The 500,521-nt window shown below is 41.8% G+C and overlaps 7 protein-coding genes, 2 long non-coding RNA genes and 1 pseudogene across 79 annotated transcripts; 7 read left to right on the top strand and 3 right to left on the bottom strand.

The window, feature by feature from the left end:
• Positions 1-20,150: 20,150 nt before the first annotated feature.
• On the top strand, positions 20,151-180,228 carry MAP3K5 (mitogen-activated protein kinase kinase kinase 5). Of its 5 annotated transcripts, none has more exons than XR_010599700.1 (30): positions 20,151-22,228; positions 75,336-75,475; positions 84,598-84,621; positions 100,590-100,783; positions 101,094-101,262; positions 102,110-102,216; positions 106,924-107,094; positions 112,038-112,150; positions 118,014-118,173; positions 119,200-119,353; positions 124,490-124,597; positions 132,002-132,051; positions 140,736-140,831; positions 143,517-143,598; positions 145,347-145,480; positions 149,515-149,642; positions 153,139-153,275; positions 153,741-153,846; positions 154,784-154,941; positions 155,639-155,816; positions 156,753-156,773; positions 159,883-160,060; positions 160,152-160,320; positions 162,474-162,659; positions 167,375-167,480; positions 171,639-171,882; positions 174,445-174,557; positions 176,181-176,314; positions 178,211-178,287; positions 179,500-180,228. XR_010599700.1 is itself a non-coding variant. In XM_008176874.4 (30 exons), exons 1-30 carry the CDS (start codon positions 21,811-21,813, stop codon positions 179,558-179,560), a joined length of 4,095 nt encoding a protein of 1,364 aa, XP_008175096.2. In that variant the 5' UTR covers positions 20,151-21,810; the 3' UTR covers positions 179,561-180,228. The 5 variants fall into 5 exon arrangements, 4 of the variants coding, with proteins under 4 accessions (XP_008175096.2, XP_023968886.1, XP_042704126.1 ...); XM_008176874.4 differs by having other exon boundaries at positions 176,181-176,293; XM_024113118.3 differs by lacking the exon at positions 84,598-84,621 and having other exon boundaries at positions 176,181-176,293.
• Positions 180,229-186,194: 5,966 nt separating this feature from the next.
• On the top strand, positions 186,195-364,611 carry MAP7 (microtubule associated protein 7). 17 transcript variants are annotated; one of them, XM_008176846.4, is made up of 19 exons: positions 186,195-186,560; positions 287,524-287,625; positions 293,769-293,846; positions 318,467-318,630; positions 319,963-320,080; positions 321,062-321,148; positions 324,784-324,894; positions 333,256-333,369; positions 337,916-338,058; positions 340,339-340,433; positions 341,754-342,034; positions 347,971-348,151; positions 349,314-349,509; positions 351,099-351,200; positions 351,505-351,555; positions 351,654-351,711; positions 353,729-353,864; positions 361,608-361,840; positions 363,814-364,611. In XM_008176846.4, the coding sequence occupies exons 1-19, from the start codon at positions 186,500-186,502 to the stop codon at positions 363,822-363,824; spliced, it is 2,322 nt and encodes a 773-aa protein (XP_008175068.2). In that variant the 5' UTR covers positions 186,195-186,499; the 3' UTR covers positions 363,825-364,611. The 17 variants fall into 17 exon arrangements, with proteins under 17 accessions (XP_008175068.2, XP_065444818.1, XP_065444814.1 ...); XM_005280331.5 differs by lacking the exon at positions 186,195-186,560 and adding an exon at positions 205,110-205,792 and having other exon boundaries at positions 337,940-338,058; XM_008176839.4 differs by lacking the exon at positions 186,195-186,560 and adding an exon at positions 205,110-205,792.
• LOC112061702 (small nucleolar RNA U3) lies at positions 201,607-201,680 on the top strand (annotated as a pseudogene).
• LOC135982370 (uncharacterized) lies at positions 324,946-340,598 on the bottom strand. The gene is made up of 4 exons (XR_010599701.1): positions 340,214-340,598; positions 337,784-337,868; positions 331,193-331,333; positions 324,946-325,465 (listed from the first exon to the last, which is right to left on the bottom strand). It is a non-coding gene; the product is annotated as an uncharacterized LOC135982370 (long non-coding RNA).
• Positions 364,612-372,258: 7,647 nt separating the features above from the next.
• Positions 372,259-438,026, bottom strand: LOC101934166 (uncharacterized). Of its 2 annotated transcripts, none has more exons than XM_065588720.1 (14): positions 437,890-438,026; positions 419,002-419,121; positions 417,797-417,916; positions 416,467-416,586; positions 408,534-408,653; positions 407,312-407,394; positions 402,874-402,999; positions 401,636-401,681; positions 392,849-392,982; positions 382,944-383,072; positions 377,494-377,608; positions 376,295-376,429; positions 374,554-374,679; positions 372,259-372,840 (listed from the first exon to the last, which is right to left on the bottom strand). In XM_065588720.1, exons 2-14 carry the CDS (start codon positions 419,111-419,113, stop codon positions 372,719-372,721), a joined length of 1,488 nt encoding a protein of 495 aa, XP_065444792.1. In that variant the 5' UTR covers positions 419,114-419,121; positions 437,890-438,026; the 3' UTR covers positions 372,259-372,718. The 2 variants fall into 2 exon arrangements, with proteins under 2 accessions (XP_065444792.1, XP_065444791.1); XM_065588719.1 differs by lacking the exon at positions 437,890-438,026 and adding an exon at positions 430,389-430,762.
• On the top strand, positions 386,943-389,080 carry LOC135982366 (uncharacterized). The gene is made up of 2 exons (XM_065588703.1): positions 386,943-387,519; positions 388,514-389,080. Exons 1-2 carry the CDS (start codon positions 386,943-386,945, stop codon positions 388,987-388,989), a joined length of 1,053 nt encoding a protein of 350 aa, XP_065444775.1. The 3' UTR covers positions 388,990-389,080.
• On the top strand, positions 421,921-424,292 carry LOC135982367 (uncharacterized). Its single transcript, XM_065588736.1, has 2 exons — positions 421,921-422,907; positions 423,661-424,292. Exons 1-2 carry the CDS (start codon positions 422,370-422,372, stop codon positions 424,161-424,163), a joined length of 1,041 nt encoding a protein of 346 aa, XP_065444808.1. The 5' UTR covers positions 421,921-422,369; the 3' UTR covers positions 424,164-424,292.
• Positions 437,349-466,234, top strand: BCLAF1 (BCL2 associated transcription factor 1). 33 transcript variants are annotated; one of them, XR_010599695.1, is made up of 15 exons: positions 437,349-437,501; positions 443,913-443,984; positions 447,183-447,305; positions 449,060-449,965; positions 452,596-453,267; positions 453,379-453,548; positions 456,365-456,470; positions 457,431-457,515; positions 458,169-458,344; positions 458,479-458,644; positions 459,475-459,655; positions 462,275-462,421; positions 464,450-464,549; positions 464,824-464,911; positions 465,615-466,234. XR_010599695.1 is itself a non-coding variant. In XM_065588707.1 (13 exons), the coding sequence occupies exons 3-13, from the start codon at positions 447,202-447,204 to the stop codon at positions 464,832-464,834; spliced, it is 2,658 nt and encodes an 885-aa protein (XP_065444779.1). In that variant the 5' UTR covers positions 437,349-437,501; positions 443,913-443,984; positions 447,183-447,201; the 3' UTR covers positions 464,835-466,234. The 33 variants fall into 33 exon arrangements, 21 of the variants coding, with proteins under 21 accessions (XP_065444779.1, XP_023968919.1, XP_065444777.1 ...); XR_010599693.1 differs by lacking the exon at positions 437,349-437,501 and adding an exon at positions 437,911-438,049; XR_010599688.1 differs by lacking the exon at positions 458,479-458,644.
• LOC135982368 (uncharacterized) lies at positions 466,023-472,337 on the bottom strand. The gene is made up of 4 exons (XR_010599698.1): positions 472,204-472,337; positions 467,956-468,066; positions 466,488-466,559; positions 466,023-466,215 (listed from the first exon to the last, which is right to left on the bottom strand). It is a non-coding gene; the product is annotated as an uncharacterized LOC135982368 (long non-coding RNA).
• On the top strand, positions 472,318-488,066 carry MTFR2 (mitochondrial fission regulator 2). 18 transcript variants are annotated; one of them, XM_065588732.1, is made up of 10 exons: positions 472,499-472,613; positions 473,190-473,316; positions 473,596-473,670; positions 474,465-474,566; positions 475,017-475,121; positions 475,364-475,488; positions 477,693-477,913; positions 479,235-479,541; positions 484,103-484,283; positions 487,170-488,066. In XM_065588732.1, the coding sequence occupies exons 3-10, from the start codon at positions 473,608-473,610 to the stop codon at positions 487,266-487,268; spliced, it is 1,203 nt and encodes a 400-aa protein (XP_065444804.1). In that variant the 5' UTR covers positions 472,499-472,613; positions 473,190-473,316; positions 473,596-473,607; the 3' UTR covers positions 487,269-488,066. The 18 variants fall into 18 exon arrangements, with proteins under 18 accessions (XP_023968964.2, XP_065444795.1, XP_065444794.1 ...); XM_065588730.1 differs by having other exon boundaries at positions 472,539-472,623; positions 473,521-473,670; XM_065588735.1 differs by having other exon boundaries at positions 472,543-472,606.
• Positions 488,067-500,521: the final 12,455 nt, after the last annotated feature.

Below are 500,521 nucleotides of genomic sequence, written 5' to 3'. Positions count from 1 at the left end.
GACACCCTTTTAGATACCTGAAAACTGCTATCATGTCCCCTCTCAGTCTTCTCTTCTCCAAACTAAACAAACCCAGTTCTTTCAGCCTTCCTTCATAGGTCATGTTCTCAAGACCTTTAATCATTCTTGTTGCTCTTCTTTGGACCCTTTCCAATTTCTCCACATCTTTTTTAAAATGCGGCGCCCAGAACTGGACACAATACTCCAGCTGAGGCCTAACCAGAGCAGAGTAGAGCGGAAGAATGACTTCTCGTGTCTTGCTCACAACACACCTGTTAATGCATCCCAGAATCATGTTTGCTTTTTTTGCAACAGCATCACACTGTTGACTCATATTTAGCTTGTGGTCCACTATAACCCCTAGATCCCTTTCTGCCGTACTCCTTCCTAGACAGTCTTTTCCCATTCTGTATGTGTGAAATTGATTTTTCCTTCCTAAGTGGAGCACTTTGCATTTGTCTTTGTTAAACTTCATCCTGTTTAACTCAGACCATTTCTCCAATTTGTCCAGATCATTTTGAATTATGACCCTGTCCTCCAAAGTAGTTGCAATCCCTCCCAGTTTGGTATCATCCGCAAACTTAATAAGCGTACTTTCTATGCCAATATCTAAGTCGTTGATGAAGATATTGAACAGAGCCGGTCCCAAAACAGACCCCTGCGGAACCCCACTCGTTACGCCTTTCCAGCAGGATTGGGAACCATTAATAACAACTCTCTGAGTACGGTTATCCAGCCAGTTATGCACCCACCTTATAGTAGCCCCATCTAAATTGTATTTGCCTAGTTTATTGATAAGAATATCATGCGAGACCGTATCAAATGCCTTACTAAAGTCTAGGTATACCACATCCACCGCTTCACCCTTATCCACAAGGCTCGTTATTCTATCAAAGAAAGCTATCAGATTGGTTTGACATGATTTGTTCTTCACAAATCCATGCTGGCTGTTCCCTATCACCTTACCACCTTCCAAGTGTTTGCAGATGATTTCCTTAATTACTTGCTCCATTATCTTCCCTGGCACAGAAGTTAAACTAACTGGTCTGTAGTTACCTGGGTTGTTTTTATTTCCCTTTTTATAGATGGGCACTATATTTGCCCTTTTCCAGTCTTCTGGAATCTCTCCCGTCTCCCATGACTTTCCAAAGATAATAGCTAGAGGCTCAGATACCTCCTCTATTAGCTCCTTGAGTATTCTAGGATGCATTTCATCAGGCCCGGGTGACTTGCAGGCATCTAACTTTTCTAAGTGATTTTTAACTTGTTCTTTTTTTATTTTATCCGCTAAACCTACCCCCTTCCCATTAGCATTCACTATGTTAGGCATTGCTTCAGACTTCTCGGTGAAGACCGAAACAAAGAAGTCATTAAGCATTTCTGCCATTTCCAAGTTTCCTGTTACTGTTTCTCCCTCTTCACTAAGCAGTGGGCCTACCCTGTCTTTGGTCTTCCTCTTGCTTCTAATGTATTGATAAAAAGTCTTCTTGTTTCCTTTTATTCCCGTAGCTAGTTTGAGCTCATTTTGTGCCTTTGCCTTTCTAATCTTGCCCCTGCATTCCTGTGTTGTTTGCCTATATTCATCCTTTGTAATCTGTCCTAGTTTCCATTTTTTATATGACTCCTTTTTATTTTTTAGATTGTGCAAGATCTCGTGGTTAAGCCAAGGTGGTCTTTTGCCACATTTTCTATCTTTCCTAACCAGCGGAATAGCTTGCTTTTGGGCCCTTAATAGTGTCCCTTTGAAAAACTGCCAACTCTCCTCAGTTGTTTTTCCCCTCAGTCTTGATTCCCATGGGACCTTACCTATCAGCTCTCTGAGCTTCCCAAAATCTGCCTTCCTGAAATCCATTGTCTCTATTTTGCTGTTCTCCCTTCTACCCTTCGTTAGAATTGCAAACTCTATGATGTCATGATCACTTTCACCCAGGCTGCCTTCTACTTTCACATTCTCAACGAGTTCCTCCCTATTTGTTAAAATCAAGTCTAGAACAGCTTCCCCCCTAGTAGCTTTTTCAACCTTCTGAAATAAAAAGTTGTCTCCAATGCAGTCCAAGAATTTGTTGGATAGTCTGTGCCCCGCTGTGTTATTTTCCCAACATATATCCGGATAGTTGAAGTCCCCCATCACCACCAAATCTTGGGCTTTGGATGATTTTGTTAGTTGCTTGAAAAAAGCCTCATCCACCTCTTCCACCTGGTTAGGTGGCCTGTAGTAGACTCCTAGCATGACATCTCCCTTGTTTTTTGCCCCTTTAAGCCTAACCCAGAGACTCTCAACACTTCCTTCTCCTATGTCCATCTCTACCTCAGTCCAAGTGTGTACATTTTTAATATATAAGGCAACAGCTCCTCCCTTTTTCCCCTGTCTATCCTTCCTGAGCAAGCTGTACCCATCCACACCAACATTCCAATCATGTGTATTATCCCACCAAGTTTCAGTGATGCCAACAATGTCATAGTTGTATTTATTTATTAGCACTTCCAGTTCTTCCTGCTTATTCCCCATACTTCTCGCATTTGTATATAGGCATCTAAGATACTGGTTTGATCTTTCCTCCCAGTTTTGTCCTGACTCTCCTTTCTCTCTGCCAATATAGCCCACACTCCCTCTTGTTTCCGACCCATCTCCCCGGTCTCCATGTTCCCCACTTACCTGTGGGCTTTGCTCACCTGTCCCCGTCGAACCTAGTTTAAAGCCCTCCTCACTAGGTTAGCCAGTCTGTGTCCGAATAGGGTCTTTCCTCTCCTCGAAAGGTGAACGCCATCTCTGCCTAGCAGTCCTTCCTCAAATAGCATCCCGTGGTCTAGGAAGCCAAAGCCCTCCTGGCGACACCATCTTCGCAGCCAGGCATTCACCTCCATGATGCATCTGTCTCTGCCCGGGCCCCTACCTTTGACAGGAAGAATTGAAGAGAATACCACCTGTGCTCCAAACTCCTTCACCCATACTCCCAGAGCCCTGTAGTCACTCTTGATCCGCTCAGTGTCACACCGCGCAGTATCATTTGTGCCCACATGGATGAGTAGCATGGGGTAGTAGTCAGAGGGCTGGATAATCCTCGACAATGCCTCCGTAACGTCTCGGATACGGGCCCCCGGCAGGCAGCATACCTCCCGAGATGAAATGTCAGGGCGACAGATGGGCGCCTCCGTCCCCCTCAGCAGAGAGTCTCCGACCACCACTACCCTACGTTTCCTATTCGCAGTGGTGGCAGCAGACTTTCCAGCCTTAGGGGTACGAGGCTTCTCCTCCTTTACTGTAGGGAGTGATTCCTTCTTTCCTGTATCAAGAAGAGCATAACGGTTACCTATAACCACGGCAGGAGGGTTCGGAGCAAGGGTGGAGCACTGCCTGCTGCCAGAAGTAACCAGCTGCCAGTGTCCACCCTGAGCCATCTCCTCCTCCACCAGTGGTGTATCAGCAGTCCTGTGTACTGGGACAGCTACCTCAGCTGTCTCCACATGGACACTGTCGAGGAATTGCTCGTGGATACGGATGCTCCTCAACCTAGCCACCTCCTCCTGTAGCTCTCCCACCTGCTGCCTGAGAGATTCCACCAGCAGGCACCTCTCACATTGGATGGTCCCCCCAGCCTGGATATCAGTAAGTGGAAATTGCAAGTTACAGTCTTTGCAAAACCACACCAGGATCTGGGTAGAGGCATCCATGCTTAGGCACTCTGTCTGGCTACAGGCACAGGTGGAGGAGACAGCAGCAGTGCTGGCACAGGTGTTGCGGGTCTTCCTAACCATCGTAAGCCTCCCTCTGTCACACTCCTGTCTGCAGCCCCCTGTCAGCTGAAAGGGTTGTTTAAGCAAAAAGTTATGAATGTAGTTGCTTTATAGGTATTAAGGGGAATCAAGAGAAAACAGATGGAACTGGCAAGGGACCCTCGCCCCCTTCCTGCTCCCCTTCCAAACTCCCTTGTGAAACTCCCTGTTAGCAGCCCCTGGTCGCTTGTGCGCTGCTTTATAAAGCCCTGGCCTGTATGAATGCCCCGCCCACTGATGAAGGCTCAGCCACTTACCAGAGGCTTCTAGCTTTCAAACCTTCCAACTGCCAGCCACAGCACACGGTCCTTCAAACAACCAAAACAAACAAACAGACTGACAAACACAAGCTCAGCACACAGCAAGTAACCCTCAAACACAAACAAACACACACTATAAGGTGGATAGACTATAAGGTGGATAGAAAGCTGGCTAGATCATCAGGCTCAACAGGTAGTGAACAATGGCTCCATGTCTAGTTGGCAGCCGGTATCCAGCAGAGTGCCCCAGGGGTTGGTCCTGGGGCCGGTTTTGTTCAATATCTTCATTAATGATCTGGAGGATAGCGTGGATTGCACCCTCAGCAAGTTTGCAGATGACACTAAACTGGGAGGAGTGCTAGATACGCTGTAGGGTAGGGATAGGATGCAGAGGGACCTAGACAAATTAGAGGATTGGGCCAAAAGAAATCTGATGAGGTTCAACAAGGACAAGTGCAGAGTCCTGCACTTAGGACAGAAGAATCCCATGCACTGCTACAGACTAGGGAGCGAGTGGCTAGGCAGCAGTTCTACAGAAAAGGACCTAGGGGTTGTAGTGGACGAAAAGCTGGATATGAGTCAATAGTGTGCCCTTGTTGCCAAGAAGGCTAACGGCATTTTGGACTGTATAAGTAGAGGCATTGCCAGCAGATCGAGGGATGTGATCATTCCCCTCTATTCGATATTGGTGAGGCCTCATCTGGAGTACTGTGTCCAGTTTTGGGCCCCACATTACAAGAAGGATGTGGAAAAATTGGAAAGAGTCCAGCAGTGGGCATCAAAAATGATTAGGGGGCTGCAGTACATGACTTATGAGGAGAGGTTGAGGGAACTGGGATTGTTTAGTCTCCAGAAGAGAAGAATGAGGGGCGATTTGATAGCTGCTTTCAACTACCTGAAAGGGGGTTTCAAAGAGGATGGATCTAGACTGTTCTCAGTGGTAGCGGATGACAGAGCAAGGAGTAATGGTCTCAAGTTGCAGTGTGGGAGGTTTAGGTTGGATATTAGAAAAAACGTTTTCACTAGGAGGGTGGTGAAGCACTGGATTGGGTTACCTAGGGAGGTGGTGGAATCTCCTTCCTTAGAGGTTTTTAAGGTCAGGCTTGACAAAGCCCTGGCTGGGATGATTTAGTTGGGGATTGGTCCTGCTTTGAGCAGAGGGTTGGACTAGATGACCTCCTGAGGTCCCTTCTAATCCTGATATTCTAGGTTTCAGAGTAGCAGCCATGTTAGTCTGTATCCGCAAAAGGAACAGGAGTACTTGTGGCACCTTAGAGACTAACAAATTTATTAGAGCATAAGCTTTCGGGGGCTACAGTCCACTTCTTCGGATGCATAGAATGGAACATATATTGAGGATATATATATACACACATACAGAGAGCATGAACAGGTAGGAGTTGTCTTACCAACTCTGAGAGGCCAATTAAGTAAGAGAAAAAAACTTTTGAAGTGATAATCAAGATAGCCCAGTACAGACAGTTTGATAAGAAGTGTGAGAATACTTACAAGGGGAGATAGATTCAATGTTTGTAATGGCTCAGCCATTCCCAGTCCTTATTCAAGCCTAAATTGATTGTATCTAGTTTGCATATCAATTCCAGCTCAGCAGTCTCTCGTTGGAGTCTGGTTTTGAAGCTTTTCTGTTGTAAAATAGGCACCCGCAGATCTGTCATTGAATGACCAGACAGGTTAAAGTGTTCGCCCACTGGTTTTTGAGTATTATGATTCCTGATGTCAGATTTGTGTCCATTAACTCTTTTGCGTAGAGACTGTCCGGTTTGGCCAATGTACATGGCAGAGGGGCATTGCTGGCACATGATGGCATATATCACATTGGTAGATGTGCAGGTGAATGAGCCCCTCATGGTATGGCTGATGTGATTAGGTCCTATGGTGATGTCACTTGAATAGATATGTGGACAGAGTTGGCATCGGGCTTTGTTGCAAGGATAGGTTCCTGGGTCAGTGTTTTTGTTCAGTGATGTATGATTGCTGGTGAGTATTTGCTTCAGGTTGGGGGGTTGTCTGTAAGCGAGGACAGGTCTGTGTGAAGTGAAAAAACAGATTGACAGAGCCAGACGAGTACCCAGAAGTCACTTCCTACAAGACAGGCCCAACAAAGAAAATAACAGAACACCACTAGCTGTCACGTTCAACCCCCAACTAAAACCTCTCCAGCACATCATCAGAGATCTACAACCTATCCTGAAAGATCATCCCTCGCTCTCACAGATCTTGGGAGACAGACCTGTCCTCGCTTACAGACAACCCCCCAACCTGAAGCAAATATGCACCAGCACCCACACATCACTGAACAAAAACACTGACCCAGGAACCTATCCTGGCCACTAATGACTAGTTTATGCTCTTTACACTGTATAAGAAAATTACAATGATCAATACTATTCTTGGCAGAAGACAGCTGCAATGAAATTGGCTGTAACCCCTGACACATAGTTTTTAAGAAGTCACTGGTCAGCAAAACCCACTTAAAGTCAATGCCGTTCTTTGAACATCATATTGCTTCAGGTCTGCAAGAAAATAATTCCTCATCTTTATGAGAGCTAATAGGCAATCATTCATAATTGGCCTCTCAGAGTTGGTAAGACAACTCCCACCTGTTCATGCTCTCTGTATGTGTGTATATTTATCTCCTCAATATATGTTCCAGTCTATGCATCCGAAGAAGTGGGCTGTAGCCCCCGAAAGCTTATGCTCTAATAAATTTGTTAGTCTCTAAGGTGCCACAAGTACTCCTGTTCTTTTTCCTGATATTCTATGATCACAGCGGGTCTGAAGAGTGTGAAGCACACAGTGTACGGGGCGCACACCTCCTTCAGGGGTTGCTCTGGTTTTAGGGCCAGTCCTGCAAGTACTTTACACTGCTGTGCTTAACTTATTCATGTGAACTGTCCCATTGACTTCCGTGAGCTCCCCAACCTATTTAGGGGAAGTTCTATGGCCTGTGTTATTCAGGAGGTCAGACTAGATGATTTGGCCTTGGAATCTAATATGAATCTATTTATCCTTAAAGTTATGTCAGCTGGTGAAACCTTGCTTTGTTAACTTCACTAGGGCTATGCCAGCATATACCAGCTGAGGAGCTATCTTGTATACAGGCTCTGGGCCTGATAGACATCATTGAAAGTATGCAGGGTAGTAGTAAATGTTTTCAGAATCAGGCTTTTTATGTCCCTTGTGGCTTTACACTGTAACATTTTCAGCCCAAACCGCTGCAAGTGCCACAACATCCATGCTGCTATATTTAGCATGCTAGCTCGAATGGAGTATTGTGTGAACCTGTGTGCCCACGCGGGGAATCACATCTCTCAGCTGTAGAGCAGATATACTCTGAGAGACTGTTTTGTGACCTCTGAAGTTTGGGAGCTCTGAAGAAGGCTCCTGAGGTGAGGACTTTAGGAACTCTTTATTGTAGTTGCTCCTGTCCTGAAACCCTATTAAAAGGGGACATGCTACTTAATCCTAGTAAGTCAATGGGTTTATCTAACGTGTAAATCAAAACAGAACTTGGTGGGTGTTTTCTCAGGTAGCCCCTTCAATGACTGCGAAATCCTTACTGAAATTTAAAAAGCATGTGTAGCTTGCAACATTGAACTTGGAACCAGAACAATACCATACAAAGGCCTAAGTCAACATTCATTTATTATGCTATAGCAATTTTCACATTACTCTATGGACAGGTTACCACTAGTACATCAAAGAGTTGAAGTTTCATCAACTGATTTTGCATATACAGTAGAAAGATAAATATAATAAAATTCTGCAAAGAGGTTGCACAACCAGGAAACAATCATAAAAGGCATATCTTTGCTGCACTAGACGTGTCCTCTACCTGGTGTGACAATCAGAATTCAGACACCCCAAAGGGAGAACAGGGGGTTTGAACCGTAAAAAATAAGCAGTTGAATCAACTGATTATATACAATAGGGGTCGGCAACCTTTCAGAAGCGGTGTGCCGAGTCTTCATTTATTCACTCTAATTTAAGGTTTCGCATGCCAGTAATACATTTTAATGTTTTTAGAAGGTCTCTCTCTATAAGTCTATAATATATAACTAAACTATTATTGTTAATAAAGTAAATAAGGTTTTTAAAATGTTTAAGAAGCTTCATTTAAAATTAAATTAAAATGCAGAGCTCTCCAGACCGGTGGCCACGAGTGTGAGTGCCATTCAGTGTGAGTGCCACTGAAAATCAGCTCGCGTGCCACCTTTGGCACATGTGCCATAGGTTGCCTACCCCGATATACAATGTTATTGTAGTATAAATGTATACGAAGTAAGGTCTTTTATGAAAGCTTTTAATGTTCTGAAATTGATGATTATGAGAAATGTATACATACTGTGGTTATGAATTTATGTGTATGTGTATATATAAAACTGGTCATAATTTATGCTGCAATATTTTCTCAATATGGAGGGAAAGCAATAACAGAAAACGCAGCAATGGCCAAAGTGTTAAAGCCTTTTTTGTTTCAGTTTTCACCAAAAAGATTAGCAGTCATTGCATGACTAACATAACAAACATCAGTGTAAATGGGGTAGGATCTGAGGCTAAAATAGTGAGAGTTAAGAATTGGGGTCTGCCCTCAGGGGGTCACGAACTTATTGAATGGAGGGTTGCAAGCTATCAGTCTTCACCCCAAACCCCGCTTTGCCTCCAACATTTATAATGGTGTTAAATATATAAATAAGTGTTTTTAATTTGTAAGAGGGGTTGCACTCAGAGGCTTGCTATGTGAAAGGGGTCACCAGTACAAAACTCTGAGAACCACTGATTTAGCTTCATCTCTCAGCTGAGTGGTGGACAGTCAGGCAGGGAGGGGCTGCTTCCTCAACCAGACAAGATTAGCTCCAGGAACCTAGCATTGTACAACCCAGGAAAAGACAAATGATGGACCATTACAGAATGAGAAGACAAGACATTGAGATATACTGGCTATGAAGTCGAGAGGGAATTGCCCCTGCTCTGAATAACCATGAAACATCATAGCCTGAGAGAAAGGGGAAAAAATGACAAATCCTTTTAAAAGAGATGGGGTTTGAAGTGAAATCTATTCAGAAACTGAAGGACAATATCTAGGCGGGAAGCTCTCTATGAAATGCTGGATTCCCCGCTACAGTTAGGGGGTACTCTGGGAAACTGTTCAAAAACGATAGGTAACTTGTGTTAGAAAAGAGATTTTTATCTAATTTGAAAGTTTAAGTCTTGAGATTGTGTCTTTATACTTATTTTCTGTGTAACTTGTATGTGTTCGCGTTCCCTTACTATTTCATCTTTGAATCTGTGTTTTTTCTATTAAATAAACTTAGTTTATTTTTACCCCAAGTAGGTCTCTGGAGTGCACACTGTGTGGAGCATGTGTGGCAAAGCAGGTTGATGTTTGTGGGACTAGTTTCACGCCTTTGAGGGTGACAAACCAGAGGGGGGAAATCCAAGTATCTAGTAGTTAAGAACTCGGGGTTGATGGATTTGGGGAGACTTGAGACCAGAAGAGCTGTTGGTGTCACCCTACAAAGTGTAACTGATGGAAGCCTGGATGAGACCTTGTGCTTGTGGACAGGCTACTGGTGTCAGGGCTCCGAGCCATAGCAGCTCAGCATTAAGGCACCCCAGGTTACGGGCAGGCAGTGACAGAACTGTTTATGAGTCTGAGTGATCCTGAAAACATCACACCTAGAGAATGGCCAAAATTTCCAGGAAAATCTTGCAAAGAGAACATTTAATAGGCACGAGATCAAGAGGTAGTTAGAGGGGTACAAGAGAATCCTGAAAAAGAACCTCACTCATTGTAACATAGGCTCAAATGTTTTTCTCCCATAGAAAAACCTGTGAGAGGAGGTTCTGAAGGTCCTTGCTGACATCACACACATCATCCCATGGGTTCCTCCCATGCATACACAAAAGGTTAAGAGACCTGCCTCCAAACCTGACAGATCCCAGGATCATGTAGGAGGCCAAAGCCATCTTGTGTAAAACCCCTATGCCTTCATATTGGCTCTGACTCTCAATGACTCTGGTTCCCTGGCAGTATGGCTAGCAGGGTGTTCCTTTGGTCACAGTAACTACTGAACACAGAGGAAAACGGCTCTGTGGAAAAGATAACGAAGTCTGGGACTATATTATCATTTGTTCTTAATTTTTCTGGGTCTGGAGGGAAAACAATAGGCTTGACTTAAAGCTAATTGGAGTCTATGGAAAGACTCATTGACTTCAATACGTTTTGGATCAGGCCACTGTTCAGACTCCCCTAGCCTGCCCATGTCTCTCCCTGTCTCCATCCTGACCACAGTCTAAGACCCAGATCATGCAAAATGGTTTCCACAAAATCTACTTGGTGTCACAGGAGAACCTGAGCCCCATTTTCCTGTGAAATTGAAAAGATCTGTGTGCAGACCTAGGCAGCATGATCCGGCTCTAGTACAGCAACAAGCAAAATAATTTGGCAAGCCAAAGCAGCTGATGCAGAAAGTTTTGCAGAGACACATATTACTCAACATCGACAACTAAAGCAAAAGGTACTTTTAAACAGAAAGAGGAGATACAAACAAAACTAGTAAAGAAACACTACTGCTTTTACCTCCCCAATCTCTGAAAAGATATGTAAATCAAGAACTGGTTCTTTAGCTATCTAAAAGTCAACAAAAACGTTCACTTAATTGATCATTTTCAACATGAAGCATAACCATTGACAACTGCATTTTATGTAGGAATATCTAAAACAGATTCAACAGTGTTTCAACAGTAAAAACAGCCAACCAAAAAAAAATGTTCTCAGAAATGATCAGTAGGTGGCAGACAAGTTCTATCTAAAAATTAAGATTCCACTTTTCCAGGAAAAACTCCTAAGCAACATTGAAAGATTTCGTCATGCTCACAAACTAAAATGTGTAAATAGCTTGATGATGCCCCATGCTACTTAACACAACCCCACTTCTATAGGTTTATTGCCCAACTCTGTAGCATTTAATCCTTAGAAAACCGACTAGCTGCCTGGTTGATTGCAAGAATGGCAAGTAGAGATCTCTAGGCCAAGGAGAGAACTTCCACCAGCAGGGGAAGTGAATCATAGAATATCAGGATTGAAAGGGTCTTCAGGAGGTCATCTAGTCCAACCCCCAACTCAAAGCAGGACCGATCCCCAAAGTGGGGACACTTTGGATTCCTCTTCTTTGAACTAGAGCCCCCAGTGTGACCTGCTAGTGTTTTTTGACCCAATAGTTGGCTCAGAACTGATATGGGTTGGCTGGCGGAATATGTCAAGTGGGGTCAGAAAGGAAGGTGGGGTTAGCTGCTGGGTTCAGTTCCCTGCTCCACCACAGACTTCCTTTCTGAGCCTGGACAAGACACTTAATCTCTCTGGGCTTAGGGTCTCCATCTGTTAAATGGGGATAATAGTACTTCCCTACCTCACAGGCACATTGTGAGGCTAAGTATGTTAAAGATTGTGAGGCACTCAGCTACTATGATGATCTTTTATTTGCCTTCTAGTTTTTAAACCTTTAGGATTCACATTGTCCAGCTTTTCTCTGTTTCCTTTACTAGCAGAAACTTAGAAACTTCCTTTTTGTAATTAAAGCTGAGGTTCTCATGTAATCATAAGACTCTAAACAAAACACCACATATCTTACAGCTTATGATAAAATCACAAGAATTCGCAACACTGGGTCTGGAAGCAACCAGTAGAGAGTGGGAGTGGATAGCAGCTAGCTGGAACTAGGTAGGCAGCAGCAAAAAGTCCTGGGGGAAAGCAAGATAACTACCAAATGGAAAGTGTGAGGGATTAGGATAGAGACTTTTCTGGGGGGATTAAAGGTGCATAAAGATGTGAGAAGATGGTATGGTTCCTTGTGAGTAGAAAAAAAGAGGGAGGAATCTGGGAAGGGGTGTGAGACTTACTGTATAAAGAGAAACAGATGAATAGCAGAGGGCAAGTATATACAATTTAGTGCATACTCTTTAATTCAATTTCCTCAGTCTAATGTAGTGTGCTGGTTAATGATTAATACAACATTAACAGTAGAGCCATTGGTGCCAGGCCAGTTATTGATAAATTACAACGAATTTTAGATCACTTTATTTATTTGGTCATGTATATTTAACTAAAATGGTATTATTTCCTCATCTGTTGCACGAATTGCTGATGTTTTCATATAGATCTTATTATTTAAAGATTTCAAAGGCTCCATCATATGTTTATAAGAGTTATTTGGGTAGAAAAGTGATCTTGTATTCCTCTGAAGAGATTTAAACTCCCTACTGAGGTCTGAGGAGCTAGTTTTCCAAATACCATAATATCACAGTACCCATAGTTGTCATGTTGCTGATTGTCTACATAATCTTAAATGGTTTAGCTGCATCCCTATAGAGCTTAAAATGATTGGCAGTCTTTCTTTGACCTTTGTTCTATACTTAAACACTGTTTTGAGTATTTGATCTAATCCTTTGGTGTCAAGGCTTGGGAGTCGATGTGATGGGGTGTACCAACCCTGCCCTGGGCCAACAGGGCCTGACAAATCACTGTGGGTCCTGGAAACCATGCCCCCTCATCCCTGCTGTGCATGCTCCAGGTGGAAGGGACAGATAAAAAAGAAGCAGCCCAAGCCCAGTTCAGTCTGGGCTGGTTGAGGAGGAGGAAGGATGTGTGCTGCAGGCTCTTGCAGAGGTGCTTGTGAATTTCTGAGCTGTGGACCTGGACTATGCTGCAGAGCATTAGCCAACTGCGGAGACTGACTGGCTGCTGCTAGCTGGGGAGATGCCTGAGATGAGCCTTGTGCTAGGAAGTGACCCAGGGAATGTATTGGAAGCCAATGCCTGAACCTTTAACTGGGAATTTCCTGGCTTCACAGGGCTGTGGGTTGGAACCCAGTGGAGAAGAGTGGGCCTGGGTTCCCCTATTTCTCCCTGCCCCCACCTCTGTGTGGCTACTGGGGGCTACAGCCACAGATAGGTTGTTTGCTTTGCCCTGCCCAGAGGGTTAGAGCCCCCAACTGCTATTGTTTGCCCCAGCCAAGAGGCTTAGGAGGCATAAACTGAGTATTTGCTGGGCCCTGACAGGGGTCCTGAGTCCCCCTCATTGAAATTGCCTGATGCAGCAGGGAGTCCTGATGATTGTGTGGCGGGGTGTATCAACCCTGCATTGGGCCAGTGGAGGTAGTCCCACTTGACATGCAGGATCCCCTATGACTGTTGGCACATTCTCATAAATAACTCCTTCTCCTTTATTGATTACAAGTAGGGTTGGAAGACTACTGCACTGGGCAGCATAGCATAGGGAGGAGGCGATCAGCCCTCTGTGGAGAAACAAGTGGTTCAGGACTCTTTAGAAAAGCTGGACGAGCACAAGTCTATGGGGCCGGATGCTAAGGAGTTAGTGGATGTGATTGCAGAGCCATTGGCCATTATCTTTGAAAACTCATGGTGATCAGGGGAGGTCTGGAAAAAGACTAATGTAGTGCCCATCTTTTAAAAAGGGAAGAAGGACGATCCGGGGACTACAGGCCAGTCAGCCTCACCTCAATCCCTGGAAAAATCATGGAGCAGGTCCTCAAGGAATCAATTCTGATGCACTTAAAGGAGAGGAAAGTGATCAGGAACAGTCAGCATCAATTCACCAAGGGCAAGACATGCCTCACTAACCTAACTGCCTCCTATGAGGAGATATCTGGGTCTGTGGATGAGGGGAAAGCAGTCGATGTGTTATTCCTTGACTTTAGCAAAGCTTTTGATGCTGTTTCCCACAGTATTCTTGCCGGCAAGTTAAAGAAGTATGGGCTGGATGAATGGACTATAAGGTGGATAGAAAGCTGGCTAGATCGTCGGGCTCAATGGGTAGTGATCAATGGTTTCATGACTAGTTGGCAGCCGGTATCAAGCAGAGTGCCCCAAGGATCGGTCCTGAGGTTGATTTTGTTCAATATTTTCATTAATGATCTGGAGGATGGCGTGGACTGCACCCTCAGCAAGTTTGCAGATGACACTAAACTGGGAGGAGTGGTAGATACGCTGTAGGGTAGGGATAGGATGCAGAGGGACCTAGACAAATTAGAGGATTGGGCCAAAAGAAATCTGATGAGGTTCAACAAGGACAAGTGCAGAATCCTGCACTTAGGACGGAAGCATCCCATGCACTGCTACAGACTAGGGACCGAATGGCTAAGCAGCAGTTCTGCAGAAAAGGACCTAAGGGTTACAGTGGATGTGAAGCTGGATATGAGTCAACAGTGTGCCCTTGTTGTCAAGAAGGCTAATGGCATTTTGTGCTGTATAAGTAGGGGCATTGCCAGCAGATCGAGGGACATGATTATTCAGCTCTATTCGGAATTAGTGAGGCCTCATCTGGAGTGCTGTGTCCAGTTTTGGGCCCCACATTACAAGGAGGATGTGGAAAAATTGGAAAGAGTCCAGTGGAGGGCAACAAAAATTATTAGGGAGCTGCAGCACATGACTTATGAGAAGAGGCTGAGGGAACTGGGATTGTTCAGTCTGCAGAAGCAAAGAATGAGGGGGGATTTGATAGCTGCTTTCAATTACCTAAAAGGGGGATCCAAAGAGGATAGATTTAGACTGTTCTCAGTGGTACCACATGACAGAACAAGGAATAATGGTCTCAAGTTGCAGTGGGGGAGGTCTAGGTTGGATATTAGGAAAAACGTTTTCACTAGGAGGGTGGTGAAGCACTGGAATGGGTTACCTAGAGAGGTAGTGTAATCTCCTTCCTTAGAGGTTTTTAAGGTCAGGCTTGACAAAGCCCTGGCTGGGATGCTTTAGTTGGGGATTGGTCCTGCTTTGAGTTGGGGGTTGGACTAGATGATATTCTATGATTCTATGATTAGATTATCAATGAATGATGGTAAACATGAATTTCACCATATTGCCTTCAATAATAATAGAAATTTACAGATAGGCAAAGTAAGAAAAATGCTGATGTAAAGATACTTACTTTGTATATTTTGACATGTGATGTTGACAACTTGTTCGTTTTTTTCAGTTATAAAGCTTTATCTCTTTGAATCTCAATATCTATTATCACTAAACAATTATTGTTGTCTGATCCCTGATGGTTTCCTGAAACTGAATATTTAAATTGATAAAAATAAAAAAGTTAAAAATATTGATCTGATTATACCTGTCAAAATTATAAATCAATAACAATCAAATTCTGCCATCCCAATTATAAAGGGTACTCCAAGTTTTCCATTGGGACCTACTGATTGTAGATTTTAGTCTAGAACAATATGAATATATTTCATTTTTATGACCTAATTGACTATTCTTGTTTAATTAATTGCCTTTGCTTGTTTGAGACATGATCCAAAATTCCTTGAGGTAAGACTGGATAAGTCCCTTGGGTACATCTTTCAAAACCACCCAGTCTTCCTGATTTCCATATCTGTAAATTCCTGATTTTTGTTTAGTTGGACTCCACTTTCGCATGCTCCTTTTTGCTGCTTTATGAGAGAAGACTTTATAATAAAAACTCTAATCCCAAATTTATACAAAATCTTATGGCATCTCATGTTCTAAGACCTTATTTACACTAGAAAGGTTTTGCTAGTATAGCTATACCAGCAAACCCTTCTAGTGGAGATGCAGTTCGTACTGGCCAGAGTGTTTTTGCTGGTATGTCTTATAGCAGTTCCCTCAACAAAATAAACTATGCTGACTGGCAAAATGACTTTTTTGCTGATATAAATGTATCTATGCTAGTGCTTTTACTGGCATAGCTATGTTGGTTAGGGGTGTGAAATACTGTTTATTTGACTCCTAGCTGATTACCACTGGCTTTGACGGATAAGTCATCTCTGTGGTTTCTGTCATAAACTTTGTTTGTTATACATCAAGTTACACTTCTTTACTGAACTGATAAAATCTGCCCTGACATATGACTTTTTGGATTTTAACGTTATAGAGGTTTAGACATATGAATCATTCTTCGTTGGATCAATTTTCAGTGGAAATGCAGGAAGTTTAGGACTCCATTATAGAATTTTTGCTGAAATTTTTTTTAACAATTCTGCCTATTATGCCAATATTTTAGATTCTAGTCCTTTCAGGATGATTTTTTTTTAAACTTGCTATTTTATATTGTAGTATTGGGTTTTATAAGTAAAGAAAATTACATTAATGTGGGCTCTTAAAGGGCTGGCCGAGATACCGTGCTTATTTTTAAAATCTGTCATTCGCAAGAGGAATACAGAGAATAATTTGGAAATGTTATTTATTTGCATTACAGTAGCTCCCAAGGGCCACAATCAAGATTCAGGACCCCATTGTGCCAGGCATTGTACAAACAACAGAACAAAGAGATAGAGTCCCTGCCCTGAACATCTTACATCTAACCACTCAATCCTACTCCCATTAGAGTCAATAAGAGTTTTGCTATTGACTTCAATCAGCCAGAGGATTCCCATACTTGGCCAGTGTGAACATATGCAAATTGCCTGGTCCCGATTATATTATTGTTAAGGTATTTAGGGAGCTAACTAGCAAGCTTATTGTCCTACTGACAATTATTTTTGAAAAATCAAACAGCTGAAAGACTAGAAAAAGGTAAATAGAGTACCTTTTTTTTTTTGTAAAGTAAAGAAGAATAATTCTGACAAATACCATTCCCTAATCTAGGCCCTGATCAGAAAAGCACCTAAACATATGATTAACTTTAAACACATGATTAGTACCAGTGAAGTCACCTCAAGAAATTCCAACAGATTGAAAGGCATGAAAATATAGCTGATTTGTCCCTATTGCATGATATTAATCTGTGTTTTAATTACTGTTTCAATCAATTTAGGGTCTGATCCCACTCTAACCAAATTCAATAGACATGTTCCCATTAATTCAGTGGGATTTGGATTGGGATTTTGGTATTAATACTAAAATAGTGGGCACAGATCTATAAAATAGACCAATGAAATAAACATGTATTTTCCTCCTTTTAGTAAATGATTTCCCTTTATATTTGACAAATGTGTTTTCACTTGTGATGAAACACTCATGAGCATGAAAGCTCAGCATTTTGTAGAAACATTGCTTTGTTCTTTTTACAAATAACTTATTTTTGACTATCACCCAAATCATTAAATTTTTTTATACTGTAGATTAACTGATATTAACTTTTTTCCTTTATTTGCTCTCCACTTTGTTTTCTTCCCATTTCTTTTACCCTTGTGCTATCAATCAAAGTATCTGCCATGCAAATCTTTGTCAAAAAGGGGTTGACCCGCAAAGAGCAAACAGGGTTACCAAAGTATCTCAACATTCTGGGCTGTTTCTATGTCTGTGTTATGTTTTACAGCCCTGCAGGCTATAAAAAGAGGTTTCTAATAAATATCATTATTTTTAAACCTACTATAAACCAGTATAAATTATCTAGTCATTATGTGTACAACTAACATAGATAGATCCCATGCTGCAAATGTTTAACTTTACTCACACGAGTAGTCAGAGGCCTGATCCTGTGCCCACAGAAGTCAATAGCAAGGCATCTATTGACTTCAGTGTACAGGATTAGGCCCCAAATGGGTACAGGTAAGCTCATGCTTAAGTATTTGCAGGACCGGGGCTATAATTGGCTGAGTTTGTGAAGGCCTTACTCTCAACTCTATGGTATTTCTTTGTCTAGCTCTGCTTTGATCTATAGACAATTTCAGAGGTGGTGCTGGAGGCTGTATGCAGGGCTGGTGCAAGGATGTTTCGTGCCCTAGGCAAAACTTCCACCTTGTGCCCTCCCCGAGCCCTGCGGCAGCTCCACACCCCCCTCCGCCCTGAGGTGCCATGCCCATGGCAGCTCCCCATCCCCCTGGCCCAGGGAGCCGTGCGGCAGCTCCCCACCCCAGCTCACCTCTACTCCACCCCCTCACCGAGCCCTGCGGCAGCTCCCCACCCCCCCGTCCTGAGGCGCCCCCCTTGCAGCAGCTCCCCACCCCCCCTCTGCCCTGAGGCACCCCCCCCCCCCCACGGCAGCTCCCCATCCCGGCCCGGGGAGCTGTGCGGCAGCTCCCCACCCCAGCTCACCTCTGCTCCACCCCCTCCCTGAGCACGCTGTTGCTGCTCCACTTCTCCTGCCTCCCAGGCTTGCGGCGCCAATCAGCTGTTTGGCGCTGCAAGCCTGGGAGGGAGAGAAGCAGAGTGGGGTGGCGTGCTCAGGGGAGGAGGCAAAGCAGAGGTGAGCTGGGGTGCGGAGCGGGTCCCCTGTGTGCCGCCTCCTCCTTACTTGCTGCAGGCGGCCTTCCCCGCACTCCCCTGCCCTAGCTCACCTCCACTCCACCGCCACCCCGGACCGCGCTTTTGTCTACCCCTAACCACTTGGCGCCCTAGGCAGCCGCCTAGTTTGCCTAGTGGTTGCACTGGCCCTGGCTGTATGGCTGTGCTTAACAGCTGGCAAGGGCTCCCCCAGAATCAACAGGGTTCATCCCATTAATGCTGAGAATGTTCCCTGGAATTTGGAATTGATCGGATGCAGTGTTTGGAAATTATTGCATTACACACAGAGAAATGCCATCAAATGGAGTGTAAGGCTTCTGCATGTTTGGCCAATAACCCAAGAGTATCTAACAGGAAATTTATTTTTACTTGTATACACTTGTTTTGTATGAACAATGAAAAACTGCCATAAGTAAAAAGTATCATTACACTGCTCTACAGCCAAAATGCTTCTGAAATAAATGTAGTCAAACTTTATTAATTCTGGGTCACTGAGAACGAAAATGATGCTTAAAATTGTTGATTGGCTCTAGTTTTCAAGATATGCTATTGAGTCAGTATATATGACCCTTGACTTGGGAATGGCGGAGGATAAGTGAGTTATAAAGGGAAGGGATCTCAATTTAAACCAGAAATGACTAAAATACATCTTTGACTGGATCTATGAATAAATCTATGACTGGGTTTGGACAGTACTTGCTTTTTAGGCAAAACAATGAATGATGCAATCTGAAGCTGGTATTGCATCATACATGATATGAATTGCATCATGTTATTCCTAGAAGTCATGGATGATGCAATCATAACGAAACTTACATCACTCTGCTGAACAAATTGCCCTATATCAGCTCTAGAAATCATACAGTGTCGTGCTCTCTTATTTGTCAGTGTTTGATTTTCCAAAGGGACACATTTCTGTTTAGCCAAAGTGAGCAGAGATGCCTCGTACTTGTGTGAACAGTGCAGATAACTTCTGCTATGTTTGTGGTGAAGTGACTTTTGCATGACAAAAGCGCAGTATAACCACTATGGTTAAGAAAGCCTATCACCTTTATTTTGGCTGCAAAATTGGAGATCAGGACAAGAGGTGGGCCCCACACATATGCTGCAACACTTGTGCAACAAATCTTCGCCATTGGTTGAACAGGAAAAGGAAATCTATGCCTTTTGCAGTGCCAATGATTTGGAGAGAGCCAACAGATCATACCAGCAATTGTTACTTCTGCATGGTGCCTCCAGTTGGGAAAGGTGTGTCAAAGAAGAAAAAGTGGACTGTGCATTATCCAAACATTCCATCAGCTATACGCCCAGTACCCCACGGAAAAGGACTGCCGGTTCCCGATGCACCAGAATCATTCTCACTTGAGTCAGACGAGGAAGAGGAAGAGGATAAAACTTCTGGTCCTGAACCATCAATGTCACAGGACCCACATTTTCTCCCATCCTCCTCCTCTGAACCACACCTCATAACACAAGGTGAACTGAATGACCTTGTCAGGAATTTTTTGCCTTTTGCTTCATAATAAATTTTATTTATATAACCCTTTTGCTGATTTTTAAAGTGTTACATAAACAGGACAGGTGAAATAGTATCATGCAAAGCAACCATAAACACATGAAAAGACCTAGGTTTACAATTTATGATTAAAACTCTACTATCTACACAATATACATGGACATAAAATGTAAAAACTTAAATATCTTAGAAACGGTAGCCAATCAGTTGTTTTAATTGTCATATTTGAATTCAGCACATCAAAATACATAATAAATATCACATTTTATCTCTGAAGCAGACGACATCTCAAAAATTGTAGACCAGTGTTATTGGCACTGTTCATGTTGTTCACTTTTTGTTGTGCATTCAGTGGGAGCAATGAAAGCAGATTAGTTAGTTTCACTTTCTGTCATAGTCAGATCCAGTGCCTGGTTTTCTTGCACTAGACTCTCTATGCTTCAATGTTTAGGAGTTGCAAACACAGCAGGGAACTGCATATCTCCAAATAAATATGTATTTCTCAAAGAATTTTTCTTTTATTGAAGCTGTAGTTCTATTAGCTTCTTGTAAAATGTTTTTTAACCACCAAAGCTGTGAGGCCTAGATATATCTGCCTCTTTAAGCAAGTCTTTTAAAAGATTAATATATATTAAAGCTTGTTTTCCTAATTCAGCATTTCTGATAGTTTACAAGAAAAGGATTAAGATAAATACAAAGGTATATGTGAAAGGGAGGGAAATGTCTGTTTTAGGAGACAGAGTGAACTAATTCAAAGATGTCAGCTAGAAAAGGCTGATGTTCATTAGCTTTTCCTTTTTTCCAAAGCTGAAATGAGCAGTGTTACCAGATGATACATGTGTTGTGTGACATGGGATATTTGGACATAGGTAGGCCTGGAAGGGTTAGATATTTATCAGTAAATGTTGATTTCACTGTACACAAACACACATCCTGAAACAAATATTTTCATCCATACTGACCAAAATTTATAGATAGGTGATATAAGAAAAATATTGCTTGCGAACATGATTTACTTTGTCAATGTCACATTAAAATATACAATCTGTGTTTTCATGGTTATAAATAGGACACTACCAAATTCATGGTCCACTTTGGTCAATTTCATGGTCATGGGATTTAAAAAATAGTAAATTTCATGATTTCAGCTATTTAAATCTGAAATTTCACAGTGTTGTAATTGTAGGGATCCTGACCCAAAAAAGGAGTGCTCTGTGTGTGTGGGGGTGTCACCTGCCCCCCAACAAATCCAAAGAAGAAAGCACAGAATGGAGCAGCAGAGAGCGCTGTGCAGAGAAGAAGCGAATCAACCGCTGGTAGGAACCCAAGAAAGAGCCTGCGACGTTGCGTACCAAACCCTGCCTAAAGTTTGGCGCGGCTCTGAGCGCTCAGCGCAGGAATGCGGCTCTTTATAATCCTGGGCAAGGGGAGGGAATAAGGGAGGAGCCGGGCAGCTCTGGGCTGCCTCCGGTGCGGTTGGTGCTCGCTCTGCGGTTGCAGCCATAGCTGGCTCAAGAGGCGATACATAGTAGCTAGCAGCAGCAATCCCACAAGTGGTTTGTGTGCTGCCGCTGCAGGAGGAGCTGATCGGGGCAGCCAGTCCGCCGGAGGGAGCTGCGCTGGCGGCGAGAGCCGAAGGAGGAGCGTCTGCCCGGGGAGGAGCGGGCGAAGAAGTGCAGTGACTTCGGGGAGAGGCTGTGCCCGGCTGCCAGCAGAGCCGCTCGCCAGGTGGTCACTTCCCTGCAGGTGAAGCCAGCCCAGCCCAGCGCGCGGGGAAGGGGCGCGCAATGGTGCCCTTGGCAGGCACCCGGCGGGACTGCGCTGCCCTCCCGGCTCTGCGAGCTCACGGCAGCTGCTAAGCCGGGACTGTCTCCGCTTTCCCCGCCCAGCGGCGGGCTGCAGGACTCGGAGCCTCCGGCGGCGAGGGATAGGGCGGCAGGGCGAGCCCGGCGGGCGGCGCAGCATGGCATCTGCTTAGCCCCGGCGAGCGGCACCAGCAGAGCCGGGGACGCGGCGCGGGGCTCCGCAGGGATGAGCGACAGCAGCGAGGGGATCAGCTTCTCGGTGCCCAGCCCGCCGGGCGGCGGCTGCCTACACGAGGAGGGGCTCGGCGGGGTCAGCCGGAGAGCGCCAGGGGCCGACGGGGGCGCCCGGAGCCTCCTCCCCGCCCCGGCCGCGCCGCCAGCCGGCACCTACTGGAATGAGGACAGCGGCGCTGCCTGCCCCGTGGCGGGGACTGGAGCCCGAGCCAAGGGCGGCTGCACCAGGAGAACCACGGTGTCCTACGTGATCAACGAGGAGAGCCAGGGGCTCCTGGTGGCGGCGGAGAGCGGGGCCCTGCAGAGCCTGCGGGAGGCGTGCGAGGCGGTCGGGGCCTCCCTGGAGACCTTGCACTTCGCCAAGCTGGACTTCGGGGAGACCACGGTGCTGGACCGCTTCTACAACGCAGGTGAGCGACCGGCCCCTGCCCATCGCCTCTCGCCCTGTTTCCTGCCCCTGCCTCGCTTCCCCTTCTCTTTCTCTCCTTCCCCTGGGCAGCAGCCCGCTCGGGGAGCCGCAGCTCTCGCCCCTCTGCCCCAGCGGGCGCCCCGGTGTCGCTGGCTGGCGTGGGCCCTAGTTCTCTGCTTCCTGTGGGAGCCCACAGTGTAGAGCTCCCCCGGGGAGCCACTGCCAGGGCTCTACTTCGCTCTTTCAAAGAGTGGTGGGATGTTTTTGTCACCTACTTGATTACCTGCTTTCCTGGGTGTGACATTCTGGGGTGCAATCCAGACCAGTGAGGGGCTGTGTCACCCCGGTCCTGGGGCTGCCTGGAGTTTTTAGCTAACATACCACATGCGGTCCATATCGGACATAAGTTTAACCCAATTGGTGTAATGTGTCAGTTACTACCTCTAGCACTCATTTCACATTTTCTTCAGTGGAGTCAACTCAATTCAGTAGCACTTTATTGGGGTGACATGCTATACAAACCTTACCACAGTGTCCGCAAAAGACAGACTCCCCACAAGTGATTGATAGGGGTAGGTGCATCCCACTCAGACTGGGGTTACACACTGTGTTTGAGGTTCCATTTCCTAGACCATCCGTCATCCCTGGCTACTCCTGAACTGGTGGCAGTTTGCTATGTAGCACAATGCCATCTCTTTCCTTTTCTCACAGGGTCAGGCCCAGTTTTATCATATCAGATGTTTTTTATTATTCCTGACAGTTTCAGGAAATACCTTTCTCACACTTCCTGGTAGTTGGGACATTGGAGTAGAAAGTGTGTCACTGTCTCACTCTCTGCCACATTAGTTGGTTAGTGGCTCCTCTCCTTTTAGGCAGTGCCCCCCAATTTTCTACTCTAGTCATTGATTCTATATTAGGTGAGTACCTATCTGAGTTTTGCATATTCTGCTAGGGTGGAGTCAATAGGGCTCTGGATGGGAATAAGGGTTCACCCGGTGTAACTGTATGATCAGGGCCTTACGTAGTATTTTAATTTTTACAAAGCTTTTCTTTCTTGGTGTTTTATTCTTTTATTGACTATCACTTGGCAGTACAGTTTAAAACAGATTCTTGGACATGCTTGTGGTTTGTACCATGTCTTGACAGAGACCTTATTTCTTGGACCCCCATCTCTTTCGCTGGTGCTTAAATAATATCCCTCAGGCCACCACATTGTTTACATGGAAAAAATATTAGCTAAACCACATTAAATAGTTTCCTTTAATGTGATTTGGGGGAAAAGAAGGAGGAACTAATAATATTAAGCCAGCTCTCGACGAACCACCAGGCAGTGCTCTTTGGAGCACTGGTTGTTTACAGAGCACAATTTAAAATATCCATATAGTGTGTTTTGACTATTGTCCCCGCTACTGTACCAGGGCACACTGGGCCTGATTTTCAAAGGTGCTGAGGTCCTTCAGTTCCCATTTACTTCAGCTGGAGCTCAGAACTTTTGAAAATTAGGTCCAGTGTGTGAATATTTCAACAATACCTTTGTGCTGAACCAAAATTTGGGATAGTCTTTATATTTGTATGCATGGAAGTGTATACATTATATATCAATTGCATAAAACATTCATGACAGATGGGATTAAACAGAACTATGTATATAGAGTAAAACAGTTGCCAAGAAAGTCCCTGAACTCCGTGCTCTACCATGATTTACCTACAGTTGCAGTAGCAAATTTGAAACTATTTGACTTGCTGGCAGTGTGTACAGTAAACTGTCTGCTACAATCAGGGCCGGCTCCAGCATTTCTGCCGCCCCAAGCAAAAAAAAAAAAAAAAAAAAAGCCGCAATTGGCAGCTGCAGTTCAGCGGCAGGTCCTTCGCTCCTAGAGGGAGTGAAGGACCTGCCGCCCCCGAATTGCCGCAGGTGCCGCCCCAAGCACCTGCTTGTTAAGCTGGTGCCTGGAGCCAGCCCTGGCTGCAATCAGTCTGGCTCCACTGGCAAAAAAAAGATTTGCATATACGAGGCCATCCAGAGCTTCTCGTTATCAAATGGGTAAGGCAAATGGGGGGAAATAGCAACGGCCTATCAGAGTCATAAAGACTTTATAGAACCAGAATGATCATGTTAAGCTCTTTTCCTCTTATTTTACAAAAGGAGGGAGCAGTCTGACTGCGAGAGAATTTGGAGCTAAGTTTTGACCACGTCTGTATGTGTCTGGAACATGTTAGCTAAAACGTTTACAATAATGTTTTTCTTCTTCTTTTTTTTTTTTAACCAGTGCAGTAACAGCAGGTATCAGTAATCCCCTCTGCTTCTGCAAGTAGAGGTAAGATGATACCTGCATATCCTGACTGGATGGTGTGCCACTTCCACTGCATGCTCCCTTACACATACATATACGTGCACATGCACACACATCGTTTCTTTGCAAGCCCCACCACACAGGCTTTGATGGGTGGTGGCAGGGCCTGCAGTAACTTGTGTGGCCTCCACTCCATCCTGTGGAACCTGGACTTGATGGGAGCTCAGAGATGGTGGCAGTTGGCTGCCAGAGGAGTTGTGGTGTCAAATGGCAGTAGAGAGGCAAAAAGGTTCCACGTAGACCCCTTTTGTCTCCATGTGCTGATAAAGGGGCACTACAGGGTTTGGGTACCAAAACAACCTGCTACATTGGAGTGGGTAAAACCTTGGAATTGCCACTCAATTTCTCAGCTTATTCCCTTGTAGGATTATCAAGAGATTCCAGTATTTATGATTATAGAATGATAAATTCACTTTCCCTTCAGCCTCATGTGCCTGCATCAGGTTTTCAAATTCAGATTATATTAGGTTTGGCATCAGAATTTCAGGATAGAAACTTGTGATGAGAGATCAGACTTGAAAGTGAGCTCTTTTAGTTCTGGCAGTTGGAACTCTGGCATATAATAGCATAATTGCACACTTAGGTAATGCATCTTTTGCTTACTTATTTCGATGGCTTTTGAACAAAAGCTATATAAATGTAAAAACCTTGCCATAATTTATATGAATTTAATCAAAGTACTGTGAAATATACTATGTCATTCTGCCTCTATATCAGGGGTGGGCAAACTACGGCCCTTGGGCTGGATCCAGCTCTCAGAAGCGGCCAGCACAACTGCAGAGGGCTCCGTGCGTTGCCCTTGCCTCCAGGCACCGCCCCCCGGAGCTCCCATTGGCTGGGAACGAGGAACCACGGCCAATGGGACCTTCGGAGGAGGTACCTGGAGGCGCAGCAAGGGCAGTACATGCAGGGAGCCTGCCTTGGCCCCGGTGTGCGCCGCTGCCCCCCCGGAGCCCCTTTAGGTAAGCGGCACCAGGCCTGAGCCTGAACTCCGCCTGCACCCCACCCCCCAACTCCCTGCCTGTACCTCGCACCCCTCCTGCACCCCAACCCCCTGCCCTGAGCCCCCTGCTGCACCCTGCACCCATCCTGCGCACCCCAACTCCCTGCCCTGAGCCCCCTCCCACAGTCTGCTCCCTGCCCTGAGCCCCCTCCCACAGTCTCCTCCTGCACCCCTGCCCTGAGCCCCTTCCTGCACTCCGCACCCCTTCCCTGAGCCCCCTCATACATTCCGCAACCCTCCTCTGCCCCAATCTTTTGCCCTGAGCCCCTTCCTGCACACCATACCCCCTCCCACATCCTGCACTCCCTCCCACACACCAACCCCCAGCCCTGGCCCTGCATGCAATTTCCCCACCCAGATGTGGCCCTCGGCCCAAAAAGTTTGCCCACCCCTGCTCTATATGGCAGCAAAAGCCAAATACTGTCCATAGGGGTATGCATCTCTAACCTAATTTATTTTTAAAAAATAGCCCAAAAAATCTTAGGTTTACTAACTAATTCAGTTAGTAGTTGTCTGCTATCTAGATGCACTTCTGAAAGATAGGAATGGGAGACCCCATAAATGAGGCCCTGGGTAATGCTCTGCTCAGATGCCCATCCCGCCCATCCCTATGGAATGCGGTCTCTGAACTTTTCTGGAGTACACCATCTTCTGTATCAGCCTCTGGATGCAAGGTGTCTGATAATTTGAAGCTGCAACAATCAGTAGCTTTTGGGAAGGCTCTTGGGGTTTTTACTTTTCTCACTTAAAATCTCCTAGCTGCTGCCAAGGGAAGGAAATGTTTCTGCCATTGTATGCCTCCTTCAAAGCCTCTGGGTTACTGCCAAGGGAGGTGTCTTTATTTTTCTTGTCCTTATCTAGCCCTACTACTATGAGACTTCCTTTCTTCCCGAAGAATTCCAGCTGCAGCTTGCTGCTCTTATCGCTTTTCCAATTAGTATGAAATTGACATGATTATTGACAATTTCATTGACCTCTACATGGGTTAGAATAGCAGCCATGAAATTGACTAGATTTGTTAATTTAATTCTGCTACCCTTTGGCAAAACCAGCAAAGACATAGAAGCATTCTATCTGGGGACAGGAAGAGAAGATGTCAATACTTTGACTTGAAAGATTATCTTTGCAACAATAAAGGGTAGCAATGTGATTGCCTTGTACATTGTTGGTGTTATCTAACTAGTCAACAATTAATGAAGCTTAATTTATTGCAATTACTGAATGGGCCTAAAATTATGTCAGAATTAAAATGAAGAAGTAACGAAAGGAAGCTGGTTGAACAATTCAGGCATGAAGTTTAGGTTTAGTGTAAAAGATTTTTTATTAATTATAGTTGGTCAAATCCTGGTTTCACTGAAGTCAACAGGAGTTTTGTTATTGACTTCAGTGGGGCTAGGATTTGGCCCTATACAAATACAAATGTTTTTTTCATTCTTCTCCTGCTTCCAATTTAAATGATATATTATGGAGAATTAAACATTCCCTTTCACTATGTTAAACCCAGTGACAGCAGCATTGAGCTGGTGTGCATGAGAACATAATCAGACTATCTTCATTGTCTGAAAGAAAGAAATAAAAATGGCAGGAAGCAATGTAAATAGGGGGAATGAAAGGCAGGACGACTCAGGACAAAAATGAATTAGACTTAAAATGATGTGATTTTCATATGGAACTGTGTTCTTTGTATTTAAAGGGATACTATCAACTTAAATTTGGCCTAAAATATAGTAGTGCTTGAAACCTACACCTTGCACCACTAAGAATTTGAAAATGAAACCGTTTTAATTGATTTTTTTTCATTGCCCAAGCTGAGAAAGGAGCAAAGAGCATACATACATTGTGACAAGTAAGATATTTTCAATTCATCTCCCCCCCCCCCCACACACACACACTTTTTCATAATCTAAGGTGCTATTGTAATCATAGAATTGTAGGACTGGAAGGGACCTTGGGAGGTCATCTAATCCAATCCCCTGGACTAAGTATTATCTAGACCATCCCTGATAGGTGTTTGTCTAACCTGCTCTTAAAAATCTCCAATGATGGAGATTCTACAACCTCCCTAAGCAACTTTTTCCAGTGCTTAACTCCCCTGACAGTTAGGAAATTTTTCCTAATGTCCAACCTAAACAGCCCTTGCTGCAATTTAAGCCCATTGCTTTTTGTCCTATCCTTAAAGGTTAAGGAGAACAATTTTTCTCCCTCCTCCTCGTAACAATTTTTTATTTGCTTGAAAACTGTTATCACAGGGGTCAGCAAACTTTCAGAAGTGGTGTGCCGAGTCTTCATTTATTCACTCTAATTTAAGGTTTCGCATGCCAGTAATACATTTTAACATTTTTAGAAGGTCTCTTTCTATAAGTCTATTATATATAACTAAACTATTGTATGTAAATTAAATAAGGTTTTTAAAATGTTTAAGAAGTTTCATTTAAAATTAAATTAAAATGCAGAGCCCCCCGGACCAGTGGTCAGGACCCAGGCAGTGTGAGTGCCACTGAAAATCAGATTGCGTGCCGCCTTCAGCACGCATGCCATAGGTTGCCTACCCCCGTGTTATCATGTTCCTCTCAATCTTCTCTTCTCCAGACTAAACAAACCCAATTTTTTCAATCTTCCCTCAGAGGTCATGTTTTCTAGACCTTTAATCATTTTTGTTGCTCTTCTCTGGACTTCCTCCAGTTTGTCCACATCTTTCCTGAAATGTGGCACCCAGAACTGGACACAATACTCCAGTTGAAGCCTAATCAGCATGGAATAGAGGGAAGAATTACTTCTCATGTCTTGCTTAAATGCTTCTGCTGATACATCCCAGAATGATGTTTGCTTTTCTTGCAACAGTGTTACACTGTTGACTCATATTTAGCTTGGGATCCACTATGAGCCCCAGATCCCTTTCTGCAGTACTCCTTCCTAGGCAGTCATTTCCCATTTTGTATGTGTGCAACTGATTGTTCTTTCCTAAGTGGAGTAATTGTATTTGTCTGTATTGAATTTCACCCTATTTACTTCAGATCATTTCTCCAGTTTGTGCAGATAGTTTTGAATTTTAATCCTATCCTCCAAAGCACTTTCATCCCCTCCCACCTCCCACCTGCAAACTTTATATGTGTACTCTTTATGCCGTTATCTAAATCACTGATGAAGATATTGAACAGAACCAGACTCACAACTGATCCCTGCGGAACCTCATTCGATATGCCTATCCAGCTTGACTGTAAACCACTGATAAGTGCTCTCAGGGAACTGTTTTCCAACCATTTATGCACTCATAGTAGCTCCATCTAGGTTGTGTTCCCCTTGTTTGGTTATATAATGTAGGTAAAGAAACTTACTTGCTTACATCATGATTTTTAATTTTGAGAGAGTCCCTTTAAAATATATAATGTATGAAAACGGTGCAATCTGACAGAGAGGACTGCACAGAAAACAATGTATTGGAGTCAATGGGCCAGTTATGTGAATAAAGAAGAAGTCACCTGTGTCAGTAAGGACTAAGATCCAGATCCGCAAAGGTATTTAGGTTCCTAACTCCCAATGAGAGTTAATACCTGAATACCTTTGAGGATTTTTGCCTAATTGTCTGAGCAGAGATTTGGAAGATCAGGCCTCTAATAATTTTTGGGGGTAATACTCCTCACAAATAATGCGCTACATACAAATCAATTGTAATTTTAAGCAGGAGATTTTATTTAGGGTAACACTGTTTCTTTTTCTTAATGGTTTGTCTTGGCCTTTTAGAATAGTTTGACTTTTAGGTGATCTCTGATGTAGTTTCACTTCTGTACTTTCGCTTATCACCCTCATTGAGAACCTGGAGGAATATTAAGTAGCATCTAGTGTCAGAAGTAAACACCAATCATCAGCACTACATGTACAATAGTCTTGTTCTGCCATCTTTGCCTAGCATTCCACTGAAGTTGGTAAATGCTGGGACGCTAGCACTGTCTACACCCAACAAGTGAGTTTTAATTGCATATACCTGGAGCATTCAAGCAGCTTCAGCATTCCTCCTTACTCAGGCTAAGTTCCTTTTTATTTTATTTGCTTAAGTAATGAGTGCCAAATCAGCCTTAATAGCTGTATAATGAGTATTTGGGAACAGTACGTGTATTGAGGTTACCATTTTCCTCACCGCCCCCACCCCCAATCAGATTTTGAAGTCAGAAGGGACATTATTATAATCTAGTCTGACCTTCTGCAAAACACAGACATATTATGATGAGTATTTGAACTAATACCTGGGAGTGAGTAGCTGAATTATGGATTCAGGTTGTCTAGAAAGACCACATTCAAACTAGATTAAAGCAGTGTTGCATTACTGTAGTTGAGTTGTACCAAATTCTCTTCATTCAGCTTAATTGCCAAGCAGTGCAGAAGTACTTCATGAATTAAAAGATGAAGGCATATACAAATGGGGGTAAAATCAACAAACAATAAGATGGAGAAATATCAATATATAAACCAAAAATGCAGTATACCAACATAAGGTGTTCCAAATGATTCTTTTTAAACTAAAAAGGAAATTTGTAGAAAATGAAATAATTATGCATTATAATGGCCAGATCTCAGCACCTAGAGATCCTGTTGACTACAATGGGGTATATGAGTGCTCAGCGCATTTCTGAAATTCAGGCAATAAGTGAGTAGACTAGCCACGGTGTATATCTAGCTCATGTAAATGACTCATTTAGTCTTGCTTACCTATTTATTTTAGAAGACTGAAAATTAGGATTGACTGTTGGCTGTGGAGCTCTTTACACAGTCACTTATTATTACACATGCTGCATAAGAACAAACGCCTCACAGTCTAGCTGAATGAAGAGCAAAATGTAAACAAAGAGCATACAAAGAAAAACATAAAATTCAATAATCTAAGGTATCAGGCCTGTCCCTGCATGCTCTCCATGAATGAAAGTTCCTCAAAGAGGTGAGGTCTGAGTGCAGAGTGCTTGCACTATCAGGCCCATTATTAGAAACGCAGGTGAGGAAATGTGCTTTGCCTAATGCAGTTTCCTTTACATTGATGGGACAATTTCCTATGTTTGTATTTTAAAATCACTGCAGAGTAGGGCTAAATATTCACTTGATTCGCAAAATAAGTTGGGTCGATGTGCTGAAAGCAATTTGGTTTTGTTATTATTGGGGCGGGGGGGAAGGTCTTTCAAAAATGCTTTTATAAAAATACTTTATACTCTAAAGATAAGTACTATGTACTTTCCTTGGATTGAGATGGTGAGAAATCTTAGAGATCCTTATGCTTCAGGGCACAAGCCAAAAACAAACTGAAGGGGGTTAGGAAGAAACTTCCCTGAGGGACAGGTTTTTCCATTATGGTCCATGATGGGGTTTCTCTAACGAGCTGCAGTGTGGATGCGGTCCACGTCAGACTATGTTGCATATCTTTCACAAGTGCCCGCTGACTTACTTCGACAGCGGGCTACTAGCTCTTCACCTGGTTGATGACGATGCTATCAAATGGCTGGGCACACTGCGCTTACACTGAGAGATGGGGTTTCTTGTACCTTCCTCTGAAAGAATTGGTACTGGCTGCTTGCAGAATCAGGCTAGCTGGACCACTGGCCTAATGCAGTAAGGCAAATCCTGTGTTCCTATTTCTTGTTCGCCTTGCAACGTTTTCTGACTACATTTAACTTATATTTACTTTTTTTAATGAATGGTAATGTTACTTACATAGGAAATGTAATATCTAGATTTCTTCTTTATACCCAATGTTGCAGAAAAATTGATGGAAAATACGAAGATAAATTATATAGTGACTAACTCAGGGGGATTCAATCTATACAGAGTCATTTACTCTAAAAAAGTCCACAGACTAAACAACTTGACTGATGTGTATTTTGCACCATGCAAGTATCTCATTGTGACCTTGTGAGTGTATTGCTCTGGAATTTTTTCCTGGCTTCAGCTGCTTATTTTTGAAACTTTTAATGTAATTGCAAATACTATTCTTCTTGGGTCTCTAGTCCTCCTTTTAATCCTAATAAATTGTATGGCTCAATAATATTCTGCAGTAGTGAGTTTCACATGTTAATTAAATTATTGATACTTCCAGTGCAAGCTAATCTAATCAGACATACCAGCAGGGCTGTCCTTAGGCATACGCAGAATACGCAGCTGCGTAGGACACCACGTAATTTGAGGAACCAAATTTCGTGGTGCCCTATTCAGCTGCATGCTGCGTATGCGGCGCTTGCTCCAGTGGCCAGCCCCAACCCCCGGCCAGCCCCCCTGCTCTGCCCCCATTCGACCCCTGCCCCTGCTCTGCCCCGCCCCACCTCTTCCTGCCCCGTTCCGCCCTCATGCCTCCCCCGCTAATCCCCTGCGCTGCCCTGGGCCTCCCTGCCTTGCTGCTGCCCCCCACAGCTCCTGCCCCCATGGCCCTGCAGGCCTTGAGCTTAGCCCCCACCCCGCGGACAGGCTGTTCCCTCCGCAGGTGAGGTGCAGGTGCTCAGGCTACGTAGGGCACCACCTAGGGTTACCATATTTAAAAAATAAAAAAAGAGGACACTCCACGGGCCCTGGCCCCGCCCCTTTCCCAACCCCGGCCCTGCCCCACCTCTGCCCATTCCCCACCCCTTCCCCAAAGTCCCCACCCTAACTTCCCCTCCTCCCTCCCAGCCACGTGAAAAGGGCTGCCCGAGTGCTACCGGCTTTACGGTTTGCCGGGCAGCCTCCAGACCCTGCGCCCCCAGCCGGCGCTTCCCCAGCGCAGCTGGAGCCCGGGAGGGGAAGCGCCCATCCGGGGGTGCAGGGTCTGGAGGCTGCCCGGCAAACCATGAAGCCGGTAGCGCTCGGGCTTCGGGCAGCCCCTATGCCTCCGGACCCTGTGCCCCTGGCCGGGCACTTCTCCTCCCCGGCTCCAGCTGCTCTGCTCCTCCCCTGACTCAGACTTCGGCTCTGTTTAAGAGCCAAGCTGCCCGAGCCAGCGCTACCGGCTTCAGGCAGCCCCCTTGCCTCCGGACCCTGCGCCGCCGGCTGTGCACTTCCCTTCCCGGGCTCCAGCTACTCTGCTCCAGCAGTGCAGGGTCCGGAGGCAAGGGGGCTGCCCGAAGCCGGTAGCGCTGGCTCGGGCAGCTTGGCTCTTAAACAGAGCCAAAGTCTGAGTCAGGGGAGGAGCAGAGCAGCCACAGGAGAGGAAGTGCCCGGCCAGTATTTTTCCCGGACATGTTCGGCTTTTTGGCAGTTCCCCCCGGACGGGGGTTTGATTGCCAAAAAGCCGGACATGTCCGGGAAAAACCGGACGTATGGTAACCCTAGCACCACCATAGGTAGGGACGGCCCTGCATACCAGTATTGAGTGAGGGTCAGGGAAGGAATTCCCCCATAATGGCAACTAATGAATAAAGCAAGTTGAGTTCACTAACAGCTAGAAAAGTAAAATTGAGTTAGTCTAGTAGCGTGGTCTTGTAGCTTTTACAGATTTTGGCTGGAAACTTGGTGTCAATTCCATGGCTTAAAAGCAGTACTGGAATGTACTTTACTTGGGGAAATTTGGCATAAAGGAGCAAATCTTCAGAGACTCAATACAGTCATGTGGTGAAGCTGAATTTGCTTGGAAGATGTATAACAACATCTGTGCAACATTTCCTCTATATCTTGCATAGCTTGCTATGATTGCACAGTGCAAGTCTTTACAAGGACATCAGAGTGAAGAAAATCAGTGCTGATCTAAATTCCTGGGCTGCTTTTCTGATAGTATTTTGTTTACCTTAGGAGACACTAAATTCCAGTGATTCCTTCTTTGGCATACTACTGACACTAGAGCTTATCCAGAAAATTGGCCAATAAATGATTTGTATCTGAGTTTAAGCTTTCCTGGAATTTTGTCACTTAATGACACACCAGCTCTCACTTTCTGTCCTTGAAATCCAAAGAACTAATGTTCTTAATTCCTAGCAGTTGACTTACTGTTTTTCTCAGCATAAAAATACATGCTTCCCACAATATTGGCTATTTATAGTAGCAGTAAAACAGCACCCGAGTTGTAATTACTACCAGCTCTCAAAATGAGGCAGCATGGAATGGAAGTTAGCAGTTACTCCTCTCACCGTTTAATTCTCTCTACTTCCTGATTTTATTTTACTGATGCAAAGTTTCAGACATTTGAAATGCTGACTCTCCACCTGTGATTATGCAGCATTTGTTTACATTGCTATATTTAGTATTTGAACATGGTCTTTTCTGCAGCAGATGGAAAAAGGGGGAGGGGGCTGAACCACTGCCAGTGCTCTGTGGAGCCATGCTGAGACAGGCCATGCTAAAATAACAGCTCTGATTACAGGGTCTGTGGCAGAAAGAGCTATCCTGAAGTATTATTGTTTTTGTTAATTTTCAGGACTGAGAAGGTCTGCCATAAACCATCCCCCATTTAGGGTTGCCAGTTTTGGTTGGACGTATTCCTGGAGATTTGGTTGGACGTATTCCTGGAGATTTAATCACATGACATAATTTTTAATTCCTGGAGACTTGAGGCCAATCCTGGAGGGTTGGCTACCCTACCACCAACCCTTTCCCCACTCCTCAATATCAATGGGACTCATGTTGAGACAGGTCACACTAAAACACACTGTGCTGCTGCAGGGGGTTAGAGCCAAGAGATGCTGAGTGACTGAAAGAACTAATAACACTATTGCTGTGGAGAGTAGAGCTGATGACTCAGGTCATATCCCCACAAAACATTACTATTGCTGCTGCTAGGTGTCATGGGTACAGGCTGATTACTTGCCTAACTAAGTGGTCTGGTTAAGGTGGGATGGAGCCCAGAGAAGAGAAATGGAGGTCTGAAGAATCATTTCTGGGAGAAATCAGCTCCCAGTTGCGAAAGTCACTAAACCACTGTGTGTTGAACTGTGAGTCTGAGAGATGAAGATGGATAACATTTTAGACTGGGATTTCCAGAGAGGGTTAAGGCAGTTGGGTGGCCAACTCCAGACTCCATTAGGCCCCTTTGCAAATCCCAGCCTAAATCTTAAAACCAATCTGTGGACAGTTTAGGATACATCCTAAAGCATAAAATACAGATATTGTCCAAATGCTTCAGAACAGAATGCCATATACTTCTGAAAAAGGGGTACTTATTTGGGTTTAGCTCAGTCTGTTTCAAAGATGGATCTAAAAATACTGTAGGCCCACAGTTTAATTTGCCTGCTTACTGTGAGAGTTTGTCAGGTAACTTGTGAAGAATATTACAAAATTTGGGATTTTCAGTAATTAACTAGTTATTCACAAATAAATCTGCCATTGTTTGACCAGCTCTAATTGTTCTAATCAGATGAAGAATGTTCCTGCTTTGCCACTAGCCTGTTGTGTGATCTTGGGCAAGTCACTTGCCTCTTCGTGCCTCTGTTTCCCTCACCCCATCCCTTTGTTTAGATTGTAAACTTTTCAGTACAGGGACTGTTTCTTACTATGTGTGTGCACTGTACCAGCTAGCACAAAAGGACCTTGATCTTGGTTGGGGTCTCCAGGCACTATTCTAATAATCATAAAGATGAGTCAGTAAAGCTTGTTCATGCAATCCTTAGTCAATCAAATCTCCTGTGGATACAACTGAGATCCTTGAGTAAAATGTATAGATTCAGACTCTAATTGGATCATAGAAGTTGGAGATAGAAAAGGCCAAATCTCAGTGAGCATGCAAAGTGCAATAGCATAATAGAATTGGCATTTGAGCATGATGTATGAAATATTTTCCTCCCCTTTATTAATACATTGTTACATACTAAAATGCCAGGAGAAGTGCTGCTCCATGGAACTATTGCTGCCTCTTAAAGTTCAGTATAGCCATAAAATTATCAGCATGAGTCCCTAAAATGTAGTTCCCAGAAAACTGGGCAAAGCTAGTTGCAACAGTAATTTTTACTTTCAGGAGTAACATAAAATGAACACACTCCCTTCTCCCACCCTGCTCCCCCCGCCCCCCAACGATGTTGACGTTCTGCTGTTGCCACTTCTCTAGCTGTGACTGACAAGGGTATGTGGCAGATGGAAATGACTCCTGACCTTACTACAATCATACTGAGATGTTTACTTCATTTTTTAATTTTAAGTTTAAATATGTTTATGAAATATAAAAGCACAATAAAAAAGGAGCCTGAATAACTGTAACTGTAGCGAGGCCGTGGGATACCCCACAGCCCCGCTGAGGGCCGAACCCCCCCTACTACCAATGTGGGCGGATCCACCGGGTCCGGCGCCCGCCCCTCCGAGGTCACGGCCCCGACCCAGAAGTATAAAAGCCCGCCTGCAGAGTTCAATGGAGCCCAGGCCGGCGGAGTGAGCAGACGTCCCTGGCCAAGCTCCCGCTTGGGAAACAGCCGCAGGCCGCGAGCGGCCTGCTGACTCATCGAGCTGGTCGAGCCTACCTCTCGCCAGGTACCCTGAGGAAGACTGGCCGAGCCTGCCCTGTGCCAGCTACCCCGAGGAGGAGCCGAGCCTGCCCCGTGCCAGCTACCCCAAGGAGGAGCTGAGCCTGCCCTGCGCTACCTACCCAGAGGAGCCGATGCTGGTGGAGAGCACCGACGACACTAAGACGGCCCAGGTACCATACGAGGGGGAGTGTGGAAGTAGCCTGGGGGCAGCCGACCCCAGTCTGGCTGCTGCACTGCCAGAGCCAATGTCAGTGTATTGCGGCCAGGATCCCCACTGACAGCAGCGAACGTCCGTTGCTGCTAGGGCCTCGGACTGGGACGCAGTGGAGTGGGAGGGCCTGCGTCCCCCCTGCCACCCATTCCTTGGGTGGCAGACTCCCCCTTTTTCCCCTGGCCTAGAGAGGCTGGGTGCCTGCTTGACTATCGATTTGCTGCCCCGCCCTGACCTAGGGCCTGGGCTGCCACAAACTGACCCAGACCCTGCTTAAAGGCCTAGGTATTTGCCTGACTGTGTGATTACTGCCCCACCCTGATTGAGGGCTTGGGGCTCTTTTCTGACTGTAGCGAGGCGGTGGGATACCCCACAGCCCCGCTGAGGGCCGAACCGTGGCCCAAAACTACTACAGTAACAAATGAAAATAAAACAGAATACAAAAATTCTATTAGAAGAGGAGGGCAGTGTATTCCTATGTAGATCTAAAAGGAGCAAATAAGAGAGTGAAAAGACCTAATAGATCTTTTAGCCAATGCATGACTGTTCTCTGCAATGAGTTCTCCAGTGAACTGTTCTGTTTCAAAGAGTAAAGCTATGGTATACTTTCATGGAATATTATCCTACAGTGTGAGCTCATTTTATTTGCTTAGTTTCATTTAATTTCTCTTGGCGGTAATTCCTTCAACCACTCTGAACAATTCCTTTGTTTTTAGAAGTACTTGTTCTTTCTGTCTACACCATTGAAACAACAGTGTGAAGTGTCCTCTTACTGTAAAGAATCAGAGGACCATCCAGGTGTTTTTTCTGATGACTATAAAGGAGTTCAGTTCCATGGCTGGGAATGCTTCCATGAGCCAACAGATCAGGAAGCACCTGTCACAAGTCCATAATAATTTGTGTTGAACTGCAGCCCAAGCGCGGCTAGAGATAAACATTGGTTACATCACAGTATCTTCATTCGTTCTTCTGTAGACATTAAGGGCACAAAGAACAAGTACTTCTAAAAACAAGTTTATCCCTGATACAAGCAAGTGTAGCTCTTGTTTAAGTCAATAAAAGCTGCTTATTATTAGCAGATGCAGAGCTATATGCCAGGGTTGAATTTCTGCCCTCCCCACCCTTCAAACCATCCCTTTAAAAACCAATGGCCAAATTTTTAAAAGATATTTAGGCACCAAAATATACGGCTAGGCACTTAGTGCGATTTTACCAGTATCTTTTGGTGCCTAAATAGCTTTAAAAACAATCTGGTCCCAAACCCATTCTGGGAGTCACTCTGGAACCTTATTAGGACTGAATTAGCTGATGGCTCTTGAAGATGATGTGTTCTGGTTGAGTGAGCAGTTGGGTATTTCTTCACTGCAGCGTTAACCAGGATGCTTATTGGGGCATTTCCCGTAACCTGGGTCCTGTCCACACACACAAAGCCCATGCACACAAGTTGAGTGGTGCTTTCAGCATTGGCTTTCTGGCTCGTCTCAGGGTTAGGCTAAAGCCTGAGTGAGACGTTCACTTGGGCTGGCAATCTGCCCATTTTGCAGTGAGGGCTCAGGAGAAATTATTTGAGCATTGATAATTCCTCCTGTGTGCCCAGAAGGACAGACAAATCCCCCCCAATTCAATGGAATGGAACCATGCAGCAGCTCAGCTTACTTCAGCCTGCAGAGCTATGGACTGTGCCCCCAAAAGTCTTAGCAACACACACAGGAACTGTGCAAATGTATCTAATGTTGGATTAGTTTTCACCTAGACACATGCAGACTGATAGTAAATGGCATGCAGGAGTGGGCCCAATGACTTGGCATTTTATGTGTTGCAACCTGAATCTCCATTACCAACAGCAGCCTTTGGTCTCTTGCTTCTTGGAGCTCATGCAGTTTGTGGAGGTGGCATGCTTGGCATCCAGGGAGAAGACCAGAAGCTGCTTGCTGCATGGACACTTAGCCAATCCACAGTTGGAACTAATAGTGTTTGCCAGATACCAGGAACAAAGGACTAGAAACTTTCCAGGCCTCCCTAGGAATAGCCTTTGGTCAGGTTCAAGCATCATAAGGAAGACTTTGCATTTGAATCCCTGTGTGAAGTGCAATCACAAAATAATTAATGAGGTTTTATTGGTCACATTGGGTAAAAATAAATAGTTGTTATGTTTATCTGGATTATTTACAATGATAACTTCTTTAAAGTTTACATATCTGTTTTCATGAGATCCATTGTATTTTTTGCTTTGTTCAGAACCAAACACTTTGGTGCTTCACTACTACTAATATTTAATTCGGTATTTGTAGAGCTAATCCTGTAACATCCATCTTATTTAAACAGTAGCCTTGCAAAAATCATAATGAAAATTACTTCCCCCAGAACAAAACCTACTTTTCTAGCCTTATGATGATGAAGAAAGTACTAAAGAAAAACCATACCTGTTCAAAAAACATGTACTTGTGTGATGAGTAGAATATTGCAAGGCTGCATTAATGTCTTGCTATGGGAGGACACATCTCTGTAAGGGGTTGACGTGATTGTAAAAGGCTTTCACTTCAACAGCAGCCTGTTACAAGAATACATTCATGAATGCAGGAACAGCAAGCTGTGTTGGGTTTTTTTTTTTTAAGACTAGGTAGCCTGAAAGGTGAGTGGTTTAGTTGCTTCCATTTCATCATTGCTGCCTGAACTTGTTTTGATTTTGAAAAAGGGAGCATTAAAGTTGAAGAATTTCTGATCACAAATCAGAGGGGAGATGACAACAATGGGAAAATGGACGTATATACACTATAAAATATTACTCCTGAGGGAATTCTGTGCCAAAAAGTGTAAAATTCTATGCAATATTTTAAAGTTCTGCATATTTTATTTGTTAATAAATAAATGTGGAGGCCCCAGCATGGCATGGGGGAGCACAGGCCACTGGCTGCACGGAGGTGGGAGATCACCCTGCAGCCCTCCCCCAGGACATGGACTCGGTGGTGAGGTTGCACCAGATCCTTGCACAGGGCAAGGGCTAGGCCTGCCCCAGAAACACCCCAGGGCTCTGCTCCTTCATGCCAGGTACACCAAGTGAGTGGGACAGGAGTCTCACACGTTTGCCCAGCCTTGGCCCCGATCCAGGTGTGGTGCAAGCAGGCTCAGCCCGGTAGGATCCAAATGTAGAGGGGTTGAGTGTGGGGGGGATCCAGGTGTGGGGTGAGAAGGTTCTGTGTGGGGCAAGCTGGGGGAGGTGTCCAGGTGTGGGAGGATCTGGATGCACAGGGGATTGTTGGGTGGGTTCTGGGTGCAGAAGGATTGGGACTTTGCAGAGGGGTCCAGGTGAAGGTGGTTGGGGTTGAGTGGGGGGGGTGTCTGGGTTCAGGGGGGCTCCAAATCTGTGGGGGAGGCTCTCCAGGGGCCTTGGGTGCAGGGGTCTTGGTGGGGAGTTCTGAGTATGGGGGTGTGAGGCTTGGGGGGTGTCCGGGTATAGGGGTGTCTGGATGCACGGGTGTTGGGTGGATGGGGGAGCAGCTCTCCGCATAGTGACTGCTCCCCCTGTACCTGAGGAGCGCTGGGGTCAAGAAGTGTGTGTGTGGCGGGGGGGAGGGGAGCTGCAGAGCTTCCTGCAGCTGGGGGAGGTTTCTGGGGGTGGGTTTGACCCTGCCCTGGCTGTTTCTTTCAGGAGAAGAGGAAGTTCTATCCTCCCCCACCCCTAGCTTAGCTGGGACCATTATGTGAGCCTGGCATCGGGTAGGAGCCACCAGCCAGGGTGTCTCCTGCCCGCCCCCTCCTCCTGCAGTGATTTACATCTCTGCAAGCTGCTCTGGGCGCCTGAAACAACATGGCCATGCTGCTGAGGAGAGGCACGTGACTGCTCTTGAGGCTTCCCTCTGCTTCCCCATCATTTTCTGTGGAGAAGCAAAGAAATCTGGAAGGGGAATTAATTCTACACCTGCACAGTGGCGCAGAATTCCCCCAAAAGTAAAATATGTGAAAGACTGCATGACAGCCCAGCATAAACTAGAGCATCAAAGATACCCTTACAACTAGAAAGCTATTCCATAAAGTTTACTTGTTTAACTGGTGTATTTTGAGGCTTAATATTGTAAAGTGCTGGGAGATCTTTAGGTGCAAGGTGATATAACGTGGTAAAAAACCCCACTCAAGCTTTGGAGTGTCTCCTAATTCAAAAGAATACAGGGGAGGAGCCACTTTCTTACTAAAAAGAACATTGAAGGTCTGCACTGCAGAAAAGTTTCACAGAGAATCAAGAAAGTGAAGACATCATATTACTAAATTCTGTCTATCCCATCACTACTTACACCTGATTCAGTAGGGTAGGGTTGCCAACTTTCTACTCAAACAAAATTGAACACCCTTGCCCTGCCCTGCCCCTCCTCCTAGGCCCTGCCCCTATCCCACCTATTCTCCGAGGTCCCGCCCTCTGCTCACTCCATCCCCCACCTATCGCTCGCTCTCCCCACCCTCACTCACTCACTCATTTTCACTAGGCTGGCTCAGGAGATTGAGGTGTGGGAGGGGGTGAGGGCTCTGGCTGGGTGTGTGGGCTTGGGGGGGGGCAGGGATGAGGCATTTGGGGTGTAGGAGGGGGCTCTGGGGTGGGGGGGTGGAGCCAAGGGGTTTGAAGGATGGGAGGGGGCTCTGGACTGAAGCAGAGGGTTGGGGCGTGGGAGGGGGTACGAGCTCTGGGCTGTGGGCGGAGGTTCTGTGGTGGGGCAAGAAATGAGGGGTTCAGGGTGTGGAAGGGGGCTCCGGGCTAGGGCAGGGGCTTGGGGTTTGGGGGGTGGTGAGGGTTCTGGCTGGAGGTGCAGGCTCTGGGGATGAGAGGTTTGGGATGCAGGAGGGTGCTCTGGGCTGGGATCAAGGGGTTTGGAGGGTGGGAGGGGGATCAGGGCTGGGGCAGGGGGTTGGGGCACAGGAGAGGATCAAGGGTGCAGGCTTTGGGTGGTGCTTACCTGAAGCAGCTCCTGGAAGCAGTGGCATGTTTCCCCTCCTGCTCCTACATGGAGTTGTGGCCAGGCAGCTCTGTGTGCTGCCCCGTCTGCAGGCCCCGCCCCCGCAGTTCCCATTGGCCGTGGTTCCCGGCCAATGGGAGATGCAGAGCCAGCGCTTGGGGGGGGCAGCATGCAGTGCCCCCGGCTGCCCCCATGTGTAGGAGCCACTGCTTCCGGGAGCCGCGTGGAACCAAGGCAGGCAGGAAGTATGCCTTAGCCCTGCTGCGCTGCTGATTGGACTTTAAACAGCCCTGTCAGTGGTGCTGACTGGAGCCACTGGGTCCCTTTTCAACTGGGCGTTTCGGTTGAAAACTGGACACCTCGCAACCCTACGGTAGGGCCAAAATACTGTAGTGGCGCTTTTAAAATATACTAAATTCTAGGCAAGAGCTCTCCTGCTCCTCTGTCATGGGTTGTGCTAGATGGATGTGTAAATGGGAAAACTTCCAGTCTCTTTTGTTTAATTACTTCTGTCTTGCTCTATCTCCTATTGTGTTTGTGTATGAATGAGCAGTGTGCTGATAAATTGATGCTTTGTCTGGTTTCTCAACTTTTTCTTCAAGAATAGCTGTCTGCTAGCTGGCCTCAATGAAATCCATCATATGTTATTACTAGTTGCAAAATTCTCTATTACCATCGTCAGGATTCAAATGAATAGATCACAAGAAAGAGTGTATAAGTTGAAATTTTTAGAACTACAGTTCTTTCTGTCTTAATCAGTCAGTGTCCGGTTTCAACAGACCTGAAAATCAAATGGCATTTACTTGCATTAGATTTACAAAACTGGGAAAAGAGTTTATATTAATTATTGAATCTGCACAAATCTGAAATGCAAGCAAATAAATATAGTAGAACTTCAGCAGATGTGAGAGTCTTTTGTTTAAGGTAGTATTGAGGCTTTTATCTGTAATTGCAGTGATGAGCAGGAGAAGTAGATTATAAAATCAAATTACATGAGATGCAGAACTCAATGTGGTGCTTTCACAACATTGTCAGAGTAGCAGAAGAATAAATTGTATTCTCTTAGTAACGGGATGGGAGAATTGGCTTATTAATGACTATCTCAGATTGTCTCTGATTTATAACTATAAAGGATACAGCAGCAAAGCTCAGATTAATCTTGAAATAGTTTTGTTAATGTGAAGATTAAATAAAACTAAATTGATATCTCTCTGCAAACTCCTAGGTACTCAAATTCTGAATGAAGCTTAATATACAAATGTGAAAACAAATGCTAAAATAGTCCACGGGGGGAAAAATAGTGTGTGTGTGTGTGTATAAACACACACATAAACACTGTATGTGTGTTTATAGAAGTATATATTTTTATGAACTGTTTTAGTATTTGTTGTCACACCAGTACATTAAGCTCTATCCGAGAATTTCCTAAGTATATGCACACATTTTATATTTATCTATATCATGTGTGTATTTCCTGTTCATATTCTGGTATATTTTAAATTCTGGCTAAAATAAACTCTGCTTCAGGCTCTCCATTAAAATAAGCAAGTTTGTTGTAGTTTGTGGAATCCTGCAAGTCTTCCATTTATTTTCCATGGGAGTTGTGTGCAACATAAGACTGGTGGTTTTTACACAGGCAGCCATGTAACTGTTTTTAATATGTTGAAAGCTTGCTCTATGAAACTGTGACCTTGAAGTGCTGTCTTTTATAGTACTGTGACACTATTTAATTTCTCCCCACCCAACCCTAAATAGTGAAGTGATTCTGATGAATATATGACTTGTGAACTTTCAGAGAAGGGTTGATTTATATTGCCAGCCTTAGATGGAAAAAGCTTCCAGCAGGAAAACCATGTTAAACACTTGTAGTGACAACAAATAGGCAATAAATTACAGCAATATAAAGAAGGAATGGTATAGGATGATGGGTAAATACTATCTTTCAGTGCATTCTAAAGAGAAGGTCAGAGCTATGAACCACATGGAATGTTTTCATTGTTCTATAAAAATAACAAGAACGAAGTGCCTAGTTGAAACAAAAGTTAAGTATAAAATAACTGGTATGGTATGATGAGAACAAGCCGACCACACTGGTGGCATTATGAAGTGGGCTGATAAACTGGGCAATGAGGGTGAGGGGACTGACCCGATTCTGATTAGAGCTGGTCAGAAAATAGGGTTTTTTACATGGAAAATTTAAACTTTTTGGCAAAATATGAAAATGCAAAATATTTCAATTCAAAAGGGTTCTATGATACTTCATGCGAGTTGTAGTTTGGGTGTCTTATGCTTCCATTCTTTCAGGGCTGGGTTCTCTGGCTGGACTACATCTCCCATGATGCTCCACATTCTCTCCACTTGGAGACGGGAGGAAGGCATCATAGAAGTCTCTGACTATGGTGCCTCATGGGAGATGTAGTCCAGACTAACAATTTAGCCCATAGAGGAGAATGACTGCCTTATACTTCCAAATTACAACTCCCATGAGGCACTATCGTGGCATTTTGGTTTTCAGGTGTTAATTTTGACAACAAGATATTGAAGCTTTCTGTGGAAAGCAGAAACCTTTCCTAAAAACTTAATTTTCCATCAAAATAATTTTGACATACATTTTTCAGCCAATCGTAATCCTGATAGGTTTACTTTTAATATTAACATTTCTTTGTAGTTTGCATTAGTTTACTGAATCTTAGAGGCAAATTTTGTTCCTCTTTTCCCTTCCAATAGTTGAGGGCCCTGGATCCTTAAAGTGTGGGCTTTTTGGCACAGGGACTGTGCCTTCTTATGCATCTGGGAACCACCACAAACAAATGATAGATTATTATAATTAGGGCCCTACCAAATTCATGTCCATGAAAAACACATCACGGACTGTGAAATCTGGTCTCCCTCCATGAAATCTGGTCTTTTATGTGCTTTTAGCCTATACTATACAGATTTCTTGGAGGAGACTAGCGTTTCTCAAATTGAGGGTCCTGACCCAAAAGGGAGTTGCAGGGGGGTCACAAAGTTATTTTAGGGGGTTGCAGTATTGCCGCCCTTCTGGGCTGCCTTCAGAGCTGGGCGGCCGCAGGGTGGTGGCTGCTGACCGAGGCAGCAGAGCTGCAGCGCAGAAGTAGGGGTGGCAAAACCAGACCATGCCATCCTTACTTCTATGCTGCTGCTGGCGGTGGCTCTGCCTTCAGAGCTGGGTTCCCAGCCAGCAGTTGCCGCTCTCTGGCCATCCAGCTTTGAAGGCACCTTCACCACCACCAGCAGCACTGCAGAAGTAAGGGTAGCAGTACCGCAACCTCCCCTACATTAATTTTGTGACCCTCCCACAATTCATTTTTCCGTCAAGACTCTTACAATTACAACGCTGTGACATTTCAGATTTATATATCCGAAATCGTGAAATTGACGATTTTTTAAAATTCTATGACCGTGAAATTAACCAAAATGGACTGTGAATTTGGTAGGGCCCTAATTATAATGCATTGAAACTAGTGTGTGTTGCATTGTATTGGAGGTAGAATTGAGGGAGTTTGCATGCAGGGATGAAGGAGGGCACAAACCTTGTGTGTGCCACATAGCACAGTTCAATAGGGGTTGCTTGTTGGCTGCCATGGATGTGGGACTTGGGGTTACAGTCAGTCAATCTGTGACTACGTGGTTTGGATGGTCGTGTATGTCTGTCTAGGTTGCTATTTTGGCCCCCACCACTGACATGTCTGAGCATAGTGACCACAGTGTTAGTAGAGGCAACTGCAGATCTACGGCCTTGGTGGTCACCATGAAACAATCTGCTGCTGCTTTGCAAGAGGAATCTTTCCCCCATAATCTCCCCATTGTAGAGTTCAGTTAATTGGACTGCATAGCAATGTACAGGATTTGTCCATTAATTCGTAATGTCTGGTATAGACTGTACATTCTCCTTGAGTCTTCACTTTGCATGGGGAAATGCTGACCCCCTAATAGTAGAATCAATTATTATTAGTTAAATTTTCAGTATCTTGCAAAAATTATCTTAAAAACAAATCATCCTTGACCTGCACTCCCCTAGACACAACTAAGTATATATCTGTCCATTCCAATACGCATAAAGGATTTGGTATTTTTTAGCAGCTATTTAATTTCAGTCTATCAGGGTTCCTGTGTGGTGAGAATGCTATACCAGAAGGTCTTATAATTAGACCATAATGTGGAAGATGAAGGAAGTGGGTGTGTTGTAAAAGAACTGAACAACATTTTAGAGGCTTAATTTCGGCTCAAGTTATTGTCAATAAAACGTTAAATAGCAGAAAAAGAACCCAGCTTCTGTGGTTTCAAGTGTGGGTTTATATATTTTTATTTTGGACAAATTTCCTTGCTTATAAAAATGAAAAGCTGCCCAGAATGGGAGACACTGTGGGCAGGTAGTGGTGAAGTGTCTCTGTGTAGTCCTTGTGTGATATATCATAATCCTAAACTGTTCTCCCCCCCCCTCCCCCCCCGCCTTCCCACACTTTTACATTTATAGTTCTGTTACCCCTGTAGCAGAGATTTTTACCTGGACAGTTAAATTATTCTGATAGCTGATATTGCTAGATTGGGGAATAAATTGTCTGTGGATTAAAGCTTCAGAGCAATATTCAGCATTGATGCAATTGGGTGCAACTCTCCTTCAAGCCAAAGGAGTTGCCTTGCTTCCACTGACACTGAATTTGGCTCTATCTTACTTAGGAGGAAGATGCACAAGTGAGGGATAATTCATAGATTCCAAGGCCAGAAGGGACCACTGTGATCACCTAGTCTGCTCTCCTGTAGAACATAGACCACAGAACTTCCCCAGAATAATTCTAGAGAATACCTTTTAGACAAACATCTAGTCTTGATTAAAAATTGTCAGTGATGGAGACTCCTCTACAACTCTTCGGTAAATTGTTCCAATTGCTAAATACTCTCACTGTTAAAAATTTTACACCTTATTTGCAGTCTCAATTTGTCTAGCTTCAGCTTCCAACCATTGGATCGTGTTATACCTTTCTCTGCTAGATTGAAGAGCCCATCATTAAATATTTGTTCCCCATGTAGATACTTACAGACTGTTATCAAGTCACCCCTTAACCTTCTCTTTGTTAAACTAAATAGATAGACTCAGAGAGCACAATCACCATAAGGTATGTTTTCTAATCTTTTAATAATTTTCTTGGCTCTTCTCTGAACCCTCTCTAATTTATCAATATCCTTCTTGAACTGAACCCCAGAACTGAACACAGTATTCCAGCAGTGGTTGCATCAGTTCCAAATGTAGAGGTGAAATAACCGATAATAATGCCTAGTGTTATAGGTTTTTCAGAACCCAAAGCAGTGCTAACTTAACTGTTTCTTTCCAGGGGGTGTCAGGAATAAATCAATGGGGATACAGCTAAATGATAAATGATTGGTACAAACAAGAGTGCTTTTACCTAAAACTACTCTTTAGGTCTCAAGCACACATACACACATGCTGTAGCAGTTGGTTCAGAGCATCCCAAACATTGTAGTTACCCAAAGTCTGAGATGGTTTCAAGTAATCAACAACCAGGCTTCCCGGGGCCCTCCTTCCGTCCAGCTGCTGGGGAGTTTAGGTGTCAGCTCCTTGCCCAAAGGACAGCTCCTTGTCAGCTCCTTCCTCAGACTTCTCCAAAATGTATAGTTTTGCTTAATCTTTTATAACTAACTTGAACAATGCACATAACTCATAGTGACTCCTGGTGGGTCACCATAATAATCCCCAATGGGTCACCAATTCTCCTAATTTCAACAAATTACTCATTATCTCTTATCATCAACGCATTTCTAGTATTTCTGGTCATAACAATAAAACTTATAGGTCAGGGGCACTGAACCAAGGTCGGCTGTCCAAACATTTCTTCCATTCTCATGGTACATTAACTCTCTGTCCCATACTCCCATTCTGATTAGTGAAACTGCAGTCATGTAGCTGTTTGGCCTGGTCTCTCAGAGCCTATGATTATTCCTAGCTATATGGTATTTGCTTTTCAGCTAGCAGTGGCTGGACACACAAAATGGCTGACTGCAGTACTGTCAATTTCTGGGGTTAAACTAGCTCTGGCACTTTTCATCCATAGATTTCAGAGCTATTTGTAAATGAGGCAAGTATCGGGATCCTTAGATAGGGAAACTGAGGCACAGAAAGGTTTAAAGTGATTTTCTCACTGTTAGCATACCTGGGAATAGAACCTATGTCTCCTGAATCTCAGTTCAGTGACCTGTTCACTGGGTCACACTTGATCATGGGATGTGGGTAGGATATGGTTTATCTTCTGTGCTGTTAAGCTAAATGTGAATGGACATGGTCCTTTCTGTTAAACAGGTAGAGAAACAATGCACAGAAGCAATCCTATCATATGGAATGGCATTAAACTATTGTAAACACTACTAAAATGATTCTAAATTAATTGATAGGCAGTTTTATGATAAAAGCAACGAGGAGTTCTTGTGGCACTTTAGAGACTAACACATTTATTTGGGCATAAGCTTTCATGGGCTAAAACCCGCTTTTGGTTGTAATTTCTGCATACTATACTGCTATTTGTTTCTGAAGATGTGATATGAATGTTTGCGTTGATTGCTATGTACTCTGTAAATAACGAGTAAATACTTTCCTATTTTTTTTGCTATAGCTTTTGGCCATACAACTGACACTAAAGAAAACTAAAATCTTTGCTGTCAATGACTACTTGGCAATACCACGGAAAAGCAAATACATACCTGTTTATCAGGCCTGCTTAAGCTAGTCTTGCAGAGATTAACTGCCTTTACGCCAAGTGTTAACAATTTTTAGTTCAAATGAGTCATATCCGCTTTCTGTTGTGGGATGCACTAGTGCAATTACCTCTAAGGCTAGGCAGTCAATGTTAGCTTAATGACACATTGCAGGATACTGACAGTGTCAATTGCAGGATACTGACAATTCAAGCATGTGTTGATCTGGTGTGAGATTTAAGGTTGCTTCACTAATTGACAAACATTTCTCAGAAAGCTAATGTTTAAAAAATAATAAACAAAATCCAGAAAGTTGATGTGGTAACTGAATGTCCAGATCTATTTTGTAGCAAACCTAGAGCAAACAAACTGTTGCCAAATTGTTCAGGCAAAAATCTCCCTCTCCCTCTTTTCTGGCTGTTCCTTAGGCCCGTTGTCGGACAGACAGAGCTGTCAGTACAAGGTGCTGTCTTGTCATCTGTGCTCCGCTTAGGCAAAGTGAGGAGATATGCATCAGGTTAATGGCCTCTGAAATCTATATGTGGGTCAAGACTTGTAGATAGCCCATAATCCTTGATGTAGAGAAATTTGATGAAAATTGCCTTTGCTGTGTAAAAGAAAAACAAAAAGCAACAGAGATGCACTAGTCATTTTTTAAGATTATAGGAGCTGGGAAAGATTTAGCTGTGCTACTTTCATTAAAACTGCTGTGTTACCAGCTTTCAAAAATCATTAGTCAGACCACCAGAATGATGAGATTTAAAAATAATTATAAATTTTGGGTTCTTATTTGCCTTCTGGGTTTTTTTTCCTTCCCTTTTCTTTGAGCCTTTGGGCATTACATTGCCATGAGTTCATGTTTTCAAGTTTTTCTCCAAATGAGGGTTAAAGATATACTTCTTTTAAATAGAAGCTGAGATTCTCATGTAATTGCTCCACTCCAGGAGTTGGGGATTTAAGAAAAATACCAAACATCACAAGCGCTGGCAACACTGAAATCTGAGTTTTGTGTAAAACTTCATGCACCACGCTGACTACAGTGAGGGTTTACCTCTTTTTGTTAGTAATAAGCTCCTTCTTTTTACAATAGTTTAGGTTTGGCCATTTGAAATGGCTTTTGTCTTTTAACTTGTGTCATTAGGCAAGGTTACTCGTGTCTGTACAGTTGAGTGTCTTGTAGAGTGGGGTCCTGAGGCTGACTGGATCCTTTGGGCATTACCACAACAGAAATAAATATACCTTTACCCTGATATAACGCGACCCGATATAACACGAATTTGGATATAACACGGTAAAGCAGTGCTCGGGGGGGTGTGGGGTGTGGCTGCGCACTCCGGTGGATCAAAGCAAGTTTGATATAACGTGGTTTCACCTATAATGCGGTAAGATTTTTTGACTCCCGAGGACAGCATTATATTGAGGTAGAGGTGTAGTAAGACCTGACCAGACCCAAGGATTCTTTTCCCACTTTCTCCCCGACATCATGTGTTCGGCTATTGGAGTCTTCATACTGTCCTAAGTGATGGGAACAACTTATTGTATTCTTCTGTCTTCTCTTTATTATTGCGGGTTTTTCCTTTGTAAATGTGGAAATTAATAAGTGAGAGGAGAATGGAGATTACTGCAGTGGATTGTTTTCTGTTTCAGGGTTTGCAGGCAATTAATCATAGTTTGGCATTTTCTTTTATAAAGGAACAAAGTACATCTGGGAGTAAAAATGGGAAATGAGATTTTGAATATAAAGTGAGACCTTTTTTCATCAAATGAAATAAACTGTGAAATCACCTTGATCACAATTCTGAATTTTTAATATTATAAAAATATTTGTGTATTCTCCTAGTATATGTTAGTACATATGTACCCTTATTTTGATGAGTACTGTATACCTCTGGTATTCCATTAATACTTCATGCAATGTAGCCTGAGTAAAAGGTAAAGTGAGTAAAGAGCAATGTGCACCTCTGGCATTACATGTAGATACTCATTTGTAATAAGGAATCCACATTCTAGAGATGGTGGATTTATTGCTGTAGCCATAGGGAAAATTCATGCATTATTACTTGGAAACCTGAGAGAATCAAAACACTTTGTTTTTTCCTTACGGGCTGATTTAGTAAATATCTGTCCAAAAGCCACTCTGGCCAAAATTAAAACACAGTGGGAACAAATGCTGCAGGAAGAAACTGAGGAAGATCAGCGAGAAAGGATGTTAAATTCTTCTCATCAATTTGCCAGAGAAGCAAGATGAAAAGTCTTTTATAGTGCAGAATTTGATACAAATTTGCATGGGTCTCTGGCCAGATTTTCAACAAAGGATTTCTATGCAATGCCAATTGTTGTAGATGCAGGCAGCAGATCCTCAGCTGGTATAAATTTATTTCAGTGGAGCTATACACGGGCTGAAGATCTGGCACACAGCCTAGAGGGCAGAACTGCTGTCCATATCTTACAATCAGATAATAAATAGAAGGCCGAGTTGTCCTTGATGGGAGTTTTCTCTGTGCCTCTGCCCTGCAACCTGGTCTGCCCCTTCATTTCTTTGACAGTAAAGCTTCAGGAACCATTGGCAGAAGCCCCATTTATTTTCATTTGCAGATCATCTTTAAGACCAACTGAGGGACATTGTATTTGAGCTCATCTCAAGATTTTGAAGTAGCTAGGGTTGCATTTAGGTCCTGCTGTTTGGGAGCTTGTGATCTGTAGAGGAGAGGGAAGAGGGAAGACTCCGCATTCCATGAATCCTAGATAACCAACCCAGAGCCAAGAGCTTTAGGAAAGAACTTGCTGAGAGGACAGGGCAACCTGAAGTCCAGTGAAATCAAACTCATCCTGACCTCTAGGGATTATTAGTTCCATGATCCTGAGTACCCCACTAGGAATGCCTTTTCCCAGGCTCCTGGAAGTTTCACTTAGGTTTCCATCAACTGCAGCATACTTGTTGAGTAGAGCTGTCTGTGCGTGGGTTAAAGATGGTACAAACTCTGTTGATGCAGCTATTGCCATCAAAGAACATGCACTGCGTGGTTATAACTCCCTAAGAAATTTTTCAACTAGCAATGTAGCTAACCTAATAATGTATTATCTCTACTCATAGCCTTCTAGCTCCTCTTAATCTTTCAAGTAACAAAAAATATATTCTGCCTATTTATAGAAGGCATTGTCCTGAATTCATTTCTTACATGGCAGGTGACATGTGTAATTCAGTTCCCTTTGACACCTTTCTAAATATTATGGCATTTCTCACTAGAAAATTATAATTTGACAGATAAGGCTAGGAAAAATGTGCAATGATTCTGTGTGAGAACACCTCAAATAAATGAACTCATTGGAGCCTAGATTTTTCCAACACAGAGCAAAATAAATCTCTTTATGAGACAATTTGTTTTACTTTGAGTGTTTTACCTCCTGCCCTGGAGATAATCACGTTTCACTGGAACATGCTCCAAGCAGGTTTTGTATATTGATTTGTGTTTCCAAATAATAATAATAAAGTCTGTTTACATGTTTTAAGGTTAGCTTTCCAACTAACTACTCTCTTGGCATTTTAAATAAAAAAGGTCTTGTTTGCTTTACTTCAAAGCAGTGTCATCTGAAATGAATGACTCTAATTCATGAAAGTTCTTCTGATGTATACACATTCTCAAATCTTTGGCAGAGATAAGAGTTTTTGTTCTAGTGAAATTACACACAAAGGGCAGAAGTAGAAAGAAAACTAATTCTTGACAAATGGTTAAGATGAAGGAGTGCTTCCCAATCCATTGTTGCTTTCAAGATTTTGTTTCAACTCCTTATGTATACTTTTATCTCTAGTTATAGACACATTCAGGGTGGGACTTTCAAAGGTGCTCTGCATTGGCCTAACTGGTCTCTGTTTGGATCCAATGGGAGTTTTATCATTGACTTCAGTGGGAGCAGTGTTAGGCCAATGGTGAATGCTTTTGAAAATCACACCCTTGAACTGTGCAAGTCCTACTGGTATCTAGAAGTCTGCCGTTGTACCTTGTTATGTACCTTAGGGAAATTCTGCAGGCAGGTGTCTCTCACCTGGACAAAAATACCTCTAGCATCTTCTTTTATTCCTTCTGGGTCTTATCTTGCAATCCCTTTTCTGGCAAAGCTTCCATGAACTTCAGTGGGAGTTCTATATGATTAAGAAGAACTGCAGGTTCAGGTTCTGTCACTCTTCTTTAAATCATTTCAGATCTTCTGGTTCTTTCAACATTTAAAACAATTAATTGTCTTCTGGCTAGGGCTAGATCATCCTCTCTGATTTTTGCTTCCAGATCTACTGTTGTGCCTCATGCAACCATTTTCCTCTTTGTTGGGCTCTGTGGCTGGACTACATCTCCCATGATACACTGCAGCAGCTCAGAAGGGGAAACCCTAGTGCATCCTAGGAGATGTAAGCCTTCTACACAGCACAACCCATAGAGGAGAATGAAGGCATGATACTATTTCGAGTCAGTTCCACTGGACTCAAAATAAAATATTTTTGTTTCTTTTTTTCCTGATAGAAAATTGAAAAATTTGGACAATATTGAACTTTTCTTATGGCAAATTTTCTTCCTGTTCTGTATAAAAAAATGTGATGGGAGAAATTAGCTTTAATATGTGTGTAGTAATGACAGTGTAACAGTTGAATGATAGAAACACATTGATTTTCAAGATATAGTGTAGCAGATGTAAGTTAATAGCCTGTGTTCCTTAATATCCCACAATAGGGATCCTGTTCACAATTGTAATCATAAATAGGTTCCTGCTGTTCTTGGTTAAAAATAATATTGTTGTCAAAGTTTTTGTACCTTGGGAAAAATATAAAATGTTGGCATAGATTGCATCTTAATACTGTGGAGTCCAAAAACTCACAATATGATGTTTATTTAAATTTGTTGAAGTAGCTTGCTTCAAACTCTCAAACCCCTCTACATACAAAATAGAAATATTAAAAGGGCAACATCAGGTATTATATTACTTAAAAGCTCAAATCAAATTCAATGTTGATAAATGCAAAGTAATGCACATTGGAAAACATAATCCCAACTATACATATAAAATTAGTCTAAATTAGCTGTTACCACTCAAGAAAGAGATCTTGGAGTCATCGTGGATAGTTCTCTGAAAACATCCACTCAATGTGCAGCAGCAGTCAAAACTGCTAACAGAATGTTGGGAATCATTAAGAAAGGGATAGATAATAAGACAGAAAATATCATATTGCCCCTATTTAAATCCATGGTACCCCCACATCTGGAATACTGCATGCAGATGTGGTCGCTCCATCTCAAAAAAGATATAGTGGAATTGGAAAAGGTTCAGAAAAGGGCAACAAAAATGATTAGGGATATGGAACAACTTCCATATGAGGAGAGATTAATAAGACTGGGACTTTTCAGCTTGGAAAAGAGATGACTAAGGGGGGATATGATTGAGGCCTATAAATTATGGCTGGTGTGGAGAAAGTAAATAAGGAAGTGTTATTTACTCCTTCTCATAACACAAGAACTAGGGGTCACCAAATGAAATTAATAGGAAGCAGGTTTAAAGCAAACAAAAGCAAGTATTTTTTCACACAATGCAGATTCAACTTGTGGAACTCTTTGCCAGAGGATGTTGTGAAGGCCAAGACTATAACAGGGTTTAAAAAAGAACTAGATACATTTGTGCAGGATATGTCCATCGATGGCTATTAGGTGTCTCTAGCCTCTGTTTGCCAGAAACTGGGAATGGGTAACAGGGGATGGACCACTTGATGATTGCCTGTTCTATTCATTCCCCCTGGGGCACCTGGCATTGGCCACTTCAGAAGACAGGATGCTGGGCTAGATGGACCTTTGGTCTGATGGCGGTTCTTATGTTCTCCTTATTTATATTGTTCCCCCCTCCATTTATGTTGTTTCTATTTTGCAGTGCACGCTATATCTCTGGGATCAAGCCTAGTGAACAGTGTTGATCTATAAATCTGTGCACTCCTAGCAGATCTTGTTTTCTTCCAGAAAGCACTATTATCTTATTGATTATTTGTATTGTGGTAGGACCCACTGTGCTAAGTGCTGTGCAAACACAGCACAAAAAGAGAGTCTCCAACAAGCTTACTATCCAGGTAAATCTCTACTAGCTCTCATTTCTGGGTTTGCAATAAACTTCAGACCAAAGAGGACAGCAAGCAAGAAGCTAAACCAGCCCAATGAAAGATCAGCTCTAATGACCCCTGCTGGGCTTGGTCCAGCCCCGGGGTCTGCCCCAGGAATATATTAGGCACAATAACAACAAGGAGTCTGGTGGCACCTTAAAGACTAACCGATTTATTTGGGCATAAGCTTTCGTGGGTAAAAACCTCACTTCTTCAGATGCATACCACGAAAGCTTATGCCCAAATAAATCGGTTAGTCTTTAAGGTGCCACCAGACTCCTTGTTGTTTTTGTAGATACAGACTAACATGGCTACCCCCTGATACTTAGGCACAATAGCAATTGATGCATTGCTGATTTGCAAATTTGGGTAAAGGATAGTACTAGGTTATGAGTCTAAAGAAAGTCAGGCATATTGGGTTCATACTGGTCCTTTGGGCAGTCCTTTTTAATTCGAGGCTTGGGAAGAGTGTCCTGACATGCTGTGTTATTTATAGCTAGGATGACCAGACAGCAAATGTCACAAATTGGGATGGGGTGGGAGGTAATAGGAGCCTATATAAGAAAAAGATCCCAAAATCGGGACTGTCCCTATAAAATCAGGACATCTGGTCACCCTATTTATAGCAGATTTGTTTTCCTTAGGGTAGAAACTTTTAAAATGACAATTAGTAAGTTAAAACATTTAATAAACAAAAGTCTATATACAGTGCACTCAGAATGCTGCTACATCAATGGTTTTGTTGAAGTCTGGGAAGAATTTTCCCACCAGTGTTACAGCTGTCTCTTTGCTCACCACAAAGAACACAATTCCCTTATCTGTCCTCCCCACTACATGAATGCCTCACATTTAAAACCATTTTTGGTAGCACTGGATTAGGAAATATTTGTCCCCCGGACTTCAGGGAATTGAAAAGTATTCTTCTGCGAGCTCCCTCTGCATGTTTGGATCAGAATTGCCTCCTCTAATCTGCATCCTTTTCTCAAATGGCCCTGGTGCACATGGGTTTGGGCCCCGAGTTCCTTTTGGAGCCTGAAGGTCTCAAGGCTGAATTCCCTACCCTGGTCCAAGAGACTTTATTCCCCTCCCCCTACCATCCCTCAAAATTTAGCAAATTCAATATTGCTGAGTTTTTTTGGGCACTTCCCCATTCCTGTGGGATTTTCCATAGGTGCAGGAAGTATTTTAGTCTACATTTAGGCAGATACGCAGCGTAGCTATACTGGAGCAAACACCTACTACAATGGTGCAACTTACTTTTTAAATCAGTGGGGCTACTCCTGTGCTTGAAGTTAAGCATGTGATTAAATACTTTGATGGATTGGGGCCAGAGTGCTAAGTATCTTGCAGAATTGAGTGATAAAGGGGCAGCAGCAGTGGCGTGTATTTTTTTATATACACCTCTACCCCGATATAACACGACCCGATATAACACTAATTCGGATATAACGCGGTAAAGCAGTGCTCTGGGGGCGGGAGGGGCTGCGCGCTCTGGTGGATCAAAGCAAGTTCGATATAACGCGGTTTCACCTATAACGCGATAAGATTTTTTGGCTCCCGAGGACAGTGCTATATCGGGGTAGAGGTGTGTGTGTGTGTGTGTGTATACACACACACACACACACACACACACACAGTATGTATAGTAAAGCTATAGTAAAAAGACAGAAAATTGCAGTTTGTGTAGAAGGTTCTGTTCCGTATGTTTTCAAGGAGGAATTTCTAATCTTTCATGCAGATAGCAGCAGCCCCATCCTGACAGAACAGACAGAGTTCTCCCAGCTACTTTGGAACGCTTTTGCTGCCTTTCTGTTAAATAACTAACTAACTCACACTCACTGTGATACCAACTCAGATTTTACAGGGTACAAATGTGCCAGCGCATTGTTGATATCCCTGAGTGCTGCTTTCCTTTGGTCTGTGTTCTCTGATGCTAATGAGAGAGCATGAGGATTTTTCTTCCTTTTTGTATCTAGTTCTATGCTCATGCAAGCTATTACCATGACTACCTTTTCATCCTGTTGGTCTGGCAGGTTGTCTGTATTAGGACAGTTCTGTGTCTGACTTCTTATAAGGGAGTTGTCCTTTAAGAATCAGGTCCCACGTTGCTGTTGCCCCTTAAAAAAAAAAATACTAAGGATAGGTAGGCTAGAGATGATCTCCCCACTGAGACAGACACACAGATTTGCTCCTCTCTGAACAAAACCAAACTCTTACATGCTTTGGAACCATGGAGCTGTGCACATTGTTGGCCTCTGCCTTCCTCCTCTTTCTCTCCTATTGTAACAAGTGAATGTGACAAATGTGTCTTAATTTAGGCTGTAAGCATGGTACGAGAGCCATGTCTTCCCATGTAATTGTAAAATCTAGCACAGTGAATCCCCCAAACTGTGGGGCGCACTCCCCTGGGAGGATTCGGAGGAATGGGGAGGGGGCGCCACACAGCCCAGCTCTGGCCCCAGCTATAGCTCCACTCTGCCCCCTGCTCCACCTCCAGCCCAGTTCTGCTCTCATTCCCTCTCTGCCTACAGGCCAGCTCCCCCTCTAGCCCCAGCCCCTTCCTGAGCCAACTGTGCATTAATGGAGTGGAGGCCTGGACAGATTCCATTACTAGTAAGGGGGGGAAAAGTTTGGGCACGACTGCCCAATAGGAAAAACACAATTAGAGGTGGACTTTCTCCTGACATCCTTCTTTAAGAAGGCCTGATGGTCTAATGTTCCGTACAGTAATTCAACATTTCACTGTCCAGGATGGAGAGTGGATAGTACATTTTCTTCCATGCCTCTGTCTGCGCTCCATGTGCTAAGGTCTATCCATTTGGCCTTAATATTGTGTATGTTCTTAATAGTTGGGCAGACATTTTATCTGGATTATTTAAAGTTGCATTTGAAACAAAATCCAAAATGGTCACCTGCCATGCACAGAAGCCTGGATGAAGGCTGTTGGCCTGTGACATACAGCGACTCTGGGTTCTAGGATGACTACTTTATATATATATATATATATATATTTTTTTTTTGTTGATACTCTTGGGAACAGGAAGCCTGTTTCACTAGGATAAGTCCAGGCTCAGTGGGCCTTAATGCATGTAGACTGCTTATAAATAAGTTACTTTTCTGATTATTGGAGGGCACTGGGACCAAGGCAGACCCCCCTGCTTCTACCGTCCCGGCCCTTTAAATAGCTCCCAGAACCCTGGGGTAGTGGCGACGGGGCTCCGGTAGCTATTTAAAGGGCCCAGGGCAGTAGAGGTAGCGGGGCTCCAGGGCACTACCCCAGGGCTCCAGCAGTGGGGCTCTGGTGGCAATTTAAAGGGCCTGGTGCTCCAGCTGCTGCTGGGAGCCCCAGGCCCTTTAAATTGCCGCCTTACGAAGCCGGGCCACCCCGGTATGGCGCACCAGCTCTTGTCTGTATGCCATACTGGGGCGTACCGGCTTACTTTCACCTCTGAGTAACTTTTCCCTGAGCACAGCAGGAATCAGATTGCTCAAGGCTACTTAACTGGATCACCTACAAGGAACTGATTTGCACCAATGTTTCTAAGGAGCATCGTGATACCTACTGGGAAAGACTGGCATGGAAGTCTGTTAATAATTGTTCACAGATGATCTTGTGTGGAGACAGCACTGCAGGCACCATATAGGATATACTGAGTGTTTAATCACTCTTCTTGATTTCCGCTTCAGGTGTGGCTATTTAAAATATAGTCAGCACTGGACTGATAAAACCACTGTCAGGTTTGTTTGTTTTTTAACACATTAAATAGGGTTACCATATTTTGAGCCTCCAAAAGGAGGACACTCCACCGGGCCCCGCCCCCGCCCATGCCCCACGCCCAAACTCCGCCCCTTCCCCAAAGTCCCGCCCCAACTCCGCTCCCTCCCCTGCTTCCCGGGAAGCCTGAAGCAGGTAAGGGGGGTGTGGGGGGAGGAGGCGCGGCCTAGGCTGGCCCCCCCGGCGTTTCCAGCCTGGGTCGGCTCGGGCCCTGGGGTGCCGGCCCCGGGCCCGGCCCCCGGCCGAGCACCCCTGGCCCGCCCAGCACTGCCGGTCCCCGGCCCCCGGACCCCCGGTCGAGCACCCCCTGGCCCCACCGGCCCCCGGCCAAACACTCCTGGCCCACTCAGCACCCCCCAGCCCCGCCGGCCCCCCGGCCCGCTCAGCACCCCCCGGCCCGGCCCCCGGACCCCTGGCCGATCACCCCCCGGCCCGCTCAGCACCCCCCAGCCCCGCCGGCCCCCCGGCCCGCTCAGCACCCCCCGGCCCGGACCCCGGACTCCCGGCTGAGCACCCCTCCAGCTCCGCCGGCACTCAGCCCCGCCGGACCCCGGCGCTCGGTGCCCCCGGTCCCCGGCACCCCAGCGCTCGGCCCCGCTGGCCCCCGGCGCTCAGCGCCCCCAGTCCCCGGCCCCGCCTGCGCTCGGCCCCGGCGCTCGGTGCCCCCGGCGCTCGGCCCCAGCGCTTGGCGTCCCCGGCCCCCGGTGCCCCCTGCCCCGCCGGCGCTCGGCCCCGGCGCTCGGTGCATTTGGCGCCCCCGGCCCCCCTGGTCCCCGGCCCCGCCGGCGCTCGGTGTCCCCGGTCCCCGGCACCGCCGGCGCTCGACCACCCCGGCGCTCGGTGCCCCCGGCGCTCGGCGCGCCCGGCCCCCCGGCCCAGCACTGCCGCCCGCATGTCCCGATTTTCCCGAACATGTCCGGCTTTTTGGGATTTCCCCCCGGACGGGGATTTGGAGCCCAAAAAGCCGGACATGTCTGGGAAAATCCGGACGTATAGTAACCCTACATTAAAGAAAAAAAGGTAGTGTGGAGCATATTGGACTAGGTAGCAGATCCACCTGACTATGATATAGCCATGGTCGTGTGTAGAATGGGCTTCCATCTTGAATGGCTCCTTGCAAGTCATCTTCCTTTGGCAAGAGTCAGTATGGGAGGATTTAGGCTTCTAAAATCCTTCAGAATTGCATCTTCCAACCTCATTTGTGGTCAGCCTTGTACTCTACTTCCTTCAACCTCAGTTCTGTAAACCACCTGTAAAAGAATACCCTCTTCTGCATGCTGGACATGAACCCACCATTGCATTTTTCTTGTTCTCAACTGGTGAAAGACCGCAACTTTCTGGGATCGTCTAAATATATCCTAGTTTGTGACCAAATCAAACCAATGGATATTAAGATTACACTAACTTTTGACATGGAAAACGTTTTAGTTTCCCCTCCTCAGTTGTTTTAACAGGTAGGTTTCTGTTCCATATAAAAGTGTCATCATTATCGCCTTGAACACTGACATCTTAGTTGTCACACACATATCCTACTGTCCAAACAGAGGCCTTTGAAGACACTGAAATGCCATTGATGCAGGACTGATCTCTGGTGTGATTCTTCAGATATAGAATCCCCTGCTGTCAATCAGCTACTCAGATAGATACAGCTATTCACCTGTTCAGTTATTGGACTAGATACATGTATTATTTTCTTGCCCTTCCTTCCTGTTCCCACCTATTTTTGGTCACACTTACTTGTTGCATCTTCTTAAACTGACTGTAAACCCTTCAGGTGAGGGACTGTCTCTTATTCTATGTTTGTACAATGCCTAGGACAATGAAGCCCTGATCCCAATTGGGTACCCTATGCAATATCAGAATGTAAATAATAGGTTATGGAATGTTTGTGCCAACTCTTGCTATGATCATCAACATACGGTTAGCTGATACATATACGTTTAACAATGTACTGTGCTTTCCCCACAATTCTGTTCTGTCATACTAAGTATACTGCAAAACGAAAGTCAGCTTTGGCACTAGCTAATGGAGAACTTGTCAAAGGCAAGATACATTTGTTCTATGTCCTAGTAGTAGTACAGGTACCTTCATGGGCAACTGGTTTAGAATGTTCTATCCAAAAGAGAGATAAGAAAAGTACAGAACAAAACAACGACTAAGGAACTGTTGTAAGCTGGTGGGTTGGATTTTAATGCCATGTAGAGAGTTTTGTACAATGTAAAACCATACTATAAATATAGCTAGTTTAAATACATATTTTCGAAGCACACATTCTGGGTAAGAGATGAGATAAGAGTTGCTTCCCAGAAGGAGGGTATGTATGTGTCCTTTTTGTATTGTACTGCTTTGTCTTTGAACAATAAATTTGGCTACATTCAGTTATTTGGTCTCTTGAATATTTTTAAGAACAAACTGCAAGTGCAGTCTAACAATTGGCTATACCTTTTTTGTTAGTAATACCAATGTATCTCAATATGCTTGGAAACATGAAACATGACTTTTTCAGGTTATTGTGCATATTAAGGAAGTAGGGTGTTTTTTAAAGGATGTTTTAACAGTGTAATGTCCACTATGGGTGGCTAAAATAATAAGCAACATTAGAAGTTTGATTTTTTTTGTAGCACCATAAATGGGTATTTTTCACACAAGTAGACGACTATGGCCAACATTTTTTAAATTCAGAGCTTAAGTCCATATTCAGGCACCTACATAAGTGGTCTGATTTTCAACGCGCTGAGCACTGAACAGTTCCTGTTGGAGTCAAAATCAGGTAACTTATTTAGGTGCCTAAATATGGATTTAAGCACTTAATTTCAGACACCTGATTTGTTGGGGGCGGGGGCAGTTTTTTTTTTTTTTTTTAATCTTGGCCTGTGTCGGGGTGGGGAAACTTTTTGGGCCGAGGGCCACATCTGGGTGGGGAAATTGTATGCTGGGCTGGGACAGAGGGTTGGGTTGCAGGAAGGAGTGTTGGGTGCGGGAGTGGGTGCGGTGTGCAGGAAGGGGCTCAGGGCAAGGGATTGGGGCAGAGGAGGAGTGCGGGTGTATGAGGGGGCTCAGGGAAGGGGGTTGGGGTGCAGGAGGGGTGCGGACTGTAGGAGGGGGCTCAAGGCAGGGGGTTGGGGTGCAGGAGGGGTGCGAGGTGCAGGTAGGAGGCTTAGGGCAGGGAGTTGGGGGGCAGGGTGCAGGCAGGATTTGGGCTCAGGCCCAGCGCTACTTACCTAAAGCGGCTCCAGGGTGGCAGCAGCACGCACCAGGGTCAGGGCAGGCTCCCTGCCTGCCTGTCCTGGCCCCGGCCCCACGCCGCTCCAGGAAGCGCTGCAGCCCCTGGGGCAGAGGAGGCCGGGGGGCTCAGTGTGCACGGCCCTTGCTGCGCCTCCAGGTACCTCCCCCGAAGCTCCCATTGGCCGCGTTTCCCTGTTCCCAGCCAATGGGAGCTGTGGGGGGTGGTGCCTGGAGGCAAGGTCAATGCACGGAGCCCTCTGCCCCCCCCCCCCCCGCCCGGGGGCTGCAGGGAAATGGTGCCGGCCACTTCTGAGAGCAGCGTGGGGCCCGTGGCACCATCGGTGGCAATCCCGCCGGCTGTAGTTTGCCCACCCCATGCCTATGTCCTTGCCCTGAAGAGCTCGTCCACTAAACTAAGATATGACATCCACAGGACATGAACAAGCACTGGAGGCTTAGAAAGAGAGTTTATATCCCAGAGATGTATGCATTTCTGTGCTGGGTGAAATGATTCCTTTATATATTGGGTCAAATGTGGTCTTCAGCCACTACCAGAGTTAGAAGCAATCAGAGCCACATTACCTGAGTTGGAGCTCCTGGAGAAGCAGTGCTATTCAGATGCAGTCCCTTACTGAGCTCCTGGACAGCTGTTATGCTTACACTGTGCTTAGGAATGCATTTGTGTAGAAGATACCTTGCAACTTCTCTCCCACTACTGTGCACGCACACAAGTTTGGGGGAAATGTTGCTCAGGGTTTTGTAAAGCACTTAGAAAGCCTTTGGGGTTAAAGGCAGGATGTGATGTAAAATGATACTGGTATGTATAATAAATATTTTGCAAGCAGCTTTTCAAGTTTCCATGTTGCTTTTCTTCTGGATACTATAGACCCTAATTTACTGATCTCTCCACTTAGTGCTTGCCAATTTTCATATTTGTAGTTCATGGAGTTTCTTCAACTGTAATCTTCAGGGCATTTTTGTATAGGTTGATTATTTCACATAGGAAAATAGCTCTTCAAAAAAAGAAAAAAAACCTAATCAGTTCTCCAAATCTGTAATGTGCTGGGTTTGGTTACTTTGTTCTTGTCGACGTCTAATAGCGACAATTTTTGTAGCTAATCTTTGTAACTGCTTTTAATGCACTCATCCAGTGTTGCTTTTAATTTGGATGAATGAAAGCTTTGTAAATATCTGCTTAAGGGATGTATTTCTATTCCAGCAGCACTAGAGGGAATGAGCCAGCAACAAAACCAACTTTTCTATTTTAGAAGGAATTGTTTTTTTGGCTAATGTAAATGATTTTCTCATAAGTATCATGATAGAATCACTGCCAGACACATGCAGATATGGAGATGTTGAAGTAGACATAGGACTCTTTAATTTCCTCCACTCCCTAGAAGATTTCTCAATAACAAATTTCATTGCATGTTGAAACCTCTGAAGTTATAAAACCTAAAATGAGGGGCATAGTTGGGCACCCAAACAAATATTGTCACGTGTCCTCCTTCTTACTGTAGATATCTTTATATCTAATGAGCTTGATGTCATCTTATTTAATCCCTGAACAAAGAGACCTACATAAGAAAAAAGAAAAAAACCCACTCTTACTCTGTATAAAAGCGAAGTGTTCTTCTGGTATTCCATTAGTTTCCACTGCTGACTTTTTTCTTGTCCTAGCTGAGTAATTAGAGCGTGGTGAATGAAAGACAACAGTCATGTGTTTAGCACAAGATAAATTCAGAAAATAATCTGGGCACATAGATGTATTCATTGCAGATTTATTTTTAATTTCACTCTTGAAGTACACTGCTTATAGCCAAAAGAGGGGTGGGTGTGTGTGTGTGTGTGTGTGTGTGTGTGTGTGTGTGTGTAATAGAATATAACATGTTACCCTGCAGCATTTGTTTAGTAACTTGGACGGGTTCTTCCTTGTACTATTGTATTTTAAAGAATGAGTGGGAGATGAACTTTGGTCACTTTGCATTTCGTTATTCACTTTCTCAGCAGTTAGAGGTACTGATTATAGCCAAAGGCAAACAGCACTACACACAGTAATGGGAGTTCACCCTTCCTAGTGAACTATTTTATCATACATAAAAAATTTGCAATCTTTTAGAGCTTTAGATATGTAATTCAGGTGTACACCTCATTAGGGTCCAACCTTTGTACGCTTTTCTAGAGAGAACTTCACTGATTTTAATGGGAATTTTATCCAAGGAGGCTATGCAGGATTAGTACCTAAATCTTCCAATGTTATGGGGTCAAATATCCTCACCCTTCAGAAATTGCTGAAATGTGCATTTGCAGAGAATACAGTTAAAGGCCCCCCTTGAACCATATCAGTAAATCTTAAGGGTATGTTAAAGGGAGCAGGAATAAACATAATTGCCCTTCTCTTGTCCTCAGTAAAAGAAGTTACTGGAGTGGGAAATGAAGCTGACTGCTTTGTGCTCTGTAACAGGCACTCTGCAGTCTCCTCTATGTAGCCCTCCTTTTTCTGTCTGACCTTCTGTAACGTGTAGGAATCAGCAAAATACGGGAGGCAATAGCCCTTTTCCCATGCTCTAATCCCAAGTAAATGGGTCCCTCCCTAGGGCTCTGTTCAAAGATAGCAGAGAACAGTCTGCAAAACTTTACTGACATCTTGGACTTGAGCCAGTTGATGACCAGATGTCCCAGTCCTTGGCTAATCTCCTAGAATACCTGGGGTTGTAGGCTCCACTTCCCTGGAAGTAGGGGAGTCCTGCTGAGCCAATGTGCCATGGTTTTCTCTTAGTCCTGAGGTAGATCATTCTGAGGCAGGCAAGGTGAGACTCTGACTAAGAACTGGGCAGAGGGCTTCTGCAGGAGCTGAGGGCTGCCAGTGCCCCCTGCTCAAGGTACACCACTACGTACCATTTGTCTCACTGATCTGACACAGTACACTGACCTTGCAGCATTTCTCAGGCAGGGAGGGCCAAGCAGATTGCCTGTGATTCCAGCACATTGATGCTAGTTTCCCAGGGCAACCGGAGCCAGGTGCCTGCACTGCCGGTGTAAATAGCAACATTCTGTATTTGCTCTTTGAGTGCTGGTCCCTAAGTGTATTCCACTGTGGGTGTCCATGTGCTCCATGTGCCCAGAGTCAGAGAATTTTTACAAGCAATGTCCATTGGTCCACACGCACACCCTTGCCCTCTTTGTGCTTCCAACCGAGGGCATAAAGAGCTGCCTTTCTAGTTCTTAATGCTGCATGGCCTGGGTTAGAACTTCCAGCGTCGGGAAATGTTTCAAAGATTGCCTGTAGTGTATCTTGTAAATAGTTTTAATGGCTTTTAGTAAGTTTAACCTAAAAACTTTTCTAAAAAATAGATTCCCTGCCCCAAGGGAACTGCCTCACCCCAATGCTCAGTAACAGATAATGGACTATGTTGAGAACTGGGCTTCAAAAACTATTACCTGTCCATGCTCCTCACTCAGTGACAACCATCAACGTTACCTGTACTGTCTCAGGGAAGCGCATCTTGTGGCTAGGTACAATATCTGCTGCTTTCACCCTGCTGGAGCTCCGGATCAAAAGTGACTCATGGAGAAGGCCATGAGACCGCAGTTGGATCCAAGCTAAGGGACCCTCCTGTACATTGGTTTGATTTGACATGGAGTGCACCTCCCACCATTAGGTTCGAATCCATATCCACAGACCCTCTGTTGGGATCTCCCTAGAGGAGATCCAGGACCCAAAACACAAACTCTTGAATATCCTGCAATCTACCAGATCCCAGTTGAATAGCACTTCTACTATTGTGGAACCTACTAGAGCATACACCTTGCCACAGGAACCCCACTCTCAACTCCTATCTCACTAGTTGTTCAAGCTGCCGCAGGGAGATCTAGACAGCAACATCTTAAGTCCACTCATTCTGCCAAGGAGGCTAGACAGCTAAACTTTATGTGAAGACCTTTCTTCCCAACTACTAGCCTTCAGTTTAGAACTATCAAGTGCTGTTGGCTAAGTATGACTACCTGAACTATTCCAAGTTCACAGACTTTATAGACAAATTACCACAGCAAGACAGAACACAATTCCAGGCTCTTATTGAAAAAGGTACGCTGGTGGCCAGAACCATACTTCAATAAGAGGTTGATGTGGTGGACACATCATCAAGATCAATGGCAATAGCCATTGTGATACATCGTGAGTCATGGATACATGCTTCAGGATTTCCCAGGGAGGTCCAGAACACCATGGAGGACTTGCTCTTTGATGAAGCCCATCTTTTCAATGAAAAGAAAGATGAGTCCTTACACACTCTAAAGGACACTAGGGCCACCCCACACTCCCTAGGATGATATATACCTGCTCTGACGAGGAAATCTCACAGGCAGCCCTACAAATCTAGTCTGATGACTCAGTTTTATCATCAGCTAACTTATAGTCCACCTTGTAAGAGACAAAGGGTGCAAAATCTCATTTCCCTTCACCTCCTGTGTCAACAACGCCATGTCAACCTCATTCCCTAGCTAAAAGATATTTTTGACAGGAGTTCAAGAGCTGAAAACCACCAGTGATGTCACCACTGTTTGATTCCCACATATTCTTTGGGGCTCATCTAGCACTCTTTTGGGCAAATGGAGTGTAATATCAATGGACAAGTAGGTATTTGACTTTCTCCATTTCGGCTCTGCAGTTGAGTTTACTTCCCTACCCTCTCCAAAACCCCAATCCCTGTCCCTCTTCAGGGACCATTTTCATGAGGGGATTCTCTGATGGGAAGTGGAATCTCTCCTGCAGCAAGGAGCAATAGAACTGGTACCTCTTCAACACCAGGGAAAAGGCTTTTACTCAATGTAGTTCCTAATACCCAAAAAGAAAGGCGTTTGGAGACCCATTCTCAAGCTCTGCAAACTCAACCACTTTATTCACAAGCTGAAATTTCACACGGTCTCACTGGCATCACTAGTCCGATCCCTGGAAAAGGACATTTGGTTTACAGCTCTTGATATCCAGGATCAGTATTTTCATTTGGACATTTACCGCGCCCTCAGGTGGTTTCTCAGATTCATGGTGGAGCCCAACTACTTTCAATACAGGGTACTCCCATTTGACCTTACCACTGACCTCAGGATCTTTACCAAAGTCATCCTGATAGTAGCAGTTCATTTCAGATGAAGCAGCTTCACCATCTTCCCTTATCTCAATGACTTCACTTATCTCAACTTCTCATTGCCAGGACACATCAACAAGCCTACATGTTGCCCTCATTAATGCTTCAGCTCCTATCCTCTCTAGGAGTCAGTGTGAACTTAGAAGTCTATCCTCAGTCCGACACAAACTATAGTCTTCACAGGAGCGACCTTGGCCTCAGTCACAGCAAGAGCTTATCTATCAGGGGACAGGTTTTACTCCAGGAACAACCTGATAGACCAGGTTATGTGCAACTCTGGTGCACCAATCATGACTCTTGTTTTTCTCCTGGGGTACATGACTTCATGCCCTTATGTTATCTCCTTGACTAGATGCCACCTTCATTGCCTACGGTTGTGGCTCCAAATAGTGTATTCACCAAACAAACACAGCATGAATACCATGGTAACAATTCCCACCAGGGTATTGTCATCACTAATGTGGTGGAAAGATCCCTATCGACTACGTGAGGGTGTTCCCTTCCTATCTTCACCAGACAAGATGATAATTACAGATGCCTCCTTCCTAGGCTATGGGCCCACATGGACAGCCATACGGCACAGAGCACTTGGATGCCTTGAAGAGACCAGGATGCACATGAATCTTCTGGAACTTTGGGCAGTCCAAGAGGCTTGCAGAGCCTTTCGGTCATTCATCCAATTTCACCATGTCCTCATAATGTCAAACTACATGACAACCATCTTTTACATCAACAAACAGAGGGATGAGATCCACCCGCTGTGGGTAGAAGCAGAAACCCTATGGAATTGGTATATCAGGAATCTAATTACCCTGTCTGCAGCTTACCTTCCAGGAACTCATACTGTGTTGGCAGACACCCTCAACAGACGTTTTGCTATCAATCACCAGTGGGAATTTCACAATTCAGAAGTGAACAGTATTTTTGCTCAATGAGGAACCATCATCTGGGATCTGTTTGCCGGGATCCCAAACAAACAGGAAATGCAATATATACTGTTCCAGAGGATCCCTAGGCAATGCTCTCCTTCCTTGGTCAGGTTATCTTAGCTATGCCTTTCCTACCTTGGGTCCTACGGGAAATTCAAGAGGGCAAGGCAAAAGTCATCCTCATCACCCCCAATTGGCCCAGATAATTTTGGTTCCCAGATCTACCAATGTCATCTCATTCACCAATCACCATTCAGTCCTTTCTCGATCTCTTGACCCAGGAGAGTGGCAGGATCAAGCATCTCAAGCCTAAAGCACTTCATCTCAGGACTTGGTTTTTGGAAGGGTGTCAAACCTAAAATGTTTCTGCTTTGAAGCCTTACAAACCATTCTTAATATCGGAAAAGATTCTACCAGGAAATGTGACTTTGCCAAGTTTAAGTGTTTCTTCATCTGGGCATAGCAGAAACACATATTTCCAGAGTCAACAGATATTCCCTTCATTTTTTAATATTTTCTCTCTCTCAAAACAACTGGTGTCTCCCTCAGTTCTGGGTGAGTCCACCTGGAAGTAATCTGTGTGTGTGTCCTCTGCAATCAGATGGTTATTCAGTTTTCACTCCCCTGCTGACTTGCAGATCCTTGAAAGGCCTAATCGGAACCTTTTTGCTAGTAAGGAAACCAAATTCTCACAGGGACTTGAACCTTGTACTTTTGGCACTCACTAAGCCCCCTTCAAACCACTAGCTACATGTTCTGTGTCTCACCTGTTAATGAAAGTTGAATTCCTTTTGGTCATCACCTCAGCCAGAAGGGTAGGTGAACTTGGAGCCCTAGTGGCAGATATGCCATACACCATAGTCCATAAGGACAAAGTCTTGTTATTACTATATCCAAAATTCACCCCTAAGGTAGTTTCAGAATTTCACATAAACCAGGCAATTGACTTCTGTGTTTTTTTCTGAAACCCCATGCATCTGAGGAGGAGAGGAGACTTCATTCTCTTGTCCAATCAGAAAATCACCTAGACTGTTGCTTGCCACTGCAGAACGAGTCTGAGGTTGAGCTGTATCCTCCTAGAAGATCTTTAAATGGATCTCCGGCTGTATCCTACACGGCTACCAGTTGTTACAACGTCCTTCCCTTCATGGGGTAAGGACGCACTCTACAGTGGCACAAGTGGCCTCAGTGGCATTGCTTCAAGAAGTGCCCCTGCTTGACATTTTGCAGGGCAGCTACTTAGAGTTTGAGCCACACGTTTTCAAGACGTTATGCTCTGGTCGGAGACTCCTTTTCTGATGCATCCTTTGGTTCTTCAAACAGCTTTGCCATCTTTATCCTCGTTCCCTCCTCCTACTTGAGTACTGCGTGTTAGTCACCCGCAGTAGAATGCACATAGGGACCAGCACTCAAAGAAGAGGAGAAAGTTACTTACCTTTATAGTAACTGGAGGTTCTTTGAGATGTGTGATCCCTATCTATATTTCACTACCTGCCCTCCTTCCCCTCTACTTCAGTTCATACCTCGATTTGCAGAAGAGAAGGAATTGGAGAGATGGTCAGTCTGCTCTGCTCTTTACACCCTCTTTTAGAAGCACACGAAGAGCAAGGGCTCATATACAGACCAGCAGACACTGCTTGCAAGAATTATTTGATTCCAGGCTCATGGAGCACAAGTGCACCCACAATGGAATACAGATAGAGACTGCACGTCTTGAAGAACCTCGAGTTACTATTAGGTAAATAACTTTCTCTTCTGAAGGTACAATTATTCAGTTGATAGTATTTATAGTGTAGGCATTTTTTGCCCAGTAACACTGATAGTCTTGTCCCCCCACTTCATCTCTTTTGACTGGTGCCTGTTTTTACTTTGCTAACTAGCAAACAATAATATTTAGCTTTTGCATGGCACTTTTACCTGTTGATCTGAAAATGCTTTACAAAAGAAGATTAGTATCATTCCCGGTTTTTAAAGAAGGTTATCCTTTATCAGTGACCTGTAGCCAGATCAATTTTTTTTTATCCAGAGAATGAAATTCAGCCTTTTGAACAAAGCCCCACTGGACTGGCTTTGTGCGAGGGATAGCATTTGCCCTTTTTCCCCACAGCCAGTTGGCAGACTGTGGGGTTGCAGTGCACATCCTCCACTGCACTTTCTTCACCCCCACATGTTACCCATGCCTGTCCCCAAACTCAATCTGTTCACTAGCCTATTTGGGGCCAGAGCAGATTCTCTCCCTTTGCAGTACACAGGATGTGCAGAAACCTCCTGAGTGGTTTGCCAGCCATGACACCAACAAGAGCACAGGAGTGATTATTCCGCTCTATTTGGCACTGGTGAGGCCACATCTGGAGTATTGCATCCAGTTTTGGGCCCCCCAATACGGAAAGGATGTGGACAAATTGGAGAGAGTCCAGCAGAGGGCAACGAAAATGATTAGGGGCCTGGGGCACATGACTTACGAGGAGAGGCTGAGGGAACTGGGATTGTTTAGTCTGCAGAAGAGAAGAGTGAGCGGGGATTTGATAGCAGCCTTCAACTATTTGAAGGAGGGTTCCAACGAGGATGGAGCAAGGCTGTTCTCAGTGGTGGCAGATGACAGGACAAGGAGTAATGGTCTCAAGTTGCAGTGGGGGAGGTCTAGGTTGGATATTAGGAAAATCTATTTCACTAGGAGGGTGGTGAAGCACTGGAATGGGTTACCTAGGGAGGTGGTGGAATTTTTAAGGCCCAGCTTGACAAAGCCATGGCTGGGATGATTTAGTTGGGGTTGGTCCTGCTTTGAGCAGGGGGTTGGGCTAGATGATCTCCTGAGGTCTCTTCCAACCCTAATCTTCTATGATTCCATAGGGCTTAGATGTTGAGAAGACTTTGTCTTCTGTTCATACCACAGGTGAATTTCACCCGTATATTATGGTTTCTCTCCCCTTAAAGGGGAAGTGCGAATATTTTGATATATGGACTGAAAGGCGGTTTTACTTCACTGCAGAGCTGTAAATATTACAGTAACCTTTGCTGAAATGCTGCTTTATAACTTGTAAAGCAATACTTTCCAGTCAATGGAAGACAAACAGGTCCCCTACTGCAACAGAACATTAAAGGGCTTAATTTCTTCTTTTGATGGCAGTAACAGACTACCATGGTTACAGATCTATGTCAAATGAGGTTCTGGCATTTTATATAATCATGACCAATATAATCTGTAGGCTAGATCAAATCCTGGTCCAACTAAATTTTTGTCATAGGTTCGATAGAATCAGATTTGGCCCTTCAAGTATTCGTCTCGCTTTTTAAAATCCCCGTTCACACACTACAGAAATGAGAAGGTCTTTATAACGAATTTAGAAATTGAGCATTAGATTCACCCCCCGATCCCTTCCTGATTTGAGGAATTTGCTCTGTTGATGTCTGTGGAAGAAGATACCCCCTGTCTTGTCTATGTCCCTGCTATTAGACGATTGTTCCTTATCCCGTTGGATGCAGATCTGGTCCCAGCGTCCAGCGATCCACCTATTTGTGAGCTCTTGGCAAGATTATTGCAGTTTATATCTAGGAATGAAGCCTGAAAAATCCACTACAAAATACAGCAGTCTGTCTGCTTAGCAACACAAACTGCTGTGAATGCATCCCCTTGTTCTGCACTCCATGTGCTGACTCCTTATTGAATTCAAAGTAAAGTTCAAGGTTTCTATCCTGATATCCAGGAGTTCCAACTACTGGACTAGCTCCATCTACTAGAGAGATCTCCATTCCCTTCTTAACCAAGACCTCCTGTGACAGCTACACTGCAGAAGCCTGTAAAATAGGAGACAGAACTTCTGGGAAGCTGGATTTAGAATACGGACATACAGTACTCCTGCAAGAGATGGGATTGACCATAGGCCTCACATTATTCCTAACTAAATCCATAGGTCATTTCTTTGGCCTAGCTTTCTCCCAATAATTTCTCCACACACACAACACACACATTCTCTCTCTCTCTCTCTCTCTCTCTCTCTCTCATACACACAGACATAATCCAAGCCTATAAACCTATAACCTAATCCAAACCTACACCTATAAACTAATCAAGCTATTTCTCCTACAGGCTAGTCAGGAAGAAAGCCAGTGAGATGGTTGTTTCTATTTTTAAATACTTGGGAGCCACTCTTATACTGTGGGGATGAGAGCTATGTAAGTCTATAGATATAGATAAAAGAGGATGCTGCCATAAATTTTGTGAAATTTACACTCCCACCCACACCTATACCTGCACCTCCTTCTAATGGCCCAGCTTTCTCTGTGTTTATGTATTACTCTCAAATTAGGGTATCAGGAAGAAGACACTGAGCGGGAGTGCACTTGGCCATGTGACACCAAGAGTGAGGTAGCAGCGTGGGGGCAGTGCAAGGAAAAAGCTTTAGATCCCCTGCAGCAAAACATTGCCAAAGGTTGGGGCTTTTCTCTGTTCCTTGCTTGAAGGGCTGCAGGAAATAGATTCTCTCCTGAGGGAGGTTTGTTGATGCTAGAAGATGATAATACTCTCAGATGGCAGAGATAACGTGCTTATAAAATGCTATCTGTTTCGCTCATAAACTGCTGCTATGCAAAATGATAAGCAAGATGAGTTTAATCTCTAATGGGCTGAGTTCTTATAGACTGTGTTTTCCCATGATAATGAGAACATGAGATTTCAGCAGTGCTCGCAAAGGATGATCTCAAATATCTTCCATATTTTTTGTCTGGTTTCAGCCTGCGTGCTTTGAAATTATTTTTGTTTCTTCTTCTTTTATATTATTTCTGTTACTCTTTTTTCCCATAAGAGTTTCAAAATCATCTTGTAAAATTCAAGAGTTAAACATAATGGAAAGTTGCTCAAATTTCCCTCTTAGCACCATGACTAGAAAAGTATACCATAGCTTAAAATTGCTCAAGATAAACTCACGTTGTCACAGTTCAGAGCAACTCCACCTGTATTTCCTCTCCGTGGTCCATCGAGGACACCCACTTTTAGGCTTCTGGCTTCCAGTCATCACCTCTCTTGCATGGAGATGCACGTCTCACCCTCCTTACCAGGTTTTTTTCCCATGCTGCACAGTTCCACTGCAAGCCAGACAGCCTACCGGTCAGCAGCTATGCTTTGCTTACTCTCCAGAGGTTATACGCAGTGTAATTGCCCGCAGTTATAAGGTACACACAGCTCTTTCTAAGCAACCTCTTGTATTCTTTAGGTGAAAGCATTAGAGAAAACATATTAAAAACAATAAAAGAAACTACATGCATGCTGAAAAGCTTACCAGAGTTTACCCCCAACTCCAGCAGGGGCTCTGATAGCAGTTAATCCCTCAAACCCATCCATGTGTTTTTCTGTGATGACAAGTTCACAGCCTCAGCTCAGACCTAGCACAAAGACTGCTCAGATCAGCCTATTTCTTTATAAGCCTTTGATTTCCTCCACCCTTCGGGAACAGCTAATCAGACAGTGGTTCTCTCCTCAGGGCATAGCTTCAAAAGGTTGGTTTTTTTGAAGAACCAATGTAGGGCCTTTGTATTCACCTTCCCCGTGATATTTCCCAGGAATTCCATTTGATGTTTTGTTCCAAAAGGTCATTCTTGTCTGACACATTGTTCAGTATAGTCCTTTGATCATCCTGGCCCAGAATAATACATAACCTTTGCATTGAATACAATAGATTCCAAAGATCCTTAACTTAGTGCAATAAAGTTTTTCAAGGGTATTGCAAGAAATTGTCATACACTCGCAGACATGAGTAACAATAGTTAAAAAAATACTTTAAAAGGAGAACTTGCTGCAGTGTAACTTTGTGTGATTATGCTTATTTAAAAAAAAAAAAGAGAAAGTACAGTGGCATTCTCATAATACTTATTCGGCTCTTGTTACACTTTCCCCTCTCTCTCCTGCTCTCTTCTTCCCGCCCCCACCTTCCCATTTAATGTTATGGTACATATTTGCGTGTGCAAGAGAGGGAGCGAGCAAGAGGTAATATTTGGGTATTACATTTCTGTTCTTCTTTGCTGTAATAGACTATAATTGAAAGAAAATGTAAATGGATAGAGAATTGCTTTCAGTCCCATTCACTCAAAGAAAAAACATCTGAAGCTTCTAAAAGAGAACCTCTCCCAGGTAATCGTGGAGGTTGAAAGGAAAGCAGATTCTTTATAACAACCAATAGTTTACATAACCCATTTGACTTTCTTTTTTTCTTTAAAATCCATATATTTTGGCTGACTCGAGGAGGAAGTTAGATGGGTGCAAGAGACAGATGGTGTGTGCGTGAGAAGCAGAGATGAGTCAGTTCCATTAATGTAGTACATTTTTTGACTCCACAAGGGTATTGCAGGAGAAGAGAGCTACTTGATTTAATAAACATCCTCATAAATGTGAGCTGCAATTAATGAATTTTGTAGTTGATTTTTGTTTGGTCATGGCATTGCTATAAGTTTGGAAAAGTGAAGCTGGGGATGCATCAGCTTGGGCACTTAATTTATTTGTGTGTGCTTGATTTGGGTGTACAGGTGCCTGGAAGGACTGTGGCCCCCATTCTACAAGCACTTACACATGTGCTTTACTTTGTTCATATGAGCAGAGTTCTGCATGCACAGACCTGTTGGCTGGGTCAAGGTCTATGTTTACATTGTAATTTGTGTTGGGGTATGTAGTAGTTCCGGGGTGGGGCTCGTCCCTTCCTGGGGCGCCTGGGAGCCAGGCCGCCCCGCTACAAAGCGAATAACAGTTAGGGCCCCGACCTTTGGGTAGGGGCTAAGCACACAATTGATAGTTCAGAGCTCAGACCCTTATGCAGGGGCTGAGCACACAATTAGCAGTTCAGGGCTCAGACCCTTATGCAGGGGCTGAGCACACAATTAGCAGTTCAGAGCTCAGACCCTTATGCAGGGGCTGAGCACACAATTAGCAGCTCCGGCCCTGGGTCAGGGCGGGGCAGCAAACCAATCGTCAGTCAGTGGCCCAGGCCTTGTAGCAGGGGCTGGGTAGCCAACAAATAGTCTGTCAGAGGCCCAGGCCCCTTGGACAAGGAGGAGGAGAGACTGCCACCCGGCGCGGGGTGGCAGGGGGGAACACAGGCCCACCCACTCCACTGTGTTCCAGCCCGGGGCCCTATCCGCAGCAGTCCGTCTGCCGCGCAGTCAGTGGGGATCCTGACCGCAACACACTGACATGGGTTCGGGGTCTGCTATCCCCGGGCCACTTCCCATCTCCTCCTCCATGGGTACCTGTTCCTCCTGAGTTCCGTCTGATGGGTCGCAGATCATGGGCTCCTCCGGGCCCCGAGCAGCAGGTGGGTTTGTCGCTCCCTCTGGGCCCTCGGCGGGGGGGAGCTCAGACCGCTCCTCAGGATACCGGGCTCTCGGCAGGCTCGGCCAGTCCTCCTCAGGGTACCGGGCTCTCGGCAGGCTCGGCCAGTCCTCCTCAGGGTACCGGGCTCTCGGCAGGCTCAGGTCCGCAGGAGCTCGGGTACCAGCGTCTGTCCTCTCCAGCTGCTGGCTAGCTACTGAGCGCTGTGGCCTGGCCTTTATACTTCCTGTCCCGCCCCTTGACTTCCGGGGGGCGGGGACAGGCCGCAGTGGCTCCGCCCACTCTGGCGGCTGTTCTGGCTCGTCCTCTCCTGGGGCGCCTGGGAGCCAGGCCGCCCCGCTACAGGGTACCTAGGGATTTGGGATTCCTCCCTCTTCTTATATAAATCAAAATAAATATATATCACATTGTCTCTCTTGTCTTTTACTTTCTTCTGCCCTGAATTTTAAAGGTAGATTGTTCTGTAGAATTTCAAATGCAGAGATTGTGGGTTTATCTTTTATCATGCAATGAGACTGATACAGTGCAATTTTTTTGTACATCTTTCCCAGAGTAAATACATTTTGAGTATTTTAATGTACAAGTTAAAATATCATTAGTTTTTCCACAATCACAAATCATGTATAGGATAGGCAAATAGATCCTGTGCTTGTGCAAACCTCAAAATGAGCTTTTCCATTATCTCCTGTTCAGTGACATTCTATCCTTTTCTAGTTAGTGACATGAAGTTCTGCTTTCTTTAAAAAAAAAAAAAATGCTGTAAAGAGAAACCACTTCCTGCTGGCTATGTACTGAAAATTCAGCTGTGATAACTAAAAAGGGGGAACCCTCCTGTTCTTTATTTCCGTCTTTAAAATGCAGACTCTGTCAAACAACAACTGGTGGAGGAGAAGAGCTTAGGTACTCCCCTTTCGGAACTGTATTACTTACGGTTATTCTGTTGTTGCTTTTTGCAGATATTGCAGTGGTGGAGATGAGTGACGCTTTCCGTCAGCCTTCCTTATTCTACCACCTGGGAGTCAGAGAGAGCTTCAGTATGGCCAACAACATTATCCTCTACTGTGATACAAATGCAGACTCTCTGCAGTCGTTGAAGGTAACTCAAGAAAATGTTTAACACTTGCATATCTCTAAACATAGACTCAGATTACTAATGATAATGCAGAGACCATTCAAGGGTTCTGAAAAGAGCTACACGAATGATTAGAAGTTTGGAAAACTTGTTCGGAAAACAGTGACAAGCTGAAGAAGGTCAGTCTGTTTAGTTTATCCAAGAAAAAATTAGGAGGTGACTTGGTCATGGTCTGCAAGTACCTATATGGGGAAGAGATTTCTAATAGTCCGTTACTCTTTAATCTAGTAGAAAAATGCATAACAATATCCAAAGATTGGAAGCTAAAGCTAGATGTATTCAGACTAAAAATAAAGAGCAGATTTTTAACAGTAAGGGTAATTAACCAATGGAGCAATTTTATCTAGTAATGTGGTAGATTCTCCATCACTTGGAGTCATTAAATCAACTTGGGATGTCCTTTTTAAAAGAGATGCTCTAGATTAGCGGGTTGATGCAGGGATTACTGGGTGAGGTTCTAAGGCCTGTATTTTGCAGGAAGTCAGACTGGATGATCACAGTGGTCCCTTCTGGTCTTAAAATCTATGAACCTATGAAGCACATCCTGATTTCCATATTATATCTTGCCAAATGCAGAGTGCAACTGTGTGCACTTGCCTTGTAGATTAGGGAAAACAGCCAATTAAAAAAGTAAAATATCCTTGAGAGTGCAGTGAGTGCGTCCACTCTGTATTAGGAAGTCTGGAAACAACATGACAGCTGCCGCCACACAAGTCCTTATAAATGTAAAGATGCAATGTACAGAAAATAAAGGCATTACTACCATTACTTCACATGATACATCACCGATAAGCCTGATGCAGAGCTGTTTGGGCAGAGAATGAATCTCTAAAAATTTCCCAAAGTCTAATTTAAAAATGGAAATTTAGATTAGTACCTGTCTTTGCAGGCTTGCAGAAGCCTCAGACCCAAATAAGAGGCCCTTAGGAAGGGGGTGTAAATTAAACCTTGGTAAGCAGGCCTATGAAAGTCTAAGATAGGGCAATTTGCATGCTGCTGAGCCAGATGAAAAAGTAAATCACAACAGTACAGATTTACCTCTGGACTTGGTCCCTGTGACCAAAGGAAGGTTCCTTCCAATGGCCCTTGTTAAGAGAGGAAACTTCCAGGCCATGCACAGTCATTGGAGACCTCTTAGCGCATGTCATATTAACTAGAATTGAGACTTGTAGTGGAAAACCATTGTGTGGTGGACTGACATAGTGAAGTCTGATTGGATATAATGTCTGAAGTTTGTAGCACTGGACATTATTACTTGCTATTTGTTACTCTTTCATGTCAAGGACTAATAGTTTTCGCTATGTGATGGGAGACCCACTGCTCCCATCCTCGTTGCTTTGCACAAACGGCTCAGAGACCGCCTTTCATGTAGATATTGTGCATTATTTACAATATTTCCCTCCAGCACCTTTTACCTACTAGTGCAGTCACACTATTTACCATGTCCTCTAGTTTTACTACCCCTTCTCCAAAGGTCGGGGGAGAAAAGAGGTCTCCTCCCGGAGAATTTCCCTTTTGTCAGGCCCTATTAGCCTTTCTCGCTCTTCTGCTTCTCCCCACTTGCACTTCCTTCCTGTGCTCTTTTCTCCAGTCTCCTTGTTAATGGGCTCATTAACTACCCAGCCCCAATCTAATATGTAATCAGGAACTCCTCTCGTTAATCAGGTCTTGCTCGGGGACCTGATTGGTTAAACAGCGCCCAGAGTGTTGGTTCAGTTGCTGATTCTCAGCATTCTGTCACACTCTCTAAAGCAAAAATTCCAACAGAGGATGTCAGAGGAAAATGCCCTTTATAATGCAGGAATTGTTTTCCTACTTTTTGTCAAAAAACAAACAAATAAAAACCAACAACAGCAACACAAACAACCAGCAGTGTTTTTCTTTAGCAACTTTGCAAGATATACAAGTAATAAGTAAAAGCTTGAGGGAAATCCAGTTAAATCAAAAACAAACCTAACACTTTATTTGTAGTGCTGGAGATTGCACTGGAGATTGAGCCCAGGAACTTCTACAGCTGAAGTCATGAGTCTGTATGGTTTCAGCTAAAAAACAAGTGTTTGAGCTGAGAGCCCTAACAGATTCCTATTCTATGTAAACAGGGCACGCTGGGTTACACTGTTGTTAGTGGACAGTTTTGCTAGTGGATAGTTCTTAACAGTCCATGACAGAGCTGACTTATAGGTGTACAACCTGTTCACATTTCTACACCGTATGCACATTTCTGATGGTTCCCCTGTGCTCCAGCTTCGTATCCTGATGCATAAGCAAGAGAGGAGGGGTGTGGTGTGGTTGGAGAGTGAGACTGGCTCTGGAAGAGCCTCCTTCTGCTCAGTCCTGATTGGGGGGGGGGGGGGGGGAGTTGCTCCTGTCCAGTTGTAGAAATTACACTCCTGGGGGAATTCTGCGCCACTGCACATGCGCAGAATTTATGTTCCCCGCAGATTTCTTTGCTTTCCTGCAGAAAAGTGACTTTATGATGGGGAAGCAAAGGGAAGCCACAAGAGCGGTCATGTGACCCTCTCCAGCAGTATGTTTTAGGTGTCCAGGGCAGCCCGCAGAGAAGTAAATCACTGTGGGGCTGGGGACAGGATTGGGGAAGACCCAGTTGGTGGCTCCTCCCCTGTGCTGGGCTCAGCTGCTAGTCCTGGTTGGGCTGGGGAGGATGGGATTTCCTCTTCCCCTGCATGGCATACGGGGCCATGTCAGACCCACCCCTAGCTGTAAGAAGCTCTGCAACACCCTCTATTCCCCCCGCCGCACTTCCTGCACCCATCGCTCCTCAGCTGCAGGAGGAGAGAGCACTGTACAGGGAGCTGCTCCCCCATCCGCCCAACCCCCGTGCATCCAGACCCCCTCATACCCAGACCTTCCCGCTGAACCTCACCCCTCCCCACCACCCAGAACCCTCCCTGTACATGGACAACCCCAACCAGCCACCCCCACCTGGATCCTCACACTACCAAGCCAAAACCAGCTGCACCTGGATCCCTGCCTCACTCCCCCAACATCTGGACCTCCCCACTGACCCCCCTGGACCTCCCTGCAGAGCTCTATCCCCCTCACACCCAGACCCCCCCACTTAGCCCCAACCACCTTCATCTGGACCCCCCTGCAGAGTCCCATTACCATTGCACCCAGAACCCCCCCAACAAGCCCTTTTGCTTCCAGATCCCCCGCGCTCAGATCCCCCACTGAGCCACCTGCAACCAGATTGCCCCACACAGAACCCTCTTAACCCACACCTGGATCCCCCCACACTAAGCCCCTCCACGCCTTAATTCTGCCTTGCTGAGCCTGACTGCCCAAACCTGGTGCACCTGGAACGGAGGAGCAGGGCCCTGGGGTGTTGCTGGGGCAGACCCGGCCCCTGCACTGTGTCAGGGTTGGGTGCAGCCTCACCACTGAGTCCGTGTCCCGGGGCGGGAGCTGCACAGTGATCTCCCACCTCTGTGCAGCCAGTGGCCTATGCTCCACAATGCCATGCTGGAGCCTCCACATTTATTTGACAAATACAATTAGCAGAATTTTGCAGAATTTTAAAATATTGTGTGCAGAATTTTGAATTTTTTGGAGCAGAATTTTGAATGTTTTGGTGCAGAATGCCCTCAGAAGTAAAATGACTGAAGAGAAGCATGTGAGCCAGCTGTGGGAAGCAGCCTGGGGAGTGGGGTGTATACTTTTGATTACCATGCAGGCTCAGTTCTCCTTGCTTCTGGCTGGAGTAGGATTTGGTTCTATTTTTGTCAAGTTATTTGCAGTTTGGCCCTAATTCATGAGTTAAGTTTCATATGACTCAGCCTCTTTCCCCTTCCGCCTCAGCCCCTTGGACTGTTTAGCAGTCTCAGGATTTCATCAGTTTGTACACCGCTGTCTGCTCCTGCCACTCTCATCCAGTGTCTCTTTGACGGTGCTAAAAAGAAGAGGAAGGGAGATCTGGACAACAATTATTTTAGTTTCAGCTTGTGCTCGAAAGGTTGGATGGAATAAAGGAAGGGTAGGGAATGCAATTGGAGAGGTCAGAGGGTTTTGCTTGTCGTTTTCTCCCTAAGGAACTGTCCCAGCAAACAGATTTCTGGAAGCTCTTACACGCACTCTGTGTGACATGCACACAAAAAGAAAACATACAATTGGTTCAAATTTTTGCTTAGATTCTTTGGACAAGACTGGTAACTTTTTCTTCTCTTTAGAATCCATATTGGTTGACCCAATCATGGTTACAGAGCAGGTTTGTTTTGTAGTAATTTCTGTACCCCTGTTAGTAAGTTCATAAGCACCACCCACTCAAAATACTACAGTCTGCTTCCAAAATTTGCATAGTGTTATACTGGAGCCACTTCATATGTATGCCAAAGAAACTGATTTTTTTTTTTTTTACAATAATAAAGTATGGAAAGGTTAAAAATAGTAACAAAATTTTTTTTTGCATGAATGTCATTTGTGTGTGCAGGGACAAAGGGAACAAAGTTTTAGTTGAAAATATGCTCCTCCAGTTAACATAAAAGGAAATGAACTCTCTGCCGCCCCACTCTCCAAAACATGTTTTCAGCTCGTTGGATCGTCACTGCAGTAGTTGTGAATATATGTATAGCACCTTATTGCTCTTGAGTTTCAATAGGTCTCATTTAACATATTATACATTATGAAACCATGAGTAGTGCTAGTAATTTCTCTAGAAATAGAACCATACGACGATTTGCATTGACTTCTTTCATGGCGAAAGCAGTGATGCTAAACTATTCCTCCCTTCAACACACTGCGTTGCTTTTGAACGATGAATACTGCTTGAACATCATGCCATTAAAACTTCTGCAGAAATAATCTTACATTAGAATTTAGTTAATATATATTTATGCTGGCTCCTTAGCCACTGTTGATTTCTGCATATGTATAGAAGATATAGTTGGAATAATACTGCCTCTATTGAATCTTCACTGCAACCGGAGTTCTGGAACTACACCAATGTCTCATATCCAGCCAGTGCAGAACTCCACTGTAAACTTGGACGAGGCTACCCAACCCTCTCACACAGGTCATGTCTAACTGCCTCACAGTTTGGACAACAGGGGTGTGAATAGCAGTGCACACCCAAGTGCTCTGCTGTAACTTTCCTGTCTGAACACTGCAGGCATGAACTAAAAGATTCCTAGCTCTCATTAAAGAGGACTGTGTTAATACAAACTAGGAACCTTGAAGTGTGTACCCACAGTGCCCTTATGGGGAGAGTTACAGCGCAGCATTTTGGTGCACACTGCTGTTCACATCACCATTGTTTGAACTGTGGGACAGTGTCAACATGCCCTTGGATTTATGAATAAAACTAGCATTTTGAACTTTCTTCTTCTGTTAATCCACTGGACAGCACATCCCTCTTTAAGCTAATTTCTACCCTGCTTTATTATTAAACATAAGAGCTACCTTATTGGTATACTTTCTGTTTGATCATAGTTTTCTTCTGATTGTCAAAATCACTGTTAAAACTACCCAGAAAATGACTTAGTCAATGAGAAGTCAGTGTTTATAACCTGTCACTTACTGACAATTTTTGTGGCTACCAGAAAGTTTCATAAATACCCATTTTAATTACAAGTTTTATTTAAATTAAAATATAATTCTCAGTTTATAAATAGTGAGAAATATTTGTCTACTATGCAAGTTTCAGAGTACACTGCTGAGGAAGGCTCTGCTTAGGAGCAGCCTCTTTCATGTACGTTTCTTTCTTTCTTTCTCTTTCCAACACAAGAGTGTATTGGTCTGTGCCCTCAAAATAAAAATCTGATGACAAAATAGCTATTTGAATTCAATTCTATTACTCCTTTTACTGTGGCCTCATTGTCCATTGTACTGCATAAGTAATCATAAGGATGGGAATTTCAAAAGTATTGCAAGGTGTCAGATGCCGAACTATTGACTCTCTGTGGGAATTGGACACTTTTGAAAACTCCACCCTTCATAGTTTTAAGGGCCTGATCCCACAATTCTCCATGTGCAGGACTCATTAAAATCAGCAGGAGCTCAGCATGCCTAGGATTAGGCCACAGGTGTCCAAATTCCTCCCTCAGTGGGCCTGATCCAAAGCCCATTATAATTAATGGAAAGATTCCCCTTAATAGGAGTTAGCAAGAGTACAACAAATCTCTTAGCTATTTTAGATCAGATTCTGTTATGGTTCCTCTCTCCGAATCTTTGCATTGACTTCAGTAGGCTCTGGTTTAGGCCCTTACACAGTTACAAAACCTCCTGCTAATAGATAACCTCAGTGGCGGAACTAATGATGATGGGAGTCTTTAGGTATATGTTTGGTGCATTTCAAGCCAATAAGTATAAGTGAAGGTGCCACCACCAATGGCCCATTGCCCTCCCCCCAGCTCCACCACTGCTCCAAACCTGGCTTCACTACTGGGTAACCTATTGAAGTTCTATAACAGTACTTAATGATTAATGATTTACTCTAGGTTTATTTGTACTGCTAGGGCTTCTCTACATAGTGCATTAGCCCACACCAGTGGGGTGTAAATTCTAGTGCACACTAGTGTGTTGCACACTAAATGGCCCATGTGATCCCTGCTGGCATGCACTAAATCTCCCTAGTGCATGTTATTATAAGGCCTTTTCAAACAGTACTATGTTAACACGCACTAGTGAGATTTCAGTGAATGCCAGCAGGGTCCACATGGGTCAGTTTGCCTGTGACACACTAGTGCGCACTATAATTTACATCCCTTTGGTGTGGACTAATGCATTCTGTAGACAAGCCCTTATGTTTCTTAAGTTGGCTAGATAGGACTTGTTACTGCTTTTTATTTATTTATTTTTAAAAACAAAAAGCAGGGCTTCCTGTGGTGTGCAGGAGAAATCCTGTTCACAGTGGAAAGCCCCCCTCCCTAGCTACTTTAGTTCCTGGTCTGGAAAACAGCTATGGAAGTGTGTATGTGGCTCCGGAGGGATTCCTATGCAATAAGATGCATCCCCCCCCTTGCATTTTCACCAGTCAGCTGTTAGAAGAGCGGTGATGTATGAGCACATGGTTTTGTGTAATTATGGTTTTCTTGCCTCTTTTTCCCCATATTTTTAAATTTGGGATTTTTTTAAATTTAAATTTTGGGTATGGGAGAAGGAATTCAGTACCATTTTAAAAATAATTACCCAGATGTTGGGAAAGCAGCCTGCAACTTGCAGCTCAAACAAGCATCAACAAAAAACAGTAAATAAAATCCTGCTGTAGGGCAGGTGGGGATAAACTGACAAGTTGACAGCTGTAAAGTAGTGGACTATATGTGCAGGTACAGTCCATCCCTGACTTCAGACCCCATTGGAAGTAACTGCCTGAGGCGAATCTCTACAGCACTAAACATGGCTGCTGTATAATTGTTTAATATGTGCAGCATGAGAAGTAAAGACCATTGGTTTGACACCCCCTCCATTTTTAGTGTGGAGATATCCCATCCCATCTCCTAGAACTGGAAGGGACCTTGAAAGGTCATCGAGTCCAGCCCCCTGCCTTCACTAGCAGGACCAAGTACTGAGTTTTGCCCCAGACCCCTAAGTGGCCCCCTCAAGGATTGAACTCACAACCCTGGGTTTAGCAGGCCAATGCTTAAGCTCAGTGCTACTCAGTGAAGCATGTGTGGACTGCTACACTGAATAGCCATTTGCTAATTCTGCTTCCTCTGGAATCGATAACAAAATTCCTATGGAAGCAGGATCAGGGTTCAAACGTGGTTTTGCAAGCAGATTATCAATGGGGTGTGCAGGAAGAAGCCTTGAATATGTAACCATAGTGGGTTACCGTGTCAAAACCATGTCTGCTCCAGGATCAATATTTTAAAAATACTATAAAACGTCAATTTTACCCTGGGAATTTTTCACACACCCCTTGCCTGAGACATATTAGTACAAATTAAATTTCAAACCACTCAAGTAGTAAGTGGTCGGACTGGCTCTTAGTTATTCATGCTACTAGTGCAGTTTGGGAATATTGTAAAAATATTTAAACTACCATTTACGCTAGTTTTACAGTCTCTTTTACAGACGGTGTAGAAATGATACCTGTTGAGTATAAATGTTTCACAAATTAGCATGGCATTCATCCTTAGGGCAGGGACAAGGACGACTAGTGTGCACTTTGATGAAGAAAATGTAAGCTAAATCCACAGTTCCAGTGATCTGTTAATATCTAAATCAGGGGTTGGCAAACTTTTTGGCCCAAGGGCCACATCGGGGTTGCACAACTGTATGGAGGGCCAGGTAGGGAAGGCTGTGCCTCCCCAAACAGCCTGGCCCCTGCCCCCTCCCACTTCCTGCCCCCTGACTGCCCCCCTCAGAACCTCCAACCCCCCTGATCCTTGTCCCCTGACCACCCCCCCCCCGAGACCCCACCCCCTATCCAACCCCCTGCTCCCTGTCCCCTGACTGCCCCAACTCCATCCACACCCCCGCCCCCTGACAGGCCCCACAGGACTCCCACCCCCTATCCAAATGCCCTCTGCTCCTCGTCCCCTGACCACCCCCTCCTGGGACCCCCTGCCCCTAACTGCCCCCCGGGATCCCACCCCCTTATCCAACCCTCCTGCTCCCTGTCCCCTGACTGCCCTCCCGACCCCTATCCACATCCCCGCCCCCCCCAGAACCTCCGCCCCATCCAACTGCCCCTTCCTCCCTGACTGCCCCCCAGGACTCCCAGCCCCCTTACCATCAGCAGGAGCTCGCAGCCGCGACACCCGGCCAGAGCCAGCTGTGCTCCATGCTGCCCAGCGGGAGCGGTGGGCCAGAGCGCGGCCCGCGTGGTGGCATGGCTGCGGGGGAGGGGCCGGGAACTAGGCTCCCCGGCTGGGAGCTCAGAGGCTGGGCAGGATGGTCCCACGGGCTGGATGTGGCCCGCGGGCCGTAGTTTGCCCACGTCTGATCTAAATACTTAATGTCTCTGCAGAGCTGATGCTTATTATTTACAGCAATTTGACAGAATGAAAATATAACACCTACCCTCCAGGTCTTCTGTAAATGTTTATCGGTGCCCAACAGTATTAAACACATACATCTTCTAAAGGTTGTTCAAGTTCTGTTTTTAATACTCATTTTTATTTTTACAGGAAATTATTTGCCAGAAGAATAATGTAAGTAGGAGGTTTTCTTAAATTAATTAAATTTGGATTTCTGTCCCACTTAATATTATTTATACTGTCCCGTTTCCTGCCTGGATCATTTAATATTATCCTACTGTGTTTCCCATTATAGTTATTTCACATCTCTGTTGAACTACAGTTCCGAATGTTTGCACTCCCAGCAGCAAACTGTATACATCATTTCATAAACCTGTTGCTAGGTAGCATGCTCACCCCCTTACCTTTTCTCTACCCTTCAGTAGTGTTTTCCTGTCCGTCTCTCCTATTTTTCTTTCACACACACCCCTTTTCTTTGCCACCATGTTTTTGTTCTCTCTTCTCTGTCTTTTCCCCCTAATTTCTTCTTCCTATCTTCTAGTTTTCTTCCCCACAACTGGTTTAAACACATGCAGTGTTGTCCTCCTGCTTGTAAAAACTGTATGCAGTATGTACACGGTACCGCAAGCATCAGGTGTGTGTGTGTGTGTGTGTGTCCCTCTCTCTCTCTCATACATGTATGCATACTCAAACTCACCCAACTCCCATCCACTTGCTCTGCATATTCCTGTGCGGAGACTGGGACTTCCACTCCCTCTTTTCACAGGAAAGATATGATACAATTACAGAGCATCTTGCACTGACTGTTGGCTCTTGCTGGCTCCCTGCAATAGCAGTTGATCTGGATCTGCTGCTGCAGAGTAAAAGATTGTCCTCTGCTGCTGTGCATACATCAGCACAGACCTAACAGGCATGGGTTGACGAGGTCTGATCAAACTAATGTTACTCAGTACAAAGCTTTGAGCAGACTTACTTGCCAGGTGGCATTGGCAGGTGAATAATACATGTGGTAGGTGGACAACAGTTAGTATGGGCAACAAGATAAAATGATCGTATGCTAATTTTACAATACTAAATTCATTATGCAGTATGTTTAAATTTCATTAACAGCTTGATTTACTGCTGAATGTTTCCAATGCATCCTTGCATTTCATTGTCATCACTGGCAGGGCTGGCTCCAGACACCAGCTTACCAAACAGGTGCTTGGGGCAGCCACTTCAGAGAGGGGCGGCACGTCCAGTTGTTTGGCGGCAATTCGGCGGACGGTCCCTCACTCCTGCTCGGAGCGAAGGACCTCCCGCCGAATTGCCGCCGCAGATCGCGATCGCGGCTTTTTTTTTTTTTTTTTCGTTTGGCTGCTTGGGGCGGCCAAAACCCTGGAGCCGGCCCTGATCACTGGAATGTAAATGGATGATAAGTAACAGCGGAGAACTGTCAGTGAAAGGGGTAAATCAGACAGGAAATTTTGCTTAATGAACTGTGTTTTTCTTCTGGGTATTTGGGCGCAGTATCAGTTCCCTGAATGGGGAAAGGAAATCTGGTGAGATTGTTCTAGAAACAAGATGAGGAGGCTGCAGAAGGTTTTCTTACAAAATGAGGGCCTGTGGTATGGATTTCCTTTGACTTCCATTGAAATGACTAGGAATTGAGAGTGCTGGAGATGCGCTGTTCATCTGATATTCTGGCTCTGTGGTTGCCAGCCATTGAAGCTCTATACCAGGGGTCGGCAACCTTTCAGAAGTGGTGTGCCGAGTCTTCATTTATTCACTCTAATTTAAGGTTTCGCGTGCCAGTAACACATTTTAACGTTTTCAGAAGGTATCTTTCTATAAGTGTATAATATATAACTAAACTATTGTTGTATGTAAAGTAAATAAGGTTTTTAAAATGTTTTAAAAAGCTTCATTTAAAATTAAATTAAAATGCAGAGCCCCCCGGACCGGTGGCCAGGACCCGGGTAGTGTGAGTGCCATTGGAAATCAGCTCACATGCCACCTTTGGCATGCGTGCCATAGGTTGCCTACCCCTGCTCTATACACTTATGCTGCTCAGTATCCATTCATTTTCTGGAATTGCCCTGTAAATCTTCCTTTCCTTATGTTATAGACATACTGCCCTGGGAGCCTGAGAGGATAGCCAGGTTTTAGGCCATTAATTTTTATAACCGTGTTGACACAGAAATATTGTCCAAAGCTCTCTTCATTTACACCCATTCCATCCTGTTTACTTGAGTGGGCTTTCCTGATTAAGGCGTATAGTGTTTAATCTTAGGAATTTGCCAATTTTACCTCAGATGATAGATAAATTCAGTAGCTGCAATCTTCCCTTGTATTTTCCTGACTACTGCAAACACTGAGATAAATTTATTTAGCTACCTAAAAAGTTATCTAAGACAATTGGCATGGTTTCGAAGAGGACTCAGAGAAATCAGTGCAGAATTTGGCCCTAAAACTGAACTTAAAGTAGCAGTAGACTTTCTAATCATTTTCTGTTAAGAAATTGAAAAGAATGACAGGTAAAAATTCTTCCTTTTAACTTCTTGTAAAAGTGCTTGTGCGGGCATTCTGAGAATTGATGACATCACTGCGACTAAAAGATCCTCCCACATCTTCCAGAGGTAAAAATGGACTAAATGATCACTTAGGCCTCTAAAAATAAGGATAGGCTTGAGAGCAATGCCATTTCTGCTGTGAATTAGGTTGCAAGAATGTTTTTAAAGGCAAACATTTTGGTAAAGGGCTGATTGTCCTGGATATGAAAAGGCAAATAACTGGAGGAAACCCTGCTGTCAGGAAATGAACAGACAGTATCACATACAGTAGACTAATGTGAAAACATTGCCTGTTAATATGTTTATATGACAGTTGCTGAGACTCAGTAAAAAGGTTGGTAACTTGACATTACTACTCTGATTAAGAGATGTTCTATTTTACATCTAAATTGGAAGGGAGAATGGTGGACTTGTCATCTGGCTTTAAAAAAACCCAGTTTCTATAAATTCTATATAAAATGTGCCCTTGGAGGATTATTGATGTTACCTGGGTGTGCTTAGAAACCTCTTTTTTGTGAGGAAGCCAACCCTAGTGCTTAGAACAGGGGAGAGTGTCAGTAGATCTGGGTTCTCTTCACAACCCCTCCAATGATTTAGTATGTGACCTCGACAAGTCACTTGGAGAGGGATTTCCAAAGAGCAGTTAAGTGCCCAGCTTCTGTTTACTGTCAGTGGAGTTAAACACTGTGTCTTTGAAAATCTTCCCCTTAATTTATTTGTGCCTCCGTTTCCCTAGCTATAAAGTGGGTATAATTCTTGTCCGATAGGGTCTATGAGGTCTGTTTAAGTCACTGTTTGTACAGTGCTTTAAGATTGGACTAAAAAATAAATTGGAGAAAGATAAATCAGTGAACATAAGAACAGCCATACTGGGTCAGACCAATGGTCCATCTAGCCCGGTATCCTTCCTACAGTGGCCAATGCCAGATGCTTCAGAGGCAATGAATGGAACAGGGCAGTGATCTTGTAAGTTGTAATTATATAAAGGATCCTCTATTAGGCATTGAACTGAAACATATGAATAGTTATCTGAAAAAATGTTTCCATTCCCTGAAACGCTAGTGCGTGGTGTTTTATGTAACATACATATGTTTCCAGCAATGGAACAACAGGATACCTTGTCACCAAGGGGTTAAATGAGTTGCAAAATAGGTGTGTGTATGTGTGTGTCATAAGTAATTGGTGTTTGTTTCTTTTGAACTTTGTCTTCCTACAAAAATTCATTGCCAGCTGTTTTGGTTTTTGTTGCAACAGGATTTTCTCCTTCAGAGTAATAGCCAATGTTATACCGGTAGGTTAAACGACAGCAAAGTTTTTGTGGGCAGAGTAGGGGAAGATAACAGCAAATGGTCATTTCCTGTTACAATGTGATTTTATAGTAATCCAGTGGATAAAGTTTGAAAACAACAAAAGTATTTATTCTGTATATTGCAATAACTTTAGGAACAAAGGTGGTTTGATAGAAGAGAGCTATTTTGATGTTTATGCATTTAAGCAGCGTTTTTGAGGTCAAAAAAGCAGCCAGCGGAGCCATTCTAAAAATTCGTATGAAAAGGGATGCTGTTTTTTAAAAAATGTTGGCATAAAGGCTGCACTTTGCTTGTGCTAGCTGGTCAATTTCTATTTAATCCAGTCCTCTATGGCTTACATTTTACTTATTGGGACAAATAGCTGCAGTTCAGGTTAATGGCAATATGAGTGACTTTTATTTCAGTTCTAATTGGAATATGTGAAAAGTTGCTGTGATGTGGATGTTTTGAGTCAAACAGAGCTTAAGCTATGTAAATGTTTACGTAATTGTACAGTATTTCTAAAAATATTACCAGAATTACCAATATTACCAAAACTCATGAAGTAGCTCCTTGATAAAGAAAAGAATCATTGAGCATCCCATAGGTTTTAAGCCCCCTCCTTACACTATATTGAAGCAATAAATAATCTCAGCAGTTTCCATAGGTATATGAAAATAGAAAATAATTGTTAGACCGATCACCTCTAAGATCAGTGCAGGATGAAGAGGAGAACAACCTTCGACACAAAAGGAGAGTTAACCACCTCTGCGGCAGTGTTACTCCCTTCCATTGGACCCTATAAAAGGCAGGTTCAGGGTATCCACATGGGAGAGGGTTAGGGAATAGGGAGGCCGGGGTGGGCCAGAAGGGATGTACATTTTTTCCCACTGGCCCCTGGGAGCTATGAGTGGAAATGTTATATAGTTTGTGACTGTAATATTTTTCCACCGCTCCTCTCCGTGACGGCAGAGCCTCCGTTTGAGGCATGTCCTGAGGGATTGCTTAGGAAGCCCTGGCAGTGCTCCTCCAATGGAGCCCTGGTGTGAGGGATATGGCGCGGGGCATGCCAGAGACTCATTGTTGCTGAGGAGGTGTGGGGCCTCCAGGTGGTGAACCTGACCGTAGAATGGGTTTGGGTTTGGGGGCTGCCCCCATGGTGTCTTCCACACAGTGGAAGGGGGAACTTTTATAATCCTCTGAAACCAGGGGTGATGGTGCACCATTTAAAGTTATCGAGCCTGCCCCACTCTCATCCACAGCAGCTCCAGTCCTGTGGAGCTGACCTGGCTGCCTGCTCTGGCCTGGTGGCTCTCAGTACAGCATGCAGGCAGGGCATGCTGATCCCACTGTATTGCCTTCTCTGAGCTGGTCTGGGCTGTGGCAGGCCAAAAAGTGGTTGGAACAAGGCATGGGCAGTTTCCACCAGCTCTGCATCCTATGTCTGACAGAATGATCTGGGAGGGAAGCCTATGAGAGTTAGCTCACAAAGTCATCCTCCATTACAGTTCCCTGCCACAGGTTTTCCTGTGGGGCGGGTGGTTTGATGCTGAAGTATCTAAGCAAAGGAATGTTAATGTGGTATTGCAGATACCACACAGTGCTAACCATGGATAATTTATTGCATTTTTAATGACAACCACGGTATTATTATCATTATCTTATTTATAATAGACATACTACTGTAGTGCCATAGGCCATGATCAATATATTGAGGCCCCATTGTGCTAGGTGAGGTGAGCAGGTGGTCAGTGGTAGCAAGTCTGGTGGTATATAAAATGCTATAACCTCAGTGCTCACTTAATGAGCAATGTTCAATATCTTTTCTCCTCATTGTTCAATGAATTTACTGCACACTGCTCTAATTCTGCTCTTACAACAGAGTCATTAATTTCCTCATAGGCTTTTCTGTGGTGCTTATCACTTCAGTATGTGAGTGATTCAGAAACCTGTGAGATGTGGGGGTGCTGTTATCCCTTGTTACAAATGGGGAGCTGAGCCACAAAGATTAAGGTCAAAAGTATCTGCTGATTTTGAGTGCCCAATTTGAGACACGTAGGACCTGATTCTTCAGAGTAGTTAGCACTTTACATATTCAAAGCACAGCTCCTGTTGATTTCAATTGGAGCTGTGAGTGGTCAGCTCTCTGCACATCAAACCCCAGGGTCTCAAATCAGGCATCCAGAGACTGAGGCACACGAAATTAGTGACCATCTGTGGAAAGTTTGGTTTAAGTGACTTGCTTAGCATCACATTGGAACTCTATGACAGAATCAGGGGTAGAATCCAGTTCCCCGCCCGGGTGGCATTCAGCTGCCTTACTCATAAGACTGCCCTTTCCCTTCCTGCAATCCTCATCTCATTCTCTAAACACCTTCAATCTTCTGCAACAAATGAAGCAGGAGTCCTAAAGACAACAGTCTCCTTCACTACATAACCCTGATTTGTTCCCAGAGCAGGTCCACACTGTGCAGGTAACTGAACTTGGAGGGAGCATGTTCAGTTGCTCTGTGGGGATGGTGCATGCAGTCTGCTCAGTGCTAGGAGCTGTGAGAGGCTCAGTCCTGCTCAGTGAGGATGGAATCTTCTAAGAAGTCTTTCCTGAGCATGAGTGAATTGCGATTTTTCAAAGGCTTATAATTTGGCCAAATTTGGGTGTTTTTTCCCCCGTGGGAACAGCAACAGACACATCCCCAATGAAAGGGCCCCGCTCCCTACCAAATTTCAAGCCCCTGCTCCAAGGCATGGGGGCACCAGAACATTAACACTTCAAAACAGCAGCTTTGCCTTATCCTTGGGGGACAGCTCAATTATTAGCTGAGGTTTTCAAAATATAATATATATCAGCCTCGGCTAGATCCCACCCAGGCTGCACAATTTCATCACAAATGGCTGAAGATTGGCAACGTTATAAGCACCTTAAAACAGGATATTGTGACAGGAAGGGTTGGGTAACTTAAATAATAGGTAGTGCGACCCGCTCTGTTTATTTTTGAAATTTATTTATATAATAAGAGAGATGGGGTGTGTGAAGGGGAGGGTAAGGGAAGGAAGGGAAAGATGTAACCTTGTGTAAATACAGTAGGATATTTTTGATTGTTCAGTAAAGTGAATTTAGATCAGTAAACCTTGCTGACTCTCTTTGATATTTTGAGTTCATTGACTGATTTATTTGTTACCTGGGTTCTCCTTGGAAGAATCAAGGACTCTTTTATGAGGAAATCTGGAGTGGAGACCATGAAAAATCAGATACTGAGTCCTCCTATATGGACTTGTGGCACACCAAGGCTTTATAAAGACTAAGGGCCTTATTCTTCCCTTATTCCACATATGAAATGCACAGTAATAATTTCATGTGTGATACAAGGTGAGAATGTACCTTTAAATCTGAACACCGAATGAAAGTGGGACATGATTTATAGGTCATTCCTGATATCTTTAATGTGCCCTGCTCTTTAATTGACTTTAAGTCTTGGGTCCAATTCTGTCCCCTTTTATGTCAATAGCAAAGCTCCCATTCGCTTCAGTGGGAGTAGAAACGCCCATACTGTGTATTTGTATTCATTGTAACATCAACACATGGTAATATAATTTGATTACTGAAAATTCTCTGGGAAAACAGGTTTAATAACTTGTTTTAGGGTTATGCCATCTGTTACACACGGCACCATGTGTAGTCAGAGAGCTGCCGTCTTTGACAAATTTACATCAGAAACACTGAAATAATCATAGATATGCCTCAAGAGAGCCAGCAGGAGGATTGCAGAAAGCTGAAGTGAATCATAATGTGAGTGAACCCATAGGGAGAGTAGTTCCTATTACCAAGACTGTTGGCAACTTTTCCCTCAGATGAAAATAAAGAGCTAAATTTGGGGGGTTCTGGCTGTGCTGGTTGGCTGTGCACTAGCAGCTTCTCTCAGCCCATAAGGCAAAGCATTGCAAGTTAATGAAGACTCCTCCTCCTGTGCAGATTCCCCCTTTCCTCCAGCGAGATCCTGGAGATAGCTGATAGTTAGGAGATCCCTATAGAAGGTATGCTGTCAGGGACCCAAGAGGTTGGGAGACTGTGGTTGAGGTTGCCTCTTGCCTGGGGTGAATCCTCCTAAATTTGTGGGTTTGTTGGGAGGAACCCCTACCCCCTTCCCTAGGATGTCAGTTCCTACATTGACACACAGCATGCCAAATAAACTATTTATTTCTTTATTTAGAACATGGTAGTGCCCACATTGTGTGATGTGCTTTCAATCACATAAGAAGACATGATCTCTGAATCAGATTGTACCGAGTTTCCATTCCCTCTATGCAGGAACAACCTGTGTGGAGGATAAAGAGGCTTTATACGTGATGTGAATAATGAAAGGAATGTAGATTTTCTTTCCTCCTTCTAATGTTCAGAATGTAATTAAAGTGAATACCAGGAACTTCTATTGTATCTTAAAGAAACAGAGTAGGGGCTTTTTTTTTTTTTTTTTAAAGGGATGAAAAAGCAAGACAAAAAGGAGTGTTGGATACAGACACTTCTAGCTGTGAGCAACACAAAGTCTTCTGATAGTTTTCATAGTTCTAGGTACTAGATTTAATCTGAAAAATGCTCCGAGAATAAGCCTTGAAGGTTGTGCAGTAGTAGGCAGTGAGCTGTGAAAGGATATTATAAAAAGACATCACTTAAAACACTTGAATGAATCACTTGTTTAGTCACTAGGCAATAAACATTTGCTCACACGTTACTGACTCCTCCTAGTGCTTCCATTTTCTAATTAGTCTGACTGGTTTGATGAAATACACCCTGTTTTACAGCAATATGGATAATCTCTTAATAAGAGGCCTGATTCTGCAAAGTGTTGAAAATTTTGGCCCCAGTCCAGCAAAGCATTTATGCATGTGCATATCTTTGTATGTGTGTAGTCCCACTGACTTCAGTAATGATGGGATTCTAAATAGAGCTGATTGGAAAGCTTCCCAGAAGAAGAGCCCCTGTAAGTTCACAAGCTTGTCTCTCTCACCAACAGAAGCTGGTCTAATAAAAGATTTTACCTCACCCACTTTGTGTGTCTGATTGGAAAATGGAATTTTTGTCCAATTGTATTGTCGGGGTGCCATTTCTGCCCATTTTAACGGCTCCTTTACAATGCCAGAGTGGCAAAGAAAGGGCACTTGTGTAATTGAGAACTGGGCCTTGTGTTGTATTCATGTCAGTAGTGACAAGGCGGGTGACAAGGCAATATCTTTTATTGGACCAACTTCTGTTGGTGATAGAGAGAAGCTTTTGAGCTTACACAGAGCTCTTCTTCAGGTCTAACAATTTTCTGTATTCTTTGCTTGCTTCTTTCTTGAGGGCCAGAAAGTAAATTTATATTTCATTTCAGGTAGTGCAAGTTGAACAATTGTTGTTTGTTTTGTTTTTAACAGTAAAAATGTGTGTGACTACAAGTTTGCTTGCTTTATTATTCCATTCAAAATTATATTCATGCAAAAAAGTAAATTCAGGATTGGGTTCTCAAGTACTGTTGATCAAAAATGAATGAAATGCACTCAGATACACTAAAGAAAGAGCAGCTTTCCTGTTTGTAAGGTTATGAAGGGGTTAGTACGCTATTTCTGGAGGTGATCCAAGAATCATACCAGAATGAGCTTTTGAGTCTTGTGGGTTTCAAAAGCTGAAAAACATCCTTTTCCAGTGTTGTTTTTTATTTAAAAACTCTGCTTGACAATGTCCCAGAGGTCTTAGAACCTTCCCCTCAAGCTAGTCACAGTTTTATTTTTATTTAATCCTTTTTGGTTAATTCTCTGAATAAACATCAGGAAGTAAAATACCCTAAGAATAAATTGCCAGCCACATAAGCCTTTCTCCTAGTTTTGTCTCCTCAACACTCTTCCTAAGAAAAGACAGTTAATTAGAAGTAGGATGTACCTTCACTTCCTGTGTTGGCCATAGGCCAGTTGCTGCCTTTCCTTCTCCCATAACTGGAGCAGAGGGAGGGGAAAGGTTAACCGTTATGCCTGGCTAACCTCTTTTCCTCTCTTCATTTGTGAATATGGCTGTTGGGCTAAAGCACCCCACCTTTCCAAGAGGGTACGTCCATTAGCATTATGGGTATGTCTGCACTGCAGTCGCTGAGTGCGATTGTAGCTCTCTGGTGAATAAAAGCCATTTCGACTTCCGCTTGTTGTACTCCTTGGCTGCTCCTCCTTGGAGCTAATATGGAGAACAAGACAGTGACCCCCCTCCCGCCCCCGTGGCCTTTAGGTGTGTATGTGATGTCTTGTCACCTGACAACAGAGGCTCCTGTCACGCAGGGATCAGTGTGACTTCCTGCTCAGGGCACTGCAACATGGTGCAAGGGATCACATGTCACAATGACACTCACTCAAATTTGGCCTGGCCACCACTCCATCATGACAGAGGGGCAGCCGGGCCAACCTGAGTGGCGCTGTGACCCTGTGTGCCAAGCAGCAATGGCCAGAGTGGGGAGCTAACCCATGGGTGAGTGCAGGGCTAACCCCATGCTGCTGGGTGAGTGCAGGGCAGGCTAACTATCTGGTACACCCCTCCCCCTCTCCCTTTACCCTTGAGCCTCCCTTCTGCACTGGCCTGGGATTAGGGTTGTGGTTCCGGGTGCAGAAGGTGCTGCTGTGGGTGGTCGGTGCCCTCTCGATGGGGCAAGGAGGAGGCAGTAGCAGCAGCAGCCACCCCCAATAATGACCCATCACCCCTAGGTTGCAAAACTTTGCTCGCCACCGCTGCTGATTAAATATTGTAAGGCCCTGGTCCTGCAATTCATTGTTCATGGGTGCACCACTGCCCTGCTGTGCCCATGCACAGTGAAATGCAGGATCGTGACCTAAGTATTCAGCTCGGGGGTTTGTAGTTGTATGGAGGTTTCTAGATTCATCCCGTGTAAACCCCTACCAGAGTGGATTTGATTAAATCATGATTTAAATCACTAGTCAGGAAGACTCAATTTAATCATGGTTTTCTACATACAAGTGCATTCTTGTTGGTTGTTATAACCTTAATACATATTCTTCACAACTCGGAGATAGATGTAGGTTTCATTTTTAGAAGGTACACACTATACATTTTTAAACAGTGATTTATTTTGAAAACTTTTCAGATTAGTTTTACAGCTATATCGGAAAATGAATGATTGTTTGGTTATTTTATTTACCAAAGGTAATTGAAGCAGATATTTATGAAGTCATTGGGAGGCGAACTATCTCCAATTCAACAGGTTAATCATTAATATTAGGAGGATTTTCTTGCCATGCTGTATTAGGAGGAGAACAACACCAGACAGACATTTAAATTGTTTTATTTAACTAAAGCAACAACGTTAAGTATTCTGGATTTTTTTTCTTCAACAGCAAACATATAATGTTTTAACAAAACAAGCATATTTCCCTCGCTTCTCACATTTATCTCCAGACTTCTTCTCCTTGTCCAGATCTATTCCGCCCCCAACAATCTTCTATTCACTGAACTTTTTGAAACTTTGCACTTTTAGAGAGAGGTAAGGAATTGACTCTGTGTACACAAATTTGCAGAGGGACAATAGAGTTGAGGTCTATTACTTGTCACTTCTATATATTATGTATTTATTTAAAAACATTTTTGCTGTTAACAAAAATGTTACCTCTGGAGATATAAATCCACAGTCTGAGAACTGCAAAACTATCTCTGATGGTATCTTCTAGACTGAGCACTGAATCCCATTGGATAGATAGAAAGATTAACCTAAAATAATCTATATAGAAGCCTGTGGAATTCCATAAGATTGGGTCCATAATCCATGAACTATTTGAACTCATTTACAAAGCTTTTCTTAAATATTACCATTACATGAATATATTGTCTCATACTATAGAATTAGAATTTATTATCCCTATTCCATGATGAGATACATTATAGCTCAAAGATATCTTAATTAAAACTATCTTTAGATACAGTTTCCTCAAAAAGCATTTTATCAAAAAAATCCAATTTAAATAAAAACCGATTTAAAAATCATTGATTTTTATCCACCCTGACCCCTACACATCACAGAACCCCTCTCAGGCTCTCAGTTAGGGTCAGAAGTGGAGCCAGGGGCCTTGCACAAGCTATCTGAATTGGGTGTGATTTTTCCCTCTAAGTGAATTTAAACTTTGTACACCTCTACCTCGAGATAACGCTGTCCTCGGGAGCCAAAAAATCTTACCACGTTATAGGTGAAACCGCGTTATATTGAACTTGCTTTGATCTGCTGGAGTGCGCAGTCCCACTCCACCTTCCCCCCCGGAGCGCTGCTTTACCACGTTATATCCGAATTTGTGTTATCTTGGGTCGCATTATATCGGGGTAGAGGTGTACTTAGCAAGTCTGAGACGAAAAGTTAAATATTTCCAGACTGCCTAGAAGGTCACTTAGTTTAAGATTGTAAATGAACGGCAAAAAAGTAGAAAAAAATCTATTTGCTAAATTTTGTTTTTCAGAAGGAACAGTGCTGGATGTTGAGAGTAAGAATGGTCATGTGGTTCAGATATTGGCTTGTAATTCGGGAGAGCTTCTGCAACTGACTTCTTGTGTGACCTTGGGCAAATCACTTTAGCGCTCTGTACCTTCATTCTTTGTTGAATAGAGATAATAATCCTAGAAAGCAGTGTGGTCTGGTTGTTAGCTTACTGGTCTGGGAGTAGTCCAGGTTCAGCACCGAACTCACCTGTGTATGTCTGTTTCCCCTCCCCTCTTTTGTCTCTCTGGTCTATTTAGATTGTAAAGTGCTTGGGGTAAGGCCTGTCTCAGGGCTGGTCTACACTGGGGGGGGGAGGAATCGATCTAAGATATGCAACTTCAGCAATTACCTGGGGGTCCACACGGCGCGGGATCGACGGCCGTGGCTCCCCCGTCGACTGCGCTACCGTCGCTCGCTCCAGTGGAGTTCTGGAGTCGACGGGGAGAGCATTCGGGGATCGATATATCGCGTCTTAACGAGACGTGATATATTGATCCCCGATAGATCAATTACTACCCGCCGATCCGGCGAGTAGTGAAGACATACCCTCAGACTGTGTTTGTGCAGTGCCTCACACAGTGGGACCCCACCTGGAAAATACTTAGTACTAATAATAATGTCTAGTAAGGTATTGGATACTTTTTCAGCAGCCCAACCTAGTTGGTCAGTCTCTCTCTTAGGGTTTTCTAGAATCCACCATCGTACCATCTGCCTCATGCCATTTCTCAATATAATGGGCTAAATTTTCAAACATAGTTTCCTAAACTGTGTTTACAAACCAGAGTTTATGTACACACAGCACAGATTTATACAGATAAAACCAGCAATTTAATGTTCAGAAACATGTCTTTTTCAGAGTCACTGCTTCCCAGGATAATCTGCTGAACATCTGCTCCCAGTGCGACACTGTGGCCAAAAGGGCTAATGCAATCCTTGGATGCATAAACAGGGGAATCTTGAGTAGGAGTAGAGAGGTTCTTTTACCTCTGTGTTGGTCACTCGTGTGATCATTGCTGGAATATTGTGTCCAGTTCTGGTGTCCCCAGTTCAAGAAGAATGTTGATAAATTGGAGAGGGTTCAGAGAAGAGCAACTAGAAGCATTTAAGTATTACAAAACATGCCTTATAGTGATATACTATTACTCAAGGATTACTCAATCCTTTTAGCTCAACAAAGAGAAGGTTAAGGGGTGCATTGACTGCAGTCTGTAAGTACTTGGGGAACAAATATTTGATAACAGGGTCTTCAATCTAGCAGAGAAAGGTATGACACGATCCAGTGACTAGAAGTTGAAGCTAAAAAATTGAGATTGGAAATAAGGTGTAAATTTTTAACAGAGAATAGTTTACCACTGGAAGAACGTACCAAGGGTCATAGTGGATTCTCTATCACTGGCAATTTTTAAATCAAGATGGGATATTTTCTAAAAGATCTGCTGTAGGCATGATTTTGAGGAAGTTCCATGGCCTGTGTTCTACAGGAGGTCAGACTAGATGATCACAGTGGTCTCTTCTGGGCTTGGAATCTATGAACCCAAGAAAATTGAGCTTTTGTCATTCTTCTACAGCATGGGGCCCATTTTACCAGAGAGGGCATATGTGATCTGACATCTCCTTTCCTTCCACTGCTGAAGAAGGAGAGCAGGCTGGCCTGTGAGCCACTAAACCTTGGAAAGTGTTTGTGGCACAAAATTGCAGGAACCCATGCAGTTTACTTCGTAAAGGTGGCCCTGCTGCTTTGATGTCCAATTCACTAGTTAAAGGAATACAAACTTGGAGTAAAATCCTGGTCCCATTGGAGTCCCTGGGTGGTCTTTCAGAAATGCAGACATTCAACATGCTTATCTGTGCACACGTTTCTTTGGTGCATGTGGCATACAGCAGTAGTTCTCAACTGGGGGGTCTGCAGCTCCCTGCGGGGTCTGTGAGCCCTTTCAGGGGGGCCATAGGCCCTGTGTCTGAAACCCCTCAGGTTCCCCAAGCCCTGGTGCCCCCCTCCCCGGGGGCTGAAGTTGGGAGCGACACGGGGCTGAAGCCAGGTGCCCAGGGGCCCCCCACCCCGATCTGAAGCCCCGAGCCCCGGCGATCGCATGGGCAGAAGCCTTGAGACCATGGCAGAGTTGGGGGGGGCACAAGGGTGTTGGTCCCCCAAACTGCAGTGCCTTACCCAGGGAGGGGCAGTCCCGGGGGGCAGCTCCACCTCCCACCTCCTCCTTCGGCCCTGTACTCTGGCCAGGTCATAGGTGGGAAGCCGGAGCCAAGCAGTGTGCGGCAGCTGCTCCTCTGGCTGGTGGTGCCATGGGGTGGGCAGCCGTGTCATTCCCCCAACTGCTGCTGGTGCCAGGGGTTGTGGCTGCTCCTCAGCTTCCAGCTCCCCCCATTGACTGCTCATGCAGCCAGTAAGAGCTGCCAGGGTGTGGGGACCCAGTTCCGGGGCCGGCAGAGCCCTCGGGGAGCAGACACTGCGGTGGGAGCCCTCCCAGCACACAGCCCCTACCCTACCCCTCTCCCTGCACTCTGGGCTACCTCCCGGCCCACACACTGCCCCTAACTACCCCCGCCCTGCAACCTGAGCTACACCCCTCCCAGCACACAGCCCCTCGCTACCCCCTCTCTGCAACCTGAGCTACCCACTGCCCACACACAGCCCCTAGCTACCCCCTCCCTGCACCCTGAGCTACCCCCCTGCTGCTCACACACAGCCCCTAGATACCCCCCTCCCTGCACCCTGAGTGGTTTTCCAACGTTTTGAGCTGAGCTCCCCACCTTTGAGTTATAATTTTTGGTTGTGCCTGCCATCCCCCACAACCCAGACAGGCTGGGTGGCCTGCTGAGGTGAGTCAGGGGGTGGAGGTTGTGCTCCCTCCCTGGGGCCTGCCGTGTGATATCTGGGCCAGAGCCCCACCAGCTCTTGCCCCCCCAAAATAGAGGTCAAATTATGCTTATACCTAAGGGTCCCCCCCGGCCCAGATCTCTGAGTCCCCCGCCCCAATCACCCCCACTGGGTCCTGGAGGTTTTATAGCATGTTGAGGGGAACCTAGAAAGAAAAAGGTTGAGAACCCCTGGCATACAGTACATATTCTGCATACTAGTATTACTATAAGGAGCCTCCTTCTCAACTTGGAAGGCAAATTTAGATGAGCCTGATTAAAAAATAGCTTTCATCCATTGATATATGTAGATACAATATGCAACACAGAAGGAAATTTTAATTCTTGATGTCAAAAGCTTAGTGTGCTAAACCATTTTAGTAATTTTCCAGTCCATAGGAGGGTTATCTTCACATAATTATCTCAAGATAATGCAAATGGCTTACAATGTTCCTGGCTTGTAACATCTATGGGGCTGACTTAAATGGTGTACCAAGTCCTCAGAGGGTTATACTGCTGCCTTTTCAATATAAGTCATTTTGAAAACAATCCACCTCGCTCTCCACTTTAGAATTAAGCTGATGGTCTGGGATGCATGGGGCACGCTGTCAGACTACTAAAGTAGTTAGAAGAATCTTTCTGATAAGTTAATATGCTGACTATTGTAAGGTGAGAGTGAAGCCCTTAAAAGGACCCATTTTATGAAAACAATTCAGAAATCAAAAAGAATATATTTCAGGTGGTCTCATCTTCCATTTGAAAATTAAATTGCATAATCCTAAACCATTTAGGAGAATATTGACCCAGTTGAAGTCAATGGCAGAATTCCCATTGACTTCAATAAGGCCAGGATTTCACTCTTTGCGATTAACTATTTCTAACTTGAGGCCTATAAATATAGAAATAACTGTCTTAACTATTGCATCGTGTTTTCACAGATGTGCACTGGTAACTACATATTTGTTCCATATATGATAACCCCACATAACAAAGTGTACTGCTGTGATAGCAGTTTTATGAAGGGATTAACGGAGCTAATGCAGCCCAGTTTTGAATTGCTCCTTGGGCCAATATGTTTACCTTTGGTGGATCGCTTCATTCAACTCTTGAAGGTGGCACAGGCCAGTTCAAGGTAAGATCTCCTCTCATCTCCTCCCATGAAACACACACATTTTTACGGATGATTTCGATATTGGTGGTAGGTTTCCTCAGGGAGATATTAAAATTCTATAGCATTTTCCATGGAATAATTTGAATGGAATGAAAGTAACTATTTTTAAAAGTATTCTAAAACTATTATTTTAACTATTTTAAAAAAATATGTATTTTATTTATTCATATTGAATTATAAGCTAGAGCCCCACTGTACTAAGGTACTGCACAAACGCATAACATAAGACGGCCCTTGCCCCAAATGTCTAAAACAATGTGTTTAATTGTAGCCAATATTTCCGGGAGTCCATTCTTAATGATATCAGGAAGGCCCGCAACCTGTACACAGGCAAAGAGCTAGCTGCAGAGCTGGCAAGGATACGACAGCGAGTGGATAATATTGAACTCTTGTCTGCGGACATCATAATAAATTTGCTGCTGTCCTACAGAGACATTCAGGTATGACCTTGCTGTTCAGAAATAATACGTTGTTTCAATTCTTCTTCTTCTGCAATGTAAAAGATATGGTGTTTTTACAGAGTGTGGTAAGCAACTGGTTCATTAACAAAACAGTGCTTTTGTTACATGCATTATAGACGCTATTAAAATTAATGAAACATTTTTTTGACTGATGCTTTGTTGCTTTATTTTGCAGTTATAGTGTGTGCATCTACTCACTTGGCAGAGGTTAATAACAGACTGCTTGTTGTGTTATATATGTTGCTTCTTTACAGTTAATTATATGCTTGATCATAGGTTAATGATGGTTTTTAAATGTATATCTGTAGATGAAGTGATACTATCTCTTAAGTTCATGAGCCTCTGGGGTATTAAGACTTTTTTTAAAGATTGAGGGACAAATAATAATTACATTCAATTATACAGTAACCTTCACTAAGAGCCCGAGGGTACTTTATAATTCAAGCACAATTAACCGCATAATATGTCTGTCTTAATGTGAAAGATAATATAGATTCACCCTCTGAAGCCAATTTCACAGCAGTGGGACATAAATGCTAAAAGCTCCAGTTCCATGGAAGAATATATGAATTCATATTTATGTAGTTCAGCAGACATGACTTTACAGATTTTCACATTAAGTGCCATGTCCCCTTATAATAAGAGGTGGGGTATGACACCAATCATAACATGAGGTTGAAGAAATTGAAATCCATAAAGCCTATTATGAATTCATAATAGATCTCTCTGTATGAAATTCCAAATCCATAATTTATAAGCAGAGTTTATATAGACATTTCTGGCAGCAAGCACTTACAACTTCATTATTCTCCCCTTCTCTTGGAAGGATTATGATTCCATTGTGAAATTGGTGGAAACTTTAGAAAAGCTGCCTACCTTTGACTTGGCCTCCCATCACCATGTGAAGTTTCATTATGCATTTGCACTAAACAGGTAAGAATAATTTTTCTCCTCTGTGAGAAATCTGAAATAATAATCTGATTTATTGTTTTACTTCAAACTCTCCACAGGGCATGGTGATCCCATTGCAAGACCCCCTTCTGGAATCTTCTCACACAGATCTTAGTCCCATATATTGCACTGAACCATTTTCAGGACTCTCTGAATTTCATTTTCAACTAAATGTCCTTCCCCTTCTGTGCCCTCAAATTCCATTTCACCCTTCTTCATTCTTCCTCCTTCAGGGTGGGAGTTCAGTTTGTCTTACTATGTGTGTAAATCAGCATTTAACTTTGCTTTCCACACCTGATTTTGTACAAACAGAAAATATGAGGTGGGACAAAGGCCAAGTAAATGTTCCATAAAATGCACTCAAATTAATAAGCAGCATAATTTTGTCAGGGTGCTGGAGGTACAACATGGTAGCAATCCCACTGGTTTAGACAGCCTCATGTCTAAATATTATCTATTCCCATGTCAGGGGACAGAAGGATAAGTAATGCTAATGGGGTGCAAAAAGTAAACCCTCCTGTCACCTTAAGCAAAGCAAAACATCAGACAGAAGATTTAGTTCATTTTTAAAAATTTCTTTTCATCTCCCTCGCACTGTTTGCTAGTACATAGATAATGTGCCATCTGCTGTGCTATATATGGCTTTTACGGGTTAAACAGGAAACTAAGATTTTTTGCATGACAGTCCAGAAAAATACTGGCCACTGAACAAGACATTAAAATGGGATTTTCAAAAGAGCTCAGCAAGGCACTCTGCTCCCTTGCTCTGCTGTCATTCAGGTCAGTGGGAGTCGTACCATTGACTTCCATGAGAACAGAGTTAGGCCAACTATGAGCATTTTTTTTGAATATCTCACACGAAATATAGAAAATCTCATAACAATAAAGGCTAAGATCAGCCTTTATTATCAGAGAAAAGCAACAAGCTTTGAACACCATGTATTCCCCCATCAAAGAGATTCAGAACTGTCCATCTATTAAAATAATTGTGAGAAGATATTATAGGTGACAAGCTGAAAAATTAGGGACAATTATTTTTGTAGGAAATGAATGCTGTCTAGTATTATTTAGCCTGAAGAAAAGATCCAGGCCCTTTTTAGCTATCATACAGCAAGCATATATACTATGCCCTGTATGTTAGTTATAGCATGCCATACATATGCACAGTACTTTGCAGATAACTAAAGAACCTCAGCATACTCTTTGGTGGCATGTACCTGCCACTTTAAAATTTTTCTGCATGAAGCACTATGGACACCTATGGTGCTTCATAAATAATAGTAATTTAGACCCTACAGGTAACATTTTCAAAAGCATCTAAGACACTTTTGAATGTGATACTTAGGCTCCTAAGTCACTTAGGTGCTTTTGGAAATTTTGCTCAACACCTGGAATATAATCCTCTCAGGCAGACCCTTATGGCCATGCACGCTCCATTGACTATAATGGGACTCCTCACAGATGTTAGGATCTACCTTTGCAGTTCTGATTGCAGGATGGAGCCTTAGAAGGTATCTGACATATAGGCTTTTTGAACAGTAGCTAGAAAAGTGTTCAGATATAATTTCACCTTTTTTCTTTCTCCAGATTGTAAATTCAACTGGAATCAGCGGTAGCCATGAATATGGTCACGCTTTATGGTGTGTGCTTAAGTCAGTGAGGAGGGTTCTGCTCATGCTCAGTGTTAACGTTCTCCCTTTAGGGAGATTCATGTTATGAGGTGTTTCCTCTTGTAAGCCTAGTCTGAGTGGTGACTGTGAGATTTCTGGAAGTGTTACTTAATATTTGTGCAAGTAGCAATGATGTTGACTGTGGAAGAAACAGCGTCCTTCACGTCTAGTCTAGAAATGAGGTGTTAAGTGTTGGTCGCTATTAAGAAGGAGTAGAGCAGCTCCTGGTCAGAATCAGTCAGAAACAAGTTTTTAGGAGGGTGTGGATAGTGGAAGAAAGAACCAAAGGAAAAACACAGTGGAGACCTCTGTCTGAGGAGAGCAATGAAAACATAAAATGGTTCATTTCTCATCACAAAATATTCTCATGCTTTGTTGATTTTGCTCATTGTCCTATGAAGTCCAAGTTATAGGCAGTCAACCAGGTCAGACTAATAGCCAGCAACTGAGAAATCTAGAGGGGTTATCCAGCCCAGTTGCCTCTCTGAGAATGAACAGTTATATAATGGAGCTCAGCCAAAAGTGATGAAGTGGCCAAACACATCCCCCTTTCTCTTCACACCAGTGGTGATCATGAGAAGATGGGATGAGGAATGCTCTGAACAATTGGTCAAGTCCTGCTGCTGACAGGTCAAAACAGCAATGCAGACATAGACTGCCCAAAACCATCAGTCAGAGACAGGAGCCTCCAACTGCTCATCAGCAGTAAGCAGAGATGGGAGAGTCTGCACAAAACAACAAAAAGGGAAACCAACCACTCTTCCATCCTGGAACCACTTATGGAGTTTACAACAGCCATAGAGCTATGGCAGTGTAACCACTCTGGCTGACCCAAATGAAGGGGGAGACAGGTGGGCTGAAATTTGGAATAGGGGTGGTTGGGAGGTGGAGAATCTGTGTAGTTTCTGTGCACAGATCAGAGTTTATTTATTTGCTTTCTTACCAGGTTGATACAATTGTATAGGTTGGCTGAGTGCACAGTGGTGTATAGCCGACTGTACTTATGTGCTCCAGAAAGTTGTATATAGTGTCTGCTGAAACGCAGTTCATTGTTTTGCAGATATTTTTTTCTTCTTCGAACACTTAGAGATCACTTAGTTCCATTTAATTTAAACATATCCTGCGGTGTAGCTTTCTTTTTCAGCCACATTTCATGAGCTCTTGTGAGTACCATAGAGGAAGCAGATTTGGTGTCCAGTGCCAAATCCTATACTAAGCAGCTTGACGGTTGCTTCAAGTCAGTGGTTTGCATTGCAGGGACAATGTGCTTTTTGGCTAGCTCACCTTATCAGGAGTTTGCACAGCTGCTATAGAAAGGGAGCTTGTGTGAAATGATTGTTGATGTATTTTTATATTTGTTTTGTTTTTGCAGATTTAGCTGATGCAGTTTTGAGAAGCCATTCAACACCTGCTTTGGTTTAAAAAAAAAATCCTAAAAATACAGAGTTCAAGTGATTAGCTTAAAGGGAGAGAAACTTGTTAGTTTTGAACTAACCCAATCCATTTTTTTAAGTTCTGTTCACAAGCCTAAAGTTCTTAGTCTCTAAACTTCTAACATTGAGAAAACAGAGCTCTGTGATATATGTGGCTTTTAAGAAATATCTCTCCGATGTGAGAATAATATTTTGAAGGTCACTTGCAATAAGTCCTTATCTAGATATTAAGGCAAAACTTAGGAGTGATGTGGCTTGCATGAACCTGACCCGTTGTACTTGAAAGTCCACAATCCTTTTTTCTTTCTTGGTGTTCTTTGTGGGCCTAATTTCTTACTTGAGCAAAACTCCCATCCTAGTGGTGAAGGCCTTAAAAATAATTGCATGATTCTTTAGTTAACAGACTGCTGAAGCAATCTAACTGTTCTGATCTGCACATGCTTTTCTTCGGACTCAGTTGCATTTGTAGTTGAAAATTAACCTGTGACATAGCTGAAAATATGATCTGCTTCCCTCTATTGATCTCTTATGTTTGATGCAAATCCCAACCATGCAGATTCAAAGTCAGGATACAATTCACAAAGGCAAGAATATTCCCTTATTACATCTCCATTTAAGTAGAGTTCGTTTTATGATGGGTTTCAGAGTAGCAGCCGTGTTAGCCTGTATCCGCAAAAAGAACAGGAGTACTTGTGGCACCTTAATCTCTAAGGTGCCACAAGTACTCCTGTTCTGTTTTATGATGGTCCCAGTCCTGCTCGCATTGAAGCCTATGGGATTTTTGCCAGTTGACTTTAATGGAAGCATCATAGAATCATAGAAATGTAGGGCTGGAGGGGACCTCAAAAGGTTGTCATGTCCAGCTCCCTGCACTGAGGCTGGACCATGTAAACCTAGACATCTACACAGTTCTCCAAAAAACAAACAAATGGGCAAAACCAAAGAAGACTGAGAATATTCTGTGCTGAGAAATGAACCATTTTGCTATTTCATTGCAGAATTAAGTCATATTTAAACAAATTTTAAAACTTTGATAGTGAAGATTAGTATCCAAACCATGAGTCATCAGGAAGTATCTAATGCTCACAGTATGTATGTACTCATAGGAAATATTTTTCTTGTGAGTTATATTATCCCATAGTCCTTTTATTTTTATTTTCCTGGGAATTTGATGTGTTTTGGGTATTCATTTTATGCCCGAAAGATAGAGGGGGACAAGAGACCTTACAATACAAATCAAAAATAATTGTTTCCCTCCTAATACATTAAAGAGCGTGCACTTGCTTAGTGTTTCTTATCATGCAATCTGAGAACTGCAGCTGTTTTTTTGTTTTTTGTTTTTGTTTTTTCTCATAAAATAATAGTTGGATCAAAGTGGTATGCTGTTGGAGAGAGTTTATAAAATGATACAAAAAAGTGGCCCTCCCTAAAGGGGAAAAAGGTCCATAGCCTGGTTCTGAGAGATGTGTTTCGCCAGCCAAAAATGTATGTGCCTATCAATGCAGTGTAAGAAAATCTTGGGAAGTTCTTCCCTACTACTCTAGTGGTTTTAAGTGGAAATATTCATCTGTGTATTTTTTTAATAGGCGAAATCTACCCGGAGATAGACAGAAAGCTTTAGAAATTATGATACCCCTGGTACAACATGAAACTCAGGTAGCTTCAGATATGTACTGCCTGGTGGGACGAATCTACAAAGATATGTTTTTGGACTCTGGCTTTACAGACATAGAAAGCAGAGACAATGGGACATCCTGGTAAGTGTTCTTGCTCTTTGTCTCTCTTTGGATTAAAAAAAACAAATCTTACTTAAGGCTTAATTTTTCACAAAGAAGGTATTCCAGCACTAACCCCAATCATTTACAATTCTAAAATGACCATGTTAAAGCTCTTATTCTATCACATGAGCATAGTTAATTCATCGGGGTGAGTGAGTCCTCTATCCATAAATCCATCTCCAGGAACTTATTATAACATTCTTTACCGCTGAGTAGCTTCAAATATCCCTCACCTTAGGAATTTTCCTTTCTTTTTCCCCCAAGATGTGGAATTTCCCCCCTAAATTGCTGTAATCTGAAGCCCAGGATAGGCGATAGTTAGTCCTGGACCAGTGACAGGTTTGAGAGCTGATAATCAGTGACTCTGTGTAGGTTTAGAAGTGGGAGCTTTCTACCGCTGGAAAAGATGAATTTCTTTGCTTTCCAATGGGATGAACAATATTTGAATCTACCCCAGGAATGTCCTGAAATATCAGACTGTGATGGTATTTATGTATAGACAAGCTACCTTAGGTCACTTTTAAAGGTGTATTAAAAGTATTAGTTCTAATATTCTTCTCCTTCAGACAGGGCTGGCTCCAGGGTTTTTGCCGCCCCGAGCGGCCGGGGGAAAAAAAAAAAGTGATCGTGATTGGCGGCACTTCGGCGGTAGGTCCACCACGCCGCTTTCTTCTTCGGTGGCACTTCTGCGGCAGGTCCTTCCCTCCAAGAGGGATCGAGGGACACACTGCCGAATTGCCACCGAAGACCCGGATGTGCCGCCCCTTCCCCTTGGCTGCTCCAGGCACCTGCTTGCTACGCTGGTGTCTGGAGCCGGCCCTGCCTTCAGAGGTCTATAAATTTGGACTCATGATACTAGAGGAATCTAGTTGTCCCAGTGGAGAGAGAGCAAAAATGGTCTCAAAATAATTAAAAACTCTCAATTCAAGAGTGTTTATTTTATGATACATAACTGATAGAATGTGTGTTGGTGTGATGTGGTGTGGTGTAACATAATATCGACACTTGGCTGGGGTGAACCACTCAACTTATTTGTGACTTCCCTGCTTGTGACTAGCATGGCTATCCTATTTTCATGACAACAAAACGGTTACACCATCAGTGTAGTATGCCTACACTACACTAAATAGAAAGAAATACTACTGATTGTCCTGTGTGTTGTGTGCCTGGACTGTACTGTCTGACTAAGTTGGGGACAGGCACTGAGTTTTTCTCTGGTTTTGTAGTTTAATACCATACTGAACATACTGAGAGCTCTCACTAAATGAGACTAGATCATTGCTCTGTCTCCCTTATTTTGTCTGTTGAGCTTTTAGTTGCTGAGAGGAGCACACTGAGGTATCAGCCTCAATTGTAGATTATTGCCATCATGGGCTTCTTTCCTTTCAATTAATTTGTAAATGTACACACTGTGTGCTTAGCTTGTGCATGTTCTTTATATCAGATTCTAGTTGTGGTCCTATAACCACCAGCTTCCAGTCTTCGTGTGTGTGTGTGTGTGTGTGTAAGTGCAGTTGAGAATTTAACAGCAAATTTCTTTTTTCTATATTTTCTGTAAACTTTTAGTGCAGGGGGCAGTTCATGATAGAAGTATGTTTAAACAATCTCAGTTTTTAAACACCTCTAATACATTACAGATATGTGACTACTACTGAATCTTTAAATGACATTGGAAAGTAAGAATACAGCTCATAACTTTTGATTTTTTTAAAAAAAGTATCATTCACTAATTCCTCTGAGCCATGACCATTATGAGATTTTTCGAGATTGTCATTTAAATGCCCCCCACCTTTTTTTTTGTGAGGTGATGTTAAGGTAGATAAAATGATAGACTTGAGTATAAAACTTGGCAATATGATGGGTGAAGTAGTATAAATAATGTTGAGTTTATTGTTAAATTATTTGCTTTTTCCTTGTTCATTCATAGCTATGAAAAGAGAAGCAGTGAGAGAGGCTCAAACATAACTAACCTAAGAGCAGCCAATAGGTTCAAACTGTTTTTAATTAATCATAATATTTAACGCTTAAGGAGCTTTTTAATTCCAGGCATCTTAAAGTGCTTAATTATGTTGAAGTAAGCATTATTATCCCCATTTTACAGGGGAACTGGGACATAGAAGTCAAGTGGTTTCTCCAAGTTCACAAAGCAAGTCAGTGGTGAAGCTAATTACCTGCCTGTGCATAAAAGAATATTAAACACTGTCTCACTCTTTGGTTCAGTAGCTCAGGAGGGTCTGTTCTCTAATACACAGTAGTAGAAATGCTGATGATACATCCAGGAAAGAATAGGCAGACTTGTACATAGTGATTTCATTAGAGATGCCACTGTTACTGTAGCTATAACATTATGTATATTATGACTTATAAACCAGAATTTTGTTGTTCTCTCTGTGGGAGGAAAAAATGAAATCATATTGTGCTGGATGCTTGTGTGAAAAGCTCTGCGTGTGTGTGTGTGTGTTGATAATCACATTTCCTCTAGCTAAAAGCCGAAGAATCATTTTTACAACCAGCTAGCAGTGTGAAAAATGTTTGGCCTATTCCAGAGAAGTAAAGAGGGAAGGAAGTACCCTTTCCTAACATAAAAGATGGAAGGACATAAACCTTTCCTATAAATATGAGAATAGCGATAACAGGTTAATTAACTGACACTTTTTTTGTCAGACTACTGCATTACTGATATTGTAAATCAGATCCGCCAATAAATTAGTCTTTTCTATCCAAATCCTTGCTCTTTTACCTCTCTAATTCAATGTCAGTGCTATAACATTTTCCTAAATGTTAGCTTTCGTTATCTTTGTGGCATTTGTAATTGCCTCACTTGATGTGGTGTCATAACTTTAGATACAGATTTTTAAAACCTGACCTCCTGCTTTGCACCTAAAGTTTGCAGATGAAAATAAGTGGGGGTGCAACTTTGTGCTCACAATTCTGTTTGGGCACAACCAGCGATATTTAAAGCTTGCATACACACAGCAGTTGTACACATTTAACTTAAATCAGCTTAGTTAAACTGGTGCAACTTTTGTGTTTGAACCATATCTGTTCAAAAAAGGTTATTTCAGTTTAGCTTGCATCTGTAAATTTACTAATTCATGCTCCATTGCTATAAGTCAGGTCAGGGCTGGCTCCAGGGTTTTGGCCGCCCCAAGCAGCCAAAAAAAAAAAAAAAATTGCGATCTGCAGCGGCAGTTCCGCGGGAGGTCCTTCGCTCCAAGCAGGAGTGAAGGACCGTCCGCCGAATTGCCGCCAAACAGCTGGACGTGCCGCCCCTCTGCGAAGTGGCCGCCCCAAGCACCTGCTTGGTAAGCTGGTGCCTGGAGCCAGCCCTGAGTCAGGTTTAAACCCATGTAAGTGTGTCCCCACACAAAGATTATACAGATTATAACTAAACAGTATAAAACTACACCTTTAGTTATATTGATACCACTCTGTGGGTAGAACAGGGCTTGGAGGTCTAACAGGCAGAGACGTCGGTACATATGACATCAATGATGCCCACAGAATTGCCAGAACTAAAAGAGAGACTGGGTGAGGACTTTGTAAAAGGAGCTAGTGTCTGGTTGCCTCATTCACTTTCCTTATGCACTTTACAAAAGCCGCCACCACAGCTGACACTAATTGGCACACTTAACAGAGAAAGGACAAAGAATGACAGTGCAGTTACAGAAGTAAACTCAGTCATCCTCCGAATTGATCTCTCAGGGTAGGCCAGGGTTCAAACATATTAACAAAGAAGTGTAGTGATATTTTCGCTGCCTGTGCTATGTCTTTCTTGTATATAAATAGAAGACTTCAGTTTTCAGGACTTTTACGCCAACTCCTACAACAAGTACTAAATGCATTTTTTTTTTTAAAGTAGCTGCTCTGCTGATTTGGTCTGAACAAGATCTTCCCTTGCTTCTCTTGTCTTGTCCTTTTCTAATCATTAGGTTCTGGATGGTGGGTGCACCTGTATAGATTCTCTGCTTAGGTTAATTTACATTTCCTTTGTCTGTGTGCTTTTATCCCGTTTATTGTGTGGGTGTCTCTACATTTTAAACAGATGCATAGCAGCTATTTTCATTTTTAAGAACGAAGGGTATACAGGTCAAACTTGGGCATATTTAGACAGTGTTGTGTAGAAGAAATGAAATACTGTTTAGAAATCCAGAGTTGTAGTTACAAACAGGCTTCTATATATTTGGGACAACAACAACAACAATGTTGTTCCCCTTTTCTTCTAATTATTTCATCAGTTTTTTTTCTCTTTTCCTGTCCATTGCATGATGAAGGTAGCACAAAAGATCAGTAGAGAAATAAGGATTCCAAACCTCAAAGCAGCTGTAGCACTAAGCAAAGTAAGAAAAAGGCCTGAGTGTGATTATGCCAACCAAGCTATTCATTCTAGTTAATGAGTTTGGGGCTGGTGGGAGGATTTTTTTGTATTTTACTATAAATAAATGTTTTGCTAGCGTACATTTCCTTCCTCATTTCATTCAGTCTCACAGAGCAGAAGTAAAGACAGATGATCAAAGTAAAGAGCAAATTAAGTCTTCATCACTCATCTTGACTTTCAGGGTCTGTTTGCTGATCTCATTAGAGTTCTAGACTGCTCTCTGTAAATCAAGCAGCAAGTTCAACAGGCAAAATTCAACAGCTTTTGCATTTTAAATACTAGTCTTAATGAGGTTTTTTGGGGGGGTGAGGGGAGTGAGTGAGTGTGTGTGTGTGTGAGAGAGAAATGGGAGAAGGATATATAAATGTTGTACTCCTAAAAATAAGCAGGAAGCATGAGTGGAGAACAGTATAATATTTTTACTTGCATGGATGGTTCTAATTGTGCAAACGGAAGCTAAGCACTTACAGTACCTAACCCTATAATTATCTCCTTGTTAGATTGCATTATTTAGAAAGTAAACTTGTGTGTTTGTTTTTTCTAGGTTCAAGAAGGCGTTTGAGTCGGAGCCAACATTGCAATCGGGAATTAATTATGCAGTACTCCTACTGGCAGCTGGACACCAGTTTGATACTTCTTTTGAGCTACGGAAAGTTGGTAATTAATAGCTTGCTGATTCACAGGCAAATCAAATCCATGATCTCTCCCCACCCCACCCCCCCACTATTATAGGGGAAACAATCTAATGGATGTATTCAGAGTACTTTGATAGTGAGTAATTGAAGACTTCAACTGCCTTTCTCATTAAAAAGGTTTGGCATCGAGCCTTCCTGGTGATCCTGAGTTTAGTGCTCTGGTGGAGACCTGGTTCAGTTCTCTGGGCCCTATCTCTTCCTGCTTGGGTAGCAGAGGGTATAGTGGCCTCATAACCTGCTCACTTTGCAGTTGACCTAGGAATTAATTTGCTAGTCCCTGAAGGAGCATGTTACTACCGGTGTTCGAGGTAAATCACTGTGATACAGGACAGTGGGGACAATGAACTGAAAGCCATCCTAGCAATGGGGAAAATATGCCTTTGACTTCCAGCGGGGTAGGATGGGAGAGAAGAGATTCAATTTCTATTTGCCTTTTGTGCATTGGTTTAGTTGTATATACCACTTTGTTGCCTTATGCTATGATCTTGTAAGATCTAAGGAGATATGCAAAGTCAAGGCTAGCCAATAGTACTTGCATATATATTACAATATAGTCTCTGTAGGTGACAGTCTTCTTTGTCAATCTGTTTAATCAGAGCTACTTTATCAGGATCTGGATAATATAAACATCCTATTGGGACATGTGGCCAGGGACTCACTTTCAAATCCATATTAATGGAACACTCTTGACACATCATTCTAGATAATAAGGTTGGTAGAAAGTGACATTTGATATGATGGAGGCCATTAAATTGTTCTAAATTAATTTCTAAAACATATATAAATATAAAATTGTTTCACATAATATGGCATTACATTTTATACATGCATTTAAAGTGCCAGTGAAATTCATGCATAGAGAAAAGGATGTTTATACATCTGTTATACAATCTGTTATAAAACTTTTTTTTCCATTTGTACTTCCTAAGACACATGCGAAAATGCCATTTTTGTTACTAGGGCTATTTTTTTCTCCACAGAATGTTGCTGAATATTGCTGTAGTGAATCAGTATTCCAGCTAGGCATCAGATGGTGGGGATTTCTTATATATGCAACATAAACCCATGAACCTACTCACTTTTGGTCATTGCATCTCTGATGGTACTTTTCAGAGTTAATTCCACTGTCACAAGAAAGTGCCAACCTGCATAATTGCTATTTTCCTATTTAAAAAGCCTCCCTTAGTTTCAAGTGGAGGTTACTCTTAATTAGAGCTGTTCAAAAATCTGTCAGTGGAATATTTTTCCATCGGAAAAAATGCTGATTTGACAAAATTCAAACATTTTGAATATATTGTCCAAATGTTGATGGGACATTGTTGAAATATTTAATTTCAACAAGATCAAATTGTTTTGTTTTTGAATTCACTGGACTTTTCTGTTAAAATTATAATGTAAAAGTCAAAACAAAGTGAAAATGAAGTGTTTTGTCCTTATTGAAAAGAAATATTTTAGAATATTTAACAAAAAATTCGAAGATATTTTGACTTTTCATCTCAATTTGAGATGAAATTAAAAAAAAAAATGTTTTGGAACTTCCCATTAGAGAGAAATTCCATTTTTCAGCCATCTCTAGTGGCCTTGGCCAGACATACTCTGCTGTTCTTCATACAGAGACTAACTTGTACAGGTAGAAGAGTGCTCTTTTTAAGAGAGACAACCCCACCTCCCAGCTCAGTATCGGCAACAAAAGTATTTTAGAGAAGGGAAGAGTGGGGACAGGGATATTATAGAGACAAGGTGGGTGAGGTAGTATCTGTTATCTTCTATATTTTAAAGATATTTTCAAAAGATATTACCTCACTCATCTTGTCTCTCTACTATCTTGGGACTAAGACGGCTAGAATAACACTGCATACTGTATAGGGATATTATGCTGATGTATTTTTAAGATGATGACATTTTGGAGGGTGAAGAATAGAGGGGGATGGCTGTTGCTGTAGGAATGATGATGTAGATCTTGGGTTGTTTTGTGGCATGTGGGGATTTGAGGTATTGATTTGGTGTGGTGCGCTGTTTAGGGATACCCCAGCTGTTTAGTTGCTTCAGGCATTTTGCCCTCCTGTGACAGTGAGAGCCACTATTAGATTATCACATGTGGTTGTCTCAACTCATGGCTCTCCATACTCTGGATTAGATTTTGGGTTGGATTTTTTTATCCATAGCATTGATACAATGCCATCACCTCCTACTCTGAAGTCTGAGTTCTTATGTCCATGACTGTGTGGGAGGCAAAGAAAAAATACTGCAGATTTTCACTCAACTCTGTTTTGGGTTGTGGGCAGCCTGGTTAATATGAGCTACGTTTACCGAGTGATTTATTTGAGTCTCTCCTATTACAAGGCCATTTCTTGATGCACAGACATTTCCACTCTAATCAATTGGTTTTGGACCAAACTGCCTGCATTCCAGGGAGTTAGGGCAATATCTCAAAGGCACAAATGCTAGGCCCTCTCTTCTTAAGTTTTGGCCAGTGTCGCTCACTGACTGTGTTTGGAGAATTTCATAGGATACCCTGACTTTGGATCCTTCATGCTCATGGTTGGTGAAGATCAATAGGGAAGAACTACACTATCTGCTGGTGGAGTTTGTCAACATCTTCTTTGAAGAGGGCAAGGTGTTCATCACTTTTAAGAAAGCATTTGTTCAGCCTCTGCTTAAAAACTTTGGTTCCTGCAGTCTTTCCTGTTACCCACCTGTGTCTATTCTTCTGTGTGTCATTAAGATTATTGAAAATGCTGTGACACATCATCTTCCACAGATAACAATGTCTTCTCTTTTATTCTGTTTTATATGGGTTAAAACACTATCCTCATCACTGTAGTATCTGGGCACCTTCCAGTAGCACATTAAGCAATGTGACTAACATCTGTCATGCATGTTTGTTCCCTCATCCTCTCCCCAGTGGGAGAGGTGTGAACAGTGGAGTATCTTGTTTTGGTAGGATTATAGTGCTTTGTTTTTAAATGTATAGAAACTCCTCACTTAACGTTGTAGTTATGTTCCTGAAAATGCGACTTTAAGTGAAACGATGTTAAGTGAATCCAATTTCCCCATACAAATTAATGTAAATAGGGGGGATTAGGTTCCAGGGAAATTTTTTTTTGCCAGACAAAAGGCATTATATACATTTTAAACAAGCAATTTAATACAGGTATAAGTTTTAAACAATTTTAAAGAAACAATTTAATACTACAGTCATCACTGCTGAGTATGAAGCTTGGTTGAGGTGGTGGAGTCAGAGAGTGGAAGAGGATGGCTTGTCCGGCTGCTCCTCATGCTGTTCTTGCAAACACAGGCACTGACTTTGCTGGGGGCAGGGGGCTCAACCCTCAGCCCGTCCACTCCACCCCTTCCCCAAGCCCCCACCCTTGACCCTCCAGAACTGCAAACCAGCTGATTGCCCAGGCTGGAGGGGGCAATCATCTGGCTTGTGGCGTTCATGTGGATGGTCTTTGCTGTCAACCTTTTTATGCATATATGAGACCATTAGGAGAGTTAGTCACGAGATGCATTGAAGTGCTTTCTATATGCTGATCACACCCAAATTTATGTCTGCAGCCTGTATAGCCCAAAGAATGTCTGTTTCACTGTCTGGGAGAGATTGGGGCATACATGAGAGCAAGTTTATTGAGAATCAGTTCAGATGAGACTGAGATGATAATGGTAGTTTGGGGGAAGCAACTGCAGGATATAGCAAAATTATATCTGCTATTTTGATGGTGTGTTTTCTATTACCAGAATTCACAACTTGGGGATCTGATTACATTCCCAGTTAGTTTTAGTCGCTCAAAAAGCTGCAGTGACCAGAACTGCTTTTTTCCCAATCTATATTAGGTCAGAAAGTTGCTTTCTAAAGTTTTCAGTCTATAATTGTGGAAGAATAAGTGTTAATGATGAAATGGTCTTATGGAGAATTTTTGTGAGTCTCTTTCACACTTGCTATATTCTGATTTGTAGTTTTTTAACTGCTTTGAAACACAAAATTTAAAGACTTTTTTGAGACTAAAACACAAAAATGGGCTTTGCAAGGATGCTGATAATGATTCTCTGCAAGTTATGTGATTTGCATACTCAGATGATGCAGCTGTTGCAAATTATTTAGCCATCTTTGATCTTGCAAAGCAGTTCATTTTATTAATGAGAACACTGCCTTCTTTTTCTTATGCATATAGAATCACAGACAAAAACTGCTTATGATAAATATCTTATTTTCCATACAAGCTGCAAACAAATTCCTGATATTATAAATATAATTTCTGACATGGCATTAATAGGCTCTACATTTTTGCTGATTATTTTTTAAAGCTAATATCTTTTTAACAATGAACTGTGGAAAATATGCCTTTTGTACACACATTGGTAAGCTTGTCCTTCACATAAAGAAAACATTGTCTTGAGTTTAAAAGTTTAGTAAGTGTAAAAGAACATGCACTTGAGTAAAGATGATGAAATCAAAATAATCCCTGCTGTGCATATAAGAGAAATGATGGAAATAGATAATGGCCCTGAGACTGAAATTCACAGGAATGCAATTATCCTTCATTATTAATTTTTTTGTTTACAGAAAATACATATCAATATTACACTGCCATATTTAAGAGCATCACTAAAAGAGAGCACATTATTCTAGTTTGACTGAGGCAAAAGTGTGAGTACATTCATAAGCTTTCAGCATGTCCTAAACATAGATAAATTGGAGGACCTTGAAGGAGATCATTTTTTCCCTTTTCTGTGCTGCTGGGACAGTCCATAGTTTGGGGCCTGGGACCCATGTGGAGCTAATATAGGGCCTGTTTAGATATTCCATACAAGAAAATGTCCCATTTTAATCAGTTTTCTTGCACAATGAATACTGAGTTAGACCCACAGGATGAAATCAAGAATTTGTCGTATTGTAAGCTCTTTGGGATGGGGCTGTGTGTGTGTGTACAAGGCAATTTGCAGTTTTTGCATGAGTTAATAGGTCCAGGTAAACCCAAGGCTCTCCCACAATCTCTAGTGTTTGCAGAAGGGGGCACATAAATACTAATGGATGTCTTTTCTTGGGGTAGGACTCACTGCCAAACAAAAGATGCTCACTGCAGGAAGAACCCCACTGGATCATCTCTGCACCCTGCATGGGACCTTGTCTATAAAGGTAAGTTTGGGGCTTTAAACTTGAGGCCTGTAACTCAAAAAAACATAATAGGTGCAGTTTTTAGCACCTGTTAAGTTTTTAAAGTTACATTATGTATTTTAAGGCCCCAAATTTACCTTTACAGATGAGGTCCATGCAGGGACATAGACAATCCAGCTGTGGCTTTGTCCCTACAGTGATGTCCTGATGTTCCTTTCCTGAAGGGCCGATAGGAAGGGAAAAAGAGGTACCTTTAGTACTCATGAAGCTTTGAAGGGTTTAAAAACAATATGGTACATGTAATTTCCATCAGAATAATCACAGTGGAAAGTCTAAATTGCTTTTAATAAAGCTCCTTTTAATGATTTATTTGTTTTACAGATATTTTTTATCAGAGTGTAGCCTTACTGTTTAGTAATTTTCCTTTAGTGTTCAAAGGAGTTTGGTCTCTGTGGGTATGTTTCGGGTGTGGGGGGAAGGGGGGAGAGAGTAGTTTGTTTTATTGTTTTTCTGTTAATGCCCTTCATTATCAATTTGCTATCCCAAAATGGAAACCTACATAATGTTTAGAGCTTCATTTTATGTATTTGTATTCCTTGACATACAGTAATTTGAAGAGTGAAAAAGTTACAAATCAGAGAATTGTTAACCTCTATATTGGCCTGCAAAACCACCTTACCATTAAATTGTATTCTTATCACTACAGGGGTAAAGATCAGTAGCCTGCTTGGTAAAAAGGGGAATTTGGAGAAGCTGCAGAGTTATTGGGAAGTCGGATTTTTCTTGGGCGCCAGTGTCCTGGCCAATGACCACCTAAGAGTGATCCAGGCTTCAGAAAAGCTATTTAAGCTAAAGACACCGGCATGGTAAGGGAATGTATATGATATGATATTTTGAACACCTCTGTATGTTAAAAAAGCTGTTAATGTCGCTACTTGAACTTGTCACACATAGCATTGTATTTCAACTGTTGTGATCTTTAAGCAACCTTCATACTTACTACTTTTAATAATTAAAAAAAAGACTCAAATGATACTTGGAGGTATCTTTTCCTCTGAAAACAGTGTGCATGTATCAAGAAGGGAATATAACATTTTAAAAACTGATGATTGTGCCTTTCCGAGTGTAAGATCAGGTCAATGTGTAATTTGTTTTGTTTTCCTTCACATATTTAAAACCACTTGGTATAAAATAGGTCAACAACATTCAAATTGTAAAGGCAAACAGGAGCTGGTCAAGAATGGATGTTCAGAGAATTTAAATCTTATTGTTAGAGGGGAGAAATACGTACGTAATGCAAATTAAATCAAGGAATTTCAAGAGTTGAGACAGCTGCAAGATCTAATAATGCTTCCAACTCCCTGGAGAGACTTCTTCCTACAGCTGATTTCCCCCCCCCCCCCCCCCCCGACTCCCTTAATGACTAATTTCTGGAATTATCAGGGTGTCAGAACAGTAAGATTGTACTCAAATTTATCTCAGAGAAATCCTTTCTGTGGTTACTAACACATTTAGTTAAGTGGTGTCTTGACCCTGTACAAATGAACAGAGGGAGGTAAGGTTCACCTTTTCATCTTCCTTCCCTTTATGTCCTTGTTCAGGGCCCAGACACGTTATGGTCCGTTAGCTCAGAGAGCACAGTGACTACTTAGGGCTAGCACACTGCTAGTTCAAGCCTGTCCCAAGAGTGGGGAAGGGGTGGAGCTATGCAGCACATTCTAATCCCCACCGCACCACCCAGCATAGCTGCCCAGGTGCAGACAGAAGGAGGTACTGCACCTGGCTGTCTTGGCATCTTGATGTTGAATTTTTAAAGTCTGATTAAAGATACAAAAATGATTATTTGCAAACTGTATTAAATTTACTGCCTGTATGTGCTTTGCCGTTTGTAGGTACCTCAAGTCTATTGTAGAAACTATTTTGATATATCAGCATTTTAAGAAATTGAATCCAGAACAACATGTTGCCAAACAGGAACTTGTGGACTTTTGGATGGACTTCCTAGTTGAAGCCACAAAGACAGATGTGTCTGTAGTTAGATTTCCAGTAAGTGTGCTTTTTATTAACTGTCTCACTTCTAATTGTATTCATTTCCTTTTTGTCACATAGCATTGTTAATAAAAATATCACTTGTTCAGAACTTTTCAGGCAATAAACCATGCTCCCAGAAGAAATATATTTGATCTGCGTAGCGCAGTGGTTTTTGTTGATTAAATTCTGTGACAATGGGGTTGCTTGGTCTGTTTTATAGGAAATCAGCAAGGGAAAAGCCAATGTAGAATTTTATAATTTAGGCTATCTATAATGTTCCAATCAGTGCCAAACGACAACAGATTAATTAAATTACACATTGAGGAAAGGAGTTTTTCTTTCTCTGTCTTATCAGTTGTTAGCAACACGTTGTTAGGCTTAGCATATCTGACTCACAGTTTATTTCACTTAATGATGTCCACTTGTGCACTGTTTTAGGGACCATAAGTGAGCCTAGACAGTCAGTACCATACTGTTTATAGTATTAGACAGTAATCCACAACCACGCTACATTACATGCATTCAGTTATTTCCTAGAAAAATAATTATGAACCCTGCTAGTAATATATTGCTCAATTGCTTTATACTGAATAGCTACTTTATGCCCAGCTAGAGGATGCAGGATATATGCAATAAAAAGATCCTCACTACCACTGTTTCCTGTATGCTATGTATCGAGGAAAACTTGTATTTTAGAAACTTTGATGTGGTCGCTTTTGGCAAATACTGCTCTTTTATTATTTTTAAATGGCAACCAATGTTGTTACCCAAATTCCTGAGAAGTGCAAATTGTCTGTTTTGTACAGCTCTGCATGCAGCTGGGGATTGGACACAATGTGTAGGTGGTACAATCAATCCCAGGGAAAACTGCACTTTGTAATGCTCAAGAACAACTGCTCCAGACAGCAAGTAGTGACAATGGCAGGCTCTGCAGGGAATCCTGCTCTGTCTTTTTTCTGCAAGGAAGGGTTGTGACATGGCCAGGTTTGAGTGAGTTAAAGCAAGAAAATATGCAAATTACTCTTGGCTTCATAACGGACACCCAGGGGAAACCACATCCCTTTCTTATTCTTTCTTATCACATGACATAATGAAACATTGAAAACAGGATCTGCCTTCCAGAACTGTCTCCGCCAAACACTCTTATTTTCTTTAAATTAAAATTGAGAAGATCTGGTCAATAACACAATGCAGCCAAAGGTGAAATGCTGTACCCATACTTGTTCATGTGACTATACTATTGTCACCCAGTAACAGGCCTCTTCTCACTTACAGTCTGAAAAATGTACATGTACAAGCAAAACAGATTGTGCATTGCATACTCTGGAGAAAGGGCAACAAAAGAGGAGAAATGGAAAGGCACTATAGAATTTTTTGTCAAAGGTTTATAAATAAATGGTATTTATAAAAAAAAAATTGAAACTCATTTGTAACTGCTTCTGTGTAACAATCTTCAGCGCAGATTGCCAATAGGGTCTGGATCTAGGAACTTCAGTACCAATGCACCAGCTTCTACCAATTGAACATACAAACTAACTCCACAACTGGCAGCTGCAGAAAGCTGTTATCCTCTGACTAGACACTGGAGGAAGACATGACACACTTTACAAGAATGTTACATGTGTAGAAAAATACAGATACTAAAATTCTGCTGCACGCATTTCTTTACAAACTTAAGGCCCAATTCTGAGATGCTGAAGGCCAGTTTTTTATAGGTATTCAGGTGCCTAAAGATGCAGACAGGTGCCTAGTGGGATTTTCAAAAGCACCTAACTTCCATCTGTAGGCGTCGACATACCTTTAAAATCTGGCCCTGAGCTATTCTTGTCACATAGCCAACTCATCTGTGGGTGGTAAGGCCTAGTGGTTGGAATGAGAGTTCAGCCTATTGGTTAGAGCTGGGTATAGGGTGGTCAGAGTCCAAGGATGAGCCGAGGGTCAGTGCCGGAGAGACAGAAGCCAAATGTGAGAGCTGGAGGGTCAACGAGAGTCATAAGCCAGAGGCAGAGCCAGGGAATCGAAGCCAGAAATCAGAAGCTGGAGGGGAACAGGGGCTGGATCAGGCAGGGACTGGAACAAGGGCAGGTGGAGGCGTTGAGCAGCCACTGATGTGCTGTGGGGGCTAAGCTTATAAGCAGAGCTGCTAAACCAGCAGCCAGTCAGGGGTTGTGACCACTCTGTCTGCTCCATCTGGGTTCATTGGTTGCCTAGCAACAGTTAGTCTGGGAGCAGACCAGGAGCTGGTCCTAGTTGCTCTGGCCCCTGCTAGTTAGCTGGCAGCTGTGGAGTGCCACCAACTACTATTGACACCTATAGAAGTATATGGAGTGTAGATCTTGAACCATTGGGAATTTCCAATAATTTCTATTTGGGTGGTTTTAAAAAAAATTTAAGCAACTAAGAGAATTCTTAATGGTCTCCAAGACCTGGACATGAGAGGGTTAATCTGACCCTGACCTTCTATAGCTCTGCCCCAGAGTTTGTGAATGTTGAGCTGAAGGTAGTGGCTTTTATCTCTGCTTCTCCAGTCTAATCACACAGAGCCCTGCGATATCACTTTGTTGCAGACACAGCTTACAAATTTTGGAAATCAATAAGTTTAGTATTTATTTACAAAAGCAGTTTAAAAATTCTTCTTTAAAAGTAAAGCATAGAAATCACTTGCAAAAAACACAATACATTGATAAATGCTGATTTTAAAGTATGTGGGAAGGGGGTTTGGAGGCAGGTGTTTTAGGTACAAGAATTAATTTATGCTGTTCTCTAACTTGATTTCCTTTCTATTTAAATAAATATCTTGACATATTTTGACAGTTTTTTGGGGGAAATATTTTATAATATCAATTCAGAATAAATGGAAGTGCAGTAACCTTTTCCCCAATTAAATACAAACATTTACAGACTGAAACAGAAAACCTTACATGCAGTAAATATAGACTTAAAGGCTTTTGGAGTTTTTTTTCTGGAAATCAGATTTAAATATAAAATACTATAAAAAGACAATAATATCAGTCTTTACCAAATGTCTAAAAATGCTAAACTGTGCTGACTTTTTCCTTTAAGGGTCTGAAGTAAGATGGGTAGGGCCCTATCAAATTCATGGTCCATTTTGGTCAATTACATGGTCATAGGATTTTAAAAAAAGTAAATTTCATGATTTCAGATATTTAAATCTGAAATTTCACAGTGTTGTAACTGTAGGGGTCCTGACCAACTCTGAAGGCAGCAGCAGATGTAAGGGTAGCAAGGTACGGTATTGCCACCCTGACTTTTGCGCTGCTGCTGGTGGGGTGCTGCTTTCAGAGCTGGGTGCCTGGCCAGCAGCCGCTGCTGTCCGGCCATCTGGCTCTGAAGGCAGCACAGAAGTAAGGGTGGCAATACTGTGACCCTCCTACAATAACCTTGCGACACCCCCACAACCCTCTTTTGGGTCTGGATCCCCATTTTGAGAAACGCTGGTCTCCATGAAATCTGTATAGTATAGGGTAAAAGTATTCAAAAGACCAGATTTAATAGAATCATAGAAGATTAGGGTTCAAAGAGACCTCAGGAGGTCATGTAGTCCAACCCCCTACTCAAAGCAGGACCAACCCCAACTAAATCATCCCAGCCAGGGCGTTGTCAAACTGGACCTTAAAAACCTTTAAGGAGGTTTCATGGGGTAGACCAGATTTCATGGTCTCAGATGTGTATTTCATGGCTGTGAATTTGGTAGGGCCCTAAAGATGGGCCGTCAGCTACTTTTGTCTAAGCATTTTTGATGTAGTATAGCACAACAGTATACTAGGTGACCTAGGTTAGATCAAATCTTGCTGTACTGAATTCCATCTCCTCTGGATTAATCTTCCAAATTTTGCTCTCTCATATCCCAAGAATTGTTCTGCAATCTGTTGTTGTCAGCATGTGGCCCCTGGGATGCTGTTAGCTCCAATGGAACCATTCCCTCCTGTCCAGTTCTATAGTTACTGCTCACAATGGTCTGACTTAAAAGCAATTCAGTCTAGCTCCAGAGTGAAGAACTTTCTGCTTTCTCTCTGATGAGCTTTCCAACTGCTCCTTTCCCAACCCAAACTGCAAACAAAGGCACAAGCTGACCAATGCCATGCACTGCTACAGACTAGGGACCGAATGGCTAGGCAGTTCTGCAGAAAAGGACCTAGGGGTTACGATGGACGAGAAGCTGGATATGAGTCGACAGTGTGCCCTTGTTTCCAAGAAGGCAAACGGCATTTCGGGCTGTATAAGTAGGTGCATTGCCAGCAGATCGAGGGACGTGATCATTCCCCTCTATTTGACATTAGTGAGGCCTCATCTGGAGTACTGTGTCCAGTTTTGGGCCCCACACTACAAGAGGATGTGGAAAAATTGGAGAGTCCAGCGGATGGCAACAAACATTATTAGGGGGCTGGAGCACATGACTTATGAGAAGAGGCTGAGGGAACTGGAATTGTTTAGTCTGCAGAAGAGAAGAATCAGGAGGATTTGATAGCTGCTTCCAACTACTTGAAGGGGGGTTCCAAAGAGGATGGAGCTCGGCAGTTCTCAGTGGTGGCAGATGACAGAACAAGGAGTAATGGTCTTAAGTTGCAGTGTGGGAGGTTTAGGTTGGATATTAGGGGGAAAAAATCACTAAGAGGGTGGTGAAGCACTGGAATGGGTTACCTAGGGAGGTGGTGGAATCTCCGTCCTTAGAGGTTTTTAAGGTCAGGCTTGACAAAGTCCTGGCTGGGATGATTTAGTTGGGGATTGGTCCTGCTTCGAGCGGGAGGTTGGACTGGATGATCTCCTGAGGTCCCTTCCAACCCTGATATTCTATGATTCTATGATCCTCAAACTTCCTGCACTGGGTCCAAAAACCTACCATGTTATAGAGGTTGCTCAACACCTGGCAGTAGGCAATGAAGGTACTCAGAACTTTGTTGAATCAGGAGTACCATGTGATCATGTCTGTAGTGGAAAAAGGCGTATTATAGAAAAACTAAATGTAAACTAGAATTTCAGACTGTAGGCTAGTGTGATCATTTTAAAGTTTTATCTTTTCCCCTAGTGATTCCTAATGTGTTAGGACTTTAGACATGTTTTCAGTTGATCACAATGCTTTTTACATTTCATAAACCCTTTAATGAGTTTTAATTCCTTCCCCCCACCAAGGTTTTAATATTAGAACCAACAAAAATTTACCAGCCTTCATATCTGTCCATCAATAGCGAGGCGGAGGAGAAGACCATATCTATCTGGCACGTCCTACCTGATGACAAGGTAAACCACTGCACTTGTTTTAGGATGAGAAATGTAAATAATGAATTGTACCTTATGGTCTCTGAATCGTGTAAATGACATAAATCCTGTAACTAAAGACTTCTTACAGTTGACTACACAAAACTTATTTGTGGTATATAAGAAATATCTTTATTTACATATAATGTTGGGCATTGCTTATTTTGCAGACAGTGTTTCATGGTTAAGTATTTTTCCATTATATCTTTTATGATTTAAAAAAATGTTAAATTTATAATCTCATTTCAGAAGGCTTGATTTAAGTGTATAGTGCACAAAGATTCAGTAGCACATTACTGAAAGTTTGGCTTTTAAAATATATGTACAACACACCAGTAACATTGTAATATAAATCTATTTCTAAATGAAACTTTCCTCTGTTTTTTCCCTCTGGTGTTACCCAAATCCATGTTATAGTTTTGAAATGTGCTTAAAAGAATTAGAACTTTTGAAATATGGGTTCTTTTAAATGAGACCGTTTCACCAGGATGGCTTACCTGTGTCATCTGTGAGTACTGGACCCTCAGTAATGCACTAAGAGTATCAAAAATGCCCCTAGCTAGCACTCACTGGTTTATATTGTAGCCTGGTGTAGACACTGTAAATATGATGGCAGAGGAAATAAAGATCATTGTTTTGAATAGTTGTGCAGGAAGTCAGGAACTTAGAGGAAATTGATCAAAGAAAATAGATGTTTAGGAGACTGAGAAGCTGAGAAAACACGCTTAAAGATATGGAAACTTGGAAGCTGATATTTGGGATATTTGGAAGGAGAGTGAGTCTGAAGGAGCTTTGGAGACCGCTTTGAAGTGAGGTGTAGATGGAGGAATTACTGCATCCAGGGATACTTGGAAGGAAACAGTAGAGTGGTGTGGGTTGGGGCAGCCTGAAAGTTTTGGAAGCAGGAAGAAAGAAAGGAGCCTGGGAGATGTGGAAGAGGGGAGAGAAGAAGAAGGCATAGGGAATGAGTGGGTTCAGGGAGATGTGGAACCAGAATAATGTTACAGATGGTTTCTCAGCTCCCAAGAACCAGAACAGTCATTATTATTTCTTTTCTGATGACTTTTCTTCAGTTGCAGGGAACGGTTGAGGGGAATTGTTTCCTGGAATCAGTCTGTCATGTGCCTTTTACACTTACAATAGAAATATTTCTGACATGCACCTTTTTCGCTATTTTCTATTTCTATTCCTCCTTCTTTGTACAATGTATGTGGAACACAATGAGCAATAGCACTTGGGCTTTTTCTTGGGGAAAATGGACCGTGGGGAAAAGCATGTAGGTAATGGCAGTAATAGGACATTTGGAAGACAAATTGAAATTCAGTCTAAACTGTGTCCAGATCAATGAATTCCTGTTTATATGTGGTCAGCTTTGATCAGAATCATTCATGATGGTCTCAGACTATCAAACAAACATACATAAATACATTGCCTTAGCTGCTGGACACAAACCAAAATATATTTGCCACACATAGTAAATAATGCCATATGTTGGTGCTGCAGAGGAAACCCTGATACCATAGAACATCTGCTCTGGAAGAGTACTATAGGGTATTTCATATTTGGAATTATCTCACTACCCATAAATGCATGATTTTTAATAATTCACTCCCAAACAATCCACTTCTGTGTTTGGTGGCTTATCTCTCATACCATAAATATAAAGCATGATTATTATTCTGAACTTTCCAAATCCCCTCATCCTTGCTCAAATATTCTGTAGTGTATTAATAACTGAACATGCACCATTCATTACTGGACAAAATTTCTTCATAGCTATTTGGTCAACATTCCTTTATTTCTCTAGATATCTTTCTAAACTTTCATGAACCTCAGTCTCTCTCTCTCCCCTCCTGTACTCTGTCAGAATGAAAACAACGAGGAGTCCTTGTGGCACCTTAGAGACTAACAAATTTATTTGCTCATAAGCTTTTGTGTCAACCTGAAGCAAATACTCACCAGCAACTACACACCACGCAACAGAAACACTATCCCAGGAATCAATCCCTGCAACAAACCACGTTGCCAACTCTGTCCGCATATTTATTCAAGGGACACCATCATAGGACCTAACCACATCAGCCACACCATCAGGGGCTTGTTCACCTGCACATCTACCAATGTGATGTATGCCATAATGTACCAGCAAAGCCCCTCTGCCATGTCCATTGGACAAACCAGACCGTCTCTGCGCAAATGAATAAATGGACACAAATCAGACATCAAGAATTGTACCATTAAAAAACCAGTAGGAGAGCACTTCAACCTGCCTGGTTGAATAACAGACTTAAAAGTGGCAATTCTTCAAAAAAAACCTTCAAAAACAGACTTCAACGAGAAACTGCAGAACTGGAATTAATTTGCAAACTTGACACCATCAAATTAGGCCTGAATAAAGACTGGGAGTGGCTGGGTCACTACAAAAATTTAATTTTCCCTCTGTTGTTACTTGTACCTTCCTATCAACTGTTGGGAATGGGTCACATCTACCTTGATTGAATTGGCCTCTTAGCACTACAAAAAGTAATTTTCCATCTGTTGATATTCACCCCTTCCTGTCAACTATTGGAAATGGGCCACATCCACCCTAATTGAATTGGCCTCGTTAGCACTGACCCCCCCATCCGGTAAGACAACTCCTATCTTTTCATGTTCTGTATATTTATATCTGCCTATTGTATTTTCCACTCCATGCACCTGATGAAATGGGTTCTAGCTCACGAAAGCTTATGCCCAAATAAATTTGTTAGTCTCTAAGTTGCCACAAGGACTCCTCGTAGTTTTTGCTGATACAGACTAACACGGCTACTCCTCTGAAATCTGTCAGAATATTAATTCATGTCATTATAGATCAAAATATGGGCTCCTTACTCCCATCAGTGAGCAATTAATTAGATTCACTGCAGTCAGTGGAACTGCCTATAAATATTTCAAGACAAAACTCTAAGATAAGTGAAGACTGAGATGTTTCAGAGTATGCATCCGAAGAAGTGGGCTGTAGTCCACGAAAGCTTATGCTCTAATAAATTTGTTAGTCTCTAAGGTGCCACAAGTACTCCTGTTCTTCTTTTTGAAGACTGAGAGTATGCATCAGCAACTTAAAGATAAATAACATTGCAAGGATGTTGTAATTTTCCCATGACTAAGCATTACAAACCCAGGAAATTCAGAATGAAGGCTATATTTAAAAGAAATTCAGTCATGTTAGGAATGGAAATGTACAAGTAGGGTGCACAAACAACCTTAACTCTACCCTATAGTGACATCATAATAACCAATAGATTATTATTAAGGAACAGTGTGTAGTGTTTTGGCCACAGATAAAAATGAAACTGATTTTTAAAGGTTTTTCCCTATATATGAGAAATTTGAAGAATCTGTGTGATTCCATTATTGATATTATTTGGGACAAGGAAGACTAACACATGCTCAATTTCTTAAAGGACCCAGGCTTTAATTAATTTTTTAAGTCATGAGTTAATAGATTTACTGGTAAATTCTCAGAAAATTCATTCTGTACTCAAATAATAAGTGTGTAAGTTTAAGGAGTGTATTGTTTATTTTTCAGACATAAGAGGTTTAATATTTGCTTTAAATGTGAAATGAAACTCAACTTCTCAATTTGCGACTGATGACTACATAACAAGAAAGGGTCTCACAATCTGGCCTAGTATAAATAAATTGCCCTCTTCCTTTTCCACAGCCATTTTCCAATGAGTATTTTTCTACTTAACTCAGTTTTAATTAAACGATGAAACTTGTGAAACTTAAACAAATTAATGGAAAAGTTCTTATAAAAGTCAGTTGGTGGATCTGCTTTGTTTCTGCTATAAGCACATATACCATTCCACTGTAGTTCCCTGAATGCAGCAATTTGTTTTCTGATAGGACTATGGCACTTCTCTAAAACCTATTTGTCAGTAGGAAATGCAGTAGCCAAGCTGCCTTGGTTTCATGTGGGCTTCCGAAACCAATTTGTGATTTTTGTACTAACCGAAGAACAGATGCTGGAGTTGGATAGCACCCTGATATGTTTACTCAGGTTGTTTAGAAGTTGGCAGAATCATGAGCAACACAGCTTTTCTGTAATTCAGCAGCCTAATAAAATGATGTAGTAAATGTATGAATCTGCGAGAGATTACTCTTTCATAAACTATAAAGCTATAACATATGACTTGGGATTCTCATGCTTTTTTAATCCCTTCACCCTTCCTAAATGTTTATTTTGGAGTGTTCATGGGTAAAAATGGGGTGAGGACCCATAGCTGGAAGGCATTCAGGGGAAATTGGGAGGTGGATGTGGGGAGAGGGGCAGCTGAGGTTGCTGAGATACTCCCCACTATTGCTGGGGGATAGGGATAGCAGAGGTTAAGGTGGTGCTCTTTCCTCATATAGGGGAGCCAGGAGACCTACTGTGGCAAGAATCCCCATCCCTTTGCTCTGTTCCCTCCTGTAGGCAAAGAAAATGCCCATGTTGGCTCTTTGCGAACTAGCCTGGGAGGGGTGCAATATTAAACGGCAAAGGCTAATTTAGAAAACTAGAACAATCTAAAATTAGCATGGCACACATTCAGTGGATTTAATCTGGCCAACTGCTAGGTCTCAAAACGTAATGGTAAATGGGGAATCATCACTGAACGGGTGTGTTTCCGGTGGGGTCCCACAGGGATCGGTTGTTGGCCCTTTTTATTAATGACTTGGAAGAAAACATAAAATCATCACTAATAAAGTTTTCAGATGACACAGACTGGGGGAGTGGCAAATAATGAAAAGGAGAGGTCACTGATACAGAGTGATCTCGATGACTTGGTAAGCTGAGCTCCAGCAAATAATATGTGTATTAATAAGGCCAAATGTAAATGTATACATCTAGGAACAAAGAATGTACGCTATACTAATGTGCGGGGTGGGGGACTCTTATCCTGGGAAGCAGTGCCTCTGAAAAAGATTTGGGTTTTGTAGTGGATAATCAGTTGCACATGACCTTCCAGTCTAAGGCTAGGTCTACACTACCCACCTGAATCTGCGGGTAGAAATTGACCTCTCGGGGATCGATTAATCGCGTCCCATAGGGACGCGACAATCGATCCCCGAATCGACGCTCTTACTCCACCAGCGGAGATGGGAGTAAGCGCCGTCGACGGGAAGCTGCAGAGGTCGATTTTGCCGCCGTCCCTACAGCGGGGTAAGTCGGCTGCGATAGGTTGAATTTGCGTATCTTAAATCGACCGCCCCCCCCCCCCCCCCGTAGTGAAGACCTGCCCTAACACTATGGTCAAAAGGGCTTATGCAATCAGTGGATGCATAAGCACGGAAATCTCATGTAGGAGTAGAGAGGTTATTTTACCTCTGTATTTGGCACTGGTTTGACCATTGCTAGAATAATGTGTCCAGTTTTGGTGTCCACAATTCAAGAAGGATGTTGATAAATTGAAGAGGGCTCAGAGAAGAGCCGGCAGAATGACTAAAGGATTGGAAAACATGCCTTGTAGTGATAGGTTCAAGAAACTCAATACATTTAGCTAAACGAAAAGAAGGTGAGGAGGTGACTTAATTACTGTCTGAGTACCTTCATGAGGAACAAATATTTAATAATGGGTTCTTTAGTCTAGCATATAACACAATCCAATGGCTGGAAGTTGAAACCAGACAAATTCAGACTGGAAATAAGGTGTATATTTTTAACAGTGAGAGTGACTAACCATTGGAAGGATTTAGCAAGGGTCATGGTGGACTCTCCCATCACTGACTATTTTTAAATTCAGATCAGATCTTTTTTCTGAAAGCTATGCTCTAGGAATTATTTTGGGGAAATTATATGACCTGTGTTATAGAGGAGGTCAGACAGATGGTCCCTTCTGGCCTGGGAATTTATGAACAGGTAGCCAGCCAGAAGGCAGGGGATCTTGAGCAGAAGGTCAGTCTAAACAAAGTATTTCAGGTATCTCTTAAAAGTTTAAAGCCTTAGAATTCAGCTAAGAATCTCTAAATTACTTTAAGAACAAGGAGTACTTGTGGCACCTTAGAGAGTAACAAATTTATTTGAGCATAAGCTTTCGTGGGCTAAAACCCACTTCATACAGTATTTTCCATCGCATGCATCTGATGAAGTGGGTTTTAGCCCACGAAAGCTTATGCTCAAATAAATTTGTTAGTCTCTAAGGTACTACAAGGACTCCTCGTTCTTTTTGCTGTTACAGACTAACATGGCTACCACTCTGAAATAAATTACTTTAAATGCTCCATTCTGCAGTGTGAGCTGAGCCTGCGTTTAGGAGTAATTTGTAGCACAAATGGCATTGTATCAAGCAAGGCTGACCATATTTGAATATCCTCCTTCCTCATTATTCAAATCAAACATTGCCTTCTCAAGGTTTGTCAAATCACTCAGTACCTTTCCGTGATACTGAGACACTTCTATTCCTTCTACTTTGAGCATTCATTTTTAGCTGTTAAACTAGGTCTGAGCAGAAAAGCTTTGGCGACTTGTATGCATTTCATAAACTGCCAAAATAATCTATTATGGAAAATTTGTATGAACATTTATATAGAAGTAACACCTAACAGCTTTAGTCCCATTGTGTGGCAATGTGCTAGGTAATAAATGAATCCCTGTGATACAGTTTGCCCAATAACTCATTTAATATGAGGGCATTCCCACATCATTCATGGCTAGTTAGAATTTGCTACTTTACAACTGCAGGTTAGTTTTAAATGGACTTTTAAAAATATTTGAGGTTTGATGTGGGACTAAAGAAAATACAATTGTGTGTATTTGGTACATTATATTATGGTATTTTATATTAACATAGCCGCCTGTAATAAAATGTGAACAGAAAAGAAAGAAGGATTAAGAAGATATGGAGGAGCGGGAAATTGATTTGGCAAAAGAAAGGTGTCCTAGATTATCAAGTATTGTAGGCTCAGTCTCCTTTACAATTCACTGTACAAAATGCAGCAACTCTGGCAATGTGTCTTCCTGCTTTATTTCTTGCTATTCTTGACAGGTGTCATAAGCTGTTCAGCTACATGTCTCGTTTGTCTTTGAGAATTCATTTGGTTGTGACTGTGGTTGGCACCAAGGCTTCACTCTAAATCTTGTCTCTCATCAAGAAATGTTTCTTGGCTTTATTGTTCTAGTTACTAAAATGCTCTGCAGAGCAGTATTTCTATTCGGCAAAGGTTGTTCAAAGACGCTTTTGGCATTATGTTAAGATGCCACAAAGAATAATTGCTACAGTGTACAATGCTAATGTTTTGAGTAACATTCCTAAATCTTTCAGCCTCTTCAGTTACAGGGTAAAAGATAATGCATGTTGGAGCTTTTATATTAAGGGAAACTTTTATCATCATGTTTTATCTTTACACTTTTTCTGTATGTTACAGAAAGGTATTCATGAGTGGAACTTCAGTGCTGCTTCTATCAGGGGAGTAAGGTAAGCTTCCTTTATTTCATGATCTTAAACAAACCAAGGTAACTGGGTGAGTGGTCTGCTGGGATAGTGCAATGACTTGGATGGAGCGTTGGGGACAAAACTTAAGAGAGTTTTGCATCTGCCTGAGACATGGGGATTTCCAACATAACAGAAGCCCTGAAATGTCTCCTTGTGATTCTAAAATGGCCACCTGCAATGGCTATCAAACAAAAACAAAATTAAAAAAATTAAAATTGCTAATTTAAAAAAATATTATTTTGCTGACTAAAATAGTTCCATAATTCACATTTAAGTGAAGTTATAAGTAGAATTAAAATAATTGGTTACTTTTAATGTATTATTATTATTATTATTTATTATTTATTTGCATTACCATAACACCTAGGAGCGCCTGTCATGCACCAGGACCGCATTGTACTAGGCTCTGTATAAACATGTAACAAAAAAGATGGTCCCTGCCCAAAAGACCTTACAGTTAAAGTATAAGACAAGGGATAACAGGTGGATGCAGACAGGGAGAGCAGAAGGAAACAATGAAACTGTGATAGGCTATGGTCTCTACACAGCAGCTGCCTGTGTGTTAAATTCTTTTGTAGGCATCATGGCAGAATAGAGTTTTGAAGAAGGTTTGAAGGAGGGCAATGCAGTAGCATTGTGAATGTTTATGGGGAGCTCCTCCCAAGCGTGAGGGGCAGCATGGGAGAAAGCACAAAGAAGCTTCTTTGAAAATTTACCAAGTGGGCAGTGGAGGCTGGTATCCTTAGCTGATTGGAGGCAGGAATCAACATCTCCATAACGAATGAGAGATCATAGACCATGAAGGCCTTGCAAGTGAAGACAAGCAGCTTATATTTGATGCGAAAGAGAAGGTGAAACAGTGGAAGGATGCAAAAAGAGGGGTGCCAAGGTCAAAGCAATGGGCTAGGATAGTGATCTTTGCATTTTGAGTGGATATCAGTGGAGCAAGATTGCATATGATGTCATGTGTCAAGGCCAGAGAGAAGGATAGTAATCAAAATGCAAGATAATAAGACTGGATGAGAGTTTAGCTGTAAGGATGGAAAGGAAAGGTCATATCTTAAAGATGTTAGGCAGAAAGAATCAGAAAGATTTAGCCAACTTGGAGGTGAGGATCTAGAGAGAGGGCTGAGTCTAAAGATGATGCCCAGGTGATAGATGTCAAGCCCCTTTCATGGCATCCAAAAATAACTAGTTACATTGAAAACTTAAGCCATTAAGATGTATAATTTCTTTATGTTGTGATTTTAAAAATAAATTGTTATCCTATATTATTTTTAAAAGATTGTTTTACTGATATTTACAACTAAAAAAATTTAAATGTATCTGGTCATAACAAGAAACCAGGTAAACTCTGTTGCCCCTGAAATGTAAAAGGCCTAGTTCTCATTTGCACTAAGGACTCTTTATTCAACTTTAGATCTTCGCTTCCCCATGGCCCTGGCATGCCCACGTTTTTCTTCAGCACTCTTCCTTAAAAGGGGAGCGGGAAATGGCTGGCACAGAAACCAGCTCTGCCACTTTCGTTGGGTTTACTTCAGCAAAAAGCTCCCTTCTGTATGTGGGATTCTCCAATGGTCATTCATGTCCAGATTGTGCCCCCTCGGCATCACTGAACTGCTGCAGAATCTGGCCATAGCGTGTACTCGTGTGCATGAAGTTAAACACGGGCAGAACTATTTGAAGGATCCAGGTTTTAATGTATACATGTTAATATCTAGGAAAGTACCACTGTACTGCTTTAGATCACTTCCTTATTTTTGTCTTATTTTCTTCTTGTGGTTACACATACCATGTCACATCTCATTTTAATATTTTTAACAGTATTTTTTTAAAAAGAAAATCAAATTATCCAACCAGTCCTCTATTCTAAAAATGACACAAAAATTGTCTTATGTCTCTAATAAATTCCTACACAGATGGACCATTTTTGCCTTTCCACCATCTAATAACTCTTTTAGCTATCAACAGACACAGCGAATCGGTTTATTTTAGGGAAAAAACTGCAACAATGCATGTGGTTCGGTTTGGTTTCAGTTTTTGTTACAATACATTTTCGAGCATTTGTAAACTTTTTGCCAAATGGTGGTGGCAATTTTTTGGCACTGCTAAAACATGTATTAGTGTTTACTAATGTTGTCTATATGCTTCCAGTTCTGTTGTTATCCTTTAAGACCAATCTTATTTGGCCAGATGTCCAAGAAAGTCTGGAAAATTTTAAACTGCCTCAGTAGAGCTAAGGTCCGTTTCTGCCTTGGCTCTGACAGAACTCAGACAATCTTTGATGGCTTGGCTTTGGGGCAGTTGGGCAAAGTTGATGTTTATTTAATTACAAAGCTAAATAAATGTGTACGCACAACTCATATAAACGTATCTGTATATAATCGTAATAAGTGCTGGAACTAGGGATGCTGGGGGTGTGGCAGCACCCCCTGACTTGAAATGATTTCCATTATATACAGGGTTAACAGTTTGGTTTGATGGCTTTCAGCACACCCACTATACAAATTGTTCCAGCACCTATGATAATCGGATCATCTCCCGCTCCTTTCAGTTGTTGCTAATCTTGTTAGATGAGAAGCTCTTTGAGTCAGGGGCCATATTTGTGGCACAGCTAGCACAAAGGGGCTCTGTTCCTGATCCCAACTTCTTTTGTCTCCTTTGAAAATTCTACCCTGGAAATATAATCCCTTATAGCTCTCTAGGAAAGGGGGATTACAAGCTTTAGCAGTGAAGGCCGGGGTGCTCTGTAGTCCTCAAAGGGCCAGAGATCCCAGATTTAAAAGGTCACAGCATTTTTCTGTATAGACCTCAATAACTATTTATTGGTGTTACATAACCAGCACTTTAGCAGGAGTACTGAGGACGTACCTAGTACTAAAGCATGACTAATGTTTCTGGTAAGCATCTAGGGAAATGACTGAGGAGACACTTGCTTTGTGTGTTCCCCAGCAGCCAACATAATCAGCCTCTTGTTCTTATGAGTAATAGAGTTCATTCCTTAAAAATTGAGAAGGAATAAAAAAAGATGTATATAACTTTGTAAACAAGGTGCTGAATCACACCCTGTACCTTTCGTAATTGGTTTTGCTTGAGCATAAACTCAGTTAGTGGGTTGTGCACTAATAAATTACTCAGCCTGTATCTCTCTCTCTCACACACACGCTCACACACACACGCTCACACACACACGCTCACACACACACTACTGAATTGGGCCAGAAAGTACATTCAGTCATCAAAATCCTTTAAAATGTGGCTAGCTTCTCTGTGCACTTTGGTTGGTCCAATAAAAGACATTACCTTATCCAGCTTGTCTCTCTATGCATGTTGTGTCCGTTATGCCAGTTATCCAAAGAAGTGCTTTTCTGCATGTGGCACACAGCTGCATTTTAAATAGCTGAGGTCAGTGTAAGCTATAAGAACAAATGCAATCCAATAAATGCTTAACATTTACAATAAAAAAAGAATAACAGCTTCTATTTTATGCAGTAAAGATGAGCCCAAGTCACTGAGGGCTCGATTATGTCTTGGGCACAGTCCTGAGCACCTTGGAGTAGACCCACAAGGCAGTGTGCCTTTGAGAGACCACACTGAGGCACAATTCCTTCCTCATTTCCCCCTGGCTCTAGGTAGGAGAGGGGGATAATTTGCTGGTGCCTTAACCTGACTCAGACTTTGGATATATATCTGAATCGGAACACTCCCAAATTATAAGGGTGTCTGGATTGCTATTTTGGTTCTGCCTAATATAGATGCAGGCCCATAGGACAGATGCTAGGTATCTGATGAGCATGGCATGAGAACCTGAAACAAAGTAATGACGCTCATAGGTGCTGGAACTAGGGGTGCTGGGGGTGCTACAGCACCTCCTGGCTTGAAATAGTTTCCGTCATATACCGGGGTTACAGTTTGGTTCAGTGGTTATCAGCACCCCCACTATTCAAATTGTTCCAGCGCCCCAATGAAGCTTGTTCTCAGGCTACTTCATGATGGGATGACCGCCACTGTCCTCTGTAATGGGTTGGAGACGGACCCATTCACCATCTATACCGGTGTTGTAGGTCTATGTTATTGCCCTAACCCTTCTTTCCATCTATCTTGCATTAATCTTGATTCTTATTCGTGACTGCTTTTCTTCTGGAATTGGGATTGAGTATCGCATGGACGGCCAGCTCTTCAACCTCTGTAGTGTCTTCATTGTACAATTAAAGTAACCAGGACTGTTATTACCAACATTCAGTATGCTGATGACTGTGCTATCCTCATGCACACCGAGGCTGACTTGTAATCCACCCTAGATCTCTTCTCAGGCGCCTATCATAGCTGAGACTTTCCCTCAACATTGGGAAGACTAAGGTGCTCTACCGGCCTGTCCCAGCACAAGTTGGCCCCCTTCTCCCACAAATTGTCATCAGTGGTGAACCTTGAAAATGTTGAGCCAGTACCTTTACCTTGGAGACTGAATATAGGATCCATTGTGCCAGCGTATCCTTCGGAAAGTAGCTCCGTCATGTCTTTATTGACAGAGATCTGCAGATGAAAACGAAGATCCTTCTCTACAGTGCAGTAGTCATCCCAACTCTTCTTTATGAGTGCAAGACATGGGTGACATACCGAAGCCATCTTAAGTGTCTGAAGTAGTTTGAACTGTGCTGCCTTAGGAATATTTTCCATATCAGATGGGAAGACTGTCATGCCAATGACAGTGTTCTCTCTGCAGCCAACATCACCAGTGTTGAGGTGAAGATTATGAAACATGAACTTTGCTGGGCTGGTCATTGTGTGCGGATGGCTGATACTCGTCTTCCAAAGCAACTCCTCTTTTCTCAACTTAGTCATGGACCTGCAGGGGACAGAGGAAATGCTACAAGGATACCCTGAAAGTATATCTTAAGAAGGAAGGCATTGACCCCACAAATTGGGAAGAGCTGGCTGGCAATAGACTGCAATGGCGTCCATCATATATCAAGCCTCAGTCCGTTTTGAAGAGAATTGCCTTGCTCAAGAATCTGAGAAATGGCAGGGGAGGAAGGAAAGGTAGAGCATTCAAGTCAGCAGTTGTGCTCTCTCCAGGCAACCACCTGTCACATGTGAAAATACCAGTAGAGCACGAATGGGACTTCTCAGTCATCTTAAGTCACATCAATGATTTTTCCTCGTATCTTGGGATAACGGCAGCCGACGGACCAGGTTACCAAGCCACCATCTCTCCTTCCGGAGCAGGGAGCTAAGTCCAGGGAATCCCAGCATTTCCAAAATTCCAGTGAAATCAGTAAAAAATGAATAATGGCTTTTGTAAAACTTGGGAATTTTGGAGGTAAAATGGGTAAAAACTGAAAACGAAGGCCCTTACTTATTGTTAACGAAATTTCAGATTTGTTTGTTCTGGTTCAGACCCAGCTCTTGTTTTTACTGATTAAGTTGCTTTGTACTTGGCATCCTATCAATAGAATTTTTTAAAAAATTATAGTATTCGAAGTTTTCACTCTTCGCAAATAAATAAAATCTATTCACTTGAAATTTCTTCTCCACAGTTTCTGCGTAATCTACTGATTAACTGCTCTATATGCTATCTCATAAAGAACTATTAATAAGCAACTGTCATGGTGCCTGATCGTGCATCCCCTGTGCATTGATTTCAGTGGGAGTGTTGGGTGCACACAGGATTTAGGTACAGGGCCATAGTAAATGTGCTTGCATGTTTTGTGAGGTAATATCTTTTATTGGACCTCACCTATCTAGTCTCTCTCATATCCCGGGGCCAGCATGGCTACGGCAACACTGCAAACTTGAATGTTTTCTCAGTTTTGCAACTGAGCTCACACATAATTTAAAAACACCCCATATTTATTATCAAAGACATTAATATTTCTAAATATGCCACCCTTGTAGGTGCACCACCCCACCCTAACCCTCCTATCTACCCACACACAAATGGGAAGAGAAGGTTCACTAGTGACCTACACACTGGCTTCTCTGCAGTCTGCAAGAAATTCATTTCACCTATGTAAAGGCCAAGTAAAATGGTGTTATACAGTTGAATGGACGGGTGTTGGGATGATGAAACCCATACACCAACCTAAGGGTATGACATGAGGCTACAGTGCAGCCTTCTCCTTGTGGTGCTACTTCAGCATATAGAGTGTGGTTGAGGCTCTAGCTCCTCTGCATTGTTGGGGATCCCAAATGCTCCACCCCACTGCAGCTCTCTGTGGCAACCTATGAACAGCTACTGCAGAGACATTTTCTACCATTCACAAGAGGTGCAGAGGACCCGCTGCTCAACTCTCCTCTGCAGCCTGAGAATTCCAAATGGGGGCTTACTGTGGAGTGGGGGGGAAGTATTGCACTAGTCATGTGTACCTGGGCGAATGTCTGTGAAAGCCTGAGACCAGGATTTTCTGTGCTTACTAAGTAGATCACATTTATAATCAGATTTACTCAAAGTAACAGTTTCTCTACAGATCTTCAAGAAATCAAGGCTGAATGAATAGAAGGTTATTGAACCCTTTAATCAGACACTTTTTAAATGTTTCGCACTAACAGGTTGACTCGGATATTTGACTTTGTTAGATTTTGTGTTTTATAAAGCATCTCTCTTATATTAAGTGACCATATGGAAACAGTGCATCAGATTAAAAAAAAGTGTTACTATCATCATTTCATTCTTAATACAAAGGAAAAACATCTGAGCCTATAACTACTGATGTTTCATTTTTGATCTCTACAGGGGAAAGATTCCCAAATAATTTCTAAATTATTTTAGTTACCGTGCTCTAAGGAAATGTAGTTTATGGTGTAAAGCAGTTAATATCCATAGAAGCTAAGTGAAGTTCAGGAAGAAAACTTGAAGGAAAATCTTCGAAAATATCTATATATCCCTAAGCAGATCATCTTTATCCCTCCAGCAGGACAGTTAAAACAACCTTAACATCATCAAAAAGAATATACACACAGACAAACATTCTGATTTATAAAATCATCTCTCCTTCTACTAAGTAGCTTTTGTAAAATGCACATTATTCAAAGAGAATATTTAAAATCCCAAGTTACCCTCACATCTAAAAGTGACAATGAGGGCTACTACTAGATTAGGAGGAGTTGTATGAATCAGAGATTTACAAAGTAGTGTTAACTTCAAAACATTTAGTGATGTTTCAAACTTCTGTATCAGTATTTTCCCTAAAACTAAAGAAAAATGATCATATGAGTCAAGTCTGTATGTACCCAGATACTTCCATAACCCCCATCACCACAGTATTTGAGTCCTTCCCTCACATCTTCTGGTGGCCCTAAATTCTCACATTGCAAGAATAAATACTATTCTCCTTTTGTTTCTGTTTGTAGTGGAGTAAGACTGTAAGTGAAATCTTGACCCCATTGAAGTCATTGGCAAAACCCACATTGACTTAAGCAGAAGCAGGATTTCACCCAATATCTTTTAAGAGTGAGCCAATAAGGGGACTTGTTACATGTGACTTGGTCTTGCAAATCCTGTATCTTTATTATCCAGTTTTTCTCATAAAATCTTTATCCATCCTCCTTTTCTAATATATTCATTATACAAAATTCATTCACCCACGAAAGCTTATGCTTCTGTTAGTTTTAAAGGTGCCACAGGACCCTCAGTTGTTTTTTACAGATTCAGACTAACATGGCTACCCCTCTGACACTGAATCAAGTTTACACTTGAATGTCAGAGTGCAAGTCAAGGGCACAAATTGCAGAATGAACTGCTTCAAGTAGGATGCTTTTCAAGGAACTCAGAGAAGGAGAAAATATTTTCAGATGAGTAAACAACTTTACAAGAGCTCAGTTCACTGGGATTGAGAGAGGATGACTGGACAAAAGGCCCCCCTCCTACCACTTTAGAAATCTCTGTAGTATGAATCCATCCAGTCCTTCTCTATTCCTGCCCTCCCTTTGTTCTGCTGACATAGAAAATAAAAACAAAACTAGATTAGGTGATAAAGTAATGGAGGTGGGTGGGAAAGGGATGCTCATTATTGCACAGGAAGACGCTATTTAAGGAATACTGTGTTGGACAACACAGATATGTCAACTACAGTAACCACCACAGGAATCTTGCCCATGGTGGGCTGAACTGTGGCTGGTTATAAAAGGTAAAGCCACTTCTGTGTTCCAAAAATAAAGGTTCAAGGAGAGGAGGTTTGTAAAAATTCTGTTGCCACTGATGTAGCCCGAGGAGAGTGTGGACGGATGCAAGGATGGTAACGAGTAGCAGCAGCAGCTTCAAGGGAAGGCGAGTTTAAATCCTCTCGACTCTCTGATACTGGAAGGATGTTCCACCTGGACAGCGGCAGTGGTGGCTTCAGGGTGAACGAGTTTAAGAGCGTTATCGAAAGACCATTAAACTCAATGGGATTTTTTCTATTGATATAAATGGATTTTGGATTAGGTCCTTACTCCCATCACTCTTCTGATGCCTTCTTGAGGGATGTATGCAATAGTGGGGGGCAATGGAGGGCTCCAAGCAGCAGAGATAGCATTTCAGATGGTGGACGAGCATGTTAGACTAGAACTTCATAAGAAAATGATCTATAATGGTAGATAGCAAGATAAAATCTAGTACTTTCCTACAGTGCCCTGAAGCTTGGGGCCACCAGTTCAATAACCTGCATTTACTTTGTCTGTTCTTTCAGTATTTCAAAGTTTGAAGAGCGATGCTGTTTTCTTTATGTACTGCATAACTCAGATGACTTTCAAATCTATTTCTGCACAGAACTGCATTGCAAGAGGTATGTATTGGTCAGTATTTTGCAAAACAATCTTAACTTAGATGATTTCTGAACGCAGTCCTGTACTAGACTGGTGTTGTCTACTTTGGGATGGTGCCAGTGAGCTGCTGAGCATCCTCAACTCTCATTACTTAAATGTAAATTTAAGCATCTCCTGGGAGGTGCTGAGTACTTTGAAGGGTTGGGCTCACACTTAAGTTAATGTTTCAAACAAACTCGATATTTGTATACCATGGTCCAGTCCTGTGAGATCTGTTCTTCCTGATGTAACTATTAAAGCTTAATTCATGAGTTAGCCAAGCCCCAGTCCAGCAAAGTACATAAGCATATGAGTAGGCCTCCTGAAGTCAGTGGGGCCACTTGTGCTTAAACTTATACATGTGCTTATGTGCTTTGCAAGATCAGGGTCTACCGTTGCTTTCCCTGTAGCTATAGTTTCATTTCTGATTACAAAGAAGCACATTATGAGTTCTTTACATTATTGCTAATCTTACGTGTCAAGTATCAGAGGGGTAGCCGTGTTAGTCTGAATCTGTAAAAAGTAACAGAGGGTCCTGTGGCACCTTTAAGACTAACAGAAGTATTGGGAGCATAAGCTTTCGTGGGTAAGAACCTCACTTCTTCAGATGCAAGACTTGCAAATCTGATTATAAATGTGATCTACTTAGTAAGCACAGAAAATCCTGGTCTCAGGCTTTCACAGACATTTGCCCAGGTACACATGATCAGGGCAAGACTTGCATCTGAAGAAGTGAGGTTCTTACCCACGAAAGCTTATGCTCCCAATACTTCTGTTAGTCTTAAAGGTGCCACAGGACCCTCTGAATCTTATGTGTGTTTAGAATACGTGGAGCTGGATTGTGTGTGCACTTCTGAGAGGCACAGACAGCACTGTGCTCATTGCCGAGGAGCAAGGAGGTTAAGGTGGTTTTAAGGCAACTTTCCATCCTCTCAATTCTGGGCTGCTCCAGGGGCTGGAGTGGACCAGGAGTAATTTAGACAGCTCTGGAGGGCTACCTGAGTTACAGCAGACTGTGTCTGGCTGCCTATGGACAACAGCACTGTCCATAATCTGTGCAGTACTATACATTAAAAGAAGAACAGGAGGACTTGTGGCACCTTAGAGACTAACAAATTTATTAGAGCATAAGCTTTCGTGGACTACAGCCCACTTCTTCGGATGCATATAGAATGGAACATATATTGAGGAGATATATATACACACAGACAGAGAGCATAAACAGGTGGGAGTTGTCTTACCACCTCTGAGAGGCCAATTAATTAAGAGAAAACAAACTTTTGAAGTGATAATCAAGCTAGCTCAGTACAGACAGTTAGATAACAAGTGTGAGAATACTTACAAGGGGAGATAGATTCAATGTTTGTAATGGCTCAGCCATTCCCAGTCTTTATTCAAACCGGAGTTGATTGTGTCTAGTTTGCATATCAATTCTAGCTCAGCAGTTTCTCGTTGGAGTCTGTTTTTGAAGTTTTTCTGTTGTAATATAGCCACCCGCAGGTCTGTCACTGAATGACCATCAGGGGCTCGTTCACCTGCACATCTACCAATGTGATATATGCCATCATGTGCCAGCAATGCCCCTCTGCCATGTACATTGGCCAAACCGGACAGTCTCTACGCAAAAGAATTAATGGACACAAATCTGACATCAGGAATCAAAATACTCAAAAACCAGTGGGAGAACACTTTAACCTGTCTGGTCATTCAGTGACAGACCTGCGGGTGGCTATATTACAACAGAAAAACTTCAAAAACAGACTCCAACGAGAAACTGCTGAGCTAGAATTGATATGCAAACTAGACACAATCAACTCCGGTTTGAATAAAGACTGGGAATGGCTGAGCCATTACAAACATTGAATCTATCTCCCCTTGTAAGTATTCTCACACTTGTTATCTAACTGTCTGTACTGGGCTAGCTTGATTATCACTTCAAAAGTTTGTTTTCTCTTAATTAATTGGCCTCTCAGAGGTGGTAAGACAACTCCCACCTGTTTATGCTCTCTGTCTGTGTGTATATATATCTCCTCAATATATGTTCCATTCTATATGCATCCGAAGAAGTGGGCTGTAGTCCACGAAAGCTTATGCTCTAATAAATTTGTTAGTCTCTAAGGTGCCACAAGTCCTCCTGTTCTTCTTTTTGCGGATACAGACTAACACGGCTGCTACTCTGGTACTATACATTATGGCTCCAGACACCTCACAGACCTGCCCCTGACACACCCTGTACACTAGCTTTGCATGCAAAGGGTCTTCGAAAGACAGTCTGCATCAACCTTCCCTCAGCAGGAGAATTCTCCTCCTCCTGGGTCCAGGGCTTTTAGAACCTTTTCATGATGCTTAATGCTTCAGTCCCTTTCCTGGTATAAAGAAGCTACAGGAAGGGTTGAGACCGTCACCCCTGACTGTTAGGTATAATGTTATCTTCTGGACACTTCACATCTCTCTCTCTCTCTCTCTCTCTCTCTCTCTGCAAGCTTTAGATATTAACTTTCCACTTCAAGAAGAGCAGTGATTTTTCTCTCCCTTCACACAATCTCCCTAACTGAGCTGTTCTGGTTTAATATTCATTACACTTAATGATTCTGTTTGATCATTTTTTTCACTTTAGGATTCATTCTGATGTAACTATCTAGTCTTTACCCGGGTGTGTTTTACAGGTTTTTTGATATGGTGAATAGTATCACTGAAGATATAGGGAAAAACACAGAGGAAGGGGAATGTGATGGAGATTCTGTAGAGGTAAGTACAACATGTCATACTTGATATTTTTCAATTTATTGAGAACTTTAGGCCTCTAGGAGGAATTTTACCATTGACTGCAGTGGGATTAATTAGGCTGACACTGAGTGCTTTTTCAAATCTTTCCCTAGTGTTTAGAAACAAAATATTCTTCATATTTCTTCTCATATGATATACATGATATGATATATATAGCACAGCAGGAACCAATGGCTGGAAGTTAAAGCCAGACAAATTCAAATTAGAAGTAAGGTACAATTTAATAACAGGGAGAGTGGGAAATCATTGCAACAAAAAGGGAAGTGGTAGATTCTTCATCTCTTGATATCTTCAGATCAAGGCTGGATGCCTTTCTGGAAAATATACTTTAGCCAAACAAAGGTATAGGGCTCAATACAGGGGTAATTGGGTTAAAGTATATGGCCTCTGTTATGCAGGAGGTCAGACTAGATGATCTAATAGTCCCACCTGGCCTTAAAAATCTATGCATCTATTAATCTAAACTCAGCAAGAGTGGAACTTTGGTCAGCAAATTTGGAGAGTCTAAAATAGAGATTCCGCAGTACTTGGAAAATGTGGTTAGATCAGGAGAGCAATTGGTACAACATGAATTTATGTGGCAGCAGTGTCTGTGTTCCATGCAGAAGCTGAAGTTGTTCTTTGAGTGCTGGTCCCCATGTGTATTCCACAAGTGGGTACATACATGCTTGACATTTGTAGCAAATAATATCTGTTGGTCCGTGCCTGCAAAGTTGATTCCTTCATGCTCTGAACTGAGTGCATATAAGAGGTTGTGCAGACCAATGTCTCTCCAGTTCCTTCTGACCACTGCATGGTCTGAGTTAGTATCCTCTGTATCCAAAGTGATGTTCTTCTTTTTCCAGAACCTGTAAAAATATAAGAGTGCGCGCGCGCGTGTGTGTGTGTGTACATAGTTTTTAGCATTCTCTGTTGTAAGTTGGAAAGCATACCTCCCCTGGATGGAGTGAGGGCCCATTCCACCAGAGCACAAGCAACCTCAACAGCATCTCTTTGAGAAGTATGTATACTGGACATTTGTAAGGCTGCTACCTGGAGCTCTATCCACACCTTTATGAAGCACTAAGCCTTAGTCAGGCCTCTTCTGTAGATGTAGCTGTTGGGACAGCAGTATTAAGGCATCTGTACAAACTGCATCCTTGCACTCTCCTCCTGATTAAATACTACTTGTCCATCACCCACATGTGGAATGTGCATAGGGACCAGCACTTGAAGAAATGGAGGCTACTTACCTGTAACTGGAGGTTCTTCAAGATGTATGGTCCCTCTCTGTATTACACTACCTACTCTCCTTCCCCTCTGCTTCAGATCCTCTCTGATTCATGGTAAAAAGAGGAAGTAGAGAGGCATTTGTCCATGCTGCCTCTTATACCCTCAGATCAGAGCACAAGGGAAGTAACTCCACAGCTGCAGACCCCAACACCCATTACTTGCAACAAGTCTCTGGTCTCAAGTGCATGGTGCGCATGCGTACCCATGTGTGGAATACAGATAGGGACCACACATCTTAAAAGAACCTCCCGTTACAGGTAAGCTCCATTTTTTATTTTGGTGTGCAGTGCCCTCTATCTGTAGTTTTTTATTATTATTATTTTATGATACCCAACAATAGAAGTATGTTTATTATAAGAAGAAATATTTACATGGTTATGTTATGCAGGTAAAAACCCTGGTTCATATCCTTTCATTTCACGTTGATTGTTTTGCAGTATGACTATGAATATGATGAAAATGGTGAGAGAGTCGTTTTGGGGAAAGGAACTTACGGCATAGTTTATGCAGGACGAGATCTGAGCAATCAAGTTAGGATTGCCATTAAAGAAATCCCAGAAAGAGATAGCAGGTACAGTAATTTAATCTAATCCAAATGATGCTGTGTTTATATACTTCAGTCCTGAAGTACGATTGGCCACTTTGCTGGTTAATGAAGCCCTTTTCTGAAAAGCTGCTGATAAATTATCCATCTCTCTGGTTTTCCTGCTACATTTTCCAGTTCTGTAAGAAACAGTCTCCAAAGCTGTGAAAAACAATGAGTGGTAATAGCAGTTGGGAATATGGCCATCTCAGAATAAGAGTTGTGGGAAGGAAAGGCACCGCATGCAGCTCCAATCAGAGCTACGTATTATTGGCATAGTTTAATATGAGGCTAACAATGGCCCAGGTTGTCTCCTGCTGCACAAAAAGATCAGAAGGTTTCCTCCACTTATAGACTCATAGACTCATAGACTTTAAGGTCAGAAGGGACCATTATGATCATCTGGTCTGACCCCCTGCATGCTGCAGGCCATAAAACCGTCCCTACCCCTTCCCTGGACTCTGCTGTTGAAGTCCCCAATCCTGTTTTTAGTGACTGCAATCGGCAGAGACCCTCCTGCTAGAGATCCCTGCCCCATGCTGCGGAGGAAGGCGAAAAACCTCCAGAGGCTCAGCCAATCTGCCCTGGAGGAAAATTCCTTCCCGACCCCAAATAGACTTCCATGGCAGATTTTTGGGATCTCTGGGAGGCTAGGGCCACACACATGGAGGTCCTGTACCCTGCTGCACCAGCTCTGCCCTTACCCCACCCACCCCACAGCCCTTAACCCACCTGCATCAGCTCTGCCCTTATCCCATCACTGCACCAGCTCTGACCTTACCTCACCACTCTTCTGGAGCTGTGCTGTCAGGAATCTGTCACCTGCCCATTGAAGTTTCTGAGGACAAATGGAAAGAATGTTAATAAGGACTGTGGATGTATTAACTCTCCTGTGTAAGATCTGGGGGGGGGTTGAAGGGAGACCATGTGTATTCCTTCTTATCCTGACTCCAATATCTCCCCACCGCATGAACTCTAGACTGTGCTTAGAGGGCTCTGTAGGGCCCAGGTAGAGGGAAGAGGATGCTATGGAAGGACCTGACTACACTTCAGCATGGAAAACACCTGTTGATCTCAGGGGCCATGGTTTGGACTAATAATAGTGTCACATTTACTGCACCTCTCAGACTTTGAGAGGTGACTTCATGATGATATACAAGTCTCTTTGCAGGGAGAAAAAAACAAGTATTAAAGGGCTCTTTCATGTAGCAGAGAAGGGCATAGCAACAAGCAGTGTCTGGAAATTTAAGTCAAACAAATTAAAATTAGAAATACAGAAATAACAGTGAGGGTGATTAACCATTGGAACAAACTACCAAGTGGGGGAAAGTTGTGGATTCTCCATCTCTTGATACCTTCACAGCAAGACTGTATGCCTTTCTAGAGGCTATGCTTTAGCAAAACATAAGTGATTGGGCTCACTTGAGGGGTAACTGCGTGAAATTCATGAGGTTAGACTAGATAATCTAATGGTCCCTTCTGGGTTTAAAATCTGTGAAAACTTTCTGAAGCCTTTTCCGTCAAGGCCATGCAACCTGCCTCTGTATCTATACTTTTCAGTATTGCCAGCCCCCTTATAATCTCAAACTCAATGGATTCCCCTGTTGGAGAGGAAGGATGGTCAAGTGGTAAGGATATTCACTAGCTCAGGACTTTGGCGACCTGAGTTCAAGTCCCCATTCCACTGCAGATTTCCTGTGTGACTGTTGACAAATCGCTTAGCCTCTGTGTGCCTCAGTACCCCATCTGTAAAATGGAGATAATAGTTCTTCCCTATCTCATGGGGTGATGTTATACATTATGCTGTTACTCTTCATTTTTTGGAACTAGTCAAATATATGTGTTTTATATTCCTGATAAAGATGTTGCTGACATGCAGCATCTCATTTGTGCTGGACTCCTCCTAACATTTCCTGATCAGCTCCACCTTTTTAAGTATACCCTGGCATTCTGAATGAAGCCAACTACTATAATTAACCACAACAGAACACCCGGATATTAATTATTTGTAGGGTTCTTTAACATGTTGAACCTGAGCTGCATTTGTTTTTGTTTACACATAATTTGTAGTGAAGCCTACATAAAAGCTGGAATAAATGGTTTGAAGAATACAATTATTACACACCCTCTTTCATTCAGATTCAGTTTATGCTGTGAAATTTCTTCTGTATTTAAATTGTAAATTACATGCAATGGGTGCCATTTAAAAACTGGATACTTACCATCAAGAATAATTACGTTCATCACGGTGTTTGCAATATTTCCTACTCTAAGGATGAGAAATTCCACAAATATTGTGGTAAAGATCAGAACAAGCCTAAATGCTGCCATGCAATAAAAGTCCGTTTTTTAATGGAGCCCACTGTATTAAATTGTTGAATTATTTAGACTCTTAAAAATTATATTAATCCCTGGGTTCTGATGTGCTGTTGTGCTCAAGAAATTAGCTATGTATTGCAAATTTGTCTTCTTTAAAAAACAGCATTTTCCCACGTGACCAGAAGGAATGGATATAAGAAGTAACATTCAGACACACCTCATGGTTATGTTAAAAAAAATTACCAAAAGCTATAACTAAAATTGATTTTTCAAAAACATAATGAAAATGGCAAATCACTCAATTTTAAAGGGAGATTGCCATGGTTGATAGAAACAAAATTAATCCTACTGATAGCAATGATTTTTAAAAATCCTTCTGATCTTGAAAAATCTATCCATCTCTATAAAGCTAGGTTTTGCAACAGACCAAATACCAGTTCAGTACTCTCAGTGCCCACAAAACACATTTGGGGGAAGATTTTTAAGTGCTCAGTACCCAAAGTTTGGGGTCAGATTTTCAGAAAGCCTTAACATCCATTGAGGCACCCGAGTAAACTGCAGATTAGCAAAGAACCTCAGTATTTCAAAAGAGGTCAGTGTCCGACTTGCTGAGCTCTTTTGACAATCTGGACATATATTTTAATGCCTAATGGAAGCTGGCACTCAGGAGTCTTGATATACTTTCTCGGCTCCTCCAGAGAAAACAGAAAATCAGGCAGACAATCTGATAGGATTGGAAAGTGAGCACTAGCCCTGCCTGAAGGATGACAATTCTGTTTCACAACAACTTTCAAGGTTTTGAAATTTGTTTTTGTTCTGCATTGGAATGAAAACAAAATGGTTGGAACATTTTTGTGAAGTGGAATTGTCACACAAGCTGGTTTTGGATGGAAAAGCTCAAATTTTCAGTTCAGGTCTCTGTTTCCCTTGGATGAGAAGTGACCAGTGAGTCCTGGACCTCAGAAATCTCAATGAAAATATCATCAGAACTGATACCACTCTGAAACATTTTGGCTTTGACAAAATTACATTTTGGTGAACATGTCCCGACCAGCTCTAGTGAGCACCTCTCCATGAAGAGAATATGCTGTTCTCTGGCTGTGATAAATGTCCAGAGATGACATTTCAAATAAGTTTCCTACTTAGCAAGGTTCTCATCTAAATTAGAAGTTTCAGAGTAGCAGCCGTGTTAGTCTGTATCCACAAAAAGAACAGGAGTACTTGTGGCACCTTAGAGACTAACACATTTATTAGAGCATAAGCTTTCATGGACTACAGCCCACTTCTTCGGATGCATATAGAATGGAACATATATTGAGGATATATATATATATATATATATATATATATATATACATATACACACATATACAGAGAGCATGAACAATCTAAGAACATATGCTTTAATTTTTATTGCAGATGGAGTAGTTGATATATTTGGGCATTGAGCTTTTTGCCCAACTGCTCATTCTGGCTGACTTGGCTTGGAGCATACTTTCTTTCTCTGCAAACTCTGGGTGACTGCCTTTATTGTGCCAATTTATTTTTTCAGTATATACAATCATAAGTGTTCTTAGTAACGTGTATTGTAGCATTGTGTAAAACATTCCAAGGTACATGTTTCACAAGACCTCAGGTACTTTGATGTACATTGTTATACAACATCCAGCATTTTATTAAATGAAAATTTCCTTTACTTCCAGGTATTCCCAGCCTTTACATGAAGAAATCGCCCTGCATAAGCATCTCAAGCACAAGAACATTGTGCAGTACTTAGGTTCCTTTAGTGAGAATAGTTTTATTAAGATATTCATGGAACAGGTGCCAGGGGGTAAGTGCTTTTTTAAAATATAAAATTTTAGAATACTGTAACAAGAGTAAATTTGTGTGAATAATATTTTAAAAATGTCCATGGCTATAAGCCACTTCTGTATGGAAATTGCACTAAGGCTGCATCTGGTAAAGTTGATGGTTTGAACAGACTAGGGAGTTGATTTGTATAGCTAATAGGAAACACTAGAATGACCTCACTGCACATTAAGCAGTGGGGGCTGTTGTCTGGCTTGTTGGAAAAAGATGTCTGCCCCTTTATGGGCTAGAAAGTCCAGGAGTGACTTTGAGGCAGCTGCAGACCAGGTTAGGGTGAGGACTCTGACCCATCCCCCACAGGTGACTGGCAGAGAGGAGGGATTATATAGGTCCATGTCAGTGCAGGAAAAGCCAGGATCTATGGGGCCCACCTCTCAGACTTGGGAGCTAATATGTTTTTGGCAGATTTTAAAGGGGGTGTTAGGATATGTCTGGGAACCCTGCTAGGTATGGTGGGGAGGCAACCGAGCTAATTGCTGGCGCCTCCTTATGTTACATGTCCAGTGCAGGTACCCCATAGTGAGGGGATACAGTGATCAGATAAAATGGATTGGTAAAGGGTTTAAAGGTGGTATTCTTTAAAGGAGAGGAAAAGGAGATTCAGGGCTCCTATGACTGGTATGTTAGGGAGCCAACTCCCTCCTCCCTTGTAGGCTCCCCTCAACCCTTGTTCAAGGAGCGGGGTTGGCTGGGGACCAGATGGGTAAGAGGGCTGATGGAAGTCCCCGGGTATATATTGAAATGATTATGGAATTACCTGCACTGTACACTTTTATCTGCCGGGTACTCCCAGACATTTAAGAATAAAGTTGCGGCGTAAACCATATCCAGTGTCGTCTGTGCTTCTTCCAGCATAGTTGGGCAATTGTTGCCAAGGTGCCTGGATCCAACTTGATCAGGTTTGAGAGTAGGGCATGGTATGGAGACAGCACTTGTTGCTGTGACAGATGAGTTCCTCCAGTATAGACTGGGGAAACAATCCACAGTCATCCTCATAGACTTCTTTGAAGCATTCAGTATAGTTGATTGCCAAAGAGGCTGCAGGGATGCACTGAAATTACCTAGTATATTTAGAGTCCTTCCTGCTAGGCTTCACCCAGCAGGTTGTGATGGGCAATTATTCTCTCCTATTCATCACTTGAGAAATCCCAAAGATCAGTCATGCTACCATCTCAGTCATCTGTATAAAACCATGTGGGGAGCAGGTTTGTTGTCTGAAATGTCAGCAATGTGCAGACAGTACCCAGTTGTACACCACCGTCGTATGAGATGTAGCCACCACCAACTCAGAGCTTTTCAAATGCCCAGGGGAGATGAAGAATCTAGATGAAGAGCAGCTGCCTGAAACTGAATATAGGCAAGACAAAAGTGATGCTGGTAGGAAAAAGGAAGTGGGTTGAAGACCTTTCCTTCTATCATCTTTGATTGAAGGCATTGCTGATTTTTTAAAGTCAAGGATCTCTTAATTCTCAATGTATGTGGAGGCCCTAATTGCCATGTTTGCAAAAAAATACACATTTCTATCTGTGGCTAGCTACAAGACTGCACCCCATCCTATTAAGCACAGACCTGGATGTAGTAATCCACAGATTCATGACCTGTAGGCTCAATTAATTGCAACTCATATCTAGGAATGATACCTTACATCTTTCAAAAGCTTCACCTAGTAGAGATTGTAGAAACTTGTCTGCTGAGCAGTACAGATCACTGTGAACAAACCACCCCAGTGCTCTGCTTTTTCCACAGGCTCCTGCTTGAATACAAAGTCCAGGTCAAGGTCTCTATTTTAATAGAAATTCTGCATAGTATTGGCCGTAGCTATCTGAGAGAGCACCTCTCCTATGACCATGACCTCTACTAGCAGTTATATTCCACTGGAAATATGAAACTGTTGGGAAAAGGTGGTAAATGGATGGAGGAGATAAAATCTTCATGGAAGCCCAACCTGGACTATGGAACTCACTCCTACATGAAATGAGCAGCTAGAACTAAATACAAAACCTATCCCTTGAATTAACCTTTTCTACAAAATCTCTTCACACATACTTAGACACACTTTGTAGAGGAGCAGCCTCACCCCTGCAGCACCTCCTGCTGGTTATCTGGGGAATCAGCTCATCCAGCATCCTGGAGCACCCCCTGCAGGCCAGTGATCCGCCTGTCCTCTGGCCCCCGTGTCCCTCCCGGACCCCTTGTATTTGGGGTGCTGCCCCCTGGCAGTACACCCCTCAGTACTAGGGTCTCCCCTCACCAGGGAACCCCCACCCACTCTCCCTACCTCCCCTCAGGATAAAGCTACTGCCAGTCACCAACTAGCCCCCGCTCCCTGGGGCAGACTGCAGTATAGGCCACTCATCATTGGCAAGGTTGGGTTTAGACCTACTACCTTGGCTTACCTCTGGGCTACCCTTTGCAACCCCCAGTACCCCTTGGCCTCCTACCAGGCCACAGTCTGGGGCTATCCAGGCTGGGGCTCCCCGGCCTTTCCCCAGCCCTGCTCCACTACAGGTACCTTATGTGTAGCTCCCTGCAGCCAGGCCCTTCTCTTCCTGAACGCAGAGAGAGATTCCTAACCTCCTGCCTCCCAGCCTCTTATACAGGGCCAGCTGAGGCCTGATTGGGGCGCGGCCCAGCTGTGGCTACTTCCCCAATCAGCCCAGTAGCTTTTCCAGCTGCAGCCCTCTGCCAGGGCTGTTTTAAGCCCTTCTCTACAGGAGTGGGGTAGTCACCCCACTACACACTTCCTTAATGCTTCCTTTCAGTCTGCTTCTCTGTAGGCAAAGAAATGTGACTTTGATTAGCCGTATACTAAATGGCGTGGGACCTGCTTACTTGAAAGACCACATCTCTCCCTAGGCCATATTGCTCCAGCTATGGTTAGCAGAGCTATTCAAATTGGATTCCTCCTGGTTTAACAAAGAAGGGGGAGACTGATTGTAAAGCATTCTACATGAGGGGCCTGTAGTTATGGAATAAATTTCCACACTCTCGGTCTGGGAACGTTGACCTGGAAGTGCATACTTCAAGGCCTGTCCTTTTGCCTAGGTATTTGAAGGGTGTAGAGTTTTATGGGATGATTGTTTATCAGGGCAGAGGGGGGACAGAGTTTTGGTGGGGAAAGTTCACCAACTGTGCTGTGTCAGGGGTTGAGACTTGCTTGATTTTTTCCCTGAGAGTTCAGTGCTGGTTTTGAGTTTGGCATTATTTAAAAGCAACAACACTGAGTACTGTTTAGCCAATGATCATCATGAATGAAAAGAAATACAGAATTTTTTAAAAGTTTAATTATAGATAAATGTAGGAATGTTCGGTGTTATGGAGGATGTCTATATTTTAGTAAAGGTGTATTCTGTTCCTGGTAGTGTAGTTACATTTATTACTTGACAGAAGCTAAGGCCAGAAAGAACAATCTCTGAGCTAAGTTTACTCTGTTTTTTTTCCCCAAAAAAAATTTATAGGCAGCCTTTCTGCTCTTCTGCGTTCAAAATGGGGACCACTAAAAGATAACGAGCAGACAATTGGTTTTTACACCAAGCAGATTCTTGAAGGATTAAAATACCTCCATGATAATCAGATAGTGCATCGAGACATAAAGGTGAGAAGGTGCTATGAATCACAGTCATGGGTTCATTTAACAGGGAAAAGTCAAATCAAAAATACTCTGTGGAAAGTTGGGAAAGAGTTATAGAGGGTTGGGAGGAAAGAAGGAACTTCCACAATGAGATTCTTCATGCAGACCTGACAATGGGAAATCATTTTTCTGAAAGAGTTGGAAGAATCTTGTGAATCTTTGGTGTTTCTTTCCTCTATCAGTATTCTTTACGGAAATTCTGTAGATGGGGAAGCATACACAAGTCCTGATGTTTCATTTTAGAGAGGGAGCACCTTAAAATGGAACTGTAGAAGGCAGCAACAATGATTCTCCCCCCCCCACCCCCGCCTTAAATATCCCTTTAGAATAATTATATAAAAGAATGCGCTTTGAAAATGTGTGCTGCAAGTTGTCTTACATTAACAGTCACTAGAGAAAAATAATTGGTCTAAATGTTCTGTCCTTCAGGGTGATAACGTGCTTATCAACACATACAGTGGAGTTCTAAAGATTTCAGACTTTGGCACATCAAAGAGACTTGCGGGGATCAATCCGTGTACTGAAACTTTCACTGGTATGTTTCTAGTTTACAGTGTCTTCCAATTTGAAAGCAAAAGAAGAACCGTTATGATTGCAGGGTCAGATCCTGCAGCAGCTTCACATGCAGAACTTCCATGGACTTCAAATCAATGTATATAGTAGCTGGAGGAATGGGCTTGTTTTACTTGCTTAATCTTAAATTATAAACTTTATCTTAGTGAGTTGAATTGTATGTGCTGGTAGAGAGGAATGTCATTGCTGACATTACTTGAGAGATTCAAATCCTCCTAGGCAAGATAGGCCTCTTTTCCCCAGGTTCCTGGTTATCATTCTTGTGCACACAGTTTTTAATCTTGCTGCCTCACTGACCCAAAAGTAACTTTTCCTTTGTTTGCTTAATCTGCCTAACGCCACCTCAAGAATTTGTCCTTAATTTGATCTTCCTCCTGCTTGAAAACCTAATTCAAACTTATTGAACTGTGAGTATTATATATATAATTAATAATCACTTTTCAATGTGTGTATTTCAATTCCCTCTTTCAGTGTTTGCTAAATTCTTGCTCTCTGAATTTGAGAGTGCGGAATGCTATGGTTAAATGGCTCTTTCACTCCAAGAAGTAGAATCCTATCACCTCACTAATCAGTTCCTTTCCATCTCTGAATCCAATTCAAAATTGCCCTCCTAATTTTTTCTGTTGGCATATAATGTGACTATGTGAAAATAGGACCTGATCCAAAGCCCACTGAAGTCCATTGAGTTTCAACATTTGTCTTCGGGGGACTTCAGATCAGATCAGTAGCAAACATCATTCACTTTTGGCCTTAACTAAAAGTATTCTTTTGAAATCTATGAGGATAATTTTTTAAATGACTAACATTCCTCCCTGCCCATCCGCATTGTTCCCCTGCCCTTCTTAGCTGCCTCCCTCATCATCTGAGTTTTAAATTTAAAAAAGTGTGTTTTTAATCAGGTACCCTTCAGTATATGGCACCAGAAATAATAGACAAAGGGCCACGAGGCTATGGAAAAGCTGCCGACATCTGGTCTTTGGGGTGCACCATCATTGAAATGGCCACAGGGAAGCCTCCATTTTATGAACTGGGAGAGCCACAGGCAGCTATGTTTAAGGTAAGACCTCTTTCTTAGACCATTCTGTTCAGGTCCATTGTTTTTTGTAAACAAAGGAAATCTTATGACTGTATTAAAAGACAGAGAGTGGGAGAACAGGAAGGATAAGATAAAGGAAATGCGTCTTTAATGAGCATATTAGAATGAATGTGTTATCTGAAAAAGAACAGGAGTACTTGTGGCACCTTAGAGACTAACAAATTTATTTGAGCATAAGCTTTCGTGGGCTACATCCCACTTCTTTGGATGTAGCCCACAAAAGCTTATGCTCAAATAAATTTGTTAGTCTCTAAGGTGCCACAAGTACTCCTGTTCTTTTTGCGGATACAGACTAACACGGCTGCTACTCTGAAACCTGTGTTATCTGATGTGATTCAATTGAGGGGGAGTGCTGTATTGTTTTGAAGAAGACAGAAATGGAACAACAAAAAGCTGTTCACAAATCTGTTACTTTTTTTTATATCTATTCCATTTTAACATGGTGAGCTGTGCATCCTCTTTCTGTGAGACCCTCTTTGGGAGCGAGAGAATTTTTCAGATTTTCTAGTAAAATGCAGGTCATTAATGGTGATTTTGTTTCATTGACTTCAGTAGGTTTTAAGGAAGAGGTTTTAGTAAGTCTGTATCAAAAGCAGATAGCAACGTGTAAGAGAAAAGACTTCTGGTTTCTCTTAGTTTACTCTTTCATTTCTCTCAGGTGGGAATGTTTAAAATACACCCAGAGATTCCTGAATCCATGTCAGCAGAGGCCAAAGCCTTCATACTGCGTTGCTTTGAACCAGACCCTGACAAGCGAACTTTTGCTAATGAACTACTTGTAGATGAGTTTTTAAAGATTTCAAGCAAGAAGAGAAAATCCCAAACAAAACTCTCAGGTAATTGTATCACTGAGATGTATCTGGTAGATTTTTACCTCATTAAAGAGACTGTTTCCTATAACCATAGGTCATAACCTCTGAGACTAAAGCAATGTATCATCTGTCTTGATGAATATTCAGCAATAAACCTCTATTTATCTATGACCTATGGAAACAGAATAGGTCTATAACAGGGGACTGGACTAGGTGACCTCTCGAGGTCCCTTCCAGTCCTATGATTTTATAAGAGCATAATTCTATCACCACTTGTATGGAAATGTTCCAGATAAAGTATTTTTTATAGTTTTGGAAAGTCCTTATAAATGTTCTAATTTAAAACCTACTTGCACAACCGATTAATAAGCAACATTTGTTGATTACAAAGCAAAAATAGTTTAATATAAAAGACTGCAAAATTTGTTGAAAGCTTTGATTTCTATGACAGGCATTAAAACAAACTGAGATTCATTTTTTCTAAGGGTTACCATTGCTAGAAATATTAATATGTTTGAAATTTATTTTAAACTTAAACTGAATAGAAGAATCTTCTTACTTTAGCTACTGTATACAAAGTTATTACACAGATTATACCACTGGTTTTGGTTTTAAATTGTGGAGCACAAGTGGTTTCTTTGACAGCATAAGTGATGTATTTATTTAAATGTGGAAAAAATGCCTGCTGCATTTAAGAAAACATTTTTATCAAGATACCTAAAATAAAGAAGAAATGTTAAATCCCCATGTTAACTTGTTTGGAGAAAAAAAACAAATAAAAATAGATTAAATTCCAATTTCTCTTTTCAATTGAAATCAGAGACTGATTAGATAAATGACAGTCTAGATATTGTTAGCATGCACAGTACAACTGAGAGGAAAGAATTTATTACCTACACTATATTTGCTCAGTTAAATTTACCATATGATGAATATTTTTGTTTGCTTTTCCTCCCACAGCTCTTTCAGCTAACTCAAATGGTGAGTTTTAATATTCTAAATTTTTTCCTCAAAACGTGTAACTATGTTGATAGAACGAAAATCATTTACTCACTCTGCGGGTAAATTACCACACCTAAAAACTGCACAGATGAGATAATTGGACACAGTTATCAAACCAAATAGTCTATCATTCTTAGGAAGCCATAACCTTATCACATAGGTTTAAAGTACTGTATATCAGGGATTCTCAACCTTTTTCTCTCTGAGGCCCCCTTCGACATGCTATAAAAACTCCAGGGCCCAGCGGGGGCCGAGGGGTGTGTGTCTTGGGGCCAGGGCCTGGGGCATAAGCATAGTTTGACTTCTATTTTTGGGGCAGGGGGGAAAGGGTCCAGTGGGGCTCAAGCCATCTCCGCATGGCAGGGTCCAGGGAGGGAGCGCTACCTCCACTCCTTGACTTATCTCAGCAGGCCACCCAGCCTGTCTGGGTTGGGGGGGTGGGGCACACAACCAAAAATTATAACTCAAAGGTGTGGGGCTTAGCTCAAAAAGTTTGAAAACAGCTTAGGGTGCAGGGAAGGGGTAGCTCAGGGTGCAGGGAGAGCATAGCTCAGGGGGTAGGGAGAGGAGTATTAGGTGCTGTGCACTGGGAGGACTCCCCTTCGGTCCCTATTCCCTGATGGCTCTGCCAGCCACGGAGCCAGGTCTCCCTGCCCAGGCGGCTCTTACCGGCTGCGTGAGCGAAGTGGGCTGGGAGCTGAGGAGCAGTAGGAGAGGAGGGAACGCTGCTGCTGCCTGCTCCATGGCACCAGCCAGAGCAGCAGCTGCCCCACATTGCTTCCCACCTCTAACCTGGCCAGGTGGTGGGGAGAGGAGGTGGGGCGAAGTGTGGAGCTGCCCCCGAGACTGCTGTGCTCTTGTGCTGCACTTGGGGGGGAGGAGGGGGGGAATGCCCTCCATGTTCCCATGTTCAGGGGCTCAGGGCTTCTGCCCCACAGGGAGCACTAGGGCTTGGGGCTCTGGGATTCAGCCCCATGCTTGTGGGGGGGGAGGGAGCGGCGGAGGGCTCTGGGGATCCGGGCTTCAGCCCCACGCCTTCTAGCTTCAGCCCCGCAGCCCACTTGAGAACCGCTGCTGTATATAATCAGGTTAGGTTACAGTTTGACAGGGCAGGTGGCTAATATCTTGCCTATCATGGGCCTTGTTGTTTATAGTAACAGTTCCAGTTGAAATGGTGCATGGCACTTGAAACAGCAAGGTGTCAGAGGGACTTTTGCTTGGAATAGTAGTCTTTATCTCCATTTTTAATCATTTTTTCAATTACCTAAACTCTGAGATGCCATATAAGAGTTTGAATAGGGTGACCAGATGTCCCGATTTTATAGGGACAGTCCCGATATTTGGGGTTTTGTCTGATATAGGCACCCATTTTCCCCCATCCCAATTTTTCACACTTGCGGTCTAGTCACCCTAAGTTTGAATGAGAATTCAGAACCTTCTTGCCGCAACAGCAAGTGTGCTGTTTATAGAAGAAGCTAACCCAAAGTTAACTTGCATGTGTCACACTTTTGTCCAAAAAAAACAACCCCGGGTTATCTTCCAGATTCACCTAGGGTCAAATTTAGCTTAGTATAGCGGGCTTGTGTGAAGGGCCTAGCACAGGGGTGGGCAAACTTTTTGGGATGAGGGCCACATCTGGGTGGGGAAATTGTATGCAGGGCCAGGGCAGGGGGTTGGGGTGCAGGAAGGAGTGCGGGGTGTGGGAGGGAGTGCGGTGTGCAGGAAGGGGCTCAGGGCAGGGGTGCAGGAGGGGTGCAGGTATATGAGGGGGCTCAGGGAAGGGGGTTGGGGTGCAGGAGGGGTGTGGGGTGTGGCAGGGGGCTCAGGGCAGGGGGTTGGGGTGCAGGAGGGGTGTGGGGTGTACAAGGGGGCTCAGGGCAAGGAGTTGGGGTGCAGGAGGGATGCGAGCTGCAGGCAGTGGGCTTAAGGCAGGGAGTTGGGGGCAGGGTGCGGGAGGGGTTCGGGTTACAGTAGGAGGCTCAGGGCAGGGGGTTGGGGTGCACAGGTGCAGGGTGCAGCATGGGGCTTAGCAGGGGGTTGGGGTGCAGGAGAGGTGCGGGGTGTGTGAGGGGGCTCAGGGCAGGGAGTTGGGGGGGGTGCAGGGAGGAGTTCGGGCTCCGGGGTGGCAGCAGTGCGTACCAGGGCCACGGCAGGCTCCCTGCCCTGTCCCCAGCCCTGCACCGCTCCAGTAAGCACTGCGGCCCCTGGGGGTGGGGGGGCACGGAAGGCTCCATGTGCGCTGCCCTTGCTGTGCCTCGAGGTACCTCCCCCGAAGCTCCCATTGGCCACATTTCCCTGTTCCTGGCCAATGGGAGCTGCGGGGGGCGGTGCCTGGAGGCAAGAGCAATGCACAGAGCCCTCTGCCCCCCCGCCCGGGGGCTGCAGGGGTGTGGTGCCGGCCGCTTCTGGAGAGCAGCGCAGGGCCCGCAGCACCACGGGGGCAATCCTGCAGGCTGGATCCAAAGCCCTGAGGCGCTGGATCTGGCCGGCAGGTTGTAGTTTGCCCATCCCTGGCCTAGCACCACTTAAGCTTGAAATTGTTCCCATTGAAGTCAATGGGACTTTTGCCATTGACTTCAAAGAGAGAAGGATTGGGCCCCTAATGTAAGGATTAAATTGTTGCAAGGGTCTTGGACAGACCCTCTGTGCTGAGATATAATACTCTGAGAGAATGCTTAGAGGTGCTCTGGAATGAATGTATACATAAGCACTGTAGCTCTGGGAGTTTATTATATCTTAACTTTGTAAAGTCCATAATGCCCAGTAAGTTGAGATGGTCCCAGGTCTCTAAGAACTGTTCATCTAAAATACGTTATGACTCCTTCCAGTAGGTGAGAGCTCTTTTCCAGTAACATCTTAAAATGTTTATATATATATATATATATATATATATATATATATATATAGTGTGTGTGTGTGTGTGTGTGTGTGTGTGTGTGTGTAACTGAGGTGGGAGGTTGGAGTTTACCTTTTCTGCCTCATCTTAAAAGAATAACTTTCTTTTCAGAATTAAGGTATAGCCATTGTAGCTTAGGCCATTTGTGATAGTTTTGAAACACTAATTTTCTGATTGTTCCTTCATGAGTAGAATACCTTCGGAGCATATCTTTGCCTGTTCCTGTTCTGGTAGAAGATACGAGCAGTAGCAGTGAATATGGCTCTGTTTCACCTGACACAGACTTAAAAATTGATCCATTCTCTTTCAAATCAAGAGCCAAATCGTGTGGAGAAAAAGATGCAAAAGGAATCCAGTCCCTTTTTCTGAGGTAAGAGCTATGTTGTCTTCATGTTGCTTCACGGATTAGGAATGTAGTTTTTTTTTTTTTAAATGTTAATTTTCATCATGTAAACTTTCAGCATCCCAGATGAGAATTTTGAGGATCATAGTGCTCCTCCTTCACCTGAAGAGAAAGATTCTGGGTTCTTCATGCTAAAAAAGGACAGTGAACGGAGAGCCACTCTCCACAGAATATTAACAGAGGACCAAGAGAAGGTGGTGAGGAACTTAATGGAAGCCTTAGCTCAGGTAAAATAACTTGCAGGCAGACAAAAATAGCATGTAATTTTGCAGGTTTCCAGTAAGCATGTACATGCATATGTGTAAATATATATATTAAACCAGGTATCAGGCACAAAATAAGGTTTGACAATCTATAGGTGGCTGATATAATGTAGGACTTGAGAGAGTGCAATTGTATTGATGATAAAAATATGCACCAAAATTATATTTGTGTTGCCGTACATTTGTATTTTACCTTATTCATAACTACTGCCTCTGTGTGCGGACAGATATCAACTGGTTGAACAATGGAAGAAAATATATGAACATTTTAATGAAATTTCATTTTTGCCAACATTTTTTTTCTAACAAGACTAATAAAGGATGATGGCTTAATATATGTAATGATCAGTCTAATCAACTCCAAAAGTGTAAGCCAGGGATATTCAACCTGTGGCTCTAGAGTTACATGTCTCTCTTTTGGAGTTCGTGCATCTGGCTGGTTCCTTTGCCCAAGTTGGTCTCATGTCAGACTATAGCAAGTAAAATATACTAGACGCATCCCTGTCCTTTCAAGCTGCTATGAAAAGGAGCAATTGAAAGAACACAGCCCCATCCCTCACAGCAGTTAGAAGTGGAGGTGGAGGGAGGGAGAAGAGTGTCAGGTGGAGCTGCAGAAAGCCACACAATAATAATGCATTACCTCCTGACACTACTCTGGGTGATTCATTCTGACATCAGTACAGGAGGATGTGGAATAATCAACAATTCTTCATCACACTGCAAATGTTGCAACACTGGAGTCAGATGATGTGATTTTTGTCATTGTTTTTGCAGTCTGTAACTGCATTTCATTCTCAAGGCTGAGTATCTTTGCTCTAAATCATGCTTTGTATGTAAAATATGGTCCATGGTATTTAGGTTTTAAAAAAAGGTCTGATCAAGAAATTATGGTTCAAATTTAAAAGTCTGATTTGCTTGGTAAACCTTTCTAAAGGTACCTAGCACTATTGCTGTGGATAGAAACTGTTGCCATAACAATAGAATGAGGTTATCTAGTTCTTGTAGAATCAATCATTGAAATAGTGGTAGAGAAGGGTTAAAAAATGGAGGAAGTAAAACAGATGTGCCCAAAAACCTCTATTTGTTGAAGTGCTGCTATAACAGATATAACTATCAGTGCATGTGTCAATGGAACAATGTAAATAAATGGAAGAGGACGAAACTGAATTATTTATATACAGAGAAATTCCTGAGGCTTGACATAATCATGATAGAAGAATGGAAAAAATAGCAGGAAGCAAAAAGCAACGTGCTCTTCTGCTTCAGAAATCAGTGTTAGGTATCTCTGCAAATATTTATCTGACATTAATCAAAATAACTCTCTAATATTATGTGAGTAACTAAAATTTTTCTTGAGTTTATGTTAATGACTTGTGATATTTTCATATTTCTTTTCCCACAATTGTAATTCAGATTTAATTTCAGCTGGCATAACTGAAAGCTATTTAAAAAAAAAAAAAAAACCTTTGACCCCCACACCTATTGCTTTCTGTAGTATTCTCCAAAAATTACCTTTCAAGCATTTTGGTATATTCTTAGCTGACAGAAGTTTTAACGTAAAGTAGAGAGTTCAGAAATGTGAGCACATATGTGAATGAGACAGATCACTGATTGCATTCACAGTATGTTGATAGTAGTCTGTGAAAAATTCAGGCCATATGTAAATATAGCTATAGTGTGAAAATTCCGTATTGGGGTGAACTTTCTGCTTGGAGTTAAGCACTCAGGATGAAATTCACCCCTTACAAAGCACTCTGCATCAAGGAAGAACCACTTAAGCCCTACTTTAAGGCCTAAATTAGGACTTCACCTTGTAGTGGCCCTCAGCAGAGGATGAATTTCACTCTCTGGACCTAAAAGTTTTAATAACAGTGAGATATGCATTTCTCCATACATCTTGCCGAAATATATTACTTGCACAAAATAAATGAGTGGCAATGTGCAGCATATACTTTTTGGTAATTAAAGGAATGTCTGTTTTAGAGGTAAATTTTCTGGAATGTAGAGGGGGCAAAGGTTATTTATTGTGCATCAACTCATATTGGTTAAAACGATTGGATACACAATTTAAGATATGTGCTTTAGGTTGAATTTGTTCCTTTTTGTTCCTCTAACAGGGAGCTGAAGAACCCAAACTAAAATGGGAGCACATTGCAACTCTCGTTGCCAGCCTCAGAGAATTTGTAAGGTCAACTGATCGCAAAATCATTGCTACCACTCTTTCAAAACTGAAACTGGAATTAGATTTTGACAGTCACGGTATTAGTCAAGTCCAGTTGGTGCTATTTGGTTTTCAAGATGCTGTAAGTAGACACTTTCTGAAGTTTTGCTGTATGAAGTCTCAGTTAAAAGGCCAAATTAAAGACTGGCATAAGCTGATGAAAATTCATTGACCTCAGCCCAGAGTTACCCAAATGAGAACACTTGAGGGCTCCAATTCTAATAATAATTGGAACCTTCTGCCACCGTCAGCTTTTGGCTTGGCTTCCATACGATCCTTTGGGCAGCAAGTATGTCCTGACCGCAATGGCTATCTCCCACCCCCCAGATCTATGGTCTTCACAGATAAACAGCAGGAGGGTCCAGCATGCTTCTGAAAATATTACACCATATTCCTCAAGTAGGAAAGCCTCAAAAAATGTAATGGTTGGGGGTTTCTTGGTAAATAAATACAAAATTGTGCTGCATGTATACAGATCTCTTGGACTTGACTCAGCTAAGAAATTAATGCATTTAAAAAATCCCAACAAACTAAACCATACCTAGTTTATAATATTGCCGTTGTATTCGTGTCCTGATGCAAGTGATCCAATAGCAAAATTTGGCCAAATCTGAGTTGTAAACCTTCACCCCAAACTATGATGAAATGGCTATTTTTTTATATGCCAGTAGCTAATGTAATACTGGCACTCCCCACAATGATAAATAGGACACAGAAATGGAGTCCCTTTAAATAGCCATCTTATTAAAAAGCAGTATTGCTCTCCCAGAGCCTGCTTTAAATGTTATTACAAATTCTCTGCTAACACTTGTTTTAAAGGGGTAAAAGTTATCTTGTTTCGTTCAGGGCTGAATAACTGATATTGGGAGAATTTGACTTTGTGCCCTGGTTGGATCCATGAGGTTAAAATGACATAAAGACAAAAGAAGGGCACTCAAGGTGATGCCCCCATGAACATTTTAAATCTAGGGCTCTCCAAAAGTAGAGAGACTATTTGAAAAGGTTGCCTGGTCTTGTGCAGGGCATAAGTGAGCACAGAATTATATACCACTTCCCCAGAAGGCCAGCATAGAAAATAAAGCAATTGTAGGAAGGTTTCCTGTCTCCCTCCATGGAGTTTTTCACCTTGAATGTCCTCCTCCTGCCCTCTGTTCTGTTTAGTCTTGCAATACGTCATGGATCAAACCCATTAATAATGCACAACAAAGTCAAACCTTCCATATCAGATATTCAATCCAATACAAAGCAGGAGGCCCTTTGCCCCTTTAAATCTAAGCCATGATCATACGAATGGAATGAAAAAAATCTCTGAATGTTTGATAAATTGCAGTCCACCGCTGACTCATTCCCTTTGTATAAAATGCCTAATGATGTCACAAGCATGAAATAGCACAATTCAGAATACTTGAACTCCATTAATGTGCACAATAATGGGTACAGCAGAACAGCTACGTCACAATTGTCATGGCATTGGTCGTGGTAACTCCAGATGCATGTACATTATCTTATTTCCAAGTTGACCACCTTGTTCATACACTCCTCTTTTCCACTTTGTACTCAGTCCCATAGTAAATTTACCAGATTACCCACATCTTGAATTGAAAGCCCACTGACTTGAGGAAGTTCTGTAAAATCTGTCATTGGGTAAAAGATGATGAGCTGGCCTGCTGAAGAGGCCATACAAAGAATGTAAACAGAAGGCTTTAAACAAAATAGTCCTGGATCCTACCAAGAAGAGTCCCAGTGAAGAAGCAAGGGTTTATTGGGAATTTCTCTTTCCCGGTGGAGAGTAACAAAGCAGTAAATACATATCCTCCACTGCAACTCTCAGAGATTGTGGTAGAAGTTCAGATAGAAGCAGCTTTGTATCACCATGCAATTTATTGGTGAAGGCAAATGGCCGAGAATCACTATTTAAAGCAATTGGGATGTTTTGGGAGAAGAATCTGGCTGGCTATGCGATCCCAATCAGAAAGAGTTCTGCAATTTTAGTATCCTGAAAACTGACATTACAGAAAACAGGACACACGTGTGTGAGAACAGGGACCATTCTAGAGATATCAGAATGGGTGGCACTTCATGTCTGTATGGTAAGTGTCAGCGTTTGTTTCGACACAGTGACTCTTTTGGTAGGAGTTTTTTGTCCCATTATATATCATTCAGTTACAAGGCAAACCTCCCAGTGATAGTATTTCAGCATCCCAGACACAGGCCTCTCTTCTGTCACTTTCTTCTCTTCCAAATACAGTGCTTATTTTAGGACAGGCCTCTTCCATTTCCTGGGAACAGGAAATAGTTAAAACAGGAACTTTTTGAATCCAGGTCCCAATGTTGTAGGGGACCTAGATAAAGCATTGAAGTCAGTGGGAGCTGTGTAGCCTCAGACCTCTATCACAGAAAAACAGCTTAAATTGAGATATCACGCTCTTCTCTAATATCAGGATATTGCTAAAAATGGGGGAAATTATCTCCTTTATTCTCAGGACGCATGGGAAATAATAAGGGCTGATAGTCAAGATATCCTGATCAAGGCACCGGGGAAAAAAAGTTTTGTTTTGTATTCTAAAGTGCTTAGTCATACTACTGTGGATGTTTGTGTTCCTTGACAAAGTCACATTATGCCTCTTCAGTGCGGAAATCAGCTTGAACTTTGTGCTCATTAAAGGCTCAATCATGCAAAGTGCTGAATACTTCCAGGCAGGTGTTGAGCAGCGTCAATTTTCATAACGTCAATACACCTCCCAGGAGGTGCTCAACACCTTTCCTGACTGGTTTCTGAACCCTGTGGTTGGGCTTATTCAGCAGCATAGCATTCTTCTAATGATATACATTCAGCTTGCTAGCAATTCTCTTACAACATGACAGACTGCCATCTAGTGTTTTCAAGTATCAGGGGGTAGCCGTGTTAGTCTGTATCTACAAAAACAACAAAGAGTCTGGTGGCACCTTAAAGACTAACAGATTTATTTGGGCATAAGCTTTCGTGAGTAAAAACCTCACTTCTTCGGATGCATCCGAAGAAGTGAGGTTTTTACTCACGAAAGCTTATGCCCAAATAAATCTGTTAGTCTTTAAGGTGCCACCAGACTCTTTGTTGTTTTTGCCATCTAGTGGCCATTGTAATAAAGAAATTAGAATAGATTTTATAGTTGTCTTTGGGCAATAGTAGAACACATCTTCATTTGAACTTCCATCCATCCCCCAAAAACATCATCATCTTTGTGACATCACTGTTATTTCCTACAAGAAGATTCTGACAACCTTCAGAAGAGAGAAATAAGCTGATCCTGTTTTCATGAAGTGCCTTCAAAATAAAACCCAAGGAAAAGACATAGAAAATATCCTATTAGTCCCCACAGAGGAAATTTTTCTATGAGGCATTTATGGATCTTTATTAGAATGAACTTCTAAATGTAATTTAATTTGTCTTGCTGAAAAGTTTTGAGTCCTGCTCCCTTATATGTCCTACTGCTGTTGGTTTCACCTGTCAGTTTTTCCTGTATAGCCCTGGTGGCCTAGTTCGAGAGCCAGCTTGTGAAACCTAGTGGCTGCTGTTGCTGCCAACTTTGTCTAGGTGTCCTTGTAAAGTTTTTTGAATAATCCACCACCCCATCATACCCTGGCTGTTTCCTTTCTCGGCTCACTTCCAGCCCTTTGAGAGTTTGAAAGGAACAGCCTCAGAAAAATATATTTTGATAAGTTACAGAGAGCTAAGAGTGTAGTTGAGAATGAAGTTTTGAAGGCAACACTGCAGGAATACACAGATAGGACAGTACTGTGCCAGTAGGTATGGAAGAGGCTATAATTTCATTAGCCACCACCTCTAAATCAGCAGGGTTATACTGGGCCAAAAAATAGGAGGAAAGGGGCAAGGGAAAGGAATCTAAAATAATCTTTAACTTGTTACAAGAAGAACAGGAGGACTTGTGGCACCTTAGAGACTAACAAATTTATTAGAGCATAAGCTTTCGTGGACTATAGCCCACTTCTTCGGATGCATATGCATCCGAAGAAGTGGGCTATAGTCCACGAAAGCTTATGCTCTAATAAATTTGTTAGTCTCTAAGGTGCCACAAGTCCTCCTGTTCTTCTTTTTGCGGATACAGACTAACACGGCTGCTACTCTGTAACTTGTTACAGATATTTTTAAATTTCAGAGAAAATCCACAACCTCTTTCCTTCCCAAACCAGACTAGAAGCAATAAAAGAATTAGCAAAATTCCATTTAAGTAAACTAGTATTAAATTGCTCCTTTCTTATTCAAGTGGGAAGAGCCTCACACTGTTTTTTGAAGAGGTTGACCCATCTTTATTTTAAAATAGACAACTGTATTACAGTCTTCCCAACCGAAGCAGTCAAAAAACATGTCAGCACTCTTCCCCCCCCCCCCCCAAAAAAAATCATGAGCTTGGCTTAAAAGTCTTGAGATTTGTTTTTTTAAAAGGGTTATTTTTATTTGCCCTGTGGTGCTGAAACATTCAGGGTTTGCATTTTTAAGCTTTCCTCCACAACCCTGAGGGCTAAAATCTTACCTTTTTAAAAATGAAGGCTAAGATTCTCATGCAACCACTTGACGCTAGGAGCTAAGACTTTATGAAAAATACAAATGTCACAAGACTTGCAACAATATTGCAAAAGTTGGAAACACTGCTATTATATTTTCTTGTCTAATGACACCATGAAGTTACTTAAAGAAAACACTGTTTTTAATGCAGTGTAGCTGACTTAATATTATATTATCAGCTGTGTGCAGCTTTGGGGATAAAATGATTTCTGAACTGCATTCTCTGTCATCAGGTCAATAAAGTTTTACGAAATCACCACATCAAGCCACACTGGATGTTTGCCTTGGACAGCATAATTCGAAAAGCTGTGCAGACTGCTATTACTATTCTGATCCCAGGTGAGTCACTCTGTTACACAGCAAACATTTAATCTCTGATTGCTTAAAATGTTTTTAACCGTGCTGTGATCATGATGCTTCATGAAAGCTTTTGAAACTTGCAATGACCTCCTTTTGTCTTTGTTGACATGCAATAGCTGTTTCACAAACCAAGTATTCATAGGTGAGTTGTCACAGCTATTTTGGAGTGCACCTTTCCAGAATGCATAATATAATAAGTGACAAATGGGTGACCAGTAGTAGACTTATTGGTGCATTTAGAGGGCCAGATTTTTCAGGTACTCAGCATCCACACATGGGATATGAAAGAGAGCTCAAAAGAGCTCAGCACCCAACATACTTAGCTCTTTTGAATATGTGCTTTGAGGTACAGACTGTTGGCCACCCAAGAAGTGTAACAATAACTTGTGTTGCTCCACTGGCCAAAAACTCTCTCTAGGGGTAGTAGCCAGACATTCTTCCCTGCTATAGCTAGAAGGCTTCTGTTGTGTGTGAGTAGGCACGGAGAAGGATTCCATGTTAAAGAAACGCTAACCCATTTGTTTCCAGTCTGCCACACCCACTATGCTGCTTTCCTCCATTGAAAACAGTGGAACTTTAGAATGAACCTGCTGCATTCAGCAGTACGGCAGTTGCATTCTTATTGGGCGTACTAAATTTGCAGCATTCAAGAGGTTAATACAGACTGGCAATTTTCCTTGCAATTGCTATAGGGTATAAATTGCCCTTTTATAGAGCTATTCCACGAGGCCTTTGGACTACTTAAATTCTACTTGAGCCCTACTGTGTGGGCAGGGCTGGCTCCAGGCACCAGCGCAGCAAGCAGGTGCTTGGGGCAGCCAACGGAAAGGGGCAGCACGTCCGGCTCTTCGGCGGCAAGTCCCTCAGTTCATCTCAGAGGGAAGGACCTGCCACCGAATTGCCGCCGAAGAATGAAGTGGCGGTGGTAGTGCCGCCGATCGCGTTTTTTGTTTTGTTTTGTTTTTTTCTCACCACTTAGGGCTGGCAAAAACGCTGAAGCCGGCCCTGTGTGTGGGCCATTTTTACAGGGGTAAATTTCACACATCACAAATATGGTTTTGGGGAGAAACATAGGTCTGGAGTAATGACAAAGTGACTAGAGAAGTGTGAATGTTTCTTTGCAATGTTTTTTGCAAGCTTAACTGCCATGCACGGTGCGTTTTTCTTGGTATTAATGGTGGGGGTTTCAAAAAGCGCTCTGTGTTGCCCTAAATTCTGCTCCCACTGAAGTCAATTCCAATTCACTTCAATGCGAGAAGAGTCAGGCCACCCACTCAGTGCTTTTGAAAACTCCCATCCTAAAGTCCTAAGCATTTAAGGTCCTTCCTATTTTGCGTAGCTATCTTCAGTGTAAATGATAAGTAGGCTGTGAAGAATTTGATTTTTTTAAAATTATTTTTGACAGAAATATCAATGTTTATTTTTAAGCTTTTTTTTTTTTTTTTTTACATTTTCAGGTTTTTGGAAATTATGGGGGGGCAGACAATCAGAGGTCAGACAATAATTATTTAATGGCAGGAGACATTGAGATTTTAAAAGTTAAGCTGTTAAAACAAATCATCAATGTCATGTGTCAAAATATAAAAAGTAAATATTCTTAACTTAAATTCTCAAGCAACATTTTTCTTACTTTGCCTATCTGTACATTTCAATTATTATCTATAGAAATATTTTCTCATCATTTTGTGTGTGTTGGTGAAATGGATATTTATCAACATTTGCCAGTTAAAATCTAATTTCTAATAATTTATCAATAAATTGTTTATTTGATACTTCCAAGTTACATTGTATGTCTGATTTTAGTTTTACTAGAGTGCTTAAAAGTCCACAGGAGTTTTTATTACTGCTTATTCTTTATTTGTAACCAAAAACTACATACTGGGAGCTATTCAAAGAGGAGGAGTTATTAGATCTTGTTTACAAGACTAATAAATTGTTGTCCTTTAGTGTAGCATAATAGTTTAACGGGAATCCAAACATGTTCACAGTTTAAAAAAAAAAATCAATTTGGATTATTGGTAGAGGATTAGTCTGCTTTCCTCAATTTGTGGCAAGTATAGTTTGTTTGCCTTTGGAAGCTTAGGTCTTGTCTACATTACCCCCTGGATCGACGGGCAGCAATCGATCCAGAGGGGGTCGATCTATCGCGTCTAGTCTAGACGCGATAAATCAACCGCTGAGCACTCTCCCATTGACTCCAGTACTCCACTAGGGCGAGAGGTGCAGGCGGAGTTGACGGGAGAGTGTCAGCCGTCGATTTACCACAGTGAAGACACCCTGGTAAGTAGATCTAAGTACATCAACTTCAGCTACATTATTCACGTAGCTGAAGTTGTGTAACTTAGATCAATCCCCTTCCCTTCCCCTCCGTGCGCGCAGTGTAGACCAGGCCTTAGAATGTCAAAATCTACCTTAGCTCCGTGGTGGAAGAGCATACTGCAATGTCTGGAAGTGAAGAGCGAGACAATGGAGGAGATCCTGGGCAAACTCCCCTTGGGAAGGTGGGGAAATCTGCTTCTGAGTTTGCCAGCAATTAGGGGGAATGCCTGAAAAAATTAAGAATCAAATGGGAGAATATTTGGGGGGAAAAGGCTTAGAGGTAACCAGTCTCAGTTGAAGAAGGAAAGGAAGGATGTGTATCACTAACTTGATGGAATTTGCAAATTGACGTTACTTTGTTAATACACTGTAGAAGAATACCACAGACCTAATGGAGTACATGTTTTACATAACTGATAAGAATTAGTAGTTAGTGTAAAGGAAGGAAGAGGAGGCAGAGTACATTCCCTCTTTATACAATAGTCAGAACTGATTTCTGACAAGTGAAAATGAACAGTGCTACTCCACTTTTTTAGTATTATCTATCATTAGGGGGTAATGGTCTTGCTAAATTTGGAAGAATGGGAACCCTGCCCCCAGGTATAGAATTTATGGTAATTTAAGAGTTTGAAAAATGCAGTTCAGGTCAGATATATGAAAAATTATAAGCTGTGGAGAACAAATAAAGAAGGGAAATGTTTGCTGTACAGAGAGTGCTCCAGTTTAGTGACCAGGAAAGAGATTTGGGGATTATTTTAGAAAAATCCCTAAAGCCTTCAATCTCGTGTGCAGCTGCAGTGAGCATTTAGAAGACTGCATCCATTGCATGATGGATATAATGTAAATCCAAAGTGGTGGTAGTGGTATTAAAAGGTACTGTTGCTTTAACCTAAAATACAGTGTGCGATAGTGGTCATTAAAAATAAATCTCCAACAGCTATTGCTCTGTTTCAAAACATAAACAGTATAAAAGAGAAGGGAAAAAAGTAGCAACATATGCTTCATACAAATAGTGACGACCTTCGGAATGAATACCCCAGGGAGCCATTGAAAATCGGAGCAAAAACAAGAATAAATATAAAACAAAGATTAGAAGCTAGAGTGATGTTGACAGAGGAAGAAAAGGAAAACAGAATATATCAGAATACTTAAAATTAACATCTGACTTTTATTCTGTCTTGTATTTAACCAAGTCCATTGGCTTTAAAACAAATACTCCACTGTAAATCTGAAAAGCAAAATAAAGAAAAAAGATTTGAGACATATCTTTGAAGCCAACACTTTAGCCAAATCACTTGCCTACAGAATTGTGTTTTATTCACATTAAAATCCATTACATAATGTGTTTAGAGTTTTTTAGTTTTAAGGGTCTGATCCAAAGACTATTGAAGTTAACAGAGAGACTCCCATTGACTTCAGTGTGTTTTGAATGAGGCCTTGTGTGAGAGGAATGCAAGCATGTTATATTGCAAACTTTGAGCAGGTATTGCACCTTGTTTGCTTTATGTGGCACACACAGTGAATTCTGGGATTTCTGCATGGTTTATGACAAAAATACTAGCGAAATCTGGAATCCTATTAGTAAGTACAGATTGTTACTGCTTGGAGATTGTAAATGATCATCAGAAGCCAAATAATGTTCAAAATGTACTAAGCCATTGCGGCATTTTCAAGCTGTTTTTAAACCCTTTGGAAACACAATTACAACCTTTTGCTGCAAATTTTTCAGGCATGGTTTAATCAAAACTCTAGGATGAGCTATAATTATTTAAATATGACTTTATTATTGTGATTAATAATGAACATTATTTCTAATAGAACTGAGGCCACACTTTAGTCTTGCATCTGAAAGTGATACAGCAGATCAGGATGACATAGAAGTTGAAGAAGATCATGATGAACAGCCTCAGAATCAAAATATTCAACGGCCTTGCATTGTCATAGAAGATGCTATAGCTACCTCAGGTGTGAGCACACTCAGTTCTACAATGTCCCACGATTCCCAGGCTGCTCATAGATCGCTGAATGTTCAACTAGGGAGGCTAAAATTAGAGACAAATAGGTAAGTCTAGACTTCTAGGGATCCAAGTGTATTTGTTATGATTGATGCTTTTTCTTTCACTCTTAAATAGTTTCTCCAAATCTGACAGCTGTGATAATCCATAATACAGTGCATTTCTCATTTACTTGATGATAAACAGTAATTTGTAATTCTGAGCTTGGAAAAATCCATATCATTTATCTCAGGCTTATTCACTTCAGTACACTGCTGACAAAAATGAGTGTAAATCTTGCTTTCAGGCGTGCTCTGTTTTTAACTGACTATTAAACTTGTTGCCAAGGTTCTGCTCTTCCTGCCTTTCATGCTTCATGGTTAAATGACACATTTCATTTCCATAAAAGCAGAACTCATTATTCCTTTTTATAGTTATTCCCAGGGAACAAATCCAAGCTGCTGAACAGGGGCACTGCACAATTAAATGGGGCCCAGTCTTGTCATTTGTCTTGTTTTGCATGCAGAATTCACTACAGCAGGATTGATCCCTAGGACGCTGAATTGTTTTAAAAAAAAAAAACAATTTGTTCTCTCAGATAGTTGAAGGTGAAGAACAGTAAGGCCTTATGAAAAAAACAGGCCTGAAAAAACAGATTTCGGAACTAATTGAAAAATATGTCTGTACATATTAAAATGTGTATATACACTGTATCTTGATAGGACAAATCTTGTAGTGCTGAAATATTCTTTATAATCCTTTATACTGATGATTAATTACAAATGTTTGGCAATGACACTTCATTTCCAAGCACATTAGAAAACTCAGTGTGATTTGGCTTGATTTGAGGTCTTTAGACAAGAGAAGCTTTTTAGTAACTCCGCATCACCTGTTAGCATTAAAGTGCACTGCATTTTCTTGTTAGAGTAAATGTAGTTTGTGAGTTCTCATATTACAATGTAATATATTCATCTTGACATAAATAGATAGTTAAGACATATTCTAATTGCCATATATAATACAATGACAATATACTTCAGAAGTCCTCGTACAAAAACCTCCGCAATCTCCATTAAGCGAAGGAATTAAAAAGAAACTAGTTAAGCTAGTCACACGTTACTGCCCAAGTTTCTGATTGGGAGTAGCATCCTAACAACATGTTACTATTCAGAATAAAGTTTCATTCCTTTCACTCTAAGAATGTATGAAAGATATACTGTTAGTTTCTTTGTTTTTTGTTTTAAAAAAGTAAGGCGTGAGCAACATGCTGCTCTCACATGCAAAACCAAAAACTTTGTCATGATAATTAGATATAAAAATACCACCTTCCATAAGTTATATGGAAAACCTCCCTTAAATAATTATATTTCTTTAAGCTTTGTTAGCATAAGCAGCATATGGCGGTCATTTGCAAGGCAAAAAGTAGTAAACTATTTAGATGACCGTGGATACATTTTTCAACCCAGATGAATGGGTAAGGAATAAACTATATGTACTGTTAGGAACAAAACAATGGTCCATCTAATCCACTATCATGTATCTGACAGGGGCCTGCACCAAATGCTTTGGAGGAAGATGTAAAATCCCTATAATAGACAATTATACTCTAACATTTCCAAGGGGAAGTTTGGGGAAAGTTTCTTCCTAACCTCAGGGTGTTAGTGGAGTAGGTTTATGCTCTAAAGTATAATTTATATCCTTTGCATCCTATCTATTGTAACTGTGTTGTGTTCAGATGTCTTATTTTTAAAATGTTATTAAGCTCTTTGCTGTAACAATATATTGCCCCAATGAGTTTCACAAATTAACTGTGCCTGGCGTTAGAAGGAAATAACTATCCGTTTTAACTTTGTTGCCTTTAACTTCCTTTAGGTGTCCCTTTGCGTTTGTATTATGAGAGAGGTTAAATAGAAGCATTAATTGACCTTCTGTAGATATTAATTTTACATGATTCATCATGACCCCACTTAGTCAATCCTCTCTAAAATAAACAGATCTTATCCTAAAGGATTAAGATTTAGGAGAAGATGCAGGGAGGTGACCACCAACCCCTTAAGCCTACTGAGGGCTGGGCACAAAGCCAGTCTCTGGACTTTGAGTGCAAAGACTGATCTAGGCTAAAATCTACAGCAATGTTGTACTCTACAAAGAGGGCAGGGAGGGACTGCTCCCATTGGAAGGGAATGTGTGCTACACCCTTTCAAGAAGTATAGCTGTGGCCACACTCCAGCTGCATCTACCTTTAATGCAGCGCTTTCAGGAGCTCCTGCTGGGGTAGGTATAGCTGCCCTGCGCCTTATGAAGCGTAATGTCTTAAAGTCACAACTTCGCGCTATGTCCATTAATGGTTTTGACCTCAATGACACTCCATCCATAGCTGAACACATTACCCAATTGCTTTGTTTAATTTTCCTCTTTAAGAAAAGACTCAGTTAAGTAGGAATGCTGAGTTGCTGAAGCTTCATTGAAAGTTTCTGTGCAGCTCCTATTTGCTATGAATGCCTCAAACTAGTTTTGTTGAAAGTCCCCGACTCTCTAGAACTAGAACACTGGATGTTTATATTTTTACATGTGTATTAGGGTTGAAAACATAAAATTAAATTTAAAAAATCCATGCCCCCCCCCTGCAGGCTACTAGAAGAGTTAGTGCAGAAGGAGAGAGAATTTCACGCCCTTTTGCATCAAGCTATAGAAGAAAAGGATCAAGAGATCAAAAACCTGAAGCTTAGATCACAGCAAGTAGGTAAGTGAGTAGAGATTTCAAAAGAAACTGTTCCACACAGCAACTACAAAAGAAGGCTGTGGCAGCCAAACTTTTTTATTTCATTGGCCCAGCATCAGTAAAGGTCTTTAACCACGTTTCTCCTAGCCAGGACTGTGTAGAAGCAAGCAAGTATGCTGTGGAAATAAGTTACTTCATTTGTTTCTATATCCAGAGTAAAAGCAAGTGTTGTATAACTCAAATCATGCTGTTGATCTGTGGTTATACATTACGAGGGGGGGAGAGAGAGAGAGAGAGGTGTGTGTGTGTGTGTGTGTGTGTGTGTGTGTGTGTGTGTGTGTGTGTGTGTGTGTGTGTGTGTGTGTAAAATCTATTATCAACACCAGGTATTCGAGAATTATTTTAGCGGAAGAAGCTGGGTGTTTTTGGAGCCGAAGGGCCGGAGTTCTAGAATAGCATTGCGCGTAATTTATCTAGTAATTGTGAGTGAAATCCTGGTCACGTTGAAATCAGTTGGAATTTTGCCATTGGCTTCCATGAAGCCAGGATTTTACCTTTTGTTTCTTGACTGCAGCCAGGGCCGGCTCTAGGCACCAGCAAAACAAGCTGGTGCTTGGGGCGGCACATTTTTAGGAGCGGCATGGCCGGCGCCAGAATGGCGCCCCTAAAAATGTGCCCTGGCCGCCCTAGCTCACCTCCGCTGCTGCCGCCGCTCGCGCACCACGGCGCGCGAAACAGCTGATTCACGCGCTGCTGCTCCCCCTCCCTCCCAGGTTTGAGAGTCTGTGAGGGCCTTAGAGGATCATGTCTCATTTTTAAGGGAAAAGAGCCATAATTGAGAGAGAGAGAGAGAGAGAGAGAGAGAGACTACTGCAAAAGCTTTAAAAAGCAATCAAACAATAGAAATCTTATTTGTAGTAGGGGTGGAGGCCCTTGCATATTTTAGCATGGAATGCCTTTCTATAGCAGAGTGAAAACCCTGGTGAAACAGGGATTATAAAAATAGTACAGCTCCTGGTCCTGAAGCCTTACTCAAGTAAAATCACATTGAGGGCAGTATAAGTCTTGTCTAAAGCCTTGTCTACACACACAGATTGTACCACTTTACCAATTTAAATTATACCAGGATAGTTCTTACAACCCAAGTATAGATGCAGATGTATTGGCATAAGAATGCCTTATACCTTGGGCTTCTGGTTTTTAGTTTTAACTAATAAACACTGATAAAACACCCCCAATTTAAAAAAAAATCCATATTTATCCAAGAGACACCAGAAATGCTTGCACGCATCTAAGGGCTTGACTACACATAGCAATAGTATGGACTATGGGGAAGTGATTTCCAAAAATGCACTAATGCATTGTTCACTAATTGGTCTGTGTAGACCCTGGCATTAGAGGTTCCCTAGTGTGCTTTAATGTAGTGCTCTTTTGAAACAGTACTGCATTTAAGTGCATTAGGGAATATTACCTGAGTAAATACTGCAGGATTTGATCTCTCTTATCCTTCATTGTAGAGGCACTTGCATGTCCCATTTTTGTGGAAAGAGTAGGAAAGGTCACTGAAGACCGTGCTTCTCTATTTAAAATTGTGAAGAGGACACTTTGAAAAGACCTAACTTTTTTTCTAAATATTTGATCTAGATATCCCTGGACTGTCTGTCTGTCACCTTAATCCTTCTGGCACAGGGGTTGAAGACTCTGATCTCATAAACTGGCTGAGAGTTCATGGAGCTGATGAAGATACTATAAATAGGGTAGGAAAGATATTTTCTTAGGTATGTTTGTGATACAGTAGCAGTGCATTTTTCTAGGACTTAGTGGGGAAAAAAACAGAAAAACCTTGGAATTATTTCTATACCAGCAAAAACCTTGGAATGATTTGTACACCTTTTGAAGGAGATGAGATTGGGGGTGGAGGGACAAGGGAAGGGTGAAGAATAGAAAGACCATCATTAAAAGTCTATTCTTGCTTTTAATTCATGTAGCTAGCTTAGGGATGGACAAACTTTTTGGCCCGAGGGCCACATCTGGGAATAGAAATTGTATGGTGAGCCATGAATGCTCAGAAAATTGGGGTTGGGGTGTGGGTTCTGGTTGGGGGTGCAGGCTCCAGGGTGGGGTCAGAAATGAGGAGTTCAGGATGCAGGAGGGGGCTCCGGGCTGGGGAGTAGGGTGCGGGCGTGTGTGTGAGGGCTCTGGGGTGGGGCTGGGGATGAGGAGTTTGGGGTGCAGGAGCGTGCTCCGGGCTGCGACTGAGGGGTTCAGAGGGAGGGAGGGGGATCAGGGCTGGGGCAGGGGGTAGGGGCACAGAGAGAGGCTCAGGGGTGCAGGCTCCAGGCGGTGCTTACCTTAGGCGGCACCCGAAAGCAGCGGCCATGTCCCCACTCTGGCTCTTGCACGGAGCGGCAGCCAGGCAGCTCTGCATGCTGCCCAATCCGCAGGCGCCACCTGTGCAGCTCCCACTGGCCGCAGCTCCCGGCCAATGGGAGCTGCGGGGGCGGCGCTTGGGGTGGGGGCAGCATGCAGAGTGGAGCCCCTGGCTGCCCCTATACACGTAGGAGCTGGAGTGGGGCCATGCCACTGCTTCTGGGAGCTGCGTGGAGCAGCCCCTGGCCCTAGTGGAGACAAGGCTGGAGCGTCGGAGCGGGGCAAGCCCCAAAGCCCACTCCCCAGCAGGAGCTTGAGGGCCATCTTAAAACAGCTGGCAGGCCGGATCCGGCTCGCGGGCCATAGTTTACCCACCCCTGAGCTAGCTCGATACAATAAAACACATTTTCCAGTTAACATTTTGATTGGCTTCCTAATTCCTAAGCATCTTTGCACCTTTTCCAGCAACTCTTGTTGATTGCAGTAAAGCCTGCTTGTAAACTTCAGGAGGAATGGGGGTTGACTTTGACTAGATACAACAAGATAAAAATTAGCTGTGCCTTGTCTCCACTAGGATTTTACACTGAACTAGCTATTTTGATATGAAAACATATACACCTGTTTTGTAGTGAAGACAGAGCCTTAGAGATATTGAGCATTCTAGAACTTGAGTTAACTTCAGTTAAGACTTGTGGCTGATTAGCACCTTTTGAGGAGCAGGCCCATGGTGTGTTAAGGTTAATCGCACAAAAATTGAAGCACCTGAAGTGTAGAGGTCACTTTTGAAAACAAAGGCCTTAACTTCTCTGTGTGTTTCTTTCCCCATTGGTGAAATGGGATATTTATACCAACCTACCTCCCAACTCCCCTATCTCCAGGAGTGTTTAGAATTAATTAAAGTCTGAGGTACTCAGCTATAGTGCGCTCTATAGAATTGCCTATTAACAAAACAAGATGTATCTGAAGTACAGATTTAGGACCAATTCAAACATATATACTCTATGACATGCAAACATACCTCATCTTTATACAGGATGTTGTATTTTCATTGTATTTACAAAATACAAGCTAGACAAAAGCTACATATAAACAAAACAATAGCATCAAACTCTTTATTGGCAACACATATTGTGGACCAGTCTTGTATTTCTTCTGCACTCAGAATTTGATTTAAGGGAGTTTTGGATACACAAGGAATGCAGGCTCATGTCCCTGTATTATATATAAATCTTAGAATAAATGGATATATCTGACAAAAGTAGCCTAACTTTCAATTAGGACTTTTTTCCCTCCCCCCCCCCAAGTTTTTGGCAGAAGACTACACATTAATGGATATTCTCTGCTACGTTACACGAGATGATCTGAAATGCCTGAGACTAAGGTAACACTTCACATTCTATTTAATCTCACAAAGCTGAAATATAGTGGTATTCTGTGTATTGAAACTATAGAAATAGAAAATTGTGAATGGCATTCTTAAGGTGTGAAATTTACCTATGTGAAATGAACACTACAAAATCTAGTTTTCAGGGTTTCTACACACAGAGAGACACTCTGAATATGTACTGATTAAACATTTAAAAATGTTTTAGTTTTTGTTATTTGAAAGAATTTATTCTTCAAGTTAGCTAAAGCAAAAGACTTGCTTGGAGAGAGGTCTCTTTGGAGTGTTGCTTTATATAAACAATTGTAGACACAGATAATTTAACATTTTGAGAACAATAAACCACAGAATCTGTCTGAAAATTATGCAACTGCCACTAAACTGTTACATAATCATACCAAGTTTGCCTGTAGAAATTGGATTTGACTAGAAGCAATGCATACAGTTATACCAGGCCTCCCTTGCCCTCAATCATCTTAGCTAGATATTAAAACATGGACAAATAGTACTCTAGTGTTTCATTATATTAATAAGGATCGTATATGACATTTACTAGGTATGTTCAAATTAGCTTAGTCTACTTGCAACAATGAGGGCCTGATTCTCATCATTTAGTGATTAATCCTACATTAATTTGATCATTGATTTCAATGGGAGGACAGTCATGCCTTTATTCCAATGTCAATAAGGAGTAATTCCACTGACATCAACAGAGATTCACCAGTTTACTGCTGGTGTGTGATCAGACTCAATCCTTGACTATTCTGGATCATACAGAAAAAGTGGATTTAAATTAAAGCTGCCACTTACGGATAATTTTTGGGTGTTAACTTTTAAGTATATTGGCTCCAGTTACTAATTCAGCCAAAACTCCCATTCAATTCAGTTGAAATACATATTTGGAGGCAATGCTTATGGTCTTATTTAAAGTCCATTGAAGTCAATGGGAGTCTTTTTATTGACTTCTGTGAGCTTTAGCGAAGTTTTTAGTTTATATTATAACCAAAAATGCTATTCACATTTGTTTTAATTTTGTGTTTTAGTATTTCACATTTGATTTCTCTGTGTTTTTACCATGTTTAATAAGTGCAATGAATGTATTACTACCACTACCGGATGGCTTGAATTGAAGCATATCTGAATCAGGATACTATGGAAGTGGAGACCAGTTTTTTTAAGCTAATCATCTTTATGGTTTTTCTTTTACAGAGGAGGGATGTTATGTACGCTCTGGAAGGCCATCAGTGACTTTCGAGAGAAACATGCTTGATGCTGGCTAAATCGGTTTCTACTTCTTTGCAGAGATTTAGAGATTTTCTGCAGCACAAAGCAGGTTTGCTGTCAGAGAGAGTGTTGCACTTTAATCCAGTATTTGTTTACCAATGTTAAAAACACTGCAGCTCTTGACTGCATTTACTCCGACAATCCCTAAGAAGTCTGTAAACACCCTTTTACATTACTTTAGTTTTAAATGATTTTACATGGAAGCTTTTTTAAAATCTTAAAATCTGTTGTAGATAAAGTAACCAGATGGTAATTTTACACAAAACTTATGTAAGATTTCATGTGATTGTGCATCACTGGAACAAAACCAAAATGTGACAATCTTTCAAGTTTATTCTTCTTTGTTATATACCATAATAATCTGTAGTAGAACTTCAGAATTTCAATTATCATGTAAAGCTTACATTTTTTCTTTTAATGTGCAGAACCTAAAAGCAATTGTTTTTACTTACTGCCCTATATACATTTTAATATTGTTTATTTTTGGTAACTTAAGTTCCCTGGTCTACAGTACATTTGTTTTAGAGTTGTTTATGTACTACTGAACTGTACCAGTTGTATATGCCTGAACCATAGTAATGTTAGCTTGTTCTAAAGCTATCTTTTGTGACATACAAACAGATGTTCTTAAAAATAAAGAATCTAAGAATACAATTTTGATACGTTCCTTATTTAAGAGCTTCTAAAAATAATAGTTCAAAATGTGATACATGCGGTATAGCTAGGAGTAATGGGACAAAACTACATGGAAAATTTAGGCTGAATATTAAGAAAGCCTTCTCTTATTAAAGTGACTTGAAGCGTAGAGTTACTGTGCTTCTGCCTTGGTAAACAATGTATTACAAACTCATTCATTTTTCCCACATGCTGTGTCTAATTTCAGCATCCACATTTTTCCGGGACAGAAAAAACTCACTTAATGCTCCAGCTGGTTTAATAAACTGCTTGACTAGCTATAGTCAGTAAGAAGTGGACTTTCAGCTTCCTAGCCACAAACTGTTAGTTGTAAAATCATTTGGGGGCATTTATTCTGTTCTGAAAGCCTTTTGATTATGCAAGGTTTTTTCCCATAAATCATGAAAATGGACAATATTCCTCCACTGATAGTTTGGAACATAGGAATTGCTATATTGGACCTGACCAGTGGTCCATCTACTCCCAATACTAGATGCTTTTGAGGCTGTTGCTAGAAAGCCTACAGTGCACAATTGTGGAATAAGCTGAATAGAAAGGAACTTCACCAAAACCCGAAGTAGTTAATGCATGGCTTATGCCCTGATCTTTGAAGGCTTAGTGATGGATCACAGATTTTTTTCAAAGGACATGGAATAATTTCTCTACTTATTCTAAACATGAAGTAAAAACTGCCTTATAAATATATCAGTGCATATCTGTTTGGACAGCAGCAAACTCATTACTAGGTTATCTATGCTGACTTCGAAAAAATCAATCAGTCGTCCCTCTGCACCACAAAAAGTACATGAAATACTTTATATACAGTAGCATTTTCACTCCAAAGGGCTTTACAAACATATTTCTAAATTTATACACATGGAGAAACTCAATCCATCACTGAATTGCTGCTATGTTTGGGGCTACATAGTTAATTTTAAGCAGTTTATAATACTACAACAGCAGGGGGCAGAATTAGTTAGAAATTCCTAGTTAAACAGTGCAAAGATCAGTTGCAGAGGATATGTTGTGCAAGGACAAAAGCAACATATATGGTCACTGAGGCAACTACAACAATTGTTTATGTGAAAAAGTAAAATTAGGAAAATGTCTTTTTTTAAACTTAATTTAATTTGCCTGCTGGAAGTAAGATGACAACAATATGGCAACCTATGAATAGCCAGTTCTCCAGTGATTATGGTTGGGAAACCTCTGATTTAGACTTTTTACAGGTTGCACTGTGTAATTTCATTACCTTATTTCCTTTAGCCGTATTTTTAAAACATAATTTATGGTAATAAGCTGGAGGATGAGAAGGGTCCCAGCTGGTCTTGGCAGTACATTAGGAGAGAGGTGGTCTCCCTTACAGTTGAAACCTCAAACATCTCTCATCCCTGTATGCCCCAGATTGTATCTTTATAGTAGGCCTTTGCAGTTCACCACAAGAAATATGAGTGAGTAGTGGTTGCTGCATCTGAGAATGGTACTAATTTACTTGACTGCAGGCCCATATGTTGAGAGTGAAGCAGTGGGCCATGTTCACTACCACTGTACTCTCTGGAGAGAAGAGGAATGCATATAATTATAGCAACTTATTTCCAAAGTTATAGCCCTTGAATGTGTACAACACAACTTTATCTTGTAAAGTGTCAGTGTCTTTCATATACACAAGGAATTCTACAAATTCTTAATATAACATTAAGAAATCCCTAACAAATCTATGATAGTGTTAAATACACATTGGGTGACATCCTGGCTCTGCTGAAGTCAAAGGGAGTTTTGCCATTAAACTTCCATGGAGCCAGGATTTCACACACATTTTCCCTCCAATTGTGATTCAATATTTTTATCTCAACTATCATATATAATGATTAATCTTTTTTCCGGAAGCAAGGATAATATCTGTCCCAATTTGTTGACAGCTGTGTCAACACCCGGTTGTTCTTCTTTACTGTACTTTGACTCTAGTTTAAGTTATGGTTCATAGTCCACTCCTTTGAGTCTGTTTCTTTGATTTGAAGCTTCTCATAAGTAGCTCCTCACTCATATAGTAAAAGGATGAGGAAATTAACAAGTTGTTAGATGAGGATACGAGTAAAGGACTAGGACAGGGGTAGGCACACAAGCTGATTCAGTGGCACTCTCACTGCCTGGGTCCTGGCCACTGCTCCAGGGGCTCTGCATTTTAATTTAATTTTAAATGAAGTTTCTTAAACATTTTTAAAAACCTTATTTACTTTACATACAACAATAGTTTAGTTATATATTATAGTCTTATAGAAAGATCTTCTAAAAATGTTCAAATGTATTACTGGCATGCGAAACCTTAAATTAGAGTGAATAGATGAAGGCTCGGCACACCGCTTCTGAAAGGTTGCCGACCCCTGGACTAAGAGAATCTTGGTACTGACTGGCATTTTGCTGTAATGTATGATGGCTGTTTGTTGTGAAGAAGATTTATGTTTATTTCATCATTTGTGTCAGTGGCAGGAGAATTGTGTGTGCACATGTGTTTATGTGCATGTGTGAGAGAGAGAGAGAGAGCTATTTCTCCACTTGAGTAATAGGGAGAGCTCTCTGTTCTGGAGATCTTACTGGAAAGTATAAGGACCTTCCATTCCAGGTAGTGGAGCAAAATCTTCCCTCGAGCATGCGTGTGTTAGGCCCTTGCTTCTAAAGCCATCTCTTGATGTTGGCATTGGCCACTATTGCTCTGCCTTTCTTTTTCTCGGAAAGCTGATGGAGAATGTATGGTGAGACAAATTTGGTCTCACTTGCAATTCTGAGATTTCTAGTTTGGCTTTACTTTACACCTTTGTATGACAATGAAACTAAACTACCATCTTTGGTTAACTGTCTTCCAGCAATTGATGAAGATCAGTTGGTAGGTGGGTTGTATTATAGTAGTGCTTAGGCCTGGCCCCCAATGCTAGGCAGTGTATGAACATAACAGTCCCGGCTCCAAAGCATTTACAATCTAAATAGTCTTTATGCTGATCTAGGTGTTCATACTGATTCTTTCAGGTGTGCCAGCATCCTTGGATACCTTTTGCCAGTGAGGTTTTGTTGAGATATGTGGATCTTCAGAGGAGTGGACAGGGTGTCTGGCCAATTATATAGGCATTATCTCTTGAGTAGTTTTGTTCTTCTTGTCTGAGGTCCCAGAGGGAGGTTTTGGGTAATTGCTCACATTTCCTGCCTGGGCCAAGAGGTTCTGCTTTTGTCCCCTTTCCATATATAGGGTATGTGTGAGGCTGCTGAAAGAGACTGATTATTTGGGCTGAGCTGACATCAAAATGCCGATGAGACACAGCTTGGTCTCATTTTCAAAAGATTCAAATGGTGTGATGAGTTTGTTTTCCCAGTGTTTGGGTAAGACTGAGATGTGGATGAATGTGAGCAGGGTGAAGGAGAGGCGATGCTAGTGGAGTAGGGGAAGGATCAGGAGGATGGTTCTTTCTCCCATTATTGAAGAAGTTTGTCCTACTCTTTTTGAGAAATTCAGTTTGGGTGTGCTTTGGGATCCCTGACTGCTTCTGCAATCTATGGTGCCTTCTCTCCTCCCCATCCTCATTTACAGCTGTCTATATCTCTCAGAACAGTACTCCACTACATCCATCCATGCCTTTGTGACCTCCAGTTTAAATTATTGCGTTGTACTCATTTAAAAAGGTGGAAGAACTAAGACCTTGTATAGGTTCAGAAGCTAAAACTCTGCATTAAGATTCCTGGTAATTAGGGTGGGATCCATGAAGGGACTTAGGCATTGCACTGCTGAGTGTAGGGTGACCAGATGTCCTGATTTTATAGGGACAGTCCCAATATTCGGGACTTTGTTATATATAGGCAGCTATTACCTCCCCATAGCCCTATTTTTTCATACTTGCGATCTGGTCATCCTAGCTGAATGTCAAGCTCCCTAACTTTCACGTGCTTAGAAAATCACAGGAACAACACTATGATCCACAAAGCCAAGTTAGGCACCTAGCTCCCTATACAATGCATGAGGAGAGAAAGGTTCCTAAGAATGTGACCTACAAAAGCCAACACAGTAGGCAGCTGTCTGCCTAAGTTAGCCAGTGGGCGATGCTAAGGAGGGGGGTGTATACTAAGCACTGCCCCTCTCTTGGAGATTGCATCTAACTCTGCTTAGGGATCTCACTGAAGGGAACCCAGTACCTGGAGTCAGGCAGCTTAGGTTTTTCTTGCAGAACTGAGTTAGGCGCAGTGGGGTCACCCACCACTCAGGAAAGGGCTCTAACCACTGAGCTATAGAATAGTCTGATGTGGGGCTCTCTCAGGCTCTGCTGTTGAAGCTGTTCTACTGTGGATAAATAATGAAAGAGTGATTGGGGCAGGAGAACTGGACCCTAGGTCTTCCACCTCCCAGGTGGGTGCCCTAACCACTAGGCTACAGAGTCATTCTCTTCTTCCCCTCCTGACCAAGGACTGTTCCACTGTGGATAAATACGCTGTGTGCCTCAGGAGGGACTGAAGAAGTCCCACATCAGAATATCCAGTAGTTTAGTCTTTGAAGCCTCCTCTTGAGAAACAGGATTTGAACCAGAGTCTTTAGTAGAGAGGGGAGGAATTGAACCAGGGTATCCCCACAGCCTAGGTGAGTGCTCTGATCATCAGCACCACCACCAGGATTTTGAATGGGACCTATTCCAATAGGTGTGCTCAGAGTGCCTACTATATCAGGCCCTGCAGGTGGGATAGGTGGCCCAATGCCTATCTTCCCCTGGTTTGTGATTCACTGTGGGGCTTAGGCAGGAGATAAACATCTGTACACCTAGAGGGAGGCAGCAATGCACATGCCCAGACACAGAAATATAGGTGCTGCCGTGCTGAGGAAACTTATACAATGAAAACTTAGGCTGGGTCTACACTACCTGCCTGAATCGGCGGGTAGAAATCGACCTCTCGGGGATCGATTTATCGCATCCAATCGATCCCCAAATCGACGCTCTTACTCCCACCTCCGCTGGTGGAGTAAGCGCCGTCGACGGGAAGCCGCAGAGGTAGATTTTGCCGCCATCCCTACAGCGGGGTAAGTCGGCTGCGATACGTCGAATTCAGCTACGCTATTCGCGTAACTGAATTTGTGTATCTTAAATCGACCCCCCCGTAGTGTAGATGTAGCCTTAGGTGCCAATGTCTACAGCATTCAATGGCAGTTTTGTAGATCACAGTGAAGCCCAAACTGGGACTTAGGTGCCTAAGTCTGAGGTTTAGGCACCTAAAATGTTGATGGCTCCCACCCTTACTGCCTAGACATACTGCTTCCTGAATCAAATCACCTTCAACCAGATTATAAATCTTTGGGGACTGGAAGAGGTCTGAGAGAGAAGCTCTTGGAACAGCCAAACCTAGAGAGCAAGCTTAGGATGTGGTTTATATTGCGTATAGATCAAACCCCCAGGAAGGGGCAGAGTCTGAAGACTGGCACAGGTCTATGTGATCTGTTAAGGGCATTCAAAACCGCTGGGATATTACATCTGCCTGAAGGTGAATTCCCAGCTGCTTAGTGATGTTAAGCACCACTAAGCATATCACAGCAGTTTTTAGTCAGTTGCATTTCCTTCCTAGTCTCTTCTGGGTGCAAGTCCCTGTTCTTTCTTTGATTAAGGAACCCCCGTACATTTTGGGTCCTAGAACTTAGAAGCCACCTCGCCTCCCACGTACTGCCACAGGACAGGAGCGATCAGCCCCCGCCCAACCCTATACACGGAACCGAACCGGCTCAGGAAGCAATAAATGAAAGAAATGCAAATCCCCAGTCAAGATCAGCACAAAGTCTGAATCCGGTCTCCCAACCTGGGAACTGGATCCTTAGTTCCAGCTACTTCCATGCCAAGCCCGTGGGAAAGACGTGCCGCGATCCCAAGGGGGCTGGGGCAGGCCTGCGGGCTATACGCTGAGCACGCAGCCGCGGGGGAAGCCGGGGATCAGATCACGCGGCCAGCAGTAGTCCCGTAAGAGCAATGCCGACTGCCAGACCCCCACCGGCCGGGGGCAGCCCTGCGGGCGGCCGTTCCCCCCTGCAGGAGGTTGGCAGGGCGAGCCCAGCCTAGTCCCCTGCCCCCACCCCCGCGCCGGGGGCTTGTCCCCAGCGCCCTGCCGCACCTGCCCGCGAGGTGGCGCTGCCGCGGGGAGGCCCCTCCCGGCTGGTGCGTGGCGCGCTCACCTGCCCGCCTGTGGCTGCGGCTCCCGCGGGGCGGGGCGGCGCGGCTGAGCTCACCGAAGAGACATGGCGGAGGCACGGGCGGCCGGAGGCAGCAGCGGCGACGCTCCCCGCCAGGGCCCTGCAGGTGAGACCCCCGGGTCCCGCACCCCGGGCGCTCCAGGTGGGAGCGCATCCCTGGGCGGGGGGCCGGCTGCGCGGGTTCCGCGCGGAACGCGGAGGGCGCCGGCGTTCTAAACACCTCCCCCACCCCAGCGCCGCCTTCCCCGGGATAGAATCCGGCTGCTCCGCAGGCAGCGAGCGAAGGGTCTCTGCAAGCACCAGCCGCCTCCCGGCTGTGGCGAGCGGCGCTGAGGCTGGGCAGGCGGGGAGAGACTGTGCCTAGGGGCTGCTGCAATCTCATCCCGCAGCGCCTGGGGGATGGCCTGGTCTCCGTGCCCGGCATCATCGTCTTCCTCCTGCCGCAACAGGTGCACAGCATACCCCGCTCGGCCCCCTCCTGCTGCCCCCTGACTTCAGGGGAGGCTTTGTAATGAGGGCAGGATCCGGCCCCGGGAGGAGGAAGGATCCCCTGGGATGGAGGGGGTGGAATTAAATCACAACAATCGTTGCAAAACTACTTAAAAAAATCTCCCGCCAGCAGCCCTATTTGGGTAGGGGAAGGGCTCTGATCGCTCCATGTCCATGGATCCTAACTCCACCAGGGCAGGGCTTTCCATCCGCTTGTGCGATGAGACTGACCCACAGCAGCCCGCGGTCAACCGCTTGGAGTAATTAGGCAGGATGTATGAGTAGTTAAGGTGATCATTTCCTGCTTCTCGAGGTCAGGGTCAGACTCTGAGCCAATTTAGACGCACTTGTCCCCGTTTAATTAAAGTGGCATCAACTCATATCACCGCAGTTGGGTTGCTGGTGTTTTTATTCTAGAGTCATGTGTTTTTAGGGATTCACTGCTCAACTCGAAATGTTCATTGCAGCTTAACACCCGCCTCCTAGCATACAGCGCTGCAGGGTGTGTGTTTAATTTAAATGGAATACTTTCTGTTCAAAAGTACTTATGTGAATGCAGGGGATGCAATTAAAAATTAGACAATACAATTGGCAGTAGTTAAATTGACTGTGGTATTTGCAGCGTTTCTCACCCTAAACATATATAATATAATACCACACTAAAGATATTCCTGTGTAGTAAAGTACCTAGTTGCAATCCTGTTTTTAGTGGTGATTGCTATACATATACGTGTGAATTGTTTAAAGATGCTGTTTCTATTGCTAGAATCCAAAAGCAGTGTGTCTGAAATTTGCAGGCCACTGTTCCATAATGTGGATTAATGCCTTTGGGTGTTTTAGAATAAGAAAACATTTAACATTAAAATATAGCAATTCCCCACAAAATTTAGTTAGTCACAGATGCAATAACATGAATACTGCACATGAGCTCCCAATATGATTTGGTTGCTAAGAGAGCTAATGTGATTCTTGAATGTACAACTACAGGAAAATTGAGTGGAAATGGGGAAACATTAGTCAGACCATTATTGGAATACTGCATCCATTTTCAGTGTCAACACTTTAAGGATGACCACAAATTGCAAAGGATTCAGGAAAGAGATACAGTATCATTTGAAATGTGAAAAACCCTGTCTTACAGTGAGATGCTAAAGGAGCTCAGTATATTTAGTTTATCTGGGAGGATTAGGAGGGGTTTGAACACAGTCCTTAAGAACCTACATGTGGAGAAGACTTCTGATAGCAGAGGGCTCTTTAATTTATCAGACAAAGGCATAACAAGGGCTGGAAACTGAAATTAGATAAATTCAATCTACTCTAGAAATAAGGCTGCTTTTAAAAAAAAAAAAAAAACTGTGAGGGTAATTAACCACTGGAACAACTTACTGAAGGAAGAAGTGGTGGATTTTTTCATCACTTGAATGAAATCTTTAAATCAAGATTGGATGTCTTTCTAAGAGATGTTCTAGCTCCATCAGAAGTTATGGATTTGATGCAGGTATTAGAGGGTGAGGGTCTATGGCCTGTATACAGGAGGTCAGACTGGATGATCATAATAGTTCCAATCTGGCCTTAAAAATCTGTGACTAATTAAATGTTGATGCTTTTTCCTTAATTTGTCAACTCTATGCTTTGTACAGAGGGAGGTGGAAAGTTGGTTTTATGTTGATTAGGGTATCTCCTGTAAGGAGGTATATACACCCTAAGAGCATTTAAAAACTGTTCTATTTTGGTTTAGGAGTGAGGAGGATAGGAGACAGGTTTCAGAGTAGCAGCCGTGTTAGTCTGTATCCGCAAAAAGAACAGGAGTACTTGTGGCACCTTAGAGACTAACAAATTTATTAGAGCATAAGCTTTCGTGGACTACAGCCCACTTCTTCGGATGCATACTTCGGAAGAAGTGGGCTGTAGTCCACGAAAGCTTATGCTCTAATAAATTTGTTAGTCTCTAAGGTGCCACAAGTACTCCTGTTCTTTTTGAGGATAGGAGAGTTTGGTTTATATAATCAGATCAACTGCTGTTGTTACTTTAGGCACAGAGGTGGCTTACAATCAGATACAGGAAAGGCATTGTCTCTTTAGCATGTTCAGGGTGGTATATATTGAACTGAACTGATTAAATCCCTCCTTATTTTTCCCCCTCCAGACCATGATTCCACTTCTCTCTTACAAAGTTTGTATTCACCTTACCCTGAGGATATGGCTGAGTTTCTCAAATATTGAAGTGAAGGTTTTGCTTAAAACAGTGTACAAATAGGACATACTGTTGCTTGTTGATTGAAAGTGTTTGTGCAACAAATTAAATATTTTAAACAAATATTTTATGTAATGGTATGGTGACGTGATTGTAAATAAACAAAGTTGACCTACCCATGCAAATATTGAGACCTATCCTCCTTCCTTTTGTAAATGTACTAGGGTGGTGTCTCTGTTTAGAATTTTGGTTTATTATCACAGACTTACAATCATCACTCTAAAGTTCAGCTTCTGAAAGGGCAAGTGTCAGTTAAGGCTTGTGTGTGTAAAAGCAAAAAACAAAACAAGCAAACAAACATAACCCGATTATGCATGCGCGCGCACACACACACACACACACACACACACACACACACACACACAGAGCCCCTATGGACAATTTTTTTTCTTTTTTGAAGAATGGGTTAAAAGAAAATTCTTAATTTTAAAATTAAGTCTAAGATTGTTGACACAAGACTTTCACTGCATCATTATTGTTGTTAAAACTAATTTTTCCTCTAGGTATTTATGAAAACAAACTTCCGAGAAAGTATTTTAAAAGTGTAAACACATTCTGAGTGCAAATTACTTATAGCTTTTAAATGATATTTAAATCACGTGAGTGGTATTTCTGATAATTCAATTTACTATTGTTTCATATTATTGTATTTAATTTGCATTTTATCCATTTAAACATTGTTTATAGATAATCAAATCTGTTTGCTTTGCTTGCTAGAAAGATTGATCCTTAAACTTGCTTGTAGTGTCGAAGTTCATCCACAACTTGTTCATGTGTGAAGTGTCTGAGTTAAACTTTAGCAATTAAGCTGTTTATAGTCCATGTACGAGTAAGTCCTACTCATCATGGTATCTGAGTGCTTCCCGAGTATTTAAAAATAAAATAATCTCCTTTCCTTCTATCCCCACCAGTAGGAAAAATACCCCTGTTAGGATATAGGGTGTGTGTGTGTAGAATTTATTCAGGGAAAGCTGGTCAAATAAATTAGTTTTCATTGAGTTTTGAAAGCCAAATTCCATAGTCTAGGTCTAGGTCCAGCTCCTGTGATGGTTCTGTCTCTTGTGCTCAAGAGACTCCCCCTATTGCTTGATAGTTTTATTGGTTTAGTAAAAAGTAGCTGTTGTGAAGGGAGATGCAATCCTCAGGTAGCTAGGGCCAGTCCTGGGGCGGGCTTTCAATATCAGGACAGAGACTTTGAAAGGGATGATGAGATCATAGTGCCCTTTACTGTTGAGCAGATGGGCTGCTGAACTTCGGGAGCTGTTTCTGGGTGAGTGGCTTCATGCTTATTTATAGCAACTCATACCTAGGAATGAAGTTGATGTGGCTCACCATGGATGGCCAGGTGTGGGACTGGTAAAGTGGGGCACAGTCGTCTGGCTTCAAGTGTTCATTTGAAGAAAGAAAGAAAAAGAAAGAGAGAAAAAAAAAAGTTGCCATAGGTATTTGGGCATCTAATAGCATTAAGAAATCCAAAAGGAACCCAATGCTGCAGACCAGCATATCAGTCTGAGAGAAGAGCCCCTCAGTACTGGGGGATATCAAAAATGACATTTTCAGAAGCACCTCACTCTGCTTGCCAGCATCCACCTCATTTTTGTCTGGGTTCTGCTTAGCCAGCTGCTGTTTAATCAGGTGCTAATTTTGGCTGCACGTTGATAGAGAATGGAACTCCTTATGGCTGAGGCAAATGAGATGCTATTGGAATTATGTTTAAATCTTTGATCTTGCAATGAAAATGTTTTAAGGTGTAACTGCTTTATTCTCTAACATGTCCTGTCTTCTGTAAAAAACTATAAACCTGTATTGTTAATTTGGATAAGTGTTCCTTGCTAGCTTGGTAAAGCAAACCATTTAAACTTTCCTTCTGTTAAGCTTGGTGAGAAGTCTAGTCTGTTATTTATGCTGTTACAGTGTGAACAAAATATTGTAATTTAATTTGGTATGATCAATTTGAGACTCTTTTTAAACATGTATTGCCCTATTATTAAGGTATTTTGGAAAAAAAATACAGTGGATGCATTCCTAAAATGTACCTGATTATATATGGCTCCTTCCTAGGCTTCATTTATTTTGATAGATTGTGTTATAACACTCTCAGATTTACATTCTATTTTGGGAATCTGATTTTCCCTTCTGTCTGCACAGGTAGATCCTATTTACTGTAATAGGAGATACTCTTCATTGCGGGGAACATTGAACCCCTTAATACATCATATAGGATTGAGACACTCTCCTCAAGGCACCCAGAATTGTAAGCCAGTGTGTTAGAGTGAGCTTTGCTGGAGATCAGACTGTGTCAGCTCCAATCCACATCACATCTCCAGCAAACTCCTTGAGACTCTGCAAGTCTTAACTTTGTCTTGCAGGTAACAACCAGTGAACCCCAGTTCTGAGTTTGCCAGAGTCCAGAGCCTCTCACTGTCCACTCATAAAAATTAAGTTTGGTAGCAAGAGATACACCAGCCTGCTGGTTTCGCTGCGGACTTGCACTTTACTTCAATATAACAGCCCTGACATGGTTCTTAGTAAGACGAAGAATAAGTTTATTAATAAAGAACAGATTTTAGTGATACTAAGCAAGAGAAAAAGAAATGGGTATAGTTACCTACAAAACAAAACACACTTTCTAGTGTCCTAACCTACCTTTTTTGCCTAAACTGCTTTCTCACTTAAATCAAGCTACCACATCTCCAGCCGTTCCGGCAGGAGGATCCAGCATTCACAGATTCAGATGATGCTGTCTCCTCTCTCCCCTTAGTGATGGGTCACTAAAATGTATTTTTGCTCCCCTTATATTTCCCAAAGTCCATAGTCTTTTTGTCTCAAGAGCCAGGAAGACCTCTTGGGGGCCAGAGTTCGCAGTGTCCCCTGGTGTGCTCACCAAGCTGTTTCTTCTGCTGCTTGTTAGCTTGAATGCTTTGTTTACCTTATATGTAAATGTACTTTCACTGTTTATCAAGTCTGCCCCCAAAACATATTTTAGGAAGATATTTCCAGCACACATACATAATTCCTTACACACCATACACCATACAATGATACTCAGGAGCAGCATGTCACAAGTTTTTATAAGATACCTTACTCAATACACTTTTATACAGTAGTACAATAATATCGTATACAAACAGTTGATTTAATTGCTTATTCCTTGGGGTTGAGATCTCATGTTTTCCCCGTGAGGTGTTTGGATTCTGATTGTTACAGGTAGTATAAGAATCTGAATGAAAACTTTTTTTGGTGCTAGCTGTTCCTCTCAGTAAAGTATCACTTGCTCTGTATCCAAGCTTTTCATTCTTTTACCACTAGGAGGATCTCATGCACTTCCTCTGTTGAGGGTCTGTAGGAGTCCAGAATATTGGTGTGTAATTATTCACAAAAATAACTCGGACGAGGCTTTTCATGTATGTGTTCTTTAATCTTGCACCAGAGGTGTAAAGACTAAACCCGACCCAATAGAGCGAAAGGTTGCTGAAGTGATTTACAAACCTAATCACCAAAAGCAATGCAGCATGAATATGGTGCCTTAGTACTAATGTAGGACAGACTTGATACAGCAAAGATATTTTAAACTTTGAAACTAAACGGTCATTTGCTATGAAGAGTGATTATGCAGAAGAGATTACTCATTTTTTTTCTCTCTCCCACTCTTTTCAGTTTTGTAAATGTATTTATTTTTAAACGTGTTAACTATATCCCCATTATGAGGGCTTCCTACCATTTCATTTGGGAACTAATTCAAGTTACTTGTCATTTTTCCTGCACGTGAGGCATGGTTTGTTGATTTATCTGGATAGGGCTTTTTGATGAAGAGTTTTGACTTGAGCTCATTTCTACTCAAAACAGTGGATCAAACTACACCAAACTTTGAAATTCTGGATTTCAGATCTGGCTCCAAACTACTCAGCTGACCTCCTGTTTACAATGGGCTGAACCAAAACTCTAGCTTTGAATGCTTTAACATTGAGCTTCAGGTTCATCTGCAATTCACGTGTATTATTTTCTATAGCTGCTTATGTGACATGGCTTTTTTGTATAATAAATTTTGGATTAAATGTAATAGAGATTTTTTTTTAACTGGATTTAAGGAACCTCTTCCCCCCCCTCCTTTTTTTTTTTGGTTTGTTTTTGTTTTTGTTTTTTGTTTTTGAAAGTGGACAAGCCAGTTCATTAGTGTCTTCTCTTGGTCAGTAATTGTATATGCACGGACCATCCACTGGGGAAAAGTATGAGACCATTTTAGATATACTGTATATTATATAATGCAGGGCATGCTACTATTCATGTTCTCCCTCTTACGACAGTTTTCTTTTCAACTAGGGTTTAAAAGCTCTGCATGAAAAATATCTGTGTCAGGTGAGGCATGGACAATTGGTTTGTGTACTTCCTTCCTTCAGTGCTAGTACAGAAAGAGAACTTTGTTAACATATTTGAAGCTCCAGGCACAGTGTCTGTATTGACGAATACCTCCATTTTCAATGTGAAACTATAAATTATTTCTTGAAATAAAAAAATCATAGTTTGCAGTAATTTCAGAGTACCTCGGGCTGACATTTTAATATAATTTATTTCTGAACACAGCTTGATGGATTATACAAGAAAACAGGAAATACATATGAAGGAGTTCAGTTGCTTTAAAGATGAAAATGATTTGTTGCTGAAAATGTAATTAAATCTGATCACTGTAATAACTGCCTCAATTAAGCAGGCACTTTAAACAATATATTTTCCTTCCCACTTGAAAAATATGAATGAAAGTGAATCCAAAATGCAAGCCTAAACATGTAGTTAGAGCAGTGGTGGGCAACCTGCGGCCCGGAAGCTGCACGCAGCCCATCAGTGGTCACGGTTCGCAGTTCACGGCCAATGGAAGCTGCGGGCGGCTGTGCCTGCGGACGGTCAATGTAAACACTGTCTTGTTGCCCTCCAGCGGATTACCCTGACGGGCCACAGGTTGCCCACCACTGAGTTAGAGCTTAAATAATAGTACTCCTTGCACACCCTCATCTTCTCCAGGGAAGAGAAATTTTCAGAATCCTTGTCCTTTATAAAGCTAGAGAACCGACCTCCTAGGAGAATTTGAAAAAAGAGGTTGCATGCACACACACTATCTGTTTAGGGGTGAAAAATGATATGACCCAAAGTTGCATTTGTCAAATTCACTAAGAGCTCAATCCCACAAACACGTGCCGACTCTAGCAATTTTATTGCAAGTCTTGTGATGTTTGGTGTTTTTCTTAAAGCCTTAGCTCCTTGAGTCATGTTATTACAGGAGAATCTCAGCTCTCATTAAAAATAAATAAAAAAGTAAGTTTCCAGCCCACATGGTTGTGGGGAAAAGCTTGAAAACATGAATCCTAAAGTCTCCAATACCAGAAGGCAAATAACACAACCCCAAATGTATTTTTAAAGTTAATCTCATGCTTTTGGGGGGCCTAGTTTATGTTTTGTGAATGCTCTGGGTTGACAATGCTGGGGGTGGTACTCACAGGAGTAGTCCTGTTTTCTGTATGCGACTAGTCACCTGAGTAAAGTTACTGACATGCACAAGTAGTCTCAGGGTTGGTGCTTAAGTTTGTTAGCCAAGGTGAGAGCTGTGAGGAAAGGAAGACGTAGTCATCAGCGTTTTATGTCCAGATATTTTTTTAAAAACCATGTGTCCTATCCTTCTGAGAAATGCTGCCGCCTACCCAACAGCTCTAACTGGCTTAAAGGGTTTCTCTCTAATTATTAATGCACTAGGAAGTCAACTGCTGAGTTGGTGATAGCAATGAACAGAAGGCTAAGTCATTCATAGGATTTCATTTATATGATCTTATCTGTGTGGTAATGTGATGGAGAAACTTTAATTTGATTTTGGCACATTAAGATTCCTTCTGAAGTATGTTCTCATTTCTATAAAAGGGCTTGGTACACGTAGTTATTTTCAAAGTGTTTTGCAAACGTTTAATCCACTATGAAGTAGGTAGGTCAACATTATCCTCATTTTACAGCTGGGGGAACTGGGGTAGAAGAGGTTGATTGTAGAGCCCAAGGTAATGGAGGGAAGTGGTGTTAGTGCCAGGATTAGTAGTAGTAATAATAATATGCTTTATTATTTCAGGCTTGCAGCCCCATTCTCAATCCACACGCTAGTGCCTCTTCCTTTACTGAACCAAGACAGCACTCTTTGAAGTCAATATAAGGTCTTCCATTGATGTCAGTGGGAGCTGAATCAGGCCCTGTATGAATAAAAATGATTTGACTGACAGTAATCTAATACTGTCAGGGAGGGATAGCTTAGTGGTTTGAGCATTGGCCTGCTAAACCCACGGTTTTGAGTTCAATCCTTGAGGGGGCCATTTGGGGATTTAGTGCAGGATTGATCCTGCTTTGAGCAGGAGGTTGGACTAGATGACCTCCTGAGGTCCCTTCCAACCCTGATATTCTATGAATATATATTTTATTGTTAATGTTACACATTGGTTTCATTGATGATTTTTTTTTAAAGTTTGTTTAATCGCAGCATTGTATACTATGTATACTTCATTTAAAAAAAAAATGTTTAACTTGATGTACAAGAACCAGGGCCGGCTCCAGGGTTTTGGCCACCCCAAGCAGCCAAAGGGAAAAAAAAAAAAAAAAAAAGCCATGATCGCGATCTGCGGCAGCAATTCGGCGGGAGGTCCTTTGCGCCAAGCAGGAGTGAGGGACCGTCCACCGAATTGCCGCCGAACAGCTGGACGTGCCGCCCCTCTCCGGAAGTGGCTGCCCCAAGCACCTGCTTGGTAAGCTGGCCTGGAGCTGGCCCTGACAAGAACAAGCAATAATAATCTAGTACTCAGTGTCCTTGAATTCTGTGATTATTCTCTGGGGCCCACTGATCATAGATTTCTGCTGCTTAAATTCCTATGTATTTTGCACTGATGTATGCATAAGGAGTCAGAAGGCAGTGTAGGGCTTGTTGGTTTTTTTCTGTTTTGACCTTTGTTTGTCCACTTGAACTGTGCACTGTGCCAGGTTTAACCCCCTTGAAACAGAATAGCCAATTCTAGACTTCTAGTTTGTTATTGCTAGCACCTTTATAATTTTGGAGGTGAAAAGACTGCTTTGTTATTATTTAGGTTGGAATAGCACCTAAAACGTTCATGATCCTTGCCTCTAATAATTTACAGCCAGAAACAGATGGGTAAAGTAAAGGAATAAATATACAATCAAGCTGATCAGGTTGATGATAGTTCTTTATTTTCTTGTATGTAAATATTTACTCTATCTGCAGGACACATTTATTTAAAAAATAAATATCATTGGCAATATTTTATGTACTGTGGTTCAGGCCTATAGGTTAATATTAACAATTTACAGTATAAACTGTATCCAGAGTCTTATTTATTAGAAAAGAGATGTTAGGACAAGAAATAAGAATTAGTAAGTATTATTTCAATCCCAACAAAGAAAAACTGAGTCTCATTCTCTTTCTCGTTCTGGGTTTGCTTTCTAAAGAAACACACTATTTTTCTTTAAACTCTACTATCCCATTATTTGTCCTCCTCTCCCCCAAATACATATTTTAGTGGATGTTAGATAGTTTATTCCAATTTAAATGAATGACAGTGTTCTCTGATTCTTCAATTAAAATATTCTAATTCAAAGAATGGAGACTTAGTTAACGAAACTGCTGTATTTTCAGGGCTTTGACTTTCAGAAGTGAGTTAACTTATTGCTTATTTAAATCTATTCAGAGCACATCTAAACTCTTGTCAGTGGTATTCTATCTTTTTGACTAACGGGAAGTTTTTTTTCTCACTCAATAGTATTTTATCACCACTGGTTACTGCAAGACACAATTTCTTGAATGGAGCAGGGGCATGTGGGTTTAATAGAAAAATACCATTGATTCCTATAATATATTTATAATTAATACCAAACTTGTTTAAATTAAGTTAATATTGTTACATATACTGGTGCATCATCATAATTGTTGCTTTATATTACAACAGTGCCTAGAGACACTTATCAGGATGCTAGGCGCTTCAAAAACCTATTGTAGGACATGGTTCTTTCTTCTGACTTTATGACCATATATAACAAGTACAGTAACTCCTCACTTAACGTTAAAAGCAACGGAGGATCCTGTGGCACCTTTAAGACTAACAGAAGTATTGGGAGCATAAGCTTTCGTGGGTAAGAACCTCACTTCTTGCATCTGAAAGCTTATGCTCCCAATACTTCTGTTAGTCTTAAAGGTGCCACAGGACCCTCTGTTGCTTTTTACAGATTCAGACTAACACGGCTACCCCTCTGTCACTTAACGTTGTAGTTATGTTCCTGAAAAATGCGACTTTAAGCGAAACTATGTTAAGTGAATCCAATTTCCCCATAAGAATAAATGTAAATAAGGGGGGAGGGGGAGGCTCCAGGGAATTTTTTTTTTTTTTTTACCGTACAGTACTATAGTTGGGAGGTGCCCCTGTGTGCAAAGTCCTCACTCCTCCCCACTCCCTGTTGAATGGCGCAAGCCAGCTGATTGCCGCGGGGGTGGGAGGGGGAAGGCACTGATCCGTAGGGTCTGCTGGTGGGCGGGAGGTCCTGTGGGGGCGGGGCGTAGGGGAGCTAATGGGGCTTGCCAGCTGTGGACAAAGCAGGCAGCCAAGCAACGTTATAGCGAAGCATTGCACAACTTTAAACGGAGCGTGTTCTGTAATGGAGCAGGGATGTAAGACTGAAAGAACGTTAAGCGAGAGGACATTGAATGGGAAGTTACTGTAGATTTAATAAGCAAGAGGAAGGAGAAGGGGAGGGAAAGCAAGGGTAACAATGATAAGATTATGTGATTGCATCAACAACCTAGTAAACAGCTTTATTAAATCAGACTTATCAGTAATATTTTATTGAGATAATGCTCTACTTCTACTATTTCCAATTTATAAAAATATTTTAATTTTTTTAAGTGTCTTCACTATTAAGGCTACTTGTGTTGCGTTGTAGGCTAATGGCTTTATGAATAGGAATATAGTGCATCAATTTGAATTGAGTACAGTTTGTGAATTTGTTACGTTAAGCCCTGTCAACACTACTTTTTATGAGTATGTAACAAGTTAGTGACATGGTTGACTGTAAACATGTTTAATGTCAATGTTCAACATGGTTAATGCTGTGAGTGAAAATGTTAGTTATTTTCCCTTACAGACAGTCTGGGCTGGCAGATGGTTGTCTTCTTAAAGCAATTTTGGTATATTATTTTTGCAGTGTAAAATGGGGACCCTTAACCATACCTGTAACTAGCTTGGCTGGTCCTCCTACATCCCTATACTCTGTGGAATAGGACACACCAGACTGTCTTGCTCCCTGTTCTGTTTTGGGTATATGTTTTCTAGGCACTTTATCCCTGTTTAAGGCACTATGGGATAGATGTCCAGATTTTCCCAAAATGGACCCCAAAATTCCTTTGTAGGATACCTTTTATTGGATAGGTGTGGGAATGAAGAGGAGTCCAGAGCCTGGGAATTTCCAGTGATACTCTGATAGGCAAAACTGGAATCTAGATCCTATGTAGGTGGATGATATTATCTTGTTTTCTGCGTGTTCTGCACTGACTGATGACCCTGCCTTGAGTCTGATGATTTTAAATCAATCCCCGAAGGGAAAGGGAAGGTTTGTAATCTTTGTCTGCTTGCTGTATTTTTTTTAAAAGGCAATACTTTAATTGATTTAATCTTTGGCAATTGACATAAGAAAAGAAGCTCACCAGAGATGACCGATGTGAAATTGATCTAAAAAAGGTATGCCTGTGATGATCTTCTAATGGGGTTCTCACTGAAGGGAGGGTGTAGTGGGGCGGATTGGCTGCCCACAGACCTGGACGGGGAGGAGCCCCTCATTGAACCCTGGTGGGTGGAGCCAGGCCATGCTCAACCCTCCCACTGGAACTTAGTGGGTGGGACTGGAAGTACAAAAGGTGTGCCGGAGAACTCAACTGGGAGGAAGCCACCGGAGGAGCCAGACACCTCCTGTGAGCTCCCGAGCTGGGAGGCCTCTGCTGACCCCGAGGGAGCCGAGGACTGGCCAGGACCACCAGGGCCATTTACGGACCTGAGAACGGAGGAGCTGCAAGCCCTGACAGAGGCCCTCTTCCCCGACAACCAGGAAGACCCTCTACAGAGCCAGGTGCACCCTGCGGGGGAGTTGGGAAGTGGCCCAGGGGTAGCTGACCCAAGTCTGGCCGCAACGCTAACAGCAAGCGAGTCAGCATGTTGCGGTCAGGATTCCCACTGACCCAGTGGCAGACCGCTCTGCCACTGCTAGGGCCCTGGGCCGGGACGCAGTGGAGTGGGTGGGCCTGTGTTCTCCCCTCCCCCTCGCCACCCCTATCCATGGGTGATGTCTCCCCCTCTCTTAGGGGAGAAGCCTGTGCTTGTCAGTCCTCCACCAGAGCTAGAAGACCCAACGGTTTGCTGCCCAGACTGAGTGCAGGCTTGAGCCTGGGACACTCTGCTGTCTCGCCCTGACCCGGAACGGGGGCTCCGTAACTGTGTGTGTTGTTCGGCCCTGATCACAGGCCCGAGCTCAAGTCTCCCGTTGCCCCGCTGATTCCCCATGTCAACCCCCAGAGGTGTAGTGGGGCAGATTGGCTGCCCACAGACCCGGAGGGAAAGGAGCCACTCTTTCCTCCACCCCCACCCCATGGACTACACAGGGGAAAAAAAATCTGCCCACGCTTATGACCCAGCTCTCTTCCAGTAGAGTCCTAAGAGTTCTTCTGTTCATTGTACCAGAAAGATGTTACAAGCAGTTTGCCCTTTTTTACCCCTCCCATAGTATTTTTACTCCGTTATAATAAAGTTCTAAAATGTAGTGATCTTGTGTTCATTTAGTTTGACTGCTCTAAGTCCAGGCTGATATACATGGGAGGAACATTAAATGCTAAACACACACATTCTTCAGTTAATTTGTCTTCAAAATGCTATTGGATCGATATTTTCTCTTTTAAAGGAATTGTATTATTGTAGAAGGGAAATTTATTCCTACAGGGGAAGCAGTGATATCTGAGCAGTAGACTGACCTGCAGTGGCACTTGCCATGCATCATTACATAACATATGACAACTTTCTTTAGAGAGGGCACAATCCTGCGAACACTTTGCATGCTGCCTGAGCAATTCCTTTGGTGGGATTCTCTTGAAGTGGAAGGGTGCATCTTTACTAGGAAAAAAGTTTGTTCTTATCATGTGATAGTTAACACGTTGTAAATAACAAGAGATAAAATCCTTGTGAAGGCAAGGCAATTGGTAGCTTTCACACAAGTTAGTAAGTCAAGTTAGACCAGTGGTTCTCAACCAGGAGTATGTGTATGCAGAGGTCTTCCTGGTCGGTGAGGGGGGGTGTACATCAACTCATTTAGATATTTGCCTAGTTTTACAACAGGCTACAGAAAAAGCACTAGCAAAGTCAGTACAAACTAAACTTTCATACAGACAATGACTTGTTTATACTGCGCTATATACTATACACTGAAATATAAGTACAATATTTATTCAAATTGATTTATTTTATAATTATATGTAAAAATGAGAAAGTAAGCAATTGTTCCGTAATAGTGTGCTGTGACACTTTTGTATTTTTAATATCTGATTTTGTAAGCAAGTAGTTTAAGTGACTTGAAACTTGAGGGTACACAAGACAAATCAGACTCCTGAAAGGGATAGTAGAGTAGTCTGGAAAGGTTGAGAGCCACAGAGTTAGACTCTGGAGGAGCCCAGGGCTTACTTAGGCTAGGTCTACACTCGGGGGGGCGGGTGTCGATCTAAGATACGCAACTTCAGCTACGCGAATAGCTAGGCGTATCTTAGGTCCATTTACCTGGCTGTGAGGACGGCGGTGAGTTGACTGCTGCCACTCCCGCATCAACTCCGCTTTCGCCTCTTGCCATGGTGGAGTTCCAGAGTCGACGACAGAGCTATCGGGGATCGATTTTTATCGCGTCTACACTAGACACAATAAATCGATCCCCGATAGTTCAATCACTACCCGCTGATCTGGCGGGTAGTGTAGACCTACCCTTAGAATTGCTAATTCAATTGGAAACTGCAAAGTACCTTCTTTTCACTAGGATTTTACCTCGTTAGTTACAACGTGTTAGTTATCACATGGTAGGAACACAACTTTTTTCCTAGTGAAGACCAGCCATAGGTTCCAAGTGGGCAGATCCCTTTGCAAGGATGGAGCCATAGTTTGTGAACATTTTCAGTGATTCATGTGCTGAGCATGACTGTTTTTTTTAAACCATAGTCTAGTTGCTATCTTGTATTTACTTAAAACCCAGTTCTGTATAGGAAAGGAGACAAGGTGTTTTTTTTTTTCCCTCCAGCAAGCACTTTATCTCAATACACGTCTATCATTTTTCTGCAAGAGGCTAACTACTTGTGTAGTACTAGACTATACTTTCAGGGATCATTTCTATAGTTTGTAACTAGAGAAGTGTAGCCGAAAGTGTTTCACTACTTTTGAATGACTAATAATCAAAATATGGATCAATTTTTCAAATATATGCAGTCTGTTTCATTTCTATTTTTAAAGTTGTACCATGTCTTCTTATCTCTCTCACTTTACAATCTCCATTACCTAAAAATGGCTTAAGCAATTGTTTGGAGAAAATATTTATATTGTCTGTTGTTGACTTAGGTCCCTATCCAGCAATCAGTCACACACAAGCTTAACTTGAAGCGTGTGAGTAGTGCCATTGGAATCAGTCAGATTACTCACCTGTGTTAAGCACATGAGTAGCTGATTGCAGGATTGGAGCATTAGATATCCTGGTGCAAGCCAGTGCAAATTTAAAAATCAGATGCATGGAGTGTTATTACACAAACGGCAATTAACACACTGAGTATATAAGTATTTTCATCTCCTAGCATACCATTTAATTATCCTGTATTCTTTGTTTCACTTGCTTCCTATGGGTGTTACACATCAAGCAGTATACGAGGTAGGCAATTACCAGATTCCACAGGCATAGAATTTTTGCAATCAATAGAAAGTAGGTATGCTAAGTTATCCATAATTTTTCTCATGAAAGAAAGTTACTTTCAGCAAAGAATTGATACAGAAGCCTCCATATACCCAGGCAAGTCTGGGCTAAAATCTACTGGGCTTACTTATTAGGGATTCTCAGTATTACCATTTTAAAGGAGTCCAATCCAAGTTATTAAATGGTTTGTTTTTAAGCAATCGCAGTACTGTATTTTAATTGAGTGTATTTTATAGTGTTATCAGGAAGAAAAAGGGAAAAGAGCACAAAGTTACTTAGAGTATTTGATTGTACAGTACACTTTAATTATTAAAATGTTGTAGTTATGTTTGTATAACATAAACAAGTGGTCTCTACTTCTAGCCAGAGAATTTTTTTCATTTCTGGATTTATGCATTTAGAGTATTTGCCTGATATTTTAGCTTTTAATTATTATTTGCATTACAGCAGCATGTAGAGACTGCAAGTGAGATTGGGACCCCATTGGGCTAGGCATTCCCAAACATGTAGTGGCAGACAGTTTTTACCACAAAGAGCTTGTCTGTGTAAACAGAAAAGCAAACAAATGCTGGGAGAGGAAACAGAAGTACAGAGAGATGAGGTAGCCTGCACATGGTCACACATCAGGTCAATGGCAGCATGGAAATAGAACCCAGGTCTCTTGATTTCCAGTCCAGTGCTCTCTCCACTAGACCATATTGCTTCCCCAAATAATGATCATTCTCCTTTAATAACTATTTAAGCATATAAAATGCACTTACGTGTGAGTTAAATATGTATGAAAGATGTCCTTCTCAAACCTAAAGCGTGATATCCTTTCTTTTATCCACCGTAGCGGTAACACATGAGAAGTAACAGTGCCAACTTCCCCAACTGTCATCTCTGTGGGCCAGTCTTCCTGACTCGAGAGGACCACCTGTAAGAATGAAATTGTACTTAAGTCTACATGGCCCATTCAATCATTGGTGTATTTGCTGAAACGCCCAACAAATTTTTTTCATTTTTAAATTAATGGTTTAAATAGAACAGGTATTGTAAGTGGCTATTTGATAGTTTGTTTTAAAATATCTGCAAAATGGAACTGTTAAAAGGAGTTTAGTTTTATTAAAATATGTATTTGTAAACATGAAGTGAAATGATATTATTAGCCAAACAGTCATATAGTATAAGCACTTTTCATATGCACTTTAAATTCTTCTATTGTTTTGGAAACAGAGCCTAGCTACCTGTGAAAATATGAATGGTACACAAGAGGTTAAACACATTCTAATTAATGTGGGTGTGTACCCACAATTGCATAAATCTTTGTTGTAGTAAGCAGGTACCTGGACAGGGTTTCAGCAACTGAAGCTTATTTCCAGTTTCTCTTTTCCAATACAAAGTAGCAGCCTGAATAAACACTGGAAGGCAAATTGCTGAGGTAGGAACAACTTGTGTCAAAGTGGTTTGTTTGTTAATTCTACGTTTGGCCAACACCTTTCAATACAAAGCACCTTCTACCTTATTATTATACAAATGTCATCAGTCTCTAACTTCCATGTTACACCCAGATAAGCTGGGATATTGCCAAGAGCAAGGACCCCGGTCAAAAGGAAATATGGGGGTCAGGCAAGCGAGATAATAGACCTGGCTCAAAGCCTGTGCTTTCGTGAATACCTTACTGTTTCTCTTAGTACCTTTTTCTCTTTCTCAGATACAGAGCATGAATGCTCTATGATTACATTTCTGAGCTCAGTTAATGCTATGCCTCATCATCCCCCAGTTTTTCCCTGTTAAGTGACATGACTAATGTGTGTGAGAACAGAACTGTCACCTCTTGCTGACCTCCCAAGGCCCTAGCCTCAGGGAGAATGGCAGGCAAGGTATATTATACTGCTATTTCCAGGCAACCAATTTGGATGTGCAGTTTAAAGGTAACTCAAATAACCTTAACTCAGCCCGTTTTTTCACAAAACCTATAGATGAGACACCCTTTCAGCTGCATATCTCATATCATCTGCATTGGCAAGATGAGCTCCCTATTGCTATTGTATTGTCCTCTAACATTTACGCTGCTGTGTATTGCCATCTACATATGGACAGTGGGGGGCGGGAGGGAGAACATTTTAGACCAGGTGTATGAAATTTCTGATTCTGAAATTTAGATGTGAAAAGAACACCTAGCAATTTCTGGGAATACAAATAATTTTTTAGGATTTGGTTGAAATTTAAAGATTAATAGTATTTGGTGTGGCAACTGTGCTCTTAGCTTGAGGTTGAGAAATGGTGGAAGTGTTAAAGGAGGCTAAGCTTACCTGCAAAATCAGCTGTTCAGGGCTTTGCATATCACAGCGATGATTGGATTCTGTGCAAAAATAGTTTAAAAAAATTAGAAGATTGCAAAAGTGTGAGCAGGTCCTTCATTGTGGATGGTGAATGAGAATCTAGAATCACTATGTTAACTTTGCCATCATGATGGGGAAAACTTAGCTGGTTATAATTGATTGTAATTTGGCCTTTCTGCAGAACCAATTGTAGTTCATTAATGATCTCTTTGCTGTAAAACTGACATTGCAATAGGGAATATTCACTGTACATTCAACTTAAGCAGCCTTTTCTTTGCCCACATTGCCTGCACAAGAAAAATGTGTACACTAACTTACATTTTCCAAACATGAATAACTCAACACTTGCCAGTAATCCTGGGTGTATGTACTCTTATTGCAAAAGGTATGCAATGCTCGTGAAGGTGTTAAGTGAAAAACTCATGTTGTTTGAGTTTTGGTTAGGCTGGGGATTGTAAACTTTAATAAACAGAACAGCTGGCAAAATGCAGGCTCATGCCTGCAGCCTTTTAGGCTTCTCTTCGCTCAATACTCATCTGCTTGTGCAAGCAGAACTCCATCCTCCTACCGCCCTGCGCAGAGCGAAGGAGCAGCCCAGTTGACTAGGTGGTTACAGCTCTTTACACTGTAACCCTTTGCGCTAAGCATGCAGGAGCAAGCATTCCGGCAGGCTGCTTTCTGCAGCTGAGGAGACAACATTCATAGACTTCCTTTGATTAGGATATGTCACTGTTGTCAGGGCAACTGTTAACGGTGGCGTATCGTATTTTTTCCTCCTGTGTTGCGTGCTGAATATTTTAGTGTGCTGTAGCTGGAAGAAGCTTGGGAAAGAGGTGCTGCTGCAGAAAGGAGAAGCTGTGGGCTGGGATCTGATTGAACAGGTTAAAGCAGCGAAGAGAGGCATCCAAACCAATGTGCCTTTAATTAGGGCTTTTCTCGAAGGTGGGTGAAATTGCAGGCCCTCTGCTGCCAAGTGGATGTTGATATTTGTCAGCTCTTTGCATACTGCTTACCGATAGGGGATCTATTACAAGTGCTCAAATGAACAGGCAGGTCTGCAGCTAGCTGCCACACAGGCACTGCAGTTGCTTAAATATATATATATATTGTAATAAGCAAGTGATAGCAGAAACATGCCTGGGGCAGCTACTGCTATCCGACAAGAGAGACTGAAGAAGACAAGTGCAAGGACAAATCCCCCTGGTTTATTCACCATTAACGAAGAAGATGAGCAGCAAAAGAATGGAAATTCCAAAAGACTGAAAGGTATGCCTTAGTGTTCTCTGGAGTACATACTGCGTAGTATACAGTACATTTTGCTAGCTATACTGCATGCAGTCAGGAGTGGTTGTGACCCATCAGTGCAGTTTATCAATGGATGTTTTCATATTATATTCATTTATGTGTAGCACAATATTAATGATAGATATATTTTTAAATGAGCTGGATTACTATCCTACCAATTTAATTACAGCTTCTGTTTTGAAATCTTATTTACCAGAAAAATCTGGCTTTTAAAAAAGTTATTACTAATTTAATTATCAGATAGAGATTAGGGCCTTATATTATAAAGGTATAAAATAAATTGCAATGTACCTTTTCTATACAGGCCCGTAGATTTTTTTTTTTTAATGTTCATATTCTGATGAGATGAATGTCTTTTAAAAAACAGGTTGTTGTAGGCTTGCAGAATAACGAGTGAGACTATAGCAGCTAATGTGGAAGGCAGCCTTGCCAAAGACACATGAAATTTACTGTACTCTAGTTTTTGTACATGTTATGGAAGGCCTTATGACAGAGTGCAGAAAAAAGTGTATTCGAATACTGTAACTTCTGAGAAGTCTACAACCAAAAACGGGGCCTCTCCCATCAAACTATACTTGGTGAGAAAAAAGTCCTTGGTGCTCTTTTTTTTTTTTTTAATAGTGGTTGACTATAATAGAGCTCTATCAAGCATTTGTAGCCACCATATCCTGAATCATGTAACATCTTCTGCCAGGATTCCTAAGGTTTAAATTCTGTTGGTGTGGCAGCAATCCTGCATCTTTGAATTGGACTGGAATTTTAAGTTTGCCCTGTCACAATTCTAATTCTCTCTGCCTGCTCAAGGGATTCCCTCAATATGTGAAAATTCCTTTTCCCTTATGCAGGAAGCAAATAAAACAATTAGGTGCCAGGGGTTTGTTTTGCTTTGGTGTTTTTTTTTTCTTGCCAAACAAATATCACTTGATAAATATCAGTCACTGTATCTTGAGGGTATCAGATTTTTCCATTCAGTCACACAATTGAAAAGGAGAGCCTAACAGGCAACTATTTAAATATCAGAGTAGGGTTGGGTTGTTTGGGGCTGGACAGTTATTGTTCTTGAATGAATAGCTAGTTGGCTTCTAAAAAGTCCACGTTTTTAACTGTGTTTTATCGTTTGTAATTTTTCTTGAAGATGGTAAAGAATTCACACAGATCTGAGCTTCACAACAATATAGTATATTGCTAGTCAATGCCAGCACAACAACTGTCAGGGCCTTATATATATGTAGTTACTTGCTCTACTGTGTGTATGTTTGAACAAGCCCATATATATTCCAGATAGGAACAGTTTTTTGTTTTTTTTTTCTTCCGTATTCTAAGAAGCCAGTTTCATTTCTTATACCTGTTTGGAGAGTTTCAGAAGCAATAGTACACAAGGCTCTGTAGTAACAGCTTCCGTGTTTGGTTTGTTTGAATAGCACTTTCTAGTTTTTCAAGATACAGGTTTTTGTCTTTTCCTTGTTTGTGTAGAGGGATGTTTGGTAAGTGTGCCCTTATTCCAAAGCATTTCTATAAGATCTCATTCCATACCTTTTTTGTCAGGATTGATTGCCATTTTTATCTCATTTTCCCCTTCTCTTGCTTTCTCATTCTCCTTCTCCCTCCCTGTCCTTCGTTATTTCTCTCAGAAACAGTGGGGTGAAAAAGGGCCCCATTCATATCTGTGGCTGCTTGTATCAGCCAGCAGAGGGGGGCAGAAGGATGTTGCAACTGGCAAGTTCCCACTCCCCCCAACTTGCTGAAGTAAAAATCCTATCAGTCTATATCTAAAGTGGGTCTGTTATATTCCAGTTCTGAGTACAGTAAAATGTAAATAAACAAGTTTTTTTGGGGGGGGGAGGGCGCGGAGGAGGGCATAAACAAACAAGTGCATGCGGTCCTGCTCCAGTAGTATAAGATTTATTTTGGCAGCTTACCTGTGAATTTGTTCAGATGCAGTGGGTATATGGTGCATGATATATGAGAGATTGTTAAAAATATTTTGGAAGAGTAGCTCTTTCTAATTGTTTCTCTGAAGACATAAAATAGCCTTTACTGTTTCTAAAGTAGTTTACAACTCTGTGCATGTGGGAAGGGAAGGAGTTGGTGGCTGAATCCTTGGTTATATGAAATACAGGCATCCAAGTTTGTGTTCTCCTTTACCTACCTGGTACCAAGCAAGGCCATATTAAAACTCACTAAAGCAGAAACAAAAGGCGCTTGATCAGTCCAGATGTGACTTCCTTTGGTTTTCAGTTACCCATTCATTTTGTCACCATTCTTTTTGTGCAGCTTAATCCCAGTTCTCTCCCTGTTTCATCAGCTATGTGCCCAGCATGCTTGTGCAGCTGCTGAGATGCTTTTCAAGTGCGTAGTAGGTCAATGTCTCCTTCTTAATAGGAGATGGGCAAAATAATCTAATAGGTTTTTTCCACTTCTATAATCAGTGATGGAGATCTCTTGTATAGCACTTCCCAACCCAGAAGGTCACTCATGGATAGGGTGACCAGGTGTCCGGTTTTCGACCCTGGCGGCTCCAGTCAGCACTGCCGACCGGGCCGTTAAAAGTCCAATCAGTGGTGCTTCCCGGCTAAGGCAGGCTAGTCTCTACCTGTTCTGACACCGCACTGCACCCCAGAAGCGGCCAGCAGGTCTGGCTCCTAAGCGAGGGGGCTCTGGGCGCTGCCCCTGCCCCGAGCACCCACTCTTCTGAGGGGTGGTGCCTGTAGTTGAGAGCAGCGCACAGAGCCGCCTGGGAGCCGGACCTGCTGCTGGCCATTTCCGGGGCTCAGCATGGTCCACAGTGCCAGGACAGGCAGGAAACCTGCCTTAGCACCCCCGCTGCACCACTGACCAGGAGCTGCCGGAGGTAAGCGCACGTCCCAATCCCCTGCCCCAGCCCTGAGCCCACCCCCACAAACCCAGAGCCCCCTTCTGCACCCCAAACCTCTCATCCCTAGCCCCATCCCAGAGCCTGCACCCCTGCATTCTAGCCGCCTTCCCCAGCCCAGAGCCCCCTCACACACCCTGAACCCCTCATCCCTGGCCCTACTCCAGAGCCTATACCCCCCAGTCCAGAGCCCTCACCCCCTCCCGCATCCCAGCCCCCTGCCCCAGCAGTGAAAGTGAGTGAGGGTGGGGGAGAGCAAGCCACAGAGGGAGGGGGACTGTAGTAACTGCTGGGGCGGGGCTAGGGTGTTTGGTTTTGTGCAATTAGAAAGTTGGCAACCCTACTGGTGGCCCTGGATTTTTTAGGAAGCAATGCATTTAAAAACTCAGCAGGGTAAATAAGGGTTTTGTAATATCATTATATATTTTAAAATACTTTTGTGTACCGTTTAAGACTCCTCAGTAATATTTAGATTTGTTTAGAATATGATGTCATATGGTAATTGTTACAACCATCTTGGAAAGAATAAATGTTAATAGAGAATATGAAACAGCTTTTCTCTGTGAGGGTTTCATTGGGTTGACTTCAAAGGTAACTTTCACTGGTGTCCTTGAGTGTCCTTACTTATTGTAATTTGAGAAGAGATCTGATAGACCTTGAGTTTGCTCTTTCAATGCAAAGTCACATTGAAACAGTTTAGCATGCAATTTTTAATATCTAAGGTATGTTGGAAACATGCAAAGGTCCATCCAGTCCGATGTTTCTGCTCTTATATTTTGTTTAATCTGAATCCATTTTTTAATTTTACCCTTTAATGCCCTCCTCCTCCTCTAGAGATAAACGTAGGAATCTCTCTTTTAGGAGAAAGAGAAGGTGGCAGTGATTGACTGCTGGTTTACTGGTGTTAGCTACTACTTTTCTGTGCCCTTCTCACACTGTCAGCTAGATAATTGCTGGTTAGAAGGATGAGAAAAGTGGGTTCTGTCCTCTGGTCCCTCACTGAGAATTTCCTGTGAATTGCATGTGCTATGTTCTGTGTTTCTGAAGACTGCAGTGACCTTGGCTGGATTATCTTCTGCAGTTTCTTGCCAGTCAAGATTTTTTCCCCTTTCTTTAGTCTATTTGTTATTGATGTTCTTAATGACTAGTTAATGATCCAGCTACTATAAGTTGGAAGCCCTGAATGTTGTGTTTTCACAGGAGAGTCTCATGTCAGGAAGTAGGACTATCACCCCAGAACCATTCAGACACAGCTTTTCCTTCTTTCTTTTTTCTTTTGTTCCGGTGGACTTTGACTGTTTCCTTTGTCTGAAGTTTTCTGTATTTGTGCCCAGGCCATTAGTTAAACAAAGCTAGTTCTAGTAAAATATAAAAACAAAACCTAAGTGAACTCAAATGTATATCTAACAGGGGGAAGTACTTTTTATTTTAAACTCTGGATTTTCAGTTTGACCTAAAATGTATACAAAAGCAATATAAGAATTAAAGGTGAACTGAATATATAACCATCTTGTTTTTAAAGAGATGTTTGTACTTAAACAATATATCTGAACAAAGAGTTTTGAACGCTCTCTTTTGTTGTAGTGGCCCTGGTATCCAGGTTCTGTGAAACTAATCACAATTTTGTATTCGCTAGGAGTTTCCCAGGTGATAAATCTTAGGCACTATTTGCTTTAAAGTTGAAGTCTGAACTTGAATTGGTGTCAGCTTCCTACTGGGGTCAGCACATATCTAAAGAGAATCTTAAACTGGAACCATTGTTTCTTCTTTCTGCTAAGTATGGAACCGTTGTGTTTTCATTCTGCTAAGTAGCCTTAGAAAATGGTGAACGTTAAGCAAGGTTTCAGAGTAGCAGCCGTGTTAGTCTGTATCCGCAAAAAGAACAGGAGTACTTGTGGCACCTTAGAGACTAACAATGTTCTAATAAATTTGTTAGTCTCTAAGGTGCCACAAGTACTGTTCTTATTAAGCAAGGTGACTCCTGTATGCCCCCTGAAGCATCCCTTTTGATGCTAATTTTAACTTAGTGCTTAAATTCCCAAATTGCCTAGCCATTCCTTTGGATAGAATGCAAGCCCTGAAAGGGTTTTATGTTACAACAACAGTTGTGTTAAATACTATTTCTGAAATAAAGTTTTGCTGGAAGATCTGATTGTCATGATGTCTGGATTCACTTTAGAATGAAGTGACCAGAATTGTGCAAATTTTTTATTATTTGTTTTACTTCTGAAACATTTAAGTGAGCTCAGCTGTAGGTTATGATGTCCTGAAAATGCATCCTTTCAGCTAGAGTTCAGAGACGGTTGCTTAATCCAGGAATCAATACCTCTAATAAATGTGTATTGTGTGGCATTTGTATCAGGCACACAATGTATACGTACTTAAGGTAACGTATAGAGTACTGACAGTGCATGCCCAGCTCCCACAGGTATAAGTAGCAGTTTAGATGGGGAGGCTCTGCTTAGAGGAGTTGAGTAGACACACACCTGAACCCTGTATACCCTACACAGCTCTCTGTGCCCCAAGTGATGCCTCCCATGCCTACACTGCTATTTTAAGCAGTGTAGCATCCCACTGGCAGAGCCTTCCACTGCAGCGTATAGCTATACATACCCTACACAGCACCACAAATGTAGACCAGGCCTGAGATTGTCAGCTCTTTGGGGTGTGAACTATCCTTTTGTTCTGTGCTTGTACAGCACCTTGCATGATGGGGTCCTGCTCCAGGACTGGGACTCCTGGGCACTACCCCAATACAAATAATAATACACCTTTTTTTTAAGTTTGGTGAATTGCCTGTTTCATTTGCTTATTAATGGTCAAGGAAAAGGAAAGCTACTGATAGCATACTGGAGGCTCACTGGACAAATAAACTCCTTTCGAAAGAATTTACAGTTTTGAAGGGCTTATAGAAGTCTATCTAACCAAGTTGTTTTGTACTGATTATCAATCAGCTTTCCAGCAGTGCTGCTTAGGCTCCAGCTGTATCTGCAAAGAAATCAGATAAAATAGGCACATAACTATTCATTTATAGTGTTATAATTCCCCTAAACCACCAAGCATGTGCATGTCTTGTAGGGTTGCCAACTTTCTAATTGCAGAAAACTGAACACCCTGCCCTGCCCTGCCCCTTCGCCACTCACTCCATCCCCCCTTCCTCCGTCGCTTGCTCTCCCCAACACTCGCTCATTTTCACCAGGCTGGGGCAGGGGGTTGGGATGGGGGGTGGGCTACAGGGTGAGGCTGGAGATGAGGGGTTCGGAATGCAGGAGGAGGCTCACGGTGGGTAGAGGTGCAGGATGCAGGCTCTGGGCGGCGCTTACCTCAGCCAGCTCCCAGAATTGGCTGGCATGTACCTTCAGCTCCTAGGTGGAGGTGCTGGGGCCTCTGTGCGCGGCTTCTGGCCGCAGGTGCAGCTCCCATTAGCCACAGTTCCCGGCCAGTGGAAGCTGCAGAGCCAGTGCTCAGGGTGGTGCCTGTGCTGCAGGTGGGGGCAATGCATGTGGCTGCCTTTGTGCCTAGGAGCCCGAGGGACATGCCGGCTGCTTCTGGGAGCCACATGGAGCCGGCCGCTGTGGCCAGCCGGACTTTTAATGGCCCAGTCAGCTGTGCTGACCGGAGCCACCAGGGTCCATTTTTGACTGGGCCTTCTTGCTGAAAACAGGACACCTGGCAACCCTACATGTATAACAAATATGTCTGGAAAGCCACACACACACCCTTGTTCACCTGGTCATATTCCCTCTACATATCTGACCAGCCTTTTCATGACTTCAATTTAATAAACTATTTGAACAAAAAAGCAGTGTCAGAACTAATAACACCGTTTGAGTGCTGTAGCTGGTATGATGTTGCCTTTTGAAACTGGTAATGTTGGAACCACCTACAAAGTTACATCCATATGTCTGGCACATGTATCCATGCCAGAAACATATGTCAATGTGTTTGTGCCTTAAACTGGAATAAGTAATCATCCAGACATCTACCCTATAGTTTCGAAATGCTTATGGTAAATGAATGAAAATACATCTCCATTACACTAACAATGAAATCCTCCTTCACCTGCTTGATGATTTAAAACTATTAAGGGAGGATACCTTTTAATATGCTGAGTGAGTAGAGCTGCTCATTCCAAGGCCAGCTAAATGTGCTTTAAGTCTCTGAACAATAACACTGAGTGTCTCAGTTGTCTTGAAAACAAAACAAAGGGTCATTTTTTCCCTTTGGTGCATGACAACGATGTCTCTGATGATCACAGAAAGATTTTTGCATCTGGTGCCTAGATGATAATGTTGCTATGTAATGTTTGTGTTTCAGCTGCAGGCTTTATTTTATTCATCCAGAGGTCAGATAGATTTCCTTTAATAATACAACTGCTTATACTTTTAGTCTAATTTTTCTGGAGGTGTTAGGGAAAGGGAGGAATCTCTTGTTAAATTTTGACAGTGTTCTAACATTTAATTTCATTGGGTATTTGTTCCTGTGTGTGTTTTGGGGGGTGGGGAGGGCAGTTTGAAAGAGAAGGGAGTTTAATGCCCTTGAAAGGTGCCCAACTGATTGTCCTAGAAAGTGAAATCTAAGATCCACAGAAGAGATCTAGCATGGGGTCTGGAAATGTGAGCTTATCCCTCACTGCTGAGTCAATGTGCTTCACCTGAACATGTGGTGACAGTTCAGATGTCATGCTGACTGAGACCTTGAATGTTATGGCAACTTCTAACAGCGGTGCTGTATGCAATGGTGATTTTTGGAATATGATCTAAGGCCACTGGTCTGAGACTTGGAACTCATTTCACACAGGCCATCAAACTACTGTCAAATGTTAAGACACTTGACTGGTTTGCCAAAGGTTATAACATATTGCATGGCACTCGCACATTTGGTAGCCCTGCCACCCCTACTTCCATAGATTCATATATACTAAGGCCAAAAGGGACCATTGTGATAATCATCTCTGACTTCCTGTATAACACAGGCCATAGAACTTCCCCAAAATAATTCCTGTTTGAATTAGAATTTATCTTTTAGAAAAACATCCAATCTTCGTTTTAAAATTGCCACTGATGGTTATGGTGGCTTCTTTGTGCTTTATTTCCAATTTCTCTAGCTTCAACTTCCAGGCATTGGATCGTGTTATAGCTTTCTCTGCTAGACTGAAGAACCCATTATTAAATATCGTTCCCCATGTAGATCCTTACAGACTGTAATCAAGTCACGCTTTAACCTTCTCTTTGTTAAACTCAATAGATTGAGCTTCTTGAGGCTATCACTATAAAGCATGTTTTCTAATCCTTTAATTGTTCTTTTGGCTCCTCTCTGAATAGGGTGACCAAATCACCCAGGTCAAATATCGGGAGGGGGGGGGGGCAGGCGGGGGCGTGGCGGGGGGGCAAAAAAAAGTGGCAGAGAAAAAAAAAAAAAAAACTCCTCCACAAGTGCTGGATGGAGGCCCCGGAGACGCAGGGGGAGCGGGGTACCATGAGTGAGAGTCCAGCCTGGCCCCGAGTGCAGGCAGGACTCAGTCGGGCTGTTCTCCCCCCCTGGGCAGCGGGACTCGGGAGCAGCCGCTGCTGCAGCTCCCACTGCCGCGGTGGGAGGAAGCGGCCGATGGCCAAGCTTGGCGGCTGCGGCTCTGGCGCCCGGGCCCGAACCCCCCGAACCTGGGCCTGCTGTGGCGACCCAGCACGCACGCTGCGCCCAGCCCCTGGCCAGTCGCATCTGGGCTGCTGCCCAGCTGGTGCAATCCCGCGGTGGCCCCGGAGTGGGGGCAGCAGGCCCCAGCCCCCCCCGTCCTGCTCGGGTCCCGCAGGGGAATGAACGGGGCTGGGCTGCCGATGACTCCGCCCCGGGCCGCCGCGGGATTGCACCAGCTGGGCAGCAGCCCAGACATGACTGGCCAGGGGCTGGGCGCAGCGTGCGTGCTGCTGGGTCCCCGCAACAGACCCGGGTTCGGGGGCGCCAGAGCCGCAGCCGCCAAGCTTGGCCATCGGCCCCTTCCTCCCCCCGCGGCAGTGGGAGCTGCAGCAGCAGCTGCTCCCGAGTCCCGCTGCCCAGGGGGGAGAACAGCCACCGCTTGGCCCCGCGGGCCACCCCCTTACTCTCCCTACCGCCCGACTGAGTCCTGCCTGCTCGGGGCCAGGCCAGACTCTCTCTCACCCCGGCCCCGCGCTTCCCCTGTGTCTCCCAGGCCTCCCTCCAGCGCTTGTGGAGGGAGGAGGAATGGTGAACCTGGGGAAGAGGCGGGGATTCAGGGAGGGAGTCAATGGGGGAAGGAGAGGGCGGAGTCGGGGCGGGGGTGGCGCGAGCACTTCCGGGCGCCGGAGCATTTGCTTGTTTGTCCAGTGTCCCGACCGCACATCAGTCGGGACGCGGGACAAACAAGCAAATATCGGGACAGTCCCGATAAAATCGGGACATCTGGTCACCCTATCTCTGAAACCAATTTATAAGCATCCTTCTGGAACTGTGGACACCAGAACTGGATGCAGTATTCCTTCAGCAGTTGCACCAGTGCCAAATACAGAGGTAAAATTATCTCTCTACTCCTACTCAAGATTCCCAGGTTTATGCATCCAAGGATTGCATTAGCCCTTTTGGTCACAGCATCTCACTGGGAAGTCATGTTCAACTTACACACATACAAAATGGGAAATGACTGCCTCGGAAGGAGTAGTGCGGAAAGGGATCTGGGGGTCATAGTGGATCACAAGCTAAATGAGTCAACAGTGTAACACTGTTGCAAAAAAAGCAAACATCATTCTGGGATGTATTAGCAGGCGTATCCTAAGCAAGACATGAGAAGTAATTCTTCCGCTCTACTCTGCGCTGATTATGCCTCAACTGGAGTATTGTGTCCAGTTCTGGGCACCACATTTCAGGAAATATGTGGACAAATTGGAGAAAGTCCAGAGAAGAGCAAAAAAAATGATTAAAGGTCTAGAAAACATGACCTCTGAGGGAAGATTGAAAAAAAGTGTTTGTTTAGTTTGGAGAAGAGAAGACTGAGGGGGGACATGATAACCATTTTCAAGTACATAAAAGGTTGTTACAAGGAAGAGGGATAAAAATTGTTCTTCTTAACCTTTGAGGATAGGACAAGAAGCAATGGGCTTAAATTGCAGCCAGAGCGGTTTCGTTCGGACAGTAGGAAGTTTTTCCTAACTATCAGAGTGGTTAAGCACTGGAATAAATTGCCTGGGGAAGTTGTGGAATCTCCATTATTGGTTTTTTTTTAAGAACAGGTTGGACAAACACCTGTCAGGGATGGTCTAGATCAGGGGTCCCCAATGTGGTGCCCGCGGGCGCCGCAGTGCCCGCCGGGGCGTCTAAGTGCACCCACGTACTGGCCGGTGGACGAGCATCCGCCGAAATGTCACCGAATTTCGGCGGCATTTTGGCGGCGACACCTCTGGATGACGCCACTTGGCGGCATTTCAGAGGATGCTCGTCCGCCGCCATGGTTCTCCGTGAAAAAGGTTGGGAACCACTGGTCTAGATAATACTTAGTCCTGCCGTGAGTGCAGGGGACTGGACTAGATGACCTCTCGGGGTCCCTTCCAGTTCTATGATTCTGTGATTATCCACTATGACCCCAAAGTCTTTTTCAGAGTCACTGCTTCCCAGAATAGAAACCCCCATCATGTAAGTATGGACTATATTTTTTGTTCCGAGGGGTATAAATTTACTTACTTAAGACATACTGTTTGCTTGTGCTCAGCTTACCAAATGATTCAGATTGCTCTGTTATCAGTGACTTATCCTCCTCATTGTTTACCACACCTCCATTCTTTGTGTCATCTGCAAACATAAAATCATCAATGATAAAGTTTTCTTCCAGGCCATTGATAAAAATATGTAATAGAATAGGGCTAAGAACCAGTCCCTGCAAGATTAGTAATACACCCACTCAATGATGATTCCCCATTTACAATTCGATTTTAATACCTGTCAGTCAGTTTTTAGTCTGTTTTTTCAGACAAAGGGGAAAATGAGGGGAAGAGACAAACTCAGATAATTACCCACAGAATACCCTTTGGCCTACAGGAAAGGTGCATTGAGCTGGGATCCAGGAGACCAAGGTTTCTGGGCTCTCATCTTCTACTGTGTGCCGTTATATCTGTGCAATCCACCATCTTTGTTACTGTCCAAGGACTTGTATCCCTACCCGAGGAAGCCAAAAATGTCCATTGTTTTATTAGTAAATATGTAAAACAAAAATCCAAGAATTATTAAAGAGATATGGGTCCTAAAACTTTCAGACATAAACAACCTCCAGCTATTTTGGGGTAGGAGGAAGCTTGCTCTTGAAAAAAGCTATTTCAAAACTGCCTACACTGCAGAGTTTCTTCCTCTGAAGCAGCTGGTACTGGCCACTACATGAGAGAGGGTACTGGAAACTACTGGTCTGATCCAATATGGCAATTCCTAAGTTACCTTATTTGTAAAATAAAAACAGAGGTTGCACATGGTCACTTCAGGTATAGCTGGGCATATAACACAGTTCTTTAGTACAATGGACCAAGTCAAATCCATTCAGCCACACTGACTGGCTTTCAGAGTGAATGCACTAAATCTGTGTACTTGGCTATCCTGTCTGTAATCACAGATCCGTCCACTATATCACTTTGTTCACAAGTAGGAAGAGAATCCAAGGGCACCTGGTAACCAGCGTAGTGCTATCTAATGAATAATTGTGGGACCTGCTGTCAAAGTGTGTCTTGTGTCCTCTATCTAGAGGCTGCTTCATATAGATTCTAACAGCCTGCTGCTGTTACATGTTAGGCCTGGTCTGCACTTAAAACTTCTTATACTGGCATTGCTGTATTGGTCAGGTGTGTGGGGGAAAAAAACCCACACCATCCAGAAATACAGCTATGTCGACAAAACCCCCACTATAGATGTAATTATCCCAAGAGAAATGCTTTTGTCGGCGTGTCTAACATGTTTGGGGAGATTGTGCTCCTGCACTGGTAGAAAACCTCCTTCTGTTGGCATATGCTGAATCTACACTAGGGGAGTATGTTGGCATAGGCTCTCTAATATAGACAAAGCCTTAGTTTTTTAGCTCAAGTGGAAGAGTTCTGTGCTGTTGATCTGAAAGCTCTGGGTTCAAACTCTTCTGATCACCCACATGTGGAAAAATAGTATGTGATCATGTGTGTCGTAAAGTAAGGGGGCAGAATTGAAGTTGGACAGGTAACTTTCTTTTGGCATTTTCTAACATTTGAGTGCTTTACTTTACAACACTGATGTTCTTTTAACTTTTGTTTTAAGGTTTTTTTTTTTTTTTATAATTTAATACATATGTATCTGTAAGACCCCTCCCCCTTAAGTTAGCATGAGGATTTGGAATAATTGTAATTACTGAAATGATTTTATATTGCAAAGCATTACATATAGAAGTGACTTTGGATGTTTTAATATTAGTTTTATTGTTGTATTTTTATCATTTGTATCTTGGTTAATGGGAGCTGTCCCTTTAAGAACAGAGTAGGACAAGTGTGCTTGTAGAAGATGGAGAACAGAAGATGGGAGATCTTCTCTAAGAGAGGATGACCCTGTCTATGTAAATTTCAAAAAGGTGTGAACTTGATTTAATAAATTTCACTTCCAAGAAAGCAAGTGTTTTTCTTGGAAGGTGTGATATCAGTACTTATTGCAGGACTGAATGCCTCAGAACAGGGGTAGGCAACCTATGGCACGCGTGCCAAAGGCGGCACGTGAGCTGATTTTCAGTGGCACTCCACACTGCCCGGGTCCTGGCCACCGGTCGAGGGGGGCTCTGCATTTTAATTTAATTTTAAATTAAGCTTCTTAAAAGAGACCTTCTAAAAACGTTAAAATGTATTACTGGCACGTGAAACTTTAAATTAGAGTGAATAAACGAAGACTTGGCACACCACTTCTGAAAGGTTGCCGACCCCTGCCTCAGAATGTTGCTGGTGATCTAGAGAGTCTGCTCTGTGAATCGCTTTTGTAATCTTTTGTTGTTTTAAATTATTTTCTTTAGAAATTCTAAATTAGGAAATTAATACTATAGAAAAAGCATTTATGCTATAGAAATGGCTCCCAAGTGATTTTAAGATCTTACTGCACTATTTTCTTATGTCTCTTGTTTGAGATCTGTCTTTCAAAGTATAAATCAGCTGAGTGGTGGGTATTGTAGTCTAGATACCAAACTATGTCTTCACTTTCAGAGAAGCTGATGTTTTTGCTAAAATGATCAGCAGTGAAATAGCTAACAATATTGACACTTAAATTCACTGCAGTTGGTTCCAGAGTCAACACTCCATTGAGATCAATAGGGGTAGTTTGAGTCTCTTAGAGCTTGTCTGCACTACAATACAACCATGTCAGAGAGCCAAGTTATAACACAGCTCTGCTTTGTGGTGTAGACAGGACCTTAACTGTGTTCCATAGCTAGGCAAAGTTTGACCAAATGGGAGTATATTGTAACTGGGTCCCCTGACATGGTTATATTTGAAGTGTTGTCAGGGCCTCAAAACTATTGTTCCTGTTTGCAGACTCACTCAGGAAGCACTGCATCACTTTACATTCAGGCTATCTTCACAACTGGAAGATTGCAAACTTAAAAAAAAAAAAAAAATCTCTAGAACCTGATGGGATTATCTAAGGAGTGCCGGTCTGCACTCAGTTTTACCTCTGAATGAGAGAAGATAATTATGGGGCCCTATTCTTCATATAAGCCAGGAGGATCCATGCAATAAAGCCATTCTTCATTCCACTTTAACACACCTATACGTACACTGCTTACTCAGCTATCCACAAAGTCCCTTTTGTACCTTTTTATTTTTAAATATGATCTCCACCTCACATTTTAGTATAACTTGTTTTTCTGGTATTTATGAATTAAGAGTTCTAAGTAAAAGGAACTCAGGAATGGTTATTCATGACATTTTCACACACCTCTCAGGGAGAATACCTGCAATTTTGAATAATAACTCTTTAATAATTCTTTAGTTCAGGGCAATACAAACTTTCCCCAACTGAAGACCCCAGTAGCAGTTTGCCAGGAGAATGAGTGCCATACCTATTTTTCATAAAATGGAGCAGATTGCAGCTACCCATTCAGTATGAAGGTATATCCCCCCAATCTGCTAAAGTTGCAAGCATGCAATAATCTACTATAATCCAAGCAGCCTTCCACTTGAATGGAGTTGGAGAACCACATGCTGGGAACTGCAGTGTCTGAGAGCCAAACCTGTATATGAAAGATGAGAGATACCATGGGCTGTGTTTTCACTGCTCTTTTACTAATTAAAGGTCAGAAATAAAATTAAAGGTTTCTAAAACTTGAGTGCCCACATTTCATCACTCAGGGTATGTTTACACCACAGCAGGGGGCACAGGATGTGATTACAGCATGTGTAGACTGCTGTGGCAATGTAGACTTTAGCACAGGTTGTATAAACCCACCTGGGACCCGGAGTATGTACTTGGGCAGCTAGCTCTCCCATGCTGAAGGCTGTGCTCCTGTGCGCTTCCCACTGTTGGTACCTGAGCTAGCTAGATTAAAGCTAGCTCAGGTATATCTACACTTGTTACAGTTACACCCCTGATTGCAGTATAAATATACCCTCAGAGGGCAGATAATTAATCATTCAAAGAACAGGCATTTTTAGCAGTTCTTCAATGGAGATTCTAATTAAACTGCAGTTCATAAGTCCTTGCTCTCTTTACCATGTGATCTCATCAATTTAAAGGTTTGGTTATGACAGCAATTGAACATCTGAATGAGTTATTAATACAGATTTAAGAAGCAATCCAGTGCACAGTAGGTGTAAATTAATCAATCTCTTAATTAAAATCCATGCAAAATTTTATAAAGTAGCATGCAGGAAATTTGTATTTTCTTTATGCAGTATTTGTTTTGAAGAAGAGGCACATGAATGATTATAGCTTTACAGCTACTTGTAAACAGCCAACTCATGATTTGGTTGGACTAAGCCAGGGTTCATGTGACTGTGCCCCATATATACAAAGTTCATTACAGGCTGGCCAGATCATCAAACTCTCTGATTCAGAAGACAGAAATTATTGCAGCTAGTTAGGGAGTCCAGGCCACATCAGCAGAATGCTACACTGTCATGTCAGTGCTGGCACAGACCTGTAGCTGCCTCGATTTATGCACATCTTTGGTATAATTACTCAGTTATTTCAGGCCGTAATAATGCCATCTGCTGCTGCAATGGAATGACAATTTGATAAGATTTTCTCTCTAAAATAAAAATCTAGCCAGGAAACCTCTTAAAAAAAACTTACGGGTAAATCTTTGGTTCCTCCCTTTTATTCTGCGCCAACCAATTTCTTCCAGTAATATCTGTGCTGTTAAAGCCTCCTTATACATTGAACAGCATGAACCTCCATTGTACAGCTGTGATAAATGAGTTGAAAACTGTTGGGTCAGTTATTGTCTTCATGGGAGTGGTAAACAGAAATACTGAATTTGTTTCAAATTTTAGCGCTACCCTTTCTCTCTCTCTCTTTTGTTCTGCCTCACCGTTGGGGGAAACTGACATCTGCAAAATAGCCACTATTCAGTTTTTGTAAGTAAAAATTAATTAAAAGAAACGCTGCCACAGCTCAAGTGCTAATGAACACACAGCTAGGCTGCAGGGAAAGCAGCAGTTTTCCTTTGGACGGCATAATGGATTTGAGTTCAAGCATGGGACTTTATGGGAAACTGTTACTTCCCCTCTGCGTCTGCCCCGGCTTTATCTTCTATTAAGATTATTAAGGAAAATCGACAACCACAGGGGTGAGAACTGAATTTAAAGATGGTTAAATAATAATTATAGTGAATGGCAGTTGTTCAAAGTGGAAAACAGTTAATTGGCAGGGCATTTTGGGGCATGTGTATTTGAGGCCAGTGCTATTAAACAGGCTTACATGCCTCTTGGAGGAGGAAGTGGAATTTGATGAAGTCCGTTGATATTTCTAAACTATTTGTAAGTGGAAAAATACAAAGCATAGAAGATTATGAGAAACCCCTAGCTGGACTTCAACATTTTCAGAGACTGGGAGGTACAATGCAGATTAAATTCATACTGAGATGAGGGCAGGTAATTGGCAACAACAACAACAAAAATCTCGTCTAGGCTGCCTGGGCTCTGAGGTTTGTGGGTGTGGATAGTATGATGAAATAAAGATTAGCATTAAACCTAATTAACATTTTAAAAAAATACCACCAGCAGAAAAAATTTCCATTGTCTGTGGAGGGAGGGAGCAGAGCAACAGAAGTTTGTGGAAGCGTATACGATTTTTGAGTGCTGATTAATGTTTCAGCCTGTTTGCTAGGAATGTGATCGCCAATGCAGTACCAATAGTTCAAACCATTGCATCTAATTAGCTGAGGTCTAAATTTCCCCATCTTCTCCCCCTTTTGAACACTCACAACGTCTTCAAGCGTGTTGAGCATGCTTGCAGGGTGAATTTTGTATTGCCAAGTTTCAGAAGAGTGTCTTTCCGTTTAAATATAACTCCCCTGAAAAAGCAGGGTTTATTGTGGAACGGTTGGCAGAACTTTATTTGCGCTGATGTAATTCAGCATAGAAAGCTACTGTCTTTTGCTTCTGAATTCTGCTTCAGGAAGCTTGCCAGAGAGTTTTTGGAAATGCAGGTTTATCCAGTTACCTGCCGTTGACGTGCGGAAAAGCAATGCACGTTATGCATAGCTCCATAAACACATACTGGGTCCATTTGCCTCTCTTTTACAAGTGTATTACATCATTGTTTGCTGTTTGATTTATAGAGTGATAAAAGTTCTGCCACTGAAATCAGGACAGTGTATGTTATGATATAATTCATTATTCAAATTGTACCTAAACAGCATAATACCAAGATGGATTTAATTATAAATTACTAATTTTTACAACAGTTGTGCACAGACCACTTCTGCATATACTGATTACATAACTCTCTAATACACTATTTGTGAATCTTATCTAAATCTGAATTGTGAGGTAGATGTGTGTGTGTTTGTAGTGTATAAATATCTATTTTTATAACATTCAGTTCTGTAAACACAGAATATCTGTTTACACATGGGAAGCCCTGCCCAGTTGGACACTCTGATATGCACCTGTAACTTCCTAGACTATTTGTGGAGAGATTGAAATAGACATCTCTTACCTTGCATACAAATTAGAACTGAACTTGACACTTGTGTTAAAGTGATGTTGGATGCTGAGGATGCCATTGCAGCAAAACAGTGAAGAGGCTACTGGAAAACAAATCATGTGACTTTCTTGTGTCTTACTTTTCCTCTGGACGTGTAACTCCCACTAGTTTGTTGAAAAATGTTAAATATAGAATATATTCATACTACCTTTTTAAGTATACAGTACACTCCAGGACACCCTGGATAGTGCGATTTTTAACTTTTTGCTCATTCGCTTTTTTCTTTTAGCAAAATACATTGCGTATTTTCCTTGCTTTGTCTCTTCTTTTGCTGGAAGGAGTGGAAGGAAGAGTAAAGTTTGAAGAAATGCTTCTCCATTCCTCTAGCTACATTATCACTGTGTGTTTAGCTGCCGGCAGAATTGCATAATAAAAAAAGGACAGCAATATCCAGCTGCAGAGTGCTATATTGTCAGTGAATCCGTGCTGCAAACCTACAGTCTAATACCACACCATCGTGTCTTTTTAGTAGGAACTTATATTCCCCACACTATTGTGTCTTTTCAGTAGGAACTTATAGTTCCCCACACTATTGTCTTTTCTGAAATCATTCCTCAATATATTATTTACTTTCTGGAGCAGGGTTATCTTTCGCCCTCTTATTCTACAGTTTAAGTAACAAACAAAAGGGCCAGCAACCATCTATATTATGAGAGTTTTCCTCTTCCTCCTCCTCATTCCTATGAGATACAGTGAAACTGAGGACCAAGACTCCTAGGCAAATTCAAGTCTCTCACAGCCAGTGTAACTGAGGTTTTCAAAGTATCCAGGGTTTCTTGGGCAAATATAGTCTGACTTTTTTCCTGGTCCCTTGGGTGCTCATTGAAGATGAGTATTTCAAGATGTATCTGCTTTTTACTATCCCCGTCCTTGCAGATTTTCTTAGTTCAGTGTACCTGTGCAATGATAGCCCTTCAGTGGCTCATAAAAGGTATTAAGATTCTTGAACAAGCTGACCATTTTCCTTCTCTTTCCTGATAAGGAGGCCAACATCTTCATGATGTTGTATTCAGTATCTTCATAAATTATTTGGATAATGGCAGAAAATACACCTATAAAGTTTGCAGATGATACCAAGCTGGGAGGTGTCACAAGTACTTTGCAGGACAGGATTAAATTCAAAATGATCTTGACAAACAGGAGAAATGGTCTGAAATAAATAGGATGCAGTTCAGTGAGGACAAATGCAAAGTACTCCATTTAGGAAGGAACAATCAGCTGCACACATACAAAATGGGAAATGACTGTCTAGGAAGGAATACTTCAGAAAGGGATCTGGAGGTTACAGTGGATCACAAACTAAATGTGAGTCACCAATGTAATACTGTTGCAAGAAAAGCGAACATCATTCTGGGATGTATTAGCAGGAATGTTGTAAGCAAGACACAAGAAGCAATTATTCCGCTCTACTCAAAACTGATAAAACCTCAATTGGAATATTGTGTCCAGTTCTGGGCACCACACATCAGGAAGGATGTGAACAAATTGGAGAAAGTCCAGAGGAGAGCAACAAAAATTATTAAAGGTCTAAAAAACATGACCTATAAGGGAAGACTTGAAAAACTGGGTTGGATTAGTCTGGAGAAGAGAAGGCTGAGAAGGGGACATGATAGCAGTCTTCAAGTACATAAAGGCTGTTATTAAGAGGAGAGTGATTTATTGTTCCCCTTATCACTGAACAGGACAAGAGTAATGGGCTTAAATTGCAGCAAGGGCTATGTTAGATAAAACTTCCTAACTATCAGGGTAGTTGAACACTGGAACAAATTGCCTAGGGAGGTTGTGGTATCTCCGTCATTGGAGTTTTTTAAGAACATGTTAGACAAACACCTGTCAGAGAGAGTCTAGATTATACTTAGTTCTGCCTCAATTTGGGGGATTGGACAAGAGGACCTATCAAGGTCCGTTCCAGTAGAACATTTCTATGATACTTCTAGTTCCTGTTGACTTAAGGACAGGAAGTTCTATATTGGCTTATGAATCCAGGCGCCAGCTATGGTTTCACTAAGGTGCATGTAACCTCCACAAAAAACGATCCTATCATGGCCTTACTGCACATACTTCAGAGGAGATAGAGGCATCTGATTTCTTTATTCCTAACTGCCACCAGTTCCCATCAATGGTGATTGACAACATATATTTAGATATTTAAAAATTATTATTGCTATTCCAGGGTCTCTGGCATTGGAAGACAATATCATCTAAGATTTTGAAAAGAATATGCTAACCCTAAAATTTAATTCAAGGATAACTACATTTAATGCCAGTAGAAAGTTCTCAGACAGTTTGTCTCAAAGTCAACGAAACTGTTATGAATAAAACAATTTAACTAGACTGAGTGTACCCACTGATTTCAGTGGGTTTACCCTGGAGATTAATTTGGCCTAGCTTGTCTGAGTAAACAATTAAATTAGCACCTACATGAAAAAGCCAGTAATCAAATGATTCTTGTTCCTTGGATGCACGACACTAAAGCCTACTACAAACACAGCTGAATCTAGATCACTGCTTTTTCTTCATTATACCATTTTTCTGCATTCAGTGTATTAAAAAAAAAAATTAATGGAGATATCCCATCTCCTAGAACTGGAAGGGACCTTGAAAGGTCATCGAGTCCAGCCCCCTGCCTTCACTAGCAGGACCAAGTACTGATTTTGCCCCAGATCCCCAAGTGGCCCCCTCAAGGATTGAACTCACAACCCTGGGTTTAGCAGGCCAATGCTCAAACCACTGAGCTATCGCTCCCCCCCGCCTCACATTTCACAGACTAAAATGTTATGCGACTTGAAGTGTGGCATTTTCCAACAAACCTCCATTATCCCCCTCTGCCAGAAGCACAGGAGACACTGGATGTGGTTTAATTAGGCCGCAACTTATTCTTAAATGTCTGGGAGTACCAGGCAGATAAAAATGTATAGCGCAGGTAATTCCATAATCATTTTAATATATAACCGGGGGCCTTCCGTCAGCCCTCTTACCCATCCTGGTCCCTAGCTTACTCGCTGCTGGGACCTCACTATCCCTCCCTTTGAATGAGGGTTAAGGAAGGACTATAAAGGAAGAAGGAGGCTCCCTGCCGTTCCAGTCATAGGAATCCCCCCCCCCCATTTCCTCTCCTTTAGAGAATACCTCCAATCCATTTTACCTGGTCACTGTCCTTTCTCTTCAGCGTACATGCAGCAGACGTTTACATAACAAGTTGCAACACCATAGCCTAACTCCTGTTTCTTGTTCTCCCCAGCAAAGCCCCCATCCCACCCAGAACCTGCTGTGGGGAAGGCGAAACCCCCCACACTTTGCCTTGACCAATCTGGCGGTGAAGGAAAAAAATCCTTTCCAGCCCCCTGAGAAAGGAGCGGTTAGTGTAGTGCCCACAGTGGATTCTGACAAAACCCAGTATTTCACCATTTCTGTGGGTGGGAGTGTGCTGCTCCACCTGGTCCAGGTAAAAGAGAGCTTTTCCTGCACCGGCATGGACCTATATAGTCCCGTCCTCTCTTCTGTTCATCTCGGGGAGGATGGCTCGACATCCCTACACTGACCTGCTCTGCCACTGCAATCAAAAGTCACTTCCTGGCTCTCTAGCCGTTAAAGGGGCAGACACCTTTTCCAATAAGCCAGATAACAGCCCCCGCTGCTTAATGTGGGGTGAGGTCGTTATCCAAACAGAACAGGATACAGTCAATTAAGATGGAGGTGATATGCTGTGGTGGCTAGGTAGTGACTCTGACAGCATGACAGGTAGCTTGCTTCAGTCTTTCCTGAAAAAGGTAGTAAAAGAAGGATTAATGCAGTATCAAGTGATGAGGAAAAAAGGGAGAGGTCACAATGCAAAATCAGGAAAGGACATGTTAAAGAATCCTACCAGTATGTAACTTGAACATACTCAGATCAGCGCAGCTTGATGTAAGTAACAATATCAAGTTTACCCTGACTCTTTTTTTGAGAGACACACTGGGGCAGAATTAAAACCCATTGCTGTTGTTTTTTGAAAACTAATGCAGGGAAGGTGAGATCCCAGAGGATTAGAAAAGGAGAAATATGAACTATTTTTAAGAAAGGTAGAGGAGAAAACCAAGAGCATTACAGATCTTTATGGTCAGCTTTTGGTAATTAACAAGATACTGAACAATAGCTTGCAAGTGCCCAGAGAAAATAAAAAATTGTGCTAGAGAGTCAATAACGTGGGTTTCTCAGAAATTCTGGGACAGGGATAACAAGTATAGTGAATAAATGTAGTACGTAGTAGGGAGAATCCTAAAGTCCTAGCTCAGGGATTTACCATGAGAACTGTCTCTCTATAAAATAAAATTAACATACTTTTTTACATTCTATACGTTCCAAAATGTTCATGCTGTAAAAAGAACTTTGTCTTTGACCTATCTATATGTAGTAGTCTGTTAGTGGGTTTTAAAGCAGTGTCACATAGAATTTTTGAAATTGTTTGAATGTCTTTTAAAACATATCAGAATACTGTAGGCACACTACTGTATGTTGTAAATACCACTTTCGTCCTGTCCCAATTAGCCCAGAAAGTTGCAAATACTGATTGCAATTCACTGAGAATCTTCCCACAATCTGTTCCATTCAAACCAGACATTATAATATGTAATACAATGTGGTACACATGAATAGATGGTATAGGGTTTTTTAAAGCAATGGAAGCTGAATCTCTTTTGATTAGACATGTTTCTGCTGTATAATTCTTTGGGCTGTTGTTTCTCTTCAGAGCCCAGGGATGCCCTAATGCATCGCTTTGTTTTTGTTGTTCATGTGTCAACTGATATAACTCTGCTCCTGCTGTTCCCAGAAGCTTTTTGAAAGTTGGAGTTTGCCTTGGGTGCAGTACTTCCATTCCTATCCTATGCAGTACAATTAGCTATGCATTTGAATAGGACAGTGGAAAGCAAAAATTGCCTTCTGATGCTGCAGAATATTCCCCTTCTTCTAGATTTTTCTCTTGCAGAACTAGCCATTATTTTTACATGTTGAAATAAGTGTATTGCAAGGTGTGTCAGAGATCTGCTACTATTTGTGAACTGGGTATTTGAGGGGGGAAATGGATAGAGACACAGTTTTTCTTTTCAAATGGAACAGACTAGGAAGATTATAAATGAATAAAGGGATTGTTCCTGAAAAAGGACATTTGGCGTGTATGCCAGTTGTTATGGTTAATGGAGAATGCAATTGTTTGCTTCATGTTTGTATTTTTTAACTCAAGTACGTACATAGTGTGTACAGGGACATTTCAGGTTCTTTAGATGATTACTCTGTCTAGACCCTGCTCGTTTTCCATCAAAAAGTCAAGTATTTTCCATCTGAGTGGGAGAAACCTAGCAAGACTGGTAGCAACTAGCATGGTATTCAGCTGCAGATTTTTGTCACTTTCTCAGCCAAATAAACACAGTAGGAAAGGCATCCAGTGGTATCCATAGAAGCCAGCATGTTAAACACTTGAGCACTCCAGGTCGTTGACATTCAAGAGAAATTGATTTCAAAACCTTGTCACAACTTCTTCAGAAGGATTTTTTTTTAACAAAGTTTCTGTAAACGTGGTGTGTAATCTGTTATAAATGTATTTCAAAGACAATGGTTTGACGAGCATTGAATAATTTAAGGTAGCTTATAGAAAAGTTGCAGTTGAAAAGTTTAATTACACTGCCTTCTGAGCTACCGTCAGTGCTTTGCACAATTGTAATCCACTCCTTTATAGTTACAGCTAATGAAAACTCTGCACTGTAAGTTTTGGGTTTTAAGAAGAGGTGCTGTATTTAGTGGTACAAATTACAAAAATTAGATTGCTGTACGAAGATGCATGGTAGGTCTTGCTCAAATCCAATACAAAGACTGGACCAAAATTGTCCCTATTGTAACTCTTGAGAAGCAAATGGAGTTAAATGAAGGATGGATTTGGATTTCTGCATTTAACCCTACAGCAATATCCCATTTTTTGTAATAGATTGAAAGCATCCATTACCCTTCTGCTTCGGTTCTTTTTAACCTTAGCCATTGAATTGTGTTTCAACATGAATAATAATTGTGCTTACTGGGATAAGGGGAAGGGGCCATATAGAATCACTTTGAAAGAATAAACCAGTCATTGTGGTTTGGAACTTTAAAATGCCCTTGAAGAGGCTGGTTTAGGTTCTAATTGGTCTTTGGATCGGATACCTAAACTTAACCCGAGAACTAATAAATGAGTCTGTATTCCTTGACGTGATCTTCAGCCCCTTCTCAAAAGCAATTAGACTCTTTAAAAACAAACAATTATTATTTCACTCTGCAGGTGTGTCCAATACATACAGTAGGTTAAAACAAATCCTTCCTGAAAAGTTTATGCTAGAACCTCAGTGTGCAAATTACAGAAAGGAATACCTAAGTAGGATACTTCTAAAACCCACTAAATCCTCTTCCTCCTCCAGGTATGGGCTAGGGCACATTGGCAAGATCGCTTGTACTGCTGCTACTGCCCATGCTACCGGTATGTCTGTTTTATGGATGAAGAGCGGACTTCAGTTTTGAGGGCACACACCCTCTTACCTTTCAGGAGAATTGAATTTGCCTTTTTTAATGGAAGAATAAAATAAAGCAGTATCAACTTTATTGTCTCTCCTATCAGTTAGGTTTTCAAAAAAAAAAATCTGTTTTTTCCCCACACTTCCAGTTACTCTATTGGAATGTGCCATTTAAGTCAGCTCACCATACGACTGTAAGCTGGACTGTCTCTCTTAAGGAAGTAGCGTGAGTTTGTTTGCCATGTAACTCTTCCAGTTCTCTTTGTTTGCCCCTAGAGGAAAGCAGAAGTTGAGACATGCCGTGGCATTTCTCTGATGGATTGGGTCCAGATTCCCTTAGTTTGTCCCATGTCATTGACGGTATATGACTAAATCAACAGTTTGACTGTGCAGCATTCTGTCAGTGTTTAAACAGAGCAGCCTGGCTTTCAAATTAAATGTGTTGGAGCCAAATACTTTGAAATCAATGTATCGTGAATGGCAGAGAGAGAAATATTAAGATAATGGATTGTGAAATTTTAATGTGGCTAAAGTTACGTCTTGCTCCTAAGTAAAAAGCTACTATACAAATGTCATCTATGCATACTCTAAGGAAACTATCTACTACCCTTTGTTCACAGCAAAGTGCATTAGGACGTTCTTGGCTCACATGAGTGATTTTATTTCTGAAATCTGGTAAGCAATCTAATAATAAACCAATTTCAGAAGAAGTTTGGTTAGGTTTGGATATTCATCTTCCCTTATGTGTTTTAACTCCTGTGATGAGGCTGTTTCACAATGTGTGTTTTTGTTTGTGCCTTAAAATAGTTTTGCTGTTTCGGGCATTTTAGAAAGTGTTTTTCAGTGTTGCACCTATTCTGACTGTTGAGCCAAATATCTACTCTACAACTGTTACTCTGTTGTTGATGATGATGATGATGATTATCACAGTTTTAATAATTGAAGTATTTATTTGGCTGTTTCTGTGTGTGAGATTTTTTTTTTTTTTACAAGGCTTTACTATATTGATTTTCGATCTGTTTGTCAAAATGTTGCTTCTTTAGTTAGTTATTGGGCATGAATTATGCCAAAGCTCAAGCCCCTGTCTTCCACTTGGCTATAATATCTTAAGCATCTTATCAGTCTAAAAGTGGATAGATACAAATTCATAGATTCCAAGGCTAGACAGGACCATTGTGATCATCTAGTCTGACTTCCTGTATAACACAGACCATAGAACTTCCCCAAGATAATTCCTAGAGCAGATCTTTTAGAAAAACATCCAATCTTGATTTTAAAATTGAATCCACCATGACCTTTGGTTCGTTGTTCCAATGGTGAATTACCCTCACTGTTAAAAATTTGCATCTTATTTCTAGTCTGTGTCCAGCTTCAACTTCCAGTCACAGGATCGTGTTATACCTTTCACTGCTAGATTGAATAACTCATTATTAAATTTTGTTCCCCAAGTAGGTACTCATAGACTATAATCAAGTCACCCCCAACCTTCTCTTTGTTCAGCTAAATACATTGAACTCCTTGAGTCGATCACTACAAGGCATGTTTCCTAAGCTTTTAATCATTCTCGTGGTTCTTCTCTGAACCCTCTCCAATTTATCAACTTGTTTCTTGAATTGTGGACACTAGAACTGGACACAGTATTCCAGCATTGACAAACACAGAGGTAAAATTACTGCATTAGCCCTTTTGGTCACAGCGTTGCACTGGGAGCTTATGTTCAGCTGATTATCCACCCTCGTCCCCACATTTTTCAGGGTAGATACCCCATCCTGAAAGTATGGCCTACTTTCTTTGTTCCTAAGCGTATACATTTACATTTAACTTTATTAAAACTTGTACCGTTTGCTTGCACCCAGCGTACCAAGCAATCTAGATCACTGTGTATCAGTGATCTGTCCTCTTCATTATTTACCATTCCCCCCAATTTTTGTCTTCTGCAAACACTATAATTCATGGTCTGTGTTTTCTTCCAGATCATTAATAAAAACATTAAATAGTGTAGGTCAAAGAACCTGATCCCTGCAGGACCCCACTAGAAACACACCCATTCAATGACTATTCTCCATTTACATTTTGAGACCTATGAGCCAGCCTTTAATTCATTTAATATGTGACTAGTTTATTTTATATTCTAGTTTTTTTTTAATCAAAATGTTACGTGGTACCAAGTCAGATGCCTTTCAGAAGTCTAGGTATGTTGCATCAACACTTATCTTTATCAACCAAACTTGTAATTTCATCAAAAAAAGATATCAGCTTAGTTTGACAGGATCTATTTTTCATAAACCCATGTTGATTGGCATTAATTATATCACCCTCCTTTAATTCTTCATTAATTGAGTCCAGTATCAGGCACTCCATTATGTTGCCCAGAGTTGATGTCCGTGTGACAAGCCTATAATTACCCATGTCATCCCATTTACCCTTTTGAAATATTGGCACGACATTAACTTTCTTTCAGTCTTCTGGAACTTCCCTGGTGTTCCAAGTCTTATTGAAAATCAACATTCAGGGTCTTAGATGCAAGTTATTTGTAGATGCTAATTTAAAAATATTTAGCATCATCCTGAGATATTGGTGGAATGGCATGGAAAGAGTGTTGTTATATGATATGACATCATCTGATTTTTTTGCTAAATACAGAACAGGAATATTTATACAACATTTCCGCCTCTTCTGCATTATTGATAATCCTACTATTTCCAGATTCTTTTTGTTCCTAATGCACTTAAAGTCCTTATTTTCCTTAACTCTGCTGGCTAGAGATTTCTCCTTGTGTCGCATTGCTTCTTATCAATTTTCTGCAGTTCCTAGCTTCTGATTTATATTCATTACTATCAACTACTATCAACGTCATCTGACCCAGGCTTTGCTCAGGGATAGACTGCTGCCACATGCCTGACGGCTCAGTCACTGCAGGCTCTGTTGGAAAGGTAAGTCAGTGCAGCTGAATTGCTGCCGCCTGCCTGAGTGATGACTGACTGGCTCTGTTGGAGGGGAGAGTCACGGTAGCTAAGTGAGCAGCCCTGGTTTGGCCACGCGTTTGCCTCACAAAATCACAGATTTATTACAGTGAGAATAGTTTTCTTGTTCCGTTTTTTAAATCAAATTAAGCGCCGAGATGATGAATGTGGTAATCAGTGGGTATAACTGAAATTCAAACCCTTGTTAATAATTAACGTTTTTGTTATGGTAGAGCCTAGAGGCCAACAAGGTGAGGACCCCATTGTGCCAAGCACTACACAGAGTTAATGCAAGTCCCTTCCCTAAAGACAACTGAATTCATAATGGTGGAAAAACAACTTATTGAGCACATACACAACTTATCCTTTGGTAAAATGTTCAGCACAGAGATATTCATTCAGTGTCTAATGAGCCTTCTCGGAATGCTAGTGTCATTTATAGACCTCATCGCTTCTGGCAGATTGCTCATGAGTTGAAAGTTGTATTTACCCTCACATTGGACCTGCTTCTACATCCTTCAGACAAAGTCCAGTTACCCTGGTAATATCTTTTTCTAATGATGGTCTACCTAGTAAAGGTTCTCCGGGGCAACCTTTAAAGTGCTTAAACTTTGAAAAGGGCATGAGGGACATTATAGAATCATAGAATCATAGAATACCAGGGTTGGAAGGGACCTCGGGAAGGTCATCTAGTCCAACCCCCTGCTCAAAGCAGGACCAATCCCCAGACAGATTTTTGCCCCAGATCCCTAAATGGTCCCCTCAAGGATTGAACTCACAACCCTGGGTTTAGCAGGCCAATGCTCAAACCACTGAGCTATCCCTCCCATAATATTCTAGTTCTCAGACATCACACTTGGCAGCAAAAAGTGTTGTCAGTGTTAGTTATAATTTGCTTTAATAGTAGCAAAGCTGTCATCTAGATTTTTCTGAGTATTTTACAATTTTGGACATCATCATACCATCTCGCTCTTCAGTGGCAGGGCTTTAGCTTGCATCCAGAACTAGCAAACTTACTCTGCTTCCAAAGAAGCAAGGGCAGATGAAGACCCACTGTTATCCGCTAAGGGCGTGTTTGAGACCATGAAATAAAATTTGCATTTAAGAACAAAATGTTTCTATTAATTAAGATTTGCAACACCACCACTGTTAGGAAAGCAGTTATAGTTCTCCTTTAATAGATGAGGTAAAGAAAGCACAGAGAGTTCGCACAGTGAATCAGGAGCAAAGCTGGAATAGAATCCAGGCGTCCTGACTTCCACTGCTCTAACCACTAGCCAGCACTGATTCCCTGGGGGAAAATATTACAAATTAACTGTATTGTTTCATCCTTAATGCATGCTGTTTTGCCACTCCTTTTGTTTTGCCCATCCATTGCCAAGTTATAAGGGGCTTTGCAAAGGGATCTCTGGTAGTGCTAAACAATTTTTTTCAAATGAATATTTTATTTGCCAAAAAATGCAGTTTCAGTTGATCCAAAATTATTCACATTTATTCAGTTACTGAAATTTCATACACATTTGTTGCATAGTTTTGGCCAAAAATAAATATTTGGGTTGGATTTATGAGGAGACGTTTGGCCCCATTCACAAAATGGCTGGAGGAAGCTGTGGTGTCAGTCTCCCATATAACTTTTAGTCCAGTGGTTAGGGCATTCACCTGAGATGTGGAGAATAGATTTGAACTTGGGATTCCCAAATTGCAGCAGAGTGCCCTACCCACGGGAGTATGGGATATTCTAGGGTAGGTCTCTGTCAATCTCTCATGTTGATTTTGTTCCACTTAGGATAAATTGGAGCAGGGATTTGAATTTGGGTGTCCTCCCTGAGTGCTCTAACTATCAGGCTATGGGGATTATGATTTGGGTGTGTGGCCATCTTTCCTGCTCAAGCTGTTCTGCTTTGTATTAAATACTTGAACGGTCATTGGGCCAGAGTCTTGAGGAGAGTGTGAATGACAGTATAGCCTGGTGGCTAGGGCATTCCCATGGGTTTTATAGACCCAAGTTGAAGTCCCTGTTCCTATGACTATTTAATTACTTATACACAGTGGAACAGCTTCATGAGGAGAGAGTGAGAAAGATCTGCCTTGCAATAACCGGAGCCCAGTGGTTTGGGTATGCTTCTGCAGTGTTGGAGACCCAAATTCCAATACCTGCTCCACTTCAGGTAGAAGAGAGAACTGAACCTGGGCCTTCCACATCCCAGGTAAGTGCCCTCACCTTGGGGCTAGAGATTACTCAGGAGGTGGCACCAACATCGCCTTCTCTGGTCATTTTGTGAATCTAGCACTTATTTTCTTTGGCTTTTTATTTTCAAAGATGCCCAGGAACAAATCACATTTCATTTACGATTGAACAAAATGTTTTGTTTGACCCAAAACAAAATATATATTTGCTGACTTCTTCAATTTGCCAAAAATTTTCAGAGTTTTCAGTTCGGGTCGAAATGGAATTTTTTAAAAAATTCAGAACTGCCAGCAAACTGAGAAATCATTTGTTAGCCCAGCTCTGAACTATAGCAATTATGCCATTAAAGAATGTGTTTCTGAAAAAATTAGGGTATGTATTTACTGCAACAGAGGAAAGTTAAATATTTTCATTCTTTCTGTGGTTATATACTCAGTCTACTGCTTTCCATTTACATGCCTGAAATGGATTTCCAAGAACACTCAAATCTAGGGTGGAAATAAGTTTTAGCTTGTTGGGACAGGTTTTAGTCTAGCAGGTCTGATCACTTCACTTCTGGTTTTGGTTACTAGATGGCATTTTTAAAAAAAAGTATTAATCTTTTACCTCATGAATATCTATACATGATTTATGCTAACTTTGTATATGCAATACAGACCCCAGATGAGTTTAAATAGTATGTATCCATGTATAGACACAGAAAGGGAAAAGAATAACGTCCCAATCTGTAAATACTTATGCATGTGTATAAAGTTAATCACATGCTTGTTTGCAGGATAGCAACCCAAGTTCCCAAAGACAGTGACAAAAGAATGTTATTTTTAGTGCTTCTTAATTTATAATGGTAAACTGTAATATGATCAAAACTCCATATCTGGCATATGGGTTTTCCTATATTTACAGTACTTGTTTATGAAAAATATCTTAAAATTGCATGGAGTGTTTTAAATGTGTCTTGAAAAGAGATGCAGTAATAATTTTTTACTAAAACTTTGTTAATCTGCTAAAAACAAAAAATTCCATTTTCATATCTTAAATGCAAGGTGCATATTCATGAATTCTTCATCACAGGGTTGTAATCCTTAATTATGAAAATAAAGGCAGGTCAGAGCTATCATGCATGGGCAGCCCAGAGGATAGCACTTGCTGTATGACCTTTGCACAGGAAGTCCTTCCTCTGCCATTAGAGCAGGGGTTCTCAAACTTCATTGCACCACTACCTCTGTCTAACAACAAAAATTACTACATGACCCCAGGAAGGGGTCACCTGAGCCCTGATGCCCCAGGTGGAGGGGAGGGGGCAAAGCCAAAGCCCAAGAGTTTCAGCCCCAAGCAGGGAGCCAGTAACCTGAGCTCTACCGCCCAGGGCTGAAGCCTTTGGGCTTTGGCTTTGGCCCCAGGCAGTGGGGCTCGGGCTTCACCCTTGGCCCTGATCCCAGGCTCCAGCAAGTCTAAGCCAGCCCTGGCGACACCATTAAAACAGGATCGCGACCCACTTTGGGGTCCCGACTCAGTTTGAGAACCGCTGCATTAGAGGATTGCAGGCAGTTTTTGCACCATTAGATGTCAGCATGGAATATATGTGTTGCTCCTCCTCTTCCACTGCTGAAACAATTTATGGCAAGACATCTTTGGCACTCTCCCTGTTTAGCTTCCCATTTCCATTTCTTCCACCTCCCCACCTGTATCTCACTGAAGACAGTTGGCTGCAGAATCAGCTTCTCCCTTTTCAATGTGTAATTCCCTAGGCACATGATGGGCTTGTCAAAAATAAATAAAAACAGAAGTGCCAATTTTATGGTGCCACTTGAATGACTTCCCTCTCCCTGGCAGCCTCTTATATAATTTGCTGTGATGCTGCCAGCTCATAAGGAGAGAGCAATAAAGGACAGCTGACATCTTGGGCTACAGTGGTCATGATCACCAACCAAACACTTGCCAGTGTAAACAACAGTTATGTTCTATTATAAATATAGAATGAAAATGACATTGCAGAAAACATTGTCTGGGAAAATGCTGACATTTTAAAGGTGGCTTCAGGTGTGTGTGGAAAATGGAGATTGCCTTATGTAATAAAAGAAGGTGCAGAGAGTCTTTCTCCTCCCTCCCCCCCGCCTTCATCAGAGAGAGAAAACAGAAGACCCTCAAAGAGAAGGGAGAACTCTCATACAATAAAGAAAGAAGGTGATTGGTTCTCAACCACCAAATTCTGTGTTCTGTATTCCATTACTCACATCACTGTACATTGAGTACATTTCCCAGACCTGAAGATGAGCTCTGTGTAAGCTCGAAAGCTTGTCTCTCTCACTGACAGAAGTTTGTCCAATAAAAGATATTACCTCACCCACCTTGTCACTAATATCCTGGGACCAACATGGCTACGACATTACTGCATATGACTCTCATTTGGCAGCCCTATAAAACAAATTTTACCTGGAACTGAATTTTTTTTTGTTTTTTTTCCTTTCTGCTGTTCCAATTGGAATGGGTGAAGACACCCTGTCAGTCCAGACCAATCCTCTGTTAATCCAGGGAAATCCATTTTGCGTCAACAAGCTGACACAGGCTGGGATCCCTTTGACCAGTCTGGTACATCTTCCAGTTGTTAAACCAGTGGTGACTTGGAGGATAATATCCATTGAGATAGCAGTGGCTCACTATTGTAAGAAAATAGTGTTCTTTAGCTCCAGTCACAGACACATATTATTGAGAAAAATGAATTTGTCATAGTTCCCTTTCATAAGGTTCTTGAACCTCAAGGGATGACCAGAAAGTTAAGGAAGAAGGCCCTTGAATATCTAACTTGTCAGATAATTAAAACCTTACAACTGTCAGGTGCCTCCCACTTCATCAAGTGGTTAATATGTGAATTCACATCACTGGTCACAGTACTGTAACAATGAGCTTTTTGGATGCTGTCTTCTAGCTTGTCTTTATCTAAAACCTTTGCATAGAAGTCTTATATAGGACTACGCTGCCACTCTGTTTTTCATTAAGTATTTTAATATAGTCCTCCCTCTATTGGTTGCCCCCTTCCACACACAGAGCTTTCAGTTCAATTAAGTCAGCCTATCATACCTTTTCAAACTCAGCTAAATCATTCTTATTCATAAACTGTAGTAAATATGTTGTGGAAAGAACACTCCCTCCTGCCAAAATCTTTTCAATTCTAGCCTATGATGAAGGTAAATATCCAGCCCTTTCTAGGAGCCAGGCTGCTCATCAGCATGGCCTAAATCTATGTAGGACAATCTGCAGCAACTACAGCATAGCTGTGTGGCTATTTTTGGCAACGTACCTTATGTCTAGTGGTCTTAGAGCAGTGGGAGGCTGCATATGCCTACTGTGCGGATGCTATGCATGTGGGGTGATTGGAATTATTTGGTAAAATATTAACAAAACATGTATACAGATACTTTAAAAAAGTATTTATATGACATGACTTCTTACAATTAATCTGATTGTATTTATATTTATTTCATGTTTCCTTTTTACTCTGTACTTGCATGCTAAGTAGGCGGTGCGTTAGATGGTGAGTTAGCAAGTTTATTTTCCCTACATGTCAGTGAGCGAATAAATTCCTATGTTTCAGACTCTTGATGACCTTATATTGCAATATTAATGAGTAAAAATGTGCAACCACTAGTTTTTCTGTCTCATGGGACACAGACTGGACTGACGCTTGTATAGTAAGCAGGCTTGAATACTGAAATGATGCTTTACATTGCCATTTAAAATAAAAATTCTGCATTATAATGATCACCAAGCTCTTCATTCTGCCACCGTTACTCAAACTGAGTTTGTACTTTACTCTGAAAGTAGCCCCATTGAGCTCAATAGAACTAATTGTAGAGCAAAGTACTAATCAGTGGTTGTAATGTATTGCAGGAAGTGTCCTCGTGCCACTTGGAATGGTTATAAATAAAATAGTTGTTGCAACTCAAGAGGACATTTATGAAGTGCAACACTTATAAAGCTCTGCTATTGGAAAGTTGAGACCTAAATGTCATGGCACAATCATGTCAATTTAACAGAATTGCATTTGTAAGTTACGGATCCCTTATAAATTGATAATGGAAACTTTAAAAGAATTGTGTGGTCATTTTTTCTTGAGTGTCATGAAACTTTTACTTTTTTTTTTTTTAAGAATATTATTATTTAGACAAAATACAGTGGTTAACTTTCTAGGATGGCTTTTTTTGATATTACTTAAAGTCCATATTTCCTGTATGTACTCTTTCTTAAAGTTAATATTAGCTGTTGCTCTAAATTACTAGCACATTCGTATGCATAATATTGGACACAGCAGTGACTCCAGTGACAGCACTGCACTCACTGAAGAACACAGTGTTCAATACTGATCAATCGAGAATTGAAGAAATACCCACCCAAAATTGTACAGTCCATAGTAGTAACATATCAGATATCCATAAAATGTTGTATTCCGCTGTAAAAAGCAAATGTCGAGGTCCATCGTTGAAGCTAATGTGCCGTGCTAAATTAAGTAATGTTCTTTGCTTTAAAACGCAACATTTTCAGTATTTCAACAAATTAATCTTTTCATTATGTAGTTGAAAGAAGAGGTGTTTTACTTTTTGTTTTAGTGAGGGATTTGTTCAGGCAAAATTGGAGGCTGTGTTGTGCTCCTTTTCTTCTTGTTGTTTTGAGACAAGTTTGAGCGATTAGACCAAAGCATCTATTATAAAGGGTGTGTTTTGAAATGGGAAGTAGGGCAGTGTGGTAGACAGCTGCCAGTACCAGTAACCAGTTGCTTTGGGCTTAGCTTCTATTAAGCAGCTCAACCTACTGACGTAGTGCACAGGGAAGTATTCAGCAGACTTCTCCCCCTCCCTATCCTCATTAATAATCTCCTATGCTGTGGATGTGACAAACTCCATTTTGATCGGAAGTTGGGCCTGAAATTGTAAGAGCGAGTCAGATTTGACCTCAAAACTGTATTGTGTTAGGACATATTTTTGCCATTTCTGAAGTTGCACATTCAACTTTACATTTGACAAAGCCTCTTCATTCCTTTTTGGGTTGCTTGATTGCCAATCTGGTTTATATTTTTTTAGTATAAGATGAAAACTGAGGAATGTTAAAGTCGTGCAGGTGTTATGATACGGATCTTGCTATGGATTTATGATAGACCCTCTGAAATGCACATAAATACATTGTAATGGAGAAAATAGGTAAGTGCCTCATTTTTCATGTTCCTTGAGATATTTCCTTTAAATGTTTTTCTAATTTTAAAGTTTGGAAATGGAAATATTGTTATCCACATTAAGAAAATGGACAGCTAGCCTCTTTTCCTTGCATTTCTTTCCTAATCAAGTTTACTGAGTCTAATGTAATGCATCAGTTTGTAGGAGAATGATTTCAAATTACACCGGTCATCCGTTGATTTGATTTTTCTAAAATACATAACCAAATCACAGGTTTTGTGCTATCAGTGATATGAGACCGCAAGGAGTGATGTTTTGTCTTGTAATTTGAATGGAAAACTTCATTTAAAAAAACCTGAATGGTATATTAAACAACTTTAGCAGTTTATCATATTATATAATATAATTAATGTGCATAACTTTTTCAATAACTTATTTAATACTGAAGTTGTACTTTTGTCATAAAACCTTTATTTGCCTAGTCTACTTTTTGCAATTAAGTGGCCATACCCTAGGAACATATTGTAGGTATCTTCTTGTTCAGAACAACACAGTAATTTATTCTGAAAAGATCAGACCTAAATTAAAGCAAATTTGGAAAGACTGGTAGATGCAAAGAAAAGCAGAGCATGATGAGACCTGCTAGGTTATTGTAAAAGATTTTATTACAATACAGACTGGGCTTTGGGTTGCTAACATATCTGATAGATTTGGGGTTTGGATGTAGAACTGTGACATCATCGACATCAAAATGTTTTCTTCTCCTCTATTGCCCTCTAGCAATAATACTGATGAAAGAATGTATAAAACATCATTGTGGAGGCTTATTCCTGGCTAATTAGTGGGGTTTACTGGTAATTCTTCTCAGTTATTTCACTTTAAAAAAATATTGAGGCCTATGTGCGTATTAGTATAGAAACTTCACTTTTCTTTCCATTTAGCTTATTCCTTCCTAACTAACCCTCTTTTTCCCCCACTCTCCAAAAATAGTGTGGCACTAGCATAATAACATTTGCTTGTGTCACATTTTTCACTCTGTTCTTTCCCTCCCATACTTAGTGTCTGCCTTGTCTATTTAGATTGTAAGCTCTTTGGGGCAGGAACTGCCCACTACTTTGTGCAGTGCCAAGCACCATGAGGCCCCACTCTTCGTTGGTCATTACACACTACCATGATAAACACGATTAATAATGTCTTTTTATAAAAAAAAAGTGCATTTTCAGAATATTTTTCCACCATAATTTGTATTTAATGTGCTTGGCAGTAACATAACCTAACTGGACTGATAATACTGAATTGATACTAGTTGTCTGGCACGTGTAACTTTATGGTTGCTGCTGGCATGAAACCATTTTAAATACTGATGTAGCATTAGTAAAGCTTGCCCACCATGCTGGGCTTGCTCTGAAAGTATTTTAAAGGTAGATGGTTCTTGCTAAAGTAAGAACTGAACTTTAATGCTACAGATTAATGATTCTGATATATTCCTTGGAATGATTATTTTTTAAAAAATGAGGCTCATTAGAAAGGAAATGTAATGCTCCTGAAAATAAGGGAGGGATAGCACCAGTTAGAGGCCATGCTCTAGGTCAGTGGTCGGCAACGTTTGGCATGCGGCTCACCAGGGTAAGCACCCTGGCGGGCCGGGCCAGTTTATTTACCTGCTGACGCGGCAGGTTTGGCCGATCGCGGCCCCCACTCACCACGGTTCGCCGTCCCGGGCCAATTGGGGCGGCGGGAAGCCAGCACATCCCTCACCCGCGCTGCTTCGCGCCATCCCCATTGGCCCAGGACGGCGAACTGCGGCCATTGGGGGCTGCGATCGGCCAAACCTGCCACGTCAGCAAGTAAATAAACTGGCCCGGCCCGCCAGGGTGCTTACCCTGGCGAGCCGCATGCCAAACGTTGCCGATCCCTGCTCTAGGTAGTTTGTTTCTTTCCCCACAGCTACAGCACCCTGCTAATCTAGCCATGATCATAGACTGCAAATCATACCAGATTTTGTGTGTGCGGGGGGCGGAATCATTAAGTGAACAAACATCCCCTAGGAAGTAGGCCAAGACCAGCAACCTCATTTTCATTTTTTACTTAATCCAGATTTTCAGATGTGAAAAGCTATTGCATTCATCCACTGCACCACCACCGAACGCTTCTTCAGATGAAATCCCTTGCAATATTGATGTCACAGATAATGCTGTATTATCATTTAGCTGCAAAATTCCAAAGTGGAAATGGAAGCATACGTTAACATAATATCATGAAAAGACATGAAATCAGAAACAGTGCTTTTGGGCATAAGGGCTTCATGGAATTGCAGGAAAACAGATAGATGATCAGAGAAAACTGAGTGCATGTTTAAGCTGTGACAATTTGCCAATGAGATTTTTTTTTAAAAAAGTGATTTCCAATTAAAACACATGGCAATAAAATTAATCCAAATTATGTGGAAGGTCAGTGTGTTTTGGGAGCCAGTTTGTACAAAAGGAAATATGTAAGCACAAGAGGATTTTGGTGATGGTTTTGATGGGCTGTAATGAGTATACGACAATCTGAAGGGTTTTGTTATAGTCAATAACAGCAAGAGAGATCTGAGTGCAAAAGAAATCATGTATCACTTGCTCTTAGGGAATGATAGAAACCCGGACGCCGGTATGTTTGACAATTTATCTATGGTGATCAAAATTCTTTATTGGGAAACAAACAGAGAGGTTGTGAAAACGAAGGCTGTGTAAAATGATGCAAGAAAAAACAGATTTGGAGTAATCTCTATTTTTGCATGCTGCAAGGAAGCTTGTAAATATTTACCAGATATGTTTTCCCTTGCCAAGTTGTGAGGTATCTGTGTATACATTTTGAATAATGGCCTGGGACATGGATATGTAACGTATGGTTCAGAGAGGGGTTTCTATAAAACAGAAGTCTGCTACCTTTAATATTTGCACCATGACCATTCAAAGCGAAGAGGTTATGAAGTGAAGTGTATTCAAGCGACAAATGGAGTAGTGTTCAAGGGGTATGTGGAAGTAGACAAGATTTTACTAGAATGAGAAAAGCCCATGTAGAAAATCATGAGACCATGGGCAAATCATTTACTCTCTGTGTGTCAGTTCCTCATCTGCAAAATGGGGTTGATAACACTTCCTTTCCCCCAACCTATATCTGTCTTGCTTCTATGCATTCAGAAACCATGGCAAAAGGTTTGGTATAAGAACCTGAATAGAACAATCAATGTAACTTTATCACTGTTCAGGGTACTTTCAGGAACAGGATGCCGTAACTGTTTTTTAACCTGTATATAATAAGAGAATGAAAAAGTACTGGAAATATATCTGAAGTGAATTGAAATTGCTGCATTTTTTTAGACAGTAAAAGATTTACAATATTTCTGCAGACAGTAAAAGAATTACAAAAGGAAATGTGCACACTTGTATGAAGTGAACTCATAAAAACATAAGAACGACCTAATATTTTTAAACAAAAGTAGTTGAAAAAGCATTTGAAACCATCCACAACTATTTTTAACATATCTAAATCTTTGGGGTAGGAAAGAGGGGGGTGCGAAGCATCAGAATCTATATAAGCTTCTTGAACCAGATGGTCATCATGGGTTAAAATGCCACACTACAATTTGGGTCTTTTCCAAGTGTTGACACCACAGTGCAGGGCTATGGAGATGCAGGGCTATGGAGATGCATCGCTGACTATGGTGGAAGTTTAAAAAAAAAAAAAAAACCAAGATAAATGTGGGGTCTTGGCCGCAATTAGTCTTTCTTCCAATAAAATAGGTTGTAATGTGCAATGCTTGTATGGACAGCTACTGCATTGAGGTGGATGTTCCATTTCTGTGTACAGTCAATGAATTAACTATACTTAATGTGTTAACCTGTAAACTGCTTTCAGAGAATTTCAGCATGGAAGTCAGTAGCAAGTTCTCACACCTTTTAGCATATGAAGTGAGGAGAGAAAGATATGGAGGCCAATTCTTTAATCTCCAATCCTGCAAACACTTAAGCAAGTACATATGTGAGGGCAGAATTTGAACTGTGATTTAAAAAAAAAAGTCTATAAAGAGAGAGGGGCAGGTAAATATTTTTATGAATGGTGTTGGACTCTACTTTGACTTTCAAAAAAAATAATTGAAGCCAGTTTGCTCCTTGTGTATGCTAATTTGGTGTGTCTAGAGATGGTGACAATGCATTGATGTTCTCAGATAACTGGAAATAATTTAATATTTTGGGCATTTAGGGGAGAAAGAACAAATTAATTAAATGGGCTTGTTTCCTGCATTTGTGGGGTTTTTGGGTTTTGTATTAAGGTAAAAGGTAAAACCAGAATAAAGCAGCATAGGTTTAAGAAACAAAAGCAAATTATGGCTGGGAGATTGAGGACAAGTCATAAAACCCTGTAATCTGTGTACAGCTTTTTATAACTCCACAGGTATGTTTCATCCCTGGTGAAATGCAGTGGAGTTAACTGCAGATGAATTCAGTCCAACATGACTAAATGCAAGAGTAACCCTCTTTTTTGAGTATCAGAGGGGTAGCCGTGTTAGTCTGAATCTGTAAAAAGCAACAGAGGGTCCTGTGACACCTTTAAGACTAACAGAAGTATTGGGAGCATAAGCTTTCGTGGGTAAGAACCTCACTTCTTGCATCTGAAGAAGTGAGGTTCTTACCCACGAAAGCTTATGCTCCCAATACTTCTGTTAGTCTTAAAGGTGCCACAGGACCCTCTGTTCCTCTTTTTTGAGACAGGCATCTTTACTGTACTGAGATTTATTAAAATGTAGCAATTATAAAAGGCTGTTATGATTGTCCTACAATCTGTGCTATGATTATAGAATATTTAGTTTTGAAGAAAAATTATTTATAATTCAACAGTCACAAGAAGACTCTGCAGGTCAGTTATAGTCTCACTGGATACTGCCCATGTGTATTCAGACTGCGCTTTTCTCTAATGCTGGGTCTCTGTCAGAAGACGGGAGCACTTGCAGATATCCACATCTGTTCTTCACTTTATTTTTTCTCATTGCTGTGCCAGTCCTTTATCATCTACAGCTGACAACAGGCTGATGTTACCTGAGTGCTGAGAAATGAAGACATCTTGGTATTTTGGTCTGCTATTTTCCTGCCACCAGACATGGGGGGGGGGGGGGCGCGGGGGAGTGGAATGTCTTCATACATATTTGTTGTTATGGTCTCTTACAAAATAGATTCCACTCTTTTCTATGATGACAGTAATAATAAATAATAAGCATGCACCGCCTCCTTGACAAGATGGGGGGGGGGAGTGCAGTGTTATTGATAAGTTCATTATCTGTAGGAAGCAGAGGAAGAAATTTTAAGAATACTAAACTAGACTTTTCATTATGAGTCCCAGAAGTTCTTGAAGAGTTGGTAGCTCTCACCATCTGTGTCTTCTAGGGCTCTTACTATAAAGCCTGTTTCAGTGTTCTTAAAGTTTCTTGCTCCAATGCCTACAAATAATATTTAGAAAATATAGATAGCAAAATAGTTAGTTTATCACTAACATCTTGCATTTAGTTCATCTCCTTCTTAGAGAGGCACTATATAAATTAAATCGTTTGCTATTCTGGAAAAATTCCTGCTTCATAGTCAGATACAATTATGATATCATTGGACATATTAGGGGAGCAGATTTGAAGAGGAACTCATTTTGAAGATGCTGCTACTACTTCAGAAACTTGGATTTCCATGGACCTTTAGTGGCAGATTGTTCTTTCTGGCTCTTCAAGCATGTCGACACATGCTAGACTTAACCTTAAAAATGGTGGTGATGTGACATGGAATTTGTTTTTTGGTTTTGTTTTGTTTTCTCCCCCACTACTTTGCCTATCTCACCAAGGAGAGAGTGTCTCTTCCTGGCAGCATGCCCATATTTACAGCACTTAAGTCAGAGCCCAGATTACAATTCCTGATGTTCAGCTCCAGATGGTCATTGCACTGAGCTGCTGTGCAAGCAAAGCAAGTGTAAGAGGAAAAAGGAAGTTCTGAATGTGTAACACCCACAAAAGTATGCAACAAACAGGACTTCATGCTGATGGGACAGAAAATAAGCTAATAGATCAGTCAGTAAACTACTTTGTCTAATGGAAGGCAAATCTTGGCACTGTCTCAGATACAGACTATTTATTAGTGGGGGCGTGGAGGGATACAATCAATTGTAGTTGTGCTTATATCTATAGCTGTCTCTGTGTCTGTCTGTGTCTCTCTCATCATCTATCTAATAATTAATAAAAAGTTGTCTTACAGTGTCTTCTAAAAGCGTCACTGAATAGTGGGTCTTGAGGGTAGATTGGAATGCGATATTAATGTAACTATTTTTAATTAATCACAGACAATCTTTACAGCACTGTACAAAACACAAATACAGGTCTTGCCCTGCAGGCCTTACACTCTAATGGTTTGACTAAATCCATGGTAGCCAGGATGGAAGCCCATTGGACCACAAGAGATTTTAAAGCATGTATTTAAATGTGGTTTCTAAACTTGGTCACTTAGTACACAGCCAGAATCTCCTGGGTTAATCCCAGTTGTCCCAGAGTGGTACAGAAGAATTCAGCTCCAAGGAGGGGAACTGTACATTTTTAAGGCTGCACATGCAGGGCTTGTCTACACTTACCACACTGTAGCAGCGCGGCTGGCTGCCTTAGCACTTAGTGAAGATGTTACCTATGCCGATGGAAGAGCTTCTCCTGTTGGCATGGGTACTCCACATCCCCAAGAGGTGTAGCCCTCCCGTTGACATAGCACTGTGTAAACTGGGAATTCAGTTGGTATGACAGCCCTGAGTGACATATTTCTACCGACATAAGTTTGTAGTGTTGGCCAGGGCATAGGTTAAGATTTTCAAAAGTGCTCAGAGTTGGCTTAACATTTGTTCTCACTGAAATCAGTGAATACTATTGGCTTCCGGGGGACCAGAGTTAGGCATTTGCTGAGTGCTTTTGAAAATCCCACCCATATTCAGATACTGATTTAGGATCACCCACAGCTTAATATTTAAAAAACAAATGAAAGCTTCAATGCAGTTTTAATATCATTTTGCTGCATAAACTTAGAAATCTCATATTTGAAATGTAATCTCGTAGGAAACTACTTTGGAGGCAGATCGGTTTTATGAATGGGATTGCTGCTGCACTTTATTATATTGCTGGCCTCAGACCCTGCAACGTGCTCAGAGCATCCATGTCAGTAGCAAACAAAAAGATGTGGTCAGTCATCCTCTCCTTGACCAGCCAAACTAGAAAACCAGTGAATTGTTGTGGAAGCTTTTAACAAGCACAAAGATTAAGCAGATCACATATTGGCCAACTCTTATGGGAATATAGAGAATTGCTTAAAAACCTGCACTAAAATGTGTACTTTTTTTATTACACCATCAAGCTTGGTGTTGGGGCCCCACATGAGGTTTCTTTCACTGCTCCTGATGCTGAGTTGATGGTTTAGCAACTGTTTCTCAACCACTCCCCCCTCCCCCCTCAATTTGAGCCTGACTGCATATTTTGAAAAGAGCTTTTTCTTGGTTTGAGCTTGGTTCAGTGAACAAGGTGGCTATTTGAAAACAGTGGGGTGTAGAGTTGTATGTCTTGTCACCCTTTGCTTTTACCCTGACTGACCTTCAAGCTGTGTAGGAGACAATACTTAGGGTGATTAATCAGTCTTCACTTGTTATTTGGGGTAGCCTGGCTTAGAGAGAAGGGTGAGAGAGAGAGAGAGAAAAGGAGAAGAGGAATATAAACACAAACATTTTCTAACATTTTGTTTAGAAGGGACAGTGGGATGGAAGACGCCAACCTGGATCAGCTGCTAGGAGACAGTAAGTTTCTGAGTCATGTTCCATTACAAAGCACAGCATTGTTTAAAAAAAAAAAATCAGCTAGCTGATGGGCTCCCTTTTTAACCAGAGTAGATTTAAAACCTCTTGCAGTTGTTTTATGTAGAGAGGGAAATGATTGCAATAGAAACAGCTAAGAGAGCGGAAAAGGGTTTGGGATTTTTCACTTTATTATATTCAGAATGTGTTAGTTAACAAATTATGATGTGCAATATTCTTTAGTCATTTTAAGTGTTTAATAAAAATAATAAATACCTATTACTTTTAATCTATAATGTGCTTTTACAGACAAATATTAACATTACATATTAAATATTAATATTACATTAAAGCTGTTATTTATTTGACCAGCATTTTAGTTACATAAAAAAGAAAAGGTATTTTAAATCCTGTATTATTGAATGTTTAGGGAAATATTTTTGGAAAAACACTTAAGTAGCCTTTTTCATATCAGTCTGTCCTTTGGCCTCAAATAGTTTTTCAATCTGCCTTTCTGCCAGGAAGAATTCTATTCATTTTGACAATTAGTAGATACATACTAAAACTGTTCTTTAATGTTTAAGGGCCTGGTTCAAAGCCTGTTTTCCTTGCTTTAACCTTCACTTATTCTTCTGGTTTAAAAAGTTGAGCGAAACAGGATATTGGTACAGGGGCACAAAACATTGGTAAACATTAAATTCTACATTATGAATATTGAAGAATGTTAACTATTTTTAACTATCTTCTTCAGTGATTTCTTTTATTGTTTTGCTGTCTGATAGTTTTGCTTCATTGTGGAACAAATACATTTCACTGGTGCAATTCTGAGCACTAACTTGCATCAGTACATTGGCATGACTTGTGAATGTTTTTCCATTTACATTGCAGCTAAACTGTGTTACAGTAAAAACATTATCTTTTCAGTGAAAACATTTTTACAACAAAAATAACCAGTTCAGTAGTATCATACACTATTGTATTTGTGAAGTATATGAGGGCTTGGTTACACAGTGGACTATGTACTCTACAGGGGTGTGATTTCCAAAGCACACTCACGTGTGCATTGATTGGCCCATGTAGACTCTGCTGGTACACTGTAACATAGTGCTGTTTGAAACAGTACTAGGTTAGAGTGCAATAGGGCACCTTTAGATCCTGCTGGTGTGCACTAAAGGTTCCTTGGTGCACTTTAACAAGTTTCAAACAGCACCACACTAAAGCACACCAGCAGGCTCTACACAAACCAATTAATATGCAACATGTGAGTGTGCTTTGACTAGTATGTAGGGTCTTTGGGATGTTTCCTAGAACTGTCATTAGCAAGGGAAGAGGCAATTCTTGATTCAATCCTAAGTGAAGCCCAGGATCTGGTCCAAGGGGAACTATAGCTGAACCTCTCAGTTATAGTGCTCATAATATAATTTAATACCCTTATAGGAGGGATACTATCAAACAAGCCCACCACAGTAACATTTAGTCTGACAAAGCGAAGGCTGAGGGGGGATATGATTGCTATCTTTAAATATATCAGAGGGATAAATACAAGGGAGGGAGAGGAACTATTCCAGCTTAGTACTAATGTGGACATGAGAACGAATGGATATAAACTGGCCGTGGGGAAGTTCAGGCTTGAAATTAGACGAAGGTTTCTGACCGTCAGAGGGGTGAAATATTGGAACGGCCTTCCAAGGGAAACGGTGGGGGCGACGGACCTGTCTAGTTTTAAGATTAAGTTAGATAAGTTTATGGAGGGAATGGTTTAATGGTAAAACATAGTAGCCAAGGAAAACCAAGCAATGGTACATAAATAGTATAATGGCCAACAGGGGTCAGACTAGAGACTCTTGCCTACATGCTCGGGGTCTTACTGATCGCCATATTTGGGGTCGGGAAGGAATTTTCCTCCAGGGTAAATTGGCTGAGCCTCTGGAGGTTTTTCACCTTCCTCCGCAGCATGGGGCAGGGATCACTAGCAGGAGGGTCTCTGCCGATTGAAGTCACTAAAACACAGGATTGGGGACTTCAACGGCAGAGTCCAGGGAAGGGTTTTGTGGCCTGCAGCATGCAGGGGGTCAGACCAGATGATCATAATGGTCCCTTCTGACCTTAAAGTCTGAGTCATTTCCTTTTAAAAAGGGAAACTACACAAAAATGAGGACACTTGTTAGATGGCAAGTGTAAGGAGCTGTCACAAGGGTTAAATGCTTGCAAGCAGCATGGGGATTATTTAAAAACGCCATAATAGAGGCTTAGACTAAATGTGTACCCCAAATCAGAAAAGATAATAAAAGGGCCAAATGACTGCCACCATGGTTAAACAGCAGAGAAACAAAGGCTGTTAGAAGCAAAAAGACATCCTTCAAAATTTAGAAGTCAGAACCTACTAAGGATAATAGGAAGGAGCAAAAACTCTGGCAGATTAAGTGTGAAAGTATAATAAGGCAGGCTACGAAAGAGTTTGAGAAACAGTTTACTAAAGATGCAAAAACTAACAGTAAAAAATCAGAAGCACTAAGCCCGTCAAACAGACTGTGGGGCCACTGGAGCACTAAGACAAGGACATTGCAAAGAAGCTAAAGGAATTCTTTGCATAGGTCTTCACTGCAGTGATGTTCGGGAGATACCTGCATCAGAGCTCTTTTTGTGCCACAAACCTGAAGTACTGTCCCACACTAATGTGTCAATAGAAGAGGGTTTAGAACAAATTGATAAATTAAAGAGTAATAAGTCACCAGGACCAGCAAGTATTCACCCAAGAGTTCTGAAGGAACTCAGATATGAAATTACAGAACTGCTAACTATAGTATGTAACCTATAGGTGAAACAAGTCTCTAAACCAGATGACTGGAAGGTAGCTAACGTAACACCTATTTTTAAAAAAAGCTTCAGAAGTGATCCTGGCAATTACAGGCCAGTGAGCCTAACTTCAGTCCTGGGCAAATTGGTAGAAAGTATAGAAAAGAACAGAATTATCAGACACACAGATGGACATGATTTGTTCGGGAAGAGTCCACATGGCTTTTGTTTAAACAAGCATGTGGACAAGGGTGAGCCAATCAATATAATGTACTTGGACTTTCAGAAAGCCATTGACAAGGTCCCTCACCAAAGACTGTTAAGGAAACTAAGCAGTCATGGAATAAGAGGGACCTGTACATGCAAAATGATGGGCTCTAAATTAGCTGTTACTACTCAAGAGAGAGATCTTGGAGTAATTAAGTTAGTTCTCTGAAAACATCTGCTCAATGTGCGGCAGCAGTCAAAAAAGTTAACAGAATGTTAGGAACCATTAGAAAAGGGATAGAAAATAAGACCAAAAAATATCATAATGACACTATATAAATCCATGGTGCACCCACACCTTGAATAGTGTCGCTATATCTCCAAAAGGATATTGTGGAACTGGAAAAGGTTCAGGGAAGGGCAACAAAGATACCCTTGATCATGGGATAGCTTCTGTATGAGGAGTGACTAAAATGATTAGGACTGTTCAGCTTAGAAAGATGACTAAGCGGGGATATGATAAAGGTCTATAAAATAATGAATGATGTGGAAAAAATGACTAGAGAAGTGTTATTTACCCTTTCCCACAGTACAAAAAACAGAGGTCATCCAATGAAGTTAGTAGGTAGCCCACTTAATACAAACAAGAGGAAGTACTTTTTCACACAATGCACAGTCAACCTGTGGAATGCATTGCCATGGGATGTTATGATGACCAAAAGTATAACTGGGTTCAAAAAATAATTAGATAAATTCATGGATGACAGGTCCATCAATGGCTATTAGCCAACATGGTCAGGGATGTCACCCCATGCTTGGTTGACCCTAAACCTCTGACTGCTAGAAGCTGGGAGGGGAAGACTGGGTGGCGGTCTCCAAATTGCCCTGTTCTGTAAACGCCCCCTGAAGCTTTTGTACTAGCCACTGTTGGTTACAGGATATTGAGCTAGATGGACCATTGAGCTGACCCAAAGTGGCTGTTCATATGTTAAGTTATTGTTCTAGCATGGAACCATTGAGCCACTCACAAACACGCTTTGAATCATCATTGAAATATAATTTAACTGTCCTCCATACTGAAAAATCACCTGGTTCCCCAAAAAGAAGATTTGAACACTATTGAAATCAATTTCTTAGGTGGGCTGATTCACATGCATCTAATCTAGTGTACTAGGTTTCTTTCCAAATAGTTATCCTCCTCATGCTATCCTCCACTAGGCGTGTTCTGTTCTTGTGAGCCAGTGTAGTATTGCATTGCTCTCTGGAAGTAAGATCCTTAAGTTCCAATACCTGAAGAACTTATAAGAGTGAAAGAATGTATACACACACAGTGAATCCAAATAAAATAGATTGGTAGAGTTAAAATTAGACCTGTTTTAAGACCATCCTTTTAATTTCTTCCGTGTCACTGTGAATTTCTGGTACATATAGGAAAAGATGGACTGCACTGTCAAGATACATATAATATAGTTTCACGTTTAAGAACTTCACTGTCTCACTAACTTGGGAACAGAACAAAGTATTGTAACTGGGCACTGGACAGAGAGAAAGTAGAGTGCACCATTTTAGGGCCAATAATCTTATCAACAAATAACAATGTTACCTGTACCCCTCTCTGCCCCCCCAAAAAATTTTTCCTAACTAGTGACCTGCTTGTGCAAAACTCATTCTGTTACATTTATTGCAACAGTAAAAACCAATACCAAACTTAGTCAATCTAAACCTAATAAACCAGAATAAGGATTAGTTAGCTATTACCTTAGGTATTTTATTTTGTTAATTACTTGCTGTTATCACATTTTTAAAAAGGCACTACAGACAAAGCCACCTAATCGTGATTACACAGGTGTATGGGAATTTCTGTTCGCCCTGCCCATAATTAAAGATATATAGGGAGTTAAATCTAGTCTGAAAAATAATTAGTTTCTCTTTATTAAATAATGCATTTTTGAATCTCAAAAATGAATAGAACTAGTTCACTCTGAAAAGGTTAAAGACCTTGCTCAGAATGTTCTTTTGCTTATGTTGTTGATTTAGCAAATTAAAGTACTGGACTTAATTTATGCCTGGTTTAATTTCATTGAGAGAGAGAGAGAGAGAGAGAGCTATAAGGGGATGGTTTGTCCTGAGTGGAGTGCTGCATTGGGAGGGGAAATGGCAGTGAGCTGGGCACGGTCTGAGCTGTACTGGCTATAAGAAAGGGGATATAAAAGCCTGTTCGCTGGAGGAGGGTATGGAAGGGAGTGGAGCTTCATCATAAGAGAAGCATTTTTCACTTCTAGCTTGTGGTAGGACACTCAGAAGTGGCCATAAGGAGGAAGGGAGAAACCAATATGCATTGCTGGTACTATGTGGTGCTTCTATTTGCTTTGAAAAATATGTGGCCCAAACTTGTGTATCAGGATTTTGGTTGAGCTTGGAGTAAAATCTTCTATATTCAAAGCCAAATTTCAGTCAACCTTAACTTCAACCAACAGAAATTCCTCGTTGCTATTGCATCCTTCCCAAAAAGACACTTGCAACACCATGCATGCATGCATGATTGATTGATTATAGAAATCAATTCATCCGTTTTTTTGGATCTACATGTTCGTAGCAGTGTGGCATGCTGAAAATTTGGCAAGCTTCTTAATTTCTTAATGCTTGGAAATTGGGGAAATGTATTGGGCTACCTCCTTGACTGTGGCTGGGAAACGCAGAACAAAATTGTGGGGAGAGATGCAAATCTTAGGACCACTATAGGCAGAGCCACACCCCATACAACATGTTAGAATAGCCCAGGGGCTACACAAGCTATTCTTTCTCCAATCGTGCCCCCAATGCTAGTATTAAGAAGAGCGATGGCATTGGATTCTCTGTGTTGATTCCGTGTCACAAGAATATCTTCCTTCTACAGAGATGATGCTCCCAGGGCTGGAAATATCAGCTTTATGGTGAGACTGCTGGTGTATTAGCACAAATCTGCTTTACCCACGTGGCATAGAAAGATCTGGTCTGTTAATGATACTTGGCATGCTAAATTCCTAGGTTCACACAGATTGGGAGTGTTCCTGAAAAGAGACAGGACTGAGATTGGTAGTTTCCTGTATCCTTTCAGGTACCACAATTTTTGCATCCTAATAAATTAAATTATGTACACTTAAAAGGAATAATGGATCTGATTAAATTTCAAGGGTCCATGACTGTGCATCAAATGTCATTAGAGTACATTTGCTCATATATCTGTGGAGTCATGCCAACTGACTCACAGTTTAGTAATATGTAATATTTTTAGTTTGTGTCCAGTGCACCAGAATGTGTACTACTATATTATCGAGTTTACAAGCTCACAGATGATTTAGGCACAAGATGATGATGAAAAGTGTTTTTCTTAGAGGGTTAATAATATATAGGATTTTTTAAAAGTTTATTTTGTATGTTTTCCAAGTTAAATTCTGTTCCTATTATATCCAGCAACTTTTAAAAATGATTTTAGGGTATCTTTATGAGGCAAATATCCACAATTCTGTTTCCCTATGTAATATGCCTACAGCTCAGTAATGTATTCTTGTTTTCTTTTGCTTTTAGTCTTTTTCTTCAGGTAGACAATGTTTTTCTTGTCAACAATTCTTCATCACTACCACCTCCATGTGGTAGCATCTAGAGTCCCTAAACACGGATCAGAACCCACTGTGCTAAAGTGTTGTACAAACACAGATGGTCGCTACCCCGAGAATCATTCATTTTACATAGTGTTTCTATCCTTTTTGAACAGTGCATTTCATTGTCAGCAAATAATTATAAAATATATTTTATTTTCTTAAGAGCCACCATTTTTCTTCCCCAGTCTGACTTGATGTTCCCTAGATGAAAGTGTTATCCTACAATATGAGGTGAGACAAAAATTTTTCATGTCCTTTCGACTCTTGATGTGTTATGCTTGTAGTCCACTATTTATCACAGGCAGTGTTGTATGGGACCTTCAGTCCAAATCACTACATCCAGCAGGGTGGTCTCCAATTTTCTATTTTTACTTTGACAGCTACAATCAATTCCTTAAACTACATCAACCACATCTTACCTAGTTCTCAGCAGGGACCATGATGAATATTGTAGTTTCCCTTTGACTTCTTCCTTACATGGTAATTTTTCAGTGATGTTACACTGAGAGGTCCCAGCTGTGTGTGTTGCATCACATGATGATATATATCAATCTTTCCCTTTCCAAACCCTGCCAAAAAGCTATCCAAGATTCTTTTTTTAACCTACCCAAAAACAACATTTATCCTTTTTAAAAAAAAAATCCAGCAAATTCATGTGGTGATGGTTAGTGTTCACAGGCAGTGTATCTATGTATCTTGGTCCCAATTCTTTCCTCAGTTATACCTGCTAGTGGAGTTATTTTGGATTATTGTTGATATAATGGAGACCAGAATTTCTAACCTTGAGTCTGTTGGCATCAGCATAGTCCTGTTCTCCTTCTGCCTCACTAACTTGTAGCAGATTTCTCCCCCTTATCTTATTATGAAAAATAGGGCTGCTTGGTATTGTTGTAAACCCAGGAAACAATTAGATAACTTCTAACTGATGAATAGCCTATAGTTCTCCCTATAGTTAAGGTTGCCCAACACTTTCCATTATAGATCATGTTTTCGGTTGCCTATCACGTTGCCAAACTTTAGCCATTTGGGCTGAAATATTAAATGCTTGATTCTGAATTTTTTAATCAACATTAACTATAGGTATTGCTACCTGTGCCACCCATAATAAATTAGTGTATTGCAGCTCAATAGTTACAAGTTTTCTAGAATAGACTTTTCTGATGTTAAGTGTAAAGGAATTAAGAGAAAAGATGATCCTCCCTCCCTCCCCCCCCCACCAAAGAGATCAAAATAATGTCAGTGGTTCCTTCATGGTTACAGACCCACGAACTAGCCTGTTCTGAGCAAGTCCGATATGTCCTCCTGCATAGTAGAAAAGACTCCACTCGTAAAACTTACCTGCAGAAGTGGAAGCGCTTCTCTCTGTGGTGCTTAAATAAACACTTAACACCCCATACTGTGACCCTCCCTAACATCCTAGACTACCTTTTGAAACTAAAACAGGGCGGACTCTCGCTCACCTCTATCAGAGTACACCTCGCGGCCCTCACCACCTTCCATGATTCACTAGACAGCTATTCACTCTTTGCCCACCCCACTATAAAATGCTTTCTCACAGGCCTACCAAATCTCTACCCTGAGATTTATCCATCGGCAGCTGCATGGAATCTCAACCTCGTTCTTTGCGGTCTTATGAAACCGCCATTCGAGCCCTTTGCTACCTCATCTCTTCTTCACGTGTCCATGAAGATAGCTTTCTTGGTTGCTGTAACATCAGCAAGTAAAGTAGGGGAAATAAGCACCCTGATGGCCTACCCTCCCTACACAATCTTTTCTAAAGACAAAGTTACCCAGCGACCACACCTTAAATTTCTCCCTAGGGTGGTGTCCACCTTCCACCTTAACCAACCACTATACTTACCTACATTCTATCCCAAAACTCATGAGACTCTGCACGAGGCGACTCTGCATACCCTCGACGTCAGACGAGCAATTGCCTTCTATTTAGACAGGACTAATTCATTTCGTAAGTCCTCGCGACTATTTGTCTCCACTACCGAGAGATCGAAGGGTGCCGCTATCTCTAAGCAACGCCTTTCCAAGTGGATCTCTGACTACATCAGATCCTGTTACCGCATTCAGAATGCTCAATCGCCTGAAGGCATCAGAACTCCTTCTACTCGAGCTATGTCGACATCCGTTGCCTTCCTCCATAACGTACTCATTCCTGATATCTGTAAGGCGGCCACGTGGTCATCTGAACACACATTTACCAAACACTATGCTATCACTCAGAATACCACGGCAGATGCCATAGTAGGCCATACAGTACGCCATGCAGTACTCACTGCTGCAATTCCAAAGTCCCACCAGCCATAGTGGGTACTGCTCCACATTCACCTGGAGTGGAGCACCCACAGCGACAGCACTCGAAGAAGAAGAAGAGAAGGTTACTCACCTTGCACTAACTGAGATTCTTCAAGATGTGTGTCCATGTGGGTGCTCCACTCCCCGTCCTCCTCCCCTCTACTTTAGAGTACTATTCTGACTTTTCTCCACAGTAGAGAAGGAACTGAGGGGGGTGCGGGACGCGTGCGCTCAGGCAGACTCTAACAGGACCGCGAGACAGCAGCTGAGTGTGTGTCCCCCGACCAGGCACTGCTACCGAAGATCTCCGATCAACGGCACCGGGACGCACCATCACCTGGAGTGGAGCACCCACAGGGGGACACATCTCGAAGAACCTCAGTTACTGCAATGTGAGTAACTTTCTCTTCTGGGGTTCAAGAACTGTCTCCTGCCCTCATTACTTCTCCATCAGTGATGACCACCACCACTGTCTTCATTGCTTTGGGAAAGCTCATATTGCTGTCAAGTGCAGCATGTACTGTTCCTACCTTCTCTGAACTCATGAGGAAGCACCTCATCTGTGGAAGCACCTCATAAAGTAGTCATGAGATCCCCTTCAGGTTCAGGCTGGGGAGATTCCCCCTGTACAGTGGCCCTCAGATGGTGAGCAGCACCCCTCCAAGGATGAGATCCAGAATAGAGACAAAAACTCTTAAGCCTAAGAGACCCTCTCATGAGAGTAGGGGACATGAACATAGGCATAAGGACAGATTTCTGTCCAGATCTGCCTCTAAGAGAGAGGATCCCTCCCCATTTTGGTCGAAGTTGCACAAGTTCTCGTGAACGGATCCTAAAGAATTAGGTCTGTATAAACCATTTGTCCAAAAAAGAAAGGCGTGAAGGAAGAAGAATCCAAAAGTACCAGTTCCATCTCCACCCACAACCCAATGGCTCCATCTTGGAGTTTATCTTGCCTCCCCACCACAAACCCCATTCCAAGCACCTTTACTGGGACCGCTCTGATGAGGAGATTCTTCATTGAGGTAAATTCTCTTCTTCAGAAAGGGGCCATAGAACTTGTGCCTCCTCAATATCAGGGGAAAGGGTTTTATTCCCTATATTTCTTGGTTCCTAAGAAATCCAATGGGTGGAGACCGTTTCTTAACCTAAGCCAATTGAATGTATTCATGCAAAAACGCAAAATTCTGCACGGTCACATTGGCATCAGCAATCCCCTCTCTGGAAGACAGCACTTGGTTCGTGACCCTCAACATGAAAGGTGCTTACTTTCATATAGACATTCACCTATCCCACAGAAGGTTCCTCCGTTGGGCAGGACCACTTCCAATTCAGAGTCCTTCCATTCAGGCTAGCTACAGCACCCAGGTTCTTCACAAAAATCCTTTTACTAGAGGCAGCCTGGATGAGACTAAACAATTTTACCATCTTTCTTTTTCTCTTAAGAGAAAGCAAAAGCAGCCAGGGGAAAGCACCATGGAAAGCCACAGTTTTCAAAATAATGTTTTAAAGATGTAAAGAATAAAAGGGATTAGCCAGTGTTTAGATAAGACAAGTGTAAAATAAACAAATATAAGTTATACTTCTAGAATATCATGAATAGGTTTTCCCATCCAAGGCAGCCCATAAACTATTGCTTAACACGTAACAGCCTGCAACATTTGTCTGCACAAATCATTGTACTTTAATACCCAATTAATTAAAGCAAAAACACTTTGGGATACATGGAGTATTGCTACATAAAGCCAATACCTAATCTAATTATACTCTGTGTGCCATAGAACTGCGGTTCTATATGTACAATTCCAACAGGAGATGCACATACTGAAGAGCATACTGTACTTTATTAAATAAGTTATTTAATAACTTAGAGTTACGAATGCCAGAGTTGTGAACTGACCGGTGAACCACACACCTCGTTTGGAACCAGAAGTATGGAATCAGGCAGCAGCAGAGACCCAAAAAAAAAAGCAAATACAGTATAGTATTGTGTTAAACGTAAACTAATAAAAAAAAGTTTTAAAAAATAGATTTGACAAAATTAGGAAATTGTATTTCTGTGCTTGTTTCATTTACAATAAGGTTAATAGCAATTTTCTTCTGCATAGTAAAGTTTCAACGCTGTATCAAGTCAATGTTTAGTTGTAAACTTTTGAAAGAAAAACCATAATGTTTTGTTCCAAGTTAAGAACATTTCAGAGTTATGAACAACCTCCATTCCCGAGTTTTAATAATATTCTGAGGTTCTACAGTTACAGTTCTTTTGAATTTTTTTTGCTCCACATCTCTTTCTACCCATTGGCTATACCCTTTTAATGAAACCTTGGATGTTCTTGGGCTAGTCAGATAACATACATAATAATTAGCTAATTGGAAAGGTAGCATCATCCAGCATTCATGGCTCTGGTCTGGGATTCAGGAGACCTGGGTTCTATGTCTACTTCTACCACAGACCTGCAGTATGACCTTGGGCAAATCATTTCACGCCTCTGTTCTTATTAGCCTTAAACCCTTTGTGTCTCCTGTGTTTTTTGATTGTAAACTCTCTTTGACAGGGAATTTTTCTTATTTTGTGTGTGCACAGTAAGAAACATACTGTAAAAATCTCATGTGTTTGGAGGGCCTGACTTCTGATTTCTCAATATTTGGGGCCGCAACACTGGTTTCAGCATATCCTTTTCTACGTTTAAGAATGTTGCATCAGTTATTTATTTATATATTTAACGTAAATCTTAATTAAAATTAAAGGGACTTTGCTTGTTTTTGAAGATGATTTGTTCTTAAAGATTTTACCTTCACATTTTGCATGTGCACACTGAGTTTCTAAATTAGACCTATTTTACATATTTAAGAAAGAATTATCGATTGTATCCCAGTAGATATATATTGGCAAATTCAATAGCTTGTGTATCAAAATTGACTCTTATGGGATCCAGTACTACTGTATTATGTTCATTTCAATCCAAATACAATAAAACATTCTGAAAAAGTACCTGATTATGCATAGCCAATGACCACTTTGTTCCAAATGTAATAATTATTTTAAAATCTCTTTATAGGCAGTTTTAATAATCAAAGGTACTAGTCCAGATTAAAAGACTTTGGATTTAAAAATTGAGATGTCTGTGGTTAAAACATTTTAAAAAGAGTAGTTTTTTTCTCAGTTTTAAAAATAACTTTCCTGAATTTTTGATTTAATATTAAAGAAAAAATCAATTTGTAGCTAAGTGTTTGTATATGATTTTCAATTGCATTAGCACTTAGGCACTTACATCATAAATTGCTAGAAGTAGATATTTGAATGATAAATATTGACATATAACCTTTATTGGTAATAAAGGAAATGCAATAATCACAAAAAGGCCTTAAAGGCTGAAGAGTGAAACAATGCATATAAGGACTTCCAGTCATGCTCTTTACTTTGTCCAACATATAACCGGATCATTGCACATGGTAGATCTCTAGCAGATGGGCAAGTTAGACAACCAAATACTTTGATGATAATTTACTGTTCTTAATTGCACCATCTTTGGTGTAATGACAGACACACACTTCATCATAATCATCATCACATTACCACTGATATGATGGAGAATAGTGTCAAAGAATAATCTATGTTGATATGTATATAGAAATATTGCTTTCTTGATAACTAAATGTTGGGGGTTTGTTTTTCTGTATCAGTTCAATCTTGCATTTATTACTTCTCCAGAAAAAGTACTTTTGAGGCTTATCATATACTAGGTACTGCTGGATCTTCCAAAACTGGTTGTGTAGCAATGAAACATATTAAAGGACCAGCTTGTAAATCAGAGGCAAGAGGTTTCCGTGGAGACTAGGGGGAAACGAAAGCAAAATCAGTGCCTCCTAAGGGCCAGAGCTGCAAATTATGGCAGTCAGACAACTTAATTACCAAGATAGCTAACCAATAAATGCTTGGAATAATAGACACATATATGCCCAAGGAACTAAAATGAAACATGCATGGACTTAGAATGATTATGTGCTCATTATGCATAAAGGAACTTTACTGATGTTAGGATTCTCATGGCAAATGTTTGTGTGCTGCAAACAGAGTTAAATTACATTAATAATACTAGAATAAAGTGCTCATGCTGCACATGGGGATTCCAAGGAGAAGCAAAGTCTTTTTAAAAACCCTGCACAAATATTTGCCCTTGTCTTTTTTTTTTTTTTTTTACGGTATAAAATATAGATTCACTTTGTTATCTAATATGGTATAAATCATATGGCTTTCTTTCCAGATATTGAAATTGGAAAAAGAATATACTATAATGTCATTAATATACCTGAAGTCATGAATCATTCCTATAACAAATGAGCGAAAGGGAGAAAATCTAGTTGTCGTGCTTTCAATATTTGTAGAATATTCTTATAAGTAAATGGAGATATACAAATAAATGTACTGTATATATATATTGTGTGTAATTACAAAAATTAAAGGCATTATGCTTGCAATGTCAAACGCTTAAAGTTAGGAAATGCTATAATTCCGGTTGTCTGTGCAACCTCAATTCATTCCCTTTATGCACATGCACTATGATACAGTCATTAACACATACTGTTCTCTCCAAAGCACCCCTTCCTGTGTTCCATTAACAATAAAGTTGACTTTAATAGGACTTTGTGAAAGGGCCTTAGGATTTGCCCCATATCTTTTTGTCTCACATTAGGCCCTTATCCTGCAAACACTAAAGCATATGCTTAACTTCAGTCATGTGCCGCTTTAACAATATCAACCATTGAGTGTGAAGGGCTGGGACAAACCTGCCTAGACATGCAGTGTATTGTAGCCGTGTTGGTCCGAGGATATTAGAGAGACAATGTGGGTGAGGTATCTTTTATTGAACCAGCTTCTGTTGATGAGAGGGACAAGCTTTCGAGTCTAGAGAGCTCTTCTTCAGGTCTGGGGAAAGGTACTATGAGTCTCACAGCTAAATACAAGATACATTCACCTTGGATAGTCCCTTAGATTAATGTATGCTAAGTACTCATGCTAATTGATCTGTTTGATCTTGTATTTAACTCTGACACTCTTAGTACCTTTCCCAGGCCTGAAGAAGAGCTCTGTATAGCTCGACAGCTGGTCTCTCCCCAGCAGAAGTTGGTCCAATAAAAGATATTACTTCACCCACCTTGTCTCTCTAGATTTGATCATGGTGATTTTAGGGAGAATAAATTTATTTTATTTTGATCCAATGGTTTAAGCAGTGTATCCCTCTCCAGCTGTAATCATTGGAGTGATTTTTAGGTAGGGCAGAATATTGTTACCTGATTTAAAATTTTCCAAGGATGCTGCGCTTAGTATCCCTGTTCTGGTGAAAAGGAGATGTAGAGACACTTATATTAATGTTCTTTGCCAGAACAGGAAAAGTTTGTGCAATATTCATTTTTTGTTTAAAATACAGTAAATGAGAATTACTAGGTTCGACAAAGGTAGTTTGTTTATTTACTTGGAAATGTGTTGAGTAATGGTCAGGGTTGGATGTCCAAGAAAGAGGAAAGCAGCAGCAGCATTTGTCTTATTATCCAAAAATCTAATGAATTTCCACCTCTGCAACATTGCATTATAGGTGATGGTTTAACGTAAGATTAATTTTATTTTGCGTCCCATCATCCATTTTGCATCTTGCTGCACAAGGGTAGGGCTAAATCCTTCCTGGATCTTTTCCATCCTGACTAAATGATTCACCTTTCTATTTGTTGTTGTGGAGACCAGATTAGTGCTTTATTCTAAGTAAAAGGTCAATTTCTGATGTGCTCTAATGGCAATGTGTGTGAGATTCTTGTCTAGTAGAGTAAAAAGTTGCTTTGAGCAATACTGGTGTGTCAGCATTTCTTCAAGATACCTTGTGATGGTGGGATGATATTGTGACAAATTGCTGGGGATACACAGAGCTCTGAGACTCTGTGCTACCCGACTCAGACTCAGCTGTGTGTGACAACTCCTTGACACACCAGCTTTTCTGCCTTGCCAGCAAACTTCTCTGGCCTCTCCCAGCCCAAACCCTGCCTAGCAGGTAACAATCGGTAAGCTCCCGTCCCCAAGTTCTTCAGAGATGTGTCTCTGTAACGCAGAACCTCCTATCACTGTACATTCACAGAAAATATTAAGTTTGCTGCTCCTTTAAAGAGACAGAAACAGCAGCTTGTTATCTCGACTGGGCATTAACAATCACTTTAATTCAATCAAAGCACAGGGTTAGTTTGGATAAAAAATAAGTTTATTTAATAAAAAAAGGAGATTTTAAGTGGGTTCAAGTATAAGGGATCAAGATAGAAATGGTTACAAACACACAACAGTAAAAATACACATCCTAACTTAACAAGCTACAGTCTTTGTTCAAGGTAGTTTCCTCACCACTCTTCTTTTTCCAGCAATGACTGACTAGCTCTTAGTCCGGATCCCCACAGAGTCCAAGGTGCTGGTTCTCCTTGTCTCCTCAGGTGAAGAATACCATAGGGCTTCTTTGCCCCTCTCTTAATCGTCAAGTAAACCTTTGAAAAGTCTCCCTCTCAAAGTTCATTGAGCCTGCTTCAAGAGGCAGGAAGGCTTTGGGGGGGCAGTCTCCATCCCCAGCTGAGATTAAGTGATCTATTTTTCCCCACTTGCTCTCCTGATGTTTGTTTGCCAGGCATGCAAATATGCTTTTCTTTGTCGTTGTCTGGGGAAAAAAAAGTGTTTATTAACTCCCCATGACGTGCCTGGTTTAAACACATTCTAGGCATAATTCCCGAATATCCGTATAATCCTTTGTGGATTGGCCGTACATACATCATGCAAAAATATTAGTGATCACTGAGTTACTAGTTTTTCAATGACTTATTACATGACACCCTTTAGATACAGGTTATGACAACAGTAATTTGAGGTATACTGAGCTGATCAGGTCAGCTGAAACTCACTGATAGACACCAGGGAGCCCCTTGCTTTTTGGCATAGGGATGGTCTTATGGTCACAGATATCTTAGCCATTTTGAACTACATCAGGCTGAAGTTGACACAACTTGTCAGTGGTTTAAATGTATTTTAACCCAGATTTTTGGCGCTCTATGATCATTATTTGTTAACCTGAAAATTATCAGTAAATAATTAACCTTGAAAAGCCATCTGTAAAAACTTCACATAAAATTCAGTGGTCAGAATTATGCCATTAAAGATCATCTTTGGAACGGAAAACTAATATATTTCTGCTTACGGCAATATGTGTTGTCCATGTTTAATTTCTCTAAGAGTCTATCTTAGTAGTGATTGGATTTCAGTTCTGTTGTTTCATTGAGATAACAGCTGATCAGCTATCTCTAGTGGTTCACATAATTCCTATGTCCATAGTTATTAAAATCTGTTGCTTGCTGGTGGCCTACATGAAATTAGTTTGCACTGGTTCCTAGTGCACAGTTAAAACAATGAGGAGTCCTTGTGGCACCTTAAAGACTAACAAATTTATTTGGGCATAAGCTTTCATGGGCTAAAACCCACTTCATCAGATGCATGGAGTGAAAAATACAGTCGACATTCACTAAAACCAATATTGTAACTGGCAACCTCATTTTTATTCACAAACAGACCAGAACTGAATACCCTCTATCCTTACAAGTGTTTTCTCCAGATGTGGGTTGGGGCACAATGGTGGAATGGTGTAGGGATGTGTGACACAGAAGCCCATTTGTGGTTTACTACTCTGTATCCGCAACTCTTATCAGGCCTGAGAGCCTCACTACACCTCACACACTGGTGTCATGCTATTTATTTAAAAGATTACCTCTGATATATCATTTGAAATCTAATAACACACTGCTCATTAACGTCACAGAGAAATGTTTGTAACAATTCTGTAGGTGGAATTATGGATACTCTGATATGTCCTGGAGATTGTAAACAGACAAAGGTGACAAAACAGGTTTCTTCTGTGTAAAAGGTAAAGAAAATATGGTGTCTGATGTCCTGTTCACTAAAGAGAACTCTGACCTACTACCTGCAGGTCAGCCAGTGACTAACTCTCGTGCAACTTTGTAAAGGGAGAGATGTGACACTAAGAACATCCCAGTTGCAGAGGGCCAGGGGCTGGTTGGTATCAGGTAATGAGTTTCAGCTGGCTTGCCCAATTCAGTGTACCTCAACTCACTGTCGTTATAATCTGTATCTGAAAGGTATCATTTAATATGTCACTGAAAAGCTAATAACTCACTGATCATTAATATTCTTGCCTGATGTATGTATATATGTGGTCTGTATTAAGAGTTATGGATATATGTTGGAATGATGACTAAAATATGTTTAAGCCAGGCATATCAAGGGAGCTGGTAAATGGGTCTGACCTAGACAACGTAATGTTCATTTGTTTCTCTGACCAGTCCGGTCATCAGGAACAGACAAATAAAGGTCTATTTAAATGTTCACTTGATAGCTTTGTTTACTTAACAAGTGGGGAAGGAGACAGCTTCTAGCATGGAAGAGAAATTTTATCTGGGCTATCAAGGTAGGAGGTCTGAACTTCAAATGATAAGTAATTGAATCAACTGAGTGTAAAAAGCATTATTATATACAAAAGTGTATCAAGGTCTTTTATGAAAGCAGGTGACACCCAGGTGATGAATATCATTATGAATTGTAAGTATTAACATTATAGCAGGAATTATGGATACACATTAATATTAGATTTTACAGTCTGTGACTAAACAAAGGGAGAACCAGGTCTCCCTGAGACAGGAGGAAATATCTGAGCTGTCTACCTGTCTCCAAAGAAATTAAGCAAGGTTTGACCAAAACCAATGGAAACCCCATTTACATATAAATCAGCAGGAGGAAGGGAAGACCACAGGACAGGAAAAACAGCCTGAGGTGAAAAAGATGGGCCCTTCAACCCAGGGGGGCAGGCTGAAGTCTCTGAGAACTGAATATAGGTGAGAAATCCGCTAAGGTAAAGATCTTTTGCCTCGGAAGACAAGGGAAGCCAGCATCTTGTACTTCTGTGGAAAATCTGCCAGGGCTGGGGAAAAGGAAGATTAGTGAGAGAAACCATCTTGAACAAAGCTCCTGTACCTTACTAGATTAAGTTTTAGACTTTTAGATGCATTTTCACTTTTATTTGCTTGTAACCTCTCTACTTTTATTTCTTTTACTTGGCATCACTTAATCTATGTCCTATTGTTAATAAATTTCTTGGTTTTTTTCCCCCCCTAGAAACCAACTTAGTGCTGTGTTTGAAGGGAAGGGTGTATTTATCCCAATTAAGTTAGTAAACTGTAATGTGCTTTTGTCTCTTTAAAGGAGCAACAGACCTTATTTCCTTTAGTGGTTCAGATGAGGGCTGGACATTGCAGAGCACACAGTTTGGGGGGAAATTCAGGACTTGGGAGTGTGCAGGGGTCAACTTGCTGGTTGTAACTAAGGCTGGTGGAAGCCAAAGTGAGGCTGTAGACAGGCTGCTGGAGTCAGAGCTGCTGAACCAGGGCTTTGTAGCACAGAGACATTCTGGATGTGACCTGCATGCTGGCTGGGAGCATTCCAGGCTGGGAGCTTCAGAAGTAAAGCATCGTAAGGCACCCACTGCTACAGGGCAGGGTGTGACGCAACCCCTCACTGATCTGGATCTCAAACCCTGTGAGAGGAGGCTTGAAGTAATCTTGCCCCTTTCAGGACCTTAGATAGCACATTACTTAATAAACCTGTTTTGTGGACTGCTTCATTTGTCCAGTTCTATCAGTCTTCACCAGCACTATAGTTATGGCCTTGTTTTATTTATTTTAATGCAGTATTATACTAATCATCAAGGTCTAGATTATGCCATCCTTCCTCATGCCTGGTGTAGTACCTTACTTCTTGAGTAGTCACACTTACTTCACCAAGGGCTACTTACAGAGTAAGATACTACTCAGTGTGAGTAAGGATGGCAGAATCTGGCCCTAAATAAATAAAAGGCAGGGATTGTTCCACTTCCTTGTAATGCTTACCCAGCAGGATTAGTTCAACAAAGGAAGACTTTATCCAGGAAATGAAGTATCAAGTGCTTCCCTGGGACCTATAGACTTCAATTAAATAACAAATGACTGCATTATTTTACTTTAAAACTACAGTTGACTGGTAACAGCTATATTTGCCTTATACCTCTTTAAATGTGACAGTTTTCTCCTGGTAAAAGTTTATTTTTGATAGTGAAGGAAATGGTTTAGGATCAATCATGTAACAACATATATTTTCATTCTGTAAATCAGTGTTTGCTGTTATATGATTGTAGGAAACATTCCTTTTTGCTCCAGTCTTTCTGAATGTATGCATTTCATGCCACATTAAATGCTTATCTGAAGTAGCTTAAGGTGATAGGGCATATCTTTTATGTATAGGACAGGAGAAGAATCAGAAAATGGAACTTTGTACTGACTCGAAGTGGCTACAGCATCCATTCCATTGAACTTTCATTACAAAGAAGAGTGCAGATCTAGCAGAAAATCTTGCCTGAGGAAGAGAAGAGCATATACTGGCCTAATTAAAGTGGTGGCCTGAACATTTACATCCAAGAATGTAATTTCTAAATGGCAGCTTACCATTTTACATTTAACCGTTTCAGAGTAAAAGCTTCCATTGATAAAAATGGGCTATAGGAACTAACCTCCATTTTTCTTAACCCCTTCCCATGGTATGTACTTTAAAGAGCTTGTTGCTATAGAGTGTGGCTATCACATTATCCATGGCTTCATAGATTTAAAGGCCTGCAGGGACCGTGGTGATCACATCAAGTTTGGCCTCCTGCCCAAAACAGGCCATAGAATTTCACCCACTAATTCCTGCAGTGGAGGGAATTACTCTTCCTCACTACATAAGTGATCATTATTGAGTCCAGTAACTTTTGGTTAAATTAGAGCATATGTTTTAGAAAGCCATCTCAGACTCCAAGTGACAATGAATTCACTGCTTCCCTTAGTAAGATGATTCCAGGTATTTCACTGTTAAAAAGTTGCATCTTATTTCCAAAAATCTTTGCAGCACGTAAAATGTATAACCCAGTTCATTTTAAATACTAAAAGTCATTTATTTTATATTTACAGCTGCTTCTAAGAGTGGACAAATCCTGCCACCGTGACCCCTGTTTTTTAATAACTAATCCTCTTATGAGTCACATAACACTGGGTTTAAAAGGGTTCTTGCTATTATACCTAGGTTTTTCGCTTTTAGAAGAAAAAAAAAAGGGGGGGTGGGAGAGAGATGAGAAGTAGCATAACCTAAATATGAGGCACTGGACTGGTAGCCTAGGTTTTATTACAGGCTTTGCCACTGACTTGCTCAATGACCTTGGACAGCCTTTCTGTGCTTCTGTTTCTCCTGTCTTTTATGTCTTAGCTATTTAGAATGCAGATTTTCAAGACAGGAACAGCCTTTCACTCAGTGTGTTTTGAGGGAGAGTGGTGGGGGAGGGAAAGGGGAACTTGATCTTGGTTGAGGCCTTTAGGTGCTACAAATCATTAATAGTACACCTCTACCTCGATATAAAGCTGTCCTCGGGAGCCAAAAAATCTTACCGCGTTATAGGTGAAACCACGTTATATCAAACTTGCTTTGATCCACCGGAGTGCGCAGCCCCCCGGAACACTGCTTTACCGTGTTATATCCGAATTCGTGTTATATCAGGTCGCGTTATATTGGGGTAGAGGTGTAGTAAAACAATTATTTGATTTGGGTTAGATTTTTGCATTTAATGTGGGGTGGTTTGTTTGTTAGTTTTTAAGTAAAGTGATATTTGGCGCTATTACTTTAACAGACCAGTTCATCAAACAACGTGCACAGATGCTTCCTTGCCTTGAAAATTCATAAATGTTAAAGAATGGCAGCCACAGCATGAGTTCATCTTTAATGTAATCTCTTCCCTAAAAGCCATTTCCACCTTTGTCCTAATCTAACCAAACCTTAATATAACCCAATAAAACTATTCCAGCAGCAAGCTAGCACTCAAGAGTAGCCCTACGTTTACCAACCATTGTGCACTCAATGCAAAGAAGAAAAAAAAATTATAATTTTATTTGATAAATGCCAACAATGTGCTGCCAACAGTGTGAAGCTATTATAGGGGAATTATAAATGGGGAGTTAATCATGTCCTTGGAATTGAAAATAGGATAGTGTTCACAAATCCATGTGCTCTGTAAACAATTTTTGCCCTTGAAGTGTTATCTAGTCCAAAATAGTCTCCATATTTGGTAGCCCTTAGAAGCTCCACACAGAAGCAAAATTTGCTCCCTGTTCTGAAAAGTAATTCCCACCTTTCCCCTCTATTCGTACACCCCTCCCTTTTCTCCTCCCTCTCTCCCCTGAAATAGACACGCACAAAAAAACTTTATAGAAGCTGTGGAATGTCTCTGTAGGCAACAAGTACTGTCCTTTTCCTAAAAGGGGCCTAGCCCATATGACTGTCCAATGCCTGATTACTATATGTATGGTTGAGGGGAACATTTCAGAATAGCAATGTATATGATCACAACGACCAAAAGGTATTGTGGTTGCCGTGGGTTGTGCGAAGGGATTAATTTTTGCAAGATGGAAGAGCATTTCTGTCCCACTTATTTTAAAAGACTGCTGTGTTGTCATGGTGAAAATGTCCTCATTATGGGCTGGAGCCATAGCTTCATTGAAGTTACTGGAAATATGCCCTTTTTGTCATCAGTAGGCTTTGGATAAAGGCTTGTAAGATTAATGTGGAAATTGAACAATTTTAAGGGCTAGAGAAAGAACATCTCTTATCTAAAGGAATACTCAATATGCAAGGGAGAAGTATGACATAGTCACAATTCAGGGCTCCTGCACCTGTATTCTCCTTCTGTGGTCCACAAAGGGCACTCACTGTAGGCTCCCAGCTCTTCAGACCCACGCCTCTCTCCCTTCTGCCCAGAGTGTTAAAGCTACACAGCTCCTAGCCTACACTGTGATACCCCCCAGCAAGCTGGACTGTCTAAACAGGCTAGCATCTGCATTTTCTTTTTCTATAAAGGATACGAACAGCTGTAAGTACCCACTGCTAAAGTTATCACACAATCCTAGCTAAGCAAGCACACTTATTCTTAAGATGAAAGCATTACAGAGAAAACATTAAAAATAATGAAAGAACCCACACACAGTCTAATAAGCTTACCAGAACACCCCCCAAGTCCAACAAAGGCTTTGATATAAAACAGTCCTTCAAATCCCACCAACATTTTTTTTTCTGTGGTTACTAGTTCATAATAGCCTTAGTTCAGAATGGGTCAATCTTTCCTTTATACAGTGTGGGCCTTTGATCCTGACACTTTGGGAACAAGAAATCATATGACAATGGTCCTCTCTTCAGGACATAGCTTCAAAACCTGGGGTTTTGCATAGCCAGGAAGGAGTATTTGCGTTCACCTCCTCGTAGAGATTCCCACTTGACATTGTTTGTCTCAAAAGTCCCTTCTTGTCCGGCACATTGTTCAGTATAGTCCTTTTGAAGTTCATGGCACTCTCCCAAGAGAGGCCCAGAGTAATACATAACCTTTATATTAGGGCTGTCAAATGATTAAAAAAATTAATCGTGTTTAATTGCACTGTTAAACAATAATAGGATACCATTTATTTAAATATTTTTGGATGTTTTCTACATTTTCAAATATATTGATTTCAATTGTAACAGAATACAAAGTGTACAGTGCTCACTTTATATTTATTTATTACAAATATTTGCACTTTAAAAAAACAAAAGAAATAGTATTTTTCAATTCACCTAATACAAGTATTGTAGTGCAAGCTCTTTATCATGAAAGTTGAACTTACAAATATAGAATTGTGTACAAACAAAAACTGTATTCAGAAATAAAATAATGTAAAACTTAGAGCCTACAAGTCCACTCAGTCCTATTTCTTGTTCAGCCAATCGCTCAGGCAAATAAGTTTGTTTACATTTGCAGGAAATAATACTGCCCGCTTCTTGTTTACAATGTCACCTGAAAGTGAGAACAGGTGTTCTCGTGGCACTGTTGTAGGCCGCGTTGCAAGATATTTATATGCCAGATGTGCTAAAAATTTATATGTCCCTTCATTCTTCAATCACCCTTCCAGAGGACATGTGTCCAAGCTGATGACGAGTTGTGCTCAATAACAATTCAAAGCAGTGTGGACCGATGCATGTTCATTTTCATCATCTGAGTCAGATGCCACCAGCAGAAGGTTGATTTTCTTTGTTGGTGGTTCAGGTTCTGTCATTTCCGCATCAGTGTTGCTCTTAAAGACTTCTGAAAGCATGCTCCACATCTTGTCCCTCTCAGGTTTTGGAAGGCACTTCAGATTCTTAAACCTTGCGCCAAGTGCTGTGTCTATCTTTAGAAATCTCACATTGGTTCCTTTTTTGCGTTTTGATAAATCTGCAGTGGAAGTGCTCTTAAAATGAGCAACATGTTCTGTCCTCTCGAATGGTGGCCGAAGCATGAAGGAGCATACTAATGTTTAGCGTATCTGGCACGTAAATACCTTGCAATGCCAGCTACAAAAGTGCCATGCGAACACCTGTTCTCACTTTCTGGTGACATTGTAAATAAGAAGTGGGCAGCATTATCTCCCATAAATGTAAACAAACTTGTTTCTCCTAGCGATTGACTGAACGAGAAGTAGGACTGAGTGGACTTGTAGGATCTAAAGTTTTGCATTGTTTTGTTTTTGAGTGCAGTTATGTAACAACAAAAATCTACATTTGTAAGTTTTACTTTCACGATAAAGAGATTGCACTACAGTACTTGTATGAGGTGAACTGAAAAATAGTTTCTTTTATCATTTTACAGTGCAAATATTTGTCATAAAAATAATATAAAGTGAGCACTATATACTTTGTATTCTGTGTTGTAATTGAAATCACTGTATTTGAAAATGTAGAAAAACATTCAAAAATATTTAATAAATTTCAATTGGTATTCTATTGTTTAACAATGCGATTAAAACTGCAGTTAATCGCGATTAATTTTTTAAATTGTGACTAATTTTTTTAGTTAATCACATGAGTTAACTGCAATTTAATCGACAGCCCTACTTTATATTTAATATAATGCACTTCAAAATACTTAAACTTAATTTAGTAAGGTTTTTCAAGGATGTTACAGAAAATTGCCATATGTCACAGAGATCATTAGGGATGTGGTGTAGAGGGGAGGAGGAAGATACTGGAATAGTTCAGGACTCTGGCTTTTGTAGATCGTGTAGGTCTTCTAAATTTTTATGGCCGGAGTTTGCCGGCCTTTTGCATCTTTTTTTAAAAAAGTAATGCATTTATAATGGGGCGGTTGGGGGAAGAAGAAAAGGTGTGTCATCAGTAGTGTCAAAAGAGTGTTTGGGTTATAGGGAAGAAACATTACCCCCGCCTATTGCAAACCAGTGGTGGTTGAATCTGGTGATATTTAAAACAAAGAGCTCTCAGCCAGGCTTGTAGTTGTTTCTATCATTACATGCTGGCTCACCAGACATTTTAGACTTCAGAGTGATGTTTGGGATTGTTGTGGTGATTTGTGTGTGGATTGTGTTGTGCTCAGAGACTTTTGTTGATTTGTGCAGGTGGAAATTAGGGTGTGGCAGTTCCCTTCGTACAACCAATGAAATTGTTGCATGCAAATTAGAGTTAGTATGGTGATTGGTTGTTACTTCCATATCACAGTAGTCTAGGACAGGGTTTCAAAGAGTCCGCCAAGCATGGCCGGTGTAAGACTCAATAGGCCCCAAGGCAGAAAGCCGAAGCCCTGCCATGCAGGATTGCACCCTGGGGCCTTGAGCCCCACCACCTGGGGCTGAAGCTGAAGCCTGAGTAACTTAGCTTCATTGTGCCCCCTGTGGCATGGGGCCCCGGCAATTGCCCTGCTTGCTTATCCCCTAATGCCAGCCCTGGCTTTTATATGCAGAAAAACAGTTGTGGCACAAGTGGGCTGTGGAGTTTTTATAGCATGTTGTGGGGGCTCATAAAGAAAGGTTGAGAGACCCCCTGGTCTAGGACTCTTAGCATGGCATAGATATGCCTTATTGTAGCTTCATACCACATGGGTGTAATTTGTAAAGTCAAAATAGACAAGAACTTAAAAATTGGAGGGTAATAGACCATGAATTCCAGTGACAATTGAACTTGCTCTGAACAAAAAGAGCTCTCAACCATGCTTGTAGCCACTTCCATTGCGTTACACTGGATCAACTATTTTAGTGAAATTCCTAGAATCTTACTGTGTAAATTATCATAGCAGCTAAACGCTCCAATAAGTATGTCACCCATTGTGCCCACCACCCTTCAAATATTGGTCATGAAAGTGTTTCAGCGGGTGAGCCAAATGAGGCTGATAGTGAAGGAAGGAAGGTCGATGAACTTGCTCAGAGCTCTCCTCAGTGTCCTGATGCCGGGGGCAGGTTCTACCGTGATTAGACTAATTGCTGAGGAAAGAAATTTAAAGGGACTGTACCCATAGTCTGAAGCAAACTCTTCTCTGAGGTCCAGAAAAATTGCTGTCAACCAGTGAGATGAACAACCGTCACCTAGCCCCAAAGAAAACCAGCAATTTTTACGTACTAAGTAGAGCTCAAATATGCAGCTCCCCTAATAATAAACCACAACAGTTTCCATATGAGGGAACCCTTTTCCCTTATCAGTAGCAAAACCACGAGCAGCGGTTGAACTCAGATGAGAGGCAGAAAGTTCTTCCTAAGTAAATGCAGAGAGTTGGAACTCTTGCATTTTGGGTAAATGTGTAGAATAGCTACTCACAGTATGGCTGCAGATTGCACAGTGTGGATTGCGTACACCACAACCTGGGTGTTTGGAGTGGGCTTGGTCCAGCACAGAAAGGTTGTAGAACACAGGATGTGGGGAACTCATTAAAATGACCTCTTTCCTCACCTCATCCGCAAATAGGTTGACCAGATGTTCCAGTTTTATGTTCCGAAGAAGTGGGCTGTAGCCCACGAAAGCTTATGCTCTAATAAATTTGTTAGCCTCTAAGGTGCCACAAGTACTCCTGTTCTTTTTGCGGATACAGACTAACACGGCTGCTATTCTGAAACCAGTTTTATAAGGACAGTCTTTACGTTTGGGTCTTTTTCTCACAAAGGCACCTATTACCCCCACCTCCTGTCCCGATTTTTGACACTTGCTATCTGGTCAGCCTATCCGCAAGGAGCATTTCAACCTTGTATTGTGCAGTTTTACACGTTAGAATTTTTTTTTCTGTCATCTGTGTCTAGATAGACTGGCCATTTCCATGGGTAGGTCAGCTGCAGAGCCAGTATTGACAGTACAGATTGCAGTGTCCAGAAAAAAAAATGGTATTTTCCCTTGAATCAATCATTTACTGTGCTCTGAGCTTAGTTTTTTTCTTACATTACTGAAACATTCTTAAAGTTTTCAAATACATGACATGTTTAACCAACGATAACGGTTTGAACATCAATGGTGGTTTTTTATGCTTTTAAGAACAGTTCATGTGGGTTGCTTGATTCATTATGTTGCATATGTTTGTAAAATGTAAAGTATCTTCCGAGAAGCAGGGACCCTGCCACGTTAATCATTTCCTTAAGTTTCATGAATATCGTAGTCTGTTGTGTAGTAGTATAGCAGCAGTAGTTATTTGGTTTACTATTTATCTTTGAGTGTGAGCTGCACACAAACATTTATGGTAGTTTATATTTCTATCTCTGGTACTTGTATAGCCCCTATTACTGTAGTATATGAACACCTCACAATCTTTAACATATTTATCCTCACAACACCCCTGTGAAGTAGGGAAGTGCTATTAGCCTTATTTTACAGATGGGGAACGGAGGAGGCACAGAGAGATTAAGGTCTTGCCTGAGGTCACAAAGGAGGTCCGTGGTAGAGCAGGGAGTTGAAACCTGGTCTCTAGAGTCCAAGGTTAACACCCTAACCACTGGATCATCCTTCCCTTGAGCCTACCTGTCTGAGTACACGTATGACCTCCCCATTGTGATTGTATCTGGGTGCCCTCAAAGGATTATTATCCACAAAGCTGAATAGCTGTATACACTTGTTCTCACATATTTAAAGAGATTGTGTTATAGGACAGCAAAATAGGGAGGTGCAGAGATGGGAAGGTAAGAAATTAATTTTTATGAGCATATCTTTCCAGTGAATCAGCTCCACTAGTTAAACCTTAAATCTGACGTCTTTTTCTTGTTGCTAGTTGCAAAGTCGAGTTTTATGCACATGGATTGTTTCCAAAGCAAATGTATTCACATGATGGAGCCCTGGTGTGATAAGCTCTTGTGGTGAGAATATATTTCATATCTATATTCATTCAGTGTCTGACTTCTCAGTTGAACTGAGACTGCCAGCAAAGGAGCAGTGATGGGTAGATTTTGTGATGCAGACACTTGAGCAATGGGAAATTAAATGACCCCACCAACTCATTTCAAATAAGTTTCTATCTTTTTTCCTAAAATAAATAAATAAATGTAAGCTAGTTCTTGTGAACTAGCCTAGAATAACAGGCCCTTTGTGTTTTTTTGTCTGTGTGTACATAAAGCAGGAAATAAAAATATAACAAGGAAACCTATTTGGTTTCAGACTTCCAAGAAAAAATATTGTAAACGTATCGTATACGTGAATTAATTTTATATACATCTAAATACGGGATGATCGATATTGGGTTTGACTCTACTGCTTCCTTGACTAAAAATGCATTGTTTGATTCAAGTAATAGTATGCATTATATAGAGACTCTGTGTTCCTCTCTCTTTAGAGGCAGAACTATAATTTGTGTTAATAGCATGCAAAATGTTTTTCTGGGCTCATTGCATTTTTATATCTTAAAAGAATGAGCATCTTCCTCGGCACTGAGGTAAACCCATTTACGGTGTTAGCGCTTTTTATAAAAATCTTTCTAATACAGTAGGTAAAATGACAATAACACAATAGGTAAAAATGACAAGCCGCTCTATTGTCTACAACCGTCTTGGACTCATCATGGTTTTGAGACTGTCTGACTGCTTAATCTACTTATGGCATCACTATTTAGCGGAGTCCTTGCATTTAATTAAGATAGAAATACTTCTATTTATTTTTAAAGCTTTTTAAAAAAAACAAATAAAATGAAAAAGAATTACTTCCATTTTCCAAAAGCACTAAGTACAAACCTTTTCTGAAGAGATACAGCTCAAGGTTCCTAATACATAGGGTAGCAGCACTATAAAGAACCTTGTAAAGCTTTAAATCATGTTATACTTGAACATTTCAAGCTATAACAGTTTGTTGCACACGGTTTTGTATATAAAACTCCAAGGGCTTTATCCAGGGCTGATGAGAGTGGAGGGAAAAGGGAACAATTGCACTAGTGCCCCAAGCTCATGCCCAACCCCCAAATGTCTGTAACTGGAGTGAAATGGAAGAGGGTGGGGCCCCAGTGAATATGATGTACTAGAGCCCCAAATTTCTCTCCACAGGCTTTACTCAAGTCCATTGTATTATTGGTTCCAAACCAAGTAGGGTGAAGAAGGCTGTGAACATTGGTTCTGAAATTGACCAGTCTCTGAGAAAAGACTGAATTGCTAGATAAGTCCCACCTCTCTCTCTCTCCACCTATACAAATCCTCTATCTCCAGCGAGGCATTATGGAGCTACTTCTAGGGGGTATAAATAGGGTCCTACCAAATTCACGGCCATGGAAAATGTGTCAGACAGGAGTGTCTAAAGGTTCCAGGTTTGAAGTAAATCTCCCTCTCTGTACAGCTGTACAGGGTGGAGTTTAAAAATGAACTCCAGGGTTAGGAAAAGGGAATGTTTTGAAAGTTTGGATCTGGATCCAAACTTAGTCTTGCCAATAGGTGGAACTTCATTTCCACTTCTGGAACAGAAAACAGTCAAAAAAGCTTTGCACTACCTTTGGGCTTAATTAGTCTAGAAGGCAAATGGGGATAATGTCAAATGGAAGGACCACGAACAAATAAGGGAAACTTGCAGCTCATGAAATTAATGAATAAAGTAGACAATTGTCTGCTTACCAGCAAGCTCAGCAGCTGAACTGTCTGAGTTTAAAGCACAAGGAAAGCATGAAGTGCTATTTCAGTGACAAGATTTTTGTGGAAATGTCAGGGTGGATTCTATCCATGAACTGACTCGAGTAGCTAGAAGAAAAGGAGTTCTCAGAAAGATAGAGGGACCAACCTAGAATCTTCCATCTTGCAGAACATTCTTCTCAGCATAATGGCCCATTTTCTTCAGGCTGCTGACCAAACGGCCCTTTTTCAGTGGATCTTATAGCACACAGGCCATAGACCCACACTGCGTCCTTGATAAGCTTGTTGCGCGACAGGTGAGTCTCTTAGGATTCTCCAAATTAATTATTGGCAAACTATTCAGTTTTTAGCATCTGCTACCAAACCTGTTTAGTGCTAGCCCACGTCCATCTTTGTTATATTTCAAAAAAAGGAGACCGTATTGAGTGAACTTACATTTTCAAATGTCATCTTTGTTGTTCTTACAGAGCTTGCTATACTAAATTGGACCATTAGTCTGTAAATTCAGCATTTTTGCTTTAGAAGACAGTGAAATAACACATGCTGATCCTAGTTAATTTTGCAATGCTGTACATATTTGGTTTCTCTCCTGACTAGCTCTAGTGACTCTTTCTGCATTGTTGCCCATAGTAAACATTGGGACATTGTGTAAAGTAGCGCTGTTTCTGAATTAGACTGAACTGTTTGATATAGCAACCTCAACAAGTAAAGAATCTGAAAAGGTATAAGAATTAGAAGTTAGTGTTAAAAAAAAAAATAGTATGGATTACAACTGCTAGCTGTTCTGAATTTCCCAGTACAACACTGTTACCTTTTCTATGCCTGGGTGCCACTTTGGCTCTGTGATATCACCTTCCTGCAGTTGCCACCTCTGACACTAGTTCCTTGTTCTTCTCTGATAATGGGATCATTGATAGGAAAGAGGTACTTGGCAGGGCGAGGGACTAACTGACAAATGGCTATGACAATATTGCTGGAAGAAAATTTTCTTCTATTATAACCTCTTCCTCTTCCCCTATTTGACCTATTTCCATTTTCCTTACTTGCGTTTCCTTACTGGGGCAGGGGGTTGGGCTCCGGCTGGGGGTGCAGACTCTGGGGTGGGGCTGAGGATGAGGGGTTTGGGGTGCAGGAGGAGGCTCCAGGCTGGGGCAGGAGGTTGGGATGTGGGAGGGGCTGTGGGCTCCGGGAGGGAGTTTGGAGGTGGGGGAGGTGGTTTGGGGTGCGGGCTCTCCGGCCAGGCAATACTTACCTCAGGCCACTCCTGGAAGTGACCGGTATGTCCAGCTCCTAGGCAGAGGGGCCAGGGGGCTCTGCACACTGCCCACACCCACAGGCACTGACCCGAGTCGTCAGGGTCCCTTTTCAACCAGGTGTTCTGGTCAAAAACTGAACACCTAGCTGGCAACCCTAGGAGAAGCTGGAAGGGGGACACTTTCTCTTCTGCTCAATACCTATTTTATCCTGTAATGTAACTAACTTGTCAAACATCTACAGATATTTGGGTGCCTCCAGTTTACTGGCATGTGTATCTTCTCCTGTCACTAAACAGCCTCTGAGTACTTTACTGAGTACTGTAGCTTCTGGTTTTTTGTTTTTGTTTGATGTTTCTTGTTGGGAAGTGGACAGAAATTTACTACAGCTACTTGAGACAAAAGATTTTAACTGCAGCCGAGGGAAATGGAATGAGTAGTGTTACGTTGGTTACTTAAGAAACGTGATAAATTGACTAATAAATATTGAATTGAAGTAATAAAACATTATTTTTAGAAGTCTGTCAAGTTTTTTCAGACTCTTGTTTAATCTGATAGTTGTTAGATATTACCCCATGGTTATTTACACTCTCTAAATACCTAAATAGATACATAAATTAAAATGCTTTTTAATTTAGCTTTGCCCAGTGCTGCTCATTTAGATTCAATGCCTACATGTAAATCCCCAAAGGCAATCTTGAAACCTGGAATTTTAAAGCAAAAATTATTTAAATAAGAGCTAAAATGACTTGAAATAAATCAACAGCACAAACAGAATTCCCTACTGTGTATTTGCAACAGATATGGCCTTTGTGCTGCTTTTTCTATCCTTAAGCAGGTAATGATGGGTTGCAAGGATATTAAAAATGTGAAGAGGGAGTTTAGCAGATCAGCAGCTTAAGTGTATTTTCTGTGCGTTTGCTATAGCTCATTTTGTTGAGTTAGAATCTTGCCATTGCTAATTTGGAGTTGTGTGTACATGGCAGTGTGTACATACTAGGGGAATTGTGTGTGATGCAAAGGAAAGAGAAGCTGTCTACAAAATGCAGACTATGTGCAGAGGGAAAACATTTGGCTTATTTATGGAATTCATGTTTCTTGCAGCCACTGCAGATTATTCCACAAGTTTGAAGCAGCACTGTCAAAGCTCATTTTTCCAGTTGTGCAGTGTATCCATAACACACAAGCTAGGGACTACAGATCCTTGCAGTAGACCTAGTGGCGACTTGGGATGGCACTCTAATGAATATTAAATACAAATAACATTAAGGATGTCACTTAAACTCATTAATTAATGAACTGTGGAGTACAGGCCTTTCTAGCTGATTCATTATGCCTGGATATGTGATCTCCCACAGATTTTAGACCCAATCACGGAGGCTATGTAACTGAAGTGTTTTAGGCAAGGTCTTGTGTATGAATGCATAGTGTGGCTTAGTGGATAGAACACTGGACTAGGACTCAAGAGACCTGAGTTCTATTCCTAGCTTTGCTACTGGCCTGCTGCCATGACCTTGGGCAAATCACTCCTCTTTCTGTGACTCCCATTCCTCATCTGTAAAACAGGGATAATGACTCTGGCCTTCTTTTGTAGAGCACTTGCAGATCTATGGGTGAAAAGCACTCTGTAAGACCTTGGCATTATTATTTATTATTGTTGCATTGAAAGCTGTTTGAAACAAGCTCCAACGTTGATTCTGCAAAGACTTAAGACCTAAGCACATGCATAACTTTGTTTGATGGGGAAACGAAGCTGCAGTGGGAGCTAGATGTGAAGTCTTTGTCAAGCAGGGAAGCTGTAAAAATCAGGGAGACAGAAAATGTTGGCAGAAATTGATCTTCAGTGTGGTATACACTGACTTTCTGTGTGACCTTGGGCAAGTCATCTCATCTCTGTGGGTCTCAGTTCCCTACCTGTACAATGGGGATAATAGCACTCTCCTCCCTCAGTGGATGAGTTGAGGACAAACACGTTAAAAATTGTGAGGTGCTGAGGTACTACAGTGATGGAGGCAAAATCAATACCTATGGTTGGTAGGTAGTTTCCCACTTAAAAACTTTTTTATTTAATCTGCACATAGCCCTCTTGGTTTCCAGAGTGCTTTAGGTTGTGAATCACTCAAGGTCAGTGGCAGAGCATGTGTTAGAGCTGTCACAGGGAGGCTGGCCCCAGTAAATGAAGTAGGTCTGGCACCCTTGTGCCAGAGCAGGTACTCCCATTTGGCCAATTAGGAGTGTGGGGCAGCACTGGAGGGTTATAAAGGGTTAGAGAGAGCCCAGGGTATTGGAAAGATTTGGTGAATCAGAGCTGACTGAGTGGGAGTCAGGGGCAGGAGAGAGCTGCCAAAGATTGCATGTTTGGAACCGGAGAGGAAGCTGAAAGGAGAATAGCAGGAGGGGTTTGCTGTCTGGCATCCCAAACCAGAGAGCCAGGGCTGAAGGCAGGAGGAACAGCAGAGGGAGATGCCTGTGGCTCTGTGCTGGAGTGCCAGAGTCATGGGCTGAAGGAGCTTACTTGCTGCCATCTCCAAGGCCAGAGAGCTGGACCCAGAAGAACCATGAGCGGGGTCAGGGATGAATTAGGAGTGCTCCCCTGGTAAAGATGGTCTCCTAGCAGAGACACTGTGGGGTTTCCTGCTAGGAAGAGCAGAGTTACACTCCAGAAGGGATAGGCTGGGGTGTTTGCCATGGGACAGGGGAGGCCTGCCAGAGAGTCTGGGTGTAGTCACAAGCACTCGTGTGTGGTATGTGGAGCGAGATTTCAGGTCAGCTCACTGACTGTTTTCACTGGGGTGAGAAATGAACTATATATTTTGAGACTTCGGTTTTGGACCATTTGCACGATGTTATATAACATACCAACCCCCAGGAAGATATTATTGTGTCAAATGAATCTGAAGTGGAGTTACTGGGGACTTTGAAAAGGGAAACAGAGGCAGGTGTGCCTGTCATGCTGCTGTCTGCCACAGGAGGTCATTCCTTCAGTGTTGCTCTATGAAGAGAAATCAGAATTTTCTGGCTCCTGGGCCCCTGTTCAGTTATTAGACCATGCTGCAACCAATACAGCTGTATGCTTAGATTTGGAAACAGAGCTGTCTGGTTGTCTAAATAGTCTATTTATGGTGTAAAGTAATCTATCCCATATTACATACTACTAACAGTGGCTATTTCCATAATGTCATTGCTATTCTTACTTCATGTATTGTACCATTAAAATTCATGCTTGTGGTGTCCTATTAATTTCAGCATCACTTTGTGCAGTAAAATGAGTACGTATTGAAACTTCTTCCCACAAACATAGGAAATACAGCACCAGTGTTGATGTTTGTACACAATATCTTATTACAAGTAAAGCTGGGTCAATAACTGATTTATTTATTTGGCTACCCTGAATAATCAATCAACAAATAAATAAAATGTACTTTGGATTTGAAACAAAATAAAGAAAATTTGAATTTCTTGGCAAAATAACAAGCTACAGTTGTTTGGGGTGGAATGACACAATTTGTTTAACCCAAGCAATTCTTTGATCCTTTTTTTTTTTTAATTAATGATTTCTTTTATTAGGAAATTTCCAAAATGAAAGTGAAAATGGTTCATGCACATAAGAAAACTTGCCTGGCTCTAATTATAAGTATGCTTTCTATACTATGCAGTCACAATTAAATCATTGATTTGGAATTAACAAGATGTTTCATAGGTGTGCAATGCAGTGTGGAAAAGAAAAAAGTGCAAATACACTGTTAAAGATGTGCAAACAAATAACAGCTGAGTAAAACCAATTTGAAAAAAAAACTAACGCCACAAAAATAAAAAACCTAAAAAGCATCTGTACTAAAAAATCTGAACATCCAGTTTCAGATTGATGTAGTTCACAGGCTCAATCTTATGAACACATGCATGTGTTTAACATAATCACATGAATAGGAACATAAGACTGGCAGGGATCTCTTGGGTCATTGAGTTCAGTCCTCTGCTACTGCAACCCTATCATATAATTCCATTCATAAATTTATCAAGCTCCATTTTACACCTAGTTAAGTTTCTTGCCCCCACAATTCCTATTGAGAGGCTGTTCCAGAGCCTAACCTCTCTGATGGTTCGAAACCTTCTTCTAATTTCCAGCCTGAATTTGTTCCTAGCCAGTTTATACCAATTTGTTCTTATGCCAACATTGTCCTTTAGCTTAAATAGCTCTTCTCCCTCCTGGTGTTTACTCCCCTGGTGTATTTACACAGAGTAATGATATCACCTTTCAGCCTTAGTTTTGCTAGATTAAACAAGACAAGCTCTTTTAGTCTCCTTGTAAGATAGTGTTTGTTCCCCGATCAACCTAGTAGATCAACCTTCTCTGCACCTGTTCCCATTTGAATTTATTTTTTGAATATGGGTGACCAGAACTGTACACAATATTCCAGTTGAGGTCTTACCAGTGTCTTGTACAATGGTATTAATACATATCTCCCAATACCTATTGGATGCCTATCCCACTGAAGTCCATGGAACTACTCACATGAGTAAAGTTAACCATGTACATAGCTGTTTGCAGGATTGGGGCCTAAAACACTCAACATTCCCAAAAGGGAGTAGTAAACCACTTACCAAAGATTACTTTGCATGACCGTTGCGGTACAGTGCTGATATAAATTAAAAAAGGAGATTAATAGTAGGAATCCTTCAGTCTCGAGAGACCATGGGTATGCGCCCCGAGAGGTAAAGAATGTTGGTTTTATGGCCGCCGCGAACATGGCTGAAGAGACCCACTCGAGAGAGACAATCTCTGCCGTAGCTGTCACATTTAAAGGTGATGTTTTGACCCTTTGGGCTCTGCCTTCTGTGAGCTCTTTTTTCTTCTCTGCTAAGCTGGACGGTTTCCTCTCGGAACTCCGGAGACCTCTGTTAAGCTCTTGTTTCCAAAGGCTGCTGTCTTGAGTGTGATCTGCCCATTTGTCCACATCCATGTCCATTTCTTCTCATTTGCACAGATCCTTGAAATGCAATTTTGGGCATCCTTCGGGTCTTTTTCCAGATGCCAAGTCGCCATAGAGGATGTCCTTTGGGATGCGTCCATCATTAATTCGGGGCACATACCCAAGCCAGCAGAGGCGTCTCTGTTTGAGGAGTGTTTGCATGCTGGGTATGCCTGCTTGAGCACCTCAGTGCTGGTGACTCTGTCCCTCCAAGAGATGCCAAAGATTCGATTAAAGCTGTTGAGCCTCTTCTCCTGCCATGTCTTGCTCCCGTACAACAGTGTGCTGATAACACATGCACGATACACGGAGATCTTTGTGTGTTCTGTCAGTTTGTTGTTTTGCCATACCCTCTATGGTGGCTTTTCCAGTGCGGATGTTGAGTTCTGTTTAAAGTGAAAGGTTGGCTGAGATAGTGGACCCCAGGTATCTGAACTCATTCACCACTTCAAGTTCGTAGTTATTGATCTTGATGGAAGGTGCTTCCTTAACTCCTTGGCACATTGTTAGTCTTTTTTAGGCTTATAGTAAGCACAAAGTCTTGGCAGGCTTTGGAAAAACTGTCCATTAGGCTTTGAAGATGAACTTCTGTGTGGGTTGTCAGTGACGCAGCAGTGAAAAAAGGAGATTATAACTAAAGTAACTAAAATATACGGCCTGTTTCAAATATACTGTTTTGGAAAAGATGTGTTTAGAGGCAAAGTGCTCACAAAGTTCTATTATTTTTCTATTGTATTTTTTCAAAGGTGGTTGTGCATATAAGGGCTAGGCAAAAAGCATCTGAAATTCTGTAACGTTATTTTTATTGCTTATTATGGTGGACAAATCCTTTTGCTAAGTTCCCATCCAATAGGACATTAAAATAGCAAGATATTGAACTCTCAGAGCAGCCTTTACAATGGAAATGTTCACAGGTCCTGACCTCCACTGTGCTGCTTTTTAGCTTATTTAACTTATTGTGGATAGAGCCAGCCCTACCTTGGTGCTACAAGGATGACTTCCCTTGACTTTTGGGTATGTCTACACTACCGCTGTGAGCATGCCTCTCAGTAGAGGTAGACAGACTTGCACTAGCTCGCTAAAAATAGTGTGGATGTTGCAGTATCGCTGGTAGCACAGGCTAGCTGCCTGAGCATGGACCCAGGGGGTCAGGCAGGCTTGAATTTGTGGCCACCCATGCCACAACATCCTTACTGCTACTTTTAGTGCACTAGTGCATGTCTGTCTACCTTACTGAGAGGCATGCTCCCAGGTGCTATGTCGACAATACCCTTGGTGGCTCCATGGTTAATGCTTATTAGAGCTGGTCAAAAAATGCCAATTATTTTTTGTAAGACATGTTTTTAAAAAATTCCAAAACATCACACACAATTTCTTCCCCAAAAGCAAAAAAAGTTTGATTGTCAAAAAATGCTCTCAGGAAAACTCCTGGCTTTTGAAAACTGACATTTTTAATGGAACATTTTCAATTTCCATTTTTTCATTAGAAGCCCAGATGTAGATGCTGTATAGCACCTTAGCCACGCTCCTTTCTATTTTACCCTCCCTAAACTATGACTGATGAAATAAAGCACTTCATGCAGGCTGCAGGATCAGTAAAGAGCTTAATAGCAAAGCTTTATTGTTAATCATTCCAGATAGTGCTTCAATTATTTTATTTTTTCCCCAGAAGAGTATATAGAATCTTCAAGCAAACAATACTAGGAAATCCCTTGGGGCCTCCTGAAAGTTTTTTAATTATGTTTTCAATACCATCTCTCTGATTAGCTGGGACTTAAAAGCTTCACTTAGCAAAGTGAACCTAATGGAGCAATACCTGTTAGTGTTGAAAGCTATGGCAATCAAATTTCTCCAGCTCTCATTTCTAATGAGATTTTCGGTTAAACAATTTAGATTTTTAAAAGTAATATTGGTTTTGATACAAATCTCCCTTTTTCTTTGAGTCAGAATTTGTTCAAACCAATGGAAATAATTCTAAAAACCCTTCCGCAAAGTCTGACCATTGTTCTAATTTTCCCAAGTTGTTTGGCTTTAGGAAATTGTACTCATTCATACAGTCGAAGAGTATACCACAGAGGCAAACCACTCGCTGAGAAAGAGACATGAAATCTGACTGGCTGGCTTTGTTTGCATTAAATATAATCAGAGCAAGGTTACTATTTTGATTTATGCCTAAGATTAAATACACGTGAAAGTGAAGCTTTCCATTTTTTCTTTCTCACTAGACGTAAAGGAGTTTGTAGAGCCCAGAAGCATCTTTTTCTGGACCCACAAAGGGCCAACGTCCATTGAAATCAATGAGACTCTTTCTACTGACTTCAGCAGGCTTTCAGTCGAGCCCTAAATTGTCATCTGACCCTATAGCAGAGGTTTATGGTGTGCTAGTAAAATATAAACAGCCTTTGAAGTGTTATTAATGTTTTGTGCAATACATGCGAGAAGCTGGGACTTGCGTTTGACTCTTAGCAATATAAATTCCTCTTTACTTCAGTGCACAGAATGTACAATAGGTGATACATAAATTGGAGTCACAGCTGGGCAAAAGTTTTCAGACAAATAGTTTATTTGCCAAAAATAAATGCAGTTTCAGTCGACCCAAAACTATTTGCAAATTTGACCCAATTAATTTCAACTGGGAAAATGGTTTTCAGGGCCAGCTCCAGAAAACAGTGTGTTTGTGGTACATGCACAAACCTTTGCTCTCCCCCCCCGCCCCCATTTATAACATTTAGCCCAATAATTAGGGCACTTACTTGAGTGTAGGAGACTCCAGTTTGAATCCTTAGCAGGGACTTGAACTCAGATCTGCCCCCTGCTATATGAGCATCCTAACCGCCAGCCTCTAAGCTGTTCTGGGGTGGGGGTTCTCTCAATTCTCCTGCTGAAGCTGTTCCACTTTGTACGAATAGACAACTAGCCATTGGGTCAAAGAGAGAGTGAGAATGACTCAATAGCCAGGTGATTAAGGCACTCAGCTGGGAGGTAGGACATATGGCGTTAAATCCCTCCTCTGAAACAGGAAGGGATGAGACAGTCCCTCTTTTTTGAAGCTGACTAGACGTTTCCGATTTGCTGACATATATTCTGAACATTTTTGGAACCGAATCAAATGTTTGTTCTGATTTTCCAGTTTGACGGCTGAGTTCTAGTTGGAGTGTTTGTGCTACTCGTAAATCACTGGGCAGCCTCAATCAGTTGTTGCTTCTGCTGCTTTGCTATTAGCCCCAATTAAGAGCCCAATCCAGCTCCTTCTATACAGGGCCGGCACCAGGCACCCAAGCACATGCTTGGGGTGGCACCTTGTAAGGGGCGGCGGGGGGAGCGCAGCACGGCATTCCGCGGGGAGGGGGACACTCCGGCGGCGCGGCGCTGGGGGGGCGGGCTCCGGTTGCGCGGGGCTCGGCGAGGGGGCAGCGCGGGCGCGGCGCTGGAGGGGGGTTCCGGTGGCGCTCGGCGGGGGGCGGGGGCGGGCTCCGGCGCTCGGCGGGGGGGCTCGGGGGGCGGCGCTTTTTTTTGCTGCTTGGGGCAGCAAAAAAGCTAGAGCCGGCCCTGCTTCTATAGGAACTGGATCAGGAGCAGGCGTTTGAAGGCTGATGAATTTTGGTATATGTGGCTGATTTTGGAAGCAGTGGTCTCATATGCTGGTCAGAGGTAATGACTCAACATGGATTTAAGCATCGCTGAGAGGAAACGAGAAAAAAATGAGCCTTTAGTAGTATAGCATAGACAATTCAGAGACAGTATTAAAGGGAGCACTGTAGAGGGGAATTTTGTTATACATCTTTCCTCAACCTGAATGGGGAGTTGCATGGCTAGATTAGGAAGGAAGAATCCTATGCACCGCCACAGCCTGGAGACCGACTGGTTAAGCAGCAGTTCTGCAGAAAAGGACCTGGGGATTACAGTGGACGAGAAGCTGGATATGAGTCAGCAGTGTGCCCTCGTTGAAGGCCAAGAAGGCCAACGGCATATTGGGCTGTATTAGTAGGAGCATTGCCAGCAGATCGAGGGAAGTAATTATTCCCCTCTATTCGGCGCTGGTGAGGCCACACCTGGAGTATTGTGCCCAGTTTTGGTCCACCCACTACAGAAGGGATGTGGACAAATTGGAGAGAGTCCAGCAGAAGGCAACGGAAATGATTAGGGGGCTGGAGCACATGACTTAGGAGAGGCTGAGGGAACTGGGATTATTTAATCTGCAGAAGAGAAGAGTGAGGGGGAGATTTGATAGCCTTCAACTACCTGAAGGGGGGTTCCAAAGAGGATGGAGCTAGGCTGGTCTCAGTGGTGGCAGATGACAGAACAAGAAGCAATGGTCTCAAGTTGCAGTGGAGGAGATCTAGGTTGGATATTAGGAAACACTGTTTCACTAGGAGAGTGGTGAAGCACTGGAATGGGTTACCTAGGGAGGTGGTGGAATCTCCATCCTTAGAGGTTTTTATGGCCCGGCTTGACAAAGCCCTGGCTGGGATGATTTAGTTGGTGTTGATCCTGCTTTGAGCAGGGGATTGGACTAGATGACCTCCTGAGGTCTCTTCCAGCCTGAATATTCTATGATAATCATGCATGGCGTTGAAGTTTTGTGGGGAAATTTGGAAGGACCATTTGTGTGCACCAAATGTTATAGGGTACTTTTTCTAAAATAACAGGCAGGGCCAGAGTTGTTAATTAAATGCTATATAACATGAGTAACTTACAGTGTAATAGAGAGAGACTGTTTTCTAATAGCATGGTTAATTATGTAATCTCTTTCCCTTCTCTTTTTAGCATCAGAAGACTCTAAAGTGCAAGACAAGAAAGCTGCTTCTTCCAGCCTTCCCACTTCTGTTGCTTCAGGGCAAAGCCCCAACAGCTCTGCAGCTAAAGCAGGTACGCCATTATACACTTCTCATCACCACTGTTTGTTTGCCTAGACCACAGAAAAGCTGTTATTTTTGTAGAACCTTTAAAAATGTTTTGGGCTCTTATATTTCATCTGCTGCTACTTCAGTTGAAAATAATTATGAATGATTATTCCTGCTCAGCTGTGCTGATGATGCACAAAGAAGCAAAAAAGCCATGTACATTTTAGTTCTGAAAAATGGGGAAAAAAGTCATCTCTCTATCTGTACTTACACCAGAAAAAGCACATGAAATCAACAGGCTACCTTGGGGGTAGTTTCACACCCTTGCTTGCTACGATTTAAATAGTTGTGTAGACAAGCCCTTAGTTCCTAAATGGAAGGAGTCAGGTCTCAGTGCATGAGGCACAATCTTAAAGCTAGCAAGGCTGCCTCTGCACTAGTAAAATTAGTACCCATGTTTCAGAATGGTGCCGCTTCCCCCGGCTAAGACAGGTGTTGACAAGGGTCACATGCATTTTCATTCCATGGTTATAACAGTGCCAGAGTCTTAAGCAATCGCTCACACTGTTTGTGAGTGAGTAGAGTTTCTGCCCCATCCCAAACAAAACTCAGTTCCTAAAGCTTGGTTCTCCACTCAGTCCCAGGGGAGCTTGGGCAAAGTGGAGATGGAGTTACAGTTTCTGAGTTTCTAGGCTCCATGCACATTAGAGCTTAACAAGAGCACCTGTAACCTACGCCACTAGAATGAAGTCCCTCAGGGATCTTGCACCAGTGGCGGACTGGGCATAGCACCACTTCACTGCTCACCAAATGCTCCCGCCCTCTTCTTATACCAAGCCATAACTACATGAATGCTATACAAAAAGAGAGCGCTACCGTGTAATGTCCAGAATGAGTCTCACAATGTATTCGTATCAAACGTTACATTTTTTTAAAATTTTATTTTATCCATTAAGGCTGAATTCACTGATACATTTTGTGTGTTTTGCAGAACTCTGGAACAGCACAAAATAGCTGCAGTGTAGTGGCCAATTACACCAGGTTTACAGTTGTTTTGCATCAGTGAAACAGTGCAAACCAGTCAGTGTTTACTAGTGAATCTGGCCCTTAACTTGCAATTGGTTTACTGATTTAGCTGATACAGTTGTTTTTACCACTGTTATGAAAACATGCTCAAAGCATTTTCATGACATGGTAGTAAAAATGCCCAAGTTCTGTCCTGAACAAAGTTTACTCTGTGAGTGGGTGGAGGGGCGATGGTGGTGGTGTTTTTGTTATAATTATTTTTGTAAAAAATATGCCAGCACACTTACCAAGTAATCTTCCATGATGTGAAACTGGAACTTGACTGTCATAGCTGAAAGGAAACAGATCTATTTCTTTTTTAAAAGTTATCTATAAAAGGCTTGAGGCAGATGAGAACAGAACAGTGCAAGGATTAGGGAGATAGAGAGAATGTAGATGAGAGGAAGGCTCTCCCTTTGAATAGCACTGGTGGCCAACACACGGTCCTCCTTTCCCATGGGCCCTCACACACACCAGCTTCCCCCTATCCAATCCACTTCCTCATTCTCTCCCCCTGACCTCCCTCACTGTCCACCTCAGGTCTCCCACCACCACAAAGCAGTACCATGGCCGTCAAGAGGGGAAGGGAAGTGTTTGTGTGTGAGGAGTGCTTATGGGTGTTGAGTGGAGATGGGCACGAAGAAAGGAGCATTATCTGTGATGTCACAATGGCCCCAGTTAAGAGTGGCCTGAGCTACTGAAACTGGCCCATCGTCTATGAAGCAATCTTAATAATTAGATATAATAATCAGTAATTTAGCATAATTATAACCTAATTTCTTCAAATGTAACCTATGCAGAAAATTTCAATTAATATTAATTATATGGAAAGTTTGATGAGTCTATTATTCCATTGCTAAGATAGTTGGAGACAAAAAAGGTTGACACTGAGTGCTACATTTCTTAAGGGATCTAGTTTAATTATAACTCCTAAACTAATTTCATAGATTTTACTTGTAAATTCTCAGAAAATGTATTCATTCTGTACTCAAAAAGGAAGCAGTGTAACTTTTGTGGAGGGTTCACTGTATTTTCATAGGGGTTGCATCCCTGCTTTAAGTTCTAAATTAAACTTTTGCTATGGAGCCATGACCAGTGCCTCCCTGATAACCTCAGAGCACTCCTGTCAGACAGGTAAAATATTGAGCATTTGTATATTATGCCCTGAAATTCTGTTAAGTATAATTATCTCAATAGTATAATGAAACGGGGAGCTGAGCATAATGAATACAAAGACATTGCAGCATGACCACTCAGCAACTTCCATACCAACAGCCGGCTCCTGCAACTTGCTTCAGCACCTTCTACAAGAAGCTGTGCACCCTCAACTCCCACTTAGGTGAATGAGAGCTGAGGGAACTCTGCAGCAGTGGCCCCTAGCACCACATCTTCCATCTCGCTGTGAGAGAACCCAGAGCAGGTGACCATGATAAATAAGATTAAGGCAGAGTTATGTTACTCTGAACATAGACTGGCATTTTCACACTCCTCTAAAGTGCCAGTCCCTCTGGGTCCTAGACATGAATGTATTGAACTGAGAGACCCTGTCTAAATGTGCAAAGAGACGAGAGACAAAAGAGGTAGCAGTGCCCTGTGGAACTTTTCTACCTAACCACATATTTTAAAATTATATACTCAGAGTGTCAGCTGATCAGTGGGATCCAGAGTGCTATTGTTGGAGTTTGGGCATGAGGCCAAACAATGAAGGGTTGATTTCCAGACCTAGTAGAGACATGTAATTAACCTAGTAGGATTTGCTTCATTACCCCTGTCTATTCCAACCACCAGCAGAGCAGAGGCAGGTGTGATATTTGGTTTGGCACTAATCTCTGAGCTCTCATACCCACCCTTCTGCCAAAATTTATTTCCTCTTACACACACCCAAAAAATACAATGGAGAACAACCCATGATAGAATACAGGCGCACTGCCTGCACAATTTGGGACATACTGCTGAATTCCATGAGGCTTTTCTAGCATATCTATCAGGATTGTTAAATGTGCAATGTAGCAAGAGTAATTGAGTTATTTAAATTGAATGGCAGAGAGCACTTTTTTTTTTTTTATTCAAGCCGCTGCTCATTATTAGCCAAGACTTTCACAATTCATCTTTCCTTATAATCTTTGTTCCTTTCAGAGGAATCCCTCTCCTTCTCTCCTACGTAAACATCTGACAGAAGGTAGAAAAGAACCAGGTAGGGAATAGTGTATTCTGAAAGAAGCAGCATGTACTCTAGATGATCCTGATCTCCCCGATCACTTACCATCAAGTTGACAGAATGCTGAAGTTGCTGAAAACAAACTCTTTCCTAGGGGATTTCATATTTATTGCACAATGATCCAAATGTCTACAGCCTACTCGAGTTGGAGAGATTTATAAACTGTCTTCTCTGGGCCAGTCACAAGAATTGAGGGGTTTGTTGGCATTCCAGAAAGGAATGCTGTGTTAACCTGTATCCTGCCCCTGTATGTTAAAAAGAATGGACAAGAGCCACCGTTTTTCTTAAATCAATCCAAATTCTGAATATCTACCATGCATGGGACCCAGAGTCAAAACTGGCATAAAACAGCATAGCCTTCGGGAATCTAGGCCAATGTACAATAATTAAGAATCTGGCATGGTGGGTTTAGGTAACAAATTACCTGTATCCTTGTTAATGACTTTTCACTTCACTTTAGTAATGTTAACCTAATTTTCAGCTTGTAGCCCAGTTAATATATTTATCTTTCGTTCTACCAACATTGAGTGTGATTTGCCACTGTTGTTCTAGTCTTCCATTAGTGTAATTTATTGAATCAGGACTGTAATCTCTAACCACTAATCAGATTGGTATTACATCATCAGATCATTGTTCACTGATAACATTTTTAAAATAATTAAACTTAAGGCAGGGAGCAACAATTTATTCATCCACGATGATAAGGTTCTGTCATTCTAGTGCACCAGCATCAGGTCAGATGATTATATCTAAATTATTTATTTACTGTAACTCAGCCATCATAAATCAGTTTTTAAACATCTCAACCTCGCTTCAACATTTATTTTCCACAAATATGTATGTTTTCCCTCAACTTTATTCAGTGAAAGTGTTGTTTTCTGTTGGAGCATGGCTTTGGACATTATAAAACCAGATTTTCAAAGTAAAGTGCAGTCATATGCAGACGTTAGCACACACTTACTTATGCACACATATCCCTGATATGATGGTGTATATCAAATATATGTGCACTCACGTTGCATAACTGCATGTATAAATTGAGTGCCACTTCCTTTACTTGAAAACTGATGCATTTGAGATTCTAGAAGCACAGTAGTATCTATATTAATAGTTACCTTGCTTACATTATTATTTAGATTCCAGTCGCATCCAGAATGTCCTAGTCTCTTTTCATGATGAAGACACAGTCCCAGCCCCATTCTTTGTTTTAATATGAAAACTATAAAAACTGGGGTCTAGTTCTTCCCAGTATCAAAATAACACTGACTGTTTATTATACCCCAAAATCTTTTCAATCATTCTGTTTTTCTGTTGTTTGTTTGTTTTTTTAGTAAACTTTTCAGTATTTGTGAGGAGTGTCAAATTAACAACCCTGAAGACTGAACTCATTTATCTAAAGAACAAGTAAAGAATAGGTAGTGGCAAAGCAAGTTTTGCCACATCTCCCCTGACAAAGTACCTTCATTGAGGGGTTCAGATGCTGTGGGAATGGGGCTCAGTGGGGTGGAGATCCAGGTGCACTGGTTGGGGCTCAGTGGGGTGGGGATCCGGGTGGCTTGTTGGAGTGGTCCAGGTGCAGGGAAAGTGGGGTTCATCAGCGTGGTTCTGAGTGCAGGGGGTGAGGTTCGGCGGGAGGGTCTGGGTATGCACAGGGGTTGGGTGGATGGTGGAGCAGCTCCCTGTACAGGGATCCCTCCCCCTGCAGCTGAGGAGCAATGAGCCCAGAAAGTGGGGGGAGGAGGTTTGCAGAGCTTCTTGCAGTGGGGAAGGGGGGAATTAGGGGTGGGTCTGACCCAGCCCCGGATGCCATGCAGGGGAAGAGGAAGTCCCATCTTCCCCAGCTCAGCTGTGACTAGCAATGGAGCCCATTGCAGGGTAGGAGCCACCAGCTGGATCTTTCCCAGTCCCGCTCCATGCCCCACAGTAATTTACCTCTCTGCTGGCTGCCCTGGGCATCCAAAACATACTGCTGGGGAGGATTGCATGACTGCTCTTGTGGCTTCCCTTTGCTTCCCCATCAGAGAGTCATTTTTCTGTGGGGGACATAAATTCTGCGCATTACTTTGTCAAGATCTAACTTGGTTTTTCATGTACTGCACTTCAACAGTCCTAAAGGAAATGGCTTTTTCAAAGCTATTACCATTTCATGGTCGATGTACTGTACAGTGAGCGTACTCTGTGGTTCTGTATCAAGGTTTGGTTTCAGTGTCTTATTGGAAATTACAATGCAACATCAATGAGATATTGCACTATTGCCCTACCAGCTTCAGAACACACACACAAAAATTAAAAATACATGATGTATGCTTGGTTTATTGATTCAGGAAAGCACTTAAGCTTGTGTTTATTTTGAAGCATGCTATGATATTACTTACATGGTTAAAGTTAAACTCTGCTGAATCTCCCATCATTTTTTAAAATCCCAGAAATGTCCCCATTACTAAACAGCATCTTACTGTATTTCTTCCTTGAGATAAACTGTTTTTTTTCCAAACTGTACCCACACAAAAAAAGAACCAAAGTTGACTCCAAAGTGATTTTTAAAGTCTCTAAGTTATAAAGATCTAAAAAAAATCTAGCTTTGTTGTAGCAAGAACAACCAACCTTGCTAGAGGGATCAGGGTTGCCACATTACCCTAGATTTTTCAGTGAGCATTTATGTTGGTTCTTTTCACCTTGGTATAATTAGAATGGGTTCACACTTATATTAAATAGATAGTCTTCGTTTAATATGAGGGATTTCTGGAGACACTGGATTTTATATGTTTGAGACTGCCATTATAGCTACCATTGTAGGTAGTGGTTGCTGTTCTAGTAAACTTGCATTTTCTAATATAAGATCTTAATCTCTCTTCCTGATTTTTGTTTGTTTTTTGTTGTTGCAGACCATCCACCTGTACTAAAAGTTGATGACAGACAACGGCTTGCTAGGATACGGAGAGAGGAACTGGAAAAGCAGTTAGGTGAGACATAACGTTATTTAGCAGCTATAATTTTCAGGATTGTACTTTTTGGGTAGAAGTACCTAATAGTACAATATGCTATCCCTAGCAGCATAAGGAAAAATCATGTTTTAAATATGCAATATTGTTCTTTTAGACATCTCATTACATCTTAAGGGTAGGCCTGGTTTTCATGCATATTCTCTTATTTGCCATTACTGATCCTATTACATGTGTCTTAAAGCTCTTTATAGTATTGAACTAAATGGGCCAAATTCTGCTCTCATTTACATCAGTATAAGTGAAAATAGTTCCACCGATTTCTTCTATGCACGTTCTCCAGACTTAGAGCAGAAATTTTTCTAATATGTTGAACACAATCCTGTGTTGTACATAAAACATGATAGCAAATTATGTCAATGTATAGATTGAATTTTAGATATCAGTGTGGTTTTTATTTGTGTTTTTTTTACTTGATCAGATTCTTTTTCTACTTATTGAGTGCATCTGTTCATGACATTAAAGTAATAATGCGTGCATGCACAGTACTCATAACCAGACTATCCAGATAAATATTTACGCCAAGGTTAATTGACAAGCAGCTATTTTTGATCTTGATGTAAGATAGCAAAACAAATTACAGGCTATAATCTTTGTATTTTTCTTACACAAGATTGCTAATAATAAATCACTTTTTTTTTTTAATAATTTCTTATTTCTGTGAGGGTAAAGTCACACCACTGAAGTCATCAAAATGGAGCTTAAGTGGTGCACAGGCCTTGTGCTAATCTGAATTTCACCCATTGCATATTGGCCCAAATTCAGCTCCCATTCAGAACACTAATCTTGATGGTGTTACTCCATATTTACACTAGTATAAATGAGAACTGAATTTGGCCCATTCATATATCATAAAGATAAAAAGATTAATAAAGATTTGTATGGCTAATAACAGTTGCATGTACTGACCCATTTTTTTCCAAGCAGCCTGTTGTCGGAGTTCTCAGTTGATAATTTTTTCTGTAAGTTTTGGCATTTCATGTTTTTCCTCTGCTAAATGAAACTGAGTGATAGCTGTGAAATCTAAAAGTTTAGAAAAAAATAAGAATAATTTTTTAGGTCCATGCAAAAGTCGCAAAATGTTTTGCCATTTCATTCCAGAGAATTTTGCATCCGACAAAAAGAATTTGCTTAGCTTTCTCATTTATACATAGAAAAAATAGTGAGAAGCCAATTCAGATGTGGTGGTCGTGAATTCTTGAATGGCAGCGTGTCATTCATTTTCTGGGGGTTTTGGTGTAATGTCTGAAAACTTAAGTCTCTGGTATGTTCATATCCGGGTATATAGATAAACTGTTACACACCACACACTCCGTTGTCTGAGGCATCAAATGCAGGTACAAGAGACAGAAGTCTGTCAGTTATTCATCCATTGCATTGCAATGCATCTATGCAGCAGATTAAATGCAGTCTGTGCTTTTTTGGAAATTGCACATATGTAGTCTGGTACCCTGCTGAACTCTGACATGCTCCCTCTCTTGTTTAAAAAAAAAAAAAAAAGCCTTTATCTTGAGCAGCACTGAGCACCCACAACTCCCATTACCTTCACAGACGCTTAGGAGTTGCAGATGCTCAGGATTGGGCCTAGCAAATGAAAGTCCAAATAAAATCAAGAGCCAGGATTTTTCTCAGCTTGGCATTAAACAAGAGGGGACTGCAGGGAGCTATGTTGGAATTTAGGCCAGGCAAGACACACACAATAAAACCCTTCATAGCAAACACCAATTTACAGCAGAGTCAAAAAAACGGGCAAAATTTAGCCAAGAAAGGATATACACAATTGCGCACACACCCAGCCTCTGCAGCAGTAGCTGGAATAGCAGCCACACAGTAAGGATATGTCTCCACTTGGAGCTGGGGGTGTGATTCCCAGTTCAAGGAGATATACCCACACTAGCTCTCACTGAGCTAGTGCTCTAAAAACAGAATGTAGTTGCGGCAGCACAAACGGGGAGGGACTAGCTACCCTGAACATCAGGGCCAGCTCTAACTCTTTTTGCCGCCCCAGGCAAAAAAAAAAAAGCGCTGCCCCACCGTAACACCCAGCCCCCCCCCCCCCCCGAGCGCCGCGCCGCCAAAACCCCTGGCCTCCCCCCCGAGTGCCGAGCCGCCGAAACCCCTGCCCCCAGCGCCGTGCCGCACCGCCGAAACCCCCCCTCCCCCGAGCGCCGGGCCGGGCCGCCAAACTCCCCCCACCCCCAGCGCCGCGCTGCCCAAACCCCGAGGGCTGCGCCAGGCCGCACAACCCCAGCTCTGCACCATGCCAACCCCCACCCCTCCCCCCCCAGTGTCGCACCGCCGAAGCCCCCACCCCCACTGTGCCGCGCTGCTGAAACAAAAACAAACAAACAAAAAAACCTCGAGCGCTGCCCCACCGAACCAAAAAAAAACAAAAAACCCCGGGCACCCCCACTACCCCAAGATTGGCCGCCCCTTCCAAGGTGCTGCCCCAAGCACATGCTTGGTCGGCTGGTGACTGGAGCCGGCCCTTCTGAGCATGTACCCAGTGTCTCTGACAAGCACACAGTCCTGGCAGCTAGTCTCTCTCACTACTGCCGCTATCCCCTGCTTTTAACATGCTGGCTTAATCCGAGCTAGTGTGAGTATGTCTCCTTGAGCTGGGGATGGTGCTTCTGTGCCTGCTGAACATTGAAGGTGTTTTCCCTGATGCAGTGTTAGGACCAGGTGGATCACCTTAACCTGTTAGCTGCCTTCTGTTCACTAACTTTGGGTTTCTTCCTGTTTCTCCTCTTTGATGGAGAGACTTCCGAGAAGCATGCCCATTCATATCCAGGAGAACTTACACATCAAGAGTTTGGCAATAGTCTCATCCTCTCTGTGGTCAAATGTCACCCCAGCAACTGGCTAAGCAATGCATTCCTAATTACTTGGTCCTCGTTGTTGGTTACATTTGGTAAATTAAACCTAAATTACTCTGCAGCTGCTCTTGAAGGTCTGCAGGCAGAACTGTAAGGTTGGTAGATGGCTAGTGTGCAGGATGTGTCTATGGGGCCTGGCTCCCCGGCTCCAGCTGCTGACACTTAATAACTGTGTTTCTATTGGAGAAATATATTTTTCTTTTGTGAATATAGAATCACAACTGCTGCTGCTCTTGCTGGCCCTCTCTATGTTGTGAGCTATGCCTTCGGTGCCACAAACAGAGCATGAGAACTCTGATCTGCCTATGTGTGCTATTGAATATACCCTTTATAAAACGACATACTAAATCAGAATATACCATCTCTTATGTAGCTTTAAAAAAAAAAAAAGTTGTGTGGAAATGTGGCCTTTAGCTGACTTTGAGCACTGCTCATTTGGATGCAAAGACCTTGATTTTCTGCTTAGTAAGAGGGATGGAAAACATAATTCTATAATCCTTTCACAATTTAATTAGAGTAACTCTCCTTTTAAACTAGTAAGCACAATTGCAACTGTTCATTTTGGCCAGTAAGCCTAACTTCAGTACCAGGCAGATTGGTTGAAACTATAGCAAAGAAAAAAATTATTAGATGTAGATAAACATGACCTGTTGGGGAAGAGTCAACTCAGATTTTGTAAAGGGAAATCATGCCTTACCAAATTCAATTAGAATTCGTTGAGGGAATCAACAGACATATAGTGTATTTGGATTTTCAGAAAGCCTTTTACTAGGTTCCTCGTCAAAGGCTGTTAAGCATACTAAGCAGTTATGGGATGAGAAAGAGAATCATTTTATGGATCAGTGACTGGTTAAAAGAGAGCAAACAGAGTAGGAATAGACAGACAGTTTTCACAATGGAGAGAGGTAAATAGCAGTCCCCCAGTGAGCTGTACTGAGACCAGTGCTGTTCAACATATTCATAAATGATCTAGAAAAAGGGGTGAACGGTGAAGTGACAAACTTTGCAGATGATACACAATTTGTTAAAATTAAGTCCAAAGCTGTGAAGATTTACAAATGGATCTCGCTAAACTGGGTGACTGGGCAACAAAATGGCAGATGAAATGCAACATTGATACGTGTAAAGTAATGCATATTGGGAAACATAATCCCAACTATACATGCAAAATGATGGGTTCTAAATTAGCTGTTACCACTCAAGAGAAAGATCTTGGAGTCATCGTGGATAGTTCTCTGAAAACATCCACTCAGTGTGCAGCAGCACTTAAGAGCTAACAGAATGTTAGGAACCGTTAGGAAAGAGATAATAAAACAGAAAATATCATTATGCCGCTATATAAATCCATTATACACCCATACCTGGAATACTGCAGGCCGTTCTGGTTGCCCCATCTCAAAAAAAAAAAAATTAGAATTGGAAAAGTTACAGAGAAGGGCAATGAACATGATTATGGGGATGGAACATCTTTCATCAGAGGAGAGATTAAAAAGAGTGGGATTGTTCAGTTTAGAAAAGAGACGACTAAGGGGGGATATGATAGAGGTCTATAAAATTATGACTGGTGTGGAGAAAGTAAATAAGGAAGTGTTGTTTACTCCTTCTCATAACACAAGAACTAAGAATCACCTGGTTAAATTAGGCTTTAAACAAACAAAAGGAAATACTTCTTCACACAACACATGTGGAACTTGTTGCCATGGGATGTTGTGAAGACCAACATTATAAATGGGTTCAAAAATAATTAGATAAATTCATGGAGGATAGGTCCATCAATGGCTATTAGCCAAAATGTTCAGGGATGCAACCCCATGCTCCGTATGTCCCTAAACCTCCTCCTGCCAGAAACCTCTGGCTCTGGCCACTCTCAAAGAAAGGATACTGGGCTAGATGGACCATTGATTTGAGCCAGTATGGCCAAGCTTATGTTCTTAAATTATGGCATACAGAATGACAGGCAAAATAAAAAAGCAACAAAGACAAAGGAAGAAAGCAAGAACAATTAGATGGATCCATCTCTAGTTGGCTGCAGTGTGGCTCCTCAGCAACACAGGCTACTTCAAGCACAGCAGAATTTCAAATCGAGTTCAAGGTATCGGTTCTTATCTTCAAGGTACTCCAGGCCTTGAGCTCAAGATATCTAAAATACTGCCTAAAGCTCTGGGATATGAAGACCATGGTGATTAACTCTGTTCCCCGGCACATGGGAACTCTGTACAATAAGGGTTAAACTCGTCTGTGCAGGCAACAGAACTTTCTCGGGGCCAATCTAAGATTGTGGAATGAACTCCCACAGGAACTAAGGACCTTCACAAACCTCACCACCTTCTAGCCTAAGTGCAAAACATATTTCTGTAACTTTGGTTTCTGTAACATAAATACATAGCGACACATGTATTAAACAACCCTAGTAGACAAGACACTTCACTGCACACTTTTCTCCCTCTGGAGAGAGGAGGAGAGAACAAACACATGACAAATGTTAGTCTCATTGCTTAATGCACTTCTAGAAGGTGCAGATACTATAGTGATGAGTATGCTCTAAGAACCTATTTGGGATAGAATAGTCATCTGTCGAGCTTCTTCATTCTCCATTCTGCTCCTATTTTTGGATATCTGTCTAGGCAATCGCTCTCAGAGGTGTTGACATAACAGAGTCTTCATTCTTTCCTCAGTAACAATGCCAGCCTGTAAAGGTTTTTCTTTCATAAGAAAAGTCAAAATCCAGTCTATACATCCTGGGCCACAATACTGATTTCTTTTGTCAAGAGGGAAGTTAGAGACAGGCCCACAGCTTAGGAAGAAACTCAAGAAAAAGAAACAGAAGAACAAGTTGTAAGAGAGTTTCTGTGAAGTATTAAAACAGTATATGTTTCAAAAATATTCAGTTTACTTGTACAGTTTAAGGAACATCACAGCCTTGTTTTGATGCAGTGAGGGATAAATTGCCATTCAAGGTAAAATCAAAACTACTTTCAAAGTTATTTTGTATGTTAAAATTTTAGCCTCGTATTTTGGTAACACAATGAATCTTTTCCCCTTCCTCCACTTAACATAAAATGTATATGGTTGACCTATCTGTGATCAGATATGGGAAGGGCTCATTTAGAATCTCAAAAACTGGAACTAGAAATCAGTTCCCAGGCTGCACAATTGAGAGGATTAATAAGGCAGTAGCTTAGTCAAACTATAAGTCTGATTCTCCTCTGAGCCTGGTGTAAATTAGGAGTACCTGCATTGAAATCACCTGAGTCAAACTGGGGATTTAAGAGGAAAATCAGGTCCTATGGCACATACAACAGAACAAATTCTCTCTGATGGCTGTTCCTGTATTATAACGATCAACTAATATTAATGTGAGGCTTAATTAGAATTTCAAACACTGGAAAACAAAACACTTTAGTCAGTACAAAAGCATTGAGAATCTCAAAAACTGGGGGAAGGGGGAACACATGCTGGTCCAGATCATCAGCTGACAGGGTCTTTCATTAAGTATCAGAGGGGTAGCCTTGTTAGTCTGGATCTGTAAAAAGCAACAGAGAGTCCTGTGGCACCTTTAAGACTAACAGATGCATTGGAGCATAAGCTTTTGTGGGTGAATACACCTTATGCTCCAATACATCTGTTAGTCTTAAAGGTGCCACAGGACTCAAGGTCTTTTGTTGTTTTTCTTGCTCCCCTGATAATTTTCAGAATGGTCTTTCCAGCAAATCAGAGTGGGCAGGCCCAAAGGAGCACCCCCAAATGTGCTCAGGTCCATTCCTCCAGCTTCTATCCCTTTCTTCTCTTGTGTGCATTTTTGTCTCTTGCCTTTTCAGTTTGCTTTGCTGCTGCTGTGACTGGTAAATGTCCACTTGCAGGGCCTAACTAGTGATGTGCATGCAAGTGAGCTGCCTCAAGGACAGAGTATGAGCTTTTGAACTCATACTGGTGCCGGAGCCAAGAAGTGCCACAGCCTGTCAAGAAAACAGTAAAAGTGAAACAAGGTTTTTGCCAACTCATGCTTTTATTGCAAGTCTCACAATATCTTGTACTCTTCTTAAAGCTCTCCTATAAGAGGAGAATCTCAGCTTTCGTTTTTTTAAAAAAGTAAGTTTCTAGCTCTTACGGTTACAGAGAAAATCTAAAAATGTAACCCAAGGTCATGCTGAAGGCTCAGACACCAGAAGGCAAATAAAAACACACAATTTATTGTTGTTTTAACGATGTTATGATTTTTACGCCATTCATCATTTTTGGGGCCTGACTCATGGTTTTTGAATGCTTGGGGTTGGCAGTATTGGAAGAATACACAGTGTTGCTATTTTTGTTGTTGTTTTGCATGGATTGTGATTTTAATTGTTGGACAAGGCACATATAGGCATTAGGTAGGCTTCTTTTTTGTGTTCTTATGTCAAATCAAAATAAATGCAATAAATGCACAAAGTAAACGGAAAAAAGATTACATTTCTCCACTGTCTTTGTTATAGTAATCTTTACATGTTGCTTGTAACAATAGTTGGTACAGATTTTCAGATAGGAATGTGATTTTTCAGGTTGACAGTATTCCTTTAAGAGACATCAAAATGCTGTATATTTGCTGGATTATGCAAGACTTGTCTGTCTGAGATGGAAGTGTCTTCTGCTCTCTGGTGATATCCTGAAGATTTTCCTGTTTACAGAATTCCACCTGAATTTTCAAAGCCCAATATTATGGTCAATGACCTTTCCGTTAAGGAGGACAGAATGGGGCTTTTAGCAGCAGTGCCATTCATCAATCAGCTATCAAGACACACATAGGAAGTGACATGAAGTGCTCTCTACCTCTCTTTATAGCCAGCAATTTTCCAGGTGTGTGTGTGTGTGTGTGTGAGAGAGAGAGAGAGAGAGAGAGAGAAATATACAAAATTACTACAGCTTACTCTGGTTAGCTGTTGTATTCCAATCCTATGGGAGAGTCAACTGGGTTCTGCCTGCCTTATGAATCATGGACAGGATTGCTAAATTACAGATTCAAGGCCAAATTCTGCCCTTATTCACACCTAAGTGACTGTATTTGCCTCTGCATAGAAAGCAATGGGATTTGCACAAATGTAACAGAGGGCAGAATTATTTAGTTATGGTCAGGATGCACAAACCAGACAGAAAACAGACTCACTCTCAGATCTCAGATTGAGTTTGCAATTGTGGCAATTGGAAATCCCATCTTTTAAACTTCCAGATGAATTTTGCTCATCTTGCAAGTCATTAAGTCACAATCATTATGAAAGCCCATCCATGATATCATTTTTTATATACATGCAATGTTCAGAGTAGAACTGCACTTTCGGTACCTATATTATGTGATATAGAGCTGAACCTAACTTTTCAAACTCTGAACAAAGCATGCATTTTCATCAGTTTGATTCTAGGTATCCAGCAGAAGGCCCTAGAAGAGCCTCAGGTTGACCTAATGCCATTCTGGTCACTAAATTTTAGAAAAATGGGTCAAACACACTCTCCTTCATGTTGCTGAAGATATTAAAAAAGCCTGGCTTTCCCAAACAGAATCCATGAATGAACTGCTGTGATTTGCTTTTACATCTTCTATTCAACTTTTCCAAAAACACTTTAAATGCCAAAGAAATGCTTTGTGCACTTGAAGTCTGAAAAGAGTCCAGCGTGTCTCAGCAACTTCACCAAATAATTGAGCGTTTCAATAGAAACATTATAGTTAAGAGTGTGCAAGCACTTTCACTCTCAGCCTATATATTGAGATGGAAAATCCTCCTTCCAGGCTGCAAATTGAAAGGGATAAGAGCAAGAAGACATTCAATGAAAGTGAAAGACAACAGGGTTGAAACCAATAAAAGCAAATACTTTATTACACTTTATTCCACATGCATAAATCAGCATGTGGAACTTGTAAGATAGTACCCAGGACAAAAAATTCATAGGATTCAGTTAACATTAGATGTTTAAAAGGGTGTTGAGAACATCCACGCTTTGGATGAGAATTTAAAAAATAAAACACCTGTAAATCCTCCTGCACCTGGTCATAAGCCAACTGGTAATTTAGGGGGAAAAAATCTTATGGCCTCTTGTTCTATAATTGTGCACTATAGTATTTCTTGACCTTTCTCTGAATAACTGGTATTCGCCACTGTGAGAGTCAGGATACTGGACCAAATGGAAGATTGGCTAGATATAGTATGGTAATTCGTTGTTCTTAGATTCTTGTCAATTAAGGACTCTTTTTTTTTTTTAAGATGACTGCTTTCATGCTGTACAAGCTGGAGTTTCTGAGTGAAGTGGAGTTTTTTTGGTCTGCCCTAGGGGGAGTGAGAAACAGTAATAGTCCAACCTGGCATTGACAAAAAAATGAAGCTAACCGTGATTTTGCTGGTGTTATGTTACGAAAGAGGGTGGTCCTTTTGGATCCTGCCAAATTCTGGTGGATACACTAGGCTTGCAAGAACTCCTTGTTCTATTACAAGTGTTCCAAGTGCTCGGATGCTGGAGTCATCATCATATGTAATTGCTTAGATAGATGTTGTCAGTCAGAATCTGAATCAGTTTTGCGTCAGCAATGTTCTAGCTCTTTACCTTTCCATTTTATCTGCTGCAGTTTGTCAGTGGATCATGGTGATCTGTGAGGGATTAGGAAAGAGGAGAGCTTTGGAGTCAGAGTATAGATGACTGAGGAGAACAAAGGTCTGTAGTTTCAATAGACTGTCAGCATGTTAGTCTTACGGCTTCACTGTCTTTCTCCTTCTCATTCTGGATCCAGGAGTAGAGCTGATCCAAAATTTTCCAGTGAAATACTGATTTGATGAGCCTGAAATGTTCGACCCATGGGAACCCTGCAGGGATTCCTGGTGAGCTCCCGGAGACCCCACTGATTCCATGATCCAAAGCTCTGGGTCAGACCCGCCATGCCTGGGCTTCCAGGGTTTCCAGACACCCTGCTGTGGAGCCAGGAGCCTGGCAGTCCTGACAGCCCTAGGGGATCCAGCTCTGGCGATGGCTCTCTGGACTTCCAGGCACTCAGCTCTTTGACAGGAAGTTGGGAAGCGTTAGGGGCACTGACTCTAGGTGGGGCTTGGCTCCTGGCTCCACAGCTGTGAGCCTAGAAGCCCTGAGAACCCTGGCTTCAGGTGATGTTTTCATGGCTTCCAGGCTCATAGCTGCAGAGCTGGGAAACACCATGTGTTTCAGAATTGAATTTTTTTCACGTTTTCTGTTTTGGTTTGAACTAAACTGAATTTTTTCTTCAGTTGCTTTGGGTCAGCCCCTCTCCTCCCCCCCCTCCAAAGCCTCTGCTTCTGCTTGGAGGAAAATCTAGCCAGACAGTAGATTTGTGACATCTCCTAAACCTACTCATACACTGGTCACCAGATTGAGTGTGTGTTCGGGTAAGTGCGTGGGGACAGAAGACAATCTGAGATTGATCTGTGTGAGTTTGTCATCCATGAGATTTCTATCTCTTCAGTTTATTTGCATTGGGGCTGGGATGTTAGCCCATACCTCCTATTAACCAGACTTTTTTCCAGAATGGGGCACAAGCAGGTGTTTTCCTCTACTGTTTCTGAACTCTGGCTTCCCAGCTGCTGACAAATGAACATGTGTTCCTGAAATGGCATTTTAAATTGCTTTGTGTTGAGGAATGTTTCATTTTGAGCGTGACATACAACAATGCTTTTTTGATGTGGTATTTTATAAATTGATGTGGAATTGCTTCATTCCCAAATGGAGAGCTCAGCATCCCCCAGTAATGGATGACTGTATTGTGTATTCTTTCATGAAACATTGTTTTGAGTTTACAAGTAAATTGGAAGAGGCATTTTGCTTTCATCTGTATATGCGTCCATCAATATTATTATTTAGAAACTGCCTGTTGAACCACAGTCTTTGAATGTTGATATTTGTGTGTTACGTTACAACAAAGCCATAACTTCTGTGCTGGCAAACAGGCTGCATTTCTCAATGCAAAACCTAGATGTGACGTTACTTGTATCCTACGAACCTGAGCAAAGAGATGTCTTAACTTCTCTCCTATTGGAAGTTGCATAATGATTTGTGTAACATGTTTAGCTCTTACTGCAAACTGGAATTGGGATTTTATTAATACCATGGCATTATGCTCCATTGTATTATTGTTGCTAAAGAAAAGAAAAACAAACCCTTTTCCTAGAGCTAAAAGATTCAGTCCCTGTAGCTTTCAAGGGTTTTTAAAATGGAATTCAGAACTTTCTGCCACAAGGTAAATTATTTCCTAGTTTAATAAGCCAAGGAACAATGTTAGAAGTTTTCTATATGATTTATCAATTGCCTTTATATTTTTAGCAACTTGAATTACAGGAGGTCACCTTCAATCAGTCTCCTAATGAGAACTAATCTAACTTGTTCAGTCTCCTCTGCTAAGATCAAGTGAGGTATCAGTTTAGTATCTTAAATATTCTTTATCAGGGGATAATATCCTGCCCTTTCCGTGGGATTTAAGGCTCTAATAAGTCTTTTCTATCTCTGAGTCTCAAGCATTTTGGTAGTTCTGTACTGTACCCTATTGTGACAACTGTAGTCTTCCTTGAGGTATAATGTCCAGCTCTAGATGTGCTACTGCAATCAGAGTGAAAGTTTGACTGTTCTGGATAAAAGTATAAATGCTTTTCTATCTCTGAGTCTCAAGCCACAGCTGGCTGCTGCAGCCTGGTGAGGGCACGTCAGTGCTTTAATGTGGCTTGTGTAGTTGCGGCGCAGTGCTGGGAGAGCGCTCTGCCAGTGCTCTAAAAAACCCAGCTCCATGAGGGGCGAAGCTACCGGCGCTGGGAGCGCGGCTCCCAGTGCTGGTGCACTGTCTACACTGGCACTTTACAGCGCTGAAACTTGCAGCGCTCAGGGGGGTGTTTTTTTCACACCCCATAGCGAGAAAATTGCAGCGCTGTAAAGTGCCGGTGTAGACAAGCCCTTTGTTTCCTCCAGAGAGAATCTAGTACTTAAAAGTGAAAAAGCCTCCAGCCTGTCAGACCTATTAGCACAACATTGAAACTGTTAAAGAGCCATGCAAGTGGTAATGAAGCCATTTAAGAGGCATTTCCAACCCCCAGGTATTTACTGTCAGTTTCTGAATTTACTGACAAAACCAGTTGTGCATGACTTTAATATTTACTCAGAACAGGTTAGTCTACAGGACCTTAGTTTAAAATTTGCTTTAAAAATATTTCATTAGTGTGTTGCTGAAGATTATAAAATCACATCTCTAAAAAAAATCCTTGCACAGATTTTTAGATGCACAATTTGATTATTCATTTTTAGCCTTAAATGCTTGGATCTTCAGACATATAGTTTTTTTAAATAAACCCTTCAAAAGACCACCCTTATCTAAAATACACATGCAAGCCCGGGCTGCTGTCGGGCAGAGGGGCACCAGTTTAATAATACTGCCTAGGGCCCCATAAATCCTATGGATGGCCCTGGCAGAGGAGATTGTAGGGATGACTAAAAGACTAGTTTCAAAACAAGCTGGTGCTTGGGGCGGCACATTTTTAGGGGCGGCATTCTGGCGCGGGCCATGCCGCCCCTAAAAATGTGCCCCGGCTGCCCTAACTCACCTCCGCTGCTGCCACTCGCGCACCGCTGCTCGCCCTCCCTCCCAGGCTCTCAAACCTGGGAGGGAGGGGGAGATCCCGAGCGGCCGCGGCGTGCAAAACAGCTGATTCGCGCGGCGCAGCCACTCGGGATCTCCCCCTCCCTCCCGGGTTTGAGAGCCTGGGAGGGAGAGGGAGACCCCGAGTGGCCGTGGCGCACACGCTGCTTCTCCCTCTCCCTCCCTCCCTCCTAGGCTTGAGAGCCTGGGGGGAGGAGGCAGGGCTGGGGATTTGGAAGGGGCGGAGTTGAGGCAGGGCCGGGGGTGGGGTAAGAAAAAAATGGGGGGGTGGCCAAAATTGTTTTTGCTTGGGGCGGCAAAAATCCTAGAGCCGGCCCTGAGAGTAGAAGCTGTGTTAGTCTGTATCCGCAAAAAAGAACAGGAGTACTTGTGGCACCTTAGAGACTAACAAATTTATTAGACCATAAGCTTTCGTGGGCTACAGCCCACTTCTTCGGTGTGAAGGAGTTTACACCCAGTTTAGCACCTGGAAGTCTGTTTCTCTCTTACTGAGCCAGGGGATAACATGGTGACTCACAGCTCTGGGCACTCCAACAAAGTGTTACATGATCTCATTATTTTTGCTTACTTTAAAAATAACCATCTTGGTTGACTCTGTCATCTGCTGAGTCTTTTCTGCTTTTTATTAAACTTTTTCATTCTGTGATGTTTCGGCTAGCATTTTTCCACACTCCACATTTATGCAATTAATATAACTGAACTTTTATAAAACAGAACTAACCAATTGACAGGAACAGTGCCACTGTCCATTGGATGAGTATGCGGTTTTCTTTAAAATATGCCTAAATATGATTTGTGTGTGTAAAAGCAGCAAAGAGTCCTGTGGCACTTTATAGACTAACAGGATAGGAGCATGAGCTTTCGTGGGTGAATACCCATCCGAAGAAGTGGGTATTCACCCACGAAAACTCATGCTCCTATACGTCTGTTAGTCTATAAAGTGCCACAGGACTCTTTGCTGCTTTTACAGATCCAGACTAACACGTCTACCCCTTTGATATTTGTGTGTGTGTGTCATCTTAATAGAACACACACATGTGATTATGCAAATTTAAGATTTTTAAGAATATTTTGTGTATTTTGGTTATTTGGGAAAATAATACATTAGTGGGACATAATCTACTCAAATTTGGCTCCAAATTTCTGACAGTTGGTTTTAAACAAAAATAATTCTCTTCTAGTTGGTGTTTGCAACCCAAACTTTGCTATATTGAGCATGTGGAAATGAAATGGACTATAAACAAAAGTGACAAAGTGGGTGAGAGTTATGTCTTTTATTGGATCAACTTCTGTTGGTGAGAGAGACAAGCTTTCGAGCTTATGCAGAGCTCTTTTTCAAGTCTCTCACCAACACAAGTTGGTCCAGTAAAAGGCACTAGTTCACCCATCTTGTCTCTCTAATACCTTGAGACCAACACGGCTACAACAGTGCATATAAACAAAAATGAAATTGAACATCAGCATCCAAACTGAAAGTGAACTGGATTTTTAAGTCTTTTGATTATAATAATCTCAGGTGGTAGTATAGCACAGGTAAAGAAAGTTCTTTAAAATGATTTTAACTTGTGAGTATTCCTTTAATATTTCTTTTCATCCAAAGAATCCTACATCTCTCCATATTTTGACTGCACTAATCCTAGGTCGGTACTAATCCTGTTTTATCCCAACTACTTTTCTTCCAACCAGGGGCCACTAAGTGGGCTCTCTTCTGGCCCCATCAGCAAAAGCTAGCATAATTATTATTTTATTTGAATTAATTTTGTAATGAAATGATAAACAAGAGAAACATTTATAAGTATTTTTCTAGAGTATGTGTCTAAGTTTCAAATCAGTTGGTGCGATTAAAACCTGGACATTGTACTGCCTACAGCTCATAAATGTATTGCAGTATGTATTGCATTTCTTATTCTTAATGTGGGGAATACCAGAAACACCACTGGCAAGGTAAATATTGTGTTGCCATAACAATAATATGTTAATTATACCCTCTGTAGTACAGATACAGAGGTAAAGTTTTTTGAGCTGGTGAGCAGTGGTGATTACTGTTTTGGTACAATAAAAAGGGAGGATTAATAACTGAGCAGACCTGGTATTCTTTCAGTAAGACTGTACAAAGTTAAATCCATCCCTAACCTTCGTCCCCCCTTATACTACTTATGATCTGGATCCTTCACTGTAGCCATAAAGTACCTGGTGCACCTGAGGAGGGGGAGCACAAAGCCATCCTTGCATTCCCCTAATCATGGGGCTGTCCCAGCACTAGGTCAGTCTCTGGCATAAACAAAAGCATCCTGAATGCTATTCTTATCCATGCCAGCTACCAACGCCCCCATGCTCTGGCCATGCCCCCGTGCCAGAGACTGGAATGAAGGTTTGGTGTAGGATCCAGACCAGCTCTGCTCCATCAAAGGATCCTGCTACATAGGGGCCAGAAGATTGAGAGAGAGAGACTCTTTTTTGTTTTGTATTTGTACAGTGCCTAGCACGATAGGGCTCCGGTCCATGACTGTGACTCCTAGGCACTACCACAATCCAAATGATAATGACAATCTGCCAATTGTAGAGCAGCACTGCGGTGGGAGGTGGGTGCAAAATGCTGCAGCATACTGCAGGATCTGGATTATTCTTTCTTCTGCGTATACAAAGGTGTAAACTGCAAAGAGGAATGAAAAGTGGGATAAGCCTGCCAGCCTCTGTTAATAGCTTTTACTTTTTTAAAATTAGTATTCCATCTGGGAATTCCTCCTGACATGTCCTACTTCACTGCAACTTCTAAAAATGTGCTGTTCTCCAACATCACTAAAATCAGAAACCTCATTGAAACTAGGGATCAGTGACATTAGAGAATGATTCATTCTGGGGTATGGGCAGACAGAGGAGCAGGAAGTGCCAGGAGGATTTCTGAGAGAAGAAAATATTTTTTTTTAAATGGGTTTAAATATTTCTGTGATGTGTGTCCCCCCCACAGCCTGGTTAGTGGGGAGCATTCAGCATATCATCTGACATTAAATCAGCTGTAATTACAACTTTGAAGTTCACCTTTCAATCAGTCAGCCAGCCATTTTGGTGGGTGATGAAATTTACCCATTTTTAGCCACAGTTAAAGAAACAGTGATGCATTTTATTGCTAATGTCACAGAAAGATGATCAGCGTCTAGGAGACAAAGAACACAGATTTTTGACAGATGAGTTAAGGTAAAATTCTGTGAAGAGCAGAAGGCTTTTGCTGGTGTCAATCCTGTAAAGTCAGAATCGATAGAAAACTAGGAAAATACTGAGTGCTAGAGAATGTCCACTCAAATAATCTGCTCATCTAAGATGGCTATCGAAACAGGAAATATTGGAAAAGACAGCCGTAGATTGGCCTGCCTCTGCATCAGTGGCAAACCAAGAGCCAGACATGTCAGTTGGGAGGCAGCAGGCCCCACCCTATTTGTGACAGAGCCATGGGAAAAGAAGCCTGGACTAAGTGGATGGTGGGGACCTGAGAAGCTCAGAGGACAGTGGAGACTGTTTTTTGTTTCCCACTGCTTCCTTCCTGCAGTTTATGGACAACAGGAAGCTATGAGCCCTCATATGCCCACCCCTCCTCCTCATGCCCCCGGCCCCCAATGCCCCTGCTGAGTATATGCACACTCTGTTGTCTGTGTGCATCTTTCCAAACAGTAGGTGAGCAAAACATTAACAGAAACCAACAGTTTAAAATAAAAAATATGTGCAGGTGACTCAGGAGTAAATTAACCTCGCAAAATGAAATTAGGTCACTTTGGTAGAACTGACTCGTTTCAAACTGACAGTATCCCCTTAAGACCAACATGTTGACTGACAGTTTTCCTTCATTCCATTATGCTATAACTTCAGAACAAAGTACACAAATATGTGAATTTCTGGGATTTGTCCTTTTCTGTCACAGCTTTAAGGCTATGTCCACATACTTTTTGTATTTGATGGGTCATTTTGAGCGGTGATGATACTACAACCAAATTTAAATACATTAAAAATTCAGCTAAACTACAAAACATCATTATGAACCCTAAAAAGGAAGGTGAAAACATTAGAGACGTTGTTCTCCTGAGAATATGATCTCTTTTGTTTGCCAAGTTAGTGTTTGTCAATATTGGAGAAGAGAAGGGTTAGGAGGAAGAATAATGGTCCAATTGTGTTCCTGTGTATAGTCTATTCTAGTTATACTGGTTTGCATACAGGCAGTATCTATTAATAACTTGCTCAACCTTTGAGATTTGCTTTTATGCTCTTACCTTGCAGCCTTGTATCATATGACTTAATCATTCTACCTTATCCCTTAGTTTGGTTCAGTCTTTAATGCAGGTTTGTTTGTTTTTTCCCTCTGGATTCAACATATAAGATTCCATGGCTATTTTTTCAACATATAAGCATTGCTTGATGGAATCAGGATCATGAAACTTCCTTTGAAGGAAATCAATATTTGTGACATGATTCCACGCATTGCCAATCAAAGTCTAAATATTATTGGTGTGTAAATGTGTCTAATTCTTACACTGGAGTGCAAACTGTGCACTTCTACCCAGGGCGCTATGGAAAGAAGTTTGTGGAAGTCCTTGTGTGAAATGAGAAAATAGGAAAATCAAATTTTAATTGAGTTTTGAAATGTTAATTTTTTCATCCCTTGAAATATGAATATGTATCTCTATATGTGCTTCTAGATCAGTATTTCTTTCCATGGGTGGGTGGGGAAGTATATATTTAATTTTAGCTGAGATGCAGAAAATGTATCCTCGTGTTCTTGTAAAAAATTTCCTTTACACATCCAGGAAGGAGTGAAAGCAATTGAGACAATGTTATTCTGGTGCTAATGAGAGTTAATTTAGGAACAATCACTGCTAAAGAATTGATGGGTTTATTTAGAAGTAGGGATTGAGCCTGTTATGGAAAAAAGTGTGGGTATATGTGAATATGAGGATAATTGTTTTCTAAGAGTAATTTAATGTAAATTACAAAACCTAGCACTTACACCGACAATTGACAAGGTAAATGGGCTCTCAAGCCAAACATACAATCAGCAAACTTCCTATTAAAATTAAGGAGCTATTTGTTTTGTGAGGATTTGGGGGTTTTGTGGTTAGTGGAAAGAGGTGGCTTTTTAGTTGTTTTGTTTTTGTCCACTTCAGTTGTAATGTTTCTTATATTATTCTGAATTCTCATTTTTATGTGCCCTCAAGCCCTATCCTCTTAACCTATCATCCTGGGGTGGCCAAACTTACTGACCCTTCGAGCCGCATATGACAGTCTTCAGAAGTTTGAGAGCTGGGATGCACCTGCCAGGGCTCGGGGCTTGGGGTTTCAGTCCCATGGGTCACGTCTGCCCAGGCTCAGGGCTTCAGCCATGTGGAGGGGTGTCTCGGGGCTTCAGCCCCACAGGAGGCACCTGCCTGGGCTTGGGCCCTGAGCCCCAGCATGTGATGCAGGAAGGTCAGCACATTGTGCCACCGGGTTCCCTCCCTGCACGGCAGCTGCTGGAGTTGGCAAGCTGGGAGCTGTGACTGTGGGGAGAGGCAGCAGCAAACAGCTGGGAGCTGCAGGGGGAGCCACTGCTTTTGCTGCTGCTTCTCCCCATGGAGCTAAAGCAGCAGACCCTCCCTGCAACTCCCAGCTGTTTGCCATTGCCTCTCCCCGTAGAGGTAACACCTGGGAGCTGCAGGAAGGCGCCGTTGAGGGTAAGAGGGGCGTGTGCCTGGAGGGAACATGACTCAAGCTGTTCGGGTGGGCAAACCTTTCAGTTGTGCCCCCTTCACTCTCAGCAGGCACCAGTTGTTTCTGGCAGAAGCCCCTAGGCCCCTCCCCACCACCACAGGGCAGAAGTCCCAAACTTCCCTCCCCTGTCTGCTAGGTGGAGAATGCGGGGGAGGGCATGGGGGGCTCCGCAAGCCTCACTTTAACTGTAAAAGAGCCACATGTGGCTTATAAGCTGCGGTTGGGCCACCCCAACTATAATAAGTTGCTGCTAATGTATGTTTCTTTCACTTGGCGACTTTTCAGCCCTGAGAATCGTTATAAGAATTATCGTGATCTTTATGAGTTTTGTTGCATCTTCTAAGGATTTACATATTCTGTTGTTTAAATGCCCTATCCCTAGGGGCAGAGGCAAGTGATAGTGTTGCTCTCAGTGTCCACCCAGCAGTGGCTGGAAAGTGTATATGGTAGTAGAGGCTTTACCCCAAGACTTCAGCAGAAATTTTTTTTCAGCCTCTAGCTCCCAGAAAACAAATCTTAAAAGTTCAAATACATCATTTCCCTTACTCTCCCTACAGGTCACAGCTGGCCAGTTTTCTTACTACAACCTCCATAAACAAAGTATCCTCAGACAGTCTAGTTATCTGCCTAAAACTGCACAGGGGAAGAAGGACTACTCCTGCTTCACTCTTAAAGGACAAATATCCATCATTTTCTGCCTCTCTGAAGTATATTTTTCTCCTCTTCACAAAAGCTACATTTATTTAGTTTAATATGTACTTTAGTGGGAACATCTAGGTAAACATGTCCAAGGACAAACTTCTTCCTTCTCCCATGATCCTCAATTTTTCTGTGAATGTGAGCCTGAAAGGATACACATACAAGACACACAGGATAACCCAGACTACTGCCACTATGACTTATTCACATGATGGAGCTAAGGTACCAAGTAATGTACCAGAGACATTGGCAAAGTTTTTTTTTCCACATTAACTTTCTTGGCCTTCCAGAAGTACTTTCAAGAATACCAAATTAAAGTCCTCTCTCTCAAACAATGCACATTGTATTGCCATTGTAAACAGGCCCCAGGCACAAGGGATGAGCCCACTGGTCTTGGAAGCCGTGAAAGTCTTTTGTTAGCGCGCAGTTGGAAGCCTGTCTTTAAATGACAGGTTTCAGAGTAGCAGCCGTGTTAGTCTGTATCCGCAAAAACAACAAGAGTACTTGTGGCACCTTAGAGACTAACAAATTTAAATTTGTTAGTCTCTAAGGTGCCACAAGTACTCTTGTTCTTTTTGTCTTTACATGCTCATTGATTGAAAGCCAACACATATGGGAAGAGATGGAACTTTCAAATGGGACTTGTACTTCTAAGTCTTCTAAGTGCTTTTTAAAATCTTTTCCACGTTCCAAGGAGAATAGAAGCTTAATTCAGATAGGTTTCCACCTGGTGTGTGCAAAAGCTTTGAAACAGTGGTGAAAATGATCCACTAGAACCCAGATTTTGAATCCTGGTACTGCTGAGGTTCTTCAACTTGTTCAAGAATTGCAGAGCAAGTGAATGGATTATCTTTTTTAATTTTTTATTTATTTATACAATACCATAAGCAACAGGGTACTGTACAGAAATATAAATCAAAATCCTTGAGTTCTGGCGATCTCAATCTAAATTAGACACAATGCAGTCACATAGCAATGCATGAGAAGGAAAGAATCCAGCTTCTCTCTTAATTGGACAGCAAGAGAAACTCAAGGTTTATAACAAATAAAGATCAAATAGTTTTGTTTTGTTTTGTATGTATCTCCATAAATTCCAGTTCCCTTTTAGAATAAGAATAGGGAACTCATCCTGTCTTCCTTCAGACCATTTCTCAAGACCCATTTCTTCTGTGACATCAGCAAGTAATTAGCCAACTACTTAAGGATAGTTTGAGAGGGGCAATCAGAACTAGTTCGTGTATACTTGTTTGTTTATATTAAAAATATAAATGTATATAATATTTTGATCGTGTCCCTCCATACCCTTGCCATCTTCGATTGTAAATGCAGTAGCCAGGAATGGACTTCATAAGCATTTATACAGAACAATGGGACCCTGATCTTAGGTTTATAGATTTTGATGTCAGAAGAGACCATTATGATCTTCTAGTCTGACTTCCTGCATAACAGGCTCAAGAAGCTCACTCAGTAATTCCTGCATCTAACCCATAACTTCTGTTTAGCTATAACATCTGAGTGGGGCGTCTAAGCACTACTGCAATAGAAATGAGACCTAAAAATAGGGGAGACAGTGGAAGTCTCTGACTCTGAAGTAAAGGGTAGCAGCTTCACTAGAAGTAATGAGTTACAAGAAGTGATTTACAGACTGAGGACATAAATGGAATGTTGCATTCCCATTATTACAGGACAGCATTAAAAACAATGAATTTAGGCCAGGAGAAGACAAAAGTAGCATTGAAATAGAAAAAATGACTGTTTAAATTGCACGGTGGTGGTCCCTGTTATCGTGTCTCAATGATTTCCAGTTCAGACATGTTTAGTTTAAAGTAAAAAGATTTTCTGTCAGTCCTACAAACTCAACCTGACTTCCGATGGTCAAGGCAAGTTACTTCTTTCTTGTGTGTCCTCCCAAGTAACAACAGTTATGAAGGCCCAATTGTGCCCTTAATGACACCTGTGCAACCCCACAATCTCTAAATTATGCCCATAATGACACCTACGTATCCCCATTGCATTCTGTGGGTTTGCGGAGGTGTACACATTTAGTAATTATTCTGTTGTTGAGTCAAGAAGGAATAGCGTCTAGTTTGGTGTCTCTTAACTGTGTTGGCTTTTCATTGTTAGCAAATAAAAACAGAAATACTTAGATTTGTCAATAAAGTAAGTCAGTATGACTCTGAATCCACAAAAGATCCAATTTAGTGAGTAATATGATAGTGTTTTTCGGGGTGCTGGAACAATTTATGTAGTGGGGGGTGCTGAGAGCCATTGAACCAACCTGTAAACCCTGTATATGATGGAAACCACTTCAGGCTAGCACCCCCAGCATCCTACTTCCAACACCTGTGCTGTTTTTGCATCATCAATTTTCAGAGTAAAATCACGCTAAGCTAGAAGTTGGTGGCAGAGTATGGCTCAGAAGAGGAGGCAGTAGGCATTGACAGAGATGTGGGCTACAAGTACTGAGCTGTAGTCCAAAGCAGAATTCTACAGTGCTTTGAAGATGAGGAACGGAAATGGAATGTGATAGAGAAAAAGGCCCGAAAGACCTTGGAATAAGTGATCACAAGAGTCATCTGTAAAAGGTCAGAGAATCCAGGGTAACCATCTTAATTGTTCCATAATACTTCTTGTGGACATGGCTTCAGGGTCTAATGAGCCATTTAGTACTCTGTCCACTTATCTATCCAGACAAGACATTCTTCATCAGGACCTGTTAATAAACTTGTCAGTACAAAGAGAAGAAATTCTCTCTTAGGTGGTCCTTTGCTGACCTCAGTGAATGTCAATGCTGAAGTCAACCAGCAAAGACTGCTGTTCATCTTGGGGAGGAAAAAGGGGGCTGGAGTATTTGCTCCATTATTTTTTTTTCTCCTTACTTCAGAATCAGATTTTTTTTTTCCAGAAGAGTTTAGACAAATGCCTACACGCTGCGTCCCACAAGTATCTTGTCTTAGCCTACTGGAAGGCTCATGACAGGACGGTTTTCTTTCCTAGATGCTGTCCCACTATCAAGATTATTTGAAGTAGATCAGTTTGTAAGAATTAAAGATTTTATCTCCACCCTATTGATGTGCACTTAGATATTATGGAGATTGGCCCTATATATATACACCATAGATAGTTCAACTCAGAGACAAAATGTGGCTTCATGTCTTAGACTCTTGTTAGAATCTGTTCATGAGACCCTGAAGCCGATGAAGAAACTACATATAGGTGGCTAAACCCACATATCTCAAAAATGTGCCAGATTAAATGTACTCATTACAATAGCAACTGTTTCCTCTGTGTTGAGTTAAGAGATAATGTATTCCTAGGTCTATTTTTGCATACATTCTGTTATGTCCCAAGACTGCAACAAAGATAATTGAGCTTGTTGGTCTGTGGGTTATCCACTCTTGCTACTCTGCTATTCAACTGCTTCTTTCAACCCAGAGATCCAAGCTAGTGTAGAAAAAGAATACATTTTTATGTCCTGCAGATTTGTATTCTGCTGAGTCTTGTATGCTATTTTGCATCTACAAGTGTTAGATTTTTGTTGAGCCTGTTGATATCAACATTAATCACACAGCTGTAGAATTTATTGTAGATTAAATTATTCCAGCTAAATGTCTTTGTACAGTTTCTATTCTTGCTATGTTTTTGACCTCATCCTTGCAGTAGGATGATCTGATTACTTGTGACAGTTGAGCAAATATCATTCCTATTCAAAACAGTCCCTGCTATTTTGCATATACAGTGAGATTATATATTTAAAAGAACGTGCCACCCATTTTTCTCTGCAGTGTTTGAAAAGCTGAAATGTGAAAAAGCTGTTTTCATCCAGAGGAGACTCCAGGACTGAAATGTACTTAAACAATATATTCGTTAGCTGTAGATCTTGAGAGGGAGGGAGAATATACGTGTGCACACACACAAAGTTTAGAATGCAAACATGATTTGTTGCTGGCAGTTCTCGGAAAACTCTCAGGGAGATGATGATGATGAGCAAAAGTAATAGAATTATCATAACAATCAAAAATCACAGCTGTTGTTTTGAACTTGTAAATAGTTTTTATTTTTTTCTTTTGGTATATGTTTGTAACTAACAAAAATAATAAGGTATGTGCTGTGTTACCATCCTGGGACAAACTTTTGTGCAGACAGTTTTAATTACATTTAAAAATTGCCTTTTCTAATCTAGGAGAACCTCCTGACCCTCTGGGAAATTAAAGCTCTTTCTGACAGCTCAATGGGTTGGTCCTCTATGTTGCCTCAGTGTTATCAATGAGCTCTTACTCTTTGAGCCTCCCAGACAATTCTCAATAACATTTGTTGCAGTATTACCTTCATATGTACACACAGACATACATATACATGCTCATCAATATGCAGAAAGTTCTGAAATTGTCAAATGTCATGGATATTTAAAAAAATAAGCAAATGGAAATCTTGGGATCTGTAACTTTCATGACAGCTGTAGGAGAAGTCCATTCTTATCAGATTGTAACAGTTTAAAGCAGACCCCATTTTGGGCCTACATTCTGGACGGGACAAATATGAACAGTCAGTCGATTGGTGTGCAGAGTTAAGTTCAACTCCATTGCACATTCGATTCAGTGAACGCTTCTGAAGCAAGCTGTTGAGGACTTTCTAAGACCAGTGATATGTAGCAAGTTAAGGCATGGTCACCTTAGTTCCTGATTCTCCAGTGGCTAATTTGTTACCTCATAAAATAACAGGTAGCTGTTGACATAGATCTGGTCATTAAGGGCCAGTCCAGCTCCCACTGAAGTCAGTTGGAATTAGATGAGGTCCTAAGACTGCGATGCCAACCACCTTTATTATACTGGAGTACTATATTGACCCTCCTGTTGTCCTGCAGTTAGATAAACAGTGGGCAGGTGACTGGGGTTAATAATCTTTTAGAATTGAACGGAAGCAGAAAATTATCATGTATTATTATCGAATTGAATCTCACACCTTCATTATTTATTGCTAGTGGGAATCATGAGTAGAGTTGTTGGAAATATTAACAATGAAATCTGAAACCACACCAAATTAGCCTGGTTTCAGCATTTATTGAAACACAGAACTCAGTCTACATTTGTCACATTTTTAAATTGCATGAACTTGCTTCTCGCATCTAGAGTGATCCGTAGTTTTGCATGGAACCTGTGTCAAACTTAGCTTTATTGTGAAGTGTTATCATCTGAGGCTTTTAGATAAACAAAGACCTGTTGCTTTTACAGTTTCACTTTTGCAACTTAATGCAGCTGAGCATAGCTTTTTTGCCTGCAGTGAGGCCTAGTGTATGAAACAGTAATAGGGATTGCCTCTAACTGTGGGACACAATATACATATTAGTTCAGGAATTTTAAAGTGGCATGGAATCATTTGCATAAGTCAAATTTTCTGAGACGTTAGTTTCATTATTTCCAATTCTGATGTTGATATTATACAGTAATTGAAGTATGAGCACACAGATTAGTGTGCAACCTAGGTAAATGTACTGTGAGCACTTAATAAAGCTCGGTTGGGACATATATATGATTTTAAAAAACAAGTTGGTAAGTGCAACCAATCGTGAGCAGCCTAGGCTGTGTGTTACAATTCTAAACGGTACAGTATATTTACATTTTATGTCTACTTTACTTTTCTTTTAGCTGCAAGAGAATCAGTCTGGTTAGAAAAAGAAGAGAGGGCACGGCAGCATTATGAAAAACACCTGGAGGAACGCAAAAAGAAGTTAGAAGAACAGAGGCTAAAAGAAGAGAAAAGGCGAGCTGCAGTAGAGGAAAAACGAAAGCAGAGAATAGAAGAGGACAAGGTAAGAGGGCATTCCATAGAGTCTTTCAGACAACTTGCTCTCCACTAGATGATGTTAACAACAAATTGACCAATATGTTATTTAAAAATTAGCAATAGGGTTGGAATGTGAGTCAAGGTTAATGTAGGGTACGTTGCAAAAGGAAGGCTTTTTTAACTTAACTTTTTTTTTTTTAGCTGTGTCTGCACTGATACAACTTTTTATGGGTCCCTCTACAAAACTGATCTCCCCAGTCCAATAATATGTGTGTTTAAAATACATCTGTGGGAAGACACAGCAGAGCCAAAACTGACCTGAAAATCAAAATTTAAAACCCTGTAGAAAAATGAATTGTGGTACCTGTAGTATTGATAGTAGGTTGCTAGTGATTCAGTGTAACCATAGTTAAATACTAAGTGCCTAATTCAGAAACTGTCAGGAATGTGAGAGAGAGGGTGACCAGACAGCAAATGTGAAAAATCAGGATGGGGGTGGGGGGGTAATAGGATCCTATATAAGAAAAAGACCCAAAAATCGGGACTTTCCCTATAAAACCGGGCCATCTGGTCACCCTAGTGAGAGAATACAGTAAGTGTAGATTTAATAATAAATTTGTTTCCCCTTAACTGCATGATGAATGAGCTGGTAGCTACTTGCTGTGTGACCCAGGGGCAAGTGAGCTCACCTCTCTGCTTTCCCTCCCACCTTTTGCTTGTCTTGTCCATGTAGAGTATGTCTACTGCAATCAGAGGTGTGATTGCAGCTCATAGGGTGTTCCTGGACTAGCTTTTATCTAGCTAGAATGACTAAAGATAGCAGAGAAGATGCGGCAGCACAGGCTGTACAAACGAGCCCAAGCCCTGGGTTGCTTGACAACACTGGGGTTCATGCCACTGCCTCTTCACTGCTATTTTTAGCTGCGTAATCTAGACTACGCTAGCAAAAGTATGCCTACCTGAGCGGCAATCAAAGCTCCGGTTGCAGCATAGACATCCACTTAGATTGTAAGAAATTCAGAACAGGGACTCTCTCATGTACAGTGCCTAGCACAAGAGGGCACCAGTTTCAGTTAGGAGCTACTGTTATGCAAATAATATGTGCATTGTTACTGGTCTCAAGTAGGCCTCCTATTTTCACAGTTACATTTTTGTAATTACCATAAAGCCCTGCTTTGACGTTAGCTCAGTTCTTTGAGTGGAATTCTCACGAAGCATTGCCTATCAATTTGCATTTGACTCCAAGATGACCAGTACATTTTGTCCAGGTGGAAGTCAGTGTGCAGTGTGATGCAAATATTCTTTAAAAACCCAGCAGCATCCAAACATATTCATACATTCTCCTGTTGTGCTGCAGGAACGACATGAAGCTGTTGTACGCCGTACAATCGAGAGGAGCCAGAAGCCCAAACAAAAGCAAAACAGGTGGTCCTGGGGAGGATCCATTCATAGAAGCAGCAGCATTAATAATACAGGTAAAGGGGGAGATCCAGTTTCTCATCCAAGCTCCCGGTCTGTATGATATACTTTGTTCCCATAAAGAAGAAGGTAATGCAGTGTTAATTAGTTCAAGTTCTTTATTCGTGATCCTAGCATTGTTTTGAAGATGGGCATGGTTTTTTTAACTCTCTGCTTGGCTAAGAGGGAGCAAGGGGAAATTCAGCTAAAGCTTAAACATCACTGAGGAATTGACTAACCCGGTAACTCCATCTATATCTAAAACTGCTCACTTCTGCTGCTTTGCTAGTGTTTGTGTGCACTTATGTGTGTGTGCATGCGCTGTGTCACTAATCAAATACAAGTTACTGTTTGGAAGTGTTAGGTACCATAGGACAGCAAGAGAAAATTATTTTAAGAATTTCTGGTGGAAATTATAAAATATTAATTTTAAGCTGAAAATACAAATAGGAAGGGAAAATGTTCTTTGAAACCTGCTGTGTTATATTTAGTACCTTAGTTGGCAAAACAGGAACACTGAAAGTTTGGTGGATATTGAGAAACTGGAAGTGGGCAAAACATAAAGTGTAATAAGTTATAGGTTGAAGATCTATCGCATAACTGTCTTCTCTAAATGAAACTGCATTTACTGATTAATAATGTGTATGTACCCTGTTACGGTACGCCTCAAACTGAAGAAGAGAATTCAGATATGTCCTTGATGGATTTTTTCACCAGAAAATGGTGGATATATATTAGAAATCTATTCTCCCTTTAATGCATACACTTTAAGTATTGCATTCTTTTACCTAGAGGGAAATAATGTGTTTACCAATCTGGTCACCAAAAAAGGACAAGAAAAAGTCAGATTACATCTATTTTATTGTACTGTAAAATTCAGTAAACAGTTATTTTTCCATAAAATGTTCCTCTTCTCGCTTTGCTTATCTTTGTATAACTCATTTACTTTTTATTTTTCTTTATTTTGAAAAATCATTTGTCTTGCATTCTGTCCCTAGGTTATTTTGTTGAATCATCATTCACCTTTCTCGATTTAGCAGGCCTGGAGCACCACTTCAGATCTCTGGGTGGTGCTAGGAAACCCGGTACATAAATCACTGTGGTTTGTTGATTCCTCCACGTGTAGCTAGCTCCTCAAGAAATAGGACTAGTAACTACTTGATGACCTCTAAACCAACATCACTTAGAGACAGTGCATGCTTAACATCATACTACATAGACTAGAACAGTTGTTAGCCCCCAGTGTTTTTTTTTAAGTACAGAGAAGTATTACTAGCTGACTTAAAGGATTTGGCACAATTCACTAAACTACTGTATACAGTGTACAATATATTGTATCATGTTGGTTTGGGTTAAATTTTACAAAGAATATTAACCATTTAAAAATGATCTTCTGGAATGCAATGAGATCTAATTTGAGTACATATTTTGGGTGCTATTTTGGCTTTGTTTTACCTTTTGCATACCATATGTGACAGATATTTATTTATATTTATTCTGCTTCGCTTCTCAGCAGCAAGTCAGTTGCATTGGCTGCAATTTTTGCTCAAATAATGTTTTTAAACATGTTACAACAACTCTAGCCAACAAATGGTGATTGGCCTATTCTATGTTGACAGGTTTTGTATGCAACTGACATTCACACAGAATTCTTCCAAGTGAATGGCATCCATTGAAGAATAGTCTTCACAGACTGCATGGATTTATGAGGGCTGGATGGCAGGACTGATTTAAGAGAGACTTTCTCGAGTAGATGCTCTTTCTGCTTGTGTTTCTCATCTCCAAAATGCTTCTTATGCTTTCTTTACACATCCTCTGTGGCAGCTACATGTGTACGCTGTTGGTGTAACGGCATATACTGTGTTCTCACATCACCAGAACAAGATATTAGGTCTTAGTTCTCCACTGCACCCATGCATAGAGATTGCTATTGGAGAGCTGCCCAGGAACATAGGAATTGCCATACTAGATCAGACTCAATGCCCATTAAGTCCAGTATCCTGTCTCCAATACTGACTATCAACTTTTGGAGGAAGTCTCCAATACTGACTAGCAACTTTTGACCACCTTTGGAGGAAGGTGCAAGAAATCCCACAGTAGGCAGATGTGGGGTAATCTGCCCCCCATGAAGGTTTCATCCTATTCCCAGTGGTTAGAGTGTCTTAAACTCTGAAACGTGAGGTTTTATCTTTTCCAATAATCTTTCAGTTAGCACTAACGATTGTAACTCTGGATATTTTTGTTATCCATGTGAACATCCAGGCTCTCTTTGAAACTGCTGAGATTATATAAAGCAAAAGATAAAACCAATTGCTCTGTGACAGTGGATGAAAAATCAAATTAAAAAAAATCCTTTTCCCTTTCATCCCCAAGGCCTGTCCTCTATACTCCACCACTAGTATGAGGAACTCCTACATTAATGGTTAGTGGGGATTTTCATGCACAACCAGTTTGTCCACAACAACTATGTTTACATATATGTGAGTGGTAACATGCATATCGAATGTTGATGTACTCAGTATAATGAAAGCATTACTCAAGCGTAGATAATCTCTGAGAAAATGTCCTCTTCAGTATTGTCAAGGTTATTTAGACATATAGACCTTGATTCAGCAAAGCAATTAAGGACCTGTTAAACTCTCATTGACTTTGACTGGAAATCATTATGTACTAAGGCCTAGATTTTTAAAGGTATTTAGGCATTACTACATTCAGCATTGCAACACCTATCTGACTTTGGAGCCTAAGTCTCATTTTCAGAAGGGATTTAGGGCGAGTGAGGTAATATCTTTTATTGGAGCAATTTCTGTGAGAGAAACAAGCTGTCGAGCTACACAGAGCTCTTCTTCAGGTCCGTGTAGCTCGAAAGCTTCTCTCTCACCAACAGAAGTTGGCCCAATAAAAGATATTACCTCCCCCACCTTGTGTCTCCAGTATCCTGGAACTGACATGGCTACAACACTTCATTGACTGTCAATGGGATTTTGGTTCCTAAGTGCCTAAATCCCTTTTGAAAATGAGACCTAGGCTCCTGAATTTGTTAGGTATTGCAACACTGAGTGCAGCAGTGCCTAAATACCTTTAAAATCTAGGTCTAAGTGCTTTGTGGCCTAATGATGAACTCATAGGCACCGAGTTTCTAATCTGCCCGGGGGTGCTCCCCACATCTCTGCACAGGCCCCCACTTCATCCCTTCCACCCAAGGCCCTACCCCACCCTGCTTCTTCCCACCCCTGCTGCCACCCCCACCCCTTTCCTGCCTCTTCCTGCCCTGTCTCTTCCCGCCCAGTTCCGCCCCCGAGCGCGCTGTGCTCTCACTCCTCCCTACTTCCCCCCCCCAGCGTCTCCTGATGCCGCAAAACAGCTGATCCGTGGCAGGCAGTATGCGCTGGGACGGAGTTGGAGGCGCTGATTGGCAGGCTTATCACTGGGCAGGAAGCGCTGGGGGGAGGGAAAGGCATTGATAGGGGGCTGCCAATCGGTGCTCAGCACCCGCCATATTTTTCCCGTGGGTGCTTCGGCCCCGGCGCATCCACGGACTTTGTGCCTATGGATGAACTTAAATACATGCTTAAAGTGCTTTGGTGAATTGGGGCCATAAGTCTAAGCAAGAGCGGAACTGAGTTTCTACTGTTCTTGTGAGTAATTGTCAGTTTCCCAAACAAAAATCTACCTTGGAAGAGATTTAATTTATGCACTCATTTTCCCAAAAAATATTTTGGAGCAGAGAATGCCTATACATTGCTTTTTTTGTCCTAGTTCTTCATTTTCTTCTGCTATTGCCAACCTCTTTGGATTGTGTACAATCACTTTTTCCGTACTCTTGAAATATCTATCACATTCTTAGCAGGATGGGAATGCTGATATTGCATCACTTGAACAGGAGGGTGATGCTGCATTCTGAAAGCCACAAAGCATAAAGAAAGGCAAAATAAAGCCCTTTGGTGTCATATACAGAGCATGTGTATTACAAATATTTTTTAGTCTTCTACGTAGCATTTATTTTCTTTGTCTATTAAATCACATGCAGTTTAGGACTGACTAGCTTTGTCTTTGAACAGTGTAGGTGGAAAAATCACTTTCTCTGATATGGAGTATACTACCTCTACAGAACCCTTTGGCTTTTAGCCTTATCTTTGAATTCCTCTTGTGCCCACCCTCATTTGTCTTGTGTGCTAGCTTTCTTCCTCCTTTACTTTATCTTCTATTTTTATATGTTCTGGATATTGATCTCCTGGTTCATAACAGTACCCTGCTGAATATCATCTGTGATTCAAATGATGCTAAGGACTTTCTTGCTTTATAACATGGTCTTGAAAAGATGGACCAAAGCATTAAATATGATACAGATTCCCTGTAATTTTCCATTTCATCTGAGCCTAGAGCAAAACCTATCTGCAAGTGCAGTGAAGTGAACATTAAAATCTCATCTTGTTTATTAGCTGCCCATTCAGATCTTCCATTTGAAACCTTGGATCACAGCTTGATTGATTGAAAAACATCCAGGATATCAGTTTATTTACCTGCAATTTAAATTAAATAGTCTTGTGCCAAGTCTTTAAGTCATCTGTAAAATGTCCACTGAGAAGTCCTTTCTATTTTTAAAGTTTTAGTGATAGAGCAGAAATTCTCTAGTCCTATATTCTCCTCCCGTTAGTGTGCTAGAAAGTTGCATTATTGCATGTGGGCTGTCAATTAGCATTATCTCCATTTGTTTTAGATCCAGACAGGCGGTCTGTTTCAACAATGAACCTCTCGAAACATGTTGATCCAGTCATTAACAAGCGGCTCTCCTCCTCATCTGCAACATTACTAAATTCTCCAGACAGAGGTACAGTTGAAAGAAAGAAAGAGAGAGAGAGAAAAGTGCTCTTTATTGATTCATTGTTTTTAACTATCTCTGCAGATACAGTAAGCATTTGTAGTCATTTTCTGCACTCTATTTAAAGAGGAATGAAAAGACTTCAAATGGTTGAAAGAAGTAAATGAACATTCTCTTTGCAAGAAGAACTATATTTTTAAAAGATCAGAACTTGCCTGAATGATTTCATTTAGCAAGTGATAAAAGCAGTGCTTCTGTCAGGTTTTTAGTAAATGAGTGGCAGCTACAGAAACAACACATCTCTCCATAGCGCATGTAACCATTTTATTTTTATACATTTATTTACGTTGAGTCATGCTGCCCTTTTTGCTTTTCATTTGTACTTTGGTTCCAATTCTTGAACTTCTGGAAACATGTTTCACAAAGCTTTTAAGAAGTTAGTACATTCATGTTGCTGATTTATTTTAAATTTAACTAAGCAGTTAGATATGACTCATACAATGTCTGTTTATTGATTTTCTATGTTCCTTTAGCTTTAGAAGGTTGCTCTGTTGGAAGAAATGCCTTGATATTTTCAGATCTGCAAACAAGATTAACAATCAGACTTTTAATCAACAGCACAACATGCAATATTAAATTGTGAGAATTTATAAGACAAAGTTCATCTTAAATGAGTTTTATAAAATAAGTTACTTTGATAACTTCATGTGAAAAGAAATGGACCAAGCTTTTTGACAAAATGTTCTATAAGGGATCATTTCCCTTTCCCAGCAAAGGACAAAAGGGACGTCCTGCATTTCATCCCAAATTTGAATTGTTGTATATAAGCGCAGAATATATATATAAAATATAGAGATATTTTAAAGAATACAGTTTTAGTTATATCGTGAAACTGATTTGGAAAGCCTCATTATCTTTATCTCTTTAACAAAATGTCCTGCAATGAGTGCATATTTGTACGCATGATTCTGTATATAACGTCTGTTTGTTTCTATATGTTTAATACTACACACCATATTGATAAGATTTGAGGGCAATAGCAGTAAACTCTTTCCTGTTGGTTAAAATAATTGCTGAGGTTGCTGATTTGGGGGGAAGTATGTCATAGTTTTAGGAAATTATGTAACTTCAGAACAATAGTTTCTTCCAACAGCAATTGAAACCCGGTCAATATTAATTATCCTTTCAGATTTTTTGCATTTACTGTTGCCGTTCTTTATGAGTGATGGCTCTGTTTTGTAGGGTGTTGTTGAGGGATTATGACAAAACAGTGGCAGTAGTGGAATGTGCATGATGATTATGTGGAATATTGCCCACTGCGCCTGTGGTCACAACCGATTGTATGGGTTTGTGGATAATGGAGCATATTCATTTCAGTGATCTGTCTACTTTTCGACTCGGTCTTAATGTTTTAAAAAGATTGAAAAGGCTAATACATTCTTTTCGGTGGTGATTTTATATATAGTGCCACTGACAGGCTGGATAACGAGGCTACAGGACTGTGCAGAGATGTAGTACTTTTGCAAAAGTTAGGACTAAGCTATATTATCCTCATTAATAAATTATTAAAATAAAGGAAACAAGACTCTTCAAAAAGTGAGTTTTCACAGGACTATCCAGACTTCTGATTGAGGTTTGTACAGTCCTTTGAGAATACAAAGAACTGTACGTAGTAGTTGCCATAACCCCCTCCCCACAGCATTTACCAACAGCTCCCACCTGGTGTTATCTCAGATGTGACTTTCCTGTGCTAAGTATAAGGCAATACTGCTGTATCTCTGATACCACTGTGTGTTGTTGGCAAGCTGCTGGTAAATGTTGACTTTCCATTCGGAACCAGTACAAGTGCCAAGTATTACTGTTACTTCAGAATTTTCTTAAGGCACATGGTTTTTAGGCCTCATATCTATTTCTCAATGAACCTGTGATCAGCAGGTGCCTTTTATAAATGTGTTTCTGTGGTGTTGCGTGCCCTATAGTATACAGTACATTCAGGGCCAGCTTTAGGGCAATTCAGCCAATTCCCCAGAATCGGGCCCCGTGCCCCTAAGAGGGCCCCGCAACGTCTCGAAGGAGCTGCCACCCAAGTCTCACCACTGTCTTCGGCGGCAGCTCAATCACTGCCGCGGAGGAAGGTCCCTCCGCAGAAGTGCCGCCGAAGGCACCGGCAGCCAATTGAGCTGCCGCCGAAGTCCCGGCATTGTCGGCTGCGGCAGCTCAATCGTTGCCACTGTCTTCGGCGGCATTTCGGCGGAGGGTCCTTCCTCCGTGGCAGCGATTGAGCTGCCGCCGAAGACAGCGGTGGGACTTCAGCGGCAGCGCCTTTGAATCGGGCCCCGCGGTGCTTAAAGCCGGCCCTGAGTACATTACCCCAGTGTGGAGACATTTCACCTAATAAATCCTCCAGGCAAGAAGGTGTAGTGCTTCAGGGCTCAGGTGTGAATACGACTCCTTGGAATCACAGATTCAAATCTCTTCAGGGCTGACAAAGCCTTTCATCCTATCAAGCTAGTCTAATAAGTACCATCCCATACAGTTTATTGCATAGGGTCTTCTAGCTAAAACCCTAAACAGTGAGGCAGTGTTTGCTCTGCCTGAACACTAAAAGAGCCGTAGCTTAGCCCTTATGCCCTTTGCCAACACTTACGGATGTGCTCAGAGGACAGGGCAACACTGGCATCCTGTATAAGTCTCTTTAAATTTGATTTTGAAAAAAGTTAGTGAATGTTCCACTAATGCCTGCTAGCAGTATGCAGGGCATTGGCTCCACCCTAACCTAGCTGAGCCCCTAACTTTAGAGTCACGGAGTGGCCGCTCCAGTTAGCTCTTAAGAAAGGCTCTTAAAAGAACTGTGCTGTGCAAGAGAAAGAAGAGGCTCCTTCATCATCTTCCTCAGTGCACCCAGGCAGATTTTGCCCTTATCCTAAGCATGATGCCTGGAACTGGAGTATGATGAGCTTATCGTAGGTGGCTTATATCCGCCACCAAGGACATGACTTCTGTTACGTAGTATCTTTTAAATGGTTGAAGAACAGGGGACTTTTCAGTTCATACTAAGAAAAAGGTTTTCATTAATGGGCATTTAACTTTGCCCATAAGACTTTTTTAAATAATGTATTCATTCCCTTTCAAGTTCAGCATTATTGTGCAGCTTTTTATTACAGTTTTAAAACTAGTCAGGCAGCTAAAATGGGTTTCAAACTGTACTTTCTTGTTTGTTATAAAGGTTCAGCTGTTTAAATCCCTGCAACTAAACATGAATAATTAACATAATTCAAACAAGGGAGTCGATGCAAGAGACATTTAAGAAAATTAGATAGTGTTCTTCAAGGAAAACGTCATTAACTGGATGTTATTTTAGGTTTTGTAGAAGTTACACATTCTTTGCTTTGCAAGGCCATCCTCTCTGAAATTGTTTTTCTTCAAAATAAAAAGAACCCAACATTTATAGAGTGGCTTCGTTTAAATCAAGGTGATTTAAAACCACCAAGTGGAAAACCTCAATTTAAATAATTAATTTTAATCAACTTTTCCATTTGCACTTCAGTTATTTTCTAAAGAAAGGTGCATTCTCATTGGTTGATATAACCATTAAAATATGTTGATTTACAAGTAACAGAGTCTTTAAACTAAATTTGATACCAGAGATGCTTAAGAAAATTGCATCTTTTTTGCTACCTAGGAGGGTACACTAGAACTGTATACATTTATTTAAGCAATTATGTAGCTTAATAGTTTGATTCTTATTAATTGTACATTTTTGGTATGTTAGAAAATGGTGAATGATAAATTTACTGTATAATTAATTTTTGCATGATTTGTGTCAAGCTGCATTAGGATATTAACTGGAATTACATTAAACACACAAAACAGCATATCACATTTATTTTTATTAAAACAACCTTACATGTTTTGGAAACATAAACTTCTCTAATCAGAACATGTTTCCTATTTACAACTAAATGATTTATTAAACTGAGGGATTAACTAATTGTTTCAGGTCAGCCTGGGAAAATTTTCAAATGTGCCTAAGTGAAAGTGACTGGAGCTTAAGTTCCAACTTGCCTGACTCTCTTGAAAATGAGAAAACAGTCTCCCAAGTCACTTAGGGTGACCTATTGTGCCATATTTATAAAGCTTAATCTCAATAATTAGATGTTTTCTCCCTGATTCAGACTTTGTATGTAGAAAAGCAGACTTTAACTCAAAGTTTTTGATAGAGACTCACAGATTCAGCATATTTATATTTGATTTAAATGATTTAAAAGATTATAAGTTTAGGCCTTAACATATTTTTTATCAAGTTCAGATTTCATTTTAAATGGGTTTATTTTTTAAATGAAAAACATTATAATTTAAATAAAATAAAAAAATCATTTAATCAAAACATCTGATTTAAATTTAAAAATCCCATGCTTTAATTTTTTTTAATAGATTTTGATCCACTCTGAACATGTATTTGTCTTAAAAATCATGAGATGTAAAAAAATCTCATGATGCTGTGAGGCCTGACGTCTGCTTTTTTGAACGTTTGGGGTTGGCAGTACAGGTCATCAGTTTTTCAATAAAAGAAGTGGAGGAATTGGAAAGATTTATGCTTTCGAACTTCATCTTGGATAGACCCATGAAGAGGCCTCTCTTCTTGTTTTCTTTGCCCCCCAAATAATTGTTTTGAAAGTCTTGAAATAAAAAGTTGCTTATGCTTTACGCAAGAGGTGGCTAACCTTTGACACTCCCTCCCCCCCCCCCGAGGATGCATTGGCAACTTGCCAGGAGACCAAAGACCACATCTGGTTTTGTATAAAATTGAGTTGATTACATCTACCCTCTCTTCTAATTTGGAGCTGCAACCTGTGTAGATTACAGGTCTGAACAGTTAAAATGCCTTCTTAGTGTATGCGCAAGGTGCCTCACGTGACGTGTGACCAGGATTCATAACTGAATTTGGTCCGCTGGTTGGATCATTAGCTTCCCCAGCTTGGCCCGGGTACTGATCAGGAGTACACTGCAATGTGAACGCTGATCCATGCCCCTGCGGTATTGTACTGCATACTGGGACCTGTAGTATCCAGGACCACATCTCTGCATTAAAGAAGGTGGCTGCAGGCCTCTTTTTGCAGCTCCATGAGCCACGTTAGGCCCAGAGGCCACAGTTTAGTTGGCCGCTCCAGCTAAACTTTTTACCCTAATGGCTTTCATAGAAGCTATGAATATAAATAATTTCAATATGAGATTAACCTAGGCTACAAAATTCCGGAGAGTTTTAGTGCGGGTTTCTGGTTTACACCCATCAGAGAGATTTGGAGGAGGTTTCAGAACCAAGGTCCAATTTTTAAATATTCACACTATTTAAATAGAAAAAAGTGCCAATCTAGTTTGCTCAGCCTTTTTTAATGCTGTCAGAAGCTCAGTTTATGTTAAATGGTATCTTGAGACTTAATTTATCTAGAGCAGTGGTTCCCAAACTTGTTCTGCCGCTTGTGCAGGGAAAGCCCCTGGCAGGCCGGGCTGGTTTGTTTACCTGCCGCATCCGCCGGTTCGGCCGATCGCGGCTCCCAGTGGCCGCAGTTCGCTGCTCCAGACCAATGGGAGCTGCTGGAAGTGACATGGGCTGAGGGACGTATTGGCTGCTGTTTCCAGCAGCGATTGGCCGAACTTACGGACGTGGCAGGTAAACACACCGGCCTGGCCCACCAGGGGCTTTCCCTGCACAAGCAGTGGAACAAGTTTGGGAACTGCTGATCTAGAGAAACTCTGCAAAGCACTGCCAAAAATGGTTGGTTCACTTCTTCCTAGTCCCTACTTGTGATCAGGTTAAAATTACTCCTCTCTTAAAACTTCATCACAAAGATGTTAATTAAAGGGTAGCATGGCGGTAGATTGCAAATATTCTTCCTTTCTGCTTGTTATGGTGTTGAAAGTTCATCGTTGTTGTTTGCCTTCCAAGCCGGTTCATTGTCGCTAATTACCCTGTAAATGGAGGGAACTACTGTTTTTTTTTGGGGGGGGGGGTCCTATGGTGGTACAGACAGTGTTTACTTGACTTATAATTTTGGTGGTAAACACAAATATTTGGTTCCTTTGTGCAGAAACGTGTTCTGAAATGCATTTCGGGGAGGGGAGTCTGTATTCTCTGATTGATTAAGGGATGAGAGAGTTCTACATGCAGCTCCCCTATGCAGTGATGGGAGAATAAATCTGTGGGTCTCACATACTCAAAAGACTTTGATTACAACATGGCCTCATGAGTGAGTGGGCATGTTATGTGTTTTTATTTGTCAATATGTATGTAGCAGGGCTGCCTTACCTGGTCTGGGCTCAGGCTAGCCACTGTCTCAGTTCCATGGGCCCATCCCTTCCCCAGCATCTCCACCATGTGCAAGCGTGCTGGCCTGTCTCCCCAGCCCAGGGAGGACTGATGCTCTGTTGCAAATCTTTCAAGCCCTTCCTGCAGGACACAGTTTTTGTAAATTCAAACCAAAGTCAACAAAGTACCACAAAACTCCCTACCAAAGCAGGCTGTCAGGATCCAGAGACCTTTTACTCTGCTCCATTACTACCCTACAGGAGCCAACCTCCTCCCCACAGCCCCATCAACTGAATCTTCTCAGCCTTTTTATTGGGAACACCTGAGCCCTTCTCGGATGGGTCTGATAATGAAACAGGGCTGGCTAGTCCCAGACACCCTGGCCTATAATGGGGCAGACCACTTTGTTACAGTTTGTGTGCGCTTTTCACTATGGATTCTTAAGTCCCAATCCTACAAAAGCTTACCACTGAGTGTAATGTTTGTGTGTGTAGCCCTGTTGAGATCAACAGGACTACACATGGTAGTAGTAAGTACTATACTTGAAAGTAAGTGCTCATCAGGAGTAGGTCCCGCTTTTGTGTCTAGTACTTGCTCTTCTGACCACGTGAGTGCCCTTTGCGTTGACATAATAGTCTGTGGGATTTTGCTCAGATTTAATTATGGTGACAATATTGCTTTAGCCTCAACTTTTAAACTCCCTCAAACTTGTACTTTGCTAGCATGCAGTTAATCAAACTCAATTTCTAAAGATTAAGAGACAGTGAACAAATCCCTGGTCTTGCATAGTAGCTAAAATAATGGACACACAGAACATACAGGCTCAGAGGGGAAACAAAATGATTTTCTGCTCTTCAGTTTAATAATTATGTTCTATGGTTTATTCCTCATTGTTGAAATGCAAGCTTAATGATACCTAGTGTACGTTAATGGAGACCTCTTTAGAGTATTTTGTACTTTGTGTAATCTGTGCAAGCCTCGAAATAGTTCCATTAATCGAAAAGAGCTTTTGCAGTAGTTCATTATGTAAGGACACTTATGCAAACAGCCTGCTGTTTTTGTGAGACCTATATTTCTATAGTGGTGCCACTTTTGTGTTAGCAGAATTCAGGAGAGCAGCTTTGGGTACAAAAAATCAGTGCTTGAGGGCAGCTGAGGAAATTAAACTCTCGTAGGATAATACTTATTAAGATCAGCCCCTCTTTTCATGGGACCCGGAGCAAAGTGGATTAAGAGTAGTTCAGGGTTTTAATTAATAATGTTGACCCTCTACATTTAAAAAAATACCTCAGTCTCCAGTGTAAGTCTGGCAATTGGTTACCATTTTAGAGACCTGGCCTAATGAATTCAAGTTGCAATCTTGCTTGCTACCCCTAAAACCAAATTATGGTGAATGGATGTTTTAGATGCAATAAAACCTGACATTACTTGCAGTGTTAAGATGATTATGATTTATTGATCAGTAGTCTCCAATGTATATGTAATAACTTCTGATATGCCCATCACTGCAGTATCTGGTCTCTGTATACATAATTAAGGGAAACGTGGTCCCATTTGAGAGTGGACCAAAGAGATTTTTGAGAAATGCTAGGGGCCTAACCAGAAAATCCTTTTGTAAGGATTATGACGGTATTCTCTCTGTTCTAGCTAGCAAACGACACATTTTTTCTAATATGATTGACAGGCTTCCCTCTTTTTTTTAATGTATATGTAATTGCTCATGTCTAGAAAAGTACGGGAACAAAAAACACGTGTTAAAATCTATGTACAGTAGTTGGGGATAGGAACAAAATATTAGGACTTGGTAGCAGTTTAGCATATTATGTCAGCAAAATAACAAAAAAGAAGTGCAAAGAGAGTAAATGTTTAAAATTTACAGTTAGAAGCAGTAAAGTGGGTTATGACTAAAATATACAAGTGACCTATGTGCTCTTAATATCTGAATCATAATTTGAAGATGCCCCTCTATGGCTGGGTGCAGTATTTTGAGGCGTCTTCTGCAATGTATGGTGATTTGTAGAACGTGTCTGATCTAACCTCTTGCTTCTATGGTGCATATTCAGCTCGCCGTCTAAATCTCAGTGCATTGGAGAAGAGCATTGTTAGCAGACTGCTGATGCCCACACATTCATTCCTGGCCAGAAGTAAAAGCACAGCTGCCTTGTCTGGAGATTCAGGTAAACCTAAAAGGGTGAACGCCTAATGTTTTATCACACCTGTTCCTTTCAAAAATTCTTTTATTTATTTACGTTTCTCCAGAAGCACTCCAAGTTTGTATAGAGTGAGCTAGAATGGCTCCTACAAAAGCATAGAAGTTCTCGGTATGCCTTTCTTTTTCTCTCCCTCTCTCTTTATCGTAATCTATCTCTAGTATCTTTACCAGTGCAACAAAGAAAAGGCCCATAGGGCAGCAAGCAGCACATCATAGTCCACTATAGTATGAGGACCCAATGCAGCAAACACGATAGCCCGGTGTATGTTGCTAGAGCTGCTATATACTGCTCCTGCTACAAAAAAGGAATTCTGTACCATTGTATTTATTTTCCAGTGTAGAGCAGATTACCCATTTAAAAAAAAATCTGGTAGACTGAATATATGACACGAGTGACTTGATTTTTTCAAACTATTTGCTTTATTTTGTGTTTTAAAGAAAGGAGGAAGACTCAATTAACTCTTCTATTGTGAAGTTATTATTCATCAAGAAATTCTGCTGGTTATAGTTAACTTGTTTTCTAATGTTAAATTGTTGTTCTACTTCTCAAGTTAGGTCCCCCGTTTCAGTTATCTACTAGCATGAGTAAAGTTAAGCACATGTGTAAGTGTTTGCAGAAGTGGGACTTTGTTGTTAAAAAGGTCTCCACCAACCACAAAACAACTCTTTGCTATTCCACTGAGGGACAGAAAATAACACACAGAATATGGTAATGTCTTTCTGAGGTAGCTTGAAAACTATTAAAAACTAAGGAGAATGTCACAGGCATGTTTAAAACAGGGTTGTGATGTATTACGATGGAAAAGAAGGTCATTCTCTGATGTATTATAGGGAAGAAGTAGTTGCACTGTTTATAGATTGTAGAAATATTTCATGACCACGCTCTGGGATTTTAATTCATTGGCAACATACTGTTGCACCTGTTGAACGTTTTAAGTTCAGACAGGTTTTCTTAGCCCTCTCCTATAAACATGTCTTTATTTGAAATAAAGGATATTGAAGGTAAGGGGGAATACCGGTTTCGCAAGACTATTTTTCAAAGATGCTTTAACTGAAGAATTCTCATTTTTAATTAGGCTGCAGTATACAGTTCCATGGGGATAGCTTTGTGGGGGAGGAGGGAAAGGTGAACAGCTAGCCAATGTGGGCCTTTTCCAGGGGCATCATGTCTTTAACAGCACAGACTGGTAAAATTAGTACTTAATATCATGAAATTCTGTGTAGCAGGTAGGAAACTGGAAATGCAGCAAGTGGTTACAGTGCTAATAGTTGAGAAAGTAAGACTCTTAACTTTGCAAGCAATTACTCTACTAAAGCAGATGTGAAAAATTTTCAGTCTCATGCTAAGTAATAAATTGTAAGCTGAATTGGAATATTGGCAGATATTTTAAGCAACATGAGTGGTTAATACACCAGGGTATTCAGGGTAGTTCTCTCTGTGCTAATTGTAACTGTACCACCCTTTTTTTTTTTTTTTTAAATCTGTATGCCCATTGTTTTCCAATTTTGCCCAATTATAGCAATAACTGCATTTTCTGAGTGCAGGGCATTTCCAGGAGATTAATGATCATCTGGTGTTAATGGCCCATGACTGTGCCCTGAGCCATAAACTCATCCCAGCCTGTCATTAATCCCCAGGAAATTACCCTGCTCCTTCATCATTATTACTTACAGATGAACTTCAGAGCAAAAATTAAAATCAAGTTAAATACGGATTTCTCTTACTAAGTAAGCTATTGAGAACACTGAGTACAGAAGTAAGTTTTAACTAATCCGCTAAAAAAATTTCTATCAAATGCTCTTAGTACATCTTGGTTCACTGAAGATACCCCAAAAAGCATCATTCAGTTCCATCACAAATAAAATGAAGTGCTCGACTTCTAATATTTATGATGTCACTGTCCAGGATAGCTTCAGAGAATCAGGAAGTTCCAAGAGGATTGATTCAGAGAGGGAATATATATATTTTTTAAAAGTTAGTTAAAACTTATTTCTGTGCTGATGCCCCCTGTACTTCATGAGGGGACATTCAGCAAAGAAATTTGTGTAAAACTCCATTTCATGCTTGCTCTGCAGTTCACTTTCTGGTGATGGTCTCATTTTAATATTTCATTAAACATGCTCATCTTAACTGATAAAGCAAACATGTGCCCTTCCATAGCTTTTAAGTGAGGTTAATTTCTTTATTAATGAAGTTCATTTAGTCTTCATTCCAGAAAAAGGTGTATAACTAGCTCTGCTACATCAATGGACCTTTATTAGAACAGCAGTGTGCATTTTTGTGGAAATATAATGTGCATGGAAATACAATCAATCTCTCTCTCTCTGAGAGAGAGAAACTGGGACAGATTTTTCCTAGGGAAGATGAGGCTACTGGTTTATTTATAAATAATGTAACGGAAAAGGTACTGTTGAGAACCTGTGCAGTCTGTGAACTAAACCACACTGCCAAGAGAATAAGAACAGAACAAGGTCAGAGACTACTCTCTGGCCAGCATTTCTGATTGGTACAAGAAGTACTTTTTTGATCCACTTTGCACCACTAAAATTCTCTTTGCATGTGTACTCTAAACATCACAAACCTAATAATCTATCATTTCCACGTAATAGACTTTGTTCTCTACAAACAGCTAAGGAGAGTTGCTATCCCAGATACTGATTTCATCATAATCAACTTGGCAGAAACAACTAGTGGTTATAATATGCTTATTATAATGGGGAAAATAATTTAGTTGTGGATTATTAGAAATTTCTTTAGACTGTCTATCTTAAAGTATATTGATAATATTAGCCGTTTTTGAATGAGGAATCCAGACACAAATTTCTTACAGAAGAAACTTTAAGTGCAGTGGCTACTACAAATTGCAGACAACATGTATATTTTATGCTATTCATAAATTTTTTACAGTGTTGATATTTTTATGTACTATGGCAGGGATGGCCAAACCGTGGCTCGCAAGCCGTATATGGCTTTTTTACAGTTAGTGAGGCTCGTGGCGCTCCCCTCACACCTCCCATTCTCCACCTACCAGATTGGGGAGGGGGAATTTGGGGCTTCTGCCCTGCAGTGGGGTGGTGGGACTCAGGGATTCTGCCAGAGATGACTGGTGCCTGCTGATGGGGGGAGGAGGGGGAGAGACACAATTTAAAGGTTTGTCCCCCCCAAAAGCTTGAATCCCGCCCCCTCCCTATCCTCAGCAGCATCCACCCCCCCCCCCCCCCGCAGCTCCCAGGTCTTAGCACCGCATGGAGAGGCGATGGCAAACAGCTGGGAGCTGCAGAGAGGGGCTGCAGCAGCAAAAGCAATGGCTCTCCATACAGCTCTCAGCTGTTTGCCGCTGCCTCTCCCCACGGCTGCAGCTCCCAACTTGCTTGTTCCAGCAGCTGCCATGCAGGGAGGGGGGCCCGGCGGCACCATGTGACCGAGCAGAGCCAGCAAACTCTGGTAAAAATCGGGGGGGGAGGAATGTGACTCCATGTGGCTCCCTCCCCAGCATTGCTTCTGGCTTCTGCCCAGCAGGGATGGGGGATGTCTCAAGGCTTCAGCCCTCCAGGGCACACCTGCCAGGGCTTGGGGTTTCAGCAGGAGCCGGGCTGAAGCCCCGAGCCCTGGCAGGCACACCCCGCCCTTGAACTTCTGAAGATTGTCATCTGCGGCTCGGTGGGTCAGTAAGTTAGGCCACCCCTGTACTATGGTATATCCATTTTAATGATAGCCTAAAAATATACATGCATTTTATGCTACATATCTGATTGAATGGTACAGCGTATTCTGGGTAGGGTAGAAGAAGCGTGCATTTATTCTGTGTCTGTTTATTTCTGAAATCTTGTCAATTTCACCAAGAGATCACAAGTTCACAAGTTATCCTTAACGCATGATGTGACTTTGTCAGTTTGACATGGAGGAATGTAATTATTTTGCTAGACTGCTGAACTATATTCCCTGTATAGATGAAGAAGTGTTTTGGTCTTTGTATGTCTCTGTCTTTCGACCTCCCCTTCCTGCCCCAACTAGTTCCTGAAAACCTAATTGTTTATCAGATTTTTGCCTGATTTTTTTTTCAGATTAAAATGCATGTCAATGAATGTACTAAGCTAATCAATTTCAGATCAGTAATTTTGTGTTTGTTGCTTTATCAGAACCATCACTTTTTAAAATAAAAGGCAGTATCACTGTCTGATGTCCATTTGTTTTTGAACACCTTCTCATCTTTGATAAATCTGAAAATTGCTAACATCTGGGATAATTTTTAACTTTCAGTTTAAAAGGTATATGAATTTTGATTAGAAATATACCAGTAGATATTTGGGGCTAAATGAATTAGTATCAAGTGATGCTTCTGGTTTAACTTCTAAAAATGTTCTTTATGTATTAATACCTTCTTCCTTTTCTCTCTCTGTCTCATTCTCTCTCGTTCCTGTTTCCTGCTGTTGGCTTTCCTTTGTCACTCCTCCAATGCTGTTCTGTTTTAAAAAAAAAAAAAAAAAAAATGAAAACAACCCACACGTAGTTATCCCCATTTGTCCTCGTTCAGCATCTTGCAGCCCCATCAGCCCTCTGTCCTACAAGGCCATGAACTGTAGAAATCCAGCAGACCGACCAAAATTCTTTGACACAACAACTGGACGTAGGAGGACCACACACTCAGCAGGGGTAAGCATGCTAGTTGTATGTAGTCTAGCAGCTGTAGCAGAACCATGTGACATGAATACACATTAGAACATATGAAAAAAAGATGTGGATGGTTTAGGAGAATGTTAATGGAGTCTTTCACTTCTGGGTTACCAGTTAACATCATGCTAGTTGGTAACAATTATTTAACAATAGCTTTGTGGCTTTTGTAAATTCAGTTGTTTTCAGTTCAGTTTCCTAAAGGGCAAACATCAAACTCCCAATCAGCACCACTGCTATTGACATTCTTTTTGTGTTGTATGCAGTGTTATTGTAGCCGTGTTGGTCCCAAGATATTAGAGTGACAATGTGAGTGAGGTAATATCTTTTACTGGACCAACTTGTGCTGATGAGAGAGACAAGCTTTCAAGCTACACAGAGTTCGCACTAACAGAAGTTGGTCCAATAAAAGATATTACCTCATCCACCTTCTCTCTCTAATGCTTCTTGAGGGTAGTCTTGGCTAAGAGTAATACAAGACATCAAGACTGTAAACTACTCTTTTAGCCTTCGAGATGGTCCCTTCAGATCATGGTTACGGCACATTACCAGGACAGTGAAGCTTTCACTGCTGCTGCCCTTTGCTAAATTTGTCATGTGAAAAGAGTATTTCAGTCTCCAAGGTTATCAGTCTGGCACTTTTGATTGGGTTTTTTCATTATATTTTTTTAATTAAAAAAGAAGAAAAGTTGACATAGTTGTTTGGTGAAGAAGGCCATTTGTGAATACTATTATTAGCAAAAGTAGCTGAGTGAGCAGTTATTCCCACTATGCTGTCTATGTAATGGAGAAGCTGATAACTGTGATCAGATTTATTTTTAAATGTGTTTAGAAAGTACATGGTGGGTTTTTGTAATTGACTGAGAATAACAGATCTACTGAGTCTCTTTCCATCTTCAATACTGCTGGTGTCACTCTGACATACATAGTTAGACATTTCACTAATCCAAATCCTGCATTTTTTGTGCACCTAACAATTAATGGGCTAGGTGCTCAAGGGCAGTCAAAGGAGGTATGCCGATTTACACCACCTGAACATCTGTCCATTGATTTTTAAGACAAGTTTCATTGTGAAAAGTATTTTCACCTGGGTCCATCACTTGCTAACATTTAAAAAAAATAACCTCTCCGTTAAAGTCTTGTTAACGCTAAGCTTAACTGCCCAAAGAATTTCAGGATTTATGGTGGTCAATAGGGGAAAAAATAAAGGGATTGCACAAGAAATTCCTGTTTCTTCAACTTTCTTTTCCCATATTTTATAAAATCAGTTTAAGTTAATGGCTGAGATGAACACTATAGACGTCTTTTAACTAATCAAATTCCAGATCAGCAATATGTAGTGCCTTCCCCTCTGCCAGTGCTGTGCTTGATACCTGGCCATGGTAGTATAATATTGGTCTCTGACAAGATTATGCTGCTCCATGAATGACTGAGAAAGACATTTGATAGATACCCATGCACCAGTCTTGTTTCCTCTACAGATTGCCAGCTATATTTTGAATTCAATATCCCTAAAAGCTGAGAGTTTCTTGTATTTAAAGCTGCTCTGACAAGTACATATGGTCCCAAATTTTGATCTACTTTGGAACTGTTATAGTCTAGTAGGAAATATGCTCTGAGTTCTGATAGAGATATTTTTAAAATTGCCATTGTGAGATAAGAAATGAAAAAGAAAAAAGAAAATAACTATTCTGCATAAGATTGAGCAGTGTGGGCTTTTTGGCTGCCAGCAAGGAAGAGAAGGAGAAGAACCATATTTCAGGCCTATGATGGCAGCAGTGGTGCTAGCACATAAACAAGGAAACAAAATAAATAAAGCCACGTACACTTGAGCTCCATAAGCAGCTTGTTGGGAATGGGGGATGGGAACTTGCTCTTGGCCAACTGAAGAAATAGAACATTCGTAGTGAATGAAGTGTTAATTTCAAGCATCTGCATGGGTATTGCAAACAGTGAAGAGAAAAACTTTCAAAAAGGATAATTATCTGTCTGTATCAATTTAAGCCTTTTTTGAAAAGTTTTCCGTAGCATCTTAGGATAGCACAGAGTGACTAATATGCGTGCATACTATCAAATGCTCATTTCCCGGCACAAAACATCATTACATTTGTTACAGGAGTCATGTTCGTACACTTACCAGCCAGGCTGTAGAAAGTGCTGAGGCAGCACTGATTTCTCGTTTTCCTATGCTGAAAGTGTAGTCCTTTTGCCCATGGGAATTACTCGTGCAATATGATTTTCTGTTTATTTGCTGATCCTTAGACTGAAAAAAAAGAAAAGGACCTCTCCTCCAGCGTAAAGAGACTTCACTCTCCTTCCAATCCCAAAACTAGATCACTAGCTCTCTCCCCAGTTTGGTAAGTGAAGTACAGATGCTGGGATTCAGCTATATTAAGCTTTACTTGTTGTGCTCATTGAGTGACTCAGCAACAGAAAACATGTATTAAAATGTTAATTAAAAGACCTCTTAAGCTGGGGTAGAGGAGGGACATTGTCTGGCTTGCTGGGGAAAGGGGCATACTGCTGTAAGGGGGGAGGAAGTAGTGAGGCATGGACACTGCTGCAGAAGTGAAGCAGGACAGCATGGGGATGCTGACTCCTCCCCCAGGGACTGGAAGGGCTGGGGAACTGATAAAGGGCAAGCCTGGTGGGAGAAGCCCTCTTACCCCCAGATTAGGTGGAGCAGCACCCACCCTCGGAAGTGACAGAATATCAGGTTTGGTCAGGATCTGCTGAGGGCAATCGCACTAGTCGCTCCTTTCTAGGGGGGCTGGGAAGGAATCTTTCCCTCACCACCAGATTGGCCAAGGTGGAGTGGGAGGGTTCGCCTTCCCCACAACAGGTTCAGGGAGGGCTTTCTTATGGTGAGTAGGGAAGGGAGTTAGGCTACGATGTTACAACTCATTATGCCAGTATGGATGTCCAGTGAAGCTACTCCGTAGGGAAGAGAGACAGTGACCAGATAAATGACTTGGTAAAAGATTTAAAGGAGGTATTTGTTAAAGGAACAGAACAGAGGGCGTTCGAGATGCCTATGGCTGGCACAGCAAGGAGCTAATCCTCCCCGCCCTCCCCACCATTTATAGCCCACTTTAACCCTCATTTGAGGAAGGGAATTGTAAGGTCCCAGCAATGGGGTGATTGGGGACCAGGATAGAAAGGGGGGGGGGGCGCTAATGGAAGCTCCCAGTGCAGATATTGAAATGATCATGGAGTTACCTGCACTGTACACCTTTTATCTGCCAGGTAATCCCAGACATCTAATAATAAAATTGCATCCTGGTTAGACCATATCCAGTGTCTCCTGTTCTCCTTCCGGGATAGCCAGACAATGAACAAATCTTTAAAAAGGAAAGCGTTCAGTGGTCAGGGATAGGGGAGAAAGGAAGATTATATCCTGTCAGTGCCCTTCTCACAGGTGTGTATTGGGGATTAATTAGTTAATGTTTATAAAGAGCTTTGAAGATTAAGTTCTGTATAACAGCTAAATAATATTATTCTGTCTCAACATGGTTCAGATTTCCTGTTGGTTTGGAGGGAGATCTTGAAGTGATGATTGTTTGTTTGTTTTTGAGCTATTACAGCTTTTATCTATAGAGGGAATAGAAAGGTGCCCAACCTATTGCCATCATTCTGTTTTTTTGTTTTGTTTTGTTTTGTTTTTTGTGGTTGAACAGGCATGCATCCAAGTCCTTGCCTTTTTTGCCTGGCACCCCCAAACAGATAACCTCCCCGCCTGGCTCTTCCAAAGTGCCCTCCTCTCAGACGCGCCCTCCCTCCCCTGGCAATATCCGACCGATCAAAAAAGAGCTGAAACCAGATAGTCAGAAAAAAGGACCGGAAAAGGAGCCTGAGAAGGCAGCTGAGGAACAGACAGAAGAGAGTAAAGCAATTTCAGCAAGTGCTGGAGAATCCGCAATCAGGGAAGGTCTTTCTGTCAAATTAGAGCCGGCTCAAGGTAAGGATCAGGGATATTTTTGAATCCTTCTCTTTTCCTCTTCCCTTCCCACCAGTTTATTGCATCTTTATCAGTCACAGTACTTCTCCTTCAATAATTGGTTTGTACAGTCCTTCAAAAATTCCTTAGAACGTGTGATACATTATTGATTTCATCCTTTACCTAGCTTAGCACAACTTGCATCTCAAAAATGTGATTCATGGTTGACTCTCATGTCCTCATACAACTGCTTTTCCAAGCTCTGTTAAAGTGGAACAACTGTTGCGTGCCACTAATGTTAGAGGGAGTGTCTCATGAAACCATCTCCTGAAGTAACCCAGGCAACGGGAATGTCTAGGTCTGCTAGTGGCTTTTTATTATTTCCCTACTGGAAATTCAGTGTCATGCAAAGATGCATTGCCCAAGGCAGGAAAATGAAATCATAGGGTTACCCAGTCCTTCATTTTTAATGGTAAGAAATTTGCTGGTAAATTAATCTCTGGAGTATTTTACTGCTGCAGATACAGTTCTATCCAGGTGCAGCAAGACACAACCAAAATATGTAGGTAGCCATTCAAGTGACAGATACAAGATCATAAGAAAAACAGGATAAATAATGTTTTCTCCATTGACCAGTGGGAGAAGCTGGTGTTCTGTTTCTGCTTGTTGTTTTAAGGGACCATAGTAGTGAATGCTGAAATCTTTCTCAGAAAGCCAGCATAAAACCAAAGGGTAAGCTACATTATATCTCAGTGATATAGGGCCTGGCTGATGAGTGAACAGAAGCAAAGATGCCAACTGTGTTAATTAAACTAGATCTGTACAGATTTAGCCATGCTGGTACCACATGCCCATGGGGGATAAAGGCAGGATAAAGTAGAGGTAATGGAATACAGAAGAAAACCCAGGTGGGGAACAAGAGGGAACAAGCAATATAACATGGAATAAATACTCCCGGGGGAATTATGCACCAAAAAATTAAAAATTCTGTGCACAAAATTTTCAAATTCTGCATATTTTATTTGTCAAAATAACACAATATAATCACACCATTTTCAATTATTTTGGTCATTTATTTCAAAATACCCATCAGCAAGTATGTCTGTAACAATATAGACCACAAACAAGATTCAGAAAATGGTTTTTGACAAATAGATCCCTAACTAGGCATATTAATATGGAACTCTGCGTAATAATTCATTTAAACTACAACACAGAACTGTATTTCCCGCACACACACACACACACACACACACACCCCCGAAGCAATGCAAAGGCTGTGGGGAGTCAGGGGTAACAGAGGGGCTGAGGGAGAGGGAAATAATTTCTGGGAAGTAGCCTGGGTGTGAACTTGGAGGGTTGTTGGGAATAAGTGGGAAAAGTATGGAAGAGGTCTTTTTGGGGGCACGGAGAGAGACTGTTAGGGAGCTTCCCCCATGCAGACCCTGGCTGACTCCTAGCCTCTCCTATTCAATCAGGCACGTCTCCCTCATCACCATGTGTCCCTGTACCCCCTCCCTGTTCCCATGTGTCTGTGCCCCCACTCAGACATCCTCTGTCCCTGTGTAGCTCTGCACTCCCTCCCCCATCACCATGTGGCCCTGCACCTCCTTCCCCCTTGTAGCCCTGCGCCTCCACTTGCATTCAGCCCCTGCCCCAGTCTGTTTCCCCCCCCCACTAGCCCTTATGAACCCCTATCTGACCCCCCCCCAGCACCCCACGCTGTCTGTCTCCCCATAGCCTCTGTCTCCTGATCTGGCCTGCTGCAAAGAAGGCTCTGCAGGGTCTTTCTCTTCTCTAGCTGGCTAGGAGCTGCAGCTGTGTTCTAGCGCCACAGTGTCCTCTGTTGGGCAAAAGGCAGAACTGCGGCATCTTTTCAGCAGAAGCGTTTTTCTGTGCAAAAAAATTAAAATATGCATGGCTTGTTAATTATGTGCTTGTGCTGTGGTGCAGAATTCCCCCAGGAGTAAATACAGCAGGGGATTGCACAACCATCAGTGAGGCAAAGAGGAAAGAGACAGAATGAAATGAGAGGTTGCTGCTGCTTTTCAGAAAAGAAAAGGGGAGGCAAAGAAGGAGAGGTGAAAGAAGAATAAAAGAGAAAATTGAGAAGAAAAAATAATATGGAGATGGAATGTGTGAATCAGTGATAACGAAATGGTGAAAGGGCAGAAGGAAGAAAATACAGCCCTTTTATGATAGTAAATCGTATTTAGGAACAAATAATTTTTGGTATTCCCCTGACACATATTTGATATCCTTATCATTCTAGGAACAGGGATGAAATGGTTGTTATGATCACTGATATTCTTGTTCTTTGTTATTCTGGATTCTGCATTTAAATAATCAAAGAAATCGACAAAAGGGGAGGGGAGAGAATGCAATAATTTCATCAGAATGCAACCAAAACTCAGATCCCTAGGCGATTTGGAGGCAGATCCATTGAAAAATGTTTTAAACGTTAGCAACACTGCATGAACCCCTGCACATGCAGCTGGGGTCCACTATTCCTTTAAGAAAGGAGCTGGTCCTTATCTTTTGTTATTATAATTAATAGGTAGCCCGTAGAGCCCCAGTCTTGTCTAGGATCCCTTTATGCTAGGCACTCTACCGACACATAACAGAAAGACAGTCCCTGTCCCACAGAGCCTATGATCTAAGCATAAGACAAAAGACAACAAATGGACTGTTGGAACAGAAGGAAACAATGAGACAATGCTGATCAGTATGATAAGCAGCTGATGTGCTGAGACCATTCTTGACCTGTTAAGTTTTTTGTAGGCATCATAGCAAAAGAGAATTTTAAGAAAGGATTTGAAGAAGGATCATGACTGAGTTTTGCAGACGTTTACAGGGCGCATGGAGAAAGCATGAAGGTGCTTGTTTGGAAACTCAACAAGATGGTGATGGAGGCTGATGTCCTTGGCTGAGTGGAGACAGGAGTCAATATCTTGATTGCATCTGAGATCATAAGGAGGGTGGGAGTAGACCATGAAGGACCTTGAAGGTGAAGACAAGTAGTTTGTGTTTGATGCAGTGGCACAAGGGGAGCAGTGAGAGAAGGGCAGCAGTGGATGTAAGTGGGGTAAGATTGACTTTGTCAAGGCCAGAGAAGAGGATGCAATAGTCATTGAGATGCAGGATGATGAAATCCTGGATAAGAATTTTAGCTGTGTAGATGGAGAACAAGGGCCCTATGTTAGAGAGATTATGCACGAAGAATCACCAGGTTTTGGACACACTTGGATGTGAGGAACTAGAGACGGCCAACTATAACATGATGCTCATGTTATGGGCCTGAGTGATGGTGCAATGGTGGTGGTAGTGGCCATGGTGAGTGGTAGAGGAGGGAAGGAAGAAGAGCTTAAGTGGAATGATTAAGAGCTCTTCTAACCTACTGGGTCACTCACCAGCCAGTACATCAAACAGAGCTCCCAAAAGTGCTCTCTTCAGGGGTCCCTCTCTTCAGGGGTGGGTTTAGTTCTCAGAACCAAAATAGTATAACATAAATCAAACAGATAGACCAGGTCCTTCTGCCCGGCTCCTTTCCTGGCCTTTGCCCAGACTCTGTCTCTGAATGGGCTGCTTGCTGTCCTTTTGTCTAAGGAATATCTGATCCCTGAACTCAAACCTATCACTTGTGAGGTAGCGAATTAATCACAAGTGAGGCTAAGCTCAACTCCCTTAATGAGCTGTCCTGCTCTGTTTTGGCCATGTTGAGTTTAAGCTGGACACCCATGAAGAGATGCCAGAAACACAGGGAAATAATTTAATTTGGACAGGAGGAGAAGAGTCCAGAATGAAGAGGTAAGTCTGTGAGTTGTCAGCATAGAAATGGTAGCTGAATTTGTGTTTGCCCAGGGGATTACCCAGAGGGAAGGTGCAGATAGAGAAGAGAAGGGGCGCAAGGACAGAGCCCCATGGAACAGTCACTGAAAGCAGGAGTGGGCAAGAGGAGAATCCTCCTAATGAGAAGCAGAAGAAGTGATTAGAGAGGTTGGAGGAGATCTGAGAGCCTATCACGGGCTCACCTCAGCCAGTGGAGCATCTTGCAAAGCGAGCTCACCTAGTCCTGCATTGGTCAAATTAATGTTCCACTCAGGGTGATCCACAGGGGCCTTACACTCCAAAGTAAACAAAAGCCTTCCATTGACTTAAGCCAAAGGTTGCAGTCAGAATTAGGCTCTGACCAGGCCTGGCTTCTTGGATTAAGCCAGGGGAAAGACCCTTCCATGGCTGCCCCAGAACTGGCCTTTTTTAATCTGGTCTGCTAGCACTGATTGGCCTCTACCCCTGGCCCTTCAAGCCGCTAAAAGACCAAGTCTCACTAGTTCCACCAGCAGCTGATTCTGAGAGGCTGCTCTAGGCAACCCATAGAGGTCTGGGCTCACTGCCCTTCTCTTGTTACAGACAGCTTCCTGGGACAGGATGCTCCAAGGCAGTGGGGTCTCTGGAAGCAGGCAGGGAATGCCTAGTTCAATCCATCACAGAGCCTCTCCTTTTTTCATTTACAATGCATCAGTGACATTTAGGAGGAATCAGGCAACAATTCATCACCCCCAAATCCTACAGCCTGGCTGTAGTTTTCCACATCATTGTCAGTCTAACATCTCCCTATACATGTCGCCGGCACTGCCAGAAGCATTACTGCTTGTCTGGGTGAGCTTCCTTCAGTTTGGCTAACAGATTGATAGCAGTCCCTGAATAATGTGTGCCTGGCCTCTAGAGGAAAAAGTTCAATTCATCTTCTCTATAGTTTGTGGAGGAAGTGACAGGTATTCAGAAGCCAGGCAGCCGAACAGAAATGTGAACTAATATTTTATTTAGGAAAAAGTACATTCCAGTAATAAACGTTATATGACACAAACCAGAACTGTCAGTTCTGTCACTGGTTATGTTATGGGACCTCACTGTGTCACAGTTGCCCCTGCAAATTATCCTAAGAAAACTATATTCAAGATCAGACTCAAATGCAGCTTTCAGATTGAGGCAGAGTGCACCTAACAAGCATGACGTTGTGTTACAAGGAAGGAGGAGATGGCTTGTGCGTGCAACTGGCCGTAGGTGGACAGTTGACATCAAGGCGGCTACTCACTCAACATTTTTGGAGTGAGCAAAGGAGTAATTAGAATGGGGAACTGGGAGTCCAGACTCCTAGGTTCTACTCCCAGCTCTGTCACTTGCACACTGTGTGAACTTGAGCAAGATACGTGGTGTCCCCATCTGTAAAGTGTGTGTACGATCTGTCATGCAGTGTGTTGAAGATTAGTTAATTAATGGTTGTGAAGCTCTTTAAGATTCTAGAGTGAAATGTGCTAAGAATGTGCCAAGTAATTTTTATGTGGGTAACAGCTGAATAACTGCCAAACTGATGCGGATCGCTGTGCTAACGGGGGCTTTCACAAGACCTCCTTAATTGAAGGGCACTTTCAGAAATAAAGGGCCTGATGGCATTAGTAGAACCCTGGCTGAGGACCCTGAGACCAGACAGCTGGCCAGAAGGGAGGACACAGTATTGCAAACTGCCCACAACCCCTGCACTGCGATCAGTACACATACAAAAATGGGATCAGCCCAAGCAGGGTCAGGCCACCTGGGAAATGGGCTGATTCAGCAACTCTCCTAGGCTTTTCCCAGCATCAGGGCTCCTGTTGTGCCTGTCTGAGTTTAAAGCTGCTCTCTTCCCTGGCAGAATTCCACCTGAACAGCAACTGCTCCTGTGGGTGCACGGGGGCAAAATTCCCTCCGAAGGAATCTGGACCTCAGGAGCTAATGATTTCCACTTCTTCTCATGTATCCCTATGGGCCTGAAAATATTATATAATCAAAGCTCCCATACTTCAAATTGTATTTCCCATCCTCCTAGGGAGGTTTATTCAATTATACACTGTTGGGGGTCGTTATTTTTGACACCACATTATATGGATGAATTTTTCCCTTTCTGCCTGTTTCAATAGCTGCTCCAGCTTTGCCCCCTGCTCCACCAGCAACTTCACCATCCCCTGTTTCTAGCAAGGCTTCAGCAGGTACTACTGACCCAGAAGAAGCAACAAGACTGCTTACTGAAAAGAGGCGGCTGGCCCGTGAGCAGCGAGAACGAGAGGAGCAAGAAAGGAAGGAGAGGGAAGAGACTGAAAGGTGACACCCAAATCGGCTCAGTGGAGAGGATACATTTTAGCATCTTGTTGTCATTTTGGTAGCTACCATAGTGTTTAATAAGGAGGGTTCAGAACCAATCCTTAAGGAAAGGAAGCATGAAAATCCAAACTGAAGGAATAATTGTATTGTCAGGATTTGTTTTCATGAGTCGCACAAGCTGAAAAATAATGATACTAAAAATCTGAGACACTTCGTAACACGTGTCCTATCTGTTCATATGTGCATTTAGTGCTTTAAACAGAGAGAATAAAGGACAGATCCTCAGTTGGTGCAAATCAGCATATCTCCAACTGAAATCACTAAAGCTGTGATGATTTGCACCAGCTGAGGATCCTGCCCATGGCTATCTTCATCCTCAAAGCTATGATAATCATGGGTGGAGAGGCTTCTGCTCAGCCTCTTCCCTTGAGGCCCTGCCCTCGCTCCGCCTCTTCCTGCCCCTGCTCTGCCTTTTTCCCCCGAGGCCCCGCCCTCACTTTGCTGCTCCCTCTTCTCCGCTCCCTCCTCCAAGGCCTCCTGCCCACCACTCGCTCCTCTCCACCCCTCTCCCCCTATTGGTCATCCTTAAGGCAGGAAAAAGTAGTGAGGCCCTGGCCCCTCCCTCTTCTGGCACCCCTTAGCTGAGTTGCTCTGGCATCAGCACACACAGCCTCTCACTGGCTGGCCCAGCTGTGGGACTCCTCCTCCACATGGCCATGGCCCCATCACTTTTCAGGGCAAGGGATGAGCAGTGGGGAGGGGGAAGAGGCTGAACGGGAAGTGGGGGCAGGCCCCCCCCCCTTCTAGGGAGCTTCCAGTGCTCACGTAAGCCTCCCCAAATGAAAGAGTCACACGCTGCCTATGATATCTATAGCTAGTAGGGTCTTCATGGAAAGTGTTTTTAGATTTCCAATAACTGTGGTTTATAGGCCTTTCCCTTTTTTCATTTAATACCAAAGCTCTCCAGTAATTCTGGATGTAAATGATGCATATCTCACTCTTCCTTTTGCCTTCTCTCACCAACTGAATCACCACTTTTGGCACTAACGCTCACCTCTGTTACATTTCACTCGGAGTCAGAAATCTCATTGTTCTGTCCGGTGCTGCTGTTGCCGTAGCCCAGAATCGCCAACACTCTTACACTTGTGTTTCGTGGTCACAGGCTAAAGAAGGAGGCGTTGTCACAGAAGATCGCTGAAGAGAGAGCTCGCCGGGAGGAGGAGGAGGCTCGCAGGCAAGAGGCGGAGAGAAAGCGAAGGGAGGTAGAGCAGGAGCGAGAAAAGGAAGAAGAGCTACGTCGGCAGGCAGAAGAAAGAGACCAGAAAGAGAAGGAGGAGATGGAGCGCATTCAGAAACAAGTATGCTTCTCCGTGGAGTTTTCATACCAGGCTATGTGGTGGTGATTTGGGTTAATAATCTCCTGGGCAGCTCTAGATTTCCTTTTGGATGTGCAGGTTATATTACAAATTTAAGTGACTTATGGACTGACTCTTGCTTTCATAGATGGGTACAGAACAGCTGGGATGTATTACTCTCCGTGGAAAAATCTAGCAGTGGGTGGATCTTTTTCTGTAGGACTTTTGTTTTTAATTTAAAATTAGCCCCTTAATATTATGGGCCAAATTCTTGAATTCAGTGGAGTTATACCACAGGAGAATTTGGGCCCTACAGTTTTAACATGCTAGATGTCAAGGTAATTTTACTATTCAGAGTTAGTTCTGGACGCCTATAGGAGAGAAGCTGAGGACTTAGCATAGGAAAGGAAATCCAAAACTCCAGAATTCTAATCCTTACACTGATACGGCCTGTATGGGGCTCGTGGTTTAGGAACAGATGTTGATACTCTTACTTATGTTGAATAGCACCTTGCCCTTCGAGTAGTGTTATTGAAAGCAGTCAAGAAGGAAGGTACCACTCAAGGTAAGAGTATCACAATTGGGTCTTTGAGCTTTCTGCCTCAGTTTACCATCTGTAGAATGGGGATAATAATGCTGTTTTACCAGCTGCAGTAGGGCTGCTGTGAGGTTAAATTATTTAATATATGCAAAGCACTTAGATTCCTCTTCTATCTACATAGTTATCTAACCCTCATTAGCATGTGGATGCCTCATAAACATTAATGATTTTATCCTCTCAACAAATGTGTAAATTTAGTCTGACTAGAATACACACAAAGCACACACTATATATAGATATAGATAGATAGATATAGCATCGTATTAAAGTAATTAAACTTATAAACTAATGAAGACATTTACCTGAAAATTTTCAGAAAATGTATTCTGTACTCTGAGTACTTGCTGTAAATTGAGGCATATACTCTATAATATTCATATATAAAAAAAGGATGAAACCTCTTTAAGTGCAAATCTCAATGCACCCTTAACTAGGGAACTATTATAGTGCCTCCAATAATACAAGACAGTCTTATCTTATAGAGAAAGCCCTTCAACAGTACCTCCCAAGGGAGCCTTACATTTAATTAAAAAACAGGAAGTGTGCATATGGCTGTTTGTCATTGCTTTTGTTAGCAAGGACAGTGTCTGGAGAATAGGAGGGAATTCTGCTGCTTTCTTTTGACCCTATCAAAAGCATTCATCAGCCCAGTGCATTAGTCTCATGAACACTTTTGCTAGCTGCTAGGTTAGGAAATGCATTTTCATTAGTCATCTTCTGTGCATTCATGCATGCATCATAAAACAGACACAGAACCAAACAAGATTACCAGCTTTTTAATTTACATAAAATTAAGAGAAGAAAGAGGAACACAGACATTAATTAAGAAACCTGCATTTCAGTCTGAAAATTCTGTTGATGACATAACCCCAAAAGTTCCTTGTCAGATTGTTGTAAATTAAAATGTCATACAAAGATAGGCAGATGCCAGTGCGGATCAGCCATTACATTGTGAATAAGTCCTTATTTCTGTTCCTTTCCCATTACTCAGAAAGAAGAAGCAGCTCGCCAGAGTGAAGAGGCAGAGCGCTTTCGGTTAGAGCGTGAAAAGCGTTCCCAAAGAGAAGAACAAGAGCGCTTAGAAAGGAAGAAGGTAACCGAATGCATGCAGGGAATCTTGGTACTGTATATCTCAGCAGTTTGTTTATTTGCATGTGCACTATAGAAAGACACACATAGTTATTGCTTCAGAAATTCACTAAAGATTGGATCCATGCCCAGTGAAGTTAATGGAAAGACTCCCATTGATTTAATGGGATTTAGATCAAGTCCCAAGAGGTTGGTTTTTTCCTTCGGTAAATGCCAATTTTAATACATTACCAAAGATTATGGGTTTTAGGGTGATTTTTTAAATCAATGTCAATAAACATTTTCCTTCTTTGTAACTTTCTTTGTAGCGACTTGAGGAGATCATGAGAAGAACTAGGCGCACAGAAGCTGTAGATAAGGTATATGCTACATTTCATCATCCATATAAACACCTGGGCATATGTTTCCCTTTTCTCCAGTGCTGCTTTTAATTTACAAAACTGTGTTTCCTTTATAGAAATCTAATGAACAGCAAAATGGAGAGATATCTAAGGCAAATGTTACTGGAGAAACAGGTATGGCATTTGACTCTGCTCTTAGCCCAGAACAAGAAGAAATACATAGCCAAATGAATTGAGGTTGATAGGATTTTGGAATTTTGCAATCCAAGCTAGCTGATATAAATGTCAAGAACACAACGGACTCACTCAGTTTTTGAGTAGATTTTAATTATTTAAAATTTCTAAATGAGAAATTTCTAAGATTTTTTTTTTTTAATGTTACCACCGTGAATATTTCCTTTAGAGCTATGTAGCTCAGTGCTTTGCAAGAAAATGTCTGTGTTATCTTCGCTTGTGGGAATGTTCTTTAGAGTGAAAATGAACAAGTTAATTATGATAGTTGTATCAAGTTTGACAGTGCTGATTCTACCATTTTACTGGAGTAGTGTTACAGCTATAAGAGCCTGTTCTCTCAGGGTTTTCCATATTAACCCCTATTTTTAGGATTTTATTTTATCTCAGTCATTAAAACAAATTTGCTCAAGGCTGAAATTTGATATTAGTCATAACACTTAATAGTACTTGTCACTTACATATAATTTCATAGTGCTGAATAAATAATAGTCAATACAGGGTATTAGTAGATATAAAATATCCAAAAGTCATTGCCTGAGCCTATTTAAGTTATTGATTTAGAGCCTATTTGTGACCAATCCCCTCCACCCTCTCTGCCACTGCACAGGGCTTATCCATATTGTGAGTCTGAGTGCAGGGAGAAAAGGGGCTGCTCATGCAATTCAAGGGCTCTGTTTTCTCCTCCTCTCCACACATATGCATCAGCTAGTGAAGTTGGCTGGCTGGGGCGCATTCAGCATCTGATGCACCATATGGCTCCTCCCTTCCCACCATGCAAAGCTGGACCTCCTGAGGAAAGTTGACTCTGAGCAGTGTCCCTGAGTAACAATTCCTTCTGGAGTTACTCTGACCCAGGCCTGAGAGTAAACACTCAGTCTAGTCAATAATAAATAGTAGGTTAATATTTGTAAAGCACATTGTAAAGATCCACATATGGAAGGTGCAGTCTTAGAGCCAAGTATAATTATTATTAATAAAAATAATAGGGACTTAGGCCCAGATTCCTAAAGGCATTTAGGATTTGCTGCGCTCAGCAGTACAATGCTGAACTGATTGAGGCGTCTCAATCCCCTTTTCAAATGAGATCTAGGCACTTAAGAGTCTAAAATCCTATCGACTGACCTCTAGTGATGAGCCCTCCAGGTCGGGAGTGGAGGCACACTGGTAGAACAATGTGGAGAAGCTTACACTGCCTGTTTTTGGATAAGTTTAGAACTGTCAGATAAACACCTTTCAGTAGCAGTAACCTATTAGGTTTTGATACAGTTGGGTGGGGGCACTATTTCTTAATTTTTGAGGGGTTTTTAGCATGTTTTATTAAGCAAAATGAAAATCACATATATTTATATAAGTCTACAGAAGCCAGAGTTAAGACTGAAAGTTTATCCTCATCTCTCAAAAATTTGCTCTTGGGTTTTACAATCCTTGGTAAGATTATGCACAGCTGCAGGGTTATGGCAGTACCTAGAAGACATGAACTGTGTCCCTAATTTCCCCACCACCTGAATATAAAACTAAAAGTTGTAGTTTCTGCTTTTGTAGATTGCAGGTGGGGCAGTTACATATGTCATCCTGTGTGTGTGTGTGTGTGTGTGTGTGTAGTGAAGACTGAAAACATCACACTCTCTACATGGAAATAAGTTTATGTACAGCACTTACATAGATTCCAAGACTAGAAGGGACCGTTGTAATCATCTAGTCTGACGTCCTGTATAACACAGACCAAAGGTTGAAATTTGCTGCTGTTCAGAAACACATTTTACATTGGAATTTTGTTTATTCATTTCTGACTGAGTTATATTAAATTGTTAAGATGGAACCCAAATTTGATATGTATTATTACTGATCAAAGCGTTCTTGACTCTACAGGATTTAGGGGGTTTTTTATCCTATTTTCTGGGCAGACTGTCTTTCTTTAAATTTTTGTGGACTTTTTTTTTCTTCTCCTTTCTTCTAGCAACCAGTCCCACATCTCCCTTAGAATCTGTAGTGGCATCTCAGCTTCAGCATGTGACAGAATCACCACACAATGGGGAATCGGTAACCCACTCACAGATAGTCATTTCACATCAACCTACAGTAAATATGGACAGGTGAGAATAGTCATGAGGAATATAAAAAGTTTAGAGGATGAGGGATGTTAAAATAACAGTTTGTTTATTCCATTTATTTAATGAAGGAAATTAAAGATAAACATTGTTCTTTTCTCCACTGTTTTTTGTTTTTTCTCCCCAATGCTCAGAAAAGGAAGTTTGAACATATTTCACTTAGAAGTGACCTATTTTTATCTGGTTGTAGTGATGAAATTTGTAAAACCATAGCACTCTTACTCTTCGCAATATTATTTGAAAATAAATTTGCTGTTTGCCAGCAAATACTATAGATGTTAAATCTCAAGGGGGAAGGACAATTTTTCTTGTTCATTTCCAAGAATTGAAATATTACTGGCTATGCACACCTGTTACAAAAAATTGCTTTCTAAAGCTATTTTGCATTCACAGCATTAGTTTTCCTGCATGCAGTGTGGAGTGCTTTGCTTTTAGGCTAGTTGTCTTTCTACTCTTCAGAGTGTTAACAAATATTGATCACTTGACAAGTTACTTGATGGCAGTTAGAGAATTATCCTGTGTTGATTAAAAGCATTCATTCCCTGTAAAGGTAGTTTTGTAAGTCAGGCATTTGATGTTGCAGGTCCCTGTAGCCATGGGGCAAGTTGTGCACACTTTGAAAAATTCTGTTGAAATGCTTGAAAACATTTGTATTTAGTCAAGTAAAGGCTGGTGTCCTGTGGGGTTGAGCTGTCAGTTTTTCTCAGTTTCAGTATTTGCTCTTCTCATATTGCATTGCAGAAAACCAAATTACCCTATTGTGAATTCATGTTTTATGCAGCTAGAGCCAAAATATCAATGAAAAATCTGGCAAACAGACTTTAATGGGCAGTATGCTCTGCAGTAAGATTGGCCCTAATTAAAGGAGGAAATCTCAATATCTCTACAAGCCTGAGGGATTCTTCACCTCCTGTCACACTGACAAGGAGGCCCCTCCTGAGAGAAGCTCTGTCAGTGACACTGAACGTTGAACTGTGTTAGATGAACTGCATAAAGCCGTTATTAAGGCAGCTATTAAATTCTAATTATTTCTCAATCTTAAATGCACCTTGATGTTTGTAATATAATATATGCCTTTCTAATAATTGCTGTCATGTAGCATCATATTTAGAGTAGAAAGAACCTCAGAGCAGCCAAGGTAAGGAATGAATAAACATCCATGCAGCTGAAACAACAAAAACAGAAGGAATCTATTACTCTGTATAAAGAAAGGCAGCAACATAGCAGCTTTGGCTGAGTGACTCTGGACATTTACTAAATCTCTGCACTGCACAAGCAAGATTTGGCTTTTGCCGAAACGGTCTTGCACTTGGTTTGAAGGGGGTAGATATGATGGCCCAAATTCTCTTCTCTAGGCAAAATCTGAGTAAGTGGCTTTGCACCGGGGAGTTTCCTGAAGGGTTCCTAGGGGATGGAGTCATTCTCTCAGCCCAGGGAGTAACAATGAGAATTCTCCTCAGTTGCTAATATAGCCCTTGGCCTCCACAGCTGCCTCCCCTTCTCTGCAAGAGGTTCACCGTTTAACTGATGGCTCATCTGCACAGTTGTGTATCCACTGACCACACCTCCCGTGGTTCACTCCCAATATACCCTTCCTTGCTCTGCTTAATGGTGCTTAAACCTCAAGTGCAACACATCCTGTCTCTCCCCATTCAATGCCTCTGGTATTAGTTGGGTCAGTACCCCAAGGAGGGACTCAGGGATGGGATTTGGCCTTTATAAATCGGATGGTTTTAAATATTAGTAGAGGTTTGGGTTCCTGGGTACTGAGCTGTGGAAGTTCTCCAGTTTGCCATTGGAGCCCAGGTCAAGAATCATGGAGCATTTGTGGGGCAGAGTAGGTTGGTTGATCTGCCCCTCTGATCTGTGCCCTCCCCCACCCACTCACAGGAGCACCCAGCTTACTCAGGCTGTGTGCTGGGACCAAGACTCCAGTGAAAGCCCTGCTTCCATGTTAATAGATACAAAGTAATAGAAAAATAAAAGGAATACTAGCAGAAAAAGGCAGTTGACTTTTGTTGTTGTTGCTGTTTCTTTTAATTAACTGTGCTGATCTTGTTATCCTGCTAGGACTTCATTATCCCTGGAAGATCGATAGTCTTTCTAAGCCCTAATGAAAATGCTATGGTGTGCTGTAGCTTGATTATACTGTATATTAATTAATCAGTAATTATTACTAATAGATAATAGCTCTAATTTTTCAGAGGGGTAGCTGTGTTAGTCTGAATCTGTAAAAAGCAACAGAGGGTCCTGTGGCACCTTTAAGACTAACAGAAGTATTGGAGCATAAGCTTTCGTGGGTAAAAACCTCACTTCAAAGCTTATGCTCCAATACTTCTGTTAGTCTTAAAGGTGCCACAGGACCCTCTGTTGCTCTAATTTATACATTTATAAACACTATAACAGTTTTGTTTCGTGGAAGGAGAGAGAAAGTGGGACTCATGCTAATTTTAAATGTTTCATCACATTTAGAGTCCAGCTTTTCAAAGTGGTCTCAAGCTGATCTCTCAAATCACATCTAATAACTGCTACATGCCCAAATACTGCCTATGGACATTAAACTGCGTTCTGTTGCATCCAGCTTTTGAAAGTACTTTTAAGGGCCTGATTATGCCACCCTTACTCACATTGACTATCACATTAGGGCTTCTCACTGAGTAATAAGGTGATATTCAACATAAAGGAACCTGGCCTCATATTTGACTTATCATTGGTATTGTTTGTGTCAAGAGCTTCATAGTTACAAATCATTCACTCAAATAAGTGTAATATTACTCTTTCTCACCTAGAAATGGTATGCTGGGCAGACTGCAGATTTTAAAATGGCATATGCAAGTGGAAATCTTCCACTTATATCAGAAAGCATCCCAGAATTAAGAAGAAAAACAATAGTTCATGCAGATGTTGAAGCACCATTAATAGCAGGTTATTTGTCTTTAGTCACAAAACTTAGTGATTGGGCAACAAAATGGCAAATGAAATGTAATGTGGATAAATGTAAAGTAATGCACATTGGAAGAAATAACTATACATACAATATGATGGGGGCTAAATTAGCCCCCATGAATCAGGAAAAAGATCTTTGAGTCATCGTGGATAGTTCTCTGAAGACGTCCACACAGTGTGCAGCGGCGGTCAAAAAAGCAATCAGGATGTTAGGAATCATTAGAAAGGGGATAGAAAATAAGATGGAGAGTATCTTATTGCCCTTGTATAAATCCATGGTACACCCACATCTTGAATATTGCATACAGATGTGGTCTCTTCATCTCAAAAAAGATATACTGCCATTAGAAAAGGTTCAGAGAAGGGCAACTAAAATGAGAAAGTAAATAAGGAAAAGTTATTTACTTGTTACCATAATACAAGAACTAGGGGCCACCAAATGAAATTAATGGGCAGCAGGTTTAAAACAAATAAAAGGAAGTTGTGGAACTCCTTGCCTGTGGAGGTTGTGAAGGCTAGGACTATAACAGCGTTTAAAAGAGAACTGGATAAATTCATGGAGGTTAAGTCCGTTAATGGATATTAGCCAGGATGGGTAAGGAAGGGTGTCCCTAGCCTCCGTTTGTCAGAGGGTGGAGATGGATGATTGATTGATTGCCGATTGGGTTCACTCCCTCTGGGGCACCTGGCATCAGCCACTGTTGGTAGACAGGATACTGGGCTAGATGGACCTTTGGTCTGACCAAGTACGACCTTTCTTATGTTCTTATGTCAGGGGGTTTTATCTACTTTTGATTCATTTTTTTAAAATGAATCAGACTGTGTATTGTTGAACTGGGAAAATAGATTAAAAACTGTGGTTTGAAATATAATATAAGGCAAACAAAAAAAATTTCAGATTCCTCATCAAAATGCAAGAAGGTTCCAAAATATATTCCCCACCCTCAGGGTTTCCAAATTGTGGCACCAAAGCTTGCTTCTTTTTTCCCCCTTAATTCACTGAACAGTATCCATAAGTGATATCATGAAATTGAACATAGATAACTCTTGTTAGGTTACCTAGTCCATCTCCCTGCCACGGAAAGATTGTTGCCTATAATACATTTTCTAGTTCTTTACCCAAATTATGTCATACCTGCCCCTTACCTTGGGAGACTATTTTACTACCTAATGAATTGTGCTGTTCAGTCTTTTCTTTTCTTTTTTAATTGCATATCAGTGCTCCTGCTATCTTCGTGTACCACCCTCACAGATCATTGCACTGGGCCAGTGCTTCGTTCTTACCATGTTAAGTCCAAGACAGACTCAAAAAAGGCACTACTAGGGACCAGTGACCATAGAAAGGGTACAGTCTTGTGAACCGTCTGAGCTGAAAAAGAATGCTGCTGGGTTTTCAGAGCTTATACAGTATTCATTTCTCAGTCTGGCATGCTGTGATATATCACCCTTTAAAACCCCTTTACTCTGATGACTATCTTGCCTTCCCCACATCTCCACCTCTTCATTACTGACCTGGTATGAGAGCCTGCTATCTCAGGAAATGGTAGAGATAGAGCTAATGCTTTATCCAAAAACCTGGAACCCAGCATCCAAGAAAGCATTAATCTCTACTTCTGACGGCTCTGCCGAAATAATGTTAATAAATCAGGCAACAGTCATTATTTAAGATCTAGTATCTCCTAAGATCCTAGCGCAGCCAGGTGTAGAAATATTTTGAGAGATCACTACAAATGCTTTAAGGACAAGTAAACTATTTGAGGCACTGATCCTAGATGAGTGATCAAAAAATAATTAAATCAAATCCTAAGTAATTCCACTTCATTCATGTTTACTCCTTTCATATACTTTTAAATATCTATTAGGTCCAACCATAAGACTTTATTTATCACTTAGGCAAGCAATATATATTTTACAGTAGCTCTTTTAATCTTTCCGAAGTCAGACCTTCCATCACCCAATCAGCTTTGTTGCTCTTCTCTGAACTTCCTCCAGTTTGTCTCCCTGGTACTGAAGTGTCCAGATCTAATGCAGTTTTGCTTTCTGAAGTGCTCCGTCCATAATTGTGCCACTACTAAGTTTTTTGCTTTTCACTTAAAATAAATGTGAAGAATTAAATACCTCCTGAGTGATTTATTAAACTAGAGGCCTAATGTGGATTTCCAGAGGCAAGATGTTATTTTGCAATGACACTATCAGTGTCACTGCAGTTTTTATCTATTTGCTTTATGTTCCTATCAATTTCTCTCTGCATATTTACAAAAAAAAAGAAACAAAAACAAAATGAATGAGATTTTTCACATGCTCTCCATGTTAGCCTAACTCTGCTCCCATTCAAGTCATTCACAGTTAATGGGAGCAGAGTTAAGACAACAATTAAGCACATTTAATAATAATAATACCTAGCTCTTTTATAGTATTTTACAAACAAGGTCAGTATCATTATCCTGATTTTACACATGGGGAAACTGAGGCATGGAAAATGGAAGTGACTTGCCCAAAGTCTTCCAGCCAGCCACTGTCAGAACCAGGAATAGAACCCAGGTTTGCTGTGTCCTAGTCCAATGTTCTATCCACTAGGCTGCACTCCCTCTCATTGAAAAATCCCACCTGCCATGCCAACAAAGTGAAGAAGGGGTGGTCTTCTGAGACGGTGGCTGGTTTGTGGCTGAGCCACTGGCCTGGCACTCAAGAGATCTGGGCTTAAATCCAGACTTCCTGTGTAATCCTAGTTAAATCACGTAATCTCTCTGCCTCGGTTTCTCATGTATAGGATGGTGATGATGATGATGCTTCACTTTTTGGGGGGGATGCGGTGATAAATTCATCTATGTTTGGGAAGTGCTGAACACCACAGAAAAGCCAGTAAATAACTTCCAATTGGCACATGGTTTATTTTTTATTAAAAAGACTCTCAAACCTATAGTCAACAGAAAACGTGCTGTAATACTGAACCACCTGCTCAGAAATGGCCTGAGACAATTGATAAGCCCTGTTAGACATAGATGGAGTAAGAGAAATTCCAGAGATGTCAGACCTTGGCATACAAATCTGGGCACCCTCAGATAAGGCATTCCAGCTGATCGCAACAGCTGTGGTATGGTCCAAATAGAGAAGAAGTGCCTTAGGATGCGAGGACCTACATTATTAAGGGTTTTATTATTAATCTATACATCACTGTAAGTTTACATGAGGCTTTATGGACAAATAAAGATCAATGCCTGTGCCCCAAGGAGCTTAAAATTTAAGCCCTAGTGCTGCCATTCGCACAATGAATAACACCATAATCCTCCTGCATGGAGTGAGGGACCACTCAGTGCAAATGAGAGCGGCAGACTCAGATGTTAAAACAAAAAATAATGCAGGATGGTGACAGACACTGAGGTGTGTTAAGCAGAAGAGAAGTTACAGAAACAAGATAACATGGAGGCTTAGGAGAATGATTCATGCGTCATCAAAGTTCATCAGGGATTTTTGGTATTTTTAATACATTTACTTAGAGGGAAATATTAGGGTTTATTAGCCTCATAGAAGAGGCATATTTTACTAGGGGACTTGGAGGAGGAGAGGGCAGACACAGTCAAGAAGAGGGTTCCAGACATATGGGGAAGCAAGCAAGAAGGCCCAGATCTGAGTGAGAGACACTGAGGATGTTGGTGTTGATATTGGCTTGGGCAGAGTGAACGAGGACAAGGGCAGAGGGGTTGGATAGGGCAAAGATGGGCAGGGCCTGGAAGGTAAGGAGTAGGAGCTTGCAGAAGATGATGAATCTGAAGGAGGACTGGATGGTCAAAGCAGCAGACACAATAAATGAGTTTCACATCTGGACGGACTGGGAGCAGATGTTAGGTAGGTCAGAAAGAGAAGGTTGCAGCAGGACAAGAGCAGAGCCTGCAAAATTAGGGAATGGCAAGACATACTCAGATTCTGCAGGTCTTGTAAAGGGAAGTACTTGATATTATGAAGAGCAAAGGCACTTGCAGTCTTAGAGAATGCCAGTCTCAAGATATCTGAGATGTAAAGAGCAGAGAAAGGTAACACAGAAATACCTTAGACGTACTAAAGGTCGGTAAATAAATAGGGTTGTACTACCATTTTTTTCTCTTCGGTTTTTTTTTTTGTGTGTGTTGGTCACTTGCTGTAGCAATATGATGTCCATTGATACTATGGTGCAGCAGATTATGGCATTCTTATGAGTAATACAAAGGCATAACATCACCAGGCGTAATGGACGCCAGTCCTATTCTGAAATAGGACACTTACTGAACAAAATTAGAGTGCAGATTATCGCTAGATATGGCTTATGTAACTTGATGTCTAGCTCTGCAATTAATGTTCAGTATAGTATACAATAAATCACTGTAGATGAATGCAGACTTCTCTTCTACTTATAAGGTTGCTTTTACTTAATGCATTTCTTTCAAAGTGATTCTTTTGGTTCTGACAGATCAACAGGAACATGTACATGTAAGTGTCATTCATCGTCAAGTGGTGGATATGCTAGCTAGTGGAGACTCGTTTTCTAAATTTGGGTCTGGCCCTAAAAATTCTTATTTCTTAGGGAAAAAAGAAATGTGGATTTCTAATAAGGGTGAAAGTAAATGCTGAGGTCATTTGTTCGCTGCTACCCCAAATACTGTACATACTGAATAATACTACAGTATATGAAAACTAACGGTCACTATTGTGTGTGGATTGTTTAGTTTCAGCTCTTGACCAGCTGTGTCCCACTACGCTAATAACATACATTATTAGTAAGATTTTTATTTATATTTTTTCTTCCAGTAATCTCAATCCTGGAAAAGAACCAAATGAAAATGGAGTGTCTATGCAGAATGACAACTTTGAAGAGATCATAAACTTACCCGTTGGATCTAAACCATCCACATTGGATGCCTTGAACAATGATGGAAGCAATAGCCCTGAAATTCCTTTGAATCCAATTTTAGCCTTTGAAGATAAGGGGACTCTGGGGCCATTGCCTCAGGTAGATAGTGTTCAAACACATCAAACAGCAGGTAGGTTTGCTTTGGACCATTAGAATTTGTAATATTTTGTAAATGAGAGACACCATGGAGTCCCTAATTGATGTACATAACCAGATTGTTAATTAATGCAGTTTAGGTTGTAAAATATTTGGGGCAGAGAGCATGTCTTACTATGTGTTTGCAAAGCCATGTATACTTGCATAGTGCTGTGTGAATCATGACTGTTAACCTAATGTCAGGGGAAATAAGGGGTTCCTAGTAAATCTTGGCTTCATGCATATAGGGGTGTGAATAGCAGATATTTCAGTTCACTCGCAATTCTGAAAAAAAAATCATGTCAGGTTGTCCCGGACACACAGTCCATTGCTCTTGAACAGCTCTGGAACTGTCCCTGGGAGGACCCCTTCATTGTGTCAGCCCCCTTAGGGTCACACACTCACTAGGGTAAGCCAATTGGCTTCACTGCCTCCTGGAACCGAGCCTCAGAGCTTTCCACACCCCTGCTTCACACCGTGAGCTCCCTCCAGCGAGTCCACCTGAGTTGGACACCTGAGAGAGAGAGAGACTTCTACGCCCAAAGGGAGCAATGCACCCCCAACTCCCTTAAATGGGAGTGACTCTTAGCCAGCATTGTAAAAGCAGAAGGGTTTATTAGAGGTCTGGAACACAGCATAGAAAGTCTTTAGTTAACATAGAGAACAGAAAGTTACAGCATAGTCCATCTGGGTCAGTCCCGAGCCCTCTGACCCCTTCTTCGTCCCAGTCCAGAAGCTTCTCCTGTTTCCAGCAGCCCACACTTAACAACCCTGGCCCCTCTTCACTCCTTTGTCCTTGTTCCTGGGCAAATATTGTTACCTGGCCCCCCTCCTTAACCCTTTGTTCTCCAGCTGGTCGCACCCAGCTGGCTTCCTGCAGAGGGTGGGCCATCCATGGTGGTTAGTTGCTAGGTGCCAAATGTCTGGGCAATTGGCATGGCCGTTGTCTTCTCGGACTCTCCATGGGCATGGGGGCCCAGACCCAAGGCAGCTAGGTCAGTCACACCTGGATCACTGGGTTTCTGCAAAGAGTAAACAACCTTTCCCACTCCCCACTTAGTTAACCATGCACCACAAAAGGGAAACTGAGGCACACACCATATTCATACAAAATATTATGACATTTTTCTCAATCCGTCACACAGGTTGAACAAAAGTTTTGTTTTAACAAAATTGAAATTTTTTGTTTCAACAAATCAAAATGTTACATTTTGATATTGACCATTTTAAAATGTTTTTGATTATATCTTAATAAAAGTAAAGTAAATTTAGAAACAAAAAGTTGTTTTGACCAAAACAAATCAAAACATTTCAATTTGTTCAGCTTTTTGCTCTTTCTAACTGAAATAATTCAGCAAAACTGACACAAATTCATAAAAATGTTTGGTTGCCGAAGGCTGAAATCTTCATTTTTTGCTGTAAAAGGTTTCAAATGAAAAATTTCACCCAGTTCTGCTCATGAGGATGTTTTATAAATGTTTGCACACTGTGCTTCAGCACCAGCATGAACACGAGAACCTTGCTGTGACATAATTAGTTGCCACTGTCTTAGCAGCTTCTGATCCAGCAATATGTTCTAACTATCCAAATGGAAAGTTGTACCCCTCTTGTGGGGTGTTCTCTATGGAATGGGGAAATGGTTACAGCCTTATACATAAGAATACTGAATACCCTTCCCTAATAACGCGATGACCAGGAGGCTCTATCTCTGATATTGATACTGAAGGTTTGCCTGCAGCAGCCGTCGCTGTAGATCTCTGTAAAGAAGCAGACTAGAATTTTGTATATATTGGGTATGAACTGAATAATAAATATCACAAGCTAAATCAGCTGCCTGCATTATTTCCTTCTTCCATGTATAGAAAATTTGAGAAAAAGGATCAGCCAATGAAAGTGCTGTTTAAATCGGCTTTTTAGATAAAAATTATTCCCGTCTGCTAATCTGTCCTTTATTGCCTTTCATTATAGAAGTTATCTGACCGTTTCTTCTGAAGAGCCAAAGATGAAGTAAGCATCTCTGCTGCCTATGGAGTTCCTTCCATACTATGAAGGACTGTTTTATTTTCTCTCTCCAGTTTTCTAAAACATTTGTGGATATCTTTTTTGAAAGGACCTTAGTAAAACCAGCAGAAGAAGTGATGGAGAATAGACATGGATTATCTTTCTATCTACTAGTTTTCACCAGTAGAAAATCATGCTTCACGTGCATTACTTAAAATGGCTTTTTTTCCAACAAACTCCTTTTCGCAAATCAATATTTTCTGCATTCTTCAAGACAAAAGGCACTAGAATCTGACAGTAATGAGCTGATTGGGGTAAAGGGCCTGATTTTTTTTTTTTTTTTGAAGATGGGTGGTTGCTTTTAAAATTGGCGACTAATCTTCTACGTTTTACGGATCTAATACTTGAAAAATAAACATCTCATTGCTCTACAAGTAGGGCTAATGGGAGGTTTCATTTAAACCTGTTGGTTTAAATATTATTACAGAGAACTCTAATTATGGGGGCAAAATATAGGCTTCTGTATCAGGTTCTTGTAAATGTAACTTCTACATGGACGTTCTGTAAATTCAAATGTCACTACGATCTTCTTGCATTTTCTTTAAAAACACAAAGCGGAACAGGTTTTAAAATATGAAAATTTGAAGCGCTATTTTTTCATGGACAAGACGAAAACCTGTTGTTCTCCTAGATAATGTATTTATGAATTTTGTTCAGTACAAAAATAAATCATCTAATTGAATAAATTAGAAAAATGTGGTAAAACAATATTGCAAACTTGATTTTGTTAGTTGCATTCATGTCCACGGTATGATAAAAGGTACACATGCAGACACACAGAAAAATCATTTTTTGAGTCCTGTAAATTGCTGCTGTTCCCAGTAATGGAGGGATCTTTCTTTGCCTTATCAGATTGTGACACTCTGTGTGAACTTGAATATTGATTTTGGGGCAAGAAAGGGAGGGGTGTTTTTTGGGGGAGGGGGGTTCACCTCAGAGCAAATGGAAAATGATGCTTGTTTGTTCTTTTTATTTATTTAATGTTCATTTTTTTTAAAATGCAGTACACTTTATCACCGGATAATGACTTGAATCTTACCATTCCTCTTTAGTCCACTGACACAGATTTTTCACTTTCAGCATTCCAAACTTGTCACTTTTGCTGCTACCGAGCTTGACTGAAAAATCTTGCACTTTTTTTGCTTTTATAAAGAGTGCTCCTAATGGCAGAAATTACTACACCTCTACCCCGATAATAACGCGACCCGATATAACACGAATTCAGATATAACGTGGTAAAGCAGCGCTCCGGGGGGACGGGGCTGCACACTGGCGGATCAAAGCAAGTTCGATATAACGCAGTTTCACCTATAACACGGTAAGATTTTTTGGCTCCCGAGGACAGCGTTATATCGAGGCAGAGGTGTACTTAAGTGTTGTGCATGAGAGACGTTACCGGGGCACTGATTGAAATCAATGGGACAGATCTTCAGCTGGGGTACATTGAGGTCCAGGGAGCTATGACATTTTACACCTGCTGGGGATCTGCCCCAGTGAGGATCCTTTGATTAACTCCTTTGGGCATTGGATCAGGCCCATAATGAGCAACACTGCAGCAAGTTTTGTTATCAAAGGGAAGCTCAGTTTAAGGTAAGACTTGAAAGAATTCTATGAAGAATGTTTTGAAGAGCTGACTTTCCACAGCTACAGGGTGCGTGTCTTCTCAAAAAGGAGATTGGATAAATCTACTGGAAATTCATAAAATGATACTTCATCTCCCCGATTACATGGCGGGGGGGAGAAGTCGTTCAGTCAGAATGTTTTAGAAATAGTTTGTGATCTAGTGAAATGAATTGGGTTTGTTTTCTGCTTTCTTTACAGTTCTCCATGTACATAACCATTATATTTAAAAATATGTCCAAAATATGTAGGTTTTATTTCTTTTAATCTATATAGTATGTAAGAACCAAATAAAATTTGTTTGCAATATTTGTACCTTTTATATTTTTGTTATCTTGTTACATTAGTTTTATCCAGGGAGCAGTTTATGCTTGAAAATTGTTCTAGCTACTCTTCACTTACTTGTGTCTGTTTGGTTTTCTCTCATCTGTTTATTAGGCAAGTAGCACAGGCTCATTTACAAGTAGGGATGGACCAAGGAGTTGATATTTGGATCTAGATTCAAATTATGTTTAAAACAGGGATTGGATTAGGATTCAAATTTGATGGCCTTGAGATTATATGAACAGTACTCATGAGATTTCAGACCAAAAACTCTGATGCAGCATTGAAATCAATAAGATTTAAGAACATGCTTAAAGTGAAGCCGTTCTTAAGTACTTTGCCAAACTGGAACTATAATGAAAAGAGTTCTCATGAAATGTATTCTATATCTAAACCAGAATTAGAAAAAAAGCCCCTTTTGGCTGTAGGGTCTGACCTGGAACCAAAACTAGAAGGGTAAATTCAGATCCGGGCATTTGGATCAGAATTGCTGACAAAAAAATTCATAGGGTTTAAGATTTGAAGTCCTGGTTTTGATCCACCTTCATTTGAAAACAGAAGATTTTAAATGGAGGAAAAAGTCAATCTTCTTTAAAATATTGTTTGTATTACTAGACCATAGTATCAAATATAGGTGGGCATGGGATATAATGGTGTCAGCTTTGTAGACAGTTACTGTAACAGTTTTAACCATCTGCACAGTCAGGGGCTGTTTGACTATTCCAGGATGGTAGAATTAGGAGTTGTAAAAGTCTTACTTACATTACAATAATAACAAGCATTATGAGGTGGGAAGTCATACATTTTCATATAGTTGGGAATTGAAAATATTCATCTCATTGCCTCAATCAGTTGTTCATAGTGCCACAATCAAGTGCTCTGTAGCAAATTTGTCCATGACATTAAGCACTGCATCACAAATGCAGGTTTAGTCATCAAGTTTCAGTTTCTTACATTCTTTTCTCTTCACTTTTTCATCTCATTTCTAACAGGAAATGCCCTATTTTACTTCTTGCCAAAGTCTTAAACAATGTTTCCAGTTAGGTAAAATTCCCAATAAAATAGAAAAATACTGGTTTAGGCTTCCAAGGGAGGCTGTGGAATCTCTCATCAGAGGTTTTTTTTAAGAACAGGTTAGACAAACACCTGTCAGGAATGGTCTAGATATACTTGGTCCTGACTCAGCATGGGAGGCTGGACTAGATGACCCCTCGAGGTTGCTTCCAGCCCTACATTTCTGTGATTCTATGAAAAACAGATAAAAGAACAGATTCTAATTGTATCACAAGTTTGCAAAGTGAACTGTATTTAGGCTTGGAAGGATTAGAGTTTGTCGATAAATGTTGATAAATGTCGATTTGACCATGTGCAGTGTTGTTGTAGCCATGTTGCTCCCAGGATATTGGAGAGAGAAGGTGGGTGAGGGAATATCTTTTATTGGACCAACTTCTGTTGGTGAGAGACACAAACTTTCCAGCTTAAGCAGAGCTCTTCTTCAGGTCTGGTAAACGTACTTAGTGTCACAGCTAAATACAAGGTGGAACAGATTGTTTAGCATAAATAGTTCAAATACATTTCAAGGGACCATTCAAGGTAAAATGGACCATTAACACTCCTCTAGTAATAGGGAGGAAAGGAAGGGGAGGGTTGTTAGTGGGTTATAGATTGGATTTATGGCTTATTACAACAGCGTTTCTATTCAGTCCATGGTTTTTAGTATCTAGCAAAGTTATGAATTTAAGGTCTCAGGCTCATCTTTTGAAAAAGTGTTGTGCAGTTTTCCTTTGAGGATGAGGACTGATTGGTCAGGTATAGAGTGATTGCTTTGTGAAAAATGTTGCCCCATGGGTGATAGGGTGTTTTTGTCTTTTATCATTTTCCTGCGTGAGTTCATTTGAGAGCATCGTGATTGTCTGGTTTCACCCATGTAGTTGTTATTGGGGCATTTAGTGCACTGCATGAGGTACACCACATGTTGTGATAGGCATGTCTTTGGGCCCATAGATCTTGAAAGGTGTGTTGTGGGGAGTGTTAATCATAGTAGCAGTGGAGACATGTCTGCAGGTTTTGCATCTGTTGTTCTGGCAGGGTCTGGTGCTGCTTTGAATTGCTGTATCTTGGTCTATGGGGAGCTTACTTCTGATGATGAGTTTGGAGAGGTTGGGGATTGTTTGAAGGCCAGAAGATGGAGTTTGATGATACCCTCTATGGATTCCCATGCGCTAAGCAACAACTAGGGGTGTGCAGTCAGAAAAGGGTTTATTTCTGTATTGAAGTAGGTTCTCTTGGTGTATTGGGGTGGCCCATTCCATGATGCGATCTACTTCTCTGGTGGAGTGTCCCTGTTTGGTGAAAGTGGTGTTAAGGTATATATCCTGGACTTTCTCCTCAGAGCATATTCTGTGGTATCTGAGTGCCTGGCTGTAAATAACCGATTTCTTGGTGTGTTTGGGGTGGTTACTGGATCCGTGAGGGCAGGCATGGTGAACCGTGGGTTTCTTGTATATAGCTGTCTGGAGGGTTTCATTGTTGAAGCTGATTGTGGTGTCCAAGAAGTTGATGCTAGTGTAGGAGCGTTCCAGAGAGAGTTTAATGGACGGGTGGTGGTTGAAGGCATGGTGAGGAGTGGAGTTTGAAATACTAAGGCTGTAGTAATGGTCACAAGGCAGAAGTCATAAGATAGGTGGGGCAACTCATCCCAGCATTGGTGCTAGAGTCATCAGAGAGACTGAAGGGAGGTAGCTTGTACTTCCCCTACTTATGGGGGCTTCTGGATCTGGTTCAGCTCCTGGTACAAGTTAGGCCAGCATTCTGAGGTGCTTTAAGCCATACCCCCACTGCCATATTCTCCATGAGCCATGTGGCAGTGGAGAATTGCCAGGGAACAGGGACTGCACCAGGCATGCCCTACTCCCACCCCAGGTCACTGCAGAACACCCCCAATGTATCACCTGTGCCAGGTGCTCCTGCAAAGCTGGGTCTACACCTGTCAGAAAGGCCCTTCCACCAGTGGTATTCACCACAGGGATTCATGCCTGGCAATGCTTCATTTGCACCTTTAGTTTTGCTAGCTAAAGGAACAATAATGATTGTTTGAATTTGGTCCAGACCACATCCTAAAGTTAAGAGGAAGTCACCAGCCATGGGAGAATGGTTTGTCCACACTTTAGCTAGTACTAACCATAAAAAAGATGAATAACTTTGTTGCTTTCTCTTATACAAACAAATAGGATTGCATGAAAAATCCTCTTTTCTGTAGGAAGCCGTGGTTCAAGTATATTCTTTTTCAAGCTATTCATCTTCCAAGAATGTCAATACAGTCAGCTTTCTCAGCAAAATTTTCAACCTGAGTTGTCATGCATGGGAATTCATGTAAGGGCAATGGCAGCTCATGTGATGCTTCCCAGGGGTAACCAGAGCTGTAAGGCTCCTCTCTACCACCTGCCTGTATTATGAGGAAGCCTTGTCTGTGCCTGCTAGGGGTCAGTTCCCCAACTCCACCAGCCACTGGCAACACAAGCCCTCCCCTCTTAGCCTATGCAGACTGTGGTGTCCCTCTGCAGCTTAGTGATAGGCACACTCCAAGCCCGGAGCAGCTCCCTGGAGTATCCCACCCCTTTTCCACTGGATACTCACAGAATTCACAGATCGCTTTTCCCAAAGGAATAGTACACCCCAGTGTACCAGATTTGTATTTGGATCACTGCTCTGCAAATCCCAAACGAAGGAGAAACCTTTCAGCATTTATGGTAAGAAACTTCCCTGAACACATGTGGGAGCAGATGTTCAGCAGAACAGTGCACAGAACTCTTACATCCCTCCATCCAGTATAGTTATTCCCACAGCTTAAAAAGCACTGGTACCATTTAGTCTTTTTTAAATCTCTGGGTGTGCATACCTGCTGAGAGGTGGTCCAAACAGGTGCTGGATATACTACAGTCCTAAAGATTACATCAAATGGCATTTGTTGTGAAATTTATAAATGCAGCCTCAAAGCCTATAGGGAGAGGGTGTTTTCTCCAAAATTATACTTCAATTAAGAACTTTCAAAATGTTGGAATGACAATTTTGGAATTGTGGTTTTGTTACCCAAAGCATGCCATAGAAAATTGACTTCTTGTGCATGTTCTTTGATTGCAAGATGAAAGTTGCATAGTCCAACTGAACCATCCTTAACAAAATAGCATGAGGTCTGGCCATTCTATTGGATTTAACAAATATATTATGCCAGTATAATGCCATAAAAATGAGCAGTGATTCAGTTACACTCACCACTAAATGTAACACTGATTATAAACCACCTGATACCAACTTTCTATATATTTCAGTTTGTCTAGTAAATGCTCGGCTGATTTAATTTTATGACATGCTTAAGCATAGACATATTTGTAAAACTCCAGACTTTACTTAACCACTCAGGTCCAAATTCAGTCTTCAGGTATTCAGCTGCAACCCAAAAGACTTGTGTGGGATTTATATACAGTTACATGAAGGCAAAATTTAGCCTTAAATCATAGTAGTTAACTAACACAAAACAACTTGAATTCTGTCATAGATCTCCAACGGTTTTTTATAAGCTCTCCAGGTTCCATTCTTTAAAAAAAATTAACACTCACACACAAATACAGCAATGCCTTTGGTGCTCCTTTGGTGCATTAAATAGACTAGTTCGTGCATGTTGCTTTTTCCTGAAAAAGCTCTGTTTAGACAGGCTTAGGGTTACCATTCGTCTGGATTCCCCTGGACATGTCCGGCTTTTTCAGGTTAAAAATAGCGTCCGGGGGGAATTTGTCAATGTCCGGACTTCCCCTCTTCCCCCCCCCCCCCATGCAGAGCGTGCGCGCGGCTTACAGAGCAGCCGGTGCTCCAAAAGCCAGAGCCAGAGCTGCACTTCCCCGCTCCTCCCTCCTGAAACTTGACACCACTCCCCCCCTGCCCTGCACTCACAGATCGCGGGCCGTTCGCCTGGAGCTCAGAGCATGCTTCCCCCCCCCCCCCCCCCCCCCCCCCCCCCCCCGCTGTGTTTACTGCAGCACAGTAAGGGGGCCGGGGGCCAGAGAAGTGGCAGGGAGGTTCGGGGGGGGGTAATCAAGAGACAGGGAGCAGGGGGGAGGGTTGGATGGGTCAGGGAGTTCGGGGGGGGGCTGTCTGGGGGTTGGGGGTGTAAGGTTTTGGGTAGTCAGGGTACAGGTGGGGGGGGTCTCAGGGGACAGTTAGGGGACAAGGAGCGGGGGGGGGTGTTTGGGAGTTCTGGGTGGGGCTGTCTGGGGGTTGGGGGTGTAAGGTTTTGGGCAGTCAGGGTACAGGTGGGGGGGTCTCAGGAGGGGGCAGTTAGGGGACAAGGAACAGGGAGGCTTAGGTAGGGGGTGGGGTTCTGGGGGGCAGTTAGGAGCAGGGGTCCCAGGAGGGGGCAGTCAGGGGACAAGGAGCGGGGGGGGGGGGGTCCGGGAGTTCGGGGCAGACTTTCTGGGGGAGAGTGGATAAGGTTTTGGGCAGTCAGGGTACAGGTAGGAGGTAGGGTCCTGGGGGGCAGTTGGGGGGGTCTTAGGAAGGGGCAGTTAGGGGATAAGGAGCAGGGAGGCTTAGGTAGGGGGTGGGGTTCTGGAGGGCAGTTAGGAGCAGGGGTCCCAGGAGGGGGCAGTCAGGGGACAGGGAGCAGAGGGGTTTAGATGGGTCAGGAGTTCTGGGGGGGGCTGTCAGGGGGTGGGGGTGTGGATAAGGGTTGGGGCAGTCAGGGGACAGGTAGGGGGTAGGGTCCTAGGGCGCCAGTTAGGATGTGGGGAAGGTCTCAGGAGGGGGCAGTCAGGGGACAAGAGTTAGGGAGGGGGTGGAGTCCTGGGGGGCAGTCAGGGGACAAGGAGTGGGGGGGAGGGTTGGGGGTTCTGAGGGGGCAGGAAGTGGGAGGGAGTGGAAGGGGCAGGGGCGGGGCTAGGACAGGATGGGGGCGGGGCTAGGACAGGGGCGGGGCTAGGGCGGGGCTCCTCCCGTCCTCTTTTTTGATTGTTGAAATATGGTAACCCTAGACAGGCTACAAGGTGGGGGTTATATTTGTTTGTTTGGGGTTGTTGTTTTTTTTAGGAAGGGGAGACAATATGTCCATGTTAATTGCTATATTTCAAACATAATCCATACAATGGGCATGATTGTTATTTACCCTAAGGCCCCTTATCCTGACATTGTAGTATGAAAGTGTGGTAGTTTGGATGACACCCAACCCCAGTGAGTTCATTACTCTATTTATTACTAATTACTATCATTTTCTTCCTCTGAGTTCACTGTTCTTCACTAGTGAATGTGTTGCCCTTTACATCTTCCATATTCTAACTCCAGTTCTCTTTCTCTTTAGTTAGGTAGCTCCAGGCACTTTAGTGATATGGGTACTATGAAATAATGAACACAGACACTGACTGGTAATAGAATATTGTTAATATCAAAGAGCACAGCATAGTTTGCATATACAAATGTGTTGGGAAGAATGTGTGTTTAATAAAACCTGTTTTTTACATAAATAAAACCTCACACACACACAGTGCTTACTGTGTGTTCAAAAAGATACCCAATATTGGCTAAACTTTGCATGTATTTTATCAGCCATGTACATGGCAGGAATATAGCTGTAGCCATTAAACATTTTAATAGAGTAAGTTGACATGTTTTTTCACACCTTTTTCTAGACCGTACTCCGTTATCAAAACATTAAGGCCCTATAAAGTATGTGATTCCAATGGGTCATTATGTGTTGGGTGGAACTGCAAGTGGTAGGAAAATATTGGCTATGAGAAGTAATTAAAAAAAAAAAAAAGTTACCCTTTCTGAGGGATCAGGCTGCAGGCTGGAATAGCATTTCATGAGGTGAGTAAATAAAATGTTAACTGCCTTTATGGCTGGTAGCCATTTTAAGGAGCTCCTGAGTTTCTTCTGTCTGTTGACGGACTTGCTCAAGATACTCCATCAATTGACTTTGGCTGAATGCAGATGAAAATTCTGGATCTGAGAACAGAGGAAAACCAGGGTATGATTGTCCAGCCCACATAACTCAAGTGCTCTATCCACAAACACATTCTTCCCTTTAAATTTCTTTAGAAATTAGATTTTTTGTTTGCACGCTAGATAGAAAAGTACTCAGTTGACTCATTATTCATGATACAAATGCGCTATAGTTTCCCGTAAAGTCTATACTATGTAAACAATATTTCCTTACCACACAAGGGAGAATGGTGACTCTATCGTCAGCTCCTCACCTTTGTGGGAAGGTTTGTGTGCTACTTTCTGGTGATCCAGATGCTCAGTGCTCAGATGGCTGAGTCCAGCGTTGAATAGAGTCTCCCACATAACGACGGAGGAAACAACTCAGTCGCTGAACTGGCTGACAGTTCCTATTTTCTTTTGTTTCTTACTATTTTGGAAGCAAGTCTTTCACTTTCTTTCTACTTCCCCATCCCCCCAAAATACTATGAAAAATGTTAAGAGGCTCAATCAAAACTAGTAGTCCTAAAATATGAGACCTACTAGTTTTAAGTTGGTTTGGTAGGCATTCCTGGTCAGACATTTGAGAACAGAACAGTGGTACCTTTCAGCAGTCTACATGCTAAGTAGTTTGAATTTTCTGCATATTGCAATCCTCGTTTTGCATAATTGGGTAGACGTGGAGAAAGGCTTGTTGCTAAGCCAAGTTATATTTTAGGCCCATCAGCCTGGAAAAATGTCCATAAATAAAGCAGCAAAATGGTGGTAAAGACAGACCATTATTCATTCTCTCCTCTCTTGTGCTAAGGATAATAATTTACTGTTAATGAGTGAAAATGTAATGAACAAGCACTAACCAGGAGGTTATTGGCTGTGTTCTTTGTATATTTTGACATTTTTCTAAGACAAAGAGCTAGTCCGGTTCCATTTGGACAAATAGCCATGCACAGAGCTCCTATGTCCCATTGACAGGCTATACTTTCCCAATAAAGCCTGTTCCTTTTTCAGAAAGTAAAATGGCACCAGTTTGCCTTTATTTTAGAAAAATCATTTTGGTAAGTGTGTCTTAAGAGCCAAGGTAATTGCTACCCCTGAGTCTTCTCTCTCTCTCTCTCTCTCTCTCTCCTTGATTCGGTGAATAGAGCTAATCCCCAGTAGGGAGTAGCACTGTCAGGTACATTTACTGTATGTGAAGCTTTGTTACCAGGCAGTGAATGTATTGCATTGATGTCAGTGGACTTGGCAGAATTCAATTTTTATTTTTTGGTAATTTTGACAGATAATATCAATGTTTATTTTTAACTTTTTTACATTATTGATTTATAGTTTGAGTTGTGCAAAATTCTGGGGTTTAAACCTTCTATTTTTATTGATTTAAATTTTCACAGTTGCAGAAAATGATGGGGGAAGGTCGGACAGTTATTATTTAATGACAGTCACCATTGATTCAAAACATTAAAACTTTATAACCGTTAAAACACACATTGTCAATATCACGTCAAAATATACAAAGTAAATTTCCTTAAATCAAACTCCAATAATTTCTCAAACAGCATTTTTTTTCTTTGTCTATCTGTAAATTTTGATTATTATCTCTAATTTTTTTCATCGGTTTGTGTGTGCACAGCAAAATCGACATTTACTGATAAAAATCTAATCCTTCAAAGCCTGGATGAGCAGTTAGGATTGAGCAGTCTACGGTACTGGTAGTGAGAACTGATGAATCAAGGGACATACCTTCCAGTAATTTTCCCAGCGTAGAAATACCCAGCTGCTGAAAGCGAATCTCTTGGTGGCTGAGAAAATTCATGAGGTAGCGCTGGACTTCCTCCAGGTGGCATTTCAGCAGAGACATCACTTTATCTACATCAATGGGGGTAGGGTGAGAGAGGCAGAAACAATTTAAAGTGAGCACTTATTTGTTACGGGTTTCATAAGGCAACATTTTAAATCAAATGAGGAATTTGATGCTATTTCAAAATGTGTGTTGACTCAGCTATTTCCTCTCCCCTACCCAACTACATGCGGCGTTCCAATTGTAATGGACAATAAAAGAGTCTCCACATGTCATAAACCCATTAGTGTCAATGATATTGCAGTTAAATTGTATGCAAGGTTTCTATTGACCGGGCTGCTGCACTGGGAGCCTGATGTACGGTATTTGTAGAGTGTACATGCTATTTATGGACTTCTCAAACTATTGATCAGCCTTTCACACTCTCTCACCTAGTCTGTAAATATTTCAAAAGCTCTGTGCATGGTTAGTGCTTGCAGGCAGCATTTATTTCTCTGGATAAGATTCTTCTTTAGTGTAAGATGTTTGATGTGGGGATTGAAGTAGGTTTGAATTTTTTCCCTTGCTAGAACCTTTCATTCTAGACTCTAATATCTGTCAGGTCAGAGTGGGAGAGAATTTGGAATTTAACTACTCCTTTCATTGGAGAGAGGTGTCGAATAAGATTGAATATTCTTGCTCCATTTCTGTTTAGATACCTGTGTGCCCAATATATATATATAAATCCTATTTTGCAAGTTGAAAAGATCTAAATTTTATGGGGCACGTATATTGGGCACACAGGTATCTATTCTCTGCAGATAATGCAATGCTCTTTTCATTATCCCTCACTGTAATTCAGAGATTACTGGATAAATGCTCAGAGGTCTGCTTTCCTGAGTGTTCCAATTACGTTATTCCAGAACTAAGGTAATTTTGTTGGCTCAAGAAGGCTCTGTTGGTCAGTGGATGGAGTTAAGTTAAGTTAAACTTCTTGAGCCAAATAATTTCTGATGTAACTTCTTTGTAACGTAACTCCTCTGCTACCTACTCTCAACCATATTATATGAACTAGAGTACTTTGTAGGTGGGCAGGGAGAAAGAAGACTGATGATATTTCCTGTTTGGAATATGTTCAAAATTATTTCCTTCCTCCCTCCCCTTGTCCCCCCCGCTCCCCCCAAAAAGGTGAGAAATGCCATACACCATCCCATCCTCTTGCTCATCTTGCTTCAAGGCCCTTGATCATGTTTCTCACAGTGACACACAGAATAACCACTGCAGAATGTGCAAGACCAACTAGTAGCTGGTTGTAGTGGTTAGAGCAGGAGACTAGGCACCAGAGCCTCTGCTGGTGTAAATTGGTATGGCTCCATGGAGTAGAGCCTAGGAATCAGTACCCTGAGTTCTATTACTGCCTGTGCCATGGATTTACTATTTGACCACAGCTAAATCAATCTTTCAGAGCTCAAGTTTCCCCTTCTATAAAATGGGGGCAGTAATACTTATCTAGCTCACCAAGGTATTCTGAGGCTCAGCAGTATTTGTGAAGCATTTTGACATCAGATGAAGTGTGCTATGAAAATGTTAATGATTATTTAGTGATGGAAGGCCAAACCCTTTTTGAAAAGACACAGTTGACATTTCACTTTACACAATATAAATGTGTCAGAAATGTAATTAAACTCTATGCATAACATTTACCATGACATATCATGCGTCGGACAATGGAGGCAGCTTGAAATGATGGCTCTGTATGTTCCCGTTGCCCAGCCAATCTCACTAGGCGCTTTATCAGGGGTTCATTCATCAATTCTAGCAAATGTAATGTGGCACCTTCTGGGAGACAGGAAGCAACAAAAAGGCTACATAAAGACATGCGAGTAAGCTGTAAAAAAACCCAAGGGCTTTAGAAATGCATCAACCAGAAGGCCAAAAGCCAGACTGTCTAAACAGGATAGCCCAACGCCCTTTGCACAGCTGGAGGACCAGAATGAATGCAGTACTTTTGAAAAGCAACTTCTGGGACCTAGGACCCACAGCTTCAGGCTGTGAATTCAGTGAAAATTTGGCCTATAGAAAGGCTGATAATTTTTATAATGTGATTCATCTGTTCAGAACACATACCGCTTTATGTGAAACAAAGCCATTTGGCATGGTGGTCTCAACCTGCCCAGTCACCACTGGATAAGTGTCCACCTCACAAAACTAACTGCCACCAATCAGCAACCTTGCTGGTAGTCACAGCAGGGAGGCAGAAACACTGAATGGCCATGAGACTGAAATACCCTCCCAACCCAAAGGTGTCGTTCTGGGTCATGGTTGTGGCCTATTGAGGGGCAGGGTGGGAAAGTGTGTACTGCTCCTCTCGCACCCACCGCTGCCCTCCTGAGGGTAAAGGGTTTTCATCTCCAGGACTGTCCGTCTGGAACTTCTGACCCACACAAAATCCACATGCAAACATTAAAAAAGCAAAAGCAAAGTCACTTTGCTTTTTAGCTTTTTCCTCTTGCTAACGGGTCTTTGCTGCTATAAAATTAATTATCTGAAATTAATGGAAAAATATATCAGGGTCACAACCAGTGGAATCACAGTATCATTACAATTAAAAACACATAAGCCAGCTATACTAGCAATATTAGACAAAGTGAATTTTGATCAGAGCAGTTTTTAAAAGCTGAAACAGTTCAATAGACAAGAATTCAAACAGTTCTCCCACCAGTGGGATTAGTCTACGCTCACTGAAGTTAATAGCAAAACTCCCATTGACTTTATTGGGAGCAAAAAGATGCGCACATGCACAAAAAACTGTGTGTGTGCATGTGCGCATCTCTTTTTAGCAATAATGAGAGATGTGTGCATGCTGTGAGATTAGGCTGCTTGCTATGTGATTGCTCCCTTACCATGCGTTGCCAGCTCACCAAGAGAACATGTCACGTAATGAAGAGATTCTTCTTGAATTTCAGTAGACAGGATAGCCTGGAGGAGTCCTTCCACACATGGACTTTCAATGATTCCCTATGATGAGAAAGAGATGATATTTAGCTCTTTTACAGTGCTTTGTAACTTCCAAGGACTTCACAAACATGAACTAATTCGTAGAATACAGAGGATAAAATGGGTCAGTGCTAACAATTGCCACCTGCCTACCCATAATAGACAAGATGCACTGTGCTGGTGGGAGAGAGGTCAAGCTTGACACTCATCTTGGATTTTCTGGGGCCATCCTGATTTTGACAGAGCTGTTACACAAGCTCTGTCTATGGGATGGGCACAGGACCTCAGATCACTTATAGAGCCAAAAAAACTTCATGTTGTGAGTCATTGTGTCAGGATGTGTTTTTTATTGCAAGGTCATCGTGTGCTGATGTTTTGATGTGAACCAAAAAGTCAATATATGGAATTACCATATGCCATACAACACAGAAGCTTGTTTTTCTCATAATTACCTCCACATTTTTGACAACTTTCTGGCATTCAAATGCTCAGATCTATACAAGATATTTTAGGTGTGGTCTTACCAGAGCCAAACAGCAAGAGTGTGTTACTTCTCTGGGGTGTGACATAATGGCTCTCCATATGCAGCCAAACCTTGCAATGTCATATCACATTGTGAATTGCTTAAACATACTTTTGTGCATCTACTTCCTTTAAGGTGCAGTGTGGGGGGGAAAAAAGCTTTTAAAAAAATTAACACATTTATCCAGCCAGCGATAACTACCTCCAGGGTGTCATGGCCCTTGGGGCTTAGAAGGATTTAGGACACCCTGTTGCAGAGAACTGTGTATCCAAGGAAAAAATTTAGTAAATGTGCCATAGGATGCTAATGCTATTGTGATGTTTTGGGCCATTAGGACCAGACTTCAGTGCATATACAGTAACACTAGCATCCTATGAAACTTTTTAATAAAAGTTCTTCCTTGGATACAAGTTCTTCTAAACCCAAGGACCATGAAACCCACCCTCTGCCCTAATTTTCTCACTGGAAGAAAATCCCATTGGCATGGCTAGGCCACAAGGATAGGTTCAGACCACTGGAAGAGGTTTGAGGAACCATCATTTCAACCTTCAGATCCTGGTCAGATTTGGTGGGTCCTACAGGGTGGAGCTCCTGACATGCGAATGGGCAGGAGTTCCTTCTCTCAGCTGTGAGAAGATAACAAGAGAATATCTGGATTCCTCGCTGCACGTAAAACAATGATAGCGGGGAGAGTTGTGATGGTTTGGTATCTGTCTGTACATGTCTGTAATAACATGACCTCCAATTGACAGCATAACCATCCTTGTGAAACATGTGACCTACATTTTGAGCATGTCAGTGTAGTTTTCCCAGTTTGGACTTTGGTAAGTGCCTGACTGGAGCTTTACAGCATATGAGTTAGTAACATGATAGAGAACACAGAAATTTTATCGAAGGGCAGGATCTGCTCCAGCTCCAGTGTACCCTCCCTCTCATGGCGGACCACTGCCAGACAACAGAAGGACTACGGGAGAGACCTACCCAGCTGACACACTGGCTGGCCTAGGACTCACAAATAGGTGTGAGCACAGACTCAGGGGAGAGCGTGTATGGGCTTTTTGTTGTTTTTCCGTAAGATCTGTAACTCCTGTGTGCTTCAAGGATAAAAGTTACTGTGATTTTAGGGACTCCTGTGCAAAGCCTGTGTTCCTTACTCTGCCCTGTAGTTCCTGGGAAGTTAAACTATAAACTGTGGTGCCCTTGGCAAGGTGGAACTATAGGGGGCGTGAGTAAGTGACTGGGGAGTCTGAGAAGTCTCATCACTGGTTTCAGCACCTAAAGCGGTTGGACTGTGGAGTCCCGCCTCTCAAGGAAGGGTGACAGCATGTCTACATTGTGGAGTGTACCTTAGCAACCTAGCGCTACAAACAGTGTCTGAACTGTGCCCAAACCCTGCTGGCTTGGTAGCTGATGGGATCCAAAGGTTGGTTCCATTACAACAGACTGGTGACCATGCACTAAAAGGGGATTCAGCCAGGTCTGTAACAAGAGTTATCACCTAATCAGGAACTCATAAAAAGGGCAGAAAGACACATCTTCTCCAGAATGCAGGAAAAGGCTTTCGGGGGGAAGCTCTCTACAGCTGTCAGGAAAGTGGGTTATTCCTAGGCAAAGCAAATGTATATTAAGCCATTGAACATAACTTTTTGTATAAATTGTTTCCTGGTTGCCCATAGGGTGAGGGGCACCAGGTTAATCAAGACTCTGCTGCTATTCAAGTTCAGCCACAATACTTGTGTACCCTGTTGGCATAAAGGGGGCTTTTGTTTGTTTGTTTTTGTTTGTTTTTTGTGACAAAGACCCTTAATTGGTTTGGGGGCAATTCCTCGGGGTGGACAATGGGGTCTTGATACACTACTATTAAGGTCAATGGGGTTACATGTGCATTGGGGCAGAAGACTAACACTTTAGTCTACATGGTAAATATTTTTTTAAGGTGAACGGCAAAGCTTTTATAAAATTAAATGAGCCCCCTATTCATCAAATAACAAATGCTTAGACTCAAAATGATATAAACACATCTCCTTGTAACATACAAACTTTAAAAATGAGGACCTTCCTTTACTCTTCCTCCAGGGCTTCAGTTCAGAGGCATATATTTGTCTGTTATAGGTGACAGCACAACTACCTAGAACGGCTGTGATTTGTGATTTTGGTGATTTGTAACTTCAATGCTTGTTGCACACATTATGAACTACTGGACTCTGTTCTGGCTGGGTTCATTAGAAGGAAACTGATTTTCATAATGTGAGGTTGGGGGAAATTCCCTTTTCGGCCCTAACTTGTGATCAGTTTTCTGCCTTGAACCATGAAGCTTGTGAAACCTTATAATTTTTGTCAGATACTGTATCTGAAGAGGCTGTTGTTAGACATTCAGATTTCTAATCTGTTTTAATCTTGCTAAGATATTTATCCTAATGTTCAGCAACAGTGAGTTCCATACGTTTATATCAAAGTCTTTCTTTCACATGTATCTTCCCATTTAAATGAGTGTGCTCTCGTGTTATGGAAGACAGGAAAGAGGAATGCAAGACTAGTTTTCTCTATTTATAATAAAATACAACTTTATTTTATATTGCAGTGTTTGTCTCATAAACTGTATCCCATGCTGTACTCTATAAAGTTAAATGAAGAATGAAAGCAGTAGGAAAGAGATGTTAAGATGCAGAAAAGGAAGGAAAGGTAGGTTTCCAGGTTTGAAATGAGATGAGTCAGTGAGGCAGGAAAATGTGTCCAAAGTTCAGAGCTGCAGAGAAGGCTCTTGCACCAGAACTAATCAGATTATGTGCAGAGACAGAAAGGAACCTAGTGCAACACAACTGAAGGAAGGACAAAGAGAGTAAAGCAGGCACAGAGAGGTCTTTCAAAAACAAGAAAAACATTGAACTGGATCAAATGGGAAGCCAGTGGAGTTGTTTGAGGGTGTGGATAATGTGATTGTATTTCCCTGTAAAAGTAGGAAGGTGGCCCGAGAGAACTGAGCCTCAATAGTAAAGGGGTGAGGAAATAAATGCATGGATGAGGATTTCATCAGAACTGGAGATGCATCAGGCAGTACCGATGGTTATAAGCAATTTGGCAGTTATAAGTAACACATTACTTTATATACCTCTTCTTTTCATTTGAATAATCAAAGCTAGCCTCTTTTTAATCTCAGGCTTTTAAATCTCTCCTCATATGGATGCCAACATCCCAAACCTATGCTTCTAATCTTCAGTGGCTCGTCTCTTTAGCTATCAAGAAACAGCCTGGCTTATGAGCATGAAGCCGTGGAATTTGAAGGAGCATATGGGATTTGCTATATGTTAATTTATGCTGCGTAATTAGAAGACTTATTGGAATGTGGTCCTACAGGCTTTTCCTGTACAGAAGAGTAGAAATTATACTTACCTACTTGAAAGTAATAGATACAGAGTAACTCTAAACTTGTATGTATTGAAGCATCCTTCATCTCATGGGAAGGGATGAGTGTTATTAGAAGAGTGGCGCAAAAGCTTTGCAAAGCACTGAAAGCCCCAGGAAGAGAGCATGACATCCTATGCTAGCTTTGTTTCTGAATTTCCTCAATCACCGGCCTAGGAGAACTACAAAGTCTGGCTTTGTTTAGGCTTTTTAGACAGGAAGGAGGATTTAGGAAAGTTTCTGGAAGGAAAAAAGTAGGACTTTGGGAAACGGTTGAGAGATACGAGGCACCATAGGTGTTAGAACTAGTGGTGCTGGGGATGCGGGAGGACACGCTGGCTTGAAGTGGATGCCATCATATACAGGGTTTACAGTTTGGTTCAATAGCTCTCAGCACCTGCACTATACAAATTGTTCCAGCACCCCTGCAAGGCTGTGTTTTCTTTTGCCTGGGGTTTGTGTACTTTTTTGACCTGGCAGTGGATGAATGGAATGCTGGAATTATATTATCCAAACACAGGGAAATCAGATAAATGTTGGACCCCACAAATATTTAGCCACAGACATCCATTATAAAAAGGAAGGATTGTCTTGTGGTTAATCCACTGGACTAGGATTTGGAAGATGAGGATTCAATTCTCACTCAGCCTCAGATCTTCTGGGTGACTTTGGCAAGTCACTAAATCTCTCTGTGCCTGAAACCGCCCTGCTATACATATCCCTAGACCAGTGATACTCAGACTGAGGCTCGTGAGCCGCAAGTGGCTCTTTAATGTGTCTCCTGCGGCTCTTTGCAGTACAAGATATTGAAACACTGTGTGATTTAATTATTAAGCAATCAGGCTGCTTCTACTATGTTATTAACCAATTCAAGTTGACAAAACAATACTTGGTCAGTTATTTTGCTGTGAGAATAATGTTATATAATTCTCACAGCAAAATGACTGACCTGTGTGTGTGTGTATAAATATGTATATAAAATCCTTCCTTTTATATAGTAAATGAAACAATGAATTCACTGTACTGTGGCTCTTTTGGGTAATGTTGATCACTGATTTGGCTCCTGAACCACTGAGGTCTGAGTATCACTGCCCTAGATGAAAAATGTAGCTATTAAAACCGTAAGACTCTATCACTGGCCTGTATGACAAGTTAAATATTTCTTTTTTTCCCACGACATTTAATACTGTGTAACTACGGAAACAGAGATAAAAGACACAACTTTTAATGCGCAGCATCAGATCCTGCCCACTTGTATACTCCTGGGAATTTTGCCACTAACTTCAGTGGGAACAGGAGCAGGCCCAGAGTGTAAGACTTTTTTTGCCTATGATTTTAAAAGCCATTCTTTGGTGTGAGTAACTCTTATCTGACATAGCTGGAAGTGCAGCCTTCCAGTGTGGAATTCAGTGAAGAAAAACTGCTACTCACCTGTATGGTTTTGCAAAGGCTCAGATTTTTGATGATACAGGCAGTGTGACCAACAATGCCTGGGTCCGTTGGGTGAGTTAACAATAGCATCCCCAGGTTCTGCAGCACCTCTCCATGCATCAGAGCGTCCTGCAAGAGCAACAAGCCATTCAATCACTGCTGATAATGACAGTGCTAAAGCATGTGATGTGACTCCATGTTATGTCATGGGTAGGACTACCCCAGCTCAACTTTCAGCTGTTTTAAACTAGCTGTAGTTTAGCGCTGTCGTTCTCAAATTGTGGTCCATTGACCACTCCTGTTACACATAACATATGCTGGTGGTCTGTGGAGAGGTGGATGGTCCGATGGTACTGGCTGATACTCCTCATTTCCAGCTGACAAATCCCATCAAATACTTATAAAATATTACAGTGCCAGCTCAGGAATAGCTGTAGTAATCAAAGGGAGGCATGTGATTGTGACTGAGAAGGGCAGTGCTCTGGGTAATGGTGAATGGAAGAGGTAGGTCATTCAGCAATCTTTACATTAGACAGATATGGTCAACTTGATTTGTTTTAAACAAACTAATGTTTTTAATCAGTTTGTGATCAGGCACTTTTTAAAATCACATTCCTGAAATTCCTTTAAAAAAGACCCTGTTCAAAATGATATACTGGTTTCTCTGCTCTTCTATTGATATTTAAAGGCCTTTCAGAAAGCTTACCCCTTGCTGAACTTCCAGGCTTCTCTAATACCAGTGGGATCGGACCCTAGCTCCAAGTTTGGAATTGTTGGCCACCAAGTCTCCCTGGTATTAATATGAACTTATATATTGTTTTTCAGTAAGGTGAACTGGAGGGAAAACTCTCACACTGACTTAATCGGTTTATCAGACCCATAGTTGCAAGCAATACCTAAGATCATATTGTAGCTAAAAGGTTAGCAAAGAAAACATTTCTCTGTTCTTTCAGTCTGTTTGCTTTGGGCATTTGACAGTACTTTGTGTAGAGTCAGTAATATACTTCTTTATTCATACTGTTTAGAAACTGAAGCTTGCTAGCAAGGATGTACTAAATCTTTAACCCGGCATATGTACGGAGATGAAAGACATTACGCTGGAGTTTTGGAAATGTCAGGCTCCTTGAAGCAGCATCAAAGTTAGATGTCTTTAAAAATCAGTTTAAATTGCATCTTTCCTGATTTGTAGGTTGTTACAAAAGGGGTATTTTATTTTCACTTGATATTGACTGACATCTTCAAATGCATCCATTCCAAACACAGTCACAAGGTGAAATGCTGAAGCAAAACATGAAAGAAGACAAATCCAAAGTACAGCACGATGGTTAAACTCGGGGAACAAAGTATGACTTAACAAGCTCAGATGTCTACATGTTAGGTTTCAATCAGGGTGTGGTATGTACAGATATATGCTTGTGAATTTCACTAGCGATGTCTTTCCCTGTCTTCATAGACACAACTCACCTAATCTTAGCTAGCTAGAAAGCGTTCAATTAACTGTAAAGACAATTTTGGATACGGTAGGTTTGACTCTTTTTAACCTGTGTAACTCCAATTGACTTCAGTGGAGCCACTCCCAACTTACATCAGCAGGAGAGGCAGCTCGGGCCTTTTAATTGAGTGCAGACCAAAAATGAATTCTTACAGTACATGAATGGGTCCACTGCCAATCTTTCTCATACATGTAGGATATACATTTGATCACTATCCCATCTGATGGCAGGTATTAGAACACTAAATTCTGATGGGCCTGCAGTATTTTGCAATTATATGTGTGAGACGCAGATTTCATTCCAAGTTCATTATTGTGATCCTCTGTTCAGTGAGGGAGAGCCACAGAGGCAGCATTCTCAGTAGAAAATGGGTGAACAGATTCAGATGAGTATTGACCAAACTTCTTCTCCAGACTCAAACAGTTGGAAATGAAAAAAGATCTTAATCCACACTGGTCAGAGAAACCATTCCAGCAGCAATTGTTTTTATCATTTTGATACCTGGCCTTTGTAAAGCACTCTGAGATCATCTAGTGAAGTGTGCTAGCCAAGGATAAATATTATTCCCATTTTACAGATGGTGAAACTGAGATGCAGAGAAGCAAAGTTACTTTGTGTCCTAGAACAAGTTAGTCAGTGGCAGAACTGGGACTAGAACCCATGTGTTCTGAGCCCTGATCCCTTGCTCTAACAAACATGGCTTCACCTCATGCTGAAAAGGCCCTTTATTATAACACCCAACCTCTTTCTTAGGGCTTTGGGACTGGATTGCTCTTGACAGAACTGAACAGAATTCTCTTTGCAGTGGGGAAGCTGTGTTATGTTGCATGCTCACCATGAGTCAATGCAATGGCCAAGCCAGTGAATCACAGAGCGGCTTTCTATTAAGGAATGAAGCCTCCATGAAACATTCCATCTGATCAAATCCACGGTAACTAAAGGGAAGATAAATTTTACCCTATTGTATATTGGCCAGTATTTGTAATGACTCAAGCATTACTTCATTTACTTGTAAATGTTAGCTTTGTTCTGTGGTTTGTTTTCCTACTGCTGTTCCCAGGGAACAGTCCCTCTAATTCACTCAGAATTCAGACGAGGCCAGAGAAGGAAACCTTGAAAAGAGCTGAAAAATAGGCTAGAAAGGGTGAGGGGGGAGGGAGGGAAACAAGGGACAATGGATAAGACCCTTGTCTAGATACTCAGAGTTGAATCTCACTATGCAGCAACATTCAACAGTCAGTGACAGTGATGTTTGCTCACTAAAATAAATTTCAAAATGCAAACACTTCTCACCAGAGAATATACCCTTGAGATGACATTTCACTTCCAAGTGTCCTATTTCAGACCCACATATTACCCTTCCCCTGCTGGATGGTTTGACTGTTTCATTGTTGGTGTAACCACTTTGAACCTCTGGTCATGTTGGATGCTCCAGCTGTGTGCAGACAGGATGTGATGGGGGGTTGATTGAAATACTTGACAAACACACATTTTAGAAGCCATGAAGGGGATAGGTTGTATGCATAGCCTGTGAGGGGGAGGGGAAGGTTGAACTGCAAGAGGTGCTTTCTTGGAAAATTAACAGCTTTATTACTGAGGTAAAATTCTGACCTGATTCTTCACATTGAGTAACACTTTAGTAACCCCATTGACTTCACTTATTTAAATTGTAAACTCTTTGGGGCGGGGACCGACTTTTCATTCTGTGCATACAGTGCCTCAAACAATGAGGCCCGGATCCATGACTAGGATCCCTTGTGCTAATACAATTCAAATAAATAATAAGCGTCATGCCTTTCAAAGACCTCATGCCTCCAGGCACTTCTGCTTGGGCAGTGCACCTTCTCGCCTTTCCCAGCACACTACTAAGTTGTAGGAGGCATAATTTTAACCATGCTGTACTGAATGTGCAAGATCAATTGATGTACAAAGCACTAGGTCTGCAGTTCCCAGTGGGAGTTTCAAGCCAGCATGAATTTCTTTCAGTAATTAGCCACTAAAAGCCCCTAAAACAAGCCTTGGGTAGTCAGATTATCTTGTCACTACTGTAAAAAGCTACATCATATGATAGGCTTTCACTTTTTTTTTGCTTGACATCCTTAAACACTAAGGCCTGGTCTACACTAGGCGTTTATGTCGAAGTTAGCGCCGTTAAATCGAATTAACCCTGCACCCGTCCACACTGCGATGCTATTTAGTTCGACATAGAGGTCTCTTTAATTCGACTTCTGTACTCCTCCCCGACGAGGGGAGTAGCGCTAAATTCGACATGGCCATGTCGAATTAGGGTAGGTGTGGATGGAAATCGACGCTAATAGCTCCGGGAGCTATCCCACAGTGCACCACTCTGTTGACGCTCTGGACAGCAGTGCGAGCTCGGATGCTCTGACCAGCCACACAGGAAAAGCCCCGGGAAAATTTGAATTTGAATTCCTTTTCCTGTCTGGCCAGTTTGAATCTCATTTCCCGTCTGGACATCGTGGCGAGCACAGCAGCACTGGCAACGATGCAGAGCTCTCCAGCAGTGATGGCCGTGCAGTCTGGGAATAGAAAGAGAGCCCCAGCATGGACTGATCGTGAAGTCTTGGATCTCATCGCTGTGTGGGGCGATGAGTCCGTGCTTTCCGAGCTGCGATCCAAAAGAAGGAATGCAAAGATCTACGAGAAGATCTCTAAAGACATGGCAGAGAGAGGATACAGCCGGGATGCAACGCAGTGCCGCGTGAAAATCAAGGAGCTGAGACAAGGCTACCAGAAGACCAAAGAGGCAAACGGACGCTCCGGATCCCATCCCCAGACATCCCGTTTCTACGAGGCACTGCATTCCATCCTCGGTGCTGCCGCCACCACTACCCCACCAGTGACCGTGGACTCTGAGGATGGGATACTGTCCACGGCCGGTTCCTCAGACATGTTAGGGGACGGGGAAGATGAGGAAGGAGATGAGGAGGGCGAGGCAGTTGGCAGCTCTCACAACGCTGATTTCCCCGACAGCCAGGATCTCTTCATCACCCTTACAGAGATCCCCTACGAAGCGTCCCCAGCCATTACCCCGGACACAGAATCTGGTGAAGGATCAGCCAGTAAGTGTTGTAAACATCTAAACATTTATTTTTAACAAAACAGGAATATTAACAATTAAAAGAATGGGTTGTTCATGATTAGTGTGCCCTAGGCGCTTAACGGTTTAGTAAGGGGCAGTGCAAGTTTTGAAAAGAAATCTAGCAATGTCCGGTTTTCAGTGATTGTCCTGCACAAGCCGCTCTACTGTGTATTCCCTGCTACTGCAGCTACAGTAAAATGCGGTCTATATGTGCGGGGATAGAGCAGTAATCCTCCTGGGACATCTCGATGAAGCTCTCCTGGAGGTAACTTGAAAGCCGTTGCATGAGGTTCTTGGGGAGAGCGGCCTTATTGGGTCCTCCGAAGTACGACACGTTGCCGCGCCACGAGATTATCAGGTACTCGGGGATCATTGCTCTGCACAGCAGGGCGGCATACGGCCCTGGTCTTTGGAGGCTTTCCCGGAGCATTCTCTCTTTGTCGCTCTCGGAGATCCTCATCAGGGTGATGTCGGCCATGGTGACCTGCTTTTAATTAGGTAGGGGAATGTTAGTGTTGGGACTGCTTTCCCGTTCCTTTACAGAACTGTCACCGCTGGTTTGCAGCCACGCGGTGGAGGCGGGAGAGGGGCAGCCGAAAGGGATCATTCCCGGGGACAGCCGCGAGGGGGTGGGACAGGGGCAGAGTTCCCGCTTGCCGGATTGCTGGCAGCAGGGACTGACATTGATTTAAATGTGAAATGAGGCCAGTGGTAATATAAAAGTTTTAAACTGCCACAAGTGTACGGCTTACCATGTCTGCCTGCAACAGAAATTCCGTTGTGCTGCCTCGCTTCTCAAATGTGCTGTTCAAGACCCCAGGCACAGAATGCGAAGGCCGAGAATTCGACCTTGTGCTGAGTGCGCATGTGAAAGGTGCTGTGCATGGTCTTGTTCACAGAGAAAGACTATGTTCTTTGTTCACAACTACATTTATCTTTCAGAGGAATTCACTCCCTTTTTCCCATTTCCACAGCCCCGTCTGCGACTGTCTCACAACCTAGCCTGGAATCACACTCCCAGAGGCTAGCGCGGATTAGGCGTAGGAAGAAGAGGACACGGGAGGACATGTTCTCTGAGCTTATGGCCTCTTCCCAAGCCCAGGCAGCACAGCAGACCCAGTGGCGGGAGAACTTGACCCGAATGCACCAAGCCAACATGGATCGGGAGGAGAGGTGGCGGCAGGAAGACCAGCAGGCGACTCAAACGCTGCTTGGACTACTGAGGGAGCAAACGGACACGCTCCGGCGCCTTGTGGATGTTCTGCAGGAACGGAGGCAGGAGGACAGAGCCCCGCTGCAGTCCATCTCTAACCGCCCTCCCCCGCCACCAAGTCCCATACCCACCTCACCCAAAGTGCAAAGAAGGAGAGGCGGCAGAGTCCCTGCTAACTCTCACTCCACCCCTGCAGAGAGCTCTAGTAGCAGAAGGCTCTCATTTCCCAAAATTTGAAAAGTTCTTTCCTTCCCGCCTGACACAAGCCCACGTCCAAGTTTCACCTCCCAATGCCATGTGTAGTTGATAATAAAAAATTCGTTTCTGTTAACTACTGTTTCAATCATGTTCTTTTGGAGGAGGAGGGGAAAGGGGGTTGGACATTGGACAGGACAGTCTCCTTTGGCAGGGTACATAGTCGGGGGCAGGCACAGCAGCAGGGCACATACACAGTGCAGTGATGCAGTGACTAGTTGCCCCGGTTAGTCTGGGAGGTTGTTTTGATGTAATGTTGGGGGGGGTGGGTTGCTCTGTGACTTTGTGGCGGGGGAGGGCAGTTACAGATCTTAAGCGCCGGTCCTTAGACAGGATCACAGAGCCACACAGCATGGGATCTGTAACCGTCCTCCCCCTGCCACAAAGTCAAATAGACCTCCCATACACACAGTCCCGATCAGGAGGGGTGACAGGCTCCGTTGAAACAAGCATCCCACCGCAGCGGAGCCTGTCAATCCTTGAGTTTAGAAGCTGCATTCGCATCACAACACTAGACCCGCCCCGCACCACAGTCTGCGTCCCAGTTTTAAAAAATTCCCGCTAAAACAGTATTAAAGAAAACGGTGTGCTTTAACAAAGTAGAACTATTTTTATTTCGACACGTGTGTTGGAGGGGGGGTGAAGGGGGTATGTAACTGGATAGGATAGTCAACATTACCTGGGTAAAGAAACGGGGGCAGGTTTAGCTTCTCAGTACACAAACTATAAAATCACAGGTTACCCTGCTCACTCAGGAACTTTGCTTTCAAAGCCTCCCGGATGCACAGCGCTTCCCGCTGGTCTCTTCTAATCGCCCGGCTGTCTGGCTGTGAGTAATCACCAGCCAGGCTATTTTCCTCAACCTCCCACCCCGCCAGAAAGGTCTCCCCCTTGCTCTCACAGAGATTGTGGAGCACACAGCAAGCTGCTATAACAATGGGGATATTGGTTTCGCTGAGATCACAGCGAGTCAGTAAGCTTCTCCATCTCCCCTTGAGACGGCCAAAAGCACACTCCACCACCATTCTGCACTTGCTCAGCCGGTAGTTGAAGAGTTCTTTTTCAGTGTCCAGGGCGCCAGTATAGGGCTTCATGAGCCAGGGCATTAGCGGGTAGGCTGGGTCCCCGAGGATGACTATAGGCATCTCCACATCCCCAACAGTTATTTTGTGGTCCGGGAAGTAAATACCTTGTTGCAGCCGTCTAAACAGACCAGAGTTCCTGAAAACACGAGCGTCATGAACCTTGCCCGGCCATCCCACGTAGATGTTGGTAAAACGTCCCCTGTGGTCCACCAGTGCTTGCAGCACCATGGAAAAGTATCCCTTTCGGTTAATGTACTGGGTGGCCTGGTGGTCCGGTGCCAGGATAGGGATGTGAGTTCCATCTATGGCCCCACCGCAGTTTGGGAATCCCATCGCTGCGAAGCCATCTATGATCGCCTCCACGTTTCCCAGGGTCACTACCTTTGGCAGCAGTACATCAACGATTGCCTTCGCTACTTGCATCACAACAACCCCCACGGTAGATTTGCCCACCCCAAACTGGTTCGCGACTGACCGGTAGCTGTCTGGCGTTGCAAGCTTCCACAGGGCTATGGCCACTCGCTTCTGTACACTCAGTGCAGCTCGCAACCGGGTGTCACTGCGCTTCAGGGCAGGGGACAGCAACTCACAAAGTTCCAGGAAAGTTCCCTTCCGCATGCGAAAGTTTCGCAGCCACTGGGATTCATCCCAGACCTGCAGCACTATGCGGTCCCACCACTCAGTGCTTGTCTCCCGTGCCCAGAATCGCCGTTCCACGGCATCAACATGACCCATTGCCACTGTGATGTCCTCGGCGCTGGGTCGCCTGCTTTCTGACAGGTCTGTGCTACTCTCAGACTTCAGGACATCACCGCGGTGCCGTAGCCTCCTTGCCTGACTTTTCTGCATCTGCCTCAGGGAAACCTTTATGATAAGCTGCGAGACGTTGAGAGCGGCCACAACTGCAGCGATGGTCGCAGCGGGCTCCATGCTCGGAGTACAGTGGCGTCCGCGCTGTCAATGACTGGAAAAGCGCGCGAACTGTTTTCCCGCCGGCGCTTTCAGGGAGGGAGGGCGGGAGTGATGGACGGATGACGACAGTTTCCCAAAAGCACCCTCGACTCATTTTGTTACCCAGAAGGCATTGCCGGCTACACCCAGAATTCCAATGGGCAGAGGGGACTGCGGGAACTGTGGGATAGCTGACCACAGTGCACCGCTTCGAATGTCGACGCTATCACCGTTAGTGTGGACGCACAAAGTCGAATTACTGTCCTTAGTGTGGACACACACGCTCGACTTTGCAATATCGATTACAAAAATTCGATGCAAGTAAAATCGAACTACTCTCGTAGTGTAGACAAGGCCTAACTGATTTAAGAGATTGTTAGCTTAAAAATCCTATTTTAAAATTTCCTTACTCGTGACTACTGACACCGTCAGCTATTGTAATGGAAATTATTGTATCGATGTTGCTTTTCACTATCTTATATTTGTTTACTTTTGCATTTCTTTCTGCATCAACAAAGAAAATACCAATTTTGTTTTGTTTGTTTTTATAATCTACTTCTAATCAGTTTTGCTTTCAGGTTCTCAGGCATTAGCAATAACATTTCACCGTTTGTGGTGCTGTTTACCTTGAACAAAATAGCCAAATCTAACTAATGGGTTGTCCACCAAGGGACAATTAACAGATCTTAAACCCCAGCGTGGATGCTCTCATTCAGAAGTACAGTGGCCTTGTTTGCTTTAGCTTAGTGGTTCTTCAAAAGAGATCAATTCATTTGAACTTTCCTGAGTGTCCCTGTGTAGACAAGCCCTAACAAAATTACTATGCTGAGCACTGTAGATAAGATGTAGCTTTCTTTCTCTGACCTGATGGTCTCTATCTCTCAGCATACTATTCTGTGTCCTGCCATTCATCCTCCCTCCTAAAAAAATCCCTTAGCCGTAAAGCAGCAGCACTTTAACGTACCTTGTGTGGTCACGGCGCACAGTGCTCTAAAAAAACCACCTCAACGAGGGGCGTGGCTCCCAGCGCTGGGGCACTGTTTACACTGGCGCTTTACAGCGCTGCAACTTGCTGCACGCAGGGGGGTGTTTTTTCACACCCCGAGCGAGAAAGTTGCAGCGCTGTTAATTGCCAGTGTAAACAAGCCCCAAGTCACTAGCCCTGCAATGCTTGGAATGTAGTGGTCAGTAGAGTATGGGTTGGTGTGAGTGGCCTTCTTCTTATACAGCTGCTCTACAACACAAAGGACTAAACTCAATGTCCACTGGGTCTCCCTCAACCCACACAATCCCGATATTAAATAACTGTCCCGGTGCAGTTGCGGTAGCCAGGGGCGGCTCCAGGCACAAGCGCACCAAGCATGTGCCTGGGGCGGCAAGCCGTGGGGGGCAGCTTGCTGGTCACCATGAGGGCAGCAGTTTGGAGGAATGCCTGCGGGAGGTCCACCAGTCCTGCGGCTTTGGCAGCAATTCGGCGGCAGCTAGCCGTGGGACTGGTGAACCTCCTGCATGCATGCCGCCGAATCCGCGTTACCAGCGGACCTCCCGCAGGCTGAAAGCCACCTGCCTGCCTTGCTTGGGGCGGCAAAAAACATAGAGCCGCCCCTGGCGGTAGCTAACCCTTGATCCCTTTGGGAAGGCCCTTTCTGTTTTTCTATGGAGATTTGCACATCAAGTATTTATATCAGTAATTCATTATATGCAACATTAACATTGTTGCCATAGCATTACGTAGTTAGGAGTATTAAAAGTTCTATCCCAGGCAGTGGCAAGAACCCCTGCTATTCAGCAACTATCATCCCTACCTGGTTGGCTGGGTGTTGGGATAATATCCAGAGGAGTCCAATAGAAGCTTGTTGAACATCTGAATTGCTAGATGCAAGGAGATACAGCAGCTTGGGCAGGATGTCCATAGCAATGATGTCAGCCTGAATGTTCACTGTTTGGAAGAATGACAAAGCAGCTCAGTGTGGGGTAAATTGTTGGCACAATTATGGTGCTGTTTTCATGAATGTTAGACAGACTTATGGCTGAATGGTGACATATATATCCCTTATCAGAGGGTAGCCGGGTTAGTCTGGATCTGTAAAAGCATCAGAGAGTCCTGTGGCACCTTATAGACTAACAGACGTATTGGAGCATGAGCTTTCGTGGGTGAATACCCACTTCGTCGGATGCATCCGACCAAGTGGGTATTCATCCACGAAAGCTCATGCTCCAATACGTCTGTTAGCCTATAAGGTGCCACAGGACTCTTTGATGCTTTTATATATATCCCTGTCCAGGCAGGGCCAAATTGTGTTTTACCAGGTTATAAAAATCATGCTTTATCTGTTCTGTCTCCCTCTACCAACACTGTGTCTGGAGGAGTGGTATGGACCCATATTTGAATATAGCTTTGAAAGCACTTTGGCCTTGTTTGGTTGACCAATGCAAACCATGTTTGAAATGAGTTTAGCTGGAATGAGTTAAAGTTCACGAGGACTGTGTGTGTGTAGGGGGGGTTGGAGATACAGAGCCTGTCTAGACAATTTTTCCATTGCTTTAGCGTTTCCTGCCGCTGCCGGAGTGGTACAAAGGGATGGAATGAGACAAGGTTTTGATCCTTGATTCTTTGGAAGAACACTTCCCATTTTGTAATTTTAAATCAATAAATAAATCATCCATTCGAAGACGCTTGTCAAGGACATGCCTAGTTTCTGTCCCAAAGCATCCAGAATGATAATTCTTTTCCTCCTTTGAAAGGAAGCCAAGAAACTGCTCCAATTTGGTCTTCAGTCTCGTAAAATAACTGAAGAACATCTCTTCCCAAAAGAGAAAATTTGGGAGACGTGGTCATGTGACTTTAGACATATTGACACAGAAGGGAAAGGGCTCATTTGTCGTACCACAAACACACACACAGCTTGGCAGTCCTGGAGTAACAAACTTGAAGGCAGGCTGCGAGCTGTGGGAGCAAAATGAGTGGATCAGAGAGGAGAGCTCTTAAAATTAGTTCCCTACCGACTGAACTACATTGCACCGTACTAAATAAGACGTATTAGTGAAGTACTTGCTTTAGATGTACAGTACAGAGGAGATACAGAAGAAACTGCTCATGAGAATTGCCCTAAAATATTTGTAAAACCAAATTAAAATGACACCTGTTTATGATTTAAAAATCTAATATGGCAGAATGAAGAAGAGAAGACCCTGAATACATTTCAGAGATCTAGGCCATGACTGGTGCAGGAACAGTAATCGCACAAGGGATGTTTGAGTGAGGGATGGGAATAGGTGGCATTTCAAAAAGGAGGAGGGAGGATGAAAACAATTGATCTACTAGATACATGTACAACTGGTCTTATACCTCTGCACTATCACAGACCGATGCTTATTTTTTAGACAGCTAGTTACAGTGATCAACTGTTGCAGAGAAATTTATAATTAAAATGTACACTTACATAATGGCTGTGACGTTGCAGTCTATATGGTTTTATAAAAATCTGATAATAAGTGAATATAATGTAACTGGGATATGGTTCATGCAAAAGGTTTCTTGTAAGGTATCATTACAAAGCTTATAATCTACTGAGTGTGATCATCCTATTTGTATAAATGTACCACTCTTGTATCGGAAACTAGAAATATGAAATATAACTCTGAGGGCCTATTGTAATTATGCAAAGTGTGGGCCATTAATGGTGGTTTGGAATCTTGATGACTCCCATTAACTAGGACCATTGTCTGCAGATAGCTGTGTTTTTCCTGTGAGTCTTCCTGTATATGGCCTTGGCTACACTGGCGCTGTACAGCGCTGCAACTTTCTGCGCTCAGGGGTGTGAAACCCCCCCACCCCCGAGCGCCGCAAGTACAGCGCTGTAAAGCGTGAGTGTAATCCGAGCCTGCAGCGCTGCACGTTTGCTCGCAGCGCTGCAAGCTATTCCCCTCAGAGAGGTGGAGTACTTACAGTGCTGCGAGAGAGCTCTCGCCGCGCTGGCGGCGCGACTACACTCGCACTTCACAGCGCTGCTGCAGCAGCGCTGGGAAGTCCTAAGTGTAGCCAAGGCCTATGTGTGTGCTGGCAAGTCGGTAATGAAGTCTTGCAGTGACATGTGATCATGTCACCTGAACTGGAATCCATCTTTAATCTGGTGCTTTTCCAGTGAGGGGGTGGAAACCCAGAGGGACAAAGGGTTCCCGCCTTATGCAAAAGATATATAAAGGGGTGGAACAGAACAAAGAGGGGAGAGAGGAGCCATCATGAAGAATCCCCTAGCTACCACCTAAGCTGGAACAAGAGCTGTATCGGGGAAAGAATTGTGTCCAGGCCTGGAAAGTGACCAGTCTGAGGAAAAAACTTACTGAAGCATCTCTAAGGGTGAGATTATCTGTATTTAGTTTGATTAGACATAGATTTGTGCATTTTATTTTATTTAGTTTGGTGACTTACTTTGTTCTGTATGTTACTACTTGGAATCACTTAAATCCTATTTTCTGTATTTAATAAAATCACTTTTTACCTATTAATTAACTCAGAGTATGTATTAATACCTGGGGGAGCAAACAGCCGTGCATCTCTCTCTATCAGTGTTATAGAGGGCGAACAATTTATGCGTTTACCCTGCATAAGCTTTATACAGGATAAAATGGATTTATTTGGGTTTAGACCCCATTGGGAGTTGGACATCTGAGTGCTAAAGACAAGCACACTTCTGTGAGCTGTTTTCAGATAAACCTGCAGCTTTGGGGCAAGTAATTCAGACCCTGGGTCTGTGTTGGAGCAGACGGGAGTGTCTGGCTCAGCAAGACAGGGTGCTGGAGTCCTGAGCTGGCAGGGAAAACAGGGATAGAAGTAGTCTTGGCATATCAGGGGGCAGCTCCCAAAGGGGTTTCTGTGATCCAACCCGTCACAATGACTTTCATCCTGAAGGCTCCAAATCACTTCATAAACTATATGCAGTGTAAATGCCATCATAGAAATACAGCCGCTTTTCTATCATAGATTCCCAGCTATTTCTTTAGTGGAAATTGTCACTGCATCCTTCACTGGCCAACACTCTTGTGGCCTTCTGCCATACAAACAGAAAGCAATGTGCAAATATTACAGGGTTTGGAAGTAAAACTCCTGCTAACCCTGGTAGGGATAGTTCTGTTCTGTTTAGGTTCTTACACTGTACTTCACTCATCATCCCTGGTATCTGTTTTGTGTTAATACTTTTCTGGCAGTGTGGGTATCCTCCAGACAGCCAGCAGATGGAGTCAGAGCCTCTACTGAAGCCATAAAGGACAGTTACACTTATGGACTAGTACAAAAGGTTTCCATGAGATCTTAGTATGTTCATTCTGTATGTGAAGAAGCCCACCTAGACTTTCTAGACACAGGCTTGCTCTAGAGGACACTGCTGCACAGCAGGGTGTGAGGCTTCCCTTCCCCTTCTTCCAGCCGAAATGTGTATTTTAAAAACATGTATCGTATGTGTAAATAGAGTTTGATGGCAAATATGTAGGGCTAAATTATGCTTCACGAAAGGCAAAGCCGTGCTCAGGAGGAGGAGGTAGCAGTAGCACACTACCTAAGCAGCAATCTCAAGTGACATTCTAAGAACATAAGAACGGCCATACCGGGTCAGACCAAAGGTCCATCTAGCCCAGTATCCTGTCTTCCGACAGTGGCCAATGCCAGGTGCCCCATAGGGAATGAACAGAACAGGTAAACATCAAGTGATCCATCCCCTGTTGCCCATTCTCAGCTTCTGGCAAACAGAGGCTAGGGACACCATGCCTGCCCATCCTGGCTAATAGCCATTGATGGACCTATCATCCATGAACTTATCCAGTTCTTTTTTGAACCCTGTTATAGTCTTGGCCTTCACAACATCCTCTGGCAAAGAGTTCCACCGATTGACTGTGTGTTTTGTGAAGAAATACTTCCTTTTCATAGAGGCAGTATGATATTTTCTGTCTTCTCTATCCCTTACTTAATGATTCCCAACATTCTGTTTGCTTTTTTGACTGCCGCTGCACATTGAGAGGATGTTTTCAGAGAACTGTCCACAATGACTCCAACATCTCTTTCTTGAGTGGTAACAGCTATTTAGACCACATCATTTTATATGTATAGTTGGGATTATGTTTTCCAGTGTGCGTTTGTAGCAAGGCAGTGTGGTTCCCTGCCGCCCCGGAGAGGGTTGAGCCCCTCCGGACACCAGTGTGTGCGGGGCCGGCCAGAGAGTTTTGAGCCCACCTCCCAGAGGATCAGGACAGGAAGTAGAAAAGGAGGGATCCAGAACTCACTTGGAGAGCAGCTGCCGGAGAGGCTAGACGACTCTGGCCTAGCTCCCGGTTGGGAGATCCCCGCAAACTACAGAGGACCCAAGGACTGGCTTGACCTGCTGATGCTCAACACCAACCAGAGCCCAGAGGAGCTGCCTAGCCTGCCCCTGGCCAGTTACCCAGAGCACCCCATGGTGCCTGACCCCTCGGAGGACACCGTCCGGACCCAGGAATCTCTAGAAGGGGAGTTCAGAAGTAGCCCGGGGGCAGTCGACTCTAGTCTGGCTGCAGCACTGCAAGAGCCTATGTCAGTGTGTTGCGGCCAGGATCCCCACTGACTCAGCAGTGGGTTTTCTGCCGCTGCCAGGGCCCCGAGCTGGGATACAATGGAGTGGGAGGGCCTGCGTCACCCCTGCCACCCAACTTGGGGGTGTCAGTCTCCCCCTCTCCCAGGCCCCTCTGAGCCGAGCGCCTGGGCTTGTTGTTTACCTGCCTTTGCTCAGTCCCTGCGTGAGGGCCTAAGCCATTGACTCTCTGTTGCCCTGCCCTGACCCAGGGCCTGGGCCTGCTAATTGTATAAACTGTTTGGTCAGCGCCTGCCTGAGGACCTGAGCCCTTGACTCACTATTGCCTGTCGACCAGGGGCCGGGCAAGAATAACTGTCTGTATTTGCCTTTACTGCTGCTGTGGCGAGAGACTCCCATGGCCTCGCTAATTTCCTGTCAGCAAGTGGAAGGAAGTATCGAGGCGGGGTCGTTCCCCGACGTCCTGAAGAGGGACAAGCTCCAGCCAAACCCCTCTACAGCATTATTTTGCATTTATCAACATTAAATTTCATCTGCCATTTAGTTGTCCAGTCACCCAGTTTTATGAGATCCCTTTTTAACTCTTCACAGTCTGCTTTGGACTTAACTGTCTTGAGTAGTTTTGTATCATCTGCAAATTTTTCCAGTGCACTGTTTATCCCCTTTTCCAGATCATTTCTGAATATGTTGAATAGTACTGTACAGACACCTGTGGGACACCACTATTTTTCAGAAGGTTGAAAAAGCTACTAGGGGGGAAGCTGTTCTAGACTTGATTTTAACAAATAGGGAGGAACTCGTTGAGAATGTGAAAGTAGAAGGCAGCCTGGGTGAAAGTGATCATGAAATCATAGAGTTCGCAATTTTAAGGAAGGGTAGAAGGGAGAACAGCAAAACAGAGACAATGGATTTCAGGAAGGCAGATTTTGGGAAGCTCAGAGAGCTGATAGGTAAGGTCCCATGGGAATCAAGACTGAGGGGAAAAACAACTGAGGAGAGTTGGCAGTTTTTCAAAGGGACACTATTAAGGGCCCAAAAGCAAGCTATTCCGCTGGTTAGGAAAGATAGAAAATGTGGCAAAAGACCACCTTGGCTTAACCACGAGATCTTGCACGATCTAAAAAATAAAAAGGAGTCATATAAAAAATGGAAACTAGGACAGATTACAAAGGATGAATATAGGCAAACAACACAGGAATGCAGGGGCAAGATTAGAAAGGCAAAGGCACAAAATGAGCTCAAACTAGCTACGGGAATAAAAGGAAACAAGAAGACTTTTTATCAATACATTAGAAGCAAGAGGAAGACCAAAGACAGGGTAGGCCCACTGCTTAGTGAAGAGGGAGAAACAGTAACAGGAAACTTGGAAATGGCAGAGATGCTTAATGACTTCTTTGTTTCGGTCTTCACCGAGAAGTCTGAAGGAATGCCTAACATAGTGAATACTAATGGGAAGGGGGTAGGTTTAGCGGATAAAATAAAAAAAGAACAAGTTAAAAATCACTTAGAAAAGTTAGATGCCTACAAGTCACCCGGGCCTGATGAAATGCATCCTAGAATACTCAAGGAGCTAATAGAGGAGGTATCTGAGCCTCTAGCTATTATCTTTGGAAAGTCATGGGAGACGGGAGAGATTCCAGAAGACTGGAAAAGGGCAAATATAGTGCCCATCTATAAAAAGGGAAATAAAAACAACCCAGGTAACTACAGACCAGTTAGTTTAACTTCTGTGCCAGGGAAGATAATGGAGCAAGTAATTAAGGAAATCGTCTGCAAACACTTGGAAGGTGGTAAGGTGATAGGGAACAGCCAGCATGGATTTGTGAAGAACAAATCATGTCAAACCAATCTGATAGCTTTCTTTGATAGGATAACGAGCCTTGTGGATAAGGGTGAAGCGGTGGATGTGGTATACCTAGACTTTAGTAAGGCATTTGATACGGTCTCGCATGATATTCTTATCGATAAACTAGGCAAATACAAATTAGATGGGGCTACTATAAGGTGGGTGCATAACTGGCTGGATAACCGTACTCAGAGAGTTGTTGTTAATGGTTCCCAATCCTGCTGGAAAGGCGTAACGAGTGGGGTACCGCAGGGGTCTGTTTTGGGACCGGCTCTGTTCAATATCTTCATCAACGACTTAGATATTGGCATAGAAAGTACGCTTATTAAGTTTGCGGATGATACCAAACTGGGAGGGATTGCAACTACTTTGGAGGACAGGGTCATAATTCAAAATGATCTGGACAAATTGGAGAAATGGTCTGAGTTAAACAGGATGAAGTTTAACAAAGACAAATGCAAAGTGCTCCACTTAGGAAGGAAAAATCAATTTCACACATACAGAATGGGAAAAGACTGTCTAGGAAGGAGTACGGCAGAAAGGGATCTAGGGGTTATAGTGGACCACAAGCTAAATATGAGTCAACAGTGTGATGCTGTTGCAAAAAAAGCAAACATGATTCTGGGATGCATTAACAGGTGTGTTGTGAGCAAGACACGAGAAGTCATTCTTCCGCTCTACTCTGCTCTGGTTAGGCCTCAGCTGGAGTATTGTGTCCAGTTCTGGGCGCCGCATTTTAAAAAAGATGTGGAGAAATTGGAAAGGGTCCAAAGAAGAGCAACAAGAATGATTAAAGGTCTTGAGAACATGACCTATGAAGGAAGGCTGAAAGAACTGGGTTTGTTTAGTTTGGAAAAGAGAAGACTGAGAGGGGACATGATAGCAGTTTTCAGGTATCTAAAAGGGTGTCATAAGGAGGAGGAAGAGAACTTATTCACCTTATCCTCTAAGGATAGAACCAGAAACAATGGGTTTAAACTGCAGCAAGGGAGGTCTAGGTTGGACATTAGGAAAAAGTTCCTAACTGTCAGGGTGGTTAAACACTGGAACAAATTGCCTAGGGAGGTTGTGGAATCTCCATCTCTGGAGATATTTAAGAGTAGGTTAGATAAATGTCTATCAGGGATGGTCTAGACAGTATTTGGTCCTGCCATGCGGGCAGGGGACTGGACTCGATGACCTCTCGAGGTCCCTTCCAGTCCTATAATCTATGAATCTATGAATCTATTTACCTCTCTCCATTCTGAAAACTGAACATTTATCCCTACCCTTTGTTTCCTATCTTTTAACCAGTTACTGATCCATAAGAGCACCTTCCCTTTTAGCCCATGACAACTTACTTTGTTTAAGAGCCTTTGGTGAGGGACCTTGTCAAAGGCTTTCTGAAAATCTAAGTGCACTATATCCACTGGGTCCCCCTTCTCCACATGCTTGTTGACCCCCTTCAAAGAATTCAAGTAGATTGGTGAGGCATGATTTCCCTTTCCAAAAACCAGGTTGACTCTTCCCCAACAAATCATATTCATCTGTGTGTCTGGCAATTCTGTTCTTTACTATAGTTTCAACCAGTTTGCTCCATCTCAGGCAATCACCTTGTGGGTGCAGCTTGGGTAGCTTTAAGCTAGCACAGGTATCAGAGAAGTGAAGCCACAGCAAGATGCCCTTCAGCAAGTCCTAGCCCCACGAGTAATTACTCAGGGTTCCCGGTAGGCTTGTACAGCCTGGGCCGAAGCATGTGCTGCCCTGGCTCCACTGCTCTGGGACCCAGGTATGTGTTCTGCAGTCTACGCATGCCCTTATTCAGGCTCAATGCTTTGTGGGTGCTGGTGGGAGCATAACTAGCAGTGGGACTTCCTACACTTTAAAAAAACTGAAGGTGCTAATCTGGTGCTAGTACACAAGGATCTCTCTCTCTATCCACACCCTGGCCAGACATTTCATCTCTGGGCCTGTGAGCACTGAAGTCCGGGTTAGCTAGCACAACCCCCCAACCCCATCAATTATAGGTGTCTCCTAGACAGGTGTGCTGGAGATGAGGGGGCTCCCTTTGCCCTGTACTGCATCTGCACCCAGGTGGGGCAGCCATAATTGGGTTCCTAACAAGCAGAAAATTCCCCAACCTGCTGTCCTTTCCCGGGGGGGGGGGGGGGGGGGGGGGGAGTGTTTGGGAAAAACACATTACTCACCACTTGTGGCCAAGTTCCTCAGACAAACACATGCTTGGCTTGAAACCTGGTTGTGCCAATAAAAAAAGAGTGAGCACTCCAGTAACTGATCCTGTTGTCTAAAATAAACCAATAAACACTGTCTACAGAGTGTTTATTCTGGGATTTCATTTCCAAAAACGGTTGCTGAAGGCCAGTACATACAGGTATGAATCAACACCAGCTTAATTTTCCATCACCCAGACCTGTTACTCAGTACCCATTACTGTTGAGCAGGTTAGCAATATCCAGGGGATTTCCACATGCTGCCCAGAATCTAACAGTACATTCTCAGTGTTGATTTACTTCAGGAATGTCAAATGAACTGAATAGACAGGGGTGCTGGAACAATTTGTATAGTGTGGGTGCTGAGAACCATTGAAGCAAAGTGCAAACCCTTTATATGATGGAAATAATTTAAAGTCAGGGGGTGCAGCTATGAATGCACTGAATTTATTTGGTTTCCTTTTTCTCTGTATTCCCCTGAAAGAAATCAATATTCTTCTGGTCTAAGAAAGTAAGACATGTTTCCAAGTAATCATTAGCGAACATGAACATTGTGGTAGCTGGACTGGGATAGATGTCAAAGGTGAGATGGGATAAAAGGCAAGGCTGACTTAGAGCTATTGTCTTATGTCCCTTATAGGCCTTCTGCTAACTTTCAGTGCCCTACAGATGTATTTTATAAAACCTGAGAATTGCCAGTCCAGAACCTTGAAACACTCTGGGGATCCAAAGTGGCAGAGGCTTGGACTCCTCTCACAGAAGTCCTAGTGCGTGTCCAGGAAGGAGTGTTAGCTATGGTCTGTGACAACCTGTAACTCTTATAATGAGCAAAATCAAATCTCTGAAGGTGAACACTCCTGAAGTTTGGGAACACCTGGTTCCAGATCTGAACTCCAGCTCTGCAGGCCCAACTCTGTTTCCATCTTTAAAGCACAGTGCAATCAATAATTATAACTTTGCCAGAAATGTGCTAAAATTCTCACATCTAGCAAAGTGCCTCAGTTGCATGCTATGGGATTTACAGTAGTAAAGTGCAGTTTCAAAGCCTCCCCTGCACTTGCCTGGGGCTCTCTAATTACAGTGTAAAGCAATCTAGTTGCATCATAGCTTCTTCACGCTGAGTGTAACGTACAGAATTAAAGAAACCTCAGGAGAATGATCAGCAAATCTGCTGTACAATAACACACCTCCCTCCCCTATCTTTTTCACTTTACCTTGTCCACAGATGAAGACAGGAGAGAAATGAGTGTCCGCAGAAGGAATTGATCCCCAACTCGCAACATGGCTTCGTGGTACTGAGAGTTGGCTGCCACATTGCTTAAAGCTGCACAACTATAATACTGTCGAGAACAGAGAAGGGGGTGGAGAGAAGATGTCACTGTGACAGTGTTTATTCAATACAGTGAAAATCAACAGGAGAACGGCTTACATTTTTTTTGACAAAAGTGTGTACTTTTCAACTTCAAGGTGCTTTACAAAAATTGATTAAACCCCAAAACACCTTTCTGAGGTAGGTAGGTATTAATACTCACATCTGGCTGACTGGGGGAATGGAGAGAAACTGAGACAGAGATTGTGACGTGCCCAAAGCCACAGGGGAAGATGGTGGTAAAACTGGAATAAGAATGCAAAAGCTCCTGGCTTCTAATTCCATGTGCAGGACACACATCTCTTTGTTATTAAGAAACAAAGTGTACAGAAAGTCAGAAAGTGAGCTTAATGTCCTTTGGGGCAAATATTGTGGAGAGCATTCATGAGACAAAAATTCCTCTGTCCATCCTATTACAGCTCACTCCAAGCAGGGCACTTTTTTTCTGCCACACTCCTGGACTCATGTCTGAGCCTAGTTAATAGCCCTAAGCAAGAACATAAGGGTCCAAAATATAATTTAGATGTAATCAGGGAAGAAATATTTTGTCAGAACCCACAAATATGGTCTCATAATGGCCCCTCTTCTACTGGCAAATACCAGCATTCGGGGTGTCATTTCTGCAAAAAGGGTAGTTCAGGCATGACAAGGGGGACTTCCTAGTGCTCTTGCTGTGAAAAGATGCACACAGGCAACGGGGTGACTGAAAGAGAACAGTACGTACACATTGACAGCCTGGCATAGCCATAGAGCTATGAAATATATTTACATCATGCTCCTCAACCAGTGTTATATGACCAGAGCTGCTCAAATCATAGGCAGAATTCAAAGGAGACTGAAGAATGCACGGAAGCAAGGGTTACTTGTCCATTGGACACACAAAACTCTCTCAGTTCTGGGTTATATCAGTGTGTGTCTGGGAGGGCACTTCCCAGTCCAGATTGACACACACACACACACACAAGTTCTGCTTGAGCTAATGTGCTAAAATTAGCAAAGTGGCCATGGCAGCATGAGTGGCTGCTTGTTTGTTTCCTGCTAGACATAATGGAACGTATTTATATAGCATCCACCGCACAAGACCCTCAATGGTCCTAGCAAACAAAGCTAGGAAAAGAGCTGAAACCTCTTAACTCTCAGTTCTGTGCTTTAACATATTATGCTATGTGTCCTTGCAGAAATATTCATCTAAGACTAAAGACATTAGCAATTACTTATATGAGAAATTCGAGTTTGAGTTGCTAGCAGTAGCTATGTTAAGTAGACATAAAGAACAGGGATGAAGAGCTTGTAAGAGACATGTCTCCGAGCTTTGTTGCAACATATAAAAGCTTGCCTCACCCCTGTATGAGACTGTATTTGGCAGGCATCTGGAAAATTCTAGGAATCATGCATTCTACATTCGATAGAACTGTTCATGGGGCGAGGCTATACCAGCCTGCACTCCTCTTTGAAGATACTCTGAATGATTGTGCTGACATGTCAAGAGAGATCAGTAGGATCACACCCAGGAGAAAAGCATTTGCCCCCCCACCTCTGCCAAAGGCATCAATGCCATTACTGAAGGCAGTCATCTTGCACTGACTGACTAGACAGGTACAGCCACATTCAGCAAAGCAAAAAATAACCATATTCAAGCCAAATGATGCAGTATGTTCTACTGTCCCAAAGTGAGTTTAATCATAGAGACTCTCCCTGAAGGAATGGCAAAAATATTTTGGCTGTCACTAATGTCAATGGATCAGATTAAGCTCTGGTGTAATTTGTACAGCCTCTAAAGAGTTGTAGAAGGGATAAATGTGGCCCAAACTCTTTGTATAATATAAAAAGGGAGGGTGCAGAGAAATTCTCTCCCAGGAGAAATTAACACATGTTGGCAGACTTTGTGGAATGGAGCAATCTGTTGTGGTTTTTTTGTTTTTTCGTTCTCTTGCTTGGTTGGTTGTTTCCACTTCTTGATCAGGAAAAAAATCTTCCACCATAATGTTTGGGTCGTAAAAGGGCTCCATCTTGTCTTTCAAATACCTCCTTGAGCATAAGGAAATTTAAGGGCAGTAATACTGCTGAGGGGGTTACAGAGGGGCAACCTCACTGCAACCTTTGATGCTCCAAAACAGATTCTTGAAACGTGACCTTGGGAAGATGAGATATTAATGCTCAGACTGTATTTCCCAATAATTGGGACCAATTATGTGGTCAAAAGGTCTGAATTGACATTCCATGACGGAAGACAGAAGCTTGTGGAAGGTACTGGCTTATATTGACTGCCGCCCTTCTGTTCAAGCCTCCTGATGTTGAGAATGCATGGCCAAAGCAAAATGACTGGCAAATGAGGAGTACAGCATCAGTTATGAGCAAAATCCCTTCAAGGAATACCATGGCTGGCCTCCCTTTCTCCAAGAGGGCTTCCATATGCTAGCAAATTAGACCAACAAGTGCTCTCATTTGGTCTGCTAAATTTTTATTTTTAGCACTGGTAGGAGCCAATTTGATAGAATTACTAGTAAGTGGATGAAGGATGCATGCCTTAGATGTAATATGTTTAGATTTTAGTAAGATTGAAATAGCAACTCACAAAATCTTAATTCAAATTGGCTTGTGGACTGAAAACAATGTGCAGGACCTTAAACTCAAGTCCTGTACACACCAGGAAATTGCACCACTGCTCAAAGTAGAATTCTGAAACAGTATTGAAAACAATATTGTTGGAGCTATTCTACTATTTGAACTATTTTCGTTTCCTGTCCAAGGAGACTTAGTATAGAAGAAAATTGTCTGTTATAGTTCCAATTCCTAATGTAGGCATAGATAATGATAAACATTGGTCTGTCTAATTTAGAAAGGAGAAAGAGATACATTACTGAAATAAGCAGATGCCAAGGAGGATAAAGACATAATACAAATGGGCCCTGACAATGGGCCATACAAGTGTGGTTTGAATCTACCTTGGCCCCTCTCCTCCTACCCCACAGCCTTTCCTACATCAAGCATAGATCAGTCAGAAGGGAGACTCTCTCCCAGTGTGCACTACAGAGGATGGTGTATAACCATTTGCAGATATTGGAAGGGTGTAATCACCAAGGCTTGTTTAGTGAGATACAGGAAGGTATAATTTGGAGTAATGGGATAAAATAGAGAGAGGGAATAATTAAGATGCATATCAGGAAAAACCTGTGATGCTGAATGTTTGTGGAAAGTAGTTGTAGAGGTCTCATCTCTTGGGATATCTAGAACAAGACTGGATGAAATACTAACAAAAATATGTAAGAGACCAGGAGACAGACTGGATGATGTAACAGGTCCTATCCATCTTTACTGTCCATGATTCTGGTCATTGGCTTTCTCTGGATTATTTTAATACAAAGCTTTCTTCATAGGTGTGCATCATCATGAGATACTCATATAGATCACCCATTATATGCAGGTCAGGCAACCCCCATTGTGGGCTATGCACCCCATATACATAACCAACTACAAGAATAATTTTTTTTTAAATCACACATCCAAAATATTGGAAAGTTTTAACAGGCATAATAAAAATATGGAGGTACAAGTAAAGAGAGCCAGTCTTAACTGTAATTGGTCTGATGTATGTCTGATGTCCTCAAAGGTATAGCTGATACCTATAAAAAATTTGACAACTGACCGTCAGCTGGTATTCTGATACCATTGGTTATCTTGCTGACCTGTACTGTCTCATTGTTTTCTTGTGCTCTCCCTGTCTGTTATACCACCCTATTGTCTCTTGTGTTATACTTGGATGATAAACTAATTGAGTTTTTGCACAGTGCCTAGCACAATGGGGCCCTGGTCCATGATTGGAGTTCTTAAGAGCCACTGTAGTATAATAATAACTAATAATTAACATAATAATTAATAATCCCCCACTAACTTTTTCTGATGCAAAAGGATAACAGGAAAGCATGAAATCTATGATTCTGCCAGAGAGAAGACTGGTATCGTCACAACAGCTTTGTGTGTGTATTTTCATATCAGCTTTCTCCTATCACAGCTGGACCTATGTTGCATGCCCAAAGCAGTGTTTATACAACTATTCAGCATTTCACTGTGACACCATTACCTATTGGTTCACTGAAATAAAAACAAAAACAAAGTCAAAAGCCCCTTGCGTTCCTTATTTCTCCTTCTTTTCCAATACTCCCAAAACCCTGGAGAAGCCCCAAGTGCTTACATTGTATTTTTGAATTCTAATAGTTATTCTAGCTCCAGGATTGTATAATTTGCTTTTATTATTTAAAAATTGTGGCTTGTTTTAACTATACCTGTACTTCTGAGTCGGGAGATTCTAACATTAGGATGAGGACAGGGAGGGCTCCTTCCCTGCACAGGACTTGCTGGATCCGCTCTGTAAAGTGAGAAAGAGGGCAAATTTTAGTATGTGAAAGGGTGCGGAAGGATCAAGGATCACCCCCTCCCCAGCATACAATCAAATGGATGCAGCATTGTGAAGGCTTTCTGAGAAAAAGGGACCATTGGGCAGTGCTGAGTGATTTAGGTTCATCCAAATGTACCCCAATGAGAGTAACTTGCAAATAACACTCCAAGTAAGACAAAGTCTGTATGGGAGCAGAACGGCAGTGCAAAATCATTTTAGCCATAATGACCTGAAAGCCACCTGAGCAGGCTTTTCCTCTTTTTTTTTTTTTTTTTAAGTTAAAGATTAAAATTGCTAGAAGTGCTAAGCAAAGATCAGACCCACTAGTATAAGCCATTTCTGTCTATTTCATATAAAACATCTTTTTTAACCATAAATTGAAAATGTGCAATTGTAACAGTCAACAGGCAAAGTTCTCACCCTCCCCCAGTACCTCATCTAAAGGGGACAGATCAGCCACCGCAGTAGTATCTTGGTGCATGGGATTGACCTCTGACATAATGTTTTCCATTGTTTTTGTTTTAGAATTAATGAACAATGATGTTGTCTTTTAACATAGAAGGACAAATCATGCTCCCACTGAAGTTCATGGGAATAATCCCATGAAACAGGCCCAGGCCCATAATGTTTATCCTAATGTATACCCTGCAACACCAGGTTTGGGATATAAGATTCACATTAAAACCTATACCATGATTCACTACTGTTAAGTAATCTTCCATTTTAAGAGATTACCCCGAAATACACCAAAGTGTCCTTAGTACAGTTCTCCTTTACCAGAATGGTCACTTCTTTTAAGCAACTGATTTTTGTCAGTTTCCTGAGTTGTGACTTAATAGTTTGCACTCAAGTTCAATTGTGTTGATAATCAAGCCCTTGCTAATTACAAACTATTAACAGGTGGGTCTATATAAGCTGCCAGAGGCCAAGCTTTTTGAATTTAGAGACTCAGCCAAGGTCGTCATCATTAATGCCATTTACCAAGAAAATGACATATATTATCAGGATTCCAAAGTTATCCCATCTTATCCCTCATAAAATTAGGCTGTTTCTAGTTACAGGGCAGTTGCTTTTGACAATTTGTAGATAGAACATTAACCTGAAAGTACCTGATCGTGTGAGGTTGAGAATAGCTCCAACTGCATTTTGTTGGACTCTAGGATCATAGGAGTTGGCAAGTGCCAGCAAGGGTATAACTCCCGCTGAGCCGATGGCCTCTCGGTTGGACTCTGGGGAAAACATACAATGAGAGAGAAATAAGAAGAGTGTCTTTTCAGTATGTCTTCACATTACTCTAATAAACTCTGGAAAGGAAGTGTAAAACTAGCTTTATTTGGGATTTTTATCTGAATTTTTACTATTTGTCAAAGTCCCTTAGTATCCTCTGAGTGAATCCCATGAGCTCAAAAAGAGAGACGCTAACTGCAGAATTTTAAATGTCTCAAATTTAACTTATAACCCTAATGTGCTCTAACAAGGTATTTATGATCTTGTAAGTATTATATTAGCAAACAAACCTTTATTTTGTTTGTAGGTAGGATTTCATTAATTTAGCAGGATAAACACAGTGAACCAAATTCTGTTTTTGGATTATCTGTGCCACCTTAAGGTTAAGATTTTTGTCATGGTTATTTTTATTAAAAGTCTCGACAGGTCGTGGGCAATAAACAAAAATCCACGGAAGCCTGCAACCTGTCTGTGACTTTTACTAAAAATAATGGGGGGAAGGGCTGACAGGGGATGACTGAAGTGCAAGGGAGGGGGAATGAGAGCCTGAGCCTCGCTTTTTCACCAACAGAAGTTGGTCCAATCAAAGATATTATGTCACCTATTTTGTGTCTCTCATATCCTGGGACCAACACGGCTACAACACTATAAAAGTGTAAGGCATTTATTATTAATTTATAAAAATTCTACTTTGATGGCTATGTCTTATGGCATATTTAATCACTTCATATTCATACACTAAATATTTTGGGCCTTGTACAACGTTTCCTCAACCCAGTCTTGAGAGAATAATAGCTCTCCTTTGCTGTGATGCCTATAAAAAACTTGATAAGTTAGGCCACTATTGTGCTGAGACTATTGCCTATCATACTGACCAATGTTGTTCCATTGTTACTTGTACTCCCTCCCATCAGTCTATATCCATCTGTTGTCTCTTGTCTTATACTTAGATTGTATACTCATTGGGATAGAGACCATCTTTTTATTCTGCGTTCGTACCGAAACAAGCACATTGGTCCTTGTGATTTTGAAAAGCATTCATTATTGTTCTTACTCACCTCCCAGTGAAGTCGTTGGGAATTTCAGTGGGAGCAGAGTTAGGCCAATATTGAATGCTTTTGAAAATAGCACTCAATGTTTCTTTTGATTCTCAGGATATTTTGTACAAAAACAAAACTAAGGCCAAATCTTGTACTCTTTACTCAGGCTAAATGCCCATTGAAATCCATTGGAGTTTTGTTTGAGTAAGGAACTGCAGGATCTGGCTGGTTCAAAGAGTGGCTAGTATGGGAAAGGAGGCTGGGAACTCTCTAGTATGGATGTGTAGTTCCTTAAAGGTGAGGTCAACTCTTTATGTCCCATTTCACCCAAAGGCTTAAGAGGCCAAAAATATTCTCATTGCTTTTACAGTATGATGTGCATATATGTTTTTTCTACACTTCAGTCAGTAGAAGCAAAAATCCTTTCCTGTAGTTTTATCTGATGGCAAATAGTGTGGCATGATATATGCTTTAATTAGTTCAGCAAAAGAAAGATTTAAACAGATTAGGAATTTTGAAACTATCTCCTCCTCCATTCTTTCCCACGCTACAGTGTGAGCTGTGTCTATGAATGTGGGAAGGAAATTCATGTCTGGACAAGGTAATTTTATAAAATCTTTTTCTCTTTTCTTCCTGTAAGAGAGGCTCCTTGGGAAATTTTTCAAATCTAGATCCCTTGCTGGGAGGTTTCCTAAGAAAGCAAGGGTGTTAATGCTGTATCAGATTCACAATGCATAGTTAACGCTTTGTCTCTTTAAAGCTTTGTCTTTTTAAAATTTGATTTGAAAGGGCTTCAAACCCATGATGCCTCAGTGGCTGAGTGTTCAATGTTCCTGGCCAGTGCTTGGGCCCTTGATCGCCCAGGCTTTCTTAGTTATCATTTAGACAGAAGAGGAGTAGCATGAGGAAATTAATCTAGAAGTCTCCCACCTGGCTGAGAATGGTTGGTGTCTCATCTCTCATAATGGGAAGATAGAAAGACCACAGTAAATACCTATGATATAATTACCCCCATAACCAAGAAAGCCATGTTTTCTTTTTCCCTAGGGTCATTCACTAAGTTCCTCCACTGAACTGATGCTGTGCAGTCTTCGGTGAAGATTATAACTGTGAGCTTGCTGGATGCATTTTTATATAACTTATTCTCCTCACTCTTCTCCTCTCCCCGCTCCAGTGCTGGTATCATTCATGCATTGTGGCTGATCTCTAGCTAAGTGGCTAATCTTATCACAGGGATGGACTGAGATATGCATCCCACTGAGAGAGAATTTTTTATTCTAATCTCCATAAAAGCTGCAGCTGAATAGACTGTTTTTATTCTGGACCACCTGATTACCAGAGTAATTTCAGTCCCTTTATAGCTGCCATTGCTCAGGCCCCACTTACTGTGCTTTCAGAAAGGGATTATGTATCCAGATGTTCCTTCAAATCAGCATTGAAGAATTAATAGCTTCCTCCAGTTAGTGCCCTGGATTTAAAGAACTCTTCTTGCAACCTACAACTCTTAGTTCCAGTTTGCCAATGTAAACCATTTCTGTGCACTTGAAAATTCTCTTGGCACTACAATTCCTAGAGATGTGTGCACAATTATTGGCAACAAAGAAAGAGAGATACTCTATGAAATTGGATTTATCATCAAAACCATTTTTATATCTGACTTTCCTTTGTAAGGAAAACACGTGAGACGTTCTCCTTACTCAGCCTAACATGAATGCTCAGGTCTCCCTCAACTGCTGCTGTGAACATTCAGTTCATATTCTCTCTTCTCTGCATCACTGTGCCTACTGTTTATGCTAGAGTTACTGTTGGCTGCTTTATCTTCACTTAGTATAATGCATCTCGTTCGATCACTTTTGCTTGCATTGGCAATATTCCTGTATTTTCATACATCCCTTTTGATTCTTGAACTGTGGTTCCTTTGAACCCATAGTCAGACCCCATTACTACTTCCAGGCTTCCTTCTAACTAAGAGTTCTGTGTTAATAATGCTCATTGACTTCATAGGCTTACATCAGAGATGAATTTGGACCAATAACTTGAGACCTCAGAGGGAATTGGGGTTGTCTCTCCTTTTACATGAATGTGGCTGGGGTTTCTCCCTTCTCCCACTCCCAAACCACTGTTGGATAAGAAATCTTCAATTTCCTTAACTCCACAAACCCCTCACTTTTGCATGTATTCTCAATTCTCCTCTATTTCTGTAGTATCAAGCCAACCCTGAATTGAAATGGCATAGAAATTTGAGGCAGGTGGAGGAGAAGATGACTACACAATGAATTTTGGGCTTTGCAGTGAGGGTCCAAAATGAATGAATTCAAGGGAGAGGGCCTGATTTGTTTGAACCAGCCCTGCGTGCGGGCCTCATGAACAAATCTAGCTGGAAATTTTTTGATAGGACAATCTTTCATCAAAAAATGCTGTTTATTTTTAATGTAAAAATGTCATGGGAACATGTCAATTCTGGAAAGCTACTGAGACTTTTAACCACAGTGTCAGTTAGTGCTAACCATTGTGGTGTGTTTTGTGATGTCCACCATCTTGTATCACATAGGCCCTGAACAATGAACAGGTGTTAGCAACTTTCAAATACTACCAGCTAGAACTGAATATAAATCTGAATCCTTGAGGTAAAAGCCAACCTAAGTTCCCTCTGAGCTGTGCGGTCATGCAGCAGGCTATCAAGGGCCATGCAGGTGTGCAGGGGGGAGAGGTGCCTCTCCCCTGGCCCCGGCCCCGGAGCTGCTGTGGCTGGCGAGAGGCACTTCTCCCCCGGCCTCAGCCCCGGAGCTGCCGCAGCCAGAGAGAGGTCCGGTAGGGTTGCCAACTTTAAAATTCCAGAAAACCGAATACCCTTGCCCCGCCCATTGCCCTGCCCATTCCCTGAGGCCCTGCTCCTGCACCGCCCCCTCTCACTCCATCCCCCCTCCCTCTGTCGCTTGCTCTCTCCCACGTGCTCATTTTCACTGCAAGGCCCAAATGGGGAGGGATGTATTGACAGATGTATTATGCTAAGGTCAGGTTTTATTTGTTACAAGACACTAGAGCCGGTAGCAAAATAGTCAAAAAGGGTAATTTTTTAAAAAAATGAAATTTCACAAAGGTTTTCATGATTCTTTCCCTTCCCTCTTCCCATTTTTCGTAACCAGCTCCATGTTTTTTGTTCACTCAAGTTGTTGTGATTTTATGTGTGGAATTAGGACTACACATTATCACAGCTGCAATGGATCCATTAAAGGCCCACTCCTGAAGCCCAAATACAAATCCATAGAGCACAACCACAAAATGCACACCTGTCCATATACCTATATAAATAAATCTGTAGAAACTGATTCCCACACCTACATGCAGATACACACGTGTATTCATATGTACACATCTAGCATGCACTAATACATATAAAAAGCGAGAAAGAGTCCTGTGGCACCTTATAGACTAACAGACATATTGGAGCATAAGCTTTCTTGGGTGACTACCCACTTCTACGTCTGTTAGTCTATAAGGTGCCACAGGACTCTTTCTCGCTTTTTACAGATCCAGACTAACATGGCTACCCCTCTGATACTTGACACTAATACATATATTTCCACATGATTTATTATTACAATTGTTGTTCAGTGCCTAGAGACCCCAACTAAGATCAGGGCTCCAGGGTGGTAGGTGCTGGACATACACATAAAAAGAGAGAGTCTGCAACAAAGAGTTTTTAATGTAGCTAGACAAAGGTGGGGAGAAATGTGTGATACGTTGGCTCTTCTGCAATTACTAGTCAACAACATTCACTTCTTAAGAAATAATACATTTCTTTTAGAGTTCCCTTCTCTTTTAAAAACTTGTTATGAAATTAATACACATATATTTTATGTCATACATTTTTTTGCGTGCAAGCCAGCCAAAGGAATAAAAGTCAAAGAGTTAGGCTGCAAATTTTATTCGCACAAGTATACACACATGCGGCAATGCACACACATGCCTACACAAAGATACACAGTCTCTTACACACATACAATACATGCATGCATGCACTTGCCTATAGAGAGACACTTTGTCATACACTTTTCCAGGGTCTGCCTAAATCACCCAGCGGGGAAGGGAGGATGATGGGCTGGAGGGGAAAAATGGGGGTGGTGAGGGTGGAGGAGAGAGGATGGGGAGGGAAAGAGGTCAAGGATGAGAGCAGGGTTGGGGTGAGAAGGGGCAGTGAAGGAGAGAGGAGGGAGTGTGGGGGGTATGAGGGTGGATGGGGATGTAGGGGGAGGCAGAAAGATATAGGTGCATGAGGATGAGAGGGGCACAGGGGTGTATAGGGACATAATGCGAGTGCAGCAGTGTATGGAGGTGAATGGGGTGCAGGGATGTGGGGGTGAAGGACATGGGGGTGGCGGTTCTGGGAGGTGGAGAGGATGGTGGGAGAGTGGGGTACAGGGCTGGGATGAGTAGGTGTGGGGGGCAGGATGAGATGGGATGGGGAAGGGATGCTGTGACGGGGGATAGCGGTGCAGGGGGGGTTGGGACAGGGAGAGATGCAGTGAGTGGGATGGGGGTGCGAGGCGGGGTTTGGGACGGGGAGGGATGCAGTGACGGGGGGATGGGTGTGTGGGGAGGGTTGGGTCAGAGAGGGATGCAGTGAGGGGGATGGGGGTGCAGCCCCATTCCCAGGACTTGGAGACGGGGATACACATACCTCGAACTCCTGGGTGCCGGCGATAGGGCGACAGACAGACTGCGGTTCGCTGCAGGACACGTGCCACAGCCCAAGCCAGGGGCGGTTCTATGTATTTTGCCGTCCCAAGCATGGCAGTCAGGCAGCCTTCGGCGGCATGCCTGCGTAAGGTCCGCCAGTACCACGCTTTCGGCATACCCGCCGCCGAATTGCCGCCGAAACTGCGGGACCGGCGGACCTTCCACAGGCATGCCACCAAAGGCAGCCTGACTGCTACCCTCATGGTGACTGACACGCTGCCCCTCGCAGCTTGCCGACCCAAGCACGCACTTGGTGCGCTGGTGCCTGGAGCCGCCCCTGGCTCAAGCCCAGCCACACGAGGAGAAGAGGGCTGGGCAGCAGTGGGAGAGGCGCGTGCCACACGATCCCTCAACATCCATGAGTCATGCTCGCGCTAGTTCCTCCCCTGCCCTGACCCAGACATGGGAGCTGCACCTGTGGGCGGGAGGCAGGGCAGTATGCGGACCCTCCCGGCTGCCCCTAAGGCTAGGAGTCATACATGTCAGCTGCTTCTCAATCAGAGAGCTGCGTGGCGCAGCGGCTAGCAGGGAGCCTTCCAGCACCCTTTGTGGCGCAGCACCGCCCCCAACTGGAGAGTCAACGCCATAGTCAGCGGTGCTGACCGGAGCTGCCAGGATCCCTTTTTGACTGGGTCTTCCAGTCTGTCCAAAACCAGACACCTGGTCACCCAAGGCCCCGGCCCTGCAGCTGCTGCGGCCAGGGAGAGACAACTCTCTCCTGGCCCCGGGCTGCTGTGAAAAAGAGAGGGCTGGGGGGAGTTTTCTCTCCCCACCACAGCCCGGTGGCAGCCTACACCCCAAGCCCCTCATCCCCAGAGCCCGCACCCCCAGCCAGAGTCCTCATGCCCCGCACTCCAACCCTCTGCCCTAGCCCTGAGCTCCCTCCCACCCCTGAAAACCTCTCATCCCCAGCGCCACCCCAGAGCCCGCACCCCCAGCCAGAGCCCTCAACCTCTGCACCCAAATCCTCTGCCCCAACTCTGAGCTCCCTCCCACACTCCGAACCCCTTGGCCCCACCCCTGCCACACATCACCTCCATATTGGTATACATAACAAAATTCATTCCGCACATGGATGTAAAAAATTAGAGGCACCTTGTTGCCAACCCCTTTTGCAATCTAGTCCTCCATCTTTGCCATTTTTTTTTAACCCTGGTTCGTAATCTTGTGCCATATTATGCTGTCACTTTTTAAAAACTCCATATTAGAATCAATGGAGAGTTCTTGCTCAAAGGTGAAGTAACTTCCAGCACTGACTACTTCAAACCACTGACTGGTGGACTAGGGCGGGGAACAACAACCTGGAGCATATGCAGAGGACTTCAAATGTGGCTTCAGAGGGTGTTATGTATACGCTTTCACTCAGAAATCCTATGCTGATCTTGGAAAGAACTGACCTTTTGCTCTCTTTCTTCTTAATGGATTTCCTTTCTGCTTATGTTCCTGGCCACTCGTTAAAGCTGGTAATTGTTGGATATCTCAGCTTCCTTAGGTACCATCTGCTGTCATATTTATAGACAGCTTCACTTTGCTTCATTGCTTGGGAGCTTATTGCCAGCTTAGGAAGGGTGCACTACAGTTCTTAAACTCAGAATTCTCAGATTTAGATGAGTCATTTTAAAATGTTTTAAATGATTCTCTTAAAGGTTGAATATGCTTCCATGCTAATTTTATTTTAGGATTGTAGAGTACAGTAAGTGTCTTACATGAAGAGCGTTATTCAAAGGGAAACGACTGTATGAGTTTCTCTCAGATAAACCCTGTAAGATATTGGATGTCTGTAAGCTAGAACTAGGTTATATTCTAGGTACTGAGTTCTTATATCACCTTCATCACCATAGTCTCGGAGCAACTTCCAGAAGTGCATTAAGCTTGCATGTCAAATGGATTAACTTTATCATGGGTGAATAGTGAAACTACCAGATGCATCACGTGACTACTCTACTCACAAGTAGTTATTTCACATGCAGGTGGTGTGACATACAAATTGAATTTGTTCATTACAGCGAATAAAGGAAAAAGACATTGCACTGACCTGAGACAGCCAAAGTCATTATGCAGGCACAGGAGTTGCACTGGACAGTGGAGTCCCCTGACTCGAGCAGCTCCAGAATTGGCTCAAGTAAACCCATTTGGACAACTTGTTCTTTGTTTACTATTCAAAAACAAATAAAATGGTGACTAGCTAACACATCCTTTATAGGTGCAAAAATTATATCTTCTCTTGGATTCCTTTGGAGTCTGTATATTAATTTCTGCAAAATGAATTTAGCATTCAAATAGATTGGAATTTATTGCACCAAAATGCACATGGTTATAATGTTTTATTCGAGAGTTCGGGTGATCAATTTTTTTTTAGATTTCTTTACTATTATATAACTGTATATAAACGTGCTACTGTATTATTCTGTAAAGTAACTTCAGAAAAATGAAAAATTATAAGAGGTCCTTGTTATAGATTCTAGCTGAGCCCCATAATTTTTATTATTCATGTGCAAATAGTGACACTCCATAACTTACAGCACGTCACCAAAGATAATGGGCTAGATTCATACTAGCTTGATGCTGGCTTCTGCTGGTACAGGGTAATGTAATGGAATGTCTATACTGGCATGGCTCCAAGGGAGGGCAGCAGTGGTACCACTGCCTGTCTCACCTTGTGGATGAAATTTCTGCCCTGCTAACCCATAGAGTAGGGGTAGGCAACCTATGGCACGCATGCCAAAGGCGGAACGTGAGCTGATTTTCAGTGGCACTCACACTGCCCGGGTCCTGGCCACTGGTCCGGGGGAATCTGCATTTTAATTTAATTTTTAAATTAAGCTTCTTAAATATTTTAAAAGTCTTATTTACTTTACATACAACAATAGTTTAGTTATATATTATAGACTTATAGAAAGAGACCTTCTAAAAACGTTAAAATGTATTACTGGGACGCAAAACCTTAAATTAGAGTGAATAAATGAAGACTCGGCACACCACTTCTGAAAGGTTGCTGACCCCTGCCATAGAGTGTAGTGAGCTTTACTGGTGTACGGCAATGTCATCTATAACTCCCTGGTCCAGCCAGAGTGAAGCTATCCTGTTTTATAAATAAATAAGTTAATCTTTCAAAAAATAAATCTTTTTTCCCCAAAGCAGATTGATAATAAGATCCAGCTAGTTGTAACAGAAAAAATAAACATTATTTAAAAATCAGACTTTGAGTCTAAAAACTATCTTTGTTGCTGAAAAGACAGCTGCGGTGTTCTCTGTCAGGTGTGATGAAAACCCAGTGCGAGTACTGGTACTCTCAACGTAAATTGGGTCTTAGTGAACAGAGAAATCTGTTTCCACCAAGAGCAGAGATCTCTTGATTTACTCACTGTTTCCTTCCAGCAAAAAATTTACGAGGGACAAGGAAGATATCTGCTGAACCTCCATGTCACTGGACTGCAGTAAAGCATAATAGGATTCCAAATGCTCAGCAGGCAGATGGGTGCTCACTGTAGAAATGAGAAGAAATAATGAACAAGTCTCTCCACTTTGTCATTTCTTCATGTATCTTCAGGCTGAGGTGCTACCATAGTCAAATATTATGCATTTATATTCCAGTCTCAGTAAGGCGATCAGGCCAAGCTGTTCACTATCACTTTAATAATCAGATATTTTAGAAATATTATTGGCCAAACGTGGGGAAGGGGGGGAAAAACAGAAATTACTTTTAAGTCTAGCTACCAAACAAGTCTTTCTGCCCCATATCAGATCCTAGGTTGGATGACTATGTGTGCTTTTCAGCAGTAAGAAACATATGATGTAAAGACATCAGGCCAAATTCTCTACTGATGTAACTTTATTGGAATCAAGGGAATTGCACATGTGTAGCCAAGGGGAGAATTTGACGCATTTTCTGATGTACAAACCGTTGAATACTCATCTTATATAAAAAATATTTACTCACTGTTCCCCTCCACTGTCCCTACTTTGTCTGTTACCTCTCAGATAGCTTCCCTCCCCATATTTTTAAAGCACAACTCAAAATCCCGAATCCTTTCACATCAAGTCTGATGTGAGAAACCTCAATATCCAACTTCCAGCTGGACAGTCTTTGCTAGACAGTTGTGTACTGACTCCTGCTCCCTGTTAACGGACCATCTGAAAAACTTTCATCGAAGAGACATTGCAAGTTGTCATCTCCTGGCGTTCCACAGTATAGCCCCAATAGGACACTTCCTCTGCTGTCTCTCACGATACCCTATGCTGTGTAACTTATGGGCGGTTCACAGTACACCCAATTCAAATGTAATAGGCATATCCTATAAAGGCTGTGTTGAAATTTTACAGAATTGTCATAGTTATAAAGGTGACTTTGTCTCTTATAGGCACCAGTATCATCTGCCTATAATAAAACCAGATGTCACTTGTTCCACAAGTGACTCTGCACATATAAAACTATGACAGCACTTCCTTTGCAACAAGAGATTGAAAAAAGATCTTAAATTCATTAAAGAGCTTAACAGTTTGGGGAAAATACTTTTTGTTTAGTTATATTTATGAAAATCTTCAAATGCACCAGAAGGAGCTTACTTACAGTGCTGACTCATATGCAAGTAATACAGAGCCGCAGACTGCTGTAAACCAGGGTTTTCTGAAAATGCTAAGGTCCTCAGAGCTTCCAGGGAGTCCTTTCCAAATGGTGACATTTCAAAACCTGTGGAATTTACAATGACAGCACAGATTTAGTTAATCCTGAAAAGGTTTCGTGTTCAGGAGTTCAGAATTCCCAGGGATTTAAACCAGCAGGCAACCCAAAACACATGGACTAGCATATCGGAATGGACTATAGCAAGTCTACTCTAGTGATCATATCTCCAAAAGTGGCCAGTATCAAATGCTTCAGAAGAAGATTTGGCCCTCAGTTTTTATTCAGTGAAGTATTTCTTTGGGAGTTTTGCTCGATCAGAATCTGAAGACTGGATCACCCCCTCCTGAGGTAGAACCTCAAGAGAGAGCTAAGGAAGGAGGAAAACTCCAAGTGGAATTTCCTCATGTCATTCTGTGAGGGCCACAAGATTTAGCCACATGCAGCACGAACCACAGTTCTACTCAAACAGGTTGGCTCTTGGGAATTCATCAAAGTTGCAGAAGTACTGGGCCTCCACAGCAGCTCTAGGCCCCCTGCAGCTCTGCCCTGGCTGCCTAGCATCAAAGAAGATGCACTGCTAAGGCCTCCTCAGCAGGTGCCTGCCCCTAGGCTTCCACTTTAAGGATCCCATCCCAGAGGAAGGGGCTTCTTAAGACAGTGAATATAACTGCTTCTGAGTATATTAAATGTTCTCCTATGTTTCTACTGGGTGCTGAGAAACCCCTGGCCTACCCACTTCTCCCCACCACCTCCCAACCCTCATTCCCTGCACTTAACACACCAATGGATCCTAGGACCTGAAGACAGTCCTCTGTGACATCTAGGGGAGGTGGAAAGAATACTGCTGCAGAAATCGGTGTCCCTTCTTCTGCATGTGAAGGAGGAAATCTATGCCCGGAGAGGTCCATCTACCCAAAGATACTATCATGCTGTGAATAAAGACTTAGAATTTGGCCCATAGTTAATGTTCAATCATTAATGAACTGAATCATCAGGATAGGCCCACCTGAAGGTATGTAGAATGTGATACTAATTAAGGCTAGCATTATCTGAAGCAAATCCATGCATGTTCTAGATAAGTAGTATTGCAACAATTAATCTGAAAGATTTTTCCATGGTTAATCATCCCAGACAAGGTTATCCCCGTCACACAAAAAAACAAACAACTCTACTGGCCCCTCTGTCAAGACGTATTTATGTTGCAAAAGAGAAGAGTAGAGATACTAGCATTTTGTGCCTTGCTAGATGCACATTAATGGAAATAGATGGCTCATATTTTATGAATGCAATACCAGCATATTTTGTATAGCCACTTTGGGATGAAGACTATAACGCAAAGCACTGTACAGAATTAAGCAACAGCACAGAGAAGGGTTGGGGCAAAGTGAGAAAGACACATTTTTATCTTGGATTTTTAAAGAGTGAGAATTAACCAAGTGGACAGATACAGGAAGGTTTTTCTTGATTGCAGGAATTGCAAAGTAAAATGTTCTCACATCATTGGTGGTGTAACTATACAGAGAGACGGAGAGGAGACCTCTGCTAGAGGAATGGAGGGATCCGGAAGCAGAGATGAGAGTTAATCAATGAAAGACAGAAAAGCCATAAGAAATTTTATACATTTTGGTAATTTTGAACTGATGAATAGGAAGCCAGTGAAGTTGTATAAGAATGATGTGGTCACACATTTTTGTACACACGAGAAGCCACACAACTGAATTTTACACATGCTGGCCTATGGAGGGATGAGCTTTCATCTAGACAGGCATAAAGAAGGGAGTTGCAATAACTATGGTAGAAAGAAAATGCTGCCAATAAAGCTGCATATTATTAATATGGGTGATAGTTAAGGTTAAAGAAAGAAATATGATGACCAATGGGGAGAAGACAGAAAGAGCAGCTAACCAAGAATTTAATTCTGTGGGATTCTACAGGGCAGGGAAGAGCCACCAGTTTTGTAAAAGTGGAATTAAGACCGGAGGGAACTAGATAGGTCTGTGTTGTTTTGTAAATGGAATGGACCACAGAGTTCAGCTCAAACAAAAAAGAAAGGTCTTCATTAGCAGGTCATTAACTACATGAAGGAAGTGGTTTCCATGCTATGACAAGAGTGAAAGTATAAAAGCCACCAATTGCAGCTAACATGAAACAGCATCAGCTCTCTCCTCCCTCCACATCCAATTTCATAGCACAAAAGTAGTGAAATTAAACCTTTCCTATCAATTCACAGGGTAGCTTCTATAAAGAGTGGCTACAGGATAGATAGCTGAAGTAGGACTCAGGAGACCTGCGTTCATGTCCTAGCTTCACCAGTAGACTCCTTGGGACCTTGGGCAAGTCACTCTTATCCCTGTATGTCAGTTTCCCTGTCCATATAATGGAGAGAATGGTACTTTGTAAAGCATGTTAAGATCTGAAGTTGGAAAACAGTATTATAGCTCTCATAATCTAGTTTTCTATGGACATTCCCCCTTTCTTCTCTAAACTAAGAAAATTCAGTATAAACTATTTTTAATCATAAAGCCTCTAGGAGCCAGAAAATGCAAAGTTAAGAAAATACAAAATTTGCATACCAGTATTCAAAAAAGTATGTAAAATATTTTAGCTGCTAAATGCCCATGCTAATTACTGGGTATAATGTGGCTAAAATATCAGACACATTTTCAGTGGAGGGGGGAGTGGAAGAAACAGGAGAAGTGGCAGAAGCATAATGCACGCTGGTTATTCTGCACTGCTGGGTAGCTCTATAGAGAGCATTGACGCTTAGTATGCTGCTATAGCTTACGTTAAGGACTGCTCCAATCCCAGCTCCCTCCAAAAAATCAATAGATGCTGGTAACCTGAGCCATCTTTGCCCCTTCTTAGGTCAGCTGCAGTCCACAATCAAGGCTGCTACTTCTCTGGACCATCACAGATGGCCCAGCCACTACTTGTGACTCTCAGGCCTGGTCTACGTCAACTTTAGCAGCGTTAAATCGAATTAAGCCTGGACACGTCCACACGACGAAGCCCTTTCTTTCGACTTAAAGGGTCCTTTAAACCGGTTTCTTTACACCACCTCCGACGAGGGGATTAGCGATAAAACCGGCCTTTGCGGGTCGGAATTGGGGTAGTGTGGACGGAATTCGACGTTATTGGCCTCCGGGAGCTATCCCACAGTGCTTCATTGTGACCGCTCTGGACAGCACTCTCAACTCAGATGCACTGACCAGGTAGACAGGAAAAGCCCCGCGAACATTTGAATTTCATTTCCTGTTTGCCCAGCGTGGAGAGCACAGGTGACCACGCAGAGCTCATCAGCACAGGTAACCGTGATGGAGTCCCAGGATCACAAAAGAGCTCCAGCATGGACCGAACGGGAGGTACGGGATCTGCTCGCCATATGGGGAGATGAATCCGTGCTAGCTGAACTCCGTAGCAGTAAAAGAAATGGCAAAGTATTAGAAAAGGTCTCCAAGGCCATGAAGGACCAAGGCCATAACAGGGACACACAGCAGTGCCGTGTGAAAATTAAGGAGCTACGGCAAGCCTACCACAAAGCCAGAGAAGCAAACGGAAGGTCCGGGGCAGAGCCGCAAACTTGCCGCTTCTACGCGGAGCGGCATGCCATTCTAGGGGGTGCAGCCACCACTACCCCAACCGTGTGCTATGACTCCGTCAATGGAGAAACACACAGGGATGACGGTTCGGGGAACGAGGAAGATGAGGATGGAGGTACTGTAGGTAGCTCACAGCAGCAAGAAAGCGGAGAAACCGGTTTCCCCAACAGCCAGGATATGTTTGTGACCCTGGACCTGGAAGCAGTAACCCCCGAACTCACCCAAGACCCTCAGGGCACACAGGAGACCTCTGGTGAGTGTACCTTTGTAAATATTTGTAAACATTACACATGGTTTAAAAGCAAGCGTGTTTAATGATTAATTTTCCCTGGCAATCGTGGCCAGTACATCTACTGGAAAAGTCTGTTAACGTGTATGGGGATGGAGCGGAAATCCTCCAGGGACATCTCCAGAAAGCTCTCCTTCATGTACTCCAGGCCAGTAGCACGTAGTCTGGAATCATTGCATAACAAAGCATGGCAGCGTATGGTCCCGGTGTTTGCTGGCATGCAGACAATATCCATTCCTTATCGCTCTTTGTTATCCTCAGGAGAGTGATATCATTCACGGTCACCTGGTTGAAATGGGGTGATTTTATTAAGGGGACATTCAGAGGCGCCCGTTCCTGCTCTTCTGAACAGAAATGTTCCCCGCTGTTAACCACGCGGTGGGGGGAGGGGTGAAGTGATCATCCCAGAGAATCGTGTGTGTGTGTGGGGGGGGGTGTGGTTTACTTGGGTTTGTGCCGCATGTTAACCGGGAAACCGCAGCCCCTCCTTTTACATTGAAAACCCATTTTAAATGGACAACCCAATTCATCCTTGATATGGGAAATGCGCTGCTGTTTGAAACCTTTCCCACATGTTAAGAAGGTTAAAAAAGCCAAAACACTGTGGCCTACCATGGCTGCCTGCAAGCCGAAATATGCGACCTTGTAATGAAAGAGTGTACCCATTGTTCTCTAAAATGTGTCTTTTTTAACCACCTCTCCCTTCTCCTCCACCAGCTGCAAATGTTTCTCCTTCGCAGAGGCTAGTGAACATTAGAAAGAGAAAACGTAGGACGCGGGACGATATGTTCACGGAGCTGCAGATGTCCTCCCACGCTGATAGAGCACAGCAGAATGCGTGGAGGCAGTCAATGTCGGACATGAGAAAAGCACAATATGAACGAGAGGAGAGGTGGCGGGCTGAATGGCGGGATGAAAAGAGCAAGTGGCGGGCTGAAGACGATAGGTGGCATCAGCTTGCAGACAGACGGCAAGAGTCAATGCTCCGTCTGCTGGAGCATCAAACTGATATGCTCGAGCGTATGGTTGAGCTGCAGGAAAGGCAGCAGGAGCAGAGACCGCCGCTACAGCCCCTGTTTAACCAACAGCCCTCCTCCCCAAGTTCCATAGCCTCCTCACCCAGACGCCCAAGAACATGGTGGGGGGGCCTCCGTCCACCCAGTCACTCCACCCCAGATGATCGCCCAAGCATCAGAAGGCTGGCCTTCAATAAGACTTAAAGTTTTAAAATGCAGTGTGTCCTTTTCCATCCCTCCTCCCCCACCCATCCCAGGCTACCTTGGCAATTATCCCCCTACTTCTGTGAGGAACTAATAAAGAATGCATGAATGTGAAAAAACAATGACTTTATTGCCTCTGCAAGCGGTGCTCGAATTGGGGAGGGGAGGGTGGGGTGGAGTGGTTGGTTTACAGGGAAGTAGAGTGAACCGGGTCGGGGGGGGGGGGTTTGGAGGGTTCATCAAGGAGAAACAAACAGAAGTTTCACACAGTAGCCTGGCCAGTCACAAAACTCGTTTTCAAAGCTTCTCTGATGCGCACCGCGCCCTGCTGTGCTCCTCTAACCGCCCTGGTGTCTGGCTGCGCGTAATCAGCGGCCAGGCGAGTTGCCTCAACCTCCCACCCCGCCATAAAGGTCTCCCCCTTACTCTCACAGATATTGTGGAGCGCACAGCAAGCAGCAATAACAATGGGGATATTCTTTTCGCTGAGGTCTGAGCGAGTCAGTAAGCTGCGCCAGCGCGCTTTTAAACGTCCAAATGCACATTCCACCACCATTCGGCACTTGCTCAGCCTGTAGTTGAACAGGTCCGGACTCCTGTCCAGGCTGCCTGTGTACGGCTTCATGAGCCATGGCATTAAGGGGTAGGCTGGGTCCCCAAGGATCACGATAGGCATTTCAACATCCCCAACGGTTACTTTCTGGTCCGGGAAGAAAGTCCCTTCCTCCAGCTTTCAAAACAGAGCAGAGTTCCTGAAGACGCGAGCATCATGTACCTTTCCCGGCCATCCCACGTTGATGTTGGTGAAACGTCCCTTGTGATCCACCAGGGCTTGCAGCAGCATTGAAAAGTACCCCTTGCGGTTTACGTAGTCGGTGGCTTGGTGCTCCGGTGACAAGATAGGGATATGGGTTCTGTCTATGGCCCCGCCACAGTTTGGGAATCCCATTTCAGCAAAACCATCCACTATTGACTGCACGTTGCCCAGAGTCACTACCCTTGATATCACCAGGTCTTTCATTGCCCTGGCAAATTGGATCACAGCAGCCCCCACCGTAGATTTGCCCACTCCAAATTGATTCCCGACTGACCGGTAGCTGTCTGGCGTTGCAAGCTTCCACAGGGCTATCGCCACTCGCTTCTGAACTGTGAGGGCTGCTCTCATCTTGGTATCCTGGCGTTTCAGGGCAGGGGAAAGCAAGTCACAAAGTTCCATGAAAGTGGCCTTACGCATGCGAAAGTTTCGCAGCCACTGGGAATCGCCCCATACCTGCAGCACGATGCGGTCCCACCAGTCTGTGCTTGTTTCCCGGGCCCAGAATCGGCGTTCCACGGCATGAACCTGCCCCAGTGACACCATGATTTCCACATTGCTGGGGCCTGTGCCTTGTGAGAGGTCTATGTCCGTGTCAATTTCCTCATCACACTCTTCGCCGCGCTGCAATCGCCTCCTCGGCTGGTCCGGGTTTCGCCTTGGCATGTCCTGGCTCTGCATATACTCCAGGACAATGTGCGTGGTGTTCATAGTGCTCATAATTGCCGCAGTGATCTGAGCGGGCTCCATGATCCCAGTGCTAGCTATGGCGCCTGGTCAGAAAAAAGGCGTGAAACTAGTATCTGATGGACCAGGAGAAGAAGGGAGGGCGGGAGGGAGGGAGGGCCGAGTGACAACATGGCGTACAGGTACAGGAACAGGGAATTAAAATCAAGAAAGGTGGCTGTGCATCAGGGAGAAACACAAACAACTGTCACACAGAATGGTCCCCCCAAAGATTAAACTGAAAACCCTGGGCTTAGCAGGCCGTTGATTTCACGGAGGAAGGGGAAGCAAATGAATACAGAACAAATCTATTTTTTACATCTTAAGCTGGCAGCCGACGGTGCAGCATGAGTGATAGCCTCTGCAGTATGATGACGACGGTTACCAATCGTAATATACCATCGTCTACCAAAAGGCAAGGGGCTGGTGCAATGCAGCCCCACGTCTGCCAGCCCCACGTCCGCCAGCACCCAGATCGCCCTCAGCCTCTTCTGGGTGCTTAGCAGACAATACTGGGCAATTGGCAGAAAATACTATACTACGACTGGTAGCCATCATCATCGAGACAGTAGCATGTCTGCCCAGGTGGCCATGATTGACAGCCACTCCAGTACGACGACGACGGATACCAGTCATAATATACCATCTCCTACCAAAGGGCAAGGGGCTGGTGCAATGCAGCCCTACGGCTGCCAGCCCCACGGCTATTACTCATGCTACACCGTCTACCGCCAAAAGGCAGTTAGCAGCTGCTGCTGTGTAGCAATGCAGTCCCACGTCTGCCGGCACCCAGAGGACAGATGGTGACGGTGAGCTCAGCTGAGCTGAGCGGGCTCCATGCTTGCCGTGGTATGTTGTCTGCACAGGTAACCCAGGTAAAAAGGCGTGAATCTATTGTCTGCTGTTGCTGTGACGGGGCGGGGAGGGGCCTGACGACATGTACCCAGAACCGCCCGCAACACTGTTTTGCATCATCCGGGCATTGGGATCTCAACCCAGAATTCAAAAAAAAGGCACGAAAGTAGTATCTGACGGACTAGGGGAAGGAGGGAGGGCGGGCCGAGTGACGACATGGCGTACAGGTACAGGGAATTAAAATCAAGAACGGTGGCTGTGCATCAGGGAGAAACACAAACAACTGTCACACAGAATGGTCCCCCCAAAGATTAAACTGAAAACCCTGGGTTTAGCAGGCCGTTGATTTGACGGAGGGAGGGGGAAGCAAATGAATACAGAGCAAATCTATTTTTTACATCTTAAGACAACGGTGCAGCATGACTGATAGCCCTCGGCATCTTTCTGGGTGCTTGGCAGCAAATACTGGGCGCTTGGCAGTTAGTGTATTACGATGGTCTTCAGGCCTATTGCACAATCTGCTGCTCAGGGAAGACTCTGCTAATGTGCGATGACCCAACTTGTAATAGGACGGTTACCCGTCGTAATACACCATCTACTGCCAAAAGGCAAGGGGCTGGTGCAATGCAGCCCCACGGCTGCCAGCACCCAGATCGCCGATGAAGGCTACCAGTCTACTGCACCGTCTACCGCCAAAAGGCAGTTAGCAGCTGCTGCTGTGTAGCAATGCAGTCCCACGTCAGTAAGAATAAAAAAGAAACAAGAAGCAACAATGCTCACCTGATACAAATCAAAGTTATTTGCATGGTGGCCTTTGTAGAGAAACAAGTTGTCACAGATATGTGCAGTCATATTACACATATAGTATTTGAATAACAGTTGGACCATATTTGTGGCTGTTTTTCTGCTCGAATAGCTAATTAAGGACAGATGTTAGGACTTAGGAGCCTTTCTAGCTGCTGGCTCAAACAAAGGTGATGCAGTAATCTTTGTTTGTGGTGTTAGTCCATTGCTGAAGCAAAGATAGCATCTTTCAAACAAGGGATTAATATACTGTGCCAAAAAGAACAAGAGAGTTTTGTTATAGTTGGAGCAGTTAATGCAAATTTCATAATAAATCATCCTTTGTCTTTTAGCTCTTTGAGCTGAAATATTCCATACTTGGTCTTTTCCTAAAGACTGTTTGGTAGGAGACTCCAGTAGAAAATAACCCTGACAATAATAGTAACCTCTAACTTTATTTTTGAGAAAATGCATAAATTACCTGATCTACCCAATCTTTCTCAATAGTTTTATTCCTGTAGGAGCTGGTTGGTCTTTTGAAAGAAAGCAGCATCCCAGCTGACTTTGTTGTTAAAAAAATACAGGACTTTATTCCTCCCTGATAGCTGGCTGAGACCATTTATACTCTATGAACCTAGTTGTTCTTTCAGTTTTGCTATTTTCATTCTGATGTACCTAAATGGGTATTTGACACTATAAAATCTTAGTGCAATAACTAGTGAGAAATAGCATGCATGTTTAAAGCGGTCAAGTCACCTTTATCATAAGTTTATTTTCTATGACTTCCTAATGCAGAGGCATAATAACACGCTGTACTGAAAAACAGGAGTACTTGTGGCACCTTAGAGACTAACAAATTTATTAGAGCATAAGCTTTCGTGGACTACAGCCCACTTCTTCGGATGCATATAGAATGGAACATATATTGAGGATATATATATACACACATACAGAGAGCATAAACAGGTGGGAGTTGTCTTACCAACTCTGAGAGGCCAATTAATTAAGAGAAAAAAAACTTTTGAAGTGATAATCAAGCTAGCCCAGTACAGACAGTTTGATAAGAAGTGTGAGAATACTTACAAGGGGAGATAGATTCAATGTTTGTAATGGCTCAGCCATTCCCAGTCCTTATTCAAACCGGAGTAGACAATTCCCACCTGTTTATGCTCTCTGTATGTGTGTATATATATCTCCTCAATATATGTTCCATTCTATATGCATCCGAAGAAGTGGGCTGTAGTCCACGAAAACTTATGCTCTAATAAATTTGTTAGTCTCTAAGGTGCCACAAGTACTCCTGTTCTTCTTTTTGCGGATACAGACTAACACGGCTGCTACTCTGAAATGCTGTACTGAGGAATTTCTCACTCCGTTCCCCGTCCCCACATACTCTGTGATGTTTCACTCTGCTGGAACACATTACCAGGCTTTGTGAGTAAGCAGGAGTATGGCCAATGGGTCCACAAAGGGTTAAGATCCCACCAGCTAAAATCCCAGTGCAGTTGGGGAACAGTAGTCTGTGGACACTACTGCAACCAATAGATTGCAGTAGTTGCTGCAGGCTGACTGCACAGATAGCCTGCACTTTCCTCTCATTTGGGGGTCAGGAAAGGCCTTTCCATGTAAAGACTGTATAAAGTTTTAGACAAGGAACTGGGATCACCCGTACTTTGGGGGTGCTAACACTATTTTCCACGCCTTTTCTGTGACAAATGGAATGTCATGATAAATCTCAAGCAGCTTGGTTCTGCTAAAGAAGACCAGTAATAGACATTCTTTTATTAATGGTTGATAAGAAGCTGTACTTGCATCCTTCTCTTCTCTCTTTGTGTCCACATTGGCCAGAGGATTTTAAAAAGTGCAGTGAAATTTTGAAAATGTGGACAGACAGGCAATGCATTGCCCAAGGAACCATCCCCACCACATATGTAGCTGCTATTGCCTATGAGTAACCCTACCTTATTTCTGTATTAGGTGTATTGACTTAAAAATGCAAAGAGAGATTGGATCCTTTGGATCCTTGCCTTCCCCTCAACATTTATCTCATACAGTAAAGTTTGGATGATCCCTGTAGTCTTTCTTGCATTCAGTACTGCTTGTCTTAATATTGAGTCTATATGCCTATTGTCTCAACAAAACAGCCTCCTCCTTTTATCCCCCCTCTATCAAGATGAGTGGAAACTATGCTTCGTGGGCCTGATCCCATGAGCTGCAGTGGGCCCTCAAGTTCCACTGAAAGTTGAGCTACTTCAACACCACACACAAAGTGTCCTCTCAGAATCAGGCTGCATTTATGTTGTTTCATAGGAGCACAACAAGCTGAGAAACAAATTCAGGGCAGAGGGGTAGGAATGAGTGTATTCTGATAAAGGATAATTCTTATAATATTTTAGTGCACAAATCCAACTCCTGTACATAAAAACACAAAGACCCTCACCGAGATGACTAGCTGGTAAATGAATAAATCAGATAAAGTATGTGATGACAAAGATTATGTGGTAAACATATGAGAAAATTAACGTGAATCTAACTGAATAGAGTGGAGCTGTTAAATGAATATATTCTGTGAGTACCAAAGCAGAACAGTTTTATCAAACATTAGTGCCCTCTAAAATCCTGTCACATACCTAGACTTAATTTGTAGTTGTGTGATTAAAGAGCTGGATCATTCTGTTTCCAGCACTGTAACTCCAATAAATGGCAAGGGGAGATAAGGCAAAGATTCAGATCCCTCCCACTAACCAGATAAACTTTGGTCTTAATTTCTAGAAGACTCTGAATTATGAAACATGTTTTTTGTGTACAAATCAGGTTATGCATTTGTAGCTCTGTCACAGTGGAAAGCTATTGATCATTTTGATGCAGCTCTTTATTATGCCACTTGAACCCTCAGTTTCCCAAATACAGCAGGAAAAGCACTGTAGCTGTATCCCTGTACCACAGCACTGAACTGCACAAACCCAAGTTGGAACAAACAGCACAGTTTCATCAGTAGTCCATTGTCATTATGCAGAAAAAAATCACCCCAATTAACTGCCCCTCACCTGTTTCAATGTGCTGTAGAAACTCTCGCGCCATCTCCTTTTCGTGTGGCAGAAGGACAGGTTTGTATAGCTGTCTGGCTTCAGAGGTCTTTCGTTTTAGGCAAGAGCATTCACTTATCAGAATCAAATACTCCTTAATGTTCTGTATCAGACTTGAGGACATCCTCTTCACAAGGGACACAAAGTCCTGAAGCAACTTCACACACTTTTCACACAGCTGAGCCATTTTTACTTTACTTGTTCTGATACCAACGCAAAACAAGAGAGAAAAAGGAAGAGATATGGAAATAGTAGCTTCTTCACACCTTCACTAGTTTTGCATTAAATTGTTGCTCCTGAGTTGGTGTGTGTTACAGATCTTGATTTACCCAACACTGTCATAACACTCTAGAATCACTGCAAAACTTCTAAGTTATTTCCTATGTGCAAACAAACTGCATGGCACAACAAAACTTAACTGTCAACAGTACGCTCCTTGTGAGATCTATAAGATGTTAGTTTAAAGGCTGGAACAGAGCCACGTACAAATCACTGTTTCTCTGGATTGGTTGAAGAAAAATAAAGCGATCACACAAAACTGTTCCATAAATAACAAATGAAATTTATTGAAACAACTATCAAAGCCTTCACAACTCAGAGGCCAGTGAAAGCCTCTGGAATAATGGACAAAGAAGGCTGTGGTTATGTAAAGTGACATCACAGCTGAAGGCAAGGCACCACCTTCTCTACATCTCTTTTGCCAATAGGAAAGGTATAAAAAAAAAATCAACAGGTTTTTCCAGTTTCTACTGAAGTTTAGACAGGAACAAAGGCACCATCTGGCTAGACAGAGAGTTCATAACTGCTTCAAATAAAATCTCCTAGTCATGAAGAATGAAAAAACTGAGAAAATGTGTAAATACAAATATCAGAAGTGTACTTAGAATTATATTTTATATCCTGATAAACAAAATCTGGGCAAAGATATGTGGAAAAAATAGACTGTATGTAAATCAAAAGTGATCAAGGCTCATCCTGAGGGGAGGCAAGGGAAGTTCAATTTCCCTTGTTAAAATTAAGTACTTTATTAATTTCTCTGTGCAGAAAGAGAGAACAGATAGGCAGGAGAGTGCCCCCCCCCATTCCTTTATGCCGTTTCATTGCTGTAGGTGCAAGTGCTTTCTCCTCTACAGATACATTTTTATTAAAGACACCATTGAAAATAAGATATGATATTTTAAATATTCCAGAGGCTTCCTGTAAAATCTGAGTTGATTCTAGACCTCTTTGTTAGGCAATGAATTTGTGCTGGTGTGCTGAGTGGTCACTTAAGTCAGGCTTCCTATATTAATGTATTTGATACATCTGTCATGGATACATATACCACTGCATTTGAAGCATTTTATTGTAAGCTTTAAAGACTCATTTTTATACTTAGGGTAGGAGTTTCAAAAATTCCTAAGTCACTTAGGAGCACAAATCCCACTGACTTTCAATAGAACTTGTGCTCCTAAATCTCTTGCTTTTGGAAATCCCTCCCTTTGTCTATTATGCTTAAATCTATCAACAGTATTGCACAGTTTTTATTTGGATATTTAGGGATGTAGCTCTTTGGGTGATGTTTAGATCCCCTAAAAATGTATACCATTCAGTCCAAATCAAGAGCTACCCATGGCTCCCTATATCCCCAATAGATGTGGGCCTCCCTGTATCTTTTAGTTAGCCTTTATGAGGAAGACTTTTAAAGGCAGTGTATCTCCTTGCTATTCAATCCAGTGATGTCTTCTGGCTACTTCCCTGCAAGATGTTCAAGGAGTGTCCAGCTGGCCCATTCCCTTCATTACTGTTTCTTAGGGGATGGGGGAAGCAGGGTTAGGAATGTCTGTCTGCTCCCTCCTCACTTCTGCCAAATCCACCTTGTAAGGATCTTCAAGGAGATGGGCCAGCTGCCCAGTCACATATCCTGCAGCAACAGAACCCAGAGACTCACTGCTATGTTCTGCTGCTACCACCACTGGCCTTTCAAACTTTGCTCTCCAAGAGAGCAATGTGAGGTATAATAATAAAAAAAAAAAACCCCTCAGAATCCATCAAGTTCCGCTTTTGTATCTAATTCAACCCCGATGAGCAGATGTGCCAAGTTTCACTCGTTTAGGATTAGTTTTAAGATCATTTTTAAACTGTCTACGTGAGAAAAGAAGCAGGATTTTAAAGCAATACAATAATGGATTAATTAATAATATTTGCTCTTCTATAACACCTTCCATCTGAAGATTTCAAAGTGGTTTACAGAGAGACAAGGTAGGTGAGGTAATATCTTTTATTGGACCAACTTCTGCTGATGGAAGGTATAAGCTTTTGAGCTACACCGAGTTCTTCTTCAGATCTGGGGAAGGAAATCAGGGTGTCTGACCTAAATACAAGGTGGGACACAGATTGTTAAGCATAAGGGATAACACATGTTGGAGGCCAGTTGAAAAGAAGTGGACAATTACAGATTAGATTGTTATGCATAAGGGGTTTGAAGTGGGCAATTAAGGGTAGCAGGCAGTCTGATACATTACAAATTGTTGTAATGAACCATAAAACAAGAGTCCCTGTTGAGTCAATGGTGATTGGTGTGTAGCAAAGTTATGAATTTAAGTTCCCAGCCTCACCTTTTGAAGGTGTTGTGTGGATTTCTTTGAAGATGACTATTGAAAGAGCAAATATGGAGTGATCACTTTGTGAGAAATGTTCACCCTGGGTGATATGTTTTTTTTTTTTTTTTTTTTTTGACTTTTATCATTTTCTGTGAGAGTTCATTCGAAAGCATAGTGATTGTCTGATTTCACCCACATAGTTGTTATTGGGGCATTTGATGCACTGGATGAGGTACATGACATTGTGACAGGCATATATAGGGCCCATGAATCTTAAAAGGTATGTTGTGGCTGATGCTGATCATCACAGCAGCGGAGATATGTCTGCAGGTTTTTTTTTTATTATTTAATATCAGGGTTGGAAGGGACCTTAGGAGATCATCTAGTCCAACCCCCTGCTCAAAGCAGGGCCAATCCCCAGACAGATTTTTATCCCAGTTCCCTAAATGGCCCCCTCAAGGATTGAACTCACAACCCTGAGTTTAGTAGGCCAATGCTCAAACCACTGTTTTGCATTCATTGTTCTGTGAGGGTCTGATGCCGCTTTGAGTTGGTTGGTTCTGGTCTGTGGTGAGCTTGCTTCTGACAATGAGCTTGGCAAGCTTGCCGCTGTTTAGGCCAGAAGAGAGTGTTCAGGAAAGATTTCTTTCAGGGTGGGGTCCCCATCAAATATGGGCTGTAGTTGTTTCGAGATGCCTTGTATGGATTCCAGTGTGGGCTCAGAGGTTTTTTGTTTTGGTTCTTTCCCTATATGGAAGTAGGTTCTCCAAGGTATTTGGGTGGCCCATTCCATAGTGAAATCTACTTCTTTGATGAAGTGTCCTTGTTTAGTGAAGGCAGTTTTAAATGTGTTTAGGTGTGTATCCTGGACTTTCTCTCTGGAGGAAATTCTGTGGTTTCTGAAGACCTGGCTGCAGATAACAGATTTTTTGGTGTGTTTGGGAGGGATCTGTGGAGGTAAGGGTGAGCTATGGGTTTACAGCAGCTCCTCACTTAATGTTGTCCTGGTTAACGTTGTTTCATTGTTACGTTGCTGATCGATTAGAGAACATACTCATTTAAAGTTGCACAATGTTTGCTTATAATGCTGTTTAGCCATGGGGGCTTGGAACCAGGGTGGGCCGGCACCCCTATCAACTCCCCTCCAGCCCCCCCCCCCCAGTGCCTCCTACCCACTGGCAGCCCCGCAGATCCGCAACTCCCCCTTCCCTCTCCGTGCCTCCCGCCCGTAGCAGTCAGCTTTTTCGTGTCTGGGGAGAGGAGCGAGGATGTGGCGTACAGCCTGTCCCCTCTCTTCCCGCGCCTCCTGCCTGCAGCAATTATGAAAACATAATTGATCAGCTGTTTTGCAGTGTTCAGGAGGCTGGGGGGCAAGGGGAGGAGGACTCGGCGCGCTTGGGGGGAGGGGTGGAGCAGGGGCAGGAAGAGGCGGGGCGGGGTGGAGCCTTGGGGGAAGGGTGGAGTGGGGGCAGGCCTGGGGCAGAGCTGGGAGTTGAGCACCTCTGGCACTTTGGAAAGAACAGCAAGAGGAGCAGCCGGATGATCCACTCTCTTTCACCTTCTGACTCCACCACCTCAACCAAGCTTCACAATCATCATTGCTGAGTACAGTATTAAATCAGTTGTTTAAAATAGTTTAAAACTTATACTGTATATGTATATAATGTCTTTTGTCTGGCGAAAAAAATTTCCCTGGAACCTAACCGCCCCATTTACATTAATTCTTATGGGGAACTGGATTCATTCCACTTAAAGTCGCATTTTTCAAGAACATAACTACAACGTTAAGCAAGGAGTTATTGTTGTCTTTTGTAGGATTCCATTGTTGAAGATAATCATGGTGTCCATGAAGTTGATGCGGTGAGGGAGTGTTTTAGAGAGAGTTTGATGGATGCATGTGGTGGTTCAAGTTGTGGTGGAAATCTATGAGGGAGTTTAGGTTGTCTGACCTAGGAATGAAAACATAATTGATATATCTCAGATATATCACTGGTTTCGTGATGCATTTTTTCAGAAATTCTTCCCTGAGGTGGCCCATGAAGAGGCTGGCATATTGGGGAGCCATCCTAGTACCCATGGCTGTTTCCATGATTTGGACAAAATGTTTGTTGTTAAATGTGAAGTTGTGGGTGAGGATGAAATGGATGAGTTTGGCAATGATTTTGGGTGAATTTCTGAACGCTGTACATCTTATAGGTATTTGAGGCAGGCAGCAATGCCATCATGGTGAGTGACATGGGTGTATAGGGAGGTGACATCCCTGGTGGCAAAGATGATTTTCTGGGGTGGGGGAAGAAGCTGTTAATGTTGCGGAGTTTCTGGAGGAAGTCAGTAGTGCTTTGGAGAAAGCTAGTCCTTTGTGTGGTGAGTGGATTGAGGATGGTTTCCTGACATTCCTTCAGACATGATGGGTCTGCCTGGGTTCCCTGGTTTGTGTATCTTGGGAAGCATGTAGAAGGTCCCTGGGGTGGGTATGTGGGGGATGAGGTTGTAGAGTTTTTCTTGGAGCTGTTTGGGAAGGTATTTGATGGTATCTTTAAATTCCTGTGTGAACTGTGGTGTGGGGTCTTCTTTTTAGTAGGTGGTGTCAGAGAGCTGTCTGTTGGCCTTGTTGACATAGTAATCAGGATTAAAGACTACAATCTTAAACTGCATAAACTATGCTGTTACTGTGGTAAATACTGAGGAAAGACAAGAAACAGGCAGTTATAAAGTTCTAAAAAAAAGACTACAGGACTCAAGGTACCAACATTTAAACAACCAATTTCTTTGTTTTACAATCTTTATAAAATAAAATGTTTATTGGCCCTACTTTCCCAACCCACTTTTCCTTTGGGGCTCTTAAAATGAGTATATATCTCTAAAGCAAAATGGCTGAGAAAACAAAACAGTTCTATAGCCCAAATTCTAACTTGGGTTCATGTACATAGCTCTTATTAATATACTGCGGATTTTTTAAAAAAGAATATATCCAATTGAGACAGCAGGGGGGATTTAGGGAAGTAGAATGTAATTACCCAAACCCAACCAGAATAACAGGGCTAATATATCTATTCTATGAAAGTGCCATCGGCTCTTAAATTACCATTGTTGGGAAGGGCTTTATTTGTATTTATTTCAATTTATATATACCTTAAAGAGACAAGCTCCTCTACCTGCATAGTCTCCACTAGAAGCAGTACGAGGTATTCATTGAGAGCTGACTTAGATGAAAGAGTGCCATCTACTGAATCATCTTTACTTCTTTCCCTGTAATTTGTCCAATACATAGATTGACACAGCCTAATACTACTTGGTTTGTGAGACTAAACACAATCATAATGTGAAATGACATAGCTGGAAGGGTTAGTCTCAGGCTTTTGTACAGGAAGAGCTAAACCTTACACAGCTCAGATTCAAATTTTGCTATCCGTTACGATGGAGTAAACTTGGAGTAACTCTACTGATTTCAATGGAGTTGCTCCAGCTTTACGCTGGTATCAATGAGAAAAACTCAATCTCTGCGCCCTGTAATATCTTTGGGAGTGGGGCTACATCACTACATTGTAATGTTACAATCAATGCAGCATGCCATGCCATGCCAGGACAACACTGCTCTTAGACCTCAGAAGGGTCTTGACCATAGACTCTCAGAAACACCCATTTCCGCTTTAGAAATGTGAATATGTAAAGGAGCTTAGCTAACACATAGAACATTGGTTCTCAAACTTTTGTATGGTGACCCCTTTCACACAGCAAGTCTCTGAGTGCAACCCCTTTATAAATTAAAAACACTTTTAAATATATTTAACACCATTATAAATGCTAGAGGCAAAGCAGGGTTTGGGGTGGAGGCTGACAGCTCGCAACCCCCCATGTAATAACCTCACGACCCCCTGAGGGGTCCCAACCCCCAGTTTGAGAACCCCTGATATAAAATATTCCTTCAATCTGAACAACTGTTCTTCTGTGTACCAAGAACTTGGATGAGACCATGATCATGGAATCTATATAAAACAGAACCTGTAAGAAGGCCATAGAGAGAAGACTGAAGATTCTTTTTAATGTCCTTAGTGCAGAAAAAAGGCCGGGTGAGGGAACTTTTTCCTGTAGAGAGGAATCAAAGGTCAGAAGTAACGGGGGAAAAGTAAAAACCCACCAAATTAGTGTTATTTTATTATGTACTCAACTTTGTGGCATGTGAATGCACTACCGATATTCAAGTATCACAATGAGCAGTCACAGTACATTTTTGTTGTACAGGCAGTGCTGGAAGCATTAAGGTAAATTCCCTCCTGCTCCCTCTCCTCATATATTATATTGGTGTATTGCAACAAAGCAATATGCAAATATCTGCTGCAAAAGCTCCTGCAGTAAAGCGCTGCTGTTAAGAGATCTCATTCCTTCCTGTAAAACTGATAGGATCGGCTGTGCTCAGCTTTACAGAGAGAGAGAGAGAGAAAAAACACCTTTGCACAGCTTCCTGTGGATGGACGCGCCCTTCCCCCTACAGGTAAGTAACTCTCCCAGGAGTGGGGGACCCTTCTCCCTGCAGGTCACTCTACAGGGGACGGGACCAGATGCTGCAGCAGGAGTCCTTCCCCGCGGTTACACTCAGCTAGGATCTGCCAAGGGCACGAGCTGGTGCTATAGGGGGAGCTCGGCCTGTTCCCTGAGTCGGGGCAGGTCGCTACACTGGGGGTGGGACTCAGGCCCATCCCTTTCTGGTCGCTCGCTTTCTCGGGATACGAACACAGGCTCCCGGGTGTCATGTGACTGACTTTAGCGTCACCTGATTAACCCGGAAGCAGTGGCCACCATCTTTACTGTGGGCAGAGACCCGACACTCCACCGGAAGCCCGCGACCAATATGGTGGTGGCTAATGAGTGCGCGACTTTACCTAGCTTAGAGCGGAAGTGACGTGGCCTAGTCTCGCGCTGTCGTAGTCCTCCTCTCTCTTTTCTCTATGGTTTCCCCTCCCCGTCTCTTCCTCACGGCGACGGGAAATGGCGGCCGAGCTGCGATAAGGGAGCGGGGCAGCTGGGAGCGCCGCCCGCCAGGTGAGGGCAGAGGGCGGGCTCGGCTACGCGGGCCGCAGGGAGGGAACGGAGGGAACTGGGAGCCGCGCGGTCCCGCCAACGCGCTGGCGGCCTCGCGCAGTTCCTGGCGGGTTTGTGTTTCTGCTTCGCGCGGCCAGGCCGCTGCTGAGGGCAAAAAGAAACTACGGGGGCGCCAGAGCCCCCCTCCCCTCCTTCCGCGGGAGCGCGCGCGTTAGGCCCGGGACTGCCGCGGGCTCCTAGAGCTGCGGTGCCTTTGGTGAGCGGCCGCCCCATCCCCAGCAGTGGGCCGGTGGCATGCGCCAGGCCCGGCGGGAAGCGCAGGGGACGGGGCTGGGGGGCCGTGATCGTCTGGCAGGCCCCGTGCTCTCAGCCAGCGCCTGCCGGGAGCGGCCCAGGGAGCCGTGCCCAGTTCAACGGGAGCAGCGCAGTGAGCGGGCGGGGGAGCCGTTCAGCCCTGCCGGGGGCGGACGCTGCTTCGGGTCCTGCGCTGGTCCACGCTCCGCCAGTGCGGCTCGGCGGCTTTATAGTTCTTTCCCCCCTATTTAAAACCTGCATTTTTCTGTTTCCTCCGCTTTGTGAAAGAGCGACCCGAGCGGGGGAACCTGATCCCATAGATTCGGGTGCCACCAAATGCAGGGAGCGCCCAAGCTGAAAAGGGAGATTTCAGTCTTGTCCGTAGTCTTTGTTCACTCGGTAAACACTCACCTTCCTTCCATCCCGTCTTCTAATGGAGCAGGAATTAGGTTCTTGTTTACTTAATACACCCGCAGCATTTGCCAAGTCAGTGCAACTCTGATAGCCGATTGGAGATTTAGAAGCAAAACTTTTAGCCCAACTCTTCCTTCTTTAAAGGAGCAGTTACCTTCCACTATAGAAAGAGCAGAGGGAGCATGAAACAGAGACTTTCTTGGCACTGCATAAAGTGGCTGTTTTTATGTTCTAAGGCAGTGGTTTTCAACTTGGGGTCTGCAGATAGTCTAAGATTTCCAAAGGGGTCTGCAGCTGCATTTTAAATTTTTTAGGGGTCTGCGCATGAAGAAAGGTTGAAAACCACTGTTCTAAGAGGATAATAGTGATTGCTCTGAAAAATAAACACGTAATCCAGACTGGCACCAGCTCGAAATTATTGAGATTTGCTGTTTAAAATACCTACATTACTGTCAGATCTAAGTTATGTGCTGGCAGGATTCCTCAAAACTTAAGTGTAGACTCCTAATTGCACATTAAATAAACATAGGCTTCTCTTTATATTTTTACTTGTGGGTAATAATATCTATAGTGTATAGATTGCTAGCAGAACAAAGAAATGTTATTACCAACATGACATCTATTAACTTAAATGTACAAATATTTTTGTAATATCCTCTCATTTCTCTCTAGGGAAATAATGATTTGAATCAAATAGTTCAGGAGAAAATCAATGTTATTATTTCACTGTCTCACTTTAATTTCCGTATCACAGTATTTCTTAGATGAACATGTTTTGTCTGTATAGCATAGAGACAATCGTTTTCATTTTACTCCTGGGGGAATTCTGCACCAAAAAAATTGAAAATTCTGCATACAAATTTAAAAATTCTACATATTTTATTTGTCAAAATGACCCTATAAACACTCCAGTTTCAGTTATTTTGGTAATTTATTTCAAAATGCCTGTCAACAAGTACATCTGTCACAATACAGTCAACAAAAAAGATTCAGGAAATGTTTTTGACAAAAAGATTCCTTACTAGGCATATTAACACACAACTTTGAGTAATAATTCATTTAAACTACAATACAAAAACATTTTGCACACCCCTCAGAAGCAGTGCAAAAGCTTGAGGGGAGTCAGGTAATGGAGGAGCTGAGGGAGAGGGAACTAATGGCTGGGAAGGAGCCTGGGTGTGAGACTGGAGTGTTGTTGGGTGTGGATGGGAGAAGTATGGAATAGTTGAGTTTTTTGGGGGGGGCGGAAGGGGAGGATTGTTAGGGAGTTGGGGAGCCTCCCCCATGCAGACCGTGGCTGACCCCTAGTCTCTCCCATTCAGTCAGGCACATCTGCCCCATCCCCATGTGTCCCTGCACCCCTCCTCCCCCCACAGGTCCCTGCACCCGTGTCCCCACGCACTGCCTCCCCCTGTCCCCATGTGTCCATGCATCCCCACTCCGCTCTCCCACCATCGCCCCGTTCTCATGTGGCCCTGCACCCCCACTCCCTTTCAGCCCCTGCTCCGTCTGTTCCCCCCACTAGCCCTTCTGAATCCCAGTCTGTGTGACCCCCTCCCTGCTCTGCCCATCCCCCCCATATCCATGTTGCTGTGAAAAAAGCAGCCTCTGCTCTCTCCCTATCAGCTGCTGATGGCTACTGCTACGGTGAGCCAGCTGCCCTCTGTGCTGGTGCCACAGCAGCCCCTGGTGGCAAAAGACATAATTGCAGTTCCTCTCTGACAATGTATTTTCTGTGGAGAAAAACATCTGCGGGGACGTGAATTCTGCACATACGCAGTAGCTCAGCATTCCCCCAGAAGTATTAACATTCAGACAGCTGTGAAAATATGTGTATGCAAGAATAATCTCACAATGTTGAAAAATCTGAAAACATACAGAGTTGCAAATTGAGGTACCGTGGTTCTCAAACGTTTGTATTGGTGACCCCTTTCACACAAGTTGAGTTTGGGGGTGCAGGCTGACAGCTCGTGACCCCCATGTAATAATCTTACAACCCTTTGAGGGGTTGTGACCCCCAGTTTTAGAACCCCTGAGGTATAATTTCTGTCAATTGAGAAAGTAGCAAATGCATCATCCCCAAATCTTTTCAATTTATTGTGTCCAAAAGCAACAAATGAGTGTGCTTAATTTCATATATCATAGTGAAAACAGAAAACCTATTTTAAACTTTGTATCTGCACAGCAAGTCAAATCACTAACTTCCCTGTCTCTTCCACACACATTCACAAGCTAGCCTGGACAAACTTGGTGTCATTATATATTTATAAAGCAACAGAGAGTCCGGTGGCACCTTTAAGACTAACAGATGTATTGGAGCATAAGCTTTCGTGGGTGAATGCCCACTTCGTCGGATGTTTTTACAGATCCAGACTAACACAGCTACCCCTCTGATACTATATATTTATAGAAATTTGTGCAATTGTTACATATAATTTGTTTATTGTAATGAGCATTTCACTGTTATATAGATTATTTAAATGGATTCCAGTTTGTTTTTAAGCATACATGCCATGGTAGAAGAGGAGGAAAAAGTGGGTGTTTTCTCTTATATTTATAGGGTACAGATACTGAATAGATGTTGTAAAACAGTAGTCTCCGTGAAACCATATGTAATGTCATTGAAAAATCATGTTGTGAGGAAAAGTGGACTTTTTGGGGGGTGTTCTTATAATATAATACATTTTGCTGTTTTGTACAGAAATGCAAGCTAATTAAATACTTGGCTTTCAAAGATACAACCTTAAAAAGGAAAACACATGCATTTTTTGTAGACTAACATTAATGAAAAATGAGAATTGGTGAGACAAGGTATGTGAGATAATCTTTTATTGGACTAACTTCTGTTGATGAAAGAGACTGGCTTTGTCATAACAGAAGTTGGTCCAATAAAAGAGAGTACCTCACCCATCTTGCCTCTCTGATATCCTGGGACCAACATAGCTACAACAACACTGCAAACAACATCATGTGAATTATCCTTATCCATGCTATCTAATTAATGTAAACAAGATTTTAACTTCAAAATCTCCTTGGGACCATTTAAAATAACAATTAGCCAAGGGCCAGAATCCTTACTACATTGCTGAAATTGCTCATTATGTAAATGGAGGAGGGAAGGAGAGTGATTCAGTTGTTTCTGGTAACATAGTTTTTCTGTCAAAGTAGATAGGAATAACTTTCCTAAATATCTTTTTAAAAACTTCTATGCGGTATAGAAGTGTCTTTAAAATGGTGACAAAGTTATGTTCTGTCTACCTTGGTGACACAACTATGCTGACTGAAGCAATTTAAAAAAGTTAGCTTCAGTACTGTAGAAAAGGCCTGTGAAATGAATACTCAACCAGAGTTGGGCATGTGGGGTGAGAACCATTTCTGCTCATCCTTTTCCATTTTCACGGCTAGAAGGTGCCAGTGATAGTGGGAATGACCTAGCTGCCCAGATCCCTTGTTGCTTCTACTTGCTGAAAACTGATTATGTAGGGTGCATCCGCTTGATTCTGCTGGATGATTCACTCTCTGTGGGTGTGGAACTGGAGACCTCAAGGTTTCTCCTGTCATGCTGTGCGGAAATTTTTCTTCCTAACCCCTCATTTGGTCCTCAGGGGCTGAAAAAATCTCTTTGGTTGTCTTTCCTTGGTGAGTGACTATCCATATTGGCCGAGTGTTAAAAATTAAGATATTTTCTCTTAAAAAATTGTTTCTTGCGTGTACAGTTCTGAAGCTCAGGTTCTGATGTTTGCCCCTGCTTAGGGTAACAATATCATGAAACTAAACTAAGCAAGCAACAATATCATAAAACTAAAACTGTTCTGTTTGCTGCTACAATTCAAAATCGTTTGAGCAGGTGTTTGAAGTTGACAGTCTTCTGTTTCATTCTGCTGCTGTTTGGGAGAGCTGCAGGTAAATGGAGCAAGGAGGTGGAGTGATTCACAGAGGAGGAAGGTCCCTAAATATAGGCTGTGGGGATTTAGTTTGATCTTATAAAAGCAAGCATTTTATACTTGCATTTTCCCAAAGAAGTTACACTTGTGAAAGTTAGAAACATGTTACTTTTCTAAAGGCTTGCCTGCACATGGAGTTAGTCAAACTCTGACTTTTGCAAGAAGTGTCTAACTGCTTTTGGAAAACAGCTATACCTGAATAGGTCCATGTTTAGACACTTTTATTTGAGTGTCTTTTTTCCAAATTATTAAATAATGTTGGGATGCAGAAGCATTAATGCATCAATCCTACTTAACATTGAAAACGCGTGGAGAAATTCCTATTTAGTTCAGTGGGGGTAGTAGTGAGCCCTTAATTTACATATGGCTGTGAGGTGCTCAGATAACGTGGTGCTGTGGGCTGTAAAAATACCTAATTTGAGACCACGTTCATTTACTCTGACATGCCAGATACTGACTAAAATGTGATTCTGTTTCTACAAACCCAAATCTTCGTGTAGAACTTTTCTGTGCTGGACGCTTTGTACAGATCATGGAATGCTGAATTCTGGTGCAATGTTTTCCTAATATGCTCTTTGACATTCTGATTCCTTCTGTGTAAAAGAACAAAATTCCTTATACAATGAAACGTGGTGGGTAGCAGATTAAGTACTATCCATATCTTTTATGCTCCCATAAGACTGTAGAAGAAAACTTTATGAGAAAATGTTAGGGTTTTAAATGCCTGTACATGTTTTTGGACGTTTCTGCATCCATAAATACATAAATTAATGGAGATATCCTATCTCCTAGAACTGGAAGGGACCTTGAAAGGTCATAGAGTCCAGCCACCTGCCTTCACTAGCAGGACCAAGTACTGATTTTGCTCCAGTTCCCTAAGTGGCCCCCTCAAGGACTGAAGTCAAAATCCTGGGTTTAGCAGGCCAATGCTCAAACCACTGAGCTTTCCCTCCCCCCATATCCATATCTAATATATCTATATATGTATAATAGCCTTATTAGGTGTTGCATAGAGACCTCCTTATAAAGTTTTCATTGATGTCATTTAAAAAGACGATTCCAGTTAGACCCTGTCTACATAGCATTTTCCTCAGTGATATTTTTGAACACATATTATGTTAAACCTTTCGGAACAAAATTGTGCCTCATCCACATAAACCTTTTTAGGAAACTGAATATGCATGTCATTCAAAATAATGTTTGTTTTACAGGAATTAATATTTCTGAGAGCACATTTCGAGAATTTTAAAATCACTTCATTGATTAACATCTAGAGGCCTAAGGTAAGATTAACGCTTGGTTTATTTTGTCACTTTTGTATTTCTAGTCTGATCCTGGCTATTTAAAAGATGTAAATTGAATGGTTTCATCCTCCAGAGGCTACAATATTTGTGAATGTAGGCTAAAACGTTTACTTCTAAAATTTCAGTATTCAATATATTTTGCATCTAGTAAAATGTTCTGTGTGGGGAAGGGCTTGCCGCCAAAGAATGAAGCGGCAGCGGTAGAGCTGCCGCCGATTGCAGCTTTTTTTTTTTTTGGGCCGCTTGGGGCGGCGAAAACGCTGGATAGAGGACTGCCTTTTTGGAGTTAAAAGACTAAAGTTCTGGCTTTTGCAAGTTTGTGTTTTATCTAGTTCTATACACAATTGTTTTGTAGCCTTGGATTTATTTCAGAATGGCAAGTGGGTGTTTTTCTGCAAATTACAAAGAAAACTCATCAACTTCTGTTTAAATCTCTGAGTTATCCTGAATGTCGAGCCACTTACTAGCAGTTATTTATATATAATGGAACCGTGGTAGCCTTATTTTCACTCCCCTTGTAACTTTAAATTTTTTTTAATGTGGCATGAAAGTTTTGTTATGGATGCTTTTGAAAGTATGCAATATGTTTGAGTCCACCTAGCTTAAAAAACACACTTGATTGGAAAACTTCAAATTTACATAGTGTTACATGCCAAGTTTTAAAAAAATATTAAGAGCTTGCATTGCATAAAGTGTATGCTGGGCCAGGAGAAATAGAATAGAAATGGAATACCCTGTGGATTATGCCTACTCTCTTCAGAGCAGTGCAAGGCAGGGGGAGCTGCAGACTTGAACAAACCGAAGAAGCTCCAAAGCTCTGTGGTGCAGTGTGAGGAAGTGGAAATCAGGACCCCGTTGAGCTCCTAAGCTCGACACTGACCATGGTTTTGTTTTTTCCACTAAATAACAACAAGCTGTTTTACACACACTCACTCACTCACTCACACTCTCTCTCTCTCTCTCTTAAATGTTAAGGGAAGGTACATATACATTTAAATATGCTTACAGTTCATAATCTTTTAAATATACATGTGTAAAATGTCTCAGTGAAATTTAAGAGATTGCATAAACTGAGTGTTACATATATATACCTACTTATAACAGTTCACTTTTATACTGTTATGTACTTAGGTTTCTTTAATTGGTAAAGATCCTTGTGGAGAGCGAGTAGGGTAGCACAGTAGCAACTTTAAGTTAAAGTTAACAAAGTTTTTGTTTTATTTTATAACGTGTGTGTGTGTGTGTGTGTGTGTGTGTGTGTGTGTGTGTGTGTGTGTGTGTGTGTGTGTGACTGATTCCAACGTCTGAAAAATATACATAGCTGCATGGCAGAACATCCTTGTTTTATTGCACTTGTATTGCCAATAATAGATAAAAGTTTTATAAAAGGGTTATATAAAGTGTCAGTATCAATACATTTTATCCCTTTGCTTTAACTTACTTTAAATCATTGTATAGCACTGCTGATTTTGGACTCTGAGGCACCTAAAACCAGAAGCTCCAAACTACTTGCCAGGAGTTTCAATTCAAGTCAGCACGCAGCTGACTCTTTCTCTCAAATGAATACAGTTCAACTTGAGTTATTTTCAAAGGAAAACGATATTGAAACAAAGTTATTCTGTTTTTAATAGAACAGGGAAGTTTGAAACTCTAAACAGGAAAGAACCAAGTTGTGTGGGGTGTTTTTCCCCTATGGCTGATGTTTCTTTAAGATTATATCTAGCCAGGATTGTCAGTTTACACAGCTAATGATCAGTTGAAAAGTGTTGAATTATACCCCAGATATCTTTATTCAGTTAGTTGCTGTCCTCTTAAGCAACTTAAAGCCTATAACAATTTTCATATTAATTTGTAATAAAATTTTAAAAAATGAAACTTAAAAGAAATCCTTGATGTGAGGAAATGTGATTGAGGCTATGTAGCTTTAGTCCATGTGAATGAAGGGTAATACAGCTCAAAATTACTCTCTCTTAAACAGAATGCTGGGTGTTTCTTCATGTCTTTTTCTAAGGGTCAGCATATCAGGTTGTGCAGTTCTGGAAAGAGCTGCAAGTTTTGGGTGCATAGCTTGCTTTTGTGCTTCCAGCAGTCAGTAATATTTTTTAAAGGCACATATCTTTTACTTTTTTATCTATACAATATTTTACTTAAATTGGCAGCTTTGGTGCAAATTGTCATCTGTGTTTGAAGTCTTCGAAGTAGCTCTGACTTATACTGTGAACTGAAGAAAGAAGGTAGTTTTTCTTTAATGCTACTTCACCCATATAAATTATGGTTTCCATTCAGCGGTGAATAGATTAAAAAAAAAAAATAGGAAAAATCTTTAATCTGATTTCACACTTCTGAATTTTTAAAGTTTTCACGTGGAGAATTTTGAATTGCTCAGGATGAAGATAATCTGTTTAAAAGTGAGATGAAAGGGAAATTGTCAAAATTGCATTAAATTGGCCTACGGTTTACATTCAGTGCTTGATTGCAGGTATAAAACACCTTCCAAGCTGCTACTACATCTCGCTTGTCCAAAGTTGGAAAAACACGTTGACCAGAAAACTTCCCCTTCCCTATTAAATCATTGAGTTCTTGCTTAGGGGGGATTTCTTTGTCATCCTGGTCTCTCTCCCCTCCCCCCAAAAGCTCTTCCATCCAAATAGTTAGGACGCAAGAGATCTGGGGTAGTGGCTTGACAGCCCATCTCTGTCACGGATCTTAAGTCCATTATAAACTGATGAGACAGTTAGCAAAGCATAGGAGATCACATGGGAGGAATGCATATCTGAACAGTGTCTGCAAAGGAAAATCTCCAGTTTCCCCTCTGCTGCTGCTCCTAGTTGAGGGACAGATGCAGAACAGTCTGGGAAGGTTTGCATAATCGTGCTGTATCTGTACTGGCAGGACTTCATTCTATAATTATAAAATGGATAAATCTTTTCTTTTTTGAACATCAGTAACTTAAAGAATCAGGATGGTCCAGTCAGTCTTGGATGTAATCTTTTTCTTCCCCAAAGTGCTAAAGTGGTATTTACTTTTATATAGTTAAAATCTTTTTGATTAGAAAAAAAATATCTCTCTCTCTCTACTAAGAGCCTGATTCATGATATAACAGTAAGATTCACTAATCTACATGAAATCTAAATGTTTTCCCTTTGACTTTTTTTCATTGTTCTTTCTTTTGGTTAGAAGTAATCCACTGAAGAAAATGGGTAGATCTAATTCTAGATCTCATTCTTCAAGATCAAAGTCCAGATCTCAGTCCACTTCGAGGTCGAGGTCCAGATCACATTCTAGAAAAAAGAGATACAGGTAAATTGATGGTACTTTAATTTACAGTTCTTTGGGCTAATTTGATTTAATATTGTGTTGTTTAGTTGCTCTTTTCTTTAATACCTCCTCCACTTACATGTGGTCTTCAACAAAAGTGAATTTGAGATCTTAGTTCATCTAATTTGAATTCATCTTAGTTTTAATTCATCTTAGATGAACTAGATGTTAGTACTGTTGCTTTAATCATTTAGTGCCTCACTTATTTTACCCTTAAACTTCTTCAAGGTGTAGAACAAGAATGCTAATTATGCTTCCTGATTTTTTCCCCCTTCTTTACATGGTACACCTCTATCCCGATATAACACGGGTTCGCATACAAGGCAGTAAAGCTCTGACACGCTGCTCTGAGCAGCGTGTTAAGGGTGCCGGGCCAAGGGGTTGGATAAGGAGCAGAGGGTCTCGGGGGCGGGCAGGGGCTTCCCTTCCCCCCTTCCTCCCCCTCCCCCCCCCGGGTCTGGGAGGCAGGAGCTGTGGGGGGGCACTTTTGGGGGCCCTGCAGTCCCAGAGTGGCTCTGGGGATTAGTGGGGGGCCGGGAGCAGCCTGCTCCACTTCCTTCGCCCCAGCCGTGTCGCTCGGGGGAGGGGACTTGGGGGAAGGGATCCCCCCCCGCACTCACCAGCAGAAGTGGAGCAGCCCAGCCCCAGCCTGCTCCACTCTGCCACCTCCCAGCCGCGGTGCTCCACTTCCCGCCGCAGGTGAGCACTGGGGGGGCGTCCTTTCCCCAACCTCCCCGCACTCACCGGCGGCGGGAAGCAGAGCAGCCCAGCCCCAGCCAGCTCCACTCTGCCAGCTCCCAGCTGCGGCGCTCCACTTCCCGCCGCAGGTGAGCACTGGGGGGGCGTCCTTTCCCCAACCTCCCCGCACTCACCGGCGGCGGGAAGCAGAGCAGCCCAGCCCCAGCCAGCTCCACTCTGCCAGCTCCCAGCTGCGGCGCTCTGCTTCCTGCCGCAGGTGAGTATAGGACCTTTCCCCAACTCCCCGCCAGCGACACGGCTGGGGCCGGGGCAAGGAAAGTGGAGCAGGCTGTGGCCGCGTCGCTCCGCTTCCCGCCGCAGGTGAGTGTGGAGGGCGTCCTTTCCCCAACCTCCTTGCACTCAGCGGCGGCGGGAAGCAGAGCGCCGCGGCTGGGAGGTGGCGGAGTAGAGCGGGCTGGGGCCGGGCTGTTCCGCTTCCCGCCGCTGCCGGGAAGTGCTTGTTGGGGGTAGGGAGTGTGGATAGGGGACAGGGAGCAGGGGGGTTGGGTAGGGAGTGGGGTTCTGGGGGTGATTAGGGACGGGGGTCTCTGAAGGGCGCGGTCAGGGAACAAGGAACAGGGAGGGCCAAAGCAAGTTTGATATAATGCGGTCTCACCTATAACAGAGTGGGATTTTTTGTCTCCTAAGGACCGCGTTATATCGGGGTAGAGGTGTATTTCATTTGTGTGGTCCCTTTCCTAATGGCTTGTCACTCTCTCTCATATATAGCTTTTCAAATCACAAGTAACTTGTAGTACTGACTTAATTTGCAGCATCAAACTGCTGGTCTTTTTATTTGGCAGATTATACGTAACATAGTCAATAAAGATGAATTATAGAGTTAATTTCTCATGTACTTTTAGTGTATTCCCAACAAATTGCATTTGACATCAGGGTTTTAGTATTTATTTTTATTTATTAGTATTGCTGTGGCGCAAACGTTTTATCTTAAAGGATTTTTGAATTGTCACGTACTAACTCTTTTCTTTTAACTTTAGTTCTAGGTCTCGGTCCAGGACATATTCACGATCTCGCAGTAGGGATCGTGTTTATTCTAGAGATTATCGCAGAGATTACAGAAATAATAGAGGAATGAGACGCCCCTATGGTTACAGAGGAAGAGGTAGAGGGTATTATCAAGGAGGAGGTGGTAGATATCATCGTGGAGGCTACAGACCTGTCTGGAATCGAAGACACTCCCGAAGCCCTAGGCGGGGTCGTTCACGTTCCAGAAGTCCAAAGCGAAGGTCTGTGTCTTCCCAGAGGTCCAGGAGCAGATCTCGTCGATCTTACAGATCTTCCAGGTCTCCAAGGTCCTCTTCATCTCGTTCCTCATCCCCATACAGCAAATCGCCTGTCTCTTCCAAAAGACGTGGATCTCTGGAAAAGCAGGCTAAGAAAACTGAGGGAGCTCCTCTGCAAGATAGCCCTTTGAAAAGTAAATCACAGGATGAACAGAAAGATACATTTGAACATGACCCATCTGAGTCCCTTGATGACTTTAACAAATCATCAGCAGCTTCTGGTGACATTTGGCCTGGCCTTTCAGCATATGATAACAGTCCAAGGTCACCCCATAGTCCTTCTATTGCCTCCCCACCCAGTCAGAGTTCATCTTGCTCTGATGCCCCTTTGCTCAGCACAGTTCACTCAGCTAAAAACACACCTCAACATTCACATTCCATTCAACATAGCCCTGAGAGGTCTGGCTCTGGTTCCCTTGGAAATGGTTCCAGTCGCTACAGTCCTTCTCAGAATAGCCCATTGCATCACATCCCTTCAAGGAGAAGCCCTGGAAAGACAATCCCTTCACAGAGTGCTCCACGTGAGGAGGCTCGAATGCGTTCATTTTATCCTGAAGCTGGGGAACAGGAAACTGCAAAGGGTGGAAAGTTTCTAAAAAGGTAAGAACTATATCTGTAAAAGTCATGTTGAATCTTAAAATGTCCCTGCTCGGTCTGTTGAACTTCATTTAATTTACGTATAAGCCTCCTGAACTGCCGAATGAAACAGCCGTGACTGCTTACTAATTTCAGTCTAGTTATGCTTAAGCTTGACACATGAAGAGCATTCCTTTTTATTATACTTATAAATTCTTGGCTTAGCTGTATCCTTGTGGAACAGTTGGTTGTCCCTTTCCTTTACAGTGTATTTTTATATGTTCTGTTCACTAGTGGTATCTATTATGGGTTCATAAGAAAAAATTAAATGGGAAGGGGATAGTGTATACCAGGTGTCTTCTGATTTTTATTTGCTAAAAAGAAAATATAGCTGTAGAAATCTTACTGAAAATGGACTGTTAACTTCTTGTCTGATTTCTTATAAAAATGGATTGAAAAATGAAGCAATTTGGCTTCTGTCTATGCTGTTTATGGAACTGAAATTAAATTGTTCAGTCACTGAATTGCTATTCATAAATGTACTTATAAAGGCACCAGGATTCAGATTTTTCCCTAAGCAAATACATTGCTGCCAGTGAGTATATTGGAAACTATTAGCATGAAAATACTGTATTGAGATAGTGGGAGCTGAATGAAATAAGCTTAATTTTTAAATGCACTCAGCAATGTTAAAGGAGTTAGGATAGGTCTACACTTAAACTGCTACAGTGGCACAGCTGCAGCGCTTCACTGTAGACACTACCTATGCCAAAAGGAGGAGTTCTCCCATTAGCGAAGATAATCCACCTCCCTGAGGCTATATTTACACTGAAGATGCTACAACAGCAGCACTGCAGTTGTACCATTGTAGAATTTTCAGTGTGGACACTATTTACGCTGCCGAGAGCGGTTCTCCTCTCAGTGTAGGTAATCCACCTCCCCGAGAGGTAGTAGGTAGGTCAATGAAAGAGTTCTTTTGTTGACCTTGCACTGTCAACATCAGGGGTTAGGTCAGCCTAGCTACTTCTCTTGGGTTGTGGATTTTTCACACCCCTGAGAGATGTAGCTATGGTAGTGTAAATTCCCAGTGTACACAGAGGATTGAAAAGCCAGTTTACATAGTTGGTCACAGTATTCCTGAAGGCTTAGGCCTGGTCTGCACTACAAAGTTTTGTTGGCAAAAGTTATGCTGCTTTAATTAAAACCACTGTTGCATGTCCACACTAGCTCCTTGTGTTGGCAGAGTGCACCCACACTAACAGCTCTTGCATCGACACAGAGAGCAGTGCACTGTGGTAGCTGTTCCACTGTGCAACTGGCTGCAAGGTGCTTTGGGAAGGGTTTTCAATTCCTCATGGGGCAGGTACAGTGTCACATGATGCAGGTTTCTCAATTCCATCATTTCAGAGGCATCCTAATAGATTGTCCACTGCTTTTTCAACTGAAGAGTGAGGCGGGTGGGGAGGGAGAGGAGAGTGGTGTGTCTGGGGCTGGGGAGACAGAAGGCTGACGGACCTATCCTGAGGCAGGGGGAGAGGGACACCACCCACACACCCACCCACCCACCACCATCTCTGCTTGGCACAGTAGCCTGTTCTGCCTGCCTATCGTTCTGTGATCCCTTCCGAGTTCTCCTACACCACCTCAGCTGCAGGAGTGGCATCCTGAGCAGCTCTGTGAGGAATGTCAAAGCAGCACAGCAATTCCCCCCCCTCTCCCCTCCAGCAGCAGCAGCCTGCCTGTCCCAGTGTTCCTAGTGCAGGGCAGAACAGGAGCATTCCACCTTAATGATTTGCTCTTTGTTCCCCAAACAGAACAGTACACCCAGGTGTCAGATACTTCCTGGAGCTTTGAAAGGGGAGGGGCGCATGCCTGCAGAGCAGCAGAGATCAAAACAGTGAGCAGAGTGCTCATGACAGGCTTTGTGGGATACTGGCGGAAGCTAGTTATGTGGACAAAACAAACTGCAGTGACTATACGGACCTTTTGCCGCTTTAACTTTGCTACAAAAAGCCTCTCGTTGAGATGGTTTTATTTTGATGCCCAAAGTAGCTTTGTAGTGTGTACGCCTCCCCTGTTTTGTCTGCAAAAGGCAGCTTTTGCCAACAAAACTTTGTAGTATCGACAAGGCCTTACTGTGACTAATGACTTATGCCAATGTAGAATTGTGGATCTCTGTGTTACAAGCACAACAAGATTTTGAAAATGGTTTTTCATTTTTTCTCTTTTAATGGTACCCTTTTACTTTTGTAGAAAGAATTGTCCCTGAAATGTCAGGGTTCAAGAGTAAAATGCAAACTGAAATACTAAACTTTCTATGATTCTCCCACAGACAGAATGATAGATATAAAAGTGCTTAAAGCTGGGCACCAAATTAAAACTCCCCAAACCACTAGTTTTAAAAATTCCAGTAGTCTATTTATATAGAAAGGGATTATTTTCATATATATATATTTTTCAAAGGATCGCACATAAGTGGCTGTAGATGTAATAATAATGCTGTGCAAAAAAGTATATGCTGAACAGTTGAACTACTCAGTGGAATTTGTTTTTGTGTTGTGATTCTGTGATACTGAGGTGACTCAGAAGTGAAATGCAAATGAACTGGAATGAATGCAATCCAGAGTTACCATCCTCTTCTTTGCTATCCACAGGTACACAGATGAAGAGTCTAGAGTATACCTGCTTGATAGGGGTAATACCAGGGAGAAAGAGGCCCAGAAGGAGAGAGGATCAGAAAAAGGGAGGACAGAGGGAGAAAGGGAATGGGAGGATCAGGAAGCTTTAGATTATTTCATTGGTAAAGATGCTGGGAAACAAAAGTTTAGTGACTCTGAAGGGGAGGAGACAGAGGAGACAGAGGATTATGGACAGTTCAGAAAATCTGTCCTCGCAGATCAGGGTAAAAATTTTGCTACTGCATCTCACCGGAATGCTGAGGAGGAAGGAACCAAATACAAATCTAAAATTTCAATGAAGGGCAATAGAGAGAGTGATGGATTTAGAGAAGACAAGAGTTATAAACTTAAAGAGACTGGCTATGTAGTGGAAAGGCCTAGTGCAACAAAAGATAAGCACAAGGAAGACGACAAAAGTTCTGAGAGAATAATGGTGAAGAAAGAAACTCAGTCACCTGAGCAGGTAAAGTCTGAAAAGCTCAAAGAACTCTTTGATTACAGTCCCCCTCTACACAAGAATCTGGATGCGAGAGAAAAATCCACCTTCCGAGAGGAGAGCCCACTTAGGATCAAAATGATAGCCAGTGACTCCCATCGTCCTGAAGTTAAGCTCAAAATGGCACCGGTCCCTCTTGATGATTCCAATAGGTAAATTATCCCAATTCACAGTACACTTCCTCACCCGTGTACAAAGTTTACCTAGACATTATTTAAACCACTGGTTTCTTTTTGTCTCTCTTTCTTGTTGATGCATTTTAGACCTGCTTCCTTGACTAAAGACAGGCTGCTTGCTAGTACGCTTGTCCATTCTGTCAAGAAGGAGCAAGAGTTCCGATCCATCTTTGACCACATTAAGTTGCCACAGGCCAGCAAAAGCACGTCCGAGTCATTTATTCAGCACATTGTGTCTTTGGTTCATCATGTCAAAGGTATGTACTCAGTTTACCACAGCAAATATCAGTGTCGGCATTTAGAAAAATGATCAATTACAGATAAACCTGCTTAATGTCACTACAGACAACTCAGTTCTCTGTTTCTTCATACTGATTGATTCATACTTTTTTCCTTTTGAGAAGAGCTCATCTTAAAATAACCCCCTAAAAGACTGCACAGCTAGTCCCAGAAAACTATAGCAGTATATCTTGATAAACTGTGTTCTACAGTGAAATAAGCTGTGGACAATTTGTGAATTTTTGCACTCAAGTTTAAATGTTCTATATTTAAAAAACTGTATATTGGCCAATGTTTAGATTTCTTTGAGGTTGCTAATTCTCATGTTTAGTGATTGTGATTTCTGTTGGCAAATTACTCTATATAATGTGAAAATACCGTAGAATCCTTTGATTAGGACATCCCAGTATCCCTCTTCAGAAAATATTTTTTTAAAGTATGAAAGAATAAAAACTATGTGAAATAAATATACAAAAATAAAACTGATGAAATTTCATCTTGTTTTCATTCCTTATTTGGCAGTTTATGTGAAACTGGAGCATAGAATTTCATACTTGGCAACTTGGCACTGTCCAAGTTCATCCCTCTTAAATGGATTATATACTAATTCTTTTCGGATTGAGCAGCAGTTATTACCATTCATTATCATTAGGCTAAATCAGTTCCTTGGGAAGCATCCCAGTAAAGAGGGATGATGTCCTATATCACAATTAAGTATAAAATACTCTGCAGGCTTATTAGTCAGAGACTTAGTATTGTCTGACAGAGTACAGTCCTTTTGTCTAACATGTGAGGACATTTACAGAGTTTCTGAAATGAGCACCAACTATTTTTTTTTTTAGCAAAGCATTTCTTATTTGTTGCCAAACATGTCCTCTTCAGCTCTCTTAATGAACTAATTAAGACAAAAGACCTTAGTGATGAAAATTGTTGGTGTTCACAGCAGAAGAGGGAATCGAGTTTTTTAAATTTCCTAGAATAGGACCCACTTGATCAGATGACCAATTTTAATTTAACCGAAGTTATGCATTCATTATTAAGATAGTTTAGATGTGCTAAGTTGGTGTGCTGAACATCCAAAAAAGTGCTACATAATAAATAGCTAGAGGGACCAAAGCTTAGTAGTAGTCTGAAATTCGATTTGGTTGCAAAATAAGTATTTTTGCAAAGAGGATTTGTAGAGCAGTTATAAAGATTGTTTAATTAAATAATCCTTTGCTAAGTACTAGCTGATTACATATTGACATTTGAAACCAAAGTATCTATTCTCTTTTTGATATGTCGGAGATTTAGAGCTTGTTCCTATATTGAAGTTAGTGGCAAAGCTCCCGTTGACTTACATGTTGCAGGACTGGGGCCTGCAGGGGGCAGTGTTTCTAAATCTCTTGTATGTTGATGACTGAATAGATCACTTAAACTGTCTCTCTGTAAATGTGATAGGTGAAGTCTAACATCTGGCTGGGAAATGTAACTGTTTATCAACCAGTCTGTGGCCAAGTTATTTGATGTGTGTATACCATATTTTGTTTCTAAAACTTTTAGCCTTTCTGCACACTTCAAAATTACATTTTTGTGATCGGATTTTAGTAACTTTTCATTTTTTAAAGAACTGAAGTTATGATTCATTATTGGTGTGATGCAACTGGTCTGAACAGCTCTTTATTAATATAGAGCTGAAAATGCCCAGTGATGTTTTCTTTTTCATTGTAACTAGGTCCTGGAATGTGTTTTGAAATGGCAAAATCCATGTTACAAAAGTAAAATAGCTGTTGAAAGATACAGATGCAAAAACAGGCAAAGTTGAACCTTCTGTCTTCCTGGCAAAAATGGCATAAAAACTGAGTTGCTAGCTCAAATTCCTGGGTTTGATGGAATTATGATTGAGGCACTACCCTTGTAGTGGCCGTTTCAAGTTTTAATGATTGGTTATGAGACATGTGCTGGATGTTGGGCGGTAAGTTGATACAGATGTATGTTGACCTGTTAAGCAGATAGCTTGCTTCATTTGTAACATTTCATAGTTCATGACTTTATACGTCTTTCTATTTTACATTTAAACACATTTGTTGAGCTGGTCTTTAAAAATTCAGTGTTGCTATTACTAATTTTAACTGTCTCAAAAGCCAAAAGAAAATTTGTTTGTTAGAGAAGCTGTCAGGTTTGCCAAGATGCCAGATGCTTAAATGAATATATTCAGCTGTAGGGCTGTTAATTGACTTTGATAATTTTATCATCTCTGTTTCTAAAGGAAAAGTTGCATTCTTTTAAGAAATAACTTACGTTTAATAAGTCTATATGTAATTCTTGATGCATAAATTGTTTAAATGTTCTGTCAAAACGAATTCTATCTTAAGTTAAAAAATGAAATTTATTTGGAAATTTTGTTCCCTGCAAATACTGACTCAAAATAACTTAATCTGCTCCTCTGGGCAAAGTGTAAAGAAGGAAACCTAAACAGCTCCTCCTTTTCCTCCATTAGAGGAAAATGTGACAGTGAAAAGGGAAGAGTCTGACTCTAATGAGTTTATGGTGCTTGAATTAGTTCTAATACTAGCAGAGCATACCTGTGAGGAAGCTTGCAGTGGTGTTGTGCGCTGCTATTATCTGCTCATTGAGGCTACAAGAAGGGTAAGAGTGGGAAAAATCCTCTAACAGATTTGCCTCTTCTTCTGATAAACTTTTTAAATATTTTCATTTCTTTTTTGGCTGCTATGTATCTTTCTGTCAGGAATGGAAATACTTATGTAGGTGGAATTTAACTAACTAGACAGAATTTCTCCACTGTAACCAACAGAACAATACTTCAAGTCAGCTGGAATGACCCTAAATGAGAGGTTCACTGCGTATCAAAAAGCTACTGAAGAACATTGCACCCGGCAAAAGAGCCCAGAAATACACAGGTATATGCCAGTTGCATTACTAGATGCTGCTTATTTCAGTGAAATAATAAATTATATTTCTTATAAGAACCCATAAATGCTTTTCTGATTACCTCTGAATTCTTCACCTGAGAGAAGCATGAACTGGTCTGAGCACAGGACTAGGAGCCTCGAACTCTTGGATTCTAATCCAAACTCCAGCTCTATATGTGGCTTTATGGCAAGTCTTTTGTCTGCCTCAGTATCTCTTTTGGGCTATACTTAACTGCCTCACATGCAGTATTGAGCATTGAGGCTTAAGTATTTTGAAGATGGAAAAACACCACTTGAGTGCTTATTATTCTCATATGTGAGCTAGCTCATATTGTGACTTCATCATTAACTTTTGAACCGCATTAATAATTTACAGCAGTTTGAAAATAAAAACCTGAGCTGCGTTAGTGTCTGAAAGGTAAGCAAAGGTAGGGCATATGTATATCGTTGCTAACCATTGGAATCAGTTATAAAAGGCTGCATGCCTTATTTTGAGTATGTTACATGTGTGAAGTTAAAAATACCCTCTCTCTAGTAGTATTCTGCATCAAAGAAATATTTTTTGAACTTTATTTTCTACTTTTAAAGGGATGTTATTAACTGCTGCTTAGCGTGAGTTAGTTTTAATGATCTGATCACTTTTACAGAGCTCTTGAAATACATAATCCATTAATGCTCTTACATCTTTAAAAATAAGGGAAAAACAAAATGTCATAATTGCACATGTGTATGTTTAATGTACTTCATTGGGCAAAAACAGATTTTTCATTATCTGAATAGATTTAAAGGGATTATAGGGACCTAATACTATAAATAAAAAGATCATGCTGCTGAAAAATAGAGTAGCTCTTGATTTCTTTGTTTTCTCAAATGTCCAAAAGAAATACAGGAAGCCATAAACGATCCCCTGCGTGTATGGCTAGACACTTTTTTTTATTTTACATTTAGGAGGATTGACATCTCTCCAACTGCCCTGAGGAAGCATACCCGTTTAGCAGGTGAAGAGAGAGTCTTTAAAGAAGAAAGTCAAAAAGTAGGTTCTGAATTAATATTAAATTGGTATTCTAGATTTCGTAAAATAATGTGTATTTTCTTTTGAGTCTAAACTTCAGGGTGGAGTATTTTTCTTTTGATTTGTATTTCTAGCCCAAAAAGTACTTGGACCTAGACTATTTCTCATCTCTGGCCTTGGACAAAATATGTTAGCAACTTCTTGCCTAGATTCCAGGATGTTTCCTTCCAGTTTTCCTGTTTTTTGCAGCACTTAGCAGACCCAAGGACTAGAAATCAAGAAAACAGGTCATTTGCAGATGTTGTAGCTGAATTAATCAGCTGTTTATGCTGTCCTAATAACACAGTTCTTCAGAATAAATTGTACTAAATATTAATCCACCCACACAAACCTGATAGTTTGCTTGTAAAAATAGATCTCCCTGGTGATTTGGTGGAACATCTTCTCAGAAGCTAAATTCCTAGATAGTTTAAAAAAATCATCAGGAATAGACATATAAAAGTCAAACAACTTTGTCATTAAAAATCGACTGAATGTTCTGAATAGTGTTGAAACTAGGCAAACTTTATTACTTCTTTAGAAATTTGGAGATAGTGCAAATGGGACGCCAACTTCTATCTCGTCTGGATTTTTCCATTTTAAAATGCTGTTCCTGAAATCTCTTCCTTTCACAGGGAGATAAAAAATTAAGATGCGATTCTGCTGATCTTCGGCACGACATTGACCGTCGTCGAAAAGAGCGAAGTAAAGAACGAGGGGACTCTAAAGGTTCCAGGGAAAGCAGTGGATCAAGAAAGCAGGAGAAAACGCCAAAAGATTACAAGGATTACAAATCTTACAAAGATGACAGGTAAATATTTGAACTTTCTAAGTAGGTTTTTTAGTTTCTAATTAGCCTTTTGTAATTGTAAGCTTAATTGCTTTCAATTTTCACTGTGTAATGGAACATTTAAATTTAAACAATTAAAATTATTTGTTTTACAGCAAAAATGTATTATCTGTCTTTTACACGGCTTATGGTGGATGAGGACAAAAACTTTGGAATAGCAAGCTAACACTGAAAAAAAAAATGACAAATTAATCTGTCCTATTATCCAGGCTACATCAGGAGGTTGGACTTCAATGCAGTACATTTCTGTAAACAGTTTGTGTAAGAACTTTGGTTCGTTATGCTTGATTCCGCACTTTTTCAACTCATAACACCCAGAGTATGAGAATTTTTACTGATGTCTAGGTTTAACATGGGTGAGAAGGGAGAAGTATTTATTTTTCTAAAGCCAGTGGGCTGTTTTTAAAGAAAAATGTTAGTTTTTAATAGTTATGTTTCAGTGGATACTTTATAGCTGTGGTAAGAGATTTCAGGTATGACTTATTGGGTGTTGTATTAAAATCTTGTAAATTGGGTCAAAATACTGCCAATATGGGGTTACTCAATACAGAGTCTTGCATTAGGTTTTTTTTTTTCTCTTGCTTTACACTGGGCATATGATGGATTTTACTTGTGCTTCATTTTTCCCATTTCCTTTCTGCCTCTGGTATCCACACTGTCATCCACTGGCATCCACATTGGGATGCCCAGAATATATCTGCTATTTTCAACAATATGTGGAAACTCAATTAACTTAAAATTTATAACTTTTGCTCTAAGGGTTTTCCTCCCTTCTTCTTTCCCTTTTGCTACCCCAAAAATGGCAGTTAAATAGGTCACTCTTCATTGAATCAAAAACCAGAGAATTAATTTTGCAGTCTACTGGTTTCCAACTAATTAGCAGTAGTATTTGCACAATATATTTTAAATATATGGAAGGAGGATGAAAAGTGATATTATACTCCACCTTAAAATCTGAAATACATATTTTTATGGATGATTTATAACCTGAGGGGGAAGTAGCTTTTACATAAACAGAGACCTCCTTTAGTGTAGCGTGCTACAGGGTATCTATTTTTAAAACAGCACAAAGTATGTTTTTTATTTTTCAGTAAACAAAAAAGAGAGCAAGACCGTTCTCGATCTTCCTCATCTTCATCCCCGTCTTCCGCCTCATCCAGTTCACGAGAAGAAAAAGATGGCAAGAAAGAAAGAGATGAAGAGTTCAAAACCCACCATGAGCAGAAAGAATATTCAGGTTTTACAGGAGTCAGCAGGCCGAGAGGCACCTTTGTAAGTCTTTCTCTGCTCCCTCCAAAACTTTCATTGCTATACTATTGTTACCTTAAAGCAGTGTTAGGTAATTGGCGTGACTCTAGGATCCATCTTTCCAAGATTAAGATGTGCAGTGTTTCATTTTAGAAGTATCATGTAATCCATTGCTATTGTGTGCTGTTCAGAGTTGCTTGGATCTGAATGTTCTGATTACTCAAACCAGCTAAAAATGAAAAACAAAAGGTAACTAACAATAGTTTAACAAGCTGAAGTATCTAATAGCGTAGTGCAGCCTTTGTTAATTATTCAGAATAACAAGTCTCAAACACTTTCATATTATGGACCACAGCAGAAGTGAGAAACCTCTTTTTAGACAACTCTCCTTCCAAGACTTCCTTCACAGCAACAATAGCAATGGGTTACAGAGAAGAGTCTTATCAGGACAGTAATAAAGACAAGAGGAAAAAAACCCAAATCCTTGTTAATGCTATGGGTGTCGCTGCTTGCGTATTTCTTGCTACTTGTATCTGTGCAGTTGGTTTCTTTTACTTGGGGCAGGATTTTAAATGTTCTAATATCAATTTATTAAAGCTACATTTTGCTATTTGTTGTCTGTAATCCCCAGTGCTTCCAATTTTTCCAGGTCACTTTGCAGTTTGGTTCTGCCCATCTGTGTCTGCTACCCCTTCAATTTTGTTGTTATCCACAAACTCGTACATGCCTAATTTATATACCTGACAGCCATGAAGCAGCTGTGCTGGGGAAAGCAGGGCTGCTTGCTTTTGTTCGTTAGTGTTTCTCTGAATGTCCTGGACTGGACTACAGTCAGCTGCAAAGCTAACTGGTTGAAGGCTGGAAGGTGGTTAGCGTTGTGATTTGGAAGTGTGTTGATCAAAGTCCACAGACAGTAGTTTTAAAATCACTACTCAATAAAATGATGTAAACAGCATGTTAATGTAGTTCACTGATACTAAATTGGAAAATGTGCAAACACCAGTGAGGACCAAAAAACAGTAAAGACCACCTCTAGAGATTAGGAACATAGGCAGGAAGTAAACATTAGGAGCTATAACTTTGAACATTGCAAACTACATCTTGGGGGAGGGGGGGAATTCCAAACATACAGATTCTTTGGGAGGGAGTAACTAAACTCCTTCATGTAACCCGTAATACTGAATCAGTTATGCTGAAAGAGACAATAGACATAATAGACAATAGATTAGACATAAACAAGCAATGTTATATGACTACAAAAATGGCCAGTGCCTGACAGATTAGCTTGCACCTTCTGTCTACAATCATAAACTAGATCGTATAGTTTTTACCAATAAAGCTAAAGTGAAATGTTTTTGTCCTCCTAGCTTAGTAGGCTATTCCAGTTCACGGTTTTTATTTTGGATAAAAAAAACCCTTTCATTTGAACAAAATCTTCCCTTTTGCGTTTGGGGCTATTATGGTATAGGCTGGCTGGCTGGCCAAAAGAGTAGATTTGCTTAGGTGCAAACTAAAAAGTGCCTATTCACCAAAAATCATGACTGAGATTTCCACCAACAGGTTGCAGTACTTATTTACAAAATGAGACAGACACACACACATTTTATATAATGTAAACCCATAAACATAATGAAAGCATTCGTATCTGTTCGTCTATCAGAGTGAATAGAAGCCTGCAGTCACATTTTCTGACCTTACAGTCCCTTAAAGGTTTTTCATGTGAGCTCTTCCCAGACTGAAAAGGGAGCTGTCTTTATGCTAAGAGTCTGCTCCTCTTTTTCTGTCATGCCCTGAAACAGGTAGGCCCACAACAGTAGCATCATTATGGGCTATATATTACCTAGACTGCTTTGTAATGTAGGATTACTAAAATAGCCACCACAGCCCAACTCATATGATTGATGGAATTTCAGCCTCCAGAATTAGCTGACTTAGGCTTTGATCTTAGCAACATTCTGTTTTCCAAATGCTATTTCCTCCTCCACAGTGACAGTGTCCCCGTCATACTCTTAATTTTGCAATGAAGAGGATTCAGAGGATATCAGAGGCCAAAGTATTTCCTAAATTTATGCATTTAGTTGAAAATATAAATTATATATATATATATATATGTATGTATTCCAGATTACCTTTCTAAAAAAACCCACTTCTGTTCCTGTACAGTCTTCTTTAACATTATATATATCCAACACTTTTCAAATTATCATTCTCAAATGTCTCCATTTTAGTTTGTTGCTTTCAGTGTTTTGATAAATCTTGTGACTCCTCCACTGGTCTGTTTAGTCTGCTTCTATTCACAGATAAGTAGTATTAAACTGTCCAGGTCTCGTGTTCTTTTCTGCACTCCTCCCCTCTTTTTGGTCAATCAGTTCCCTCAATTTCACATTATGGGTAAACATATACTAAAAATCCCATAAATGTATTTGAATGCACTTCAGCTGAATGGAGAGATTGTTAGCTCAAAGTGAACACTTAGTGCATTAGATTTAAAGTATTACATGTGAATTCTTAAATTGCTGTTTTATGTTTATGTATTGAGGAAAGAATACTGAAATAACATTTTGGGTAATACAGTTGAACTTGAATATTTGCTTTGTGACTATATGCATATTGATTAAATACATAAACACTTTGGTTAATCAGTTTCGAATTAGGGGCAGAGGAAGAGCCAGAGGCGTTTTTGCTGGAACAAATACTGGTCCCAGCAACTCAAATACTACTTTTCAAAAGAGACCGAAGGAAGAGGAGTGGGATCCTGAATATACCCCAAAAAGCAAGAAATACTTCTTGGTGGGTGCTGGAAAACTTATTATGTATAATGCATGCATCTTTTATCAAAGCATATTTTATAACTGATGTTAATGAGGCAGTGTCTATGTGCATGCTGCTTCTGTACTGGTAGCTGTCAATGACTTTAGCATATTATTACTATGAGAGCATCAGGGTCCTAGTTGGCCCAGTACCTGCTTCCCTTCTATCCTTCTGCAGCAGAGTGGTGGGCAACAGTAGCAGGTCACTTCAGAGAGGACATCCCCCACCACTCCTGCTTTTTCCCCATATTTGGGGTGGAGAATGAGGAAGAGTGACAACCTACCACACACAGCCTAAAATGTTAAAACAAACACATACAGACCACCCAAACTAACGCAAGTGTTTTCCCCCAGTGGATTTAAAGCAGACACTGATGCTTGGTGCCTCAGCTGTGCTGAGAGTCCTGTAAAAGTAGTGTGTCATGAGTAGATGGCAGCATACAATATTGGGGCGGGGGGAATAGGGGGAGGCGACACAGTGCACATGGATTGGCTCTGGTAGTAGCAGCAGCCCTGCTGCTCTCAGTAGAGTAGTGAGATGCATTAAAGTACTCTGACATCTGTTAAATATTACTTTCCCATACTGGTATCAAAAGAAGGGTAGTTAAGATCATTGACCAAGATATCTCTTACTTAACTTGTTGAATATGCAGCCTCTCTTCTGCTTGTGCTGCTTAAGCTCTCTTTAGTAAGTGGATTTTCAAATGATAAAATACTAATACTTTAAATGGTAAAAATTACAAGTTCATTTCTGATAACTTTCTACGTTTGTATAGTGATATCTGAACTTGAGTCAGTAAATTACTATAGATTAATAAATTTTATACAGGAATATCTCCACCAATAATTCTGGAAGGAATTTTAATAGGCTTAGGCAAGAGGAACTTTAGTGTTGTTTCTTCACTCTTTTGGGGTCCTTAGAATACTTTAGTTGTGTTTCTTCCTCATAGAAGGGATTAACAGTTTTTATATATATGAAACCTAGGGCCTCTGCTCTGCTCTCATCTCATACAAGTAAACCTGAATTTTCCCACCCCCCAAAAAATCCAAATCTGTTTTTGAATTTGAACAGGGTCTCCTGTCCAAAACTTGTTTACAAAACTTTAATTTTTATTAAGGTTCTGAAGACTTATAAGATTGGGATTTACCTGGAAGCCTTATTTTCTAGTCAAGCAGCTAATGGAAGATGTTCTGTCATCCTCAATAGTAGCACTAAATTCCAAGGGTTAAGCACTTTTTCAAATAATGTTACAAATACTGAATGGGGGAAAAGTGCATTATTAAAATTACATCGCAATGTGATTTTACTATACAGTGAGGTAGGTTCTCAGAGTGCTACATCTATGTCATCACTTTTGCTTAAAAGAAACCACTTTGGCCTTTCTAGAATATGAAATACGATTTTTGTGATATTAAAATAAAATCAACAAAAATAAGTTTGTAGTAAGAGAGAGGCTAGAGGAATTTGCCTATTAATTAGTAGTCAGCTTCTGCTTTTCATTTGTGTGGAAGCTATTGAGCTATCCCCCTCTCCTTTTGCATGCCACCACCAGCAGTATATATCAGGTAGCATGTGAAAGGCAGTACTTCCAATGGTCACAGAAGATTGTGAAAATAGAGTGGCAAGGTTAAAGCTGGTAAATTTCATTAAGTAACTGGTTTATTGCCCACCTTTTAAGTGGAAGTTTGAGTAGTCCTACATAGGACAAGACCTCTCAGATATGACTCTTCACAAATAATTGAAAATTTTGTCATTTCTAAAACTCTTTCAAATGCTTGTTTACATTATGAGGACAAACCTTATCAATTATAAAATGTAGGTTAAACTGTGGATGTAAACTACTAGAGTATTCCCTGGAAAACCTCTCATACAGATTATATATAAAACACACTTGACAGTGCATTGAAGTGAAGGTGCCTACATGTTATGGTGATAGGTGCAGTACAAATGTCTAAGAATGTTGTTCATTTAACTCATCCTTGTTCTGTTTGACCTATGTTACCATAGCATGATGACAGAGATGATGGTGTGGATTATTGGGCCAAAAGAGGAAGAGGCCGTGGCACTTTCCAGCGTGGCAGAGGGCGGTTTAACTTCAAAAAATCAGGTAGCAGTCCAAAGTGGACACATGACAAATACCAAGGGGATGGGCTTGTGGAAGATGAAGAAGAAACAATGGAAAATAATGAAGAAAAGGACAGACGCAAAGAAGAAAAGGTAGAAAACTCTGGCTTGTCGATGAATTGAAGAACAGATTTCCTTCCTCACCATACCCTAAGTGATAAAATTGACAAAATAGTTTTCATTTAAAAATTATTTTCATGTATCTGCGGTAATGGACAAATGGGGGCAACTCATCCATATTTTCTTTATTTCTACAGGAGTAATATGAAGAAAAATTCCAGCTGAAAAAGCAGCCCTTGCACCACCCACACAGCATTTTTAATATTTTTTTGTCGTCAAATGAATGTAAGCATTTTACTTAAATTTTACTGTTTAAAAGTAGTTTAGAGGGATTGTTTTTTGTTTTAAGCCTTTAGAGATCTTGATATAGTAAACTGTATGTTGACGATCGTACAGGTAGAAAGTAAAATATTTGTAATTATCAACTTTTAAGAACTTTTACTGTCTGTTAAATACAGTGTAATTCTGCTCTGTCCAAAAGATATGGTCAAGTGCAACTGAAAAGTTTTGATTCTCCCCATGATGCTGTGTTTTATTCTGAAGTAAACTTATAGCTCTGCATACCTGAAATCTTGGAAGAGCATTTTTTTTTTATAAATTAGTACTAAGTCTCAATCACAATGGAGTTAGTGTTTTCCTTAGATGTAATGAACCAGAGCAAAGTCTGTTGTGTTTTGCTACCCATCCAAAAGTAGTGTTAAAAGATTGCAGCCTTAAGCCAGTCTTTGTTATAAAAGCACTTTTCACAGTGAACAGACTGAAATGAAATGTATTTGAAAATAGTCTTCTAGCTTGCTAAAGCAATCCTAACCATAGCTCGATGGGAACTGTACTACAAGACTAATGCAGTTCACTTTGTTTTAATAACTGCAGAAAACTTGCTGTGGATCATATTTGAGAGCTAAAGTATTTCAATATCCCTTAAAATGAATGTGGATGGAGATGTATACAAACCTGTATTAACATTGTCATACATTCACATTTCTAGACCACCCCCACGATGGGAGCTCTCTTCTGAACAGATCTAAATCTGACAAGTATAGCTGTAGCATAACAGGTGCTACGTTTCTCCGTCCATATACCGCTACTGGGGAAATGCCTCAACTGTTTGTGCAACAGCCCAAAAAGTAGCTTGACTTCTATACACTGTAACCGGAAGATTTGTCCTACATTCCAAATGCATGTTCCATTTTTGCATATGACAGAACAAGGTAAACCACTAGTTGAAAAAGAGTTACTTTTAAGAAAATCTGTTTAGTATATTTCAGACTTTGCATGCATAATGTATGAAGTCTTGTGAATGGAGCACTAGTTGCTATCTTAAAACGTTTCAAGCACAGTGAATAACACAAAATGACACTCTCAAGACTACGTTTTAATTGTTTTAATTGGTGACTCATGGGTTACCAATAGAAAGTTTTAGTCAAAAAGTTTGTGGCACTATTAATCCAGCTGCCCTTTGTGTCAGTCTTTGTTCCAGTTCATAAAACTGCCTTTTCAATTTCTTTACGTGGGCTTTCCTCTTCAGGTAAATATTCTGGCAAGTGTGAATTCTCTATTACGTTTACAGTCTTATATGAAATAAAAATCTAAAAGTTTTTAAAAGGATGAAATGTTAGAATTTGTGCCTTACTGCTCTAAACATCTTACAGAAACTTGAACATTAACATATAACAAGCAGAAACAGATTAAAGATACCAATGATAAGTTCTAAAACACATTCCCCTTCAACATTTGAAAAACACACTGCAGCACGAAACTTCAAATTAGAACTAACTTGCTATTAGATTTTAAGATCATTAACCATTTAAAACAGTAAGAGCTTTGTCATTTAATTTAATTCTCTGAAGTTGAGCCTTACCTCCTTTCCAGCCTCGTATATAATCACTTGTGCTTCTAGCTCTTTTGTTGCAGCAATAGCAGAAGCTAAGGACTAAAATAAAGTTATGCAATTTTAAAAATAATCTTAATATTACAACTAGATTAAGGATGCAAGTTCAAAATGCTGTGTTGTGTGCATTTTGTTAAAGCAAAGCAAGTTGTAACACTGAAATGTAAAAGTGGAACTAGCAGTAGAGTATTAAATGGAAGCTTTCAAACCGTTTCCAGCTATGTTGTTTATAACATAGTCTGCTTAATTCCCTAAATACAGGGCTTGAAAAGTTTCCTGCAAACCTACAAACCAGAAGCCAGCCAGCAGTACAATGATGGTCAAAAGAAGGCTTGTAAAAGCTTGATTTGTATCAAGGCTCACCTCTCTCTTCTTCCTAGGATAACACAGTAGCACACACTTAGTAATATAGAAGTCTGTTTATATAAGTGTTTTAAGTGCTGTGTAAGCCAGTATCTGGAGAGCTTGATAGTAGGATATACAACATCTACACCAACTTAAAGATGTTACAGAGCTAGTGTGAAATACAGATCTCGGTACTATAGTACGGAGGGTGGGGTGGGGGCGGCTATGTCTCAGCATAGAATTAGTTGGCTAATTTATTAAGCAAACCTTCCATCTGAAAAGGACAATACCCTCTCTTCTTACACATCCAGTTGTGTGGATGTTTACGGTCCAACTTTTTTGCTTAATTCCCTTCTTAGTGAGACTTATTTACATTGGCTAAGAATCTCCTGTTACACTTAATATTCTTATTGTAGTTTTAATGGAGACAGGGAGGTAAGTCTGAAAACATTGGCTCCTGTTATAATGTCATTTATTTATGTGTCACATGTAATGTTTCATAAGCAGTGTAGTTCTAGGTGGCTTCATGAAATTTCATAACCAGAAACGACAAGCATCAAATGCTACAGAACTCTGGCCCACCATCAAGTGTTGCTGGCTCTAGAGTAATGAGCATCTTCAATTTTCCAACTGAAATTACATATAAATAGTAGCATTATTTCTAAAGATTCTATCAAGTTAATGCGGTCATACTGTACTTTGTCCTGGAATATCATACCCTCGTTCTAAAAGAAACTATAGGAACACCACATACTGCTTATTACACATGTTCTTGCAATAGTCCTCTCCCCACAAGATGATCTCTGCTCCATTTGTCACCTTATTGGCAGCAATGGTAGTAAGAGCATGGAGATGTAGTATCTAATTTTGCTAATGTAACTAGGGAGAGTTGATGGAGGGGGAAAGGATGGCTCCACTTCACAGGTCTTGGTAAAAAGGTTAAACCTTCAATTTGTTTACAGCTTTTTGAAGGGAGGTAGTGGAATGAGTGTTATAGTTCAGTGAATATTTGAACCATTAGCGTAACTAAAAGATTGGGCATTCTACTCTGTTAGTGCTATGGTAATTTGTACAAATGTCATACAAACCTTACCTCTGTTACAAGATCTGATTTTACTCTTACTTCTTAAGAGACGACTGAAATGTAAAACTGATTTATTCCACTGACTTTCAACAAAACTTCTTCACACAGACTTCTGGTAGGCTAAAGTAGAGAGAGTGAGAGGAGGAATGGAAAAACAACAAACTCTGAGTTCAGTATTCAAAAGCTAGTATCCCAGAGTTCACCCTGATAATTAACAATTAATGTGAATCTAAAACTCAAAGAAGGCAGCTAGAAACAAGTCAATGGGGGTGGACTTGGACTTATAGTATATGAAGAAAATTGTGAATACTTGTACTGCAACAAATGTACTGCAGCCTAGTTGTTAGGCACTTGATAGTACACCTCTACCCCGATATAACACAAACTCGGATATAACGCGGTAAAGCAGTACTCTGGGGGGGCGGGACTGCACACTCTGGTGGATCAAAGCAAGTTTGATATAACGCGGTAAGATTTTTTTTGGCTCCCGAGGACAGAGTTAATCGAGGTAGAGGTGTATTTGTATTACAGTAGTGACTAGATGACCCAACTGAAAGTGGGCTGCTTGGTGCCTTATATCCACAGCATGAGAATGCCTGCCTACAGAGATTTATTAACTTAAATAGACCAGTTCGGAGACAGTGTTATCCCCATTTACATAAGGGAAACTGAGGCACGGTGACTTGCCCAAGGTTGCAAAGGAAGTCTGTGGCAAAGATGGGAATTGAATTCAGATCTCATGAATCCCAGTCTATCATCATAACATCCTTTCTCTATTTGCACCAGCCTGAAGGTTGGATAACAAAAGCCTACTGCCCTTGAGTATGGTATGAATGGAGCTGCCCACTACCAGCCTGAAGAAAGTATTTCTGGATTACAGAATAGATAGGAAGTGGCAAATTATTCTGTGACCTGACCTCGCTAGAAAACTTTTTAAAAAGCGACAAAGAGTCCTGTGGCACCTCATAGACTAACAGATGTATTGGAGCATAAGCTTTCATGGGTGAATACCCACTTCGTCAGCGAAGTGGGTATTCACCCATGAAAGCTTATGCTCCAATACGTCTGTTAGTCTATAAGGTGCCACAGGACTCTTTGTCGCTTTTTACAGATCTAGATTAACGCGGCTACCTCTCTGATACTTTTTAAACAGACACTCTCCTAGAGATTTCAGTTGCAGATTCCCTTGGAGAATCCACATGAGAAATTACACAGTTAAAATTAGGAGTGGTGATATAAAGACAATTATTTGAGCTTGGATAAAAGGCACTGAGTAAAACTTAAATTCCTACCACATTATCTAGTCCTTCAATGTGAAGAGTAATGTTCTTTGCATTCTTGTTGGAACTGTTAAGGAAAAGTTGTGCTTTGAACTTTTAATTGGATACTTCTGGAGTATCTGTTTGGCTGATACGAGGAGTATTCAGCGCATTTGTATTTCTCTTGCTAGAAGTTGAAAACAATCATTGGGATCACATCTACAGGAAAAGTAGTAAGAATTATCTAGTTTCTTTTCTACTAGAGCCTTTTTGTTGGTACAGGCAAGTCGCATCTTAGGCGCATTTAACATGCGCGAATTCAGCTTTGCGCGGTCAGCAAAAACGGGGGGGGGGAACAACAACATAACAACATAAAAACTGCACCTGTAGTGCGGGCGATTCTGCCTGCCATTGAACTCAATGAATGTTTCACTCATTTATTACAGATCAGATGACTCAGCTCATGAATTCAATACTTTGAAGATTAAAAATAATGAAATAGCTAATCTTCTATACAAAGATGCTGAGATGCCTTGCCCACTTTCCAGAAGTGTTTAAATTCTAATGCTTGATAAGTCCATCCACATTTAACATCCAGTCCCTTTTCCTAGCCATATCCTCACTAATACAACTTTACCCCTTCCCCATCCTAACTCTAACTTATTCCTTAACATAAGAACCTTGATGTTCATTTCCTTTTAACTACTTAAAGTTTTCATTCACAAATTGAAACTGGAGCCTAGTGTACTTCAAGTATTAAAACTTATGCTTTGTTCTTTAAAATACATGAGTGAGTTTAAAATGCTAGAACTTGAAAAAATGCCATGGATTTTATTTTTTGTGTGTGTTAATCCTGGTCATAGCTCAGAAGTTGCAAACTCAGACTTATTACCTTTTCTTCAAGTTCTCCAACCTTTCAGTCATGCCACAGTTGTTTGTCATACAGTAGAATCCCGTATTAAGAACACCTTGGGAATGGAAGTTGTTCATAACTGAAATGTTTGTAACTCTGAACAAAACATTATGGTTCTTTCAAAAGTTTACAACTGAAAATTGACTTAATACAGCGTTGAAACTTTACTATGCAGAAGTAAAGTTATACTTTCCTTTTTTTTTTTTTTTTTACTAGTTTACATTTAACAGTACTGTTGCCTTTTGGGGGGGAGGGGAGGGGGAGAAGAGGAGAGGGTCTCTGCTGTTGCCTGATTGTGTACTTCCAATTCCAACCAGGTGTGTGTGGTTGACTGGTCAGTTGTAACTCATGTTCATAACTATGTAATTACATAATTGGAAGAACATTCTGAAAGAAAATGAAGTGCCTGCAAAAGTGATGGAAAATATTTTGAATACTAACAATTTGCAAACAAAGGTTTTTACTTAAGAGTGGCAATGTGGACAATGTAGAATTTCTTTATAGCGTAAAATGTGAAATTCAGCTTGTTACAGGAGTCAGATTGGAGAAATAAAGTTCTGGTGCTTTGACTAACTAACCAATAACACTTATGCAGCAGGGTGACATTTGTTTAATAGTAATTTACTAAATTAACGGTCCATGCAAGAGGTTAAGTGATGCAAGAATGACTGAGTGGGAAGGTTCCATGCTGTCACTGATAGAGAAATTTCTGGACCTTATGGGTGTCGCCTTTCTCCAGTCATTCATGCTAGCATATAACAAGTAAGCATCTGATGATGTGCAGAAGAAAGAGACCTGCCTTATCCAGACCCAAGTTTAAATGACAGGCGGGCAGAACCACTGACCTAATGAATACTGCAAGAGGTAGTGCATGAGAACATGGCTTCAAAATCAGCTCCAGGAAATAGTGGTTGATTTCTTCCATATACAAATAGAGGTGAAAGATTATAAAATGAGGAAAAAAAGATGATGAGAATGAAGCATATAAGCACAATGTGCAACTACCTACAGTTGCTGTCTTTCAGAAGTATAAGTTCCTTATTACATCCTGTTAGAACACCAGCTCAAAACAAACGTTACAAAATTGAAGCCTCCCTGCTGAGCTAAATACCAGAAGATTTTAAAAAGACAATTTATGTACTAGTGACAAGAATATTTCCTCTCTCATCCAAGATCTTCGTTATGCATCACAAATTAAAGGGGATTAATCCTGTCTAAGAAAACAAAGTGTTACATGGCCTTGTAAATCACTAAGAAAGCTGAGAAGTTCTCAAACAAGGAATTCTTCCTATACGACCTTCCACATCTTCTCAAAGCCATAAATAGAAAAGTGTTTCTAGGTTATACTCTCCAAGTGACATTGATGGCAGCAGTTGCTATGCATTGCTCCCATCAGGGCACATAGTTGGAAGCAGAAAGGCAGTACGGTAAGGAACTGAATGAGCATTGAAAGGACTGCACTAGGAATGAAGAATATTTTCACAAAGTAGTACACAAGTTACATGCAGCAGTACCATCAATGAGGCACACAATCTCAAACATTCTTCCTAGCAAAAGCATACTGTCTTCATCAGAAACTAACATCTAGTAACAGCCAAGGCCGGTTTTAATTATCTGTGGATTATATGTTTTAGTGAATAGCTGACTTTTTTTTTTAAAGTGACATGTCAGGAACTGGGGCATCTGACTATACAAAAGAAACGTGAAACTTCTATACGCGAAGTGCCAGGAAATGCACAAAGCAAACTACATAAGTTATGCATTTAAATGCCAGCTCCAGTAATGTGACTTGTAACTGGCAGGCAAAGACATTCTAGAGGGACTGGATTAAGTTCCCGCTCCCCTTTTAATACAGGGAGGTGGGCCGAAAGTGGCTCACACACGCACGTGCCAGGTTCCTGACTTTGGGCTTGACAACTCCACCTCCCCTAGCAGCGCCGTTACCGCTCCATAGCCCCGAGGGCAGCGCGGCACAGCGGGCAGCCGCTCCCGGACACTGTCCCGCGGCGAACAGCGGCTGCCAGGGCAGGCTCGCTGAGCGCGGCGGCACACAGCAGCGGGACCCGCTTCAGAGGAAGAACGTACCGGCTTCGGCCGATGCAGGAGCTCGCCCCAGCCTCTGCGAGCGGAACACCCCCCGCGCGCTTTCCTATTGGTTCAGCATTCGAATCCTCGCTTTCTGCCACGCCCCTAGCCCTTGGTGGGTCGATTTGTGCGTCACGCCCCCATCCGCTTTACCCAATTGGCCGTGCGAGGCGCTAGTTTTGATTTGATTTTGCAGTGGCCTAGCGCCGGGGTGAGGAAGGGGCGGGGGCTCCGGGAAGGACCTCGTGAGGCCTGGAGGAGCGCGAGCCTGAGTAAGAGGGGAGGGGGCCGCACACGTCGCGTCACGCGCCTAGCGTCAGTCCCCTCCGCGGGCGAGCGCTGTAACCGTGGAAGGGGACGTGGCGGCGGCGGCGCTGGGGGAAGGCGGGACGCGTCACGCTGGGTTGGGGGTGATTTAGGGTCTGTTCTTTGCGGGGTCCCTGGGCCAGAGCCGATGGGCGGGGCTGCGTGACGTGTCGGCCTTGGGCGCCCCGGCGGCCTCGCTGCTCCCGCTCTGGAGCGGGGCTGGGTTCATTCGTGTAGGGGGCAGCGGCCCCGTCCTAGTGGCCGCCCTGTCCCCCCCCCCCCTCCCCGGACCTCTCTCGGGGCTCGGCTGGGCGGACCCGGCGATCCCACCGAGCTGGGCCGCAAGCGCCTTGCAGCCCGTTCTGACACCGGGCCGTTCCCCCCGCCTGGCCCGGGGACCGGCCCGTCGGAGTCGGTGGGGCTCCCAGCGCGACCTGAAAGCCCAGGGGCGGAGGCCCTCGTCTGGCGGAGCTGTCGTGTTGTCAGTTGGGATTTATTGGGGCACCTCGTTCACAACGCCTCCGTACAGAATAAAGTCTAGTCCTCGGGCGGCTCAGTGAGAGCGTCCTGTTCTTCGCCAGCAAACGGGGGGGGCTTTATGAATTCAGTAAAAGTAACCACATTTCACAGAACTTCCGAGTAGCTTTTCCATTACCAATATTTCCCATTTCTTTAAAAAGGAAATCCTTGATAAATTATTGGAAGAGAGAGGCCCTCCAATTGCATCTGAAACAATGGACTGTTCTTTATTTTTCAAATATTGCTGATTTTAAAACAAGATCGAGGACTAAGATCAGTGGGTCTCAAGTGAGTTCAGTATATTTAGGGGTCTAGCATTTGATGTTCTGGCTTCTCAGCTACCTTGGGGCTTGAAGCTGTTCTCACTGTGGTCAATGGCGATAGAAGTAAACCCTTAGTGTGTGGAGAAGTCTGAGCAGGAGTTTGTCTTGAAGTGATGCTCTCTTCTATTTCTAAGGTGCCACAAGTACTCCTGTTCTCTTCTATTTGCAGCTGTAGAAAGGGTATCTGGAACTCTTCCGGGATGTATATGAAACTAATGTTTATAACCAACTTTTGAATTCTCAGACTGCTCTGTAAATGGCTCTACTGCTGAATCTCATAAGGCAACTGCTAGAATACTTTGGTGTACCAGCTGATCAGGTAAACTGATATTACTAGTGATGATCCATTGGTTTGCTGCTCAAGTTCATGGTTGTCTGGTAAGCATGAGTGAGGATAGGTGAGTGCGTGTGTTGTGTTAAGAGATTTCTGTTGGTGTGTGCCGGTGGTGAATGAGGAATGTGTGCTGCAGTAAGGGGTGATATGTTCTTGGGGTTATTGCATAATTTATACATGTACCAGTAACCCTACGTGTACATTTAATTATAGTGGTATAATTATTCTGGTAAACTTCCTTCTGTAGACAAGCCATAAGGCCCATCTGATGATTTTACTTGTCTGTTACATTTTGCCTTCATATATTAACTGGTGTGTAAAGACTTCCGAATAGCAATTAATTCCATATTTTATAGACCCTGATCATGGGAGGTGCTGTGCACATACAGTTCCTATGGATTTCAATAGAAATTACAGGGACTCACCATTTTTGGATCAGGACCATAATGCTAAGAAAACCTAATGTGTCAGACTGTTATGCAACTCTTTTTGGTGTGTATTACACTGAAAATGTCCAGCACTAATTGTAGCGCCACAAGTTTTAATCTCAAAGAATTTATGTTTGCTCAGCATTTCTCAGATCTATGTGCGAACTTAAATAATGTGGTAGTAAAAATGCCACCACCTGTTCTACACCACTGTTGCTACTGGTGGAACTGCACTAGTGCTAGACCAACTGTAGGAAAAGTGCTAGTGTAGACAAGGTTACACTGACTAACTTTTGTTTTGTTTTTTTGTTTAAAGTTCTCTGGTTTGACAGTAGCTTTTTCTTTTGGCAGTTCATACCAAGGTGGGAAGCTCATATAGACAATAGCAGCATTAGCCGTATGATTGAAACATGTCTTTTTTCAACCCCCTTCTCAAGAAGGCACTTTCAGCAGGTATATGCTATCATAAGGAAATGTCAGGTGAAAGTATCTTAAACTTTTTTTATGATTTTCCCCACCCATTTTTGCTAGCAGTGGTTTGTGTATCCAGATACAGGCTATATTGACTCATTCGTTCTGGGTCATCCTTTGTTCTCCAACAGACCTTCTAGATACCCTCCTGTCTAGAAGGTGTAGTTAGTTTCACCCCCTATTGGTTTTCATGTAGAATGTCCTGGCACATCATCACGTACATCCCAGAAACTTGAAAACTGGTCCAGGAAGAGAGATGCTCCTGAGGCCATTTCTGAACCCTTGCTCCCTTAGGATAGCAAACATTTTTGTAGACCAATCTAAGTATGTGATGGTCAGATCACATATGGTACGATCTCTTAATGATTTTGAAAAATATAAATGTTTGTACCATTGAGTTAAAAACCCATATTTCTTTTGTTTAACTTTTAGATTATATCAGTTTGGCAAAGTAAGGAATATGGATCTACGCGAAGCATTGTTCGTAGACTTGGGACAGTTCTTTCTTTAGAACCTTGTCCAAGACCTCACTTTCAGGTGAGTGGGTTATTGCTACTCTTAATATTTAATTATTTAAGCAAGAAGTCTCACATTAAATTTAACAATGGCTTTCCTAATCTTTTTATCTTTCATGACTATGGTATACTACATCTTTTCTGTTCAATGACTTTCACTTATCTAATACTGAGTCCTTCTTATTTGAGGAAGTTTTATTGTTAAACCCAAATTCTTTACTTTGCAGAGGCCTGACTTCTTCTTCTTCTTTTTTTTTTTTTTAGATGGTCCAAGACCTGAATTCTTTGGATTATGACGAACGAAGTACAACTCCAAATCCTGTAGTTCCATCTCTTGGTGATATTCTGAGGGTGGTAAATGATGAGGGAGAATCTTTTGCTAGATTTAGGCAAGTAAAGGCTCTGTGCTTATTTTGGTAGGAATGACTCAGATCCTGTAGCCTGTGATACTGGCAATTGTCTAAACCTTTCTGGGCCCTAGCAAAATTGACACTTTAGAAGTTAGCTCTTTCTCTTGATTTCTCTCCCCCCCCCCCCCCCCAGGAATTCTTGCCTACCCTTTAGCTAGCATTATATAGCATACACATAGATTTGGAGGATTGTGGGGTGAACATTGATGGAATCTAATCCTAACACTCCATGAGATTATCACCTCTAACCTCTTATTTTTGGGTAATGAACACTATCCCCTTTTCCCAAATGAGAACACTGGGACAGAAATAATAAAGGGTCCCTGTTAACTCAAAATCAATTTTGTTAATTTTTTACCCATTGCTGTTACTAGCAAACCTTTGAGATTACGATAACTGAAAGAAAAGTTTTAAGTATTTTAAGTTTGTTTGCCTTGTGTATAGGCTGTTTCACCATTTCTTCTTTCATTTAATTTTTTCTGCTTTCATGCAGTCCAAAAGGAAAATAAATTACATTTTCCTATTTTAGTAATTGTAAAGCAACAAATATTGTTGCGAAACTTGGACAGGCATAGCACATGAAGTTTAACTTTAAAATAATTAATAGACACAAAATTGACTGTGTCCCTTTTAAATGACTTTTACCCAAGGTCACAGAGGAAGTGGATATTTCAGAACTAGAACTTAGTTGTTTATGCTGCTTAGTGTGCTCAGACGACTAACCCGCAGCTCAATTAACATTTGGTATTTTTATTGGATATTGCAAATCTAGTTTTTATATTGCATGGGTTTGTCGTCTTCTGATCTTGTTGTTTGTTGCTGTGAAACTACAAGAAGTAGGGAGATCTGAATTGGCTGGTATGTTTTGCTTTTTTGGTGGGTTAGAAGGAATATTGGAGTTCTAATGTCTCTTCTTACCACAATACTTAAGCTGTTAATGATGTCACGTTGCCTCTGTACTACAAAAACTGAGAGAATTGCACAAATCATAGAAAAAGAGAATAATTTTTATGATCTGGCAATTTAGTTATTAGAAATGGCTCAGTAGGTGATCATGAGACTTTCTCGGACAGCTACACACAGAGCTATATATGCTATACAGTAAATGGGACCTAGTTGCCAAAGAAAAGAGGAGTTTGTAGCCAGCTTTAGTGGTTTATCTCCCCAGTTTCTTGGGTCTTGACTGTGTTATTCTCCAGGCTGCCTCATTAATCAGCCTACTCGTATAGTTTCCCCATTCTAACTGCTCTAGGTCCATGGAATACTTGAAGGGAGCATGCATTGTAATCCAAATTAACTTCTTGTTGGGTAATCTGGAGAGCAAGAGAAAACTGCAGGTAGATCCTGGTAGGGCAGGGAGACAGAAGGCAAAATGTTACATGCCTGCCTAAAGTGAAATGATGAATTCCATGACATCTTGGGAAAAATGCCAGATTCCTTGGCTGGAAAACCCACTGGGCCCTGATTGAGATGAAGAATAAAGCAGGTCTCACCATTTAAGGTTTTTATTTCAGGCTATCTACTCAAGCAGGTGACAGATTATCAGTTTATACACACTTAATGTTTTGTAGTTATCTGCCATAAGGGCTACAATGTGTGTCTAATATTCCCCGCAGTGCAGCTATCTTGTCCCTGAACCCATGTGCTGCTTCTGGGGCTACTAACACTCTTGGGAGTCCTAGCTGGGTGTGTCTCATCACCTTCTACATCCATTTCACTTCCTTGTTTGTGCATCTAAATTTATAGCTGCCCCCTTCCTGATTGTTTCTAGGCAGAAAGTGCTCTTTGTTCCCTCTTTTTACAACCCAATCATTCAGCATAACCATTGTGTAATGGTCAATCTCTGCTCCTGAGTAAATTGCCCAAGTATTCTAACAAGTGCATTTTCAAGGAGTTTTTCTTCTTATTGGTGATAAACTTGATAACCTTTTTTAAAAAATTGAATACTTAAAAATGCAAAATTTAATGCTTATAAAACAATGTAATGCAAAATGGCTTGTGAAAGAGATGAAGCTCTGAAACATTAAAGCCTAATATCATTGTCAATGGTGTTTCATAACTTCAATTTCTTGTGCCAGTAACTTACAAAATGCATTTCTAACCTAATTCTTTTCCCTGTGGGGGGGCATGAAATTGTTACTACTCAGTTGAAACTTTTAAAAGTTTATATTTTTATATTTTAGGGCTGAATCAAGGGGAAAGGAAATAATTACAGTTGACCATGATGTATCTCCAGCTATAGTTTCCTTGCCAACTGCTCTAAAAAATAGAGCAGAGAAAGAAAATCTTGTGAATGAAGAAGCAATTAAAAAAATTTCTGCACTTGAAAATGAGTTAACCCTTCTTCGTGCCCAGATTGCTGCAATTGTTGCAGTGCAAGGATCAAGAAATAGTAATCAATCAGGTACACTTGTTTTTGTTTATACTACGGTCTTAAAACTTTGAGCTTTCCTTTGTTTTATGCCGTAGTACTTATCCCGTGATTTACTTTTTATCTAAATTTCTGTGAATTAAGTGAAAAGTATTTTGAATGCAGGATTGTTTTTGTCTGTCTCTATTTCTTATATTCATAAATTAATTTTTTTCACTCTCCTCACTTTGTGGACAGTTCATCACCTTCAAGTTGGAGTTGATTTAAATCATCTTTTTTTTTCTGGTGAAGCCCACAAGAGTACGTGTATCATTCTGCACTGTCACCTGGGAGAGTGCCTGGGCCACCATTTTGATAGCTTCACCCTTTGTATTATAAGGGTGAGCAAGGAGCAACCCTATATTTAGCCTGCCTAGCACTCTGCATTATAGAAGATTCTTCTGACCTTTTTTGTTCTAACATCTAAATTGTTTGTAGCAAGTCTTTATAATGTGACAGGGGAAAGGCCCTTGGGCCAGAGGGTTTTTCTTGGTCTTGTGGAATTCTGTATAGGTTTAGCTGAGTTATAAACTGTTAATTACCATTTCCCTTGTACTTAGTAAAATTTTAGGTGTGCTGCCAAAATAACTGAAACATTCTAAAGAGCTGGAGCCATGTCTCAACAGCAACACGTTCTGTACTGGGTATGCCTGGGAGCTACTGTATCAATGAGAATTGTGCAGGTGGAAGGAGAGACCGGTTGGGGCTTGTTTGTATGCATTATGATATTCTTTTTAATTACATGGCCACATATGGCTTTTCCCCAACAGGACCCATGCCTTGTTCAGTGCACAGGCAAGTGGGGAGGTTTAGCTCAATGGTTTGCACATTGGCCTGCTAAACCCAGGGTTGTGAGTTCAGTCCTTTAGGGGGCCACTTAGGGATCTGGGGCAAAATCACTACTTGGTCCTGCTAGTGAAGGCAGGGGGCTGGACTTGATGACCTTCCAAGGTCCCTTCCAGTTCTAGGAGATAGGATATCTCCATTTATTTATTATTTATTTATTACAAATGGACAGAATTAAGGTTGCATAGACATCTTAAATCTGGCATTTCCTAAGTTTTGAGTGCTTGATTTGAAACCTAAATAACTTTCGCTTAACAGTTTTTTTGGTTTTTTTTTTCCTTTTTATGTAATTATTTCTGGTAGCACCATGTTGTGCTAGGTGTTTGACGTTTTAAAAAAAAATAGTCCTTCCCAGATTAGAATCTTGCAATATAGCTCAGACACCTTGGACTTGGCTTGATCTTCTCAAACTTTCAAATATTAGTAACGCGTTCTCTTAATTAAAAAAATAACTTATTTTCTTTGATAGGTTCAGATGTCTTGAATTCATTTGGCATTCCAAGTGGTTCTTTCCCAGTGCCAGCAATGACTTCTACTCCATTGTCCACCGCACCAGATCACTTTGTAATTCCTCCACCTCCCCCACTTCCCTCCATAGCACCATCTGGCTTTGAAGCCAGTAATTCAGCAATTGAACTTATTAAACAACGTCGTGCTGCAAGTAAGACCAGCTCAACAACTGTTGAAAAAACTGAAGACCAGAAGACCCAGGGTGTTCTTAGTATGATGGATGTTTTGAAGGATATAAACAAAATCCGACTGCGAACTATTGAGAAGTAAGTTGATTTTAAATGTAAACCAAAAATATGCGAACACCACAGTATTTAGGGAGTAGCAGATAACGCTGGGGTGAAAACCTGTTTAATGGACAGGTGCTCCTGACAACTGTCTGAGATGATAGAATCATAGGACTGAAAGGGTCCTCGAGAGGTCTTTGAGTTCCCTGCACTCAAGGCAGGGCTAAGTATTATCTGACTATCCCTGACAGGTGTTTGTCTAACCTACTCTTAAAAATCTCCAATGACAAAGATTCCACAACCTCCCTAGACAATTTATTCCAGTGCTTAACTACCCTGACAGGAAGTTTTTCCTAATGTACAATGTAACCTGCCCTTGCTGCAATTTAAGCCTATTGCTTCTTATCCTATCCTAAGAGATTAAGGAGAACAATTTTTCTCCCTCCTCCTTCTAACAACATTTATGTACTTGAAAACTGTTATCCTATTCCCTTTCTGTCTTCTCTTCTCCAGACTAACCAAACCCATTTTTTTTCCAATCTTCCCTCATAAGTCATGTTTTCCATTTTTGTTGCTCTTCTCTGGTTTCTCCAATTTGTCCACATCTTTCCTGAAATGTGGTGCCCAGAACAGCACACACTACTCCAGTGGAGGCCTAATCAGCACGGAGTAGAGCGGCAGAATTACTTTTTTGTCTTGCTTACAGCACTCCTGCTAATATATCCCAGAATGTTGGTGTGTTTTTTTGCAACAGTGTTGCATTGTTGACTCATATTTAGTTCGTGATTCATTCTGACCCCAGATCCCTTTCTGTAGTACTCCTCCTTAGGCAGTCATTTCCCATTTTGTATATATGCAACTGATTGTTCCTTCCTTAGTGGAGTACTTTGCATTTGTCCTTATTGAATTTCATCCTGTTTACTTCAGACCATTTCTTTAGTTTGTCCAGATCATTTTGAATTTTAATCCTATCCTCCAAAGCACTTGCATCCACTCCCAGCTTGGTATCGTTGGCAAACTTTAAGTGTACTCTCTGTGCCTTTATCTAAATCATTGATGAAGATATTGAACAGAACCGGACCCAGAACTGATCCCTGTGGGACCCCACTTCATATACCCTTCCAACTTGACTGTGAACCAGTGATAACTACTCACTGGGAACAGTTTTCCAACCAATTATGCACTCACCTTGTAGTAGCTCCATCTGGGTTGTATTTCCCTAGTTTGAGAAGGCCATGCAAGACAGTATCAAAAGCCTTATTAAAGTCAAGGTATACCACATCTACTGCTTCTCCCCTATCCACAAGGCTTGTTAGGCATGTAGTTTGTCATTTAACACTTTCCTAAGGGTACATCTACACAGCAAAACTCTCCCCCCTCACCCCCCTCCCACACACACGGGCAGTGAGTCTCAGACCCAGTGTCAATTGATTCAGGCTTGCACTATGGAGCTAAAAATAGCAGTGTAGATATTCCTGCTCAGGCTCTGAGACCCTCCTTCCTTGCCGTGTCTCGGCCTGGGCTCCAGCCTGAGTGGGAATGTCTACTCTGCTATTTATAGCTCTGTAGCACAAGCCCCACGAGCCTGGGCTCTGACACTCACTGCCACTGCTTTGGGGTTTTTTTGTCCTGTAGATGTACCCTGAGAGATTTTGAGCAGGCAGTTTTTCCCTTAGAGTGCTGCATCTTCACTGCCTAGAGTATCAAGTGAAAATATATTACATACAAAAGCAAAGCATTGTCTAATTTAAAACTGTAATCTCCTGCATAGGTCGGTCAATCTTTTGTCTCCTGTTTGTTTTTTTTGTGATTGGGGCTATTTGGAGTTCACTTACAAAATCAGCTAAACGTGCAGGAAAACAGATCTGAACAAACAAACTTTTGAGTTCATTGTAAAAGGACAACTCCTTGGGGAAATATTGGGAAACTAACAGTACATCCAAAATACATTAATTCTAACTTTGAAGTCTTCAAACATGTATAATGCACGTGTCTATTTTAACTGAAGATTTTACTGAACCTAGACCCAAGTCCTTTAGTTTGGTCAAATAATTTTTAATTTTTACATGGTTTTGGTCAAAATGCGAAACTTATGTGATTACAAAACATATGATTATTAAATATTTGTGTGACTGATATCCTGTGTTCAGAGCCAAACTGCTCTTTTAGATGCGATACACAGGAAACTAAATAAACACATTTACTGAACTGGAATAAAAGTATACTCTAAGGAAGTAGGATAATGTCTGTTTAGAGATCACTATTGAGGAAAAAAATGTAGTATATATAAGAACAGAGGGTGAAATCCTGGCCCAAGTCAATGAGTGTTGTCAATTGGGCCAGGATTTCACCGAGCATATTGTACCAAGTGTTTATTAAAAGGCCCTTTTAAAAAAATTTCATATCTGGAAATAACTGGCACAAATAATTGTGGGTAGATTTTCTAGTATAGCAGATTTTAATAAGGCTTTACATGCCTTCAGCATGTGATTTCACCACATAAGTACTAGGGGCCAGTTTCACAAAAGTGCTTAGGCTCCTAAAGAGGCAGTTAGAAGCCTATGCCCAACATTTCACCACCACTAACATTCTCAAAACTACTGCTCAGTTGCTGCCTAACCCTGTATGCACCTAAATCCCTTAAGGACCTAAGTTTCTGTTGGTAGGTGTGCTCGAACTGCCTAAGCCCTGACACTGCCCTGCATCAACTGAGCTTCTGGGAGCACTCTTGCACACCTAACCCCAGCGGGATTTTCGCATTAGGTGTTCCCCCCCATCTATCTCACTTGAAGGGCCTGATCTGGTCCACACAAAAGGCAGCTGGGGCAAGCAGATCAGGAATTTTTGTGGCTGGCTGACTGATTCAGAATACCCAGTGGTTCAGGCACTCACCTGGGATGTCACAGACCTGGGTTCAAGTCCCTGGTCCAAATCCGGCAGAGTGGGGATTTGAACTTGGGTTTCCAGTATACGAGGTGAGTTTCCTAACTACTGACCTTTTTGGCTGTGTGTGTGGGTAGGGGGAATCTCTTTGATATTTCACAGGAAAGAGTCGACCTCATTCAAGAGCCTAACTCCGAGAGAGGGTTCACGACTGAGAATCCCAAGCGGAGATTGGTGACTTCCTTTGGCCAGTCACTCTGGCACGTGAGGCCCAGATCAACGAGGGTTAGACTCCTAATTCCCTTTGTGCATCTGGGCCCAAAGCCCCATTACTTTCCTTAAAAAGCAACAGAGGGTCCTGTGGCACCTTTGAGACTAACAGAAGTACTGGGAGCATAAGCTTTCGTGGGTAAGAACCTCACTTCTTCAGATGCAAGGCACTTGCATCTGAAGAAGTGAGGTTCTTACCCACGAAAGCTTATGCTCCCAGTACTTCTGTTAGTCTCAAAGGTGCCACAGGACCCTCTGTTGCTTTTTACAGATTCAGACTAACACGGCTACCCCTCTGATTACTTTCCTTGGCATTTCACTCCTGGCTAGCTTAGGCATCTCCCTGCTCAGCTTGCTGGCTTCTGAGAATCCCTTTCTTACTATCTAACTCTCCTATACAATGCGTGGGGAGCCTAGGTGCCTAACTTGAGGCTGTAAATTCCACTGGGTGGCAGGTTGCCTAGAAGTTAGTCATTGCAATGTCTAAAGTCCCTTTCTAGTTCCAAATGCTACAAATTAAACTTTCAATTCCATTTGCAAACCTACAAACTGTAGCCACAATCTTTGAGCACGAACTTGTGGGCAGAGCTGAGGTTCTCTGAAAAATCAGGGCTGATTTACTCAGTGCTTTGGATTCATAAATTATACATGACTGGCTTTCAAATAGATATTTTAATAGTGTTTCTAACTTCACGTTTGGAAGTTTAGATACACACTTGAGAACAAAACCAACCACTGATGCATCTATGCCAATTTAGCATCCAGTTGCTGGTTGTGGATATTTTGTTGAAGTGTCCTTGTTTGCAAATGGGCCCTTGTGTGGCTGACTGGATGAACATGTATATTTGCAACTTTAATTTTTAACTGACGTCTTGCATCAGACCATATTACTTTATTATTGTAAAGTCTTTTGAGAAACTTTAGAGCTTTTTGTTGATTTTTATAAAAACTCATGAAGATCCAGTGTTTTAACTGAAAACAAATAGGGACGGTGGAGTACTTTACGAGCATTAAATTAACTTTTTCCCCGATTCATCGATTCTAAGGCCAGAAGGGATCATTGTGACAGACCATAATTGATACAGCAGTATCTGGCAGTACAATGGAGACCTCTTTTTAAAATTGTATTTTTATAGGCCTGCCACAATATTCTAAGACCTGACTAAGGAAATAATATCAGAGGTATTATGAACAACTTAAGTATTTGCTGTGACTGTAGGCAGGGGATTTTTCTCAGTATTGTTGCATTTACTTTTATTCATGTTTGGCCATGGTAAGCCATTTCAGAATACAGTAAGCTATATTACTTGCTAAGTTATGTTTCTATAACCTGAATGGTATGTGAAGCTGGTCTAAGGTGTAGAGCACACTGGGATAATGTAATTACTCTCCAGGATCAGCATTAAGTTTTCATGGACTGGACACAGTTTGTCTTTGTTCTTTGTAGGTCACCTGGCGGTACACCTCTTCCTAAGACAAGAAAAAGGCGGAGTTCACAGTGGGATCCAGCAGCTCTAATAGCTCAGGCTCTAAAGCAGAAATTTGCACATCAAAATGGCAATGATTCATTGGACAAAGAAAACAGATCTTGTAACACCTCCCCGTTTTCCAGTCCAGAAGCCCCTCTGGTAAGCTCTTATTTACTCTCTCACTCCCCAAAAAAACAAACAAAAATCCCTCATCGTGCTTTCCATCGCTTACACTATCAGGGAATGTTGGTGGTCTCGAGACTCTGGAATCATGGAAAACCAGTGAGTGAGTGGCATGGCTAGTCAGTGGAATTAACTGTCATGTAACACTGAAGAGAAGAGAGTGGAACTGTGAACAGATAGGGGCTTAGTTTGTTAAAATCTTAAAATTTGTGGAAAATGGGCAGAACATCTGATAATGTGACTAGAGGAAAGCTTGACTAGTTCTTATTTTTTCAGTCCTCAGTGTCAATTTCACCAAGTGCCTGTTTTTTATTCTTAGTTTAAAAGTGAAAGCTGAAATCAATACTGTGAAAGCTGGTTGGTTACCAAACATGTAAATGTGTGACTCAACATACCTATCATCAAAGGGAGTGGTAGAAATCAAGTGACTAACTTGACTGAAGTAATGAAAACAGAATTCCTTCTAAAGTTTAAATATACTCAATGTCAAGTGGCAAGATAGAGAAGACTCATGTTTTGATTAAAAAATGCAGATAAACTTTTTCTGTGAGATCTTCGGAAGGTTTTATTCAGTGGCACTGTTGCTCTTGAAGAAGAAGAGTAGATTACATCAGTGTGATCATGCAAGTGAGACGTTAACAATGGTATTATAATTGAACATAGCAGCAATGATAATTTGATTACTTCACAGCTTTCCAGCATCTGCTTCATTCAAGAGTAATTTCTATTAATCTTTAACACCCCCAAAAAGGCAAAGATCAGCTAGTGATTACCTTTAAGTTGTTTATGGCAAAGTCTAGAACTTGATAAGAAAGTTGCAGCTGCCTTATGCTATCAGAATTATCTTCTATCTAGCACAAAAGGAACACTTGATATAACCAATTGAAGTTCTTTGCCTTGAATGTACTCTTCTGGACTGATTTAAGTTTATATGTATGCTACTAGATGCTCCAAGTGAGAGAGAGAGAGAGAGAGAGAGAGAGAATACAAGGGCTAACAGAATCAACACTTCTATTAAAACAAGATGATTGATCAAACATGAGAATTGACCTGATAATAACTACAAGCATGCATGTATTGAAAAAGTGTTCCTCATTAGCATTACTGATTTTTCGTCTTTAAAAACCAAGAATGCAGAGAGATGTCTGACAAACCTATGTCATTTGTTCAAAAAATAAAAATACAGTGATAGATTAGAGAATCCTGGCCGGGGGGGGAGGGGAGAGACACACGCACGCACCTCCATGCTGGGTAAAGGGGCTACAGTGGTGTAAAAAATCATCATTCCCCTGCTGCAGGAACTGTGGAAGATGGCCATAAGCCGTACCGTAGGACCCTTGGTAAGTACTGGCAATAGGAGCTGTCCTGTAGGTAGGAGGGCTGCATTGGGGGTAGTGCTGCACAGATTCTGAGCAGTATTTCTGCCCATAAAGCAGCCTGTAGAGGCTAACATAACTTAGCCAAGCCCATAGAGGGCTTTGTGTTATGTCAGGGCCTGTCTAGCCACTGGAGTAGCTAGGATTAGGAGGGCACAGAAGTGTTTTAATGCCAGTATGGTGCCTCCACCACCTACTGCTCTCTTTCTCTTGGCCTGCAAATTCTGTGTAGTGCCTGTTAGAGGTGCATTATAGAATCTCACCTTTGATGTATTGGTGTTCAGCAACCTTATTTTAAATCTCATTTTGAAAAATATCTAACACAGTTCCAAAGTATGTTGTGGAACATCAGAAATTCTGTTGCAGCCATCATCATATTCATCGTTGGTTGACTGAAGAAAGGGTTGATGTTCCACTTTTCCAGTGAAGCTAAGAATTCTCAGGAAGACGGTCTATATTTAGGTCTTCTAACATAAGTGTGTTTTTGAAATTTGCACGGAATATGAGGAAAATTTAATATCAAAATAGTCTGCATTTTACACAACTGTACAACTAAGTGTTAAATTTATAAACACAATTGAACAAGATTAGAGATGCGATGGTTGCAGTCTCAATAAAAATTTAGGATGATTAAATAAAATAAAAACTGGAACTACACAGACAAAATCTGCATTATATTTCTGAGATACTACGGATCCCTTCCATTAAGTCAGTGGTTCTCAAATTTTAGTACTGGTGACCCCTTTCACATAGCAAGCCACTGAGTGTGACCCCCTTTATAAATTCAAAACATTTTTTAAAATCTATTTAACACCATTATAAATGTTGGAGGCAAAGCGGGGTTTGGGGTGGAGGCTGACAGCTCACGACCCCCCATGTAATAACCTCATGACCCCCTCAAGGGTCCCGACCCCCAGTTTGAGAACCCCTGCATTAAGTAATCAAAATGATTGATCCCAAATACAAAAGTCACAGAACTGGTTGATCCCAGAAAAGGTTGTCAGATTGTTGGAAAACTGTGAAAGTAAGTTAATGGAAGACGACTGAACTCAATTTGTCAACTTTTAAGACCTGTTGTCCAACCAGCTTGTCCATCAACTGCTTGTGTGTGAGGGGGCACACATCTGCACTGCTCTATTCAAAAATTTTTTGCTGCTAAAAAAGGAAATGAGTTTATCTATATCTAAGGTCAGATACAAAAGCAATGGTAGGCCTTTTTATTTAGACTGGGGACTTCAAGCTTTTTGTTTTTAACAATGTGAATGTTCTCTTGTGTTTTGGGTAAACACTTACACATATGAAAGGGTTTGTTCATGTACGTAGTTTTAACTTCACAAAACATTTATGGGTTTCATTTTTCCCAGGCTGGGGGAAACTCCAACAGCCCTTCCAGCCTGCAGTATCTTTGTTGAAAATTTTATTCTTTCCCTGTTGAGTATTCTTAGACATTTTATAGAATTAAAATTATTATTGTTTTTATTATTAGGTTGGACGTCACATTTTGAAGCCAAATTCAAAGAACAACCTCATAAAAGCTGAGGAAGTAACACAGGTATCAACAGTAAAAGCAAGGGTACATATTTAACTGGTGGCGCTGTGTGGAAAAACCCAACAACTGGCATGCTTATGAGTGGCAGGACCATTTCAGGAACAATTTCATAAAATGTGTACACTGGGATGTGTACACTCCCATGCTGCAGGAGCTATGGTTTATAAAACTACCTCTTTTGATTTGAGTGTCCCAACAGCCAAGCTTGTCAGTGTGTTGTCTGCTTATAAAAAAATACTTTAATGGCATTTATTACTTTATAGCTGCAGACCAGAATGTTTGAAGATAACTTTTTAGATACTCTGAATGGGAAGCAGATCATATAAAAAAGACTGGATGTTTCTCAGTGTGGAGGCTGAAGTATACATGGGAGTGTGGAAACAAAATATTAATAGCTCAGGAAATTAAGTTTTAAGTGAAGCAGGTATGTTACTATGTAATCAATATTAATATTGTCCCTCATCAAGAGGGTAGCAGGTCTCCCTGAGCTTCATCATAGCTTCCTAAAGCAACTCAGCATTCCATGTGCAAACAATCTCTTAACTTATTCTGGATCAGCAGAGAAGTCCTGCTTACTATGAGTGATGGTACTTGCCTTGTTTTAATTCAGATATGAACTGTGTTAACTGCCTGCAATGACAAAAAGTAGTTGTTGTTCTGTAGCAAAAAAGGCTCTGGAGAGACTTCTGCTTGCACAAGCTTAGTATAAATTCATTATGTAAATAAACATTCATTGACTATGGTGTTTTTCCCTTTTTGCTTCCGTATTTTAGGTCAACATTTTGTTGTTTTGTACATAGTTTATAAAATAAATTTCCCTTTTATGTCACTGAAGGTGTTGTCCTGTACATCATTTGCAAATTCATTGTTCTGAGTTGTTTTTTTTATTTCTTGTGTTGTCACAGTTTTTAAAAGATTTGGTCAACTTTTTTATTAAATCAAGCATGCCCTCTAATAGGCAATGAAAAGAGGAAAAGTAGATCTAAAATATAATCTCTCTCCTCTACCAGAACATTGGAGGAGGGAACCTATTAGTCATAAATTATAAATACCAAGCATACCTTATTGAAAGTGGGAGAAGTTCTTCAAGTTTTTTGTTTGCAGATATGCCAGTGCCAGTCTTCAGTGCCCAAGTGGACTTAGTTCCACCTGAAGCTGGGTGAAGCACAGAAACTGCCTCACTAGCCTGTGTAGGGTGAGCAGACCTCTGGTTCATGGTTAGAAGAGGCAGGAGGCCTGTAAATCTTACATTTCAGATCCTGAACGAAAACAAAGCTTGGAGTTCTTCACTGCAAACTCAACCTGCCAGTGCTGCAGTGCCCAAGGGTGTGACTCTGAGCTCAAGAAGAACTCTCAAATGCTTTCAGAGCAGACAGGGACCCTTGTTGTCTGGGAGGTGAGAGACATGGACTCTGTAGCACCGCTCACTAAATCCAGTGACTGGAGGCACAAGAGCTTCCTCAAAAGAATCAATGAAGCAATGCAGAAAAACTTGATGCCAGAGCCTTCAGTGCCACATTGACATAGAGAACAGATAGATGAGCATACTATGTCCATGGGAAAGAAATTACCAGCACCATCTACCTCTACACCAGTACACCAATCAGTCTGCCCCAGTCCTATATTTGTTGAAACCTTGTGATTGAAACATCTCTCCTGGCAGTGGCTATTAAGTAGCAGAAGCTACAGATCCGTCAGCACAGATGTCCTTTGATTAGTATTTTACAGCTCCAAAAGGCTCGTTTGTATCCTCCCTGAAACTTAGAAGCCTGAGTTTCCATTATTAGAGACTTCTAGTTCTGTACTATCAAAATCTCTTCCTCAAAAAGTATCTAATACCTATAATGAAAATTCTCTTCATCAACATGAAAGTGGGCCGGAGTATAGAAGCCATACTCTAGTTTTAAAGTCTTCAATTATTACCTCATCAATGGAGGGGTTTCAGTCTTCTGACTCTGACTCTTCTTCAAATTCCATCCCACTACCTAAGAGGAGAGTAAATCAGAAAAAATCAGTACACAAGAACCTCATTCTATTTGGTACACAAATTAGGTGTGTACGTCTTACCCATTTGTTCTGAAGCTTAGTCATGGTCTCAATACCCATAGTTTTCAGGACAAGTTCACCCACAGTTTATGGGGAATCCTTGTAGATCACCAACTCTTAGTTCTCAGATGTCTCATCATTCTCCTGTTTGGGTTATGGCAACAACGAACATCAGATCTCTAGTGACAAGGAGGCACCACTTCATCAAGAAGATTAATCTAGATCCCCACATTGTTCTTAGCTCTCACCTGCTGAGGCTGTGTCATCTACTATACCTGTGAGAATGCACAATTTTAAAGTCTTTGAAGAACTGTTGAAGCCCATGGCACAAATGCTGGAAGTCCCATTGGAAATGGTACAGGAGAAGGCATATAAGCTTTCATATTTTTATAATCGGCATCTCAAGATAATCGCTTTATCTATAAATAAGTGTACTTTAGATTTGGTAAAGGATCTTTGGGCTTACTCCTGCCTTGGTTTTAGCTATTTCAAAATGTGCAGGTTGTAAATGACAGATACCGTCCAAAGATTGAGTATTTTTATACTCATCTGATTCTATTCACTTGTTGCTGCAAATGAAAAATCAAGACTAATAGAAAAGTCAACTCTCAAAGAGACTAGACATCTTTGGGAGAAAAATGTATTTATTCGTCAGCCTAATTATGAAGCATGCTATCTAAATAAGATTACCTTCAGTGGGGCAGATTGTCTAGCTTTAGGAACAAGTTACCTTTGATCTAAATTAATCTTTAAATTCTAATCTGTGAAGCTCTGTTAATTGCTAAAACCTCACTTCAGGCTGCACTGAATGCAGCTGATATAGGTGTCCATTCAATGGCTATAGCTGTTATGATGAGACCTGCATCAGGGTTGCCTAAGAACTACAGACAACCATTGAGGTTTCATCATTTGATGGGCAGAATTTATTTAGCGCTAAAATGGATGAGTCTCTTCATTCTTGAAAGACTCAAGATTTACTTGCAGATTACCAGGGTGTTATATCCCAGCTTTTAAAAGGAAGCAATCTTGCCCTCATTCTTCTTCCTTGAAATATAGGAATACTACACCTTCATATTTTCATCAGAGGTCTTCTGATCAAGCCAGGACTAGATTGAGTTACCAAAAGAAGAGATCAGCTCAATAATCCTTTTTGATAACCTTGCAATCAGGACAGACATGGCCATCAGCTCTGATAAAGGATCTTGGACTAATCTATAAGGATCTATACTCTTTCGTCCTTCTCTCTGGTTCCTATCTATTATTTTTCCAGGAGGCTTGGATGGCAATCGGCACAGATCAATGCATGCTTCAAATAATCAAGGATGATTATGCTTTCCAGTTTAACTGTCCCTTCCACCCTTACCCCTTGCTGATCCCTCTTCAGGGACCATTTTCATGAGAGTGCTATGTGTCAAGAGATAATGACCTAATCAATATAGGAGCAATAGAATCTCAAGAATTTATAGGAAAGGGCTTCTTATTCCCTTTGTTTCCTCATATTGAAGAAGAAAATGAGGTTGGTGTCCAATCCTAGATCTCAGGCTTCTAAACAAATACATGCTGCATGCCAAATTTCATATGACAGGTTTCAGAGTAGCAGCCGTGTTAGTCTGTATCCGCAAAAAGAACAGGAGTACTTGTGGCACCTTAGAGACTAACATTTATTAGAGCATAAGCTTTCGTGGACTACAGCCCACTTCTTCGGATGCATATAGAGTGGAATAAATATTGAGGAGATATATATACACACATCTCCTCAATATTTATTCCACTCTATATGCATCCGAAGAAGTGGGCTGTAGTCCACGAAAGCTTATACTCTAATAAATTTGTTAGTCTCTAAATTTCATATGGTAACTCTTACTTAGATTATTCCTGGTCTAGATCCCATGGATTGGTTCATTACCCTCAGTTTACAGGACACTTATTTTCATGTGTTGATTCATACCACACACAAGAAGTACCTTTGATTAGTAGCTTTACGTAACTGTTACCAGTTCAGAGTACTTCCCTTTGGAATTTCATCAGCCCCAACGGTATTTACCAAATGCCTATCCGTAGTAGCAGCTCATCTCCACAAACAGGATTTACACATTTACCCTTATCTAGATGATTGGGCTATACAGGGAAAATCATGGGAACAGGTGTCCATGGTAGTAAGGAAAGTTTTCCATGCCTAGGTTTGAGGATTCATTTGAAAAAAAGGCAAAGCTGGTTCTGTCCCAATTGGCAGAAATTTGGGGGCTGTATTAGACTCATTAGCAGCAAGAATTTTTTTCTCTTTGGATAGATTTGAAATAGGACAGCTAATACTCCATCTTCATGAATGCCCCCAAGCATCTATCAAGATGTCTCAAATTTTTAGGCCATAGAGTGCCGTGTATTTTTGTGATTCCATTCACTAGACTACACCTCAGACCTTTTTAAAGTTGAAGCAGATTGTTCTACAAACCAAAAATTCATGCCATTGAGTGACAGTTCAGAATCAGATTCTGTCCTCTGTAGAATGATAGAGAAAATTTATTTGCAACAATTCTGTTTGCTTCTCTGATACGGCCGAGAACTCTAACAGATGCACCCAAGAAGGATTGGGAAGCGCATATAGATCATGTTCAGACACATGGCCTCTTGTGCAATCAGGAATCCATTACACATAAATGTGTTGGTATTAAAATTGGTACAACTAGCTTGCAAGGCATTTCTACCACTGATCAAGCTGCCTGGACTTCAGCTCATACATTCATGGAACGTTATTAAGTGACTGCTTCCAGATCTGATGCCAATTTCAGAAGTACAGTGGTACAGTCTCTTCAAATAACTCCTAGTTCCCACCTCCATGGAAAATAATTGCAGGCTAATCATCCTGAGTGGGCTCCGCATGTGCAGTACTCAAAGAAAGAACGGTTACTTATCTTACAGTAACTGTTACTTTGAGATGTCTGCATCTATGGATCCCGTGACTTGTTCTCCTTCCCCACAGCTTGGAGTCTTATGAATTCTGGGTGGTGAAAGAACTAAGTGACAGTTGGGGTTGCTGTGCTTTTAAGCCATCTGGAGAAGAGGACTATGAGGACATGAGCAAATGCATGACTCCCACTGGACAGTACTAGTGGAAAATTTTCCATATTACTGCACTGGTGCACCACACACCACGGGTAGGACACACATGTGCAGACATCTCAAAGTTACTGTAAGGTAAGTGTGACACTCTGTACCACATGTTCACCACTTTTTATATGCTTATAGTTTGTACCTTGTGAGGTATCATTTGAAAACTCAGAATCTGCTGAATGTTATCCTGGTGAAATGGGTGTTTCAACATTATCTGTGAAGTTATGAGTTTCTACTGTATGATTATTACTGAAATGTGTTGTAATTCTAAGTAACACCCACAAACCTGTTTTTAGAGACAGACACACTGGCAACCCTGGATAGGTATCAACCGTCAAGTGGGCTATTACTTACTTAAGCAGCCATTCTTCAGTAACGGGGAGGTGTAAACAAGAAATTTACATTTTATCCCAGATATGGTTTGAATCTCACATACACGAGAATGTCTACACCCCAGCAGGGTGGGGTGGGGGGTGTAATCCTCAAAGAGAGGAGGGTATAAAAATGACAGTGACCTCCACAGGACCCCTCCCCTCCTTCCACCTCTTTGCTCAAGACAATGACTATCAAAGAACTGAACAAAGGGAGGAGTGGTTCCAAGTTGGACACAGTCTGTGAACTGTATGGCAACTTATGCTGGGACAAACCTTTTGCTTTTAAGCCTATTAGCTTGGTAAAGTTATTAGAGGAATTAGCTTGTGTTTTTATCTTTATTTTTTTTTGTAACCTATTCTGACTTTTACTCCTTATCACTTGTAATCACTTAAAATCTATCTTTCTGTAGTTAATAAACTTATCTTATTGTTTTATTTTTACCAGTGTGTGTGTTTGGATTAAAGTGTGTGGGGAACCTCTACTTGATAAACAAGGCTGGTGCATAATTAATACCTAATGTTGGAATGACGGACTTACTATGAGCTCACACTGCCCAGGAGACTACTGACCAGTGAAAGATGCACATTTCTAGGGAACAAGGCTGGGACTGGGATATGTGGGTGTCACCCTGTGAGTAATTTGAGTGGCTAGCTAGTAGCACTCAATACTGTGTAGCTGGGAGCGAGTTATATGCTGAAGGCTGTCTGTGAGCAGAACCTGGTGAGGTGGTGGTTCACCAGTAAAGCCGTGTCAGAGGCTCCCCAGGCTAGAGAATTAAGGGGGCACCCCTTTTCAATAGTTCAGATTGTACCCTGTGGAATGTCACAGTGAGTAACTGTTCTTTACCCCAGTTTTATTTGCTGCCTTTTCCATCATTTTCAGGCATGGGTTTGCGTTATTTCAGAGTGTCAGACCAATGGGTACTGAAAACTGATATCAAAGGCTACTCCATAAAATCCCTGTCTGTCTTCAGGGATGTGGGAAACAGCGAGGTGGTGGTGGTGGGGAGAAATGTTAATTCCTTTCTTCACTATGAGCTATACATATACCACCTGAGGAGTTCGGAGGGAAAGATACATACTCCCGCTTCTGCCTTATCCCTAGAAGAAATGGCTCCCAGGAGAAGGATGTCCAATCTTGGACTTTAGGCAACTAACAAATTTATATGCCAATTCAAATTGAGACTGGTGACACTAGTTTTCCTCATCCTCTCTCTGGAAGCTCAGAATTACTTTGCTGAAATGCTTAAGCTGAGAGTTGCCAATACAGGATACTTTTACTACCTTTCGAGCTGTTAACAAAACAGCCCTGTCTGTTAACAAAATACTTGGCAGTAGTGGCAGCCCATGTGAGAAGACAAGGAATACCTGTTTACCCATACTTGGATGAGTGACTTCTGAGAGGGAAATCCTAACCGTAATTATTGAGCGCCTTATTCAGTCCTCAACCTGCTCTACTTCTGGGACAGAGTAAATTACAAGTCATTCCTACTCAGTCCATAGAATTTATAGAGACTGTTCTAGATTCCAAGTGGGCAAATCTTACTTAGGCTGGGTCTACACTACCCGCCTGAATCGGCGGGTAGAAATCGACCTCTCGGATCGATTTATCGCGTCCCGTTGGGACGCGACAATCGATCCCCAAATCGACGCTCTTACTCCACCAGCGGAGGTGGGAGTAAGCGCCGTCAACGGGAAGCCGCAGAGGTTGATTTTGCTGCTGTCCCTACAGCGGGGTAAGTCGGCTGCGATACGTCTAATTCAGCTACGCTATTCGCGTATCTTAAATTGACACACACACCCCCGTAGTGTAGATGTAGCCTTAGATATATAACTGCTCTCCTTTTCAGGCATGTGCAGTTGCTCATGATACTAAAAGATTCTGGCTTTATAGGAGAGATCTTAAATTATATTAGTACATAACTAAAACCTTCTCTTCATTGTGGTATAATGGTTTTATTGGCACTCATTTAGAATAACTTACATAAGTCACTCATTATTTTTGCCACTTGAGTAATTAAACTCTCCCAGTTTTTCCTGGTAAAACCTTTTATACCACTTCACCACCATACATTAATTATCTGACCTTAAAATCAATTATAAAAATGATCCAATATGCAAAAGCAATCAACTTCAGGTTGAACCTCTTACCAGCTATGCTGTGAAGTCTTTGAAGAGAAGCTTTGACCTAAATTGCATCAAATTTGAAGACTATCTGCTGCTTTAAAAGCTTGGTGTGCTTTTTTAACTGTTTAATTTTGATAGGTCATCATCTGAAAACTAAAAATGAGTAAAACTGGCTTTGGTGAATTACACCAAGGAATACTGAGGTGTGTGTATATTGTTCTGTTTGACATGCTTGCTCCTCCCGCACTATCACTTCTTACTCTTTCTACTTTGGCTTCCCCTACTGGCTAATGACCAATTTTCCCCCTCCTTATCCTGTCTGGTAATATTCTTGTGAGCAGGCACTATAAGCATTGGCTGGTGCTTCCTTCAATAAAAAGTCTAGCTCTGATGTGCTATCAAAAACCCTTTCAGAGTTCCAGCGAAGCATCCTCTCAACATTGGCTTCCCAGACTCATAAGGTGCAGTTGCAAGGATCACCTATTGACATAGGCAACATACTAAAACACTTGTTCTCATGATTTCACTTAATTAGTCAGATAATTAAATTGATCTCTGCATAGTTGCTGTTTTGAAATGCAGTTATTGTCCCTAATCCAATTCACTGTTTGCAGCTTGGATTTTTTTTTTTTTTTTTTTTTTTTTTTTTTGCTTTCAGACAATGTTTTGAAAATGTCTGCCTACAGCTGATGACACCTGGAGGACGTGGAGTAGTACCCTCAGGTTTGGGAATGTATTTTTCAGTTTCAATCTCTACCAAAGAGTTTCTCAGTCATCTTATTGTGCATAATCATAATGTTACCATAGACATCAGAATAGTGAAATAGACATCAAAAGCATTGTGTCAATATTATACAATATTTACTTAGTCTTTATATTGCAATTGTACCTATTGTGCTAGTATTATACACCTATGAAAACACAGTTCCTTTCCCAAAGAATGTACAATCTGAGGAGACAAATGACTTATGAAAGGGTATATATGGTGTGGGTGGGGAATATAATCAAATTATTTGCTGTTTTTTAATTAACATGCTAGGTGAAACCCATTACTGATGAAGTCGCTTCACTACTATGATGGATTTCTTGCAGAGGTGGTGGGAGAGGTTATTATTTGGCTTCCCTCTTGTTTTAAGGGGTGAGCAAACAAAATAAGTTCACCTTGCATGTTTTACAAGCAGCATAGGTTTCCTTAGCAGAGCTTACAAGTGCTTTCAGACCTATGTTGAGATTAAAAAAATTCTATTAGCACCAGATTAAGGAGCTAAGAGAGAGGCTGTATTTACAAGCATTACCACCCAGGGTCTGGTCTACACTTTAAAACTTTCACTGATATAGTTGTGCAGGTAAAAGCCCCGTTGCAGGTGTAGTTGCAAAGATACAACTGTGTTTATACCATTATAGCTTATACTGAATCAGTATAAAACTATACCTGTTTAAGCACCTATATAACTATATCCACACTAGAGGATATTGCTGGTATAGCTTATACCAGCAGACTCCTCCTAGTTAAAAGTCTGTCATGTTTCATCACCTCCTGCTACAACAACATAGTTTGGTGAGTAGCTGCACAATAAACTACCTGCATGTATACATCATTCAGCAGAAGATTTCCTTCCTTCCTTCATGTCTGCAAGTGTGTGAGAGAGGGGCCCTTGGCAGTAGAACTAGTGTGGTTCTGCTCTGTAAAGGGATACAGAATTTGTCATCCCATAACGTGTGGAGTTTAGGGGTTTTCTATACAATTGGTATTTGGAGGTAGTAGCAAGCCAGAGAAAGGGGTGAGGCTGGATGATCCACTGAACGGATCTTTCCTCCTAGTACATTTCTCTCCCCACCCCCCTGGAGGGAACGTGATGATTGCTACAACCATTATGCCTCTGTTGAACCATTGACCTCTCTGGAACACTTTCACTCCTTTTGTGGCCATGCAGAAGCAAGAAGAAGGGAATTCATCCTCCCACTCTGGATTTTCTCAGTAGCCAATTGAAGTACTTGGCTGGGCACCCAAATTGCCCTTAAATACACAAACAGTAGAACTTTCTACTGTATATGCTCAGTTCTGCATTTCAAAAGGAATAAAGTAAGCAATACGTATTAATATACCGAGTTTCAAAGTTCAACTATATTTTTAGTCAGCACACCAAATTAAAAAGTTGTGAGTTTCTTACTCAGAGTACTATATATATTTTAACCTTCATGATCCCAGAAAACACTTGGGAATTTTTCTCATGCTTTCAAATACAAAATATCACTTATGGGCCAGCTCAAGCATGGCAAACTTCAGCCCAAAAGGTGAGTATTTAGATTGCTTTTGCAGAGAATGTCTGCTGATCCATTACTGTGGATTTTACTCTTGTATGGAGCTCCTTGGAGGCAGAACCAGACCTGTCACTCTGGACAGGTTGGGCGTGGATACACACCTGAAGAACTGGCCCGTTTGTTCTGCCTCCTGCAGTTGATCTACGAGACCAACCCTGCAGAGCAACTTAAAACCACATCAGCAGCCTTTCTGCTGCTACCTCCTCATTTGCTAGAGCCATGCTGGTATGGTCAGTCTCTATTGCTCACTGTCTCCCTCAAATATAGAAAATCCCTTGGATTGGCAGTCAGTTTGAAAAAGTGTTCGTTAGTAGCAGCTGTCATGGCAGATGCTTACTGGCACTCCTTTGGAAGAGCTAAGAATTACAGGAGGGAGTATTACCCAGTAGGGGGCAGAAAAAAATAGCTCAAGGCACAAGAGACAGAGGAGATACCACAGGGAAACCTCTGCCTCCTTCAAGCAAGCATGATTATGCTGAACTGGTTGGGTTTTCAGTGGTGTCTTGGCTTCTAGCTTGCCTTGATTGACAAGTCTGTCTCTGTCTCCAGGGAGCTGAAAGCAGGGGAAAAATAGATCTGTAGACTATCCTGTTAGAAGAAAAGTTGTAGTAATTAAAGATAAATTTTCCAATTTAGATCCAGGGATTTAGATTGGAAAGAGTTTTGCCTCTTTAATTATAGTGAATATGACAGCTGCCAAAAACTACTGTAGTATGAAGGGGAAAATCTGCCTTCATTTTCATAATTGCTTCAATTGTTGCAGTATTGAACCAAAATTGCTGTAAATTTCCACAAATCAATGTGGCAAAGAAAGGCAAGAACCAAAGATGTATGGGAGAGAGATTGTAAAGACAGGGAGAGAATGTATAAAATGTAGGCATTTGGAGATAGAGTAGCTCAGTGTATGTGAAAAGAGCTGTGTATGGATTAAAGTAAGTGTGTGTGTGTGTGTGTTTATATATATATATATATATAACAATTCTGTTTGTAAATCTAGCAGATGTTGTTTCTTGCACTTGTGGCTGTCAAATTGAGTGAGAAATTAAATGTGAAGGGCACAATCTGGAAGTGTCAGAAAAAAGATTTCTGCTCCTAGTGCTTATGAACTGTTTGGTGGTTTCTACACATCGTATGTTGTGCTGGGTATTTAGTTTCAGGCTGTTTAGGCTGCAATCATTTAAAAAGAATGTTTGTTTGTCTTGTAGTTAAGGGAGGGGGAGTGACCATTCTTCCACTAGTGCCATAATACACCATTTAGTCCATTCTTTCATTTAATAAATAATCCAGACAATTAAATATTTGTGCTTCAGAAACATTTTACTTTACATTTAAACCAGTTGCTGAATTATTTCATATTTAGTATAGACTTTTTTATTTGCTTCTCACATCTATAACATTTTGCATAGGATTCAATCTATCAAAAGTAAATTTGAATAATTTAGAAGGCTCCATAATCCCAAATTTTAAATTTGAGCACCGAAATTAGGGCACTCACATCCCCGTCTGGTGTTCATATTGACACATTGACACATAGGCACCTAAAAGATAGTTCAACATTCAAATGATGCCGGTCACCAAAGCATAAACTAAAGAGTCTTAGATACATTTTGGGGAACCTCTACACATGCAGATTGTTATGGCTAGCATGGATTTCCTCTTGTTCAATGTCATAGTTAAATGATTTGTCCTTAGTTTGAATCTGGTGGTTAATAATTTGGTTTTACATCACTATATTTCTTTGCTCTGTTTTATCTGTTTGTGGTCAGCAGTTTTTTTGCTTACATTATATAAATGTTCAGATTTAATTTGTATTAGTCAGTGATAACACGTGGCTCTCCTTTTGATGTACCGGATTTCCTCCAATAATTCTGCCAGCAACAGTTTTCCCTCTTCTATGGGAGTGGATTTTTCCCTCCCTTGCTTTCGGAAATGCAGAGAGTGCTTTGTCCCTTCGTGCCAGCAATGCTTACATTTCTAGTCAGGCCAACTGCTCCTTCAAGAAAGCTCAGAAGAACTTCAAAAAATAATGACTTGCGTTTGGGGGTCAGGTCCCTGAATGTGCTGATCATCTAGTCACCAAATGTTGCCTTTGAATAAAGCAAATTCTGCAATGTGGGAGAAAACTGATGTGTATATTCAACACAGTTGTGTATGTGAATTGCATAGATTTAACCACAAGAGAGCAGTGTGATACCAGACTGGTATCAAAAGTAGTTTTGTTTTTGTAACAGTAGGTCTCTTCTAATAGCAAAACCTTTACCCTTCTGTTTTGTCTTTTAGCTGTATTCCAGATAGCACGCTAAAGTTCTCTAGAGATGCATGCTTATGGCTTTAAACAAACAGTGCTGATGGTGAACCATGTTTATGTGTGCTGAGATTAGTAAGAAGTACATTTAAGGCTAAATTATCCTCTCTGAACTACACAGCAGATCTACTGTTTTGCTCTCTACGTGTTTAGAATCCACACTGCCACCAACCAGTACATTCTATGCATGTAGACAGCAGAATAGATATTGAGATTCCCATGCAGAGTTGGAAGAGAGAATTTAGCAGCCCAAAGTGATTTGCCTTACAGTAGAACTCTAATGAAAAAATATGGGTTCATAAAATGCTAACATCAAAGTTTATCACTGCCTAAAACTGCAGCAACCTTCAAAAAACAAATGAAAACCATAACTAGTAACTTCAGTTTCTGAATCTATATTCATTTTGAAACCACGCACAGTATTCTACTGTGACAGAAACAATTAGCTAATGTTTTTGCCTTATTTGATTTTAAAAATGGTTGTCTTTAGAAAATCGGCTAAACAGGTTTGGTACTACGATTCACATTTATTTGAGTTCAAACCCTGATCCTGCAACTATGCACTTGTGTAGCTTTATGTATGTAAATAGTCTTATTGAAGTCACTATTCATGCATACCAATAGTGACTTCATTGGGACTACTCACATGCACTTGCTTAGCTTTGTATGTGTTTGCAGAATTGGGCCCCTGTTGGTATTTCTGCTGATAGAAGTCTAATTGTAATATATAATAATAATGCAATAAGCACCCTGCAGTTACTGCCAAAGTAGGAAAAGCGTGTGTGTATTTGTTCCTGGCTCTTTGAGCTGTGGTCCAAGTGTAGTATCGGATATGTGTTTGGCAGATAGGTTTTTTGCTCATTTGTAATTTGACTGTATAACCATCTCTACAATATGAACTTTTTTTAGATGAAGGTAAAAACAATCCTAAATAAATATTAATTTGTATTACTGAGATTATAGAGAAAAGGTCACAAAGTATTGCATTCCAAATTTATTGCTGC

Source organism: Chrysemys picta, chromosome 3 (assembly GCF_011386835.1).
Source record: "Chrysemys picta bellii isolate R12L10 chromosome 3, ASM1138683v2, whole genome shotgun sequence".
Taxonomy (NCBI): domain Eukaryota; kingdom Metazoa; phylum Chordata; order Testudines; family Emydidae; genus Chrysemys; species Chrysemys picta.
Note: the sequence above shows the minus strand (reverse complement) of the source record. Positions and strands in the feature narration are given on the sequence as shown.

Coding starts and splice junctions, on each gene's coding strand:
- MAP3K5 (XM_008176874.4), top strand. CDS start 21,811: ATGAGCGACAGCAGCGAGGGGATCAGCTTCTCGGTGCCCAGCCCGCCG. Junction 154,942..155,638: donor CACAGGCAGCTATGTTTAAG/GTAAGACCTCTT, acceptor CATTTCTCTCAG/GTGGGAATGTTTAAAATACA. Junction 162,660..167,374: donor TATTTGGTTTTCAAGATGCT/GTAAGTAGACAC, acceptor CTCTGTCATCAG/GTCAATAAAGTTTTACGAAA.
- MAP7 (XM_008176839.4), top strand. CDS start 205,660: ATGCCTGGGGCAGCTACTGCTATCCGACAAGAGAGACTGAAGAAGACA. Junction 287,626..293,768: donor CAGCTCTGCAGCTAAAGCAG/GTACGCCATTAT, acceptor TTGTTGTTGCAG/ACCATCCACCTGTACTAAAA. Junction 351,201..351,504: donor AGCGCTTAGAAAGGAAGAAG/GTAACCGAATGC, acceptor CTTTCTTTGTAG/CGACTTGAGGAGATCATGAG.
- LOC135982366 (XM_065588703.1), top strand. CDS start 386,943: ATGCAGAGCTCTCCAGCAGTGATGGCCGTGCAGTCTGGGAATAGAAAG. Junction 387,520..388,513: donor ATCTGGTGAAGGATCAGCCA/GTAAGTGTTGTA, acceptor CCATTTCCACAG/CCCCGTCTGCGACTGTCTCA.
- LOC135982367 (XM_065588736.1), top strand. CDS start 422,370: ATGGAGTCCCAGGATCACAAAAGAGCTCCAGCATGGACCGAACGGGAG. Junction 422,908..423,660: donor GGGCACACAGGAGACCTCTG/GTGAGTGTACCT, acceptor CTCCTCCACCAG/CTGCAAATGTTTCTCCTTCG.
- LOC101934166 (XM_065588719.1), bottom strand. CDS start 430,614: ATGGCTCAGCTGTGTGAAAAGTGTGTGAAGTTGCTTCAGGACTTTGTG. Junction 419,122..430,388: donor TCTACAGCACATTGAAACAG/GTGAGGGGCAGT, acceptor TAAATTCCACAG/GTTTTGAAATGTCACCATTT. Junction 377,609..382,943: donor GCCTTTGCAAAACCATACAG/GTGAGTAGCAGT, acceptor TTCTCATCATAG/GGAATCATTGAAAGTCCATG.
- BCLAF1 (XM_065588705.1), top strand. CDS start 447,202: ATGGGTAGATCTAATTCTAGATCTCATTCTTCAAGATCAAAGTCCAGA. Junction 449,966..452,595: donor GGTGGAAAGTTTCTAAAAAG/GTAAGAACTATA, acceptor TGCTATCCACAG/GTACACAGATGAAGAGTCTA. Junction 462,422..464,449: donor AAAGCAAGAAATACTTCTTG/GTGGGTGCTGGA, acceptor ATGTTACCATAG/CATGATGACAGAGATGATGG.
- MTFR2 (XM_065588723.1), top strand. CDS start 473,608: ATGGCTCTACTGCTGAATCTCATAAGGCAACTGCTAGAATACTTTGGT. Junction 475,122..475,363: donor GTCCAAGACCTCACTTTCAG/GTGAGTGGGTTA, acceptor TTTTTTTTTTAG/ATGGTCCAAGACCTGAATTC. Junction 477,914..479,234: donor AAGAAATAGTAATCAATCAG/GTACACTTGTTT, acceptor TTTCTTTGATAG/GTTCAGATGTCTTGAATTCA.